Source organism: Pelecanus crispus, chromosome 4 (genome assembly GCF_030463565.1).
Source record: "Pelecanus crispus isolate bPelCri1 chromosome 4, bPelCri1.pri, whole genome shotgun sequence".
NCBI lineage: Eukaryota > Metazoa > Chordata > Aves > Pelecaniformes > Pelecanidae > Pelecanus > Pelecanus crispus.
This window is the reverse complement of record NC_134646.1, coordinates 76,201,333-76,778,048: the sequence shown is the minus strand read 5'-3', so window position 1 is coordinate 76,778,048 and position 576,716 is coordinate 76,201,333. Positions and strand designations below refer to the sequence as shown.

Here is a 576,716-nt window from a genome sequence, read left to right as displayed (position 1 = left end):
ATAATGTGCAGAACCCTTCTAAAGGGTTCACCACTTCCTAAAATAGAATAGTTTAAATTTAAGCTGCAGTGATTACAAAAAATGCCAAATCAAGTAAGAAATGGTACGAAACTAAGTCTATGGAAATGGTGTACTATTTCTTAATGTTATTCCATGTTTAAGTTTGTATTAAGACATAAATGGCTATCTCTGAGTGTTTCCATAGGATGGATCAGCCGTACTCAGTTTGAAGAGACTTGGGCTACTTTGCTTGGTGTGCTTGTAACTCAGCCTATTGTAATGGACCAAGAGGAGAATCAGCAAGAGGTAATGTCATTTGCTGAACTTTTTAAATTAAATTTTACTTAAACTAAGAAAAATGGGGTTTTTTTAGTAAACCTGTAAAGCAGAAAAGTAATGACTAAAACTAAGAAATTATTTCCATTTTATAGTTCATTGTCTTCATATCCCTGTGAGTTCAGACACATTAGTCTTCTGGCTTAAAGCTTCTGCAAGCATGTAAATAGTATGGAAAACTTTTAGCAAAGCTGTTTCAACTTTATATTAGTACGTCACTCAACATGCACACAGTTCAAAGTTTGCTTGATTAGAAGTTTGGCTTTAGGCACAATAGGAACTCCAAAAACTTCAAGAGAAACAGTGTGTGAGAGAACTGTGCCTTTAAGGAAATATACTAGTTAACTGTCACTAGTATGTATTACTGCAATTATCTGTGCTATCTAATAATCAAACTTAAGGGGAATTCCTTTGGTAAGATATTTTGTAAGATTCTTGACAAGAACTGACCTGGAGATGCATGCCCATGTCTCCTGCTCCTAGTTGTAGACTGTATATTGGATATCTGGGCTTCTAACTTGGATGACTCAGGTAAGTGTTCAAAACTCAGTGGAGGGCATTTGAGGATCAGAGCTGAAGAAATTTATCTATACCAAAAGCAAAGATGAGAGTGAACTTAGCTATCATGAAGGAGACTTTCCCTCTTCAGATGTCTTAACCTGCTAGTGAACTAATTTTTCAGGTCAAAGAGCTAGAACCTAGTGAGGCTTTTTTTCCTGGACTCATATAGCATTCACTCCCAAATTGCGAACAGTCCTGATGGTAGGTGCAGAGCTTAAAGCATTTTGAAGAATTTGGAGGGTAGATGCCTACAAATAGTGGATCCTGGGTAGCAGAGAAAGGAGTTTGTTTCCCTTGCTTCCTAGGTGTCAGACTCCGAAGAGGAGTAGGGCATCATCATCTCTCTTCCCTGGGTTAGCATCTTCTGTTTGACTGACTTAGACACTTGTTGTGCAGCCTGCAGAATTTTTGACTTAACTCTTTTCTACATAATGGCCATGTTGGATCAGTCTTCAGGCAACTTAGCTATGGGTAGTTCCTTATTTGTCATGTAGAGAGCATTTATTTGTAGAACAGAAATAATACTGCTCCTTTACTTTCCAAGGAAAACTAGTATGTTCAAAATTGCAAACATTTTAAGCACTATTATAAATTTCAGTATGTTAATATTTTCTGAAATAAAAACAGAAGATTTTTTTTAAAAAAAAAAGTTGAAAATCGGTTACCATTTTACATTTTCTAAAAAGGTTCAGATTCTTTTGTGGTCTGATACTTTCAAGAAGGAATCAGATTCTATACAACAAAAGGAAAAACTGAGAAGCATCCTGCCACTTCAGAATCTGCAAGTGTTTGTACTGCTGTTCTAATTTTAGTTTGTAAAAAAAAAACCAAACAGAAAACCCAACAACAACAAAAAAACCCACCCTGATTTAGTCAAAGCACTGATGATAAACAATTCTGAGAAAAAAAGTTAAATGAACTGCAAAGATTCTTGCTACCATCAGCACAGGGAGGATGAGTTACAACCCACAGTGCCAGAAGTTTATTTTAAGAGGTTTTTTTTTTTAAAAAGGGAAAGAAACTGACTACTACAGTTGTGATGATTTACAGTGGCGAAGTACTTGATGCAATATGTGTAGTGCCAAATACTTCTGTTGGGGAAAAATGGCGGGGCATCAAGTATGAATAGATTGAATCTAACCAGATATTTTGAGAAAGTTGTGTTACAGTTTTCTCACACTCTTACAGTGGTGCTAGAATACTGAATGGGTAGCATCTTGGTTTAGAAGAAACATTGGATGCATCTGGACTATGATGCCCAGAAAAATGCTGCTGCAAATTCATGATGAGGTTGAGTTTTGTTCCTAAACGGGCTGTTACTAAAAACAGTTAACCTGGATCCCTCTCTGAAGAGCTTCCAACTCAGATTTGGTCTTATTCGATGCTTTGTTTCAACAGGTAACTAATGGGTAGATGCAAACAAGGAAACTTTGAAAGTTCTGAAACGGACATCTTGTGGTTTTAATGCTGTTGGGATAAGAGGATGCATGCAGAATGGCTGATGAGATGGAAGGACGTGTCGCTGCTACAGTTAGTGCTTTGTGTGCATTGCTTATGTCAGCTAGATTTCTGGATGGGAAGAAGTCTAGATGTCAGGCTTATTAATGATAATTTAGTGGAAGGTGACAAACTGATAGGGCTTTCAGGATTCTTTTTGGGTTTGGTTTTTTTTTTTTTTTAACAATTCAAATTACAGTAAGTTCATTTTACAGGAAGATACAGAGAGGACCCAAATTAACGTTCTTGCAGTACAAGCCATAACTTCCTTGGTGCTGAGTGCAATGACAATACCTGTTGCAGGCAATCCAGCAGTTAGCTGTTTGGAACAGCAGCCCCGCAACAAAGCTTTAAAAGCTCTGGACACAAGGTATTTTTTTACTTGCTCTAAAATGCGTGAAAGTTATACTTGTGATTAATACATAAGTACAGTTGCTTAATCTAGCTGTAGCAAAGATATGTATAGATGGTATTTTCGAAGCAAGAGTGTATACAGATGGATCTGTTTACATAGAAGTTACATGGACTTAGCATCACAAAACTGCTGAGTTAAAAGACAGTATCTGAAAAAGACAGTATCTTAAGAAGTGTGCAGAATATATTTCTCAACATTTGTTTCAGCATCCCTAATAACAAAAATAAGCACAGATATGTAACACTGTAGGGTAAGCTAGTCATACTTGCACAAAAATGTTAAAGGGAGAATCTGCTTAAATTGATTTCTGTTGGGCTTTCAGGTTTGGGAGGAAGCTAAGTGTTATCAGGGGAATTGTTGAACAAGAAATCCAAGCAATGGTATCTAAGAGAGATAATATTGCTACTCATCACTTATACCAAGCTTGGGACCCTGTTCCATCACTTTCTCCTGCTACTACAGGTAAGTGCCTGTGTGTGGGGGGGAGAGTGATTTTCTTTTACATTTAAAAAGTAGAAAAGATACTTTTAATAATTTATTTGAAATCCAGTTTGCAGGAAATGAAGCCATTTTTGCACCTACTTTGTTATGCATGTTTTAAAAACTTGTCTTCTGTTTTGTTATAGGTGCTCTTATCAGCCATGAAAAACTCTTACTGCAGATCAATACTGAACGAGAAATAGGAGATATGGATTATAAACTGGGACAGGTTTGTTAAAACCTTAACTTTGAACTTGACTTCTGTTACATTTCTTTCAGTTTGTGAAAATTCAGTTAAGAGGAATTGCTTAACGTCAAATATAAACTAAAAGGTCTGAGTGATGCAGGGTAGATCATAACTAGGTGAATACTCTCAGCCAGCTGTCCCACCTCTCATGGAATTTTTGCTTGTGTGTGTGAGGTCTACCTGTGAGCCAGCTATTGAGTTTTACTTTTCAATCTTGTGTGTTAAAAAACCCTTGTAGTGTTAGCTTCCACTTTAATTGTTGGATTTTAATTTGCTATTGCTTGCATATATGCTGTAGCAGTCCTTAGGAAATGAAAAACCACTGGACATAAAATAAGTAATGTTGTTTTAATTTTAAATAAACCTAGCGTAGGGACATAAATTTCACTGGATATTAGTTGGAAAATTAGCACTACATACAGTGAGTAAAAAATAGTCCTTATCCAGTCATTTATCTCCTTGAAAAATTAGTCTTTACATCAAGTTACATATAAGTTTTAAATGTAATATTTGTTTCACTCTTTGAATAGCATGTATTAGTGGAAAAAACTTAAATGCTAAACTCAGATGACATTTTTTTTTTTGAGGAATCTTTTGCATAGGAAAGACTAAACAATCACTTATCTGTCTCTAGGCATCTGTATGTTCTCTTGAGATTCTAAATGGTTTGAACACAGACCCTATATGTTATTTACAAAAACTGTTACCTATAACAATTCTAGGCATTAGACATCCTGCTTGAAAAATAAATAAATGTGTGTATATTTTTGCTTAACATGAAGTAGAATTGTGTGTAAGGGTGAATTTTTGCCTTAAGAAAGAAGTCTTGAGCTATGTAAGATAAGTAACGTCAGAGGAAAAAGTAATACCTGTATTGCGACACAGGAAATGCTGGTTTTGTTTTGGGATCTTCAGACAGATCATGTATGAAATGCCATCAGCAGGTCTTATTGTTCTGAAACTTTGATTTTATAGATAAAGAGGAACTAAAAAGTTTTCTTCTTTGTAGATAATTATTAATCTAGCCTGAGTCAAAAGACCTGAAACCAGACAAGACTTAAGATTTCAGAAGAAAGGTTATACTGCAATCAGATATGCTGAGTTATGGTTTGAGAATTAGGAATGTGTTTTCTATTGAACTGCAGTCTTTACAGTTCTTCCTGAATGATTTTCTTGCTTGATATGAATTGTAAATATTTACACTTTGCTTTAGATTTTGTGTCTGGTATGTTGACTTTGGGATGATGCATGCACATTGTTAGTGTGTGCTTACAGGTTAGCCAGGTGCTGCTTTCAGCATCACCTGTATTGTACTAAGCACATGGTACTACTGTTTTTGCTGTGCCATACAGTTTAAAGTGAGTTAAACTAAAATGTTGAAAATTTTTTTTTAACCTTTAAGTCATGTGCTGTTCATGTAGATGTTATTTGAGGCTGTGTTGCCTGTCATTTAAATGAAAAATGTATTTGGCTTCTAAGATATTTCTAATTGACTATGAGGGTGTTAAATGTACTTCTTGTCTATTTGGTTTTTTTTTTTAATGTGTTGCAAGGTCTCTATACACTCCATATGGTTAGGAAATAATATCACTCCATTGAGAGAAGAAGAGTGGGGTGAGGATGAAGAAGATGAGAATGACATACCTGCTCCTTCCTCACCACCAACATCTCCTATTAACACCAGGTGTCTTATTTTTTTCTTGTCTCTCCTTTGACTTTTATTAATAAGCTTTTATCTCTTCATGTTGAGTTCAATAAGCTGGGTTTATAAATTGGACACTGGTAAATAACTGTATTTCAAATCAAGTATTTTAGCAGGGCTTAAGAATAGCCATTTTAACACTTGCTTATTGTGCCTTGCAGGAAACACCGGGCTGGTGTAGACATACATTCTTGTTCTCAGTTCTTGCTTGAACTGTATAGTCAGTGGATATTGCCATCAAGCCCTAGCAAGAGAACGCCAGTCATTTTGATTAGCGAAGTGGTGCGATCAGTAAGTCTAAACTATTATTCAGAGTCATAATTAAGTATATGTTACCAAATATTCAGAGCTAAGCAGCGTTTGTAAAGCATGTTTTAATATATAGGAAACACTGATTTTTCTTGGCAGTGCTATTATATGGGCGCTACAGAAATAAAACTTGAGCAACTATAACATTATACAGATTTCAACTATATAAGCATCTGGATTGCATATTCAGCTACTTTATTACAAACACTTTAGTGTTACTTAATGATAGTCGATATTTTACTTGACTACGTGCTAGAAGTAGATTTCAGGATTTTGCTTACTCTGTCTCTTTGTAAGAAAATGAAGATGGAACAACAGTGTATTAGAGGATTAAATTGACTCTTGAAGTGTAGAAACAAAACTAAAGAACACAGGTGTAGAATGTGTCTTGATAGCCATTATTCATTGTCATGAAAGACTTGAAACTATCCTTGCAAGAGAGTATGTATTGTGTATTTTGGGGTTTTTTAGTACATTGTAAATGATGGTGTTCATTCATTTGCCAGAATGACTTACTATAGTGGATTTGGTTTTGTAAACCTTTTGGAAAAAGGGACAATTTGGAGGTAATGGTTATCTGAGATGGATAGTGGAATTCATTCTGGACAACAATAGTTATTCCAGACACTTGAAGTTAATGTTTACACATTTAATAGATCAGCTGAGGAATCTTTTGCTGACAGTTACAACAGAAGGGAGAGTCAATTTTTGGCTGTCTGCTGATGGTCTTTTTTATATTCAATCTTAATTTGTGTACAGCTTCTAGCAGTGTCAGACTTGTTTACAGAAAGGAATCAGTTTGAGATGATGTATACAACATTGACAGAATTGCGAAAGGTGCATCCATCGGAAGATGAGATTCTTGTACAGTATTTGATACCAGCCACTTGTAAAGCTGCTGCTGTTCTCGGAATGGTAAGAAATTCTCATGGAAGTTTATTGCAAGTTCACAAGTGTCTAGGTTAACTCATCCTTAGCTTCTGCTGTAAAATATGATGTACTTGGTAAGAGTGGTTTGTCTCCAAGAAAATCCCTTAGCTGACTTGCATGGTTATAAGAAGTAATAGGATATGTATTCTGGGCTTTCAGAGGCTGCAAACATCATGTCCAGTTGCCGCATATTCACACAGAAAGGTTGTTTGGTTTGGGTTTGGTTTTGAGGTTTGAGCTTAATTTAATGTGTGTTTTGGTTTATCTTACTCAGTTGGGTGTTACCTTTGCCCTGGACTCATTTGTTACATTTCAGGCCAGAAATGAGGACTGTGGAACAGCTATTGCTAGATTTGTGTTGCAGGTGAATGGCTGTAATCTCATGAGAGGCTGGGACAGTGTATGTGATGAATATGTAGCTTGACAGTCCAGGTGTCCCTTTTCTTTCTGTCACTCTTCCCTCCACTGCATCACTCTGCACTTAGGGAAAGAACATTATTAATGCAAGTTATTGGATGAAATGTGTTGTTGTCTTTAAATCTGTAGACCAGAAAAAGTAGTATTTTCCAATGGATGTTTGAGTGGGATTATTTAGGAAAGCATTTCTAGAAACTCTCTCAGAGACTAATATAAAACTATATGGGTAATAGTGATAAGAAAAGTTTTGAAAGACTTTTGGGGTAGGGCTTCTGGTTGCTCTTTTAACAGCATCTGTGCAAGGGAAGGCTGTGAAAGTGATGCCAAACATGCAGAAGCAGTTTTAGAGATGAACTTGTTCTGACTAGGCTGTAATTTCCCACTCGGTGAACTAATAACACCTTCTCACAAGCAAACAGCTGAATATAATAGGTTAGTGGGAGGAAAAAAGAAAGTTGATTCCATGAAGAGTTGCTTGTTGTCCTGTGCTCAGTTATATAGAAAATCTGCTTAAAAAGAGCAACTAGAGAGCGCACACTGTAAAACTGGCCTGTATCTTAGACACTTCATGAATACAGGAACAAGGTAAAACAAATAATTTCTACTAAATACTTAAATTAGATTGTAAGAAAAAGCCTTTTCAAATCTAACAGTTTAGAATAGATTTTGCATATTCCAGTAAATTGTACTTTGATAACAGGGAGTGAAGTATCTGATAACAGCTTGATGATATCCAATCTAAACCTCCTCTGGCATGACTTGAGGCCATTTCCTCTCGTCCTATCACTTCTTACTTGGGAGAAGAGACCAACACCCATCTCCCTACAACCTCCTTTCAGGTACTTGTAGAGAGGGATAAGGTCTCCCCTCAGCCTCCTCTTCTGCAGGCTAAACAACCCCAGTTCCCTCAGCTGCTCCTGATAAGCTTGTGCTCTACACCCTTCACCAGCTTCGTTGCCCTTCTTTGGACATGTTCCAGCACCTCAATGTCTTTTTTGTTGTGAGGGGCCCAAAACTGGACACAGTATTCCAGGTGTGGCCTCACCAGTGCTGAGTACAGGGGGACAATCACCTCCCTGCTCCTGCTGGCCACACTATTCCTGATACAAGCCAGGATGCTGTTGGCCTTCTTGGCCACCTGGGCACACTGCTGGCTCATGTTCAGCTGGCTGTTGACCAACACCCCCAGGTCCTTTTCGGCCAGGCAGCTTTCCAGCCACTCTTCCCCAAGCCTGTAGCGTTGCATGGGGTTGTTGTGACTGAAGTGCAGGACCTGGCACTTGGCCTTCTTGAACCTCATACAGTTGGCCTCAGCCCATTGGTCCAGCCTGTCCAGATCCCTCTGCAGGGCCATCCTACCCTCCAGCAGATCGACACTCCCACCCAACTTGGTGTCATCTTCAGCTTACTGAGGGTGCACTCGATCCCCTCATCCAGATCATGGGAGTGGTGGAGAGAAAGATACGTAGGTCTGAGTGCCAGTGGTCTCGGAGAGCAAATAAATGGAATGCTGTACTATGAGTTGAGTGGATGGCAGAGTATTCTTTTAGATGCAGACTATAGTCATCTACCAGTCAGTTTCAGACAGAAGCATCTTTTGTGGTTAGCTGGAAGGTCAGAAAATTCCAACCATCCAAGTCCTATATGTACAGGATCCTTAATAGCATGTGTTATTTACTGAACTAATGCTTATCTTCAGGTTTTTTGGCTTTAAATCATGAGAACTTTTTACAGGTAAAACAAAGTAGCATCCGTTTACTAGTTAATCTGTAAATCATCTCTTATCTGATTATATTAATTTTGTGACATATGATTCAAAGTAATTTTAAGCCAGGCTCTAGTTCATACCATATTTTCTGCTCTTTAATATGTTCCAAGTATTTCCAAATGACAGGGGTCAACAGTATTGAACCAGTGTTGACTTCTAATGAATATTCTTGTTGGATGTATTAGGATAAAGCTGTGGCTGAACCAGTAAGTCGACTGCTGGAATCAACCCTAAGAAGTACCCATATGCCAAGTCGGATTGGAGCTCTGCATGGAATTCTTTATATCCTTGAGTGTGACTTGCTTGACGAGACAGCGAAGCAACTCATTCCAATTATCAGCGAGTATCTGCTCTCCAATTTGAGAGGAGTAGCACAGTAAGACTCTTCCCCCTTCCTCCCCCCTGCCCCGAACTGTTGCATGCTTATGTGTGAACAAAATGGTTCTTTATGGTTTGCTGTTGTCAGTACATTGTGGAGCAGGCTGTTGTGTCAAGCAGGTTTTGGCATTTTCATTGAAAATATCAGCCAAATTTAGGTTTGATTTATGGAAGCAAAAGGATATTTGAGGGTGAGAAAACTGTTTGATAACTCAGACTTTTGTCTTTTTGGTAAATTGTGTTCCCTAAACTGTATTTTTCTGTCAAAATGCGTACTCTTTGAATAAGACTGCCAGGATTAGTAATGACGTTTATTTTTCCTAACCAAGTCAGGTAATGATAGCTTGTAATGATAGTGCTGAAAAATGAAAAATATATTGTTTATATTGTCTCTATTTGTGACCGAGACAACTTTGATGTAAGTGACTGCTACTGGTTTTGCTTATTTACAGTTGTGTGAATATCCATAACCAACAGCACATCTTGGTAATGTGTGCAGCTGCTTTCTATTTGATCGAGAATTACCCACTTGATGTAGGGCCTGAATTCTCTGCAGGAATTATACAGGTATGTTGTGATGCCTCCAGTCACAGGTGATCATGTAACCTAGGATCACCACATAGCTATCTTTAACACTTAACTTGGTTATTGTGGTGTAGATATGCTTTTGGCTTTCGTTTGATCAGATTTTCTTAATACCCGATGCAGTTCCATGCTGCAGTGGAATGGTGCTAGAAGATGACCTAAATACACCTCAAAAATAGGTGGCTGGCTTTTTTCTTTATTTCAGATGTGTGGAGTCATGGTGTCTGGAAGTGATGAATCAACGCCGTCCATTATTTATCATTGTGTCCTGAGAGGATTAGAACGACTCCTTCTTTCAGAGCAACTTTCTAGGCTGGATAGTGAATCGCTAGTTAAACTGAGTGTTGACAGAGTGAATGTGCAGAGCCCCCACAGAGCAATGGCAGCACTTGGATTAATGCTGACTTGCATGTACACAGGTATTTACTTTTTTTTAATATCTTTGATGTGCTGTGAGGCTAGCTTACTAACAGTGCTAATTTTCTTCATTTATTTTTGTTACCAAGGATAAAAAGGTCTTATTTTAGCATTCATAGTAAATTTGTAACAAATTATTTTGGTTTAGGAAAGGAAAAAATCAGCCCCAGTCGTACCTCAGATGCAAATCCTACTGCTCCGGACAGTGAATCTGTGATCGTAGCTATGGAACGAGTATCTGTCCTTTTTGATAGGTGAGAGGATAAAACCTGTGTAAATGGGGCACTGGGAGGGAAATGATTCTGTTCAGCACTGTGTGGTCACTTCCCTATTTGACAGTTCTAATATTTAATTAATGATGTTTCTCTGCTTACCATTGTTTAACATTGATACTTCTAGTATACACAGTAACACCGATGGAATTGCTGAAAGCAGCACAAATGTACAGGATGTAAATGGAAAACAGACATGTCCTAACTGATACTGTGTGTTGCACAAACCCTGATACTTTATAAATGTATTTCCAGCTCGCTTCAGGTCAAACTCTTAAGGGCTTTTCAGGATGTCTTCTTCATAGTCAAGGATATCAATCCAGTTTACGGGAAATAATCTTTCAAACCACCGTAAGAGTTTAAAACCTTTTTCCCCTTCCCCCACCCAAGTGTTGCTCTTTCCAAGGCTGTTAAGTAATTGCGGTGGAAGGGTACAGTAAAACTCCTGTGTTCAAATGGAACTCATTTAATGGAAATATTTCAAAACCCCTGTTTTGATCTGACAATCTCAAGCTGTCTTAAGTGAGCATAGCATGTTAGATTTTGCATAGTAGTTTGTTGGATAACGTTTACATTTTTTTAAAGTGTTCAGTGGTTTTCCATAAAACTGGATGAGGGTTTCACTTTTGCAGTCAGTGAGAACAGAACTAGAGCAATGCTTGAGTGCTTTGAAAACATTACTCCTAAGAGTTAGCAAAACAAACGTGAATACTACAAGCAGAAAATAACTTTTGTGAGGAATAATCACACAGTGGTAACTTGGTCTTGACATATCAACAGATGCAGCCTTTATTAGGAAGATTTTCCAGTCAGCGTTATTTAAGTAAAATGGTCTTTAAGTTGGGATATTTTTTTCCCCTCTTTACAGTGCAGCGCAACTAGCTTTTCCTGTTCGATATATATCGGTCATCCTGGTCTTGAATAAAAAATGCAAAGATGTTATGAATGGAAATGAGTCTTCTGCTTATAAATGGTCTTTTCTCTGATAACTAGGAGTAGTGATCTCCCTGTCCTTTTTTGTTCTTGTTTAGTTTTTTCCCTAGCATTCCTGTTGTTAAATCTTGTCTCTGCAATTCCAGAGATTCAAAAAAATGTTGACTATTTAAAATAAAAAAAGTGGGGTGGGGAGGACATGACACCTGTAACAACTTCTAACAGCTTTGGTAGTCCTATTTGGGTAGACTGTTAGAGTAAGATTACATGTGGACTTGGATTCCTCAGTGGTGAAGACCTTTTTGCTTATCTAGAGATGAAAGTAAAATGTTCTTTCTATGGCCAATTAAATTGGAAAAGAACGAGATATTTCCTGGAATTCAATCATAAAATATATTCTTTCTTATTATTTTCAGGATCAGGAAGGGATTTCCTTTTGAAGCTAGAGTAGTGGCTCGGATCCTTCCACAGTTCCTTGATGATTTTTTCCCCCCACAAGACGTAATGAATAAAGTTATTGGAGAATTCTTATCCAATCAGCAGCCGTACCCGCAATTCATGGCAACAGTAGTTTATAAGGTAGTGTTTATATTTTTTCTTTTCCTTAAATGTTTTGGAAGATTTCTAAATAACTGACAGCTCAGAGGGGCAAATATCAATTTTGTTAGCTCTAACAAACCAGTTGCAGTGATTGAGCTGTACTGTTGTGAGCTTTTTCTTCCAGGCAACATGGAAGGCTAGGATCACCATGTTGCCCAGAAGACAAAGCTCACAGCAGTACAGTTCAATCGCTGATAATGGGAAAATAAAGAGAAAATTAATACTTGTGATCCTGGTGCTCAGACTCTTTAGATCTCAAGGAGCCAGCCCAAGTCATCTGGCCTTATGAACTCTACAGTCCAGCCCCTATGGACTCAGCTGGCCTTCTGGGTATTTTGCTCTTCAGCACCTACTTATCAGACTTACGCATCACTTGAGAGTGCATGTGCACACCACATAGGATCTATAAAAATAGACACACCAGACAAGTCTTGCATTTCTGTATGCTTGCTTCAGTTTGGCACAGATGTCTTCAGTCCAGTTGGATCCTGGCTGAGTCTTTTGCAGAATCTCTTTGTCTAGGCATTGTATTTATTAATTCTCTTTAGACTCAGAGTTGTCTCCAGGAATTTGGTTTGTGAACCTCAGAGCTTTGTAGCTGGAGAGACCCTTTACAAAAGAAACTAAACTCTTTCCCATGTCCATCTACCATGTCTTTATTCCCATGTAAAATATTTTTGCAGGTATTCCAGACACTACATAGCACTGGACAGTCCTCGATGGTCCGTGACTGGGTGATGCTGTCTCTCTCTAATTTCACACAAAGAACACCTGTGGCAATGGCAATGTGGAGTCTTTCCTGTTTTTTTGTCAGTGCTTCCACCAGTCAATGGATTTCAGCAATGTATCCTAAAAAGACTGAATGTGTGCCGTTTCTGGGTAAATACAGTAATTCTGTAAAGCACATTGATAGTCTTGAAGGGTAAGAGTACAAGTTTCACACAGGAAAAAAAGGCAGATTTACTGCAGTTAGTGGTATATATCACTTGTGCTACTGGTGCCTCAGGTTTGAGGGGGAAAAAAGAGAACTTCTAAACAGATTATGCAAATGAAGTTATCTAACACTACTCTTTTAAGATCTGTTCCTTGTGACTATGCAAGATGATTGGCCAAGTCCTTACTCTGAAGAACTTTTTAAAATCTTCACCAGATAGCTTTGCAGTGACCTTAAAAGCTTTATTCTATATTCCTGCAAGATAAAATATATATGGAAAAAAAAAAAAAAAAAACCCTCAAAATTATGCTCTACATACCAACTGTATTTTGCAAGTGTCCCTCTGGACATGCACTACAGTAATAGTGAGCTTTGGCAATGGAATGACATCAGCCAAATAAGTTGGAATAGCCAAAAGACATGGGTGGTATCGGTGCCGGGTTTATTTAAAACCAACCAACCAACCAAAACCCCCAAACAAACAGAAAGGGAATTGTTGCATTTCATGTCCAGGCAAAAAAGTGGCCATGTGTCACGTTTCAAACTTTGTAATGACTCTTTAATCTCAGCAGTGCTCTTTGGCTATCAGCAATTGCAATTGTGGTGCTGATTGCACTGTTTGCTCCAGTGGATAAAGAAAACTACTGCTAGATGGAAATGAATTTGTGGGGATAAGAAATTGTGTGAAGTTAATGAAGAAATAGGATTTCTGAAGTAGCAGTTTAATTGCTACATGACAGTATTTTCCACTTTAACATTGTTGCTGAACTCAAATACATCATTTTATTGGAGAACATTGTTTAAACTGCTGTACCAAAAGTTGAACAACTTCTGTCATATTATGACCTTAACTTTTATTTCAGTCTTCCACATATTATCAGCAGAATGGGAAAATCGGAGCAAGTGGATGTTAACATCTTCTGTTTGGTGGCCATAGACTTCTACCGACATCAGATAGATGAAGAATTAGATCGGAGGGCCTTTCAGTCTGTGTTTGAGGTGGTAGCATCTCCAGGAACCCCATATCATCGCTTACTAGCTTGTTTGCAAAATGTCCACAAGGTCACAGCATGTTGAATATACTGATGTGTAATGGAACTGCATGACTAGTGTTGGAGTCTGATACGAATTACGGGGAATGCAAGATCAAGAAAGTATCTGGGGTTGCATTTGTGGTAAATATGGACCTGCCAGTTTTACTTCCAGAATGCATGGACAAGTGCTCTGCAGCACTGGAAATCACCTGAAAAGTCTAGTGTAGTAGTTTGTTGTTGTTGACACCAGGCACCTGTGAGTGGAAAGAAATATGTCAGTGTTCTTCAAGTGTTGTTTGGGACTAACCTGAGACACACTTACTAACTGTAAAATATGAGCAAGTACTACACACAATGTAACTGGTATTATTCTTCTTCCCAATATTCAGCTGAAGCCACTGTGGTGCAGCCAGTAAGAAACTGACAGAAAGACTGTTATTGCAAGCTGCTGTCATTAGAAACTTCATAGTTTTATGTACCTGTATGTACTGTTGTGTAGTACAGAGCAGAAATTATTTCCTAATGTCCCTCCCAAACAAGGAAAAGAGAAAATGGCTTTCATGATTTATACTTCCAGCATGTAATTCCTCTCTCTGGACTTTCTGATATCCTGTGGTGTATGTGTTGGTGATATCGGAGGTATAGTGCACATACGTAACCACGCATTTTTCTTTTTTCTTCTCAGGATTTAAAATTTGAGTACGGTATATCAGTAAAAGAAATTTTAACTTAAATATTTCTATATCATGTACAGTATGTAAAATTGTGAGATGTGTGGTGCATGAGCTGTGCTGTAATTTGAGATGGACAGAAGCCACGCTACTGAATGTCTTGACATCTGTATTGTCCTCATTTTTTCTTTTTCCGTGTGCTTGAATTCATGTTCCTTTTGGAAATCCATCTTAATGTACAGATTACATCTTGTTTTGCATCTCACTTTTTCCTAAAGTGCTTTAAAACTGGAATATGTTGATTAATTTGTCTTGAGACTGTACTAAGGAGGCATTTTTGTGATCTACTTTACTGTAGCTTCTTTTGAATTTCTTTATTTTGAGACGTAATGGTAAAAGAGAGAACTAGTTACTCTGGATCAGCCTTTTGTATACTTAAGAAACTGCTCTTATTTGCTGCACAGCATTTTAAGAGACAAAATGGTGCAAGCTCCCCAGTAGTCAATAACCATTTGACCTTTTGTAACTGAGACCCTGGAGTCATCTGGATTCAAACCACTCTCATGTAAACAAATTTATGCTAGCAGTTAAGAATCAGAAGGCTGCTGTGGTCTATTTCGGGACTGGCTAAGGTGTTAGATTACACAACCTCTTTTATTACCTGTTGTATACATAATGCTTTAGACACAAACACAGTACAAATATCCATGCATTTCAGGACACTACACAGGGCCAGATTTAGCTTTTACCACCCAGGGAACCCCATTGATTCCTAAGCGTTACGTGGGGAAATCTAGCGCAGCATTTGTCTTTAGTTGTATTTGTTACAATTCTTTAATTATAGAGAAATGATACGTTGGTTCTCAGTCACGTCCTGTATTTAACCTCTCTTCATTTTCTTATCACACCTTTTGGTGACACTTGGAAAAATGAGATAGTGTTGTCAGGAGGAGCATGTACTGTATGTATTTCTGTATATAATGTATATGTTGAAATTATACACATGTGACAACATTTAATGTATACAGATGTGTATATTTGTATTTATTAAACCCATGTATTTAAACTAATTCCAATCTAGACCAAAAATTGTTGCTTCTGCCCATAAATTGATTACAAAGGAATTGTCCACTGGTGTCACTTCCTTTTGAAAACTGATAGAGGAAACTGATAGTATGGGCAGTAGAAACAACTGTAGATGTTGCTGTATTTAGCTCTCTACAGATCTTACTATCTAGAGCAATTCTTTCTGCCCTTAGTTGGGTTACTCTTCTTTCTTGGGCCACAGCACTGTGGTGATTTTTAAAAGAAACTGAACAGGAGTTCAGGAAAAGGTTTAATAAAATAGATATTGTTTGAAAGTTTTTGAGTTATATTGGAAATTATCTTAATTCTGGTAAGAGACTAATTCAAGGCAGTGAGATATAATGCCCTGTGTTTTCATTAAGGGTAGTATAGATCACTCTTCCCTTTTGTAACCACCAGTAATCGTTTTGTACTGTAAACCCACACACCAGTCAGTTTTTGTATGATATATAGTTTAAGTGAAAATATTTTTGTAAGCTATTTTCCAAAATTTAAAATAGATTTTAATATATTTTTTAAGCATCAGGTTAGTCATATTCTCACCATATAGAAGTATATGTTGTGTTACAAACTGTTAAATTCTTCATCATTTTAAGCTCCTCATGATTAACACAGAATAGCTGGTTACTTTACCTTGGGGTAACAGGAGCTGGACCCTTTATGAAACTTTCCAAGCCTATTTGGGACTTGCCACAGAATCTTTCCAACCAGTGAAGGGATACATTGAATTAAGCAGTCAGCGTAGCTGGATGAAAAACATCAGATGTGACAGACCCCCTTTCCTCAAATGCCCGTTGCTGGCCTTCAAGCAAATATTTGCATTACCTGTTTCAAGTCAAGCTTTAGAGCTGATGCGGTCAGTTCTAACCTCACACAGATTCACTGGTAGTAATAACCCCATCTGTGTTAACCTCTCTTAGAGATTTGTCATAGTATACCTCCTGAAATGTGTCCTAAGTGTCTAAAGAAGGGCACCTCCTCTTAGGAAATTCTCAGTGACCTGAAGGGAATGTAATTTAAGGGTCTTCCTAGTGTGGAAACACACACCGGTAGTGCTTCAAATCTAACATTTCACCTGCAGCGCACTTTCCTGTCTGCTTCCTAGACGCACTTTCCCCACCCTCACTTCTTTTGGAGTGAAATCATATTTGAAATCACTCCTGCCTGCTTCTAGTGACAAAAGCCAAGAGGTATGCAATAGGCACAGTAACAGCAAAAACAGTGGCCACTAAGAAATACTGATGTTGGATTTAAAGCAAAAAAGTAAATCACTTGTCCCTTGAGATTGACTTAAGGCAAAATTTTATTTCACAGAATGTTTTTAACTTGCTGTAGACAGAAAGCTAATTCTGAAAATGAGGCTGTTCATTTTTTCATTGAGAACAGGGTAGAAATGTGTTTGAGCTTAAGACTTACATTGGGTGTTCTGGCTAACCAAAGCAAACAGTTTCTTTAACGTGCTCTGCAGTGGAACTGGCTTCTTTACAACCTTACAAGATTAGAGGTATGGCATGATTGGGAGCATACTTAAGACAGATTAATGTTTAAAACTTCATTTACAATTCAGTTGTCAAAGAACCTACTTTACTAAATCTATAATGTGGCCCTCCTTTAAGAACACTGTATGCTAGCCAACTTTTTATAAATAGTTTTTGGGCCAGCTACCCACTGGCCCATTGAATGAAGTTTGATTGCATTTCATTTCAGCATGACCCCTCCCTTGCACTGAGTGCAAGAGTGAGGAGTTGGAAAAAACAATCCATTGTAAACCAGTTCTTACTTGTGGGATTCAACACATTTTCTTTATTATTTTATGTTCTTTGCCAGTTGAAATTGAATGTGAGTTTGTTTACGTCTTCTCTAAAGTGTATACTCGGATGTCATTTCTTGCCTAAAGCATCTAGTAAATGATTGTGTGTTACTTTTGCTTTGGTAGGAATGCCTTCTCAGCACCAAGACATTGCTTGTTTCTTAACCACCAGCAGCATTCCAAAAGCACTGAGTAATGAATGAACAGATTTAGATCAAACGAAGTGGGGAACAAGTGGAACCTTTGGGGTTAAAAGTAATTTGTTGATATTTAGTAGATTTGCCTTAAGAGTGTTCTGTCTCACCATTCTCCTTTTTAAACGGCTGTTAACTTTATATAGCAGATAAGGAGGTTGTGTCAAAAACACTGCAAAGACAGTTCTCCAAGAACAGCAGACCTGGTTTGTCTTAAGATTTTGTGGAGCTGTCGCAGCTAAGCATTTATGCTTCCTAAATAAAAGAAATATTAGGGTATAATGAGCAATAAATATAGCAATAAGCAGTTTAATTAAATTTGGTCATTCAGGATCTGACCTGGTGGTTGAAAGGGATGGGGTGGGAGAAAAAGGGGAACTGATTCAAGTACATTCATTGCATAAAGCAGACTTTTTCATGTACAATCCCAACTGAACTTTCTACTGAAGGTAGAAATCAACTAAATGACAATGGTAGGTGCTCTGCTCTTTTAAAACAATTTTGGTTATAAGGATACAGTCGATGAAAGTTGTAAGAGAGCAAAGTACTTTGGTAGGTTTTAGGTAGTTTAATTATTTGAAAGTGAAAGTAAGCTGCTGTAAGACCTAGAGTAAGCAATGTAGCAAAATTTTGGGGAAGTCCAATATGCTAATTTTACCTAATATTGAGATTTCAGGTGAACCTTTGTGCATGCTACCTTAAAGTATCCATTGAAAATCTTGAGAATCCCACAGTCATACCCAGGAGAGCTTCTATCGTATGTCAAGTTTTAGCTGTATTCAAGTTAACTGGGTATAAATGCTGCAGAGCATTTGTGAAGCATGCGCTGCTTTTTGTCATGTGCATTTTATGTGAGCTTATCATTCCCATCAGTCTGTGTATGCATACCATCAAGTTGGATCAACCTGACGAAGGATGAGGTAATGCACCCTGTGGTGTTGTCTTGTACAGTTTGAGGGCAATGATGAGCAAAAGCTTGGAGCCCCAACCCCGAAAGCAATTGTACTCAAAGGAAAAGGAAAGCATATAATTTTAGATGTATGTTTAAGTTTTAAAAAAAAAAAAAGCTGAAAATACTGCACATTGAAACTAAAAGATAAAATAAAATACAACTATTACTGTAAGTGATTTTTCTCTGGTTATTTAAAAAAAGGTCTTGATGCATTCTTACTATAGTTCTTTCCTCAGTATCTCTTCTTTTCAGCAACTGTCAAATACGGAGTATTTTAAAAATATGCAAGAATACTCGAACTGTCTGCAATGTAGGTATGCTTCACAATCACAGTGCTGTTTGCAATTAAGAAAGAAGTATCACAGTTGAGCTTTTAATTGTATCTAATAGTCATGCTTGCCAGAACTTCTCTGGGATTCTAGATGAGATCAGAAAATGCAAAATTTAAGTGTACAGCTGTATTTGTGAATGAGGGTGTATTTATCTGCAGCAGTCCTGGGGGGGGGGCGGGTGGGGGGGGGGGGGGATAATGTTTCACAGGAGAAGAAATAGTTTAACTTGCCTAAGCTTGGTTTCCCAGCTGTTAGGCTTGCATCTTAAAAGAAATTTCTGGGTGGTCCTGCTGCTGAACACTGGAGGATCTTTTGCAGTACTCAACTGCTCAGAGACATCTTGTTTTGATTAACTTTGCAGTGCTTGGCTGTTCTCTGGAAATTCTGAAATAAGCTTTAAAGTAGTAGCTTAATGTAGAAAGCACGTGCTGGTTTTGTTCTCAGTCAAAATAATTTTTTTTACATCTTGTTTTTCCTTGTCAGCGTTAGTAGTGAATGATCAGCCACTCTTGTCACCTTTTAGTTTAGCCGTGGAGCCAAGGAACAGAACTGTACTGTGGTAAGTTTCTTTGTCTTCAGAGTTGAAGATTTATTTGATAATGAAGTCTTCATCTTTTTGTCACTCAGAGAAGGATACCCATTTAATTTTTGGAAAGATTATCCCTAAAGATGAATTGCCAGGCACAGGGAGGCGAAACATTGCACTTAGACTAGAACTTTCTAACTTACTGTAACTTTTCTACTTTTCCTATTGCCTCTCCTGTCCTGTATAGGTCTTGGTTTTTTTCTTCTTTTTAGTTAGTGCAGCTGTAAGAGTATTGCAGTGATCATTTTGGATTTGGCTTGGCTTCACCCCAGTTACAAGACAAAAAGCTTTGACTGCTTGTAGAATTATACTGTAATTAATCCATAAGTTTTGCATAACTGTTTGAAGAGATGAAAAGATTTGTAACTTGTAGGTTTGTTAAAAAGTTGGAAGTAGGAACATGAAAAAGTTTATACAGTATATAGAATGATATCTTCTGAGCCAAACCTCCTGCTCTTCTATTGCAGCTATAATTCTGCCTTAATTTTGTTTCTGTTCTTTCCCATGGCACATACATCCAAGTATATGGCAGAGTAATCCTCACCCCAGGTGCTGTTTTCATATCCTTCAAGCTGCAAATGTCATGGGTAGATTTTGATCGAGTGCAACCTGATTGTTTTACCTCATTATTTACATTTTGGAGTTCTTTCAGCCAGGCTGCAGTGTTTGGGCTCCAAGCAAAATGCATCCCTGAGGGTTGGGTTTGACCGTGCCCCAGGATGCCTACAGAGTTGTGAGCCAAGTTAAGTCAGATGATTAAATAGTAAGTTTTTGCTAATCTAGCTCATCTTGAATTATGTGTGCTGTAGAACTTCAAGTCAATGTTCCCCAAACTTGAAATAATGTCCCCAAATGAGAATCTTAAATATGTCTCTTCTACCCCTTTCACCCCTTGAAGAGGCACTAAGTGTGTTTTCATCCCTATCTTGCTGTTCAATGGCTCTAGGATTGAAGTATCTGGCTTGTCATCCAGTGGAAATGCAAGTGTAAAGCTTGCTAACTTAACTTTTCTTTCCTTGATATGTCTTATTAATGTTGACATTTCAAATACCATCTTTGGCATTTGATTTAACATCTATGAAAATAACACAATTCATCTTTTAACTTTTGGTTCAGGCAAGTTTGGGCAGATACTCTTTTAATTATACTTCGTTCACACTCATTTTTCTTTGCCTTCATAACTGCTTCAAACTAACACTGTTTTAAATGAACAACTGGATACTGGAGAATTGGGAGGTTATTTTTAAGTGCTTTTGAGGCATCTGATCTTTACATCTCTTGGCAATGTGGCTTAAGCTCATTCCTTCTTTTCTTCCTCCTTTCCTTTGCCCTGACCCTGAGAATAAATATTTTACATGGCTAATGCTTTACAATAAAAGTTGTATGTCATCAGTAGGTTGGTACATGACTAAGTAACGGAAGGTAAGATTGAGTGATCCAAAGTTTATGAATGAATCGTGGGTCCTGAAGAAGTGAATCTTAAGAAGGGGGCTGAATAACTCTGCAACTCTTTAATACTTCATGTAATAATCTAAGAAGATTGTTCAGATGTTTATCTTCATCAAAAATCAAGATAAAAATCAAATGCTTTCACAAATGACTATATCACAAATTTCTGTCTATACTTTTGCTTCTTTATTGCTTTTTTGATTCTGCCTATGCTCACTTAAGCAACATACTTATATACTACAGAGTTATTTAAATGTGAGCTTGTGGATAATACCTGTTTCCATTGTAGTGTGATCTGATACACTAAAAAATGTGAGAAACATGATCTGGCAGCTGGGAAACCTGCAGGCAGCACTAACAGTAAAAGTGAAAGGAACCTGCTGCTTCAGAAAACAATGGATCCAAGTGACATTATCAATGGTAAAACAGAGCCTTATATTATGCCGACAGGTTCATTTTCCAATTCTACCACTGGCCTACTGTGGGGTTTGAGAGTATCCCTGCATGGGAAAAATACTGCAAACTTGGTCTGACTTGAGTTGTCTCAGATGACTGAATTAAGCAAATTTTTCTGAGATCCATAAAAATCCAAATGGCATACTATACCTTTGAAATTAATGATGAATCTAGTGGTGATGATGGAATGTTGTAAGAAGTCATGTTGAGTTATTGTGTTTCACTTGAAAAGATTGCTAGATCATATGTACTGGTGAAAGTATGAGGAACTCGGTTTGTTGCAGTGAGATTTATAGTGCTTAAAGTTCTTTTGCATTTTTGCTGATGGGTTAAATATCATCAAAGTGGTTATTAATTATTAACTTCTTAGTGAGATCTGGCTCTCCTTTGTATACACTGCTTTTGTTCTCAGTTTGACTGCATTAACTCTAGATGAAACATAAATGCCAATCCCAAATTAATGATGATTAAATGGCATTGTTCTCTGTAGCTTGATTACATGAAAAAAATCTCAGAACAGGAGAGCAAATTTGATTATTATTTCACATGTCAAGCTTTACTGGCTATAAAATCTCATGTAGACAGAGTAACTTTGGAAGCTGAGTGCCATAAACAAGAATTTACCCCTAAATGACATATTTTGAAGAATGTTTCAAAGCCTGTCACAAAAGGTGGGCATTCGTTCAAAAGAAAACGATCATGAGTTGACATTTTAGCAGGACCCAAAAAGAGGTAGTGATGAAGGTTCTCTGACATATGTCGTTTTTTTTTTTTTTTTTCTTCGTGATTTTCTACTCTAAAGATCCAGGACATGATGCAGGAAGCACCGATAGGATTCTGTGCAGCAGCCTGGTGTGTGCTATATATGAGTAAAGGCCTTTTTTGTCTGCTGATGGCCAGTTATGGACAGGGAAAAGTATCAATGTTTATTTTAATTAAAAAAAAAAAATCCCAACCCCAAGCATCGCTGTTTGCACATCATTACTTTTTCTTTGTGCAGCCTTCACATGGATATATATGGTGAAGGCAGTTTGTGGACCTTGAAGACTATATCTTTTCTCTTGAGACCAAGCAGCTATGGCACACCCAAGGACAGAGGGGCACCTGTGACACTTTCAAGGCCATTGTAGGACAGAGCTGGGCTGACAGCTTCCGAGAAAGGGGCTGGGCCTTCGAGCTGAAGAGAGGGCAGGAAATGGCGTGATGTAACGCGGCTGCAAGGTACAGCCCAGGGACAAAGGACTGGTAGGAAGCATCATCTTCTCGCTCTTCATCTTCAGTGGCTGTGTCCGCTTCACCACGCTAGGCCTGAAAATGTTTCCTGCCTGTTGTTAAAGGCTTGAGAGCATTTTTCCAGTTTGCTTCCAGCTTTTGCATTTAGTTTTCGCTGGCTCCATGGGTGTTTACAGAGCAGCAAGGAAAGGAAATGCATTTTTAGTGAGCTGTGATGGCAAGATGAAGGAAAGTTGCAGAACTTGAAACTGCTTCTTAGTACTGTGTTTTTGCCCTTATAATTAGACTTGAACTTGAGTGTTCCTTTCATATTCAATTATAAAAAGACTAAATACTTTATTTGTTCTTTGAACTACCATTTTCCCTGTAAATTACTACTCCAGAGTCAGCCAGAACTATCTTCTTTATGTACTGGTGCCTTTCATCTGGCTGAGGAAAGCAAGTGTGGGGTTCTTTTTCTTTTCTCCTGACAATCAAAAAATTAAAAATTTTTCTGCTTTTTCTAGTTACAGTTGCACCTCCTGATATTGCTGCATTTTTCTCTAGTGACAACCTGATGTTTTGAATTTTCACAGGTAATATTCTTGCATTATTTTATTTCTCGATCACATTCCAGAAAGTTACTTCTCTGAAAAGATGTTAAAGTTATACAATTATGATGTACCAGAGTTCAACATATGCAACATTAAGATTTTATCAGTCAGTAGTTGTGTCTGGTTTTGTAAACTGACCTCTTGATATAGTTCCTAAATATTTAAATGTTGGGTAGTGCTTAGCAGCCCTGCTGTCAGGGAAATTATTAGGAAAAGTGTTTTGGTAGGATGAAGACAGCTCCTGCCCAAAATGCTTTTTTGGGAAAGGAATAGTTTCTTGTTTCTGTGGTATGATTTGGTCTTGTCCAATCTTTGAGCTTTTATCTCAGCCCTGTGTACAGTCATACTGGGGCTGAATACGGCCCTGAGAATTGCTTTATCCACGCAGCGCTGTCTCTTTGCTCTTCCCTCGCAGCATGCAGGTCAATTAGAGCAGGTTGCTGGCTCATGTTTCATTTGTCCTCCAGGTGCCCCAGGTCTTTTTCTGCAAAACTGCTTTCCAACCAGTCAGCCCCAGCATATACCAGTGCATGGGCTTATTCCCCCTCAGGTGCACAGCTTTCCACTTCCATTTGTTGAACTTCAGGAGGTACCTGTTGACCCATTTCTCCAGCCTGTTGAGGTCCTGCTGGATGGCTCACCCATCTGGTGCATCAGCCACCCTTCCCAGTTTTGCATCCTCTGTGAACTTGCTGAGGTGCACTCTGCCCCATCATCCAGGTCACTAATGAAGAAGTTGAACAGTATTGGGCACAGTATGAATCCCTGAATTATTCCCTGAGTGACTGGAATCTGCTTCATGCTGCTGACCACAACCCTTTGAGCCTGACAGTTTAGCCATTTTCCAATGCACATGATCACCGTCCACTTACCCAGCCCATACTTGATCAGTTTGTCTGTGAGGCTGTTATGGGGGACAGGGTCTCGAGCCTTGCTACAGTTAAGATAAACAAGATGCACTTCTCTTCCTTCATCCAATGACCTAGTCATTTCACCAAGGAAAGCTCTCAGCTGGGTCAGGCATGATTCATACCATCATAGAATAGTTTGGGTTAGAAGGGACCTTTAAAGGTCATCTAGTCCAACCCCCTTGCAATGAGCAGGCACATCTTCCCCTTTCCTAAGTCCGTACTGATTCCTGCCAGTCACCTTCTGGTCCTTCATGTCTTTGGAAATGGTTTCCAGGATTATTTGCTCCATCACATTCCCAGGGATTGAGGTAAGGCTGAGCCTGTAGTTCCCCAGACCCTCTTTGAAGATAGAAGTGATGCTTGCTTCCAGTCCTCGGGAACCTCCCCTGATCGCCACAGCCTCTCATCGACATCAGCCAGTTCCCTCTGCACCCATGAATGCATCCCATCACATCCCATGAACTTGCATAGCTCTGATTTGTTCAGATGTTCCCCAACCTGATCCTCTTCCATGAGGGTGAGCCTTCGTTGCTTCAGACCTTCCCATGGGTGGGACTGGGATTGCTGGAAGAAAACTTTACCAGTGATGACCGAGGTGAAGAAGGCATAGAATACCACAGCCATTTCCATGTCCTTTGTCACCAGGTCCCTCACCCCATTCAGCACTGAGCCCATGTTTTCCCTTGTCTGCCTTCTGCTGCTGATATACTTCTAGAAGCCCTTCATGTCCCTCACCTGGTTCAACAGCAGGTGGGTTTGGCTTTCCTAAGCCCATCCCTATGTGCTCGGACAGGATGGCTGCAACTGGGCATCTAAATCAATGTTTGTAAATCTGAAGGGAGTATCATACAAAGTTAGGGGGAACCATGCTGAAAGCAAGCAAAAGGAGATGTTTTTTCACTTAGCAAGTAGTTAAGCTGTAGAACTCCTTTCCAAAATTATGGATGTTTGGATGCTAAGGATTTAGATGGCTTCAAAAGAAGACTAGGCAAAATCAGGGAGTGCAATATTGAGGACTACTAAATGCACAGGAAGCACAGCTGTCTTGGGAAGTCCCTGAGCTGTGAACTCAACTCAGCTTCAACTGAAGGCTGAGAGAATGCTTTGGGAAATTTTCCTATATACTTGTTCTGTTCACATCTCCGGACGACCACTCTCAGCCTTTGTTAGAGACGAGGCACCGGACTTGGACTTTTCTTCTGCACAGTAACATCTGGCTGCTTTGTGCTTGACTGAGAGTGAAAGTTTGGATATCTAGGAAGCCCCTTCCAATTCTTTGTTCCTTTTTGTTTCAAAATTGAAGTAATCTCATTTCCCTAGAGTTTTGCTTTTTGACTTGGGTATTTCCAGCTCTGCAGTGAGGGTATTGTGGCCAGTGATAGAGGCAGTCATACAGTGGTGGTGTCAAGAAGCCCCAGGTCTCTTTGTGCTAAATGTTATCCATATACATCACTCAAATATGCAGAGCTGAACTTAAATTTGACCAGTTCAGCTTTGTCAGCTGGAAGAGAGTGGGAGAATCACACAGAAAATCAACATATAGCTGTACCTACTAGAACACTTCTCTGTAGATGTAAAACTTTTATTTTTTTTTCTGATCTAGCTTATTTCTTTGAGAAACATAAATGCTAAACTGCTGTGAGGGGCTTGTTCTAGCAGGGAATGTTTGCTGGCATATCTAGATCTGCGAGCTCTTTTTATTATGGACAAAGAACAACAGAAGTCTACAGCATTAGTGAAAGGGAATTCAAAGAATTATTTTTTCAGGAGAATGTTCTGGTGTAAGATTTTTTTGGAACTTGCATAAAGGAAAAGACACGAAATTTTTATGGGTACACCTAGATTCGTGCCTAAGTTGAAAGTTTTGCTGTTTGTTCCACGACCGAAAGCTATCACGGATCCAGAAGGCAACATAAGCGTTCACGTGCGCGCTGACCTAGTGCTCCCGGACAATGCGATGAGACACCTTTTTCCTCTGGTCACAATCATCTTTTCCTCTGATCTTCCATCATGTGAGAACTTTGGATCTGTGAAAAGATTCTGGAGACCAGCTGCAGTGCAAATCAGGGTATGTACAAATAAATAAATAAAAAAAGAGTAAGGCCATTATCACAAGCCTTCAAATACGCTTTCACGTCAACTCTGAACAAAGCAATGTTTGAATAATTTTGCAGTCATCCCTTCTCCACCAGATTTGGTGCTATATTGGACATGAGCTTTGGTTTTCAATTTCCTTTCAAAAACATGCTTTTATTATGCTTTTAGTACCTAACGGGGGTGCTGAAACCAGGCTTTTTTCACAGTACCTTGAAATGAAGCCCAGCACGCTCCAAGCACGGCCCCCTCGGTGAAGGTGTGAGCTGTACGTCCTGCTGCTACCCGCGGCGCCCACCAGCCATGCAGACTCCTCATCCGAGGATAAGTCTGCTCCGCGCTGGGCTCGCTGGAGCCGGCGCGGCCGCTGCCTCTCAGGCATGGGGAGGGAGAGGCTGTCGGGGGACTATTGGTGGCAGATAAAAACCTGAATTCGCAGCCAGGTTCTGAAGTGACCTCTTCCCGAGGTAAAGGCTTTTGTAGCTTTTTCACTTAACTTTGAGCACTCCTGCATTTCCTCTCGCACGGTTCAGCTTTGACTGACTTCTCCTTATCTGTCACTAGAGAGTAATTGTCCCTTTCATAAGGACCTTGCTTTAACCTTGAACAGCAGTTCCTGTGGCACCTGATGTGCATTATGAACTATATATACTGATGAAAGAGCGAGGTACAGTCCTAATGTCTTCCTTGATGTTTTCCTTTTTAATCTGTTTCAAGGAGCCCTTTCAGATGGGACATGAAAGCTTTCCCAATTATTATAAAACTCACTGTGAAATGTTTTTATTTGAAATATAGACATATTTAGAATAGCAGGGAAAAAACACAGTCTTAGCAGGCTGAAGCAGCAATAGCCAGCTGTTACCAGTTGCTGTCATCTGTCCTTTTGTCCGGGTCTAACCATGAAATGGGTATTTCATTATGAAATGCGTACAGAGCCTTTCATTCTGGGGGATACCCAGGTACATACTTCACTAGAGTTTTTGTAATATGTGGTTTCTTGCAGGTGAAAGGTAGACTTTTTATGACAACATTCTGACAGGGAGTGCTGCACCAGGATTATATATATACTGGAGAGGGAGATCTCTCCTTTCAAGATGTGGTTGAGGGGAGTCAAAGGAATAAAACTGAGGAGCTGTTCTGCAGCAGGTACCTTCTTGTGCTTGCACCCAGTGGCAGATGTGAGATGGTGTGGCAAGTGGATGCAACCAGAAATTAAGAATTGCTTTGTGAATGGAGGACATGGTGAGGGCTCCTAGGCTTTCTCAGCTGGACTTGCAGGAAAAGAAACAGGTGCAGAAACTGAGCTTTATTCAGCTCACAGGAGGAAAGCTACAAAACTGCCAGACATGCAGAAAAAGGAAAAGCAAAAAAAGAGTAGAAGTGTTATTAAGGGTAATGAGCAATGCACATTCTCTAGCAGGATTAGGATGGAAACAGGAACAGACTTGCCAAGCGAAGGTAAAATCCTATTTCTGAAAAATGAAGGAAAAAAAAGAATCCTCTAATGAGATTTGACAGGAAAAGTATTGATAAGTGTTACCAAGAATCAGGAAAAATAACAATTATAAGACCAAGCTGTGCAAGATGGCTGATGTTCACAAATCTTCAAAGATTAACTCAGCAGTCATTAACAGGAATAAAAACTTGAGCGAAAATGCTGGAGGGTACTTGAACTTCTTGTTAGCTCACTAGCGTCCGAGATCCATGCTGACAGTGTTTGTACGAGCATAACCTGGGCGGATGTGAGCCCAGTGATCGCTGCAAGTGCTGCCCTTCTTGTAGGATCAAGCTCAGGGTAGGAGGCAGGGTGTGTTAACTCTGCCCCAGCATTGTAGTAATGCAACTGTTTGCTGTTTTGGTGGGGTATGGGCACAATAAACTTTCTTCTGCCCAGAATATAAGCTGTAGATGCTCCTGTCCATCTCCCACAGCCTGCAGGACATGTAAAATTTCTGGAAAGGAAGTATGCAAGCAAAGAAAATTTACGAGCTAGCTCAGAGACATAATGAAAAGCACTTTGAAAAGTGTACCTATGTTTGTGCAAAGGCAAGACGCAAAAAGGAGATAAAATGCAGTAAGAAAAGTCAGCAGACAAGAAAAATGCAGGAAGATGGAAAGCACTGCGTTGAGACAGAAGTGGTGACTCAGAGAATGAGATTTTACAGGTATGACTAGTGCAAAGCAGCAGAAGTGATTTGTGAAGTGCAGAGCAGCACTGCATGCTCGGGGAAAGCAGCACTGCTCCTGCAGACAGCAGTTGGCAGGGATGCAGTGATGAGCATGTGGGGCTACAGAGACTTCCTCAACCTGATGTGAGAGAAGAGAAACTTGCAGCAAGCCAAACCAAATGAAAATCAAATGACAGACAGCGTGATTGTAGTATGCTAAGGACAAAGTAAATGGCACGCAGGGCGTTTTGGAAATCATGCTCGGATTAAAGCTCATGCAGAAAACACAGGACTACTTAATGCAAGGGAAGTAGAAACCTACCCATATTAAACTGTGGACAAATTGTTTTAATAATACATACCCAAACAAAAAAAAAAAATCTAAATAAGTCATAGAATAGGGAAAATAGCATCATGGATTCACTAGTTCCTTTAGGTTGAAAGTTCCTTTAGTCATCTCCCATGGGATGTGATAGCTGTACTTGGTTAAAAATACATGCAGGGGGAAGGAAGTAGCACAGGAAAACAGATACAGCCACTGCCTTCGGAGGGCACAGAGGTGAAGGTAGCAGCAGAGAATGGGGTTTTATGCAAGTTCTCCAGGGAACTGCAGGGCTTTCCCATAAAAAGTCTTCTTGACCTGAGGCCAAAGGCTTCAACAAAGAAGAGACTTCTGCTCCTGATCCTGCTTTTTTTTTTTTTTTTTTTCCTCTTTTCTTCCCTGAAGAAAATGAGGACTGGTGAGTGATCTAAGATTAAAGGTGCAGTGTTGCAATTTTGGGGCATTATGTCAGTTGTGAGACATCTGACTGCATGGGGTTTTTTTTTCTTTGGGGGGGGGGGGGTGTAAGGAAATTCAGAGGCAGTACTAGAAACCCCGTTATTAGAAAACCCAGAAATAATCCTTGATAATCCCACGAATATTTGCCAGGCAAAGGAAATTCCCCAGTGCATATGAAAACTTGAGAGAAGAGACAGCAGGCAGTGCTCTGAGCATGACAAAAAATTGAAACCATTACAAGATGGAGACCTCGTGTAGTATGGCCTGCAGAGCTAAAATGCTGATCCCCAGGGAGCTGCAATGCAAGCTAAGCAGCAGCCTAGTTCTGAGGGGAGAAAAAGAGGTAAAATCTGCAACAGATTGTGCCATTTTGCTGCAGGTGTGCAGCGTGGGCCAGGAGAGGCGGGCCGCTGCGGAGGACTCCTTCGCAGGGGGAGCTGATGCCACTGCAGCAGGAGATCATCAGCCTGAAAGGAAAATTGGGCTCTTGCGGAGCTGGATGCTGTGTGCAAGCCAGTGTGAAGCTAGCAATACTGAAAGAGATTCACAGTCAGGAGAAGGTAAATAGATAAAATTCAGGGTTAGAGTTGTATCCCTGCAGAGGGAAGATAGGAACCAAGCACACGTAACAAATGGGGAAAGTTAGTTTGCGACATATGCTTGCTAGGATGTTAGAAGACTGTATGTCGCCCTCCTGAATCGACGGGAGCAAAAACAATTGCTGCGTTTGGGGATATCTGAGGAGAAAGGAGATTGCTCAGCAAGGCAACAAAAAGTATTCGGAGAACTCAGTTTTGCTACAGTTTCCCCAGAGGCTGAAAGGCATGGTCAGAAGACTCCCTGCTCTGGGAAGCAAAGTGCTCAGAGCTGAGGGAGTATGTCCTGAGCATGGCAGGGCAAATACAGTGCTTCAATCTGTGGTTCCAGCCAGAACAGTTTCTGATTTTTATATATATATATTCATATATATATAAAAATTCACTACTATTGGATTATCACTACAGGCATCCCTACATGTATAATACCATTGGCTTATGCCTATATATGCATTGGCATGAGCCAATGATAGTTTTAGTCCAACATCTTTGGGTTGGGTTTTTTTTTTTTTTCCAAAACAGTGAGGTGTCAGCACGGCCTCTTGAAGGTGTTCACCAGAATGCCTCACCAAAATGCCTGTCTGGGAGACCAGAGGGATAGAGAAACTGGCACGCTGAGCTCTGCTGGGAATTGCTTGTCTGTCTTGACTTGTGCCCTGGCCAGCTGCAGAGCTCTGCTGTCCCAGTATGTCTATTGGGCATGAGGTATTAGTCCTGATAAAGAGCTTAAGAAACGGAAGATGAGTTTGAGGAAAGTGCAGAAATCAAAGGCCAAAGGAAATCTGGTGAAAGCCACGTTTAGCGAGCATCTTCAGGTACCGTTTGTTTCACAGAAACGGGTGACCCTTGTGTTCCCTTACAGACGCTGACTGTGTACGATGCGCCAATGTGCAGCGGTAGACAGAAAGGCTGGAGCGGCACTTGAGCCGGATGAACGCAGCCCCTAGCAGCACGGGCGGGTGCCTTCTGAGCCCGGCTTTAGGGCTGACCGTGCCCAGGCTGATAAGGCTTTGGGGTCAGAGTACATTTGCCCTGTCGCAGCACTGAAAGGGCAGGTGCTGCTGTGGTCCTCTGCTACCAGTAAAGGCACTGCTGCACAGCAAACTAAGCATCAATATGCTCAAGCAGAGAAAAACCAACATGGCCCGCTAACTGTGAGAAAGGCTCAGTCTTAGCTCAACTGACCTTTTAAGTACAGGTACATACTTCTCATTGTCAACTTGGGCAGTGGAATTACTGTCCAGCACTCCTTGGAGATAGCATATCCTGCAGACGATGCCGTGTCCGATACCAGCATCCCGCAGCCTTCCACTCCAGGCACTGGGACAGTCACGGAGGGAGGACAGACACAAATGTGTCTATGGCCAAATCCAAGCTCTGCCCACATGGGCCTATGGCTGTACCTGCTTGCTATCAGCAATACCAACCCTGGAAACATCTAGAGTCTTGCCCCGGTTTGCTTCTAGTTGGGGCTGCAGCTCTGCACGGCTGCTTCCATGGAAGTCTTTGATACGGGGAAAATCTAGCAGCAGTACTAAGGGATGGTGGAGTGGAGGGAGTAAGCCCTGAGAAGAAGGCAGCTGCCTTTCATCTCTGTGCTGTGCTGGCTGGATTGCATCTAGGACCTGCACCAGCTTGAGAGCAGTTTACTAGGACTGTCTGAGAGGTATTGCTATCTATACCCTTAGTTCCCCACAAGTAAATCTTCCCTGCAGCATTAATACAAGTTACTTGCATTTAAATCTTTTCTGTTTCTTTTATTTAGCCTGGTTTGAGTTGCCAAGTGGCTTATTACGCTTTGCACAGAGCCCAGAGCAGCTGTGCAAGCTGAGTGAGGGGACCCCCAGCCGGTGCTCGCAGCCAGCTCAGGGATCGCAGGCACCAGCCAGAGGTGAGTTTGCATTTGTGCAATGGCTTTGTCAAACCCTCAATCATGTCCTCGTCACCAGTGGACTGCCATCTGCTCAGCCAAGCCTTGGGCTGGGATGATTCTCCAGTGAGCTGCTGCATGGTCAAGCCCAGAGCTACATCACTTTGGTGTTTGGGGAATTTTGCCTCTAGCTTCAGTCAGCATTTACGAGTCCTGTTAAACCTGAATAACCACAATCCGGGGCTCTTGCTTCAAAAACATCAGGTGAAAGCAATGGTTCCCAAAGCTTTAGTGAAGTAAATTTGTCTCTTCAGAATATTGCTTACGCATGGGGAATTTTTTGCTTTAAGAAATGGATGGATTTATGGATTATAGTTGCCAGTGTTAGTGTCTACTCTTAATTCTTTGTACGTTCACATGCTTTCCACTGCAGATACTGAAAAGCTTGTGTGAAGGGTGTATTTACACATACTTACTCCCAGAACTCTTGCAGGGAGGTTTCAGCATGCAGAGTTCCCCAGCCTCTCACATGCCATCAGCCAGTGACTGCTAGGTCACATCTGCATTAAAAGTCACATTTGTTAAAGTTAAACTTTGAAATCTATTTAATTACACCAGTGTAAAACTGTTTGTGGGTGCTCTTCTGTGTGCTTTAATTGAAATCTGCATTGCCTTGGTTTTTCTTTTGGAAAGCTGAATCTGTTTAAGAGTATCCACATGGGTTTGCAATTGGTTTCAATAAACAGAATTAAAACCAGGTTTTGCTTAAATTGCTGCAAGTTTTAATGCAAACAGGGCTTTGGCGAAACTGAAAATCCCCCTGATTCTTCGGGAATGTTTCCCTCCCCTGTGACACGTTTTTCGTGTGTTCAAATGTGCTGCAAACCAGTCTGCAGGTTCTCCAGTATCCAATCTTTTCCTGAAACAAGCAACCTACTTTGAGTTTAGCAGCCTCTCCCCTGCCCCTGACTGGCTCTTGCGCTTCCAATCAGGCACAGAGGAAACATTTAAACACGCAGCCCCTCTGCTTTGCCTCCCTGGCTCTGCTCAGAGCAGGAATCAGCCATGCAACTCAGCCCAGGTAAGGCCACACTTCACGATCCCCATTGCGGCGATGTTACGTTTAACAGATTTTCCCCTCGAAGCGCCTCGATTTACTCTTTGCCTCCTCACTGCACAAAGAGGGGGAGAGAGGAAAACCTTCCCGCGCCCCGGGAAGGCAGGGGCATGGTGAGAGCAACTTGCACACGGCTGCTGCTTCGCCCTGGCACAGCTGACACCAGCAGCTCTCCCCGGCTGGGAGCTGAGGGCTGGGATGGGAGAGGCCGGTGGGTGGGATAGCATCGGAAGGCTGTCAGGGGCTGTTGAACCAGCCCAGGTCCTTGTCCCGCTTCCGCCCAAGGCTGGTGCGGATGCTGGGGGCATGCGGCAGCCCTCCAGCTCACCCTCGTGTGCAACTGGACGCTGCTCTCGCCGGGCAGTGTAAATGGCAGCGTGTAACGCAGCATCAGGTTTGCCACTGATGAACAGAACCGTCGCAGAAAATCCAGGGGGGCATGCACCTCCTAAAAACCTCCTCTCTGCCTTTTTCACATGCTGCTAAATTGCTCTCATGCCCGAGCGTAATTTTCCGGCTGTTCCCCGTGCCCATGAATTACCCAACGTGGCAGGCTGGATCCTTAGCTGCAGGACAGTTTTTCCAGTTGTTTGTTTTGAAAGCTCTTAAGAGCAATATACTATCAGCTGAGGTTTCTAATTAACTCTGAATAGCTAGTCTGCTGCCACTCAAGTATAATTCTCATTAGCATCTCAGCTAACAAGCTGCAGTGTTTGCCCTCCTAATTAGCTTCTAGTTAGAAGTCTTTCCCTATCCTAAGATGTGCCGTTGTTAATTGCAGTTCCAATTGCTTTTACAGCAAACTCCTGAGAGACTGCTAGAACTGCCGGTTTATAGAACCCGATAGAGATCAATATCTGGGATACTTACAACTGCGGGTTCTTTATTCTCCTGTAAGTGTGTGTCTGTACGGCATGTTTATGCAAAGAGGAGGGGGGCAGCGCTGCAGCTTTTAAAATAAATGAGGGAATGTTTTGCCTTTTAGACAGGTGGTACGATCTCGAAGTGAGTGCTTAAAGCACAACTTTCACAGCTAATGCTGCAGGAACTGCTTTCCAGGGTTGGGTTTTGGTTATTTTTTTCCACGCAGCTGTCCATACAAGGGCTGATTTTCTATGCCCGTGGATTTCCAAGTGTTCGTGAGTGCCCCGCAAAGTGCCCTATTGATGCTGAGTTTAAAAAGCAAGTGTATTTGCCTGTTGCCCGGACAGAGCATGTGTCAGGTTAGCTATTCCTCCTAGGCTGCTAGCTCTGGATGGCATTTCTGTGGAATGCTCTTAGCACAGTTTAATGTATGCCTGCGAGTCGGATTAACCCCTTAGTCCCTACAGCTTGGGGGTACTTGCAGCACATTTAGCATTAGTGGGCTCAAACAGCCGTGGCTGTGCAGAACAGGCTCCCTGGTTCGGCGGCGCAGCGCGCGGGGTTGTGCGGGTTTCCGCTAGAGCAGAATGAAGCGTCCTGATGGAGAAAGGTAAGTCTGGCAAGTTTCACAAAATACCTTAAGTTGTCAAGTGCTCATCCTACCGAAGTAAAGCCGTTCTGTGCAGACTTTCAAATCACGCATTTAACTTCTCAAAGAGGGGAAAAATATTGCTCAGCTTGTGAAGCTTTACTAGTGGACTTCTCACTCCAGACATGCCCAGCGTCCTCCTGTTACCACCTTCTAAACCAAAACCCACTTTTTGCTGAGGGTTCTGAAATTGATTTAATTAATCAGATCCCATGCATCCTACTGCTCTGGGTAGGGTAAGAGGGCAGCACTGAAACAGAACACTGAATTGCATTGTAGGATGGCTGGATCCCTCTACCTTGAGAACTGCTTCCGGCTTCTCTTTTTCTAAATTGAGGGGTAAGGTCTTGATGTTACCAATACAAATGAACTTAGAAGATAAAGATGAGTCTTTTTTTTATTTGTCATCTACTATAATCCTGCAATGCTTTATCATGCTACAACTGAAGGCTCTGGTTCCATGGCTCTGGACCCATGCACCAGAGCAGAACCCCCTTAAAGCAACATATATGTGTAGGGACGTACCCAATCAGATCCAATTGTAGTATCAGGCTTTTGGAAAGGCAGAAATTCTGGTAATGAATATGCTTTGGTTCATAACCCATTGAAAAATGGAATGTAAATATGGTCAGCTCACACTAATAGCAATAGATTTAATTAGTCATAGATCTTTCAGATCTGATTGCTTTAGAAAAATGCGTAAGCACTTAGATGGACCTAAGGTAACTGGGCAAGTTGAAAGGGGGGGGGAGTATGTTTACACAATGTTGTGTATATGTCTGGTTTTGTTCATACAAGATTTAATCTTTTGGTCATAAATTATTCATTAGCATTTTTTAGCTGTTTAAAAAAAATCAGAATTTAGAACACAGCCCTTGATGAGAAGCTGATTTTCTTGATTTGACTACCTATATCCAATTAATGCGTTGGAAAATAAGAGTAATGATGGTGAGCAAATCTCAATGTTTGAATCTGTTTCAGTTACATATCAGAGGCATATTTAAATGAACTGTTTAACCTTTTATCTGCAAAACTGGATTCCAAATCACAACTATGCCATTTACTGTGCTGTACTTTAGTTACAGATGGCAGCGTAAAGTGAAGAATTCTCAAATGATAAAAATTTTTTAGAAGCTTTAAAGTAAAACTTGAGTTTGAGTTTGGGGAAAGAAAAAAAAAAAAGATTTAAAATGAGGGACCTATAGTGTAAGTATTACATGCAGATTAAGGCAGGGAATTAATCAAAGGTAGCAGAAAGAAGAATTCAGAACAAAGGGTTCTGATGGTAAAACAGAGAAGGACACAAAGCACCTAAGTAAAAGTCCAACTACTGAGGGACTTTGCCCTCAGGGGAAAAAAAAAAAAAACCACCAAACCAAACCCAAAATAACCCTTTCAGATCAAAATTGTACAGATGCTACCAACATGCTAGTGTGAGCCATCAGACATGAATTTGCATGTCCTGCAATGCAAGGGAGTTGTTGATTATTTTATCCATTTGCAATAATAATATATTTCTTTCTTTGAAGGTCCAATTTGTGAGGACTTCAGTGCTCTTAGCGTCTGGGGGGAGAACCTCCAAAGACTGGAGCTTGGGCTGTAGCTTGTACTGCCCTTGCACCCTTGCAAATTGAATAGACAAAGCTAAGTGTGGACGGCTTCTTGTGATCTCTGTCCTCTTTAACATGATTTGCCCCAAATATTTTTGTCATCAAAACAGTTTATATAGTGCTGACTTATTGCCAAATTTATCACATAAAGTTTTTTTCTTGATGTGATTGTAAGCTAAATTGGTGTCATGATCTTTTTGTTAAGGCAAGCAATAAATTATATTCTGGGATAGAAAAATGGTGATAAAGTACCATCTATGCTGACAGCATAGTAAGAATAATGTTGAACTCGTAAATGTACTGATTGAGTAGGTTCCTACATAGATCAGGTAGAGCCTTGACTCCACCTGGTTCAGTAAATGTTCATGAGGTTTTTTGAATCTGAAAATGGAGGGGATCTCAAAACCCTAATTCTTTCTTCTAATAAGCCTATGATCCAGGCCATTTCTTACAGCAGAACAGCCTTTCTGCATAAATCGTTAGAGAGGGCATCCCCTTAATTATTTATACTACACATACCAGGTGTGCTGCTGATGAAATTTCCCTTGAGGCTCCAGAAGGAAATGAAATCCTAATAAATGCATGAGATAGTGGAACAATGCTAGAATCTCCTGGATGAAAATCAGTCATCTGTGTCAGTGATCCTCCTTACAGTGCTTTTTAGAAAACATTACAGAAGCTAATCTTCTTAGACTTGTCATCCAAACTATGCTGGAGGTGTGAAGAAACTGCCCTTCCAGGGAACTTCAGTGCTCTTGTGGGAAACAAAGAAAGAATAAGGCTAGGGGAATACACTTCTTACCTCGGAGAGAGGTGGAGGTGGCAGTGTGGTGTTGGTGTTGACTGTGTTCGTAATTAGCATTATTGCACAGTGATGACTGAAACGTGGTCCTGAAACTGTCTGGAAAATTCCCCTTATCAAAATGCTGGCTGAGAAAAATCAGAGGACTCTGTTTTGGAAATATGGGCTCTTCTTGTCTTGGCAAACGGAGCAATTTCATTTGGAAGAGACTTGTATTTGTTTGAAATGCTTGTTACCAACAGAGTATTCAGTGAAGTACAAAGGCAGAAAGGGCCTTTCTCTGCAGAAGTAAATGGAGAAATACCAATGACGCTAAACACAGGATCAGAAAAGGAGGAGAAAGACCTTGATGTGAGACACAACAGGGAAAGCAATGTATGGCTGTGAAACAACTTAATGTAATAAGAAAAAGACAACACTCGTTTTAACCCAGAGCAACGTGCAATGACCAGGACAAACTCAATTTTCTTGTCCTTGTGCAAACAAAAAACATCTAAGAGATGGAATGCATAAATATAAGAATGATTCTTACAATTTTATAGTTCAAAGGAACAGCTAAAAGAGTAAGATACTTGCAGAGAACATGCAGCCGGTGAGAAGACATTATAATACGAGCTCAAGGAAGTGGCTATCGCTCTTCTATCAAAAGGCTTGAGCAGAACTCTCTGAAAAGCTGGTATTGTTCAATGGAGAGCAGAGATGTGTTAGAAGTAAAAAGACATCTTTCAGAAAGTGGAGGTCATGTTTGAACAGAGGAAAATAAAGAGCATACATTCAAGTTAAATAAGGCAAGTTAAACAAGGTAGGTAAAATCAATTTTGAGGAACAACTTGCTAAACTCACAGAAACAATGAGAAAACCCCTTCAAACACCTGAAGAGTAGGAAGCCTGTCCATCAGCAGGCTTGATAGGTGATTGCAGTGTAATAAGAACAATCAAAGGACATAGGGTTGTTACAGAAAGGCTAAATAAATCTTTGCTTTGCTGTTCATTATAAAGGATCTCAGGGAGCTTTCTCCTCTGGAGCACTTTGGTGTCTGAAAGACTGTAGAGAGCTGTTTTAAACTGAAGTGTCAGCAGAACAGGTTTACAACAATTGGATAAAATGCATATTACTATTGATAAAAATAGGTGGTAGCCATGGTAGCCACCCAAGAGTCCCAAATGTGGAGTTGCCAAATTAATGGGTTTGTTTGATATGAATTAAATAATTGCTGTGGCAAATGTAATTGATGTTTAAAGGGCTATGTACGCTGCTAAATCTAGCCTTCCTTGGGCAAATTTATGGAAACTAAAATGAAGACTTGCATTTGTAGAGTAAATATGATATATCGGGTGTCAAAATGGATTTTGTAGAAGGAAACTGTCACACGTCTGTGTGCTTTGAAGGCCAGCAGCCCATGGGTAGAGGTGATTCAGTTGAAGAGGTATAGCTGGACTTTCAAGGTCCATTACTAATGGTCATCAAACCCCCTAAATTCTCAAGAAATAAAAGGGAAAGTGCTCCTGTAGTTTTGAACTGGTTATTGCAGGAAAGTCAGCAGGCTACAGGCCTCTTGGCTGGTATCTCTACTGTTAAATTATCTATAATGTTTTAGGAAAAAAGGAGAGATGACAAACTTTACATAGAAGACATTTTCAAGGTAGTGAAAATTAAAACTGGCCCAAGTGTTGCACAGTGTGATAACTGTGTCTTGAATACAGTAGATGTACAAATAGTACACAGAAAAGCTGCCATGATGATAATACATACCAAATGGTTTCTGTGCCAAGAGAACTTCAACTTAGGCTGGGAAAGGACCCCGGGGGTCACCATGTTCACTCCTCTACTGCTGCTGGCACCATGGCATACAGCTTCTTCATGTATTGCTCAAATGCTGCCAGAGAATTGTCTGGTCTCTGATTTGAATGTGTTAAGCTTGTTCAGCTCTGCTTACATTGCAGTAGATAGCTGTCCTACTCTTGTTCATTCCACCTTTCCCCCCCTGTTCAGCAGTGTCATTCGTGCAGAAAGCAGAGCTAGATTCCAGAACTAAAACTGATAGGACTGCACTGTGTATTGGCGTGTGGTATAATTAATTTGTGGATAATTGATTAAATAATGTGACAGTACAAGCAGGATTGGCCAGCATTGTTCTCCAAATGACAAAAGCAATGTTAAACTCTGTAATGCTCCCACACCACTGCAAATACAGAAAAAAATGGCCATAGCAAGTCGGTAGAGACACAACTGCATGGTATTTCTTCTGTACCCAACAGGTGCTTGGCTGGAAGGACCATGAGCCATGTTTGTGTCCCTATGCTCAGACTTATAAAAATGTAGGATCCTCTCTTCTTTTTTTTCTTATAGTAATAATAAAAAGCCTCCAAGGAACTTAATCTCTGTACAACTGCGTACTTTTTCGCAACACAAGTCTCCCAAGCACTTTATGATGGTCTGGATACAGGGTATCAAATTCCACCAGCAGGTGTCTTCAGAGCTGTGGGAGTCCAGAGAGGAGGTTGTATTCCTTGGCAGAGATTTTTAAATTATCACCTTGTTGAGTGGGAAATTCTGTCTAAAAATCACCAATGTGGAATGATGTATTTTTTAGCTGTATGATGAATTTCAGATTAATTTGAGCTGTAACTTTTTTTTATTTTGTGGGTGAAGCTTTAGGGGCACTTGCTGTTCACTTTTAGTGCTGCTGGATAAACTAATGACTATGTCACTGAGATGAGTGAAATCTAAATCAAAAATTTGTGTCAGACTTTATTTCTGAATGGGCCTGGAACAAATTCTGCAGGTCTTGCACATGTCTACCTACAAAATTATCTTGACAAATGTCTAAAATGAAATGCAAGTATTTCCACTTACTCAGCCTACTCATCTGTCCCTCTTTAGAGGGATACCTACTCTAAATACCTCCTGTTTTTGTCAAAAAGTGTCTCTTTTCTACTGCATGGCCCTTATTTTTATGATTAGTATATTTCAGTGAGATTAAAATGTACTTACTTTCTCAAAAGATTTATTTGCAACTTCCAAATAGTGCTACTTGTCCTTCCACTTCTTTCAAATACTTATTTAAAGAATTGGAAGAAACAACAAAATTGAAGAAAATCAGGCTCATGGGATTTAAAAACACATGTATAGGCTTGCTCTTTAATTACAAATGTACTCTTTTCTAGCAATTAAACGTAGAGCTAGCTGTTACTTTATTGTGTTGGTTTGTGATAGAAACACATTGGCCAACAGCTACTTAAAAAATTGCTTTAAGAAACCCCTTTAATTAAATTTTTGCAGCTAAACTCTTTTAGTTTGAGGATGAAGAAGGTGCAGGAAGCTAGACTAGAGACACAATAGTTAGTAAAGCTATAGAAACTTTCCATAGCCTTTTGGACTACAGAGAGTTTTATGGTCTGCTTAACAGTCAAGGAGCCCAGACTGTTTTTAACCTCAGCTTAAACAAACACTTAAAAATTCAAGGTAGAAGCACTTTGGTGGTCATAAAAGAGATTTTTAGTTTGACATTTTAACCCTAAAGTAATAGGTTAGGACTTCAAATGATGGGAACTGATGTATCTCCAGTGGTTTCAAGAGGGCTTGTTTGCAGGACCATCTTTCCTCCCCGATACTTGTCCCTTGAGTTCTCTGCACTGATACCTGCTTAGGCTCCTGGGTACCCTTTTCCCGTCCCCGTGCCAGCTCTCATGCCGCATCCTGTGAGCAGCTCCCACACTCTGCAAGCTCCAAACCCGGCCAGGGGAGTCAAACCTGCCCCTGTTGCCAAGGCCTCCACTCACAGCCTTGCGCTCGCTGTTTAAGATACAAATGATTGGTGTGGTGGTTTTCATATAATAACTTAATGGTTATAATACTTGTCTCAGAAGTGGTCGAACTTGGGTTTGGGTCCTCCTTCTCCCAAGGGATATTCAAATCCACCTGTGCCTTCCCAGGCTGTAGGCAACCTCTCAGCCCTTCCTATTGAAGTTGTGCCATGGTGCGGAGAAGGATTCGCAGAGCCGGAGAGGAGAAGCAAGTGGGAGCCTGACTGTGGCCTACCAGTTGGGACCTCCCCTGAAGGGAGGTGGGGAGCAGGTATCTGGCGGCATTCCCAAGGCTGCTTACTGCATGCTTTGCATGAAAACATCACTGGATAAAAATCAAAACTGGCCCTGGAGGCAGAGTCCAAACCCAGCACCTCTCTCCACAGGGAGAGGTTGCAACCACCTTGCCCTGGCAGCGGGTGCTATTTTCATGCCACCCCAACCACACCCTCTTCCTCCAGCCACGTCTTTAAATGAAAGTCGGAGCGGCTGCTCCCTCGTACCGATGCCAGAGCTGCGTTGAGGAGCATTAGCTGTGCTCACAACTTCCCAATCCCAAGGGGGCTTTCACAGGTGTACGTGCTAAGAGGTTCAGCTCAGCCAAAATGGTGGGATCGCAGCACGGAGGAGGAAAGACTTGAGGTACCCAAATACCTTCTTTTGATGAAAAAAAATGGGTTCCTGTGGACTTTTAGGCACCTAATCAGCTATTTTCTTGGAGGAGTGAAGTCATGGCTAATTTAGCTCTGCATCTTAGGCTTGGAAGTCATTTCTGCTGCGATACTCTTTAGGTACCTCTGTGGCTTTGAGGACCTTGGCTGAAGTGAATTGAAAGCATGTTTCATTTTGAGATGTGACTGAAGGACATGCAAGGTTGACTTCAGCTCTGGAGTGTCCAATTCTCTTTTGAAAATTATTTCAGTTTCACAGTCATTTAGAAGCTTTTGAATTTTTTTTCTCTTGCTGTCCCTGGCTTCTCCTTGTGTAAAATAGAGATAACAATACCTTCAGGACCCACCATGTTTTAAAAAAGACTTGTGATCCTCTGAAGGACAGCACACTGAGCATTAACTCACTAATGGAAGAGTTTGGCAGATGAAAGAAAAGTAGGGAAAAATTGCATCCACCAGTGGCCTGGGTGAGGCTGGGATGTCTTTTAAAGAGACGACTTTTGCTGGCAGTGGTAAGATGTGTGGATGAGGATGTTTGTCATACTCTTTTGGCTTAAAGTGAGTAGCTTTCAGCACACAGGAATGAGGTTGTTGAAGGCTTATGGGCCAATTCAAGTCATTTATGATGGGATCATAATAGCATAGGGGAATGTATTTGCGCTACTTGAAAGGCGAGTGTTTGCAAACTAAACTAAACCCACCTCATCTAGACCTTTACAAGGTAACCTTGGCTAAGCACAGCTGACCTTCTTCCTCAATTGCTCTGAAATGTTTCCTCACTCCCCTCCCCACATGGTGCGTTGTTCTGCCAAACTCTTTTTTTCCCCCAGACACGAAGTTCTGCTCCGGGTCAGTGATCTGCTGCGAGGACTCCTGTGTTGACTTCAAGGCTCATGGAGGATCTTCTGTTCCTAGGACAGCAGGTACTGAAGGTTTTCTTCCACACCATAAAACCCCCAAAGCTATAAAAGTGTGGGTTTGTGTGTTTGAGCCTGTGCCTCCCTTCTGCTCCACCTCTGAAAAGCAGGGCAAGGGAACGGGGCTGAGTGTTTCAGGGCTGCCATTTCTGAGTGTGGAGAAGTTGCTGTGTTGTCTTCTCTTCAGCCAGAGGAGGTCAAGCTGGTCACTGTTTCAGTCCCTTGTAAGGAGTCACTCTGCAGGTTTGTACCTTGGGGATGGAGGAGTCCATGTTATAATATCTGCTTTCTGTGGTGATTGCTGATTCGGGGTTTCATAGGGTTTAACTGATCAGTACTTTGTCCTTCAATCTGTTTGCTTTCTCTTGATGCCTGGCTCCGAGGTTGCTGTGTGACTGGACCATTTCAGAGATGTTAGCTAGTAGACTGGCAGGGGTGTATTTTAAAAGTTGTTGACTTTTAACATTTCTTCACGGTTTTAAGAGTCTTAACAACTTCTTGTGTCTCATGGTAGACATGCCTTCTTACATCCTGGTCTCATTGCCTCCCCAAGCTTTCACATGCAGAATTTTCTGATGAGACTATTCCTTAAAGAAAGACAAAATAATTTCTCTTTTTGGTGATTCTCATGGAAAGCTACAGCACACAGAAAAACAACTTGTAGCATCCAAGCATGTTTTTGATTTTTAGCAGTCTCGGATTTGTCCTGAGATAGTGTGGAGTCTGTAGGGACATGCAATGCATTTCTGAATTTTTGGAAGGAAAATACAATGATCTTCCAATTCCTGAGAGTTATTCTGCAGGTAGTGAGGTTTCCCTGGGCTCTGCTGTGAGGTGATGGCCTGGTCTTCCTTCAGCTGTCCCCTCCTCTTCTCTTCCAAGACTTACGTTGGAATAGTTGCCATTAGAAATCAGCCAGATAAAATAATGTGTGCATGCTTGTGTGTGTGTGTATATATATAAAAAGATATAAAAAGCGTGCGTGTGTGTGTATATATATATGTGTATATAAATAAAATAGGCAGCAGCACAGATGCTGGCTCTCTGACAATAATGAACACAGTCAAATGTAAGCAAAAACCTTATTCACAAGATTTACTTACTGTTTTACTCTGGTTTCATAAAAAATTGAGTATTTGGGAATGAAAGAGTTGATTTTTGACCATTTCTGAGTGCACTGCAATCATACAATGTTAATAATCTAAAACAAAGCTGATCTTGCTTTCCCATATTGTAGTGTGTTGAAAGTAGTGGGAAGCATCTAAATTATCTTAAAAGTAAGAGTGATCCCAGAAAATTTGACTGATAAGTCACACCACCTGTAATATTTTAAATGCTTGGATGGGAACTTGCATGTGATGCCTGCCTGAAGGAGTTCTCGTTTGTAAGATAAAAACGACATAGGGAGGCAGAGTAAAATAGAGCACAATAATGTTTCTAAAACATTGACAGTAACGAGATGTATAAAATACTCCCAAAATATTCCCAATAGTTGTGGTGACCAGTGTTCTGGATTCTCTTCTGCCTTTACAGAAGAAACCTGAAAATGTGTATTTCTGTCAAAGCAAACACTAGTAAGGATATACCTGATCCTGCTTTTGGAACCATGAATTTCATTGCTGAGTGAAGTGTCTGGTTTTGACATTCCAGGGGGTATTTTCTGTTGCTTCAAAACCTTTTTGGACCTTTCTTTCAGCTTTCATCTCTGGTTAAATGACTCCTTAACCCTGCAAGGCACTGCAGAAAAAGCACATTAATTTTTTTTTTTTGTCTGGGGGTCTGCCGTGACCCAGCATCACGGCTTTTACCCAGAGGCTGGTGGAAGTCTGGATGTCAGTTGTCATTATCTGATAGCCACGTACAATACCCAGAGAGGTGCTGTGCAGATCAGAGGTCAGAGATGGAGCTGCAGATCGGTCGATGAAAGAATTTGGTTATTGTAGAAGCAGGTTAAAGCAGGGATCAACACGAGTTACAGTAGCTGGGTTTTGGCTGGGCGCGTTGTGGTATTCTCCAGATTTCAGGAGGCAGAGAAGATCGGAGAGTTTGTCAGGAATATCTCACATAACATCAAACAGCTCGTCAGACTTGCTCTGGTGTTTTCAGAAAAGCAGGTTGATATTTTCGAAAATGCTTGCTATCGTGGTGGTGCTAGACTGGTTTTTACAGCCAGAAGAAATGGATAAGGGTTTGTCTTGTCCCATTTATTAGGGACATCCCAAGTCCTCACTTCCTAGATGTGTGTTGGGTTGTGCAGCCACTCCAGCTCGTGTGTTCCGTGGTCCTGCCAGATCAGCACTTCACTTAAGTTCTCCATAATGTATTCACAAAAAGTGATAAAACACTCCATAAGAGGCCTCAAGGAATGATTAGTTTAATCTTCAATTAGTTCCCGCTGAGACTTGATGAGAAATCATTTGAAAAGGTATGCATGAGCTTTAATATAATCTGCCTGTCCAGTTGTCATGAAGCATAGTGTGCAGAGAGGAAAGATGTTGCAAATGGAGAAAACCACGGCGTTAGGATCAAATATTTTAGACTGCTGCCTGTGATGCATTTTTGGTCTGCTTGCGTGGCTTCAGCCACTGAGAAGTTGCTGTGGGTATTAAAGACAGCATGGGGGAAGAGTCAGCACAAACAGTATCTTCAAGCATGCAAGCCATCACTGTTGGGTTAATGTTGCAGGATATTAGCAGAGAATCTTTTCATTTATATGGCTAGCGAGATGCTGGCAAGAAGCAGTCATACTTGTTCTGCCTTGCTTGGGATCAGGCTGTTGAGCTCTTTCTAAACCCACAGCAAAAGAGGAGCTAACGCCAGTCCAAGTAGTTTTTACAGTACCCTTTTACAGTGAGGTGGGGGAGGACCGACTTCCTAAGTCCTTTGGAGTTGGCCGATCGCCTCTAGTAAACAGTTGCACAAGAGTGCCTCCCTTGGGAAACGCACTATTGCTTTCTGTTTGCACAGTAAATGAAAAACACTGGCCACTTTTATTAAAGAGAATGAGATGCTGTGTTGTGAACTGGCTTGGTGTTTTGTAAATTGTTTAGTCTCATTTCTCTGCAATCAGATGGTGGTTCCTTGTTGCTTCGTTTAGAAAGTCTCTGGTCCCACAGTCATTAAAACTCTTTCATATAACTAAAAAATCCCAACCTTCTGAGCAATTGAAGATTTGCTTAGAACATGGGGATCCAAAAGTGCTCCTTCTGGCTATGCAGAAATCTGTCAATTGAATGTTTGGGGAAGAAACAAAATAAGAATTCCCTAGCGCCATTCACATCTGCCACGGACTCCCTTCGGACACCTTGTCTGTACTCGCATCTTCACGCTGGATGTCTCCTGCATCTGTGCGGTTTTAGGTTCCATACGTTTTAGGTCTGCACTCCCCTGCAAATGTCTGGGTCAGGTTTCTTATTTATGCTGGGCATGCCCAGCCCCCTGTGCCATTTGGCTTGACATAGGTAGGTTCTGCACTACTGAAAATCTGGTCTGTAGCTTTTCAGTTTTGTTACTATTCAGAATAATCCTTGCTCATCTCCTGGAGGCAGCTTTGCTGGCAAAAAACACTCATTTGAGTGCTCGCTAATCTGCTACAGGCGAACTGGGTCCAGTTAATCCATAATTTAAACTAATCTTGTTGATGGCACTCACATATCTACTCAGCAGAGACATGGACGGTGGCAGGTACTCTGTCGCTCCTTTTGGTAGTACTGGCTTTGCTTGCCTCCAAATCTGCATCAGGGGAAGTTCAGATTGGACTTTAGGAAAAGGCTCTTCACTGAGAGGGTGGTTGGTCACTGGAACTTTCCTGTATTGAAATGGGTCATCCTCTTGGCTATCATGAGATGTGAGCTAACGCTTAAGTTCCAAAACACAGTATTGGGAACTGCAACTCAAGTGTCCCAGTAGTTTGTTATTTGCATAGATCATCTGCACAAAGGTGGAAGTCACCCTTTTGGGGGAAGCATTTGGAAACACAGACCATGCAGGACTTCACAGGCCATATGGCTGCACAGTCCCCATGGGACGACATGGAAACGCTTGCTTCTACTGGAAACCCCATGTGTTTTCACTGTGGATAGCAGTTTTTTCATGTAGCTCTCTGACGGGGTACTAAACACCCCTGAAACACCTTGAGCACAGCATTGGGAATAAAGTCAGGACCAACCGCAACCTGCTGTGTGATGCTTCCAGTTCAGTCCCTTGAAAGCCATACGGGTTCCCCATGCAAGGACAGGGAGATGCTGTGGGATGGCTGATATTGCTGGCAGAACTGTCCCAGAAATGGCAGCTACCTCCTGTATGGTCTCAACTTCCACTAGCTACCACCTAAGCAAATAAGCTCTTTGGCTATTGCAGCAGTGCTGGTGAATTTGCTTTTACATATCTTTTTGGCAGCTCTCAGAACAGGCAGTATTTTACGAGTACCGTCCAAACTTTATAGGTTGAAACACTTCTCTTGAATTTCCATTGCTGCCTCGCAATAATACCCAAAACACCATTTACATTTTAGTATTTAAATCTTTTATGAACTGATACAAAAATCTCCCGTGTCCTAAATATTTTATTTTATTTTATTTTATTTAAATCTTGTAAATTTTCCTCTGCGGGGCTGGAGAGCTGAGTGAACCCTTGTGTGGGGAAAAGCCCGCAGTTGGGGGTAGTCTGGGATCTCCAAGCAGAAGCGCAGAAGAAGAGTCGGAGAAACTCCTGCCTCTTTTGACTCGGCAGACATCTTTGATCTTTAATGCTTTTTATTTTCAAAACCTGTGGCTGATTAAGCTGCAGAACAGCAGGACCTAATCCCACTGCTGTCCCCCCCCAAGATGAGCGGGTGCGAGGTGTCCCCCCGGCCGCCTTGGGGTAATTGCTGGGCTGGCCTGGAGCGCGGCTGCGGGCGGAGGGCATGGCACGGCAAGGGACCGGAGCCTCCCCGCATCCATCGCAGGCCTTGGCAGGGAGTCGGGGAGAGGCTGCGTGGGGATGCAAACAGCTGCTGGGTGGATGCAGCAGGCTGCCAAGCTAGTAGCAAGCGCCGAGCGGCGAGGCTAGGCTTCTGGCAGGGAATTGCCAGAGACTTGCACTGCAGTTTCTCTGAGGTTGCTGGAAATGGGCCCAAACCGCTCTCCTTTCTGGAAGAAGAGCAAGCTAGAACCCATTTATTCAATGCAGCTCTAATGCTTGCTGCCACAACGGTGCAAAAACTTGCTTAGCTGGAGTCCTGCGCCGCTGCCAAGCTCCCGGCGCTTGGCTCGCTCTCATCTGTTTGAATCCAGGGGATGGTTTCTCGCTAATGGATCAATGAATCGATAACCCCCCTCAAGCATTATTTAAATATCGCTACCTTTTACGCTGCTTTAGTGAGGGATGACACCACCAGCATTAATTCTTGCTGGGGCAGAAATGATGCTGCGTGCAGCCACAGCACCACCACGGTCAAACCAGCTGCCGTCATCTGGCTTTTTGTGACATGGCATTTTTCTCCTGCCATGGGAGCGTCACTCAGCACAAGGCACAGGGCAGATTTCTGCACAACAGGGATTATTTTTCTTCTTTTGTGATGTGTGTCAAATCCAGACTGGATTAAATAATGGTCTATGTCTAAAGTGAACTGTTTAGAACAGGTTCTCAGAGGAATTTGCTTCAGAAAAAGAAATATTTGCATAGCATTTTAGGAGCAGTTTTTAATCAACTAGAGGCTTTCCAGCATGTAGCTTGCTAAAATGTGTTAAAAACCAAATATGGGCAGGAGGACTTGCTCACTAACCCCCATTAGTCCCGAAAAGGAGTATGGCTGATACTACGTACTGCAGGGTTGTTCCATATGCTAAGGACCTGCAAATGATTTCTTAGGAGTAAGCAGATCTCAGAAATGCTCTGCTTGCTATAAATCAAACTGGGAGTATGACACATGTAGAACTGATGTCTTTGCTCTCCATACTGTAGAACTACGTTTTTAAGAATATTGCCTGTCTCTCCCTGTACACCTGAAAATTTAGGAACGTGTGTGACTGAAAGTCCACCTAGTTCTGGCATCCTGCCTCCATATATTGTAAGTGCCAGATGTTTTGGGAGTGGTTATTTGTAACTTCTGGACATAAGGGATTTCCCCCCTCACCCCAATATGCTAAACTAGGGTCTGTAGCATGAGTGTTTGTGTTTCTGCTAAACTTAAAAAAAAATACAAAGTTATTAAAAAATTCTTAGTACTGTCATTTTTAATCTGGTTATTACCAGAATACCAGTCTATACCTGGTTTCTCCAAGCAGTGAATTCCTTGGGTTCCCTGCAGTCTGTGAGCTCCTTCTTCTAAAGCCCCACTAATTCCAGTTCTCCCCCTTCTCTGTGCTAATGCTTCCTGGTCTGACCAGGAAAACTTCTGAAGCCCCATTTCCCGGCTTGTCTGCATTCACCTCACTGTCTCTCGCCGTCCTATTCTCTCCGACTGAACGTCTGTGCAAAGCTGGCTTCCATGGTTACTACTAAAATAGGCAAAGGAGATATTTTTGGTCAGAATCTGCCAGTTCAGCAAGATCAAAATGCTTTTGGGAAATGTTCTGATTACAGTGAAATTCAAGCAGGATGTGGTCTAGTAAAATGAAACCAAAAACCTCTCCAGCTTCCTCCAGCTCACCTGCATCTTCTCAGACCACTGTCCTCCTGGGCTGCCTGGTGCCCTGCTCTGCCATCAGGGAAACCTGCCACATAGATAGCCCCAAGGCAGCGCATTTGTGTGGAAACGTTCATTTGTCTTGTTGTTCCAAGCACTGACATATCCAAATCTTCTCTGCCCCGTGTCAGCCAGGATGCTGTCCCCTCAGCCAGCTTCCTCCAGAGCACCCACTTCTGTTGTCAGACCTCTTTGCAGGTATTATTTATTTTAGATGTACGTAAAAGCTATTCAACCATGCGATGGCCTTTGCTCAGTAACACGTTGCTGTCACTTGTCCCTCCTGGTCTGTCCTGGTTGTTTCCCTTGTGGCACGTCCCAGTTAGGTTGCAGACCTTCTAACAAAAGGGACCGTCCTTCTTTTATCTACTGTGAGACACTTACTGTACTTCCTCAGCCTGAATAACCTTTTCTTTTTGTCTTTGCAGTAGGACCTCCTGCAATTTAGATAGCTTTTTTGCTTCCCTTACAAACGGCGTTGTACTGTTTCTCTGTTAAACTTCCCTCACAGGTATTAGGGCAGCATGAGCTGTGGTTCGGGTGCAGTTTTACAGCACCTGATGGCTCCGTGTCTACAACCCTCATGGTTTTCTAAAGCTTCTGAGCCTTACAAACCCACGTGACTGCATTGCCAAGGACACCAGCAGACCGACTGGTGCATAGACCTTATCAGAGTTCCCAAGCCCGGCTCTGCTGTCTGCAAGGGGCTTCCCTACCTTGGGGTGAGCTCCTGGTTTCCAGTTCCCTCCTGAGCACAATGGCTTCAGTGCCATGGACCTCTTGGTTTAATGGAGGTGAAAAGAAGGCAGCTTCTCCTCTGTCATCGCCTATCCCTGCCTGTGTCCTCTGGCCAAGCTTTTCAGAAGTAGTGGAAGAGTATTTCTTCTCATTCTATTTATCCCTCTTCGCAAATTGCAGCGTGCAGCGATCAGAGACACTAAACCCACCGTTCTTAGTAAGGCTTTAGAAAGTGCGCATTTTAGCCTGGTGGATGGCAAAATGTGGGGCAGGAGACAGCCTCCCAACACGTGCAGACAGCCTTTTTGAACTTTAATCATAGTACCCCACTGCAATGCAAAACCCAAATGCTTTGTTCTTAAACAGACACATACGTACTTTGAAACCCTTTTAAACAGAGTTATCAAGGTGTGCCTGCACTGAAATAACCAGAGGATGAACATGTGCTCTGCAGCCACTATCCAATTTAAAGATTTGTTATTGCCCGCACATGAGTTTTGCTCCTGGTGGGCCAGACTGGAGGATTGCAAGGAGCAGTGACAAGCCTGTGCTTTGGATGGCCTTGCTTTCAACAGCTTGCCCTAAACACAAAAGGGTGCAGGCAGCTTTGGGTTTTGAGTTGTATGTAATCGAGACATTACAGGATGTTCTACTGAAATGCCCATGTGTTTTAAAGAGTTGGACCTGTGTCTTTGAGGGGTGATGCGTGCCTCTGATGGCCCTCCAGCGGGGACCTCCTCCTCCCCATGTCACTGCTCAGAGCCGCTGCCTGAAGTGGTGTTTGCTACCAGTGGGTGCTAAAACTGGCACCAGACCAAATGGTCTCAAGGCTTACCTGAACCAAAACTAACGTACTTCCATTTCTGAAATCCAAACAAGCAGTGACCTGTGTGTCAGCACCTCAGCAGCTGCCCATTTGGGTTTCAGAAACAGAAGTACACTTAGGAGAAGTTGCAGAAATTTCCTGCATCCTAATGGAATAAATTCTGATTTGCCAAGGGGGTGCTGCCTGACTTCTACCACAATCCCCATCAGCAGGATCAGACATACTTTTCTGTAATCAGAGTTTAATGGCTTGTAGTTTGTGGGTTGAGCTCCAGTAATTGACTGACTAGAGCTGTTATTTCCCTGCAAACGCAAGGGAAAACCCCTTTCCCTAAAACTTGGCTAAAGGAAGTTTTATTTGGCATGCATTAGCCCACACTTGCAAAGCTGAAGGCTGTATACACAGTCGGTTAGCACAGATCACTTGAAGTATCATCAACAGCTATGTTAGGATTAATGGAGTTGTATGAACTCTGTGGTAGAAACATCTGTAGGCAAACTTCGTTAGCTCCACATCTGCAAATTAGAAACCCTTCTACCCTGTTTGGGGTTTGTTATCTTTAGTGATCACCGTGAAAGGTGGAGCAGCTGTGAGGGCTATTATTGAAGCTGATGTATAATGATGGCAAGAAAAGGTAGGGTGTTTAGACAGATGATACAAAGAACAGCTTTGCGAGAGGATCATTAAATTCATGTTCCTCTGAGCTCTTAGGAGCAGGCGTGCATTGAAAGGAAGGGCATGAGTGAGATCCTCAAGCCTACTGAGGCTGTGTTCATAGGAGTATCTTCTAGATTGTCATTGCAGCGCCCGTCAGAGGAGGGACTGGGGAGAGCGGAGGAGGAGAACAGCTTTCCCCTACAGAGGCAAGTCATCTACAGAGGTGTCCTCAGAAGTGCCATTATGCATTTCAGCGGTTTCCAAAAGAAGTAACGTCGTTATTGAGGAGAACAGTAACGGCTTCAGTTGTTTGTGAGGCACTTGGTGTGCCAGGCTGGTCCTCAGTCTGGAGGAGGCTGATGCTGGAGGACGAGTAGTTAGTGATAGGACGAGAGGAAATGGGCTTAAGCTGCGCCAGGGGAGGTTTAGGTTGGAAATTAGGAAAAATTTCTTTACGGAAAGGGTGGTCAAGAGTTGGAACAGGCTGCCCAGAGAAGTGGTGGAGTCACCATCCTTGGAAGTGTTCAAAAAACAGGTAGAAGTGGCACTTTGGGACATGGTTTAGTCTAGTGTACCCTTGATTGGTTTAGAGTAGACTTGGTAGTGTAGGTTAATGGTTGGGCTGGATGATCTTAAAGGTCTTTTCCAACCTAAACGATTCTATGATTCTATGACTCTGCCATCAGCAGAGACGTCAGAGCGGAGTGTGCGAGGGACGTCGGTGCCAGGTGCATCAGTGCCTTGGGTCTGGCAGAGGCGCAGCTCGTCATGCCAGCAGTTGTTCTGGGTTTGGTGACCAGCCAGTGGCGAGATAGATGACAGACCTTGTCTGGCCTTGTTGTGGTTTAACCCGGCAGGCAGCTAAACACCATACAGCCCTTTGCTCAATCTCCCCCCCCCGCGGTGGGATGGGGGAGAGAATCAGGGACAAAAAAAGGAAAATTCATGGATTGAGATAAAGACAGTCTAATAGAACAGGAAAGGAAGGGAAAAATAATAATAATAATATACAAAGCAAGTGATGCACAATGCAATTGCTCACCACCTGCTGACTGATGCCCAGCCAGTTCCCGAGCAGCGATCGCTGCCCCCCGGCCAAGTCCCCCCAGTTTCTATACTGAGCATGACATCATATGGTATGGAATAGCCCTTTGGGCAGTTTGGGTCAGCTGTCCTGGCTGTGCCCCCTCCCAGCGTCTTGTGCACCTGGCAGAGCATGGGAAGCTGAAAAGTCCTTGACCTAGTGTAAGCACTTCTCAGCAACATCTAAAACATCAGCGTGTTATCAATGTTATTCTCAAACTAAATCCAAACCACAGCACTATGCCAGCTACTAGGAAGAAAATTAACTCTATCCCAGCCAAAAGCAGGACGGGCCTCTAGCTTGAGAGGGGCAAGAAGCAGGCAAGCGCTGACAGAGCATCTCTTCCAAACGCCCGGTCCTGGGGAGGGACGGCTCTCCTGCTGTCGCAGGGCTGCTCTTCCCCCAAGCTTTGCTGGTCCTGTTGTAGCTCTTGCTCCTGACTCAGGGGCCAGGACACGGGGCTGGTGGTTCCCAGGTACTGTGCAGATCTGCAGAACATCAGCAGAGAGAGGCACAGCCTGGAGAGGTGGTTTTTTCCTCCCCTGGCTCTGGTGAGGACTGCAGGGATTATTTGGGGGTAAGAAAGCTTTCCTTGCTTTCAGCTCCACGTAGGAAAACAGTCACTTTATCAACCACTTGGCACGTGTGCTTCAGCGAGGCAGAGGAGGCATGTGGAGTCTCCATAATTAATATCAACGACTTTCTCAGAGGAGGGGATAAAACCTGAGTCCTGGAAACTTAGATTCCCTTCTGGTGCTGAGGGAAGGGGAATAAGGGAGGTATTATTAGAAAGCATTTCTTTTATTTAACAGATGTTAAATAGCACTATACCACTATATCAATCTGTCAATTACACTAATAGGAAACAGTGTATAGAAAAGTTAGGAGATGCGAATTGTACAGGGAAACAACTGCCCCCCTTCTGCAGGATCCCGGTGCTGGGGCGGGCGTGGCCCCAGCCCACGGTGCGGAGCTCAGGGAGCGGCCACGCGTATGCCGGGCATGTGTGGATGGAAAGGGGAAGGAATAGGTGTGGACCACCACAGAAAGAACTTGCTGCAGCTGGACAGGTTCTCTCCCACACTGTCCTGGTTGGTGTGCTTGAAACCGGATTAAAAAACCCTTTAAAGCTGAGACCATCTTTGGGTTTTTGACAATGTATATGTATCATGCTATAGGTTTCAGTGGTGTTACTCAGCATGATTTTCAGAACTTAGGTTAATTAAAGTCTGGAGGGGAAGAACAAACCTCTAAGGATGCTTAAAGGTTGCAAAGCAAGCCTGGCTTTGCAGTAGCGTGCGTTGGTCCCAAGTCGGACCCAGCACCGTAACAAGAGAGACCGGTGGCGTTTTTGTCTCGGGCACTGTATTGCTTCCTTAAGCTTGTCCTGGTGATCCCCAGGCCCTGCAGCCAGCCCAGTTTGGTACAGTTTTATTAACATAGCTGCGTGGAGCCCAAGGTTAAGTGATGAGAATTTCAAAACAAAACAATAAATTAATAAAATGAACGTGTCACCAGCTGATCCTCTTCTGACCACCATCTGTCCCCGGATCATGTGATGTCTCCCAGCTGGCCACCCAAGAGACAAACCATCCAAGACCATCATCACAACATATGCTGCTATTTACACGTTTTTAAAGGTAATAGTTGCTAGGCTGTCGTATTAGTAGTTAAAAGTAATTATTTGGAAGCTAGGGGATTTTTTTTCTTTTTTTTTTTTTTTTTGTTGAGGAAGCCAGTGACTCAGCAGGTATATTTCTGACAGAGACACGTTCAGGGTTGGAGCAGTGGAAGTTCCTATGTACAGTATATGTGATTTCTCCCCCCCTCTCCTTTATTCTATGGTATGTTGTTTTACTGTTTGTGATTAAACAATAGAATAAATAAAATAGAAAGAAGGCAACAATACTACAAATTTTACTAGTGTACCTTTTAGGAACATTATGTGCTCTCTCTGCCATCTCCAGGATGCAAACCAAGCTGTGCATTTTTAAACTATTGTTAAGATCAAGGATGTGGTTATGAGAAGACTTACAATTTATAGGATACTTAAGCATTAAGGATTGAGGCACAGAACATTTCCTGGGGATTAATGACTGACTGGGTGAGCCTCAGGCCATTAACCCCTGCCTGTCATTAATTTTCAGGAAATGCCCTGCAGTGAGGTCGTTATTGCTGTTATGTGCTGAAACAGAAAATAATAATAATAATAAAGGTCTGTGGTTTATTTATTTATATTTATATAACACGGTTACGTTGGGGCTGTAGGAGATTAACATCTTTCTCTTTAGATGGCTGTACTGCTTGAATTAATGCAGTTCCTGCATCTCACTCTTTCGTGAAAGATTATTGTCAGATTGCACCAGGGTAAGCGGGGGCAGAATTTGGCCCGCTGCTTGTGTTGCACGCTATTTATTACAATTAATAAGTGGTGCTTGTCCAGCATAAGCGCTGGCAGAATTTAGCCCTATATAGAACCCAGCTCAAAATGCTTGTTTTACAGCAAAGCAATTTATTCACAGTTTAAGCATCTCGCAGCCTTTTTTTAACTCATTGAATAATCCTTTTAGGTTCCCCGTAAAGCAGGTGAAATGCTTCTGCTGCAGTCCTAAGGCAGAACACAGGCTGCATAAATAGCATCTAAATTACCAGGAATACAAAATACACATACAGTAATACATACCTACAAAGGCAAATTCATACTGACAGGACTGCAGTGTGTGCTTATCAGCAGCAAAACATCTCAGGGAAAAAAAAAAGTGGCTTTATATTGCGATTGTATATACATTTCTCTCTCTATTTAAACACTTAAATACTATTTTCTGCGTGTTCTCAAACCCAGATGCAGGCTCCTTTTTAATGAGCCTGCCTGCTTAAACATTTATTAGCTTAGAGATGTATAGTTTTCATAAAGCTGGCTGAAGCTTTTTGCAGAATATCTTTGCAAAAAAAGCTTTTTTTTTTGTGTACACGGCCTCAGTCCTTGCAACCTCCTAGAGAGTCTGTCAAGGCGCAACTTAAAAGCTCGTTCAGGCGACCATGACCCCCTGCTAGCAGATTGTCTGCCTAAAAGGTAAGGGAAAGCTAAAAAAGAAGTGGAAACTTAAAAGTAGCTTCTCAAAGGCTGCATAGATCTTTTTTTTGTTAGACCTAAAGTGTTTAAAAGCTTTAATATTGATGGCCTGTCAACTTTGTCCTGATTCTTTGGCTTTCAGTTAAAAGGTTTTTGTTGTTGTAGCTTATGCAGTTGCTCTGTTGCTATGGAAACGTGACATCAAAATGACGTTTCTCTGTTTAAAAGCTTTTAACTAAATTCCTGCCTGTCAGATGTAGGCCCCATTTTGTGCACTCAAGCTTCAAGCTGTTGCAAAAAGGTTTCATATGTTCTGTTGTCATTCAAATTCTTTATCCACATATGCATGTCTTGCACTACAAAAAACCTAAACTAAAAACTCAATCTATATTAAGTGTCCTCTTTTAAAACCCTTTTAGGTCAGTCAGCAATGGCTGCAGCAGAAATTCCCAGTTACATTGTCTCTTCTCAGACTGAGAAACACAGGAGGGCCAGAAACTGGACTGATGCAGAAATGAGAGGTTTAATGCTGGTTTGGGAAGAATTTTTTGATGAGCTGAAACAAACTAAAAGGAATGCCAAAGTTTATGAGAAAATGGCTAACAAACTCTTTGAAATGACTGGAGAAATTCGCCACGGAGAGGAAATAAAGATAAAAATTACAAATATGACATTCCAGTACAGGTAAGCTTCAGTTAATTCTTTTTATTTTAAGAGATTTTAGCAGGGACAACGCAGTGATTTTTGCCTTTCAGAAAGAAGTCTCCTAGAGGAAATCTGTTGATAAAAGATTAAAGATTGTTCATATCGCTTTTAAAATTCTCTCTTGCCAGTGCTGTTACGTCATTGTTAATTTTTCCCCCATTTCATGTCAAACTCCGGGACAACTTTTGTTTCTTTATAATTAGCTAGCGTTGTTATGATGCAGAGGGATGGAAATGTATTTAGTGGGAAAAGAGATTTATTTTTTTCTCTCTCTTTGCTGAGGGGACGGATTGTGTTAGCCTGGCAGCAGTTCCTTGCAGTGAAACTCCTGCAGTTTGAAGTGGGCAGTGAGAATCGGTATTGCAAGGCAAAGTTTAAAAAAAAAAAAAAAAAAAAAAATATATATATATATGCACAGAATAATGTTTTGGGGGGCTGAAGCTCCTAGATTTTGTTCTCGTGAGTTGAAGGGTTACACTTCACGGGGCCAAGAATAATTGAATGTCTTATTACTGAGTGACACACATTGCTATAATTATAAGCAGCAGCAGCAGCAGCAGCAGCGAAAGAACTATTATATCTGCAGAGAGAGAATCAATGTGCACCGTCAATACTGCTCCAAAGGAGCCGGGGGGAGGGCGGAGGTGTCTACAAGGGGATGATAAAGAACAGGCAGTGTCACTCAGGAGGGGAAGTTGGCTTTAGAGAATGCGAGGCATTTGTGCATTTGTTGTCTGCCGGGGAAAAAAATAATTAGAACTTAACAGAAATATTTGCATATCTTTTCCTTCCTTTTCCTTTTTTTTTTTTAAATTCTTATCTCTGTGAGGCACAAACTGCCTCATACTGGAAATCCTGAGTGGTGATTTTAGCTATGTGCTTGTAATGCAAGAAAATCAAATATGTGACTCTCTTATTTAATCTCTCCTCAAAGCTCGTATTAATAATAAAAAAGGTTATTACAGCAGGCGACCATGTTAAAACTGCTCGCTTTTCTGTAAGGCGCCCTTACTGTATTTAATGCAGAGACTACTTGTCAAATAGAAAACTAGGGAAAATCCTGTAAACCCCTTAACTTTCCATGTCCTCCTCCTACATCTGTATGATCCACAAGCATAATCTTTAACATCGTTTCCCACAACGTTAAACTTGATCTTTTGTAGCAAATGCTGATGTCTCCAAAACGTTGTACTGCCCCTGCTGTAATCCTTACAATTTTCGTCACCCGGACTGTAAATGGGAAAGCTGAAAGTAAGATAAATTTTTGCCCAGCATCACCCAGCGATTCCCACTCGGATGCAGATTTAGAAGTCGGGAGCTGTTGGCTGCCAGGCCTTTGCTTAGTGTGCTAAATCTGCAGTCCGCCCTGCTGAGAAATTCATCTCGTGGCACCGAGATTTTACAGGTGTCTAGCAACACTGCACGATACTTAAATGCCGTAATTGCCAAGTGGAATAGGTTATTTCTGTCAGCCTTTGTTCTGAATTTTCAGTGTTGTCATCAATCACACTGTCTCAGTTTTTCTAATTAATGTTTTTACTTTAAAGTTGCCTTGGGGGAAAGGAAGAAATAAAATCACTCACATACATGCACTCTGTGTGTGTGTGGGGGGGGAAATGCAGCACTTTTTTTTTTTTTTTTTTTTGTAAAATTCTTCTTATGTTTCTGTGAACTTCTAAGATTGCTTCTGTTGCATGTTGTTGTGCTGCTTTTCTATTTTGCAGTGCATTGCAGCTCCCTGCTTTTTAAGATGCTAATTTAGGAGAGTTAGAAAACTGCCTTGCGCTGTCACGGTGCCGTTTCATTTTATACTCTTGAATATGAAATGCAGCTTTCTTATTGTTTGTTCTTATCCAAAGCATGCCTGTGTGCTTTGCTTTCAAGGCGTGGTGGGAGAGAGAACAGGGACAAACAAAAGCTGTGACTTGTAATTTCTAGGTTTCTGGGTACTTTTTGTCGGTTGGTGAGGACAGGAGATGCTGTGATGAAACTGTAAATGATGCGAGTTGCCACCGACTGCTGGCTTTGCTATGAGGCAGCTGAGTTTTAATCCACGTTTTGGTGCCTGGAGGATACCTGAGGAAGACGCTTTACCTTGCTGTATTTCTGTGCATCATCGCTGCCCCATGGCATAAACTGAAAAAGAAGATCCTGAGAGTGGGAAAATGCTCTGTTTTGAGATAACATTTTGCAATGATCATGCAGGGTTAGTAAATGTGACATGGGAGAACGTAGCGCCAGCAGCAGGAATGAGGGGCGTGTTCTGCACCCAAGCAGTTATTCCCACCACTTCAGGACCCTTTACTTTTTTAGGCAACTCTTTACAGTGTTACAAAGATGCTATGGTCTGTAGCCTAACTTTGATAGCCAGAAATTAACTGGATTGGAATATTTAAGCAGAGAATAGTATTAGTTAAGCGATGTGCCACAATTTCATAAAGGAAAATAAGATTTCTGTCCTACAAATTGCTGTACATATGTATATGCATGTATACATCTATTTTTTTGTGTAAAAGAAAAAGCAGTACTTGAATATTTCTACTAGTTCTTTTAACCACGTTCAGTGTTAAAAGTGGCATGTCTTATCTTGGGACAACTCTTGAAACAGATATTAAAGATCCGAAACGTTAACGGATCTAAACCAGAAAGCAGTGAACACGTTTGCAATGGTGGTTTCCAGTTTGAGGATCCCATAGCATTTTACGATGCAGTTCTGTAAATATTATTTTGCTTATTTTGCTCAGTGAAAGCCATTACTCATCGTGCAGAAGGAGTCAAAGTCAGCCAAACATACGCATAGGTAGGCGAGGAGTGTTTCTTAGCCAGTAACTCTTGCCGTTGCAGCTAATAAACTACGTGCATGCTTATGGTGGCACGGAGCTCCATACGGGCTAACAGCCCAAGTATTCACCCTGGTGCTGGGTGCGTTTGGATCCTACACGGAATTTTCTGCTGCCAGATAAAGTCAGTTCAGCTGTAGTTCAGCGCACGTGAGCATCCGTCACAAAAGCACTTTTAGGGTGATTGTATCCCATTCCTCCACATCTGGGGTAAAACCATTATTCAGATGTTAAAATGCCATTATATAAATCTATTTTATGTCGTTATTTCCTCCTTGAATTCTTGTGTTTATTTCTGACCGCCCTGTATTTCAACAAGGTGACAAGAGAATGAGAAAATGTTTAGAAAACACAATTAGGCTGTGATGTGGAAAGCTTTCTTTATTAAGAGAAATGGAAAAGTTTGTGACTCGCTTGGAAAGAAGGCAAAGAAATATAAAGGAGTTATAGAGGTGCATAAAAATATACAGTACTATTTTTCAGAATATAAAGCAGATATTTCTTTTGCTGTAATACAAGAAGTTATTTATTGGAATTGCAAGGCAAGAAACGTAAAACTAGTTAAAGTCATATAAATTTGTATTACGCTGCATAATAAGCATGTGGAACTCATTACCACTGAAAATCATTGACACCAAGAGAGCGGTAGGTTGTTTTATTATTATTATTTTTACTAAAGATTAAATTTATTAAATAAAAATAGAGACATTGTTTGTCTTCAAATTAGAGTTATAAAAGACAATGGGTTTCAGAGTATTACTAGCTGTTGATGGAAAAGTAAGCAAGTGTCTTTATGGGCGACCAAAACCTGCCCATCAAAATGATTCTTGAAGTATTTTGCACTGACCTTTGCCAAAAGCGAGGCAGCGGGACGATGGGCTGATCTGGGAGCGGTTCCTGTATTCCTCTGCATTACCGTAGTCCAAGTGCATTTGGAGGAAGCTATTCAGGGAAAAACATGCCATGACCTGAAGTAGTTCTTACTGGAGTCTCAGGATATTAAAGGACCATTTCATCCACTGTGGAAATCGGCTGGGTGGAAAATTCTGCACAGCACTATAGGTGGAAGGAAAACTTTTTTGCAGGTGCAGTTGAGTAAAATTCCGCTTTTAGGAATTGCAGTAGCATCTGAAATATCTGCTGTGGATAGATCAGCCCCCAGGTTTTTAATATTCACTTTTAAAGACACCTGTGCGGTGAGCTGTGTGAACCTCCCTACTTATCCGTCTTGGAAGGAGGGAGGGCTGAGTCAAGCCTGCTGGAATTCAAAGTTAAGCTTTCTGATGTGCTGGTCATCAGAAGTTTTGCTGAGATTAGTGAGCCAGCTCTTGCAGTTTAGCATCACTTGGAATATGTGCTGAATTCTTTCTATTATGTAGGCTACTTGGGGCATTCAGCACATATAAACCTATAATTAGTCCTTCTGAAAGAAAGCACTGTCCTGTCGCTGCTAATATGCTGATCTCAATGTGTAACAGTGCCCTGTATCTGTTGTTATAATATTTCTACTGCCATAATACACACTGGCTTATAAAAAGGAAGCAGGGTTTGTAAAGCTTGCACAGCGGTCCACAGTTTTGACTGATTCCTTCTGATGTTTAAAAATAAGAACCGTGTGAATGCAAATTTATTATTTTCAAAAACATCACCCTCCCCAAAGCCTAGGAAACAGGATGCAGCTGTTGCTTTTTGATTTGAATCACAGTCAATTAATGTTAATGATTGGTAAATTTGAATCAGTCTCATGATTTGAATAAAAGATTAGTCTAATTTTTTATTTTCATGTGTACATGATAGCAATTAAACATTGTTGCTTGTGTAATCCGTTGCTATACTCTATGACATTAAGCAACTGGAATATTTGACCTCTGCTACAGCAAATGATAAAATATAAGCGCAGCCAAATTACTGCAGAAAGTTAAATTTGAATATTTTACCAGCTTTCTGTTTAATTTCAATAATTTATAGCAGATGCACAACTTAGTACTGTACTCTCATACATCTTTCTTTTCCTCACCATTGATTGGTTCATGAACAGTTGCTATTTATTATTTATTTTGAAAGCTTTTCGCAGAAACCCCAGGAGATGGATCTTGTATCCATTCCTTAAGGCAAGTAGTAATATCAAATACTGTAATAATAAAAAAGCAATAGTGTTTCGAGCAAAAAGTAAAAAAAAAAAAAAAAAGCAAGTTATAGATTGCTTGCTTTTTACTGACTAAATAATGATGATTTAAAAAAAACTCTCTAGAACGTAATATCGTAATAATTTTATTTTTAGAAGGTGGATTAATAGGCACAGAGAATAAAGTCTGAAGGAAGGTCAACGGCAGCACAAATTACTCAACCGGTGTCTCAGTCCATTCAGTGGAGCGTTTTGGCAGTAGGATCTCAAAGCCCATTAATTTCTTCACTTCTCCGCAATAAGACAAGCAACTGCCTTTCAGATTAACTGAGTTGACAGTGTTTATCATAATTCAGATATTTGTCCACTGGAAACTTGACTTTGATCGCTGAATTTTTGCAGAGAGTTCTCAGTTGCCTCTGCTCTCAGCTGGATTTTAACAGAACCTCATGAAACAGCAACAGGTCTAGATAAGCTCAGCGTGCGTTTACTTTGCAAGCTCTGCTGACTTTCTCACTTACCCCTGTTTCTTACCTAATTTTTCTGCCTGGCTTGCTCACTCAGGCAGTGATTTGCCCAAGTTCAGTGTTGAATGTTTGGCTCATCTTTCTCTCTCATTTCTGGACTGTTGCATCCTAGCCTTACTATTGTCCTGTTTCTTTTTAATGTCTTCATTTTTCATTCAAACAAACAAACAAACCAAAACCACAGAGAAAGAAAACAAACAACCCCCCCAACTTTACATTTTGGGTGCAACTAAGACCTGCTGTGATGAGTTACGGTAATGACTGACTGAAAGCAGTAAATTCATCTTTGCTTTAGACTCCAGTTCTGCCAGGGTTATGCTTACCTTGATGCAGGCAAAAACCCTCAGCTGTCTCACTAGGTTTTCTGGACTTTGGGCAGTTGTAGAAAAAAAAAAAGATTTGAAAATCAGTGAATCCTGAAACTTGATATTAATATTACCAAGTTAGCTATTTGGTTTGTTTTTACCAGAAAGCTAAACCATCACCACTATTCCGGTGAGTGTTCTCCCTGTTTGCCTCCACCTGCAGCGTTCCTACTTCTTTTCCAAAGGACTGACACTCCCTCCCCCCTTATCTTCTCATCTCTCCATCTATTTCATCTTTTTTCTTTATGTATGAGCCAGACTCCATACAGGTAGATGGTTACTGCTGGTGCTGCTTTTAAGCTAACGAAGTTCTCTTGCCTACCTCCTGGTAGTGATCCCTTTTTTTAGCCCAGAGCTACGGTAGTCAGAAGTGGAAGAATTAGCATTCAGAGCCAGAGAAATACCTGGTTTTATATAGCTGCAACCCTACAGCTGCGTGGGCAGGTAATAAATTACAGCTCTTCCTTCAAAATCATGACAGTTTTGTCAAAAGTGGCATCTAGGTACGCAGCTGAGCTCAAACATAAAAACCAAGGTACTGACCTACTCGGGCAAAATACCTACTCCTGAAAACTTTTGCTAAGCAGTAGAAGAATAAACTTGGAAGATGTGGGCCTGCTGGTGAATGGGGTGGTTGATTTAGTGACAGCAGATGCAAGTAATAAGGGTGAGGATACTCTGTGCCTTCTTTATCTTGGTCTTCGCAGGTCTCTCAGGCTGGTGTGCCTGGAGCAGAGTTAGAGGAAATGCCAGTAGTGGAAAAGGATTGAGTCAGGGGTCATCTCTGAAAGTCTGAATAGTGAGGGAGGTCCCTGGTGACTGAAGAAAGGCCACTGTTCAAGCTGTCTTCAGAAAGGTCAAGAAGAGGAATTAAAAGTTGATCAGCTTCCCTTCAAGTCCTGGGAAGATCACGGAGCAGGCCATCTTGGAAGCAATTTCCAGGCACATGAAGGACAAAGTGGTAACTGGAAATAGCCAGAATGGATTTACTAAGAGTGAATCGTATCTGACAGACCTGCTTGCTTTCTGTGATTAAATGACTCTATCTGTGGATGCGTGTAAGGCAATGGATGTTTTCTAGCTTGACAGTAGAAAGCCTTTTGACACGGTCTCCAGGAACATCCTTGTATCCATTATACTCCAAATGGATGGACTGCCAGCTGAGTGAAAAACTGGCTGGATCACTGGGCTCAAAGTGTGGTGGTTAATGGCTTGTACTTTACCTAGAGGCTCATTCCAAGTGGAGGACTATAGGAGTTTATACTGGGACATGCCCTGTTTGATATCAAGAACCCAAAGGAGGAAATGGTGGAGTGCATGCTCACTATTTTGCAGATGATGCCAAACTGCAGTCTGGACATGCGAGGGCAGGGCTGCCGTTCAGAGGGACCTGGATAGGCTGGAGGAACGGGCTGACAGGAACCTCATGAAATTCAACAAGGACAAATGCAAAGTCCTACCCCTGGGATGGTCAAATCCCCTGCACTGATACAGACTGGGGACAGACTGGCTGGGCAGCAGCTCTGTCGATGACGACTTGGGGGTCCTGGCTAATGCCAGGCTAAACACAAGTCTGCCCCCAGAGCAGAGTCAGCAGAATACCAAGAATGGCAGAATACCAAGAATACCAGAATTCCCAGTCTCAGCTTTTCCTGTCCTTTTTGGCACAACGTTTTGCAGCCCTCAGGGCTCAAACCATGTCTGGTGAAGCCTTAATGGACTTTGCACTGGCATGGCTGAGATGTGCTCACACGTGGCCTTTTGCTGGCTCACCCATGGGGATGGCTGACCGTGGTGAACGCATTGCAATGAGCAGCTGAGGATGGTAATATTTTAAACCCCATTGCTTGAATCTATCGGGGGTTTCAACATGGGCAAATAAATGTGGAATATAGACTTGGCTAGTAGCTTATAGTGGTTTAATTGTTATGTTTTCCATGCAAATAGCCTGAACAATTGAACTAAAAATAATCAATACCAAGCGATGGTTGCTGTCAGCCCTGTATTTAGCTATTTTGTGTCTGTGCTTGATGGATATGCATGTATTTGTAGGTTGTGCTAGATATTCTCTGACTATGAAATTGCAGGAGCAGGTTGTGAAACATGTATGAAATTAAAATTTTGGATGCATAGATGGCATAAAAATATGGATGGCTGTGGAGACTTTGCTATGCAGGACTATGATGTGCATTTCTAAATAGCTGGAAAAGCTCATCAGACCTTGCAAGGACGAGAGAAAAAAAAAGAAGACTCCTTAAATGGCTTTAAAATCTAAGCAAATCTTGGTGCCTTCTTTCCTCACTGCTGGATTTCCCCTTACCCTAGGCTGAAAGCTGTTTCAAAGGAAGAACTTCAAGTTCTCGCTTTTAAGTTTGGCACCATTTTTATCGCGTTTACATGTCATTTAATTCTATCCTTTGCAGGACCGGTGTGGGCACAATGGATTCTGAGGAGGAAAAACCTGAAAGGCTTCAAGAAAAGGGGGTGGGCCAGGTGTCCAGGAATAGTTTTTACCCTTTTTTCTGCAAATGGAAACCTCTTGCTAGCTGGGAGAATGAGATTTGGTTCAGCGCTTGTTCATTTGAATGAAATATGGTTTATGAAAATGGAGCATTTATCATTGGTCTTGCCTTTCCTGCTGTTTTCCCTTGCTGCATTTTGATTTAGAGTAACAAGATCCCAACTGGGAAAGGAAAGCGAAAAGAAAGTTTGGGACTCTAGCTGGGCACTGGAGTTTCTTTGAGATGTGTAACTCGTCTGTACACCTCGGTTTTATATTTCTCAGTAAAAGTAAAGAAAATAACAATGGGTACTAAATGGGATAGCAGTGAACTTTGTGTTAGGACTGAACAATAGATCTCATGATAAGATGCATGTGAAAGATAAAGTCATGGTTGATAGTCCTTTCACTGTAATGTTTTTGTGCATGCTGTTTATAATGCATTATTAACTGGTTTTGACTTTTTTTTTTTGTAAATTAATGAAATTCTATACTTTTTCCTACACTGATCTTTATCCTGTAACAGATGAACAGACATCTACATCTCGTGATTGTTACTAGGATGTTTGTCTGGGCAATTCAGAGGTTTTAGGCAATATTAGGGAAAGGATATGAATTATATTTATAGCCACTTGTATTCATGATGGAAAATAAATATTCATTCTTCAAAGCATGGAAGGACAGGGCTGCCCATAATTTGGTAGAGGCTGCAGTGTGTTGCCTGCTGTGGTTGTCAGGGACTGCTGTCAGATTGGTTAGTCTGGCACTCTGTAGGGGGAAGAAAAATTATTCTACAACCAACATAGTACTGTCTCCCTTAGAAGTTGTAATGTTCTTTATTTGTATTGAATTTCATTTGGGGTTTACATGCAACTTTTAATCACAGGTCAAAACTAGGAAAAGAAACTGAAAGTCTTCATTGGAGAGTAAAAGAAAAAAAGTATCTAATTTTATTCTCATTAAAAGCATTCAGTTTGACTCCTAAATGTGACCAGAACAAATGTTTTGGGATAGAATATCTGTATGATAAGTACTTTTACGGGAAAAAAGACTTTAATGTTGTATGCCTTTTCTTACAGGAAATTAAAATGCATGACTGACAGTGAAACTGTTGCACCTGACTGGCCTTACTACAAAACCATTGATAGGATCTTATCCAAAGTGACAGACCACAGCGATGTGAAAATGCATGAAAATCAGCAACCAGGTCCTTCTACATCACAGACGGAGGCCTCGCAGTCTCCATCAGCTAAGTCTACACCGCTCTATTTGCCATATAACCAGTTTACGTATGAAGGAAGGGAAGAGTGCTTTGAAGATGAACATTCAGAGAGCTCATCAAGCTTACTTTCTTACAAGCTGAGGTAGCATCTGTTTTTCCCCCTTTCTTGTATTTCACAGAACGAACCGGATCTGCTATGTAAAGGGGACACCCTAGCACATTTTTCTCTAACAGCTGTTGTATCTTTTCTGTAAATCACAAATAAGATCTGTTCCCCAGTCTCAGCCCCTTGGCTGAATTAGGGCACTTTCTTTATTCCTTTATGAGAGACTGGAAGGGAGTAGGAGGACTGGGCAAAAAGTTGTAGAATATTGCCAAAACTCAGCATGCATGTCACTGCTCACACAAGGTAGAGTGTTTGTAATAAGAGTATAGGCATGTTCAAGAGAGTCCTGCCGTGCAATCAGAGATAGAACATACTGCTTAGATGATTTCTGGCTTGCTCTAGTTTTCCTTTTGGTATGAGTATGACATTTCTCTGGCTTCAGCTTTTATTAAGATGGTGAAAAGATGCAAACTAAATATTTCTGTGGGCACTGAAATGCTACTTATGCAGTTTGAAAGTGCATTGCAACATTTTTAATACAATTGAGAATGTCACTTTTTCAAAGTAAATGCTGGTTTGAGAATGCAAACGTGTTTCCTTTTTTGATAAGGATAAAAGGCAGGGTTGTACACTTGATACAAATTTTGTATTTTACTGGTCTCATTTTTCATCCAAAGTGGTGTGAAATAAGGGTTGATTACAGTTTTCTGTCAGGAAAAAAAGTCGGTCCTAGAGATCCTTATCGTGAATTTGTGAGGCTTTAACTATAGCAGTCAAATTATCTGTCAGTCATGCAACTGAGAAGGTGTTGAGCTGGAAGAAGAACCAACCTAACAAGTTCGGATTATTGTTTCCAGGCCTGCTCTTGGATCAATAAAACTAGGGTAAATTCATTCAATCATTCAAGCAAATAGCCCTTGAATAGCTGATTATTTTTAAAAACTTTTCTTTTGCAATCGGATGTATATTAGGGTGTATAATTCTTGAACTGTAGCAACCTTTTTATTCACAAGCAACAATTTTTTCATCATAGTTCATTGTAAATAGTTGATATCCCTGATACACAGTCTCTCTTGACTTTAGGATCTGCAGGCTCCCAGATCACGTGTCTGATGCAATTACTTTTTTTCCCAATTCACAGTTTGATTTCCAATAATACTATTTAATATTTAACTAGAAGGTCACTTTCCCACAAACACGACGTATAGCATATTCACTAGACTATTTGATAACATCAGACTTTTTAAAAATGCCAGATGTTAAGTTTCTTCAGTTTAGGGACAACTCCAGGACAACACAGATTTTGTACCGTAGGTGGCTAGTAGGGGAGGACAGAGGTCACCACACCAGGTTTCATTGCAGAATGAAGACAAGTCATCACCGAAGTCAAGCTGATCAACCGCAAATGCATACCTATTGCACTTACAGTTTATATGTGGACTCCCACTCTCATGTAGGTGCTTTCATTTACAGCTAAGGTGGACTCAAACCGCTCTTAACTGAATTATTTCCATAGTGATAAGATCTGGAAAATTTAGGCTGCAATGCATTTTAGCCAGCTTCAGGTTCAGTGATTTTTTACTTTGTTCAAGGTAATTACCTAACCTGTTTTAGTAAAAAATATTTTAACTTTACTTGGCCAATTTAGAAACTGCAGATCATTTAAATCTAGCCTTTAATGGCACAGGCTGGCTTTCAGCTGGCTGCAAGTCTGTATGGCAGGTAATGAGCTTTGCCCTTGCAGTAGCTCAGGCTGCAGTGCTGCTGTTGCCTGCCAAGGATGGCTGTGCGACAGGGCTTGGGAGCTGGAGGAAAGGGCGGGTCAGCTGTCGCTGTGGTAGGACCTCCATAGTACGTTGCTCCCTAACTTACGAATGCAGCCATGCTCTCACAGGCTCTACTATAAAAGAATTTTGTGCAGTACAGTATTGTGCATATCGCTTAACAGCAAGATACATATGTATTCGCAAGTTAAAATACAGTTCTGCTGTGTTTAAAAAAAAGGAAAAAGTTGAGCAGTAGATACCCCTTGAGAGATTAGTACAACGTTTCAGGTGAGCATCATGATCAGATTAAAAATTAGAAGGCACTTGTGAATACTAATGGGCCATGTATCTGGAATGAGGAAAAGTGGTATTACAATAGGTATAGGGGGTTTTGAAAAGCTTGTACAGTTACCTGTTTAGTTTAGCCTGATGAATGAGAGAAAAGTAGGGAACTCTTTCTTGGCCAAAAGGAAATACAGTGCTTGCTAATGATATCAGATGGGTTAAAATCCCTTAGAGCTGCCATGGTAAGACAAGGAAGATAATTCTTTTAGAGCTACTAATGGAAAATTATGAACTGAGAAGCAATTTTCAGCTTGAGCAATTAGTGTGTCATCCTGTATTTGAAAAACACTTTGAAATAGCCAACAAGAGAGAAAAGAATTAGCATACAAAATTTGGGTCCATCTTGGCTTTTTTGTAAATGCCCTTGCCTCTAAATGGTACACAGTAGATCTAACGGATTCGAAAAAGGGACTAAAGACAATAACGGCATTTGAAATTAAAAGAATGTTTCAGGTCCTCCATTTCCCTCTCAATTTTTGTGCTTTATGGCTATGTGAAACAATTATTTTGAAACTTATTTTGAAAAATATAGACACACATCTATATGTAAAATATAGATGCATTTTACAGCTGTATATTTTACAACTGTATATTCTGTATTTTTCTATGAAGCAGGCTATACACAGATCAGTCAAGTGTGCAAAGTAAGCTTATTCTATGGGATTTTTTTTCTTCAGTAATAAAAATCATGATGTTATGGCAACAATGGATAGTGAAAAAAACCTCAAACAGTAACTTTAAAAAAGTCAGCTTCTAAACTTCTGAAAACTTTGCTGTTATTCCCTTAAACTCTCAAACACAGCTTTTGAGTGTCAGCTTTGTATTTTCCACAGCATCCTTGAACATAGCAGGAGGCTATTTGGCTATATAAATTACAACTTTAAAATTATTATTCTTGAATTTAATGTTTAGCTTTCATGATAGAGAAAAATGTCAAGATTTATACTTCATTCAATACATACATACTCTCAAGCTAAAAATAGTTGAAACTGGGTTTCTTTGCATTTTATGTGAAATTCTTTGAGTTTGGGACCTTCTCACAAAAGGCAAATTTTGCTAGTTAGTGACATACAATTAACGTGGGATAAAATTAATTTTTATTTTTCTTGCAATTTGCAGATGAGAAAAACGTTTGGAATCCCTATTTCCCTTTAATGGGGTGCCTGCTATTTGTTTAGTATTGTTCTAACACTGCTCTTGGGCTTCAACAAAGCTTGTATTATACTGCAATGTCCATAAAACATCTGACTATAATGGAATTACTCTGTTATGGTCAGACAATATAATGCAATGTGGTGGAGTCTTGTACTGCAGCTTAAACTTTTAAAATCAAAATTCCTGATACCACCATAAATTACTTTTTATCTAATTGAAAGCGGTGGTTTTTCACCCTATGGATTAATTTATAGTCTTTATTTTCATTGTTCAAGTAACGGCAGAACATAGTTATACAGACTGTGAATGTGGTTCAGACTTCATCTCTTCTGCCATTTCTATCATACTGAAAATGGTTACTTTCATAGATTAGTAGACTGCAATAAAACCCCCATGTCATCTAGGCTGAGCTCCTGTTAAATACCATCCATGTATTTGAATTCAGTTATTCTGGTGCGGAGCTCAGAAGTGGTGTGGAGGGGGTCCTGTGGCACGCTTCCCTTCAGCGGGGGACTGCTGCGCTCAGGAGCCCCATGTCTCTGTTGCCCTCCACTTCTTGGTTCCTACGATTTGTTTGACTCTTGGAAATTTTTTACTAGATATCCAGTCTAGATCTGATATATTCAGAAGATGGAGAATTCACTCTTCCCTACAGGGACCCGTTCCAGTGATTAATCCCTTGCTTAAACCAGTGTCTTGTTTCTAATGTGAATATAGTGAATTAAACTTTCAGATGTTACTTCTATTTATCTTTCTTTTCGCTATATTGGAGACGCTTTCAGTATTTTTCACTTTTTGCCTCAAGGCAGTTGTGTACCATGATCATACCATCTTTGGTATTCTTTATTTTTTAAATGTAGATTAAATAATTTGGTACAGAAGGCTTACACACAGAGAAAGAGTAAGAATTGGTAATATGAATTAACCAAGATATGAACTGTTTAATAGAATCGCATTAAAACTTGGTGAGGATGCTAATTCAGGAAATAATAGTTTTGGCAAAGCCTTTAATCTTTCTAAAATTATGCCATGGCTATTTAAAATCTGAATGGGCAGCATCTACAAAGAAGTTTGAGCTTTAGGCTATGCACATTATACAGTGCATCTTAACTCATTACACAGACTTGTTATCATAGCAAGATGCTTTGCCCAGCCTCCAAGCCATTTTTGTGGTTGTTTTCTACACTTTACTTCGAGGATAAGCCTCAATAATTCCTGAATGCATTTGGCTGTATTTGAATGAGCCTGGTTTACAAGAAGATCCAGGTTGCCTGATCCTCAGTCCTCAAACTCTGAAGACCTTTGTGCCATCTATAATATTAATATTACTTACTTCTAGATAATTGTTAATTATTTTCCATTAAGATATGGGTTATGGAGGTCTACTCAGATTTGTACATAGCTAAAAAAGCACAACAAAGTCAGAAACAGCTGTTAGCTGTTGAAAGTCATAAATGACAGAAACCGATGGTACTAGAGACCCGTTTGCCATGAAGTAGTCAGAAAGGAAGAATTGTTTTTATGGCTTTGTGGAGGTAACACATTTTGGTAGACAGAGTATTCTTTGTGTTCAACTCCTGCTTCATTAATCACTCACAGACATCCCTGAAATGAGCCTTATTGGGTGAGTGTAGGCAATCAATCAAGGAACTTTTAATTGAACAGTGAATTAAATTGATCTTAGATAGGTGGACAGCAGAAGCATTTGAGACTTGCCTAATATCTTGCCTAATTATATCCGGAGGTTTTGCTTTGTTCCCTCTGGTCCCCAATACATACTGTCACTTCTGCTCAGCCTCCTAGATGAGAGGGAACATTTTCTTTCCCTTGGTTTGCTTCATTTGAACCCTGTCTGTCTGTTTTAGACCATAGTGTGGAAATAGCTTTGCAAGGTTCTGCTTGGAACATGGTCCCAATGCCAGAGCTCTTCCACACTTCGTCTGTGTGGTCAGGGGAATACCAGTGCCAATACTCTTGGAGGATCCCTGCCGTAGACTCTGGAGGCCCAAGAAGATCAGCAGATTGTGTCAGAGGTCCTGGATGTCCTAGACCCCTCTTTCCTCCAGATTTCAAAATCTACCTTCAGAGAGTAGGCTTGGCAAAGAGTGAAGATGCTTCCTTGGCAGAGGCTGTGGATGCTGTCAGGATCTGTTGCACTCCTATTGTCACAGAGGTGTTGGCTGCATAGGAATGCAACATGGAGAATCAGCAACAGGAACCGATTGGTGTTTGCTACAGCAAACATTGACCACTTCCTATGCTCATGCCTACAGTTTGCCAGACTAGACATACTCCTAGCTGAAACTATCTGAGGATACTCATGCTGGTGGGTTACTCAGTGCTGAACCCATATTCCTATCCCTGCTTCCCTCTTGACTTTCTGTTATAAAAAGTTATTGACACTGGAGAGGTCTCTCTGGCATGCTGCTTAGGAGACCTAGAACTTCTCAAGAAATATGGCTCAGTATCTGAGGAAACACTTCAGTATTCAAATAACTCCTTCAGGCATCACTGGACATTTCCCACTGTTTCATGTTGCTGAGGGTTCTTTACTCGTAAATTAGATTCTTTAGATCCTTCTTTTGTAGACCCCTTCTCAAGAGCTCTCCTTCAAGAGCTATTCTGCAAGAAGAGACTTGGATTGTAAATTCCAAGTCCTTACTATGGACTTGTGAGTGATCATAAAACCCTCTCACTGATAGTCACCATGGCTGGAGAGAAAAGGAGATTGGCAACACCACCAAAGCTAGGGGTGCCTGAAATAAGTATTTCTTTTCAATTAAGGCTGTCTAATTACCAAGTCTTGTTTGTTAATTGTAAAAAAACAGAGAGAGTACTTAAGAGACCTTGAAGAATCCTTGTGCCCTGGCTTTTGGGGGGACTTCTCTGTGCTGAAACCCAATTTTGAGCAAACACTTGTCAGCGGGTACTTTCTCAGTTACTAGCAGGCTGCAGATACTGCTCATACAGTTCCCCAGATAGCTGCCATTGCCACCAGATGTTTTGCCTCTCTCTCCTCTCTGGAGCTGCACAAGACAGTTATTGTCTTGGATGTACGGTTATGTGTCTTACAGGTTTTCGATGGACAGCACTTTTTTAACTGAAAACCAGATAAAATCCTGTACAGATTCTAGGACAACACTTCAAAGATTTTTTTTTTTTTCTTTTCGTAAAAATAAGGTTTATTTTAGATCTTTCAATCCAAATCACTCCATCTCCTTTTTTTTCATGGGATTTTTTGGTCCTGATTGAAATTAAAAACAAATGGCAGCCACAATTGCCAAGAAAGTCATGCAATACTCAGTGCAGCTCAGTACCATTGACATGCCTCAGATGTTGTCGTGGTTTAGCCCCAGCCAGCAACTAAGCACCACGCAGCCGCTCGCTCACTCCCCCTACCCGGATGGGTTGGGGGAGAGAATCGGAGGAGTAAGAGTGAGAAACACTCCTGGGTTGAGATAAGAACAGTTTAATAATTGAAATAAAGTAAAATAGTAATGATAATAATAACAATATAATAATGATAATAACAATAATAATATACAAAGCAAGTGATGCACAGTGCAATTGCTCACCACCCGCTGACCGATACCCAGACAGTTCCCGAGCAGCGATCACTGCTCCCCGGCCAACCCCGCCCAGTTTCTATACTGAGCATGACGCCATATGGTATGGAATAGCCCTTTGGTCAGTTTGGGTCAGCTGTCCTGGCTGTGCCCCCTCCCAGTTTCTTGTGCACCTGGCAGAGCATGGGAAGCTGAAAAGCCCTTGACTAGCATAAGCAGTACTCAGCAACAACTAAAAACATCAGTGTGTTATCAACATTCTTCTCCTACTAAATCCAAAACACAGCACTGTGCCTGCTACTAGGAAGAAAATTAACTCTATCCCAGCCGAAACCAGGACAGATGTTCTCTCTCATTCCTTACTAAGGACCGTTCTCACCAGGGCTTATTTTGACAAGATGCAAACCCTCTTGTGGCTCTAGGACCCAGTTCTTACCTGTTTCAGACAAGAGGTCTTACCACAGCTACTTTCTGGTACTGTATGGGTAGATAGATAGAGATCCATCAAGTTTTCAATAACTAAACCCTCTGTGAAGACAAATTTAAATTCAAAAGGTGACTGGCTAAAATAATGCTGTCATTTCAGAAAGTTTCTTGCTCTGCCTACCAGAAAGCAGGCAGCAATGGGAACCTTAGAACAACAGATTCAGTGTTGTCCTTGGACTGCTGTAGACCTTTTCCACTTGCTTGACCTCTTTGAGAACCACATTTCAAATCATTCTGGGCCTTAGAGTTAATGGGGGCAAACGGAATTTGCTGTCAGCCAAGACCAATTCTTGCAGGATTGTCTGATTGTGATAATCTCAAGGGTCGGCTGCAAGCTTGACCCACAGTTTGAGCAGAGCAGCATGTATTTATTTTACGTACGTTTGTTTGATGCCCCAAATTAAATATGATATATAGAATCTGAGTTTATTTTGTATACCTTCCAAAGTTTTGTTTAGCATAGAGATGATGATGACTTCTTTCCCTTAGCATCACTGTAGCGGTGTAATGGTGATAAAGCCCTTTGAATTGTACATGTAACTTTAAATCCTTGGTTAATCTGAAAGCCAGTGGTCTTTGTTCACCATGTTAGGGTACACTTATAAAGGAAGATTGTTGTTCTTTCTTACCTGTGCACAGGGGGACAGCACATATAAATGACTAAACAGTACTCACACAGTTTCCCTCAAGACCAATTCTAAATTTTTTTTTCTCTAAGATTTTAATAGCATTTAATTTAATCCACTTCTTTCTTTTCATAGACCTCACCCTTTTTGGGTCATTGCACTCTTAAATGTCAAGGGGATTGTGTCTTTTTGTTATATGTGCATTAAGTCTTTCAGGTGCTTAGGACTGTTTATTTCTCTTGCTGAGCGATCTGAATGTCACAGTCACTGTTGCGCAAAGCCTGTCAAGGATAAGAACATGAATGAAATTACAATACAAATCTGCCACAGCTGACTGACCTCCCTCCCCACTCCCCTTCTCCGCATTAATAAAACCCCATTCCTCAAGAGTTCAAGTTATCCTTATTCAAGGATGTCTTGAAATCTGCAAGGTGTTGACACGGCACACTACTCACAACTGTGCTGCCTCATTATTGCATTTCACCTAGAAAGCATACCGCGTTTGGCAGAACACGACTGAGATTGCTGTTTGTGTGAAGGGACTTCAAGACCCATCATCGGATAACTTTGATGTTGGGGACTCCAGTCCGGAGTTACAAAAAGTGTGAATGAACACGTGGACTGTCACTTTAAGTTAGCAAAGAAGTTACCCAGTTGTAACTGGAGGTTTTTAAGATGTGTAGTTCACTTGCACATTTGCCTTCTACTTGCCTTTCTTTCTCCTTCACAGTTCAGCACGCTTCTTTCTTAGATTACAGGTTAAGAGAAAGAGATCTACGTGTGCGTGTTCTGACTTGTATGTTATGCCGGCTGGTTTTGAACGCACGCGTTGCACTGTCACCCCAAGTTAGGGTGGCCATGTGAACTACACATCTTGAGAGTGCTGTCTTTATTGCTAGTTTATCTCTTTCTTCCAAAACAGAAACTCAGCAGGATGCAGCATAGAGGAAATTCTTAAAATATTACCCAAATTGCACACGGCAGTTCTACAGATTTCAGCCGAGGATGTACAATTTGATACAGGCTTGTCTACTGTTTATACCCTGAGAGAGCTTAGAGACATTCTGCTAGAGGAACATCAGCACGGCTGGATACATAGACAGCTTTGGATTCGGCCATCTGGTGTTCTCCAAGGGCTGCAAATACTCTTTTTGAATTTCAGAAGAACTTTTTTAAAATTCAAATAGCAATTAATTACTATATCGAATACAGAGTCTTGCCTTTATATTATGGTGAAAACAAAACTATAGGCAGAGGGTTATAGTAGGCTTGAAATTTTTGTTAAAACGTTAGGAGTTTGAAGGGGAGTATGGTTTGGTTTGTTAGCTACCCTACTTGATAAAACTTGTCATTAACCTAAATATGAGAAGAAGGTAGCCATAGTATCCTGTGTTTGTGACAAATACATTTAATTTAAAAAAAAAAAAAAATCTTAAAGTGCAACTGGCAAATGCCTCTAAAAGCAAATATGAAAAGCGATCAATCTGTGACCTGTAAGAAAAGAGGGAATCTTGTAAGCTGTATCCTGCTAAACCTTTATGTTGTGTATAATGTTTTGTGATGGCATATATAAATAAGTGGCTAGTGAAACTGCTGTGTCTCAGCGCAAGGGCAAATTCTGCGACTTGTATGCTGCAGTGGGATCAGCCCTACTGATGTGATGCTTTAAAAAACCAGCTGTAACTTACCATCACACATAGTGCAGCGCTTTCTCCGGATGGGATGGTTATTGCAGTTCTAGAATTGGAGTTTTAATGGCTAGATGAGCAAAATGTCTTCCCCAATACAGTTTATAAATTCAATGTGTAAGAAATGTTAAGATTAAAAAAAAAAAGAAAATGTCTGGTATTCTGCAGGGAAAATTCTCATGAAAAACAATGAGATTAAAAAAAATTTTTTACAGTCTGTAACACTATGAAATAATACAGTAAAAACTTATGTTTTGGCATGAACTTGAGAGAGAATTTATTGGAGAATGCATCGGGGTTTAAAAATAGGACTAGGTTGTAGCTTGGCCAAGAACGTAGTATAGAATTTTAGGTTCTAACAGGGTTTTTTTATAAATATGAGTTTAATTGTTAACAAATATTCACATTTCAGAGCTGAAGAAAGACCAGTTAAGAAAAGAAAAATGCAAAGCTGCAGCTTCCAAAAGAAGAAGCTAAAATTAATGGAGGCCATGTTGGAAGAACAAAAGAAGTTGAGTAGAGCTATGGAAGAAACCTGTAGAGAAGTGCGCAGGATTCTGGATCAGCAAAACATCATTCAAGTTCAAAGCTTACAGTTACAGGAGAGAATGATGAATCTACTGGAGAAAATGATCTCTAAATCTAATGTGTAGTTTCCTTTGTGAATGCCTCTGAGATTACTATTGATATTCTAGATATCCCTTTATTGCACACCATATGTGTGTCTGTTGCCCTATTCCCAGGTTTTCCATGGAAATTAAAACGCTAGTGTAATCTTAGTTAAGCAAAGAGAACAGATAATGCAGGGTGAGAGCTATCCAGTATGAGGAAATTAGTGCAATATATGCCTAAGTTGAATTATTTTTATACGGAAAGGTTAAGGGATGAATAGCTCTGGGAACTTCAGTACTATTTATGCCTGGGTCACGTATTGTTTTACAAACAGTGGTGTTGTACATTGTTTCACATCAAGGACTATAGCTTGACCTGTTGTAGGAGAACGAAATAGTGCATTTCTGAACATGGTAACTGCATCTTGACTTTGCTGATGATTAAACCCTGTTTTGAAACATACGCCGTGATTGTACAAGTGACCTATGGTTCTTGTGAAGAGCTAGTTGGGACCATGAGATACATCATTTTAAACTCCATGCTTGATATGAATAGTACTCTAAAGTATTAGGGTGAAAATAGTCTATTCAAATACACTTTTGATATAAAAAGGAAACCCCCAAACCACCTTATTATATACTGAATACTAAAATGTATAGAAGATACTTGAAGTTGCTTTTGATATTAAATGTTTAATTTTTTTCATTATTAACTGGAATCTGTTGACTTAATGAACAACCAGCAATGAAAACTCTCATTTATTCTCTATCACAAAAGAAAAATATTGTATTGTGTGTATATACATATATATATAATCTATCAAATGAAATAAAGAAAAAGAAGAAACTTATTTATTATTGCTGGGCAGATAGTATGCTTTGGGACAGTGAAAAATACTGGGAGAGATAACCACGGTCAAAGGTTTTTAATTCTTAATTGCAGTGTACAGATCTCCTATACTGATGCCCAAAATATAGGGATGGAAGTCATGAAGAACATTCGACACCTCTACAGTAGTATTTGCTGGTGGCACAGCTTCGGTGTGCAATTAGATGTTTTAAGGTGTGGGCTGTAAGGCAGATCAACATTGATACACCACAAGAGGGAGCTGGAGGCATAAAGGAGTGTATTTATGTCGTTAAGATGAAGTACCAGCAACTGGTGGGTTCTTCAGTGACATATGACATTGAAATAACCTTTAACATAAATTCAAAAATTCATCAGCTGAATTTCCTATATACCATTTCTTTTTGCGTTCTTCTTGAAAAACCTATTTCTGCTGCTTTCACTGTATTTGCAAGACTGAAGGTTTGATTCAGTTATAGAAGTATACAGAGTACAGAATTAATGTTAGTGCTAGGAACTCAGGCCATTTTCCATTCCCACTACTAAATAATGTCCCCTCTTGAAACTTTGTTTTTGCAGGTGTTTGCATTTTCCTATATAATTCAACATAGTGTTGCCTCAGCTAATGTTAGCTGAACTATTTTAAAACCCAGACCCAACCAATTAATAATTAATAATTAAACTTGGTGAATAGGATAAAGGTTACACTCACCAAGAAAATTAATAATATGTGGAAATATTTCTTAGAAGATCCTGCAGGTATGAAGATTAAGAATGATTAAGTATGTAAATGTGGCCCATTCCTACAGAGTTTAATTGTGATAACAGGGTAATGCACATGTAGAAGACTGAACCTGCAGAAAATGGTGGCTGCTGAAGTATAAATGAAATAACTTTCCCTCACCTTACTACAGTGATGGGGTGACTGGAAAAAGGGTGAGTGTCTGGTGTGATTCTACAAAGATAGGGTGATAGCTGACATTTAGCAACAGTGAAATTCCAAATACTTTTATGGGTGTAAATTGAATTAGTCGTATCTGAAAGAGAATCATGAAACTTTATTATATCTCTGCCGGTAGAACTACTGGTAAAAGCAGGACTGTTCCTAATGTCATATAGGTGATCAGAATACTTGCAAGAACATTGCCATACAGGCATATAAGAGAGAGGGAGTGTATGTTCTGTGCTTTGTCATGGTTTTGCACATTCCAAATGTAGATCTATCACAGATTCAGGTAGGCTGATGTTTCCATATTGTAGTGCTTCCTGACACTTTAACTTGTTTGCAGTAAGATATAAAGAAACTCCCTCCTGACTCCACAGGAATTAATAATATTTACTGATATTATCTACTTGAACCTTACAGCAATTAAATCCAATTAATGAGCAATAACAATGGCAGCATATTTGAACCTTGTACTGTAGAGTAGGTAGCCCCTCTCCTTACATGCTACGAGAATTGTAACTGCAGAGCTGTAGGAACACGGGAATGGAGGAAATCCACTGATTCCTTGCCTGCTACCACAAGCAACCATGTCATATAATCCCTTTTGTAAATGTGTGGACCTGTATCTTAAAATGAATTTAGGTGTTTTGTCCCCAGAATTATAAGAGCTGCATTACAGATGGGTAAGCTGCAATTTAGAAGATTGCTTCTAGGATTATTTCTGGTCAATTTATACCAATTTCTTCTTGTATCAGCACTGTGATTTTGCCACTTTCTGTAGCATTTACTCTTGAGAGTCAGAGGTCATGTCCCATGCAGCCCTTCTTCAGAAGAGTAAGACTCTTTTATAACGTAAGGATTATTCTGATGACTGTTTTGCGAATTCTGCTCTTTGAGTTCATCCTTTTTAAAGATGAATGACCAGAATGATATACAGCATTCTAGATGAGACTCTGAACATTGTCTTACATAACTGCATTAAAGGAAGTGGTGTTTTCTGGAGGTTGTGAGATTTTTCTTTCGATATAAAACATCATTTTTTTAGTAGTTAAATTTAGAAGTTCAATTTTAAAATCTCATCTCTTTAACAAAAGGCTTTATTCCCATCCTTCCAGATTATCTGTGTTCTAGCCCTGTTTCTGTCCAGAGAGTGAACACAGCACTTCTGTAGACAAGTACAACTAGTTTCAAGTACAACAGAATTTTTCTAATGCTCTTTTTGACAACAGGTTGAAAAATCCCTACCTACCCATAGTTTCTTTTTTGCTGCTGTTCTGTTTGTTTTAGTAAAGCTGAACATTTACTTGAAAAAACCATGTTGAGTGATTTTTCTTTTTTTTGGGTTTGTTTTTTTTTTTTTTAGGGTAGGCACAGATTTCTCATCTATATGGGACAGTTAGCTGCAGGTAAAGATATTTGAATGTTTGAGATAGTCAGACTAATTATAACCTGATAGACCTGCCTAGAATTAAAATGCTTGGTAGAATTCCTGGTTTTGCAAAACGGAGACACTGCTTTTGTATCTGTGTGAGTAGGGAGGTTAGAGTGTAGTAAGTATTCAAGGAGAGCAGATCAGGGGTTACTCAAGTTTATCATTGTAATTATGACATTAAAGGAACTCCCTCATGGCTTCTGGAAGTGTGATCAACAAATAAACTGTAGCACAGGAAAACAAATTTCTTATTTTCAGGGCAGTAACAGGGTCAACACAGTATGATATCACTTTCACTAAATGAAACGCCTGTATTACATATACACACACAGATGGTGCAAATGGAAAAAATAAACAGGGGAGGAAATACACTGCCTGGAGGCAGGTGACTTTGAAAGTGATGTAAAAATAGAATGAAAAGGAACCTGAGGAGGCAGATGAGAAAATAAGACATTGAGAAACATGCAAGCAATTGAGGAGAAGCGGATTGTGATGAAAGGAAAGATGGGAAAAAATATGTTGGGCAAAGGGGCAAAGTAAATGCCTCCAAGCAAAGCTAGTAATTACAGGGACGAGAAGGAACATAACATTTTAGAAGACAGGAAAGTGAAAAATGGAAGAAAAAAACCTAATCTTGAAGGAGAAAAGTTATGGTATGAATATGAAGAGCTAACACAAGTGAAATTCTGTATATTTTGAATAGGCAGCTCCTACAGATAATTTAGTGAAGTTATAAATAGCATACAGCAAGTAGTGACCTTTTTTCCCCACCAGAGACAAATAAGTCTCTGGACAAATATTTCAAAGCAAAAATATTTTTCACAAACTAAAGAGGTTCAGTAATTTGTAGGAGGATTCCATTATAATTAAACAGCATTTTCTCATGTTGGTAGTAACAATTTCATGGTTAAAATAGTTTGTAAGTATATTTTTTTCCTTGACTTCAAATTGGAGAAGCATTTTAAGATTTCCGTTTATTTCAGGCCTTGCCAAGTTTAACAGTTATCCACAAAACCAGGCAATATATTTATGGACATGGAATATCTTATCATTTTTTCCACAAATGGCTATCACTTGCAAAGTACAAAACCAGCAGAAAACCACACTGTATTGGCTTTGCATGGCAAGGTTTTGGTAGCGGGGGGTCTACAGGGGTTGCTTTTGAGAGAAGCCGCTAGAACTTCCTCTATGTCTGACAGCACCAATGCCAACCGGCTCCAAGATGGACCCGCCGCTGGCCAAGGATGAGCCCATCAGTGACAGCAGTAGCACCTCTCCGATAACATATTTAAGAAGAGGGGAAAAAAAGCCCTGCACAACTGCAGCTGGAGAGAGGAGTGAGAATATGCGAGAGGAACAGCCCTGCAGACCCCAAGGTCAGTGCAGAAGGAGGGCAGGAGGTGCTCCAGGCGCCGCAGCAGAGATTCCCCTGCAGCCCGCGGTGAAGCCCATGGTGAGGCAGCTGTGCCCCTGCACCCATGGAGGCCCACGGGGCAGCAGAGATCCACCTGCACCCGGGGAGGAGCCCACGCTGGAGCAGGGGGATGTGCCCAGAGGAGGCTGTGACCCCGTGGGAAGCCCACGCTGGAGCAGGCTCCTGGCAGGACCCGTGGAGAGAGGAGCCCAGGCTGGAGCAGGTTTGCTGGCAGGGCTTGTGACCCCATGGGGGACCCACGCTGGAGCAGTCTGCTCCTGAAGGGCTGCACCCCATGGGAGGGACCCACGCTGGAGCAGAGGAAGAGTGTGAGGAGTCCGCCCCTGAGGAGGAAGGAGCGGCAGAGACAACTCCCCGTCCCCCTACACCGCTTGTGGGGAGGAGATAGAGAAAATCAAGAGTGAAGTTAAGCCTGGGAAGAAGGGAATGGTTGGGGGAAGGTGTTTTAAGATTTGGTTTTATTTCTTATTATCCTACTCTGATTTGATTGGTAATCAATTAATTCCCTCAGGTTGGGTCTGGTTTGCGCGTAATGGTAATTGCTGAGTGATCTCTGCCTGCCCTTATCTCGACCCAGGAGCCTTTCGTTGTATTTTCTGTCCCCTGTCCAGTTGAGAAGGGGAGTGACAGAGCAGCTTTGGTGGGCACCTGGTGTCCAGCCAGGGTCAACCCACCACACACACATACAGAATTTCTAAAATTATTTCTCCAGACTTAGTCTGCCCAATTCAGTGCAGGCAAAAAGAGTTTACAACTCTCTAGGCTTACCCTAAGTTGACAGCCTGGTTCTGTGAATAGCCTCTTGTACTAAAGTTAATGGGACTACTCAGATGAGTAAATTTATTGAACTGTGCATGTATATGTTTGCAGGATCAGTTCCTATGCTGATAATGTAATGTGAAAGGCAAATTTGAAAAAGAAATTTAGGAACATTTGGTGGTGTTATGTCAGCAAGTAAATACTAGCCATCTGGTCTCTAGATTGCTAATCTATTTCCCCTGATTTTATGGATAGCATACTTCCTGTGTGTGCAAGCTTCAGACTACATCATTAAACTTTTGTATTGATCTTTTTTAGTGTTTTAACAGAAACATTGAGATTACTTTGCCATTTTTGGGGTCAAATTTTATTTTTATGCATAATTTTTCTGGTTGGAAATTTTTCATTCTCCTACAGCTTATTTTAAGGTGTTTTATTGAAACACATTTCCAATAAGGATGAATAATGTCAAGTATGTTCTTTGAAAAACACATCAGTCATCTGCAGTGAATGACATCCAGTTATCTAGAGCTGACTAATTACTACAGATAAGATCTCAGTTTGTTCCTGGTTGAAAGTTATGTCTTTGCAAAATATTTGCAATGTAGTGTAGGGTGTTGCTTGTATTCCAAATCGCTTGCTCAGTACTAAAATATTTTTTTAAGAAAGTAGCTCGTATAAAAATACCTTTTAAAGTAGCTACCTTCAGTCTTCTGAAAGTGAATCCTTTTCTAATTCTGTTTTTTAAACTGTGCTTCTTCCATCAGGTACTAAGGATTTGGCAAATAACCCTTAAAATGTTTAAGATGTTAAACCATATATATCTGAACTTGGATTTGTAAATGTGTTGGTAACATTTTCAGCAGAAGTCTAACTTCCTGACTGTATGTTGTTATCTTATGGGTAAGTTCTGGATTGCTATGCATTCAAGAAAAAACTGAATTGGTGCATACTATTAAAGGTATAAAATTTGCTACATACTTAAATGTTGAGGAGTACTTATCACAGCTTGAGAAAGGCTTGTTTCACTGAGGGAAGCTATAGGAATATCAATTTTCTATGAACTGCAAAGTAAACATATTTAGAAAATTAACTAAAACTACTTTAAAAACTCTCCATGATCCTCATTCTTCCCCCCACAGGTTTAACTATAATTTATCTTTAATTCAATATAATTTGATCAAATCCAATCTCCTTTATGGATGCATAAAACCTTGCCCACATGAACTTGTATGGTGTTAACTGTAACGGTATACTTTCTTTAAACATATATGAGTAAGATTTTACATAGAATCATTTAGGTTGGAAAAGACCTTTAAGATCATCCAGTCCAACCATTAACCTACACAACCAAATCCACACTAAACCAATCAAGGGTACACTAGACTAAACCATGTGCCAAAGTGCCACATCTACCCGTTTTTTGAACACTTCCAGAGATGGTGACTCCACCACCTTTCTGGGCAGCCTGTTCCAATTCTTGACCACCCTTTCCGTAAAGAAATTTCTCCTAATTTCCAACCTAAACCTCCCCTGGTGCAGCTTGAGCCCATTTCCTCTTGTCCTATTGCTAACTACTTGGGAGAAGAGCCCAACACCCACCTCACTACAACCTCCTTTCAGGGAGTTGTAGAGAGCGATAAGGTCTCCCCTCAGCCTCCTCTTCTCCAGACTAAACAACCCCAGTTCCCTCAGCCGCTCCTCATAAGGCCTGTGCTCCAGACCCTTCACCAGCCTTGTTGCCCTTCTCTGGACACGCTCCAGCACCTCAATGTCTTTCTTGTACTGAGGGGCCCAAAACTGGACACAGTATTCCAGGTGCGGCCCCACCAGCGCCAAGTACAGGGGCACAATCACCTCCCTGCTCCTGCTGGCCACACTATTCCTGATACAGGCCAGGATGCTGTTGGCCTTCTTGGCCACCTGGGCACACTGCTGGCTCACGTTCAGCCAGCTGTCTGATGTATTTATAAAAGCATTTTTTTATTATCTTTTACCACAGTGGCCAGATTGAGTTCTTGCTGGGCTTTTGCTTTCCTAATTTCCTCCCTGCAGGACCTGACAAGATCCCTGTACTCCTCCTGAGTTGCCCGCCCCTTCTTCCAAAGGTGGTAGACTCTCCTTTTTTCCCTGAGTCCCAGCAAAAGCTCCCTGTTCAGCCAGGCCGGTCGTTTTCCCCGCCGGTTGGTCTTACGGCACGCGGGGACAGAGCCCTTAAGACTTCCTTCTTGAAGAAGGCCCAGCCTTCCTGGACCCCTTTGCCCTTCAGGACTGCCTCCCAAGGGACTCTCCCAACCAGCATCCTGAAGAGGCCTCAGGCTCTCATTTCCACTCAGCTCCTTTTCATGGACTCATGTGTGAACTTGGGAGAACTCTTAGCATGTTTTTCCTGAGGTTTAGGGATACGAGTGGTGCTTTTATACTGACATTTGTGCCTCATCACTTAGGAAATGTGCTTAGCAATCACCTTAGCCAGCAGAGTCCTGATATGTCACCCTTGCATGGTGAGTGAACCTGAGCGCCACGCTGAAAATGCCTTCAGAGAGGTTTAGACTGGAAATTAGGAAAAATCTCTTTACGGAAAGGGTGGTCAGGCATTGGAACAGGCTGCCCAGAGAGGTGGTGGAGTCCCCATCCCTGGAGGCGTTTAAAAAACAGGTAGATGTGGCACTTCGGGATATGGTTTAGTCTGGTCTACCCTTGATTAGTCTAGAGTGGGCTTGGTAGTGTAGGTTAATGGTTGGACTGGATGATCTTAAAGGTCTTTTCCAACCTAGATGATTCTATGATTCTATGATTCTATAAAAAAAACGGGAGACAGGAGTAGAGATTGCATCTGGGAGATGTCACTCATGATCCTAATTCAGCTTGCTGCTTAGATGCAAGGCTAGACCTTGCTCGCTCTGTGAGAAGCGATTGCTGAACACGATGATAATGACTTTTTTGGCATGGTACTTAGAGCCACAAGGAATACCTCCCTGAGATATCCCTTTTCCTTACAGCACCAAAAATACACACCGCTTCTTCAGAACATGAAAATTCAGCCGCTAGATACACTTTTTTAAGCCCAATGGGACTGAAGACACAGCTTAAATGGAGTAGCAAGGCCATGGCAGGTTAATTAGGCAAATTTGAATTATCAGATTAAAGGTCCAAGGCTTAAAGAAAAAAAGCCCAAAACCAACAAACCCTTCAGAAATGTCTCAGATATCACTTCAGAGAAAGAAAAAAAACCGCCAAACCACTAGAAAATGATTTTTTTTTCATTTTTTTGTGTGTTTTAACAATATTAGAAGGTGTCCATTACACAGTATGAAATTAAAAGTTTAAAATTGTTCTGTCTCAGCAAGGTATTCCTCAGGAACTGAGGAATTTAGGGCATATGCTATCTGACCACAAGAAATGGTGGGGTAGGGGTTTTGTACTTCCACTGACACCAATAAGGCCAAACCCAATTCCTGGGTCTCCAGTTCTTGGCAGAAGTACATTAGGTATGCTTGTGTATTGAAGTAGATATTTGGTGTTATATATTTGGGTTGCTCATCAGCATTGGAGGTTTAACATGGCATCAACTTTAGTCACATGTAGTCATAGGTAAGGGAAAAAAATGGAGATCAATGAGCACTAATTTGTGTTTTCAGTTTTTGTATACAACGTGATTAATTTGATATATGTTAGTGAATTTGGGAAAATAAATATAGCACATTCTATTGTAAGGAAATAATTTTTCTCAAGATACTAAATAATTTTATTTGTATTGCAGTGCTTTCCAAAGGAACAGTCAGGACCATGGCCTAGCTGTGCCTGCTTTCACACAGAGAAACACGTTCCAGACCGTTTACCTTGTAAACCTTCAGTTTTGCAAATGGTACCGTTCACATATTTCAGAGTTAGTGCATACAAGAATCTTTCAACACAAAAACTATTTAACTATATTTTAATGTTTAATCAAATAACACAGTAGGTAAGGACACAATCACAAAGCCAAGTAGATGCACAAGGTATATAGATCAATCCTTTTATGTCTAAATAGGATTTGAGAGCATATGTCTTCTATTGGCCAGTCAAGATTTAACAAGATCAGTATCCCTGTTTAGTTCTACTACTTCACAGCTCCTTGTAAAGATTTTTTTTTTCTTTACATCAGTATGCTAGAGTGGAAAACACCATCATCCAAAACAAAATGCCTTTATATAAAAATATTTTCTTCTTTTTCCCACCACCACGAGTGTCTCCCACTAGGGAGAAGACTATGTTTAAAATAAAGGAAAAGGCATTGCTAAAGATGAGATTAACTAGTAAACCAAGGTAGATATTGATGGCTGTGTTCATCTTGCAGTCCTCAGTGTGGAAAACATGATCTTCACCGATCCTTTGGATTGGACTCTGATGGTTAACTGAAGGAGGACAAACTTTTGGAATTTAAGAAATAAGGACTTTGCTCCCAACGCTACCTATTAACTGGCCCACACAAGCTAACTATAATGTACATGACATATAATCTTCCCTGATGTTCAGAACAAAGTTAAGCTAGGAAAATTGGAATGAAGTTTGTACACTGAAGAAGCATTTAATGCTGACAATTATATACAATTTTATTATTTTGAACATGTTGAAAACTTTAAATGAAAAAATTGACAGTTATATGAGGATATTTCTGTATGTCTAAAATAAAACCTTTTTAGAGCCATTAACACTTTAATTCCTTTAACCAAGGTAAGTAAACAATGGTAATTAAAACCACAGACTTTGCATCAGAGGCTGGCCTAAGTTTATTTTCTGACTTCTCATCTGGTGTTTGTGACAGCAATAATCACACCTCATTACACTATGCATTATAAAGCTCTCCAGATCAAAACTAACAAGCTGTTTTGTGACAGCCACCCTTGGTGTGATTGAGATGTCTGTACACCCAACGTTAAGCTGCTTAGGCTTATAAACCAAAGCTTTTACAGTCCAAAAGCCACAAATCCTTATCACTTTGTTTCACACCCTTTCTTCCTTTATTGTCTCCAACAGTGGTGAAAACAGTAAGAAAAGTTACAGCTGAGACCTTGAGTGGATTTTTGCGGGGCCATTAATCACCTTGTTCCAGATTCTGACATAAAGCCTTAATCACCATTTCCAAAAATGCTGCAGAAAAAGCACTAAATTCATTCACGATGAGTTGGATCTTTCTGACTGCAAGTAGGCTGTGTGAGCACACCTGTTTCCATGTCAGTCAGGGTGTTGACTTCTTCCTTGCTGAGCAATACTCACATAGGAAATTCTGCTCTACTACCGAGAAGCCTTCTGTGATTTCAGACTAATTACATTCTCCTGTGCTATTACAAAAAGTCCTATCAATTCTGTTGGCTATCACAAATAGGACAGGTTCAGTATCGGTGGAAGAGGTAATCTGACGCTGCCATGGAGTAATTGATTCTATAGTTAGTAGATGCTGACGCCACTTCCTAGCATCCCTCCTCTTCAAAACAAAATAAAGCATTATTTCTATTAACTTCGTAAAGGCTCGAGACCTGCAGATACCTCTGTGGAATAGTTACAGTTCCGCTTTACTCTACTACTTGTCACTTTTAAAGAGATTTCTTCTGTTGCAACTGTTTACAAGGTCAGACTGTTTGAAATACATGGCTGACCAATCTTCCCTTCTGTAGGCAAGGAGGTAGTGCAAGTCAATCCCAGATCCACTGAGGTAGCGTGGGCAACAGAAAGAGTGGCAAAGGACATACAGTCTTGACAACCACATATGGAAGCTGGAAATAATTGGGCTATTAAGGGATGGCAACCCAAAACAACACCTTTTGATGGTGGAACACAATTCTTGTTCCTGTGGCATCTCCCCAGTCAAAGGGATAAAGAACTATTGCTTGTTTGGGCAAATTTAGATCTCCAGAGTACTTTTTAAAATTATTGTACCACACCTGAAAGAATCAATCATGTGAGGTTTAAAATCAATCAGTTAATTTTCTTTTTTATGTTTTAAGTTTTTAGCCTCCCTAAAGGATAACTACTTTTATAGGACACAGCGTGTCTGGAGAAGTGAGGAGGTCTATCATCTTGTAATTTTACACTGATCTGCCAAGATGTCTTCTGTGAGGATGAGAAAAAGAAATAATGCTTATTTTACTCAGTTATTTTCTTCTTCAGAAGCTTTTCCCATAAAACCCAGTGAGACAGCTAAGAAAATTGGGATTTAACTTGATCTGAAATGTTTCATGTTGGCAGAAATCTCCTTGGGATGGAGTGATAAAGAAAAAAAAAAAAACAGCAGAATGAAGACATTTTCTTACAGACCTAACAGCAACAGTGAGATGTGGGATATATACCCTGCTCTGGAGATTGAAAAAACCTTAGATAAAAGGTAAGCATTCTCCTTCTCCTCGTGACTGGTAGGCTCAGTTCCATTTGGGGTTCTGGTGCACAGATAGATTGAAATGAAGAAATCCCCTAGGTACAAAGGATTTCTGCCAGTCCTTGTTCACAATTAGAGATTACAGTCTTCTGCAAAGATCACAAAATCTTTTCAGGTTCCGTAGGAAAGTCAAATACATTTGGTTAATTCTTCCCTTGTTCTGGACCTTCCATTCCTTGGGACTCTCTTAACTGATGTTCACTTTTATGTGTACCATCTTCCCCTCTTCGTATTTCTCCTATTGAAAATAAGGTTTTCTAGTATTGCCCCTTCGAAATAAAGAGCTGTCCCCAACGCATTTTGAGAACTTGTTGCCTGCGCCCTGCTCCATCTAGGTGGCAAATCTTCCCCTTTACACATGCTCTTGCCCTTTGGATGCTTAATTACGACGAAACGCCTCACCGATATCCTCGCCCTCATCGGATGGCCTCATGGCTGAACCAAGAGCCACCCTGCTCCCTCCCACTTTCACCTTCACCTCGTCAGGTCTGTCTCACTTTCCTCCTGGGCTTCAGAGGCAGGGCAGGGCACGCCTGCCTGGCTCGCCTGCCTGGCGCACCTCCGGCCGCCTCCCGGCCTGTCCTCCTGCCCAGCCCGCCCCTTCTCCTCAGGGCCGCGGGTTATTCCAGCGAGCCTCTCCCCCGCCAGCTAACGCCGCACTGCTGCTTCTTCACGTCCCCAGTCGAGGGCTGGCTCCGCTTTGTTCTCCCGACCCCGAGAGGCACCCAACGAGCCGCCGCTACTGCGCGACCCTGACGCCCTGGCTCCGCAGCTCCCTCCCTCCCGCCGCGGCCCCGTTCGAACGAGCGCCGGCCGCCCGCGCCTGCGCACTCCGCGCCCCGCCGGCGGCCAGGGGGCGAGGCGGCCGAGAGGGGAGCGAGAACTACGCGTCCCGGCGTGCCCCGCGCGGCCCGCTCCCCAAGGCCGCGGGGCGCCGGCCCCTCGCGGGGCATGCCGGGAGCTGTAGTTCTGCGGCGCGGGGTATTGTCTCGCCCCTTTCTCTGTCCGGGAACCCGACCGCCACCCCTGCCGGGTGAGCGCCGTGACTGACAGCTCCCTGCAGCCAGTGGCCGAAGCGCGGTGTGGCGGAGCCCGGCGCCCGTCTCCTCGGTGACCGGGGGAGCTGGTGCCTCAGTAGAGTGGCCGCAGTCCTGGGGGACGGAGGTGAGTGGGTCCGAGCGGGGGAGCGCCCGCCCCGCCGCCCGGCTCTGCCCCCGCCTCGCCGCCCAGCGCCTGGCCCGGGACCCCGCGGGGTGTGGCGGGGGGAGGGGAGCGCGGCGGGGGGAGCCGAGGGGGAGGGCAGCGCCGCGCCGCCCCCTCCCCGCGCCCCTCGGGCTGCGCCGCTGCCCGCCACCCCCGGGGCGGGGGTCCGCCCGCGGCGGGGCGGGGGGTCGCGGCGCTGCTCGCCCTGCCGCCTTCCACCGCCCGAGTTTTGAAACCGCCCCGCGGGCTCAGGTGCCGCTTCTCCGCAGCTCCACCCTCCCCGAGGCGGCTGCCCCGCCGGGCGGGTAAAGCGCGGCCCGGCGGAGCGCGGCTGGAGGCGGGGAGCTGCCCCCCGCCCGCCCCTGCGCCCCGCTCCGCGGCCTCCCGCCGGCCCTCCCCTCCCCTCCCCTCCCGCCCAGCGCCCGCGGGCGGCCCCGGGCCCCGCGCCCCGCCGGGGGCAGCGCCCGCCGGACCCCCCCCCCCCCCCCCCCCCCGGGCCGGGGCCGCCGTGCCGCCGCAGGGGCCGGCAGCGTAACTTTCCGAGCGGGTCGGGGCAGGCTTGCCGCGGGGTCAGGCGTGCCCCTCCTGGCTCTCGCCGTTCCCGGGAAGCGCCGTGGGCGCAGAGCATCCCGAGCCCCTGCCGCCGCTTTCACTCCCGGGCAGACCCCGCGTGTTGCTGCTTCGGCCTGAACCGCTGCCCTTCCTCGCGGCGCCCCGGCGGCTGTGGGGCGTGCTTGCAAGAAAAGAAGGGGGCAGAAAAATGCCTGACTACCAACAAAGCCTTTTCACGTTCTTAAATACCACAAATAAATGCATCTGGGTTGTAAACACACGACTGTGCATGCAGCAGCGTTAGAAAACTTTGTCCTTAGTCGCATGAGCCTTGTCAGACAAAACAGCAAACGTCCTGCTTGTGCTCTGCACCCTTTGTGCGCTGCCTTCGGCGCGAGAAGGGGTTTTACTAACAACTTTTTTAGCCTGCTGTTACTAATTAAAGTCAGTAGTTTTTGAATGATCGCGCTAGGAACACCTAATTGTTTTCTGGCAAAGCAGTTGCTGCTTATACGGGAAACGTAAGGGTATGTTTTGCCAATTGTGAAATGCTGATAACGTTTTTTATTAAAATATTGTCCCGCCCAAGTTCTCAAACAAGTGGTAGCTGTCTTCGACAGGTTGTGCTGTTATATTTCTCGTGTAACTTGTCTGTAAACGTGTACCACGTTTGAATAGTGAGTGGAATTCAAATTTTATAACTTCATTTTGATCTTTGTAGTGGCATCATTTGTGAAAGTCAGTTCTGCCGTACCAAGTGGCACCCACGCTGAAGAATCTTTTGCAATGCTTTAAGAGGTGCGTGAGGGGTGAGGGAACAGTCTCTCTCCTCTGTGTGCTTCCACTTTGCATGCTTTATCCTCTTACAGCCTCACTATTGGAAAACAAAACGAAGCCAAGCAGTTCTCTGCTTTTTCAAAAAAAAAAAAAAACCAAAACCCAAACCACATGAACATGGATACTGTAGAGCTGAGTATCAGCTCATTTCCAAAGGCTTTTCAAAACTAACTGGTGGTCAGTAATGTAGTCTCAAACTTTACGCGCTCCCTCACTGCCCTCTGTAACTGTTGAGGTTACAGTCTAACATACTAACAGGAGTATGCCTGCTGTTTCTGTTTGCTCTTTTTGTTGCTGAGTTAACAAGAGCAGAAGCAGGAAACAAACCACCTCTCTCCCTTGAAAGTAAGCAAATAAGTATTATTTTCCCTGTAGTAGAGGGTTTGAAAATGACATGCAAAGCTAGCGCGGATATGTAAAAACATTACCTAAAGAAATGCGGCATTTGTCGGATAAAGTACAATTCAACCGTAACTGGTGTTTTTGACGTTTTATACCCGCAAAACAATTGATTGAAATGGTAGACCAGAACGTGTGCTGGCAGCAAAGCCAAATGTTTATTTTTGTTTTGCAGTTCTGTGACAAAGCTGATGTATATGGGCAAATCATGTGATTTCACATACTTGAACTTACTTAATTTGTATATGCTTGTGTTTCTGTCTGAAACATCCTGCGAAGTCTTTTGTAGTTATTAAACTGTATTTGTTCTGTGTCATATTACTAAACTGTGTTGGTACAAATTTTGGTGAACTTTCTGGAATCATGGCAGTAATTTTATATTTGCAGTGTTTGTCAAATGATAGTAGGAATTCTTTATTTTCAGTGTTTTTAATAAGTATATTGAAATGTCACAAAAACGTATTATTTGCTTTAGATTTCGTTACTATGTATTACAAATTATTCTGGTTTTATTGGCTTGTTTTCGCCTATAAAATGCACATATCCTCCTGACTAATACTTGCTAATGTGTTTTGGTACTGTACAGACCTTTTTCCTTAAGACTTACTATCATACTTAGCGATAGCAGAAGGTCAAAATAAGCTTGGCCATGTGTAGTATTGTGGTGTAACCGTTTTTCTGACCTACTGTATATAACTGAATGTAGTTATGCTATCAAAGTAATAAAATTCAGTGCTATAATTACAGTAGTAATTACAGAAGTATTTAAAGTAGTGTATTATTGGTAGGCTCAGTAAGAGTCAGTATTGTATTTGTACTGAAAATCAACAGCTGAAATCATTTTGTCTTTGGTTACTCTTGACCATTATCACAGGTGATATAGTTCACTAATAATTTCATGTTTTGGTAAACATGCAGACACCTGCAAAGCTTTATATCAGTGCAACTAAAATGATGTCTTTGTTTCACTGGATACACTACACATTTTGTGATCTATTACAGGAAAAGGATATTCAGACGTATGATTACTTTGAAACTGTGGAAGTTTGTGCCATTTTTGTGCCATATCTCTTTAGCTCCAGGTTTCAAATCTGCAAAGAAATTAAAAGAAAACTTAGGCAATTTGATAATTTAGTTTTGCACTAGTTTGTAACTCAAGTAATCTCTGTTGGAATCTCTCTGGTTACTTGAAACACTATTTTCGTAATTTTTCCGTTTGCCTGTCATGCCATTGTTGCAGTAAAACATATTTGAATGCTGAGGGTTCTTGCAGAAGAACTACATTTGTCCTTTGTCTTGAAGTCTCCTCAATAAATTTAGCGAGCTGTTATTTGTCATGGGTGTAACTGGCACAAAAAATGCACAATAATATTCAGCTACTGAGGGAGGGAAGAGATGGCTTTTCCAGTGATGTAACACAGGTTTTTCTTTGGGTTTTTTTTTTTTTTTTTAGTGTATATATACATTAATAGCAAAAACCCCTTTAATGTTGAATTACTTCCGAACTTTGCACTCACAAAATTACACAAATAAATTAATAGCTGGAAGTCTTCACACCTCTGGAACCTCATCATTAGAGAAAATCAATGTATTAGCAGCCTGCTTTCTTGTTTATAATGGCCAGGTTTTGGAATGATGTTCCCTTATCAGTGGTTACCATCTGGAATAAATGCTTGATGTGTAAGGGGCATAGGTTAGGAAGACAAATAGATAAATTGACTTGTGAATAGATTTAAAAGGAATCCTTTCATAGCAAATGTGGAATTGTGAGGTAAGACAGTGCTGGGGTTTGCCTCTTCCCAAGAGCAGCCTAACTACGCTTTCAGTGTGTGTTTTTCATAGTTGCGTTTAGGTATTTTTTTTATAGATTAGAAAGATAGTTGGAAAAAATCTGTTTTTTCTTATCAACCACTTCAACATTACAATATTGAATCTTATTTTTTTTGTAACTACTGCTTTTTATTGTACTTTTTTATCAGATTATTTATAATTTAATACTCTTTTAATTGTTTCTTTTCCTCTTGCAAGCTAGTAGCACACTTTTAGGTGCCAGACACTACAGTGCTTTATGTTGACCAGGTTAGCAGCACAGTTTTGGAGGGTACCCAAGGGACACATTAGGCTATTCTCCAGACAACTGAGAACAGAAATATTCACTGTAAGGCAAATTAAAACGTGTATATATTCATGCTCGTAGATAGCAGGTTTTTATTTACTGTTGGGCATTTGTTAGTTGGGTTTTTTTGGTTGAAGAACTGTATCTTGAAATGTTTAATGATTATTCTCAGAAAGTAGCAGACCTAATTAGAGATAGCTGAATGCACAGTGATCTCTTGGTTCACAAGTTGAGCCTCATCAGGAGGAGGTCAGTCTGTGTTTAAGGCACGAGACTGGATGCAAGTTGACAGGGGTCTTTTACAGCAACATGTGAGTTTGGTTAAATGTTTGCAAAGCATTTCTTACGTTATGATTTCCGTTCAAAGGTTAAGTGTGAAGTTTCATTACTTTTTAAAGCTTAAGTTATTTTCGCAAATTATAGGGGAACTGTTGTTATTGAAGCTAGATAATTGCTATATTAAAACAATTTGCAAAAACCATACTACATTGGACAGTCACAGCTGCACCATGGAGACATAAAATCCTGATGTCCCTTTGTTGAAAAAAATGGAAACTAAAACCCAAAAGTAAAGCCAAGTGAATGTCTTCTGTAGTATCTTGAAGGCTGTTCTGTTTAGGGTTTGGAAAGGTCCTAAGGGAATCCCATCCTGTAGTTGAGTATTTAGCAGAATATTAAAGAAACAACAGTGTTTTTTAAAATTTGGTAATCAAAAGCTCATACATAGTTAAGTAGTTAAGACTTTTATCCTACATTGTATTTTAGGGTTTGAGAGTTTTTTTGGTGGAACTTTTGAAGTCACAGCCCTTCTGTTCGTTCTATCCCAGGCAGAAATACTGTGAAAGTAATGTGCTGTGGATTGCATCGCATTTTGAGTGTGGGGTTTTTTGTTATTTCTCTAGCTGAGAGAGATGTCAGGATTTTTTGGTCATTTTTCTTCCATGCAAGTAGTTGGAGTCCACTAATTTAACAGTTTACATACAATAAACAAATGTTTGTGTCTCTGTGTGTGTGTGTGTGTGTGTATTTTTTTTTTTAATGTGTATCTATTTATCTAAAATGTTGCCAGCATTTTGCCCACATATACAAGATCCTTGCTTTCAAGTACCTTACATACTTTAAAGTATGCTACAGTGTGACTGAGTTATGAATAAGCCTGTGAACCAGCTCAGAGAAGTAATTATTTTCAGATTAGTTCTCACTTGCTCAACCAAGTTTATTGCAGTTTTATGTATCTGTAGTGCTCCAGTTATTTCAGTCAGTCATCCTCCAGACCTGTGGAAGTAAGAGTTCATATCATGCAACACGGGGATAGTTTCAAAAGTTGAACACATTGTCATTTCTATTCTTTGTGTTAAAATATTTTTATGTATTTGAACCTGCTTAGTGGAGGAAACCTCTCTAAAACAATGGAATTTACCTGAGTATAATTAGAACGAGATATCCAGACTTCAGAGTCAACACCAAAATGTACTGAAATCTAGTATTTCTTGCTGTTCGTATAAAGCTGTTTAATTGTAAAGTCATGACTAGATTAATACTGGCAGCATGTGGAGTTCCTTCTTTTTTCCTCTTTTTTTGGAAGTTTTTATCTAAACTAAAACACATGGATCTTGGAATGACTGAAATGCATTTTTTTATAGTGTTTGCTTTCCAACAAGTTATTTTTGAGTAGAGGAATTGATCGGTGTAACAGTAAATCTGATTTTGAATCCCTTTGGTCTAATGCATGACTGAATGTCCATTTGTTGTTGCATATGTAACTGAAATGTATGTGTGAAAGTTGAAGTTACACTTACTTTGAGCTGCCTTTACGGTCAGTCAGTGGAGAGATACAGGCAACTCTAGGGGTAATTTATCTAACCTGTTTTACATGGATACATTTGGTCCCTGTTTCTGTACATTGAGTATGAAGGGGGGTGGGCTAGAGCTGAGTAGGTACACTTAAGCTCTAATTTTTATGTTGCTGGGAAAGGATAGATGAGCTTCATCCAGGATTGTCACTGTGCTGTGAAATGTGGTGGTATTGCAATGGTGCGGTAAGCCAGAAGTTAACTGAGTAGTAGGTAACACGGTGGAGTTGGGGAAGATGTAACATGCTGTAGTATAAAACCACTGGTTGTATATCAGAAGACTTAGATTCTGTTCTTAGCTTTGCCATAAAGTTACTTTGCCATTTTGGACAGCCTCTACCGCTACTGCTTTCTCATGGGTAAAATTAAGACTGTGGTACCTGTTCTTCTCATATTGTTTTGAGTGTTGTGCTAATTATCTAGCAATAGTTTTTGGTAGAGTTCACTAGCAATATTTCTGAACAGTTAAGGGAATACTGGGTACTAAAACACTGAAATATGATTGAGAATTAAAATGTCTTTTTTTTTTTCTTTCTTTCTTTAGAGCTTCATCAGATGAAGGAGTGATACTGTGAAACATGACAAAAAACTGGACTAATTAAAAGTTTTCCTATTATAGGGAAAAACCTCAAAAATGTATAGACCAGGGGAAACGGTCAAACGTCGACTCAACATGCATGCTCCTCCTCGGATAAGAAGTGTGGAAGTTGCTAGAGGAAGAGCAGGTTATGGGTTTACCCTTTCTGGACAAGCTCCTTGTGTTCTTAGTTGTGTTATGAAAGGAAGTCCTGCAGATTATGTTGGACTTAAAGCAGGAGATCAGATATTTGCAGTTAATGAAATCAATGTGAAAAAAGCCTCTCATGAAGATGTAGTGAAGCTTATAGGAAAATGTTCTGGAGTCCTGCACATGGTCATTGCTGAAGGGATTAGTCATATAGATTCATGTTCAAGTGATGAAGAAGTTGGTTTTTATGATGGAAAGGGGTGGCTGAAACCCAAACCTGACTCTAAAGCTCTGGGTATAAACAGAGCAGAGAAAGTTGTTGAAGAAATGCAGTCTGGTGGCATTTTCAACATGATCTTTGAGAATCCTACACTTTGTGCTGGTAGCTCAGATAATTCTGTACCAAAACAAAGATCATTTTCAGATTCTGCTGCTGTTAAATTTGAAACTGGAAATGAAAGTGCAAGCAATCCAAACCTACTGTCAAAGGAAGAAATATCCAAAGTCCTGAATGATGATTCAGTTTTTAGAATTGGGCTGGAGAGTGCAGAAGACTTTGCATTAGATGCAAGCATTTTAAACGTTGCCATGATTGTGGGTTACCTAGGCTCAATTGAACTTCCTTCGACAACCTCAAATTTGGAAAATGAGAGTTTGCAGGCTATTCGTGGATGCATGAGACGTCTGCGGGCAGAACAAAAAATCCATTCACTAGTGATGATGAAGATAATGCATGACTGTATTCAGCTCTGCAGTGACAAATCAGGTGTAGTGGCAGAATATCCTGCAGAAAAACTGGCATTCAGTGCTGTTTGCCCAGATGATAGAAGATTCTTTGGACTAGTTACGATGCAGACAAACGATGATGCAAGCTTGGCTCAGGAAGATGAAGGGGTTCTGAGGACATCTTGCCATGTTTTTATGGTGGATCCTGAATTATTTCATCATAAAATTCACCAGGGCATAGCAAGACGTTTTGGACTGGAATGTACAGCAGATCCAGACACAAATGGCTGTCTGGAGTTTCCAACATCATCTCTACCTGTTCTTCAGTTTATTTCTGTCCTGTATAGGGATATGGGGGAATTGATTGAGGGAATGCGTGCAAGGGCTTTTCTTGATGGTGATGCAGATGCTCATCAGAATAATAGTACAAGCAGTAACAGTGATAGTGGAATTGGAAATTTTAACCAAGAAGAAAAGAGTAATAGAGTTCTGGTGGTTGATTTAGGGAGCAATCCGAGTAAACACATTCCTAACAGCATATGGGAAAATCCAGTAGGAAGGGGACAAAATCAGCCTGCTTCCCATTGGAATGGCTTCTGTCATGAACAAGAAGGAAACATTCCTTTAGAAGTAATTCAGAATGATAAGTCCCAAAATGTTAGCAAACACTTAAGTCCTTCTGCTCGTATTGAAGTTCCACTGGTTTCCTCCCGAAATTCAGTACCCCCATCAAAGAAAAATGCTGCAGGCACAGGCAATCAAAGGTGGTTGCCTGTGCATGTTTTACAAGAATGGCAGCATGGAAATGCTAGCGACCAGGAGTCTTACACTGATTCTACAGATGGCTGGTCAAGTGTTAACTGTGGAACTCTTCCCCCACCAATGAATAAGATTCCAGCTGACAGATACAGAGTCGATGGCAGCTTTGGTCAACCGCAGTTAAAATCTCATAAAAATGAATGGTCTAAGAAGATGTTTTGCATGCAGAACAAATTTGGCCCTCCGCACAGTATTAGGAAGTCTAAAGAAGATAAAAAGGTAAGAATATGTTGATACTGGTTCCTAAAAAACAAAAAAAAAAACCCCAAACCAACAGCCTATGGTATTACACCATGATATTTGCATACTAAAATTTAAACATGTACTATACATCACTTACAGAATTTCTGATGAAGAAAATAATATGGTTCTTTGTCCTTTGCAGAGGCTTTGCGTATTCCTGTTTAATTGAGTGCAGCTCTGGAATTGTACTTCTGCTGGAAGTGTTGTCTGTTAGAGCTTTCTCACATTTCTTCTTGTCTCTTCATTGTTTCCAAATGTTGCAGTGGCATTGCAATAAAAGGAGACATGACATCCTAGCAACTTTAGTTCCTTCTGACCTCCACCAGCAAAAGAATGGAAACAGTCTGGATCTTCAGTCTGGTTCCTTTTTTACACAAGGCTGGCTTGCAAATGGTATTATTTTAGTGATCTCTATTTTTATAGAGATGTTGTCTAATCATTAGTCAAAAACTTGTGCTTATACACTTTTAACTTTAACTGAATAAAAAAAAATTATTATTAAAATTCAGTCCAGTAAACCTCTCAATACAAGTAGCGTTAAACCTACATCAAAGGATAGTTGTTAGTGGTGATTATAGTGCCCACTATTAGGTCACAAATCTAACATTCTGCCAGTAAGCTGTAATTCAAATTTTATTCCAAATTACTGCTTCATCTAGTTGTTTTGTCTACTACTAGGCTTCTATAAACCAAAGAGAGAAGATTTAAAAAAAAAAAAAAAGTGTGGGAGAGGTGTCCAACATAATTACATACTGTTCCCTTTGTCACATAGACGTTTTGCTGTTGAGGGAATTAATCTAATGGGAGTCTGTTGTTGATAACTGGGATTCTAATAAAGTGAAGGTCATTGGTCTTACACTAAAAGAGTTGTATCTAAAACATTTGCTGGCTCCAGGGAAAGACAGAACCTTATACTCCAAATTAGTCTTCGAGAAGCACTGTCCTTCCATGAGGAAGTATTGCTTATATGATTGCTCCAAGTGTCCATCATGCTATCCAAATCTGTTTTTGAAAAAAATGTTTCTTTCACCTGATTAAAAATATTCAACTGCTGCTCAAGTGGATGACAGTAGAGATTCTTTCACACTGTTACAAACAAAAATACTTGCATTGGTGTGATCTTCAGCCATAGACTTTTTTGGGATTAGAATGTCGAACTTCAGAACATTTTGGTTTTACTGTGGAAAGAGAAATTATTTTTTATTGCTTTTCTTGCACTGTGAAGCCAATAACTTTCACATACATTATTTTATATGCTTTTTGTGCTGAAAATAATAATAATTAAAAAAAATGTAATATTTACATTAGTGTAACTACTGTACACAACTAGTGTTTTTTTAAGGTGAAGTGACTGCTACAGGCAGCAATGTTTTCCAGATCCACAATAATGTATTAAGTTTCAAGTGATCTTAAATACAAGGTGATTCACACTTTTCAAAACCAAAACAAATTATCCAAACAGAAACGCTTAATTTGTAAATGTTGCCCACCCAAACCACCTAACAAAATCAATTCTGTCTGCTACCCTGAAGACTACATGCTTCATGATCTCTTTGCTGATGGAGCAAGGAAACGGCCTCTTTATATGCAGCACCTGGTGCAGATGCATTATGGATGTTGGTCCCAAGTGCTCCTTGGGAACAGGACCAGCTGCATGGGATGCTGTTGAAATTCCTTCAGGATCTCTGCAACAAGTTTGTGTCTGCAGTGGTGTCCATGATAGTAATATGGCTTAGATTTTTTTTTCAGCGATTTAAAACTATTTTTGATTTTTTAAATGTTTGAAACATTTATTTCATGGAAGTCAAGAATGTACTAATGAAAATTTCACAGAAAATTTTACACTTTAAGATGAAAGATGTTCTGTATGTGGGTAAACTAATAGTATTTCACCTAGTGTATCGTTCGGATCAGCATATACCAGAATATATGTTCCAGCACTAAATATCTCAATCTTCCCTTTTAAGTCTGTTTACTAATAAAATAGGCATTCTGTTCTTCGATTAATAGCAAATTTGTTTGAAAGACATATTTAAAATGTTCCTACATGGCTTTAGCATTTAGTCTCATTAAGGCTACAGAACATCTTTTGCGTTTTAATTTTGTTTGTCAGTATTATTGAAGGCTATTGAAACTGATGAGAAAAGCTTGGAATCATTTGCAAGCGTGAGCTGCAAGCACTTAGCATTATTCAGAGTAATTCATAAAGATGAAGTAGTACTATGTTCTCATCTTAAATCTTTAATGCAAATAGTCAGGGGATGTCATTATTGATGAACGTATCTCTGTACCTTTTTAGGTACTGCAGAAATAGGGGAAAATCTATGTTTTTGCATATTAGAGCACTAATTCGCTTTCATAGGAGAATGATATTCAGAAATTCAGACTGTCCTTTTGCTTTGTGTGAAGAGAAGAGGTAAGACTGTCTATTCCAAAACGTTATTCAGATGGGTTAGCTGCTGTGTTCTAGAAAAGTATATGTCCTCAGCTTCCTGTGGCCTTTTTAAGTGGTAAGGACTGATTTTACACAGCATGCTGAGACACATTCCAGTCATGGAATAAAGTGTATGAAGTGGCCATATGGGATTACATTCATATTTTCACAACCTAGTGGCTGAGTCTAATGCTTCATTTGGCAGAGCAGTCCTTCAATTGCTTTTTAATTAAGGTGGGGGTTTTTTTGTCTTTTACATTAATACTGAAAGGTAATATATCCTACAAGTGGGAATGTGCAGAAGCCACTAGAGGGAGAAAAGGTTACCAAAGCTAGTGGTTTTTTGTGCTGGACTCTGCACATCAATATTATGTACTGTCTTCCCTGGAGCTTTCATTACACACTGGAGAAAGGACATGAGTTCCTGGATGCAATTCTGATCTAGCAGAACTGCTGTGCAGCAGTGATGATCACAGCATGTAATACAGGAAAATATGCTGTACTGTACAGTGCTAGTGGGGGGCAAGAGGGGCATAAATTCTTTCCTGATTTTATAGCTGCACTGATAAAACATTTGTGAATTGTACAGAGCACAAGAGCAGATGTGAGAAAGCTCTAGTGAACATATCTATTTAAAATTGCACTTTCAGAACTGGAGACCTGGGAAATGTTTCTTGTGGGTAGGAATAGGTATGGCATTTCAGACTTCAGGTTACAAGGAGGTAAACATGTTTTCTGAGCTTTGTTTTCCCTTTAGTGTTCTAGTCCCTTTAATAATGATGTTTTCAGCTCACAAATTAGAATTGTGGTTAATTTTGAGGTAATTGGCAAAACAACTTTTGAAATACTAATATTATTCACGCTGCTACAAAACATTTTAAGGTTCAATATAAGTGTCAATAGTTGAAAAAAATTAAAAACACCTAATTTGATTAAATGTTACTGGATAGCATGAGGTTTTTTGTTTTGCTTTAACATGTTGTAAGAAATTTATCCCTAAATTACTGACCTGCTACTTTCACAATTGCTGTATTTTTTGTTTTTTAATCTTTGGCTTTTAAAAGTGGTTGTTATATGTGGGAAGAGGAGAACCAAATCAGGGAAATTTTGCTTCTATTCCACCTCTTCTGACTGAGATTTACTGGAAGGTATCTCTGGCCCTATGCACCTCTAAAATTATTTCCTGTACTGAACTTTGTTTCCTGTGTTTCTTAAAAGTTTCGTGTGAACAGATTTCTATTGAAGCATCTTAGGAGACTTTTTTAGGGGTCTCCTTGACTAGGGGAAGGCCTGATGATGTTGCTGAAACTCACTGAAGAGAAAGATCATGGAAGGTGACTTTGAGTCTCAGAATGGCTAAGGATGATTTCTAGCAGTGAGAAGCTTCTGAATTGCTCTAAGACTGATACTGGGTTGGGGTGTGTGGTCTAATGAGGTCCACGAGACTGGCAGATGAAGAAACTGGTTACTGTTTCAGTGGGAATGGTTTCCCTTTTTTAAAAAAAAAAAATCCTCCTTTTTTTGGTTATTCCTTTTGCACTGTACTACCTTTGCTGTTGGCATTGTTATTTCCACCTTCTTCAGCATCCTACTAAGTTCCAGTCACCTACTCACCCTTTTGCATGACTTTGGGTTACACAAAAGAAAAGCACCATAAGCAATATGAAAACATCAGGGGATGTTAGGATTGGCAAGGGCCTTGAGAAATTGCTGAACAGGGGAGCATTCCTTTCCCTCTAGACTAAATTAATATAATACGTTTGATTTTGTTCAACACTCACTCTCTGGTTTCGGGCTAGCGCCTGGCCAAAAATATGTCTACCAATTACTGTTTTAAATTAAGTTTTACTGGGATACTCCTTTTTCCACTGGAAAGCTTCATAACAGTCAGTTTAGTCTTTGAGTTTTCTCTCCGTGAGGAGAGGATCCTAGGCGTTGACCTCTCACCATTCTTTTTTTAAAAAGAAAGTCTGTTTTAATATTGTGGAGGCAAGTATAATATTTAAGATCACAAGAGGTTTTACAACCTGAGCTTAGTAACTAGTATTCGGGTACTAGGTTTATTCCAAGTGAATATGACAATTCTATTAAAAAGTAATTAAAAAGCCTTTTCAAATTTTGGGTATTGATTTTTAGAAACCCTTTTCTGCTTCACATTTGTTGTAAGACTTCTATCTTGACCATGTTATTGTTTGTGCTCATGAAGAGTGTGAATTTGTAAATGGATCCTATTTGTAGATCTTAGAGGAAGATAATCTCATTGTCTGAGACTCACTGGACAATAGTATTGCAAATACATTTTTTTTTAACACCAAAAAATGTATCAACTGCTTTGTAACCTTCATGACTTAAGCTACTGAAAATCTTGTAAAAACATAGAAGAGGGAAGACAGGTAAGCAATACTGTGGGGTTCACTAATGCATCTTTCCTTGCTAATATATTTTCTGTGTTACTATTATTGTTATTGTGTTTTGATTGGAAGTTTAACTGTAACTATTTCAGAGTTGTCTTTTTTTCCAAAGCAAGTATTACTGGAAAAGATATGCTGTTCAAGTTAAAAATGGAATACTTTTTTTTGGTGAAAATTTGTAATTTGCTTAAAATCCAAGAATTGCAGTTTTTAATGTTGGTAACTGGATGGTGAACTTACAGAAAGGCAGATATTGTAGATGCAAAGACAATGTTGGCATAGCTGTGTGGTTCCCATATTTATGTTTTGTTGTATAATTACATGTTTCTTTCCCTTTCCTCTACAATTCTGTTTGCTCACTAGCTTAAATTGTTCCACCCCAGCTGTTTATAAAGCAGAATTAATGGCAGCTGGATTGCTATTCTTACGCAGTACAATTTAATGTTAACCTTTTGGAATTACAGGCTTTGATCTGATTTGAGATGTACGTATATACCTTAAAGAGAACTCAACTGAAATCCCAAACACCAAGCCAGATCTCAGAATGTGCTAATATGAATGAATCTGCAAAGAGACATTTGTATGAAATAGGTCCTCTGATACATTTTGCTATGAGAAAATGAAAAGCAATTAAATGTTCAGTAATTTCGTGCAGCCTTTTCATATGTATTGTAATCTTCTAAAATAATGATTTAAAAAAACGGTCAGTTCTGGGATCTTTAAAAATTTATAAAGAGCCAAAATAATGCTGGGTGCTTTTCTCTGAAAAAGAAATTAGATAAAATCTGGACAGTAAATGTCTGCAGAGCAATGTTGACTTTGTGAAATTTTGTCATTTCAAATGTATGTGCTAGAGATTTAGAATTTTTCATTACACCTGAATTTAAATGTTTTCTAGACCCAAGTGTAGGTTTGGACTCCAGTTAACATCGTGATGATTAAGGGGAGATGCAGACATCTAAGTATTTCTGAGCTGGTTTTGAGTTGCAAAGTCACAGGAGAAGGCAGCATCTTGAGAACAAAGAGAAACAATGAAGAAAATAGTGTGGAGAAAAATAATTAGCGCAATGAATTGAAATAATGAAAAATGGCTTTATTTTAAGTTTTAAATGTAGAAGCTTTGAGATAAGAGATTATAAATTATTGTCTGAGCTGTCAGTTGTATGAAGATACGCGCTGATTCCTTGCAGTTGAGAAGATTTAGAGAAGAAAAGGAGCTGTAAAATACCAGTTCTTCACTGGAGAAGAAATAAATCAATATGGAATAAAGGTCTTCACTTAACAAACATAAATACGGAATTGCTAAAACTTACCTGAATTATCTAAACAGTAACATGGAAAAATGAAGCCTCAAGAGAAAGACTTGAAAATCAATCCCATCAATAAAATGGCCATTAAGACATCAATAAGTTTGCAAAGATAGTACCAGAAAAGGATATTCTGCATCATCAAACCAAATTCTAGCTCTTTTAGGCAATCGTGTATTATCATGCCTCCCATGCACTTAGCAGCTGTACCTTTGAAAAAAAATGTGTTTGCACCCTGCCTTCCCTTCCACCCCACCTTCCACAGGAACAGCATTCCACCACTATTATGATGTTAGAAACTTCTTTTTATTTTCCAGTCTGAAATCTAGTCATGGCCACCTTATACCCATTTCTTCTGCTGCTAGTGTCTCCTTTGGTGAAAGTGACACTTTTTTCAGTGTTTACCTTTTTGTTTATGCGTAGAAATCATATTCTCTTTTGGCTTTCATTTTGTTTGATGTAAAGCGCTTAGTCTTGTAGCCTTCTGGGAAGTAAAGTTTTCATTCTGCAGATAACTTCAGTAGCCCTTCTCTGAAATGATTTTAGTTTAAATTCTTCTTTCTTGGAGCTGAGTGACCAAAATTTTATGCGGATTCCCTGGTCAAGCTTTTGTGTAATTGTAGTGTACATTTTCCTGTCTCTATTGTTAATACTTCATACAATACCTCTTCTTATGTTACTTACTTTTTTTCATAGCACATAGCATTGATGGTTAATACTTATTTTGTAATCGATCAGTAAAAACATCCATAGGTATCAGATGAGATCCAATATTGAGGTCAGTATGCTATTTTGGACACTGGCCAGGAGCAGCTGCTTAGAAGAACCATGGAAGAGCAGTGAAAAATATATCCCTCTAATTTGCAGCAGCACGTGGTTTAGAGACTTTCCTCCAGTAGAGACACCATCCACATCATTGTGTGTAATAACCTTTGTGAACCTTTGTCCTTGAATTTGTTGTTTCTTAAACTCCGTTATACCAGGAATGCCAAAAGTACCACTTGACTTATATATTCTGCAGTTTAATAGTGTGGAAAGAAAACAGTACATAATGGTACTTTCCATATAGTTTCATTTCATACCTGCTAATATTTGTCATGAGAAATACTGAACAATCTTACTCTCTATTTATTTTGTCTTATTTTATTTTTTTAAACTTCAACCACCAATCACTTCCTTTCCAAGCAGAATTCAGCTTAGTCTTTTCCCATACAAAAGTTTTTTCATAATTGTAATCTTCCCCCCTCAGTTGTTCTATATTACTTTTGAGATGGGTTGACCAGAACTATAAGCAGTTTTTAAAATGTGTGGGCAAGCAATGTATTCATAAAGTGCATTTCTTGATTTCTTTTGCTTTTCTGATGACTCTTCATTTGCCTTTTTGATTGTTACTGATTATTGGGCCATACTGACTTAATGTTTCCAGCTAATGCCTGCCTAATATTCAAGATGATTTGGAACCAATTGTTATGTGTGTACTTGTAATTTTCTCCGGTTTCCCCCAATGTACTCAGGTCTTTCTGCTCCTCTGCAATTTCCAGCTAATAGGCTTCCATCGCATACAAGATACTATTATCTAGTTATACTGAGAAAATGATCTTACTATTCCATCTGCTTTAATACCATCAACTTGCGTGCTTTTTTGTTTGCAAAGGGATTAGGATAGTACTGAAATGTAGGTGGTCAGTGTTTTGTGCCTAGTATCCTTAGTACAGGAGACAAGCAATAAATTTCATTTACTTGGATGTCCAATGTGACAGGAAAGCCTCTTTTCTACGTCTTCCCAGACTGCATAGAGATCCTACATGAAATTCTACATCATTCTTGATTATATTATGGGCCTAACTGCCATTAAAAAATGCCACTGTAATGGTTAGCAGGCAGTGAAATGCGTCATTATCGTCTGATTAGTAAAGAGGTATTCTTAAAAGTGATCAAATCCATTGACCAGTAATGGTGAATAATACCATTTGAATCCTTTGTCATACTGGTGCCCCCCCCCAAAAAAAGTCATTACAGGAATTACAGTGTAATTAAGGCCTGTGGAAAAGCTGTCTGTAAAGTTTGAATGATGCTAGACCTTTTTTAATTAACCCTCCCCCACCTAATCCAATTTTGTGAGGTGATGTCAATCCATGATGGTGGCAGCAGCGCCGGGCAGCCTGGAGGGTGTTACTTCATTCTTTTTTTGTTCCATAGCATATAGAGCCCTCTCTGTCAGCATGCCTACCTGTACCCCAGGACATAACTGCTTCTGGACCTCTTATGGTCCAGGGGACTGGACCACAGCAAGCTGTTTACACGTTTACATCCCAGATTCTTTTATTTCTTTAAGCGTCCGAGAGGCCCTACCTAACATACCCCATTTTTCAATCCGTCCCATTCTCAGGCTCTGTAGGCCCTCACTTTACAAGTCCTGCAAGCCTGCACTGTCAGATTTTGGGTGGAGGAGCATGTGCTGCTGGCTGACGGGTAAAGGGAGGCCGTGGCCCACAGTCTTGCCCGCTCTGCAGTGCTGTAGTGGGGCGGTCGCGCAGCTAACGGGACCCGTCATCAGGTGAAGGGGCACTTAGGGCCGGGACTGGACAACAGAGGAAGATTAAGCCAAATGGTCCAGAGCAGGATTTGAGACTAATATTGATGTCAGAGTAATATTTGTATCAACTACTTTGTTCTATGACCCTCCAAGGCTTGCAGTATTTTTTGAGATTTTGTGCACTGACTATATTGGCAGTACTGTGGCAACCCTGATTCCCATCGCTTCTCAGAAGAACTTTCTTTCTAAATTAGGAACTTTCTTTCTGAAGTCTTAAACCTGCATTTTTTGTAAAGATGAACTGCTGCTCCAGACTGACCCTTCCGCTGTTTAACATCCGAGAGTAAATTTGGCATGTTTTGAATATCCACAGAAGTTTCAAATTATATGATCTGTGTATCTGGGTTCCGAACTGTTATGCACTTTACCATACAAAATCATAGAGTCAAACCGAAAAACAGTGAGAGCTTTTAAAAGCTTCAATAGCTGGAAATAGGAGTAGGACAAATTAAAATTTGATGATTTTATAGTTAGTATGATTAAGCTCTGCGACACATAGAATGTAGCAAATTCTGTCTTAGTTGAGCTACTTAAATTGAGGCCTTTTAAATGGTGCTGTTCCTTTTTTTTTTTTTGTGATAAAATCTGTGAATATAAGCACCCTCCTTTTGTTACGTGCTTTTTAGAGACAATTAATCAGAAACCAGTACTCAAATTGACACTTATTGTACAGACACGCATAGACAGAATTTTTGTTAAAAGAATCTAATTTATTGGACTTTTCAGTATAGGGAGATGCTTACCTGGGGAATTGACTCTCTGGAGCAGGATGGCCGGTTGCTGTCTGGGTAGCGATGGTTGTTTCTGTTGCGAGCATGTGTTGCGAGCATGCTGGCTTGTGTAAGACTCCCCAAACTGTTGTTCTGGTGAATTTTTCTAATCCAGCTGGCAAGCGGTCCTATGTGACCATTCTAGCCTGTGTGTGGTCCTTTTGTATTATCTTAAACGGTCAGGAGAGAGGATAATATACTTGTTCCACCTGAACAAGAGGAGGAGACAATTTCTATCAAAATTACTACATACCAGTAACTGTATTTGTGTTTTAGAGCTCTTATAACTTTGACCATTACATTCAATTACTTTCTTATGCTTTTTTCCTCAAACGCTTAAAAAAATTATTTCACTTGCGTGCCTGTGAATCTTAGAATCATCACAGAATCACAGAATGCTTGGGGTTGGAAGGGACCTTTAGAGGTCATCTAGCCCAACCAAAAAAAGAAAAAAACCCCAATGGCAGACTTGCCCGTGTAGTGCCTCACTTGGATGTGTCTGCAGTCTTGGAAGCTTGGCTACCCTACGTTCTCCTACAAATGGACCTTGAGCTTGTTTGGAGGTTCTAGCAGGGGAGCGCAGCTACTGTATACCCTTGACCGATGAACGGTACGTCTCTATCGGGGAAGGTCGTCCTCTTCGACCGAGCGCACAGCTTCGGGAGGGACGCGCATGGAGCGGTGAGGGAGGAAGGAAGGGGACACCCGCCTAGCCAGCCGGATCAGCCGAATCAACCCTGGCGATCAGTGGGGTGACAGATGTCGCAGCCAGGTCGCCCTCACATCTTGTGAGATCAGCTTTCATTGTGAAACAGTTTTGAAAGCATTTGAAAGCATCCTCCTGTAAACGTAGATGATCAGGCTTGTTAGTGGTTTTTTTTAAGTTTTTAGATTAGTTCCCCTTCTTATATTTTACTTTTCCGTCTTCCTCCTCTTCCATACAGCAGCCAAAATCTCTGTCCCATAAGATTTAGCCCCTTTAGTTTCCCCTCAAGGTCACAAACTGTAATGTGTTTTCCATGAAAACATTAAATTTGCTAGGTGTTGTAAAGCTGGCCTGAACCTCACAGTTTTTCTTTCTCCTTTTTTTCCCCTTTCTGGATTCCTGCTGCCAGCTCCCTGTATTTTGCTGTTGTCAAGGCTGCTTGAACACCTAGCAAAAATCTCCCACTTCCTTAGCCTCCTGTACTCCAAGAGCCGCCAGTGTCCTCCCATTGCTACCTCCTTCCTGCTCCTCCGGCTCTAGAACTGTTGCACCAGAGGAGCGGAATCTCATAGTTTTATTGGTTATATCCGGATATTTGGATGAGGGGACAACATATGTTTAACTGTAGAGAGACACAAAGACTATGTAGTACCAAATGGAAATTTCAGGTTGTTATGTATGACAGTTTGTTCAAAAGTTTTCATACTTAGTAAGTGCATTTGCTAGAATATGAAAAAGCGTGATACAAGCTTATGCTATAACTGGGAATTTCTTTAAGTTAACTGAAGATGTTTTCTAAAGGTGTTTGGTTTCTTTGGGTTCTGAATAATAGATAAGGTTTCATCAACTTGCTTTTGTGGAGTCAGGCTCCAGGGTAGAGTATCGTATTGACGACTGTAGTTTCACATTGCATTTCTTGGGTAGTACCAACTTAAAGAGTTCCTATCACGCTCAGGCTGGAGTTGGCAGTGAGCATCATCAGTTGTGTTGCTGTGACTGTCTGTGGATCTGTGTTAGAAACAGGACGATTTCATTTTGTGAACTATAGTTTATTGTTAGTGGAGATGAGGGGGCAGCCTGCTGCAATTTGGGAGTCGGCATGAGTGGTCAGAGGCACATGTGAAGTCCTTAAGCTAGCACAGCTTCTGAAAATAATGTTATATGGAGCTACTGCCTAACTTGTTTATCAGTTAAAATTACTTCTAAGAGCCCATCCTTTTTCTTTCTTTAAAGAACTAGACTTGTGCAAGTCACCTTGTATTGGATCATTTATGTTCTTTCTGTCCCTCCGTTTGCGGTCTAACATCACTCATGTGCTGCTTCACTTCCTCTGTCCTGCTAATACGTGAAGTACAACACTCTCCACTTTCTCATTTGTACTTTTCTTGTACACCTTTCTTGTTATCAGACAGAAACTGTTCTCACTTGAACACATTCACAAACTGCTGCTGTATCAATCCTCCTCTGGTGACTTCTCTTTTTAGTGCTTTTCTTGTCAAGTAGATTAGGAAGTAGCTCATCCACAAGGCCAAGTAAGCAGGTTAAAAATTAAATTTAAAAAAAATATATTTGAAGGGAAAGAAAGACTATAGTTTGGTCAGTGATTGATGGTTATATCAGAGGAACGTATTTGCACTTGCCGTTTCCTGTTATCCTAAGGAAAAGGGGGGATCTAGGCATCTATTAAAAAAAAAAAATTATGCAGACCCATTCATTGTCCCGCTTTTTCTCTTATGATTATACATTTAACTTTTTTCAGTCTATGCTAGTTCATAATTTGTACTTTAAGAATAGAAAAAGAAATGGATTTTTAGAGCATCAGTGTGCTAATTCCTTTAGTCCTTTATTGTTTTTCCTCTCCATCTGCCAAATCATAACAGGATAGAGGCTTTTAGAGATACGTTCTTTTGTACTTTCACCATGATAGATAGTAGTAGCAAGGTTGTAAGTATCTGTATTGCAAAATGCAGAGGATGTATTGCTGTAGCTTGTGCTTTTCACTAATCGACTTGTCACAAATTTCTGTGCTTTTCTGTTTGTTTCTGGATTCCTAAAATGAAGACACTTAGTGAAGTATCAGATGGTCTTTAGTTTCTAATACTGTTCTGTGATAGGATTTCTTAGATTTTTCTTGAATATCTAGTATTTTTAGAGTTTTCTTTTCTAGATTCAGCAACACACTGTTTCTGGAAGACAATCTTTAAAATAGTAATTAGTTCTAGGGCTTACAGGCAACCTGTATTTAAAAAAACCCCACAGCCCAGTGTTCATGTGGCAAATTTCAGTGTTTTAGTTTGGCAGCTAACAGTGAATGAAATGGCATTTTGTTGGTCATGTAGTGTGCTGTTTTGAAATCTTTTTAGGTTCATTTAATGTTTTTTAATATATGTTTAATAGTATAATAAAGGCTTTTAGAAGTATAATTTCTTTATGGCTAACAGACTGCAAAATTTACATTAATATCAGTCATTGCACTAGCAATCTCTCTTTGCTCAAATACTGTGGATTTCTTTCTTTCTCTGCTGATTAGTACACTCTACTTGCAATGGCTGTTCTCTCTTCAAGTCATGGATGCTTTCATTTCCAACTCTTCAGAGTCCCATGAAAAACATTTGCCAAAATGTTGCTGCTATTTGCTTTAAGCTACGTGATTCCTTCTTTATTTGTGTGTGTGTGTGTGTGTATGCGAGGCAATTTTTTTAATTGATCTGCAGAAGGAGGTCTGCCTTCATAGTCTGAATGTCTGGAATAGAGTCGGAAAAGACGAAACAGGAGACTTCTCAGCACCATTACCAGGAAATTAACTACTTTGTGAACTGCAGTCTTTTTTTTAAGCAATGCCTTCCTTAATTTCCTAGGTTATTAATTTGATTCTTCAGAGCAAGGAAGAGGTTTTTGTCAGTTGAAAACGTTTTCCTAATTGCAATTGTTATCCAAATGGGTTGGGGAAATGGTTAGCTCAGTGAATTTTTATATTTTGTAATTGTTTCTTAAGCACTGTTTTATTCTCAGGGTCATTTTTTTTCCTGCTCTTATCTTTACCATTCCATCCAGGGCTCAGTAGTGAGTTTGTATAAGAATGTCAAAAACCGTAAATAAAAATTTTGATTGGTTACTAATTTACTGTTCTCTTTTCTACTACCACACAATTTGCAAGTGTTTTTTGTCCACATCTCCCTCTTTCTCTTTGTTATTTTTCTGACCATAAATAGGTAAGCAGCATTTGCTTCTAAAATGGGGCATCTGGTGATAATTAATCTTATTTAGAATCTGCTTCTCAGTGGAATCTAATTTGTCTTCAGGCGGTTTGTTCCTCTTCCTTCAATTTGTAATGTTACCGTTTCAAAAAATTTTTGAGTGTATGTTCTCTAGTTGTATGTCTTAATCTCCCAGAATCGTATATGGCAATCTCCACTATTTAAACATATGCTCGACAGTTTATGTTCTTTTGGGGTTGAATTAGAAAGAAAAGTGAAAATGTATTTGTTATTCAAAATAGACATGACTGCTATTGATACTTTTTTTCCTTTGTTTCCTTTCACCGGTTTTCTTTTATGAAAGATGAAGTCCTCTGAGGGATGCATTTTGTTTTGAGAAATACATGAAAGACCATTAAGCAGAATCTGTGTAACTGTAATACTGTGTAACTATTTCATTAGTTTCAAAATACCAGTTGTACTTGCACTAATGATGTCATTAATTTCACTAGCCTTAGAATTTGCTGAGCTGTTCGTAGTCTGTTAGTTTTTTCAGTAATTCACAGATTAAACATTTAAAAATTGCAAAACTGGCGTGGTCATACTTGACTAGTGGTGAAACCTAGTAGTCGTACACATATATTCACGCTGCTTTAACAGGAACATACTCACATAGAAGGAGCTATGTCAGTGTTTTGATATGCTATGCAGTAGTAGTAATGGATACTGCTGAATTTAGTCAGGAGTTAATGTGGAGTTCACTGTTTGACACAGATTACTGCATTTAGGTATAAGCTTTCAGTTTAGACGGGAAAGACCGCTGTGACTGTAAGGTATGAGCCACGTGTGAACTGCTTTCGTGGTACCTGCCTGGATGAATGGATGATTTCAAAAGTGGCTCAGAAAGACAGGAACTGTCCTCATGCCAGTGGTGTGAATGTTTACAGAGAGCAACTTTCCTGTCTTCGCATTTAGTTGATCATTTTAGCAAAAGCCATCTTAGCGCGTTTATACTGCGCTTTAAAATGTTCTCGTAAAAACTTTAGAAGCTAATCTCTAGTTGCTGGATTTCCAGTTTTCCGTGGCAGAACCTGCCCAATTTTCTTCCCAACCAATAAAAAAACCTCTTAGTAAATTGGAAATGGGGAGGGAAGGAGATTTTGTATAATAATGGCTCACTTTTAATACTGAATGAAGAAGCTGGAGTCTCCGCCTGTTGCGGTGATGAACCCTGCTACATACTTTGGATCTGGATTTCTGTGTACTGTGTTAAGCCTTGACATTTCTACGAGCTTGTAAACAGTCTGTTGTGAATACTGGTGACGGTCAGAGTCCTGTTGCTAAAGCGTAGTGGTGACTCCATAGGAATAAGCGAACAGGCAGACATCTTCTGTTGGATACCTTACCTTTTATTGCAGTAAGGAGGCTGTATAATATTCTCAGTGCACTTTGTATGAGTGGATGTTAGCATGAGATGATAAGAATGTGAAATTTGCGATTGTTCTTTTGGTTAATATGACATATATAGACTTTGAAACAAGTGATCAAAGGGATAGCAAAATATTTCAGAATTGAGAGCACAGCAACTTGCTGAAAGGAAGAAAAAAATACAAATATAAAACTGAATAACTATTACAAAGCTGCCAATAAGCAATTATAAAACTACTAATAAATATATTTTTAAACTTACTGTGATGAAGAAAGATGCTGAAATGAAATAGAAGCAAATTTACTCTGAATTAAACTCTGTTCTTTTCTAAAGCAAAAAGGCATCAGAAGAGAGGGAGGACTTTTCCCCACATTGAATGTTACAGTGAAAGCAATCTAGAATTTCAGGCACATAATCACAAGTTTTCATAATGTAGTGAGTTTATGTACATCTGCTTAGCACCAGTCACTGACTGTGTGCCTACTCTTAGGTTTAAGCTTACACTTTGCCATTTGGCATAAACTAGATATGTACATGCTGAGCTGTTGTAGCTTAACTGACATCTGGTGATTTTTTAAGGAGAAAGAATATGATTATGGGGAAAAGAGAAAGCCATTAGATTTAATTATTGCAGCACCAATTCTAGCCATGGAACATCCAAGTGAGGTAGTTTCTTTCCTCAGAACAAAAGTTCCTGCATTTTGTACTGAGTGATTTAAAAAATTGGACTTCACAGTAGCAAGTCTTAAAAGAGTGGTGAAAGTAAGATTTTTTTAAAAGTATGGAGAAAGATTCCAGCTGAAGCTGGGTTAGACGATTTCTAGGATGGTAATTTCCTATAGAAAGAATAAATATTTTGTCATTGTAAATATTTTCCAGTTAAGACAGTAAAGAGCTAGGATTGTCTTGCTTTTAATTAAGTTCTGCATAGTAATACTGACACGTAGCATGCGTACACTTTAGCAACCTAACTGATGACTCATGTTCATACAGGAACTTAATGCTGAATATTTATGATATTTGACTTGAGACTGGAAAAGTCATAACTTTAATGATTTTAATACATGATTTTACAGGGGCATGGCAAGTGACCAATTTGTGTTGAAATTCTGGTCCTATTACAGGTTTGCAAATCCATCTCCTTGGAATTCTGTACCTACTGATGCTTAAAATTCAGATGCTCTCACTATGATCAGCAATGTACTAAAATTAAAGTAGCAAAATAATAATATATATTTTCTGTTTTGTTTAGGGTGCAAAATTTGGACATCCAATGGGATTAAATCAGGTTCCTCCCCCGCGTTCTTCTGTTCGAAGATCATTTGGAAGATCTAAGCGATTTAGTATTACTCGTTCTCTGGATGACCTTGAGGTAATTAACTTTCACTTAAAACTTAGAAGTGAGTCCTAGAGCGGAACTTACAGTAGTTAATGCTGATCATTAATGAAAGTAAGTAATATCTGTAGTGTAATAAAGTTACTAATCATCATATGACATTTATGTGAGGGGAATACAGATTTCGGGTATCACCTGACTTTTTCAGTGTTTCTTTAATAGTTTACATTGATGCCAGCAGTGGCCATTCTTTCTGTGGGGAATTTTGACTTTATTTTACCCGTCACAGCTGGTCATGTAAAGCAAAACAATACAGTTTTGCTTATCAAAATGTTCATCATATCTTAGAAATCATTGTGTCATGATATAATATAAAAAAATCAAATGCTCATTGTATTCTTTGTTTCATTCAGCTGATGATCATTGCATTGAGAAAATTTTCGGGGGTTAAATTTGTTGCTGGACCAGGCTCTCTACATTCCTAGGGAATGTAGTGGAAGAGTTTTAAAAAATGTTTTTTAAATGTTTTTTTTCTCCTTCTATGTCAGCAGTTTAGAAAAGGGAATTCCTAATGGACTTGGTGTTGGGCATTGGTTGTGGTGATTTTTGGGTCTTTCTGAGTGTAACATAATAACGCTATTTCACATCTGGTATAACATCAGCTGCTGCCTGGGCCTCAGTGGCCAAACCTTATTGATTTTGGTGAAACCAAGGAATGAAAAGCCATCTGAATTTAGAAAGTGGCTCCTCCTGCTCTGCTGAGAGCCTCCCTCAACTAGCTGTAGGAATATGCCTTCATTATATTTTCTCTTCTAGTGCTCTTCCTTGGGAAAACCTTACCCATAGTGATGTGAAGGTGAATGGAGAGATTTTTCCCTTACCCTTTTATCATGCTTATCTGGAAGAAGATTTGTGGTTGGGGAGAAACCAAAATACGTGCAGAGCTGTGTTGGCACAGGAGCCATGTAATACATATTATACTGCTCTTCAGCATGGGAGGCAATGTGGCATACTGATTCCTCTAAATGGGAAGGAGGTGTTCAAAAAGCGTTTTGAGATGGGAGGAGGAAAGAGGGAGATATTCTGAGTTTCCTGCTGTGGGAAAATGTAGGAAGAACGGCATTTCACTGACTGAACTAAAGGAGAGGGGAGCTCAGTGCACTGGATTTTTAGGGAACAATATATATGGAAGGAGCTTCTGGCGTGCTTAGGGAATGCAGGTAGGAACCGTAATTACTTATTTCTCAGATGTTTTAAAGGACATTTTTCATTGTGGTCTATTTCTGTCTTGTTGTCTGAAGCTTTTTTTAAGTGTCTTGCTTTTTTTTTCTAGTCATGGAAAATACTGTTTCATTTCTTTGCACTCATAACTTTAATACAGGAAGTGCATAACTTTAAAAAACAGAGCAAGATCCTCTGGATAAAGCTGTTGGGAACCATCTAGCTACATCCTTCTTCATCAGAAAATGGTGATTCTTCTAAATTAAAAAAGCTTCCTACTATATATTACCAGTTTTGACAGAATTTCTGGTCACAGTAAGAGAGAATTCTCTCAGAATATCTAAGAGCCTAGTGCTAGTAATTCACATGTATTAGGAAAAACATGGTTCACACCATGTTCTTCCAGATTCAAATTTCATAGAGATTTTTGTGCACCTCTCATATTTTGAACACCAGGGATGTAATTTAATTTCTGTTGTAGGAGCTGTTTTACATTGCATAAATATTCATTGAAATAGGGACTTGGTACTTACTTTCCGTTAATTTCGGAAAGATGTCATAGTCACTGGCCTAAAAAGTCCATTTTTCCTCTCATTATGTCTTAGTTGGTATTCGTTAGTGTACGCAAATTGAGTAGGACCAACAGGAGGGATTGAGAGGCTCTCTGTGTTACCCAATGTCCTAATTGTTAAAGCTGTTACTTGGGATGGGGAAACTTACATTCTAGGTCACAGTATGAATTAGATGAATTAGACAAAGAAACAATCTGTATTAAAATCTCTGTTTGGATGAATGCCCTTATTACATGTAGCTATGTGGGTGTGGGCTGCTCTCTGTCAATTGCTTCTTTTCACTTTGAAATCTCTTTTTTTCCCTCTGCATGCCGTAAGAGAATGATATCCTAGCCGCCAAGAGAAATACCAAGCCAGAGAAGAATTTAAAAAACTTCATAAGTCAAACAGTTTTTCGAGGCATTTTTGATTTTGGTTCTAACTTTAACGTTGCTACTGCAGCACTTTTGTGCTGTTACACCAAGTGTAGTAGAACACAATGTTGTCAGTGCATGTTTAGATTATTTCAGGCCATCTATTTAGAGTTGCTGGAAGAGGAAATAACAATACCAGGAAATTCTTAGAGACTCCACCTTTGGAATAATGATCATGAACATATTATATAGGCTACTCGGTTGTTTTTGTGTTCTCTCCAGTTATCTTAGCAGAATGGATAAGGTACTAACCCAAACATGAAGTCTGAAAATTAATATGCTTCTCTGAGTTTGTGGGTTTGATTCCTGCTGGCATCCAACTTAGTCTTCTAAATTGAGCAGTGTAAGTAGGTTCCATGCAGATTCTTTTGTGGGCATATGCTGAACACTGTTCATTTGCTTATGGGTCTGAAGAAGGCTGTACTTGGATTTTTTTGTGAAAGTATGAACTTGCTCCTCTTGTCTTTGGAGCTGTAGTGTGTGAAATACCAGCCGTCAGTTTTGCAGTCTTCCGCCATAAGGTGGCATGATTTCTTTGCAGTTTGTTTTTTTTTTTAATCTGTCCGAGAATAAAATATTTTTATATATTATTTTAATAAATAAAACCAATGATTGCAAGTGAGTACTTTTTCTTTTAAAGTGTTAGATTATGGCTGGCTATACATGCACAGACAATATTCTTATAAGGTTAGAATTAGCTGTAATGACACAGTTGCCCCTCCTTAAGCATTTTCCTCTTACCTGCAGAAGCTGTGTTATGCATAGAAGAAAACAGACAAGTTTGTAGGATTAACCTCTAGGTGCTGTTTTTACTGAGAGAACCTGTATACAAGATTATTTTAAATCTGCAGTGATCAAAATAGGATGAGAGTGCAGAATTAATGGATGCAGTTATGCTACGACTATGGTATGGAAAATGTCTCGCAAAACACAAAATAAACAATTTTATTTCTGAACTGTGGAAATGGTGCTTTTTCACACCAGGGCTGAATATGATTATCTTGTAAGTTGGAACTGAATTCAGAAAATGACCATATCTAGGATATGCCTTAATTATGTTGCTTTCACAAGAAATGTATTTAGAACTTTTTCTTTATTAAATTACAAGAAATCTGGGTGTTTTAAGAACAGATTCATATTTTATATGTAGTAATAATTTTTCCTATGCAAATCATTTGTCATTATGAAATAGTGTCCGTTAACAACCATGTTAAAACTCTCTGATTTCCACCAATTTTAATTTATAGCATGTTTGCTGGTTCGTATTTGCAAGGTGTAGCTTAAGCTAAATGGAACTTGCCATGATTTAGGATTATTTAATATCTGGACTAAGGAGAGACCATGATCCTATCTTTCTTCCTACTTTTCTTCCCTGTAGGTAAGTGCCAGTACTCTCATCCTCTTGCACGATTCTGTCCTGGCAAAGACATTGTTTATAGATTTATAAACACACTAAAGGTGACTCTGTGAGACTGCAGAGACTAGAACACTGCCTTTGTAAAAATTTACATTAAACAGAGTAATCCTTTTACTCATCAACAGTTTCGGAACCAGATTCCACACTTTCAACTGTAGCTCATTCCATTCATATCCTAATTTTTCTTGAGGTCTGTAAAAATGGCGGACCCTTGCAGTATTCCCTTGAAGTCAACAAATTTAGGTTCCTCCTTGCCAAGGAGAACATTCAAAGCTGTTGTGTTTCCTGAAAATCATTGTGGCACTTGTACTTTTGGTATTTCTCTGTGCTTAAAAATAGGGCAGAATAGTATCATGAGAGACATAATATCTTAGGCAAGCAAGTGTCAAGTTCTTTGAGTATTGTTAAATAATCTTTTAATGTAGAGATCTTTTTTAAATTAAAGACTGTTTGATTCTTTTAACTAAATATTAGGACAAAACAAGATGGCTGTTGCTGCTTTTCTTCTTGTCCTCACACTGTTTTGGAAACCTTAAAGCTGTATCCTATATGAAAAAGAACATCTGTTGGATCAAATTTCTAGAGTTTAGTAATGTTTTCAAAGTTGGAATGTATCATATATTCCTTTTAAAAATCAGTGTGAGGAATTTTGTTAGAATGTTCTATCTTAATTATAACCATTAATAATGTAATATTATTAGCTGTTATTTTAGATAATAATGCTTGGGTTTTTTCTGTTTTGTTAATTCCACTGAAGCAACTGTTTTTTTGCATTTCATCTGCTAATTGAAAGCATACAACACATCTCTTTGGTATGAGGTTTTTATACTAATGAATGACATGTCTCTGCTGGATATTAGCTTTGGCATCTGTGGGTGGCAAAACCCCCTAAATGCTCATTTGACTTAATAATGAGTTTTTAAGTGGGTACCTGTCTTTGTTTGACTGATTTAAATAATCAGACAAAGCTTACACAGGGAGATAATAGCTTATATTAGACCAACTAGTATAGTAGGAAAATCAGACAAGAAGAGATAAACATGCCCCAAACTTTTCCCACCCTGTCAGTTATCTAATAAAAAGTATTAGCTCTCCCTGCAGAGCTTGCTTCTCTGACGTTCTTCGATCATCACCCTGGCCTCAACACCACCACTACGGCTAGTATAATTACGTGATTTAAATCAAGAGGCCTCTTCATTCCTAGCTTATAATTGTGAATTTAAAATTTGAAAAGAATGTATATTTCTGTCTTAGGTTTCACCAATTTTTTTAAGCTGTGATAACTTGCCATGGGCTGCCGGTATACACAGGTTCCACCATGTACTACCTTTAAGTATTGCATCTTTTGCATGTATTTTGTCCTAATTTTTATCTAAGATATAACTGACCAATTGACAGTTTTGCTGTCTGCTTTCATGAAGGTGGAGAAAAGGCCAGGTGTGAAATAAAACTGTATGCAAGAATACAGTCTCCATTTTTGTATGTAAAAGGTAGTTCTGTATTTTTAGCATGCTAATAGTAGAGTTCTTAAAGGGCTACTCCTGTCTCATATACGGATATTCTGAAGTCCGAATGCTAATACAGTCCAGCCCCTAACACCGCTGTTTTGGAAGCCTCGTGGATCTGTGACCACAGCCTAGGTTCTTTGGTTCTCTCTTCCCTTTGCCAGAACCTGTCTGGTGTTGCTTGGTGGAGTAGCAGTGAAGACCAGATCCTGTTTCTTGGAGTGTGCCACCAGGCAGGGCTCAGCTTTTAAAACAGTGCAAAGCATGAGATGTGCGCTTAGTCATTTTACAGTTTCTTGCTATAATAGCTCAAGCTCAAACCCTCTTGCTGAACTACAACGTATAGCTTTAAATAGTGTAAGTTAGCCATGACGTTAAACATTGATTTCTTTACCTTGAATTACTGTAGCTTATGTGGTCATGGAGCTGAGTAGTAAGGCTTTGAAAGCATCCGGCGGTTTCCGCCAGGCATTCTTCTGCTCTGCTCAGACCTTCGGCTGTTGCGCTCCTGGCTGGAGCTGTTTACCTGCTGTGCTGCAGAGTGGCCGCGCAGCTGTGCTGGTAAATGAAGCAGTGCCAGGACGCGGGGGCAGGCAGGGGATTGCAACCTTTGTGCTGTCACGTTGTTAGAGTTGTCATTTACGTGGCTTCGTCCTGGGCCAACTAGTGTATTTTCTCAAATGATTTCGGACATGGTTTAGAAGTTAGCCCTAATAGCTAGCATCACTGTGCCCAGCAGGCAGTTTGGATGCAACCAACTTGATTGATAGGCGGTTGGGAGAGCTTAGTGGTGTGACAGTGGCCAGAAAGCACCAGCTCTCTTTGCAACTACACGGTATTATGGCGCTATTTATTTGACTAGCACAGATACAGCCACTGTCCCTTTAGGTTACCATCACCTCATTCTGGATGATGCCTGTGTTATCCCTTAGACTTTTTTTTGGCTGTCATCACTCTTAGTATGTCTTAAAGACTTCCAAGAGCATAATTTTTTCACGTTTGGTTCTCTAGACTGCTCTATTAAGAATTTCAAACTCTTTTCAGCGTACTCCAGAGGATCTTCTTTAGGCTTTTACTTTGGCATGTGTGATCTTACCAGGTAGTTATATCCATTGTGACTCCCTAAAGAAGGAAAACATCATGCTAGCAGTATTCATTTATTTATTTTCTCCACAGATTGTGCACTAGCATTAATGTTAAACCTTTTCTGGTATTTTATAGTGTACCATAATTTTTAAAGATTACCAATATATGCTCTTAAGTTTTTCTTTATAGACTTTAGCATGAAAAGTTCTTATGCTCTTTCTTCACACTGTTTTGTAAAGTACCTGACAAAGGTGGGTTGGTCAACAGATGAGTATAGTTGTGTGTAACCTCTTTATCATGAATTGGAGATACTTATTTCTAGATACAATCCAGAATGTTAAACTGTGTGATGTTTTTTTTTTTCCAGGCACTGAGAATAATGGGATTTATTTTCTGTTATTGCAATTGTTAAAATGACCATACTTGAGTAATTTTACTGTTTACTATTTTCTCCTGCTTTTGGGTTATTTTCTTTATTTTAGGTTCTGGAGAAATTCGCCATGTAAATTTGCATGTAAAAAGTGGAGTAGTTGGAGAATGTGCTGAGAGCTGGATCTCATCTCTGCTTTCTTTGTGAGGTGCATATGGCAGTGCTCATCATAGCAGAGCTCACCCCATCCTTTGGAGCCTGAGTAGAAACCAACAGTGTTGCCTAGGATGGATTCCATAGGGAATTCAGTCCCCGTATGTGCAAAGACATGGCACACTATGGAGAAACTTCTCCCTGAGGAAGCAACCAGTACCTTGTCTGACCCTGCCACTCAAGTGCTGTCCAAGCCTTATTGCCTCTGGGCTTGGCTCTCCAACACAAACCAATTTCTGCCAGAGAACTAGAGGCACAGTATAAGCTTTTGGGGACTAGATACGAACTTGTGTTCTGCATAAATCCTCAGGCAGCAGGCCTTACTTCTTGTCAGTAGCCAGTACCGCCATTCTTGAGATGTGTGATTGAGTGAACGCAGGTGAATTCATAAGCTGTCAAGAACTATGATGCAGCCACGTTTGTGGAACTACAAGGGTCAGCCAGGACGAACAAATTAAAGTAACCACTTGAAGCTACAGAGGGGTCATGTCCTTTAGTTCAGCAATATAAGGCATCAGACCTTGGTTTTGGCTCTATTCTTTTGGTTCTGGTTTCCTTTAGTAGTGATGAAACAGTCAGTGCTTGCAGAACTGGGACTCTTCGTAGGTGGGCAACCTCTCAGGGGTGTCTTTCTCTGTAACCTTTGGTACCTAGCGTTCTTTTAAAATTGTGCTTACCCTCTTTGAACTGAAACTGTTTGCTGTTCTGAGTCTAATTCATGAGGCACATGACATTAAGGCAGAAAAATAGCTTAACTGCACTGGGGTCTGTTATTGAAACCCAGAATTACTTGCTGCTTAAGGCTGGCCCTTGATTCAGTTTCTTATGTTACACTTGTTGATTCAAGAGCATCTTTTAAGGCTCCTCCCAAGAAGGTGAGCTGTGAGGTGAAGTTACTCAAGGTAATAAGGACAAGAGCCGTCTCTGAAGATGAGAGCAGGCTGCTTTTATAAGATTGAATGACTGGACAACAAAATGGCAGATGAAAATGTATGCAGATAAATGTAAAGCAATGCAAATGAGGCAAAATAGCCCCAGCTTCATATATCAAATGATATATGTCTCTGAGCTGACCGCTTCTTCTCAGAAGTGAGGTCTTTGAGTTATAAGGGAGTGTTGCATGAAAACATCAGCTCAGTACAGTAGCAATGAAACAAAATTCTGCATTATGAATTATTAGGGAAGGAATAGAGGAAAAAAACCCGCATGATTCCATTGTATACATCTGTGATTTGCCCACACCTGGTCTCTTTATTTAGAAAAATGTTATGATATAGTAGAAGTCAAAAAGGCTCAGAAGGGCGTAAGAAAGAGTACAAAATCATGGGTGGCATAGAGAAAGTAGTTGGGATTGACTGCTCACTGGCTCCTTTGGGACAAGAAGTCGGCACCATTAATTAAAGGTAGCTGGAGCCAGGAGCAAAGCAAACAGAAGGCGGCGATTGTTCATGCAGGAGGTGAGTCGGTCTGTGGGACGCCTCACCACTGAGTGCTGTGGATGCAAGAAATTTGCATGTCCTGGGGGGAAAGTGGACAAGTATCTGGAAAAGGGAGCCACTGGGGATTAGTAAGGAGACAAGCCACACCAGGTTCAGGAAATCTCCCGAACTAAAAATACCTGGAGTCCGGGAGAATGTAATCAGGGAAATGTCCTGTATGTTGCCCTGTGCTACTCGTTGGTAGGCATCCATGGGTGGCCACTACGGGAAACATAATTCTGGGTTTGATAAACCCATGTTCTGAACTGATTATGTTCTTAGTCGAGGACGGACATTGCTTCTCCTTCACTGCGGGACTATGGATTGTACGGTCGGCGCAGGAAGCTGCGTTGCCTCTCACTTGATGTGAGCTTGCTTGTTTGTACAGCGAAGGGCTTTGCACACCATGACTGTGGTATCTCCCAGCGCGGCGTACCTGCTGTGGGCTCTGGGAGCATTTACTGTTCGTGCATGTACTGTTCGTGCTACAGCTGCCCGAGGGAGAGGGCACCTGCAGCCTTCCTGCTTAGAGCTTCTGCTGCACAGCAGATCGCCCGTGCAATTCCCGGTGGGAATGAGGAACCGGGTGACTGGTTTCATGTCGCTGTTCCTGCCCTCCCTCGTCTGCTCTTCCTGTTGCCTGGTACGTCGTCTTGTCGTGGCACATGCTAATGGGGGTAAGGAGGGATTTTTGCTCTGTGGGACCTGGTTAATGTTAGGGAATGAATTGAGGCCTTCTTGAAGGAACTGAATTGGTATTTCTAGAACACAATCACAGAGCACATACGGCACAAACGATAGCACTGTAGCTATCTGTGAATTGTTTCTGGCCCCGTCTCCCCGCTTAAAACTGCTGGGATTTTGGCTAGGAGTTGGTGCCATTTAATTTTCACTGCCGTCATGGATTTATCAGTCCAGTGACCTTTTTTTTTTTAAAAAAAAAAAAAAAAAAAGTCCTCACCTGTGGAGCTTCTAGATGAGCTGCTGCTTTTTATTCAATATTAAATCATCAAAACATTTCATCTGTTCTTCTGATACTTAAAAAAATACAGTAAAAATCCCATCCTCTACACTTCCCTCTGGACCGAGGAACTGCAGGAGGATGGTATTTAAGCATTATTTGTCAGGCAGGAAGTGTGTGCATTTCTTTCTGAAAATACACAGATATTGCTGGTTTGTCTGGAGAGTAGGTGTGGTATTGAAAATTATGAGAGTCATATTTCACTTGGAACGCGATCCTTGTAAATGCCAATGCCCTGCTTACTCAAAAGAACACGGAGCATTTTGGTAGGATGAGATAGATTGCATAATATGCATACATGTGATTGTAATCATACTGAGACACGTACCTACATGCCAGAAACTGAAAGAAATTTGCTGTTAGTCTTACAAGTTTTAACAATTTTTTTTTAAGTATTTTTAGATTATATTTTAAGTATTTTTAATAGGGATTGATGACCTAGTTCATTCAGATAATATGCTTAACAAAGGGGAATGTATTAAAAAAGAGAATACTTTGGAGGAGAAACCGACGTTGACTCAATGCTTAAACAAGTTTGGACAAACGTTTAAGACAGAGTCCTGTTGGCCGTACCGAATGCATTTTACATTAGCAGATTCTTCAGCAGCATGCTGTTGTCTTCACAGAAGCTTTATTGTTACCCAGGACCTGCCTAAACACCATTTTGAAAGCTGCCTGTTCCTTTTGATGAGAAGATAGAGAACCAGTATTGAGGGCGGAGAATGTGCTGGGGAGGGAGGAGAATGGGAGAGGTGTTGATAGGGCAACAGGCAGAGAAGCCTCATTTTTTTACTGGACTCTGGAAGAAGTAAATATGTGTTCAGAAAGAGCGTGACAATAAAGTTGAAGGGACTGTTCCTTAACAATGAGCTGTTAAACCATTTATACATGGAGAAAACGTTTACTGATAGTCAAGTGTCTGTAAGTATAAAGTTTTGTTTGTTTAAAGAGAACAGAAAACAGGAATATGGTTTAATGAGTAGTCTTCCGAGCTAAGAAATCTTGCAGTGAAATATGATAAATAATGCTTCTAAGGATTCAATGAGGTTTTAAAGAGACAAAGTTCGTAAGTATAAGTATTTAAGTTGACTTTCTATATAAGCTCTATTATGAAATTAAGAATACGCCATCTTTATAGACATGTTTTAAGTCTCTCTTTAACATCATACTATTTTTAAAATGTGGAGTGAGTTTAGTAGATATACAGATACTTCTCTAATTAAGTCTTTTGTAAATCTTTGTTAATTTTCACTGTACTTGCATAACTTTCCGTAAAGCAAGAATGTCATGTTAAAGTTATAAGTTACCTTCAAATTGTTACAGTGTTTTTTTAAGGTGTGCAGCTAAAGTGATTTTTTTTCTTCCAGCTGGATTTGTATCCAATAAACCAGGATCCAGATGGTATGAGTTATTAAAATAACTGAAAATAAATGAAAAGTATTTATAGAATACAAAATTTCTGAGGTGTAGAGATTTCAGACCAGTTTTAGCTTCTTGTTGCTCAGAAAACACATAGTAAGTAAAGGTCCTAGCTGTGTTATCAAATTTTGACATTATAGTCTTGTTCTTTATGGCTGTATATCTCAGAGTATAATTGTCTTTAATGCTAAAAGTATAGCAGCAAAAATACCAGTTTTTAAAATGAAAAGGGGAAGAAACGATTGTAAGACTTAGGAAGATATGCATGCATTGTTTACTTAAAAATTAGTACTTTTCATGCTCAGTTTTACATTGATTTCCTCCAAATCTATTGATTCTTAGAGGCTCGCTCCATCTGCAGTAGTAGGAAATTCAGAAGCAGCTTAATGTGTTTCAGTGATCTGTCACTTAATCATATCCTCCTTAATATGTAATTTAATTTTAATTTACTGTTGGGCTACAAGTCACCTTCCATCTGGATGTGCAGGTTATGCTGTTTCTGCATGTTTTTATTAATGGAGAGAATTCAGTTGTCTTAAAATGTTGATCAACAGAAGGAAAAAACTAGTAATTATTTAAAAAACATTTTTGAAAAAGTGTATTTTTTATTATCAGTTTGCATTTAGGCTCTACAGAAGTATTTTTCAAAGTTTACAATATGGCTTTCAAAACCAAATATTTGTTTTTAGAGTGGATTTCTGGGTGGCAAATCTTCCTGAACTTAACACTTGAAAATGTGTGCGTCAGTCTCGGAAGTGTGGGCAGGCAGCAGGGGGCACTCGGAGCAGCAGTTTGCATCCAGTCTCTTTACTTCACTGCATTTATTGTACGGGAAGTCTTGGCATTTAACAAGGTGGCTTGTATTTCAGTTAGTTATACACGAACAAATTCCAAATAGTTTGGCTGGAAAATATTTTTTGTTAATATCGCCTTTGAATAGGAAGGACTTTTATCTTTAAAATTGATAGAGGGAAGCCCCAATGTTGTAAATAAGAGAATCTTCCCTCTTCTAATCAGGAGCACATATGGGGTCTGTTTATTGTTGAGTAGCTGACAAATCATTGACAAAAAAATATCTAGACAGACTATAGAAAATTTGGAGAATTAGGAAAAAACCCATTTTATTTTATAGCAAAGGTTTCTTAATTTGTGTGTAGGCTTTTTGATATTCCTGCTTTTTATTTCAGTAACTAGGGTCAGTGAGCTAAATCATAGTCTTAACATAATTTTTCTCTGGCTTTCATGCAAGTAGTTGTTGCTTTATTTAGTATGAGATAAAAAAAGAAATACTTGATATTGATGAGATCTATGATTTTTCATGGTGCATTCTGCCAATGTCAAATTTGCTTTAGGAATTTGTGTGACTAGGAGCTGGTCCAGGGGATTGCCTCTTTCTAGTTGCCTGGCGTTTTTTGTGTGTGTTTTCTTCTTTTAGGAGTCAGGGATATATTAAATCCTATTCATCTTTTGACAAGTTTAAACTTATCCAGGCTTCCTGTCATTCTGTCTTTCTCTTCAGCTTTTTCTGCTCTGAAAACAAACGTACAAAAGAAAATATGAGCAGGAAGCGGAGGGAGGGTAGAAGGGAAAAACAGATCAACCGTATCTGGGGTCTCTACCCCTTCCCACAGTTTAGCTTCTAAGCAGATGGATGTGGGTTTACAACTGTCGTCTTTGGTATATCTGAATAAGGCTTTTAAAGCTGTTGTGTCATATTTTAACACTTTCCATTAATAGCTTTGCAGATTAACATTCCTTCTGCTTTTGACCTTTGAACTTTGAGTTGCCTGCCTGGTTTACAAATAAGGCACATAAAATCACAAGATTTTGAGTCTGGCAGCTGCTGAAATAACCGGTGAAAATGTAGAGGAACATGACTTTATCAGCCCTCTGAAGGGCTTTCAGAGCCACATGACATTATCATTAACTGGTACTGCCTAATTGGTAGAGTTTATTTGTGGTGCTAGTAGAGTCACTGCATGGAAAAAATGTGGATGTGCAATGCTTAGTTCAATGAAATAAAATCAACAACTCTAAAGGTCTGTTTAAACTAAGGGATTATTAGGTTTATAACGCCGAGTATGAGTGCCTAGAATGTGTAAAACATTGCCCACACGCAGTGTTCCTAACAACGTTCGCTAGGGTTGCTCCAGTGAACTGCTAGTCTTGCAGCTACATCCCATTACGTGTGGGGTTATTTTTCTCCTAATTATTCTTGTGTTCTTGTGGGTAACATCCTCACCTGTTAAAACTCTGCTAGTACATTTGGTCTTTCTAGGTGATTCCTAGAGGGCTTAGGTTGAGCGTTAAGTAAACTGTAGTGATAGAAGTCCTTTTTTGTGTTACCCCACAGGGGTGTGCACAGGCAAGTTCTCTAGGCATTTCTGATCCATTCGTGCTTTTTACTTATCCAGTGTAAGGATTATTATGCACCTGGTCACCTGCATATTTTATTAATAGCGTTGCTGGTTGGTTGGGGTATTGACAGTGAAAATACGTTCTGCATCCCACTTGGTTTAGTGTCAAGCAAAATGCAGTATTTGAACAGCCCCGTTTGGCATTTTTTCTTTATAAAATTATAGATTTTTAATACTTATCCACACATAGTAAAATTGTTCTTCTGTGCAAGTATCGTATGGTATTTGCTTTTTACATCCTAAAATAATGGAAGGTGTAATTTGTAAAACACATTCCTTCCTGTCTATCCACCCATTTGTTTCCATTGCATTTCTTCATGGTGTTAAATACTTGTAGAAGGCAGCATTCAGAAGTGCAGTGGTGTGCCTATTCAAACAAGTAATCAATTATAAAATGAACTTTGTCCATTGCAGCAATTTGCTTGTCTCTGGAATGCTTGTTAAAGTATGCTTCCTCTGTTTTCATCTGCAGTTAGCTTAAAATTTCTTCTCCGATCACTCTAAATTAAATGGAGAAGACTTGAGTTTTTCTGTTAACCAGGTCTCTTCATCCCAAATCCAAAAATGGGAAGATGTGCAGACTTGCAAGACTTTTGCAAGCCAGTCTTACCATGAGATCTTGAGTAAAGGCTCTTAACTTCTTTTTGCCTCATTTTTTCTATGAGTTCAGAGTAATATTTGCCTTCTTTGTAGGGTTGTTTTTATACTGGGGGCTCAACCTAGGAACTGTATGGCTGTGGGGGATTCCACATGTTGCATTGAACAAGGGAGGGGATTCCTGTTTCCTAACCTACTACTAGTAAGTCCACCTTGGCTTTAAGGACATCCTGCCAGCATAAAAATGCCCACTAATCAATCCCAGTTTGCAATTCTGATATTTATTTTTGGCAGAAAATTGTATTCTGATTGCTTAAAAAATGACAGCACTGAATGGTTTAAGTACTATCACTACCTACTTGTGAAAGCAGCAAACTTGATGAAATCCTGTACTTGCCATATACAGTCTCTTGAAGACACTGCTGGCACAGGGAAGTTAATAGCACTTCCCTCTTAGGTTACAAGTAGCCTATTTGCTCTCTGTGCCTAAGGTGCAGTGCACAGAACTGTCTTGACATCAGTTGAGCACAGGCTCGGGTAGGGAGGAAGGAGGGGCAGAGTATCAGTTGGTTTCTGAAAGGAGAATTTGGATTTTAGTGACAACGGGCTGCTCCTAGGTTTGACCAAATATGCCAAGTTACCTTGTACTGCGGATTTTTACATGCAATTGATAGTGTTAACCACTGAAAAGTTAAGCAGAATAGACCGTCTGAGGTCCTACTTTATTCTGGCTTGCATTACGTAAACCTCTGAAAATAGTGGTTTACTATGTAAATGTTTCTATAACTAATGTTAGGGTGATTAACTAATGTTTTTCTGAAAACTGTCTTGGAAATCTGTTTCATTGAATACAGGACTATCGCACAATTCAACGTCATTTTATTTTCCTGATTTGTTATAGGAAACGTTTTAAAATACAATCAGCATGATTTATATGAAATGATCTAGCTTTTCTGGTGAGAGATAATTGAGATCTAATCTGAATCCCTGACGAACCACAGCTTCCTGCATTGGCCTGTTGCTATGGGTAACATAAAGGGAGTAAAATAGAACTTCATACGAAATGCCTTTAAACTTTACTGGCATGTACAGGCATGGAACAGGGTTGAATTTTTTAGTTTAATCTTTGAGAAGCTGATGTGTTAAGGAAATGCTTTTTCCATATTAAGTGAAGATGAATTTAGGAAGAGTACTGTTAGGAAAAATAACTGCTGTTTCTTACGAAGAGCGGGTAAGTGATATGAATTATATTTAGCTAAGACAAGGCATTGTTGCAGTGAGAAATTAGAAGAGGCTGTTGTTATTGGCAAGAAATTAGGGAAGAATGTTACCAGCTTCAGAATGCTTTATGCTTAGCCTTTAAGCTTTTTTTTACTTTAAAGTATTTGAGTTAAAATTCCTTGGTAAATGCAAACATTGGGTTTTATTATCAGAGAAGAGTAAAGGGAATCTTACTGTGCCAACTAACATTCAGATTTTGTGATGTATTTATGAACTGTGCCCAATATGTATAAAGCTATAAAATCAGCATGTTTATAATCTGTGCCTATTTTTTAATTCTGTGCAATGTATTTTCTGTATGCTTTCTGTACCATTATATCAATATTATATCTTTAGGTAACACTGTATCTATTTTGTATATATCTTTACCAAAATAATTTTAGGGATGGATTTGGCATTTAAGGCACTTTGCTTATATGTGATCAGATTGGTTTTGTTTGGGGTAAAAAGTTGAACATTTATTTCTTAAAGGAATTCCCAATGTCACATCATTTACTGTTCATATGTTGTTTTTATAGATTCAAATGTTGGACAAAAATATTTAACCTTTAGAGAAGAATGTATTCAGTAAAATTACTGTACAGTAGTTGTACTGAATTTTTTTTCCTTGGGAATTCTTACCTCTGTAACACTTTCGTGTTAACTATTATAAATGCACTTCTTTAGTGGTAGAGAATTGAAAAGACAAATTATATAATAGTCCTCCTTTAAGTGGCATTCTGAGGGGGCATCCTTCTCATAGAATTCTAAATCATGAAATTAATTGCAGTAATACTTTGAAATGAGGATAAAAATACTATAATGTTATTCTAATATTTAGGTAAGAAGTATATTTGAGATCATTTATTAGAAGGAAAGTCTAGCAATAATTTATAAGTAATATGGCTTTATTTTTTATTTAGAATGTTAGAACAGTGTATATCATATTTTGAGACATGATCTCCCTCCCAGAGATCATTGGAGTTCATGGCATTTGTACAGTGTTAATGCTGTAATGTATTTAAAAGGATAAAAATACATGTATGTAATGTAAGTCCTGGAGTAATGTGGCTGAAGATCTAGGGACATAATTCATACCTTGGCAAAAGGAGACGTTGCTTCAGGTGATTTAATAAGGAGTTTGAACAAAGCTAGATGCAAGCAGAGTCGACTGAGTGATAGGCTTTCCCTGAGCTAAGTGACCCAATGTTTGAAAGTTGGCTGTTTGTATTCAGTCTGTAAATCTTCAGTGCTTCATCTCTTAAAGAACACAAGTTTCCCAAACTTATTTTGTATATTGAAATCATATGAGAAAATCAGTTTAGAAGGTTGGTGGAGCTAGGTATGCTATTCCAAGCTGAAAGGCTTAATTAGAGGGGCTTTTGTAAAATAGTGTGTAGTACAATATTGCAGTAGGTGAGTCTAACAGATTCTGAAGGTAGCAGTCAGAGAATTCTTTGGATGCAGCAAAAAGTCGATGCCTGTATTGGAAGTAAGTGTACTTTAGAAAGGACACATAGAGTGGTCATTTTTAATCCCTTTTTCTCTGAATGTTTCTGGGCACCCAGAAATGAAATGGGTGTTTCTGTTTAGTCTTTGATTTTGTCGTCGTTAGGGTAGGAGAGAGGAATAAGTCTTCACTTTCCTTATAGATTTTATCTCTCTGCATCTCAGAAGGAGTTGGAAATAGGTACGTCTTTTTTGACTCAGGAAGGCACTCACCCACATTATTAGCACAGATGATTTCATGTTGCTCCATTTTATTGCTAAGGCCTGGCATTTCCTAGTGTGTGTCACCCCTCCCGGTATCCCCATCTTTCCCTTTGTTCTACTCAAGTACTTGAGCATGACTTTGACTTGAATGACAAATCCTGAGGTGGAGAAAAAGGACATTTTTGTATTGTGTTGTCTGGGTAGTCTGTACGCATGGATTTATTTGCTCAGTTTTTTGTCTGGGATATGGGTGGGGTATTTTTGGGTTTTCTGCATCATGGTATTATGGCAGACTTTGACAGTACTTAGTTTCCTGGGACCTGATCCATGTAAAATGGAACATGTAAAAAGGAACTAAGTGGATTTTCTGGATAAGAGTTTCTGTCAACTGAAAGATGTCATCAGACTAGTTTCATGCAGCAGTGCACACGTCTAGCAGGTTAGAGACCAGGAAAGCTAAAAGATACAGGCTGTTTCAGCCCTGTGAATTATTTTCTTTTATGCCCTCTTTCCCTTTTTACCCTGTTGTTGGTGCAAGATACTATGTTGTCTATTTCTATTCTGGAAAAAAAAATTAGGTACAGACAGAGTAGTTTTCTCCCTGTTAATGATTGCAAGCTAATACTCTTTTTAGATTTGTTGCGAGCAGATCCTGAACACAACATCCAAAAACTCATGGGCCCTTCTGGTTTTTCCACCTAGCAAGAGAGATGATACAAAGAGAAATTTTACATGTTTTCTCTTAATCAGAACTTCATGCTATCTAACATATGCTGAAGCAATCGCCAGTTTACAGAGACCTAGAACATCTTTGATGGTGTGTGATAGCTGGGAAGCCACTGTTCCGCTTGCTGGCCCTGGCACTGAGCTCCTCTCTTGGATCGCAGGATCCAAGCTCTTGCCCTGCAGTCTAGGGAAGGGAGTTGCATCCTCCACCTTTGGGGGGGTTGTGTGGCTGTGTACCTCAGCTGCTAATCCAGCTAGCTGAGCACACAAAGTTCCCATGAAGAGATATATACTGGAAGACATTTTAGTTTTCCTAAGCTAGATTTATTTTTTTAAATTTTGGTAATTAGCTACCATCAGACTCCTGGCATGTACCATGGGCTTTTTCCTAAACCAGTTTGGAAGTCAGGGTAACTTGAAGAACTAATTTCAGTTCTTACCTGGTTGTGAAAGATTTGAGGGTTGAATGCAATTAGATTTTCTCTCTGGGTGATAGTTCATATGTACATTCACAAAATGAATAAATGTATGTCCTGTCATTTGGAATGAAATACTGAAATACTTTTTTTTTATCTTCACATTAGCTCTAACTGGCACAGGGTCATACGCTATCCTTCTTCATCTTTCAGAAATGGCTACATGCAGGAACTGTTCGATGTTATAGCTTTTTAATACATATGGTTTTTAATAGGTAGTTCTTAATACATACATGGTGTTAAATTTAATCAAATAATCAAACTTTATAGTAGATCAGATTTTGTCCTGAAGAGCCTCCAGTGGTGGTAAGCGTGAGTGCTGAAGAATGAAAACAGTCCCCAACATATAGTGAAATTTTAAAATGAGATCATCATAGTATTTAAAAAAAAATCTGGTCTTGCAACTTATACCTTTGGACAAATCTAGACAAGTTTCAGCTGTTCAGAAGAGAAACTGCTTTGTCTAAATGTGGACTGCATGCAATTTCTGACAGGTTTATATTAAGCTTTCTAAGTACTCACAAACATGTTTTGAACATATTACTGTGAATTCTTACACAATAATTACAAGCTTTAGTTTCTAGCTGGTTTTGTTGAATCAAGTGGATTTAGTTCAGTTACATAGATGAATTTAAAGAAATATTCTTTAAATATTATTCTGTGATCTACAGAAGTAAACTGATAATGCTTGGAACATGCTGGGTAGTTTTAGTGACAGTCATGTAAAAAAAATACCATATAGTTGGAATATATCAAAACCAAAGGGAAATTTGAACTATCTCAATAGCACAGAAGTTGGTGGTTGATATTTAGATAAGAAATTCTGTTCCTCCTATGGGTGTTTTGCTAGGTTGGTTTTTTTTGGTTTTTTTTTTTTTTTTTTGTTGTGGTTTTGGTTTTTTTTTTTTTTTTTTTTTTTTTTTTTTTTGATGTTCAGACATAATTATTACTAAGGCCTTGCTTGGAAAGGTTTTAAGATGTTGATACATGTAATGTAATGTGCATTAGCCAAAGCATTTAAAATAAACACACAAAACGAACCCATGGTGTGTAGACAGCTCACTGCATTAACTTAGCTAAATGGATTGAGGTAAAACTGTATCTCACTGTCCACAGAACTTAATTAAGTAGTTACTATTACTGTAATGTTTGAGCTTTTCTATGAAATCGCATAATTTTTCCTTTAAAATTATATTTTACAATTGTTAACTTCCCAGTTTTTGAAAAAAGTAGTGTAAATATTCTTTTTACTGTCAGGAGAATCCTGTTCATTCTACTCGATACCTTTCAAAAACGTGAAGGAGAATTGTACTTGGTGTTTGAGTCTAGATTCATGTAAGCTGCCAAAGTAAATGGCCGTTCCTAAAATGTATATATTTTGAAAGTATTTTTATTTTTTTCTGTCTAATGTGTAAACTGATAACTGTTACTTTACTTTGAGTCATCCTTTTCTTCATTCTTTGAGAAATCACATTGAAATTTTTTATCTGTCAGCTGTTCTGTACAGTATGTAAGAAATGAGAAGCAGTCATATTTATAAAACAGATTTCAGAAATGTAAATTAAATTTTCTAAATTACAAACATGAATTAAGTTTACAGCTTCTGAATGCATAATATGCTTGCTAGACTTACGTGCAAATTAGAAGTAGAAAAGATGTCCTAAGCCTCACTGAAGAACTGTACGCAAAACAGAAGTACTTTTTTGATACCTGAAACAGTGCTATTAAAAAAAGTGAGAGGCCTGGATACACTTGATTATATTATTATGCTTCACAGATTCAGAAGCATTTATTTTTGGGTAGTTAAACAAGAAGTGCCATAGTTTTTTTGATCTTTTCCATGAAAGCTGTATTTGTGTTTATCTGAACTAGCACCAGAGGAATGATGTCAATAGAGACTAGTTTAGACTTTCACAGTTCCAGAATACTTGTATTAAAAACTAGATCAGATCCTCTGCTGCTGACGGGAGTCGTGAGGCCACAACAGTTTATAACAAGAGATGTTCTTCAGGTAGCGTTAACAGCAGTATGAGATGCTGCAGCGGAATAGAAAAGAAAAGAGAAAGAAAGGAGAAGATACTCTTCTTTTAAGGACTACTAAAGGTTTTTGTGGATTTCAAAGGGGAGAGGGAATATTTGTTGCCAAAGCTGGAAAATACAAACTATGGAGAGAGCGCTTTTCTCTTGAGTTGCGTATATATGTATGGTTTTTTCTTCTGTGTGGTTTCCATCTTGAAGAAATTGTAGATACTATAGGGCATTCTTTCCTAGCTTTTTAAACAGCAGCACAAAATAAGAGAGTTTCTTTTTAACTATTTAGAAAGTTACGTAAAGATTCAAGGACACTTTAAATGACCAAGAAAAGATTCCCCAAACTAAAATAATAACAATTTTTAATAGCCATTACAAATCAATACAAACTGAATCTAAAAACCAGCTGTCCTTCCAGTCTTTCACTCAGCTGAGTGTCAAGGTGCAAGCACTGGAGTATGTTTGGGAAATGGTCACTTACTTGGTTTTACAGAAATGTTAGCTGCCTTGAGGTAATTCGTGATCGACGTTTAGGGTAGGATAAGCACATAACATCAACATTTCACTAGAAGACTAATTGTCCTTGAAAACTTGATGTAAAATGCTAGTAGAGATAGTGAGAAGTTCTTACCTAGCTTATTGGAAACACTCCTAACATCCTTTTGGCTCTGTGGGAGTCAGAAGTGATCGTTTTCAGAGTCATCTGACTGACAAAGTACCAAATTTTAATTTTGATTCCGCATACCTCCAGATATTGCAGAAAAACAAAGTATATGAGGTGGTGTTTTCATTTTAAGTCTTTGCAGGTCAGTTTTAAGGTATCTGCTTTCTCACATATACCAACCTATTGACTCTGCTCATCTAAGAAGGACTGTTGGAAGCAGTGTAGCTACTCACAGCAGGAGGTACTTCGTCCCGTCAATACTAGTGGGATCAAGTTCCAGGACAGTGGTTAAAAGGCCTGCGGGGATTTTCATGGTGGGGAGGAAACACCTGTGAGAAAGTAACAGCTGGGTTCTTTAGAATTTCCTCTCTCATGTCATCTGTTCTTAATAAGATGATAAAAGTAGCTAACACTTCAGATATTATGTGAAGCTCAGAGATTTCTAATACTTACCATGAAACTTCAGTAACACTTATTTTTCTCTTTCTTATTGCAGTCAGCAACTGTTTCTGATGGAGGTAAGCTGAAGCTTGTTTTTACTTTTATAATGAAAAAGAATGAATTTTCCACATTAAGCAATGTAATATGTGGTAAATAAGGTGGTATATTGCAAGATGTGAGTCCGAAGTGGTGCAGAACTCTGTGACTTTATTGGGAACTGTGCCAATGAAAACATTGCAGGATTAGGTTCACGTATTTTCACTGATTCATTTGCATAATATGCACGTTTTTATTATAACTAGGCTTCTTCGTTCATCATCATTAAGAGGCAGAGCTGGCAGACTTCTGTATAATTGGATGGTAGCTAAAATCTTGTTCTCTGTTTTATTGTCCTTCACATACCCTGTTTGCTTTTGAAGAGATGTGCTCTGGCTCCTAAGTTGTAAGCTATGTTGGTGCATTTGTTGAGGTTGAAATTTCTTTACAGTGTGATGCATTTTGAGAAGGGGGTAAGTAATTTGATATTTGTAAAATCCCAGCATGGAGCTTTTGCAGTTCTGGAGTACTTCTAAGTAAACTCCTCTTTAGGTCACCTAAGCTTATTTGTTTTGATTTTAACATGGCTTTAATGTTTTAAAGGACGTCCACTCTTTGTTAAACATTAGAAGATGATTTCTCTGAACCTTTGAAGTTAATTGAAACAGTTTAAGTATGCTTATAATGGAATAAAGGAATTTATATAATTTAGGGTATACAAGGGATGGCTTTTATCACTTGTCTTGCTTGGCAGGACTTGGTTCACTTGATCCTGCAGAGAAACTCACTTATGTACATCTTATTACATTTGCTATTCTTTGACAACAGTACAAGACAATGTTATTAAATTAAAAGGGGACAAACTGTGTTGCTCTAATTAGTGCAGTGAAATTGAAGAAATATTTTGAATGGTAAGGATAATTTTTTATATTACATGCAAATTAAATGCAAAATTAGCAATACTATTCACAAACCTCCATCGTGTCCTAATTTCTGATTCCTTGCAAAACTAAAACTACAGTTGAGAGAAACACTACTGATTTGGTTCTTTTGACAGAGCCATTTTCCAATGGCTGGCTGTGTCAGGTGTTTTCCTTCTGTACTGCTGACAGAGTCTACTGCTGTAACAGTACTTCTGTCTAGGTGAGAAGATAGGCTCTGTAATTGTCCCTGTCTTGTCTGCAAAGTGACAAAAGAAGGAAATAGAAAATAATTGTCTCTATTCTGCTTTCTATTTCTAAAATGCAGCCTATGTTTTTGTGGGAAAAATGTATTTTTTTTCCCCCCAGATGTTAGCTGTTTGATATAAAAATCAAGACAAAGCACAGACTTTTTCTTTGTGTATGTAGTTGAATTAAGTTCCAGGTGCTGAGGGGCAAAAAATTTGACTGATCTTTTTTAGCTAAAATGGAATGTACTTGTGTCTTGTCTCCACAAAGGTTCTTGTTCCATGCTAATGAAAATCGTTTTACTTCTGTTGCCTATCCAAACTTGGAGTTGCCTGTGATAGTACTCCTTTGATAGTCATTTGAAGCTTTTTATGCTTCCAGCTGAAAATTTATTTTAAAGATCTGATTTATTTTCAGTTCTTCCAGTATGACTTTTGTGTTTCATTCCTATTCTGTAGGTAATTGAGTTTTCACCATTAATTCTATACAGTTTTGTGAAGCCATGAAATCTAAGGGCCGTGTAGGTTGCAGAAGTGAAAGAACAGCCAATAAGTTATATGCATTTTTCTGCTGAGTTGTATGACCTGTTTTTTCAGCTAGTGCTGAAGATTTAGCATGGACTCTCTCTTCACTGCTAAATGCTACTTAAGAGGGGGGTGTAATTTACGTTAATAGCGGTAGTTGAACTATACTGAGTAATATCAAATAAATGCTTAAATACATAGAAAGTGGATTGGAAAAATAAGAACCAGAGAGCCTGTAGCCAGAAAAAGTGAAATGAAATAAAATCCTAATTCATTTCACTTAGAGCTGCATTGAGTAAAAAGCTGTGATTCATGTCTGAATTACATTTTCAGGCTTTCACTTTTATTGAATATGTCACAGCACTGAAATTTTTCCAATCTTCTCTAATCTCACTAATTCATTAATAGATCCACAGATTTAGACGTTTTAGGGCATGTCTAGATTAAAGAAATTTTCACTAGTGTAACCATTAGAGTAGCAGTGCATACTTCCCTTCCTAGACTAACTCTTACTATTTTGTAAATGTAAGTAGATACCATAAATACTGTTGTTAAGCTTTAGTCTGGGAAGGGAAATTTATGTATAAAAAGTAGTTATTCCGTGTTTATATACATCCCTTCAGTATAATAGGAGGCATGACAGCTCTCGGTACATTTTCTTTCCAAGGTCAACGCAGCCTCATGTCATATGGCTTTTATTACATTACAGCCAGGCACGGGAAACTGTCTACCCCTTGTTGCATTTATTTTACGTGGTAACAGCTTGTGCAAGGCTGGGACGTTCTCGTCAGCCAAAACTGTGCACTTGGGCTTTGCAAGATAGGTAACATGTACAAGATACAGGTACTTGAATTAGTGTTGTTTCCGGAGATGCCGACCAGTAGTAACTCTTTAACTGTAATAGATTTGCTTAATGAATTGCAGACAGTCGGAATGCAAACTGTAATAATGCTTAGATGCAAGATCACTGCTACAGATCAATTAATCTGCAGCACCTATGCTCTAGGGGTAGCAGACACCATTTTATGTTACTAGAGTGACCTGTAATTAGCAGATTTCTTCTACTTCTCATCTCGGAACCTGTCCATTCCTGCTGACTGTAGGAATAGTGGGAGTGCGTACACAGCATGCAGGCTGTAGCTGATGTTTTGAGCACTGCGCCATCTAAATCATCACGGGATGGTCAATAGTCCCCAGCTAATGTCTGACTTTGGCTATTGGTACCTAGGCGGCATTTGACAAAGGGAAAACCTTAAGGTCCAAGGACATATAATAGAAGTACATCATCATTCATCTCCCAGACAGACAGGTGGTGAGGTATCTGAGCTTTTGATAATACCTAGGTCAGTTCTTGCCTGCTATTCCCTACAGAGATCAGTTCCACAAAGCTGAAGTCTATTTCCAAATACTTAAGCGTAACAGATACTGTATGCATGTCTTTTTCCTAAGATACTTTGCTGTAGTTTCTGCTGATTTTTATTTTTAGTGTTCATCGCCTGGAAAGAATTTTCATAAGGAAAAGCATTATTAAAAACTTTTTGAAAGGAATCTGATGTTTACAACAATAAATAATGTAAAACTGTATTTTAAAAAGTAGCTAAAGAAGGTAGAGCAAAAAATCCACGATGAAGTCCAAACTAAAACAAAACACTGTTTACACTTCTTACACTATAAGTACAGAGGGATTCTTTTCCTCCAACAGGTATATGACTTGCCAGCTACGTTGGCAGTGCGTGCTTGCTGTAGCTGTGTTCCACTGTAACATAAATAATTCAAGTTCCTTTAGCAGCAGTGGCAAAAGGTCTTTTCTTTAAATTATTTATGTAGCATTTTATAATGCTTTGTGTTAAGTATACTATTGCTTTCCTCTGCTTGAAGCCATGAGGGTAAAGAATCAATTTGTTTTGAATGCTGTTAGAGGCTACCAGGAATTGCTAGGGGAAGTGTGTTAGCTTCCCTTATCCCAAAGTTGCAGAGGAACAACGTGCCATACGGTAAAACTAATTTGCATCCAATGGGTTCCGGGACGTTACAGCTGAACTTGGTATGGATTCAGAAGGATGGCTTTCAGTCAGTGGCTTGAAGTATTTGATTAAATGGCACCACAGTGGTTCTTACCAGCTTTATCCAGGTAATGTACTTAGTGATAAACTGGAATATCTTAATTTTATGAATTTATGCATTTTGATGATTTCAAGGAATACATGTAGCTTCTCACAATAATAAAAAGTATTTGTAGGTTGAAAAATACGTATGAACAAATGCATACAAAAATATCCTTAATTAATTGTATTCAGACTTACTGCTTTATGTTATTTAAATCAAAACTTTCAAAGCCATCTTATCCTGTATACTTTCAAGATTTTAGCTGATTAAATGCCTGTGTTTTCTTTACATAACGATGGTTTTGTAAAACAAACCAAGAACCTCCACAGCATGTGTAAATACAAAAGGTGTAAAAGATTGTTTTTCTGCAGATCATTCTGTGTCAATTCTTTATTTGAAGAAGGAAATAAATGAAACTGAGTGAGTTTGCACAGAAAGTGGTGCTTCCTCGCTAGGTGTGGCGGTTCTTGAACAGAACAGAAATAAATTTAGGTCCCTGGGATTCAGGATGCTTGAGTGGAGCCTCCTCTTACAGGTAATGCAAGATGAGTCGGTGCTTCCACACAGTCAGGAAAAAGGGAGGCAGGCATTAGGAAACTTCACCACACTGCTGAGTCTTTGGTGCACCTGAGTTGGGGTTTTCACAGTAAACTCCTTTGGCATCCTGAGATTCCCAGGAGCTAATCTTTTTTTTAACACTTAACAAGAAGGAGGAGGCCACTTTGCACCAACAGCTTTGCGGTTGGAACGTTTGAGGGTGGGAATCGGGGCTCTACGTTTCCTCTAATGATCATCACACAGGGATCATTAGACGACATACGTGAGTCGGTTGGAAAGTTTCTCCATTCCTGCTTTCCGAGGTGGGCTGTGTGCACCTAGGAATGCACGACTCGTGAGACTCGGGAAACCTGACACGGAAGTCTTACATTGGAAACATTCCTCCGCAAGGGGAGCGGAGCAGAGTTACAGCTTACACAGTCTTCATTTAAGCGTGATTTGGATAAATTGTTTACTAGTGTTATAGTTGGTGGGATTTTTTTCTTCCCGTCTGACCTTTCTTTTTCTCTGGTTCTAAATGGTATACCTGCATTAGGTTGTAACTCTTTTAATTGCAACTGGTCGTATATGTGGTAAAAGAAACTAGAACAACTAAGCCTTTTCTGGGAAACAACCTTGTTCTGTGCTGGTTTTGGGTTTCTGGCAGGTACCCCAGCAGAAATCGGTACAGATTTTAAAAGCAAACTGACTGCATTTTTGTTTTAGGGAAAACAAAGCAGTGTCAGGGTTAAGTATGAATTCAAATAGTTCTTTCTGAAAAAATCTGAATTAGCTAAATAAAATCCACCAGAACAGAGACAGTTTACTGTGAATGAGTAATCCCTTAATGCTGCTTTAACACTTTGGAGGACCTGTGCCAGTAGCTCTCAAAGTTGTTGAAAATGCAGTCTTACTTTGGTTCATTTGTTTTCATGGGATGTCCAGAGTCGGCAGCATATCAGAGGAATGAGAGCCCAGTGTACTTTAGAGCACATGTAACTCTGACAAGCTGGCGAGAGCGAGCAGCTGCTAGCAATTAAAGGTAGTTAGCAGGCACCCACTGGTGTAAACACTCAGAGACTGTAATTGCAGTTTGGTCTTCCTGCCTGCCATAGGGAAATGGAAGAGCCGTCACCTGGAGGGAGGCAGGCGAAGCTGGCCTGCTAATGGCTGCTGTGCCTACCATTTTGCAATCCCTTCGGAGTCCTAAGGCGCTGTGACTTGTGGGTTTAGAGTTGAGCGCTTCGTGTGGCTACTCCCTCATTTCCCTCTGTCAGCCAAGGAGGTTTAAATGATTTGCTATGTGGGATGAGTTTACCTTTCGGATTTTGCCTGAAAGGAACTGGGAAATTTTCATCACTCATCACTGGAGAACACTGGGGATTGAACCCTCTAGGAGGAAGGCAGTATCTGAAACTGTTCCAGATATATCAAGAAGTGGGTGTCTATTTATATCCTGGACTGTAAAATAAAACTTACCCACCTGCAGAGTTAAAGCAAAATACTTCAGATAATAAATTTTGATACATTTCTCTTCAGATTCACATTAGCTTCTTTCACAATAGTTTCACTGTGATGACAGGTATTCTCTAATGAAGCTAACAGTTGCCTTGGTTATGTGCTTTTGTATGTTTTAAAGCAAAAAATGAATAAATACTTCTTAGTAAAAAAGTTCAGCATTATTTGCTGAGTGTTTTTAATTAGCTTTGATTAATATGATGATTAGGCAAAGCAAAATATTTGTATACCTGATATGTTCTTATAGTCCTTAAATATTATCCTTGTTGAAAATTCAAAGTTACGTTTTCATTCCTCCCTAATCTAATTCTCTTTGTCTTGTCTTATTTTTGTCTTAAACAATAGCTTTGCTTACAGAAATTTGCTGTAGTTAACTGTTACATCTTGAGTAGATATTTCTAAGCTACAGAATACATTTAAAAATGAAGTTTCAGGACTATTTTTCAAGCTTTCTTATCTTTATAGCTATCTTTATAACTTTTTCCTGTGTTCATAACTATCTTTCAGTGGTCCTTTTTTTTCAAAGCTCATACATCCAGGGAGGAACAGTAATGAATGTTTTGCAACATGGAATTTGGAAATGCAGAGTGCTTTGAAATATATTGTTGTGGTTTAGCCCCAGCCAGCAACTAAGCACCATGCAGCTGCTCGCTCACTCCCCCTACCCTGATGGGATGGGGGAGAGAATTGGAGGAGTAAGAGTGAGAAACACTCCTGGGTTGAGATAAGAACAGTTTAATAATTGAAATAAAGTAAAATAGTAATGATAATAATAAAAATATAATAATAATAATATACAAAGCAAGTGATGCACAGTGCAATTGCTCACCACCCGCCGACCGATACCCAGACAGTTCCCGAGCAGCGATCACTGCTCCCCGGCCAACCCCCCCCAGTTTCTATACTGAACATGATGCCATATGGTATGGAATAGCCCTTTGGCCAGTTTGGATCAACTATTCTGGCTGTGCCCCCTTCCAGTTTCTTGTGTGCCTGGCAGAGCATGGGAAGCTGAAAAGTCCTTGACTAGCATAAGCTGTACTCACCAACAACTAAAAACATCAGTGTGTTATCAACATTCTTCTCCTACTAAATCCAAAACACAGCACTATGCCAGCTACTAGGAAGAAAATTAACTCTATCCCAGCTGAAACCAGGACATATATATAGCAGAAAAGGACAACTTGGGAGATCTTATAAAGTAGTAATTTTGTTGAAATTACTCCTTGCTTTAGTTAGGTGATTAACTGAGGGGAAAAAAACAAGAATAAAAATGTCTGTCTGAAGAATAGGCCCTTTCTTACTGATTCATAGAATCACAGAATCGTTTAGGTTGGAAAAGACCTTTAAGATCATCCAGTCCAGCCATTAACCTAACATTACCAAGTCCACCACTAAACCAATTAAGGGTAGAGTAGCAATTTCGTGTTTCCTGGCTTGGTGGCTGGATTATTTTTTAATGAAAGTAAAACTGGGAATCATTAAGATTGGAAAGGTCCTCTAAGATCATCAGTCCAACCATCAACCCAACACCACCATGCCCACTAAACCATGTCCCCAAGTGCCACATCTACCTGTTCTTTGAACACTTCCAAGGATGGTGACTCCACCACCTCTCTGGGCAGACTGTTCCAATGATTTGACTACCCTTTCCGTGAAGAAATTTTTCCTAATATCCAATCTAAATCTCCCCTGGCGCAGCTTGAGCCCATTTCCTCTCATCCTGTCGCTAACTACCTGGGAGAAGAGACCAACACCCACCTCACTACAACCTCCTTTCAGGTAGTTGTAGAGAGCAATAAGGTCTCCCCTCAGCCTCCTCTTCTCCAGACTAAACAACCCCAGTTCCCTCAGCTGCTCCTCATAAGACTTGCTTCCCAGATCCTTCACCAGCTTCATTGCCCTTCTCTGGAGATGCTCCAGCACCTCGATGTCTTTCTTGTATTGAGGGGCCCAAAACTGGACACAGTATTTGAGGTGCAGCCTCACCAGTGCAGAGTACAGGGGGAATTCAGTTTTCTCAATGAGTTTGCATATTATAATGAACTGTATATTTCCTTTTCCATTTGGCATAGAATTATTAAAGATACCTATTTTATTTGAGGATATTATTTTCTCACGTCTATTATTGCTAATTTTTCAAAGACGTGAATGTCTGCTTTTTTAAATCTCTTCATCACAGAATCATTCAGTGTAGCATCTCTGTAGTGCAACCTCTTGCTCAAAGCAGGATCGTTATGAGATCAGACGAGGTAGCTCAGGGCTTTATTCAGTTGTGTCTTCACAACTAATTAAACCTCAGATCACCTCTGTGAAGTAGGTGTCTGTGAGTACTACTATACCAATTTTACAGAGAGATGAAAAGAGTGGTGATTTGTAAAAGGGCATACCACAAATAAATTACAGGCTTGTGAGTAGGACCCTGTTGTATACAGTTCCCTCTTTTACTTAGAGCAGCCATTTCTTTCACCTTTACACTTCTGTGACCAAGTGGTCACTTCCTTAAGAATTTATTGTTCATGCTTTGTTTACTGATATGTGACAAAGATGATCAGGGTCAATACTTGAAATTATTACACTCGCGCTGCTACACAAGGTTGCATTTTCCTGAATTCTCTACGGAGACAATTGTGAATTTGTCTTTCAGAATACAAAAAAATGTCTGTTTTTCTGAGATCTAAAGAACCTGATCATTTCTCAACTTGGGGTCCCCAGATTATTGCACTGCGTTGGCTTGAGTCTGGAAGGGAGACAAAAATCCATGTTTTTGTCAGAAACCCTGATAAATTTAGGACCTATGGTTTGATACCTCTACTTTCCATGGATGAAGAAGGCATCCATTACTAGCTTATTTTCCTTGGTGTTCTTTTCCTCATTTGACTTCTTTCCTAAATTTTCAGTATTTCATGGAAATGAAAGATTCCTGTTAAAAACTTCACATACTCCCTGTCTGCTGATTTAAGAATGTATGAGGTTTTACTATGTCCCATCACCTAATAGGTTTTTTTTCCCCTCTTTCTGGTGAACAGTGGGTTCTTAAAGGTCTGCTTTCCTTGGATAATCTTATGAAGGATTGCAGTCCATGAGTTGAGGAATGTGAAGTCAAAATTTTGTCCAAAATATTTATTTTTTGAAGCCAGAAAAGAGATTTCCTTCTGTGCTGCCCTTTTTGCTTCTGGCAGTGGAACAGAAGAAAATTGGGAGATAGTTGGGGTTGCTTTATCTATGCAGGTGTTCCTAATAAAAATGGGGAGGGATGCTTTCTACTATTGCACTACTTTCAGCTTGAGCAGGAGTGTGGTAAATCAAGTAAACAATGCTGAAGAGTAAAAGTGAATAATATTTTACTGACAAATTGGTTCATTTTTTTCAACAGAGCTGAATAGTACTGATTTAAAAGACTGCATCAGTGAAAACAGCCTCAGTAGCAATGCTAGTCTTCCCAGTGTACAGAGCTGCCGACGACTTCGAGAAAGAAGAGTTGCAAGCTGGGCTGTTTCATTTGAGCGTCTTCTTCAGGATCCTGTTGGTGTTAAATATTTTTCGGTAAGTTTTGAGGGACGGTAAGAGGCCTTTCAAAATTGCTGCAGTAATTTTTCTGTGTTCTTTTTTTCTTGACAGTATACTTACATAGGGTAAGAGATAGGAGTTCATTGTTACGCGGTTGTTATCTGAGCATCTTTCGAAGTCTAAACTTGTTAGCAGTTGAATAGGAGTTCATGGTCATACAGATATTGCCATGCTTTTCTGGATAGCAAAAGTTTCAGATAAAAATGGAGGCTATACTTTGCTTTGTATCTGAACTTCTAGAAAGCTTCCCCATTTTATAAAACAATTACATTTGGTTACATTTGTGTCTGTAGCCTTTGAAAAAAGGAGGCGGCGGTAGTTTCAGTAGTTTCCTAAATTGGTAACCTGTTCACATTTGCCTACTGAAATGTTGGAAGCCATGTAGAACATTCTTCCAATGAAACAGTGGCTTATCTTCCTGCAAAAGGTTTTTAGAAATACTTTTTGGAAGTAATTAAGGTAGCTAACAGCACTGGTTAAAGCTGCAGCTTGCAGCAGTAGTGTTGAGTATTTGCAAAGCATAAATTAAGCTTCTTCACAGCACACTCATGAAGTTGTAAGCAGTATCATCTATTTTATGTGTAAGGAAATGGAGGTTTATACACTTCCGCATTGTTGCACTGAATGTCTGTTGCTGATTCTGAATCACAAGGACATTTTGTGCTGCCCAAATAATTTTCACAAACAGGACATAAACAAACCTATGGTGTAAGAGATGTAGATTGTTGGACTCCTTTACTTGATACAAATGTACATAAAAATATCAAATGAATGATAAGCAGACTTCCATATTAAATGGCATGGGGACCCAAAAAACCACGTTAACAGTGAACACCTGGTTAAAGAAACAGAGAAGATGAGAGCAAAGTAATATATCCTGGACGTTATATTCCCTGCCATTCCATTTTTCTTAGTAGAGTAGCCTAAGAGTTAGTAGCACTTCTGCTTAGGTACTGAGACTACTTCTCAAACTGAAAGAAAAATCACAATTTTGGTCTGATGTTAGAATCCACCTGAAAAATGATATAGTTTGGGAGTGTGCTACTGAAAGTTTAGTTGTCTTTTCTCATTACTTTTAAACCACCAGTAAACTTAGGTACACTTAAGAGTGTAAGCCTTGGAGTCTCGCATAAAGCAGAGTCATGGTGCCTAAAAAAAATGCCTTAAAAGGGAAGCTCATCAAGGCCACAGACTGAGAAGGGAGTCACCTATGACTAGCCAAAAGGTACAGATTTCTGCCAGTATTCAAGAACATTGGAGCATCAACATTTAATTTACCATTGCGTAGTAAGCATCTTGGTGTATTTGGGATTCAGCATGCATAGGCCTTTCCTGAGGACAGCTTTGTCACAGAGCAGGAACTACTCTCTAAGAAGAGGAGATTTTGCATGTTTTGCAAATACTCACATTTTGCATAATAGTCTGCTGATTAGAGCAGTCATCCAGGGAAGTGAGACACCTGATTGCAAGTTCCCTCCTCAAGTGGTTCAAACCAACATCTCCAGCTTCCCAGCCGTATTGGACAACTGCAAGGCTACAAAATGTTCCAACTGGGGCACCACGCAGTCTTCCTGATGAAGCTGAATCGTCGTGCAGCCAGCTGTGCCCAAATCACGTGGCCAGGAAGCAAGCAAGCAAGCAGGAGATTGACTGTAGATTCGCAGTGAAGACACTGAGCAGGGAAGTAGGCAGTTGGGTTCCAGTTCCTGCTCACTAATTTGATTCTCTTTTCATCTGTAATTACATGTAAAATGCAGAAATGTTCCCTGACTACTCTGGATTGCCTTTTATACATTTGGTGTCTCAGGTTAGGTATCTGAAGAACATTTAGTTTAAATTGAGAGATTGCTAGTGTATTTAGACTCCCTGTATTGTAGTTTATCTCCATTGCTTTCTTACAGTTGGACTCCCTAAACTCTATGCAAAACTTAAAAGCACAAGTAAAGTTAAGTTTTAAGTATTTCTGTGAAGATTCCTTTTACACTGCTTTCTGACACTACCTTGTATATTAAGGAAGCTTGAGTGATACCAGTGTGACATTTGAGTGAAGGTTGTGGCTTGTGGGCTGACTTAAAATAAAATTTCCAATTAAACACTGATACCTAAAGCTCTAAAGTGTAAACAAGCATTGTTGCAATTACATGAATGCCTAGATAATTTTTTTAGATGACCAAGTTAATTTTTTTTATATATACCCCCTTCCCACCCACCCCCAATGGTTAAAATGCTTTCAAGAAACATGCTGAGAGAATATTGAATTATACAGATTTGAATCAGGGACAGTTTGTGGTTGTACAATTTCTCAACTGAACGGGGACCCAGTCTTCATTTGGACCTTTGGATGCTATAATATAAATGTCCTGATTATTGTGTGTTGTACTGGGAGATTTTTTTTTTTTTTTCCCCCCTGTAAGAATGCATTTTCCAAGGAGAAACCACATCAGCAAGCAGTGATCAACAATTTTTTGTAGTTTCCTTGTGATGCAGAAAGACACTGTAATGAATACAGAATTGATTATGGGCACTGTTTGATAAACATCTACTCTATTATACTAGTAGAACTGCAATTAAAGACAGACGGTTTACAGTGTAATTTTTAAATGTAGTTATAAATTATTTACATTTTTATTCAAAGTTTGTTCACTAGTTTATACACTACTTAACATGAAGTTTCAAACTTCGTCTTTGTATGTGCAGATGATTTGATTGTAACTTGATGGATTCTTCTCAATTGTAAACATTTGAAAAGAAATGAGAAAGAGAAGAAGCACTAGGCATATATTGGACATGCATTGACTTTTACTTCAGAAGAAAACTGGACTGTGAAACTGATTGAAATGTTACCATTATGCAAACTTTAATATTCTTATCAAGCATTATAAATACGTTGTTTGAAATGGCAAGTAGCTTCTTTTCTTTATAAGATGTTTGTTTATTTTTTTATTTTCCCCCTAGGAATTTCTAAGGAAAGAATTTAGTGAAGAAAATATTTTATTTTGGCAGGCCTGTGAATATTTTAACCATGTACCTGCACATGATAAAAAAGAGGTAAGTCAATGTTGTATTTCAATAGATGGTGTTGCTTACTAGAAATTGGTACTTCTTGAAGATTATTGAAGTTATTGGAGCTGTGCTTGGTCTTTGTATGTGACTTCACTAAAATAGGGTTGGAGCCTCAGTCTAATTTTCTCAGTCCCCTGAGAGCACTGTCCCAGGCTTAAGATGTTAGATATATTTAGACTGCAGTGAAGTGCAGAGGTAGCTCTGTAAAAATGAGCTAAGGTATACTGGATGTTGAAAAATGGCTAGCTGCAGTAGCCCAGTGCAACGGAGTGCAGAGCAAGTTAATTTAACATGTCAAGGAGAGGCAAAAATTAGCTTCTGTTGTGCTCTTTCAGCTAGACTGCCTCCACTAGCCAAGATAATGTGTTTATAACTAACTTTGATATATCTGCTGCTGTAAGTGTAGTCATATTTATTCACAAATTATTAGAATCGCATCTCATCCTTTTAAGACAGTCCTGAGTTGGTCAGGCAGTTTTGGTGAATTTTGAATTTTGTGTAGGTTGGCAACACTTCTGTCAACACCACAGCCAAATCTAGTCAGGTTTACACTGTGGAAGCTGTTTCATCTTGCAAGTCCCTCTTTGCTCTTTTGTGGACCACTGAGTTTTTTTCCCCCCACTTTCTTGTGTCTTCAAACAGTGTATTTTCGGAACACCACCCTTAAGGGCTCTGAGCTCAGTTTGGTGTTTTTTCATTATTTCCAGAATGTGGGTGTTTCAAAGTACACAAGTTAAAAATAGAGCATGAATGTTTTTGACCATAAATATTCATATATATACTTACCTTTTTCTGACTTACAGAAATTGAAGCTTAGAGGATTTATTTAAATAGTAGCTGTTATGTAAAAGGTCTGAAATCTAAAAAATCTGTTCTCCTTTGTAAGCATTTGATGTGCTTCACTTTTATTATTTTTATTTTCATAGTTTGATTATTTTAATTTTTATTTTGATGGCAACTTTTACTGCTTAAGAAATAAGTGATGAATATTTGTAATTTTAAAGGAAAAACCCTATTTATATGCATAAAACTAACAAAAGCTGTTAAATGAAAAATGCTTGTATATTAAAGAAACTGGAATGGCTGTGTATTTTTGGCTGAAATATCAGTGTAAGAAATGCCTGTCTAAAAATACGGTTTTAAAGCAAACATACATTTAGCATTTCTTTTCTGTAGCTTTCTTACAGAGCTCGGGAGATCTTCAGTAAGTTCTTGTGTAGCAAAGCTACAACCCCAGTTAATATTGATAGCCAGGCACAGTTGGCAGATGATATTCTCAATTCTCCACATCCAGATATGTTCAAGGAACAGCAACTTCAGGTAATCATAGAAAACATGACTACTGTACATTTATGTCTGTTATCTTTTCCTTTGAAGTACTTCAGAATCTATAAAAGTAGTTTCACATGCTGTATATTTTACTATGTATAAAAAGACATTGAAGTCAAGATCATATACATTCTGTTAGCAGAATAGAAAAAGGCTGTATAATGGAAGGCTGCTTGACTTTTTTTCTGTACATCTGCATATGTGCAGAAAATTGCCATTAACTAAAAAATAAGATGAAAAATACTATTACTGAAACGAAGATTTAGTACAACTAAGTAATAATTCCATGTGTTTCAACACAGTTGCATATGGTGTTTGCATATGGTTGCTTATTCTTTTCTTTAGTGGGCAGTTGTGTACAAAAATAGTGTCTGATTTTGGTTAAAGTGGTTTGTAAAATAAGTCTGCTGTATTAAAGGAGTCCTTCCCTTATGCTTTAATAGAACTGTCAGACAAAGAGCTTGTTAAAACTGTTGGTGTCTGAAGACCTCTGAAGTGGAGATATTTTAAATAATTGATGTTAGGAAGAGAACAGTTACGTAACAACAGGATACACTTTACATTTTCTGTAGAATTTATGTTTCTTTTTTTCTCATAAGTAATCTCTTTGGTAACTCTCCCACCCTAACAATTTATTAGTAGAAGTAATTTTGAGATCACGTTCTCTAGAAACCAAGTATATAGCTTTAACTGCATAAGGGCAGCAGGTCGCAATCTTAGCGTTTGTGCAACCTCAGACCACATGCTTTGGGGCAATCTGAGCAGGTGGGTACGCCATCTTCCTCCATCTGCGAAGCGGAGATAGAAAGGTGGGTCTCACTGCTGGTCTGCCTTGGTGTGTGCAGGCTGCACTTACCATTTTCCCACAACAACTAACCTCAACTCTGAGTCTGTGAGATTGAGGCATTTTAATGTCTTGTCTGAGATACCTTGCTTCTCTGTATTTTACGCTCTTTCGGCAATACACCACAGTGTTTTGCTTTGAGTTCAGCAGAACTTAAGAACATTTCTGAGCTATGCGCATTGTGTACACTGAATAATTTGTTGAGCCTTGACCTGAAGACTACGTGTGCTCAGAAACTAGTTGACTTTCTGAATTTTACCGGTGTACCTGTGGTCAGAGGATTGTATCTACTATAGCGTGAGAGAGAGATTCCCCTTTGTGAGCAGTTTTTCAAGTGGGAAGACTCACTGACATCACATTGTCTCTTTGACACTGCATTGTCTGACACGGCACTGAGGGCACGTTAGTCTTTGTGCTGAGCTGTTTCAGCACGTTAAGCTGGCAAAGCTAACCCTACAAAAGCATTTTTTCCATAGCTTACCATGTGGAAAACAGTTTGTTAGAGAGCCCAACAAACATGACAGGTAGCACCTAAGAGGGAATGGAAGTCTACGGGGGGAAGCCAAGAATGTGGAAATCAGCATTCAGTTTGAATTAGGTTTCTGTGACACTGCAGCATCTTGCTGTTTGCCAGAAAAGCTTTGGGCTAATGCTTGTTGAGAAGGGTGTCTCTGCACAATCTGAAAAATGATTTCCATCTGCAACTGGGCCACTGTAGCTTAGTGATGGACTTCGCTGTAGACTTTTGGGGATGCCATAACCAGTTGGGTGGCACATACCATTTTTCACTTGTAGGGAATTTGTCATGTCCAAAGAAGGCGGCATTAATACTGGTTTTTCAGGTCAAGTGAATCATTGGAGAAGATACAAAGGTAAAAGTATGAATCGACTTAAAAGTGTAGGTTTGCAAAAATGGAACAAGAAATCCAAACATCGTTTAGCATTTAAGAAAGAACTTTTCTTCCTTTACTTTTATAAACTTAGCTTTGGCTAAATGATCCTTGGGCATTTGCTCTAGGCCTGGTATAGAGCTGCTTCCTTCCTATGCTGTTAAAAGATAGATGTTGGTCTTGCCCATAGCAGCCATTTTATGTAAACTGGTATTTTTCAAGGTCTTGATTTTACAGTACGTTGATTATTGAATCTTCCAAAGATACTGATCTTTTATTTTCCTGTATGGTTGGGCACACGAGCATTACATACTACTGTAAAGGACTCTTCGCTCCTCCCCACGTCAGTAATTAACCTTGTGTATCTTGTATCATTGCATACTGTTGCATATTGTGATTATATCATATTCCTGAGTCTTAGACCATAAACTTTTTTCTTTTTCACAGCTACCTTAAAGCACACTTGTATGATTTGATCCTGTCACATACAGTACTGATGTAATAATCTTTAAAAAATATTTTAAATGGCTAGCTTGCTACGTGCTTTGCATAGAATGTACAAAGGCATAAATGCAGTAAAAGATGGTTATGAGGATGGTGTTATCAAGACTCTACAGCAACTCAGCTTCTCATTCATTTTGCACAAATCATAGCATTGTTCTGAACCTGTGCTAAGGAAATAGATCAAATTATGTTTCACTTTAAATTGGTGCAGTGTATTTCACCAGGTCTAAACAAAGTCATGCCTACTGCTGTTTACAGGTTAATGTCCCTAAATTTTGTGGGAGTTGGCTGTTGCAAAGTAGCTTCATTTTCTTGATGTGTCATTTAAGCTTATGTAACTATTATCCATTGCATTTTAATTTCAGATATTTAACTTGATGAAGTTTGATAGCTATACTCGCTTTCTGAAATCCCCCCTTTACCAAGAATGCATCTTAGCTGAAGTAGAAGGTCGTCCTCTTCCTGATCCTCAGCGTGTTCCCAGCAGCCCCACTTCTAAACACAGCATCAGTTCAGAGAAGTCCAATATCTCAACACCGAAAAAGGTTACCTTTGCATTGTTGTTATCTGAAAACTATGTTCTTAAATAATGTTTTTCAAGTTTTTTAGAAGATCAAAGATAATATATAAAAACCCAGTTAGAATGTTTGTTTAGTGGTGCTGGCAAATATAATTACAAAATCTTTGTGTACTCAGGAAAATACTTCTTTTTTTTTTATCCATACTTTGAATCATATTTCTAGCTATTGACTTCCTGAATATAATTTTAAATCTTTATTTTATTTAAATATATGTGTAGAAACAAAAAAACAAGGATTATTTTAATGCATCTGTGCAGAAGCTTATTTTGATTGAATATTGGGATTAAAATGTGATATTTTAACCTTTGATGAGAGCAGACATTTTATCAGAAGTTTTTGGAGAAGGCAAAATCTAACTCATTTTTGCAGAGGATAGTTTTTTTAATTTCTTAGCCCCTACTGATCTAAGATAATTCTGTGTAAAACAGATACAGTTGCTTAAAAATTAGACCTGTAGTCTTACTGATCTCCTAACGTTATTTAGAGTTTATTTTTTCTTCATGTAGATAATACCACCATAGTATTACATAACTGTATGGGTAAATTATAATTTTGCATTTTTCATGTCAATCACTACACATTAGCCCATCTGCTATTTTTATGATGAGGAACCTTTTTTAAAGTAGCATTTAAAGGAATACTCTAATAATCTAACAAGAATAGTAGCTTGTTAAAAGCAAGTTTAGTTTAACATCAGACATTCCTGATGTTTGTATTCTTCAGCACTAATAAATACTTTGGTTATACTTGTAAATGTTAAACAATACTTTGTCATTGTCTTTAAATGCAGTTCATGTTCAAGCCTAGCCTAGGAAAAATACCTGAAATACCGAAACGAAATTCTGTGATTCAAAAGCAAGGCAAATGGCCTTTCCACATTAACTTAGGCATTACTGGTGAGCTGTGGAGACTTCCTTCATGTTTGCAGGAGCTCTCTGTGGCTGGTTTCCAGCTACCATTTTGTACTCCCTACCAAGTGGCACATTTCCATCTATGTATTTCTTCTTGTTTCCACTGTTGTTTTGGTGGTTTGGTTTTTTGGGGTTTTTTGTTTTTTTTTTTATTGCTACTGAAAAGCATCATGGCAAGTACACTTGTGAGTGGGGTAAAGACGACAGCTAACCTGACCATCACACTCTCATTTTGGGAAGAAGTGTGGGAGGGTTTATTTTAGATAATTTTCTTACAACTGTGATCCACCCAATGATTTAGTTGTGTTTTGTTGATAGTTAAGCGGTAAATCAAAATCAGGAAGATCTTTAAATGAAGAGTCAGGAGAGGAAGACACTGAGAAGAAAAAAAGGGGAACATTTTTCTCATGGTCAAGAAGTAAGAGTTTGGGAAAATCACAGAAGAGAAAAGAAAATGGTGATTATCCAAATGGTGGGTATTCACATTCCACTTTGTTGCAAAGTTGTTTCAGCAATAGATGTGACTAATCTCATCCTATTCAGTTTGCATCTAAGTGCATCCTTGAGTGTGACAGGGAAAAGAAACTGTCAAGTCAGAATGCTGTAGCGGGCCTGGTATCACTGGAAGTTTTGTGGAAGCAGATGTACAAATAAATAGATAAAAGTGGGAGACTATTTAAATTTCATTTTATAACTTCCAAGAGACTTTTTTCCTGCTTTCCAGTAGACTCTGCATTTCTGTGCAATTTTTATATTGCTTGAAAATTTGCTTACTGTTTTTATAGTAAGATAATTTCAACTTTTTACTGAGAAGTTCAGGAGCTGTACATGCAAATAGTGCTATAGTTACAGCTATTTAAAAATTCCTCCATCTGCATTATCCTACCTTTCTCTTATTAGTACCACACAGGTATGTTCACTTTTGAACACACACACTGCCTGTTTCCACCTTTCCTGACTAAAATAAAAAAGAAAAGACAGAGTTGTGAAAACCCTTGTAATCTGCTGTTTTGTTACTTAACTGTTTTTGAGAGTTTTAAGGAAGAGTTCCCCTATGAAAGCGCCTGTACATGGCCTCTAGAGGAAGAGATGAGTTTTGCATGAACTTATTCCATTGAGTTAAAAATAATAGAGAAATTCCACTGAAGCACCAAATTTGGACCATATTGTTACTGTGGTTTACTTCTTCTCTATTTTCTAGTAAAGGCCCAGACCCACAAGATATCTTTGATCAGACGGATAGTTTAAGTGTTCTCATTATACTCATATGTGAAGAGACATGAGGTGTTTGCTAAGATTGTAGACTTCTGAAAGTGACTAGTGATTGGCTTAGATTTTAGTTTTCTAACACCATACTTTCACTTTTAAAAATATTTATCTCTCTTCAAAATATCTGAAAAGGTAGAATAATTTTTCAATTTGTAAAAACATTTTAAGATTTGGTTTGGTGGGTTTTTTTTAAAATATAAAAGCAAGTGGGCTTATTCAAGGGTTACATAACTAGGAATTATTTGACCGTATATTGTTTTGGTTTTCCCTGCTTCAGTTCACAGTATAAAGATTTGGTGTTTTTTCCTTTTAATGAAAAATTTATTTTTCTGACCTGAGGAGCTAATATTTGAAATAGCTTTCTGTATTATAATAAATAATAAAAATGAGCGTTTTTACTGATTGCTGATTCTTTCCACAAACAGATTCTATTCAGTCCAATGGATTATCATACAGACGGGAATCACAAGGCTCCATGTCATCAACTGCTAGTCTTGACTTGGTAATGGCTGGCTCTTAATAATGAAGTAATGGGGAAGCAGCGAAAACAGTGAATTACTAATTTTCTAAGTAGTGTGAAATAATTTGTTTGAAGTAATACTTTGAGAAAGGGTCTTTAAGTGATGCAGTTGGGGGGGAGATGTAATATTAAGCAATTTTAGAATACTAGAAATGTAGTACAGGTTGTGTTCATGTATTGTTTCTCATTTTGTCCTTGTAATAGAAAGATAGCCTTTGCATCTTGTCTGTCTGAACTTCAAGCACCAGTAAATTTCCAGAAAAAAAGTTTGCTTTTCAAAGGGAGCTACTCTAGTGCTTTATAAACAGCTTTTGCTGCTTACCAGAGCTTTGAGATTCTGTTCTGAACAACCACATGTGAAAGCTTTCCCTCTGCTTGACCTGTATGCATGTTGTGGTAGGCTGATTTCTGTGGTACCAGTGTCTGTTCATGCTTCTTCCCTCTCCGTTTCTTTTAAAGTTGTGAGGAGAAACTCACTTCTTGTCATTATGACTTAACTCTTCTCCTAAAACCTGAGAAAAGAGAGGTAGGGAATTTCATTGCAAACACTGTGGTTTTTGCATAGTATGTAGGAAAATAATCAGTGAAGATGCTGTGATTTCTAACCATCAAGTTCTACCTTCGCAGTGTAGAACTAATGAAATGCAAAATTAAAACAGTATTAATAACAGAACATAAATGTAATACTTTAAATTTATTTTAACTACAGTGGTATGGAGGAAGAATATAAAAAAGGAAATTTTTAAGTTTATTTGGAGTCTTGATATCCCTCTAGTAGACTAGATTCTAGCAACTATGTAATTTTGCCTATGCTACAAATGTTGATCAAGGAACCAAGCATGGCAAAGTCATGTTTATTTCTGTTGCAGAAAAGTCTTATTTTAAAAAACAGAAAACGCAAAGTCTCCCTAAAGCAACAACCCCTCTTTTCTCTCTCACTCCAACCGATTAAGTCAGAAAGTTACTGTGATTTGGATGAGAAGCAGCAAGTTAAAGAGAAGAGAAAAAGCACGATGAGTACCCTAAAAGATTGTTGAAAACAGTATTTTCGTAGTGTCCTTTTAAGTTATAAGTGAGCTTCTTGTTAAAATTTCAAAGATACTTTTGATATTTCATAGTAGTGTTACTATTCTGTTACTCTAGATTAAAGGTTAATGCTGTGCCCTTTAGCCTTTACCCATAACATTGTCTGTTTTGTTCTCTTTAATAACAAAAAAGCATGGTCATTAAGTGAATTATTTTAAAATTTTAATTTCTCTGTGGTGTATTTGTATGTGCAGCATTCAGATTATGTTAAAAGAAGAGGAAATTTTGTTTGAGGAACTTGGTGTTTAAAGGTGTTCCTCATCGCTTAAATGTTGATTCATAATGTGCCTGTGGTAACTTTTACATCAACAGGTCATTATTGAGTATAGACGCTTAACTATTTGGAAGCTAAATAAGATTTTATTTACTACTTACACTTTTTAATTAGGAGTTCTGTTCTATAGTTTGAGAATCTTGTAACCTGTTTCACACACTCACTGTCTCAAACTTCATCTGTGCTTGAAATACATTTAGATTTGTGCAGTCCTGTTATCTTAATCTAAATGTTTTTGTTTCAGGATTTACATTTATCTGATATTTGTCATATTTGGAAGGATTTCTAAACTGTAAACATGGTAGAAAGTATGCTACTTGGCTTTGTTTGATTTGTACAGACTCTAAAAGTTTATGCATATTCCTAATTTTCCCATTGGACACTGACTTTTCTTTCTTTTTCCTGTCAAGTCTGAAGCCTCAAGATTACCTGCATTTGTGCCAGATAAAGATAAATCCCCCAAATACTGCTGTATAAACCTTCCGGATGGTTCATCCAGCAAAATGGCTGTTAAATCCGGATTTTCTATCAAAGAGGTGCTATCTGGGCTCTGTGAGAAGCATGGCATTAACATAGCTGCAGTGGACCTTTTTTTAGTTGGAGGCGATAAGGTATTGCATATTACTGTGCTTTTTTTTAAAGCGTTTTCGCACTCATTTTACTAATAAGGAATATGTTCTCTCAATGGTAATACGTATCCCCTGGTTCTGCGTATAGCTTTAGATTAGCAATGCTAGTTAATTGAAGGGGAATTTTAGTGAAACTAGAACTGGTGGAGTGCTGTGATTGGCTGTGGTATCTACATTACAGAAAGCAGAAGAGAGCTTATGACAAGGATTTCCTTATAATAAGTTAATTTAGGTATCTAATCCATGTAGTTTGCCCAGGGGAATGGTTAGCTACTTAATTGAAAGTATCCACAAAGAAAACAAATGTGTTGTAGTAGATGGTACTTCATTAAAGCAAAGAAACTTAATGACATTCAGTTGTTCAAAGATGAATGAGAGGAGTTCATGCTAGAATTAAGGTACACGTTTTAATATTGAGGAATGTTTCCAAGAAAGCAGTCTACGCTGGTGGGGGGTGATGGCTCTTACTCCAACAGAAGTATCTCCAATTCAAAGAGAAGCTGTGGATGTGAAACATTTATTGTCTTAAATTTGTGCTTATGATCACTGTATATGATTACAATGACAAAAATCAACGAATGTGCATAGTTATGTGCCTGGTCTTTTAAATCTTTTAAAGGCTATTAACTTGCCATATTTTCTAATGCATCACTCTATATAATAATTTATTTAAGTTGAAGGACCCAAGCTTGTTTTAAAACACCGAGTTCCTGAATACCTGCTGACTGCAGTGGAAGTTGAAGTTTGGTCATTGTCTCACAGCTAGCCAAAATAAAATACACTTTAATCATGTTGCATACTGTCAATTAATATCCACTAGAATGCATAGAAACTATATTAATAATTTTCTGAGTTAGCTGAAAAATTTTTTTAACCTCTCAGCCCTCTCAGCTGTTCTTTTTTTACATATTTTAAAACTAATTTGCACTCTCTTCTTTTTTTTCTGGACATGTGCTCTGTAGCCACTTGTATTGCACCAAGACAGTAGCATCCTGGAGTCTCGGGACCTACGTTTAGAAAAACGCACTTTATTTCGGTAAGAGTCAGAAATATTATCTTCCTCTGGCTTTTTCTATCCCATTTTCCGTTTTACTTTTTTTAAGTGCACTAAAGTATATTATCAGTTACCTGTGCAGCAAAACAGTAGTTAATGCAGAAAAGAATCTGTCTGAATCCAGTAAAAAATCCAGTTAGTCATGCAATGCAACATCGTAGATTGTAATCCAGAATCCAGCATTAGGGGATCTAAGGTTCCCATTCATCATATAGGCACATTAGAAGAAATAGGCCTTAGTATCAAGCAGTCTCATGCGAAGAAGGAAGGTGACCTAACATTTGTAACTGAAAATGATTGACTTCCATGTCTTGCGGTTAACTCACAGTTTGAGTTTCTGTTAGAGTAGAAGTCCATTTTTACTTTACATTGCAATAACACTTATGCAAGAGAGATGCATTTAGCTTGGGGATTCTCTGAATTACACAAGTGCCTAAGTTAGATATCCTGCCTACGTTTAGGCACTGATATCCCTTAGATTTAGAGCCAGCTGGTAAGCGCTTCCTCTACAGGTAATGGTGAGATTCGGGTACCTCTAAAACCTAATTCGCATGAGGGCAACCAGGGTAAGGATCAATGGGAGAAACGTGGACCTACAGGAACGTTTCAAACTGAGTAGAGCAGCACCTGGTAAGTTTTAAATGCTGCAAGAGGAAGCTTTCTGGATTGCCGTCTTGGATACAAGTGGGGTTTTGATGTCAAAGTTCCAGTTTAGGCACGTTTAAGTATTATTATGATGTCCAACTGCTCAAGCTGAAGCAGTTGTGAACAAGCATATAGGACAGATCTGCGGGCCCGGAGACACCTTCCACGTTGGGAAGAGACATGTTTTAGTAGGTTGAGGCAGCACAAGAATGAGATGGAAATTGAACTGCAAGTCTCCTAGTCTAATCCTAAATGCAACAATTAAAATATAGGCCTGTAAGATTAAATAGGTATAGTTATTGATTACATGTTCCCATTCAGTTACCTCTGTAATTATGTGCCTGACAGACTACAGTAAGATTAATTGTATAAATGTAAATTCATCTGAGTATATACTTATAACCCTGAATCTTAAACAAGTCAGTGTTCTAATATTATTATTACTATGGGTATAATATAATTCAGTACCTTATATATTTAGCATTATGTAATTTTTTTAAAATAATACTCACTTTTTCAAAATAATCTATTTTTTTCCAAAATGCCAGAAAATGTTTTAAAGTTTCTAAATTCTAAAAATCCAAACTAGTGCTATGAAAGCTCCTGAAATAATTATTTCAGGAAAAAGTCATGAAGTAGAATGTTTGTGTTACAGTATTGAGTTGTGCTTTTGAAGTGAACAAAATGTATTTTGTCAGGCATTCTTCATTTTGGCGTTATATTACTTTTCTTTAGGAAGTAGGGCTAGTTTCTATTTGAGAGTACTTCAGGTTAATGAATATGGTATAGCATATTCAGTTTAAAAATTCAGATTGAGCAGTCTTTTATTAGGTGTGAGTTTGAGTTTCCAAATTAAAAAGGAACTTTAGGTAGGCAGTACTGTATGTTACTTGTGTGTTAATTAAAATGTAGAAATGTTCTACATTATTTCCTTCTGTGGGTGGACACTGTGTAAGCAAAAATAGTCAAATATTTGGAATATTTTCCAAATTTTGGATATACGTGGTTACCTGAATGTCTGCCACTTCTGTGTCAATTACCAGTTAATCATTAAAATTGATCATTTCTCTTTAGTAGCTGTTGTATTCAAAGAAAATATGAAAGATAAAGTTTCAGTTATTCAGGTTGCTTGTGGAAGGGAAAAGTCAATTAGACTAAATGTCTTGTATTTAAGTAAGTTATGTGAGAGAAAAGATGGGGTTTACAATTAATTGTGACTGACAAAATCACTAATAATTTTCATTTCTTCTGATAGTTTTGTTAGTAATAAGCCTTCCCTTGTTTTCATACTATAAGGCCATTATAGTCAAATGTGGCTGTTATGGGGGAATTGGGCCATAGATGAAAAGCATTTAAAAACAACCCCAAACTAGGCAGAGTTCTGTGCAGGGAAATAGACACAAATGGAATAGTTGTTTGGGTTTGAAAAAATTTTTTTCTTATTTCATTACTTTTTTGCTGTTTTGATGAAATGGTATAAAATTGCATAATAGACTCTGAAGAGGACTGTCTTTATCCTTTAAATTCCAACTGAACTGCTTTTAGAGTTTTTTCATGTAAGTTTCTCTTACAGCAATTTTTTGTGATATGATGGCATCTAGCCAGAAATTAGCATCATCTGGAATTCCACTGTGTTTGTTCCTATGTTTAAAAATAAAAATAAAAAGTCCTGTCAAAGCTCATCTCAAGTAATTGAATAGGACATTGTGAGTCTCTCTTCTGGAAGTGGGAAGAAATATTTTTCTTGCATCCAAGGCTACAGTGCAGGCATGGAGTCACCTTGAAAGCACTACTAGACCAGAATGGTTAGAGTAATCTCACTGTAAAGATGAAAGTGCTATGGAATGTATTTAATTGGTCTGAGAATCACCATGCAATTAGGTTAACTCATGCCTTTGCTCAGCTCTGGCAAGTGAAACAGTGGAAGTTTTATTTGTATTAAAAGTGCTTTGTACCTTCAGATTAGGGTAGATTTGTGCTAGTGAATTTTCAGGGTCACTAGCTATAAACTAGTATAACTTTGCTGTAGATTGGATTTTATATATTTTATGCATTTTGTTTATTGGAATATTTCATACTTAATGTTACAATTGATGTGTTTCAGGCTGGATCTTGTTCCAATCAATCGATCAGTTGGTTTGAAGGCTAAACCCACCAAACCAGTAACAGAGGTCTTAAGGCCTGTGGTTGCAAAATATGGTTTAAATCTTAATGAACTTGTGGCAAGACTAGTAAGTGTCTTTTGATGTAATTCAAGCTGCAATATTTTTGTCTGGAGAAGATCATATGATAGTCCCTGAAATTATTCCTATCCTTATAATTAGGCATTAAAATCTGTATTTATGTTGAGATGAAAATGCGGAGATGAAAATGCATAGTAGTCATAGCCATTATGCTTAATAGTAACTACCTCAAAGCTTTAGTCTGCGTCTGTTTTATATTCTCCTTTAGAATAAATCCAACATCCTAAACAATGGAGCCTGAACTTAGCTTCTTCCAGAGCTCAACTTTTCCCATTATTAGGCAGGGAAAGTTGATGGAGATTAGTTAAAGCTATTGTTCCATTATCCTGGGAATCATGAAAGTTGCCTCAAATCCCCTCGCGCAAAATTTCTGCGGAAGCAGACTGATTCAACTTCTCTACTACTAAGCACTTGGCTAGCATTTTCTCTATTCTACTATGATGGAGTATCAAGGAACAGAAACTTATTTCTGTGATATTTCTAGAATGTATACTGTCTTGGCTAAACCAGTCCATGTTTTTAAAATAACTGGAAAACATGTTGGTATAAAGATAACTTCATTTAATAAAATTAGAAAATTAACAAAGTACAACTAATTTAGAATGTAAAATAATTTCAAGCTTCCTCTGAAAAAATATGATTTGCTGAACATACATAGTAATGGTCCTGGAGTATTTGTGCATGCTTGCAAATTGGATGATTTTTTTTTCCTCCTTGTGTCTTCTTTTCCCCAAACACCATTCTCCTCACATGAATGGGTTACATTTATTGTAACCAAGGTAGTTTTACACAAATGGAATAAACATATTTAGAATGGTAGAAGAAAGATACATTGAGACTACACTGAAATGTAAAAATGCTTTGCTCATTTTCTTTCAAAACCTGCATAAATTAGTTCTGAAAACAGCTTTCTTCTCTATTATATACCAACTGTGATCCGACTTTAGAATGGTGAGCAGGAACCACTTGATCTTGGTGTCCCTATATCTAATCTGGATGGTCAGCGGGTTGTTCTAGATGAAAAAGAGCCAACAAAAGGTAGAGGTAAGTTGGCATAAATGCTTTTATTTATGATGTCAAGTCAGTTTCATAAACCCTGACTTTGGTTAGTTTCTTCTGTTGATGCGAAGGTGAGGTAAATGTGATTAGATTTGGATATGTTGCATACAGCATATATTCTTTTTAACTAGAAAGGAGTGCAGTTTCTAAAGATTGAAGATTAAATTCATCTGTTGATACCAAGTACTTTAGTGTTGCTATATGAAATTTGCACTAGTAATACTTGAATATTTTACTTGCACTCAGCCATAGATCCACATACACATTTAGGGACATAGTACCCAGTAATAATAATGAGAATAAAATGCCAAATAACTTCTGTGAATTTGGCAGTTAATTCAAAAGAAACATTCTGTGTAAGTAAAACAGATGCAGCTTGTGCAGCCGCTGTATATACTGCTATAACTGCCTTTAACATGAGAAAGTAGCAGAGCCTACATCTCCAGTTTTAAGTGATGATTTCTGGAGATAATACTAAAAAGGATATAATTTTTTATTTCCCTGGACAAAATAATTTGAAAAACAGAAGTTGTTCAACTAAACAGCTGACAATCTTTTGGCACAATTAGTATGCTAGATTAATGTAAGCAGCCTTGAGAGTAAAGGTTCTGTTTCATTAGGAGACCGTTTTATAGGTATAGAACACTTTGTTTTAAAAATGAAATTAGATGCGGTTAAATTAAATTGACTTAGATCAGAGATCCTCTTTGAGGAAGAACTAGGAGAATAAAGATGGAAGTATTTATTGAGGAGAATCAGATTTGTCATTTTTCTAGGAAACAGAACCAATTGTCATTTTGGAAAAAAAAAAAAAAATCTAAATACTCTTACAGATAATTAGTTTAAGGATTACAAGTAAAACTGTAATCCTGTGTGCTGCCAGCTGCTATAAAAGCCTCAATCATAGAGGATCATTCTAGCACTAGGCTGATTCTGTGGCAATGTACCAGTGAAAAAGCACCATTATTCTGTTTGCAGCTCAGTCTTCGGTTAGTATATTTGTTGTAGGCAGATGTAATTTGAAGGAGCCATTTAGTTACTTAGAAGTAGACAAGGAGGATATGGCAATGTCTAGAAAACAGTTGATGCATGAAACAGGTTGGAAAAGATGCAACATGATGTTTCAATGGTCTTTGCTGATTTTTTTTTCTTGTTTAAATTCTAAATTTGAGAATTACAAACTGAATTATTAGCTGAGGCTTTAAAAGCTATTTGATCTTAAATCAGCTGAAAATTTAGGAGAACTTAAATGAAACATCAGCATCTTTCAACTTTAAAAGTATTGTCAGTATTAGGAAAATTTAAAGATGAGAGGGAGATTCTGGTAGGTTTTGACTGAAAAGTATCAGAGATATCAACTGTTCTCACTCTTTATTTTCTGAGTACATATTTGAGAAATTTTAAAGCAAAAGATCTGTTTTGTGCATCATTGTCACTTAAATATTACTTTTTTGGGAAATTGTAAATTTGTAGTTATGGAAGGTATGTTTATGTTCAGTGTTTACAGATAAACAAAAAGGTGCATCAGTAAAACAGAGTGCAACTGTAACTACTTCAAGAAATCAAGTATCTACTGTAAGTCTTCTGCAATGATTTTTGTCCCTTAGATCATCTTTTTTTCCTTCTGGAATTCTATACTAAAAGCTGCATTCATCCATGATTTTGAATCAGCCAAATCATGTAACTAGACTGAGTTTAGCTGTAAGTCATCTGATATTTTTCCACTGTCAGCAGCGTTTATTTGTGAGAACTTTGTTTTCATGATGAATCAAATAGCTCTTTCACTGTGTTGTATTTGTTGTTTTGTGTCTTGTTGGCTTATCTGTATTTGAAAATGATTGAATTACTCTGAAATTCAAAGGCCCTTTCTGTAATCTGAATTCTTCAGAGTATGCAATATTATTATTTTTTTTTTACATTTTTGGGAAGTACTGTGGCAGATGTTCTTTGTCATAATCAAGATTAAACTAAAACATTTGTTGTGGTGGTGTTAGAGAAATGTGTTTTCAAAATACCTTTTTTATTCACTTAGACCATATTATGTACACAATTATATAGCCTAAATGTAAGTAGTACCTTAACTTTCCTTCTAATGCAGGGAGAGGGAAGAACTCTAGGAAAGTCTAATTCTATCAAAATGAAAGGCGAAAATGGAAAAAATGCTAGGGAAGTCCGGCTGTCAAAGAGAGAAGACTCTATTGCAAAGATTGGGAAAAAAAAATGTCAGAAAATAAATTTGGATGAAGCAGAGGGTATGTGAACTTTATAGTTTATGTATTAACATAAGTAGTCTTAGAAAATGAGAATTTTATATCTGTGTAGGAAAAGGTACTGTGTGTTTAATACTGCATTGTGAAAATCATAGTCACGATCCTTATATTTTTGTTTGATGCTGTGTTTGAATTGTAAAGTTTTTGAAGCTGAAGGTAAAATTTTAAGAATACCTAAAGATAGACTTAGGTGCCTAGTGGGATTTTCAAAAGTGAAAGCTACCTAATTCCAGGTAAAATAAAAAGGAATTAGTACTCAGTTGCAGTTGAATATCCCATTCGATACCCTTTGCAAGCCATGTAGGAGCTTGCTTTTCTGTTCACCTTTACATAAGAGTCTTGAACTCATTGAAGGGCGTTCTGCACCATGGTGTAGGCTCTAATTTACTCAGGTAAGAATTTCTAAAAATTTTATGCTAAAGTCTGTAACAGTCAGGGTAGTACAGTCTCATGACTCTGGAGGAGCTGTGTTGAGCAAGAGTAAAAGCTTAGTTTATGTTCAGTAGCTGCTCTGAAAAGGTGGTTAGAAGTAGAAATAAGCAAAGAGGTTATTGGTAATCTTGTATATTCTGACTCCTATTTTTACCTTCAATTACATCTTAATAGTTTTGGTGATATTATTGGAAAAGAACTCCTAAGGATTTGCTTTCTTACAGAAAGATGTCCATGGGAGAAAGGAATAAAAATGGTGTAGCAGTAGAAATCTTGATATACCACCCTCTGCCCTAGGGCATTAACTGAAGCAATTACCTGTGTTGCCAGCCCTACACGTTCCTCCCTGTTTTCCCAAGTAGAAAAAAAAAAAAAGAGGACATTTTACCCACAGATCAAAATTCACTGCTGATATTACCTAATATGCATATTCAACACCTGGTTAGGCACAGTTATACAGCAAATGAATGTTCATCTGTGAATAAATGTCCACTGACTGGAATGGAAAAAAAATGCTGTGACTAAAAGTTTTATTGCAAAATAGATGTTTGTTAATATAAATGTTATTATAAAATATTAGTGCATTTTAAATTATTTTCTGTTGCTTACTATTTTGTTAACTTGTTTTGCATATTTTAATATTTTCATTTTTCTTCCTAGGGCTGAGTAAATCATTAACATAATTTGAAAACTTCAGAATTCGAGGCTTTCACATTTTATTTTGAATTTTGTGAAATTTGTCCAAGTTCGGAAAATACGTACCAAATGTTGTAGACTGTTTTTTAATGAAAAAAACCAAACAACTGTTCTATGAAGTTTGAAATTTCAGAAAGGAACATTTTGTATGACACATATTAGAAATGTTGCATGTTTTAATATGCATACCGCCATTTTGCAAAACTTTGGCAATAAGAAGCATTTTGAAGCTTCCATCTTGGCTACATTCAGATTTTATGGCATTTGACAAAGCATGTTAAAAAGTCATTTTTACAAATATATTGCAAAGCCTGCCAATTATGAATAGAGGATTAGGAATAAAGGCATACAAGTGCAAGTGTATGACTTCATATTATGCTAAGTTAAAACTGATACTGACATTTTGTGCTTATTTTGTAATGGCTTTTGCTTCAAACAGTATTTATAAGCTGGGTTGAAACTATTGATTTTAATTCACCTGTTGGAGATGGCCTTTTTAAGCATCTTTAATATTCCATAGTTTCAGTGCTCTCTTCTTGAACAATTAGGACATGCAGAGACCCTATATTGAGAGTTACATATTTTTATATTTATATGTTTTGTACCAAAGAGTTTGTTTGTTGTTGCAATGCTTCTTTTTTTGAGGAGTGGTATAATTCTTGGCTTATGATTGATAAGTTTCTTGTTGCCAAGTTTTGAGACTTTCTAGAACAGTGGTGATTTAGTATGAGTATTACATATAGAAACATATTAAACCATTGGACATCATTAAGGACATGATCAGAAAATCACTTCTAATTGTGTTAAAAACGCTATAAAAAAAGCTGCCCCATCGCTTTTACTAATGCCTCTTTTGATGTTTATTGACTACCTATATGCTGCTGATTCATTGCAGTGCAAAGTAAAATGGGGTTACTTAAAGAAATGTCTGATCATGCCCTGTGATGATAGCATCCTAGGTTAAAACTACACCATGAATTGAATTTAAACTGTGATAAAATATTAGTAAACTGAGAGAAATTCAATATAACAAGGAAGTTTGCAACATTCTGAATCTTTGAATTTTCAAATGGCATGGCTATTTTTGAGTTAAGATGGGTAAAAACCATCCAGAATATAAAAATGTGCACCCATTGTCAGTAAGACCAGAGCCTTGTTTTGTATAAAGAATTTAAAAATCCTGTGTGTGTGTGTACAGATTTATTAACTGCATAAAATAGAAGATGTGTTCAAGGCTCAGTGAATTGCAGCTGCTCTAAACTGCAAAACTCTTACAATAGCAATCCTGATGGTCTTAATTATAGTGATGCTAGCAAACATTGCTGCAATTGAAAAAGTTCCTAATTAACATGGGATCTTATTTCAAGGCAGCATTGAAAGAATTGAAGATCTTCATGGAAAATAAATGTGCTGAAAATTTACATTTTAATGACATTGCACTTTCTGACAAAAACTTGTCAATTTTGGGTTTTTCCCCAATAGAATTTTTTGAACTCATATCCAAAGCTCAAAGTAACAGAGCAGATGACCAACGTGGACTGCTAAGGAAAGAAGACCTTATTCTTCCCGATTTTCTTCGTTTACCGCCCACTGGACCAGAGCCATCCTCATCTACTCCTGCGGGCCCTAAAGGCCTCAACAGGCGAGTTTCAAAAACTGATGGCAAGGATGGATGTACGTCACCAAGTGGAAAACAGGAGTCCGTACAAAACTTTAATGAAAATTCAGTTAAGAAAATGGGTTACTCAGAAAATAAACATAAATCTGCTTTGACAGCACTCCACAGTCAGAAGACTTTCAGTGTTCCTTTTAATACTGCATTGTCTCCAATTCCGCATGCACAGGAAAACAGTGCAACAATATGGAAAAGGCAGTCAAGAGAATTACAAGCTGAAGGCATACAGATGGTCGATGATGAGAACGTGGCAGACTTGACTCTTGTGGCTGAAGGAGATATTAGTAGCCCTAACAGCACTTTGCTACCACCGCCACCACCAACACCACCGTCAGACATCAGTAAACTCACAGAAGCCAACTATCCACCCCCAACTCCTTTTGCAGGTAATCAGGAAAAATCTGGATATCAAAGATCCAATTCAGGTATTTCTAGATTTTAATAGTCTTTCCTTTCATGTAAAACTACTTTTCCTTGGCACTGTTGATCAGTATTTGGCACCCATTAAAACAAGAAAGAAAATTCTCTCTGCACCTTAATTTTTTTACAAAAAAAAATATTTTCATTGCCTTAGTCTGTGCTAACTGTAATATTTCTGGTTGCCTTTAACAATGTACTTTTGTTTGGATTTGGCATGTGGCCAAAAATGGACACATGCAGACAAACCTTTAAAATACATCCATATGCTATAATTATCTCATTCTTTACCCTAGGAGCGCAAAATAGGATATCAGCATTTTGAGCTGTGTAACACTGTTGCATTCCAGATTTTCTGATCCATTTGTCATAATGAGATACATGATTAGGGTTTGGAAGTTTAAGTGCTTTAGCAGGAACCCTAATTATGTGTTGAAAATTGCAGTACTGTTTATGATTAAAATTTGAAATGGATAAACCTTAATTTCAAAAATATTTCTCTAATAAATTAGATACTTGTGACTAAAAATAAAAATGTTAGGTTTTTTTAACCCATACTTTCCTACACAGAGAAGTAGATTGCATCTATCACACTTTCTCCCAGAATATTCACGTGAAATAGCTCTTTCTATTAGATAATTTTGAAGAAAATATGTAACTTTTTTTAGGATATAAGTTTCATGGTCTAGCAATATCACAGAGCAATATTAGCCCAAGGCTGAAGTATGGAATTTCTTTATAAACATGGACTCTAACAATAATTGCTATTACCAGAAACAAGAGTTTGAAGACAATGGGTGTTGTGACATTGACGTTTTACAGTCATTGTACTGTATATTGTAATGTAAAATATAAGAAGAGGTATCTATGTGCTACATTTATTTTTGATGTTTTACAAACATATGGTGCCATAATTTGTATGATCACATTTCTTTGTGATGTGGGAATATACATTTTAATTATTTATCTTTTTACACAGAGTATTTGATACTGTTCTTTATCTGTATGGTTGATGATTTGTAAATACTTCTTTGGTTGTTGGATGCTTATAAATGGCAATGCAAATTATTTCATCCTCTTGGTATTTTAAAAACAAATTCCTTTATTAGTAGTATTTGAGAAATGTTCTATAAGCTCTACCACTTAATTTCTGAAACTGACTATTGAACAGACTTGTAACCAGTGCCTACAAATAACAAAACCACAAAATGTACTTCAGACATATTGATGTGTATATGCATAGATTTGTGTTGGTGTCTTTCTGATAATATGACAAGTGTACAACATAGGTATCAATTTGCATATTTTTCAGTGAGAACTGTTAAAAAAACCATTTGCACTTAAAAAAAACTTCATGAATTTACAGTATTTTAATGCATGCCATACATTTCTGTGTAACCACTGAACTGTAGCTTTCCCTTTTCCCACTTTCTACTTTTTACTTTGTAGAAATCTTTGTGTAGTTTTCACATGTATTTTGTATCTTTGTTCTCTCAGGAGTAATAAATTCTAGACCTAGTTACGCAAACTGGTTTTAAGCTTTGATTTTCTTCATTATTTAAAAACAGTTTTTTCACTCTTGGATTAAGAATTCTGATTGAAATTACCTTCTAAGAACAAACAGATTAATAGATATGAACTAGCAATTACCGTGAGACAAAGTTGACAAATATATTTGTTAATAATCTAGATATCAAAGGGCAAATGCTGTCTTGAGATGCTGATGGGTCACATGTGAAATCTGTGGCATTGACATGTGCACCAGAAGGCAGATAAGACAGGAGATTTCTTTTAAATGAGTCATAACAGGAACTCCTGAAAGGAGAGTCTCTTCTGTCTTTGGGTTCTTGGGCTAAACTTTATATTCATTACTGTCCTTCTTATTTTAAACTAAAGCAATTCTTCCCTGGTCTTTAAGAAATGAGCTGGTGATCTCAGTTCATTTGGTGTGGAGTAACCAATATAACCGCCTCTTTATTTGGTAGTCTTGGGTAAGAAATGAAGGGTTGGGTGGGTGCTGGAGACCACACTACCCTTTTCAATCTTAGAGATGGGTCCTACATAACAGTACTGTGAAGCCTAATTGAAAAAAAAATAAAAAAAACCCCAAAACCTGCAGAGAGGCTTGTGGTGCTGTTACCTAGGTCTTGTTGTGTTCTGGGGGCTGAAAATGTAGTTTTTCCAAAAGTCACTGTGTTCCCACATAGTCGTGGGCCTCCATGAAAGAAGATGAAGCAGTTGAAAGTCCTGTAGCAGTTCCCCTTTTAAAATTGTTCAGAATTTTCCACAACAAATAACTAATATACTACATACTGAATTATTTTAATATTTTTTTTTACGATTTTAATTTTCATGTATTCCAACTGGTCTACTCTACTTTCAGTGGTGATTGTGTTTTATTTTTCTGTCATAGTCACCTATGAGAGACCTTTAAGTAATCAAACAAAATAATTTTGCAAAACTAAAATCTTATTTTCTCTTAGCTTTGTGACAAACCAGTTTTTATCTTTTTTTGAGGAATAACAAAAATCTAAAAGATGTGAAACACCTTCCTTTTTGGCTGTATCCTGATTGCATACACTAACTATTTTATACACGTCTCACAGTACACTACTATTTTATGGGAACAAAAGAATGGTGATCTTATGGAAAAAGCGTGGGCTGAAACAAAACTTTTCTATTTTCATGATTTCATGGAGTTTGCATGGAAAGACTATTCAATGATGTACAGTAATGACAATAAAGACTGCTGGAAACTATCTCCAGTCAATAATCGATATTTCAAAGGACTAAATCATTAATAATGGTTGCTTTTTTAAGTGCTTTAATGGTTCCCCATTCATAATCTCCTATCAATGGAAAATGCATTTCTGATTGGTTTATTGAATTAAAATGTTGGGATAAAAAGAAAAATAATGACTACATAATTTAAAGTGGTCTGTAGTCTTGGTTTCAGATTGGTATAAAGCCAAATGACATGTATGCTTACACTATGCGGTGGGCTTTTATACATCGGGTTTATGTATGCTGGGAAAAGGGCTGGCGGCGATGAAGTAGTCCCTCACATTGTGCAGGAGGCAATTCTCTAACCGCAGGCTGATATAGAAAAGCCAGGCCAATATCCATCCCTGTAACAGGTAACTCTTGAGGTTTTTTTCATCTGAAGATCTAGAAAGCAAAATATGAATAATAGAAAACAGCAAAATGAGGTTTGTGTCACTTGGAGCTTTTGAGAACTTAACTTTCTTAAGTGAAATGTGTTTATACTCTAGTAATATTTAGCTATGAAGTACATATCAAATCAGTTTGCAATACAAGATTCATTACTGATTCTAGTTGCGTTACTCATCCAGAAGAAAATGTCTTTATTTTTGAATAAGCCTGCTAGTTCTGGCAGATTTCCCACTTTAAAAATCAGGGGTTTGTGGAATCTGAACACTAATTCTGAAATGTGCTTACTTCATGTCTCTGTATAATGGTGGTGGTACCCATTTGTGGAAGAAATAACTTAATTATTGTGCTGTATAATTGGCTTGAAGTGATGCATTAATTTTTGAAAGTGTTAAAATATTGATTTAATCTCTTTCATTTTGTGGTTTGGGGTTTTGGTTTTTTTTTTTTTTTTTAAATTGCATGGTATAGTCTAGGTACTTTGAATGTTGTCCAGTTTTTCCCAGGGGATTAGGCACGTTCATTACCCAAGCGAAAAACAGCTGTCATGGGGAGAGGCGGTCTTTCAAACCTTTAGTCCCCTCAAGAGCTGTGAATATCAGGCCAGAGGCCTTGCACTAAATTATTTATTCAGCAATATTCCACTAGGGCCAATGAGTTGTTCACTGTGATTGTGGCCTCTACTACAAAGTAGGTGGGCATTTAGTCTTGGCAGCAATTGGGCTTTTTCAGGGAGCACCATTTCATCCTTAGATAGGACAATTTGCAGCAATCCAGATGGAAGGTGCACAGGCTGTAGATTTGATTTGATCAAATTGTTCTTCCTTCTGTTAGGAAAAAAAAATCTTTTTTTTTTTTTTTTTTTTGCATTTAGGATGAGAAATATTCTTAAAATGGAATTACGCTTACAATCAATGGAATTCTTGCCTACCAAGTAAAAAGGTATTATTTTTGAGTAGATGTATAGACTGGATCCAGCAATTCAGTTGAATAAAGAGTTTATTCAAAACTCCCTTTTAAGAGGTGTATATTGTCATTGGTTAAGATAGACAGCCAGCTAGGGAAAATAAAAGCATGGTGAACTCTCTGGAATTATACTTGAATAATGAGGCTATGGAAGACAAAGGGTGAATTTAGACTTTATAAACAGTTACTTAATTTGTTCTGAAGATACCACTTTGTTTCTGAAATAGATGGGCAATGGTATCCTCAAAATAGCTTCTTTTCTTTCTGGAAAGAATTCTTTCAGAAATGGGATAGTTAGTACCAGTGCTAGGATTTTTTTTCCTTTGAAGGAAAAATTGTGCAGAAATAAAATGCAGGGTGGACTCTCAGAGCCTGGGGCTGGCTATTGTTCCCAAAGACAAAAAAAATTCCCAACTGTTCTTTTTTATTATTCACAGAGAGGACATAGTACACTGCAACCAAGGAATAGAGCTCAGATAATAGCAGCAGTATATCTGTGACTTTTACTTTTTGGCTACTGAACTTTTCAGTTATAAGGGTAATGAATTCCAAGTGCAATAAACTTTGTGGTAGTTAAGGAAATAAAAAACGGTGTGTATATCTTCAAAAATTCAAACCTTTATTTTTGTAATAAATTCTGTACTATTTTATGTAATTAGTATTTTACATAATCTCTTAATTCACATGATATATTTTAGAGAAAATCCAGCGGTGTTTCCTACGTCAATCAAGATAGCCACATAAATGAAAACATAAATGAAGTAAAAATTTAAGAAAAGGAAGGGGTTATGACTAAAAGATGTAAAAATTATGTAAATTGTTATTCTTAACAAATGCTGTTGTCCTGCAGTTAATTATATCCTTACTGGCTCGTTGTAATTTTAGAGAAGATAATTGGATTCTGAATCAATATAAAGAAGTACTCGTGGGGATCCAGTAATGCTAAGGCTAGAATCTGTTAATCCTCTTTTAATCAGAGCATGATTAAATTGGAGAATTACATGTAGTACATGACTGAGATCAATAATAAACAAAGGAGAAGGAGAGTTATGTTCAGAGTAGACAACCAGGAAGCGAGGAAGGCCTTGAGGGATAATTGTTTGAAATGTATGCTTACTTCAATCAAACAGCAAGATACGCATTTTAGAGAGAATTACAAATTTTATCACTGGCTAGATAAAATGCTAGAAAGATTACAACTGCTCTTTGAACCAAATGCACGCAGGCTAAAACCAGATCTGTTTAAACGCATGGCTTGCATTTGGACAATGAAATGAACTTAGTTGAATTATTAGTTGAAATGTAACTGGTAGCCCCGCTAAACCACATTTTAGAATTTCTTAATTGAAAAATAACATAATGAATGGCAGATCAAATTAAAACTGATTCAAGTAATTCAATCCACTATTTCCCAACATATTACTCTCTGCAATAATTAAACCTGCCGTTACTGACTACGGACAGAAAAGCAAAACCAGTGTTAACAATAAATGCTGGAAGATCAAACTGAGGGCTGAGTACTTTTAGACCGTTGCAGGGATGTTTTGTGAAGCCTATTGCTTTTGATAATATTAAAAAAATGTTTCCATTTTAGCAGTGGAGAAACAGAAAGTTTAAGCATTTTAGCAGTGGAGAAAGAGAAAGTTTAAGCAAATTGGCCAGTGTTACTGAGTGCACGCATGTCACTTTGGATCAAAATTCACAGTTTCTTATGTTACTTCTTCTTGGACTGTTCTGGCTTTTAAATGATGTCGTGCACAGTTCCCTTCAGCAGCTGTTGTAGCCCTCTGTATAAAAAGTCACTGTCCTCAGCAAACACAGTTTGCAGTGTTTCCTTTTTTGATTTTATTTGCCACTGGCGAGCAGTAGTAGTCATACCAGCTCCCTCTTCCATGTAATACTCAGAATTTGTCTTTCCAAGTAATGCTCCGTGCTTTGTTCTTCTTGCGAATGCTTTTGAGATGAGTGCAATGAAAGAATTTCTATCCGCCCCGTGTTTCATGCTGCAAATGTATTCCAGAAATTCCCAGGACAAAAGTAAATAGCCCAATAATGCAGAGTTTTGCTGCTTTGGAGAATAATCCATTTCCTAGCTTGATGCCCTCATGGTTATTGAGTCAGATTTCAAGGCCCTGAGCATATGCTGCAGTTTCATCATGCAAGTGAAATACAGCATATAAAGTCAAATTTCCTTTGAAAAGATTTAGCATAAACTGTAGGTAGGAACCTTTTATTAAATCCTCTTTCTCCTCGGTGTTGTATCAGTTAAGACATAAAAGGAAGGAAACTTTTGAAGGGAATTTAACCTGCAGAATTCTAAATCCTCCTTTTCCCTTCGGAAGCATAAATCACTTTGCAAACCTAAGAAAAAATAATTGGTTACAGTACTAACAGTACATCAGCCAGTGTGGAAGTAATTTATCCACCACTTAAAAGAATCCACATCTGGGAAGCCTAAAATTTTGAAGTACTATTTCACAACAGTTTAGGACAGGAACGGAGAAGTGTCTTTCCCAGAGTGAAACTGCCAGATTTCATGCATCTTAAAGCAAAAGAGTTACTCATACTCGGATATTTCCAGGACATCAAAGTGAACACGACTGCAGAAGGGACCATCGCAAAGCTCCTTTTTTGTAGTTTCATGTAAAAAAATGCTCTCTCAGCCAGCATGTTATCACCTTAGGACAGGTTGCTGTATGGAATCAGAGATGAGAAGGGTATCTGCCCAATCTCCCACATAAATAGAATTTAACATCCTGTCATATATGAAATCCACTAAGTATGGACTTTCAAATAGAGAGCTCATCTCTTACAGTGAAACTTAATAAATGTCTACTTGCTTTTATAAAAAAAGATAAATACGGTGTAAATGGAACTATATCGAGTATTGATCACTGAAAAATAAAGGTGCTGAATTTCAGATCCAATCTAAATTATGCTTTAACAAGGGAATTATAACTAAAATTAGCACATTGAAAATAAATGGATCTAATAATTATGGTAGAGAAATAGTATCATTGCAAGATGTTGTGGTGGACCTTTAAATCCCAAACATCTGCATGGAGTTACAGTTATTTGATCCTGTCATTTACATTTGACAGTGCTGTTCCTGAAATTTCCAGTTTTTTTGTAACATTGTCTCTGCCTGGAATTTGGCCAAATGTTCTCTTGGTCCTAAACTACTTGGAAGACAATGTCTTCCAATATCTTGCTTAGAGCTTGAGGAATATTTTATGCAGAAGAACAAAAATTCCCTTTGTCTTCCTGTGCAAAGACACTTTTCTGTAATCATAATGTTACATTCAGAGAGCTTGAGAATAATACACAAAATCGAAATTTCAGAAAAAGAGCAGTATTGGTAAAGGAAATCAGGAGATCAGCCAAAACACTGCCTGATTGTTTACCTGTTGAAAAATGCAGACCGGTACACCTAGCCTTCTAAGCAGTCATTGAGCTGCGAGTCTGTAAGATAGCAGATCTCCAGTTTAAAGACAGAAGACAACATGCATCATCCCGTCTTTAAACCAGCTGGAATTTATTAATGGGATCACATGCACAAGAAAATTCCCTTGGAGCTGCATGGAATGCTTAGCAGGGGAGCTGAAGATTACCAATAGGCATGATTATGCTATTCCAGTCTGTTTGGAAATTAATCCGTGCGACTACTGCTCTAAGCACTGGCTTCCTTTCCCTTCTGAAGTTAGGTAGGACATTTGACAGATCAGGTTCAGGAAAATATAATATCATTCCTGACATGCTTTATGCGAGGCAAAGCAATCCACAGAGATACCCCTGGAGGTTTTCATCACTTCAGTGCAAGAATATGTGAAGAGAAATTTTATCTGTGAAAGCTCTCTGCAGCTCTCTGATGGTGCTCTGCATGGCTAAGTTTGCTCAGGTATTTGTTACTCAGAATATGAGAAGGAGACTAGTGCAGAAGTGTTGTAGGCATCATTTAAGCCTCATTATAAAGCTCCACTGAGTACATGCAAATCTTGCATCTATTTTAAAACATATACATTTATACACAAACAGCTTTGGGGAATCTCTCCTATTACATGTGCTAAATAGCCTTGCTTCATAAATGCTTTGTTTTTAAAAATGAGGAAAAAAAGCACATTAAAATATTTTTTCAGTGCAGTGCTGCTCTTGAAATAATCTTCCTATTTGGTGTCGATGAGCCAAGATCTTTTCTACCCTGCCAGGAAAAGAGAAATCATCTTCACAGTATCATCGCTTAGTAATTCCCTATTCTTTTGAACCAGTATTTTAGATGAGACCTGCTCTGTTACTGTCCTGCCTCTGGTAGTAATTTATTAGATGCTTCAGAGGGATTGCTCCGGAGAAGGGCATTAATAGAAAATACCGCCCATAGTATGGATTTATTCCTCTTCAGATGGCCTTATGTCTTGTGAAGCCCGAGAGCTAACATTGACCTCATTTTTGCTTTTGTTCATACTAGACAACTTGCAAGCCCGGTTGCTCCCTGTGGTGACTCAGTAACACCATAATTCCAAGACTTAATGGCATTTCTTATATGTAGCTGTAGAAAGACTCCACAATCAAATAAATACAGCAACACTTACACCTGCCATAGCGTTCCTCAGCAGGAGTTTCCAGCTCTTTCATCTGTTGTACCCTGTTAATGCAGGCTGTATCTCCTGACTGTGCAAAGTGTTTGAGCTTAGTTCAAGTCAGCAGAGCTATGAGACCTTACACCACCATCAAAGTTTGTTTCTTTACATTACATTTAGTAGAAGGATGTATTCTCAATACCAGGACAACTGGATGACTCATGCTCTGTCAATGCAAACTATTTGGTGTCATTTATCATTAGTATGGCTTTTTTGACATTAGTTATCTCTTTTAAACCAACATGAAAGGAGAATCAGAGATCTTTCTCACGGGGCATGGAACAGTAGATTAAAAAGATCAAGAGTACAATTCAATACATTCATGTTAAGATAAACATTTTAGAAAAGATTAATAGATTTTACACCACAGCCATGCCAACAGCAGTGAAAATTAAGCCAATGTTCAGCTGCAGTAGGAAGGTGTAAACATGAAGCGTAATATAGTCCCATTAAATGTTAGCGGTAATTTAGTAGGCTGGAGTCGTGCTGGGCTAACAGGGCTGCGAAAGCTTTCTGCCTTCTCTCTGCTGTTGCTCAGCTGATATGTTTGGAGTTTGAGCTAATTCCTCTGGATGTGAAAAAAGGCAAACATTACTGATGTGGCACGTTATTAATGTGGGGCTGCACTATAGCTAAAGCACTAAAATAATATTGCACTACTTAGAATTTTAACTTACTTCCATTAAATAGAAAGCTTTAACCCTTGACAAGACCCTGGAGTGATTAGATTGAAACAGTACGAAATTGCTTTTTTTGTCCTTTTCATTTGCATTTTTCCCCTATTCATATCAAAAAGTTCTTGATTACGATGATTATACATTGAAATTTATTTTTCTTGACAAAAAACACTGTACACATCACTTTGTGGAACGAACACAAATAAAAGATTTCAAAGCCAGCTATGGGATTTAACCACACAAGTCTCATGGGATTTGTGTGGCTAAATGTGCTGGTCAGACACTTGCGTGTACTGCAGCAAGAAGTTTAAAATGGTTTAGGTCAGGCATGTTGGACAAGACAGTATCTTTTAAAAAAGACCAGCTGGTATACATGAAAAAAAGAAACTAAAAGTCATTACTCAGGTTTGCCTTTGTGCCTTGAGAGTTTTTCTATTTTTTTCTTGGATATCAGTTGGTCTAATAAAAGCAGTTCTCCCTCCCTGCAAATTTTGCCCCTTTTAATATCATTATGGTGGGGGCACCTCAACTACGGAAATCATGTTAATAACCATGGTGCAAATCATGAAATCAACTCATTCTTCATCCTTCCCTTCTTGTTGCCTGTTGAAACATGCAAACCAGCTTTATCTGCATTTGCTTTAACAAGTGCCTAGCAGTTTGCAGTGTCACACCAAATGCAAAACTAGCTTTTGGGAACTGAAAGTTTTAATCTAGGACTAATTTGGGATAGTAATGACTTTGTATGAGTGGTTCTAGAGAATAGGCCTGAATCCTAACAATTGTGATTTTAGAAGGGCTGTACCAAAAAGAAACTTCAAGGTCAAAAAAAATCACATATAACTCAGGTGTTTCTTGAATGTTCAAAGCCCTTCAGCAGATTAAGTTCTTTCTTTTTGTCCGTAAACTGTGGCCCATGATTGCTCAGTTGCAGTTCAGGACAGTGAACTGCAACTTCAAATCATCCTTTCTTAGTCTGCTAGAGGATTAAACTTTAGCCAAGTAAAAATAGTATCTCAGCAGGGATCTGGTATTGGAGGCCAGTTCAAGTCAAGGAACCTCTCCTGTTCTTCCCCAGTGGAAGTTCTGTATTCTCCTCCTTCACCTTTGGGTTTGCTGGTGTGACAGCTTTTGTTCTACAGGTGTACGAATTTATACTAAGTAGTTATTTCTAATGGAGTCTTTTTAAAAACTCTGAAAAATGCTGAATTAAGACAGATACATATTAACATTTTATATTAATGTTGGAGATCTACTGTTTAGTTACCTGCTTGGTACATCACTAAGTCTCCTTGATGGGGCAGAGGAATATCCCAGCTATCATTAGAACTTTAGAGGAGGTTGTAATATTGAAAATTGCTAAAACCAGAAGATACATAACTCTCCTGTTTTGTGTTTTTTGTTTTTAATTCTTCTATTAGGTGCAAACCACAGGAAGAAAAAAGATTCACAGGGGACTTCAGGAAACTCTTGTGAGCAAACCTCTCACAAAGCGAAGACCAGCAGAAGCTTTAATCCTCCTGGTGTGAGAGAGAACCCCGGTACGGAGCTCCCTGTGAACAGGATAATTGATGTGGACGGAGTCAAACTGGAACACACTGGCACACGCTCCTGTGACGATTCTGAAGGGAACCTCAGCTTTGAAGGTTACATCTCTGAACTGAGATCTTGCCAAGGGAGGATGAGGACTGGAGTTTATAGGACATCAGACCTTCCACCTCTGATTGCTCTCAAGAGTGAGAAGAATAAGGGCACTGAGAATCAGTATAAAGCTACTTTTGTTTAAATCTCTGTTTTTAATTAAGAGTTCTAGTATTTTTGCTCAGTGTCAGCAGAAATGGAGATATGCCTTAGAGACATGTTCCTGCAAGTTATAAGTTGTTTCCAGTACCCATTGCCTTCTATGAGCCTGTCAGACTGTCTCTTCTGAGTTAGAACCTGTAGAATGAAAAAATAGTGTTTCAACGAAAGTATTGAGCTATTTGGTTTTGTTCTCTTACCATTTCTATATCATTTTCCCTGGGATGATTCCATTGCACAGTGCAATTAAAATTATTATTTCCACCCCTACCCTTCTTGTCTTTATTAAAGACAAACTCACTTCAAATTCCCCTATCCAAACTTTTTATTTAAGATAATGTCACTTTAATCTTCTAATGTTTTTTTCCTGGTCTGCAGGATTCCCTGTGTGTCCGTAGTCTTTTGAAGTGGAAGTAAAATCAGTTACTGCTGTAAAAAGATTAGGATTATTTTCTTAATGTCTTCCTATCTGTCTCATAACAGGAATTCAGTCTTGTCTAATGCGTTGCCTGGATGGATCTGTGCAATACGACCGTTGTTATACAAGCAGTAAGAAGCAAAAAAGCAAGCCGTGAATTTCCTGTGCTGGGAATAATAGCTGCTCCTGTAGCCAACACTGGTGACGTTTCCATACCAGAAATGTATACACTAATTGCATAGTGGTGGGAGGGTCATCCAGGTCCCTCCTCATCACTGCTCTTGGTTTCTTTTAGCTTTGGGGGAAGGCGGATTTTGTTACTGCTCTTTCAATAAGCAGTTAAGTACCCCTCATTCTTCTTGTCATTGATTCTAGTTTCAGTTAACCTTCTAGCCTTGGGTAGAATTTTGAGAAACAAAAGATACTTGATAGTACTGAACATGTTGCTTTTGCCACCCGCTCCTTTTCGTCCTTTCCCATTTCTTCAGAAGAGGTTATGAGTCTGGACCAGCAGAAGGGTACACAAAGAAATGAGAGCGTTGGACCTCTGCTCATCAATGTGAAACAATACTGAGTGAATATATTGCGACCTTCTGGTGGTTCACTGCTTTGAAATTATTGTGAGACTCAAAATGTCATATTGCATATCTGCTAGACTGCAGATCCACACAGGCAGTAAAGTCTAAAGCATTACAGTAATTATTCAATAACTTTTTCTTTGGTCCTTCTTACTGAAGCCTATCAAGAATTGTGAATTTTCTGAATAGCTGAGAATACTGGAGGCAGTTGTTCAGTTTCTTAAATTCAAATCTGTAAGATGAGAAAGAGGTACATATGATTTTATAACAGTAAAGTAAGGTTACTAAGGCTTCAGAGTTATACATCAAATACTCCAGTGATATAAATGGATGCAGCACCCATTAGCTTTAATACTTTAATTCTTTCCTACTGATAAGTGATTTTGCTCTTGATATTGAGGAAAACACTTGTTAACATAGGGTCAACTCTGTGTGTGACTGAATGAGGATATATGCTATGAAAATAGCTGTTTTTTTAATAACCTTCAAGATTAAAACCAATTCGAGAATCATGCTAAAATCACAGTGGTGTTAACGACACTAGAGACTTGGGGAAACACAGCAGGCAGCAACTGAGATCAGAACTAGGAGTGAGGGAACAGGTTTGGAAACTGGTGTGACTGGGTACCACACTGCAATGGACTGTGCTGCTAAAATACAGCCGCAGCGCAGTGTATGCAGTCTGACCTTGCAAGCACTCACACTATATCTGTGCTGAGGATACAGGGGGAAAGCTTCTATGCTGATCCATAGGATATGTTGTTTTGTATTGTGCTATATATCACCCATGAGGGGCACAACGAAACAGTCATAGATGTGAATGATGTGAAATGATGTGAAAATATTTAAGTATCTATGCATTTTTAAAGTGTTTTCCCCATGTTTGTTTATTTTCTTTTGTGGTTTTTTTTTTTTTTTTTTTGGTAGTATTTTGCTAATAATTGCCCATGATAGGATATTTCTTTGCACAGATAAATGGCCAGAATTTTTTCATATCTTCCGGAAAATTAATAGCTTTGTTCTAATCGAGACCAGCATTATACCAGTCAAACTTTTGGACCTGTGATATACTTTGCACCTTTTATGTGTCTTGGAAAATAAAATCCTAACATCATATAGGTGAAAGCTTGAAATTCAAATACAATCATTACAGTCTTTATTAATCTGTGATCAGTACTTTAGATGAAACAAGGTTGCTTATCTTACATTGTGCAAATGCACTTAAATGACTTTTAGTGAGCAAAGTAGAATTCTTCAGCTGGAAAAAGAGACAGCTGAGGGGAGATTGTAATGAAGTCTGAAAAACCTTGGGCACCATGGGAAGGGTGGATAGGGATTGACTGTCACACTTTTCTAATACGAGAATTAGAGGCCATCAGATGAAGCTAGCAGAAGCCAGGCTCAAATCAAAGAGCTGGTTCTTCACCTTCTCCTGTTTTCTTTCCACAAGCTGCTGTGCCCAGGAAAAAAGCAAACAAACCTGCTGTTTTTAAATTCAGAGTGCAGCAAACTGGATTTGACTGTATCAAGGATTCAAAGGGAATTTCACAGCATGGGAGAGTAAAGCTGTGTGCAGGAAAACGAAGGATGTGAAAGAACAGAGTTTTCTTTAACGTAGGGAAAAATCTTGGCACAATGTATGGAAATCCTGTAAACAAAGGGACATGGGAAAAACTGTTCCTCCCCACTCAGCCCTATTATGCCAGTTATTGGCATATTGTTTAAAAGAATGACTTCTTAGCTAGGACTCATGGAAATTCATTCCTTAGACTTAGAAATAATTAATAATATTAGCTCTCCTATTCAATATCTGGCAGAATATGAAAGCTAAACCTGCTGGAATCAGTTGCCACAGATCATGGAGTTAATAAAAATGAATGTCGACAGCCTGTGTCTGGCTGATGTTTTCCAAGATTTTACTAAGGATGTTGTCCAGTTTTAATTACCGCGTGACTTCAACATTGTAATATGATTTTAAGTTGCCTCATTATACTGTGATTTCCTCTACTAATGAAATCTCCTTGCAATTAAAAAAGCAGCCCAACTGAAGTGCTGCTTGATAGCTTAATCCTTTATCTTGCCAGCTAGTTCCTAAAGATAATCAGATTTTATGTGGCTTTCTCTTTTACTTTTCCCAGTTTTCCCCTGTTGAAACTCTGCTTGTACAGAGAGTTACTCTTATGTGTCCTTAATCCCATGACGATAAATAAAATATGACAAATAATCAATGTTTTTTGAAGGCGCTTAAACAGGCTTTGGAAAGAGACGGATTTACTGCTCTGTGGGAAGGAGCCAATACCTGACTGTACCACGTCCTTTCTCATGCCCCTGAAAGTCTTCTGGGGGCTATTGCATGTCTTTCAAGGATGCTGGGTCCTTCGTCTACTTCTCCGCCCAAAAGTTTTGGTCTGTTTTCTTGCCTTTGCTGTAGTGTGTGTTGTTTTATTCCTCCTTCTCTTCTGATGCTGGAGTTTACTCTTTTTAACAGAAAACTGTTAAATGTGGCTCAGCTGGTAGCCTCCTTACCTTGTTGAAGCAGAGATAATCAGGACTTAGGAGCTTATTTTGATTTTTTGGAAGATTTTTGCCACAAAACTGAAATCCTTGCCAGTAGTTGTTTCTCAGTAGTGGTGCTACTGCTCATCCCAGGCATTTCCGACACAGTATCGATAGTGAATGTTCTCATTTAAAATGGTCTCTCTGAAGGTACTCTGCAGCTGGGAGACCGGGCGAGCACGCGGCAGTGTGCCGTAGCGTCCGTGATGCAAACACCCGGAGGCATCTTTTCACAATTTCTCAAAGATTTTGAAAAGTTTCCAAAGGCTCAGTTAGACAAAGGCCGCAGGCCCTTATCAAGAGGTGTGAGAAGCCAAAACCGTTGCAGGTCCAAGCCACTCCTCTTAACTCTCAACCGCAGCTTGTTGTGTTGGGTTTAGAAACGACTGTATTTTCTGCATCAACAGGCAGATTTCCAAGCTTTGTGGGAATGTAGCAAACCCGTGTGACAACAGTGTTGCTCTGTGGAGAGTGTGGGTGTTTACCCTGCAGCAAAAACAAGTGGCACATCCAAATACTTCTCTCTGCCTGTGCTCTTGGATGGCATCCCAAGCTCTAGCACCATAGAGTCAGGCTAATGAACAACGAGGACATTTGTGAACCCTAATCCAATGCCAATTAAAACACAGGAGAAACTTCCATTGATCTTACTGAAGTATTTCCTTGTTGTAGACCAACTGTCACTTTTAGCCGGGTTACTCTTGGTTTTTTTCAGAAGACCTTTATCTGCGGAGAAGTGCTGGATGATCAGGTGTCTGCAAATCTTGCCTGCATTACTCAAAATGTTAGCAAATCCAGTATGTTACACATGAACCAACATGTTTTCTGAATTGTTTGTGTGGAAGACAAAGAAAGAAAATTGTTTATATTTTTTCATTCCAAGTGGTCATCCTGTTGTACAGTCTGAAAATGTTGTACAGAATTTTGATTTGTGTTCTTGTTTTATTTGTGGTTTTGGCTTCAGACTTCTGTATAACGACTTTGTAATATGAAAATGCACATTGGATTTCTTTCTTGTGCCTTGTCTCCCGAAAGTATTGAGAAATCCTGTACCGTACAATAATGTTTATAGAACCTTAAGTGTGTCAAACTGATTTAAAATGTTAATTGTGTATGTAGTCAGTAAATAATTTATAGCACTGGAACTGATAATGTTTCATTGAGATCTAATTTCAGTGTAGGGGAAAGATGTGGAAAAGGTTTTTTCAGTTATTCTGGGACCTGCTGCCATTTGGACATCAGTGCTTCAATGGAAGTATGAGACCATGTGAAACTAGCCTGCATTTTATTGGGGTTTGCAAAGACATCTTCTTAAACCTAGCTTACATAAAGAAATTCCTTTAAAAGAGGATTGTTAAGAATTTCTGCCAAACATTTATATACCTTAAAAATAGCGCATCCTCTGGAATTTAATAATAGTGGGTTAGGTTTTTAGCCTTTAATTAATTCCTTTTGCTCTATTCTAGCAACACAAAGGGATTGCAAACTTGGGGTAAGACAGTAGCTGAATGTTTTCCAGGTACAGTGTAATCCTCCTCTGGCTTCCCTTCTACATATTCTTGGTAGGTTGTCGGGCTCTGTGGTTTCTGAGTGGACAAACACATCAGAACTGCTCTGCCCTTGCAGCAGGCCCTGCTGAAGTATAGGAATGCTCTGTCTGCGAGAGAGCAAGGGTGGAACAAACTGGGGCCCCTAGAGATCAGTGTCTGTGTACACTAACCTGGATCAGCGATGGTGCTCCTCAAACGGTTCCCTTCTCATTCACCATCCTCTTCGTCTGCTCTTTGAACACTGTGCCAGAGCAAGGGGTAAGGCAGAAGTTTGAGTGCCACGAGTAGAAAATAACAATGGATGGGAATGGGATGAAATGTAGCTCTTCCAATTCCATGCCGACACTGTATTACTTCCCACAATAATCTTGTACCAGTTTCCAGTGATAATGCTGAATCCCACCCCTGCAGGTACACAGAGCTGCAAAGCCACCAGAGCATTTCCAAGCCTGAATCCAGCCTCCGGGTAAGTACTATAAGGACCACCCACCTACCCCACTGGAGAATGCCCTGAAGTCCAAGTTTGGGAATTGTATTCTCCAGTACCTTGTGTTTGCTTTCCCAGGACACACCAACCCGTACCTCGTTTGCATTCTCTGCCTGCAAAGATCTGCTCACAATCTCAAAATAGTATATAACTTAGTTATTGTACAGCTTCAAGCCTCAATTCCAGAGCAGGCTGATAAAGAAATGAAAGGCCAGCTAGAAGTTCATCTAACTAAAGATAATCCTCTTGGAATGGCATAATCTTAAATCAGGGCACAAAAATGAAACTAATGCTTCTTCCCATTCCAGCAAGAGATAACTGGGGTTCTTCTTAATGATTTGAGTCTTTCCTGGAAAGATGAAGCCATGTGATGAGGGGAAACTACCCTTTAATGACTATTCTTCCTCATTTATAGACTTGCACAAGCATCCTCTTCAGTAACTATTTGCCAGTATTCGCTAGTATACCAACAACATGAACTCAAATACCAACAATATCTATGTAACTTCAACTTCTTCCATGTTTTAAAATTTCCACAGTCAATACTACGGCCAGGATGAAGCAATGCCTGGCTGAGATCAGCCCTCTGTATGCAAAGCAGTTAGCTGAAACTTGTTTGCAACCAGGAGATAATCGGTGATGGTGGGCACATATCTTTGATCTTGTCCTTGCTCATTTGAGCGTTGGGTAAAACGTGTGCGTGTGTGTATTAGAAAATCCAGAACAACGCATGCCACAACTTCCCTCCCTGGCAAAAGGGTGAAGGCACAAACAGGCAGAGGTTCATCTTCCTGTTGGAAGGTGCTGGATGGCTAAGCACGTGCCATCGGTCTTACAGCACCTCAGTCTCCTGGGGAATGCTGGTCATCCCATTGCATCTTGCCTGTTTTATGCTCTTGTGGGAAGGGCAGATACAGAGGTATGAGATTCTGCTGCCGTTTGTTGCAATGATATTAGCTTATACCACGAACGGACCCACTCTGTGGTGCTGTAAGATGTAATTTTCCTTGCTAGGCAACTGCGTAGTTAACAGGATTGGGCCTTGTGTGAGCAAAAGAAAGTCCGGTTAAATTCAAAATAGACTTAACAGAGCTGGTCTGAAAGTCATGATTTCTCTTCTCGGTGATCCTGGCCGGAGTCTTTGTGCCTAACTTTAGTTTTCTGCTCCAAAGCTGCCTTTGTATCCTAAACACGGGTGTTACTTTATATATTTGTTAGAGATATAGTTAATACTCTTCATTGTTATAAAGAATTATTTGTCTAATACTGTCCATGGATATATAGAATGATTTGTTTCATCCTTGAGTTGAAACATACTTTTGGACAGGTGACTTGTACCTTCAATTTCACTCCTGTATTTTTGAGGTCTCCGTTGCTTATACTGGGAGCCTTGATGCCTACCTCAGATGTAAATACATACGCAGCAGGTCCCTGAAGCTAGGTGGGGGGACTCTGATCTGCCAGTTTCTCCTGATGTGCGAACAATATAAGTCAAAGACAGCTCAGATTGTTTCTGCAGCAATTACACAGAGCAGCAATTACATTTCTGCAGCGATTACAAGGAGTGGCACTGGAGGTGCAGGGAAATGAGGGGGAAAAAGGCAGGGAAGGAAATACAGTGGGGATATTGGCCAGGTTGTGAGATCTTTAGCCTAAGCCTATTCTTGAGGCCAGCAGTGAGACAGCGAGTGGTTCACAAGTCACTTCTGAAGTCAGGATTTGTGCAGCAGGGAGAGGGCCGTTCACGAGGAGGGACCCCAGTTTCTTCCCGGTACATCTCTGCCTGCCTTACTTTTGGGATTACGGGAAAAAGGGCCTTTAGATTTTGTCAGGGATAGAATCCCTATTGATTGGGTGAAAGAACTGTGCATCAGTCTCCAACAGGATGAGACCACAGACAGGTGAGAGCAGAGGGAGGTAAGAGAGACGAGGAGGCCATGAGTAGCGGGGCTTTTGTATGCAGTGAGACAGGAGCCCTGGTTGAGGGGCACCCATGTCCCTCCCCACAGAAGGCAAGATTCTCTCTCTGCCTACCTGTTATGTTACAGCTCTCCCAAATGCACCGCAAGGTGCGGGACTGAAGTCCGAGAGTTGGGCTCCTGCGTAGGAACAAGAGCTCTGCAGCAGGGAGATGGAGGGGAGAAGCTGGGGGAGAAAGGCAGTGGGAGGAAGAGTCAGGAGGGGAAAAGGGGTAAAAGAGAATTGTGACTGATAGGGAAAAAAATTGCAATTTGTCGCTGTCCTAAGCAGCCGACTGCTTGACTGGAATGACACCTGCCCATGGGGAATGGTTAGAAATACCCTCTGGGGACAGTCCCGTAGAGGTTGGCCACCAGATTTGTAATGCAAAAACCCCAGGGAAAGCCTAGGCAAACACTATGCTAGATTAACAGGTTGAAAATACAGCTTGATAAATCTAAGGTGAGTATCCTTATGATGACACTGCAAAATCCAGTGTCCAAGCAGCCCTGCTGGCCCTGGGCAGCTGCGGCAGTGACACGGAGCGACAGGAGCGTTCCCTGCACAGGGCGCGGGTTTAGCAGAGGGCACCTCCCTGTGTGGCTTCTCCTGGTCACCGTAGCCAAAAGGCTGATCAATGGGTGTCGCCTGGCACTTCAGCCTTGGCATATGAATTATCTGCAAAGCAGAAAGTGAATGTTTAATGAGACATCTGGTTTCCATCCATATATATATATATGGAAAAAAAAATATATGGAAGATATGTATGTGTGTGTCTGTGTGTGTGTGTGTATATATATATATATATATATACACACACAGGTTTCTATACAGAATATTATTAGGGCTGCAATCAGAATAATTAGAGCACTGTTTGTGAACTCTGCTTTCCACCCTACCATGGGGAATAACCCCAAAGTCGGGGCAGGCTGTGGGGCTGGCGTCCTTCCCATGGGGCTGAAGGGAAGACTCCAGCTGCCTTCAGCTGCAGCGGTAGAGCCACCTTCCCTCACACATGCCTGACTTATAGACCATTTTAAAGTATGCCATGGGGGCGTCTAATATGCTAATGAAGAAAGTGGGTGGAATAGCAGGAATTTGAGCACAGCTAAAAATGTACGTGCCTAACAATTGCAAATCAGCCTGTGCTGAAGTTACCTAAATGGGTTGGCATCGGTGGAAGGTGGGTGCCTCTACACCTCTTCTTGTCAGTTCTCAGTGAGTACATGGCTAAAAAAAAAATCATACGCCTCTGTATATGGGCCTACTGTTTCAGCCAGGGTTATCAGCAAAGGTTTATATCGAAGTCCTTGAAAAATACAGTTACCTACTTTCCACTCTTATTCATACACAGTAGGAGGAACAGTCTCTTCATGCAAACACATCCTAGACTGGTTGCAGGCATAGTATTTTAGGTATGTCATGACATCTGGGTGTATAAACAGAACTAAGGATCATCTTGAAATGGACTTCTAAAATTTTGGCTAGTTTTTGCAACTAGATCCATGTCTGGGGTGTATAAATGAAGGTTCTACATAGTGTGGCTTATAGCAAAGCCTTAAATCACTCACAGATTTGTGTGATTAGGGGTATAAAATCACAGTCTCATTTTCTTTCTGCAGCTCAAGCCCAGCTCTTCCATTGCCACTTTTTATGATTTGATTTTTCAGATCAGAACTAAAGTTTTTTTGGATGCATGACAGAAACATTTGTAAGCACAGCTGCAGGTAAAGGCTTTTTAAATATATACCTGCAACTGCAGTGGCTGAAGCTGGCTAAAAATGTGATTTCACAGAGAAGAAAGCATGAAGCCATTACAAAATCAGTGCACACAAAGGTGGTCAATTGAAAAGAGAAAAATAGCAGGCAGAATATTGTCTGATACTGCATCCTGCCAAGGCAAAGCCACCCATGCCAATGGGAAAAAGTATCCAGGAGGTCATGCTCTCAGAACTGCAGCACAATCAGTATGTTATATTCGTCTTTGGGAAAATAAATGTTAGCAGGAAAGGCTGGTGTGGGAATGGACGAAATGGGGCTACAGCTGCAAGGAAAATCTAAAAAAAAGGAGGGAGTCTTCCTTGGAGTGCTGAAACCAGAGGAGGAGATGCCCTGGGTGTTCACTGCTGCTGCAGAGAGCCTGTTTGAAAGGCTACACCTCCTGGGTGCTGCGCTGTCGAGGGTCTTGTGCCCGCGCCTGCCAGGTGCAGGTGATGAGGAAAGGCTGTGAAGCTCTGGGCTAAGGAAGGAGATTAATACAACAACCCTCTGGCTGGGAGGGACTCACAAGGTCTGATACGTTTAGCTGAAGGTAGGTATAGCTCTGAGCACTGACCCAGTGCTGTGGGAAGAGAAGATCCTAGTGGAGAGCAAGACCAAAGAGGCTGCGTCTGAGGGGCAGCAGTGAGATAAGGGGTAGAACCAACAGATAGGCATGAGGATGCGGGGTTTGGTGAAGTGTGATATTTGATGAAAACACACCAAAGCCAACTGGAGCAACCATGGGAGAAAATCCAGGAGTCCAGGGGCAGATCCATCTCCATGGGGAGCTATGATGGTAGTGTGAAGGTCTGCAGAGCTGCTGAAGGAGTGCCCCAAGCTCTGCAGAAGGCAGAGGGGAGAGGAAGACCCTGATAATGCAATGGGACCGGCTCGTGCGTGGAAGGAAGATGTTCACTCTGGTGTCTCGTGCTGGGGAGGCAGTGGAGGCTGCTGGCAAGGTTGTGGTCCAGGATGGGACATCCACAGCCAGTGTGTCAGTGAGGGATGAGGGTGGTGAGGGAGTGAGATGAAAAAATATAACATGATAAATCTGAGAACAGTTTCAGTCCCTGGAGAGAAGAGAAAGGAAATCAGTGCAGAAAACCCCAGAGCTGTGAGCTTGTGGGTGAGGGAAGCCAGGAGAGCTGCTAGAGGAGCGTAGGAGGTGAGAGGAGTGAGGAGGAGTAAACATTTGGGTGAAGGCGTATCTTTCTGTCTCAGGATTATTTGCTAAAGTGCAGCAGCGCCAAATCTGTATTTGCTGGATCCCAGTGGCCCATCAACCAGCCTTTTGCAGCTGCACTTTTACCAGCCTCGCTGCCTCTAGGAGAGTGGAGGATGGTTTCTAAAAGGATTTGTTTGCTCTGTTATGATGTGGCAGAGGTTATGCACAGCCTGGGGACTGTGAATATTAACAGCAAAGTCTGGTGCAGGAGATGATGGCCTGGGATGCCAGTCCTCTCTGAAAGTCAAAACCATGTCGATTTTTTCCCCTGGGGTTTCTGAAGCTCCCAGGGAGAGGAGGGGGTGACACCCAGAGGTGTTTGCAGTTGCAATGTGGCTGTGTGGAAAGCTGGGTGCTATGCTGTTTAAGATCTATGTGAATAACTCAACTTTTCAGTTTGATTTGAGCCAAAGCTTTTCTTTTTTCTTGCTGAAATAAGCAAACAAGTGAAATGATTTCAGCTTCCTTCCTTTGCACGTGGCCTTAGCAAGAGGAGCGCAATGACTTTTCTCTAGGCACCACTCCAGAACAGAGCAGGGGAGGTGGAGGCTCACTTCTTGCCCAGCGGAGAAGATGCTGGTTTCAGATGTGAGTGACCAGACTGAGGTTGCACCATTTCCTGAGACAGGTCTGACCCGCGCCCTCCTGCGTCAGGGCGGCCCTGAGCAGTAGGTGTTAGAGTGAAGGGGAAGGCTCCCTCATGCACTCCCAGTGTTGCTGCACTGCCTTATTTTAAAATCTTTAAAAAGTGACTAGACTTGGAGCCCTTGAGTTTTAGCCTCAGTTCTGGTGATTGGGATATTCATTAAGTAACAGGGACAGCTGAGTTTTGGTAATGGCTTCCAGGACCACAGGATGGGAATGATCTCAAGCAACAGAGATGAAGAGAATCCCATTTGACAGCAACACAGGTCTGCAGCATGGTTTGCAGGTCTCCCAGAGGAAAAGAGAGTCGGGAGGGTTTGTACATCAGTCTCATGTCAGTGCTGAGTCCCTCGCTAGTACACCAGGAGCAGAATTGCCACCCATGATTGCTTGCATCCTGCTCTCCTTGAAAGATTAATTTAAAGTTGTATTTTTCATGCTAGAAATACTTCTAATTGCTTCCAATTCACACGCACTGATCAGGTTACATAAATGTCTCGGACACAGCACACTTGCAGAGACTTTAGCTCTAGCACTAGTTCCTTGTGCCGATAATGCTGTAGCCTGCAAGCGTCTCCTTATCCAGGAAGCTGGCTCTGGGCTTCGTGACAGTAATGTCAACTAAAGCCTGGACGTCAGATCATCTCAGGAGGCAATGCTGCCCCCCTAGCTGGCTGCCATATGTTACCTTCAAAAGGGGTGAAGAACCTGCTTTTGAAAGAAGAAAAACTTATTACCATGAAAAAGCATAGAAGTTTGCAAAAATACATGGAAGAATCAGTCATTAGAAAAGATTATAATTTTTCTTCAGTTTTGCAGTAGCGGAGTGGTAGATTTCTCAGAAACATTTACAACGGTCAGAAAATAACGTAAAAATGGAGAACACTAACGAACTTGCGGTCATGGGATGACCCTCCCCCAGTCTGCTTGGTAGCTGGTACACAGGAATGAATGTAAACACATGCGTGTGTGTTTAAACTTGCCTTTTCTACTTATGTGTAGTGAACTAATTGATTAAAAAAAAACCCCAATTTTATTATTTCATATTGTTGGCTGACAGTTAATTTACTTTTTGTTGGTATTTAATGATTTAGGATTGTTGTTAATATTGTTTCATTATTACTAAGTAATTCAGAGTTGGGGCTCAGTCTGGGCTTTTATTAATTATTGTCAAATTTAAAGAAATAAAAAACATTGCAACGTGGGAAGTGAAGAAAAGGCAGACATATGAGGCAGCATTATCAGTATGTGCTATACCCCCTGCAGCAAGGATTTCTGTCTCTTTCTGCTCATTTGTTGTATGTTTATTTGCCTTTTCATTTTCCCATGATGATGTCAATATTAAGGGAAAAACGCTGAAACTGTGGGATTTTAGGCTTTGATACAGAAGGATTACAGCCTGCAAACACAATGAAGAGCTCCTAGTCTTATTTGGAAACCTTTCATTTACTTCAGCAGTAGCAGAATCTGGCTCTAAATGCATTTGGATTGTGTGTGCTCCACAGGAAATGTTCAATATTATGTGTCACAAAGTTAAGAATCAGAATGTGCCTTTCTTTAAAAAAAAAATGGAATTTTCTTAGAAAACAAGAACGAGACTAGCTTCAGTTTCACTGGTGGGATGAACTGCAATACAGGCTCCAGGCCTTAGAGCTGCCAAATATACTGTCACCTCAAAGCCAGGTCTTTCCTCTAGCTCCTATTTCCAGATTTCTTCTCTTTTATATATACATATATGTATGCACACACACACATATTTATATATTTATTTATATATTTATTTCTATTTATTTAGTGTTTTACAGAGCCTCATTTGAAATGGGTGCTAAATGAAGTCTAAGACCTAACGCTAGGGACTTTATCTTGAATGCCATATGGATTGTTTCCATATCTTCATCGTTTTTCTCATTGTTGTTATGGTATTTGCTCCATACACACCTGACTGTTTTCTCCCTTTATGGAAAGTTTCCTTCACTGTGCTGGAAATAATGAGTCCCAGGTTAATTGATTTGAGAAGATTAAGGAGAGCAGCTCTGTGGGCTCATCAGCCTGACCCATGGGGCAATAGATTTGGCATGGTGCCCTGGGTCTTGCAGGCTGGTGGGTTCTCAGCTGCAGCGATACAAACCAAACAGCATCTCCTTCCTACAGCAGAAGACATTTCTGCTATGGTACGCATCCCCAGAGGTCTTAACAACGTGTAATCTGGTGTTATCTGAGCGTGAGAGTGGCTCTTTGGCAGAGGCAGAGGGCTGCTGCGGGCGCGGGCCATTTGATGCTCTGCGTGCTGAGGAGGTGGCCGGCTGCGTGCGCTGGTTCTGCCTTCGTCTCTGGTTAGTCCATTCCTGAGGTCGGGTGCGATTCCTGTAAACTGTCTGAGCACCAGCGACTGCGGCACCTGTGTACGTGAGTAAATAAGAAAGGTTACACTTGCTGAAACTCCCTAGGCTCTGTGCTGCTTATTTTTTCCCTGTTTTTATTACCTTCATGTTGGAAGCTCTGTGCATCTGGATTCTCAATGGAGAGGCTGCGGAGTCAGACGTGAACACGTGCTAAGGGAAGGGATTGCCTCTCGGCTGGGTGCCTTTCTGCCTTTAGGGTCATTCCCAGCTCACCCAGGACCTGCTGCTGGATGGCTCTATCTGGAATGGCATAAAACCGGACCAGGGATTCATGTATCTCAGCTCTCTTTCCCCAGGTTTGTTCCCCAACTGTCTCTCCATACACACTTCTTGTGCTGCTCATGGCCAAAAGCTTCACATGATGACGCACAAATATCTGCAGCCAAGACCTTATTCTTCACCCTAATGAACTCCCAAGTGCCCCAAGCCCTGTGAAGTTTATAAGAATTCAGTATCAAAACTGAATCTTCAGTTTTCTGACTAGTTTCTTGCCAATGCGATACAATGTTTCTCCAAAAAATATGTGGCATACTTCATTTTTAGTGATTCTAAGAAAAGCCTGATGAAGGCAGGCAGACTTTCTTCTGGTTATAAATAGCTGAAAGACTCACTGATCATTTAACATAATTTACAAAAAAATGCACCTTAAATTCTGCCTTTTCTCTGTGGCCATAAGACCTGTTCAGACACCTCTTTGCTGAACCAATGCAGGCAGCGTACGTGTAGTAGTTATGGTTTTTTAATGATTCATATCTGTCTGAACCCTGAAATCACTGTTCGGTCATTATTCAGACCTTACTCAGGGGTAATTCCCATTATATGGTGGTGCTCCTCTGGCAGCTGCTGCAGCTCCTGGTTTTGATGTCTTTTCCTTTTGCTTTGTGCCAGTACCATCCTACCAGTTGAAGTGGCTCCTGGTGGTGGCGCGTCTTTCTTTTTCTTATGCTTGAGGAATAGGTTTGAGATGAAAGCTTAAAGTTGTGACTCTGTAGAAAGATACTCTACAACTCCTGCTTGTAGTTCAATGCCTATGAACGACAGCAACTGGGAGAGGAGACACAGAATGCATTCTTGCTTTTCTTCTTTCTTACTTTTAGGTATGGGAAAAAGCTTTCCTACAACCTGCTTTGATCACCACAGAAATACAATGTTTCTGGTCCTGGAAGTGGATGGTTTTTATTCTGGAAATGGGTGGAAGAGGGTATTTCCACAGCTGTAAAGAAGTATCTTCCTTCTCCCCTCACTGTCCAGTCCTTTCTCCCCCACTCCTCTCTTTCCGCAGAGCTTTTGGGAACTCTGGATGGAATAGTAGCTAATGGCTTTTTTTGCTTTCTTTGCACAATTTCAGTAGCCTGGATAATAAGCGGATGTCTATGAGCCATTGTATAGGCATTACTAGTTTGAAGCCTGATGGTCAAAGTCAAGAATGAGGGTAGGAAGTGGAAATCTGTTCCAGCTTTGCCAGGTGTCCCCAGGCAGATCAGACTGTTTGTACATCCTATTTCCATGTTTGAAATGAGTGAAAATAGGACAGATCTATTCCACAAGTTTATTCTGAAGCTTTATTTACTTCAAATCTTCAGGCAACGAACACCACATAGAGGCAAAGAATTTTTTTCTGCTTGTTTGCTCTTTGCTGGATTTTGGGAAGAAAATTCCAAATTTCCCTGTTTCCTGCTGTTCCAAGACTTGCTGACAGTAGGAAAGTCTTGTCCATAAACCTATACATGCATAATTGTACTAGCAAGAGCTATTACTGTGATGACAGACACAGCAGTGTGATAGCACAGCCAGTGGAAATCCCCTCCAATTTATAAACCATCATGGCAAAATTGTGCTGGAATAGCTCCACTGCACCACTGGGCCCTACTGCCATGGTCTTGGCAGTGAAAAAAAAAAAAAAAATCACATCCCTTCCGTAGCTGTGCTGGTGAAACTTCAAAGAGTAGAGCGCAACTTAAGCAAGGCCTACGGTATACTTTCTGTTGTTGCGGCTGTGGGGATCTTGGGTGTGAAGAGGTGCGGTGCCTGATTGAGAAGAGATGGCTGGCAAAAGCCTCAAGCATAGACACAGTTGTACCAGCCAAACCTGTGGATTTTGGTTGTGGGGCAAGGTGGAGCTGAAACAGACTCCACTGGTGAAATCTCTGTTTTAGCAATACCCTCTGCATCCCTATTAGAAATGTTTCTATCATCCAATGCACATGTAGAAGTGCAGCTTTCTCAGCCAAGCACTTACAGGACAGAGATGGCTTTGCTTTCTTCAGGTGGCTGCAGAAGGGAGCTTTTTGGTACACAAAATGTTTTGTCAGAGTAATGTCTATTTTCTTTCTTTTTAATTTTCCCAGTCTGTTGCTGAAAAGCTGCTGTTATAAGTCATGGCTGGGCAGGTAACCATCTGTTAATGAGTAATTCTTGTGTCTGATCTCGGCATTGATCTGGTCCATATTTTGCAATGTAATGTCATCTTGTGAGTGGGCTTGCTTGGAGATCCTTGTTATTGCCATACCGTGCTTCTAATTAGCTCCTGAAGGGAAAGGGACGGGAAACATCTGGGTGGTAAATAGTCTCTGATTACAAGCAACATTGGATTAGCTCCTCTGGAAGTGCTTTTAAATGCTTGCTGAGTATGCTGCTGATCATCTCTGAGGGTCAGGCACTTTGTAAACTTTTCACTCCCTGTGGTTTAGGGAGAGTATCTCGCTACATGGCACTCCCATCTACCCACAAAGATATTAATGATTAACAGCGATAACAGCTCTGCTTACTTAGAAAACTAAAATACCCTAAAGTCAAGTAAATCGCAGTCCCTTACGAAAGCTCATTGCTGATTCACCCTCCCGCTTCAGCCCAGCCCTGGAAGTTTCCCTCTGCCAGGCAAAACCTTCATGAGAGGAGAGCAAAGATGAAAGTCTGTGCTCCTTTCACTGTTGTCTTGGCTCTGACTCTGAGCAGTGACTGTGCAAGGATGGTAAGTCTGATTCTTCTGTTTTGGAGTGGTGGATCACCTACGTGTTGGCAGGCAGGACAATGTTGCTTTGGGGTTGGATAAGTGAAGCCACCGACCAGACCGAAAGGAAGAGCGTTTCAAATAAAAAACCAAAAGGGATTTGCTAGATGCAGGCTCACAGCAATGCTGACCAAGCGGGGGGCCTGTAGGATAGCTGGTCCAATACGTATCTGCATTTAAAGAAATTGCTTACATACATGCCCTGCTAGGGAGGAAGAACGGGAGGGGAGGAAGGACCACAAAAATTGAAGTACTTTGAAAATGCGTCTCAGAAATTTGTTGACACAAGCAGGTACGTGCAGTAGAAAGGAAGGAGAGTGCTACCCCACCAGACTTTACTGCTAACTGGTAACTGAACATGCCAGCTTAGGTAACCATCTCCTTCCTTTCAGACTTTTCCCTGTTTTCATGCCATATCCTTCAGTGTTTTCATCGTGTGCTTTGTGTCTTTTTTTTGGGTATGTCTGCAAGGCAGTTGCAGCCCTGCTGAGCATGGCCGTGATGGTTTGACTTTGCTAGTTTGCTTAAACCCCACCACAGCCTGGCATCCACCATGGACTGGCAGGACAGCTAATAGCCTGGACCCCCAGCTGTGTGGCTTTATGATTAGCCTTATTTCACTAGCTAGTTTAAAACTAGCTCAGATATACTTAAATGATGCTATAATCCTAACTATCCCAGTGAAGTACAGACGTATCTCCTTAGACATTGCAGGTGGGAACAGAGAGAAATGTTCATGGTGCCTAGGAAAAGATCAGCCCTGGCTGAAGCCATTGGAGACTGCCCAGTGCTGGCAGTCAGTGTAGAGTGCAAAAACTGTTTCTTCCTCAGAACGGTTCAGGCCCTTCCTATATATCTTAGCAACAGCTTTGTCTTATCTCTTACTTGTTATGTCCCCTATCCAGTTCTGCATTCATGGTGAGCTGCTTCCTTGACTGCTTTTGTGATATTTTTATTTTGCTATAGTTCAGCTGTCAGCACCTTTGGTGGCAGCAGCACTTTATGTGTATTACCATTTTTTATTATTTCCTGTGGCTTAAAATCAGCTCAGCCTAGTGCTCTTTGCTTGCTGATCGGCGAACACAAATACAGTAGGGGTTGCTTTTTTAACTAATGCCCTGGGGGATACGACTAAATGGCAGGAAAAGTCAAATGCTGGGATATTATTTGTAACTGTGAACTGGCCCCAGAATGCATATATGCTTCCTGCCGAGACAAATAGGAGATGTGTCCCTTGGCAATGGAAAGATATTACGGAGCAGAGCTTTGGCCTTTTTTCTGCTGTGCTGGGTTTTCCTGGTTTAACAGAGACCTTTCACGAGCCAGTGTTTATCTACCCTCTTTCACCAGACTGTGCCTCAGCAAAAATCACATGCAAATAATGAGATATTTGCAGAAGTACTAGGAGAAACACAATTTCAGGGCACACTGGAAAGCACGTTTGTAGGGTGGTTCCCAGAGTGAATTTGCATCTCCAATCCACATTCTTTTTTTCTCTTTGTAGCACTACAAATCTGGGGCAGGAAGAGGCTCAAAACATGAGTTCGCTCACCCACAAGGTACAAAGTCAAATCCAATAGGTTTCATGACAGTAAGAATGATCTGCCTGTCTGTATCCATGCTGTGCAAGTTGGTAGTAAGCCTGTCTTTGTTTCAACATGAATAAGGATTATGGAATGGTTATGCCAATATTAATTTCTGTGTAGAGGGGAATTTGGGATTAGCTCAGGAATCTCAGGTCATTTTCCTTCAGGTGTGGATTAATGGGAAGGTGCTGATGGGGGTTTAGTTTGTCTGAGCTGGTGTGGCTTATATTCACTCATAACATAGTGTGGCTGTAGATGTGCAACTCCCTTTATTTTAATCAGAGTTGCATCTGCCCTGTGACTTCAAAGCACATAAGCTTTTTGTATGTATAAGTTCAATTTCTGCCACAGCCCTTGATCTCGCATGGGGCTCAAACGCTTCTCCCACAGAAATTGCTGGCTTGCCTTTGTTTTGATGGCACCTATACAATCAGACATCCTGGCTCTGTGTGGGCATTGCAGACTTGCATTTTGAAAGCTTTTGTTGTCGTGTGTTTTTGCTGTTATGGATTACATGAATTGGGCCACTAATGGTGCCTTTAGAGCTTAGAACAGTCTTTTCTGTCCTTTGGGATGCAATATATCTTCTGAATGGGGATGTATTTTCACAACTCTCCTATCTGCTTATAACAGGAGGTATCACACAGAGAAGGTAAATATCTGGACTTTTGCTTAATTAGTTCAGACAACGAAAACCAGGCTTGAAAAAGGGATAGCATTGGGGCTGGCAGTAGCTATTTCTCATTGACAGGTAAGGGGGCAGTTAGGGCAGATAGAGTGACCATAATTCCAAACAGTTAGGAAGGGTTTGGACCACAGGGGGGGGTTATTTTTTTCCATAATGCTAATAACTGGTCTCGGGAGCTTTTTGAGATGATGAGTCTGGGCTTGTGAGGGTTAACAGGTATCACATGGGTGTGCAGGAGCCCCAGCCATGACTGAAGGGGTAAGCTCAGGAGAAGGAGTAGTCCTACATCATCACTGAGAAATGGAAATGCACTGTGCTGCCAGCTGCGTTGTGTGTCCCATTTCTCTCCTACAGCAATGGTTGGCTTCCCATTCATGCTCCTGGATCTCAAAACTGATTGCTTTTAGTTTAACGGTTAAATAAGCTCTGACAGTTTTTCATTGTCTTTTTTATCTTCAGTCTCTCTCATTCTCAAGATTAATCTCAAAGGATTTTTTCTGCTAGACTCCCACCAGCCTTCCTTAGACTCCCACCACCCTTAGACTGCCATCACTCATGTGGCAAACATAAAACTTGCCCTTTTTAGACACTGGTCCAATCAATTTCTCCCCACTTGTAGGGAATATGCTTATCCCAAAGGGAAGGTGGTATGATCAAAATTATCTGTCTTTGCCCAACCTTTAAAACCTTCTTTCTCCTGACTGTTTCTATTTCAGTTTGTACTGCCTGGTGCCTTAATTGTTTTAAACAGATGTTGCAATGTGATATGGAGCCTGAAAGGGTACTACTTCAGAAATCAATTTAATATGCTATTACAATACTACATAATTAGAAATGATAATTGCAATTAATGAATATAATTGGCATTTGCTGTACCAGAAATTGCAATATATTTTGAGCTGAAATGATCTGAGATCTTTATTCTACCACAGAGCCCATTAATCTGTTGATTCAATCATTACATAGGATTTTAAGCCTCTTCTTACGCACTAGAAGTTGCAGAGTCACAGAGTCCAAAGTACAGCTAAAAAACTTGAAGATATCTATCTTCATAATTTCGTGTAATAACTGATAATATATATACCTGTGGGTTGGATTCCAGCTGCATGATGAGGTTTTTATTCTTTTATTTCAGTGTTTACAGAGGATGGAAATTTATGCAAATTTCCTTTCCGGTATGGTGGAAGATTTTATCACTCGTGTTTATCAAATCTATTCTCCCAAAAGAAATGGTAAGTTAACATTGCTCATAAATGAAGACAGCATTCAAACGAAATTGTCATATTTTTAGTGCTTTAATCTTGTTTTTAGAATAATTAACTTGAGCTTGATGTTGTGCCCAAGGAGAGCCATGCAGCTCTCCTGCTTATAGTCATGGTCCTCAGGTCAAGACTTGTGCTCAGAGCGGAGGAAGCCCAGGCACGGGGACTCCAGGGCCACAGAAAGCTCAAGAACTGCAGAAACGATTCCTCCTTGGCCTTCATATTGGAATTGCCACTTATATGAGTGGCGAGAGTTTGTACGGAAAGGACAGGACTGATGAAATGACCTGCTGTTGGGGAAAGGAGAGATACAGACACCTGTAAGAGATGACACTCGGTTAAGGAATTGTTTGATTCGTGTGGGCCACACTTATACTGCAGCAGAGACCATCTGATTTTTGAGGAAAGTTGGTTTCTTGCCCGCCCTCCCCCCATCTGTAGTTTCTATCCAGATTGGCACCAGGCCCCTTTTGGACAGTGCACTACTAAAAGGTGAGGTATTACTCCTGCTTGTTGGGTAATGATTTATTCTACTCATGTGTTTAAGGTCAGGTCTCCTTATTCTGGGCAAAGGCTATTCTTTTACATATGCAGAAGTTGTTAGAAGTATTCATTATTCATTTTGGGGTAGGGACAGCCAGGTGGAAACCCTACTGCAGCAAGCACTGAATAAACAAGACTAACTGTGCAGACGAACCTATCTAATGGGCATATATTAACAGAAATCAAAGGCAACAAAGCAGGGACTATACGGGTACCAGTAATGTGAAAATACATGCACAGATGAGCTATGTGAAAGGCACGTACTTGCATGTTTTCAGGGTGGAGGTAATATTTTATGGAGTTTATTTTACTTGCCCATGCAGAGCAGAAATCTCATTTTTTATACTGGACTGTCTAATTTTTTCATGATCTGTGTCATCTTTCTGATGGCACATCTGTTTTAAGTGTAAGTGCTGGTGTAATGTAAAAAACACACACCTTCTTATACAAATAGACATAGAGCTTCAAGCTAGGAGACTGCTTCTGAATTTCCCCAACATCCATAGATACAATCCAGATAAGAAAAGCCTCAAGGAAACAAGAATTTGAGAATATCTTAACTAAAGGAAGGTAATTGGAATAATTTTGCAGTTTGAACCCTGTCTTTGATGAACTGTAGCCACAAAAAGTTTGACCTTTGGACCCATTTAATTTCATGAAATGCTTAAGATGGATCTTGTTAATACATGACACTTTGTGTATTTGTTTTTAGCCAGTTAGGGCCCAGAAATGGAAAAAAATGGAAAAAAACCCATGAATGGATGGGATCCAATGTTAGAGCACACTTTAGAGCTGACCTTGGACAACTTGCTCTTACAATTCTGATTTTTAAAAAGCCATTTACAAGTGGGGAGACGAGGAGGAGGACAGCTGGAGCTGTTTGATTTTGACAGGCCATTTCACCCCATGGGTGACCTTCTGGCCAGTGTTTACTCTTCTTTCATAAGCTAAAAGCAACCTAACGTGTGACTTCAGGCACAGAGATGCCGGGAAAAGAGCCCGGAATAGCAGCTGGGAAACCTGCTCTGTGCATTTTTGTGTGACTTGGCACTAGCCCATGCTGGACTGATGCTCAGTATCTGATCCCAGGGGACCTGGCAGGCAGCAGGCGAGGGCAAGGGTTGTGTCCTTCTTGCTCCTGCCTGCCCACGAGCTGCTAGTAAGGATGGAGATGATGGGAGGCTGGATGGATGCAACCTGCCTCTTTGGGGGAAAATGCAAAGAGACCAGACCAGGAGAGTCTGGATTATGCACCTAATGAGTCCATGTCCTGAGTCCTCAAGTCATACTTTAAGGCAGGACTACAGGCAGGACTCTATAGTGTGAGCCAAAGCCTGCTCCAACTGGCTTTAATTTTATTATGTTTTCTCATACTACATATGACACAGATACTGTCTGCTAGCCCATCATATTAAGTTCAATAAAAAGATCAGCATTTAAGAGCAGTGTCTATCTTAATACAAAGCTCGGTATCTCATTTATGAAAGCTACTGTGTTGATTCAAAGTGCTAAATGTGGGACACAATCAGACATGACCTTGCCCATTTATAACATTAAATGTTTCAACATAAATCAGAGTCCTGACCACAGAAACCTCTCCCTACTTACTCTGAGAGCAACAAACAAGTCGTATCTTTATAAATATTTATTGAAAACACAGGAAAGAAGACAAAATAATTGCAGTACTCAAATAACAAACTTCCTTTAACAGCATCCTGTATTGCATTTCCCTTTAATTATAATCTGTTTTCACAGATGAATTCCTGTTTAGAAGCCTCTTACCAGGTACTAAAGATGTCATGTAAATTTGCCTTTTGCATTGAAGAGAAAAAAATAGCTGGACGTGTTGCTAAAGTTCATTGGTACCTACCTACCAAAACAGTGTAGGGACGGACAAAATGGGGGTGCAATGAACACCCGTGAGAGCAAATGGGGAAGCTGGTCTGAATTGCAGCCAAGCTGTGGCTGCAGGGATGCTGCCAGCGCCCTGCCTCTGTGTCTTATGGTGGGATGGGTTCCCTTGAGATCCTGCTCAAGGGGAACAGTGGGAACAGATTTTGGCTCAGATTTTGGCTGTGACTTGGAAGGTGTTGACTTATACCCTGGAGAAGCCCTATCCTGTGCTCAAGTGCTGGATGTGTGCATCCCCATTGTGCCAGGTTGCAAGGGTAGGCTTAGGTCTGTATAGGAAGGGCATGATCTTTACCATCTTCTCTGGAAACAGGAAGATTTGATACTTTGGCCACAGACTGAAAACAGTGCAAAGGAGGGCTTTTTGGCCAGCTGGATTACAAGCTGGAGAGTTTATGCCAGTCCTGGAAAGGAGAAGGACATTGGGGGTGTGCCAGGAGACGCCAAGCATCAGGCTCTGGATTTTGCTGGTGCTGGTGGTGGTTGCTCTGACGTTGTCAGGCGAAGTCTGGCTATCTCACATGGTCAGAACAACACCTAAAAAGGTCTGAGGGAACCTCCAGGCCTCAAACATGGTGACAGCACCAGGCGTGATGGCAGAGCTCTTTCCTTCCACCAGTCTGTTCTGGCCCGAGGCTTTGCTCTCCAAAACGTCCTATTATTAAGGATCCCAGTGCTCCTGATGGGTAAAACAGCCCTCCATTTATCCTGCCCACCAGTTAGGCCTCATCTGTGATACACCATTTGGTCTGTTAATTCCCATGTTGTTTACCATGCATGGGTTTAAAATGTTGTTTAAATCAATCCCTAGTAGTGGAGTTTTCTGGTGCAATTAATTCAGTATCCATGTCTTTAAGTTTTCACTTTTTTATTAATTTTATGCGACAGGCTGGTGTAAAGATATTTGTTATCTCATAAATTTAGAGAGTGGGCCCATTTACAAGTAGCACAAATTAAAAATAAGCCCCTTTTGTTGGTGTGGTTGCTGGAGGTAACATCCCGCAAGAACAAAATGTCACCACATTTTTGGTAAGCCTCCCAGCAATGAAGAGATTTTAAAAAGAAAAGGAGAGTAATGAGACTAGTCAAGTAGCTTTGAGGATGCTCTGAGATTCTTCCAAGCAGTAAGATACGTGGTGGAAAATATAAAAGGATTATGTGAATGTGCAAGAAGCCTGGCACTGAGGAGGCAGCCTGGCATCACAGGGGTGATGCCAACCTCTTTGTAGTCACTGTGAGGTGATAGGGAAGAAGAGGACTGTTTGTGAAGAGCATTGGGTGGGAGGACCAGTGGGTTGTAGAAAGTTGGTGGAAGAAGCCTCTGTCAGGGTCTCTGATGACAAAAAACATTTAAGAGGGGAAAAAACGAATTCTCCATTTGCTTAGAACTTGGCTGCTACTGGACAGACTCCAGAGAGTATTAATTTGCAAATAATTTTTTTTGTTCCCCCTAATTCATTGCTTGAATTCTTTAGATGTATATGGGGCCCTTTGCATTTGCCACTCCCATGCTGCTCAGTGTAATGCCGCTCTGCTAAATCAATAATTAGGTCAGTCAGAAAAGTTTGGATACTCCTTCCCTGTCAGTACACTGCCGAGAACCACTTTTAACTTATGCCTCACCTTAATCCTCATGTATAATAGACCACCCTTCAAAAAAGCATGATCCACTTCCCACTGAAGGAGCACAGAGAAATTGCCGTTAACTCCCAGCAGATTCGCATGGGTCTTAATGCCAGTGAGAAAACAGCATCTTTAAGAATGTGTCAAGTTAATCTGCACTAGGCTACGAAGCACCTTTCTTTTTGTGCACCTTATATAATTGAGGTCACCAAACTTAGTATGAGTGGCCTTTTCAGATGCTCCATAGGAATTAAAGCATTTTAAATACCACAGAGCATCTAATTAAGAAACAAAGTAGGGCAGTTAAAATGGTAGACATGTTCTACAATAAAAAATCAATCTAGCTTGTGATGTCCTAGGGTGAAAAAATATTTGATAACACAACTGTTCAAGGTATGATAAAAACACACAACATAAAAATAGATTATCAGGCATGTTAAAGCAAATTCCTATTTCTTCCAATGCTGTTAGCCACTCATTTTCCTGTCTGGTGGCAGCTGATACTTATTATGCTGCATTAGGACTGGTTAGGGAGGTGTTTTGGTAGACGGCGCATTGGGACACAACGTGGACCTCCAAGGTTCAGCCTTGGTTCAGTCACACACTCCCTGTGTAGCCTTGGGGAAGCCTATAAGTCTACCTCTGCAAGTGGAGAATAGCAGCTTAATGCTCCTTGGAGTGCTATGAGCCTTGGAGATAACAGACTGATGGGGGCAAGGAAAGTGCGTGGATAAACAGTTGTCAAAGTTTGTATCAGTAGGATTCCCACGGGTGGTGTAGCATGCAGGATTCAGCCCGCTGCTTTGCAAAAAGGAGAGGTTTTATCTGTGCATTTGGAAATCACCCCCGTAGGTCAGTCATTTCCTCATTTCATCTGGCAAGTTAAAAAATAGAAGTACTTTAAAGGAACCGAGTGCAAAATACGTTTGCTGCTGAAAGCCAGGAAAAAGTCCCTCTGTGGACAGTCCCCCGCCCCCACAGATTATTGAAGTAACTGATAGACATAAAAAAATGGGTTGGGTCCTGTTTTGCTTGTTTTGTAATGAATAAAGGAGACATAATTTATTTGCTTTGGTTTTGGTTTTTATTTCTGTCTTTCGTTTTCCAATCTTAGAAGTAGAAAGAATGTTGAGGTTTTTTGGAGGATTCATTGGAGATCTCAGGTCCTGCTTCCACATCTCATTCTTAATCTGCATTTTGTTTAAGAGAAATGGGGCAGAGCATCTTTAACCAAAAAAAAAAAAAAAAAAAGAGCATATTTTTCCTCTGGTGTTAAGAGACTTTGAATGAAACAGATGCTAATTAGGGAAAAAAGTATGAATTTCCAGGTTGCCAAAGAATGAAGGCCATATACTTTCAGTGCAAACATTAACATTCAGGTTGTTTAAAGCTGCACTAAACTGCACCTTTGACTCTTTTCAGGTGTTCAACAACACATAACTATGACCGGGACAGGAGCTGGGGACACTGTGTTTTGCTGTCCAAAGACCACTCAGGTAAGGTGAGCCATTGCTGAGTTGCTCCAGATACCTGGCTCCTACTTTGTCTCCTGCAGTAAGGAGGGACGCTGCCTTCAGTGCTACTTTTATTTGGTATACACAGAACAAGCCTTCACATTAGCTGTTTCTGGGATCTCTCTGTGACTGCATAACCATAGCATTGGACTGTGAACCTCACACAGTCTCTAATTCACTATCTGTTGACTAACTTAAAGTCATGGAGAGAAATTATGGTAATGCCAACATGGAAATCTGAAATCCTGCTGAAGCTGAGCACAGAGGTGATGGTCTTCTCCTCCCTCACGGCTTGGATGTGCCTTTTAGTTTTCCCCTCATTTAATCAGGTCCATTTTCTGTCTCTTTGACCAGTTAATTTTTTAGAAGGTACAGAAATCTTTTACACCCTGTGCAACACACAGCCATCACTTCCAGCTGTCCTTCCTCGAGATCTCAGGGTAAAGAACAGATCTTCAAACCCAGACTGGGGCTTTGGGCTGTGTCAGAGAAGACAAGATTACAGATGCATTCATTGCAGGAGTACTGAGGGACAAGGAAAAGGTTACTTAGCTGAGCAGTGCTACGGCCTCATGTGGTCGCCACACTCCAGTGCTACAATTACCTCATTGTGAAAGTCTGTCTAAAACGGGAAGCCAAGGTCTGTGGCAAACTCTCCTTTCTATATAAGTTGCTTTAATTGACACACGGTGTGAAAGCATCACATCCCAAGCAGTTCGGTGAGGAACATGCATCCCTGTCCTCAGCAGTACTTTGAAGGCTGGCCCTTGCTTGTTTCTGTCTCCCCAACTTCATGTTTCATGAGCTGGGTGCTGGGGAATCTCCTTTTATAAGGAACATATATATCTAATTCTCAATTTATACAGTGACAGACCAGAGCTGAAAAATCAGGTGTTGCACTGATCAGACTTGATGCCCCTGAGGCTTTTTTTGGATCTGTGTCTGAATGCTGACCAAGTTCCTCTTTTCTCCTTTGCACTACTTTCAAAAGTGATCTGTCTTGTTTTGTCTGTGGGATACGACCAGATGCCCTTAGATGTTTGCTTCCCACTTTCCAACGAAGGGCATTTTCCACCATCCACTGGTAGGGAGTTCTCCGTCACATCAGGAGACTCATTGCCAAGCTGATTACAATCTACCAGAATGCTTGAAAAGCCAACGTTAGCTGAATCATGCTGAGAGTCTAAAATTAAGCAGTGCACAGCATCATCATTTTGAACTTAACAACTTCAAATTATTTTCCATCCTGGCTTTAAAACAGATTAAGAGTAGATCAGAGACAAATGACCTAACCCCAAAACAGACAGCAATGCATGTGCCTTTGTAATGCAAGTATGTCAGACACGAACATAGACTTTATAGACAGTTCATGCTTACAGAGTCAGGTTGAGGGCTGCACTTACTTATTCATGAGTGCCCTCCCAGAGCTTAAAAGGTTGGAAGTGGTAACCCGTGACTGCTTTAATCCTCCATTGAAACACTGACTGTCACGGTGGTGGCTGGCTGACTCAAGGAGGCTTTTCCAGTAGCTGAAGAAGGAGCTCTCCAAGCCTAGCATTGCATTTCTGGGGGTGCCTTGTGCCACCTCTGTGTCTCCCTCAGCCCACTGTTGTGGCCTGGCCAGCCCCACATGCATCCATCTCCGCATCGAGCTGGCTGTCCGCAAGCCTTTTTGGGCTTTCTGGCTCATTTTTGCCTGTTACCCACCACAGCATTGGATAGGGTAGTTTGCAACAAGAAAGCCACTCTGTCTGTCTGTCCCTCGCTGAGGGATATCACTGTCTGTATACCCTAGCGCCAGTGAGGGCTTGCTCTGGCTGCTGTTTTTTTCTCCAGAAAAGAAAAAAGAGTTATATGTGTGAGAGAGGAAAGGAATCAGAAAAAAGGATGGGGTAGCTGGAAGAGATCACTGCTGGCTGTTACAAAAAAAAGACTTTATTTCTGAAAGCACTAAGAATTTTGTAAAATTAAATAAAAAAGTCTTTAGCTGTTCATTTATTTATGAACATAAGTCTACTTATTTTTTTAAGCAGCAAGCACTGTGTTAGGACTTGGAAAAGGTTTGACAGATCACCAGCCATACCTTAAAGAGAAAAGGTTTATGGTGGGTTTGAAAGGAAGGAGTGGCATAATGGATAAAGGGAATTTCAAGCAAACGGGATGAAAGTTTGCCTGCTGGGGAAGATAGCTAGGAAGAAAGAAGCTGTCAAACTGAATAATGCTGATCTTTAAAATGTGGAAAACATATTATTTTGTTGCAAAAACAACTCCACTAAAATATTAAATCTTTGGGAGAATCTCAACCACTTTATAGACACTTGAAAAACAAGAAAAAAATTAAATTTTGGGAGGAGACAGTATCCTTTGGCCATGAGAGATTGGTGAGAAGCATGTGAACTGGGATGGGGAAGGAGCTGCTTGAAAGCAAAGGCTGAAGCACAAACACCTTCTAGGCCAAGAATACCATGTGTACATGGGGAGTCGACTTGAAACCATTGGCGCTGTTTACAAACTATTGTTAAGCAAGTGTTGGATGTATTGATCCAGAAAAATACATCTGCGAACTTCAAGAGAAAGTTTGACCAGAAAGCGTTTAGCTTCAGGATGAAGTGAAGCTCAGGTGTGAAGGCTCTGCTGGAGGGAAATGTCAGTACCCCATTGTATAGAGCCGGCGCTTGCCATAACAACACCCGTGGCACTTGTTCACACTTTCCCCTGAAATCAGTGGGAGCTTTATCACTGCCTTCAGGTTTCCAGAGGTTTCTCCACTCCTGCCCAGGATATCTCTGTGGAGACTGTGTAGTGTCTGTCTGATGTGACTCTTCATACACATGGGCCAGCTGGGCTGTGAATGTGTAGTTCATATATATACACACATATATATGCATAAAAATGCAATGCCCCTCTGTGTGGGATTTCCAGATCCTGGGCAGTCTGTTAGGACTACTGCTCTAAATTTCCGGAAATCTTGGACAAATGGCCAAAACCCCAGGAGGCCCAGACTTGGGAGAAAAGTGCCAGACAGTGGGTTTTTTTGAGGTGTTTGGATTGACATGGAAAGGAGAAGTAGAGCTGTGTGGGCTGCGCAGGCAGGAGGAAGAGACATCATCCCAGGAAGGACTCTGGGTAAGAGCAGTCCCAGTTCTGGGAAAGGTGGGTGGCAGAAACAGAAAGCTTTTCGTGGGAAGATATGGTTAGAAAAGTGAGACAAGGCTACTGCTCATTCAGCAGAGCCTCAGGTGAAGCTGAAGTCAAGGTGATTGCTAGCAAGCACGGAGTGTTTTTTCTGCAAGGGTGGGAAGATACTGCTGGGTGGCTTTAGACATCGGCTGAGCTTGCAGGCACTTGGCACTCCCCGGTTAATGGCTAGTTAACGGTGGGCAGGATTCCCTGCAGGGAACTGTGATGTGTCCATGTGCTTATGAGTAGAAGTTGTTCCTGGACTCCATGGAAGGTGGGGAGGGATGCAGAATACCCAGGGGAAGTCAGGCTGGAGTGGTGGGTGGGATGCAGTGAGGGACTCTGGCCGGGAAAGAAGTGGAGGACTGTAAGTGCTCTTTGCAGATTTAATGAGGGCACAAAAAAAAATGACTTGAGCACCGCTGTACCAGAAGAAGGCCTGGAGATCAAGTCATGGTTTGGATGTGACGGGAATAGGAAACACAGGATTTTGCTTTGAGGAAACATTACACCACTAAAAGTTTCATAACTATCAAATGGCAGGAACAGCAGGAATGTCACTGCCTTTACTTGCTTTCCCTTGATGTTATCCTGGAGTGAAACTACCAGTGAATACACCCAGGCCTGCTATCTGATATCAATTACACCACTCTATTCTGAAGCAAATATTTTGATCTGTGCAGGGGAACCTTCACATTTACACCACTGTAGCAAAGCTCAGGATGTGCCTTTTGTGCTTTGCCTCAGCCCTGTATGTGTGTGCCTGTGTTTCTATATGTTGCATCCCATGCTTAGGACCACTGAAGGAGCTAGCTGAAGGAACACCTGGACTGAGTAACTCTACAGTTGCCCTCGCAGAGTTTGACTAGTGGTAAAAAAGAAGATTTGAATGCAGACAAGCTGTTGGGCCAGCTCTGCAGCGGGTGTAAAACATGATGTTGATTGACTTCAGGGGAGATACATCCCTTGACATTGCCTGAAATCAGGAACGTCAGCTGGGCAGCAGGACCCTACAACTTTTGCATTGCACATGACAAGTAAAGCTTCCTTCGCAGGAGTTAGAGGGTCATCCTGGCACACGCTCTCCTCTCCCACCCTATTTTCCCATGATTTAGAAAATTCCTTGAAGAACAGAGATACATATGACTGGTCCAGTTTAATCTTGCTTGGCCTGATTTACTTGGATCTGCCCTTGTTTTGCTTCAAAATTTTTTCCTTTGTTCCAGCTGTCCATTAGTTTTAGGCATAATCCAAAAATCCATGGCAAATTTTTCTGTCAAGGGTTATTCTTTGCGTAATTTGAAAGAGAGAGGCATAATCCCGGTGAAACACGAAGCATGCAGGGCAGTAATCCGGGCAGAGGCAGAGCTGCAGCCTTCCCTCCCCAGTGTAAAGGCACAGCTCCATCTTGTGGGCATTTGTCCCATCTTCTTCCTCACCACAGTGGCAGCTCTGGCAACTTCACACGTGCCTGGACCTCCCACCTTCGGCCAAGTTGCTCTGGGGAAGAAGGTTCAGCTCAGTGATTTACTGTATGTTTTTTAAAAGCTGGATAAATATAGCTACTATACAGCTGGAAACAAAACCAATGTACATTGGTTGGATACATATTGTTTTCGATTAATAGGTGTTATTGAAACTACCGTACCTTGAACCAAAATGGTTCATGTAACCAAGCCAACACCTAGCACAACAAAGCACGGCTTATCTGGCACCCATTAACAACAACTTCTTATGTGGCCTGTCTAGATCTCTGTGCAAACAACCCTTGCCAAAATGGAGGGACCTGTTCTCTCACTCATGGCCATAGGATGTACCACTGTACCTGTCCTGAGGAATTCACGGGCAAGGACTGTCAAATGAGTAAGTATCTTCTTCCAGGAGTGTTACAACATGAAATATTATCAGTAAGTAGAACTCATTAATGTTTGCTTAATGAAAAGGTAGTGCTGTTGTGATGGGAGAGACCACTGCAGCATGAATGTTTCTGTAGGCGGCTTTCCAAATGGTTATGACAGACAGTCCATTACTGACAGGACAGCTGAAAATAGCTCCATTTTACAGCTATTAATCCAAGCATGCTCTGAGCCAGTGAGATACTAAGCTGTGGGAAACACAAAGAGCTTTTTCCCCTCCCTTTGCTGTCTTTAAGATTTAAGTATTCCTTACATGGTTGGAAATGACTGATATTATCATCCAGTAGGTAGGGCGAGGAGACATGAAAAAAACAACAAAATTTCAGGTGATGCCTTATCCCTTATGTATATGCACACATGGGTCTATTACGACTTTTCCTGTGATGTCAGCTTTACACCTGGACAGCTACTCTACCTTCAGGGCAATTGTTTCCAGAGGAGAATCAGGCCAAAAGGCTTTACTTTGGTTATTTTTCAGGATTTATGGTGGTGTCACTCCCATCAAGCAAGGAATTAGGCTTTTACACTGAGGATTTTCTGTTGCACTTGCTGTTGTTTAATGACGGCTTTTGCCCACAGCTCTAGACTTCTCTCTCAATGCAAGCTAAGAAGCCTTTTTCAGTCCTGGTGCTCCACTGTCTCTAGCACAGCCCATCATCTGTGGATGATGCAGTAAAGTGGGACAGACACAAGTATATAGCACTGATTTGATTTTTTGTGTTTGCTGAATGAACTTTTGGAAGGGCTTAAGTAATGGTGATGCTGTCATGCTCATAGGGCTCTAGGAGAAAGCCACCTCTGCCTCGAGGTCCTTGGAGCTGCTGCTATAGTGGCTTAGCGCCTCCACACTATGGAGGCTGGCTTGCTTGAGAAGCACCATCAACAAACATGCGTCTGCTCAACAGGAAAAAAGGGATGAGCAGGGAGTGATGGAGATTGTGGTGCTATTCCTTGCAAGAAATAACCTCAGAAAGCTTGTGTTGTTTTTTTAAACTGTGTTTCAGAGAAATGTTTTGACAACAGTCTCTACGAGTTCTTTGATGTGGGCATGAGCTGGTCAAGAGTCCAAGAAGGAGCCGTGGAGCAGTGCATGTGTGTGAACAGCCAGATCGAATGCGAGAGTGTCGAATACAAAAGTAAGGTGCTATTTTGTATGACAGCTATTGGCCTGCAGGGAGTGAGGATAAAGGACAGCAAGGATATCAAAGCCTGAGTGGTGCTATATAGAGTAATGCTGCTCTCACGGCTCATGTACCCTCCCCAAAAGAGAACATTTTAGCTTACCTTTCCATGTGTAGGCAGAAATGCTGACCTAGGAAACCACTTCAATGTGTCCATCCTTGTTTGAGGAAGCAATTATATGTGTTAAGCTGAATTTTAGGGACACAGCTCAGTGCTTTCTTTACCAGGGATGCAATCCTGCACTGCAGCATGTAAGAAAATGCAAGAGATTATATAGTAGAAGCGCTAAAATTTCTGACCTTCTGAGCTCTCTTCTAAAGCTGTAACATGCCTGAGAGGCACACCCTTGTCTACTCTTCCCTTGCACACCTACAATTGCTTCATACTGCTGTTTCAGCTCTGAGATTTTTTCCCAAGCCTATCCCACTCTTGAGCTGCCAGCATGTAAACTCTACCTGCCTCCAGGATCCCATATGCCCTGCGTTGACCCCAGAGTCCCCATGATTTTTGGCCCTACATACCCATTCCTGGCTGGGGTAATGCTTATGTTATGAAGCCTCCTCCTTGTTTTGAGGCTCCCAGGTGCCTGACATGGCTGGCCAGCTAGCTGCAGGGCATGTGCTTTGGGTTGTCACTTATCTGATGAAGCCAGCACTGCACCTCCCTTTTGGAAGGCGAGATGGTGGGAAACAAACTGGTATGCCTCACCAATATATATGTTCCAGTACAGCTATTCTGTTATTCAGTCTGGCTGACTTTTACCCTGCCCTTTGAAATGGGTAGGTGCTTTTATTCCCAGCTTACACAAATGGAAACTAAAGCATGGAGAGAGTTGGTGGCTTTTTAGGACATTGGGAGTCCATGGGAAAGTTGGGAAACTTGATAGAACTTAATACTTCCTAGCCACAGGTCCTAAATATTTAGCTGAGCTCCCTGCTAGATACTCTACTTTAAATTTTAATGCAGCTCATGGGCAAACTTGGAATTGGCAGAACCCTCTGTACAGAAAGAAATGCTAATGCCACCACCATCACCACTAGTAATAATAATCACCACCCCCATTTTACCTATTTTTCATTGGTAATATTTTTCAAAAGCTATGCTGACATTATCCAATAAAAGTAAAAACAATGACACAGACCTCAGTAGGCAGAAATCAGCAGTTTCCTTTTCTTCGATTTATATCAAATGTAGTAGTAAAAAAGGAAAAACTTCCCTAAAATATATATGCACGGAGAAGGTGTACTAAAGTAAGTTAAAATGGACTGATTCTCTTGAATAGTTTGTACCTTTGGTTTGATCTTTGATTCCTGCTTGTAGGTTGTGTTCATGATCCTTGCTTGAATGGTGGAGAATGTAAAATGGTTACTTTCACCGGGAAAATAGTATGTGATTGCAAAGGAAATTATGCAGGAAGGTACTGCAATATTGGTAAGTATAACAACCTGCCAGTGGGCAGGGAATCTGGAGTTTTCATCTGGGTGTGAAGCTGGTGGTTTTTGCCTCTCTGTTGTGTTCTGCCTTTGCAGACATTTCTTGTGATAACTGAAGAGTCACACAGAACTTCACAAACAAGTGTTTAATGTTTTCCTTCAGTGTAAAACATAACACACTCTTCTTCACTGACACCCTGCTTCTAAAAATATTTGTTCACGTACTTAACTCTATGGAAAATTAGACACAGAAATTTTAATCCAATTACTCATGCCCATAAAACTAAGCACATGCTTCCATTTTACAGGATCAGTTGCAGAGTTGTACTCTAGTGCAAATGCTTCCCCACAGATCCACGCATCTTACCCGGTCCCCTCATAAAGTCAGGATTTATGCTCTGGCAAAACCTAGCAGCTGGCTGTATTTGGTAGCACTAGATTGTTGTGGGAAGTAGATAAAAAAATGAACACCCTTTGTTTGGGTTACCTTGTACATTAAATTAATAGCATGCTTAACCCAGTACAACTTACCTAAAAATCCTTACTTTCACTGGTGGGTCATGGCAGACAAATCTGCCTTTTGGTGCCTACGTGTTAGTTCTGTGTTGCTTCTTATTAGATGCTACATATTTTTTAATATAATTTTCTTCCAGAATATTTAACATTTCTTACTGCAGGGGTTAAATCTACTTGTAAAGCTTACCTGCATGCTAAATCCTCACATCATATCACTGGCTACTTTTTGAATGCAGCAAGTTTTAGGCCTAAATTATAACAGACCTTCGGTCATACCAGCCTGTGATCCCATCAACTCGCTGGCTACATCCTTCTGAGTACACAGATCCCAGGGCTCATTAAAATTGAAGACAAGACACCTGGTAGCCATGGTGGGCAACTAGTTGGTCCGAATGGGTGGTGGGGTAAAAAACCATGGTAATGAACACTGGAATTGGTATCTGGTCGTCTTTTTTGTTATTCTGATGGTTAACAAATGGTGTAGCCGGCTATTCAAGCTGGAAAAAAATAATCCATTTGGGAGACCAGCAGTAGAGCTAGATTAACAAATAGTAGGAGTGAATTGGCAAATTGAATGGCGTATGAACTGGTCCTGAACCTTCACTCACGAGGCACCTGGTAAATTGTGCGAAATGGGCTTGTGACTCTTTTAAGTCCCTGCTAAGGAGTGCTATTGTAGCTCTGGTTTTTTTGTCCTTTAGCTACCCTAGTGAGATTTGTCTCAAGCTTTGCGAATGCTGCTGCAGTAATTTGGGTGAGAGGCTGCATGTGTGTGGTGCATGTGTGACCTGGCATCCCGGCGAGGACTGCACGCCGCTCAGCTTCAAATAAAACCGCTTTTCAGATTGCTATTTCATTATCAGCTTCCCCAGCCCAAAGTGGCAATGCTGTGCATAAACATCCAGCCAGCATGGCCTGCATTATAAATATCAGGGTGACAGTGCTATAGCTGTAATACTGGTTTCTGTCTGACTAGCTTAGAACAAGAAATAAGCAGGTGCTCTTGATTACTTGAAAATAATAAAGCAAACATTTGGTTTGCTAAACAAATGGCTTTAGATGCTTACAATCCATCTGTGTTCAGCTACCTAACACCCCCACACAAAACAGGAACTGAAGGATTGTATTTATGTGTCAGGGCCTTGCAAGCAAGTTTAAAAATGAAAAAAACTCTTTGCCAGCATTTAGCCATTCTAAATTAACACAAATAATGCTGGGGTCTATAGACCTGGTAGTATCATCACATGAGGGCAATGGCATTCTGGTGAAAGCACTGGGAGCTTGTGCTCTCAGAGCACATAGAACTGTTTTTTAAATGTATGTTGGATTAATTTTTTCTTCAAACCTTCAATCTGATGCTGTGAACACAACTGGCTTTTTTCTTTGTTTTCCTTTTTACTGTCTTGTATAGTTTCCCTTGTCCAACAGGACTGAATTGTGAGGTTACCCTTTAGTCCAAATAGCTTATGGTTATAATGCTTGATTCAAAGAAAGTTACAGTGTCTCCAAAATGTGCTTCATTCTAAATTATTAATTTTATTTTTTAACTGGATTTTTAGGACGTAGAATTATCTTAATCATTGGGTGGTACAATGTTCTTGATGGCCAGCTGGGGTTTATTTCTGGCCTGTTTGTTGTATTAGGACTCAGCAACAGCTCAGGGTCTGTTCTTGTGGAACTATTTGTAAAAATAAGGTAGAAGACATGTATTAAAGTAAATCAGTGGGATGGATGAGTGAGTTGTGGCAGATTTTGGTGGTTTTTGTGGTTAAACTAATGAAGAGGTAGAAAGCAGGCACATGGAAAGCCTGTTGGATTTGTGTCACTGTGGTTGTGGGTTACAGTAGATGGTATGTTTAAGAGTATTGGGAGGACTGCACAGGGGATTATATATATATTATATAGTTTGCAATCATGTTTTTGCTAGTATTGGTCATGATGAAGTATGAAGTTGTTGAACGTATTTTTGAAAACTCTTTATGTTTTCTAGTGTGGTTTTTTTTTTCCCTAGTTAGGCTATGGGTAATGGAATTAGAGGGGTACCATAGCTTTAAAGAAAGTATGAGTTGGAATGCTAATTGTGGAAGGTTTATGGTTATATAAGGAGATGTGTTGTTGTATGTCAGAAGTAGGCTGAAGATTTTTAGAAAAGGAAGATGACAGAATAGCTGAATATATAATTACATACAGGAAAAAACCTCTTGGTCACATCTTTGGGGGCTAAACTGGGGGAGTTTGAGGTAATAAAAGAAGTAAAAAAGACAGCAAACACCTTTTTAGTGGTTGCTTTACTGAAATAGGGTGTTTGCAGTTTTCTACTAAAAAAGTACTTTAGTAAAGGAAATTCAGCTCTGGAGGCTGGAGGGAAAGTTTTGAATCTTTTTCTTCTGAAGAAGACAGTGAGAAGAAGATACTGAGTCTTAACTTTCTGATTTATGTTTACCAGTGTTATTCTATAATCTGCTAGAATGCTTTTGGATTAGTGAAAAAAAATTGTGTAAAGTGTAATAACAAGGTCAGCTGGCTGACAATGATAAGTGAGTATTCAACCAGTCAGTCCCCCACTGAGCTTGGATAAGTAGGTCTGCTACTAAGAGCTGAAGAGAATTTGTAAGTGGGGCTGAGATGCTGCTTGTTGTTTGAATGTACGGAATATTGGAATTAGTAATAAAACCAGGATGGACAAGAATAGGTATTCCTCCATGATTGTGGAAGACTGAATAGAATAGCAGATAAAAAAGCATCATTATGGCTTGATATGGGTTGGGGGTGTGGCTACATGGTTTGCAGAGTAAAGTTTTATGGGTACCCTGTGAGGTTGCATGAGGGCAGGGCAAGTGTTACTAAAGCCAGGTTAATGAAGAGAAAGCCTAGGGCACTGTTGCAGAAATAGTAAAGGCAGGTTGGATTTTTATCAGATTTTGAATTATTTCAAAATAATTCAAATAATGATGGAGTTCCAGGGAGGAAAAACTAGGTCTAGTAGACTATCACCTGCAGTGATAAATGGTAGGAGGAATCGGAAGATGAAGAATTGAGTGAGCATGGCATTATCAACTGAGAACCCACCTCTGATTCCTTGCATTAAGATAGTGCAACATAGGGGCTGGTGGACAGGAGACTAGCGATAACTATAGCTTCACAAAAAGATAATTATAAGGTGTCATTTATAGAGGTGATAGATGTGAGCAATAATAGAGATGCTGCTCTGATCTCCCAGGTTTCTTATAATAAAAATTTTGACTGATACAGAGATAACACAAATAAAGAAGGGAGCACTGTATGCATGGAGGTTATGGATTAGTCCTTTACACTTAACTTCCTGGCAAATGTGAGCTAGAGAGGAGAAAGCTAATGAGCCATACTGTCAGCAGGATAGCATATAGCAAGGATTAACTCTATAAGTTAATTGAGTGATAAGGCAAATCCCAAGAATAGGCAAAAATTTCTCCAGTCAGAGGCAAGAGTAGGCCGAAGATCAACAGAGAACTTAATTTTTACAAACAAATGCCTTTTTTTCAGATGTTAGTAGGCACTAAGGTTTCTGTCATGCCTTCTGTGTTCCTACAGTGGTGCCATTTTAGATGACAAGTCTTTGTTGTGATCCTAATATAAACTAATACGATTAATATTAGCAGCTGCTAATATGAAGCAGTTGCTTAGTCCTTACTCTTATGATAGTGTGCCTGACTTGGCAGCAGTGTTAGTTATTGGGTGCTGGTTAATTCAAGGCCATAAATGTGTTTTTAATCCTATTTTTGATTTATTTGAGACATGACAGTTGTATCAGTTAATTATGTTTTATAGAGGGCACATCTCTTGAAATGTGAAAGGACTGACATCTTTTAATCCATGCAGTCTGTTTTGCTGTATAATTGCCAGTTAGGAAAGTGGTTGAAGAGACGATGTGGTACAGCAGCTCACAGGCTTTCAGCTCACCCCTTGGATTACTGCAAAATTCTCCATTGCATTGTTTGTCTCTCCCATTGCCTGCTTTCTCCCACCAGCCCACACTGGGTGCTTCAGGTGTTCCAGAGACCCCCTCTCATTACTGGCTCTCTACAGAGCAACTGCTCATCCACTGGCCACCATTAATTGCTATACAGTCTGTTTCTTTTCCTGTCCAGAGGCTTATCTTGGGTCATAGTCTTAACACACAAGGACCTACAGGTGTATTCAAAAGAATGAAAGCTTTCACGATGAATTAGGCACTCAGCTACTCTTGAAAATCCTGTAAAGTAGTCCATGCAGCGGGTTGTTTCCCTGTCAAAGTAATATAGCACTGAGATGTGCTTGTTGCTGCTGGAATTTCTTCCCCCTATCTATTGACAACCTATTTCCTAAATATGTTGCTCCTTTTATCTCTATATTCTTACCTATTTGATTGCATTTATGACTCTGCAAGTCATGACTATTGTGCTAGAATTGAAGATAATCAATAGAAAAATGAAACGGAAAAACAGCCAGTCCTTCCTCTTATCTAGGATATTACTTTTCTAAGCTATGAGAAAATACTGGCAGATTTTATATATTTCTAGATTTAAACCTTTATATGACAGAATTCAACTTACTCAGAAGGTAGATTTGTACACCAACATTTATAGCAAACATAAATCTCTTCAATTTTAGCTCAGTTGATCTAAGTATTTGTAAATACGAAGGTACAAAGATACTTTGAAGAAGAAATATATTAAAAAATAAGTCTAGTTTCAGTGAATGGAATGTGCCATCTTTATGTTAGGATGCAACTTAAAGAGATCTTTTGTGCTATATAAATGACTTTGTTTTCCCAGGCTTAGCTCTACCCTTGTTTTACATGGTAAGTTTCTATTAGATTTAATTCATTCCAAAACAATGCAAAATTTTCCCACATTTCTGCCTAGTTTTTGGTTCAGACAGATTGTTTGTGTGTTTCATAATCAGGCTACGGTTTCAGTGGGGATTTATTTCAGTGTTAGATGCTGTCACTCCAGAGGTTTTATTGCTATTCAACAAACCAGAAAGCAGCACGAGTATTTGAATCAATTATTTGTTATAAATTAGTGACATGCATTATATGCTGTTATATTAAATCATAAGCCCAAACAGAAATATTGAAATCTAGATAAATATTACAAATGTGTGATTGAATTATATAGAAATATAGCTATATAGATATACAGCTTCCTTTATACTTCAGTTGTGGTTTATGTTCATTACTTTGCAAACTCTGAAAGCTACAGTGGGTGCTGTTATTCTCACTTTCACAGACAAGTATTAGTATATGAAAATGTGAAGCAATTTGCTTCAAGCCAGGAACCGGCCAGTCCTGGTGCGGCTGCCATGCAGTCTTCTGCCCCTATGCATTAGACTTCACATTCTCATCATTAAAGAGTGAAAAAGATGGCAACTGCTTTCTTCTGTGCAGTCTATGCCCATCTGGCCACCTTCCCAGATATTTACAGAGATTTTCAGTGGCACAGGGAGCCACTGAAAGATAACCCAAATCTTCCTTTGGGAGCAGTGCTAGGTTAATGTGGATATCCTTCAAAGGTCTCTGCGGGTTGTTTATTTCATTTTGCACAGGAATATTTGCCTTATTGCTTTCAGAATACGGGGCGGGCATTCAGTGCTTTATCTGACAAAGTGAGATGCCTGTAAGAGCAACCTCTATGAATACTGGAGACCCCTTTCCGTCACACGTTTATTGCCAGCTCAGACTAGTGGTTAGCTGCACTTGCAGCGGGGAAAGTGCAGCTTCCTGAAATCAAAGACTTTCACACCTTGCACCTCTGAAGGGATCTCATAGCTACCCAGGAAAGATCAGGGAACTTGTAGGTGAATCAAGAAAAGATGGACCTTCTGCAGGCATCCAGTGAGTCTGAGCTCATGTAGGAAGGAAACTTGACTTATACCCTTGTAAAGGATGCCTTGGAGAGAAGCACATCCTGCAGTGCTGAGACAGTGTAAGCAATAAGCTTATGCAGAGACATAAAATTTCATTGTTCATTGCTATTCATCTTCATTGTTAATAGATGAAACAGGATCAGGTGGAAATGGGCTTAAGCTGCGCCAGGGGAGGTTTAGGCTGGAAATTAGGAAAAATTTCTTTACGGAAAGGGTAGTCAAGCATTGGAACAGGCTGCCCAGAGAGGTGGTGGAGTCACCATCCCTGGAAGTGTTCAAAAAATGGGTAGATGTGGCACTTTGGGACATGGTTAGGTCTAGTCTACCCTTGATTGGTTTAGTGTGGACTTGGTAGCGTAGGTTAATGGTTGGACTGGATGATCTTAAAGGTCTTTTCCAACCTAAACGATTCTATGATTCTATACATTGATAGACATATTAGAACGGCTTCAGAGAGATATGAATGCCCTGTCTTGCAAACCAGCTGCCATCCTAGTGAGTGCTGGAGTGCTCGCTCTGGCCAGCGTGGGGGACGTAGGGCAGGCACTCAAGCCTTTGGTTCTGGAGCACTCTGAGGCACTGCAACAGGAGTGGGCATGTGCTCCAGGAAAGCTCTGGACGGAGGATGTTCTCCTCATTCCACCAAGGTTTTGCTTTAGTTTATGATTTTCTAAAGAACTCTTCCATCTGGATAACTGATAATTAAGACACTAGAGAAGACATCTTGTAAAGGAAACTGTAAGCAGAGAGGGGACTTTTGTCCGTCTCCTGTCAGGTATTTATTTATATAATAAATACCTGACAGGTTGGTCAGGTATAAAACAAAGTATTATTCTGGCCTGCATCAAAAGCAGCGTGGCCAGCCGGTTGAGGGAGGGGATTCTGCCCCTCTGCTCTGCTCTGGTGAGACCCCACCTGCAGTGCTGCGTCCAGCTCTGGGGCCCTCAGCACAAGAAGGACATGGGCCTGTTGGAGTGGGTCCAGAGGAGGGCCACAAAAATGATCCGAGGGCTGGAGCACCTCTCCTACGGGGACAGGCTGAGAGAGTTGGGGTTGTTCAGCCTGGAGAAGAGAAGGCTCCGGGGAGACCTTATTGCGGCCTTTCAGTACTTAAAGGGGGCCTACAGGAAGGATGGGGACAGGGTTTTTAGCAAGGCCTGTTGTGACAGGACAAGGAATAATGGATTTAAACTCAAGAAGAATAGATTTAGACTAGACATAAGGAAGAAATTTTTTACAATGAGGGTGGTGAAGCACTGGCACAGGTTGCCCAGAGAGGCAGTGGAGGCCCCATCCCTGGAAACATTCCAGGCCAGGTTGGACGGGGCTCTGAGCACCCTGATCTGGTTAAAGCTGTCCCTGCTCACTGCAGGGGGTTGGGCTGGATGAGCTCTGAAGGTCCCTTCCAACCCAAAGCATTCTATGGTTCTATGATTACTGAATGAAAGGGTTACTTGAAACTACCCTGTCCCAGGATTAGGACCATCAAGGGAAAAAAGTATTTTTATTAACAGTATGAAACAGGTTATGCACATCTGGAAGGAAAATACAGTCAAAGCTCAAAAACATTAAGAACATTGTTGATGAGATGTTTGGAGGAAAAGAAAATCTAAAAGATACATTGTTTTCTGCAGAAAGACTTCCAAAAGAAACTCATAAAACCGTTCATGTATGTAACTACAGAACCTGAAACAAGATCTGGTGACAAAAAGTCTGTGAAATGTTTTCAGGAAGTTAACAATTAGAACTGGTTGGATAACTGCTATTTCAGGTCGCTTTTAATTTTAAGACCTGAAACTGCTTTTTACTGAAAAATTAAAAGGCAAAGAATTGGTGTGACATGCTAATAAAATATGCCATCCTAACACAACTAGAATGTTTTACGTGAGTATGTAAACCTCTTGGATTTTAAAAATAAATCATAACAGGAAATTATTTCTAGTTTTAAATTTTAATGTTTGGGTTTTTTTTTTTCTGAAAAGAAATGAACAGTGGTGATAATGGCATAGGTCTGCAGAGTAACTTGAACCTGCATTTGGATCTAAACTTTCATCATCTGAAAGTTTAGGCCATTTGTACTCTTAATATAGTGATTGGCAGTACCGCAGGGAAGTGAATGAAAAAGAAAAATGTATATATTATGTCCTCCATTACTTGCTTCCACGTAAGAAAATAAATATGTTTCAGAGTTTTGAGAAGTTGCAGAAGCTATAAAGAATTGAGAATGAATGATTCCCAGTCAGAGTAATCCATTAAGAACTGCTGAAAGCAGACCACCTACACACTGTTTCTGACAAAGAGGGAAAAAGAGATTTTTCAGTGCTGCAACAGTTCAAAAAAGAGTATTAGAAGAAAAAGACCTATGTGACTGCAACGGTTTCAGAGATTTTTTTTTTTAAATGTTTGTGTTGAATTATAGGTGATAAAATGTATTAGGTTTTGCATATACTTCTTAATGGCCTTAGATACATAATGAAGTGCCCTTTAATGAGCTGTGCTGTGGGTACCGTGGTGCTACTGCAAGCCAGTCAAATAAAGCTTGCTGGAGTGGAGAACAGACCAACGGAAAGCTACTAATGAAACAACTGTGTTAACCTAGATGCTTCTCCACAAGATACGAGATTAAGTCACTTTACTCCTGTGCTCAAAATACTCCTTATAAAACCAAAAGAAAAAAAAAACCTGTCTGAGAGATATTACCATTCCTCTCAACAAATGCAATATGTAATCCAAACTTCTTAGTTACAGGAGGAGAACATGAAGCATGATTTAGAAAGGGGCCAGATTCTTCCAGTTATAATCTTCTGGCAGCTTTAGCAATGACTGGCAGACCTGACGAAACAGAGATGCATTGGATTTTAAGCCTGACAAGGAAGAGCGTAACATGTAAACACCATCTGCAAGATGTCCAAACCATTGGTACTGCAGAATATGTCCCTGTTTCTGCACTGAAACAGAATCTCTTGTCTCATCCTCTTAAAAGTAGTCTAAACCATTTCTGAATGTAATAAACACGATACAAATAAAAACAGCACCTGGCACTTCCCTGGGTAAATCAAAGAATTCAGCATACAGCATGATGGTGGTATTATCATGACACTGTTTCAGGCAAACAAAGCAGCGTAACTTGCAACCTGCCCAGAAAATAAATGGCAGGGTTGCCAAGAAATGGTTACTATTGCTAGCAACACAAATGACAGACAAATTGTTTTCTGTGAGCTCCTAGATTATGGTTGTTACAATATGAGTTTGATTTAATGTTATATTCATAGTTATTGAAATAAAGGGAATTTGATTCAGGGGACGGGTGGGAGAAAATGTTTCACTGTCTCAGAAGTGTCTGCCAGGCGAAGCTAGAAAATGAATTTTGCTAAGTATTTGTATGCTAACTCACACTGAAGTTCTTGCACCAAACTTCTTGACCTCCAGCTCCCAAATTTATGTCATATGCTTGCTCGTGGTTTTGAGGTCCGTTGCTACACTGATGACTTGGAAGGATAACTGACAACAGCAGTTCATTGCTGCGATTAACTATTTCAGTGCTATTCCCCGGTTCATGTGTTGCCTTATTCTGACAAAATAAACACATCTTTGGCAATAGCGGTCCACACTGTGCGGTGTGATAGATCATCCTCACAGTGTGTTTTTCAACGGTAAAGGAATATCATGATGTTATGTATTTAAGTATGTTTATAAGTTTAGAAGAATATTCCACTAGTCTTGTAGATGTCGAGGATAAGTCACACTGACATGGCTGGGATAAGCAGCCCTCTGAGGCTCGGTCACAACTAATCCTCTTTGTACATTAGATGGTTTTGTGTTTCCTTTGGGATACTCTGAGCTGTGTTTTGAGGTGTAGACTTTCTGCTTAGTGTAGCTATTTGTATACAAATGCATCCCCATATGTTTTTCAGCCATAATGGTGGTATGTGCTGTTGATAGATCTTGGCAGCTGAGTATACAGGTCATAGAATATGTATGTGTCAGACCTATCTGAAGAAATAACGCATGTGCAGGTGACAAAGAAGTGGATTTTGAACAAGAAAATTCAACCCACTAGTTAAATTTTTGCAAAATTGATATATTTGCAATATGTACCTACATATATATAATATACATGGGTATAGTGTATATATATGTATGGGTATGTATGAGGGCATAAAAAGAAGTATTTTCCCAAATCAGGCCTTTTAAGCACTTGCTGGTGGGGCAGGATTGTTTTCACTACTTTACAACACATGTCTCCTCCTGAGCTGGTTCACTTAAGCTCCCTTTATTGTCAATGGAGATTCAATGTAGTTAAGAGTGTATGGTGAGATTCACCTCATCTTAAAAATGCCACCTTAAACAGGCTGGATCAGTTTGGCACTAGAAATGCCTCTTTCTCTTAATTGACTAGAAAGGGAGTCTCCAGTGATGAGCTTAGCTGTGTCTAAAATTAGACAGGAGAATCCCAGCCATATTGCTGACTTTGCTGCAGATTGCTGGCTAAAATCTTACATATGCAGTACAAATTTTAGGTGTAATTTTCTGCCATACTGCCTGTTGAATAGTTATTTGTGCATGTGTAAAATGAGGCTAACTCACTACTGATTTTAAAGAGAAGTTTTAACTGCTTGGGTTCTCTTTTTACTAAAAAAAAATCCTCATTTGATGCATTCAATTCCTGTGAAAGGTGGAAGGCACTATACAGAAATGAGCCACTGGCTCGCTGTCATTTGGGACCTCAGCTATGAAATAAGTATTTAACAAGTAATTAGTATCGATTCCTGACCAGTGTCTTATGCTTTGCCAGTTCCTAGCCATCAGTGCTATGTTGGCAACGGCACGGAATACAGAGGTATGGCAAAGACGACCATTTCTGGACACAGCTGCTTGCCTTGGGATTCAGACTTGCTTTACCAAGAGCTTCATGTCGACAGTGTTGAGAAGGCAATACAGCTTGGCTTGGGGCCGTTCTCTTACTGCAGGTGAGAAAAGTTCAGGTTTTCCCTGTATTTGTAAATCAAGAGATGGATGTATTGTGGAAGGGAGAAGGGCCACAAATCTCGTAGCAGGTGTTATCCCTGTCTGGGTAAAGCTAGACTGACTTTTAACAGCCTGACACAAGGGATGTAAGTGTGCAGAAGACAAGATCTGGTAGACAGGCTAGATCAATAGCTGGGTCTGCCAAGAGAAGCTCAGACACAAAATAACACTGGAAATTCCAGGTCCTTTTTTTTTCCTGGGATTTTTTTTTTTTTAAATGAGACCATAGTCCAAAACTTTTGAAATTGTTCATAAATGACTACCTAAAAGGAGAAATACACTAGCCAAGTTGAAATGGTTAACTTTTGACTTCTTATTCTTAAATTGTGAAATATGTAACATAAAGGAAAATATTTTCAAAAGTGAAAAGTTATTTGAAAATGAAAAATCAAAGCACTATACTTCAAGAATGTTGAAATGGGATGTCAAATTTCTTTCCTGGATTTCTTCCAGAGCAAAATTATTGCAAAATAAAATTTCACTGTTTCAATTTTGAACATAGAATCATAGAATCGCTTAGGTTCGAAAAGACCTTTAAGATCATCCAGTCCAACCATTAACCTACACTACCAAGTCCACACTAAACCAATCAAGGGTACACTAGACTAAACCATGTCCCAAAGTACTACGTCTACCCGTTTTTTGAACGCTTCTAGGGATGGTGACTCCACCACCTCTCTGGGCAGCCTGTTCCAATGCCTGACCACCTTTTCTGTGAAGAAATTTTTCCCAATATCCAACCTAAACCTCCCCTGGTGCAGCTTGAGGCCATTTCCTCTTGTCCTGTTGCTAACTACTTGGGAGAAGAGCCCAACACCCACCTCACTACAACCTCCTTTCAGGGAGTTGTAGAGAGCGATACGGTCTCCCCTGAGCCTCCTCTTCTCCAGGCTAAACAACCCCAGTTCCCTCAGCCGCTCCTCATAAGGCCTGTGCTCCAGACCCTTCACCAGCTTCGTTGCCCTTCTCTGAACACGCTCCAGCACCTCAATGTCTTTCTTGTATTGAGGGGCCCAAAACTGGACACAGTATTCAAGGTGTGGCCTCACCAGTGCCGAGTACAGGGGGACAATCACCTCCCTGCTCCTGCTGGCCACACTATTCCTGATACAAGCCAGGATGCTGTTGGCCTTCTTGGCCATGTGGGCACACTGCTGGCTCATGTTCAGCCGGCTGTCGACCAACGCCCCCAGGTCCTTTTCTGCCAGGCAGCTTTCCAGCCACTCTTCCCCAAGCCTATAGCGTTGCATGGGGTTGTTGTGACCCAAGTGCAGGACCCGGCACTTGGCCTTGTTAAACCTCATACCGTTGGCCTCAGCCCATTGGTCCAGCCTGTACAGGTCCCTCTGCCATCCTACCCTCCAGCAGATCGACACTCCCACCCAACTTGGTGTCATCTGCAAACTTACTGAGGGTGCACTCAATCCCCTCATCCAGATCATTGATAAAGGTATTAAACAAGGCTGGCCCCAAAACAGAGCCCTGGGGAACACCGCTCGTGACCAGCCGCCAACTGGACTTAACTCCATTCACCACTACTCTCTGGGCTCGGCCACCCAACCAGTTTTTTACCCAGCGAAGAGTACGCCCATCCAAGCCATGAGCTGCCAGCTTCCTAAGGAGAATATTATGGGAGACAGTGCCAAAGACTTTGCTAAAGTCCAGGTAGATGATGTCCACAGCCTTTCCTTCATCCACCAGGCGGGTGACCAGGTCATAAAAGGAGATCAGGTTGGTCAAGCAGGACCTGCCTTTCATGAACCCATGCTGGCTGGGCCTGATCCCCTGGTTGATCTGCACTTGCCTGTTGTGTTCACTCAATATGAACCACTCGATAATCTTTCCTGGCACCAAGGTCAGGCTGACAGGCCTGTAGTTCCCCAGGTCCTCCTTCCGGCCCTTCTTGTAGATGGGCATCACATTGGCAAGCCTCCAGTCATCAGGGACCTCCCCTGATTGAACCACACATACAAAAAACTGCATTTCTGCTGAAGTTTTCTGTTCAGCTGTAATGAAAACATTTGTGATATACAGCTTTGTGCTTTCTCCTTAGCCACTTTATGTTCCCCCTGTCTCTGAGGTCTTCATGAGATAAATGGATATCCACAAATAAAGGAAATGTTTCCATTTGGAGAGAATCCTAGAGATGAGCAAACGCTAGAAACAGCAAGCTTTAGATGCTTCTCCATAAATTACTGGTTGATGTCTTGGTTTTTGGCCATTGTTGGGTTTTTTTCTGGTGGGTTTTTGTTGTTGTTGTTGTTTGTTTGTTTGTTTGTTTGTTTTTAAAATGGAAGTTAGACCAGTATTTCAAGAAGATCAGAATGTACTGCACTTCCTAATTTGTTTGGTGATAAAAAGCATGCATGCATGCTGAAAGCAGCTCTTCTTTTCTATCTAACACAGACTAATAAACAGTTCCTACACCCTCCCTTAACCCAGATCAGCTTGCTTTCCAAGGCTTGGTCCTGTTTCAAGCACTTAAGTATGAGATTTATGGTGTCCCAGCACAGCATGGCAATTTATTGAGCACATATTTTATGCTTTTCTAAATCTTGGTCCCTTCAATTTGCATCATTTAAGCACAATATTCAGTTTCAGATCTGAAATGCAAAGAATAAAATGGTGTAGGAGCTGATGTGTTCATGTTCTGTAGAGCTGAGAAAAAAGCTTTTCACTTTTTTGTCAGCTTGTTACAATTTCTGGGGATATCTCTGTTACACTATATAATCCTGCAGATATCTTCTTCTTCAAATAGCCTAATTTAGAAACATTGTTGGCGGAAGATGACTCAACCTGTGTTGCTTCTTCAGTTCTGAGAATTTGAAAGTGCTTTAATCATTTTCTGAAGAGCAGTCATATTAAAAAGAAAAAAAAAATTGAAGAATCTTAAAATAATAGATAGTGCTTCTGATAAATCCAACTGAAATTAGAATTACTGTTTATCTGGAGCCCTGAATTACCTTGTCTATTTTCCTTGGTCTACTGAAGATCTTTCTGGGTCTTCAAAGTTTCCCTGTATTCTTGGAGGAGTAAGCTGGGCAAATTTCTGGTTACTTGTATGGCTTTGATAAAGACAATTAGGCTGTACCATGGAGAAACCCTGATGGAATTAAACCAAGACCTGTTTCAGACCAAGGTAACAAAGGGATAAACTGTTTCTGATATTCCTTCCCCGCCCCCCCCCCCCCCCCCCCCCCCCCCCCCCCCTTTTGAGGAATACAATATTTTTTTGAGGTAGTCTTTCATTTCCTCAGACTCTCCAGGGAATGTGAACCTGAGCTTCTCAAATTCATTTTTTGCTAGCTATTCTTGTTACAGATTTTCTATGAATCTACCTGTGTTGGAATTTCCTTGCTTAAAAAAATCATCTAAAAAAGGAATCTCTCCCATGGGATTTAGTCCTGAAAATAGCTGAGCTGATATCTGTTAAAGCACTTCAGTGTGGGCTGTATTTAAACCATGTGAACATGCTCATGCATCCAAATACTTGTAGGCAAATTTTTCAGGTGTTTAGTCATGTGTCTGTATTTCAGGTCCTAGAGAGCCTTAGACTTGGTTAGCTTTAAGCATGAAGAATGCTACTGAAAGGCTGTTCACCCATTTAGTGGTTAGCAGGTGCTTCAGCACTTTGTCAGATGGCTCAAAACCTGAGAGTCCTGTCAGTCCTCTGCATGGTGCAGAGGAAAAAGCAGAAAACCTCCGGGAAGCTTGGTTAATGCTTGTAATTCACTCTCCCCCTGAATTAATTAGAAATCCAGATGATGATGAGAAACCATGGTGTTACATCCTGAAGGACAACAGTTTGTCTTGGGAGTACTGTGACATTCCATCTTGTGGTATGTAAAGGCTCTCTTAAAATCCATGTTATGAATGAATGAAGAAAGATTTATTGATACTAGAACAAGCTTTCACTGTATAATTTTGAATGTTCTGCTGTTGAATATTTTACTGTTTGCAGTAAATCAAATGACAACAACAAGCTGCTTTTTGCATTTTTTTGAGTTGTGATACAATCTGTGATTTTTGTCCTGAAACACTGTATAACAGCGGTGTCACACTGCTGCTTTCAGTCAAAATCATCCCAATATCACCAAATTTTCTGCTAGAACATGCAAGATGTCAGAAATGATTGATGCCTTGGTACAAATAGTCAACACTCAGGGAATTATGGGCCCAGAGAAGTGAATGGGCCTCTGTGAGCAAATAGAGGATGGGATCCTGAAGATGTATGAGACATAGTATTTAATTCCAAAAACTGAAGATTCTGCTCTTCCCCTAAATTAATATTTAATTATTGTTAATGTTGAAGCTGACCTTTAGAACAGAATTGTAATCTGAAAAGTCAGTTTATAAAGTGGTCCTTTTATTTGCCTTTTATGGTTCTAATGCATTTGATATTAACTTGATATTAACACAAGCGTCCTAGTCCTTGCTATTGTGATGGCAAAGCTCAGTCCAGAATTTGAAAATGAAGATGTGATGTATCATGCATTCTGTTGTGCCTCCTCCAGCAGTGAAGGTTATATTTGTACTGGTAAATGAAACCGTGTCTGGGAATGTTCATAGATGCATTTAATTTACACTAGTACATGTGTAGCTGGTGTTGGAAATAGGCATAGCTTTCAGTCTTACAAGTCTCCTGAGGAACTGAATGAGATTCAGTTCTATGTGAATGTTTAATGATAATTTAACAAGCCTTTCTTTTAAAGACTCCTATAACAGTTCCAGTCATTAGAAATCACAAGGATTTATAGTCTGATGCCATATCCCTTTATATCTCAGCAAGCAGGGAAAGGAGGCCACCAGTTCCAGACAGTGTAGATAGTTTTGCAGTAATCAGAAGACCATGTGGGAGAAGACACAAAAAAAGAAGTTTTGTGAGACCGAGGATTGTTGGGGGATCTTCATCTCTGCCTGGATCTCATCCCTGGACAGCAGCTATCTATATTGGAGACAGTTTCTGTGGCGGAAGCCTTATTCAGACTTGCTGGGTCGTGTCAGCAGCACACTGCTTTGCTAACAGGTAAACTCACCCGTTAGTTTGACGGTAGGTCCTCTCCTCCTCATAGTCACCGTCTACCTGTGACTCACAACAAACCTGAACTGAAACAAGTGAGAGAGAAGATGAGATTTTAAAGTCCAATGTTTCAAAAGGAGTTTCTGGCAATTTGGGTGCAGTTGATGGGCTAACAAATAGCTTGGAGTCCTGTTGTCTCACAAGCCTTTATCTTGTTCCTTAAGGAGTCTCAAAGAAGCTAAATTGCCTGACTGAAGGAATAAGGTAGTGGTGAGTGGGACATAGAATGGGAGCTTGCACATGCAGGCATCTGCAAGGGAATATAAGTATTTATCTTCTTCACAGGTACCTTTTTGAACATTTATGCCTGCTTTGAGGTGTAACAGACTACGCTTATTGCTGTGTTTTGTTCAAAAAGGCTGAGACAGCCAAGCAATGATTTATTAGGGACAATAAATTAATTTTGGTTGACACAAATAGAGTGGGCTGAGCTTTACAAAAAACCAAAGGGAAGAACTGAACTGTTAAATTTTTGAGGCTGATTTCCTTGGGAGGTGTTTTGCATTTTTTGAAGTTTTTTTGTCCTCCAGCTGTGGGACACCAGAGAGAATATTGACTATAGGATGCTCTTACTTCATTCTAAATATTTCATTTTCCACAAATGCTGAACACTTTCCCTGATTTCAGTTTGATCACATTGATGGGAAAAATATTACATCATTTCATACCCATTGTTCCTTTGCATAGTAAAGAAGCCAAGAGAAACATAAAACCTTGTGCCAGAATACATACACTGGTAGCTTGTAGAGCTAATAATACCATTGTGAATGCTGTACTGAAGCATTTGGAGCTCGAGCCACAACGCATTTGTTTTTCAAATGTTGTGAAATAGCTACTAACTTTGGCAGCTATTCAGGACATTTCCACCCACTTCCAGCTGGTGGTTTGGTACATACAGATTTTCCATAATTGCGGCATTGTAATTTGCACTCTTCTGTATGTTTAGTACCTCTGAGTTAGCCACAATTTCAACTGTTTTCCGCTAGGCGACAATAGATACCTGTGCAGCTAACTTGGTTTGTTTTTTTTTTTTCTTTTCTGTAACCCCTCCTGTTTTATTTCTTTTCCTGAATGAACCACCTGTAAGTCATAATGGAACCATTCCGTGCCTTTAAAATCTATTCTAAATACTATCCTGGGAAGCGAACTTCCACTCTGTTTTACAGGCCCCAAATCTGATTTTCAAGGGGATTGGTTTACCATTGTAAGAACACTGAGAAAATCCTGCACTTACATATTGATCAGAGAATATTTTATTGTCTCCTTGTTTTCCAGTCACAAAAAAAATAAACTTTGTGCTTTCCTTTGTTAATTATAAGCATAGTTATTGTTACAGGGTAGCTGCTGGCTCTCTGCGCTGCAATTAGCCAGAATCTCTTTCCTCTGAGTACATTACTGTTGATCATTGCTTCATGCTCAGGACTGGAGGAGACTCCACAGTGCTTTTGTATCTGATGGGTGCTACTGATGCACAGAAACACAGCTAGGGAAACTGCAATGTTGTTGACCACTCTGCATCTGTGTATGATGTGTGACAACAGGTATTTCCAGCTCCTGCACTGGATAATAAAACATATGAGTGCTCTGATGGTGAAGACACTTGGTAAATTGATGGTAGACATGCACATGCAGATTGAATTGGTTTCAAAGCAAGAGTGAAATTCGAATTCCCCTGGTTTCAAAGTTAGAGAATTTACTGTCTTTCCAAACACTTCCTGATTATTCCCAAATGTCCCTTTCTTCCCAACTGTTGCACTGGTTCTTATTAGTTGTCTGTCCTAGGACACTGGATAAGAGAGGACTGTGGTCTTTTTTAAAGTAAACATACAATGGCTGTAAAAGATGGTGTGAATTACAAAAACTGTATTCTCCTCTGAGTGTGTTTTTTCCCATGAGATTAGTGTGCTGTTGGGACCTTCCTCCACCAAGTTGCTTTTGATTCTAGACAACAGATTTAACATAGATCAATCTAATCTCAGAGCAGAAGTGGTGATAGCTCTTAGGTGGAAGCTGCCCGAATGTTCCTGAGTTGTCAGTTTGCCAACACCTTTAAAATCTTGACCCACGCCTGTAATATTTTTAAGAGCCTGGTTTCCCAGAGAAATGACATCCACCACTGACTCATCTTTTGGTCCCTCATTTCTTCCTCAGTAATTTTTGTAGTCATTGGCAAAGTCTGGCTGAAGTTGACTCAGTTAGGTTTCTAGAACAAGAAGTGCTTGCAGCCCCTGAAGATGCTTGTTAGCCAGACAGCAGCTGGGCAGCAGTGCATGTCCCTGCCTTTTACTTCTGTCAAGGAGCAGCAGCCTTTAATTAGGCTAATCAGGACCCACAGAACCTGGGACTCACTGTAACATTAGTCATCTTTTTCCTGGCCCACAGTAGGTAGGAAGCCTGGGAAACAGGTCAAGGCATTATGAGAGGGTAAATAATGGATGTGATGGAGCTGAGGTTATTACAGTTCATGGGACACACAGCCATGGGAAATTAGGTTTCGTTTGGCCACCTAATCACAGAATTGCTTGTTCTCTCTTTTGTATTACAGTCCACTCAAATCCACTATTACGGTAGTTCTGGGTCAGCATATCTTTAATAGAACAACTGACATAACACAAAAGTTTGAAATAGAAAAATACATTTTGCATCCTCAGTATTCTGTGTTTAACCCTACTGAACATGATATCGGTGAGTATTTTTGTTCTTACAGTTTTATTTACTGTTTGGTCAACTTAGTTTCAAGTTTAGTTGATATGTCAAAAACTGCCTTCATAATGGAAAAATCATAGGCATTAGGAGAGGCTTTTGAGCGCAGAGGGTTCTTAGTTCTACCAGAGTTATAACAGCATCTGAAAGCTATAACAGCATCTGAAAGCTAGACAAATTCAGATGAGAAATAAATTGCAAATTTTAAATAATTATGATAATTAGCCTTTGGAGCAATTTACCTAGATGTATGGCAGATTCATCATCACTTCAAGTCTTTGTGGGATTAGGCATTTTTTCAGCTGAAGCAGAAACTGTGGGCTTGATGCAGGAATTACTTGGTAAAATTCTATTGTCTGTATTGTATAGAGGATCTGACTAGATGAATATAATAGCCCCATCTGTTCCGAAAATCTGTGTTACTAAGAATCATTTTTTACACTGAGATAGATTTAAAAATCAGCTGTCTTATCAGTCAAAAGTTAAATGCCCTTCTGATTGACCTTATAATATGAGTCAGAATGACAATGGAACAGAAACTCCTTATTTTCTGATCTGCTTTTGTGGAAGGTGGCACATCACCCTGGGGTATCAAGCTGTGTGAGCACTTTGTCTATGAGATTATTTAATAGCCTGGCATGGGGGATATTTTAGGTCAGGCATGTACTGGCTTTTTTGCTCCCAGATGGTGAATATTTTCCACTATGTAGCAAAAAGCATTCAGATTCTGTGTTGGTGGGAGCTCTGTCAGAGTGTACCAGGAGACAAACTGGATTTGGGGTATTAATCTGCTCTGAAATATCCTGGTGTAAACCACTGTTGGCACTTTAAGATCTCCTAACTTCATGAATTACTCTGAAATTTGGCATGCCTCACTGATGTGCAATGTCCAAATCTAGGGTCAGCTGAACATGGAGTTCCTAAGATGTGCCCCACTGCAAACAATCAAGCAGGCAGAAACTGGGGGGGGGGGGGGGGGGAGATGTGGGGGACATTCTGCCCTGTTGGTGATTTCTACTGATGAAGCAGAAGAGTTATTTCCCACTGAAAATGCTTTTCTAAAACAAACTACCATATGAGTGTTTGCTGGGAAGTTCAGGGGATTCATGAACAGGCAGTGTTGGTGGGGAAGAGGAGGAAGGCGAAGAAGAGCAAGCTGCTGAGTGTTGGAGTGCGGTTTGTGTGGGCTTCTCAGCCTGCAAGATGTTTTATACATGTTTCACAAAGGCCAAAAAATGTAGTCAGTAGAGGAAGAGGACTATCCAGTGGGATCTCTTGCTTTCCACACAGCTGTGCTCAGAAAACCTGGAGCTTCCAATAGGCATGATGTGAAGCTTTAATAGCTGTGTTCACATTATGTCAGCTCTGTCCTCTTCGAGTAGCGTGCTCAAACCCAACACGCTGCCCTTGTTACACCAAGCACAAAGCCCCCTCTGTTGCTCTACAGCCAAAGACAGGGGGTTTGCTACAGGGGAACCAAAGTTTCTGCTACTTTTGACAACTTCTTTTAGCATCAAGCTCATCTACACTGTTTTCAGCCCTATGAGGGGATAGTAAAGGTTGTATAGGTTGTGTAATTCTTTGTAGCTCTCAGAAGCTTGGTTTTGAAATATCCTGATTTTTTTTCCTTAATTTTCAAGATCTTGAATTTTGCTGAACTCAGTGATAACACAGAGCACAAAATACACCATCTCTTGCAGTAATTAATTTTTTAAATCAAATTGCGATTAGGCAGGTGGCCAGACTTTCAGAAGCAGTGAGCACTTGCACATCCCACTTATTTCAGCTGAAAGTTGTAGATATGTCACTGTTATTTAACTTCAAGGTGGGAGGAGACATATGTATTTTCTATCTTCCCCCTTCTCTACAAAGGCAGTGAAGCAAAATCTGCTCGGTGAGCACAGCATAAAATAAATATTCCCACAAGGGGAGTAGCTGAATGTTTCAGCCTTCAATTTGCTGTGAAATCAGGTGCTGTTGAGATGAGTCTGTCTGTCTTTGATTGAAATATCTTAATTAAGAGAGGCTTAGGGGATAATTAAAGTTGTATCTGAGACCCATTGCTGCCAATCCTATTAAAGAAAAGGAACAGTCACTTTATTCCTCCTATATTTTCTGTTCTGCAGTTTTGATAAAGCTGAAGAAGAATGGCCAACGTTGTGCTGTCAAGTCCCAGTTTGTTCAGCCCATCTGCTTGCCGGAAAGTGACACCATTTTCCCTGCTCAGTTCAAATGTCAGATTTCTGGATGGGGACACAGGCATGAGAGTGAGTAAAATGAGAGTTGGCATCTGTAGAAAAAGCTGATGATAATTAAAACGTAATGCTCAAGTATGTGTTATACAACTCATAGTTTGGTAAAATATTTTCCAAGGGACTTCTGGTTGGATTCTTTTTACCTGCTTTTAGATGTTTACAACATTTACATCTGAAATAGTCATCCTGAACTTCCTTTATAGTCCTTGGAATTTGGAATGGGTTCTCTTGGCCAAATGTTTGTGTCTATTTTAGGATGAGATGAGCTATGAGCTAGCTAGATCTCCGTGGACTGGGAGGGGAGCAAGTAGCTTGGTTGTAGTTGCTGACAACTTGACACCTTAGTTGAGTGAATCATACCCCTGGTTTCTCAAGGTGGATATCAAAGATTGTAAACCAAACACAATCAACTTACTGGTCTGTTATGGACAAGATCTTTACCTTCACCAGCAAGAAACTTTGGAAACATCTACAGGACAGGGCCAGATGGACTTTGGGCTAAGAAGTGCTTACACCCAGCTTGAGAAAGGTGGACAAACCCATTCCATCCTTTCAGATGAGGAATTTCAGGATTATGAGGCTTGGCCATGCTGCTTTGGCGGTCGAGATAACAGAGACCTATGTAGATAGATGAGAAGGATGGGGGAGCTGGCTGCCTCATTTTGGTAAGAGATTTAGTATAAGCAAATGTTGTCCTGGTTTAAATGTGTGGTCTAAAGGCAAAAAGAGGTAATGGAACCTTTGATAAATTGATGATTTAATATCACATTTGGAAAGAGGACAGTGCTGGGGGAGTGTTCCTGAGTCTCTATGAAATGAGAGAACCCAAAGTGGATTAATGTCTGGACATGGCATACTGTTATTTTAAAGGGCATGGAGTCTGACTGGAGGAGCAGAAAGTGATCTGATCACTAGAAAAATTATTATATTTTAAAGAGGTCCACAGCACGAATATGACAGATGTGTTAAGTGTGTTTATATATTGTATTGTGTGCATTGTGTTTCCATGTTATGCTCTTCACATTCTATAAAAATTACCTTCTTTTCCTCTCTGGGAATTTTTTAAAGATATATCTGGTTATTCAAATGTCCTGCAAGAAACACTGATTCCAATTATTCCTGAGGACAAGTGCAGAAGCCCTGAAATTTATGGAACAGAAATCACTGAAAATATGTTCTGTGCTGGCTACTTCGATAGCAAAGCTGATGCTTGTCAGGTAATGTTGTGAGTCATCTCTAGGCAGAGAATATAAATGTATATTATTGCCAGAAATGTTGCAGTGTTACAGTGCTTACTTTTGACATTAGTGTTCCTAAAGAAAATAAACTTATGTGGCTGCACTGTTTGCTTCCACCTTAATTTTTTAACCCGTTCAATGTCAAATAAGTTCTACAGAAGGGCAAAAAACCTCCAGGGTGTTATATTCCTCCTACCTTCATAAAAGGCAGTGGCTATGCACTGGAGGGTGAGTTGCTTTAGCTCCTGGCTGAGCTGGCAGTGTGATGGCAAAGGTTTGCTGGCCAGCTGGCAGGGATGCACTGGCAGGCCAACCAGCATGTACCTGTGTGGAGCCAAGTCCCTGAGCTCCTGTCTCTTGCCTGAATGGAAATAACGATACCCGCATAGGAGGTGGGGAGCAGTGGTGATATTTGGAGCAGGAAGGAGCTGAGGTTACTGCAGTGGATGGGATTTAATCAGTCAGCTGGAAACTGTGTTTCATGACTTCAGTCCTTCATGGAATGACCTCGTGCTATTACTACTTTGCATCTCTTTTTTGCATTATAGAATCATAGAATTGTTTAGGTTGGAAAAGACCTTTAAGATCATCCAGTCCAACCATTAGCCTAACATTACCAAGTCCACACTAAACCAATCAAGGGTAGACTAGACTAAACCATGTCCCAAAGTACTACGTCTACCCGTTTTTTGAACGCTTCTAGGGATGGTGACTCCCTGACCTCTCTGGGCAGCCTCTTCCAATGCTTGACTACTCTTTCCGTGAAGAAATTTTTCCTAATATCCAACCTAAACCTCCCCTCGCACAGCTTGAGCCCATTTCCTCTCATCCTATCATTAACTACTTGGGAGAAGAGCCCAACACCCACCTCACTACAACCTCCTTTCAGGGAGTTGTAGAGAGCGATACGGTCTCCCCTCAGCCTCCTCTTCTCCAGGCTAAACAACCCCAGTTCCCTCAGCTGCTCCTCATAAGGCCTGTGCTCCAGACCCTTCACCAGCCTTGTTGCCCTTCTCTGAACACGCTCCAGCACCTCAATGTCTTTCTTGTATTGAGGGGCCCAAAACTGGACACAGTATTCCAGGTGCGGCCTCAGGGCACACTGCTGGCTCATGTTCAGCTGGCTGTCAACCAACACCCCCAGGTCCTTTCGGCCAGGCAGCTTTCCAGCCACTCTTCCCCAAGCCTGTAGCCTTGCATGGGGTTGTTGTGACCCAAGTGCAGGACCCGGCACTTGGCCTTGTTGAACCTCACACAGCTGGCCTCGGCCCATCGACCCAGCCTGTCCAGATCCCTCTGCAGGGCCATCCTACCCTCCAGCAGATCGACACTCCCACCCAGTTTGGTGTCACCTGCAAACTTACTGAGGGTGCACTCAATCCCCTCATCCAGATCATTGATAAAGATATTAAACAAGGCTGGCCCCAAAACAGAGCCCTGGGGAACACCGCTCGTGACTGGCTGCTAACTGGACTTAACTCCATTCACCACTACTCTCTGGGCTCGGCCACCCAACCAGTTTTTTACCCAGCGAAGAGTACGCCCGTCCAAGCCATGAGCTGCCAGCTTCCCAAGGAGAATGCTATGGGAGACTGTGTCAAAGGCTGTGTTATTGATTTTTTTTTTTGATATTGAGTTTTGATATTGATTTTTTATTGATTTGTTATTGATAGTGTTGTTATGTCACACGCTGGCTCTGAATAAGGGTGCAGAATTGTTGTGGTGATAGATGAGACTGTTTTTTAAATGAAGGATCAGATTATTCCTTACATAAACCTTCAGATTTTCTTGTGAGTTCATTTTGAAGGAGGGGGGTTATGCTCTGTTAGCATAAATTTGGGATCAGTCAGCACAGAGCTAATGGTTGGCAGTGAGATTAAGTAAAGCAGAATATCATGTACACTGTGTGCTGGAACCGCTACACTGACCATAAAAGTGTCCAAAGAAAGGTGTTGAGACTGAAATGGTGGCAGCCAGCAGTAGCTCAAGGTTTCCAGGCCAGGGCGGAGAACTGATTGTAGTTACTGGCTGCAAGTATTTGTACCTGCCACAGAATTACAATCTACCTTGCTTGCTCAGTTTTCCTTGCCTTACCCAGAAAGTGCAAATACCACGTGCAGCATTATAGCTAGCTCTCACTCCCTGCCCTGGACAAACAGAGTTGATCAGGAATGGGAGGGAGAAAGAAGAAAGTGGAGGGAAGGAGAGAGGAGCTACACAAAGAGAAGTGGTCTGGAAAGAGTGGCAAAGTCTGAGAAACAGTGATTTAGAGTCACAGATGTTGCTGAAGAACAGTGCTCATGACATGAAATCATTATTAGTGAATCAATAATTCTTTTTTCCTGTTGGCAGACTTGTAGTGTGGTCTAAGGAGAAATAGCGTATACCTCTTAATGTCACAGCAAATGTAGCTGACCTCTGAGTTTTCTTAATGTATGCTTAGGAAATTAAACTGTAAACCATCTGTTATGTATAAAAATATTTCAAGACCAAGAAACGTCAAGTAGATAATGTGTTCTGCTTGATTATTTTTTAAAGATTTTCTGGGAAACTTTTTTTTTTCTTTTTTAAAATCAATGCACTGATACCAAAGTTCTGAGAAGTAAATTGATCTCAGATACAAGACTTCATTTGATGTCCCTCATTTATCACTGAAATCTCCTAGTATAAAGGCAACACAATTTTCCTACCTACTTTGTGCTCAAGGGATTTTCTTTTTAAATACAAATAAATATATTTCTCCTTAGTCTCAAGTAACTAGAGGAGTGGCTCCTTTCACCACTACTGTTTACTGATTTATGTTTTTCGTTTAAAGTCTAACATTTTCATTTCTGTAGAAAGTCAATCTAAGAATAATAACAAACCTGTTTCCTGAATGCTTGCAAGCTTTTAAATAAGTAGAAGTGTTCCAAATTCATCCTTGCTGTAGTGTGTCATCAAACATTAATTTGGTCTTATTTTAGGTTTATGGTTTTAATGACAAGGTAAATGCTCAGTAGCATCAAATTCAACAGATGCAAAAAACCCATATGCCACATGAAATTATAGCATCCCACGGTCACATGGAAAAGCGTGTACGTATGCAACACCTTTCTTTGAAAACTTTCCTGATCTCTGACATTTGCAATAAACTGCATTGAGAAACTGTCCAAATATCCATCCGTGCAGAGCCTGTATTACAACGTAGTGTAAGCTCCAAAATCTTGCTTACTCCCATTGAAAGTGACCCAGATAATCCGTGCTCTTCAGTAAATGTCTGCATCTGAAATAATTTCAGTTCTTTTAAAACAAAAACTGATATTTTGATACTTCTGTTCAATGTGGGATTAAAAAAAAAGACCATCATATTAGAGGTGAGTATGATTAAAAAAAAGGTTTCTACAATGAAACTTCAGTAGACTACTGCATCCATATTAATTTTCTTTTTTTTTTTTAGTTTAAATCTCACATGTAAACATTCTTAATTTGGGACTTTCCCAAACTGATCTTTTTCCAACTGCTTTCTATCAAATTAGATATTTGTTCCTTACTTTTAACACAGGGAGATTCTGGTGGACCTCTGGCCTGTGAGAAAAATGAAATCTCTTACCTCTATGGAGTTATCAGCTGGGGAGATGGCTGTGGCCGAGTCAACAAACCTGGAGTGTATACACGAATTACAAACTATGTAAACTGGATTAATGAGAAAATAGCCCCCCGAAAAACTAGCTGAACAGTTAAATATGCTAACATTTGAAGCAGGGTTCAAGAGTCTTTTGGTTTCATTAAAGTGGCATAAATATTTTATTATAAGCTAGTATGAAAACTGTCATGGTAATTCTTAGCTATTCCAAACCAGACCACCAAAAGTAAGCCTACTCCATCTGATGTCAGCATCCTTGATCTAGAATTTTAGGGATGTGGATTACTCAATATATGGGACTGTCTTTATTTGACCTAATAACACTAACACGTTGAGACAGTGCACCAAAATCTACAAATGTTTGTCTGCTTGGTGGGTTACATAAAAAGTTATGTGAATGTGTGTGTGTGCAGTTTCTGTGGAGCGGTCATCCCTCAAACCAGCCTGTAACATTGTCCTCGTATTCTCAGATGAGATAAAAAACAAGAGGAGCGCCAAAAATGAACTTCCCTCCCCCTCAGAAGTGATCTCTTGAAGTTCAGGTCGAGAGACACCGGTAGAACAGGGTGGGTGAAGCTGCTCCTCAGCTAACTGCTGGGGAAAAAAAGGAGGGTTTAGGTTTTGATTCAACCAAACACGTAAGCACATTTTTATGTTCCCCTGACATAAAATCAGTAACATAGTTCAGAGCTCTGCTGAAGCTGGTGTGCAATTTGCCAGCAAGGTTAATGCAAAACCTCTTGAGAGCACAAAGTTTCTTGCTGAAAAATGTTGGAAGCCAGTGCGTCCGACTTCAGGCCGATGCAGTGAGGACCTTTTGCAGACTGTGAGCTGCTCCTCACCCCGAGGCTAGCAGTGGAAATACTTCACCTTGATGATAAATGCCTAAACATTTCTTAAATTTGACAGTGTTTTGAAGATGTCTTAGATTTTGTACTAACAAGTTGTTCCACTGTTTAGATAATTCAGAAAGGAGGTTTCTGTTAACAGGTTTTTAAACTGGATGGCTTGGGGAGCAGCTTGACATTTTCCTTGGGAGTTTGGTGATATCATAAACCACAGGCTTTGCTGTCATGGTCTATGGAATTGTTATGGAACAATCAAAGAAATTATTACAATATATACCTGTTTAGAGGCTGTGGACTCAGCTGTGTAGCCAAAAAAGGCAGAAAACAATTCAACAAAAAAAAATCTAGTCTGATAAATAAGAATGGAAAATTACAACCTTTTTTTTTTTTTAATACAGGGAACCTTTAGCTGTGTCAGATGTGTACATTTGGAAGTGTTGATGTGAAATGTATTTGTTCTCTGATAGTGAACATTTTTTAATTCTCTTCAGTGTTTCAAGCAAAGCTATGCTTTAAGATATAGAATTTTAAAGTGGTGCCTGGATACGCAGATATGTGTTTTGTTTTATAGTACTGGCAGTGTCTTCATAGGTCTCTTAGTTGTGGTGAATGATTTCGGCAGTTAAAAGAAACTTTGTAAGGAAAAATAACCAGACACTGAATTTGTGTAAGTACAAATATGTAACAGTGCTACCCTAGATAAATGATGTAAACTGTTTAATAAAAATATTTGCCCTCCATTTCTTGGACTTAAGACTGTTCTATATGAAGTTACAATTAAATCTTTGAATCTGTCAGTAAGTTCTTCAACAGGTTGAGAGCTGGTAGAAAAATGAAATAACACTTCTCTGTGCTGGAAGGCATCTGAAAAGCTCTGCATAAGGATCCATTTCAGCTGGTGGTGCTCCCAGTTTTATACGTGTCGCACAAAATTTCCAGTAGGCAGATGTAAGAGCTTAGATACAATTTTCAGCTATGCATACTGCGAACACTAAGATCAAAGCCTTTAGTCTCTTTTTCTGAAGCACTAAACGCTAGCTTGAAAAATTGAGATGCACCTCTGGTGTCTTGATTCCAAAACAAGCTGAAGACTCCTGTTGCCTGGGTTTGCCTTCCTGGCCGGTTGCAGTATGAGTCTGGCTTGCTTAACTCCGTGGAATGAGTGTGACTGTGTAACAAGACTAACTGTACCTGCTGCTGAAAGACAAGTACGAAATCAGTATGAAGGCACTATTTACTCTTCTTTGGAAGGGATTAATTTGGAACGGGTTTCCACACAAAGCTTATGCCATTCTGAACGTCCGTATCTGTTCTGTGACTTCGGTTTCAGTTTGAAATTAATATCCATCCACGCTGTGCATGCCTTTAATCTGGTAGTTTTGTGTTATATATATTCTCTCAGTCTTCTCTTGCTGTAAAGAAGGTGGCTGTTTGATAGGAAAGGTGTTAGACTGGTGTTTCTGACAATTTAACTGTCCTGTTTTCAAAATCTGTGCTGCTTAGAATATAGCAACACCCATACAATCAATAGAACATTTTTTTTTAAATACATTGAATGTTCACAAGTGAAACAGTCTATTTTCTGCCCTCAGAGGTCTAAATGACAAATCTGCAGTTGATACTGTCATACTTTGAATGCATTAAAGTCAATTTTTGGCTTTCAAAGCAGTCTGTCCATTGTTACCGCATTGATTTGGTGGAACTAAATTTCATCATTTGAGCATCTGATGTACGGTGACTAGCCCCGTATTAAATCCACAAACCCAGACTAGGGGTGGCAAGGAAAGGTCCAGGTTACGTGAGAGGTCCTTGCCTGACCTCTCGCCCCCTGACGTTGGTCGCATTGCTGTGGGGCACTCCAGAACCTTCTGCTTCCTGCCTTTCTGTTGAGCATTACCCATGGAAACTCGTCCTCTGTATTTTTCTCCTCCCTTTAAGTGCTTATCGCTTTGGTTAAAATGCGAATCCAACTTAAATTTACTAGTGAATTTTTATCTGATATTTTTCCTAACATTTATATTGAAATTGAATTAGAATGCAAAGCCAGTTGAACAAACACGTCCCTAATTCATTATGAAACACACTTAAAGATGGTTTTATTAAATTACATGTTATTCCATGCAAACTGACCGATTCAAAGGGAGGAAATAAATGCAAACATCTAAAAAACCCTTCTATTATGCTATTGAAAGAAAAATGTGCTGTGGTGCCGTTTAAAAAAAGCTGAGGAACTAATTACCATCAAATAAGATGCGGTAGGAGTATTTTTAGAATAATGGACTCTAATTAGTCCATTGCTCGTTGAAATAAATCTGAGGACATCATTAACGCATCTTATTCTAGTAATTGTAGCTGCTCTGGGTTTGGTGTTAAGTGGGCTGTTGTCTCGTGACCGTTGCATTGCAAAGAAGGAAAAAAAAAAAGAGTATTTTTATCGGGGGTAGTTGGCTGTACGTCTTCTGGGAGCCAAGGGGAGCAGTAATTACAGATTTTGGAAGAGAAATTTGGGCGTTATACGGAAGCGGCTGGTGGGGGTGTTTGGAAGCGGGTGTTTGGGCGCGCCGGCGCCAGGCCCCGCTCCGCGGAGGCGCGGGGCTCCGGTCCGGGCTTTCCCGCCGGCCCCGGCCGCGGCCTGCCTCGGCGGTCAGCTGCAAAGCCCGGAGCGGGATCGCGGCGGCGGGGCTCGGCGCCTCCCGGGGTCGCGGCCGCCGCAGATCCGCTGGGGCGGCGGGCGCGGGGCTCTCGCCCGCCGGGTGCCCCGGGTCGCGCCTCCCGCTACCGAGGCCCTGCAGGAAAGAAATAGTAACAATTAAAGAAATCCCCAACGCGCCAGTGAAATACATGAGTAAAGGAGCCGGGGAAAGCTTCCCGGGACCCCCCTTTCCCCGCAGCCGGAGCCGCCCCGGCCCCCGCCTGTCCCCCTGCCCGGTGGGGCGGGGGGCGCCGGGGAGGGCCGGCCGCGCTGGCCGCTCGCCCGCCTCGCTCCCTGTGCCTGTGCGGGGACCTAATAAAGCTATTTTGAAAGTGACCCCTCGGCCAGAGCGCGGGGAGGGAGCAGCGAGCCGGGCGCAGCTGTCCGGAATCATGACTGAAGATGACGGATTCCGTGGTGGTGGAGGGTCACGTCAAGTTGAGAGATGGAAAAAAGGTCCCCGCTCCCGGCGCCCCTTCGGGCCGGCCCCGCGGCGGGCCGGGGCCGGGGGTCCCCGACCGACGCCCCGCTGCCCAGAGGGGCGAGCGGGCTCTCCCGCCGCCGGCCCTGGCTAATCCTCTCCTTTTGCCTCTCGTTGCAGTGGAAGAGTAGGTGGCTGGTGCTGCGCAAGCCCTCCCCGGTGGCAGGTGAGAGGGGGGCCCGCGCTGCGGGGGGAGGCCGGCGCCGGGGCGGCCCCGCTCCTCCGCCCGGCGGTGGGGGGACGGGGTGTGGGGCCGCGGCGGCAGGGAGTTGGCAGGGCTCCCCTCGAGGCTGGCTGCCGCTGCGGATCGCCTTCGCTGGGGCTGTCCTCGGGCCCTCGCTGCTCTTTCCTCTTTTTAAAAAAGAAAAAAAAAAAAAAAAAGAAATCAGGGGAGGGGGGATAAATTGTCTGGCAGCCGACCAGGCGGCCAAAAATAGGAGGCAGCTACCGCCGGAGTGCCCCCCGAAGCGTAAAGAACGCGGAGGCGAGGGGAGAGCGGGCAGAGGAGCTGCCGGGCGCCTCGGGCCTCGGGCCGGCCGCCCCGAGCGGCTCGGCGCCGCTTCCCCAGAGGCCGCTTCCCCACGGGCCGCTTCCCCACGGGCCGCTTCCCCAGAGGCCGCTTCCCCAGAGGCCGCTTCCCCAGAGGCCGCTTCCCCAGAGGCCGCTTCCCCAGAGGCCGGTGCCCGCAGGCCGGTGCCCGCAGGCCGGTGCCCGGGCGCGGTGCCTGCCCGCCACGCCGCCGCCCGCCTCAGGGCGACGGCTTGGAGTAGCTTCGTGTCAGGCACTGGCTAAAACCAATGGGACAGGTGACTGTTCTGGGCACAGCTCTTTGGTCTTGGTTCCCGTTTAAAATGCAACTACTTTTTTTTTTTTTTTTAAATTATTATTATTTCAGGGCGACTAGTGGCTGTAAAAAAAAAAAAAAAAGGCAAAAAAAATAGTGGCTTAAAAAAAAAGGCAAAAAAAAAAAGCTGGCATTGTAAGCTGGGTAGTTATTCTCGATCAGTGTTTTGACATAAAATATCACTTCAATTTAAAAATAAAATGACATTTTGAATAATAATAAAAAAAATCATTTCCATGCTTCTGAAGGGGAAATTGAAAATGTTATTCAGAGTTGATGTTTGACTGCTAGAGAGGGAAAAGTAGGCTTTAGGTTTCCCCACCGTTTCCTAGCAGGGAAAAACATTGGGGCCCAAAAGTATATCTTTCCAGGGCTAAATGTTGCCTACGCTTAGAAAATGTGAATCTGCATTGCTGCAGAATGGATTATGGCATCTTTTCTAGGTTGTTGCTGGCAGACCGAAGGTTTCTTAGTAATTGAAGCTCTTCAGACCTAGCTTTTTGTTATTTGAGTTGTTACAATTATGTGTTAAATGCCTGTATCTTGGCTGAATTTGTTAAACTTCTCTGCGTGAATGGGCATCTGCTGATCCTAGAGCTAGTATCTAGACAGGCGAATATGGGCCTGGATTTCTAACATGAGTAAGCCAAGTTTGAAGGGGAAAATAAGGGAGCTTGCTTTGAAAACTGACTGATAATGTAGCTTGTTCCTCAAAACCAGTATTTTTATTCTAGCAAAATTAGCTGGGTTTACCAGAAAAAGCCCCCAATGATTTGCTTTACTTGGTCTGTAAACCATAGTTGTTCTTTCTTCAGTCACACAACTGTATTGCAGAATGCTTAAATATCATAGTTGCAGCTGTTTTTGCTAACAGGTGCACGAAAACAATTGGGAGTCCATGCAGAGCTCTGCTTTAGTTAGCAGACAGTTCAGTCTTTCAGTCATTTTTCACCTCTTTGGAGATCTGCCAGTCCTTTGCCCAGCTGAGAGCCCCAGGGCACCTCGCCAGGGCGCAGCACCACACCCCAACATTCATAAAATGGTGCACAGGGGGCTTTCTCCTTTGTGGTATGTAGGTCAGCTTAAGCTGTGGATGTTGCAGCTTTGATATTGACCATTAATTTCATTTACAGCTGATTGCTGTGCGATAGGAAGGGAACCTGGGGGGAAGAGGAGTGCTCTGGTTCTAAATGCAAAAGGTGGGAGAGGTCTCTCCCCTTTTTCTTGTCTTTTGGGTTTGTGCCTGTGAAATGTGCTTTTCCTGTGGGACAGTGGCACTTGAATTACTATCTTCCGTTGCGTAGTCACTGTGTAATAAATACCTCTAGGAAGGGGTTAAAAACAAATGGTGACACAAGCAAATATTTTAAAAAAAAAAAAAAAAAGGTGTGGCACATAATGATTATTTAGCAATGGCTACTGTGTAACATTTAACTAGGAAACCTGAGCTGACACTAACAATCTGGCAGTGCGGTCTGCTTGCCATTTAGTAGTTGAGTAATCTGTGAACTACTGTAAGAATTTCATTTGTGGTTCAGTATGTTCTAATGGAAATATAGATGACAATAGCCTCTTGGTCTTTAGTGTTTGTAATGTGAACAGCTATCATAGTGTAACTCCTAATGTTCAGAATTAATGAGCCAGTCCCTTCCAGAGTCGGGAGAGTACCTAAAAAAAACACTGGATTTTTGAAAAGTAAAATCGGGAAGACTTTTTACTTGCCTCCTTGATTCTGAGCCTGCAGGTTACCCTTGAAACATGCCTTCAGTGTTCGCTCCCTGAAAACAAGGACTGCAAACTATGCAGGTGTGGGGTGGGAAAAGGAAACAGTTCTTGCGTCTGCTCGATCAGACTGACTCTGCAGTTGTCTAAAGCACCTTTGTAGTGAAGCAGAGTACTGAGAAATGTGTTATGTTCTATGTTCTGCCTCATCATCTCTGACAGTTTTGCTTCTTTTAGACTGTTTGCTCATGCTGGTGTACAAGGATAAATCTGAACGAGCAAAAGGGCATAAGGAGCGGAGCAGCATGACCTTGGAAGACATCTGTGGCTTGGATCCTGGGCTCTCCTATGAGGGCTTGAATCACACGCTTGCAATCATCTGTCTCTCTCAAGTTGTGATGCTCGGATTTGAGAACAAGGAAACAATGTATGCGTGGGATGTACGAATCCGCTACAGTTTGGGGGAAGGTAAAGCTTTGTTTTCTCACACTATTTTTCCACCCACCAACCCCCCTCCCCCAGGGGAATAAAGGCAAAGAAAAGTGTAGCTAGAATGCAAATAACAAAGTACAGTTAAGGAAAAGACTGTCAGTGGTTTGAGAGTGAAGAGACTGGTCTTCCCCTTACATCTTAAAGCAGGTGTCCCCTATGATAGGTTTTGATTACAGTACTGCCCAGGACTGATGGCTAACTATGAGAGCTATTAACTTAGTTTTTGATTTTGGCACTGAAAGTGTGTAGCTTTGAAGCAAAGTGATCGGTCTTCTACTTCTGCTCCTGCAATTTACTTGGGGATTTTGACAACAGGATTCAAAGGGAGCCTGAATTAAGAGAAGCCGAGTCCTGAGTACAACTCAGCTAGTTCAATCCCTGTTTTCTGAGCTGCCTACTAAGTGTTGCATTGATAATGCTTATTGCTGCTAGTGTCCCCTTTCAGGAAGAGACATCTTGCAATAAGGAACATCGTCAGACACAGTCTTTCCAGCTAACTTCACTCTTATACATCCTTTTATTTTCTTGGTTAGCAGCTCTAAAATGTACAGTGGTGAACAAGGAGTGATAATAGTGGTAATTCATAGTATCTGTCTTATGTTTGTTTAGTCATAACTAGGGAAAGAGGGTAGGTGTGTGGGAGACACACATTAGCTATCTTAATCATTTGTTACATATGCTTTGCCATCTGTTGCATTTGTGGACTCGTTCCTTTGCCGTACATACATAGAAAGATGGCCTGGGAATTTTACAGTAATAAAATGTAGAAGTATCAGAAGAGACACGTGTGGATATACCACTTGGAGCTATCAGGCTATGAAGCCTTACATAAGGGGAAAGGTTAGAGGGAGTTTCCGAACAACACAGGCATGAGTAGCTGGAGTAGTTGGTACACTTTGTAGCTGTATTTCTTTACTAGATTTGGGATCTATGTACAGCATAGACTTGTCCTAAAACCTGAAGGAGAATTTGAATTTGACAGGGTAGGTCTGGTTTTCATGATCTTGCACTGGTGCAGTGCTGGGATGGAGAGAGTATTTAATCTCAGTGTGGGTGTGAGTGTTATGTTTGTGAAAGGAGGAAATGCAGAAGCAGCAAAGAGTTTTTTAAAGGAAAGCTGTGAGTAAGGTAGGAATAGAAGATGTATGCAGCCATGGAGTAAAGATGGAGCGGGAGAGAGTGTGTGTGGAGGTGAAGAAATGAAGAAGTAAGAGAACAAGTTGGTTGAATTGGCAATAATTCGTAGAATGTTAATTGCAAAAGAGCTCAGGGGAAGGAGGATAGACCAGAGTATAGAAAATTTGTTCAGGATTTTATCTTTCAGTGCGGGTTCAGTTAGGAGAAAGAAGCCAAATTAAAGTGAATCTAGTTTGACTAGACAGAAATACAAAAGAGTAGAGACTTAAATGAAGAGAGGAAGGAGATTGGTGTTTTTTCTTAAAGCGTAGTGAGGATGCCTTTGTGTGCCTTGGAAGTAAGGTGGCTGGATAATAAAAATAGACTAAGGACAGATGACCTCAGAGTCTGGGAAGGGGAGGGGGGGAAGTGAAAGGAGTTGAAGCTGTTCTTCAATGAGGACCACAGAATGGAGGTGTTTGCACTGGAGTTCCCAGTGTTTTCTCTCTGCTCTTAGCAGATGAGGTGGATGTCATTCCTGGAATAAAAGAACCAGGATTAGAGAAAACAGTGGAATTAAGTGAGTTGAGGTATGAGTCTGGTGTGAGAAGAGTGCTTGAGCCCACAGCTCATTCTGAGGAAGCTAGCATACTGCAGGTCAGTGAATAGCTGTGAAGAGGAAAAGGTTAGCTGAAGGAAATGAGGAACTTAAATAGTACATTTTGTTCACGAGTGTATTCAGCTATGTATCTTTGCCCCCCTCCCCCCAGAGTAGGAGAAGTAGATGGCTTGGGAGGCATTTGGGGAAAAAAAAATTTGCAATTTACCAAGAAAGCAGAATATGGGAAAAGCTTCATGTTCAGATCTGTTTTTTCCTCTGCACTGGGTTTGTTCAGATTTGAATATGCTGGGTTTTTTTTTAACAGTGGTCTAGAATCTGAGCTGCAGCTCTTTGTTTTCAGCAGCTGTTGTAACTTGCAACTGATTGGGTGAAGAGTGTGCTCCATTCCTCATTTATGAGGCAGAAAGAACCCTGATGCTTCTGCTCCCATGGCTTACTTGCCAGCAAAGTACTGGGCGGAGTTAACTGGGCAGAGGCGTCCAAACAATATTAAAGACTCCTTATTGAAGGTTATTCATCACCATCACCATCAATATGGTTTTGGTATCTTTTTCATAGTTTATATTTAAGTAGGTTGTGCATGCCCAAAAGGGGACATTGAGTGACTATTGATTTGCTCCCTAGCAGTACTACTGGCAAAGCTGTAAGCAGAGCTGTGGTTAGTTAGATCTATCTCTGTCTCCTTGCACATTTCACTTGAATGACTTCGTGGCTAATTCTGCTGGAGCCTTAGGGAACTTACCAAATGCACGTGATAGATGAGGAGTTGACTTACAGCTAAGATGGTAACTAAGAATATAGCAAGTATTTAGATGAGAAGCAAGACTCAGACCTTGCTGAAATTCATGATGCTTCAAGAAGAATACGCAAGAAGCGGGGAAGAGCGGTTGTAAGAAGCAAGACTACCTGGAAGTTACCCTGTAGACTTCATAGGCAGGTAGCTGTTTGTATGCTCTTTGACGGCTAACCAAAAGCTAAATTTACGTGCTTCTTGATAAATGCTCCACTGAAAACCTCTGGCTGGAAATGTAACAGGCCTGATGCTTCTCTGTGCCAAGACAGATTTTTTTTTTTCTTTTTTTTTTTTTTGTCTAATCACAAGATGAAAGGAACTAGAGGAGTAGTGGAGATCAAAACAGTTGTTTGAGAATTAGGTGCTTGCTCACTTAAATTGCTCTCTTTGAAACACTGTGAGATTTGAGCCCTTGAAGTGCTTGCAATAGGTTATTATTCAGAATGCAACAGCTCTGGAGGAGAAGGTGGGAGACCAGCCTAGAACAGCTGCTACTTTAGGTAAGGACACTTGCAATATAGGGGATACTGGAGTTGGGATTGGAATCTGAATTTTGGAAACCTGAATGAAGGTGGTCCATCCCCGCCCCCCCCACCCCACCCCTTTTGAAGTTTAGGCTGTGAAATATGAAGAATTAACTAACATCAAAAAGTGTTTATTACCTCTGAATGACTTAATTTCCTAGTCATTTTAAATCTCTGGGCATCTACCATCACCAGCTCCCAAAAGACTGACAAAGGTGGGGAAATGTAATTTTCCCCATTTTACTGCCAGGGAAGGAGTGAAGCAGTTTATTAAAGGTTGCAAATGAGTCAGTGACAGAGCTCTGGTTAGAACTTGCCTATTTCTTTGAGCCTTGGCTTTTGGGCTTCCTGGGCACCGTGTTATATGTGTGTGCCTGCACGTAGAAAAAGAGAGGCTGTTTCGAGGAGGAGACAGAAAGAAATCTGTGATGCAAGGATGGAATAGGTAACTGAGTGTGGGCTGGGTAACTGACTAATTTGAGATAGGGAGTGGCCTGGAGGACATGAGATAAATTAATGTAGCATTACAACTTAATAATTTGTAGCATTAAGCCAAGATATATTTTTTTTACAATCCTAAACTGGCATAACAGAGAGTAATGAGTTTATAGCTACTCACATGGGGCTGTCTGGGCTCTACTTAAAATCTTTTATGCTAAAGCCTTGTGGTGTGGGCAGGGGTTGGTCCACATACCACAGCTGAACAGAGTGACTTATGTAACATAAGTCATGGTACCTTACTTCTATTTTCTATAGTAATTTTTTTTTCTTCCTTATCTGATAGTTCATAGATTTCAAGTTTTTGTAGCACCTGGCACTAAACTAGAGAGCGGGCCTGCTACCCTGCATTTCTGCAATGACATTCTCGTCCTTGTAAAAGACCTTCCTCCTAGTGTCATGGGGCAATGGAAGCTCTCAGATCTGCGTCGGTATGGAGCTGTCCCAAATGGATTCATCTTTGAAGGGGGTACCAGGTGCGGCTTCTGTAAGTACAAATGGAATCTGTCTTCTAAAACTTATTTGAAACCTTTTGTAGAAATGTAAATTTGAGTCTCATTCAAAGTGGAGTTTGCAGAACTGGCTGTGCTGCCTCATATCAGAGGGTCTGTTCTACTGAGTAGATTTCTGCAGGCTTCAACCCTGGTGTTCAGTCAAAATGTGACTATGTGGAGTCCTGACTGAACATTGCCCTGTGGCTTTCCAGAAGATGTTTAGCCAGATGTTGCTATTGGACACAGAGCAAAATAAGGTAACGAAATCTTATGGCTTGTGTCATGCAAGAGATAAGGCAAAATGGTTTAATGTTCAGATTATTAAATTATGATTAATTATTTTGTTGTTTGCAGAGGGAAAATGTTATGGAGCTTTGAGGTTAGAGGTGGCATCAAGGCTCTCATTGTGTAAATGCTAATGTCTAAATCCTGTAGAAGACTTCTAGCTCGTAAAAGTTAGGAACTTCTGTCTGTTCCCTTCCCTGTTAGTAGTTTTGTCGCTTCAAGGGACCATGAGATTTGTGGGGTCAAAATGAAAGCAAGCAAGCAAGCTGAAGCTAGTCTCTGTAGCCTAGTAGCTAAGATATCCCTTTAGATGGGGAGAAATATCTTGTTCCAATGTCCAGTTTAGGACTTTTCACATTCTCATTTCAGATAAAATGCAAAGTTCCTATGCAAGAGCTGAAAAGGAAAGATAATTAATGCACTGGTATAATATTGTATATATCATTAGAAAACATAAGTTTTTAACTTCAAAAGCAGAGTTTGAAGCCATGCTGAATTGATGATCTGTGAGTGCAAGTGGCTATGCAGATAGCCAGTTTGGATGTGAAGTTGTCTGACTTTCATACTGAAATGTGGAAATAATGGATTTCTTCAATTACCAAACTGAAAAAATAGGTTTCAGAGTTGATCCAAATCCAAAGATAGTCTTCCTTGGGACTTTTGGCAAAATTTGGGGAGGAAGGGGAAAGAAATTATTTTGACTGTTTTACTCTAGTGACGGGTTTTCATTTTGTCTATTGAAAAGTACAGAGCTGAGTTACAAAGATGGTAAGTATGGACTCAACTGTTATATGTTAATTCCTGATTTAAGATACTTGTTTTCAATGTGGAAGATTCTGGTTCAAATATTTCCCTGCCTAATTCAGAGGTTGGGGTTGAAGAAGGGTTCTCACCATCTGAAGGAATGGCTTATAGCTATAGTCTGTGAGGAAACAAATCTGTTTTCTTTTAAGGTTATTCTGTTTCAGTTAAAAACTGGTATGGGAATTGCAACACAAGTGTCTTGTTTCCTAGCAGTGTGGTTTAGACTGTGAGATGGATAACTGGTTATGGAGTATATGGGGGAGTCATCACGGTCACCTTTTCCCCCTCTCTTTGTAGACAGTGCAATTGACCCAGGCTAAACTTGAATCTGCAGCTTAGTGTAGCTGTGCCAACACCTGCAGTTTTGGTTTGAACAGGTTTTTTTTCCATGCAGAATAAAGCAATTGTTCATTCCTGTCTCTGTATGCAAGTACCACTCTACAAGCTGGACTTCTAATAAATGTGTGCACTGCTATGCTGACATAATTTGGGTCTGGTTTTTTGAATTATTAACTGAAAACAGAAAATTTAATTTTGACCTAAACACTTCAGAATGCTTACAGGGAGAAAATTTCCCAAAGTTGAACCACACTGTTTTGTGGTTGTTTGGTTGGGTGGTGGGTTGTTGGTTTTTTTTCCTTCTCTTACAAAGCTGCTGCTCTTTCTGGAAAGCTTGTGTAGAGTACTAGTTTTTGAACTAATGAAATCTGAAATAATTGAACTATGGAAAACTTACACCTAAAAAAAAATATAGGGAGCTGAGGTAGAAATGCTAAGCAATCTTTAAGTAAGACTAGCAGTGATTAGGTAGGTAGACTACACAGATTATATAAATGTAATTCCTCAAAAGAGAGAACATGAGACTTAACTATTTGTATAATTAGTAGCCCTGAGACTCTTTAGGGAAGCAGAGCCTCTATAATTTTTATTAGAAGGTGCAGCAGCATGGTGATATGTTGGATTTGGTTTTTCCTTTGAATCTTAATGCAGGTACCTCAAAGGAAGAAGACACTAATTTCTTACTAATAAGGGCTTCAAATAATGGCCTGATTTTTGGAGTATATAGTTGATTGCAAATGGAGTACCTGCGAATTCTAAGCATGTGTTTTATGCAGACTTTCATTAGGGTGTGGAAGGAGACAAAATAATATTCTGATGGCTATCCAAATGTGGAAATGACTAACAGAAGATAATGATGGATGCTAGGACTTATGTTCCCCTTTAAAAAAACCAAACAAAAAACCCAGCTGATTTTTTTTCTTTCATGCTTTTTCCAGAAGGACTGTTCAGCACTGACTGACAAAGCACTTGCAACACACATTGTCTGAAGAGACCGTTTCTTAGATATACTGCAGTTTTGAGAGGGAGATTGTGATAGGGTATAAAGAATATGCATTTAGGACTCCTTAGTAAATGTGATTTTTATGGTAATGTTGATGAATGGATATGATTTCAGTTCTGGTTTTCATTCTTGAAAGCATAAGAGTGAGGGGTATTTGCAGATCAAAATGAAATGTGCTGACTTATTTATGACCCATTGTGTGTGGAAGGATCTTTCTGTAGTGGCTGCCTGAACCAAAGAATTTAGAAAATACCTGGTTCACTACTAGAACTGAATACTTTGCCTGCTTATTTGTGCTGATTATCTTCATAGAATCATAGAATCTTTTAGGTTGGAAAAGACCTTTAAGATCATTGAGTCAAACTGTAAACCTAACACTACCAAATCCACCACCAAATCATGTCCCTCAGTGCCACACCTACGTGTCTTTTAAATACCTCCATGGATGGGGACTCAACCACTTCCCTGGGCAGCCTGTTCCAGTGCTTGATAACCCATTCAGTGGAGAAATTTTTCCTAATATCCAATCTAAACCTCCTCTGGCGCAACTTGAGGCCATTTCCTCTCATCCTATCCCTTGTTACTTGGGAAAAGAGACCAACACCCACGTTGCTACAACTTGCTTTCAGGTAGTTGTAGGCAACTTGCAACGAGCCAGAAAGTTTCTGCTGTGGTGATTACTGTTATAGTCAAACCACCTCAATGTATAACATGGCTGCAAGGAGGTGCACAGGATGAGGCTGGATTTCTAAACACAGTGCTGTCAGGAACGATAGATGAATGAAGAAGTGTCTCTAGTGTTTAGTACAAGACCTTGTTCCCTGGAAAGATTCCCCTAGGATATAGGGACCACTGATATTACTCTAGTAATCTGCATGTCCTTATGAGCTCTGCAGATGAGCAAAGACAAGGGTCTGCAGGAGGTAAGTAGCAAGAAATTTGATGGCTGAGCCAGTCTCCTTCCTGCTGGATTCTTGTTTGCTTGAAGGCATTTCCACCACAGCTTCCTAGGAAGTCCTGTAGAGCCTTGCTTTGAGGCATGCAATATATGCTCCTCAGTTGTATGGCTTGCCTAAATCTTTTGTTCATCCGTTTAATATTTGCTGTTAGAGGATTGCCTGTGTCCAGAAATCTGAATATAGCATCTCCATGGGCACTCTTTTGAGGTCACTTAACTTCCAAGTGTTCAGCAACAAGGCACTTAAGATATAAGTGTAAAGAATGAAGGTACATTTCAGGAGGATCTAGCTAACATACTCAGTCCTAAATTATTGTGTTTATTAAAACCTATCTGTTCTCTTCATTTAGTTTTGTAATGAAATGGATCTATATTATTGACTATGTACTGTTATGATCTGTATTTATGATTGGAATAGAATATATTAGATTACTAGTATATCACCCTACAGTTCTATGTATTACTCATGTTGTTAAAGATGTGTATTTCCCCAAATAAAATCAGACCAGTAAGTAATATGAACTGTTTTTATGTGATATAAAAAAATGTTCAGGAGCCTGTATAGTGAATATAGACCAGCTTAGTTTGTGCATTACACTTTCATTACAGTGGTTAGGGAATAACAGTTTCAGTCTTTTTATTCTTAATTGGGTTTTGTAGTAAATGCTACCATAGAATCGTAGAATTGTCTAGGTTGGAAAAGACCTTTAAGATCATCCAGTCCAACCATTAACCTACACTACCAAGTCCACACTAAATCAATCAAGGGCAGACTACACTAAACCATGTCCCGAAGTGCCACATCTACATATGTTATAACATTACTAATATACTAGGAATTTTCATTTGAAAGAAAATTTTATGCTTTAATACAGAGAATATCACCAGTTCACACTAATTCTCCAATCTTGAAAGCTAGCAAGTGAATGAACAAAAATATTAATCTGAAATAACTTTCTGTCAATTTTTGCTTAGTTGTTTGGTAGTACAAATGAATGGTATAATTTATTTTGAAAGATTAGTGGTGCTTTAGTACAGAAAATTTGCTGTAGCTGTTGCGTTATTAAAGTGTTGATGAGACTGCTGATCTGGTTATGCAGCAGTGTTATAGAATGCTAATTATTAAGTTTCTGCAATATAGTAAGAAGCTATTTTTTTTAGAATGAGATCAGAAAAAAACTTCCAGTTTGGATGTCACACGTCTAAAATATCACAGGATGCTTGAGGTTGGGGGGGAATTCTGGAGGTTACCTTGGCCAACTCCCCTGCTCAAAGCAGGGTCAGCTAGAGCAGTTTGCTCAGGACCATATAGAATCATAGAATCGTTTAGGTTGGAAAAGACCTTTAAGATCATCCAGTCCAACCATTAGCCTAACATTACCAAGTCCACACTAAACCAATCAAGGGTAGACTAGACTAAACCATGTCCCAAAGTGCCATGTCTACCTGTTTTTTGAACGCTTCTAGGGATGGTGACTCCACCACCTCTCTGGGCAGCCTGTTCCAATGCTTGACTACCATTTCTGTGAAGAAATTTTTCCTGATATCCAATCTGAACCTCCCCTGGCGCAGCTTGAGGCCATTTCCTCTTGTCCTATCACTAACTACTTGGGAGAAGAGCCCAACACCCACCTCACTACAACCTCCTTTCAGGGAGTTGTAGAGAGCGATAAGGTCTCCCCTCAGCCTCCTCTTCTCCAGGCTAAACAACCCCGGTTCCCTCAGCTGCTTCTCATAAGGCCTGTGCTCCAGTAAGATTTTGAATATGTCCAAGAATGGGCACTCCACAATCTCTGTGAGCAACAACTTCTGATATTCTGGTATATCAGCTGCTCCTCCCAATTTTGTATCTTCTGCAAACTTGCTGAGGGTGCACTTTGTCCCATCATCCAGGTCATTAATGAAGGTGTTAAACAGCATTAGCCCCAGTGTTGATCCCTTGCAGCCTGGCAGTGCAGCCAGTTTTCAGTCTACCTCACTGATCACTTGTCTAGTCTGTACTTGATCAGTTTGTCAATGAATGTATCATAGGAGATGGTGCTGAAATCCTTGCTAAAGTCAAAGCAAACCGTATCTACTGCTTCATCCACCAAGCTAGTCATTTTATCAAAGACCATCAGATTGGTTAGACATTATTTCCCTTCTGTAAATCCATCTGACTACTCCCAGTCAGTATCTTGGAAATGGCTTCTAGGATTATTTGCACCACCACCTTCCCTGATCTGTGGTTCCCTGAATCCTCCTTCTTGTCCTTGAAGACAGAAGTCAAGTCTGCTTTCCCCCCCCCCCCCACCCCCACTTAAGGCACACCATTACACCTTCCAGTCTCCGTGACCTTTCAAAGATAATAAAGAGTGCCCTTGCAATGACACTAACCAACTCCCTCAGCACCTGTGAATGCCTCCCATAAGGCCCCATGGGCTTGAGTATGTTCAGTTTGTTTAGATGTTCCTTAACCTGGTCCTCTTCCACCAAGGGAAAGTTGTACTTTTTCTAGATTTTCTCACAAGTCTCAAGGGCCTGGAATTCCTGATGAGGGAATTGAATCTTGTCAGTAAAGACCAAGGTGAAGACGACCTTGAGTACCTCAGCCTTTTTCATGTCCTTTGTCAACAGGTCCACCATCCTATTCAGCAGTAGGCCAAAGTTTTTCCTAGTTGTCCTTTTGCTGCTGATATACTTGTAGAAGCCCTTCTTGTTGCCTTTCACATCCCTCCCCAGATTCAATTCCAGGTAGAGTTAGGTTTTCCTAACCCCATTCCTGTGTGCTTTTACAGTGTGTCTGTATTCCTCCTGTGTCATCTTGGTCACCCTACTTCTACCATACATATGCTTTCTTTTTATGTTTGAGTTTTGTATGGAGCTCCATGTTCATCCATACAGGCTTTCCTGCCACATTTGCTTGGCTTGAACTTGCAGGAGGCGTTCCTTGAAAATTAGCCAGCTCTCCTGGATCCTACTTCTCACCAAGCCTGTATCATGTGGGATTCTTCCAAGTAAATTCCTGCTCCTGCAGACTGATTCTAGGAAGTGGGAGTGAAGATGTTATGGGTCCCTAGGTAAGCAGTTGAAAAAAAACTGGAATCTTTTCCTAAGTGAGTTGTCTAACTGGAGAGGACACTCTAAAACATTACTAGAAAAGATGAAGTGGTGGTAGTGTTGCTCTGCATGTCTTTCCCAGTAGCCATACTTCTATGGAGTGGGAAATCCAGGTTCCTGACCTCCTTCAGCCTGCAGGGCTTCAAATCTCTGTTTTCCTCCTGAGGAGTTGTTGGCACCCACAGGAATAACAACCTGCTACAAGGCCTGGAAGTTGCCTCACTGTGTAACCAGGCATACAAATGTCACTGGGATCAGAAGAGGAAGATGGAGTATGTGTCTGTAGCCTCAACACTGGCAGCACAACTGCAGGGACAGACCCTAGATTCTGGGCGCTGCTCCTAAGCTTAAATGCTTAATTCCCAAACTTAAATCTTAGTTGTATAAGAAAGCCCAGAAATAATGAGGCTTATAAATAGCCCTTCATTTATGTCCTTTAGTTAAATTGTGGCATTTCTTCTGTAACTTGGTCTAGATTTGATGCAGTTGCTGTGCTCCAAGAATTTAAACTGATTTGGGCTTATTGAGTGTTGCTGTATCTTATCTCCACATTGCAGAAAACCTAAATGGTTCAATCCATAGGCCAGGGTGCCAGATGTGTGAGGAACATGTAGTATGAAATGTGGATGGACAATACAAATGTGAAACTGTAGGTGATGGAGCTTGAAGCACCTGAATTATCTATGTTATGCTTCCCCCCACCCCCTTAAGTTTACACTAATTTCTGGTGCAAAATGGTGCAGGTGTAAAAACGAACTAATATGATCCCTTAACTTTCAAGGGGAACTCTTCTGGTTCCAGGAAGATATTCCGCATTTCTTGATATATCATTAATTAAAATGGTCTTTGAAGTTGTGGTGATGCGTACACATAGAAAGAATCTGACTTCTGCATGACTGTCAACTGTTTCTGAAGGTCCAACACTGTTTTGAACACTGGTGTTGTCATGAGTCTCTAATCCTTTAAAAAGAATCAAACTGTGAATTAGGCTTAAAATGTGGTCTTGAGTTTGGTAGATCCATTTATATCCATGATCTTTTTAATCTTTTTATCATTTCTGACCTAAATGTATGTGTTTGTTTATCCTAGATTGTTGTTGTACCAACATTGTCCTTTAGTGTAATGTTCTTTCTCTCTCTCCATGATGCTTACCTCCCAAAATATTTATAGAGCATTTATTTATGGTCTCTGTCACTTTTCCTACATTAAACAAACTCAGCTATTTATCTTCCCTGTAAGATACAAGAACTCATCAGTATCTCTTCTATGTACCTGTTTTTTAAGTATGAATTATTTTTTTTTTTTTTTTTTTTTTTTGGTTACAGGAGACCAGAATTACAGAGAAGTACTTTGGAAAGGGTCACACTATATTGTTGAGCACTATATTGATGTTTCTTTTTTCTGGGTCTAGGAGTAAATTGAGAAGTTTACTTAGAATCATAGAATCATTTAGGTTGGAAAAGACCTTTAAGATCATTGAGTCAAACTGTAAGCCTAACACTACCATGTCCACCACTAAACCATGTCCTTAAGTACCACACCTACACGTCTTTTAAATACCTCCAGGGATGGTGACTCAACCAGTTCCCTGGGCAGCCTGTTCCAATGCTGTTCCTTTCAGTGAAGAAATTTTTCCTAATATCCAATCTAAACCTCCTCTGGCACAACTTGAGGCCATTTCCTCTCATCCTATCGCTTGTTACTTGTGAGAAGAGACCAATACCCACCTCGCTACAACCTCCTTTCAGGTAGAGGGGCGATAAGGTCTCCCCTCAGCCTCCTTTTCTCCAGGCTAAACAACCCCAGTTCCCTCAGCCACTCCTGATAGGACTTGTTCTTTAGACCCTTCACCAGCTTTGTTGCCCTTTTCTTTGGACACGCTCCAGCACCTCAATGTCTTTCTTGTACTGAGGGGCCCAAAACTGAACACATTGGAGGAAAAGGCTGGAAAAAAGAAGCCCTTCACTTTCCTAAGTTGCTAGCTCAATTAGTGTGCACTGATTAAAATGACCAGTTGCCAGAAGAATCTTGACTTGGAGGTCAGTGTGAAAAAATTTAAGTAGGGTAATGAAAGGGAATGTTAATGCTGTGAGAATTCAGGCTCTCCAATGTTCAGATACTTCAGGATTAGCTTCCAGAGCCTGGTTTGAAGATGCTTCATGTTTTCTAACAGCATTTCTTAGAAGAGAGGAACTTGTAGGACCCTTGGTGACATTTGAAAGAACAAATGATACTGCTGCTGCTAGTTGCAGGACAAGCAGGTATATTTCTGTGACCTTTTTGATGTTTTGATGAAATTAGGTGCTTCTTCCTTCCTTTCTTTCTGAGACTTCTGCAAGTGGATCTTAAAAATCATTCTGAAATAGTGGAAGTGGCTACCAGCATATCTAGAAGGGCCAAAGGAGAAGAGGGGGGAATTTATTTGAAAATTAGAAGCAATAGAGGTGGTTGAACTGGGGCAACATCTGGAATTTCATGAAAGATTCTGGGTTGTGTAGATTAAAACTTCTTTTTATGTGTAGATATTGTTCTGTTGCTGTCTCCTACTGAGGCCTACTGCAGAAAACAAACATTCTTATCTTCTTTTTAGTAGTCATGCCCATGTCTTAGTTGGCAATAATAGGAACACCCATTGCAATTCTCACCAGAGAGAAGAGCAGCCTGAGCCATGCAGCCTGATACACCTTCTAAAGGGGGTTGCTCAAGGCCAGAACTGAGTCATACTGGTTGGACAACATGATGACTGCCATGGTTTGTACCTGTCCTGTAGCTAAAAGACTTCAGGCTCTAGCATTGTCTGGCACTTGTTAGGAGTAATGATTCATGGGATGGGACTGACTCTTCCTCCCTGCTTTCAAACACAGTACAGAGATTTAAGTAATTTTTGGTTATTTTATGTTTTCAGGGTGTGTTTGCCCATGGGTTTGCTGTTTTAGTATGATGAACTAAAATCAAACATCAGCAATATTTAATGATACTTGGAAGTTTTATGAAATTGGCAACTTCTCTTGAACGTTTGGGAGACTGTACGATGCTTTACTGCTAACTGCCACAGAGGACCGGCTTAGTGTTTCAGCCTCGTGTAAGTGGTTGCAGGATGCTTTTCACCAAGTCTCTTACCCCATGGAGGGAGGGAGTGAGTGAACTCTTCAGTCTAGTAAACAGCTGCACGGTATTACAGTGATGCATACCACATATTCCTCGGCTTCCAAATGCTTGTGCACCAAATCTGTTCCAACACATGACTGAGATGTGTAATTTGTAGTAGTGAATTTCTCAGCTTTCTCAAGAAAGCAGAAATGAAATGTAATTGCTGGCTTTTATGTATGCTTTTAAAACATAACTTAGTTAAGCCTTACTTACTCATTCATCTCACCTGATGTCTTTTGCACGGTCCCCCAGATTTTTTGCGTCCCTTGCAATCTAGTTCTACCTAGCAAAACAAGAAAGAAAACATTTCCTGTGAGAGTCGATCAGTGATTATGGTGATCATGTGAATAATAGAACCTACAAAGAAATATTTTACATATATGTGTATACTGGATTTGAATCCATGCGCACATGCATACATTGTTTGCACTAGTTATGTAAAGGCTGTTGTGTTTGTTTTTGGGATTTCCAGATGTGTGATAGTTCTTTGCAGAAATCATCCTTTGAGTTAAGCAGCTAGCTCACATGTACACATTTACTTTTTTGTTTCCATTAAAGTCAAAGGCTTGTTGAGCCTCTTAGGAGTTTAAATGAGATTCTTGACAACAGTGATAAAAGAACAAAGTGGTCCAGGTGTACCCTTTATGTACAGAAATATTTGAGGAATCTTGTTTTCCTGAATGGCAACATGGATGTGTAGGATTCTGCTAAATTATCAAGCTGCATAGTATATCACTGTGCTTGAGATATGAATGTCCTCTGTTACGTTGTCTCTATATCCTGCTTGCTTATTGTGCATGGGATGGGAAGGTCATGTGTTCAGAGTCCAGCAAAGCCTTGTGCTGCCCTGCTCCCTCAAGAAAGGCATGTCTTCTGGCATCAGTGCGGTTCGTGGGGAAGAGTCATGCCATCTAAGATTAGGCAAACCGATTTGCCTGGGCTCCCTCTACTCCATCAGGGGAGGAGAAGGCAGCTCAAAGGAAGAGCTGAATTTCAGATCATTCCTGAATACATACGTTGCACCCAGCTCTTTCTAATACAGAGTTCTCTGACTCTTTGGCATCTCCTGGGGAGTGGAAATGGGACAAGACTGTGAGTGAGTCACCACCAGAAACTTTCATACCTGTCAGACTGCATGATTAGTGTTGCAATTGCCTAGATGGTCTTTGATACTGAAGCCAGGGTGTGTATATGTGTCACGAGGAAATGTGGGACAAGCTTGTTTTTAAAAACAGTAATAAAAAACAATACCACAAAGGTGCAGAGTTAAGTAGGCTTTACTCTGGTTTACGTTTCATGAGCTAGTGTGTGTTCGTCTTTTCAGTTGATTAAACATAGCTTAGTGTTTTAATATTTGTCTATCCTCAGTCTCAAGTAACATGTTTGAGACCTTGTCTCCAGATATGATTGGCAAGCCAGCCCTTAAGTATAAATTTAACTTCTACCAGCAAATGAATTCTAATTCCAGTTGCATTTATAGCAGTTCACCAAGTGAAATAAACTGTACCAGGTACAGGATTTTTGTTTCTTTGGCTGGAGAAGTTTTGATCAGTAAGATCTGAAGAGGAACAAATGTGGTGGAGTGACAAATCAAGTTACAAAGATGCTGCTAACAATGTTGTCTTGAATAGATTTAAGCAGAGCAGGCAGAGACTTAGATGTGACATAAATTGAGAATGATAAAAGAGTGTGGACCAGAATGTGCTTGTCCTAGCGTGGTCAGTTTACTGCTTGTTGGCTATATCTAATTTACTAAAATAGTTAATTTGGTTTGTGGTCCACTCATTATCCCCTGTGTTTGAATCCTATGGCCCTTTGTCAAGTAGTCAAAAGGGTATCCATTGCTTAAGTGAAATGTGAATATCCTGTTGGATATGACAGGGCATATGTGTGGAACGTGATGGGGGTGCAGGCATTTTGGTCAAAACCAGCTCTGCTGCTTTAAGTAAAATTGGCAAAAATATGTATGCGACTCAGAATTGGCTAGAGACATGCAGAAGTCAAACTTATGTTCAGATTAGGGGTCCAAGTCCCTAGGAAAGTAATATGCAAAACCCTACTGCAGGTCGAAGATTTGGTATTGTGGTTTTCTAGTATGCATGGTTCTGGTGTACTGGCAGCACTTCTTCAAGGCCTATATACTAATTTAATTTCCTTTTGTATCTGGTTATTGTATTTTTTTTCCTGAAGTCACTGGTTACAGGGGTGGTCTTTTGCCTGATGTTTTAAGATCATCAAAAAGGTCAACTAGACTTTTTTTTTTTTCCTCTTGATGTGACTAATATTTGGACTGACAATTCTCAAATAAAATGTTCTGTGGAGTACTTCTAGTCTTGTGTGTTGTCCATGTAGCCATATATCATGCAGGTCGGAACATGTTTGTTTATTTAGTGATTGTCATTCTAATTTTGCTTGGGGCTATTCTTAATGAATGGAAAGCAAAATATCAGAATAGAGCAAAGGGTAAAGATCTGATGACAACCTGTGGAGTCATGTTACATTCTGTTAATAATAGACACATAGGACTTAGTCTAGGAAAACGTATAATATAATCCAGCAATATAACCAAATCCTAATTCATTGGGATATAAAAAGCTGCTCTTGGTTAAAATTGGGTAAAAGTAGAATTAACTTGGTTCATTTTGATGAAGACACTTTAAGTACATCTGACACTTGCACAACTAAGATTTGATCTACAAAATTTTAGGGGTAAATAAGAATAAAACTCCTAGACAGGTGCTGAGCATATGGCTTGTATTGTGGTATTGCTCTAATTGCCCAAATCTCAGAAAATTAGCATAAATTATTACGTAGCTATTGAATTTATAGGTATGTTTGTGATATAGTGTGTGTGTGTGCTGACCTGATTTTTTTGTTTTTATGTCTTTTCTCTGGAGAACATGTCTTCTTGATTTCTTTTCATGGCTTGCACTTAATACTCTTTTGCTAAATTATAAATAGCTTCAGCTAAATATATTTCTAATGCTTCCAGGTGAAAAACACATATTTATGTTGTGCTTTCTTGCAGGGGCTGGAGTTTTTTTCCTTTCTTGTGCTGAAGGAGAGCAGATCAGCTTTCTATTCGACTGTATCGTCCGTGGCATCTCCCCGACGAAAGGCCCTTTTGGTTTGCGTCCAGTCCTACCAGGTTAATATAGGAAGTATAGAGTAACCGAGCAAAGTAGGAACTTGCTATGTCTAGCACTTATTGCTGTGACTGTAAGAACAGCTTGCAAACACTAAGGGTGTAGAAAGTGCAAAGTGGTTTTCATTCTGAAATGTCACAGTACAGATTTATCAGTTGAATGTACCCAGTTTCCCCCTGCTGCTCTGGCTCATTCATATTTCTGGTGATATTGCTAACTTTAGCCTTCTCTTATTTAACAGTACTAAAATATGGCAATTGAATTGAAAGGAACCCTAACCTTTAGTTTTAAACTTACACAGTTCAACTCGGATCCATGTCTTCATTACTATTTTGATAGTTTAACTAACTTCTAGGGCATTTTGAGTTCATCCAAAACACTTAGAACTAAGTCTTGCCAACCTTAGAAAACTTTGTCAGGCCTCCACATCACATTTCAGTTTTTTTGCAGTTTGAGCTTCTTTTCTGAATGTGCAGGGATTAAATTCCTTTTCCTATTTCATGGTAAATGCTACGCTGTAATGTTCAAAGAGGAAATTAGATGGCATCATAGTAAGCCCTGTTGCCTTTTGACTTTAGCAGATGAAGAAATTATATATAATAGAGTCAGAATGACTGTGTCAAACAGGGCAAGAGTGTGAAAATGAGATTGCAGAAAAATATCTGTGAATTGGCAGTGGGATATAATGGGAATAGGCTGCAAGATGGTGAAGGATGAGGTGGGGTTTGTGGGAAATACCTAGTTTCTGTTTAAGGAAGTTTCTGTTCAGGCAGTTAATAGGTGTTTGACAGGGTTTTATTGCTGTTATACGATTAAGATAATTGCAGGAAGGAAATGTGATGGAAAAGATTAGAACTGGATGCAAAACTTGTGAAAATAAATTATGAGAAGTTTGTTAAGATAAATGTAGCAGACACAAGGCTCAGTTCATCGCTTCTTTCCCATAGCTGAAACACCGAAGTAATTGAAGTAGTCAAGTGCAACTGTGGGCAGTAAAACCTCCTTCTTATACGATGACTGTGTTTGCATTCAACTGAGCGGAGTGTTAAAAAAAAGCAAACAACAAAAACCCAACAACAGAAGCCCAAAAAACAGTGCTGATACTTAAAGCTTTACTACTGAATGCATATTTTTTTCTGCATATCTAAAACTGTATTACACATGTACAACTCTTAAGTCTTTCATTTAGCAAAAATTTGTGTCCAGAAAAATTAAGCCTACAAGCAACTATTCTGTTGTCTTTTTTTTTTAATTTTTTTTTTTTATTTTAATTTTAGATGGCACATTCTTTGAAAAATCTTTTTTTAGAGGCATCCTAGTAATCAACTCTGGGATTTGTGGATTGTTATACATAGCCATGTAACATATTCCCTTCCCTCCTTCAAGAGCTCTGACCTCAACTGAAGTGCAAAAGTGGATATGGAATATCCTGGGGATGATTTGGTGATTTTTATAAGGGAAGACTTCTTTTCTGAGGTCTTTTTCATTTGTCTTCTTTGCTTGATGGACTTGCCATTAAAACAAGGTGAAGATGTACTCAGCCACTCGATTTCATCTTGTTTCCCTGGACAGGAGCAGTGTTCTGTAGGGAACTGTGCTAATGTTCTTGCAGACTCCTCTGCACCCCTTTTCCAAGCTATGTTGACCCCTCTGACTTATATTTCCCCTGTATCTTTACCCTTGCCTCTTCCAGTTTGTTGTCACCCCCTATGTACACGTACCTTCATAGAAAATTTTTGGGTTTTATGTTCTCCTTCATTTATTATCCCATGCAGAAGCTTGCACAGACCTGTTTAAGGCACATGCACATGTGCAATTCTAGCGATTCATCCACAAACTAATATTCCTTATCAAGTATGCTGGTACACAGAATGTACTGTATTGCTTGAAAAGGTCAAGCCTCTACCAGCTGCATACTGTATCTGGCAAGAGTATTGAAATACACCCAACCTTTTGAAAGGGTTAGTTTTTAAATAGATTAATCATCTGCACACCTCAAGTAACTAGATCAAGACTTCCAGATTGGGGATTCTACCAAGAAACATCTAGTCAATGTTATTCATATTTACTGTAGTGCTGAATGCTACACAGCCTCAACTGTGCTTTATATATGCAATGTTCTGCTTTTGTGTAATTTAAAAGCTTTTATGGGAAGCAGCCTTCTCTCCACAGTTTGCTATTTGAATTTGGCTTCTTGCTGTTGCCTGTACCTTTCCAACTTACACATGAAATATGCTTGAATAACTCTTAAGTATTCTCAAGAAAGGAAAACGCATAAAGGACAGCTGTACAGAGAAAAGAATGTAATGTGGTGAAAAAAACATCACATTGACAGTGTTCTTGGACGCCAGTGCCCACGGAACAAATATAATCTATGGACGTTACGCAGTCAACATCTAGTTCATCTGTCTTTGGAAAAAGAGTAGTGAATGAAGCCAGTGGCTCATTCCCAACAGCTCAACCATATGGTTAAATGGAATGCTGAAATATTTAAGTGTTAGCATGAAATTAATAGGTTTGAAGAGGTTTGGAGACTGGTTTGAAGAGGGCTGGAAAATGACCAGTTTTCTTACTTTCACTTCCCATAGTGATTCTTTAAACAAATGTAAACTGCCCAGTATCCAAAAGGAGTCTGTAGATTGCATGTGCAAGGGGTATTTGCTCAAGTAAGATATTCACATTTTCTTTTCAGGATTGTAGTTTTAAAAAATATACCTTACTTCCTTAAAAGCTTAGTGTTCTTATAACAGAGATATATATGATTACTGTATGTATTTTATTATGCCATCTATAAAATATGTAATGAAAAAGCGGTGCAATGGAACTTGTAAACTTGACTGACCATTGCAAGGTATCAAAATCTGGTCTAATATCTCATAGCTGACCTGCTTTGAGCAGCCGGTTAGACTAGAGAACTCCTGAGATCCCTTCCAACCTGAATTATTCTGTGACTTTTTGGAAATAGGCATCAAATGAATGTGAATATTCTCATGATAAAAATAATTCTATTACATGTACATCCAAAATAAAATGGAAAAAGAAAAGAACATTAGACGTTTTACACTTTATTACTGTGTGGTACTTATTTTGGGAGTCCATTAATTCTGCCAAATTGTACCAAGATACTCTTATTGGTAGCTCCATTAGCAGATTGGAGGTTTTGATTTGTTAAAGGCTGCATGATCAGGTCTCAAAGTTAAAACATGGCATTGAGTGGGAATAGAAAGGTAGTGTAGGTATCTGTAGATGTTTTTAGGCAGTGCAGCCTTTTAAATAAAGGACTCAAATGAGTGACAGGATGTCTTTGGATGGCTTGTTTTCTCCAGCTACTAGTTGGAAGATAATTGCTGTAATTGGCTACTTGCAGCTTTTTTTCTTGAGAAGATATTTAGAAAACAGACCAGAGGTTTTTATGTTCTTGTCTTGAAAGAAGTCTAGGTATTGACAGAGTAATGAATCACTGATTGCATGGTTTGTAATCTATACTGAAATTGCATGCATATTATTTAAGAAATGTTTATCAGGTGTGCGTTGGATTCCTTCTTTTCACTAGCAAATTCACCCTGAATGCCAAACATGAACACAGCAAAGGCCCAACAGCCGATTAGTGATATCTTTGATCAGTGGGCAGATCAGTACTCTCTAAATCTGGCTAAGGCTAGGGGACTGTCTAGTCCTGCAGGCTGGAAAGACCCCAAGGGTAATGTTGATAGTCTTGATGCTCTCTTTTAATTTTGGAAGCTTTTTCAGGCTGCTCTGTGACTGACTGGAGAGTGTGCAGTGCTGCTTGCTGAGGATCTATCTGATGCTCTTTCTTTTTGTTGAAGCTTGATACACCTTTGGCCATTGCAAGACAGCTCTGTGGCTGCCTTCTGCAGTATCTGTACCAAGTGGATCCTCCTCAAACTTTTAGGACATCTTTTCATTCCTCCAGACATCTTACAAGGTGTGGAGATGTTAGCATGAAGGTGAGGGTCCAGGCCTGATTTGCAAATGTGCCTACAGTTACAAAGGAAGAAAGAAAGGAGAGATGTTCAGCTTAACTTATCTAACTTGGTTTAATGAAGTAATTAACCAGTGTTGCATTTTAAAGATGCATATAATAAAGCATATCTTGGGTAGCTGCTGACTTAACTTGATACAATACATTTTTTCCTGACAGGTGCTTACTGAACAACCCTGGAGCTTTGAATTACTGTGACACTTTATTCATATGTTACCAAAGCATTCAAAATCTCCCACAATGAGCAGCTGATGTGGCTTTAATGAATATCCACCGACGTAATATAAAAATAAAATCTCCATCAGAGGCATTTTTAGTCCAGCCAAATTTGATGTAATCCTTCCCCTTTGCCCCAAAGCAGCGTTTTAAGATTTCACTGATTGCCTCACACAAAAGATTTTTCTTCATAGCAAGGGATCCATTTTTGTTTGGAAAATGATAAAACACTTTCTTAATTGAAGGACCCAAGTGAATCTAACTGCCTAGATTCCATGGGAGTAAATGACGTTATAGGATACATTTGTTTAGAGTTTGGGAAATGAAAGTACTAATTGCTCTTATACTGTAGGATGTTGTGTGGGCAGAAGCTGTCTGAACTTCCTTGGACAGCTGTCTCAGTAGTGGTCATGCTGCTTCTGTCCTCCTGAGTTAGTAATATAGCAAATTACTACACAGTTATTTAGAGGCTTTGTATTGTGCGTGCACAAGGTATAGGACGATGCCAACAAATCCAACTTCACTGTTGAAAAACCCCTTGTTTTTACCATTTTAGGCCGTATTTCTGCACTCATATGACAGGAGGTCATAGGTTATGCCCTCCAGTGAGGACTGGTCTCTAAAAGGTGGCCGCCAGTGACTTGAGCCCGTAGTCTGATCTTGTAGCAAAATCTCCTGATTAGTGCTTGGTAGTCTATAACCAAAAATACTGGTATAAGAATCTGCTGCTTCTGGAGAATAGTATTATGTGTGTTTTCCACAGAAGTCTTGCTTATTAGCAGAGAAGATTAAAGGCAAAACAAAGACTTCAGTAAGACTGATGGACAATTATTTTTAATATTTGCCAAAGACTTTAAGTCTATATATGTTTGGCAGGTTTTGAAGTTGTTTCTCTAGATATTTCCTGGTACTTACTGAGAAAGTATTCTTCTACTCAATCTTCCATAAAACTGGGCAATGAGAGGTCACAGCACACAACTAGGAACCCAATTTTATACACACCTTTTATACATAGGCAATCCTGAAGGGGAAGTTTAACCAAAAAATTATCAGTCTTGTTGGACAGACAGTATGCCTAGAGATTTCATGTTGTTGGGTGAAACCTGTTGTGTTCTGTAGTTGTGTAGCTGATAGGGAATTTGGCTTCTAGAAGCAATTGAACATGTGAAATGCAAACTTACTGATTTGCTTCAACTTCCCTCCTACCTCCCCATTTTGTATTTTATTATAGGCTATTTTTGCAAGATCAGTTGCTTGACCAATTTTTTTTTTTAATTATATCTTTTGACGTCTGTAAGAGGGATATCAGTTACTAAAAAACTAATAGTTGTGTATTTGCCTATATTTATCAAGTAATCTTATTCTGAGGAAAGTGGAAAGGTCTTTCCTACTGACAGTTCTTTGCTGTGGGAAGGGTTAGTGTTTATTGCATCTTAGTTTGACTAATTTGCTGATCTGTTATGCCAACTTTATACTCAAAGTGCTCGTGGAACATCCTGTTGAACCTTTTTGGACATAAGGGCATTTAACTAGATACAGCAGAGTAACTGGAGCAGAGGACATTCAAAAATAGATTCAAGCAGCAGCCTGTAACGCTGTATGCCACTGAGCAGATCCTTGCATGGACCTGTCTGGGTTGCACCATAGGTGCTGGTGGCCAAATCTTGTATTTTCCTTTGGCAGAGGTCCATATGGAAGCATTGGGGGTTTCGTTTGAGTAAGCAGTTACACAGGTTTGAACTAGTCAGTGCTTAATATGAGTTGTATTGCAGGGGAAATAGGAATGGAGACCTAACAAAATAATCCATATCAAACAGTCTTCTGTTCTTGAAGTTAAGTTTGAAAGGTGTCAGACACTGACATTGAGCACTGTTTGAGCTGGGAGAGACAGAGGTCACAGACCCTGTTTGTCACAGGTGGTGTTGCCTTGTTCCTGTTACAACATCTTTGATTTCCAGCATATGCTGTTACAGAAGGACTCTGTGTGTGTCTGGCTCATTCTGCTAATCTCACCCAGATTGCAGACTGCTAAAGACGGAAACCCCCTCTACATGGGAAAGAAAGGTCAGCATTGTCACTTCTGCTCCTGTGATGCGCTTGGATCTACCCAGGGCAGGTCAGAAAGTGAATGCAGTTAGGGAGGAGAGATGTGGCAGCTTGTTTCTCAGGTAGTTAATAATGTGGGGACTCCCATGGAGCTTCATCTCACCTGGAAATGCTCCTTCCCCTGATTGTGAGCTTGCTTTGACTGCTGTGTTGACAACACAAAACCCAAGTCTTTTAAAACTGAAAGACCTGGGACGAAAATGAAACTCTTCTTTCATCATTTCAACTGTTTTTTATCTTACTAACTCAACCACAGCAATGTATAGCCCTTTTCATCCTTTTTTTCCTCTTATTAAATGATTCAGTGATTAAATGTTTTTGTGGTGTGCTACTACCACCCAGTTGATCAAATATACAAGAGCAGCAGTTGTGAGGAAGTTAATTTGTTTTATCTGTCATTAATTCCTTTCTCTATATAATTAGTAAGAGCTACTGAAACTTCCGATGATGAACAAGTTAGCAAACCATATCTTTTGCAACTGCTGAACATGACACCCTCCTCAGTGCTGATTGAAGAAATATGTAAGATTTCTCTTGGGATAATGGTTATGATTGTTTCCAACATCTGGTTTTATTGTTGTGCCTGGTTGGAAACAAAATAGTTTAGAGGAAACTGGCCTATTCTTCTGATGAAAGTTCTTCCACATTCTGTGTAACTTTTGGTCTTTCTATTGGAATGGAAGGAGCCTTCTTCAGTGAAGTAATTTCAGCTGGAATGGCAAACTCACTAAAATGTATGGGGAAAATCTCCTATAATATATTGTAGTAGTAGTTTTTACTGTTCTAACTCATTGTGTATTAAACATGGAGAGCCACCAGGTTGCTTATTTCATCTCTGACTTCTGAACTTAATGACCTTCTGAACATCAAACTTGAAAAGCAATGTCTTTGTAAATAGGTGATCTGGATTGGAAGGTATCGGATAGTTTAATCACTGTGATTCTGTGATGTAGATTTGCAAATTTGTAGGATGAAAAATTTGGTCTTTCTTGATTATAAAATTCCCAATGAATTCAGTGAGGTCAGGACACATTTTACAGGTCACATATTAGTTTTCAACTCCTCTAGAGCTGCTGGATGCTAATTATCTCTGTAGCTATTGCCTTCAGTGCTGTGCTCTTCAGGTTACTGTCCCTGGTGGTGACTCTTACAGATACTGGGTATAACCTCTGAAAATTTTTGACACTTAAAATTATAACTTATTATGTAGCATTTCTCCAGGATGTGCTTGAATGCAGATTGTCCCATGCATTTTCTGATCAGCCTTTTTCCTCTCCTGTACTAGAAGATCAAACATAAGAACAGAGTATCTAACATAAGACTATGTCTTTTTCTTTCCCTTTCTTTGTAGATATTTTCCATGTTTCTTCTTTTTTATTTATTTATTTTCTGTTCCTTTTTAAAGATCCAAGTACAAATCCAGCCTATTCAGAAGAAAGATTGGCTCATGAAGCTTTGCAATTAGAAAAGCGCTTGAGCTTGCTGTCCCATACAAGTCGCCAGGGCAGTGGAGGTAAGAAATATCTTTAATTATATAAAAATAAATGGTGTTCCTTCCTTCCCAGGCTTTAGAAACGTGCATATGTATGCAGTTGTAAGATGCTGAGGTTAAAAGAAAAATAATAGAGAAATGGTCAAGATATTTGATTTGGCTGCCGTTGCTTGTGGGGCAGCTCTTTAAGAGCATTGTCTAAAGTCCATTGACATGGATTGGAGTTTTTCAGCTGAGCAAAGTGAGTTTTGTATCAAACACTATTAACACAGGAAAATCCTTTAGTATGCTGAATCCTACTCAATCGGTGCATGTGCAACTGCAAAAGAACGGTCTACATCAAGTCTGCTTAAGTACTTGACTCACTCCAGCCTGTGAGATGAACTGGCTGTATAGTTCACACATCAGGCTTACAGCAGATTTTTGTAGTAAAACCTAGGACTCCTGTGCTTTGGTTCTAAGTGTTATTATTCTTGCTCTTTGTGGTGGTATCTGTGCATGTGCCTTCTGGAGTTGTTTGTGTGTCAAAGTAGTATTGGTGTCTAGCACTGGATTGGTAAAAGCACCTATGCCCTGGACTGCCATTTGAATTGTTTAATATCAGAAGTTAGATCTTCAAAACGTCTGCTTTGCTTTTGACTCTAAAGCCTACAAGCCTAACAATGTCCATGTGAACATCCTCAAGAGCGTAATTATGTGCTTCTATACATGTCCATGGCTACTTTAGTCTTGATGCTGCTGAGTAATGTGGTTTGTGACTAAATTCCACTGAGACTTCCTGAGGTTTTTCTTAGTTAGCATATAACTACTAGACTTGACTAGATTGATGGAAAACAAATGAGACTTGATAGAGAAGCGTGTCTGTTTTTTTTAGCCAGTCACTCTTCTTAGAAAACATGTGGCCCAACTTTGTATATATTCTCTGCTTGATATTACTTGAATTTATGATCTGATTCTCCTAAGAATGTTATAATCTTCAGTGAATAAGGAATCCTAGAGTAAGGTTTTCATATTCTGTTATTTGAGTTTTGCATAGGAAAATTAAATATTTGTGTTTATGGGAAATACTATTACAACAAGAATGTCCCTGTGGGTTTGGTGGGAGGACATTTGGCTGAATCTGGAGATCTAGGTTCTGCCACTGCCTTGGAGAACATGTAGCTCTACATAGTTAGAGCATTTTCTTCAAGACTGTGGGAGGGCTTTCCTTCCAGAGTTTTGAAGTGCCTAAAGTATTTGTCTAAGCGAAGTAATTTCAAATACATTCAACAATCTTATTTTTTCAATTAAAAAAATATGTTTTTGTAAGCAGAATAACTTTTATTTAAGAAGTATATTTCTTCTTCTGGGCATGTTGCTGAGTACTACACTAATATTTTTGTAATTTGTGCCTTCTGTCTAGACAGCTGTATAATTTAATCTTAGGAGTTACAGTTACACATGGGTCACAGGCCAGTATCATGCAATGGGCACTGGGGGAAAAGAAAGGACTAGATTTTATTGCTATTTTGTGATAGTATAGGTCAAGAATTACTCCATGAAGAGCAAGAGAATTGTTCTAAACTTTCCCTCAACACCTGAGAATAGAAGTAGCCTAGTAACACCAGAAGCTCAGGTCACAGTTTGCAGTGGAGCCTTCCTCTTTCTACCCCATCTGGCAACTTATTGCCCAAAGTTTAAAATTAATAAAATTAATTAAAATTAATACCTACAGAACGATCCTGCTCTCAGCTGTTGTTTTCACATTGGTTTTATTAAGAAGAAAGGAAATAACATTGTGGACTGTGTGTGCCACTACAAGAAAGTGGTTTTGTTTGTTTGCTTTTGTGTATGCATTTGTGTGAAGTTTGTGTTTTGTCCTTATGCCCTTTCATGCCAATGTTTAATTTTTTTCTTCCATATTCTGTCTTGGATAGCAGTAGTTACCTGTAAAAGTGTCCTTCCTGCAGGTATCAGTGAAAAAAAAAAATTCTTGCAATATATGCATAAATGAATCATGGAAGATCTTTTTGTCTATAGATAAGCAAACACTTTTATAATACTAGTATTCTCATTTTTGTTTGTGACATTGATGTATGGTTGCATTTTGGTATGGATTTATGGAGGAGTACAGTGTAAAAGAGCTCAGAGGAGCGAACAGGACAGTCTTAAGTTTGATTTTATTTTTGTCGTCTCTTTAACATTCACTTTGATGTCATTCAGGTAAGATTTAAATAGAGAAAAAAAAGTACAAATAAGGTAATAATTTGGTTGATTCAGATCAAATAGAAACACGTAAATGTCTTATACAGCTTTGGGTTACAGTAACAAGGCTTTCTTCAGAGTATCCTCAGCTATTCTGAGCATAAGACTTTGTGACTATTCCCTGTGATGTAAGATAGGAGTATCTAAAAGAAAACTATGGAAGTAAAATGTGGTTGAAAAGGGGAGAACTTAGTGCATAAACTCTAAAGATTTAGCCCTGAGTGCATTATGTTCCATAATGTGGTAGGGTTATGGCAAGGTAACATACTACTAGCATTTTATTTTTCCTGTGGGGATAGGAATTATTGCAGGAATTCTGGCTTTCTGACAGAAGTTCCCCTTACAATAAACAGATAGAATCTCAGGGTCCTTTCTGTTTGTATATACTTGCCATGCTTCAGTCTGTCAATTGTGTTTTAAACATAGGTTGATGTGTTTTCTTCTTTTCTAGGAGATGATAGAAGTCTCTCAAGCTCGTCTTCAGACACCAGCCACTCGGATGTTAGTGTTGGGAGCAGATTGACAATTTGGCCTGAACAGTCTTCAGCCAGCACTTCTCAAGAGAGTCATGGACTGGCAGCTGCAAAGGGCATTCATCTTGGGGAAGAAAAGACCCCTCCAGAAGGGGCACGTGGCACCACAAAACCGCCTCCAAAGCCCCTCCGATCCAGACAGCTACAGGAAATAGGTCGTCAGAGTTCTTCTGACAGCGGAATAGCTACTGGTAGTCACTCTTCTTACTCTGGAAGCTTCTCTTCCTATGCTGGGAGCTTGGACATTTGCCACGGTGATGAGTTTGGATCATTGCTAAGCTTGCCATTGAACTTTCCTTCGGATCAGAATTTATGCACTTGTACTCACAGTGAGCCCCAGAGAGGCGCGGGAGCAGAGTATCAGGTTCCCAGCTCTCTCAGACATATTTATGATATACCCAGGAGTTTGTTACAGGCAGCTTCTAAAGATGTGCAACCGAAGAGTGCAGATTCCATGCTACCCAAGGACCAGTCCCTGTCACCTCAAGGTGCTAGTGACCCAAAGCTGCTACTACCACACTTGGAAGCACACAGGGTACCCGAGCACAGCCAGGACAGAGGGAGGCCGTCATCCTTACTCGCAGAAAGCAGCAAGGACTCAAGTGATGAGACATATGTGGATTTTGTTTCCAGGTGGTCAGACACAAAGCCACAAGGACAGGTGTCAGACTCCAAAAGTAGTGAGTTGTCACCACCTAGTGGGGCCTCAGCTGAGCCCTATGACACATGTAGCCCCCACCTTGGGATGACAAGAGCTCTTTTTTCAGCTTGTCCAATCTGTGGTGGACTTAAGGTAAATACCTAACACTGAGCAGATGCTAACAAGCCTTACTTAATATAGCATGATTAATTTAAAATGACTTAAGTTGTAAGTCATAAATACTATTATTTCCTTTATAAGTTGAGTTGGTAATAACTTTTGTGCTGTTTATGCTCAAGTTGAGAGGCTTAGCACACAGGTTCCTCATAATCTGTGCCTGATCAAGAAAACACTGAACAATATAGGCCATCAATCTTTACTTTTAAATTGGCCAGTTTTGGGTTTTGGGTGTGAGTGGCTTACAGTGACAGACAGAAGCTTTACAGGCACATGAGAGGGATGAATTTGTCATATAATAGTCACTTAGCAGGAAGGACATTGATCTGTCTTACTGATGGTGTTTCAAAAGAAGAAAGAGAGAGGCCAAATAGTATGTGATGCTCTTTAGGTGACCACAATACATATTTTTTATTTTATTGATGTTTTTCTTTTCTGTATCATTGTAGTTTGAGCATGTCTTGCACAAGAAGCCAGATTAGTGAAGTTTCTCACTGGGGAAAGAGAAGATAGTCAAGTTAGCATGGCAATCGATAGCAGATCAACTAATCCAGTATTATATTTATAACTGGCCAGTGACAGATACTTTAGAGGAAGTGTACAAAAACTCATTAGTGGTGTACTACCAGGACAGTGTATTTGCAGGAAAAAATACTTCTGATAACCAGTCACATAAAGACTTAAAACCTGAAGCATGGAGATTCATATGCCTTTCTAAACACATTTGCCACTGTATGTTGTTACTGTGTTACTATGACTGATATTCCCATTTTGAACACTGCTAAATTCTTGGCTTTTTATGGTAGTAAGATTTATCCATTAGTTGTACATTGCATGGAGAAAGTGTTTCTGGTTTTACCTATTCTGGAGAAGAGCTTTTTGGTGAATGTTTGCTAAACTAGAAGAAGGTAAAGCTGTTTGTGTTGGTGAGCTGTTGAAAGGCTGGGAAGGTTAGAGGCAGTGCTCCAATTAAGGAATGAGTGAAGTAGGGATTCAGCAGGAGAGACTTTTTGAGGAATTAAGTATTGCCACTGAAGTGTGTACATTTTAATTGAGCATGTGGGATTACATAAATCACTGCTATGAAAAGGGCTTGAGTGTATAGTAAGTTATGAAAGAAAAATTAAAATGTTATGAACTTGAGGGATTATTTTCTTCTCATGAGGTATTTAATGCGTTTGCATCATTGACTGCGTTCATGTATCTGAACACTAGAAAAAGCTGTCTGCCTGAGGTACTTGTATAGCCTCTGTAACAGCACCTTGGACTTTACTTTGTCACGTTCTTGCAGCATTTGGGAGGTAGGGAGGCACTGGTGTGACAGGCTAAGGTTGTGTCTACACTGATCATTAGGATCAGCATTCTTCCAAGACTATCCTTGCCAGCCGTCGGCACCAAAGGCCCTTACCAGCCCTCTAGCCTAATGCTGAAAGCTTAGCTGGATGCAAGAGCCTGAGATTCAGCCTCCCACTTCTGTTCTTTCTGCAGTGCAGGCAGTGGGGTGCACAGCAGTGTATCTGCTGCTGGCTTCCTGTGTCTGCTGCCTGTAGGTAGAGAGAGGCTGGGAAAAATGCACAAGACTGATTCCTAGAAGGGCTTGGCTCTGGGATCAGAAATGTCCAAGATGGCTTTGTTATAGGCAGTGAGGAAAGAATTAGTTAAGGTACAGTTAGCTCACATACTCTCAATGTTTCTGGGTGATCTGAATTGTCAGTTTAGACATGAATTTATCAGAGTTTACCCTGGACATCTGTGGCAGACAAGAAGCTGAAAGTGAGTATTCCATTGTATATCTTCAAAGCCGTTAAAGGCTAAATTATGTCACTCCTTTAACTGCCTGTTGACCCCAACAACATATACACCCACATCTTTTATTGCAAAGCTCTGTCAGGTTTCATGGTGTTTCTAGTTGCCCTAATAATATCAGTTGGCAAGAATTTCAGGAATTGTCAATATTTAAACAAATTTAGTGAGAGAAGCACTGGTGCAACACTCTTACTAACTCCTCCTTTAGCATGATATGCACATCTGCTTCTTATCTTTTTTTTCCTACCCATTTCTAAGCATTTGGGAAAGAAGTCTCATTAAATGGAATGATTCATGAGTTTGGTTTTACTTTTGAAAGAAAAAAATAACCTTTTGATACTTTGTCCCAAACTGTCAAGATGAGTTATTTCAGCAGTATTTAATGGACGCCGTCTTTGGCTTTTCTCATGATGAATACAGTGAAAGCACAAATCCATACGCTGTAACTAAAAAATAATTTTATTCCTTGTGCTCTGAACACATGTTTAAGATGCAGTTAGGGCCAGGATGATTTGATTTATGGATTAATGAAGATACCAGGTTTTCACATTTGTTCAAATTCATGTTCAAAAGGCTTTAGTGTGCCAGTGTTTGGAGTTCCTTTGCAATTTCAAGTTAAGCTGTTAATTAAATTGTGTTGATGGTTTTTAAATGCCTATTATTTAAAGTGAGTGAGTGACCTGAGTAGAGGAAAGTCTACAGCAGTAATAAAGGATATAAGCATTGGTTTGTTTTCTGCCCTGTATGTAAACTTTGGCAAATCGAGGTTAGATTTGGGCATGTTGTCTGTGTGTGTGGAGTTCAGCGTGTGAAGCGTTGGAGACAGGTTGCAGGATGAAGACATGCATATGTCGAAGGCGTGGTGGCCTTCATGATTGGGATTGACTTGGTTAAGAACCACCTGCTCCACTAATGACAAGGATGATGATGAACATAGGGATAACATACCCTGGGAAAGTGCCAAGGTTCAAACAGAAAATAGGGCAAGGAAGCCTTTCTGTTTCACTCTGGATGAAGAATAGAACCAGCATGAAGAAAGTCACTAAATATTGCTTCTGTTATTTCTATATTGTATTTCATATTAGACATTGGGGATTAATAAGCAAGCATGCAGGGTTTTTTGCCTTCTGTTGTATGTTATTGTGGTGTGCTCAAGATGTCCTTTACAAACTTCACAAGGTGTGCCTTTGCTATGTAATTTTTGCTTGGGTGATTTCAGTGCTATAGATGATTGCAGAGATGAATTCTTTGTGTATTGTAAGTATATTTTAAGCTCAGAATGTTGGATTGTTATGGGATTTCTGAGTAAGCTGTAGAGATTTATTATTAGATTTTACTTATTGCATTTTCAACTACTTAGCTAATACTAATTTGATGAATAGAATTTCATTGTACGCTTGTTGCTCTGTAACTTCATTTGATGCTATAGTTTGAGAAATGATGTCAACCTTTTTTATAGGGTGTCTTTTTTTTACACCACCATTGTTTGTAAATTTTCTTAGAAGTCTGAAAAATAAAATTATTTTCCAACTGCTTTTGTCCTTTTGCATCTGACAAGTACTGGTTTTAGTTTTGCTTTGCTTTTTGTCCCCCTGACCTTCATCTTCTTGCAAGTTGCATTAATATAGAATGATTATGGCTGTCTCTTCACACTACTTAGCGTTATACTCAAATCACTGTTGACAGCTCGAAATGTGCCTTTTAGTAGGTATGACTTTTATGTATGTCTGGCTCACCCTAAACTCATATTTATGTCAGTGGGAGTTCTTATGTATGCAGAAATATAGGCTTGATTACTGCTTTGGTAGTTAACTTGCCATGATAGAGGAGAAAAGAAAGTGTCAGTTTGTGTGTGGCTGTTATCATCAATCCTGTATTGGTATTCAGCCACCTAATTTGGTTGAGCATTTAAAAATACCAAAACCTCCTTGGAGGCAACAGTCCCAAACTAGCAGCCGGTCTACCCAAATCCTCTGTGAGGTATTTGTATAGTTCCTGCTGCCACAGTAACTGTATGCCTCAAACTTTGAATCTCCCAGCATGTGTGTAGTAAGCGGAAATACGGGAAAGCTGTGGTCACAATGCACAGAAGAGTTTAGGGGTTTTGTCAGGTAGCAGGATCCACAGTGCTGAATGGCTAAGAACCCCTCCCTACACAATATAGGGAGATCTGGTACCTGCCTTGGGGGGATGTGGATCTCTGTTTAAGTGGGGAGTTGCTTTGATTAGCTGATAGGAAATTTACCTGTTTCAGTGTGTTCTGTAGAAACTGCTTTATTTTGCATTCCAACTTTAAGGGAAGGCATGTGCATGTCTGTACTGTGATCCCTGAGCGGGCACTTTACTCAGTATTTAATCATGCAGCACCATGTCCCTGCAGGGCTTGTTAATCACATGCAACCTTTTGCTAGTGCAGAGTCTCTGGGTAGATCTAGAGCTACTATGAATATCTGTGTTTCCATTGTGCATTGTAGACCAGGGAGAGACTAAGCCTAGAGAGAAGCAATGCTGATGTGTCCTCAGACAGAGAAGGGGCTTGAATTCTGAAGAACATCTTACACGGAGGTCTGTTTTGTGGTCTTGCCTGGACTGATTTAACCAAGGTCATGAACAGCCTGTAACTGGGTTAGGAATATAGCCTTGGTTTTCCAAATCCTGTACAAAGCCCTTAACCCTGGCTTTAGCTGGTGTGTATCCTTTCATTATAAGCGCTGGTTTTGAAAGTGGTAAAAGAGAAGGCCTATAAGGTGTAAACTGGTGTAGTGAGATTCGAGAAATAGTGGCTGCAGACTACAGTGCCACATCCATGTAACTGACAATGTTTTAATTTTTTTTGGCTTTTGTCAGGTACTTTTCTAATGTAGTATTAAAATAGATACTAAAGAAATCACCATATATTGTTATAGACAACTTTAATGTAGCTATTTTTTTTTTTGTTGGAGCCATTACCTCTTTCCCCATGAGACTGAACATCTTATATGTTTATCTTGTAGTGTGTTTATTTCCCTGCTTTCTCTGAAAGTATAGGAACACGATTATTTGTAATTACACACCTTTTACATCTCTCTTCAAAGTTTTTTGTGTTTTTTTACATTATTGATGTGTGATGCTGTAACATTTTATGCTTCCTCCCACCTTCAAAAAAGCTACAGGCTTTCTAAATTCTCAGTTGAGAAGGATGCAGTTGTCATCATCTACAGCATTCTTTCTACTTGTGTTTTTACTCCAGTCTCAGAGCTCTGGGCAGTTAGGCAACACACACACTGTCAAAACTATAACAGGAACAGTTTGCACCTAAGAGGAATCTGGAAGTCAGTCATCAGTATTATTGACCTGAGTGACAGTGTGTTTGTGAGGCTCCCGTATGCTTTGATGACCATTGATTCTGGGTATTGTTGGCTTTTGATATGGATTGGAAAACTTGCATTTGTCCTCTCTTCTTTTAAGATTTAATTCCAATTGTTTTTCTTTAAGTCCTGATTGTGATACATTAGCCTGCAGTGAGGTGCATCTTCCATAATAGGTACCACCACTAAATGAGGTGACTGCCCTGGACAATGATTTGGCAATCTGGCATTTTACTTACATTACAGTTACTGTAAAAGGCTCTGAAATTGTTACAGTAGAGTAGTGTTATTTTTTTGGCTTTTCACAGATTCAAAGGCTTCTTTAAAAACACCAATTTCCCCACAACATCTTTCTGAAATAGAAGAAATCTGTGATCATTGCTGTCCTTGACAATGAAATGCAGTCATTTCTGGAGCTGGTTGTGCTGACAAAAGCACACAGCACTGTGCAAATCAAAGACTGGAGCAAAAGTATGTCCTCTGGTTGGCAACTGGCAGAGGAAAGGGGCATAAAAGAGGCGGGTGTAGTGTCAGTCTTAGAGCTTGATTTATTTTGTTTTACTTTTTGTAGTTTTGGCCAGGACCCCAAGTCTATCACAGTGTTAACTCCAGTCCTCTCACTAAGGTGCTGTTGGATGTGCTTATGCACTGTGTTGAGATGTTGCTTATCTGCAGTTCACAGGGGAAGGAAGATTTTTTTCTTTTCCTTCTCAGTTTACCATTGTTATTTTGTACAATATTACAATGCTTCTTGGCAATAGGCTGCAATCCCAAATAATCAAGAAGAGGGTCAGCTTTCTTTTACTTTGCACTTTCTGGTAAGGTCTTATATAAGTGACTAAGCTTTGCTTGGAGGAGGTCACTTAATGGGTATGACTTTGGATTTGAGACATCACAGTAAAATACAAGACATGGCAACCCCACCAGAACTGTTCAGATCTGAGTTGCTTTTGGCACCGTAGCAGGCTGCCTTACCTCTTATCTAAAAAATAATACCGAAGATACTCTCCATCTATTGTGAAAGAATCCCTGCAGTGTTTCTGCTAAGACTAAAGGTTCTAATTTTAATTCAGAAGAATAAGAATTAAGCTCTCAGCACTTCTTCAGATCAGGCACTAAGTGGAACAGATAGCCTATGGTCTGTAAGGGGAAAAGAAGTGCCTACCACAGAAACACTGGTAAGTGAAATGATATTAATAATGTCAAGAGAAGAGAGTACTTTCCTACATGAGGGAATGTAGGCAATGTAGTTCAGCAGAATGAATTCTTCTGTACTAAATAGAAATGGTACTGGATTGCTTTTCTCTCAGAGGGCCAGTGACGATACTGATAAACCACAGTATTGACCTTTTGTAGCAATCAGAATGAACAAATGGGAAAATCTACTTCCTTCCCTAAGTACCATCAAGCTGGATAACAGCTTTTCTTATTGCTACAACTGGTGGCTACTTCTTCCTCTGTTGGAAGCAATAGCTTTTCTGAAGAGAGAGAAAGAAATGTTTTGAAAGAGGAGGAGTCTGACAATAAAAACTGGAAAAAAATTACTCCCTTTGGAATGTAGCATTTGTGGGGCTTTTGTTTTTGATCCAGTTGTAAAGAGACTCATCAGATTGCTTGGAACGTGGCCAATGGAAAAGAGAAGGGTTGTTTTCTGTCTTTCTGTCTTCTTTTTTTTCTAAATAGAAATCCATTTCTTTCTGGAAAAATTCTACAGCATCCTATAAGTGTTAGCAGACACTTTCTATCTTCATTTTCTACAATGGAGAAAGTAGAATTCATCTGCAGAGGAAGAAACCACAAAAAAAGATTAGGAGAGCATGGATTACATTGAGCTGAACTCAGAGGGAAGCAAATAATTCCAGTGGCAGCCTTGGATTAAGATTCCTAGGTTTGATTCCCACGTGGTTCCTCTCCTTCTGCAAGATCATAAACAAAGTTTCTTTAAAAAACCTCAATTCCTTGCCTTGCATTTCTGCAAAATGTTTGTAATGTCTACCAACGTTATATTTTTAAGATCATGGATTAAAGAAGGCTATGCAGAAAATACTGTGTTTTGATTAACAGTCACTGATATCAGAGTCGTTGCGTGGCTCAGAAGGAATCGGCAAGTGTCAGTAGGATAGCAATTATTTGGATGAGATGTCTGGAGGGTTGACAGCAGCTCACTGTGAGTAGATGAGAGGACTGAAAACAGATGCTCAGTACGGGTGTGACCTTTCTTACCAACCCTTCTTGACAGAGCCACTTAAAACTGGAAGTATGCAAATTAGAAGGATTAAATTTGTTCCAACAAAATTACACAAACTATACTTAAATTTGTCTACAACCCATGACAAGACACATGAGTGGAATTAGTTTTGGTAACTCAAGGTGCCCAATATGCTTATTACTTCAAGATTTCTATGGAGATACTGTCAGTCTGGCTGATAATATCCCATATGGACTTGTACTCAGATTAGATCCTCAAGATAATGAAAGATCACAGAGCAGTGGCACTGAATACATTATTTCAACAGATTTTTTTTGTGTGTGTGTGCAATTGAGCTTGAAGAATGGTGTCTTTCAACAACTGCGGAGTTACTGGAAAGAAGTGATTAATGCAGGAACATTTACACTCAATGGATTCAGAAAGTCTGCAACTGAGGACATGGCAGTTGAAAATCAGTTTTTTCTAAGCATGGGATTAGCTGGAGCGTTGAGCAATTTTTTAGCATGTAGAAAGGACCAAGATATCAAGAACATGCTTGAGGATATGACTGAAATTCAAGCCAAGTTGTGACAACAGAGGAAGAAAAGAAAAACATAATTGTATTATGTTTTCTTCATGTATTCTTTTCTTAAATTCTTATGGAGAGGCATATTGCATCAAATCTACTTTGGAAATTTTTTTTATGCAATGATTTTTTGCTTTAATTTTTTTTTTTTTTTTTGAGGTCAAAAGCCATTTTCCCTGTATAGGGATTAGGTAAAACTCTGAGCTCTTCCCCAGTAGGAAGTGTGAGAGCAGATGACCACAGGGAACTTCTGGAGCAGGTCAAGCTGTCTGAGGATCTGCAGTTAAATATTTCAGCTAGTCAATTGTCCCAGCTTAAGTAAGTAGGTACTTACTGTTGAGTTTCTTTGGTGCTGGCTAAACTCAGCTGAAAGTGTAGGAACACTGGGTCAGAACCACAGTATCACAATGAAATCTTGAAGTTACTATGCCTGAGCAACTAAGCAAATCTTTTTTATGGTGTAAAAAATGCTCTTTACCCCACATTTTAATAGTTTACAACTTTTTCTGTTCCATTCCCAAATTGTGGAGGGAACGACCTGCCTGCATTCTGGCCATCCTTGCTAGCATAGTAACATACTGGCTGTTGAAGGGCTCCTTGAAAAGCTTGCTTCAGGGAGTAATTCAACCCATGGGTGTAGGACAGATGTGTGGGGAAAAATGTTATGTGGAGCTACTGTTGCTTTTTCCATCCCCTCTGCTTCATCTCCAGTGAGGTTTGATGCTTCAGTATGTCTGTAACAACATGTCATTTTTGTGTGTGTGTAAAAGTTAGACTGAGCTTCCTTGGGCAGGATGGGGATGTTAAGATCAAAACAAGCGACCGTTAATGTGATCCATGTGATAAATGACAGCCAGGATGGGGTGAGTGAATACCGGAGTCTTACATACAGATTCTAGGCTGCAGTAAAGTGCCTTTACTGCATACAAGCTCTGCTTGCATGTATTCCTTGGCATTATCTTCTATGTATTTCCATGTGTCCTTTCCTAAAGCAGGGTTGAGGAAAGAAAGCAGTCCTCGAGACTTTCTCTGAAGCAGTTCAATCCCACACAAGTCCAAAGACTAGATGGAAAGAGGGCTGTAAAGTTGACTTTGTCCTCCTAAGTCTTGTCTCAGGAGGATATTGGGCTGTTCGCAGTACAAACTGCAGCAGCCAGCTGTCACTCAACTGAAATGACTGTTTCAACAGCTGGGAATCAGTGGGACATGAACTCTGGCTGTATTCCTTCTCCCCTAGCCACATCCTCTGCAGTAGTCTGGATTCTGTGGAATCCTCTGCTAATTCAATGCTGATTGGAAGCAATTTTGAATGTACAAGAAATTTGAGCCCGGAAAATATTAAGGAAATATAAACCTTTTCCCTATCTGGTTTATTAGAAGGACAGAGAAGTGTTAAGTGGGCTATATCAGGGCGAGTAACTGTATACTTGAATCCTCTGTAGCACTAGGAAAACATTTCCAGATGAAGTTTGCCAATTCATTTCATTCCTTGAGACACAAAGTCAAGCAGAACACACATGCTATGGAGATAACTGCTATAGAAAGCTTTGGAAAACTACAGAAATAATTATACCTGGTAATTTATAGCAGTGCTCTCCAATATAGGAGAAGCCTGTGAGCAGCCCCCATGCATAGTTAAGTAACTGTATCCTTTGAAGCTGTGCAGCTTAATTACAGTTTCATTACCTTTGACAAACCATAATTTCAGTGATGGGTTGGGGATAAAGGAAAACACTTGTCTTAACCTTACTATTTTGAGCCTTCTCTCCCTTATTTGTCCTTCTAGTTCCATCTATTTCTTTCTAATGATGATTATTGATGATCTTGTTAATAATTTTTTTCTGGGAAAAGTTGACTAACTTTAGCTGTAAATGTGAGGTTGAAAAGAAGGAAAATGAATGCGAAGATGATATTGCAAGGCTTTCATTTTTATTCTTCATAGGCTCATAATTAAGCCCACTCTAGTTCTCTCTCTGTGTGGAGCAGGATGCACAGGTTATAACAAGGATTCTTTTCTTCGTGTCTTTCTGTGGAATGGGCTGGAAGGAAGGAATCAAATAACTAGTCTAATGTAAATTGGCATAGCTCCATCGGCTACAAAACAGGCCCAAGTGTATTTTTAGTGCAAGCATAAGCTAAGCTCTCACTGTGGAACAACACTCTTTGGGGGAAGTAGAAGAAGGAACAGACTTCTTAGGGCAGTCCCTAGGTGAACATTTCAAAATGGTAATTACAGCTTAACATAAACTTTCTCGATCTCTAAGAATGTGTAGAGGTAGGTTTAATTTTGTCTCTAACATCTGAGATTTCACTTTGCCAGCTTTTGAAATATTTTCACATTTGAGCACTTCTCTACTGTTTGTCACTGTAGCTGTAGAGTTGTAGTTAAACTCTACTTGCGGAAAAAAAATCCCCTTTCTTCATGAATAGATTACTTGGATTTAAAGTCTTGTTGCAAACAGAAAACTTGAGTAAAAGGGATACTTTATGTGATTTTGTGTAATTGGTGGAATTAATTTTCTGTAATCAGAAACTTTTTGACAAGAATAGTTATGGTAAGTTAGGATACTTTTCAGTACAGTGGGATAAGCACTATTTTTCATTGAAAAGTGTGTAACATCTTATGCATGTTGGTTGAAGTTCATCCCCTTTCCTCATCAGAGAAGGAATGTCTCAGTGTCAAGAAATGAACGGATTATTGGACTTTTTGTCTTACATGTCTCTTCTCGTGTAAATTTGCCATAAATCACTCCTTTGCTAATCAAGAGAGCAAGGATACCTGAATCCTGTTGTGAGTGCATATGTGTATATATTAATGATTGTCCTTTTCATTTGCTTTCAGTCTCTCCAAGCTTCCTGCTAAACAGTACTTTTGTACTGACTTTTAAAACCTTGAAATAGGCTAATGCTCCTACTGCAGCAGAACTCTGTTTTTCTTACTGGTATGTGCTATTCTAAGGAAATGTAGAACAACACTTCCCATTTGTCAAGCCCTCCTAATTTCACAAGTACTTCTGCAGTACTGAGAAGCTCAGTGGTGGCACAGTTTGTCTTGTGAACTTTAAAATACAAAGGAAATGGCTCATGTGAGGTGTTGCATGCAGTCTATGTGCACCTTGCATCTTCTTTTTCTTTTACATGCTGAGCAGGAAAAATGAGATGAGAACAACACACTGCTTATTATCTGCACAGCCGAATCAAGTCTGCTGTTATTCATACGTGTTCGGGCCCCATCTGAGCCTTACTTTCGGTGGTACGGTGGTTTTGCTGGAGTCTCTGCCTTAAGTGGTTTTCACTTGGTGTAGAATGAGTGGAAATTAACGGATCTATTGTACAAGGAAGCTCAGACTAGGAAATGTGGGGAAACTGAGTGTATTTTAAATATCAAATGTTCTTGTAGTAGTGTAATGCTACCCCCTGTTGGAAACTGGAATATATGGAATATAAACACGAATACATGGAATTGAAGCCTCTTCGGCTTTGTGTACATTACTTTGTTTCCATTGTACTTGATAGGACTTTAGAAGTGCCAGTCTCTATTTAAAAAAAAAAAAGAAAAAGATTTTTTTTGCGTAAATAGGAAAGATATTTTCCCCCCAGTTATCAGAACTGAATTAAGTTTAAAATAATTTTCTTTTCATGTTAAGATATAGCTGTAGGCACAGATGCCTGCAGTTTTACTGTCTTTCTATAAGAATACAACTATATAACCTACTATAGTTAATGTTGATTTTTATTGTTCGTAAACACCTATCTTTTCATAAAGGCCTTACCACTTCTAAAAAAGAAACACATCCTGTCTTTTTGCATGGCTAAAGCTACTGTATACACTATTACTCAGCTGTGTGCTGAATAGCAGCACTCGTGTTCACCTGTGCAAATGTGAATGGTTAAAGCAATGTTGTGGGTGCATGGTTGGACCTTCAACAGTCAGGACAAATTTGTGTTTGAACTCTTTTGCTTAAGCGTTACAGCTGGACTTTCTGTACGTACTTTAGGAGAATTGGTTTAACTAACAGGAGCCTAGCTGAACACGGCTCTGAAAAGGGGAAAAGGGAATGTAATGTTGCTATGAAAACATCTTTAAAAAGTTGACACACTATCTTGAATTGGAAAATCTGTTGGGTGTCTTACGCTTAGATTAAAAATTGTTCCTTCTCATAAAATTCCAGAACAGATCTTCTGCTACTGTAAATCGTAACAGCTCAACTGAGGAGTCAGGGGGAACAATGTAGCTGATTGTTATTACCTGGAGGAATTGGCTGTCTTTATTTTGGCCCTAAGAATATATGATATGCTGAACTTCAGAGTATATCAGGGGTATCTGCCTTGGATCTTAGACCTGAATATTTCTGAAGAGGAATCTCACAGTTGGAGAAAAAGAAGTTATCATTTCTGAGCTGAGTATATCAGATGGTTTATTTTAATGGCAATTGTGTAAGGAGTCTTTCATGTCCTGAGTGGCAGAATGCTTGTACATCTAGTGAAAGATAGGCAGTGAAGGCTGATGTTAATAAATTTTATTATGTATCTAGCATCAATTCACAGGTGTATTTTTTCAGGGTTCTGTGCTCTGAAATCAGGAGCTGCTATGCCCCAGTTGTCATGTTTGATGACTATACCCTATGACATTTGCTCATGGTGGTTTTATTTTCTGTGAAGAATTGTTTTTAGTTCCTGTCTTCTAATTTCTGCACCAATTCTGGCCATGTTTATCAAATACATTGAATTAAAATTGGTCTCAGAGGCAATTTGCTATGTCTGGCTTAGCTGTTTCTTCTGGCTGGCTGAATTCTTCAGCCCAGTCATGGCTCCTGCTGTGAAAGTCCTCCTGTATCATGAACCGGGATTGAAAAATGTTCTGATCATACTCCAGTGTCTTTGTGCTGTGAGGTCTGTCAGGAAGCTTGGATGAGTTCATCTGTTCAGTAATATTCATTACCATTAGTGTCCAGCTTTTCATTTGAGTTGCTTATATAGATGTACCTAGAGGGTTTGCTACTGCAGTACCTCTCTCTGTAGCTTGTCACTCTATCTGTCCTTACAAAACATCCATGAAATAACAAAGTGCTGCTACCTGTATAGAAACCAGTGCTTCTGATTTTTACCTGTGGTTAAGGAATACAGACTCTCAAATTCACAGAAGTATTTAGTAGTGTTGTTTGATCTGGAATGATCAATTTTTTTGAAGAACTGTGAGAAACTCAAACCTTAGTAAATTAGTCCCAAATATTGTAAGAAAAAAACAAAATCTGTATTTGAGCGAGGTGGCAGAGTGTCTTTGTTTTATTTATGTTTCTTAAGTTGTTGTGGTTTTGGCCATTTCTCTGTAAGCATAAGCTGTCTAGCTAATACTGGTGTTAGTACAGTTATGATGGTTTGGTGTCGTGTGCCTTCAGACTTTGCTATGTACTTGGCATGAGTGTTATTGCTTTGGGGCAGCTGTACATGCTCTTGACTTTGTTTTTTGTCTAGTCTGGAAGTATGCAAGGTTGGCTTGTAGTAGTGCCTGGAAACAGACACAAATGTCACTGATGTGTTTACACCAGTTATTTCATAGGTATTGGGTGGAATTGCATAGCTGTTTCCTCTAGAATTCTGTCTGAATACTTTTGTATATGATGAGATATGTGTGTGATGTTAAAAGGATGTTATTTAGGTTGAAAAGTTAAACCCCTCACTGTTAAGGAATTGACAGATTTACAGTTGCTCATGCCATCTTGATTTTACCCACACGTGTCCCTCTCGTGCAGTGAATGAGGCAGATGTCCCGTGGAAAAAATGACATGTGACCATGTAATTGCATTACAATCCAGTTGCTCAGCACAATCCTAGTGTGACTCTTCGGTATGTAGAAATTCTAGGTCTGTTTCTGAAAAGTAAAAGAAGAGCAAATCATGTTCCTTGTTGCTGTGTCAGCTTCCCCATGCCCATGCATTATCAGTAGCAGAAGCTTGAAATTTGACCCGTCAGCATTGCATCCGAGACTCCTACCATCTGAATTTCAGGGCTGTTGCTGCTAGCTGGCAGCTGGAGATGGCTTTTATCTCAGGGCAGAGGCTGGGCAGCTGGATCCAGGTACTGGCTTTTGTGGTAGCCGTGGCAGAGGACTCAGCCCAGCTTTTCTTTCTCTCCCTTGAGCGGACAGTTTCGGAGTATGCTAAAGGGAAGTAGTGTCATTTTTTGAGCTAATGGTCATACTCTGATGCCAATGGTCGTATTCTGGATTGGGTGACAAATGGCTCGTGGCTGTGGGTAGCTGGGAAGCCCACAGTGAGAAGCAGAAGGCCTCTCTCAACAGAAGCATATCAAAATCACACCTGAAGAATTTCTCTGTAAAAATGTGAGAGACAGAAGCTGGGTATACAAATTTGGACTAGAACGTAACAATACTTTTCATTCTTTCTCGTCTCTTATTGTTTAAACAGCACCTGTAACTTGTAGACGAGTTGAGCTGTGATTATCCCACAGGTTTTAGGAGGCGTATTTTAATGTGACACAGAGCACGGCTTGCCAGTGCCACTGAAATCGCCAGCTTCATGCTTCAGAAAATAGCTGATGTTTGGGCTTGGCTGAGCAAACTGAGATGTTTCTGAACTGACTTCAGCAATCTTTCTGTAAGCCAACAGTTGGCTTGCGACAGATGAAGCTGAGTAATCAGAAGTTTGTGGCTGAAATTGGAGCCCTGCACCTGAAGCATGCCATGGACAGGAGTTTCTGTTTCATTTGGAGTTGTTACAAAGGATCCTAGAGTTTAATAAGTTTGCATCTTTTATTCAGAACCTGATCAACTGCTGGGCATTGTGAAACAGCCCATCAGAGCAGATGACCTTTAAAGGTCGTTCCATGTGTCTGTATTTATTGACCTTTCCTGGGAACTCTTTTTTTCCTGTGGCAGCCTAAGCATTCCAGCTTTAAAGTTTTCTGGTGATTTGCTCCAAGAATAAGTCATAGTCTTTTAATCCTCACGAGGAAAGTACCTTAACTGTCAGTTTCATTAGGGACTGGTTTCTTTTTGCTGAAATATCTGAGCTTTGCAGAACTTCAGACATGTTAAAGATTTTTTCTTTTCCATTTTCTAAAAGCAATCAGTGCTGATTCAAAATCTTCATTTAGAATTTCTCGTTGTGTCCTTTGCTCCTTTGTGAAGTTGCTGACAGTTCAAGATACTATTGTCATAAACTATATAATGTAACTGTAATCTGCTGCCTCCCTCTACATACAAACTATGTGAAGCAGTCAGAGGGATTGTGATGAAGGGCCACCAGCTATATACAGCAGGCATGAGAGTGTTTGTTCATTGTTAGAAAAGTCTACTTTACATTTTCTGCTTTTCAGGGACAATCCTCTGGATTTTGAGTCATGATTTCGATGGTTTTCTCTTGAAAAAATGGATGTTTTGCACAGTCTTGATACTGCACAATAGCTTTAAAATAAAGGAAGGGAGAGGAGAAAAAATCTAGATCATATTCTCCATGAAAATTAAGCAGCTGATCAATGTTGCAATCCATTGTCTCTGTTTATGAGTGCATTTTTGGTATGTGCTGAATAAAAATCTCAGAGTGCAAATAGTTGCTTCTATTGCTGTTGAGTATGAATTCCTCTTTCATTACAAGAAGAATCTGGGAGCCTCTAATTTATGTTGAGCCTTTCTTCTTCCAGTCTGGGGACCCAGACTGGGGCAAAACTTCATACATGTGCTTAGACTAAAGCAAATGACACCTACAAAACATAGAATCATAGAATAGTTTGGGTTGGAGGGACCTTTGAAGGCCATCTAGCCCAACCCCCCTGCAGTGAGCAGGGACAGCTTTAACCAGATCAGGTTGCTCAGAGCCCCATCCAACCTGACCTTGAATGTTTCCAGGGACAGGGCATCTACCATCTCTCTGGACAACCTGTGCCAGTGTTTCACTACCCTCATTGTAAAAAATGTCTGTCTTATATCCAGTCTGAATCTACCTATGTCTAGTTGAAAACCATTACCCCTTGTCCTATTGCAACAGACCCTACTAAAAAGTCTGTCCTCATCTTTCCTATAGGTCCCCTTTAAGTATTGAAAGGCAACAATCGGGTCTTCCTGCAACCTTCTCTTCTCCAGCCTGAGCAACCCCAACTCTGTCAACCTTTTCTCATAGGAGAGGTGTTCCAGCCCTCTGATCATTTTTGTGGTCCTCCTCTGGGCCCCCTCCAACAGGTCCATATCTTTCCTGTACTGAGAACTCTAACTCTTGCTAGGTTCAGAATAATGGAGCTATAAAAAGCTGCCAAACTTAGATGAGCTGAAAGAAAAGCTTTATTTCTAAAGATACACAAAGGGAATGACATAAGGTGTGACTGATGAGGTGTGTCTGAAACGTTGACAGTTATCAGGCAAATGGCATTTCATTCCTTTTGCCAGTGATGATGGAGCCCAGCTCAGCATTGCAATCTACAGAAGCTAATCTACTTTTTCTTGGAAGTGTGGTTTCCTCCTTTTTAGGAGGGAAAATATGGAACAAAAATGTTTTTGTTTTTTGAAAATACATGTTTTACATGGAACAGCTATCTATCAGTTCCTACCCTTAGAGCCAGTAATGAGAGGGATTAGCCTTAAGACAATATTTTCCTTTATTTTTTTCTGTCCATCTGTCCATCGTAAGATCCTGGCTCCTTTTTTACGCCACAGAGATAAGCTTTCAAAGCAATTGTGATGCTTCTTGTCACTATGAATCTGGCAAACGTCTTCCAACAATAGGAAATTGCACAGTACAGTAATCTTTGCTCCTTGCTTTGGAGCTTATACTGGAAGATCTGGACTTTGGGGCTGATCTTGTGTCCAAAGACTAAAATGCCCATTGGCAACAGCAGAGCAGGATTGGGTATGTAGTCCATGGAAAGTGATTTGAGTATATAGAGAAAAGTAGGCAGACTGCTCTTTATATGGGACAGTATTTGCATCTGGTAATTTTTTAAAATGAGAACTGATCTGGTAAATCACATATTTCATGAAATTTAAAGTGAATGAAACATTGAATGAAGTCAAATGAAATTTTAAGAGAAAAATAGAGGAAAGACAGACAAAGATATATCAAATATACCCAGGGCTGGGGGGGCGGGAGTAATGCCATCTTGATTGTCAAAAGGATTATGTACTGTGATGGTTATTTGCACACACAGAAATAAATGCCAAGGCTTAGGTTCTGTTTAGCTGTTTAGGGTAACAGAGCTAATCTATGAATAATGATCCAGCATATCAAACTAGTGGGTTCTTCTAACATCTATCATTGACTCCTACCCAAGATATTTGGAAGCAGAACATCAAAAATGAATGTCATCTGACAGCAGCCAGATCACTACCAGAGTTAAAATAGCCCTGGACATGTAGTTCATGATGTGTGATATGCAAGTGGTACATATCCGTTTACTGCGGGTGTTGTAGTGGTGAGGTTGTTTGAACTAACAACCATGTATCACATACTTCAGCACTCAGCTCTTAGGCCACAGATGAAAGAATCTACATTAGAAAGATATTTAACTTATTAAATATGAGCAATATGATGAGGTATGTGGGACTTAGATACTCGCTTTGTTAGTTATTGTCTGAATATTACAGCAGGCATAACAAAAGCATATTATTTGAGTGAGGTCACTTAGCCCTTTTCTTCTTTGGTGTAATCATATGGTAGGTCGAGATATGTATTATAGTTTGCATTTGAAAACCATGCATTTACATTTGTACATTATGCCATAATAATTTAAAAAGTTTCTCCTACAGACAAAAGCGTCTTTTGCCTGAGTTTTGTAGAATTAAAAAGATAGCTTTTAAGTCTCTGATACTGTTCTTTCTACTGAGTTGCCTTAGTGGTAGCCGCCGTAAGTTAGCAAAGTCTCTCTCTTACAAAGGATTGCAGCAGCAGGCCTCAGAGTTGCAGAAATAATAGAATATGACATATTGAAATGGAAATGAAGACTACAACCTTATAGACTGGAAAAATTGCTTGATAACAAAAGACTGTTTTTATTTTTGTTATTATCTCAGACTCATTTTTTTATCTAATCACATCTGTTTCTTTTAGTTATTTGTTGTCTTTCATCTATTCACTATAATTTCAATGGTATTTTATCAGTGTCCCACATCTGATGTAATTTCATACATCTAACTTCTGTTTGCCTTTTTGCATCTTTCTTTGTCAAGTATAATCTAATCTAATTTGCTGGTTTTAAAAGCAAGAAAGTTGCCAGAAAGTTGTGAGATCTTTTCTCATTAGCAATATCTGATTTTTATGCATTTCAACACTGCAGTCTGCCACTTTCTATTCCATTAAGTAAGCTAGCAGATGCTACCTTCAGAGGCAGCATAATCTGCTTTACATTCACAGACATAACCAAAGTCAGGGAAATTATTTTTTGATGTTCTGTATTAGTAAACCCCTAATAAGTTACTGAGGGTATGAAAAAAGCATTTTTCAAGTCTGCTCTAAATAATAGCGACAAAAAATTCATAGGAATTCTATTGTAATGGAAAAATATTGTTACCTAAATATACAGAACATTGCTCATAATGGAATCATAAACTCCTCTGTCCTTTATCTGTGCAGATACTTCTGCATATTCCCCAAATGAAAGCAGCAACTTCTGTGGTGGCACACAGTAACTATAGAAACAAATAACATCCACTATGGTTAAATTAATAAAATGCTCTTTTTCTGAAATGCTGTGGGATGTTTTTTCTGTTTCAGAAGTGAATTCTTGGCCATGTTTCTGATTTCCTCCCCCTCCCTTCTACTCTAAACAGTTGCTCAAATTCAGTGTCTCATGTATTAAAATATTCAGCTAGCATTAAAGCCCAAGTAAATACTGATGCTGTAGATTCCATGCTTGCAATAGGATTAGGCAGAAACATCCCGTATGTTGTGTGTTATTCCACTGTTGAAAGTTGTTCTGTGTTGCAGATTTCAAAACTGTATTTGAAAAAAACCTTACACCACCCCCGTACCCCAATTGTTCATTCTAAGCTCTTTTAATGTATATTTTATTGGCTGAAGCATAATCAGTGTAATCTTTTCTAATCTTTTTCTGTTTCATTGCAAGGTCCATCAAAACCAAAAAAAAGCCTTTCCACCTACTTTAACTGAAGTTGGATCTAGTTGATAGCTCTGACATTTTTTCGTGATGGTCACATGTAACGAGCTTTACATCTTAATATGTTTGCCTTAAGAAAATGTTGTGCAGGAATTAGTATGACTTGAACTTCTGCATGGATAATAAGTAAATGATCTATTTTGTTTTCTGTTGAGAAATTTTGGGAAGTCAGCACAGTGCCCGTAGAGGGGGAAGATATATGTAAACTCCTGAGTGTGTCTGAAAAGCCACCAATTTATAAGAAAGCATAGGAAATGGAGAGTTATCAGAGGTCACAATCTGTGTATTTAGGTGAAGAAAATGACTGTCAGGTGTTATATAAAATGGAATTTTATTGCTTTGGAATTGAACAGGGTTATTGCTCAGCTCTAATAGGTATATAGTGTTTTTTCACTTTGAAGTCCAGAAGACACGTTTATTTATTGAAAAGAGTGAATGGAGCATGATGATGAATTCTTGCTCTCGCCAAGGTCACAGAAATCAGAGAGACCTTTCTGGCAGGGTGGTGGTCTGTAGCACAGGCCAGACTGACTTCACAGCCTACCTTGATGTTGCAGTGCAGGAGCAGCCTTGATACCATCTGGAGACGGAAGTGCCAGAGTGTCCTCCAAATCAGCTTTGAATGACATAGATAGTGTAGCTGGGGAGAAACCTGGCCTGCAGGCATGCTTTGGAACGCGCTTGCTCCTGAGCATGAATGGGCACTGGTTCTCTAGGCCGGACTGCTTTGATGTGCCCTACTTGCCATGGTACCAACATAGTACGGGCAATGTGAAGCATCTGAGATGGCACAAAGCTTTCCTAGAAAGTCTCGGATGTCACAGGTGGGATTTGTAGGCAGTCTGAATTCAAGGATAAAATATATTGGTTTTATGGAGCTGAGTCACAAGCACACCAGGCTTCGGTCTGTTCGCAGCACCTACCATTCTGAGCAAATATAGGCATGGCCTTAATTTACATATCTTACTCCAACTTAGTGTCATCTGCCTCTGAATATCAAATATTCTTGCTTTTTGCTGTTTAATTCAAGGGTGATTCAATAGTGCTAAGCTTCACCATGCCTGCTACAGTTGTTGCAAAGCACCCAAAGTCAAGTTAATTAGCCTTTACTAAGGTACACAAAGGTTTTGCAACTTACGCATGTTCTGAACATCTTTAAGTCTGAAAACCTTTGTGTCTGTTCTGGATTTTAAAACCACCTGTTAAGCTTTTGTGATGATGAAGTGATTTCTCTGCCATTCTTCCTATATTTTGTAAAGTTTCTATTTCTTGTAAAGATTTTTCATTCTAAAATTTTCTGTTTTCTTTAGGGAACAGCAATATTACAGTCTGGAGTCTTACCAGCTATACCAGGTAGGAGCCGTTTAGTTTTTTGCTTTGTTAAAGAATAATGCTTAAGTCCCAAATTGTGATAAGAGAAACAGATTTATGGAAGCAGAACTAAAGACTATATTGGGAGGTATCCTGTCTATGGGTAGTTTGTGCTGCTGCAGTTCATGCCTGACAATTATGAAATACATTGTGATCTGTAGTATCTTTGGTTGCAAAGATTAATATATTTGTTTTTCCCTTCCTTTTGTAATCTAAAGAGGTGTAAAGTTGTCAGTTTCCATATAAAGTTTTAGTGCTTTTTCTACTTAGTCGAAGAATGTCAAGAAAGTGTTCTTTTTAGGTTATATTAACACCAAGGGGAAACTTGATTTATATGTTCAGTGTGTATACCCAGTTTTCTATATAACACAAAAACACAGGAATGCTTCCTTATCAGAGGGAACATGGAGATGCTTCTCTCATGTCAGTGGAACTACTGACCGACCAACAAAATCAGTAAAGGAGGAAGCTGAGTATCTGGCCTGGAAAGATTATTTAGGCAAAGGTAACACGCTGACTATCTCTGCATTGTAAATCTGCCTATCAGTAGAATGTGTTGGCCATCTGGAGTTCTGTGTTTGATGTAGCCAAACTGGTCTGGCACCTTTTGTATCACCATTTTACTTCAAAGATAACATTTGGTAAGCCTTTGGTTTTGTGTACTGTCTCCATCTTGTTCCTTTGAGAGATCTGTGCAAAGAATTTTTTTAGCACCTTAGCACCTTTATATTCCTTAAACTGTTTTCCTGATAATTCAGTATACCCATTAAATTATCAGGTTGCCTGCTTCCAATAGACATAGAACAGCTTTTTGTGCTTGGCTTGCTTTATTACTTTTAAAAAACTCGGCAAATACGTCAAGTGTAGCTGATTCCTACTTGTGTGAACAAATCCAGTAAGATACCTAGGATCAGGAGATGTCTCTGGAGAAGGTCACAAGTAACTCTATTCCTTTGTCTGTCTTAGCAGGAGAAAATCCAGAAGCAGTTAGCAGATTTTGTTCCTAGTTATTCCACTTGAGTCAGTGGAATTACTTGATTTATAGACGTGCAAGTAGAAGCACAAATTGGATCATTAACTCTAATTTTATCTTTCCTTCTGGTACGCAGTTTTCTAGTCCTCTAATAAACCCAAGGAAACCAGAGCACTTATGATTAAATTGTGTGTAAATACAGGGGAACTTGGGTCTATAGCTGTGTGTGGTGGGCACAACATTATTTCTGCATTAATTTCAGTGGCAAATTAATTGTGGATGTAAACAATATGTGACAAAACTTAATCTCAGACTATTCATGAAGATGAAGGAGTTAGCTGTTTTGATAAAACCTATCATTAAGCAAATTGGAAATGTAGAAATACAGGACAGATTTTTAGATCAAAAGAAAGGGAAGATACAAGACTGAAGAAATTTGAGTGGGTGGGTTTTCATGTCTGGTACACTGGGGAAATATTGTTTAAGAAAAGAACTGAATACTTGGAATAAGTATAAATGCTTTAGGTAAATGCAGCAACTAAAGCCAGTGACTGAAGTTTTTAGCTATCTTTGTGGGGTTTCATCTCTCAAATGCTCTCATTCTATATCTGTAGAACTTTATTCTTCAGTAGGCTATTTTTCAGAATACAAAAGAAACCCATGTTTTCTCTGTCTTGTCACATTTTTATTATCCTCAGATATTTCATTTTGAAGTATTGTCTTTTACATATGTGAACATGGTGTTGCAAAGCTTTCAAAACAGTACTGTAGCTTTTGAATGTTTTGCTTCCACCATCTTTAATCCAAGCCATTAACTGAAGGCCCCTAGGTGCTGAGCAGTCATTGAAACAGTTCTGTTGGACTAAAGGAAGAGCATTAGAACCTTTCTATGTTTCTCCATTATGATTTTTTAAGCCATTGTTGAGGATAACATAAAGGCACACTAATTTGCATAAAGGCACACTAATTTGAGGTAACTACTTTCAAAACCTGTCTGGAGCATGTACCTGGCAAGATACATCTACTAACATGAATGATTGTACAATGACCCAAGACACAGTTATAATGTTTGCTAGTGTGCCAGTCCACTTAGTCATAAACATATTTCTTTTTTGTCATGGAAAGGATTGTACTGTATTTTCATTCAAATACACTTCTTCCAGTGCTACAGGTGTCCACACGTCCTGTACAATATTTTTGCTCTTGAATGCCTCAGTTCTGTAGCAAGAAATGGAGTTAAAGTGTCAGGATCAATTATTTAAATATTTTTCAGTTTATTGGTAGTGAATGTGGGGGATGATATTCTCTTTCTACTGTTAGTTATATATGCTGAGCAATAGACTCAGCAACTTCAGAGAAATGTGTCTAATTCTAATGGCAAGCTGAAAAGTGTTCATAAAAGTGGCAACAATTCTGAATTGTATTACTAGATGGAAAAAACAAAGTTGAGGTGAATAATTTAATCCTGGTTTAAATAATTTGGTTGTCTTTGTTATAAATAACTTCGTAAAGATTGATTAGAAAGAGAGACTGAATTAGATCACTTGCATTTGTAGGAGGAAAGTGTTCCCATTGTTATCATAGCTTTGTACTAGAGATCAAGGTAAGGGATTCTTCGGAGTTGTATGATGTGGGTGTGCCTGCTCTTAAGTATAATAGACTGCGTTTATGGTTATTATGGACCTTAAAATACCATGACAGGATAGAGGTTCAAAATGTAATTCAGATTTCCTGATTTCTGAGACTGCTGGATTCTGGAGGCACCTAGGTTTAGTACATTTGGGCTAAGAAGTTCTCATGGGACCATGAGAAACAGAGTTTCTGATGAATGCTTAAGGAATTTTATAGCACGATCCAGTGGATGCAATTTCAGAGATATGTATGTAGATCCTTTTCTCAGCAGCTGCTTAGGTGTTTTGAATTAAGGCATCGTGAATGAGATGCACATTCAGTGTTGAGAGGTGGAATCAAAAGACAGCACATTTCACAGAATGGTAAGCTGAAGAGCTTGTCATTACCTTGATTATCTTTCTGGTACTATAAATCAAAGTACTGTAGGAAAAGCAGGGCTGAAGGGGTTGTCTAGCTCAAGCCTCTGCCCTGAGGTTAGGATGTACTTCTGTGTGTATGCCTGACAGGTGTTTGTTTAGCATGTTCTGCAATGAGAATCCTTAATCCACCCTAAATCATCTGAAGTCCTTTGCTATTCTTCAATTTAGAATGTATTTCCTAACAGCTGTGGTGTTTCTCACTGTGATTTAGGCCTGTTACTTAAATCTTGTGCTCCTCTCTAGTTCATTGCGACAGCTTAAACAGGAACCTCCAGCCCTTAGTCATAACGTCTTCATGCTCTCCTCCAAAATATTTGGATTTTCCCAGTTGAGTAGAACTCAGTCACAGCTCTCCTGTTTTATCAATGATGTTTAAACCATAAGGTTATTTTGGGCGGTGGGGGGGGAAATGCCACTATTTGTGTCCTTGGTTGCCAACCCTTCCAAGTGAACCGAGCAGTCTGAATCCCAAGACTCCTATTTAGAGAAGCTAAAACGAGAGCTGGAATAGGTTTGCAGAAGTGCTTAGGGTCCCTCTGCAATCCCTGGAGAAGGCATTTCATGCAGGCTCTATGCACCATATTTCAGAAACTTTTGTCCCTTCCCATTAGCTACAGGGAAGCTGGTTGCCTAGGCATTCCCAGGAGCCAGACCCAACCTTGGGCATTTCAACACCCACATCAAACACCTGCAGTGGGAGGTCTGATCTCACTGTTGTTCTGTGCTCAGGCTCTGACATTACAAAAGTCAATAGCTGAATGGGAAAATAAGGTAACAAATATCCTCCCATGGAAGCAGCATACTTTAATACTGTTTTGTGACTCTTAAATTCTGTTTTATTTTTGTCAGTTCCATTTTTTCCATATTCCATAGGAGCAAATTCATCAGCATTGCAACAGCCACTCTTGCTATCTGACAGCCTCTTTCCTTGTAATACCAGACCTACACAATGCTTGACGGGAAATGTTCTGAGAGGATGAATTAAGGAATAAACATAAAACAATGCTGTGGATTGGAATTCAGCTGAAATGTCAGCTGAATTCTGATTATGAACTTTGTATCTCTATAAATTGTTCTTAGGTAGATAAGGAGTCAAGATAGGGAGATAAAAAGAAAGAATAAAATTAAGTATATAACAGGTGATGGGTGCTGAAAATGAACTCAGCTGTCTGACAGCTTAGCTTTTATGATGGAAAAATAGGCTTTCTTTCATGCATTTTTAAATTTTTTATTGCAAACCTATGCAGCCTGATACTTCTATTCCAAGCTTAGGAGTAAGCTTTCAAGGAATTAATTGAGAGCAGTGAGAAAGAAGAATCTGGGCCATACTGTGTTGGTTGTTGTTTCTTAGGTTGAAAATAATTTATAATTCACAAATTTTTTTTCAGGAAGTGTGTCGTCAGCTCTTCAGATGTAGGAGGACAAAGTATGCTATGATAGTTTTATTGAGCCAGTAAAAGATTGTGTGGTGAACAGTGTCCACCATAAATATGTCATACCTCATAGGGCTAAACACTGTAACGGAAGAGCATTATTATAATGAGAAACTGATTAATAAACCCCTGCCATAATATGACATGCTTTTTCTGGATTGTGCTTTATTTTATAAGTGCACTCAAAATAATTCCATAGGGGAAGAAAAAGAGGAGCTCAGAAAAAGTGGTTTAAGTAAGCTGATTAAAATATGTATTGCAATTAGAAGCTAAACCTTGGCCTTAGTGACTCTCTGAATTACTAGGGGCCTGACAGGAGGGCGGGGTGGAAAAAAAGTCACTGTAGTGAAACTATATGCTAGTGAGTGATCCAAATGGTGCTGCTTCATCCTCTGGGCTGAGTAGGTCCAACAGGTTCCTGTGCCCTGTTTTGGGGGTGACAGAAGGTGGTAATTCCCTGCCACAGTGACCCTCTAGTCCTGCCTTTTCTGTATTCCCGATTTGCTTCCCCATGCCTCCTCTGACAACTGAAATCTGGGGAAATTACGTATCCCAGCCTTCTAGAACACAAAGGTGAGGAACCTTATTTGCAAACATAGTGATTATTTCAGCTTTTTCTTTTTTCTATTAAGGAAACTCATTATGTGACATTCATTCTTGGCCAATGTAGATCCTGAGCTTCAGACACATCAAGATTTTTGGAGCAAATGTATGTAAAGCATCTTTGAAGGTAATTTTTTCAAAAAACAGACACTGAGTTTCCTCATACAGGAAAATGATAATTATTCTAGCTTAACACTTTTGCATTTTTAAGGATGGGAGGCTGGGCTGGAGTGGCCCTACAGCATGGGAAGATGAATAATAGCTAGAGGTAGTTAGATCCTCTGTGATTCTTTTGGACACAGTAAACAGGCATCTTTTTGGAGCAATATGTGAACAGCCTCTGTGCTTGAATGCATTTCTAATTTTGAGTGATTTTAATACTTCTGAAGTTGACTGGTAGAGAGAGGAGGCTTTTCCGAATACAGTGAAATCTTCAGAGCAAGTAAGCATTTTTAAGCATCCCCTTCAGCTTTTATGTATTGCAGATAATGCCATTTTTATAGCAGAAAACATATGAAATCACTTCGAAAATTGACGAGTAACAAACTTAGGAAAGATTTATAAGGCAATTATACAGCACCAGGAAGTCTTTTATTATATTTACATGAAAAAACCTCCTTGTTTACTTGCAGTATTTATTCTGTCAATCAGTAGCTCTAGGTTTTGGATGCTCTTTTAAGCCAGGTATCTGTTTTCAAAGGAGGAGATGGAAATGTGGCTTGACTGAGTGGATCAAAGTACTTCATAATAAACGTAGTTTTAATTCAATAAGAAACAAGAATTTATCATAGAGCATAGTGTTTTCCTCTGTCCTGACTCCTTGCCAGCAGATTTAACAGCCCAGACCTGGAGAGTTTGTGACCTACTCCATGAAGGCAAAGTAGAGGCTGGGCAGTAAGAAGTGATCACTTGGTAAATGCAGTGTAATATTGCATGTGTCTACTCCCTGGCCATGTAATGATAGGTGACAGGATTTGAAAATGTGAACTGTCTGAGCTCAGTTTATAGCATGTATTCCAGCTTCTCCCTCATTTGTTTTTTTTTTTTTTCATGGCTGTTATTTTTTTTTTTCATGGCTCTTCCTTGTACCACGTGTGCTGTAAACTGTGCTTCTTTTTGAAGAGTGGGCATAAAGAAATGACTATGAAGTTAGAAAAATGTTTCAAATAGTGGTTGTCTTCATTGAGCTACATCAGATATTTGAGTCTAATCATATGTAGGAATGCAAAATGTTCTGCAGCATATTTTCATTTTGTCACATTTTGAATATCTTCTTCCTCTTACACATTGAAGGAAGTAGAACAGAAATAACTCTCTTGATGAGTTACTCAGTTTTAACAAAGACTTGAGCGAGTCAGCCACACAGAACTGGATGGCAGGGGAAACTGAAAAAATTATTCTTAACAATCCCTTGTAAGACAAAAAGAGTGAGGGAAGGGAGTGTCTATCTCCTGCTGGATGCTTTATATGTTCAGAAATTTATCTTGCTAACTTGCTTTTTCCATTTCTGCAAGTGTTATCCTAGGATTCATAAATGAGAAACAAACCAGTTTATATGATAGCTGTAAAGAAGAAGGAAGAAAATATCTAGGTTGATCTCTGTTGACATGTGTTTATACGATGCAGTTCAAAGCTTAAAAAAAATTCCACGAGAGATTTGACTATCTAAATATTTGTTAGTTGCCAGATTTGAAAATGCAGAAAATGCAACAGGTCAAATCCTGAAGCATTAACGCAGTTCTTTTAAATGAGCTCCAAATGGGAAAACTTCAACTTGACCGTAAATGGATTGGAACATTTTTGTTTTAAATCTCCATTCCTGTCCTGTGTGCTTTTCAAAAATCCTAAAAATGTTGCTTAAAAATCCATGTTTCCTCTGGAATGATTTCTGCTAAATTATATCAAGTTTTTGAGGGAGGGGGAAAAAACAAGCGCCTCTCTAGTTTTGTGATGAAGCTGCAATTAGCATAAAGGTGTGGTCTTTCTTCAAAACAAGATAAGGCTTTCAGCTGCAAAAAGCGTATTCTGGTATTCTTAATAATGCAGAGACAGGATGCTCTGAGGTGAGAAAAAGGAAAATCAGTCACAGTGAAAATATAAGTAAATCAGCTAGTCCAGGGCTGTTGTATTTTTGCATTTATTTTTATCAGCAGTCTTGTTAAAAACAAAATTTCAGATAATGTTTTTAGAGGTTAAGTCCTCACCAGAGTATGTAAAAGTTCTATAATCTGATCTCATTTGTTAAAATGCAAAATCAGTTTTGCAGTATGGTATGCTTGAAATTTTTTTTTGTAGCCTTGGATTACCCTATATATGCTTTTGTGTACACAAAGACTACAAAACTAAAGGTTTTAGTTCAGTTGTGCACTTCTGAAATAGGTGTTTATTTTTTTTCTAATCCATTGTCCTCATTAGTTGAAATAATCTATGGTTTTTATTTAGATTTATTTTATAAAAGTGTAGGAATAATTTTATAAGCTTGGAAATTATTAGATTTAGAAAAAATGTATGAATGTATACTTTATACAGGGGAAAAAATAAGAAATTGCCATTTTCTTTAGGTTCCTAGGTCATGCAGATTTCTTAGGTATTTGAGACTGCTATTTATTTCATAGAATTTCTTCATGTTGTGTAACGATTACAGTAATTTTTGGATGCTATTTTAAAAATAAATTGCAGAGAAGTGTCTCATCTGCTCAGAGACTATTCATCAGTTTGGAAGAGAGTGTTAATTTTATACCTGATCCCCAATACCCAGGAGCACACGGCACAGCTGCCCTGTCACCAGCGGCAGGGTTACTCATAAACACAGCCTCCTACCTTATTTCTGTTAAGTACCATTTACTTGCACATGAAGTTCCCTTGAAATTATTCATGTGAGGAAGTAAATGCCACTTGATTAAGGTGCCCAGAGTGACAACAGTAGAGACAAGGCGTTCACGGCTGCATAGGGATAACGCTAACTGAACAGGTAGGTATAAGGCTGACTAGTTTGCTGGTTAAATAAAGAAGGCATACGTGTAGGTAGACAAATCACACTACATGCGTACCACTCTGTAGGTTTCCAAGTTGCTAGCTCTTGTTTTCTCAAATTTCGGTACCTGATATAGTATCTGGGACAGCTTCCTGCTGGTCTGAATAGGGCTGGGGAAAGGAGACTGTGCCATCTGGCATGCCCTTGGTAAAGCTTTCCTGGCTGCAGCACTTGGAAGGGTATTTCACGAGAGCCAGCTATGACCTGGATTCAAACCCCACGGAAGCTAGATCCTTCGCCTACCCTTCACCCTGCCCCATTTCACGCATGTCTAAAACTGGACAGTGGACTACTGAAGTGTGATACAGTCTTCCCATTAACTTTAATAGGCTTTGGATCCAGTCTGATGAGATTTTAATGAACATTTTAAACTTTGTGGTTGCCAAAGCTACGTTATGGATTGCAAAGGCAACTCCCCACTCAGTTTTCATTGCCATTTTACTTCTCAGTTCAAGGTGACTATCTCTGTGAGTAAGGTAGCACTCACCACAAAGAGGGAGGCCAGTATCCTGAAGTTTTATAGAAGGCATCCTTTCTTTCTAAAGAAAGAAAACAACAAAATTAGATTACAGTGCCACAATCTCAGGATAAAGAATTTAGCAAAAAAAAAGGAATACTCTTCTTAAATGAAGAACAATGACTTGTAATTCTTATTCAAATTTTTCTTGATGTTTCAGAATCATCTACTAAAAATGCTGATGCACAGCAGGTATCTAATAATAGCAACAGGTATTTAGATTTAATGTGAATATCTCTCTTTGAAAACAGGTGGTGCTTCTGTCATGGCAGCTTCTGGGTCTTTGAAAGTACACAGAGGGCACAGTCTCCAAGCTGGTAAGTATAAGTGGTTACAAGGTATATGTGCATGTAAATTTAAATTAATTTAAACTTAAATTATTTTAAACTTCAGAAAATGTCAAAGGTAATGTATGACTTGATTCCCTATTGTAAGACTTCTGTATTTCTTCGGGTTTTTTGCTTTGCAGGGTTTTTGTTAGAAAGGCATTGACAGATGGGATAAGTTTAGAAGAGGCAGTGACAGATGAGATAAGTGTCAGAGCATAGGCAGTAATCTTATTCACAGCAGTACAATACTGCCAGCACTTTAACAAAGGGCACCCACCAAACAAACCCCCACCTTGGGCCATAAGAAATCCTGTACCCTGGCAATGATATGGTGAACCACCCCCCCCACATCCCCCCACTTTAAAGATGCTTTTTCATGATAATAGAGAAAGAAACGACACCTGCAGATAAAATTGAGTGTTTGTCATTCAAAATTAATCCCAATATGTTCATTCTGTGGGCATAGGCGTTTAGCTTGCCCTGTTTGAACTGGGATGGAGTCTGAGATCATGAGAGAACCTGGGCATCTTTTTCAGCTTAGTGCTCTGGAAGCACCGGTGATGTTGTGCAACCTGGCTTCTTGCAGAGATGACGATTTGCACTTGGAAAGCAAAGTTTTCTTTGGAAGGGCTAGTTTAAGCATTTTTTACAGAGCTTTGTCAGAAATCAAGAAGTTATCCATCAAGCTGGAGGTGGAATTTTAACAAGCGTCTTCCAGATGATCCCAAGATCACCCACGCACTTCTCCCTGATTCATGCATTCAACACAGCTTTGCTCCCACATTGATGTACAGCAAAACACACTGTTGACTTCGGTGGCCTTCAGGGTGAATACTTGTAAAAATGTCCTAATGTTTATTTCCTTGGTGTTACACTCATTAGAAAATGCTGGCATCACCACTACAGAAAAGTCAACACTAAACATTGTTTATACTTTCTCAGATTATTCAGTATGATTATTCAGATTGGAAGGTTGCAAGTCAAAACCAGAAAATGATATACTTTGTTTTCATTGTGCAAATTGCTAAATCCAAAGCCATTGATGATGTTCCTGTATTCTAGGTCCTAAAGGTGGTTATGAGATGCTAACACTTCCTGCAGAACCTGGAACTCCTACTAGCCCTGAGGAACCTGGTGAGGAAAGATCTTTGGAGCCAGTTGCGTTAGAGAACACTACCATCTCCTGTTTCTTTTTCCATTTCCTTTTTTGTTGCGTTCTCTTCTAAATGTTTATTTTTGAGGTGGTGCCCTTTGAACACATCAGCTTTACTGGCATGCTCACACACACGTGCGTGCGCACACACACACACTTATCTCGGGGCTGTGCTTAGGGTGTTGGTTTTCTTTCTGCATTATTTACCACACATTTCTGAGAATGGCACCTATATAGGGTAGAAAATATGAATAACTAACACTTGCTGAAAGAAAGGCTAAACCACCAGTTTCAAGTATCATTTTCTTCTTCCCTCCCCAATTATACTATCCTTTCCTTTATTTTCCCCCTCATTTCCGTGTCACTGCATTTTCTGTTCTACTCTTCTCCTGTTATTTGCTTAACTATCTTTTTTTCTTCCTACCTTTTCCCCCTTTCTCTTCAAGCAATCACAATTTTTTCAGAATGTTGTAACATTTTTTCAGAATGTTGTGCATTTTGGTCTGTTTTTCTCCCAAATTCTCCCTCCATAATGATCTCAAATGCTGGTCTTCTGACCCCCCTTGTAAGCATCTTCTACCTCTGTTCACCCAGAACGGACTGCTGAAAGCACTGTCTTTGTCCAAGGCTCTCTGTGTGTGCCTTGTTTTCTTAGTAGGAGCTTTTCACTGTCTTGTGCGTTTCAAATAAACCTCTCCAAACAAATACAAGCCAGTTTTTAGTGCCTAATTAGGGTTGGGTTTTTTTATTTGAAGGAAAAATGAAAAGCCAGGTATTTCTATGTTTACAAAGAAAGCACAATTTCTGTTAAGACAGCACAGACTAAACAACAGAAGACTTTTCCTTTCCTTCCATTCCAGTTTGCCCAATTTGGTTCTTGGTTTGTTTTTTCCTTTGAGTCAAGATATAGCAAGAATATTTGATTGTTGCCAGGCGTTTCTTTGCTCTATGTGCTGCTTTTGCTTTTCTTGCACAAAGCCCCACCAATTAATATATGCGTGTTTTTTTAGTTCTCAGGAAAATCACCTGGCTTGTTGCATCAGGTATGACTTTCAACTTCCTGAAACCTTTCAACTATTTAGCCCTATAGGGAAGTTTTCATACTAGCTAGCTTTGAGGAGGCTTCACTTAAACTCCTGCTACATCAATTTAACAGTATATAGAAGGACTTTAAAAATTGTCATTTCCTTCATGACTATTCATGACTGTATCAGTCCTTAAGATTGTCATTTGCTTGCAACTTTAACTATTTGGGATGCAGGTTTTCAATGTTATGGTTCTGCTGAATCCCTTTTGGCACGTTCAGGCCAAAATCCTTTGAAAGACTTTAGACAGAATAATTGAGAATAATTTCTGAGAATTATGTTTGATGAAGGTATAGAAATCTCTTCTTTTTGATTATTTTTTTCCTTTTCATTTTGTTCCTAACACCTGGCTTTGGAACAACAACTTGGAGTCTGACGGTCAGAAAAATGTTTGGTTACTTCATGGATGTTCCTATGTTTTCTTTACAAAAATCTGTCAGAAACTTTCCAGGCTTTTAAAATTTTGGACTGCGTAGTGGACTCCTTTGATTTAAATAGATTAAGCCTGGAGAAATTCCATTATCCTGGAACCTGCTGTAACCTCTGACAACTCTTACTGTTGCCCGACTTTGTATGAGTTACCTCTGCTATTCATAATACAGTCCAAGAAGAAGAAAAATTCCCCTTAATAGTTATTCACAGCTGCTGTTGGTTGGATATAAGAAGTCATTCTCTCCTGTGCTGTAAAAGGCTTGATCACTTACTGCCTCTCCATTCACATCTCATCAGTGTCTGAATGGGCACAAAAGAAAAGCAGTGATTTGGACAAGAGTTTTATGTGGGGACAAGGAAGGACTTAATGGGAGAACTTCAGGGAAAGGGAGAACCTGAAAGTGATACCATTTTTTCTGCACTCCTCTGTCTCAAATTGACTTAAGGGTAAAAACTTCAACTGAACTGGACAGGCAGGTGATCACTAGCCTGCTGAGTAGGACAATGAAACTGTAACTCAAAGCCTTGCCTGAGCACAGAGAGAATACAGGTTTGTATTTGGGTGTCCTGTAGCCCAGGTTCTGGGAAGTCCCTTGGTATTCATGGACTGAAAAACTAGATGTAGGTGCCTGATATCAGGAAGGGGCTGAAGGCTGAAATGCCTGGTTGGCCCAGTGAAAGGAACCTTCTACCTTCTCTCTTAGTTTCACTTCTGATGATTAGAAAAATTGAAAGTAGGGCTAGAAGAGGTCTTGAGAATTCATCCAGTAGACAAAAAAGTTGTCTTTAAGTCAGAATCACTTTATAGAAAACTGTTTCCTAGTAGGTGTTAATCTATTTCTTTTTTAGAAATTTCTAGATGCAGAACTTCTTCAGCCTCTAGGGGGTTTTCTCTAGTGTTCTTGTGACCTTTACTATTAGAAAGGTTTTCCCACTATCTGATCTACTTTTTTCCTGCAATTGAAGTCTTTTATTACTTGGTCCGTCCCCACTTGGCATCATTCCCATCTTTCTCAACTCGGTACAGGGAAGCTGTAAACATCTCTTCAAGCTTGCCTTCCCCTCGCTTGAAACAGTTCTTCAGTCCCTGTTTTTGGGACATACTTTCTGAACTCCTAGTGATTTCGGTTGCTCTCTTGTGGATGATATAATAGTCCACATCTTCCTAGAACACGTTGCTTAACATAAGGCTTTACTAACCTGAGTTAGAGCTGAAAGGTAGTGTCTGGGGTGGTGTTGCATACATTGCTTCTGCTTGAAAATTTCTGCATAGTGTTTGCTTTCTGTCACAACACAGTGAGATCACTGGCTGTGGTCTGTGGTCTTCTGCACAGATCCTTACTTGATCAGTCTCTGAGGATCTTTTCTGTAGAAACCTTAGTCTTCTCATGTCCCATCTACAACTGAGCAATGTGCTGTTTGGCAAGCTGAGTTGTTGCTGCTGAACATTTGACTTCAGAATATTTGATGGGACAGTGTGTTTTTATGAAATGGATCATTGGTCATTGCAAATGGTGTCTATAATAACGTGTTACTTATTTTAGAAGGGGCAGTAGGTTATTCAGCTGATGTCCCTGCATCAGATCGACCCCACAGTGAGACAGCGACCTATGTTAATATTCCTGTCAGCCCTACTTCCAAAAAACAGCTTCATTACATGGAGTTGGAACTTCAAGAACCTAGCACAAGCATAAGAGGTAAGGAAGTCTACAATACTATTTCAATAGCAAAGGATGCAGTAATGCAGAATGTGTGGGGTATGGAGAATCTTAATTTCTCATCATCTACCCTTGGAATCTTTCTAACTGAGGAGTTGGACCTTGGTACATTTCTGAGGAAGTTCTTGTAATTGCCAACTCTTTCAGAAAAGATTTTTAAGTAATGAGGTTCTATAAGATGTTGCATCCTTCTGACAGGTGCATTGTATATGCACTCCATCTAAAATGAACATTTCTGTGTCTGTGGATTTTGACAGACAGTAATTTGCTTCGTGTTCTCAAGATTTTAGTCACACATATTAGGACTACACTTAATTTTTCTTGCTTGGCTTCAGAAACAGGGCTGTGGGTGTAGGTGTACAGGGCTTGCTCCTAAAGATACTGAGTCTGGAGCCACGCGGCAGATGCTTAAGAACAGAACACAGTATTCTTCTATCTGCTCTCCATGAGTATGTGTGAGAGTGCTACAGAGAGGAAGCCAGCCCAAGTCTTTGAATTTTTTAAAATATTGTATTCTTTTGTCTGGATCTGGGTATTTTACTTCTAATGCTTAACTAGGACAATTAGCACATAAACATGCATTATAGCTACCATGTATTGTCATTTAGAGATGCATTGCTCCTTACAGAAAGCCCCTAATCAGGATCTGGCATTTAGTTGTTCACATTTGGTATTAATGGGAGTTCCATATATAGTTTTCAGCTATTGCCATTTTAATTTTTACACATTTAATTTCAGCAAGTTTATTAACTTTGAAATGGTAGCATTTTTCCCATTGGTTTGGGTGGGTTTTTTTGGTTTTTTTTTTTGATGTTTATATGGCTGTAGTTAAGTAATTATAAGCTTCTCCCAGACTTTAATGTAGTTATCTTACAACACCCTGTTGAGATATAAAAATGATGTTTTATCTTCATTTTAAAGAGAGTGAACCAAGGCATTAAGAATGAAAAGCTGATTCCATAAACTGACATAAACTTTCCTAAATGTTAACTACCCTCCCAAGCTCAGCTTGTATAACTTCCTAGGTGCCTTTAATGACCATAAATATTTTATTTTTTCATACTGAAGTTTTCTGGAGTTGTATGTCTGCACCCATATAGAACTGTTCTGCTCCTGAACAGACTGAGCAGCTTTTATCTCCCTTATTGCCAGTTATTGGACTAAAGTGTCATTCTGTCAAAGGCTGAAGGTGGATGATCTGGTAAATGTTCACAGAGTGCCTAATCCAGACACGGAAGAATCCCTGCCAGCTGCCCTACCAATGGTGTTTTCTTTTCAAATACCAGGTGTTATTAATTTACTTACTATTAGCCTGCTGATGAAGCCACCCAGAAGTGGGAGAGCTGAGTTCAATTTTGTCTTCTACTGGGAGGAATAGGGGTGGAGATTCAAACCTGGGGCAGAAACACAAGTGGTTCATTTGCTTATTTGAAGAAAACCAGATAGCTAAAATATGTACATAAAAAGCTTTTGAGTTTTTTTTTTTTTAGTTGTGGTTGTCTTCTTACTGCCTTTATAGAGCTTGTTTTAAGACCAGACTAAGATCATCTAGGAAATCTGTGGAAGTGTCTCAATAGCTTAAGCCTGGGTCAGTTTTACCCAGGAGTATGGGAGTGATATAGTCTTTTACATGATTCCATTTGGTATTTCAGGGAGTGGATCATCCCGATATGCACAAATTGACATTGCAGCCACCGAGACAGCCCACAAAGTGGGAACGCAGCATGCTCAGTGCCGGGAGGAACGCTTGCAGGAGCTAGAGCAGAAGAAGAAAGGGGCTCAGCAATGACCTGTCTAGGAAAGAACTTTTTGCTCACTGTAAATTGGTACTAATTTATCTACCAAAAGATTCACATTTATTGTAAAAACTACACATATAAAAAGCTGCCATTGCTTAAGTATTTATACCAGATTCATTCCAATATCTTGATTCCTAATTGGAAAGCTGGTAGCATGAGGGCTGTGTGTGGTCTTTCTTTTTATTTTAATTTTGTTGTAAAGTCCTGATTTGTTTTCATATGCAATGACAGCTGGAAGTTACCTTTTTCTATAATTCTAAAATCCTGGAGAACCTGGAACCAATTCCAGTGTTTATTAAATGGTGGCATTTTCTTTAAAAATAAAGAACTTGAATGTGTGCAGATAAGGGAATGTGACTGTGTGCGTGGTAAGTGTACACATATGTTTGCATGTGTGCATATGTATGTATGTAAGCACACATTACTGATAAAATATATGTATATATCTGAGTGTATAAAATATGTAAAACCTCTAATATATTAATGGACTCTTACAAAAGCAAGAAAATTCAGTGCCTGATTTTTTGTGGGCACAGTTTTGTTAAATTTATATGCTTATTTATGGACATGCTTAAGTTTACCTATGGGTAATTCAGTTTTATACCTCACCAAGAGTTCCGTAGCGTTGGCTGAAGTTGCTCAGATTTAAAAGCTGCAGTGTCAGGGATGCATATGCGTATGCATACAGACAAGAGCACACACAGACAAGCTATTTAATTTAATTATGTCTATAAAGAAAAGTAATGTGAAGGGACATCTTGGGTGCTTCTGTTCTCAAAAACCGTGTGTCAAACCATAGGCTTTGATTTCATAGTTGCTGAGTACCTGTCATTCTTAGCAGTTTTCCTGGAGTTGAATATGTATCACTTTGAAAATCAGGTCTCAGGTTTCTCAGACAGAATATCTTAAAATCAAGGTACTCAAAAGAAACATTCACTTTTGAAAATTGAGTTCTTTATTTATATCTCCAAAACTATCCCTAATGTAAACTAGCATCAAAAGCAGATCATCCACCTTGAATCTAAAACTTTCATTGAATAATTCCCTGCTGTCCCTAAATAGCATAAAACCAGTTCTGTGTAAGAGGATGAAGTCTTCAGAGATGCTACAGAATTGAGGCACAACAGGATGGTATGTTGTAATATAGGTTTATCCACAAGTCTTTTGACATCTTGCTTTTGTACAGTGAGGCTGTGATTCAAAACTTGACTTAGTTTCTTGTTGTAATGTGTTGCCTGTGTAATTCTCGTGTTCTATGTATGTGTCCTGATGCAAAATGTTATTTAAATAAAATGTTATGGCAGTGACACTAGACTAACAAGGCAGTGTACTTACGAAGAAAACAAAATTTTGGCCTGCGATAAAGTATCGGCTTTGGCTTCCAGAGGTTATCAGGAGTGATATCTTGGGTATTATGATTTTTTGACTGTGTTCTCTTAAGATACAATATCACAGCCCAATTCTGTTTTTCAGATATGCATTATAATTTATATTGGTGCGTGGAAGTTTTGTGCCAGTGAGGGTTTCACTAAGTGACTTAGAAGGAGAGGTGGGTGTTTGTTTTTGAGGCAGAATTTAACCTATAAATTTATTTGAATGTAGCCTCAATAGTAATGGAAAATATTAGAAATCTCTCAAATAAATAAAAATGTGTTTGAGAGCTGACAATTGCCATTGTCATCTGTCCTGTGCTAAGATGTACTTTTCTGTTTATCGGCCTAGCATACTTCTGAAGGGAAGAGAAATATTTCTTATGAGAATCCCAGTTTAAAAGATTTTTCTCATTTGACAAATGGACAGTGGCGATCTCCTTTGTAAGTGCATATTCAGTACAGCTGGAATGGCCTGGACTTACAACTCCCTGGGACCAGGTTTATCTAACTGAACTGCTACTCAATTAAGGATCCTCCACTGGAGGACTTGCAGGGTTAAATCTCTTGCTATGTACCTACTTATATTTTATATTTAAAATGAGCATAGCTTGCCTGATGCACTGAAATGCAGTGTTTTCCATCATGATATATAACAAAGCTGCAATATTTCTGTCATAATTATCCTATAAGGCTTTCCACAAATGAAGTATTTTACTTTTTTTACTTCACTTGAATAAGACAAATGGAACAGATGACTTTCACTTAGTTTTTAAATTCACTTCATATTCTCATGCACTAAATTATGTTTAGGATGCTAAAGCAGGAGGCCAAACCTTACTGTTGCATCTGTTAAAAACTGGTCGGTTGTTGTTTTCGTAGTACCTTGCAGGCCTCCCTGTCAAGTGACAGGCTTCACATTTCTGTTGAAGAAACGCAAGTTTTCTCATCTGAAGAACAGGAGCTCACAGAAATGGAAAACCTTTTTCCTAAATAAATAAAATAATGTGCCTTCAACTTCCAGTAGTGAACTGGAGAAAATGGAAGTCAAGCCATAATCCTATGAGCAGGCCTGTGCCTGCCACGTAGCTTCCATGGATTAACTCTAGTACCACTGTTAATGCACAAATAGTTAGGGTTTATTCACACACCTTGCATAAAACTTGTGCATATGAGATCTAAAATACAGTTTGTGATTGCTATAGGATGATTCCAGACTCAGAGCTCCTCGCAAAAAACCCCAAAGATCTCCCACACTCTTGGAGATAAATGTGACTCGTAACTTCTGCTGGTAAAAATGAAGGCTTTGCTCATTTTTAATTTAGCATTCTACCCGAGTCAGATCTCCTCCTGCCCTTGCCAGCGCTATGAGGAATTAATTACCAGAAGAACAAGACAAAGTGATGTGGCTGATACTTCTGTAAGATGTTCTTGAAGAACTTTAACATGGCAGAAGTGCTCTCAGCGATGAGAAAACATACTGTCAGCAAGAGCAGTGTTTGGGCATAGCTGTTAGCGTGCTGTGTACGTACCTCTTTCTTTCTGATAGTCCTACTCAGTAGCTTACTGCCAAATGTAACTGCTACTTCAGTGGGTTTTATGGCCTTGTTCATAAGCTGTTATGGAACATTTTTATATGCAAGTATTTGGGTGATGGAATTTCTTCAAGTTAACCTGTGCCGTGGGATGGAGGGCTGGAGTTTGGAGGCATTTAATTGCCCAACAATGCAAATAGTTGTCTGGGTTTTAATAGTGCTCTGGCACCTAATTGAGGAAAATGCCACTAGGTGTCTTTAGGCATCTAAATCTAAAATCTGCCCCAAGAGTTGTTTTTAGCAAATAGCTTGGAAAAATTCCTCATTTTCCTCTCTGCTGTAAACAAACCAGTTTTTAATTGCTTCAGCTTGGAAAACCATACTCGAATTTGAATTATGAGTGATTACATTTTTTTATGAGATGCTGAAACATGCAGCCTTGGGTAAGCACCTTTTCTAGTGTGTCTGGGATAACACACACGTGATTGCTAAAATGACCACAGGAAGAAGTCACAGAATTTTATGGGTTATGAGCTGCTCATTTCTGTTAAAATTATGCATTTTTCCAGAAAAAAATATTTTTATGTCACGTTTTATCTGGGAAGATGCTCAGCTCTCATCTGGCCAGTCATACAAACATTATTTTGCAATCTAGGTTGAAAGGAAATGTTCATTTAACATCAAACAGCAATAAGTTCTTATTCTTATCAAACAAAACAGAGTAAGGATGGAAGAATTAGAAGTTATGAAATGGATATTGGTAAGTAGCTCTGTAAACATGTCTCTTTTCAGCATAGGTGAGTAGAATTAAGAAAAAAGTGCCAAGTTTTGTTTTTTTGGTTTTTTGGTTTTTTTTCAATTTGGATGGGTTCTGATGAGTTCAGTTTTATGCTTTCCCTGAAAGAAGGCAGGCTTCAGGGTAGCCTGACTCTGAGGCTTAGGACGGTGATGATCAGGTGGTTACAGATTAAAACCAGGTCTCCTGTGGACTTTTCTTTGGCAGGCTGGAATGTGACAGGAAAATACATGCAATTCACATCTGATGCAATAAATAGCTTTATAAGGTAGTAGGCAGGTCTAGGAAAATGCAGCTGCCAAGTAAACTTTGAGTTCAGTAAAAACTTTAGGGTACATGGAAGTTAACTTTAAAACTTCCTTGCTTTCAAACATTTGTCTGCATCAAAGCATCTAGAAATAATTCAGATTTATTATCCCACTGTGTACACAGAGGCGTATGTAACATCACCGTTCTACTGAAATAATAAGCGTCAACTTATTTCAGGAATGTGCAGTGGGGGGGTGGGATCAGAAAGCAGATTTAGCATGACAGTATCTTGTCTCTACAGTGCATTTTACTGTTGTGAAATCCCTAAAAAAAAGAAATAAAAAATAAAAAAAAAAGCCCTAGCATCTGCTATTGTGTAAGTTAAATTTTACTCATCTGTGGGCTGAGCTGGCAATTTATGGATAGTTCACGTACAGAAAATAGAGCAGATTGCATGCTCAGAAGGGAATCTGGCCTTTGGGTACCAAAGTTTTATTATGTAATGAATTGCTCAGATTCATCACACGTCGGTGTCTCTGCTACAGTTGGAAGATGTACCCTGTGGCCCACCTTTGGCTGCTGTAACACTCTTTGTCCTTTTACTGCCAACAGTTAGCAGCAGTACTGGACATAGACTGGGAAGCATGGGAAAAATTCATGTTGGGAGTTTGACAGAGAAGTAGGTAGGTGTCAGCAGAGAGCTGGAAAGCAACAGCTGTCCTTTGCCAGCTATTGTACTGACAGAAGAAGGGCAGTGGCAGGGTGACGGAAGAGTATTTGAGTCTGTAAAATGTAGCGTTTGGGTCAGTGCTGGAGACTGCCAGCTGGGTTGTTGCTTCTTGTACAAAGTGTGGTTGTAGCAAGGAAGCGGAGTTTCCTGGAACAGGCTGAGGTTGCTCTTGTACCCTCAGTCAAACAGAAGGTGGGCTGGCACCATCTCTACCAGGAATGGAGTGGAAACTGTGGGACGGTTAAAGCCGATGCCCACTCTGAAGAGCCAGACTGTCATGCTGTACGTGCGACAGAGTGTGTCTCATTGTCCTTGCGTCAAGTCATGCAAATAGTTCAAGTTTATACAGTATATGTGGTCTAGACCTTGGAGGGGATTATCCGCTGTGCCTGTTTTTTCTCCTCTGGGGAAAGTACATGAAAGCTGAGTATGTACGTTGGGTGAGGGATGGTGGGAGCTGGGCCCTGCTATGACAGAGAGAGCACCCTGACTTGACGTGAAGGGGCACCTAACTCTGTGTTCAGCTATACCAGTGTTGTTTACGATAGCTGGGGGATTTGCTAGAGATGGGTCAGGTCTATTGAAAGCCCAGGAACTGGTCTTAGATGAATTTTTGCCATCTCTGTGCTTTTTATGGTGCATGCATGAAACTAGTGACCATAAGTGATAGCTGTGAGAATGCGTTTCCTTCAGTGACTGGACTTGAAGTCCCAGGTGGGCTGCTGTTGAGATTTGCTGACACTAGATGCTCCTTGCAGCGTGTGTAGCTCTGGCCAAGCCTTCCTTCACACTGACAACATTAAACATGTTTAGACCTTCTCGTTGCTGTCCATCTGGCTGGGTGTCCTGGTTTCGGCTGGGATAGCGTTAATTTTCTTCCTAGTAGCTGGCATAGTGCACTGTTGTTGTGGTTTAGCCCCAGCCAGCAACTAAGCACCACGCAGCCGCTCGCTCACTCCCCCTACCCCGATGGGATGGGGGAGAGAATCGGAGGAGTAAGAGTGAGAAACACTCCTGGGTTGAGATAAGAACAGTTTAATAATTGAAATAAAATAAAGTAAAATAATAACAATATAATAATAATAATAATATACAAAGGAAGTGATGCACAATGCAATTGCTCACCACCCGCCGACCGATACCCAGACAGTTCCCGAGCAGCGATCGCTGCTCCCTGGCCAACCCCCCCCCCCCCCCCAGTTTATATACTGAGCATGACGCCATATGGTATGGAATAGCCCTTTGGCCAGTTTGGGTCAGCTGTCCTGGCTGTGCCCCCTCCCAGTTTCTTGTGCACCTGGCAGAGCATGGGAAGCTGAAAAGTCCTTGACTAGCATAAGCAGTACTCAGCAACAACTAAAAACATCAGTGTGTTATCAACATTCTTCTCCTACTAAATCCAAACCACAGCACTATGCCAGCTACTAGGAAGAAAATTAACGCTATCCCAGCCGAAACCAGGACAACTGTCAAGGTGCGAGTTACAGCCTGCAGCTGGCCACATCTTCGGTTCGGACTGTGACGGGAGCCCTGTCTCTCTGTGTATCAGCAAGGTGCTTGCCCTGAGCAGCGCAGGAAGAGCCAGAAGGAACCGGATAAAACAAATCCTAGTGGCCAAGCAGCAAGGTCATCGGCATGAAAACGCCAAACTACCTACCCCTGCTCTCAGTCTCCACTGTGTCACTAGAACGGTGTAAATGGTCAAAGCTGAACAGGATGAGCTGCTCTGTGCCTTGGTTTGAAGGAGCTAAAGAGAATTCATGTTTATTCTCACTTATGCTTGTGGCTAAATATGCTCACTCCTGTTTCTTCTGTAATCCTAGCTACGCACTGCAGCAGTACTTTGATTTGGACTTCTGATTGCCCTATTTGGGTACATTGGCTGTTTTTTTTCTTTGAAAAATTCTAGCATTGCTGTTTATACAGATGGCAATAAAATGAGAAGGAAAACTATTCCTAAGAATATCTCTGGAAAATCATGTTCTTATCCTGAATTAATAACTACCCATGAATGAAATCTTTGTTTTGCAGTCCTGCAAAGCTCATTTCTCTGTAGGGGAACGAGGGTCAGCTTGCACAAGACCTGAAACAATTGATCAGTGGTAACACCAGAACTTAGCTTAGCAACACCAGAAAAGTGAGGCTAACGCAAACCTTATCTAAGGCGTATGCATCCTGGATCAATCATCGTTATTAGCTGCTTGGAGAAGAGCTTGGAGAAGGGTAACTCAGGTGTTCCAGGCTGCATTTACCTGTATGGAAGGTGTTCAGACTGTTGGAATGTGTTGTCTAAGAATCTGTGTCAGTTCAGTACAGATTAGGAAAAAGGTATAACCTGAGAACTTCCTTACAAAAACTGGGAGAAAATGACGTTTCCCACTGCCAGCAGTCTGCTGTTGAACTGAAATAAGCAGTAACCCCTGAGCTCTTCCCATGGAAGTTTCCTCTTTCAGAGATGTCACTTTTTGCACATAATTATTCTCACTCCCCTTTTGTTTTCTTGAACTTCACAATGGAGCAAATACTGGATCATCGACGGCCCCAGGAACTGGTATGAAGACTCTTTACACTGTGACTGGGCATATTTGGAATTGTAAACAGGAGGCCCAGAACCTGGATCTGAATTGAAGTTGAGAATGGACTCTTTCCCCATTGAAGGACTGTTTAGTTAATGGTTCTCGTTCAGATGTCGTCTTGAATTAGGAACTGAGATTTGAATTTTGAGGTTAGACTCCCAGATCTGATGCCAAGCATTGCAAATTATTGGGTTTCATAAGCAGGTTTCAAGTTCTCAGAGTGTTCCTTATAATAATGTAGCTCCCTTCTCCCTTTAAAGTAAGTTGCCTGGAAAATTATAACTGCAGAACACTAAATAGCATTTTATTTTAGTACGAGGCTTATTTCAAAGTGATTCAATGCTCACTTGCCCTATAATAATCACCATGTTTAAGTTACAGTAGACCAATTCTTGACAGGCAACCTGTGAGACTGAAAATGGTTACTTTTATTAAAATGGATGTGTGCAGTTTTCCGATAAGTTAACACATCAGTGAAGGAACAAAATATCTACATGCAATATTAATGTATCCACTGTTTTTACGTTCACATGTCAAGCATTAACATCTGTGTACTGTTTTCTTTTTGATTTAGGAGAGTGCTCTTCTGTTGAGTGGTGGGATAATATACACAAAGATTTGGATATGTAAGTGCATTAAGGGCTATTGATAAAAGCATTTGGGTTGCGATCATTGCTGTACCTAATATGGCTCAACTTGAAATGTTTACTGTGGGTGAGAGTTTATAAATTTATTTTGGCTCAAGTGGACAGATTTTATGAACGCTTCCATTTTATGACTGTAGATACTACTAAAAGAAATCCATACAGTCTTTTTTTTCTGTAGATTAACAACCTGCTTCCCAACAGGTGCTATGTGAATGGCCTGAAATACATGTTAACTGTGTGTTGTATTTGGAAATGTTGATTCTGGTATTTAGAAGCTGTTTGTTAGGTAACATAGTGTTTATGGAAAATGCAGTCTTCATCTTTCATAGCGCTCTGTTCTCTGTTACAAGGGTAGGTCTGTCTGTACTGAAAGCAACGGTCTATTTTATTTATTGGCTTATATTTCATGACTTTTTTCATTTATTTCTTCCAATTAAATACTATGGAGAGAAAAATTATATTTTAAAATTATTTTAGAACTGCCTGCGTACTACTTACTGGTAGGTTTTTGTATGTGAAATGGCACCTTTTTAAACAGACCTGAAACCCAAATACCTCTCTGAAGCAGTGGCAATGACGACAGGGAAGGGCTGTGGGTGATGAGCGTGTTGTGAAGCGAGCATGTGAACTCCATGCTACCTCCGCCTGTGCTAGTCCTGAGCCGAACACTGTACCTGGGCTTTCGACACGTGATCCTGGGCTAGGGCCTGCAGAGGAGCTCCCAGCAGCCCGGCTCCCAGTGCCATGCTCTGGTTTCTAGGCACTGTGGCACGCTGGGTCCTGGCTGGGGACCTGCATTCTTGCACGGAGTGTAACTAACTGCACCAATTCACCTGAACTCACGTATTGAATAAATGGTAGAAGTGAAAATACGGTGAGTTGGGGCCCCTGCCAGCTCCCTTTAGGGCCAGCGGGGTGAGAAGCCTGCTTCAGCAGAGCTGCAGCCCCTGTGTGCTGGGATCTGGGCAGCGTCCGCGCCAGCGTGCTTCATGTTCGGGAGCTGGGAGCTGGGAGCTGCCTTCTGCTCCCATCAGGGCGTGAGGCCCTTCTACGTGCTCAGCCAGGATCAGCTCTTGAGGCAGCCACGTCCAGGAAGCTAAGCTGGTTCCTCTGGCTCTTGCTCTGGTGCCTTCTGTGCAAAAACCGCATTACCCTGGCCAGAGGGAGCCCCACAGCGGGAGCCTGGCCCGCAGCAAGCAGCAGGAGAGCCCTTCCGAGGAAATCAGCGGGCACCTCAGCGTACAAAATGTAAATGAGCCCTTCTTGAGGAATTTAAATACTCTGGTGATTGCCCGATCTAGTAGGCATCAGGATCCCTTGGGAGGGGAGAGGGGAAATCGTTACAGCGATACATCTGCCCTAGTAGCTGCTCCTTATTTGTCTTGGTAGAATGATGCGATCTGAGCTACTCTACCAGCATGCAGGACATACTGTTTATTTTAAGAAAGACTTGGTTATTTTTGTTGTATTTAATGCCTTTATTTCCCTCCCATTTCCACCCCAACCTGTTTAATAAATAAAAGCTGTCCTATGTGAAATCCCTGACGCGTTTCATTAAATTGATGTTCTTTCTCAGGGCAGAATTTGACAGACCGTATAAAACATAAAACATTCTGATCTCCTCCCCGCCCCGCAAGAAATGCAGTTCTTTCCTCCTTCTGCTCCCACTTTTTTATTTCAAACTGTTTCTCAGCGTGCTTTGAAAAACTTGGTAATTTGAATGATTACAAAAGGATCAGATAAAATACCAGTTAAGGCAGAGGAGAAGGCTCAACCACGGTTTAGAAGCTATTAGTTCTTTCCTAGTCAGATGCCTCTTCCATGCAGTCTCACCTTTGAACGCCGTTATTCACCTTTCACTAGGTAGAGGACTGTAGGCATAGTTCGTTTATACTTTTTTCCTTGGCTTTGAATTTTTGTTGCTATTTACAGAAACACAGGAGTGGTGACTCAAGCTAGTTTTTAATCTTTAATGGCTCAAAGACTATACACTCATTATTTTGGCCATATGAATTGTCTTTGGAGGCTTAAAAACTACAATAATTAACTGACTTGTACATATATTGATGTGTGTGAGGTGCAGACTATAGAAAACAGGCTGAAATCAGACTTTACAACTCATTAGCTTGTGCACTGTCCACAGATCTCAAAGAGCAGGGAAAGCCCCAAAGAGCCTTGACAGGAATGGAGACTATTCCTAGTGTCTTCCCTGTGCTGCTGCAGACTCTAACTCAGCTACAGACTATTTCGGGGGTAAGCTGGATTCAGGGGCAGCAACCGCTGCTGTTTAATATTTCTTCTCCTCTAGTTTGTCTGAACAGTCTTTGGGCCCAATGACTCATTAACAGCTCTGTTAAATAACTACAGTGAGGTGACTGTGCTGACCCTAGTCTCCACCCTGTGCCACCGATGACCTGACTTGTTCCTAATTTGAAATGACTGACATGTAAATATTGTGTCAGCCTCTTGTACTCTGAAGCGCTTTGCCAAGTATTCTCTCTGCTGCAGCCTACCCGGCCTTTGAGCCCGATGGCTGTCATGGCACGGCGGGTAAAGCCATGGTGCAGCCACCACTGCACGGGACAGCCACCACCTCCGTTCACAGCCTGCGCCGAAGCAGCGCTGCACTGGGAGACAACCGTTACCACTGCTGAGCTCACCCTGGTGATGTGTTCTGTGAATCCAGCCCCCCCCGTGCTATTCCAGAATTCTTCAGACATTCTTCTAGAAGCATATTCTATGTCAGCTTTCTGAAACCCAGCTTTCTGCTCTGCCCTCTTGTGCGGAGCATACAGCTACTCTGCCCGCCTTTATTGTAGGCTGAGATATTCCCGTTGCTTTCCCTTGTGCAACAGATTTCCCCCAGCAGCAGTATCTGAACACGCTCAGTAAAAGCTTTTCCATTGTTGTACAACCCAGCTACGATTGCTGAACAGGAACCGCTCAGATTTCAGTGCTTTGCTTAGTTCCTGTCCTCTGCTGATGTACTTAGTGCACATGTTCAAATCCTTCACGCAGGAGCCAGTGGTGTGGGCCTCTCCACATCCAAGTTACAAGACAAGGCTGCAGCCACCGAACACCAAACTCACGCGTGCTACACAGATTTATTTCTTACTCTGCCAAAGGGAAAAGTGAAGGACATACATAGTGACACCTGCGCCTTCCACACAGAGTACAGAATACATTTTCTATTGTGCATTCACCTTGAAAAAAATCTTGATGAAGATAAACCTGTAAGACACAGCTACTGCTGCACTGAAGAAAGCTGACCAGCTCTTAAAGTGATAGTCTGGGGAAGAAATGGTGTACAGCATGTAGAAAAAAACCAAAACAGTTCTCTTCTCATAAATGGTTTTTAGCTATTTTGGGGTTTACTTTTTTTAGCTTACCACCCAAAGGGGACATACACCATAAACTACGTGAACAGAACCATCTCTAAGATGACTGCTAATACTAATGGTAGCCTCTGTTTCTTGTGATGGACTGATTCTCTGGAATATAACTGTTAGCTTACATTAAAATATAAAAGTTTAAAAAAAAAAAAAAAAGCTGATTGCTGCAAAGATATTCAGAATCTGAAAGTAAGACTGCTGCCACAGTGTTGGTTCAGACCACTTGCATATTATGATATAGTCTTTATGTACAGAATCATACTACTTTTAACCCACCATGGACCCAGGAACTGGGTAAGTTAGAGAGAGTGGCCGATTCTGACTGAACGGATCTCTTCAGTGTTTCTCACGGAATAGGCATGGCAAACGAGGCTCGAGGACAGCTTCCTCATGCCGCACACTACAGCGCTGCAACCTGTGAGCGACAGAGCTTTTTAATCAAGCAGCTGTAATGATTTACCTACACAGGACCTTTGCCTTAACCTTGTTCCTGCGAACAGTTTCACATGAAACACTCCTTAGAAATAAAGGGTCAGCATTATTATTATAGAAAATTTCAACCCAGATGGCTAATGTTTGCCAAAGTTCTCACACACAACAGAGAAATCTGGTCTCAAAAGGTAAAGTGTTAATCTTTCTTTGCTGGGGATTGTACTGGAATATGAGCTCAGAGAGAAGCTGCTTTAGAGAGCCTTCTGCCTATTCAGAACATAGAGACACATTCTTGAGGTGCAAAACTACCCCTCCTGTCTTAAAAACTGTGTGAGTAAACGTTAGTTTAAAGGAATAAGCAACATGCTCAAAAAACAGGTCTGGTTACTTCTCACTAAATGAGAGGGACCAAAAAAAAAGCCTCACCAGTATCTTTTTTTGAATTTTTTTAATGACTAAGTGTAACAAAACCAAGCAACCATGAAGAAGGTAAGCACACGTACATTCCGTAACTTCAGATGTGTTACTCTATAACTAAATTGTGTGAATTGACCTCAATACTTGCACCCTCCTTACTCTTCCTCCCCCTCTCACATGAAAGATTGATACTCAGTGCAGCTCTGAGCCACGGCTCAAACTCAGTAGAAATATTTTCGTTACCTTCAGTAGGAAATGTTATTAGGCCAGGCACGGAAATCAAAGACTTTTCTGGCCTGTTTTAACTTCCTGTACCTCAGTGTTTGCTTTCATTGATCAGAATACCCTTCCTGACTATCAGATTAGTGTTTTTTTTACTAGCAGGAATCCTCTGAGAGTTCACATATTTCTCCTTTTGACATGACTGCTTCTTTCAAAGGCTGTTACTTGATTCAGATGTAAGATTTACATGATCCAAGATATGCAACTTAAATTTATAATCTAATCATTTAATTTGATAGTGCAAATACAAAACTGGCAATTAAGTGGACTAAAAAAAAATTTTCTTACAGGACAACCCTTACTATTTCAGAAGGACTCCGTAGTAAATCCTGTTCAAAAACCACATTATCTGTTTTGTGTTAATAGACTGATCCCACAAAGGAGAACAAATTTTTATAATTCATTGTGTTGAAGACCTTGAGAGATTCTGCTGGATAAGTCTTGCAAGTGCTTCTTTACCTAGCGTGAAAACAAAACACGTTAAACAAATTTTAGTAAGACAATGAATTATCAATACCATACATTCAGATTTCGCTATCAGCATATGTGACAACAGAAAGAGCAGAGACCAGGGAGATTTCAGGCATTTTAGAATTAGGTCTATAAAAAACAATTATGCGTTATCATGTACTAAACATGGAGCACAGGTATGCCTTAAACTCCCCCTCTGGAAGTCATTCAAATTGCATGAAAAATCAGCACTGGATAATCTACATAGCCTCTACTACTAAGTTAAACTTTCAACACGTATGTAAAATGGATTTATACAGACCTTATATCCTAGTTCTTTTGTCTTTTCTTCCAGCATGGCATATTTCTCTTTGTTTCTGTTCAGATGATCCTTATCTCCAGTTCCCTCTACATGTTTCAGTTTCTGGTGTGAAATCTCTAATTGTTTCTGATAATGATGGTGTTTTTCAATTTTTGCTTCAAAGTGTTTCAGCTCCTCCTAAGACAACAAATACACACAAGCTTCACAGGATTTTCTTTCAAAGGCTTCCTCTCTCTTTTCTTGCCAAGACATCCCTAATGTTGTTTTACTAAGGCAAGCACAGAAAGCTTTTTCAGTTCCCTGCTTCTTAAGAATGTCTGGACAATACATTATCAGCACCACCCAGACACCCAATTTTGAAGGCAGGTGCTGAAAACAATCCACTGCAGGATCCTCAAAAGGAGACTGCTGATGGCTGCGAGTGCCAGGAGACGATAACAGTGAGTACCAAATAAAAGTTTATACATAAGAACAGTGGACTGGGGGGAGGGAGACAGATAATTTTTAAGAGAAGCCACTTTTTAAAAATCAGGTCCTGGATTTGCCATTCTCTGCTCAGTTTTGAACGTTTTTTGGGTTTGCAGTCTGCTATGATGAATCTGAAATATGATGAATTAATTAACAAACAAAAAACCCTGGTTTGTCCCAAACACAGTGGCCAGACTAACCATGGTGTTCAGAGATGTATCAGAGATGGTTCTCAGATAACCTGGTATGCTGCAAGGGGGACCAAAGAATGAGTAATGTCTCTACCCACCAAAGCATGCTCTTGTTTTGCTACTTCAAGGCAGTAAATTCAGGTTCTGTCTGTCTTAGGACACATCCTCTGTGAAGAGGATATGAACAGTTCAAACTCTTACACCACTGACGGCAGCAGTTCTGTGCATTACATCAAGAAAAACTCTGACAAGCCTTACAGTGAAATCCCCCTGTTTGACAGAGCCCACTTAATTCTGGTCACTGGTGTGTTTCAGTCTAGGTGGCTGACAAAATTCCTCTCATTTCAATTAAAAAAAAAAAAATCCATCATTCTAAATAGTTCTTCTTCAGTTTTCAAAGCAGAGGGTTTTTGTTTTCAACATTTCTGACAAGAAAATACTGACCTTTTGCTGTAGAACATTCCAGTCTGTTTTATATACTCCATTCATGATGTCAGCTTGGGGTTTTACTGCTCTAATAAAGCATTTTAGCTGCTCCTCTGAGATGGCACTGGTACTACATCAGTACCAGGAGAGCAGCACTTGTGTCTTTCATTATGAAACCCTCAGGAAGGTTGGTACTGTGGCCACTCGGAAGACACAACTTCAGCTGCTCAGACAAGGCTGAATGGAGTCAGCACATGATTTCTTTAAATCTGCTTTCATGGGCTTTTTAAACAGGCAGATGTTTCACTGTGATTCTCACTGTCTTTCTTTTATTAGGATGTCCCAACATTCACAGTAACAAGACAGGTTTGGTTTGGTGAACAGGGTTTGCATGAATGAAGATTTCTACTAAAACAGTAAAATTAAGAAGCAGGCATGTGTTCTTGCTTATGGTACTGTTTTTTTCTTTTTCACTGCGGCAGATACGAAGGCCAAATTTACCTCTCATGCAATTGTACAGTTCTGACCAAAATGTCCCACTGAGATCAGCAGAAGTCTTGTTGCAGACTTCAGCAGGCTTTCCTTTGACACTCTTAAAAGCAGGGCCGCTGAAAACAGTGTAATTAAAATGTCTGCTTCATAAGAGAATTGGGCTGCATGTAAGTTAAAAGAAGTAAGATGGATCTTTGATACCTAAAGAGACAGATTTCAACCCCTGTCCCAGGAAGTTAACACTCTCTCATTACCTTATCTGGAAAAGAAGCCCAAGGTGTCCCTATCTATGTCTTGGAGGGTAAGACAACATCATAAGTACATGCAACTCCATGAACAAGCCCTGAAGAGTCACTTCTCCAGGCTATCAATCAAAATCTATCCTGGTAAACAGGCAGAGTCAGATGAAAAAACAAAAACCCAAACATTTTCTCAATGCAATTTGGATTAAATAAAACCAGTATGAACCCCTTGGGAATTAATTTCTACAATATCTCTTTGAAAAACTGTCTTTATCATGGTGCTTTTGGGTCAGTTCAACACAGCTCCAACATGGGAAGTTAGCAGTGCAAGAGGTGGGCATGAGAGGGAAATTGCTGGTTATATAGAGTACACTGCTTCCCAAAGAAGTAATTACACTAAGACATTGGGTAAGAGAGGGAAATCTGGTGCACTGGAAACAAACAAGCAGGGCCTGATCTTTCAAAGATTTAAAATACACAACACTTGCTTCCACAGGATTCGGAATTTTCATTTTGCTGATTATAACAGAACCATACATATGACTAGTTACATACATGTCTATATGTTTGAAATATTAAGAAAGAAGCATGACTCTTTTTTATGGTGTCTGAAGAGCAATACAGAAGTGGCTGCACTCAGAGTAACATCGAGTGTTTCTTTATGTGAGAAACTATCTTTCCATAAAAGATCTAACTGGAATTCGACTTACCCGAAATGATTCAAGTTCTTTCTCAGTGAAATTGGCTGATTTGGCCATGTCCCACAAATCAATCACTCTTGGTTCTTCAAATTCTAAACAAACACATACCACTAAATAAAAATCTGGACATAACTGTTTTATGCCCAGCTCCTATGCAAGATGAGCATGCTTTCTCACATACATACACACAGATATATTAAGCACTGCATTACTAATAGGCTTGTTTAGATGAAAAGGGAGAAAAAGCCACGTACTTAAAACTATAGTATTGCTGTAGCAAGTATTTTTTAAAAAGAAAAAATCCCCCAAGGAACTGAATAATGGTATTGCTTGCCCTGCATGTTGTCTCACCGACCTGCTCTGCTGGGGCTAAAGGCATAATATCCCTTCTCATGCGGGCATGGAAAACAGAACTATCCTCATTACCGGTTGTCCCTATCCTTTCACTAGGCTTCTAGTGTTGGCTTCTAAATACAACAGGCTGGCTGTACCTCTTCAGCCCATTGTGGTCACACTGTGTACTGTGATACTGTGTCTACATCTTACTACTTGCTCACTGATTTTTTTTTTTTTAAATGAAATTGATACCAAATAAGCATAAAACCCACTGTATCATACCACTGGTTCTGTCATATCCCTGGTGACTGACTTTACGCAGACGCTCAAACCCCTGATTGATACTTCTTAGCTTGTCTTTCAGTTCTCTGTGTTTGTTGTGCAAGATTTCCTCTTTCACTAGGTTCTCTTCAGATGGGTTGATAACATTTTTGTGGATATCTGTTGAAGAAGAAAAGCGTTATTGATTGTGGGCCAAATCCTGATAGGTCAAAAGCTCCAGAAATCTCCCAAATCTGAGGAGAATAAAAGATGCTAAGTTCTTAGCATTTGAGTTGAGTGTAAATAAAGCATCAGCACCATGCTCTAGAAGCAGTAACTCCTTTTGCAGGTCAATATTAAGATCAATGTCCCTCAGTGCTCTGGAGGGTGATATTACAGAAATGCCTTTTAACTCCTACTGACTGTAGTAAGGAAATGTTCTTATTTTCCTAGGTTAGCAATATCCCAAGGAAACGGGACAGTGATGGTTGATGAGTCCTGTACCCTCTTCCCTGGGCATTTCATGAACTAACCAGGACATCTGATGTTGAAATGACTTCCAGAAGCTTCCAGCTCGGACTCTATAATGCAAACATCAAACTGCATACAAACTTTAGAATACTTTGGCTCTAACAAAACTTCAGCTAGGATTGGTACAGCAAGCTGTTTTCAGATCCTCGATGCTTTAATACACCTCAGGCTCAGTGCCTAAGATATTCAAGTATATCCTCTTGGGCTCCCAGCTGGTGAGATAAAACATGCATGTTCTGCAGACTGTAGGACCAGACTTTGCAGCACTGGATCTACGCTTCATGCATAATTTCCAGTAAGCTAATCTGATGGTATCTTCCCTGCTTGAAATGCAGGCAGAATCAGAAAACTGAAATGGCAACATTTTCATTAGCTGGCAAGACGTCTGGCAGCTAATGCAGAACTAAACCCAGCAAGTATGTGGAAATGTCAGCATCTGCAAGCAGTTCTGACAGAAATGTCAGACTTCAGTAGGTTCAACGAAATTTGGAAACAATGGAGGCAATGGGCAGAGAAAAGAGCTGTACTGATCTTGAAACATCAGAGAAATGTTCAGTCACCTTCTGTTCTGCTCACAGTCTCCAGCAGAATATTGTATTCCTGAATCTTTTCTTTGTGATGCTTAAATTCTCGCCAAAGCTTATCCAACTCCTCATCAGAGAATTTCCCAGAGGTCTTGGCCTGAAAGAAACATCAACTCATTACGCTTTCCAGGCCAAGTGCTTTTAAGTGCACTCAACTGCCAAAACTTCCCACCACGTTCAGAAAATTAAGTCGTCCAGCTTTTCCATAAGATCTTTTGTTTTACATCCCTTTATATTAGTATGAGGTCAGGATTTAGACATCAATGGATATGGTGGCTTTAATCATGTCAAAAGGAAGTTTGCTTCAGACTTATAAAGCTAGACTTGCTGTGGACTACCCAGTGAAAAGTGTTTGTCATTTCTATTTCATGGGAAATAATTTAATATGGAAATAAGGGCCATGGAGCTCAACATACAAATGTAAGGGGACTATTTACATGAGGGTTGCAGCCTGATATAAAACAGTCTTTCTTAATCTTACTCTACTGGCAAGTGAAGATTTTATCACTGCCGTGCATTTGCTCTGCAGTGATTTGTTCCTCCCTGGACTACCTTTTAGCAATTAGGGAAGCACTGGTCAGACAGCTGGAGCACTACCCAGAAATCTGGTGACTTATTTGCTACAATGCATGATCAACTCAGCCCCAACCCTTTTTTTGCTTAGGGAATATTTTATCTAATGCACTTTACTGTTCCCCAAAGCACATGATGTCACGCCCCTTGCCAGAGCTGTACCTAGTTACAGTAACATTTTAAAACCCAGCAAATCATCTTCTCTGCTTTACTGCCATTGCACTAGACTGGTGTAAGAATTCTTTGCTTTTCCTGACTACTTGTTTCTTAAAACTTGAATTATTTGATTTTTTAAGATTATGACTTCACCAATTTTAACTGTCCAGACTGACAGTACACTTTCTGGTTTTTATGCAGTAATACAAATCCTGGAAATTTTCACTAGAGTACCGTGTTGGGAAAGTCCTTATTTAGCACCCTCCACAATACATTTCACTTTTAAACAGTCTGTGAAATGGCTTTTATTTGAAATGCATCTTTTTAAAAAAGCCCGGAAACAACAATAAGAAAAATAGGAAAAACACCATAGGGATACTACCACAGAGTATAATAGTTACACAAAGCAAAATCATGAGTTCAGTGGAATTTGAGGAAAAACCCTGTTTGTCCTCAGCGGACCCAGGATCTTACCCTCCATGCAGACTGATGCAGGTGTTTTTGGCAAAGAGAATCCGCCACATCTGTGACCTGGATGCAGCTCGGATGCCCTCAGGGCAGAGAGATGCAAGCTACAGAGCACAGCAGCTTGGCCAGTACTTAAAAGCAGAGTAGTAAAGCTATTTAGTTCCAAGTCTGGGGGCTCTCAGAAGACACAGACAATAGTTCAGTGAAGAAACACTGGTTTCCTACACTCCAGTTCCTGGAAACCTTACTCACCTTGCTCCATAATTTTTCCAGTCTTGGATCATCTAGTGTATCACTTTCTGTACCATCTTTAATGTAGTTGGTATCTACTAGTTGAGAGTCCTTCTTTCCATTCATCCCATATTTAGTCATAATGACTGCAAGGGAATTGAAGATACAGAAGTATTAGAACCAACTATGGATGTATGGAAGATGGGAGATTAGCTACATCCTTGACCTTGCAGAGCTGGATTTTGCAGCTCACAGTGGAAAAGCTAACAGTTAAGACACAGAGGTCCCAGGTTTAATGACCTATTCTGAAAACATCAGCAGTAAAGGAATCTGTTAGCCTCCTGCAGGTCCCTACTGACCTCCAAAGAACTCGTGTGTGCTCAGGTCTGGAAAGAACCTGTTATCATTCTGTGATTCTATGATTCTATTCTATGATTCTATTTAATGGTTCAAACACAGGTGTCTAACGATGCACATGTCTGATGCAAAGTTTAAACTCCTTCTGCAAAGATATACCTTACCATTTAAGTTGCGTCTGAGTTTGGCTTCTTTCTCTCCATCTTCATCTAGCCCTTCAGCCTTCAGTTTTTTCCAGCTTAGCTCATCCTTTTCTTGTATTTTTAGATCACTGTGCAACTCTGCCAGTTTCACAGCAGAGAGATGAAGCTAACAAGAACAGAGAAAGGTTTGTGTTCAGTTATGTGGAGTCACCTCTTGCTCCAGTGTTACCTCAGAAGCCAGTATAGATACATAGCCAGTATAGCACAGCATTTTTTTCTTTTACTCTAATGCTATGCGTCCATCTGAATTTAAGGGCCTTAAGGTACGAGCCACTGCATACATAACATCTCTTGCCTATGAACATGGCTGTGCCCCCAGCATACTAGTGTTAATAGAGAGTGATCACGTAGCCTTCTCTCTCAGCTCTTCAGCTACTTGGACAACAGTGAAATTGCGTAAGGGTTAAAACCTTGTGACTTTCTCTGGTGTTCCTTCAAGTAATATTTAAATGGAACTTTTCCCCTACTTTTAACGGGACCGCCTTCTAAAAATGATTCTACTTTAAAAATGTCCAGTACCAGTAACAAAGAACGTGTCAAAAAAAAAAAAAAGTATTAAATCAACTCAGTTTCACTAATTCACAAAAGGCAGTAGCAACCAAATTTCTCAAACATGCCATTGTCACCACATGTGCTTTCTTGTGGACCACCTTCTAACCATATATAGCGAGTTGGTAAATTTTCTTTGTCAGTATGGTTTTGCAGAATACCAGGACACTGAGGATGGCCGTGCAAGTCAAAGAGCAACTTCATCAGCAATTTTTTACTATGATCAAAGTGCAAAATTTTCCAAGATCACTTCTTAACACGGTTTACGTGCATTAAAAACATACAAAACCTAGAGGTATTCCTGTCCCACATAACAAAACAAAAAAATAAGATATTGAGGCTGAAGCTATGAAAATTTAAATGAATCATAGGTCAGCTTGAAATTTTGTGAAATATAGAGAAAACAGGAACAGAGACAATGACTAATATGCAGTTGGCTAAGCAGCACTGCTGTAAGTTGAGCCTGAACTTCTGAACTTCCAGATTGTAGACACTTTAGTTATTCAATTTAAAACAAAGAAATGTAACAAATCATATTAATGCTTCAGAACTTCTTGTGTGTGTGCGTGCGTGCATGTTAATAACAAGAAGGTAAGCTAAGGAAAAGCCCAGAGGAGAGAGGACATCAAAAAGCATGTGCAGGGTGACTTCCAATACAGTTCTACCTGAGCTACACGAGTCCTTCTACATCCGACCACTGAGCAGCCAGCTCCTGGGAGCTCAGAGGCAGCTCTGAACCACCTGGGCTCATCTGTCCTAGGACAAGCTTATTTACTGGAGGTTTTTTGTTTTTGTTTTTGTTTTAATTCTCATTTTCACTGAGGAAGCAGTATGTTTAATAAACAAAGACACAGAACTCGGTATTCTTTTTAAACATCAGAATGATACTGAAAAGATTCATGCATTCGAGTGTCAGCAGGTTATTTGAAAGTAACTAGGAAAAATGTCATTATTTTGAGCTAATGCACTAAATTCCTCTTGACAGGAATTCAGGAACCAATGCACATTATTGTTTCTGCTTTCAGCTCAGGCTGCCCTATTAATTAGTCTTGTGCTACTGAATATAATTATTTTAATTTTTAAATTAAGGTTTTTTCTTGTGTCTTCCACTTGGCTTACTGAAATAATTTACTAAAATCTAGAGTAGTTAGAATCACAGCTAAATATAAAATTTATAGAACACATTAAAACTTCTGATCCCTCTAATACTAACACAAAGGAGCATCCCTATTGTCATCTTTACCATCTGCTTTTGGGGAACTGCTTGATAAAAGCTAAGCACTTAGAAGGAAACACTTTATTTCTGATTTATAGCATGTGCTATAGTCAAAAAACTTAATAATGTACTTATTTGCTTTTCTGGAGCAGGATGACCTGGACAGCTGTAAGTGGCACCAAGTAACAATGCTTTGCTCACCAAGAATTGCACCCTGATACTTCAGGAGGAAGACTGAGTGAAAAGTTTGCCATAAATTGTGAAGGAAATGACTGAGCGCCTCAGTAGTTCTGTACTCTAACGCCAGCATTCAAGTAGCGTGGACTTAATATGTAGTTAGGATGACCAAATCCAGGAAAAAAAATCACCTGCAATAACTTAGCTAACAATTAATTCAGCTTCTAAGTACTGCAAAAATAGGAAAATACAATCTTTTAAATGTATGACGTTATCATCAGAGACACACTATTATATAAAAGATTACACAATGCAGTTTATACTCTCTGCAGTTTATACTCTCTGCAGAGATTATCTCATAATCACATACAGTTTTGTGTTTTATAAAAGTTCCAGAGAAGAATATCAGAACTTCTAAACATAAAATTTGGAGACATCTCACCATCAATCAAACATTTTAAACTCTTAATAAAAATGAAGGAACTCCATTAAGCTTGTTGTTCCTCAAGGGAAAAACGAAAGATTCTATTCAAATTTCTCCCAATTCTAATAATATCTTTCTGATTCTCATTATAACTTAGTATGAAACTCACGTAACTGTCCTTTGAAACATTATAAATCCTTTGAAACATGTCAGAAGCCCCTTGCCTGTCCCATTTATATAACACAAAAGTGAATTACATAGTCTGATTTAAAGTATATAGTTCAAGAACTGCTTCCTTCAAGATCATATCATGTGGGACCCCAAATGACACCAGGTAAAACATGTCAACAGGTGAGGCTCCACTTCACTTTACTAACATCAGTCATACCTTGGAATAACTAACTAGAAGCAGAGTTGAAAAGCTAAGTTTAATGATTAAACAATAAAGCACCTAGTTCCTTACACTCATTCCTTACTCCTCATTCCTTATGCTGCCCTGACATTAACATCCAAGGTAGGCATCTGGCAATTCTGGGAACGAGCACTGGAAATCTGTAAAACATTACAACAATTAAGTTGTTTGCTGTTTGCCTGGCTACAACATTACCTGCAGTATCATTACCTACACCCTTGCTTCTGAGAGGAAAGGGTGCTTTACTACAAATTTTTTAGGTGTAACATGCCCTAGATTCTGGAGCCCACTGCTGCTTTGGGATGGCCAGGAAGCCCTGGTAACAAGCGATGCCAGAACTACACCAATGGCAACAACCACAGCACAGTGGGTTATCAGAGACTAGCAGGCCACACCACATACCTCGAGAAACCTACATAATATTTGTCATTGGTTCAAATAACTACAGAATTAGGGTCTGACTAAGAAGAACTCTTGTATTAAAATCACTTTTTAAAGTTTTTATATAAAACATATACTTGTGAAAAGAGATGCTGGAGAAGGATCAAACCCTCCCTCCCTCCGGGAAACAGGAAGGAATTCTGGCTTGCCAGCTCCTGGTTCCCACTATGTAACATTTTGGGGCTTTCTGAAGGACTGCTCGTCCAGCTGTGTGTTACAATGCTGAATTGCAACATCCATCTTTTATGTCAAAACAAAGGAGTTCCTTGTTTTCAGTACGATCTCCACCACTACCAAAATGAAGGAAAGACAGCTCAGCATTGGCACACACAAGTATTTCAAAGCAGGTCTAATACACAGGCATAGTTGTTCTCTTTTTTCAGACCTGGACCAGACATACTGAAAAATCACTTTCCAAAACACAGGCTGGGTGTCAATTGTACTCACAAGTGAAATTTAGATGGTGGCAAATTTTGTTCAAGTAGGTGTTGCCTCTCTAAAATCTGGCTTACGCATATAGAATATACTACAACTTAGTTCTTTACTCTGACAGAGTTAACTTCGTTTTACATTTTAGCATCTTAACGTAGATGATGTAAAGCATCTCAAATTTGAATTCCAGAAGATCCAGGTATGAAAATGAAAAAAAAAAAAAAGACTGCAATTGGAAAAACAAGAGGAAACTGACAATACTATCATTATAGTTTATTTCTAATCTCCATGTTGTTTCTTCTTCAGCTGTCAGTTCACAGCTGGGGTTTCATTATCACACACTGCCCTATCCTCCATCCCATCCTTCTCGCACTGGGGGAAGGAGTATTTTTGATACCTTATTTTGGCTCGTTGGGAGGCAGCATTATGGCAGGGGTTCTATTTTTTGACTAAACCCAGGGATGTCCTGCCTCTAATTCAATAGCTCAGGCTGAGAAAATGTCTATCCAGGATACAGCAAATCCAGAATTAATATTAACTATATTCCTTTGCCTGAAACAACTGAACCTTTACGAGCCATAACCCTAACTTCCATGCTCCACAATATTCAAGGGATGAATATGGGTGTGCAGCGTGCTCCTCCCCTCCTGTTGGAGCTGTTCTGCTTAGCTGTAATTACATATTCCCACCGTCATTAAATATTTTTACTGCATTTTCACTTTAATTGCTTTTTTAGCTCAGAGTGAGAGAAACTCAAGTATCACTGTCAAAATTAGGGCTCTCATCTGGGAATGGTGATACCCATTTGCTGGTCCTCCTGCACGTGGCTACATCACTTGGTATAAATGAAGGGGACATAACCACCAAGGTGGAGGGTTTCTTACTCTTCCGTGCAGTGAGGTCCTGTCTTGTGCAAAGCAGGAACTAAGGCCACCGCTTCCAGACAGATGAGAGCATCACGCCCCTTAACAAAAGGGCTAAAGCATTCAACCAGCTAGTGCAGGAGCCAGTCTCATCCTCCATGGTACCAGAGGGACTTCACTCTCTCTTCCACTTCTTGGGCATGTGGTTCAACTGCTGGATTTAAACACGGGAAGAGCAACACTTCCCATGACACAGACACATACAGCAGGAGAGGGGAAGGAGATACCTCCAGAGAGAAGACCTTACACAGCACCGCTGTTCCCAGCCGCCGGGGACAGCCCCAGGGAGCGGGGCTGTGCGGGTCCTGCTCTGAGCTGCCCGGCAGGGGCAGCCAAGCCTGGAAACCAAACAAAAGCCACCGCAGCCCAGAGGCCCAACACCAAGCAGGGGCCTGCCGCGGCGACGCCGGGCCGGAGAGCCTCGGCTTCTCCTCACGCACAAGTCCCCCGCTCCAACCGAGGCCCGCGCCGCACCCCATCTCCCGCGGCGGCTGACAGGGAACGAGTGTCCGAAGCGGCCAAGCCCGACCCTGGTCCCCCCCAGAGTGCCGCCAGCGGCCCCGCTCCTCCCGCGCCGCCTCACTCACCCGCTGCGCCTTCTCCCAGACCTGGTTCAGCCTCACCACCCGGAACTCCCCGGCCTCCCGCCGCTTGGCGCCGGCGGCCGCCAACCCCTCATTGGCCTCCCGAGAGTATTTGCTGGCCTGGACGCCAGCGGCAAGGAGGAGCGCGGCACCGAGAGCCGCCAGAGCCCGCGGCGCCGCCATGTCGCGCTGGACGGGGAACTACAAGTCCCGAGATGCCGTGCGGCTCCCGCCCTCAGGGCCCCGGCGGCGATGCCGAGCTGAGGGCTCCGCGCCCGCCTCGGCGAGGGGCGGCTGCGCGGGTGTAGGAAAAGGGGCTGGAAAGCCAGTTTATGTCGAAAATCTAGCATTTAGTTTGCGGTTTGGGTAGCGGGAGAAGAATTAGGTGTGGGCTGTTTTCTCTTCAAGCAGCTTCGTGTCATTCTTAGAGTCATAGAATCGTAGAATCGTTTAGGTTGGAAAAGACCTTTAAGATCATCCAGTCCAGCCATTAACCTAACATTACCAAGGCCACCACTAAACCAATTAAGGGTAGAGTAATAATTTCGTGTTTCCTGGCTTGGTGGCTGGATTATTTTTTAATGAAAGTAAGAACTAGGAATCATTAAGATTGGAAAGGTCCTCTAAGATCATCAGTCCAACCATCAACCCAACACCACCATGCCCGCTAAACCATGTCCCAAAGTGCCACGTCTGCCTGTTTTTTGAACACTTCCAGGGATGGTGACTCCACCACCTCTCTGGGCAGCCTGTTCCAATGCTTGACCACTCTTTCTGTGAAGAAATTTTTCCTAATATCCAGCCTAAACCTCCCCTGGCGCAGCTTGAGCCCATTTCCTCTTGTCCTATCGCTGACTACTTGGGAGAAGAGACCAACACCCACCTCACTACAACCTCCTTTCAGGTAGTTGCAGAGAGCGATAAGGTCTCCCCTCAGCCTCCTCTTCTCCAGACTAAACAATCCCAGTTCCCTCAGCCGCTCCTCAGAAGACTTGCTTTCCAGACCCTTCACCAGCTTCGTTGCCCTTCTCTGAACATGCTCCAGCACCTCAATGCCTTTCTTGTAGTGAGGGGCCCAAAACTGGACACAGCATTCCAGGTGTGGCCTCACCAACGCCGAGTACAGGGGGACAATCACCTCCCTGCTCCTGCTGGCCACACTATTCCTGATACAAGCCAGGATGCTGGTGGCCTTCTTGGCCACCTGGGCACACTGCTGGCTCATGTTCAGCCGGCTGTCAACCCCCAGGTCCTTTTCAGCCAGGCAAGAGCGTTTGCTTCAAAAAATGTGGAAATATGATGAATGTGGCAGTTTTTGTAAGTGGTTCTTTTTGCAGCCTGTAGTAACTACACTGAACGCTCTCCTGCACCTCGTGTGTCCCTCAGCGAGTTGTTGCTTATCAGCTGTGCGAGGAAAAGGGGACACGGTGGGTTTAAACACCACACCTTTGATCGAGCAAAGTTTTCAGATATTAGCACAATGTTCAAGAGTATACAGAAGAAGAAAAGGCAGCTCAGGAAGGATGAAAGGCAAGAATGGGGACCAGTTCCCCAGTACTCCCTATGAGGGGAAGGAGGACTCTGTCCTCCCTTGGAAGTGGTAGTGGAGGACACCTCTGCCCAGGACAGCACATAGGGTTTGATGGTGTGGGGAGAAGGAGGATTGTGACAAATGTAATACTGAGTAGATTGGGTTGTTATCAAGGGGTGAACTATGGGCATGGTCCTGAGGTTGGTGGTGTGTGCTGAGACCATAGCTCTTGGACATGAGTGCCTGTCCTGCATGGCACCAACCTCCCTTTGCAGTGCTTCCTCCTCAAGTAGGCAGCCAAGAAGTGCAGTAGGCAACGGGAAATCTTTGGAGGGGGTTAAGTCAAGCTGTGTTAAGAAAAAACCCATGATGCTGTGAAAATGCCCAGTATTTAATCCAGGGTTGGTATATATCCTCCCTGGTTTTAAAAAAATCTGCTAAAATTGAATACTGCTATGAAAGAAGTGCAGGAGATGCACCCACTCTGTGTGGGTGTTTCTGAGGGGAAGGTGGTGAAGAAAGCTGTTCCTTCTCTTCTTGATGAATCCTCTTCTGCACACTGCAAAGCTTGTGTAGTATGGGGTCTTTGGCATAGTTGGGCATTTCTGTGTTGAGTTTGTTTAGCAAAGTAGTGGTAGGGTTACTTTCCTGAGCCTCGCTGGTGGTGGAGGCAAAAGTTCACTTCACCTCAGATCTCATGTGTGACCTTGAGCAAATTAAAGCATAGCTCTGTAGTACGGTCAACACCAAGCCTTCATGCATTATAAATCAGTCCTATGAAAAAAAATAGATTGCCTAAACTATAATGAGATTTCTGAAAACAATGCCCTGGGGAGGATTTTTACTGGACTCTCATTTTTGCCTTGTAAGCAATATAAACGTCTTGTCTTTTCTCTTCCACGTTTTCCTAAGTCAATACAGAGATGCTCAGTCATGTGAACCAAGCTGTTGCTATAAGACTAAATTGCAGAAGTGGGCAGAAATATTGCAGCATACATCACATTGAAGAGCAATTGAAGTGAGCATTGAAGAACAGCGAAATGATGATGGGAAAAGAAGCCTATCAGCCTTACCCAAGTCTTGCAGAAGTCTCCACAACAATTTTAGGATTTAGAGCTTGTTTTAGTCTCATTGTTACAGTGTATATGTGTATTGTTGAGTCATTTTGGAGCAGATGGTTTCGTCCTGTCTGTCATTTGAAGTATTGACTGAGTTTTCAGGCTCTCTGCAAATAAATTCAACCTCCATGCTATATAAACTTTTGCAGGTTCCCACCCTTTTTCTTGTATTGAGCATAGTTGTGCATGGCTTTATGGATTTGTTTGCTTGAGTTTTTGAGCTACACTGGGAAAATTTTTAGAAATAGGTAAGGGATGCAGCACCATTAGTTTGCTTATGCTGGCTTGTTAGATCTCATTCTCCAGTGCCCTTATATCTGTGTCAAGTGACCACTGCTTGGTATTGTTCTGTTCTGTATGTCATGGCCCAAGTGCTTCACTCCCACAAGTAAAAAGCCAAAGTAACTCTATGGACTTCTGTGTAGAGACTTTGGATTTATGTTGGTGTTGATGAGGCCAAAGAGTGCACTTAGTGTAAAGGAGAAACATGCATTGGGAGGTAATGGAAAATCAGCTCCATCATTTCTCTTTCCCTTTCCTATGCACCTCAGGTCAAATTCTCCCTTCATTTTTTCCCTAGCACAGTTGAAAAGCAGCTCAGCTGAATCCCCGGGACTGTGCCTAAACTGATATAAACAGTGGAATTGTTAAGCTATTGTGGACTCTATTGTTTGCATTGCTCCAGACGGCTGTAGCTGACTTGATGGGCCATCACTTTTCATGTATTCATTCTTATTATCCTTATTAATCAAGAAATACTAGCAAAACATGGTGTAGACCACATTCAGAAGTCTGTCTTCTGCCCTCTGCTCACTTGAAAAACAAAATTAGAGAAATTTGGAGTGAGAATGACATTGCAAAGCAGTAAAAAGAGCAGAGAAAGTCTTAGTTAAAAGAAAGACAGAAGAAAGTCTAATGGCACTTATGGAATGGGGCAGGGTTCCTGGTAGAATAAAAGAGGGGAGGACTTTGAAGCTTATGTTCAGAGGCTTGAATGTGATTTAAATTACATTCTTCTGAGTACAGTGTCAGGAGATCTGTTCCTTTAAGTGTCAGTGTAAGAGCTGGACCAGCTGCTTCTGGCTTCAGTTTTACCAAAACCAGTTCACCGTTGAATTTGTGCCTTCACATACGCTATACACATCTAAAATTTTTTTTGGGAGTGATAGAAATTGCCCAGCGTAAAACTGTTACCCCTCATCTTACTACACTCCCTGATCAAGAGTCTCCCTCCCTGTCTTTCGTGTAGGCCCCCTTTAAGAACTGGAAGGCTGCTATAAGGTCCTTACTGGGACTTGCGGGGACCAGGGCCACTGGCACTCAAGCCTTCTCCTCCGACTGCTCCCATCCTGCCAGGCACAGACACTGGACAGCGTTGCAGGAGCTGTGCCACCAGTAGTGGTCATTGAAGGCCCCGTTCTCCTCCCAGGCAGCATCCGTGTGGGAGCTCAGCCCCGGGGATGAGGGGGACCCCGCCACCGGCACCCGGGGAGACAGGAGGGGCCCAGCCATCATGCAGCAGGAGGGAGGCAGTGAGGAGGGCACCAACCTGTCAGGGATTTTGGTGCCTAGGTAAAACATCTCTGCCTGGAAGGTCTGCATGTCCTGGCAGAGCAGGCAGCAGAAGTGGTGCGGGGCAGAGTGCAGTGCCTGGTCCCGGGGCAGAGCTGGCGTCAGCGGCAGGGGAGTCCCGCTTGCTCCCCTGGAGTTGAGCGATGGGGTGATGACAGTGGCGATGTCAGGGGCTGGGGGCAATGCTGCCTACCTGGGTGCAGTGGCGGTGGAGCCAGGCGCTGGCGCAGGCGGGACAGACCAGGGTGTCATAGCAGGGCCACCCTGCCACTGCCTCCTGGAGATGAGGCAGGGGGTCTGGTCCTGCTGCACTGCCCGCACCCGCTGCACCGGCCAGCGCTTCCAGCGGAAGGACCTGTGGGTTGGAGGTGAGAGCTCAGCCCCGGCCCTCCTCCGCCCTGGCCCTGGCTCTGGCCCTGTGGGGTGGCTGCACTCACCTGAACTCCCTGAAAAACTGGGAGATGCAGCATCACTTGCTGCCGCAGGGGAAGTGGAAGTTTTGGGGGCACTGCCAGCCCTGGCAGGTGACCGAAGCGCTCCACGGCCGGTAGATGCAGCACCTCTGGGGATGGCACAGAGGCAGCCGCCATCAGTGCCACACGCCCCTGGGGAGCCCGGTTAGCCCTTCGCCCAGCACAGCCCCATGACATTTCGGTGGACCACCTGGCCGGTGACACCGGACCAGTGATAGAGCAGCGTACCCTCTCAAAATCCCCAGTTTCTGCAGAGATGGGCCTTTCTGGATAAAGGAGGATCTGGTGAGTTACTTGCAGGCAGCTGCCAGAGCATCCCTCTGGGGTTGCTGGCCTATGCAGTGCCGGCCACAGGGCATGGGGACCACAGTGGGAACACGTTCTCCCCCTGCCTCACCTTCTGTGCCACCCGCTTCACCTCCTGCCAAATGGTGGGGAAGAGGAAGCCGCAGAAGCCCTCTTCCTCGGCCCCTCTCTGGCTCAGCCCTCTGGCATGGTACTGCAAGAGGAGAAAAGAGGGTGTGTGCCGGGGGCTGTGAGCAGTGCAGGGCTGGGGATGGGGGGGGTGTCGAGCCCTGGGGACTCACCAGGAAGTTCTTGTGCATGCAGAGCCTGTCATGCCGGCACAACTGCCCAGTGACCGTGGGTCACAGTCAGCCCACCGGCACAGCCAGTACGCTGCCGGGGGACAGTGGCACTGTCATCCCAGCACCATGCCGGGGTGCCATGGGGTAAACGCGGTAACACTGGGAACGGGATGGGGCAGAGGCCAGAGCACCTTCCCATGGCATGGGGGTGCCTGCTTACACGGCTGAACACTGTCCAAAATCCCCTCTGGCAGGTGCTTGGGGGGTTGCTCTGCACCCACCTTCCTCCTTGGGGACCTGATGCTTCATTTTGTGGGGGGGAGGCTCATAGGAGGGACCTGTCTGCTCCTCCAGCAGTGCTGTGGGACAGTGTGAGGGGTGGGAGCTGTGGCACCTTGCAGCGCAGGGACCTCAGCTCCATCACTGCAAGGGGCTGTAGTGAAGGAGATGGCTGGGCGTGGGGACGTTGGTTTGGTTGAAGACTGTCCTAATCCTCCAGTGTTTGAGGCAAACAGATCACTGAGCTGGCGGTGGATGCCCGGCAGGGCTGCCTGGCCTGGGGAGTTTGTGACTGAGCTCCGCACATGCTATGCAGGGAGGGCAACCCCCGGGCGAGATGCTGGCACCACCCCACAGGGAGGTCTGGGTGGTGCTGGGAGGCAGGAGCTGAGCGTGGGCTGGGGAGAGGGAAACACTGCAGGAGCTGCCATGGGACAGTCAGTGCAGGAGTGAGCAGTGAAACCAGGGTGTGGGGAGGGCAGGGGGGGTCCCTGTGGGTCCCTTCTCTTGTGTCGGGGCTCCAGCAGGGACTTCAGAGACACCCAAAGGGCTTGATAATCCAAATACTTTATTTAGGCATCAAAAATCCTGACTGCTGATTAACAGGCATGTTGATATTTTTTAAATCGTTTTTGTATTTTCACTTTTTAGCAAACAAAATTTAGTTTAACAAATACATGTCAATTAGAATAAATTTTCCCATTGAAGAAGGATGCAGCTCAAGCACTCTGCTATGTGTGTCTGGTGCCAGGGACTGAGCCTGCTGCACTGGGGTGTCAGCGGGGAAGGGTCAGTACTCCGGCTTCTGGAAGTGCTTCAGATGCTCCTGCACCCAGCGCGCCTCGGGGTCTGTGCAAATCTCCCTCCCCGTCTTGGTGACCAGGCTGCAGGGAGAAAACCAATGTTGGGGCACTTGGCTGGGGCAGTGGGGTGCCTGCGCTGGGTCCCGCTGGCAGCGCCCGGGTGTCCCTGGCCGTGCCCCTTTCCCCGTCCTGGCCATCCTCAGACGCACTCGGGACACCGCCCTGGCTGTTGCACCCTGACCCCCGGGAGTGTTGGGCACTCACATCACTGCTGGCTGGCTGCACTGGCTGCTGGTCATGTAGGCAGAGGTGATGAGATAGTGCGGGAGGCGGTGTCCAATGTACGAAAAACAGCAGGCGATGGGGGTGTCTGTGGGGGCAGAGAAACAACCCCAGTGAGAACCCGCACTGCGGCAGACGCTCTGCCTGAGGCTCCCAGGGGACTCGCCATCACCTGTGCTCTATCCCCTGGGGACACCCCCTGGAAGCCTCCATCCCCGAGGCTGAGCCCCAGAACTGGTGACGACCACATGCTCCCAGCCCTCCCCATGGACACAAGGGTCCCATCAATAGGGGTGGGGCTCTCTCCTGGGGTGGGACAGCAAACCTGGCTTCTGGGGGGAGGCAGCAACGCTGGAGTCACCGTGATGGACCTCAGCTGAGGAGCAGATGGACATAAGGAGCAGAGAGGCCAGGGCAGCTGCAGGGACCTTCATGGTGCTGCGGGGGCCAAGGGAACCAAGAGTGCGGCTGGAGCTGGGGTGGCTGCAGGCTCTCCTCTGCACGATGCTTGTCCCCCACTGCTGCTGCCCTCCTTTTATCCCCCAGCCTCTGAGTGGGTGCAGGGTTTCAAGGAAAGAAACTGAGTGCATCATACTGGGGAAATTATGTCAGGAGTGCCCGGTTTTGCTGAGCTGGACGAGGCAAGGAAACTACAGAAGGGGAAGTGCCAGCCCTGGGGCTGTGACTTCCAGATTCAGGAGAGAACAAGTCCTATGAGGAGCGGCTGAGGGAACTGGGGTTGTTTAGCCTGGAGAAAAGGAAGCTCAGGGGAGACCTTATCACACTCTACAACTACCTGAAAGGGGGTTGTAGTGAGGTGGGTGTCAGTCTCTTCTCCCAAGTAACAAGTGATAGGATGAGAGGAAATGGCCTCAAGCTGCACCAGGGGAGGTTTAGATTGGATATTAGGAAAAATTTCTTCACCAAAAGGGTTATCAAGCCCTGGAACAGGCTGCCCAGGGAAGTGGTCGAGTCACCATCCCTGGAGTTATTTAGAAGACATGGTGCTTAGGGACATGGTTTAGTGGTGGATTTGGCAGTATTAGGTTAATGGTTGGACTTGATGATCTTAAAGGTCTTTTCCAACCTAAATGATTCTATGATTCTATTCTATGACCTTCATGGTGCTGTGGGGGCTGAGGGAACCACATGGGGGGCTGGAGCTGGGGTGGCTGCAGGGGTCTCCTCTGCACGATGCTTGGCCCCTACTGCCACTGCCCTCCTTTAATCCCACCAGAGTTTCAAGGAAAGAAAATGAGTGCATCATATCAAGGAAATTGTGCCAGGATCGCCCAGTTTTGCTGAGCTGGACAAGACAAGGAAACCACAGAAGGGGAAGCACCAGCCACAGAACTGTGAAATGCAGAATCTGTTTGGGTGGCTGGCAGACGCTGGCCAGAGCCCAAACCCCTGCAACACCAACCCTACTGCTGCTGCAGTGACAACACTGCCCAAGAGCCAGGCTGTAGGCACGAAGCTCCATAACCAGAGCCCTGAGAAAAATCAGAGCAAGGCCAGAAAAAGGAAGAAAAAGGAGGAAGTATCAAGTTTTGCAGCTTTCTTTCTGAGTGTGCACTGGTGGGGGTGTTTGGGAATTACCCTCTGGGACAGTGAATGCTGCCCCTTTTCAGTCATGCGACAATCTACTGGAGGTTTCATCTGCAAGGCTGCAATGAGCTGATCTCAGTGAGTGCCAGCAGAATCCTCTCTTCCCTCCAGCTCCTACTCTTTCTTAATGCCCTGTCTCCTCCCTGACACCGGTGTATTTGCTTTTTTTGGGCTAAGCCAGTAGTAGAGAGAGCCTAAATTGGATGAAGTTATCCTGCTTGGGAAGAAGTGGGCAAGCAATAATTGCAACAATTTGACTGTCAAGAGGCTGCAGACCACAGCCAAAACTAAAATCCTTAGTTCGAGAGGTGTAAATCCTCTCTTCACCCTGGGGACAGGGAGGGTGGCAGGCCAGGCTACAGCCTGAGACCACTGCTCCAGCCCTGGAGCAGGGCAACACAGTCCAGTCATAGAATCACAGAATCCTAGAATGGTTTGGGTTGGAAGGGACCTTAAAAATCATTTAGTTCCAACCCCTCTGCCATGGTCAGGGACACCTTCCACTAGACCAGGTTGCTCAAAGCCTCATCCAACCTGGCCTTGAACAGTTCCAGGGATGGAGCATCCACAGCAACCTGTGCCAATGCCTCACCACCCCCACAGTGAAGAATTCCTTCCTAATATCTAAGCTAAATCTACGTCTTTCAATGTAAACCATTACCCCTCACCCTATCACTACACTCCCTGATCAAGAGTCCCTCTCCATCTTTTCTGTAGGCCCCCTTTAAGTACTGGGCAGCTGCTATAAGGTCTCCCCGGAGCCTTCTCTTCTCCAGGATGAACAACCAGGCTGAACTCTCTCAGCCTGTCCTCACAGGGCAGTTGTTCCAGCCCCCTGATCATCTTTGTGGCCATCCTCTGGACTCGCTCCAACAGGTCCATGTCTGTCTTCTGCTGGGGCCGAGAGCTGGACAAGTACTCCAAGGTGGGGTCTCTCCAGAGCAGACTAGAGGGGCAGAATCACCTCCCTCCACCTACTGGCCATGCTTCTTTTAAGGTGGCCCAGGATACAATTGCAACACCAGTTGTAATTCAGCTTGTAGTTGAAAACTGGGAAAAACAATTGTATCTGCACAATTCCATCACCCATGTAGGTTTTTGAGGTATGCAGCATCCATCAGTTTAAGTTTCTAAAGTTTTTGTTTCCCCCTTTGCTCCTAGCCCAAGCCTGAATTACATGATTTATAATTTTATCAGATTTTAATATAATTATCAGCTCTTTTCATCACTCCTTCCCTCTCTTTGTTTCTGAGGGTTAGAAGATCCACAAATAATATGAGTTCTGCTGTCCCAGTTCTCTTTGTTCCTACTCCTGTCCTTAAACTTAACCCCAGCTGTAGCCTTAAATACAAACTAAACATATCCGTTATCCTGCCTCACTGATCTTTAGTTTTGCAGATATGCATAAACCACCAGTGAAATGAAATTACTGATGTTTAATTTCCTGAAGTATAATATATACTATAAGAAGTCCTAACTTGTATTATGTCAAACCTGGACCTATTTGAAAAGGTATTCCATTAGTATATTTTATGGTCAAAGCTCCACTCCATGCTGTTGTGGTCTGAGTAATGTGAATTCTGCTAACTTTCTGCCTACTTCTCTATATTTAAAAACATGGAAAGATCTTACACATATTTAACAGAACCTTAAACATAACCTCGGGACCGCTGTAAAGACCAAAAAATGAAAATAACTATTAGTATCTGCAGACTCTGATTTTATCCCTGGTTTAGTAAGTCTGCAGTATCCCAACAATATATCCAAATCATAAACTTGTATTTTCCTAAATGTTTAACTAGGTAACAGCACAAGATGAAGCCTGAGCTAGGTGACCTGTAGCTGTTCCAAAACTGATTTAATTAATATAATATACCCTTGTCTCTGCTGAGAACATCCAACAGCATACTGGGGAACAAATTATGCCCTACTTCCCCTCTTTAACATAACATTTATTGTAAACCACCACTAACCGTCTCCTTAAACACTCCCTTTCTTGTCTGTCATGGTAAAAAGTACATGTATGCTTGTCTTCCAGTTCTAATTTAAATAAATTTAGGACATTTTTATGTAGGGGAGGCAAATAATTTTGAAACTGCATTATCTGGGTTTTTTTGGTTTGTTTGTAGGCTGCTTTTGAGGTCATGCTCCCTTTTAGTTAAGATAGAAGCTGCTCTTTGACCTTTTATCTTCATTGACATAACATAATAAATAGATCCTTTGTGCTTATCTAAATTGGGCAAGTGTTTCCAAACTATAAAAACCATAATAATTGGCTCTTGGCTATAATATATATGTATAGTTATAGTCCCATGCAGAACGAGGCCCTAGAAAACTCAGTGAAAGTTTTGAGAATGACAAGCAATTCTGAATCCTAAATTTCTTGATTAAGATTAGTTATCAGGCATCTATTATATCTGTGCTATAACTATGCTTTTCCTCATTTAGAAGAAGACTAATCTAGATCCCAGCACTATTTAGTGCTTTAGTAAATTAACCACATCATAGCAGATATCTTGGACAGGTGCTCAGTCAAAGACTAACTTTTCCTTCCCTATCCATTTGGAAGAGAAGCAGTAGTATAACACCTTTCTAAAGAATGTAGCAGCAAACAAGAAAAATAATCTCAGGTACTATCTAATTCAAAAGTTCCCCCAGTTACAGATTTCTGTAGAGTTCTGCTCTCATCTATGAAGTCTAGCATTTTCTACTTTCTGGATTTCGGGATGGGTTTTTTTTAGCAGTCAGTCTTATATCTATAGCAACCTCATAACTTTGTGATTATTAAATATTACAGAATAAAAATAGAAGAATATATAAATAGGTCTCCAAATAGTCAAGGTTTGGCTGTAGCTTCATCTGAGATACCACTGTACCCTTACATACCAATGTCAGTCCTGGCACGTTGCCTCTTTTTGACAGTGGGTAAATAATACCCTTTTGGTAGTAACCACTCTAGATTTCACCCTCCTGAACATCTTGACATTTTCCCTTGGTTTTGTGTGTTAAATAATAGAGTTTTAGCCAAGGTTCATCTAAGGTAACTGGAGGTCCTCCATCCGCGGGTTAAAATCAGCTGTCTTGTTCTGCAAGAGAGTATACAGGCTCCCTAAATGACAGGACTCAGTCCCAAAGAAGTGTAAGAAATGTGATAGGAAGGCAAAACTGGCCTGAAAGCACTGTCTATCCCATTTTAATGGTGGCGGCAAACCAACCAAAGATTCCTGTGGTGCATATCACAACAGTTAGCTACAGCCTGATCTTGTGAAGAGCCACAAATGTACCTTAACACTATGTATAATCCTACTGGCTCTACTTGCATCTGCAGGATTTATTTGTATTTCAGATCAGGTCTTAAAAGTTTAAAATCTTTTTGGCCCTATAAAGAGTGAGTCCATGCTGGTAAAACACTCTTGGGTTAATGTCAGGAATTGATAGCACAGGAGCCTTCCAAATCAAGATGGCTTTGGAGATTCCTGGTTGTCTGGGTTGGTGACACAATTCTCTGTGTCTGGTGTCTCCCTCTCAGTATGGTTTTGTAAACATGGAGGGATCCTATTTCTTCTTTTACTTTCTTTTAGTAACAGAAGAGAAAGCATCGTTCTGGATCTTCTATATTCATTTTCACAGAGATATATAGTTCCTTGTATTCTAATTCACCTTAAATTAAAAAGCATTTATTCAGGTGTGCTTTAAGTTTTCCAGGACAAAACAATCAGACTAACTGAGCTGAAATCTCTCATCAAAAACACACTCCTGTTTGTCAAGGGATTAAGCCTGTTCCTTCACTGTGTGCTGTTCTGTAAATCTCAGACCAAGGTCACAGTCAGCTTTTAGACATCAATTTTGATAACTTCAGCAGGGCTAGCAGGACCTGGATTCCTCTGATGTTCCCTTAAGGAGTCTGCAATAGCTCACTGTGATTGAAAGTCACAGTTAGCTTAAAAGCATTTTACACACTTTTTCCTCAAATGGCACAGAGGCTTACAGCTGTGCCTGAGACATTGTTGTAAACCTCCCTTCTCTGTGCAAACTCTGTTTTCAGCTCAGAGAGGCGGTCTTCACCACAGCATCTGTCTCCATGATTCTCTGCAAGGGTGACTCTCACTTCCCTGTCCAAGCAAACCCAGATAACATGTCCTTTTCCAGCATCAGAAGTTTTAGGTCTGCTTTGTTCCAAGTCTGAATCATAGGAAAACTACTCTGTTGTAGAGTGGATGAAATAGCTTCTCTGTATCCCTTGGATTTAATTCATAGAATCATAGAATCATTTAGGTTGGAAAAGACCTTTAACATCATTCAGTCCAACCATTAACCTACACTACCAAGTCCACACTAAACCAATCAAGGGTAGACTAGACTAGACCATGTCCCAAAGTGTCACATCTACCCGTTTTTTAAACACTTCCAGGGATGGTGACTCCACCACCTCTCTGGGCAGCCTGTTCCAATGCCTGACCACCTTTTCTGTGAAGAAATTTTTCCTAATATCCAACCTAAACCTCCCCTGGCGCAGCTTGAGGCCATTTCCTCTCATCCTATCGCTAACTACTTGGGAGAAGAGCCCAACACCCACCTCACTACAACCTCCTTTCAGGTAGTTGTAGAGAGCGATAAGGTCTCCCCTCAGCCTCCTCTTCTCCAGGCTAAACAACCCCAGTTCCCTCAGCCGCTCCTCATAAGGCCTGTGCTCCAGACCCTTCCCCAGCTTTGTTGTCCTTCCTTGGACACACTCCAGCACCTCAGTGTCCTTCTTGTAGTGAGGGGCCCAAAACTGGACACAGTATTCCAGGTGCGGCCTCACCAGCGCCGAGTACAGGGACACAATCACCTCCCTGCTCCTGCTGGCCACACTATTCTTGATACAAGCCAGGATGCTGTTGGTTTTCTTGGCCACCTGGGCACACTGCTGGCTCATGTTCAGCCGGCTGTCTACCAACACCCCCAGGTCCTTTTCGGCCAGGCAGCTTTCCAGCCACTCTTCCCCAAGCCTGTAGCGTTGCATGGGGTTGTTGTGACCCAAGTGCAGGACCCAGCACTTGGCCTTGTTAAACCTCATACAGTTGGCCTCGGCCCATCGGTCCATCCTGTCCAGGTCCCTCTGCAGGGCCATCCTACCCTCCAGCAGATCGACACTCCCACCCAACTTGGTGTCATCTGCAAACTTACTCAGGGTGCACTCAATCCCCTCATCCAGATCATTGATAAAGATATTAAACAAGGCTGGCCCCAAAACAGAGCCCTGGGGAACACCGCTCGTGACTGGCTGCTAACTGGACTTAACTCCATTCACCACTACTCTCTGGGCTCGGCCACCCAACCAGTTTTTTACCCAGCAAAGGGTACGCCTATCCAAGCCATGAGCTGCCAGCTTCCTTAGGAGAATGCTATGGGAGACTGTGTCAAAGGCTTTGCTAAAGTCCAGGTAAATGACATCCACAGCCTTTCCTTCATCCACCAGGCAGGTCACCAGGTCATAGACGGAGATCAGGTTGGTCAAGCAGGACCTGCCTTTCATGAACCCATGCTGGCTGGGCCCGATCCCCTGGTTGACCTGCACATGCCTGTTGAGTTCACTCAAGATGAACCTCTCCATAATCTTTCCTGGCACCGAGGTCAGGCTGACAGGCCTGTATTTCCCCGGGTCCTCCTTCTGGCCCTTCTTGTAGATGGGTGTCACATTGGCAAGCCTCCAGTCATCAGGGACCTCCCCTGTTAACCAGGACCGCTGACAGATGATGGAAAGTGGCTTGGAAAGCTCCTCTGCCAGGTCCCTCAATACTCTCCGGTGAATCCCATCCAGCTCCATAGACTTGTGAGCATCCAGGTGGCGTAGCAGGTCATTAACTGCTTCTTCCTGGATTATGAGGGCTCCATTCTGCTCCCCATCCCTGTCTTCCAGCTCAGGGGGCTGAGTACCCTGGGGATGACTGGTCTGGCTATTAAAGACAGAGGCAAAGAAGGCATTAAGTACCTCAGCCTTTTCCTCATCCTTAGTGACAATGTTCCCCCTCACATCCAGCAAAGGATGGAGATTCTCCTTGGCTCTCTTTTTATTGCTGATGTACTTATAAAAACATTTTTTATTATCTTTTACAACAGTGGCCAGACTGAGTTCTAGCAGGGCTTTTGCTTTTCTAATTTCCTCCCCGCGTGACCTAACAAGATCCCTGTACTCTTCCTGAGTTGCCAGCCAAAGGTGATAAACTCTCCTTTTTTCCCTGAGTCCCAGCAAAAGCTCCCTGTTCAGCCAGGCCAGTCGTCTTCCCTGCCGGTTGGTCTTACGGCACACAGGGACAGCCCACTCCTGTGCCCTTAAGACTTCCTTCTTGAAGAAGGCCCAGCCTTCCTGGACCCCTTTGCCCTTCAGGACTGCCTCCCAAGTGACTTTCCCAACCAGCGTCCTGAACAGGCCAAAGTCTGCCCTCCAGAAGTCCATGGTAACAGTTTTGCTGCCCCTCCTCTTTATATCGCCAAGAATCAAGAACTCTATCATATCGTGGTTGCTAAGCCCAAGATGGCCTCTGACCACGACATCTCCCACGAGTCCTTCTCTGTAAACAGCAGGTCAAGTGAGGCACCTCCCCTAGTAGGCTCACTTACCAGCTGTGTCAGGAAGTTATCCTCCACACACTCTAGGAACTTCCTAAACAACCCCAGTTCCCTCAGCTGCTCCTGATAGGACTTGCTTTCCAGACCCTTCCCCAGCTTTGTTGCCCTTCCTTGGACACCCTCCAGGACCTCAATGTCCTTCTTGTACTGAGGGGCCCAAAACTGGACACAGTATTCAAGGTGCAGCCTCACCAGTGCCGAGTACAGGGGCACAATCACCTCCCTGCTCCTGCTGGCCACACTATTCTTGATACAAGCCAGGATGCTGTTGGTTTTCTTGGCCACCTGGGCACACTGCTGGCTCATATTCAGCCGTCTGTTGACCAACACTCCCAGGTCCTTTACTGCAGTGGAGTGGAAGCCTGTAGCGCTGCATGTGGTTGTTGTGACCCAAGTGCAGGACCCGACACTTGGCCTTGTTGAACCTCATACAGTTGCCGTTGGCCCATCGATCCAGCCTGTCCAGATCCCTCTGTAGAGCCTTTCTATGCTCAAGCAGATCAACACTCCCACCCAACTTGGTGTTGTCTGCAACTTCCTGAGGGTGCACTTGATCCCCTCATCCAGATCACTGATAAAGATATTAAACAGAACTGGCCACAGTACTGAGCCCTGGGGAACACCACTTGTGACCTTCAATGATTTCTGCCTCTTGCTTCTCTGCCTCTTCTTCTTCTTCCCATCTAACTTTGGCTATGTCATTTCTTGTTTATATACCTTCGTGAGCTTAGTTTATTTTTTCCTTTAGTGTTCACAACACAACTTTCTAAGTATACCTGCATAATACATGCTTGCATCCCTTTATTTTCCTCCCATTTCTCCTCCGTTGTGTATATAGCTTTCAAACTTCACGAAGCAATACTTATACCTTTCAAAACTTACTTAAACTTCTGGTGCTCTTTTCCTAGATGCACAAGGAAGAGTTGTATGTCACAGTTCTGTTTTATTCAGATGTGGCTTAGTATCTTTTTTATATGTGTTGAGACTTACACAAAGCACTTTATTTTCTGGCATATTTGTTATCAGAACTCTTGAAGAGACACAGCAATATTTTTCAAGTTACTGTGATATGGGGGATTGAATTTTTGGTGAGCAGCCTTCAGAGGTGGCTTGGCATTTCAGAGTATTACAAGCTCTGTCATGAACACTCAAGAGTATAAAAGGAGTAGTTTTCATTCTCATTACTGTTCCTGAAGTTTCAGCTGTTTAGGCAGAAGAAGGGTCACGGGAGGTGTAGAAAACTGAGCCAGATAAACAGATTGGATGTTCTAGTCCAGCTGAAAGAACTGCTCTTCCTGTGGAAGGTTCAAAGAGAGGATTTCAGAGCTAGAAAAAAATCTACATCACCTGCTGGGTCTGAGATCTTAGTGCTTCCCAGTGGGCGTCACAGAGAAATTCCTCAAGGAGGGAGAGACCGCAGTTGAGTTAGAAGGACTTCACCGGCCAAACACTGATTTTGGAGTATTTTGTTATCCTTATGGGCTATGTGACATGCAAATGTACAAAGTCTAAGTAGCCATGGCTGAACATCTGCTCAGGAGGAATGAACCCAAAAGGGCAATAATTGTAGAGGGAGATGAGGTCACACCAGTCTCAAGAATGAGAGCATTTCTCATTGTTTTATTAGCTTGCGGTGTTATGACAGCCTGAAAAATAACTTACGAGCCAGAAGAAAAGACTTGCTCCTTGCCTGAAATACACACTATCTAAATAGAGATGTGCTGTGAAGAAGACGAGTGCAGGTAGGGCTATACAACAGAGCGAGAAGTACTGAGCTTACAAATATAAGATAAATGGTGAGTATGAGCTATGGGAGGGATGATGGAGTGACTTTCTTTGCTATAGGCTGGGTCAAAAGCAAGAAGAGAGGCAGGTAAACCTGCACTAGCTGGTGGCATCCTGCTGTTGTACCCAGTTGTTTCAGTTGGATTCTGTTGCTTCTGCAAGATGGACTACCAACAAAAAAGAAATCAGTGTAATTGTCAAGAAAATTATTTTCTGGGAAAAGTGGTTAAATGAAAAGAATAGCTCTGGATAGTGTTAAATGTAGCATAACTAATATTGAGCACTACAGATGACAAATCTACCAGCCAAAAATATAAATAAGTGAAAATCTAAATGCCAGCCACTTAATCATTTCTATTTGTTTTTCCTAGATAGCATCCAAAATAAAAACTGATCAGGAAATATGGAAAAATAAAGTGAACAATCAAAAATCTGCTGCACTTGGGAGCGAGCAGCAAGATCCAAATGTGGCTGTTTGCTGCCACAGGATTAGGAAGAAGGTACACAAAAGGAAATGGAGGATGTCTTCAGGGTTCCCAGAAGAAATCGGAATGTCTGTATACCTTCACCTGTGCTAAAGGACATGTTGCTTAAAGATGTGGCCAGTGAACATCATTGCTGTAACCCAACAATGGAGCTTGAGCTGGAAAAATGCTGTTGTTTTTATACCTCCATTCAAAAGACACTGGTGATCTGCCCAATTAAACCAAATGCTAGCAAGCCTAAGTTCTCTGGTGTCGTCTTAACTGGCATGTATCTATAAACATTTATTACATAGAATAAGTGAACAAGCAAGCAGTGTTCACTGTGACCTAGTAGATAAAACCTTTTCAAACGTTCTTCCTTCCAGGCTGCAGTTCTGTATGCTTGGTCTGCACAAAATCTTCTTGGAAGGGAAGCATAGGTAAAAATCCTTTTCAGATATTTCTGAAAGAATGAGAGTTATTCCTTATCCTGCCCTCCCTCTATATGTACCCAGCTGGGTATGTAGTCCTCATTTTCCATCACGTTCTATAGACCCTTCTGGAACCTAATGCTAAGCAGATACTGTTTCTCTTGAGATGATCATTAAAATGCATTGATGGGCAATAAATATTGAGCAGCAAGGAAAATTTGCTGTCAATACTTATCTGAAAGAAAAGTTGATTTTATTTCAATCAGAACAAAATTGTGTTATGGAGTGTGCATTAAGTACATTCCAGTGCATTGAAAACCTGTGGCTATGGCCGAGTAAGTTAGTTGTAGCCCAGGATTCCTACTCATCCTCTGTTTTGGGCTGTATGTTTTCCAGAAACAGCTTAAAATACTTTTGAGTCTTTTGAGCACAGGTGTATTCCTTGACTTTGTCTGTCTGTATGGATTATTTGTGAGTGGGTTCTCCAACTTGAATGGAGAACACTAAAATCCCGGTGTAGGAAATACTGAAACATATGTATAAATTGAAGTCAGTCTTGATTAAAGCCACACATGTTGTCTTGGAGTTGATTCTGACCTATTAAAGTTCATAGGGGACTTCCTCCCTGTCACTGTACCCTAAAGATGACATAAATCAGTTCTAGAAAATGGGTCTTTGCCACGTTTTTTTAAATTAGTTAGTGATTTGACACTTCTTCTTTTGCTGTATCAGGGATATTGATCACATGGGATTATTTCTGTTCCATGCCTCAGAAGAGCCATGAGGGTCAGACATGCATAGTCATGGTTAAAATTTTAAAATGCCATCACCATAATTACTTCTAATGCTCTGTTTAAATTTGTTGCAGCACTCAGAGTGTCTGTCAGAAAAAGACCATCTGTGAGAAGGAAAACGTAAGTCATTCTTGCACTGCATAGCTGGCAATTGTAGAAGAAAGATAGAGATGCTTATCCTTATTTCTCCAGCCTTGACAGCTGGACAGAAAAGCTGAGTCATATTAACTGTTTATTGGCAGGTAAAATAGATCAGGTCAAGCACATTCCATGGAATATGTCAAGAGCAATTAATCTTCACAGAAACTGCAACTTGATTTTCAACAGCACTTTGACATAATGGTGAAGAATTTAGACTGCTCTAAGCTACATTCATCTTGTCATTTATATATATAAATCCTTTATTGCAACAGTTTTCTCTCAGGTGTGTGGCTGACCCAATATTTAAGAAGTTTTTATTATCTCCAAGTTTTTTACCCATGAAAAAGTTGTAATTGTGTTGGTTAAGCTGTACTGTTTGCCTAAGTTGTAGGGATTTCAGAGAGTACTTTATGTATTCAAGGGTGGGATGATCTCTTCTGCTTTGCACATCAATTCTGTAGCCTGGGAGACCTTGCTTTTGCCATGGGGAGCTTCATGTCAGTCCCTGACCTGCGTTGCAGTCTCTGTTATTGCTCTGTGTGTCTGCAAACTCTTACATTATATCTAGCTAAGTCACTAAAGCCCTGATCCAAAAGACATTTAAGTCAGAGAGAATCTGTTTGCTTAAATGGGTTTTGGGTAATGTCTGGAAGGCCCATGCCTGCTTCCAGTGAAGCGATAGAGGACTGTCTCTTACTCTGAAAGTGGGCAGGATATAGTTCTACTTTTGGATTAATAAAAAAGCAGTAAATCTAAGGTAGAAGAGGACTGATTAATTGGTGGTGCACAGAAAGAAATGCTGTCACTATTAAACATGACCACTGAAGATGAATGCAGATAATCATCCTTTCTGCTCTGAATAACATCATCAGGAGAAACGTAAGGAGCCAGAGGGACTGGCATCATGTCTATTGCTTCCTCTTGCTGTTCAGCCACTGTGCCATAATATGCCAAACCCAGCTTTGGATCCAGGTTTTGGAGCGGTTTGGAGGTGAGTTTCCCAGTTCTAAGTTCCCTTCAGAAAGATTGCCCAGTGTATTTGAAGTTGTGCAGGAGAAACAAACAAATAAATAAATAAAAGGGGACTCTATAAAATTCGTTTCTTCAGAATAGTCTTTGGCCACAGGAGGGCAATACTGTTCTATAATAAATTTGACATGCTTTATTCACTGAAAATCTGGTTTGCAAACAGGTACCTGAGGGGAGAATGGGATTGATCATGTTTAACAGTCATCAAAGTCATACTGATCAGAAAGTGGATTTACGCCTTTAGCTATGTTTGCAGGTGTTGACCAGCTAGTCCTCCCAACACTGCTGAGAATATCATCCTCCGTTTCAGAAGAGGAAATTGCAGCACAGAAACTGAGAGCTGTGATGAGATCTAAGGAATTACTGCTTCTCCATCCTTGGTTTAGACTGATAGTGGTTTATGTCGTCCTTCCTTCCGCACTCTGAATTGGAGGCCAGAACCAAGAGGTGTCACAAGCAATGCAATAGTAAGTATGGCAGTCCCTCATGCTGGTGGAGGGTTTTTTGTCCCTTGTCCTGCAGCTGTTTCAGACTGAAATAAGGAGAGTTTTAACTGGAAATGGTGAGAGTTTGAGAGCGTGTGGCTTTCACTAATACTGGTAGGAGTGTTTAGCTGAGAAGGGTGGATCATATTTTTCTTTTCTTCCTTAAGAAAGTTTCTGTGTTTTCCCCAGTGGCTGAGGGTGTGTTCTTCTTATTAGGACCCAGGCATAGGAGCAGGACTCTTAACTTACTGTGCTATTGATTCATGCCCTCGCTCTTAGCTGGTCAGATAAATCTTTCCTGTAAAGCACTCTAGGCTTATTAGTTAGAAGATTCTCCAGAGAAGCAAGTGTTGTGGGTTTTAAATCCTCAAAGCAGATGAGGAAGTTGAGTGTGCCTTCTCTGGCTCTTAGGTGAATAGGAGATACCACTGTTGGGTCTTATGAAAGAAAATGGAGACTTTACTGTGTTGTCTATGAAGATTAATCTGCTCGGAGTGCTTTGAGACTAGCGGATTTAACCTTTAAAGGGAGAGGAATACTTGGTTTATGCAGACTGAGAATTTAGTGTGAGAATGGTGTTTGGCACACTTAGAAATGCAAGTACATTTGAGTACTTAATACATTACTTAACATACTTAACTTACTTAAACCTTAATATTAAAGTAATTTGTAAAGTCTGGGTATCTCCTGAGCTTGGAGACAGCTGAACTCCCCAAACGAACAGAAAAGAACAGGGAGCTTTCTAAGGGCCAGCTCTCTCATCTGTGTTATTAGTACACCAGGAATGGTGTTTAAGAAAAGTTGAAATCATATTAAAAGTTAGAAAGGCATATTTATGGAGAATGGATTGCTAGCTTCCAAGCTAACCTTTTAGGTCAGTTGGAAATTAAAATGTTTCAGAGAACAAATGCTACTGAGCTGATGCCCTTTTTGCTTCTATTTCTGAATAAAGGCTCAAAGAGGTCCCCTTCTGAAAGACAGCTCTTCTGAGTGGTGTTTTTCAGTCTGTAGTTTGCGCGTAACTTCTGATGGGCCTGCAAAAGCTGGGACCCTTGTCTTTAGCTTCTCTTTAGAAGTTGCTATACTTCCACTGAATATATTTAAAGGAAGAAAGAGCATTTGTGTCAGGTATATCTTAAATGTCAATTAATTTATTTTATGCTTTACTTTTTAAAGTGTGTTTTCAGTTTCATAATCCAGAACATAGTCTCTTGTTTTGCAAGAATAAGTTTTATTGCTTTTATTTTTAAACTTGTCTGATGGGAACTGAAACAAATCTGACAGTTTCGAGGTGCTTGTATTGGCAAGGAGGTAAGGAACCCAAGGAAACTGGCAAGTCCTTTACAGTGCTTGTAACCCAAGCTGGCAATTATCACATTCTGAACTACTGGAGTAATTTTGGGAGCTGGTGTCCTCAAGGGCTCAGAAAAGGAGTGGGATTCCTTCTGGTGAGTGACAACCAGTGTCTCTTTGGCAAAGGACAGGCAGTGATGATACAAACCATGATGTGATGAAGTTTTCCCAACTAAGTAAGCTTTCTGGGGGGGGCGGAAATCTACATTTTGCAATTAGACACTTAGGTAAGACTCCTTTTATTTCATTTTATGCATCATTTAATTTGTATGTATAGTGAAGATAAAACAAGTGGAGCCAGTCACCCAAGTCTGTTGTGGCCTTTTTTATGTACTTAGGTAAATGCCTTTCTCACTTTACTCCATTGTCACTTTTTCCACTGAAACATTACATTCAAAATCCCATACTTGACTTTGGTATCTTATCCTTAAATACTGAAGAAGAATTAGATTAGTGCATCTTTGAGTCTTTGAGTGTCAGTTTTCTAACACTTAAGACGTGTGAAAATGGTCATGTTAAAGATGCTTCTGATGTTACTTCTTCCTGAGATTTTTTTTCTGCTCTCTGCCACACATGTAGTGTATTCCTAGATAGATCTGCACATATTTTCTGTCACAAGAAGTTGCTCAGCAGAAGTCAGTCAAATGTCAACTGAATCTCAGAGAAATGGCCCTTATAATGAAATCTATTAAGGTGTCCAATAGCCTCATGCAGAAGGCAAGATAAACTTACTTTGTGACCTCTAGGACAAATCAGTCAAAACAATAAAAAACACAGAAAAAATACCCGGTGTTGGGATGAAGAAGATGGCCAAGCATTGGTAGAACTTTTCTGCTTTATTGATGTTTATAATTTTCTTTTACTTTTTATATAATTGACAATGATTATGACTTCAAATGCTTATTTCTGTCACACTTCTCAATGTTAGTAGGCAAACCCAACTTTTTCCATTCTTTATATTCTCTTTAATATAATCAAGCTATTTTTTCTGACTCATCATGGAAGCATTTTCTGTTTCTTTATTCACTGATTTAGAGGCTAGAAGACACCATTAGAAGTGGCTCATTTGGCCTCTTGTACAAGCCACACCAGAGAACTGAACTCCATAATTCCAGCATAAATACTTCTTCTTGAAGTGGAAAACATGGCTTTTAGAAAGACACTACATTTTGTTTCAAGACTTTCAGTGACAACAAACTCACTATATTATCTGGTAAGTCTCTGAAATGCCTAATTACCTTCACTTAAAAATTGCATCTTTTGTCTAGCCTGGATGTAATTCCGTCAACTGGCTGCTATGGGATCTGGATGTATCTGGTTAACTGCTCAGGAGAGAGTACCTGAGCAGAACAACAAAAAATAACTTGTCTTGTTGCTCCTGGACCCTGATGCCTTTAGCAGTCTAGCTGAACTATCCACAAATATTTTCGCCTAAGCTTGGAAAAAACACACCTAAATATCCACACCAGGGTTTTGAAGGTCTGTGTTTTGAAGGTAGGTGGGACGGAAGAATTAGCACTCACAAAGACTAACTTTAGCCAGAAGATTCCAGGTGTCCCTCTGTCAGCAATGAAAATAGAGTGGTACTTCCAAGTACCCAAGTTAGAATATTTAAAGAGGACCCTCTATAAATATCCTGTAGGGTCCACATTGTACACTTCTTTTCTGAGAGGTTTACTTTTGTTCCGTCTTTCTTTAGTAGCCCTTTGGCTACATGGGGGGGACTGTTTGAAGGAAATGTACTTCCAAAAAGTATGGATTGACTTTCATTGAAGAATCTGTCAATAAAGAAAAAAATATTTAAACCTGAATTAAGGGTAGGTTTCTTGCCTCTGCCAGATGAATTCCTAGCTGGAGAGTGGTAGGTGATTGTTTACTCTTGTAGGTGAGAGAATAGTTGTATTGATATAGGTCAAGGACATTTAAAGCCTCTAATACTCAATTACATAAACTGAAATCACCTCTGACCTCAGTCTGGAGAGATGCTGTGTATCCTTTGTTAAGGCTGTTATTCTTAGTGAATAATTTTATCTTTTCTCAGAGTTTTGTTGTCATGTTTGTTTTTGTTTTATCCTTTCATCTCATTCGGTGATGAAAAAGCATGCTGTGTGTGGGACTGTTCCTGAGCTCTAGAAACATGATAACACTTTGTCACTTTCAACTTACACAAGCCACAGTGACATTCAATCTGGAGAAAAATATTGTTCCTAAACATTGGGACACATGAATTAAAGATTTTTATTATTACCAAGAAGAGTGTACTTTAGTCAGTCAGCTGTTCAATACAACATATTAACTTAAGAGACCAGAGAGGTTTTCAACAACATGGCCAGCACATACTGGGGGGGCATGATTTTTCTTTTGCTCTCAGCCTTCCCAGAACTGCTGATATTTTACAGTAAAAACTTCTCATATCTTCTATTCAGTCTTTAACAGGATGCTTATTAAATCTCATGTAGTAGCTAAAAGTTCCTGAGCAGTGATGTCTTTGGCTGTCTAATGTATTGCTCCTAATTCAGTTCCCCTTTTGGCTCAAGAATAGAACTATACTGGCTGACAACTGCTGTCACCACAGGTAGACAGAAGGAACACTTGTAATCTGAAGTGGAGGAAAATTGTGCTGATGGTAAAATCTTCTTAGCTGTTTCATGGCCTTTCAGGGAGACTTGTGAGAGTCTTAGAATAATAGATGCTTCAGTCAGAGTTGGAATTAAGAAGAAATAAATAGAATTGACCACTTCAATTGGCATCATAGAAATTAAAAGATGCATGTTCTGTTGCCAGCTCTGTCACTGACCTGCTCTTTAGCAAGGCCTTTCATGATTTTTCTCTTTCCTACAGTTGTCAGTTTAAAGGGTGAGCCTTTTGGGGTTGGAGCCCTCTCATGTGATGCGATTTGGTCAGGCCCACTCTTTTTTTGTGGCTTCTAGGTCCTTCTATTAAAAAACTGCTAACAGGAAGCTCCAAGGCTGTGGAGACTCACAATTCTCTACTCTTTTGAAATTGATTTCTTTTCAGGTGTTATTATCATCATGAGATGTAGCTAACGGATCCAGCGCTGTGTCAAAGGCTGCTCCGTGGCGTACACTCCGGGGTGCTTATTTCTATTTGTTAGTTAGTTATTCCAGGAAGAAAAAACAAAAGCAGCTTAAGTTTTTAAACCTATTATGCAGTATTCCAAAAGGTCAAGTTGCTGTTCTTTTTAAATACAATTTAATTGAAAATGGACAGTAGCCTGGATCTTCTTCAGGAGTAATGAAGCAGGCTATTGATATGCACCATCTGTCCCTGATTAAAATCAGAAGGCTAGGAATGTTCAGCCAATTAGGCAATTTGTGAGACATTGGCCCAATTAGTTTGGGACCATGGAGAAGCACGTACACAGAAAGATACTTTGTGTGTTCCCTGTAAAGAAAAAAATCCCCTAAAAGGTGCCGAATGATGTCCAGGCTAATAAAGCCAATTAAATGGCTGAATGATCTTGCACTTTATTTGTCCCCTAGAAAGATTTGTCTGTAGTAGAAATTTACAATGTAGTTAAATATAACAGTAGAGAAACAGAGTATTTTTTCCATGAAGCGAAGTAACTATTCAGCAGACATTAGGATTTTGCACAGAACAGTTTCTGAACATGCACTAAAATGAAGAGCCAAAGACATTAGTGAAGTTCCTTGTATGAGATTATCAGTCAAATTCACTTACTTACGCCTGTCCTATGATATAGACAAGAAATTCCTATTCTTGCTCTGTTGTTTGCTTTCTGGCTGTGTTGCATATGGTGTAGCTGCAGACGGAGAAGTTGTTACTCATTTTCACTTACTGAAAATAAGCAAAAAGGGGCAAAGTTAGGTCTTCAGCAGAACATAATATAAATATATATTTTGCCAATTAAACATGCAGCAGGATCTCCAAGGACATTAAGGCTTTGCTCTCTGGAGAGAAGCAGAAGGTTTAAAAGTGTGAGGGTTGTGTATGTGGGGAAAACACAAAGTCCTCCCAGCACAAACAGTTTAGGAAGGGGTCTACATCTTCTCCAGTGATCATGTTTGGCTTTATTGACACATGAATTATTGCTTTGAGATATCAGTGCAAAGACCAAAAAACAAAGAGTAGAGTTGAACATTTGGAAAAATCCTCTAATTTTGTATTGTGAATGTAGCAGTTTCTGAACACCTTATTTTACAAATTCATCTAGGAAAAGGTGTCATTGCCTAATTCTCTAGTTAAAAGAGTAAAAGAAGTACAGATGTGGTTTTCATGATAAATGGACTTTTGGATCATCTTAAGCACGGTTTAAGCACAGTTCCATTCACTGTGGAAGATGTTTACAGCCACAAACAAATAACTCCACATATTTCAAGTTCCAGTTTTGTCTTTTTGGTTTATCAGAAATTACAGCTTGTACAGACCCTTATGAAGTACAAAGACACATCTAGTGAAGTAGTATTATTTTGCAAGAATATGCCTGATCATGAATCTACCCAAAGTACAGAAAAATCTCTCCATAGGTTTGAAACATCAGAATTATTTTTAATAGATGTATTTTATTAGAGAAAAGAGAAATGTTTAATTAGCTCTAGTCTAGGAGACACACATGGGATATTCATCAGATTTGCCAAATTTGTCAGAGCTGCAGTTATTTTTAAACTGAAGAAAACATTGTTTGACACTGGCAAGTAAAGATGGGATAGCTCACAATTCAGTCTCCCCCATGAAAAAAAAAGCTATATTGCAGAGGCTTTAAGTGAAAATTAAACCTTCACATAGTTTGCTTAGGTGGTGTTACAAAACATGTGCTTAACTGCTCCTGAGTGAAAAACAGGTTGATTTAATCATGGACTCAGGGGCTTTATTCACATGAGCAAGGGAATTAAAGTTCAGCTGCTTTGTTGTGGGCTAAATGTTAATCCCAAGGTGACTGGTCCTGAGATGCCTAAGAGATAGTACTCAATTAGTGAAGGCGATGAAAGTGTTTTGGCAGCCTGGTGCCTATTCATTGCATTTGTGCTGAACAAGGAAGCATCTGGAACAAAAATATAACAACCATGAATCCTTCAGGGAGTGTATCAAGTCAGAATTAAGGAGTTTACTCCTTTCAGCAGCCAAAAATTTCTGGTGGAAAGTGTGATTCTCATAATGAATGCAGATGCGCTGGGGAGTCTGATGATACCGATCAGGTATTTATATTGCTACAGGGACAGCAAATGTAGGAACATTTACCTACGTCCCAGTCCTGTCCCAGCAAAGTCATCTGGAGTCATTGTGCATCTGTGCAGAGGATTGTGTGGCTTTACTGCAGCTAGCTGCTGTGTTCTGGGAAGTTTACTTTAAGCTGTAGTACATGAGAAAAAGCAGTTCATGCGGAGAGCAGGAACCCTTGCTTTGCAAGAGCTGTCCTGGCCCAAGTACAGGGCATAGCTCTTAATTCCTCCTGTTGCACTTCTACTGTATTCAAAATAATGAAGTGCTTACTAGACCGTGGCAAATAAATGTGAGAATGATTTTATAGCCTAGTAGCTATGGTGTTTCCCTGAGAGAGGTCAGCGCTAGACTAAAGTCACTGAGTACCTAATAGAAAATACTGGGAACATGTGCTGGGTAAGGGTCTCCTTTTGCCAACAGAATTCTAAATTGTTCCTTGAAAAGTGTAGATTTAGTAAGAAGGTCTGAAGAAGCCCTTATTTTCTAAAGAAATTATAAGTTAGTGAGCTGTGTGTTAAAAGTATCTTCATACAGGAGTGGGGAAGGAAGACAAATTACGTATAGCGTAGGTGAATACTCTGACAGTCAGACTAGTGAGTTAACAGAGATTGCATCCTTCTCTGGCTCAGTTTTGTTGTTTGACTGCTTTTATTTGAGAATATCAGCCATACTGCAAGTGAGACAGGAAGGGGCCTGTGCTGCTTTGTGAGTTGAATGCGGCTAAGAGCTGGGATAGGTAATTACTTTCATGTATTCATCAAGACATGGGCAGTCCCAGCCATTTTAAGCAGCCGCAGGATTACATGGAAGCTGAGCAGGAGTTTTAAGGAGCCAAATTTTGGAAGAAGGCATCTCAGCCTTTTTATAGATGCAGCCCCAAAGCAAACATAGGGAATCTGTCACAAATTTATGAATTGCTCAATGGGTTCCTAACTTCAGCCTTGTACCATAAAGAGTGCACCACCTTCCTTTCATAGCATTGAAATGCAAATCACAGTGTTTTGTCTCACCTACCTGTAATAGTGCTGGTGATGGGACCTTAGCCACTCTTCTTAAGTATTCCACGCTGTGGTAATCTTATTTTTGACTGTGTCACTATTATGAGCCTGCATTTTCTCTTAGTTCATGTCTCTATGTTATGCCGATTTATACAGTCTGAATCAGCCTTTCTAAGTAGATTCTTCCTCAGACCCCTGGAAACACTGATCTCTACCTTAGTCTTTGCAGCGGGGCAAGAAATCATCACTGAATCTTAAGTGACTAAATATGCTTTTCCAGACCAGCACCATCACCAAGACATTACTTAGTTTTCTTGCCCCAAAGGGAGATGTCTCATAACTTTATTGGCTTTACATAGACATTCTTTCAACACCCAGCAGGTGTAAGGAAGAAAAGATGATGAATGTTCCAGGAAATCAAAATGTTAAATTACAGGTTATAAACACAATTTTAGAATATATTAAACAACACAAATCTTCATGAGCTGTTCCTGTATCTTCCACACAGAATTCTAAAAACTTGTAAAAATATGTCTTTAGCTGATAAGCTACAAGAACTATCCACTGTGTAATTTGCTAGTTGTATTCCATCTCTGGGTAAGCACCTCACCAAGTATACTCATGAGGTTTTCCTGTTCCCTCTAAATGCAACTGTGGCATTTGAGGATGAGTTAGGAAGACTCCCTTTACTCAAATGCTACCGGGTTATCCCAGTCTCTGATTTGGGTAGTCACTTGTACTGCAACTTCGAAGGCTGTTTGGATGCTTAGAAAGTATTCAGGTATTATGTTGGCTGGTTATTTTTTGTATCTTCTGGGCTGTATAAGCCCGTAGTGACCCCTCCCATCCACCCTTTTCACTTCTAAATTAAGATGTACATTAAACTGTGTCTTTAACTGGTTCCTCCCTATTCAGATATCAGAACATACTTTACAAAAACCTCTTTCTTAGCTTTGCACCATTAACAAATTAAACATAATTAAAAATCAATCCCACAGCATCATATAATTTACAGTACCTGTGAGATTCTTACAAACACTGTAAGTCAACAATGTAAATATTAGATTAGATAACAGGAAATTTAGGCAGCCCCCTCCTTTCCCTCCCATATTTTGTTTCCAGTGCCATGGAAAGACTGTGGGAAGAAAAGAAGAGCAACCACTTTCAATGGTTAGGAGAAAGAAGCATGCAAAGCAGGTAAACGCATGAAATACAAATAGACACAGCAGTGAACATGTTGATATATGATACACATTGTTCAGTCTGCTGTTACTGTTCCTGGAAGGCACTAAAGCTTTGAAATGCTTTCTTCCAAGTGAGGATCAAATCATAATTTCCTAAATGTATCTCACAGCCATGAGCTTCACAAGCTATCCTATCCATTTAACCAGGAATGAGCACCAGCACTCATCTGTTGGTGGCAAATTCACATGACTGATACACTGAATCCGCAGATCTTCATGTGTTTTAGCATACCTACCATATCTTTTGCAACATGAATGGTGTTTCTCCAGGACAGGAATCTCTTCTGTCCTTTGGTAGCAAGTGCTACATTAAGCTTTTCCTACAGCTGGAAATTTATGAGGTCTTTCTGCCTTGCAGATTTTCTGCATGAGATCATGGTTCATACTTCACGAAACTGTTCTCCTTCTGGCCACCTATTTTTTGTGATGACAGTAAGAGCATAATCATCTCTGAAATGTCGACTCTTCTTTCATCTTGAACAGAAAAATGACCAATAGTGCCACAGTTTATTAGGGAAGATACTCAGATGGTATTATCACATAGGTCTTATTTCCAAAGGAAATAGGTCGAAAAAGAGACATTAAGTGTGATTAAGAATGTTGAAGTTACAATTTCCTGTTACAAAACTAGATAGAAAAACTAATCAATGCATCTGTATGAAGCTCTGTTACTGGTTCACAGCATAAAATTATTAAATTATATCAATAATAATTACTAGAGTGTTAAAAACCAGTTTTACTTCCACAAGTACATATCAAGTACATATCCTAACTAGTTTCAAACTGTCAGTTTCCTTTTATATTGTCTGCAGCTCAGAAAATTTTGGAAATTTTTGTCATTTTCCATAAAATCTTACTTCATGGAATTAAATATGTGTTTTGTCTAAAATTTGTATTCTGCGTATTTCCTCAAGCTCACGCTATTCTTTGCATAAGATGTACTGATGTATTGTGTCTAAATTTTGTGTCACCAGGAGAGTTCACTGGCATACTTTTCTTTTGGTTGATGTCATTTGTGAAAACATTAGCTAACATCAGTTTCAAGACTGATTCTTGAAAAACTCCAAAAAGTAGAATCCTTCAATCCCTGTCAACACCCAGGCTTTCTCCAATTCCTTACTTATCTTTGAATTTTTGCCTGAATTTCTAAGTCTCAATTTTAACACAGTATTATGGGCTTTGCACCATATTCAGTGCTTTACTGAAAGATTAGATCTATTTTATATCTTATTGTGAAATTCTTGGGTATTAGCTCTCACCCCAGATCATCTTTATTCTTTAAAAGACACCTGTCATTTACCAAGTGTTTTATGCTTTACCTTGATTGTAGTCATAAGCTGAAAAAGGGTGCCTGTGATTATTTACCAAAGCTAAAATGTTATTCAAAGGAGAAACTGCAGCTTTCTCCTCTAGAAACTCCAAGTTCAATCTACCAGATAATCATGTGTTTAGGGTTATGGTAACAGATGCATAGTGCCTATGAGTCACCCATATTTTTTAATGTCAGATCCAAAATTATAGCTCTCTTTTGATAATTTGTACTCCAGAGTCTTGCCTCCAGAGGCAAAAGGTGAAGGAACAGCATCTGAAAATTAAATACCATGTGGAGAACATGACAATTAATCTTTCCTGTCTTGGAATTAGAGTTTAATTACAATCAAAGAACCCTTCAACCTAAATTGCAATTGCAGATTTTACAGCCGCATCTGATGGTTCATGTCTTGTAAGTAGTTTCATAGAATCATTCGCATCAGTTTATACTCAGTTTGGTAATAATACTTCTCTAAGAAAGGGCTCCAGCTGAGATGATGGGCAATGTTTTTGAAATCCCCAGGGCTTCACTAGTTTGAATTTGTTTCTCCTCCGGTTTTCAGATATGATATTGTCCCACAGCTGTGCAAGCCTGATAGCAAAAGTCTGCTTTTTACTTTTCTTGGTCAACCCCAGTTGGAAAAATCTGAAACTGCAGCTTTAATGAATTGTCATAGGAAATGGTGCAGTTTATCTAGTCAAGCAGGTCACAAAATATGCACACTCTGTCCATAAGAAACCTGCATGATTCTTCTTTGAACAAAATGATAGTGGGGTATACCAATAATTGTATTACACTAATATCAGTCTTGCCTTACATCATTATCATATAGTTTTAGGTTTTTGTGGGTTTTGGCTCTTTTATAAAAGCCAAGCTCTTTTCATTATAATAAAGAAAAGAGTCTAAGCCAGAGAAGACTAGAGAACAGGAGAGAAAGCATAAGCAGGCTCAGGTAGCACTAAAAATAAAAAGCAAGGATAGTGACTGTAGTGGGTTGGTTTCATGTATCAATTAAAATATAGATGAATCCAGATTTTTCAGCCTCGGATACAAAGGAAAAGCAAATTTTTGCTTGCATGCATTACAAAATGAATTGTAACTAATTTCACCCACCTACTTTGAGGATCCTTCTTTCTGAAATTAGGGGACAGAAATCCAGGCCTAAATGTTTTGTTGTTTCCACTGTGCTCTTGATTTCGTCTGAATATGTACTTGCATAATATCGATAGAGAGCTATCATGGTTATATGAAGGGCATTGTATTCCTGTTAAACTTGTAATACACCAGTATTAGTGAAATATAAACCAAGCCTAACCTTTGTCTTTTCCTCATCTTCCAAACTGGCCTAATACTTAATTTGTTTTGTAAGGGTTGATGAGTAATAACTCATAGGTACTTACATAACACTTCTGGATCCTCACATAGAAAGCATAAAAAAAGGTTAGCCCCTGAGCTGCATTTGAATTTCCTCTGTTGTTCAACAATCTCAGAGCTCTTTATAAATATTATCAGTTGAATGCTCAGAACATGGGGTATTATAGCCTGTTTCTCTGAAGACTCGCACAAGGGAGAGCTCATGTGCCCAGCACCTTGTCTTCTTCTCTCCAAGCTGGGAAGATACTGAGATACCCCAAATCCTAACTCTCTGCTGCCCATCACACAGTGCTCGCTTCATATGCCTTCATAGCAGGTGCTTAGTGGTCCACCTGATCAATTTTAAAGTCAAAATGAATATGTTTGTTTGGTTTCTTTGTTCAATAAACATCTCCAAAAGGATTAGTATCATCAAGATCGCACTAAATCATAGAATCATAGAATCATAGAATCATAGAATCATAGAATCGTCTAGGTTGGAAAAGACCTTTAAGATCATCCAGTCCAACCATTAACCTACACTACCAAGCCCACCTAAACCAATCAAGGGTAGACTAGACTAAACCATATCCCGAAGTGCCACATCTACCTGTTTTTTGAACACTTCCAGGGATAAATAATGACTCCAAGCTGATAAGCACAAACATAGTATGATTTGGAAGCTCCAATTTTAAGATTGTTTTAATAGCTTCAAGCTGATCACATCCTTTTACAACTACTTGTATACCAGTACACAGCAAATCTAAGTGCTATCCTATTTCTTCTCCCACCTTTTTATGTGAATGCCTCTTTACAGCAATCATCCTTTATACAAAAGCAACACATTTCAATGCCCTTACTTCAAAGTGAGTGCTGCCAGAGAAAACACACCAGTATGAATACTTATAGGAAGTGGTGGAATAAGGAGTTTGACTTAAACCCATCAAACAATTCTGGTTTATGAGAAATTATTGTTTTTATTTCCTTGCTGACTATGTGTTCACTTCAATTTACATCAGAGCAGGCTATTTACTAGTAAGCAGCATTACATCAGAGTGGTCAGCACACAAAAGTGATTGTTCTCTGTGTGCCACAGAATTTTGAGAATACCTTTTGAAGATTTGAAGGGTGGCAGCAGCAGCAGTTTTGAGACAAGAAGGGTAGTTTCTTAATCAAACGCAGCAAATCCAACCAAAAGCTCCTTTCTGTCTAGGCAAGTCACTTGCCTGAATTTGGTGGGGAGGACCAGAAAACATACTGATATCATGAAACTGTATAGGGAGGCTTCCTTCGAGAAGGAAGAGATGCCATAAAGACAGCTTTTAGAACACTATATTGACTTTTTAAAGAGGATTCAACTGTGCTGAAAATGAGATATGTGAATGTATTGCTTTTCCTCTGATGCTTCAAAAATACAATTTTCAACCTCTTGACAGGAACAAACCTGAAATAATTTTGCTTCTTGTCAGGTCTATGTCTCTGACAGATGCTCTTTAAAAAGGCTATTTGGCAGATGTATGAAAGAACACAAGTATAAAAAACCTTAAAGGTTTCGGGATAGTGTCAGATAGCTATGTGAGCTACTGATCAAATGGGCAATTACAAACATTTCGTGGCACGTTGTGCTATCTTCTGTTGTATCACCTCTGCCTTTCTATGTCTGAAACTAGACCCCTGAGGAAAGATTCAGGCATATGTGCTAATATCCCCTGCTCTTACAAGAGAAGTTTCAGCAGCAAGGCTGAACCTACTTCCATAGTGGGTTTCAGAGCAAAAAGTGTGGCAAAAATAAGTTACTGACACTTTGTATGCATTAACAGATATGAATTTTACAGAAATATTAAGCATGTCCATTAATCTGTTATGAGCAATTGCCTTCCTGGTAAGTCATCTGTTTTATCATTTATTTTATTCCGTCTAGCCAAATTATTACCATTTCAGAACAACATGCCAAAAATCAGCTCTGGCAGAAGTTTACAAGTCACAGAAATGGGGCCTATTAAATTCATAAGAGCTTTGGAAACCAACCTATACAAGTCTAAGTACATCACAATTTCAGAAAGGCAGCAATCATTACAATCTGTTTTATTACTATTTAACCAGCCAATAAACGAGATCGCTGGTATATTTGAACTCTTCATAAGGCTTTAGACTGTACTTTCTTGTAGATAACAGGCTTTACTGAAGATCATTGTAAAAACAAATGTACTCATGATTTATGCCAAAGAATTTGACCTCTGGGAATGTTTAGAGATTTCAAAAGAGAAAAGTCACAATGATAGCACATTAGATCACAAGGGCTGTTCTGCATTGAGTGAAAGGTCTTTTTATGGTTGAAGTATTAAATGCAATTTGCAGGAATATGCTTTAATGCTTCAAATACATACATTGTTTTATAGTTGCTTTTAACCAATTAAAAAATGCAGAGTGCTTATGTATGTCCATTAATAACTATGCAAATGTGGTAGCTTACAAAAATGTAATTTATTTCTTCTAACTTGGTATCACAAAGATCAAAATTGTATTTGGAGTTTCAAATAACTATCGTTTTTGTCGTTAGGTAGAATGGAAAAGTCAAATCTGTAAGGTTCAAAGCAACACAGACAGACATTTTATGAGATAATGCTGTCTAGTAATGTAATTTTTGTCAATTCTGCCAGGCCAAGTTAACAAATTAGAAAATCTCTGTGCGCTATAAAAGTCTTCACCCCTGTCAATAGTTATTAATGTAATTCTGTTTACTCTTTCTCTTAGGCTTTTGAGCCTCTCACTTTGGTATGCTGTTTTTGCCATCTTGAGATTCAGTCAATAGGTTCCCAGTGAGCATTGCTATACTGGTAATATATTTAATTATCAGATATTTGTTATTTCCTTGTCTAAAAAGGATGGCTTACAACAGTACATTTCTTTTCTGAGATGAGTGTATAGATTCTGGATTTTAGTGGATTACACAATGCTTTTAGACAAAGTATTCGTACAATTTAGAGCAGTTAAAAAGTTTACACTGATTTGGCACATGTTCATCTATTAAGAGCAGGCATATATTTTGACTCACATATACTCAGTCCTTTAGTTCTTCTGCCTCTATAGCAAGCAAAGAAAAGAGCAAGTCTATGTAGGTGCCAAAACCAGTTCTTACCACGAGACCTCTGCACTCCCTGGCAATGTACACTGGGTGCTGGCACTAGGGGAAGGTAAAGTGAAGGATTTTTTCCTGTAATGTGACTCTGGCCTCTCAAGAAGCAGCGTGCTATAGCTCCACAGCATAAGACTCCTCCATTCCCATTTTATTTTGTCTTGCATAGGGCAGCAAGAGTGCAAGGGACTCCTGTGCCAAAAGTCACAGAGGCTGCTATGCACTACCTTGTACATATTCTGTCACTTCTGCTCAAACACCATTGACTGTAGCCAGGACTGTTCTGTCAAGCAGACAAAGCTGCCAGACCAAAAGCCTGGAGGTTTGAATGTAATTCCATTTAGGCTAGAAATGAGGATCATTGCTGTATTTTGAGTGAGTACGTGTTTGCTTTTTACTAAAACAAATGAGGACAACTAGTCGATAGAGCAATTTATGAAGTGTTTGATGGAGTCTCCATCACTGGCAATTGCAAGTCAAGAATGCAGATTTTCTAAAGGGTGCGCTCTGCTTCAGTCATGATTAAAATTGGGGAAGTTTGTTAGTCTGCCTTATGCAGAAAGTTAGAAGTTGATTTCACAAAGGTCCTTTCTGGTCTTTCAGAGTAGGAGCAACTTTTCTTTACAATTTAAAGCCAAACCATTTCTGCATCAGTAATGAAGTGATTGTTTATAATGTTAATTGCTTTGGCTTAGTGTCTAATAAACTCTGCCACTTTCAAACTTATAACTGATTTTCCATTTGTAACAATGAGTAATAAGATCATCCAGGATTCTTTTTTTTTGTTTTGGCTCTCTCCTGCAAGCATCTTCACGTGCTGGTGACTCCATTAACCGTAATTTGAATGTTTCAATCAGTTTGATAAAGACAACATTAATTTTTAGGTAGTGCCAAATTTTTAAAATCAGACTGTTATATGGCATTAAGTGAAATGCTTTGCAGAGATCTGAACATATTATGTCAACACAATTACATTTATCAGAGAGATTGAAATCCTGTCAGGGACCCTGCCTTCTATCAGATTCACAGCTTCCAGCTTTAGTGAAGAGAAAAAAATTCAAGATAACCATTTCAGTTTAATCCTTGAAGTCAACTGAAGGATTAACCTGTCCTTCACAAAAGGTAGGTGTTCATTTGCATATCTATATCCATGGCATGTTCATTTTCAGGAGCTTAGACCTTTTTTACGCTGCTTCAGTAACTGACAGATGAACTGGAAGTTATGTTTCATTTCACATACTTTAATTGTATCACAGCTCTAGGACCATCCAGGTTGCTAGCTGAAGCAGAGGAATGTTGCAGACTCTCATTAATACCTGTCAGAAGTTTTAATTTACCAAAAGAAGTCCTGATTCAGAAACAGTCTGCTGGATTCTCAGAGTTGTAGAGTATGCACTTGGCCAAAATCTTCCCAAAGCTACTGGAAGTGTGTCTGTTTCAGAGCTAATAAATTTTCTGCCTCTGTGGGCAACTTCTGCTTTGATAAAGGGAGACAGCACAATACAAAAGATTTGTGTTCAGAGAATATTCTAAAGCAGTTTGGCTTTTGCAAGTTGTCAGAGCTTGATTTACTTCAGTGGCATTGTTCCTGTTTGCACTGTTTGGATATTTGGCTCTGCCTCTGACTGCAATTCTTTTTTTTTTTTTTCTTTCCCCTCATCTAAACCCCTCATCTAAAAGATTTCTCCCACCCCTGAAACTGCAGGTGTTCAAATGCAGATATTGAAAACATTCAACTATTTGATTCCTTGAACTGAATCCTAATCTCTGAGAGGAACTCACTGAATCTTGTGATATCCTATGTGTAATGCAGAGATACTCTGCTGCATTTTGTTTATGACAATGTCTAAAATTTACATGTAATTTTTTACTCATCATTATCACATAAACATACAGATATCCAGGCTGAGTGTCTGCATTTGTCTGGGATATTCAGAACAGAAATAATTGTATTTTCCTGCCTTTGTACTGACAAGTGCTTGGGAGGTACGGAGATTTTCAGTCCTTGTTTAGTTAACATTCAGCACAATCTACATGTTTTCCATTTAGCATTATTTATGTAATCCACCCACAAAGGCAAATATATCCTTGCTGTCTGCTTCCCCATGCCACAAAAGCTACTGATTAATAAAAAAGAATGCTATCTTCTCCTCTTAAGGGACTTTATGCTCTAGATTTCAACCAGGATGAAAAAGTAACAAACACACCTCTACAAAACAGAGAGAGAGAAGTAGAAGACTCACCACAACCCACCTGTGTCTCAAGAGCTAATCCGTGGAAAACACTCTTTCTTCCCTAACCCCAAACACCACATCAGCCAAAGGTTGAAATATTCCTGTGTCCTCATCTCACAGGTAAAACGAATTGACGATTTGAACATTATTAGAGAAAAAAATAATTCATTAATTTGTAGCTGAAGGTAGAATCAGGTTTAGGTAGCCCTTAAAGCAAGAGAACTAGTCCCAGGTGTCAAAGACTGCATACGTACATGTTGTTTATAAGCTAGTGAAAGCTGAAGGAGTTCAGTCCCTCTGAAAACCAGATCATGTTTGCAGAAGGCCTAAATCCTTCTGTTAACCAAAGAAATTTGAACACTTCTGCCATATTTCCTCACTGGGAAGGTGATGAGTCCAGACAAGCCTGCTTGTTTACCCCCATTCCATCCATGGCCCCAAGTTGAGATGAAAAATACAGCTACAATGTTTCCTAGCAGATACCTGTCTAAGCTCTTTTTAAGAACCTCCAGTGATGTAAAGTGCAGTTTTCCAGGCAGTCTTTTCCAAGTTTTTATTATCCTGAATGATAAAGCATTTTCTCCTTTGCAGCTGTCTAAGTTGATTACTCCCCGTCCTATCCTCAGTGGACATGAAAAACAGTTTGCTGTCTTCGTTTTTGTTGCAATATTTAACAAGCTAGAAGACCATTAAGTTTTCTCCCTCTTGTCTTCTCTATGCACAACTAGCCCAATCTTTTCAGGTTTTCTTTTTTATACCCTATATACAATGCTCCTTTTTACACAATATGACATTTTCGCAATGGCATGTTTGCCTATATGGTGGCAGTATGCAAACAAAGTCAAGTGCATGGAATTACTAGGTGAAATATTGCCAGTCGCCTTTTGATGTTCACAGTATATTAAAACCCATAGCTAAACCAAACTTTGTCCTTTATGCACTCCCACCAGATTGCTACTGGGGATTCTTATTCTTGTCACTTGGAAAAGGACATGAACAATATGGTTAACAAAGTTTGCAGAGGTAGTGAGTTATTCATGGTAGTAAAAGTGACAGCTGACTGTGAGGAACGGCAGAAAGAACAGGTCTGAATGACCAGTCAACAGAATGTCAGATAGAATTCGGTGTAGATAAACTGATGAATGTAGGAAAAAGTGTGAACTTCACCTAATGGGCTCCAAACTGGTGTTACCACTTGGTGGGAAGGTCAGGGTTTGGCATGATCAAGTTCAGGGAAGGCAAACAAGGATTAAAGGCATGAAATGGCTTCTGTACAAGGAACAGTTGTGTAAACTGGGAGTCTTCTGACTGGAAAAGAGACAGCTGGGGTGAGAGCCACAAAATCACAGCAAGCTCGGAGAAATAGATGGGGACTTTTCTCTGTCTCTTTATATAAAAGAAGTAGGAGTATTGAACAAAAATAATGGGAACCATGTTCTAATCAGACAGGAGGAAGCAGTTCTTTGCATGGGTGGTTGTAGACTTGTGAATGCACTTGTCCAGGATATTGTGGCTGCTGGATACAAAGGAATTTACCATGGGCTTAGAGAGAGACTGGACAGCTTCATGGAAGAGAACTTCACTGAGGGTAACTAAATACACAGAAAAGCACATATAGCCCAGGAATCCCCTGAAGAGGAGATAGTTAGAAGGTGGGAAGTCAAGGTAAAGCATCCTTGTACTGAATTGTGGTGCTGGTGGTTTGTGGAGACAAAATATTAGGCCACATGGACCTTTGATGTCATCCAACACTACCTTTCTTCCTAAAGTCAGACCAGTGCACTGCATTTTTGCCAGATGCAACCAATATTTCTTCTTCAGAGGACATGAATGAGAAATTCTGGGCTTGTTGAAGACAATGGCAACTTTCTCATTGATGTCAATAGATGGGCACTTCACTTCAGGAGCATCAGCCACAATAAATTCTCCTGGAAGCAAACGCTGGAACAGAGAAGCCTGCCTGGATGTTGAAATTTCTTAGAAGATAATGCAAACTTCAAGGTACAGCACGATGTTAATCAGATTATCCCAAATGCGCAGGACAAATGTACAGAATGATGACTGTCACAGAGAAGGACTTAACTAGAGTAATATTTTGATTTATCATATTTGAACTTTGAGGTTTTACACATTCTCCCAATAGCTCAGAAACTTTATTCTGGAAATAACAGTTTTCTGAAAATAAAATTGCTGTGACCATAGCATGGTAATACTGTCTCATTCCTGTTTTGAATTAGAGCAATTGAAAGAGAGACTCCAGTCAAAAGTGAAAGCTTTAGGGCAGAGAATGGCAGTTGATTCTGGAAATGATTTTCAGAGAGCTGACACTGCTGCCCTTTTAATGGTTTTATTGTAGGAGATAGGTATGATGTTACATGTGGAGAAACTTAATTAGAAGGTTAACTTTATTTTGCTCTAAAAGCCCTTCCTCTGTTCCTGTGGTGTGACAGCCTCATATGTTTGTTCTGATTCTAACATTGATTGCTGCAGTTTCAGCTATGATCCCCTGCAGAGGTGCAACCAAGTTTCCCTCTAAGGAAGATATAAAATTTGTGTATAACTGTATGGCACAAACACTGCCTCTTCCATCCTGTGGGTATACTACTGGGGACCAAATACTGTATGATGTGTCACAAACAGTGCTAAATACAAGAAAGTGCTGGCTCAGTTAACAGCAATTTAGATGCTTTGTAAAAATCTAAAGCTTTGTGGAACCATAATGAGATCGCATCCGTTCCCGGATAGGGATTGGACACCAAAAGAAAATACATGAGTATTTGAGTGCCCAGAGTAGGACTTTAATTTTCCAGTTAATCCTCTACACAGAACCATAGAGCCATGATTTATATAATTAATATGTAAAGTGAAAACATGTACAGAGATACGTGAAGCAAGCTGCTGCTGTTATTTATTGCTTGTTCTATGAACAGTGCTTAATAATCCAGTCAAGGGGCAGAGCATGGTGCATGAGAAGCACTGTATACACAAATATCAGGAAACTTGACTATTTGGAAAACAATGAGTATATTCCAATAAATATTTCAGAATAAATTATTCTCTATTTGTGTCTGGAAATTTAGTTGTCCTTTTAAAATAAGATGGAAACATCAGTTAAAAAAAATGTTTGTTTATTTGTAGCTGAACAGTTTTGAAGGAAATGGAAATACTGCTAAAAAGAAAAGCCATCTTTAAATGGATTAGCAATATGTTTGTTTTAAGGCTTCAGAATTCTACTTCCCAGTACAGACAGACATCTGCTTTCCTTTACATTTGGTATGGCTTTCAGTTCCTCACAGAGATTATAATTTCAGATTTTAGTTTTTGACAAAGTGACGAAGTGTAATGTTGGCTTGTGTGAATATGCATTCAAATGAATGTGACTCCAGGCCAAAGTGCATAAAACCAATTATGAGATCTGTCAAACCTAAAACGATCTTTCTGTTGACTTCAGTGGGAGATGAATCAGGGTCTAATATGGCACACTGATGTATATCTTCAATACAGGTGTGCTTTGTATATAAGCTTGAAGAAGCGGTGTGATGCGTGGTTCTGTGACTGCTAAACAACCAAGATGATGCTCCTTTCCTTGTGATGTGTTTTATACACAGGGGTGACACGGACTGCCATTCCTTGGGCATTTTTTCCAATACTGCAGATACTTCTGTACATTGGATTAATGTGCTTGACATATCCGTTAGGATTTTGTCACACATTTGTCAAGCAAGGACTTTGCTATAGTGGTGTATCAGCAGTTTATGGGGAGGGCAAGGGCCCATCAGCCTCAGCTGGGAAATAGGTTAGAGACAGCTTTAGTGGGAATGGGGCAGAAAAGAGCTATGCAGCTATGGCCACCTCAGAGAACTGGGACTGTGTATGTTACACTAGTACAGGAATAATGATGAAAGGAGCAGCCCCTGTTTCCTTAGCGAACCTCTTGTTAATGATCTTCAGTAATCACCTTTCACTCATGTTCTTCTTATCCCTTAACAATGTATTGGTTCACAACAGCTGACTGTGGAAGGATCCAGAAGTTCAGTCTACTCAGTTTATCTAGAAGAAGGCTAAAGCCTTAATTAGTATGAGAAGCAGTCTGATTGTAGGAAGCTCTTCAATCTAGCAGAGCAAGGTATAACAAGATGTTATATAACATATATATATCTTATATATATTTTTTTTTAAATATATATTTTTTATATATGTGTGTTTTTTATATATATATATGTTATATATATAACAATGTATGTTATATATATAACAAGTCTAGGAAGTTCCTAGAGTGTGTGGAGGTTAACTTCCTGACACAGCTGGTAAGTGAGCCTACTAGGGGAGGTGCCTCACTTGACCTGCTGTTTACAGAGAAGGACTCGTGGGAGATGTCGTGGTCAGAGGCCATCTTGGGCTTAGCAACCACGATATGATAGAGTTCTTGATTCTTGGCGATATAAAGAGGAGGGGCAGCAAAACTGTTACCATGGACTTCTGGAGGGCAGACTTTGGCCTGTTCAGGACGCTGGTTGGGAAAGTCACTTGGGAGGCAGTCCTGAAGGGCAAAGGGGTCCAGGAAGGCTGGGCCTTCTTCAAGAAGGAAGTCTTAAGGGCACAGGAGTGGGCTGTCCCTGTGTGCCGTAAGACCAACCGGCAGGGAAGACGACTGGCCTGGCTGAACAGGGAGCTTTTGCTGGGACTCAGGGAAAAAAGGAGAGTTTATCACCTTTGGCTGGCAACTCAGGAAGAGTACAGGGATCTTGTTAGGTCACGCGGGGAGGAAATTAGAAAAGCAAAAGCCCTGCTAGAACTCAGTCTGGCCACTGTTGTAAAAGATAATAAAAAATGTTTTTATAAGTACATCAGCAATAAAAAGAGAGCCAAGGAGAATCTCCATCCTTTGCTGGATGTGAGGGGGAACATTGTCACTAAGGATGAGGAAAAGGCTGAGGTACTTAATGCCTTCTTTGCCTCTGTCTTTAATAGCCAGACCAGTCATCCCCAGGGTACTCAGCCCCCTGAGCTGGAAGACAGGGATGGGGAGCAGAATGGAGCCCTCATAATCCAGGAAGAAGCAGTTAATGACCTGCTACGCCACCTGGATGCTCACAAGTCTATGGAGCTGGATGGGATTCACCGGAGAGTATTGAGGGACCTGGCAGAGGAGCTTTCCAAGCCACTTTCCATCATCTGTCAGCGGTCCTGGTTAACAGGGGAGGTCCCTGATGACTGGAGGCTTGCCAATGTGACACCCATCTACAAGAAGGGCCAGAAGGAGGACCCGGGGAAATACAGGCCTGTCAGCCTGACCTCGGTGCCAGGAAAGATTATGGAGAGGTTCATCTTGAGTGAACTCAACAGGCATGTGCAGGTCAACCAGGGGATCGGGCCCAGCCAGCATGGGTTCATGAAAGGCAGGTCCTGCTTGACCAACCTGATCTCCGTCTATGACCTGGTGACCTGCCTGGTGGATGAAGGAAAGGCTGTGGATGTCATTTACCTGGACTTTAGCAAAGCCTTTGACACAGTCTCCCATAGCATTCTCCTAAGGAAGCTGGCAGCTCATGGCTTGGATAGGCGTACCCTTTGCTGGGTAAAAAACTGGTTGGGTGGCCGAGCCCAGAGAGTAGTGGTGAATGGAGTTAAGTCCAGTTGGTGGCCGGTCACAAGCGCTGTTCCCCAGGGCTCTGTTTTGGGGCCAGTCCTGTTTAATATCTTTATCAACGATCTGGATGAGGGGATTGAGTGCACCCTCAGTAAGTTTGCAGATGACACCAAACTGGGTGGGAGTGTCGATCTGCTGGAGGGTAGGATGGCCCTGCAGAGAGACCTGGACAGGCTGGACCGATGGCCCAAGGCCAACTGTATGAGATTCAACAAGGCCAAGTGCTGGGTCCTGCACTTGGGTCACAACAACCCCTTGCAACACTACAGGCTTGGGGAAGAGTGGCTGGAAAGCTGCCTGGCTGAAAAGGACCTGGGGGTGTTGGTTGACAGCTGGCTGAACATGAGCCAGCAGTGTGCCCAGGTGGCCAAGAAAGCCACCGCCATCCTGGCTTGTATCAGGACTAGTGTGGCCAGCAGGAGCAGGGAGGTGATTGTGCCCCTGTACTCGGCACTGGTGAGGTTGCACTTGGAATACTGCATCCAGTTTTGGGCCCCTCACTACAAGAAAGACATTGAGGTGCTGGAGTGTGTCCAAAGAAGGGCAACAAAGCTGGTGAAAGGTCTGGAAAGCAAGTCCTATCAGGAGCGGCTGAGGGAACTGGGGTTGTTTAGCCTGGAGAAGAGGAGGCTGAGGGGAGACCTTATCGCTCTCTACAACTCCCTGAACGGAGGTTGTAGTGAGGTGGGTGTTGGTCTCTTCTCCCAAGTAGCTAGTGATAGGACAAGAGGAAATGGGCTCAAGTTGTTCTAGGGGAGGTTTAGATTGGATATTAGGAGAAATTTCTCCACGGAAAGGGTAGTCAGCATTGGAAGAGGCTGCCCAGAGAGGTGGTGGAGTCACCATCTCTGGAAGTGTTCAAAAAACGGGTAGACGTGGCACTTTGGGACATGGTTTAGTGGGCATGGTGGTGTTGGGTTGATGGTTGGAGTGATGATCTTAGAGATCCTTTCCAATCTTAATGATTCCTAGTTCTTACTTTCATTAAAAATACTCCAGCCACCAAGCCAGGAAACACGAAATTATTACTCTACCCTTAATTGGTTTAGTGGTGGCCTTGGTAATGTTAGGTTAATGGTTGGACTGGATGATCATAAAGGTCTTTTCCAACCTAAAGAATTCTATGATTCCATGATTCTAAGATCCAAGATTTGCAGGCTGAAACTAGAGGATTTCAGGCAAGAAATAAAGTATGGTTTTTATTTGTTTATCTTTACTTATTTATTTTAACCAGTGAACAACGTAACTCAGAATAAATTATGTAGTAAAAGCAATTTTAGCCTTAAAATTGCTGGCTTTGATAGTTAAGTCAGGTAGTTACACAGAATAAGTCACTCTTGTCTTCTCCTTCCATTTAATTGTAGTGGTTTTTTTTGTACTTTATTTGAAATACATTATAGCAAAATTTAAGGTCTGTCACAATGTCCTATCACATCTAAACTCTTCATATTTAACCTTGCCAACACATTCTCTGGCCTCATCTATTTGTGTTTTGATATTAATTTTAAATATGTACGCACAGCTGCCAAGTAGAAGTACTGGTAAACATGCTCTGGGGTATGGATAAATGAGATAGAGGCAATAGAACACATTTCTTTGAGTAAATACATACTTCAGAGGGTGAAGTGTCTTTAATTAGAAAACTGTGATCAGAGAACACTGGAAGAGACATGGCATTACATAGATAAAGATGAAGAGGCAATGAGGGGTAATGCCACAAAGTACTGGTGGCTGGTAGTGCTCTACATGATTAAGTGTTTTGAGATCATGTAGTTAATGTGGAGAAGTGTGGCATGGAAGAGCTAGAACAGAGGCTCGCCCTAGAGCCATGGCTACCAAGGCAATGCAAGTGGCTCAGATAGTTCTGATAATGCTCCCATTGACCTTTTCCAGCAGCAGAGCACATCACTGCCCCTCCATCAGCCGTAGGACTATTGTGCTTTCTGCATGCCATGGCTTCTGACAGATTCTTGCTCACATACACTACCCTGATAGAATTCTTGAGCCTTGGCACTGTGCTAGCTAGCTGCTAATTAGAATGATCTGTCTTCCTTCCTTCTTTCTTGTTTTCCTTATCCAAAATTTAACTCCTGCTGGAGTCTGTAGTGGAACATCCCACAGTAGGAGGTTATACAGATGGTTGGGAGGAGATAATCATGGAATCCCTTGGGGCTGATTGTCTACTTGCTGTACATAGATGCCTACCTGCTGGCAGTACTTCAGTATATCATGTTATATCTAGATATCTAAGTATGTCATGGTATAACTATATCATTCCTGTATATCAACTATGTATACCATCATGGTATAGCATCTAGGTATATTATGCTGTACATATATTTTAGTCTTTGATCTGAAAGCTCTGAAATGAACTCCTTTCAGAGCAGTGATGCTGGAAAAGGTTGACTAATGGGCTGGCAGTTTCTAAATTCTTTTTGAAAATTATTTTGCAATAAATGTTTTCTAACAGACATTCACCAATATTTTTTTTTATCCTATTAAAATGTACATTCAAGTGTCCTGTTATCTAATAATTTTCCTGATCTTCTAGGAAAATCATATTCAAATGCAATATATTTTCTGTTTCACTGCTGTGAAGATGTGCACATTCTTTACTCTGTTGTAGCATAGCAGTGTCTTACAGCCTGCCACCCCCAGAAATAAGTGATGAGACTCACAAGGTTCCCACTTCGCCAAAGTAATTTATCCAAGCTGACATGTAGGTTTTAAAAGAAATGTTATAGCTGGTAGGGTTAAAATTGTATGAGCTTCATATAATTCACTTTTCATAAGAGGCACAAAGCTCTTTGTTATGCAGATGTGTCCCTGTGCCAGTCAGGTACTGCATATCTCATGTGCCACTGTTCCTTCCTACCTTTATTCCTACGTTCATGTAAGCTGTTTTATATGGGAATAGAAATCTCCAGGTGGGATCTCTAATGTGTATTAAGCTAGGGAGAAACAACTGAAGACATACTGAGGGTATAAATTGATGGCTGCTGAATTTAGGGCCACACTTGTACTCACCCTGTGGCAGCTAACAGAAAATAATAGCAATGGCACCTATATTTTATCCAGTGCTTTTTGAGTGCAAAGCACTTAACAAAAGTGGTTAGCAAAGCTATAATGGCAACTGCAGCCAGTCTTTGCCTCAGTGACTCGCCCACCAAGGAAAATACTAGTGGTACAGTTCTGTGCTGTGAATTAATCCTGTCCTTTGAGGTCCCCTGTAGGGTACTTGCTGCATTTCATCTGGAAGAAAACTGTAGGTGGGAGAAAAGAGTAAGGCATGAAAGATGAGAGAACTGCAGTGGTCATTCATAACTGGTTCACGTAGGTTTTTAAGGGCAGCCTGGCTGAGTAGTACCACTCATATGATGGTTTGAGCAAGTACCAAACCCAGATACCATGGTGAAATTATGCAGATAATGAGAAAGGTGTTATTCTGCTGTTATATGTGGAAAGTGGATGCATGATTGGGGTGTTTCAGGAGGAGGTTCTTGTCCCAGAACATGGTAGGTGTTGGCTTTGTATAGTTACCAGGTGCCTGGTTACTTGGGAAATTCAGATATGGTTGTAGTGGAGGTGGGACCTAACTTACCAGACTGTCCTGGGAAGAGGACATACCAGCTTTACCAAAGCCTCCGCTTCTGCCTGGACAACTCGGGACATCTAATTAGTTATTTTAATCTGGTGACCTTTGATTGTTCTGGCAAATAATTGCAGGCATGGGATTAGCATCCCACTTGAGACCATTGCAGCCCAAAGACAGGCAAACAATTGCTAATGAATAATGCATAAGTGAATGTAAAATGCATTTCCAAACCAGTGAAATTTTTCCTTCTTTCTTTTTTTTCAGATGTCACAAGTTTCAGTTCTTAACACTGCAGGCATTTAACTCCATGCTGTGGAATCTTCTCGCTGGGAGAAAGCTTTCATACCAAAGTGAAAGAGAAAACATTTCAGGTTTTTTTTGGTTTCCGGTTGGATTTTTTGTTATAATTATTTTTCTGGTCCTATTTTGTAGATAAAACTCCGCACTGCTTTTCTCCTAGATGAAAAAATCACAAGATTAAAATATATTTGCGTACATCCTCTGTGGTATCTTTTTATTCCTGTTTGAGTTGACATAAGATTTCCTCTTGCATGTTTTGCACTGTCATTCATTGCTTCCAGCAGTCTCAGAGGTAGTGCACAGTCACTGACTCCTCATGTCTTTTCTGAGACTTCCAATGATGAAAAAATTTCATTAAATGTGGTGATTTTATTTTTTTAACAACTTTTGCTTCCAAATTTTTAATTTCCCTCCTCTTTCATGTTTTTATCTTCATTACTCCAAGGTGGGTGTGAATGAGAGTAATCTTCCCTTTCATCTTGGTGTGCAAGGGGGTGCGGTCAGCAGCACCTGTACGGTAGGGTGAGGGAGGAAGGGCACATGCACAATGCTCAGCATCCTTCCCCATGGTCTGGAAAATCCTCTTCCAATACACATTGCACTGTGGGGATTGTAGGAGAGAGTTTGGTCTCCACAGACCCCCTTGTCAAGTTTCTTTTCAGGTGCCTTTACTGTTGCACAAAGGTTTCCACAAAGCAGCAGCTTATTTTATTAAACCAGACCAGAGGGAGCAAAGGGAGAGGAAGGGGCTTTCTAGGACTTTATTCCTCTTCTGCAGAATAGGAAGCTGCTGCTGTGAGTGCTTAAGTTAATGAAGCACTGAATTTGCTGTCTCCCTGGGCTCGGATCATTAGCTGTGGTGTTATTATAGGTGTGCAGGTTAATTTAGGCCTGTTTCAGTTCTCTGGGGATTTGAAACATGGGAGAAAAGCTCCATCCCTCAATGACCTCTTCCTTTAGTGGTTACCTCCCCTTGGAGCACCAGGGTCTGTTTTCCCTGCTGTATGTTATTGTGCTGTTGAGGACAAAGAGTCTCAATCATGGTGAAAAAAGGAGGCCTTTGCACAGCAGAGATTTTGGAAGGTGCTGAGCAGAGCTTGCTGGCTTGTAAAATTATGCACCATTTTGTTTATAAACTTGCTACTGAGCATGATTGATTATTTTTCTTTTTAATGATTGCATCCAGGATGAAAATGATGGCTGGAAGGCTTTGGATGCGGTGATAAAGATAACTCACATCTAAAGTAGGATCACAGTTCAGGGAAAAAAGATCTGCAGAGAGAAGGAAAGCTGCAAAACTGAAGAACAGCAAAGTGTGTATCTGTATCAGGCATAATTTCCTGGGAAGGAGGGGTAAGTACAGCAAACAAGAGGGCAGAAATCTTTCCTAATGACAGTAGCAGAAATGCTGTAGTCCTGATTCTTCACAGTTGTAAATAGGTATGGCTCCAGGAGATAAACAAACAAAAGCCTCTTGAAGCTGTAGTAGTTTATACCATGGAAAACCAGGTTCTCAGCAGCTCAAGACACGCTGAACATGAAGCTTGCAGTTTATTACCAATAATAACTTTTCATAAGTAAGTCTGGCTAGAAAACCACGTCAGATGATGTGTTTCAAGAATAGGCTTATTATGTCCAACATGGTTGTGGTCTGTCATTTGCAGGGGGCATATTGTGCGTTATGATCTAAATCTATAGTAAATTACTTCAATCACTACTGGATACAACTGTTTTTTGAAAAATCACTCTGAGCTCTTGATGGGGACTGGCTGTCTTTCTGATCATAAGCAGCAGCTAAGCCAATAAAAGCAATCTTGAAATACAGAAATCAGCTACTTGAAACAGCTGGGATGAGTCTGCTGTCACCTGATTGTTGGAACTGACCACTACTGAAATAAAATAGCATTTGTTTTTCACGGGTCAGTTCTGAAACAATTAATAAACATATGTAGAAAATGGTATTAAGTATAGAAGGTCATAAAACTTAGAAGGCCAATATACTCCCAGGCAAGCATGACATGGAGACCATCAAGGCTGTCAGAACAGAGGAAGGCTGGGAGATTCTAGTACTGAAGATATAGGATAATTTGCACACTATAGTAAAAAACTTGTTAGGTGAGATTAGTAGACTAGGTTATGGTATTATTTACACCAAATTCAGTGTAATACTATTTACAGCTGGTGTATTTTGCTCTGATTTATGTTGATATAAACTAGGACAAGAATTGGCACAGAACATCCTAGAAGAAGTCTTTAAATTAAACCGCATGATCTTGTCTTTGTTTCTTTTTTTCCAGTGTTGATTGGGAATTCTCTGTATGCTCATCTAATATGGACCCTCATCTTCTTCATGAGTCTTGTGCTCTTCCTAATGCACTGATGGCAAAATTATTTCCAGGACAGTAGAGGATGTGTATTATTTCTATAATAGATAGCAAAAATAATTTCCAGTTGAGTTATGATGTTGCAGGTAAGGTATTAAGACAGTCTAAAATAATTCAGTGGGTAGATAATGGTGCTGAAGCATTTGCTGGGTATTTAAGATATGTTATTTCTGTATGTCCAACTGTTCTGCAACCTATGGGACATTGTATTTATTGTAATGATGCATACATGCCTTTCCCATAGGAATTAACTAGACTGAAGGCTCAATATGGATCAAACTTTCATCCCTCAACCAGACAGTAAGACTAGAGTAGAAATGTTAGCCTGCTTTTTCCTACCAGCTGAGAAAACTGCTGTTTGCATTTGGGAATGTATTTCCTTGCAGGGACAAACACTGTGACTATTCTGGTAGGTAGGGATGCACCTGCTGAGTGTACGTTAACACAGGAGCTTGTGAAGCCCTACAGCCAGTGGAAGCATGTGTGACACTCAACATGACCTTCCACCACTGTGTGTATTGATCAGAGAAAAGCTATTAAATATCAGATTCCAGAACCTCTTCATTTTTCTTATAAAATGTATATTGTCTTCAATCTTCCCTTTTTACAAGGGGATATAATGACTTATGTTTTTCTTCAGGTTCATAATCATGTGGTGTGGTAAATTCTTTGTTTCTCAGCTGCAGTAATACCTTTAGTGTGAAGCTCTCAGAATGGTTATGTGTGATCTGGTGGGCCGGAATTTTCAACATCAACATGTGAACTTGCTCTAACCATGGAAATTTAATGTGAGTTATACATGACAATCTAAAATGCTAGGGACTTAAGTCTGTAAACTGGCCAGGTCAAATCATTATGTAAAGAAGAAAAATAGGTCATGGTAAGCAGGAACTAATTTTCTGTTTATGGATTGTATATGAACATATCATTAGCCTCAATTTCAATACAAAATGATTTGCTGAATATTGGGCCCTACCCAGAGGCAGCTAATAACTGTTTTCTGATTTTCTTAGTGCATGTTTTAGGTTATCAGTGGTATCTCAAACCTTCTCTCCCCAGTCCCTAATTAAAAGAAATGCAATTTGTAGCATAAAAATTTAGTACTTTTGGAGCCTGTATTATCATAGAGTCAAAGTTCACTTTCTTTGAATATTAACTTACTCCATTTTTCAGTCCTAGGATAGTTAGAATATTTGTAGCAGATAAACACAGAAACACACCCAGAGCAAATTCATTTAGAGCCTCATGGCAAGGCTACTAAAGGAAATGGCAGTCTTTCACATCCACCTTGATGGGTTTTGATTAGGCCCTTCAGGAACTTATTTCTGTAGGATTCATTCAGTTCTGTAATTTCTGTTTCAGATTAATAAACAAATCCAGAGGGACAGAATTCACACATCACCCACAAAACATCTCATTCAGCTGTTTCTAGAAGCTGCTGCATAACTTTTGCTTTCAGCTTCGCTGTTGAATTTGAAGTCTTTCAAAATGTCATTACCTTCTGTGGTACTAAGAATGCTGCAGTAAGCAAAATGTCAGAGAGTAGGTATGTGAATTCCTTCACATTCTTGCTTGCATGCCACTGATGTAGGCGAGTTCACTTTTTCTGTGTCAACCATAGTTTTTCTTTCAATTAGTAAGACAGTTAACTATCAGAGCGTATAATCCCCAAATTTAATTTTTTTCATGTGGCTCATTGCCTCTCTTATCTGCTAATTAAAAAGGATAAGCAAGGTTTTTGTTGATGAAATGCAACTACTGCATTTCCTTCTGCCATTTCAGAGAAGTGTCCCCCAAATTCATGTATGTTTTGTATTCATTTACAATAAGCATAGTGTACAAACTCATTTTTCACCAACAAACCAAACCCTACGATCCTTCCTGGAGCTTGGAATACTGTCTGTGGTGAACAGGTCTGTGGCAACAGCTTGCTTTGATCTGTCCATGCCCCTATGCAGGCTTTAATATTAAGCTACTCACAGCTGTATTTGCAGAAACCTTGACTTTTTCCACAAAGGCTTTCCTTACCCATGTATTATTTTTGCAAATGATTATCATGTGTTTGCCAGCCCAGTGTTTTCCTTAGCTGTGTTTCTAACATGGTGTTCAGAATTCATCACTTGCACTGAGTTGTTGGTGAGTTATGTAATTTAAACTGCCCCTAATTAAGTGACTCCCAGGGACCTTTCATGAACACATCTCAACTCTTTATTCCCGAAACCCACTGATGTTTGGACCACTGGCAGACAGAGGCTGCCATCTCTCCTGCTGACTCTGTTGTTTCCATCCATCTGTACCAGCGCTGTTTGTGTCTCTCATTCCTTATCTAACACTTTGGCTCTAAATTACTGGAGCAGTGACCATCTTTCCCTTGTTATTGAAGACCTAGAAAAGATGAGTCCCAACACATCACCAAGGCTACTAGGTGCAAGATGATTTCATGCGAATGAAATCCATTAAGTGCTATATAAAAAGCAGATGAAAGGTAGTGATATCTGTATGCAAGCTCAGAAACAAACTAATTTGTATTAAATATAACAGATTTCATCCATTTTCCAATCAACTCAGATTGCTCTACAGTTGTACTATTGGATTATTCACTCTTAAACTATAGACAGGTGCCCTTTAAATAACATAGAAAAAAATTCTGAGTGGAATCAAATAAGTAAGAGACAAAGACAGATCCATAACGGAACTGAATTACTTCAATTAACATCTATCTTGCTCAGACAGTGTTATTGACAGAAGCAGGGCTGGGAAGTTAAAGCGTTGTGTTTCAGCCAAGCAGGATCCGTGGGATCCCTGCGCTGTTCTTGCTGGCAGGATCAGGGCTTGGTCCAGAAAGTGCCAAGAAGTTTTCACTTGCCAGGCCTGTAATCCTTCCCAAAGTGCCTTTTTTAGGGGGCTTCTGGTTTCTGCCCTGCCTCTTTCCTCTCTTTCAGAGGACCTGGAGAAACCAGCCTTGCACTGCATGAGGGGTAGCTGTACAACATCTTGGTAGTGCTGAGATTGGGGATTTACTGCCCCATGTAATGCCCCATCCTATAAATGTGTGAGCTGCAAGGGCATTCCTGACAGATCAGAGGGGTGTCAGGTTTGTAAGGAGACAATCCTAGTTTCTAGCAAGTCTTCCTTCTGGTCTACCTAAATAAATGTTGGCTAGTAAGCTGTGAAGCTCTGGTTGTTGTGTGGCTGGGTACCAGCTCATGTAACATCTGCAGTCAGGGTTTCAGAGCAACTCTGTATGTGTGCAGCACATAGTACAAGGACACCAGAGTCCTGGCTGACAGTACATTGTAAAAATAACCTAATAATTCACCTATTAGGCCTTACTTTGTGGTATACTTTATCATATGGTTTCACCATACACAGTTTCCTTTTACTTGATTGCATTGATTTTTGTTGTAAATACCTCTGTATTAGAGTGGAGGGTATGTTAGATGCGCTTAATTTTTTTCCTCTGTGGTATTTCACTCTGGCTTTAAAGTTCTTGGCATGAAATCAAAAGACAAAACAAAACTCATAGGCAATATAATCCCAGTAAGAAAGACAAAGCTCTCTTCTTAGGAAATCTCTATTAAGGAGCTACTTTGGCCATATGGAGAAATTGTTGCTTGTCCCTCAGCACAGAAATAACAAGGCATAATAGCTAACTGAAATGACAAATTCTTTCTATTTAGTATTAGAGAGGTATTCTGCATTGACAGTATCTCCCTTGACTGTGCCATTAAAATGGAGCAGGAAATAAGAAAATCAGAGTGATAAAGAACAGTAATGCTCATAATGGAGAGCCCTGAATCTTTTGTAGAAATAGGTGTTGCTCCACTTGAGTTCAGAGAGGGCTGCATTGTATTAGTTGGTGGAAGGATGCCAGTGCACCGTAGTATAAAGTTCATAAAGAAGTCTGTGACCTTTTTAACTTGCTACAAAACTGCAGCAGATTAACAAAATGCCTTAGCACTTGAGTGGAAAAACTTTTTTAATATTTTATGTGCCCTGATTTACAGCAGAAAATAAATCAGTATTTCATGTTGTAATAAACTTTAACTTTGTTTTCTAGAACCAACCTGCATCCAAGAAACTATACTCTTAATGGAAATATTGAGCAAAAACTAGAGAAAGTTATTAAAGCTTCATGTGAATGGCCAAACTGGGCATTGCTGTGTTCCTTTCTATTTGTCTTCCTGCAAAGATGATATTGTAGCAATAATAGATGTAAGGCAATAATGGATATAAGCCAAGTAGAAATATTCAGAAAACCAAGGAGATCATGAATCTAATAATATTGAGGAAATTACAAGTCTGATTCTGACTGCTTCTTATATTAGTGGACAAAAATCAGAAGCATCTCCTTAGCTACCAGTGGAGTCACCTGGGAGCAAGTGATAGAAAAAGCAGTCCTTGTATCTTGTAGGAAAAATAAAAGACTGTAAAATATTGCATGTGTTAGTTCAAATGTGAACAGAATAATGAATTATACTGCAAAATGAAGAAGGGTGCTAATCAAAATGAGCATATTTTATAACCGAGGGTTAAGCCATATTTGAAATATTTTCGGGGGGCTTCACAAGGCGGGGAGGGTTTACCAAAGTAATCTGCTGCTTGTCTCTCATTTCTCTAGTTGTCACTGTGATGGGTGGAGGACTATTGTTCTTAGAAACAAACATTTCACAAATGTTTTTCATTTGACTGAACTGGAAAACTCATTTGTGAAGCAGAAGAGGGGACATTCTGCATATACCTTACAGCTTAGGAGAGGGACAATATACACAGGGTCCTGGCCTCTTGGCCATGCTGAGTCTTTTAAAATATGATGGCGTGTTGCCAACCAAAGATTATCTTTGTTGCTTTGTAATTCTAATAAACAGCTTTAGTGATTGGTTAAATTACTTGGGCCATTTCAATCAAATCACAGCTGCTCTTTAATCTACAAAGCAGTTAGGATCATCCTCTAAACCCATGGGCTTTTGAGCAAAATAAGCAAATGTGAACATTTTCCCTTTTCCAGGTATCATTCATTAAATATTGCTGTATCACAGCTTTCAGACTTTAGATCAGTAATGTGCATTTAAGTAAATCTGTTGATAGGGTTGTATATGTAAGAATATCTGTCTGAATTTTGCAAGGCACAACCTTTTTCTCTCAAGATGTTAAGACTAAAATGAGTGCAGTGCAGCTTTGCAGATGCACTGTGTTCTGACAAGGCAATGACATTTGCAATTACCTGCTTTGTGTCATTGCTTTGATGTGTCCATTTGCAGACAATGCTGTAAGATGTAAGAGAGGCCAGCTGAGACTAGTTTTACACTGGAATCTTCAAATGATGGATTGGTGGATAAAGACCTTATTTATTTCGTTTAAATACAGTTACTCTAGTATTACACCATCCACAGTTGTAACCCCTGTTGGCATACTGTACTGGAGAACTGAGCAAGTGCAGCTCTGGCATAATCTTTCAGCCGAATAAATGTCTGTCCTGTTGTTTAACCATCAGCTGGGGAGGTGCTAGAAATATATGGACTGAGCCTGAAGAGTTATCAGTTTCTGAGATCTGATCTCATGTCTGAAACCCACCGGACACTAAACTGTTCCTACTGATTCCACTCAGTTTGGCTGCTTATTTGAGATGAGTTTGTGAGGGCTGTGTTTCCAAACTGTCTGGGTACGCACAGGAGCACTGAGGGACCAATATGGGATCTGAGCATGGCCTAAAACCAGGACTTTGTGTCCCTTGTAGTGCAGAGGTGAGTTTCAAAATCTTATCTTACTTTTTGTATCTGTTAGCTTGCATATTTGAATGGACAATTTTTTTATGATTGAATTGCCAGAACAATTGGTATGTTGAGGTACAACTATTGCTTTGTGTGAAGAAATCAGTGATTAATATGCTAACATTGATTAGTATTTGTGAAGTCAGAAAGGACTGAGAAATAACATTATTTTCAAAAGAGGTTTGCAAAAGATTATACAATTCCAGTTTCCTCTAAGGCAAGGAGACCTTCCTCCACCTGAAGAACAGAATATTATTTCCTTAACACTGACGTTCACCTTACTTACATTGTAGACAGTGAACCATGAATAAGTGACAAAATCATCTATTTGGCATTGGCTTTCAGGAATAAAACCCTTTGGTAACACTGACGTGCAAGTGTTACGTAACCCACAATGTTTATCCATGAGAAATTAGTTCCGCAAGTGTTTTGGTATCTTGTTTTTGGAATTGCTGTCCAGAAATATGAAGCTATAGATTTCTCAGAATTAGGCAATAACATTCTTTCACTGGAAGATCATTCCTGCTGGTCAGGCATGACTTATATGCAGAAAAAGATTATGGTAGGCAGCTGTGATGTCACTGATTATCTGAGGTACCATAAGGCAAAGCTGCCATCTACAAGTCATCCATATCTTCTCCCATAACTTTATTTCTAGCAGACTCAGATATGTACTAAAGGCACACTTAGTTCAATTTTTCATTTAAAATGGATGTTACTGATTACATACCTAACTAAAAACTTAAAAACTAAAAGACAATTTAATTATGTTATCTCCTTCCATTCTTGTGTCCATAGAGATGTAACATTTTAATTATTTTTTTTCTGGGCCTTTAGGTCAAATATATTCTGAGAACAGCTGCATTTCCTCTTTCAGAAATAATTTTGCTACCAATACTCTATAACACATGAGTATCCTGGCAAGCTTCATGAACCTTTGTGAAGATGGAAGTGGAAGCTATTTTGTTTCAAGATGTCCTTTCACCAATGTTCTTCTAACTCTTGGAAACTATGTACCTTTCATAGGTAATGCCCACTCAGCAGACACTTGGACTCTAGCTGTGTTTTTACATTCAGTGGTTTCAGAGTCTTCTATAAGACTAATACGAAAGGAATTTGTTTTTATTTTCTATGTTAATTCTTAATTTTAAAATCTACAATTTAAAAAAAAATAATTCTAACCCCAAAAGTCATGCAGTGTTCTCCAATCTTACTCTATTTGCATTGCCCCATTCAATTCAGGAAGGTCACAGGTATCCCAGAACTCTACAAATTAGGACTTCAGTGCTTTCACTGGCAGTTTTTTAAGATATTTGTAATAACTTAATTTTTGTCTTAAGTCAGTGATACTGAAATATGGAAGGCCTCTGTATATATGGAAGTCACTCAGAAAATAGCCTTAACTGTCTGATGGGTATCTATAAAGGGAAGTATTTTTTTTGCTTTAAAAAAAGCTATTAAAAGTATTTCAAGATGGCAAAGAAAACACAGAAACGTAGGATGTTCCAGAATTAAAACTGCTCATGAAAGCTTAATTTGGTTAATGTGTGCATATGTATTGTGATACTGTTTTAATTACCGTAATCATACTTTTTTTTTTCCCTTCAAGACATCTGCCAGTTTCAACACCTGTTTGGCAAGTTCTATCATCTTCATCTTACTTCGAGAAGATTCCAACTTCCGTGCTTATGGGATATATTGGTCAAGAGATTTATTGTTGGCTTTTCAGGTGGTTGTGGCCAGTGTGTTGGAAGACTCAGAACAAGACTGTTACATGAATAAGTAAGGCTGTTACATACAAATCCCACTTATGCACCTATCTGGGTCTTTCAACCCTCTGCTCTGAGCCAAGGCCACAACTCTGACTCCCAGTGCTGGGAGATGTCTCTTCCTTTACAGGGCCTCTGGTTGGATTGGGATATCCGGTTCTGGAAAGGTCAGACCATTTTCTTGTGGGTTTTTTTTTCACTTTTTCTTTAAATTGTGCCTCCTGGACCAGGCTTTATGCTGTATTGGGTCCTGTAGTGCAAGATCAAACTCTACTGTCTAAAATCAGCAGCCTCTGGGGTGCTGCTTGAAGGTGTGGCATTGCCTCCACTACTGTATAGAGCTGAATGGATGAGTAGTTAGATGGCATTAATACCTCCCAGTGGGGAGGGCAGAATGGCAGCTTGCCTCAGTGATGCTCAGCTTCTGTTCAATAACCTGTTTTTTAACATGCTTCCTTTGTTTACATTCCTGCTAACTGGGCATTCAATTTTGAAGTGACAAAAGCTTGTCTGATAATTTCAAGTAACATATTCTGGAGGACAGCACACTGCCACAGCTATGTACCTCTGGTGACCTCTCAGTGCTCATTTTCTCTTGTTATTAAACCAAGACATTTCAGATCCTCTGTGGCATTTTAAATGGGTCTTGGTTTGGGAAGTCAGACTGTAAATGTAAGATAACTATCATGATCATTATACAAACAACCCTACAAAGTTCACATTCTGCTTGGAGCAATTTAAAATCTTTCCCAGTGTTTTCAGTTATGTTGGCCTTAGAGGATCTTTTGAACTCATTTCTAGTTCCTCTATATTTAAACTAATTAATTCAGCTTTAACCCCATTCAAAATGAGGAACTTCTGATGCAGCTGTGAGATGCTGCATGGAATGGTCATTAATATAGCACTGGGACAGCAGAGTAGCAATGTTTTCATTGCCCATTTCAGTGGCTTTACTTGTGCGCTTTCCTGGTTAATGTCTCTTTCTTTATAGCTATTACAGAGCCAAGCAACCTGGGTTTCAACCTGAAATCCTCTAGTCCCAGTGCTGACAAACAGGAAAGAAGATAACCTGCAGTAAGACACTGTAGTGTGGGATACCAGGCTTGCAAGTCAGGAGACACAAGGACTCATTTCTCAGCCACTGACCTGCCACGTCTCTTAGTCTGTTAGTGCAATTTCTCCTTCCACTGTGTCTCATCTATTTTGTAAGCTCTTGAAGCAGGACATAATCTTGTTTAGCATTTGCTCAGGGTGTAGAAAAAGAGAAGCCTCAAGATAAAATATTCCCTTTCTAAGCTGCTTGGAATGGAAACAAGTGCGATGGAAATATAATGGTAACAGAAGTGCAAACACAGATAATAATTTTACTCCTGACCACTTGAGGAGGATGGGCCATTATTGCTTTTTGATTTCTCAAGACAGCCTGGCCATTTGATGCTATATCCTTGGAGACTAATAGCTGACATCTTTCAAAGCAAAATGCAGTATGGTTGCAAATTTTAAATTATTTATTTATATTCCAAATAGAGGCAGAGTGATATTATTTTGTGGGTGAAATACATTCAATTAAAACTTGAGCTGTAGGGGGAGAACTAAGCTGTTTTTCCAGTTCAAATGCAACTTGGTAAATAGTTTAGGCCACAAAAAGTGGAGGAAATTATTCAAGTGTCCAAGTATTGCATCTCAGTGAATTTGAAGTTAACTTTGGCTTTGTTTCAAAATGGCATTTTTCTATTTAAAAATTAACCTAAATTAAAAGTACAAATCTACCTCCATATTCTTGTCATCTTTTGACCAAACAAAACAATCTAAGCTCCCCACCTACTTTGCTGCAGCTGGACAGAAAAACATAATTATTTTTCAAGAGGGAAGCCACTTTTGCCCACGCTAATGTGACCAATATTAATTCATTTTTCAATCAGCCTAAGTGGCCATACTCATTAAATCTCCATAGTTTGTTTACTTCTAAAACATGTCCATATCTCTTTTCATTAAAGTGGAATATGACCACTGTAGCAGTCCAGCGTACTCCCATTTCAGATTTACTTTTAAGGAAATTAAGCAATTATCTTCAAGGCATCTATAAATTAGAAAATGCATGTCAAATACTGGACTAAGTAAATGGCTTCATAATTACAGCTATGCTGAGATGTTGGACAGAGAATCTCATGCTGACAAAACCCCAAGTCCCTGCAGAATTACTCTGAGGTCAAAAGAAACCTGACATGGAGGTGTTGAAGTGCCAGTACCTTTAAAGCTGCTCCCAGCGTGTGAACTGATGACCTTTCTGAGACTGGAAGGTAAATATGGAATGAATTCATAGACTGTGATCTTGCTCTGAATATAATTAAGTTTAAGATGCAAATGAACTAAGACGTGAATGACAGTGAGGGGCTGAGGGATTGGAATGTGCATGGAGAACCAAGCTTCAATAGATCTCTCAAGTGTTTTTTCACCTTGGCAGAGTATATGATTGGAATTAGTGTTGAACACCTTTCTAACTCAGATACAGTTAAACATAATTTGGCATATGCTTGAATAGGTAAGCTTTTGAGACCGACTGCAAATTTGAGGTACAGACACCATCCCCTGGAAGCAAGAACTGGTTGTCCTCCTGCCGCTGATACGTTGTGCTCTGCAGACCACAGTAATGGGTGGGCAGTGACAAGAGCAACTGCAGAACTTCTCTGTTCCTGCTCTGGATGTCTGGCTGGAGCTGGTGAGCCAGGGCTGGGTTAACATTGAGATAGAAGTCAAACCCTTAATTTGCCATCCCTGAGGAATAGGTAATGACATGTTACCTGCTCTGGAGGGGAATTCCTGGCTGTATAACAGAGGAGGAGACACAGCAAATGTCCACTCAGATAATTGTTCAGGAATTTCTCATCTTGCAAAGTCTTATGATTATCACAGGGAATGAGAGTGCTGGGGTGTGCACTCACCAGAGACTTGGAGGTATCACTCTGAAAGAACAAAGAATGACTATATTATAAAAACTATTTTAGGAATAGCTTTTGAAGCAAGGAACATGAAATAATCCTATTTATTTTGATGGAGTCAGGGCTACAGACTGTTATAGTCCAGCTCTGAGTATATGTTTTTAGCTTCATTTTGTAAGATGGAAAGTGGATAAGAGAGGTCACCATCCTGTTCTGGGAAAGAGTTTCCTTACAGGCCTTCTTTTTAAGTTTTCATAGGGGACTTTCTCAATATTAGTTGTTAGGGACCTTTCAAACCCATTAGGTTGAACAATGAATCAGTAACCATTTTGCTGTTTTCTTCTAGGAATTGAACCTCAGTCCTATGGAGCTAATAATATATTTTCGTGCAGCAAGTAAATTACCCATCTGGTAGCTGCGTGGTGTTTATATCTTCATTTACTGGCTTCTAGAGCAGCACGTAGAGTAGATATCAAATTATGAAGGGGTATCTGCAGATTTTCTTTTACAGGTTACCTTCTTTGGACTAGATGAACATTGTAGGTCCTTTCCAACTGAAATAGTCTGTTCTAGTCTATTAATCTTTCTCTCCATGGCTGTTCGTCTCTCTCCCCCTACTCTATTTCCGGAGCGTGCCCTCTGGCCAGCTGGGTATGCCTCTGGTGCTGAGTGCAATGGCAAAAGTGAGCTGCTAACAGCAAATATCTCATTCTGTACTGGATGCTTCTGGCTCCTATGTCTCTACAGAACATAGCAATTCAGACAACTTATTTGTCAAGGCTAAGCCAAGTCCTGCATCCACTCTAAACATTTTATTAAGCTCTAAAGGTCTGTCCTGTACTTTCCATGTCAGAGAATTGGCTTTAAACTTTAGCACTTTAAAGTTCTTGCACTATAGCTACAAACTGTACACCTTGCACAGAGGTACATGGATCTCTGTGGTGTCACAGCAGATCTGTTGTTTGATGTGCTACAGTTATTAAGCCATTCCATCACCTATGTGTAGACTACAGGGGCAGGATTCAGACTGACAGCACAAAACATCCTTGCAAAAATAAGGTAATTTGCTCTTAATTAATCCACATGATGCATTGTTTAAAAACTTAAAAACAAATTCAAAAAAAGCATTTTCTTAGCAATGCACTTCCCTAAGAACAAATGCCTCATTAATTTTGAGCACTTTAGTCTGTATGAACTATTAAAGCCTAATAATGACCATTTTATAAGGTCACATACTCATGAAATAAGATGTATTTGTTAACCCAATAAGCACCCTGATTATTTATATTTCCTGCCTGCTTAGGCTGGAGAACCATGTAGTTGTCCAAAGTGCAGGTTGTTCCTCTCTGTATTATCCAGTGCTCCTGGTAGGAGTTTTTTATCCAGCCTCTTGTGTTCTGGTTTGCATCTAGGTGGCCATTTGGGCAAAACAAATATTTTGGTATATGGCTTGCCAGTGCTCAACATAATGAAGAGTAGAGGCAAGATATACAAAGTAGTTAACCTGTAAGCTGGAGTTAAGGAAGCTCTGAAAAAGGCAAGAAAGAGGAAGGAGAATATAAAAGGAAGGACAAAAGGAATAACAAGCATGAATCAATATTCATTTCACTGATTTTAATTTCACAGATTTTGCTGGGGATTTTGACTTCATCCTGCTTGGATGCAGCAGAAGAGCTCTATATAGGCAATGTTAAGAAAATGCTGTCATATTTTTCATATGCTAGTGTGGTTTATGTTCATGTTTCTCACAGTTCATGGTAATGGGAAGAAACACAATCCCAAACTTCTAGGGAAATAGGGAAACTATTGAAAGATGCTCTCTGGCTGACAGTAGACTACAGAAGTTATTTTCTTAACCAAAATGAAGATCTTTAATAAAAGCTCAATATCAGTCTACTGAAGTTTTTTATGCCAGTGAAGAGTCTGACAGTTCATCCAAAACTAACTACAGAGACAGAAGCTCTTACAAAAGAATAAAACTTGAAATCTACTTACTTTCAACTCTTATATTCAAATAATATCATTACAGAGCCCAGAATCCTTAGCCAAGCTGCTTCTCCTTCATGCACATACCCCTCTAACCTCATAGTACCTTCACTCCTGTTTATGCAGAGTCAGAATCAGATGCCTTCCTCCTGCCCCCAATTTGAGTAAACTGCCTTTCTTGGACCAGAAATGAACACTTCTTTTTTTTCTGTTTCATGCTATTCCAAATGCTGGCTGCAGCCACTGGTTATTTGGGCTCTAACAGCTGTTTATGGTAAGGTTATTAGGGTAGCCAAGTGGTATATTTAACCAATGATTTTTTAAACTTGTGTAAAATGCAGTATTTCCAGTTGCTTCCTGTTTGCTGTCATTTGCATGGACATCACATTTTGTGCATTATTTGATTACTGATATGGACTTTTCTGTGCTTAAGCCCCTCTTGGTTAACTCTCTGAGAACTATGACCTGATAAATGTTGTAGTGTTATGCATTTTCTGATCTCAGGTGAATAACCCAGGTGGGTGTATAAGAAACAAACTTTCCCTATCACGTCATTTATTCCTTTATAGAATTTTATTTGGTGATGTTTTCTGAGAGGCAGATGTCTCGGAATAATCAAAATTTGAGTTGATGTTAAGGAAATACATATTCAGATCTGTTGCTAATCAAGAAAAATACACATGTAGTGAAATTCTTCAAGTTGTTTTAATAGAACATGTTAACTAGGCTGTGTAAATAATGAGAAGGCCAGCTCCCATCCAGGTAGATTAGTTCAAAATGGTAGTCACCTGTGCAAGCAACTGTGCATGTCTCCTTCTGGGCATTTCCCCATCTTCCCTTCTTCTATGTGCTGTTCTTTGGATCCTGAAGGCCTTCCTGGGGAACAGTCTATTCCAGTGTCATGTCACCAGCATCTCGGCATGGAAGTGTTTCAGTTGGTATTCTGTTGCAGTTGCAACATTTTCTGGCCTATTTTTCTTTTTTTTTTAAGAATCTCTCCCCCCCTGCCTGCAGTTAGAATTTTCCGGGAATTTCCCCATCTAGAGGTATAGACACTCTTGAATAACTTGTCCCTACGAGGATGTCCTGGTTCCATTATTTTCTACTTCATATTAGTTCATTTGTGCTGCAACCTTCTCAGTAATCTCGCAGTCAAGGTGCACATTTCAGCCATTTCACTGTTAAGGGCAGACGGCCTTCAGCACTTTCATTTCACTTCTTAAAAATAATTTCTGAAGATATTTGTTCATTATGAGGCTGACAGTGCCCTAGGACTGTGCCTTTGAGTGAAAGTATTGCACCAGTGGGCACTGCTTAAAGAAAGGTGGTTGTTTTCTGATACCACGTTCCTGAGGTCAACAAACGCAAACAGGTTATTGCATTCAGCTCATGCTTCTATGCATCTGGAGGCTGATCCACAGCCACATCTGTCCAGGCAAAAATCCCCAAGCATCTTTTCCACCAGATATGAGGGTCTGGGTCCTCTCCTCCAGTCTGGGCTGTTTTCAAGCTAGGCAATATTTTAGTCTTACCTTGCAAGCTGCTCCCTCCTGAGGTCCCCTTGTACCTCCTACATTGGGCAGCCTTTTAAATCCCAGCCTTTTAAATTGCTGACTCCCATTCCCTGCACCTATTTTCTTGCCCAAGGGCCAGTTGCCTTTGGGAGTCTTTAATGGAGTGGGATGACCTGGGAAAGGGATACTGCAAAATACTTCCTCTGCTCCAAGAAAGGAAATGTGCAACTCCCCTTATACTGTGAATTCAGGGATTTGGGGAATGGTTGGAGGACAATGAGGTGAGGTTGCGGTCCCCCTTTTTCATGTGAAATTATGCAGACCTGGTAAAAGCATAGCACATTCTGGCAAGTACATTTGTCTTCATCCCTTGACAAAAAGAGTAAATTACAAGCTATTGTGATACTTTGTGGCTTGAGTCTCCTAGCAACAGTGCTTCCTCCAAAGATGACCCTTGTCATTTCAGAGTACCTGAACCTGGAAATTTTAAATAGCCTTCTATGTCTATAATGAACCTTAAATAAGCCTTTTCTTTATGTAAGCCTCATTTCCCATTAAGCAGATTTTGTTTCCAAATCTCATGATAGCTTAATGATAAAATATGATAATAGTTGTGCTTATTGTGAATAGAATCACAAAGGAGGTAAGTGGTTTCTTTTTTATAAATGCACCTGAGTTAATGTTTAATAAGACAGCTGCTTTTTAAAAACTTGTCTTCTCTGAGGTTGAGAAAAACAGCTCTTATTTACTGAATGAAGGGTTTAGGCCTTTACAACTGATATCTGTTATTATTAGTATACCTCAGATCCTACTGGGTATGTGACTGGTAAGTAATTTTACTTGTCTTTCATTTTTCTAAACTTCAAATTTTATTCACCTCTTTTTTTTTCAAAACTCAGGCTTTTTCATTTGTTTGTGAAATAGAGATTTGCAATGGAAAGACATTTAAAGGGTGCAAAAATGGCTGAAGACTTCAAAGAAGTAGATACAAGTTGTGCACCAAGTGGTGCAGAGCTGTGTCACGGGGAGCCTTCAGAGATCCATCCTGGCTGCGATGCTGTTTAGTACTTTTATTAATGGACTGAATGGTGGTGTGGAAGTGATGCTTACACACCTTGCAGATTCTTTGGATGGCTGGATGAGTATTTAAGCTGATCTTGACACAGTAAGGAACAGGATGCAATTTCATGAAGATGAAACCCTGCACTCATTCAGGAATAGTGCCTTATAGTTATATAGCTAGTGAAAATGTCCTCAGGAAAAGGATCCATCATATAAAATGGCCCACACATCAGGCATGAATCAATAATGCCAGTGTGTCGGGGAAAAAACAAAATATTTTTCCTGATAAAATGACATGTGAAACAAGTAAGTCCTTCTGCTTTATTGGGCTGTAGTGGGAGTGCTGTAGTCAGTTTGGGGCAGCATGACACAGGAAGGATATCAGCAAGAGCAGTGGCAAAGATTGTGAAGCTAGGAAACACGATCTCTGAAGAAAACTGAAACAAAGAACAAAGGAAATCACTAGAGGAGGATAAGCTGAGGCTCTGTTTTGAATCTTACATGCGAGGCACAGATGTAGAGTGATCTTTTCTTAATGCTTTAAGAAATAAGATGCTATTTTAGTGAATAGCTTTAAGAAAAACAAGACATGCAGATGAACTGGTCACAGTTCTGTGTCATTCAGGTTTCGGGTACCTTCATTATCAGAGATAGAGACATATATTTGGCATTTAACAATATATAGCTTTCTTTCCCCATATATAAAATCAGAGATGCAGCTGGGTCCAGTGACTGATAACAAGGATAATGAATCTAGTGTGCTTCTTTACCATTTATGAAGTCTGCACTGCAGTTATTGGTTGTACTGTATTGGCTGCATACGTTGCCAGAAAATATATACAGGAATCCTCTTCCATCTGCCATGTTAATAAATTCATATTATTTCCCTCAACATCTAGCGGTGTGCTGGACAAGTCTTAAAGAAATTTGTAAATTGATATCAGGTAGGATGTTAAGGGATGAGGATGAGGCAGAAAAGGGATAGGGGAAGGTTGTATTCATGTAATGCACTTTTATGGTTACAAGTACAAGAGCCAAACATTCTTACCTAGAAAAGAAAAGTGCTAGACTAGAAAAGGGCTTATATTACATACATCTTCTCACCAGCTCTTGTCAAAGTATTTAAAGCAGTTTGATTTGGTCTATTGGAGGATATCACAAGGATACTTTTGAATAAATGTAGTTCTAGAGAGGGTGAACCTGCACAGGAAGTGTATGTGCATTACCTCTGCACCTCAAGTGATAAATACAAGACCCCCCACCACCACCTTTGTGACTCTATTGAACAGATATTCTTCATTGTGTATTTGAGATTCCCGTGCCTGAGATACGGTGAAAGAAATAGCTTGCTTCTGTTGCAGTAGGGAACATAGTATTTGCCAGCTGCGCAGTTGAAGTTTCCTTAACTCCCATTAGGGCTGGTGGTGATCTGGAAGCCCTTCAGAGTTTGTCTGAAGACCCGACTCACTGCTGTGGTGCTCCTCATGAATTATATGTAGTTCCATGGGGTGGGTGGAAAAAGCTGCTATTCTGAGCTGTAGGTGGCTGTACCTGCCTGAGAGGCCACAAGAGGAGCCAGACCCTGGTAAACTGAGGCAGGCAACAGTGGACTGGGTCTCCAGAGAAGTTTTGCTTTGGGGCAATCCAGGTCACCAGCAAGGAATAGCCAAAGGTGAACCAATGCCTATTGAAGTGGGGTAGGCATGGGAGGGAGGAAACCTTCCCAGTGTTCTGATCTATTTGAACACATCTGAAATTAAACAGCAACACTAACGATAAAATATCACTAGGTGAGAACTGCATACTCATCTGCTATGCTTTTTTGTTAAACAAAAATCATGGACATGCAGCACATTTCTCTTGCCCTGACAACATTCTCCCCATCCACTGAAGTAGCAGGTTCCTCTGTATTCTTATCAGACCTATTTGCATGCATCAGTGGCAATGGTAGAGCACACAGCAGCAAATTGATAAAAATGTTTTCATTCACTGCTAGTAAATGCGAAGAAGTCTATCAGTTACCTTCCATTATAATTAAATAGCCATTGTAACACTTGTCTCACCAAGTGAAAAATTACAGACTTCATAGGGAAATACATGTTATTTTGAAGCATCTCAGAGTGTACTAAATTGTTAAAGAAACAACAATATTCTATGGAGGGTACAAAAGGCATGCAAAAGATGTTTAGGTGCAACAGAATAAATCCATTCAAAACCTGAAGACAAATAAAAGCACTTTGTATCATGTGCAGGTTACACAAGGCAAGACAAATGAATATTAAGATACAAGTCTGGTCTGTACTCCTTTTTGCTCCATTTCTTGACTGTAGAAATTATGTATAGTAGACCTCTCCTGAAGCAAGTGAATCAGTGTCTAACTCTGTCTTTAGCGGTGTGAGTAAAAGGCCACTGATATACATATATGCACTCATGTATGAAATATGACTACAATAAAGTTAAATGGTGTCACTTGAATTTTACAGAAATACAGGATCTCATACGAAGTCAGACTGGAAGGGACCTCCATTTCAAAACTGGGTCAGCTGGGAAGTCAGACCAGGATGCTCAGGGACTTATCCAGTCGGGTTTGGAAAGCCTCCACAGGACAGACACTGCCCCTCTGGGCAACCTGTCTCACTGTTTCACTGTCCTCCCAGTGAAAAAGTTTCTCCTTAGATCCAGTCTGAACCTCTCTGGTTTCAATGTATGACTGTGTTAGGGCCCTGAGGCCACTCTTTGGACTTAATGCTCATGACTGGTCTCACCTGGGACCCCCAGCCACACTCCTGCCCATGGGTCTGAGAGCCCCATTTAAACCAAGACCTTAGCGTGCAGTCCTTGCCACTTTGGACATGTATTGTAGTCTTTTCTCTAACCCTGTCTCTGGCCCTGTCTCCTTTTGCTGCTGGTTGGATTCCATGGAGGGACCCTGGAACTGGTTCATCACTTGCTGTGGCTGTCAGTGGACCATGTTGGAAGCACCTGGCTCTGTCCGCTGTGTCCAGAACCTGTGGGGCTGTGCCCCCTTGGTGAGGGCATTGCCTGCACTGGGGCCACCCTGAGTTCCCAGCTCACCTGCCCTTTGGAAGCAGCCAGGCCTTGCTGCTCTCTGACAACCTGTTGTGTCTCATTGCCCCACCATGCACCACTGTGAAAAGCTTCCAGGCAGGCTGCTGTTAGGTCCCCAGAAGCTCTCTCTTCTGGGGGCTGAGCAAGCCCAGGTCCCTTATCCCCTTCTCATAGGGCTGGTGCTTCATCCCCATTTCCATCTTGGCGATCCTCCACTGAACTCACTGCAGTTTATGCTTTTTTTGAAAATACTCTTCAAGAGGACAGCTTCTGCAACAGGCCAAAGACCATAGCTCTTCTTTTGACTGAGTGCCCATGGCACTGCCTCCTTCAAGGGACCTTCAAGATCTAGTTCCAACCCCCCTGCCATGGTCAGGGACACCCTCCACTAGATCAGGTTGCTCAGAGCCTCATCCAACCTGGCCTTGAACACTTCCAGGGATGGGGCACCCACAACTTCTCTGGGCAACCTGTGCCAGTGCCTCACCACCCTCAGAGTGAAGAATTTCTTCCTTATATCTAATCTAAATCTACCTCTTTCAGTTTAAAGCCATTACCCCTTGTTCTATCACTACATGCCCTTGTAAAGAGTCCCTCTCCAGCTTTCTTGTAGGCCCTGTTCAGGTACTGGGCAGCTGCTATAAGGTCTCCCCGGAGCCTTCTCTTCTGTAGGCTGAACAACCCCAGCACTTTCAGCCTGTCTTCATAGGAGAGGTGCTTCAGCCCTCAGATCATCTTCATGGCCTTCCTCTGGACTCTTTCCAACAGGTCCATGTCCTTCTTATGCTGGGGCCCCAGAGTTGCACGCAGTACTCCAGGTGGGGTCTCACGAGAGCAGAGTAGAGGGGCAGAATGCCCTCCCTCAACCTGCTGGCCACGCTTCTTTTGATGCAGCCCAGGATATGGCTGGCTTTCTGGGCTACAAGTACACATTGCCGGGTCATGCTGAGCTCATCAACCAGTACTGCAGGTGGGGTCTCACGAGAGCAGAGTAGAGGGGGAGAATCACCTCCCTCAACCTGCTGGTTGTTTTCTGCCAAAAGACTGTGGCTAAGATGATGCAGCCCCAACAGAAGTAGTAAATAAGTTAGGAACTTAATTAATGCCTGTGCTGGTTTTGGCTGAGGTAACGTTAATTTTCTTCATAGCAGCTAGTATGGGGCTGTGTTTTGGATTTCTGCTGGAAACAGTGTTGATAATACAGGGATGGTTTAGTTCCTGCTGAGCAGTGCTTACACAGAGTCAAAGCCTTTTCTGCTCCTCACCCCACCCCACCAGCGAGGAGGCTGGGGGTGCACAAGAAGTTGGGAGGGGACATGGTTGGGACAGCTGACCCCAACTGACCAAAGGGATATTGCACACCATATGACATCATGCTCAGCATATATAAAGCTGGGGGAAGAAGAAGGAAGGAGGGGGGCGTTCGGAGCGATGGTGTTTGTCTTCCCAAGTAACTGTTATGCGTGATGGAGCCCTGCTTTCCTGGAGATGGCTGGACACCTGCCTGCCCATGGGAAGTAGGGAATACATTCCTTGTTTTTCTTTGCTTGCGTGCACAGCTTTTGCTTTACCTATTAAACTGTCTTTATCTCAACCCACGAGTTTTCTCACTTTTACTCCTCTGATTCTCTCCCCAATCCCATCAAAGGGGAGTAAGCAAGCATCTGTGTGGTGCTAAGTTGCTGGCTGGGGTTAAACCATGATACTGCCTCACATGATATGTATTCAGAAGTTTCTGTCCATAGCAAAAGAAGTTCAGGGAATTGCAGTAATTTCCTTTGCCACTTTGATTGTGCAGCAATGGAGAGGGAATGAGGTAACTTCATTTGCATTAAAATTATGATTTCTGTTTTACAAATCACAAATAGTCACTGAAATCAGGAATAAGCATAAAACATCCCATTTAGGTGTTCTATTTGCAGTGTTATTTTGCATCAGTGATAAATGCCAGCTAGATAACATTCCATCAACAGTATATTAAAGTGCCTTGTAATAAGCGGATGTTAATGAAACACTCCTAAAAATATTGTACAGGCCAGTTTTACAGTGGAATTAGCCAACAGTAGTATGACCAGAAAAACCTTAGGATGAAAAGAACTGGGGCCAGACCCATGCTAAAAGTCTGCATGGGAAAAGAAGTATTTACAGCCCCATGCTTACAAAAGTAATTAAGTCAGAGGCCAAAGATGGTACCAGAACAGATTATAAATCATGTGATTTTATTCAGATCACATCTGAGATTTTTTAATTTGTTTTTCTGGTATGGAAGCCTTTAGGCTGTACATTTTCCACTTATCTTCCTAAACCACAGGAACTTGGAAACTTAAGTTTTGTTCCCCAAATGAAAGCTGAGATTATTATTTACAGACATGAGTTAGGAGCTTGGACTCCAGAAAAACACCAAATGCATTGCAAAGCAACTACTGAGAGTTTAAAATACAGCTTGCTTTCTTGTACTGCTTTTTCTTAAACTTTCACATAATCAAAGTACAGGCTTAAATGACATGGTAAAATCCCATACATTCCTGTACAATTTTTTTTTCAAGTTTGAAGGCAGCTGTCTTGGTTCTAAGCTGAATTACACGTCTTTTGCCCTTTGTTTGATTTACAGCTGTGTCAGGAAGGGTTTAAGCAAGTTTTGTGTGGGATCATATTCGCTTTGAGAGGCTGTTGGACTGATTTCTTTTGTGACTCTCCATATGTGTGGAGATACATATTACAACGCTGTAGGAAACACAGAAGGCCATCAGCTTGGACAAGCAGCTGCAAGAAGAGCTTTTCTGGTCCAAAAGAATACAATTCACATGGATTGAGAATAAAATTCCAGCTTCTCAGCACATCGCCAGTCTGCACACAATGACTGAGCAGGACTTGTGAAAACAGGGACTGTCCTGTCAGAGCAGGAACATTGTCCTCATGCTTTGGGTTGTCCAGAATCCTTCTCTGAAAATGTATCTACTCCTGTCTTCCTTAATTTGATGAGACTGAGTTAGAGCACTCTTTCAGAGCATTCCTACCATGGAAACCTATGGCACAGATGGATTTTGAGTATTTTCCCACACCCCAGCCTTTTTTTTTTTTTGTCTTTTTTTTTTTTTTTTCCTCTGATTATCAATATGTAACACAGTAACCATTTTAAAGACTGTTTTCAAATTTTTCTCCCTAAATTAATCCTCTGGTCACTAAGATGTTGCAGCATGGCCTGATGGCTGCCAGAATAACTCAGGAAGTGTTTCAGCTTCAAAGAAAAATAGTGGCTGAATCATTGCAGGAGGAAGAGCTGAAACAGTAAAAACTCCCTCTGGTGTGTATGGACTGAAGCTTCAATCAGACTGCGTGTGAGGAAGAGCTGGGTTGGCAAAGACAGGGAATGGGCTTTTGGGAGACCACGTTCCACTCAAGCACTAATCCCTATGGCTGCTTGAGCAGCTCATTTTACATTTTTTTTTAACTTTCCTTGTTTTGCTTATGCTGTTGTGATTAGAAACTAGATCTTCTTGTGTATGGGTAGCTGTTAATATTCTTAGCAAAAAAAGATCCACAATCTTTGCTAGGCTTCTTAGGCATTATCATAAATACATAAACTCCTGCATTATCTTTCAGAGTTAGAGCTTCTGTTCTTCCATATCACTACTTAAATAAACAAGGAAAAGCCTTAATCTAAGCTTTTTTTGTTTTGGGTTTTTTTCTGGGAGCGGACACGAATTTTTTACTGTAATCCCTAGCAAATACAGTTTTAGTGCAAAATTCTTGTTTTTTATACCATTGTAAAGCTGGAATTACTGCTGTGAGGAAAATGAGACTTATGTTAGCAAACTGAGAGCAGAATGTGGCCCTCCAAATTTTGGAAGAATTCATAAGATGCTTGAAATGAAAAACAAGATTATAGGTGACATTTCAAATCAGACTGCCTTTAGTGTGCCTGTGTGCATGAAGAAAATAAGAATCCTTGCTGACAAGCAGAGAACGGTGAGAAGAATGGGGAAGAGCATGCAGTGAAACAGAAAGGGGAAAACTACCTGGGGCATTATGTGGATGAAAAAAGAAGGAGGGGTAAGCACAACCCACTGAAGAGAGCAAAGGGCAAAATGCCAATTACACCTGGATCAAAGGCTTAAAAGATGCAAAATGCAATTGAGATAATGAAAAAAAAAAATTCAAAGGCCTTTCTGCAGGTAATATGTCAGCTTTAGCTGTTAGGGAAAATTTGAGGAGGGAAGGAGGGGAGACGGAGACAGTATCCCAGCTGTAAACAAAGCCATTAGTTTCTTGAAGTGCGTCACCCCTGAGGAACAGGCAGAGTGGAAGTGTAAAGTGGGACTGATACTACTCTTTTTTGGTAGTGGGCTGAGGGTGAATTTAATTACTTACAGTGCAATATCAGCCTGGACATCTGGGACATTGCTTCCAAATTTACAAGAATCTTTTAAGGCACCTAAATCTGTATTTAGGGATCTGAATAAATAGGTTATCTCAAGGGTTCAGCCCTACCATTCTCCTTTCTCAGACAGCTAGTGTGTATATATTTACTTGTGGACAGAGAAAAGACAGGTGACCAATGTTTGTAACAATGAAATGTCTCTATTTTACATGCAAATAAAATACCATAAGTCTCACTGGGCTAAATGTGATCTGTTTGGCTACTGTTGGTAAGTCCTGTACTACTCAGCATCTGGCTTAGACCACTGTATTTTTCTAACACAGAAAGAAACATTTCAGTGACTATATCTCACAGTTCCTTTGGAGAAAACAAATATTTGTGTATAATTACTTCTTTTCCAGTAGTATTACTGCATGGCAACTAAATAAAATTGCTAGAAAAAATTATATTCCTTGTATTTATCCATGTACCCATGTCATTCCTTAATAATGAAAATGAAATTTAGGGAAAAAAAAAAAAAGCAGGAAGTTAATTTGGTTCACAAAATTTTGGGGAAATTTTTAAGATTCTTGAAGAGGAAAATAAGAACATGGGAGACCTTTCAGATTTCAATTTGGAGAGTAGGAGCCTCCAAATCATTTGGTTGGTAAATGGCTCCAGTAAAGTCCCAGTCCTGTACCCAGCTGCTTGCCTGAGAGCCTGCTGGAATGACACTTGCACCGGTTTCACAAATCCACCCCACAAATAGCTGAAGTCAAATATGTCAAGAAGGATTTGCAGGGCTGGGGCTACAGGCACTAATATCTGCAAAGATCTGAAGTGATCACCATCTACTGCGGTACAACGCTGGGGCTGTACTTTCTAAGCAGCAGGTTGTTTACTAAACCTTGAGTTCTAGCAGGTTATTTCTTTATGCCATTGTAGTTGCAGTTTAGATATCCTAGGAAACAAAATGCAGGTGAGAGGTGGATGAACTGATTAAGTAGGTTGTTTGGTTTGGTTACGGTCACTGCTTTCATCCTTTGAAATTTTATGCTAATGAGACATGGTAGCCTCTTAATGCAAGAAAACCTTTGAGAGGTGCACAGCCTTAAAATGTGGTTTTAAACAATGTTTTCTTTCTATGTGGATTTTAAGGGAGCTGTTAATGTAAATCTGTATAAAACTGCCAAACACGTACAGCAGTTTCTGAAAAAAAATTTCTCATTACAAATACTGCATGAGGATAATGGACTGCAATAGCTATTTCTTTTTTTGGGGAGGGGAAATAGTTTTTCAAGCACTTTGCAAGTCCAATGTTCAGCACTCCAGCTGTCAATCAAACAGAGGTGGGAAAACATAATACCGTAATATAAACCTTAACACTATAGCATAATCCCAAACATAAACCATGGGTATCTATTACCCCCTCTGAAAAAACAAAGCCCACCCCCCATGGCTTGCAAGGTTCTCTGCCCCTGGGATGAAATAAAAAAACCAACATTAGACACCCCCTCAGGCACAAGCTTCCATTACTTGGGCATACCATGGTGCAGGAGTCCTTTCTGCATTTTAAGATTGGTAGACCATGTCATCTCCTCACCAGTGAGACACGGAAACAGTGAGATACTAATACAGACCCAGCAGTTGCCAGTGACAAAATAGCCCTTTTTGAGCACTGTTGCACTTTAAGAGTGACTCGCTTACATGACATTTGGGGAAGAGTTGCCAGACCAAGAACACATGCGGTGCGAGCTGGAAAATCAGAAAGCAAAGTAATTCTAGGGAAAGGGCTCATGAAATTGTACCTCCTCTTTTTTTTTTTAATATCATATTTTCTATCTTCCCTTATTCAGGGCTGTGTTGTAACGATATTAATGAGCTTTTAAGATTTCACTGATCTAGGAATCTCATTGTAGGGTAAAGTAATATTATGAAAGCCTAAAAATTAAGAAATTTATTTATTATAGTTATGCAGTTGCAGTAATGTAGAACTTGAGAGTGTGTGCCATAAGCAGTCAGACACTGTCTTGATGAGGAAGGTGACTGAAGTCCATCAAAGAGCTAATAATGGTGTACACAAGACACCTGTGGTGTTTCATAGAGGGGGACGTGCAGCTTGGGTAGTGTCCAGCCTTACAGCTCTGTGACCTGGGCTGATTCATCCCCGAAGTTTACAGTATCGATATTTCAACAGCTGAACTGGTGACTCCAGTTTTTCTTTATGAAAAGCTTTTGATTTTCCAGCGTTCAATTCACCTAACTTAAGACTTCTATTTTAGGATGAGAAAAAACCAAACCTCAAAGTATTTACTCTTCATCCTTAAAGTGTTCATCACTGTGGTGAGTTGATGGTCACACATGTGGTAAGATGATACCTAACCAATGAATACGTGTTACAGTACATAAGAAGCTGATTAAGCTATAAGAAGTTATAGCTTGTATTTGTTAAACTGAAGCTGCTTGACAATTAAACACTTCCAAGTGCTATCTGATTGCCAGTGCACAATAGCAGGCATCCTTTAAAGTCCTGAACAACTGAACCACATGAAAAGTGTGACAGTAAGTTGGGCTGTGTCAGTCAGTAAGTTGGGCCTGAGTCAGTCTCATCTTTGAGTTTGAAAAGATTGGAAAACAAACTCTTGAAAGAGCATCTGTAGTCCATAGGTGAGCAGCTGCATTTAGAGAGCCAGTTGTGGACCAAGTCCTTAGAGCTCCTGGTCAACCAGTAGCCCTGGGGCAATAGATATATTTGGTAGGGCAGAAGAATAGATGAGAATGTGCACCATACCAACTGCAGGTGAGGCTTTTTATGACTTTCTGACTGTTCTTACTCTTCGGTAAGAGTAATAGGCAGTTGCTGAGATCATAGGTGAATTTCACTGAAACTTGGTGAAAGAGGTGGGGCAGATGGTCCTAGCTGCACTCTTTTCTTTGATGCTACCAAAATGCATCAGAGATTATTTCAGAGAGGATGCAGCCTTGTTGCAAGATGTTACTTTCAATTCATCATTTCTGTGCACAAAATTATTCTTGTCTTCACATTTATATTGTCTTCAGTGCAATTTAGAAAGATGAGTACTTTTTAAGAGAGCTCCTATCACCAAGATGATTTTTTTCCCATATTTCTTTTTAGAATTGCAAAATGTCATGTTGCTATGCTCTCACACAGAGGAGTTAATGCCTGCTATGCTTTTCAGCTTGCTATAAGATCAGTGCAAATAGCAATACCTCAAAAAGACCATGCAGATTGATACGGTCATTGGTGGTTGACTTACATTTGGTGCAGAACATGAACTGGAAACTTACTGCCATCCTTGTGAGCAAGATCTTGACTGTGATTCTAGAAATTTACAACTCACCTGTATCTAACTGTAAAATAAAAAACAACTTGAAAGGAAGCACGGACACATAATAGCACTAAGACAGGAGCACAGCTTCAGTGAAAGGATTAAAAAAAGCTGCTCCTGTCAGAGTGTCTTTAGCCCAACAGAACCATGTTTCCTGTTTTGCTCCGGGTATCCTTTGTATCAGCATGCAAAACATTTCATGAAGTTAAAAAAAAAAAAAAAAAAAGAGGATTGAAAAAACTCTGTTTGCCCTTTCTTGACAGTAGTAGATCTTGACGAACTGCATTGGCTCATGATAAATCAAACTAATTTGTGCCAAGTTAAGTGTGATCTCCTGAACAGTGTCACAGAAAGTACCTGGACTTTCTATGTGGGGTAAAGGACAATGAAGAACCTCTAATCACCTAGAGGATGTGTTTATTATTCTACAGGCACTGTTCCAGATGTCTTTAGGATCCGTGTCTCAAAAGAGCGTAATTCTGGTTTGAAAATTTACTGTAAAGAAAATAAAAGACTGAGGTTTGTAGAGTATTTTCCACCTTTTGCTGATCACACCCCTCTTGCCAGGAAATCTTACCAGAGACCAGGGACCTCTGGGTGTCAGACTAACTACTGAAGGTAGGGAAAGAAAGCTTTTTGCTTGTAGCGATCACCTCCTCTAACACCATAAACACAGGCTGCTTCCCAGGGAGGTGGAGGAGCATGCATCTGCCCTTCTTCCATCCCCACACATGATCTCTTTTGTGTGCTGTCCAGGGAAGGCTGTATGGTGTGTTTCCCTCTCCCGTTGCATGGAGCATGCTGGAGCTGCATAGGAGCGTGGCTTCAGTGCTCTCTGGCAGTGCTGGACTTTCTCCTTACGGAGGCTGAGTGTCAGAGCTGGTACTTAAAAGCTGGAGTTCCTGACTCACACATGCACAAAATGATTAGTCAATTGAACTGCATTGCCCTCCACATTATCCAGCTTGTTCCCCCTCTGCACCGGAAAGCACCCTCACTGCTCACAAGAGGAACCAGTCAATTTGCAGCAAATTAGCTGAGGAGGAAACTTAACGAGGTTCTTGGTGTGAATGTCACTCCCCACCCCAGGTCACCTCCCATGTTCACATCTTTCGTGGCCTCAGCTGAGGGTAGGCAGCATGTTTTTTGCAAAATACTCATTAAAGAAAGAACATTACCATGTATTTCACCAGTGTGACATTCAAGTGGAAAAGAAAAAGAACTTATTTTCCTGACCCACTGTCCTGGTTTCGGCTGGGATAGAGTTAAACCACGACACCCACATACTGTGCAAACAGATTAAAGGCACCTGTCTTGCTAGAAGGTATGACAGTATAAATCACACAGGTATTGTTACCAAGGAAGACTTAATACTGAAGGAGTTCCTGCTATCTATCCAGCATGACACAGACTGGAGGGAAAGGATGATACATGCACTTCCTATTAACTACAGCAGTTACAGATCTCCAAAGTTTTTTAACTGATGTCAGCATTAAGGGAATGAAATCTGATGTTGCTATGCGAGAGGACAGATACAACCAAAGTATTTGAATGTAAAGTGAGCACAGAGTTGAAAAAGGTTGATGTAGAGTGATCAAAGGGAATCCTTCGTCCTTCACAGAGAACAGAAAGAAGAAATGCAGCTGAGGAGAAACCTCTTCCTGTTACACCAAAGAGTGGAAGAGACATTTCTATACACAGTTTTCTTTATGCAAATCTCAGAACTCATTATGCATTTTCAAAAATGTTTGTAAGACTTGAATATATTTTCAAAAAGACCCAGGTGAGAAACCATCATATAAAATTAAAGAAAAAGCAAAGAATCTTCATCCCAGCAACTCCAGACTTATCAATATTTTAAGAGCTTATTTTAATTTCTTACTTCCCTCATCTGCTTAATATCTGATGGCAAAAAAATTATCAGACTGGATTTGATTCAACTCATTTTGGAAGTGTGCAATTAATCTACATATTCAGCTTTCCTTTCCTGAAGAGCAAAATGTTACTTGAATGTGAATGATTGGTATCATCTATTGTATTAGGGGAATATGCCTCCTTTAAAATCCATGCATTTTGTTTTCTTTTGGCTATCAAGTGGTAGCTATTGCTATAAACCTCCATGCTTTAAGACCTGAATGAAAGCGAACCTCTTCATTCACAAAGGAATCCTAACTGTTTACATTTATCAACAAATAAATTATCTGCTTCTTCCAAAAAGCACTAAAAGTTGCAAAGTACTTTTAATGGCCTAAATACATGAAATTATTGCTTTGCTAAAATATCAACATTTGGCAATTTGATGGCAAAAATCTTAAAAGTTTTGTAGAGACATTTGGACTGCAGCTGTGTCCTTCTGTCTTACAGCCAGTAATATCAGCTAACTATCGTTCTTACAGAGAAATAAGACAAAGACACCTTACTCTGCTACTTTCATTTCTTCCTTTCCAGTCTCTAAATCTCTTTTCCACCTCTTGTCAACTTCATCTCTCTCGTATCTTTATTCTGGCAATTTTATTTATATTCTGTTTTCTCCCCCATTTAGTCTTTTCACACTGATGAGTCCCAAAGTCTCCATTTTTTGCTAACTTCTACTCACCTTTGTTCTTTTTCCAAATTTTCTGTGCTAGCCCTATGACTTTTGACTTTCAGAGCACAGTTTCCTCCATTTGATTGTTTTACTTGAACATTTAATTGCTTCTCATCCCTGCAGACACTACTTCCCTGACATTTTATAACAAGACTTAATCAGGACATTTCTGCTCATTTTTCTGGCAATAATCAGCTGAAACCAAAAGTGGCTGTAGGAGGATACACATTTTGTGAATTTTTATAGACAAACTTCTAAAGTTTGAAGGTATTAGAAGCACCTTTTATTAGCATTTTGAAAAGATTTCTGTTTGCCAGCTGAAAACTACTTGAAAATGAAATTATTAAATTACAGTAATTTTAAGGTGAGATAAAATGAAATACTTAAAGTTATCAATATATTTGCTAGCTTGTTAAAAGAACTTTGTTTTTTCAAAACTACTTATGTTCTCACAGGAGGGAAGGCTAATTTCTAAATCCAGCTTGAAACATATTTTTATACATTTAAAATGTGTTCTAACATGGAACTGAGTTTACAACTTCTGGTGAACATGAAAAGGGGATTTTGCAGTGTATGCAAATGAGGGACTAACACACTGACACTAGCACAGAGAGGGTTACTGACACTTGGAAGGTGCCCATGTTTCTCCAACTACCACCTGCTCCATCACAACAATGAAAATAAGAAATGCAGGGGTTGAATCCAGGCCTTGTTCCCCCTGGGGAGCAGCACGGATCATGCAGCTTAGGAAGACTGTCCTGGTTTTGGCTGGAATAGAGTTAATTTTCTTCCTGGTAGCAGGCATAGTGCTGTGTTTTGGATTTAGTATGAGAATAATGCTGATAACACACTGATGTTTTAGTTGTTGCTAAGTACTGCTTATGCTAGTCAAGGACTTTTCAGCTTCCCGTGCTCTGCCAGGTGCACAAGAAACTGGGAGGGGGCACAGCCAGGACAGCCGACCCAAACTGCCCAAAGGGCTATTCCATACCATATGGCGTCATGCTCAGTATATAAAGTGGGGGGGGTTGTCCGGGGAGCAGTGATCGCTGCTCGGGAACTGTCTGGGTATCGGTCGGTGGGTGGTGAGCAATTGCATTGTGCATCACTTGCTTTGTATATTATTATTATTATTGTCATTACCATTTTACTTAATTTCAATTATTAAACTGTTCTTATCTCAACCCAGGAGTGTTTCTCACTCTTACTCCTCCAATTCTCTCCCCCATCCCATCGGGGTAGGGGGAGTGAGCGAGCGGCTGCGTGGTGCTTAGTTGCTGGCTGGGGCTAAACCACGACAAAGACCTTGCTGGGCACATCGCACTTGGGCACGGGGTACCGAAGTGTGCAGGTCTGCAGCTTTGTATGTTGCTTTTCTTAATGTAAACCAAACTCTTCATTTTCTTTAATCCAACAAAACAAACATAGAGAAAGATACTTTCCTTTTGTGCCTGCAACTCACATCAGACTGACCCCTCCTATCTCAGTCACTTTATTCTACTGTAGTGGGTAACTCAGCATCTGGAATAAATCAGCCCTTTAATAAACTTTATCTGAGAGCTCCAGTATCCCAGCCTGGCTGATACAGTCTGTGTAGCTTCTTGGACAAGGTATTGGCTTTTCTTCTTACGCTAGTGAAAAGATTTAGCTCCTCTGTTGCCTGGGCAGGTTCCGCTGGCTTTAGGTGGCTACCGGTGAATAAGCCCTGGACCCAGGCTCTGCAACAGATCAAGTAAGCCAGGAACTGGAGAGAGATAATATTAGAAAAAAATGATCAGAGGCATGAAACACATGGATTCCTAAAAGTCACTAGTAAAACAATTGTGTGCAAAAAGGTCCTGCAGCATTATCCAGTGTCTGCTTTTATATAGTCAGAGAGAGGAGCTGGAGAAGGAGTAGGACGTCCTGTCCTCTTCTCAATGTCTGTTCTCAAAATCTTTTCCAATCTTTTGTCTAACATAACCTTAAATGCAGATTGTTACTCTGGTGTTGTGCTTACTTTTTCCTTTACTCTGCCTTGGCCAAGCAGTTTGCTGAACTTTGGATCCTGCAGACTTTCTTGTTTTCCTTTAGGATGAGAAATCTGTGATAAAAGCCAGTACCTTTGGTGGTGTCCTGTTTATTTACTGACCCCAGGAGAAAACCAGTGTGAGGCAATGGGGTCTTTGTCTCCATGCTTATTTCAACACCAGTGCTCAGGCCTACAAGAGGTCTAAGCAACATAACCTTCTTTTCCTCCACATGCTTAGAGATGATATCCAGAATGAGCTGTTCCATCACCTTTCCAGGGATGGAGATGAGGCGGACTGGCCTATAGTTTCCTGGGTCCTCCTTCTTGCCCTTTTTGAAGATTGGAGTGACATTGGCTTTCTCCAGTCCTCAGGAATCTCTCCTGTTCTCCATGAGCTTTCAAAAATGATGGAGAGTGGCTTAGTAATAACATCTGCCAGCTCCCTCAGCACTTGTGGGTGCATCCCATCAGGGCCCATGGATTTGTAGGTGTCCACTTTGCCTAAATAATCTCTGACCTGATCCAGCTCATTCAAGGGAAAGTCTTCCTTTTTCCAGACTTTCTCTCCTACCTCCAGTGTCTGGGATTCCTGAGGGCCAGCCTTAGCAGTAAAGACTGAAGCAAAGAAGGCATCAGTAATTCCACCTTTTCTGTATCCTCTGTCACCAGGGCACCCACCTCATTCAACAGCGGGCTCACATTTTCCCTGGTCTTCCTTTTGCTACTGATGTACTTGAAGAAGCCCTTCTTGTTGTCCTTGACATCCCTTGCCAGATTTAATTCCAAGTGGACCTTAGCCTTCCTCACTGCATCTGTGCATACTCTGACAATGTTCCCATATTCCTCCTAAGTGGCCTGTCCCTCCTCCATTCTGTAAACTTCCTTCTTCCATTTGAGTTTTGCTAGAAGCTCCCAGCTCATTCATGCATGTCTCCTTCCCCCTTTGCTTGATTTCTTACTTATAGGGATGCATCGATCTTGAGCTTGGAGAAAGTGATGCCTGAATATTAACCAGCTCTCTTGGACCCCTCCTACCTTCTAGAGCCCTAGCCCATGCGATTCCTCCAAGTAGGTCATTGAAGAGGCCAAAGCTAGCTCTCTTGAAATCCAGGGTTGTAATCCTACTTATTGCCCTGGTTCCTCCATGTGGGATCCTGAACTCCACCATCTCATGGTCATGGCAGCCAAGGCTGACCTTAACCTTCGCATTCCCAACCGGTCCTTCTTTTTTTATTAGTACAAGGTCCAGCAGCACACCTCTCCTCGTTGGCTCCTCCACCACCTGTGACAAAAAGTTATCATCAGTGCTCTGCAGGAACCTCCTGGACTGTGTGTGCCTAACTGTGTTGTATTTCCAGCAGATATCAGGGTGGTTGAAGTCCCCCATGAGAACCAGGGCCTGTGATCATGAGCCTAGTTTCATCTGTCTGTAGAAGGCCTCATCAGCTTCCTCCTCCTGATCAGGTGGCCTGTAGTAAACACCCACAACAGTGTCACCCATATTAGCCTGCCCCTTAATTCTTACTCATAAGCTCTCGACTTGTTCTTCATCCACCCGTAGGCAGAGCTTGGTACATTCCAGTTGCTCTCTCACATAAAGAGCAAGTCTCCCACCTCGCCTTGCTGGCCTGTCTTTCCTAAAAAGTACGTAGCCATCCATGACAGCATTCCAGTCATGTGAGCCATCCCCCCGTGTCTCCGTAATTGCAATGAGATCATGGCCCTGTGACCACACACAGAACTCTAATTCTTCCTGTTTATTCCCCATGCTGTGTGCATTGGTGTACAGGCATTTCAGAGAGGTAATCAAGCATACTTGTTTCCCAGGAGGGGTGCAAGAGGATCCACCATAGCCATACACACCCTTGAGGTGGTTGGCCTTATGGTTCTCATCTTGGGAGGCAGCTAAGGAACATTTGTTGTGGCTCTGGTTGGACTGGCTTATTCCCCAGTTGGATGCAATGGCATGAGCGTTGCCACTTTGGACCCCACCAAGCTTAAAGCCCACCTTACCAGGTTGGCTAGCCTGCTGCCAAAGATTGCCTTGCCTCTTCTAGACAGGTGGATTCCATCCATCCCTAACAGGTTATAGTTATCAAAGAATGTCCCGTTGTCACAAAAGGCAGAACCCTCATGATGGCACCAGCCACAACACCAGAAGTTGATGTGCATTATACGTCTATTTCTGGCTGCCCCCTTTCCTCTAGCTGGTATAATGGAGGAAGAGATAACTTGGGCACCAGTATTTTTCACTTGCATCCCTAGGGCTTTATAATCTTCCTTGATTATGCCCAGGTTCTGGCTTGTGGTGTCATTCATGCCTACATGAAAGACTAGCAGTGGATAGCAGTCTGTGTTCCTGACAAGCTGTGGCACCCTTTCAGCAATATAGAATCATAGAATCGTTTAGGTTGGAAAAGACCTTTAAGATCATCCAGTCCAACCATTAACCTACACAACCAAATCCACACTAAACCAATCAAGGGTACACTAGACTAAACCATGTCCCAAAGTGCCACATCTACCCTTTTTCTGAACACTTCCAGGGATGGTGACTCCATCACCTCCCTGGGCAGCCTGTTCCAATGCTTGAACACTCTTTCCGTGAAGAAATTTTTCCTAATATCCAATCTAAACCTCCCCTGGTGCAGCTTGAGACCATTTCCTCTCATCCTATCGCTGACTACATGGGAGAAGAGACCAATACCCACCTCACTACAACCTCCTTTCAGGTAGTTGTAGAGAGTGATAAGGTCTCCCCTCAGCCTCCTCTTCTCCAGGCTAAACAACCCCAGTTCCCTCAGCTGCTCCTCATAAGGCCTGTGCTCCAGACCCTTCACCAGCTTCGTTGCCCTTCTCTGAACACACTCCAGCACCTCAATGTCCTTCTTGTACTGAGGGGCCCAAAACTGGACACAGTATTCCAGGTGCGGCCTCACCAGCGCCGAGTACAGGGGAACAGTCACCTCCCTGCTCCTGCTGGCCACACTATTCCTGATACAAGCCAGGATGCTGTTGGCCCTCTTGGCCACCTGGGCACTCTGCTGGCTCATGTTCAAATATCTCAGATCTTAGCTCCTGGAAGGCAGCATATGTCACGCGACCCCCTGTCGGGTCAGCATATGGGCATCTCAGTACCTTTTAACAGAGAGTCACCCGCTATAAGCACTCGCTGTTTCTTTTTACAGGATCCACTGTGTGCTGCTGGTACAGTTTCTCCTTGCAGATCTTGCTTGTAGGTGTCTATAGCTGTTAAAGCTTCACATCTGTCTTTGGGTGTGATGCTGGAGGGTATAGACTGAAGTGGGGTCCTGCTTTTGTGGGTCACCAGGGTCCAAAATGCCTCATTCTCAGTGGTGTCTGCTACAGGAGCATGGTTCTGAAACCACCCACCTATCTCCATCTCAGCTCCTCTGATACTGCACAGCCTTTTGACTGTTTTCTGCAACACGGCTACCTGATGTAACAGATCATCAACCTGTGCACACCTTATGCAGATACTTACCTTTTCTCCAGGAGAAGAGTCTGGGCACTCATTGCAACCTACCACCTGTACTGAAGTCTCCTTCCTTACCAGTTCTCTCGGGGTGGAAGTGTCTGACATCTGAGGGGCTTTCTCTGCAGGAGCACTGGTTTTAACTCTGAGGCAAGTGCCCACCATTATAGCAGAGACCTAGAGCACTTCCCTGGGCTGTGGACCTATAAACAGGTTGCAGTGCCCTTCCTATGCACTATGACGTGCAAACTGCCATGCAAACTGCCACACCACACCTTGCTGATGCGCCACACTGAGCTGGCAGTGCTCCTGGTCGCTAGCACTCCCCAGGGCCATTTAAATCTCCGGTGGTGGCTCCTGGCAATGCCCAAGCCACGTCAGCCTCGCTCGCTAGAGCTGCTGGCTCCTGGCAGGGCTCTCTGCTCTTCCTCGGGTTTCTCTGGCTCCAGGAATCCCCCTGTCCACCTCAATCTAGCGCTCTGCCATAGAACTTATCTTTGCTGCCACTGTGTACCTCACCAAATTCCCATCTAATCATTTGTGACACAGCTTGTTTGCTCTGGTAGATGTCCTGCTGAGGACATCTCAGGAAAATATGATTTTGAAAGCAAGTTAGAAAAGCGGTTTGGTGGCAACACACCAAGGAGGAATATAGGATGGATAAACCATGCTGTAAATAAAATAAAATCTGTGTTGGAGCTGGTCTTGCAGTTGGATGAAGTTTTCCATGCTAAGCTGGGCTAAGACCCACCAACATCTCTAGTCCCAGAGGTTCAGCACAGGAGCACAAGTCACATCTGCCTGCCTCAGACCTGGCAAGAAATGCTTGCTCAAGTTCAGTTCAGTTCAATTTGTTGTTAATAAAACATGTAGGCTATGTAGTCACATATCTCTGTTCATTTATGAATCTGCAGCTTGTTAACAAATACCAAATCAGAGTGATTATATTTACATTCCAGCACAAATCATTCAAAGGAACATGACCAGGGAGTGAAACTACCAACTGGGATTTTGGGTTTTCTTAATGATGGAGGTTTGAAAATACAGAGAAGCTGGGAGCTCTGTTTTAAAAACTGTTGAGTATATGCAAAACTGACAGGGTGAATTTAGTTAATTTAATCCAGATGTTTGCATTTGAAGTAAGGAAGAAGCAACATCAATGAAAATTTATAAGAGTAGTGAGAACACGCATAATGAGACACTGGAGAGAAGAATGTAAACCAGAAGTGTCAGGGAGGATTAGGGGTAGGAGTGTTTTGCTCTATTAGTATGTCTTGGTGCAGCCAGCCATGTTTGAATTTCAATTTGACATAATTTGGAAATGCATTGTATTGTAACAGTTTGTTAGACTGTGTACTGGGGATTTCAAGAGAATTTAAAGGAATGAGGTACTCCAGTGCTATTGAAATTCTGTGAGCCAGCTGTGGTGCTTCATAAACTGTGGTGGTTGTGCATGTCTTTTCCATAGGTCTTTATCAAGTACTGTCCTAGTGACTTCAGCTTGGGTCATACCCACTACAGCTAGGGCTGTACTTGATTTTCTTCCGAAACCTCAGCAGTTAAAAGCATGACTGGGCGAAGTATCGCCCTTAACCTTCCCCGCTGTGAAACCAGTCATTAAGCGTCAATGTATACCAGTAACGCAGATTTGCCTGCATATCCGCAAACATTCACTATGTTGCCAGCTCTAAACATTCACTATGTTGCCAGCTCTACCTGCAACACAGACTCTATCACCATTACATCAGTATCAAATTCAGGCTGAGACCTGGAATTCAGAGCTTGTCATTGACCTGTCACAGCTTGAGATGCATTTCTTTGCTGGGTCCCTATTTTTGGTAGGACCAAACACATTTCAGATGCTTTCAAGTCCTCCACAGCATCTCCCAGTTCAAAAGCTATTTCAGGCTTTTATTTAAATATGAAAATATCATCACTTACCAGACTCCACTGTTTATTATATTTTGAAGTATTTTTCAGCTCTCCCACCTGATACACTCAGACTTGCATAGACTTAAATACATATACAAAGGCATCTAATATTATCTCTCAGTCAAGATTTTTTTTGTATTATATCCATATAAAACACAACAATGGCCCGTGCCAGGGAAGGGAACACATTTGGTCATCTGTATTGTAAAGTTGCTCACACAGACTGGTTCTGCCTTATGGGTTGCAAATTTGTTGAGGGACCTGGTCCAACAGATGTGTTTTCTCGCTACTGGGTGGGTAGTATAAAACACAGATTAGATAACCAGCAGCAGCACCAGCACTAGTGTTCCCACTCCCAATGGCAGGATATGGTCTAGCTCATTCTGTGCTGTGGTCAGATCCCTCTTTTGCTTTTACTTTTCTTTGGCCTTCATGCCTTTTGTATTCTTGTGTGGTCAACCAGTAAGAAAAGAGTTTTGTCCCACCTAGAATGTGTTATAACCTGTCTGGTGGCTAAAAAATACAGTGTTGCCATAGGCAATGGGAGATGTGAATTTGGCAGGGGGCGGGTGGGGAACAAGAAAATTTGAAAGTATAAAAAATGATTAAGGTATAAATCAGAGAAAGAAAAAATCTGAAGGAAAATGGTGGCAAACTTACAATGCTGAAATGTTTCTGGTGTCTTTAAGAGCTGATATCTTTAAGCAAAACATGCCATTTAACAACTGGGCCACATTTTAAAATAAATATTTTCTAGGAGATAGCTATGAAAAATGAAAATGACCAAAGTCCCCAGGTGGTCCCCACCCACCTTGACACTGTAGGAAGTTCTTCATGCTCCTGGAAGCTGGGCTTTTCTGGAAGTTTACCCAAGGCTTGAACTAGATCCTGGTTTGGACTGACATCATCCTCCAGTTTCTTTGCTTCTGCCCTCTCCCTCAGCTGCTTACAAACCATCTGGAAGAGAGAAATATACCTTCAGATCAGTGCCAGTCTACTTCCTTTCAAAGGCTTTGGGGAGAATTGCTGGGGGGATGAGGGAAGCACTGTCACTTTTGGATACCACCTGTGGACTTTGCCTATACCTTCATTCTACTTCAGGAGTAGAAATTGATCCTGTGACAAAGAAATCTATAGTTTTCTTCTGATAATTCTGAGAAAATAATCCTCTCTTGTCTTTATGTCTGGAAAATGCAACATAGCAGAGATTACTGATACACATTTGATAGGAAAACCTTGCAGGACATTCTTACAGCAGTACTCTGGGCTATAGTAAAGTATTTTGTAGTGTTTAAAGCAGTTCTTAGTGCACTTCTGAGTTTCCTATTTGACTTCCCATCATTTAATTCCCCTATGAAAGCCAATTTGATGCTGAAAATAAAGAACAACTGCTGAACTTCTCATTCTGGGGACATTCCCATCAATTTAAATGGAATGGTAGGATCTGACCCTGGATTACTAAGGACACTTGTTTTCACATGTGCATTTGTTTTAAGCAATGAAAATACGCTTTGAGAGCACTAATAGCAACTGCCTTAGATACAAGTGTAGAGCGATTGCCTGGAGAGGCATTGAGCCTCTCACCTGGAAAACACAGTATTTGAAGCATTGTTTTCACACCTACATTAGTCCATCTAACCCAAACCATTAGAGACATTCAGTCCCCAAGACCTAGAGTAGTGATTTCAGGTTTTCATTTTTCTGAGCCAGACTGTGAAGATGATTGAGCTAAAGTAATTTTTTTACATCTCTTGTCACAGTTTTCATGACATAATGCAACTTGTAGACCTACTTTAGTTCTACCTAGCAATTATCAGGTTGTTTATTCTTTTAATATGTGACACTTCTAAGTACATCAAAGAAAAGTGCAGCTATACTACTGTACACTCAGATCTTCTCATTATTCTTCAGGAAGTCAACATATTTCTGGAAAAGAAAGATTGCCCAGGAAGTCTTGTGAACTACTCAATATTGCAATGAATTGTTACTAATTTTATGTCAGTGTAGCAGAGCCTGGGCATGGCTAGCAAGCAGTTAAAAAAAAAGGTTGGTAATTACAGACAGAGAATGCCACAATACTAAAGATATTTCAAAGAAGGCATTTGCCTTTCTGTTTCATGTGTCAAATTTGCCTGTTTCTAAAATGAAATCCATCTGCTGTTTGTACAGTATTTAACACTATTTCCATCCCCAGTGGGAAAGCATGGGCAATCCAGAAGCCCTATTATACATGACAACCAGCATTGCTTCCAGAATTTGTCTCTGTTCATGTACAGGTTTTTTTCCTGTTTGAGAGCACAAAGGTTTATTTAGTTGAGTGACTGGATGCACAAGGTTTCACAGCCCAATGAAAAATAGGTGAGATGCACCATTCTTGCTATGCAGTTTTTCTATGGTTTAAAGTGCACAAGAGGGCAGGGTTTGAAAAATTTATATTCTCGTGTTTGTATATAAAGAGCACAGCAACTGTCCAAACCTCTGTTTAAACAGGGTTAGTGGGAGGTTTACCATGTGATCATTCTTTTAACTGGAGGACAATTAAATAATTGGTCCCTTTTCTTACAAAAGTCTTTTCAATGCTGTCAAAAATGCTCTATTATAGTAGTCTTAGTTTAGTTTGTTTACACATTATAAGAACTACATGAAGAAAATACAATTTTGGAGGTCATAAATCCGTAAATACTTCCCAATTTGCACACAATGGTGTATTCTGCCTGGCGTCATTGGTACTTATAAGGTGAATGCTTCTGATTATGATTTTTCTTGTCTGATGAGGAAGTGAAGGGCCTAATATATCACACTTCATATAGCATCACTATGAAACGTGAATTAAAATTATACTGGTTTTTTGGTCAGTACTACAAATATTTTGCAACTGTTGGTAGATGATGACAGTTTACACTACTGCTTGTCTACCTTTTTTGTAAGTATACAGATGGCCATGCTGGATTAGACCTGTAATGATGGCTGGTTCTATTTTTGACAGGAGACAACAGCAGGTAAGTGGGAATCGCACAGAGGAAGATATATTGAAAAACCTACTAAAAGCTGTTTTCTTTGGCCACTGTGTTTGGAGTACACTCAGTATTTTTTAAAGCAGACTGTAAACATATGCAACATGCTTGTTAATGGTTCCAGTATCTGTTTTGATGGCTAATTCTTTCTCAGTGTTGTTGAGCATTAAGTGGATGGTTGAGAAAGAAAGAAATGGCAATTTAAAAATAAATTTATGATCAAAAATCTTCTGAGCATTTTGTGAAAAGGAAAGTTCCCTCTGCTTTGTAGCTAAAGTATGCACATGAATGTAAAGTTGTGGCTAGGAATCTTTTCTCCTTCCAAACCTGTGTTGATCTCTCCTTTAGTAGCTATTTTCTATAACTGGTAGGCTTCCTGCTGCGTCAGACAGAATGAGCTCACAGCTCATTTTGTACTCTACTTGCTTAAGAAGGGGAGGAAAGAGAGTAAAATTCTAAGTAGCAGCAAGGTTTTCAACATGCTCTACATGCCAACAAGCTGCATTGCCCAGCATGCTAGTTTGGTGGGACAGCAGGTAAAAAATAATGTTTCTTTCTTTATTATTCACCAGTTTTCCATCATAGACTTGAGAAACCAATTCTGCCAAAACAGGTTTCTGAAGATCTATTTTAATTTTCAACCAGCAGCCATTCTCTGATGAAAAAACTAGTCCTCTAAAAAATGCCAAACCAGCCTCTACTTTTGATCTTGGTGATATCCTGGGACAATGGGTTCTTTGGAGTTGAGCAAATGCATTGCTGCACATTATAATTGAATGTTCTTTAGCTCTTGTATTGTCAGAAAACATAAATGGGAACTCCTGCTATTATTCACTGATTGCTGTTATTTACATTCTCCCTTACTGAAACAGAAAAAAATAGTTTTCATAAATTTGTGTAATGTTAATGTTTTATTGTTCTGCCTTCACTTGCTGTTATCTGAAGTCAAACTAGGTCATCTTTAAATCTCAGTTGCCTTGAAACTTCTTTTAAAGTAGGCACATAATTTGCCTCTTTTAGATGCTTCAGTAGGAGATTTCAAGGAGAGATTGAATACTTTCGCTAACTGTTAAGCCATTATGATGCTGGCTCCCAGGTCTCAGGTGTATACTATGTGCCCTTATACTAGGTGCCCTTGGTAACTTCTTGTTCTTTAATTTCTGAATTTAAAGTGCCCAAAGCAGAAAAGATAGAACAATAACTGACATTAGTCCTTGTAGGCTACATGAAAAAGTAATCACAAAGCACTCACGACTGGAGGAAAAGAGGGTGCAGATCAAAGCTCAATGCTCAGACTCACAGAAGTGTTTGGGTGTGTAGGACTAAATCCACAGAGGGACCAGGGCAACTCATTGCCATGCTAGCCACTGGAGCCAAGGGTCATATGCCACTGAAATCCTCAAAGCACTTGCTCAGATCTTGCTGCCTGGCCAAGAGATGTTGACATTTCTGCCAGCCAGCACTCAAATTACCTCCTAATTCAGATGCTGCTAAGTGTCTGGGAGCCTGACTTGCAACAGGGGATGTTCAAAGCAGACTCACAGACGTTCTCCAGTGTTGGACCTCACACAAATTACAGCTGAGGACAGGACGTACTTACCACAGTGCCCACAGTCTCAGGGCTTGGATGCTTTCCTTGAAGCCATGAGATTTCTTTTTCCATTTGCATTGGGCTCTGTCCCTAACAGATCCCAGCTGTGGTTTTAGGAAAATCCTGTGCAGGGTCAGATCTGGTTTAAGAGATCCAGATAGACCAGCTCTTGCCAAAACACCTTAATGCAAGAATCCTGCTGGAGCTTAGCTCCTGGGAGCAGAGGAGGCAGGTCACTGCCTGAACAACTGCTCAGGGTACAACTGGCTCCCATTCAATCTCATATCAGGTTTAAACTTGTCTGCACACATAAATAATTTTTCCTTTTTCCTGACCTTGTCCAGTCTAATCCCATTGGATACTCCTGCCCTCTCAGCCTTTATTCCTGACATTCCTGAAGGCTGTGATACTCTACCTGTAGTGGACCTGCATTTTCTAATTCAGGCCCCAGCGATGCATGTATAGATGAGATGTCCCAACAAAATCAATGAGCCAAACCCTCTAATGATGCAAATTACCACAGCACCATTGTCAGCAGAAAAGCTGCAACAGTCTGTATGATCTGAGGGCTTTAACACTAGAAGTCATGGGCTTTAGCGTCTCTGCATCAGGAGCCCTGTCACAAGAATTTAGCACCCTTTGAGCTATCCCTGCATATATCATTCATTAACTCATAACTACTCCTTGAACGTTGTTTGTACAATGGGCCTTAAAGCCAATATTTCTGTTCTACTGTGTATTCCAGTTACACTCATCATTAAAGAGACCTCTGTCTTGCTGGGTACACAGCTTATTTTTCCATCCCCTGTCATTTTACGTTTGTCACTACAAAGATCTCTTTGAACCTGGGTTTGTGTCAGCTAATGACAGAGAACCTCTCTGCATACAACTCAGCAAGAATAAAGCATATCAGCAAGCAGACAGGTTTGTTTCCAGCAGGAGGTTTGTTTGCTGGTTCTGCTTACAGTGGTATAGAAAGGTTTCCCTCCTTTCTCTGGGACGGTACTGCTGTTTTATTCTCCAATTTATATTTCTGTCAAGTAAGAGTTCTTACAGATGGCATCCAGTCTGACACAACCATGTTAAAACTACCAAATTATCTGGAAGAACAACTCTGTCAGTGCCTATATGTGTGTGTGCAGTCACAGAGGTATTGTTTTAGTCAAAATAGTTAAAATGCTTTTATTTTTTTTTTCTTTTTAAATATTTCTGGATATGTGTTCCCTGGGTAGGTTTAATACAGTACTGACTGAAAAATTTTAAATTTAATGGTTAAGTTAATTTCATTTTACAATTAACCAAGTGTTTTTGTTGAGTTGCTTGTTTTCTTTCTCAAGTAAGCTGTTGTAGTTTCTGAGTTATTGGCTGAAATATGATTACTGGCACATCAAACTAGCAATAGTAGCCTTGCTTTTGCCTTTTTCAGCTTTATGAGGACTAGTTTGTTAGACATATAGACCTTTGGGGAGGCAGAATAACTGTTCTGTATCTTGACTGCTTTTCTTCTTTCCTTAAGATGCAGTGAGGGGACAAACTGCAAAGGAGGTGGTAGAAATATGCTGTGGTAATTATTGTCAGGCAGTATCACTGCAGGGGCCAATAGGAAAGGGAAAAGAAAAATTTGCTTCAGAAATCATAGGTAGAATGTACCTTACCAATTGGGTTTGCACCAATGGGATGGATGGGGATATCAGTATTAAAACCATATTGAAAAGGGAAGCACTTGTTGGCATGCATGAAACAAATGTGAAATTCCCATCAGTCAGCAAGCTAAATTAGAGAAGGAGTATAGGTGCACCGTTAATCATAATTGTGTTATGCGCAAAAAGGAAACACATCCTACATCTAAAGCCAATGTTTTATTGTTACTATAATTGAAGTCTTAACAGTCTCATCCAGGAATATGTAAGTCCAAATTGAATTACTACAGGAAAAAAAAAAAGAAAGGAAACCAAAATGAATACTGCCATACAGAAAAAGCCTCAGTAATAATAATAGAGTTAAAACTGAGATACACACACTTTCTAGCAGCTACCCCTTTCCCTGGTGTTATGCTCACCCTTCCACAACCCTGTTGGGTCCCAAGGTTGATGGCTTCAGCCTGGTGCACATATGGGGGAACGGTGAGGTTTTAGCATCATGACACCGTTGGTGAGAGAACAGTGATGTCATGCTAATGGTTTCTTTTTCCTTGTTCTAAGATCCAGTTGGGGTAATTTTTGTGTTTGCTAACATGCTTTTATACCGTGGTCTTCATTTGTCTGCTGCTCCGTGTTACATCTGATCTTACTACCCATGGTGTGGAGTGATTGCTGGAGGTGACTTGGACAATAGACTTAGATTTACTATTTCAAGAAAGGCACAGCATTTGAAGAAGCAATCCGGGTGGTATGCAGGTGGAATTGATTCCACAGAAAGTTCCCCAAGCCTGTAATCTTGGATGTCGCAACCCAGGGGAGCCTGGTGTGCTGATTCTAAGAGGAACTGCCCAGGGGGTGGAGTGGTGTGGAGACATCACGGCCAAGCCCTGTGATGAGGGTACTTGGTGGGCATCATGGCACTGATGAGCTGCACAAGTGATACCCAGAGGCAACAAACCATCATGATGTTGGCAAAATGCTGTCCTTTAGTAACCTTTACTCATTATAACGTCATTATAATACTAGAACACACTCCCATCCCAAAACCTACCCGCCTCTGAGGTGAGACCACTCCTCACTGAGCCTGTGCTCTGAATTTTTCTGAGCCTATACCTTTAAAGCAAAGCGAGAAAACTTTACACCAATTGTAACAAAGTATGTATGACTAGAGTCCCTCAAGCTCCACCTGAAAGGTAAAAAAATAGTATAAATTAACCTAAAGAGAGAGGGGATGTTAGGGGAAGATACCACTGTGTACTACTCTGACCTCTGGGATCAGTCGACAGTCTGAGCTCTCTTCCCTCCCCATTGGGACGCCTTTGGGTAAGAATCTAACATTTGGTTATACCAAGTGCCTCCCCAGGAAACTTAGAAACCTCTATAGAGTCACTTTTATGTCTTTTGATGCATCTGTATTGTCCAAAGCTTTGGTATTTGCATGTGCCTTGCAGTCAGTGAATTTATCACTGGTAATCCAAAGAACCTGTGTGTCTGTTGCTTTAATAAATTGCTTTGATTTATTGGTCTAGCCGCGATAGTGGTCATTGAATGCGACCAGACACTTTAAGTGTGGCCGTGATAGTTCATGCAGCACGACTAGACGAAAGGTGCCTACGTTATCTGTGAATCCGTAATTGTGATAATTCAGTGCACTGAACGCGACCGGACTTATAATGATAAATTGGGTACCTTCCAAAGCCTCTCTTGGTGCAACACATGGTGCCTTTTATGTATGTTGGATACCATTTCTTTGTTTTCTATGTTAGCCGGGGTTTTGTCCAGCTCCAGGCCTGCACTTCTCTAACTGACCATTGGTGAGTCATTTATAGCTTTGGGGCCAGCCTGTGTCCCATCTTTATCATCCCATGCCCATACTCTACTCATCCTACACAGAACAACTACTTGTTACTACTGTCTATATAAAAGCTATGGTCTTTCCATACAAAGATAAACAAAAGTAAAACGAATTATGCATAGCCACCTGGTTGGAAGAAAAATTGCTAAAACAAAGCTCTAGGCGGGTCAGGAAACATTCAGCTAAAGCAAGCACGAAAAGCCTTAGTCCTGAGGTCTTGAGACCTCGGTACAAAGACTTCTGTACTCAGAGTATGTATATATCTGAATCAGCCTCTCAAATGTGGGTGCCCAAATTGCTCGCTCTGGGTGTTTGAGTGCTATTTTGATTTTATTCTACTCAGATGAGTAGTTGCTGTGCAGGAGTAGCTTTGCTGCTGGGTCTAAACTGAGATTCACCAATGTGTCTCTGGGCCAGCCTGGAAATGGTGGTGAGGAACCAAGGACAAACTTACCTTCCATGTAGGTAACCTGTGCTGGCCACTCCTCTTGGGCAGTGTGTGATAAAGCTGCAGATCCTACCTACCCACAAGCCACTGTCAAGGTGGCTGACCTCCAGCAGACGTGATGGCCCTGGACCTTCTGAAGAGGGCCCTAATGTTCCCTGCTGTTCAGCAGATGAGACTTCCAGGTGAGTCCTGATTCATGTTTCTGAGTTATGAAAAGCAAATGCAAAGAGTATGGTCAGGTTGGCTGAGGGAGGGGTGAAGGTGGGTCTGGAATGGTTTGTCCCACAGGCAATTTCAGGCAGTAATAATAATTAAGACCCTGGATTGTGTCAGTCATATGGGATGCATTGATTTATTGACAGATTAACTATGAAAGAGTAACAAAACAATAAACATTGCATAGGGAATGAGTATCTCCTCTCTCCTGTGTTTACTGGCCAGGCTGTCACTCACAAGGCAACTCCCATCACTTGCTGGAAGGTTTTTCAGATTACACTTCACACCTTGCTTACGCAAAGCACCCTTTTTATTTTATCCCCTCCCTCCCCCCGCCCTTCAGTGTTAATAACACCCAGTTGAGTATATTTATGTGTTCTTGTTCCTGAGGAATCTAAGTGAAGCTGGTTTTTGACTACTTTTTAACTTCTCTCTTGAGAAATTTGGTATCTGTGATATACTGTCTTTGTTAGTCACACTACCACTCATACATTTGCTTCTCATCATCTCATACATACTTCTTGTGGTGTCCCATCTGGAGTAATCAAGGGTATGATTAAATTTACATTTCTTTGTATGGAGAGAAAATGCAGTACATGACCTGTCTTCTAAGCTGAAATGGCTCTACATACACAAAATGGTATTATTGTGGTGTGTTCAGATCCAAAGAAATTTATGTTTCCTACATCATTCACTGATTAAAAAACACCTTAATATACTGGCACAGGAAAAACAGACATCAGAGCTTGAAACCAAATCCTGGGAGTGAATGCTTTCTCCAACTTTTTGCAGTTGTCCAAATCCTTATTAGACTTCTGGAAGTGAAACACGTACAGTTGCTGTGAAGCTTTAAAGTGGAACCCTACAGAATTTCATATCACATGGTACAAAACACTCTGAAGGTGCAAAGCAGGACTTGAGGTGTTAAGAAGTCTGATTTTTTTTCACATACAGGCATTCACAAGGGGAAATTGTTGTTTTCCAGACATGATGTCCCCAGAAATTTTGATATTTTCTACACTAAGCAATTCTTTCTAATAATACAGATGGCATTAAAATTCTGTAAAAAAACCCCAAACAACAAAAAAACACAAAAGCCAAACCTCAAGAAAAAGATATTTTATGACTTTACTGCACTTGAAATGGTGAAAAAGACAGTTTTACTCCATGAATTTGAAGTTGTGTCAGTGGAAATCTGCCTCTCATGTCTACAAAAATATTCCAGTTGAAATATTTACTTTTCCATCAGGCTGTTCTTTGTTCTTTACATTGGTTTCAAGAAACTATTCTTCCATGTCATTTGATAAGGTTGTTCTGCTCCCCAAAAGACAAGGATATATTTATTATATGTTACCTGTTTCTTTGTTCATACTTCAAAGTGTTATTTTATCTAGCTGATTGACTTAGTGATCTTTCCAGTAACATGGTTAATACGATGGGAGTAAGAGGGAAAAAGGAACTGTGAGGGATTGGGCTGCAGGTAGAGATATTTTGGACTAAATTATAGTCATTCAGGGTCCGGTTCAGTATAAGCCACTGTCCTGCTTCAGTAAAAGCAGCGCAGTTTATGGAAGTTGTGGACTGGTTGAAGTCACGGTTGTTTGGGGTTATATGAATGTCTTGCATGAAAAAGAGGATGAGATGCTGCTGTATTGCTGTTTTTCCACTGTTCCAGTGAGTGAACGTGTTTTGCCATTTGTACTGCCTTCATTTAACAGGGGCAGATTAGAGACAGAAGAAACTGTCTAGGTGAGGAAATAATCATTATGACTCAGTGCATGTATAGTAGTGAGAAATTTCAGTAAGAGCACAAAGGCGCAGACTATTGAAGGAGCAGATGCAGAAAGGGCAATGGTTCAGGTACAAATTGATGACTTCTTGGTGGCTCAGAAACCAGGAGCATTGTTCCAGTGATGATGTCAAAATTGTGTGTTGTAATTAATGAAACCCTTTCCACCAGAGAACTGGGTTTAAGAGCTTTAGCAGAGGTGCAGTTAGCATGCAGAAGAACTATGTTTCTTTTTCGTAGTGATGCTGGAACAAAAAGCCCTGATTTGCACAGTGACTGGCAGAAATTAGGCTTGTTTCCTGTCATTTAGACCTCTAGCTTGTTGTTGAGCAGTGGATTTAAGAATGTGAAGTAAAAATAGAATTAAAAACATCCAGTAGAGAAATAGGCTGAAAGCATTCTTAGGCAGATGTTGCCATCTCTGTTCTACTGGGACAAGGAGTTTTCCCATGCCGCAAGCATGCAAGCCTGTGGTTTCCACACTCTAGACAGGAACAAGAGCTATTCCTAGGTTGCAATAAGAGCTATTTTGAGTGTGTTGCTTTCTTGCCATCACACTTTGATGCCACATCTCCAATAAAACCCTGCCCTCCACAGCAGGGCAGGTTCTGGGTGACAGACTCTGCCAGTGAAAGGTGATTTTTCACCATGGGAGCCAGGTATTGCCTTGATCTCCACATCCTCCCATGGCCCTTTTTACTCTCTGTCACCATCTTGTATTTTATTAAAAAAAAGGACATTTCTCTTCACATTGCTCTTCAATCATCTACTACTTTTTCAGGCATTAAGAGCTGACTTGACAAAGGACTTGGATGCTAGAAAAGGCAAAGAGAACACCCCTCTCTGCAGATCCTTCACCAAGCCCAAATGCAGTGAGGTGGGGCATGGATTTGTTTGCACCGCATACAACAGAAGGTATTGCAATCTCCTGAGAGGAGGGAAACTTGATTTCCAGTTAGCATGGTCTCTGATTTGGACAGGGACTTGAAACAACCTTTGCAGAGACTGACCAAATCAGAAGTGTGCTTTGGTGGAACTTTCCCAGTACAGTCTGAAGAAGTTGTCTCCTTGTAAAAGATATGAAAGGTCATTAACAGAGGGGCAAGATCCTGCTGTCCCCAGCGAAGCGAGCGAACAAAAACACTATAGTGTTATTCACCCTCCATGAATCTGAAGATGATGAAATTAGGAAGATGCTGGTTGTTGCAGTTGTGGTGAGTCTGAAACCTGCAGCCTGGCATCTTGTGGCTTTACTTCTTTGACTGTTTTCTCCAAACTTACTTGCAATTATACATGGTTTAGGAGGAATGTCTCAAGCAGAACATACAGGTAAGACATCTGTCTTCATACAAGGCTTATTACTGTTGTTACTGTTCTTCCCATGTGTTTGATGTGAATTGGCAGGGGAATTAAGCAGCAAGAATGAACTGACTGAAACATTTTACATAGGAGGATGTCAGAGGGTGTGTCTTCTCAGAATCATTGTAGTACACTCCGTTCAGTACAGACTTTTCCTCTGATTGCCAACAGGTTGAAAAAGTCCCTCCTTTGTGATTTTTTTATAAGAAAGTGAAGATGCAAAGCAGAAATCAAGCCTGCGTGAAATGCTGATTGATTCAGGCTGAGACTTAAACTAACAAGGTGGATTCCTTCCTGACATCTACCTTAGCAATGACTTGGAACCCTCTTTAAACACTAAATGAGCAAAGAGCACTGAATTACAAGGACAAATGTATTTGTGAAAGAAAGACCAAGAGGGCACCAGAAACATTATATGGTTAACCTTCATGTTAAGTGATGGCTAATATCACTTGCATCAAAGTTAGCGATAAAAATGTATACCTTTGGTTGAGTCTGTTAGCGATCCTTCCCCAGCATTAGATCAAAGTAACATTTCTCCCCTAACCTTCCTGCCATTTACACTGACTGTCTTCAGTCTCTGCTGGTAGTACCTGTCCTTTCCAATTTTTCAGTTTCTTCCACTCATCTCTTTACATTCTTCTGGAACAAAACAATTTAGGAGAACCCCCCAAAATTTTAATCTCCTCTTCTGCTGTAATTCCTCCAGGATGTAATTTTCCAGGAGATATTGGGTTACCAAGTGTCCAGTGATGACTACCACTGTCTTGTTTGTTTCTTCCTCTACCATGATCAACTCTTTCAGGATTACCATTTTCAATTTGGCTCTGATATAAAGTATCTATTTTGTTATCCCTTACCCAATTTTAGACGTGTGTTTTCAGTCTGAATCTTTTTAATATTCTCAGCCTATCCTGTACCTTCATGTCATTGAACCATAGAATCATAGAATGGTTTGGGTTGGAAGGGACCTTCAAGATCTAGTTCCAGCCCCCCTGCCATGGTCAGGGACACCCTCCACTAGATCAGGTTGCTCAGAGCCTCATCCAACCTGGCCTTGAACACTTCCAGGGATGGGGCACCCACAACTTCTCTGGGCAACCTGTGCCAGTGCCTCACCACCCTCAGAGTGAAGAATTTCTTCCTTATATCTAATCTAAATCTACCTCTTTCAGTTTAAAGCCATTACCCCTTGTTCTATCACTACATGCCCTTGTAAAGAGTCCCTCTCCAGCTTTCTTGTAGGCCCCGTTCAGGTACTGGGCAGCTGCTATAAGGTCTCCCCGGAGCCTTCTCTTCTGTAGGCTGAACAACCCCAGCTCTCTCAGCCTGTCTTCATAGGAGAGGTGCTTCAGCCCTTGGATCATCTTCATGGCCTTCCTCTGGACTCTTTCCAACAGGTCCATGTCCTTCTTATGCTGGGGCCCCAGAGTTGCACGCAGTACTCCAGGTGGGGTCTCACGAGAGCAGAGTAGAGGGGGAGAATGCCCTCCCTCAACCTGCTGGCCACGCTTCTTTTGATGCAGCCCAGGATATGGCTGGCTTTCTGGGCTACAAGTACACATTGCCGGGTCATGTTGAGCTCATCAACCAACACTCCCAAATCCTTCTCCTCAGGGTTGCTCTCAACCCATTCTCTACCCAGCTTGTATTTGTGCTTGGGATTGCACCAACCCATCTGCAGGACCTTGCACTTGGTCTTATTGAACTTCATGAGGTTTGCATGGGCCCAACTCTCAAGCCTCTCAAGGTCCTTCTGGATGGCAACCCTTCCCTCCAGTGTGTTGACTGTACCACACAGCTTGGTGTTGTTTGCAAACTTGCTGAGAGTGCACTCAATCCCACTGTCCATGTCACCAACAAAGATGTTAAACAGCACCGGTCCCAGTACCGACACCTGAGGAACACCATTCATCACTGGTCTCCACTTGGACATCGAGCTGTTGACCACACTCTTTGAGTGTGACCATCCAGCCAATCCCTTATCCACCAAGTGGTCCACCTGTCTAATCAATGTTTCTCCAATTTAGAGACAAGGATGTCATGTGGGACAGTGCCAAATGCTTTGCACAAGTCCAGGTAGATGACATCAGTTGCTCTTCCCTTATCCACCAATGCCGTAACCCCATCATAGAAGGTCACCAAATGTCAGGCATGATTTGCCCTTAATGAAGCCATGTTGGCTGTCACCAATCACCTCCTTATTTCCCATGTTTCTTAGCATACTTTCCAGGAGGATCTTCTCCATGATTTTGCTAGGCAGTTATAATCTTAATTAAGTACTTAGAACGGTTGTATTTCATACTTCAGAGCTGTACTTAATACAGGTTCTATACTAAGGAGACCTGTATTCTTTATTTTTCTTCTGTAAAACTGAGAAACTTTTTAAAGCCATTTATGACTCACCTTTTGGGTTGTATTTGTTAAATTTCAGTAAGATCCTTGCATCATGAAAATGCAGAAACTTTGAAAATCAAATCAAATTTTGGGTTTCTTACTCTCTTGCTCCAGCACATATGGCTCCTTGTATCATTTCATCCTTTACCCAGGAGTGAATCCACTCATTATGATAATAATGGCACACAACACAGTATCTAAATTACCTCCATAATATGACTCATCCAGACAAAATAGGAGCTTATCCTATACGCCAGTTCTACTTCTTGTTTCCTGTGCTCCTTATGTGCACACATAAAAACACACAGAAATGTCAATGCACATGCACACACACTCTGAATGGATCATGGCACACTTTTGATTGTTTCACAGTTCAGGTGTGTAATCCTGTTGGCAGTTGGATACATATGGTTATAGGAGTAAGTGCATGGTACCAAATTCCCATTTAAGGCCTCAGCCAAAATCTATTGGAGCCAAGAGGGATGCTTGCACTGACTTCAAATGGCACTGATTAATCAGGCACTTAACATTTTTCCATCAGTCACTGCCATTTTTAATCTTCTACCTTTGCATTAGATACAAGTCTCTGCTACATTGCTAGCATTCTTGATGTACTTAGAATACTACTGGAAAATGGCAATATCAGAGATACAGCAATTAAAATATTTTTTCTGGATGGGTGAATATATTTGTCTTCATTAAATGTTCATTTCAAAGTGTAACCCAGGGGGAGTTTGTAAATTAACCCAGATATGAGCTTTTATAAAGCAAACACAAGCCTATTCTTTGAATAAAAATTACATTTCACTGAATTTATTTTCACTCTCAGGGTGAGAAAACACATTATTGAAAGGCCAAATGAAGTGCTAGTCTCACCAGGGTAGTTTTCCTTGGTAGTATCAACCAATATACAGCCTTACTCTCCCATGCTGCGTAACTCTAGTGACATCCCGCTTGATTTTTAGTTTAACCATCTAGGTATTTTTTTCCTGTGAGAAAGTCAACAGAACTATGTACAGTGTGATGCTTTGGCTATGGAAAATTTACCTTTAAGGAGTTTTTTTAATGCTCTACTCACTGTAAAACATTTGTTTCTATGTTATATCAAAATGCCCCAGAGTAGCTTTGGGTTTTTTTCTGTGTTGTTAAAATGTATTTTCTAAAAAGCTGTATTCAAGGAACTTCGATACCGTATCTATTATGCTTTCACATCTAACCATGTTTTGTTCTTGATCACAGATGGGCTATTACATCCTTTGAAGCAAAATATACTTCACAGCATTTCAGCCCAGTGCCTTGCCCAAGAGCACATTTACTGCACAGCTAACTTACATAAATTAGATATTTTTTAGGCTCAGTTGTATATGAAAAAAAGAACAACCCAAAACCAGTTGATAGAGGTTTTCAGTGTTTTATGCTCTGAATTCTCTGAGTAGGTGACTTGTCAGATGAAAATAATAACAGCTTGCAAAACCCTTCACAGCTTGAAGTCTGTGAAAGACAGACTTTCCAGATATACATGAGTTTAAGGCTGGAGATGGATAAATAAAGAAAACCTGGATTCCCAAGTGCTCCTTGTCCCCTCTGCTATTCCTAGTGGTACTCCCATGCCTGTAGCTTGCTGTTTCTTTGAGCTCTTTTAATCAACCTACTGAATGCTTTTAGGTTGCCTTCAGTACAAATACTGACTGTGCTGATCTTTGGCTCCAAAAGAGCCTTGTGTCCAGTGAGCCAAGAATACAAAGTTTGTGTTGTATATTACACTACAAAGCAAGAGAAGCTGGTTCTTTCCTTGGCACTCAGGAATTTCATCTGTCTTGTGAAAATGTCTCTTTCCTGGGTTTTATAAAATGAAGAATTATTGTCACTTTTATTCCATTCAGGCAGGCACAGTAACTAACACTGAAATTTTTTCATATCTTTAGTCCTGTTGTATGTTAGAAAGCTGAAAAGAGGGCAGCACTGTCAGGTGCCATTTAGATTTTAATTAAACATATTAATACGATGTATTGTTGGGTAGGTTTGGCAAAGAACTGTCCAATACCCTTTTTTCATAAAGCAGTTTGCCTTTACTTCATGGTTACATCAACAGCCCAGAGGTTGTGTTCGACTGTGTAACGTAGCCTTTGAATAAAGCTGTCCTGCTTCTGTGCATGGAAAGAAGTAACTCTTTCCTACCTGGGAAGAAGCACTTAAAGTAAATGTTTTCAGACTCCTTTTTGCCATAAATACTAAGCATTTGTAACCTACTGGTATTTGTGGGTCACTGATGGCTGTGGATACACCCATCAAAGCCAACATGTGGGAGGGGCAGCCCATCATGCAAAGCTGGCTAGGACCTTCCTCATCTTCAGCTGTAGAAGGATGAGGGCTGCAAGAATGCCTGTCCCTGCATGCGAAGGAGCATGTCCCACTCACTTGAAGCGAGACACATTCATCTTCTCCTCAGAAGAAGCTGTTGGAGTTTCTCTGTGACCCCAAGACATCTGAAGCCCAGAGGAGTTCCATTTCTGCAGCAGCTGATCCATGGAGAGTTGCAACTGGGAGTCGCAGAGCTACAAGGACGAGCTCCCTGCAGGTCCAGAGGGCCAGGCTTAACATGTATGCCAGCTCCTCTTGCACTTCCTGGTCCAGCCCTGTGAGCTATTTTCCCACAGTGGCACAACTTCAGCAGGAGAAATACTGAATGCTTCTCACTGAGCTCAACTCAGAGCCTTTTGGTTAGAGAGATCTCCTGGGGCTGGAGAGAGAAGGCAGGCTGGGAAGGGACAACTCACTTCTCAGGGCAGTGTTTGATCACTATGGAAAAGGGATTCCTTCCTTCTCCTCAGGTAATTAAAAAAAAAAAAAAAAAAAAAAAAAAAGAAGAAGCCACTACTCCAGTTAGTGCATGTGAGAGGCCCTGCAGGTTGAGGTCCACGGTGGGTTTATGGCCATATGCATAAAGCTGGGATTTAGAACTGGCTGCTAGGGAAAACACCCAGTCTAACCTGGGTCAGGATGTGTGGCTGTAAGAAAAAGCCCTGAGGTTTCACCATGATTTGTGAATCAGGAGAGAAGTACTGATATGGAGCAAATGAAATAACCATTTACAGTGTGGGCGTGGGTCTAGAGTCATGTCCCATATCTTCTCCAAAGGGTCTTTGCAGTCCAGCTATGCAAGCAGAGCGGTGCCTTCCCTCAACCCCCTGCAGCCAACATAAACCTCATTAAGAGTTTCAGCCTTAGGTAATGAAAACTGTAAATCTGTAATACTCCCCTGCCCAGAAAGGTGCTGCACTGGCTGAACAAAATGAATCAGCTCACTGCACTGAGAAATAGTTTAATCCTCCTGCAGTGGCGAAGGGAGGGGAATGAACAAATACCTTCAGGGAGCAAGGCTGGCTTGTAGCTCAGCAGTGAACAAAAATAGCTTTTAAAGGAATTTAATTTTCCAACTGTTGCAAGAAAAAAACCACAAACAAACCAAAAATCAACCCACCTATTTAACACTCTCTGTTCAATATTGTTTCTTCTATGAGTAAGAAAACCAAGCTGTAGCCTACACAGACAGTTTCTCTGCAGCTGCTTATTCTTACAGGCCTCTGTACCTTCTGACAGGCAAAAGCAGATGTGCTATTTCTAAGATATGCCATGGTCACTGGCAGCAGAGGAGCTCAATACCAGCACATTGTAGCAATGTGAGTTATCAGGAGTAATGACACAGTGTTAGAGTATCCGGTCCTCATTCGAGAAAGACTAATATAGCCTCACACACACTAGAGGGTACAGGTAGTGGCAGAAAATAATTTTTGGAAAGTTTTACCCCCATTTCAAAGCTGGGAAAGATGGAGTACTTACAGATTTACATAATAGATCATTATGTAGATCATCTATTTTTGATCTATCTAAATGATCATTATCTGTTGTGATCTGTCATAACCCGTCTGGCCTGACCAACTGGCAGAGGAAAATGAAATTCAGTAAATTCAGAACTGATCCACATTCACTTGCGCGTTAAGTGCACATTTCTGTATGAACATGCACATCAACCACTTGCGTATTCTGAAGAAAATGCTGTACAGATCTAATCTTAAGGGAGTATTTGTGACTAAGCTGACAATTGTTCTGAACTCAAGGAAGTTTCCTGGTTTGAGTCTCTTCACTGATGCTGTTTGTGGTGATGAGGATGAAGGAACCTTAATGACTTACAAACCTTAACCATATAGACAGGCTTAGGAAGTCGTGTAGCTCACTTTCAAAAATATGTTAAACTTTTCGCTAACACACAGGAAAGCTACAGGCTTGTCAGATTTTGTTCTGATGAGCCAAATGTAAGATTGAAAAAGAAGATTCACTTTTAAAAGATTATTTTTAAATGGAGTCTTTGAGTTACATAAGTTGTAGAAAAGCCATCTGCAAGAGAGAAAGGAAACAGAAATTTTCAAGGGAAGCAACCGTTTCATTTGATAGAGATAATTTTCCATCAGTGCATGGTGGGAAGAAAAGATTTCCACTAAAATCTTTGCAGCAAAGTGTATTTAAGTGTATTTAAACTGTGCTTAGGCTGAGTTATTTCTGGTGACTTAAATGTTAGATTATATGTCAAACTAGCAACTCAAATGTTTATCAGTGATTCAAATATCAGTAGTAATAGTACTGACTATTTAATCTACTGACTATTTAGTTTTATATATTCTGTCCTCTTAATACTCAATACCTAATACAGAGCTATAATATATTTAAAGGCATTATTTAAGAAAAATACCTTTTGAATTGGGTTATTTAAGAATTACAATAGCAACTGACAAGTTATTCTAGAGAAATAATTTGAACTCATATCAGTATAAATGACTTTTCAAAAAGTATTCAGGAAGTGTGTGTCATACATTACTTCACCAGTGCAAGGTAGTGCAAGATCAGTGATAAAGAATTAAAAGGAATATGGAATGGGGTAGTTAGTAAAAAAGCTGAACCAGTGCCACCATCTTTCTTTTCCCGTTCAAATAGACTAGAATGGATTTTTTTTTTTTAAATATATTTATTACTTGAATATTTATTTCATTTTTGCTGCATGAATCAAATTTTATTAGTACATTCTGGTTTCGAAGCGGGGGTGGGACAGTTTTCTGTGCCCTGCCCAGTTAGCAAACCTCAGGCCAGGGTTTGTCAGCAAAATTGTCATTTGCCTGTAGCCCAAACACATTTACCCAAAACAAGATCAAGGATCACTCTCCTATGTTTTATTCCCATGGAAGGTGGACATCTTGAAGCTGTTTTATCTTGTATTTAGCAGACACTACAGCAAGCAATGATTTTGTAGGGTAGTATTTGGACTTCCCAGATCTCCAAACTGTAACAGTAACCCCAAACCAAAATTTATTGGTTTTATATGGATACATCTTACTGGGTTTTCACATTTGATTGTTATTATGACCTTTATCTTTTCTATCAGCTTCTCCAAATCCAAGAAGAAGTCATGGTCATATTATTCAAATGAATAATTACCTTTGTTGTTCAGCTAATTCAGCCAAACTTGAGTCTCCTTTGCCAGTTGAGGCCAAGATCTTTCTAGCACAGTGGTTTCAATTTCACCTCTGTTCTTGGCTTTAAGCTTCTAGTTCCCCTCTGGATACCTCACAGCCCCACTCTATATGAATGACCTTTTACATCCATATCCTCATTTCCTGAGCTAGAAAGAAAGTTAAATAAGCTGTGGCATGTCCTCTGCCTGGAGACACCATAAGCCTTTGTTAGTCAGTACAGATGTTTTACCCCTGAAGGCGTGGCTATGCCAGTTTGACAGAGCATAGCTTATAAAGAATGACTTACTTATGGGGAAAAAAACCCCAATGGGGGGATACAGAACTTTATAAGTATCTGAAAGGCTGTATTTGGCCCAAATCAAACTCTGCTTTAGGTCTGCTGCGTCTGGGAAACCTTGCAGATAGTTACTGGAGTTCAATACATGAGTGCAGGAAATGCAGTCACTATGGGGGTTTGGTATATGTTTTGCTGCTGTGGTGTTTATCACCTCACACTCTTTAGTCTGCCCTTGGCCAAAATAAAAATTAAGATGTCTGCAAAAGTAATTAAAGTGCTGTGAGACCAGTCAATAAGTTAAAAACCATAAATATACAGACATAAACAGGTCAAATCTATATGGTTGCAAAATTCAGGAATTTCTTTGGACACCTTGAACACATATTTCTGAATCATTTCTGTCTGAAATGCTTACCTTTAGACATCTCTCTTCACCATTGCTTTCTTTATCTACTGTTAAATATCTGCTGGACAAGAAAAGCAGGACTATTTCATGTTTTCTTAGTACTACAGAATCCTCTGATCTTCAGAGGATTACACCTCATAGTGTTTTTCGCCATTTTCAGTATCAGAAGTTATTTTACCATCTCTAGCAGCATCGCTGGGATGTGTGTACATGATGACCTTACCACACAGCTCATATTTCTTCTGTAACTGAAGCAGACAATTGCTGTAAAAGAATTTGAAAACCTTGTGTCTTCTTCAGCTAGTTTATATGACAAAAAAATTGAGTCCTTCCTATTAGCAAAGGAGCTTTTGGAATGTAAGGATGTCTATATTAAAGGTAAAGGACATCCATATCTTTGTTAAGGTGTGCAGTCTACTAATACAAAATATACACTAGTTTTTCTTAAATTGTCGTGGTTTAACCTGGCAGGCAGCTAAACACCACACAGCTGTTCACTCACTCCCCCACAGTGGGATGGGGGAGATAATTGGGGTGGGGGTTGGGGGCGGAAGTAAGATTTGTGGGCTGAGATAAAGACACTTCAATAGGACAGAAAATGAAGGGAAAATAACAACTACAACAATAATATTAAAAATAAAAGAATATACAAAATAAGTGATGCACAATGCAATTGCTTACCACCCACCAATCAATGCCCAACCGGTTCCTGCACAGTGGCCCCCTGGCTAGCCCCTAGTTTATATACTGAGCATGACATCATATGGTATGGAATATCCCTTTGGTCAGTTTGGGTCAGCTGTCCTGGCTGCTCCCTCTCCCAGCTTCTTGTGCATTATCATACTGAATCCAAAACATAGCACTATACCTGCTACTAGAAAGAAAATTAACTTTATCCCAGATGAAACCAGGACATAAATTTGTATATTTTTCCTATAATTTATGGTCACTTCCCCCCCTACCCCCTGTAAGGCTTTAAACTGTATGATGTTTCAAATAAGGACATTATTGTAGATTCTGATCTGAACTCTCCCCTTGTTGTTGGTTTTGTATGATTTGTATGATGGGGGTGTTGGTTGACAGCCGGCTGAACATGAGCCAGCAGTGTGCCCAGGTGGCCAAGAAAACCAACAGCATCCTGGCTTGTATCAGGAATAGTGTGGCCAGCAGGAGCAGGGAGGTGATTGTCCCCCTGTACTCGGCACTGGTGAGGCCACACCTGGAATACTGTGTCCAGTTTTGGGCCCCTCAATACAAGAAGGACATTGAGGTGCTGGAGTGTGTCCAAAGAAGGACAACAAAGCTGGTGAAGGGTCTGGAGCACAGGCCTTATGAGGAGCGGCTGAGGGAACTGGGGTTGTTTAGCCTGGAGAAGAGGAGGCTGAGGGGAGACCTTATCGCTCTCTACAACTACCTGAAAGGAGGTTGTAGTGAGGTGGGTGTTGGTCTCTTCTCCCGAGTAGTTAATGATAGGATGAGAGGAAATGGGCTCAAGCTGCGCGAGGGGAGGTTTAGGTTGGATATTAGGAAAAATTTCTTCACGGAAAGAGTGTTCAAGCATTGGAACAGGCTGCCCAGAGAGGTGATGGAGTCACCATCCCTGGAAGTGTTCAGAAAAAGGGTAGATGTGGCACTTTGGGACATGGTTTAGTCTAGTCTACCCTTGATTGGTTTAGTGTGGATTTGGTTGTGTAGGTTAATGGTTGGACTGGATGATCTTAAAGGTCTTTTCCAACCTAAACGATTCTATGATTCTATGATTTCAAAGTAAAAATAAATGGCAGAGAAATAAAACCTCTGATTTCCAAGAAAGGTATCGACTTAGAACCATTTCACTACCAGCGCAGATGGTAGAGATTAAAAATTTTTATTTAGCTGTAGCAGCTGTTAAACTGAGCAGCCTGCATAGAGCAACAGTAACAATGCTATTTGCTGGATATCTAAAGGAATTGTTTTTTACAGAACTTCCTTAATGAGATAGCAACATGACTATCGACCTGGTACCTTGTCCGCTATACTTCCCAGTCTGGCTGGTTCCTCTGAAATCAGCTCCCTTTCTGGAAAAATTCATTTAAAAACATTTGCATCCTTCAGCTGAGCCACATATTCTGGCTGCAAGTGTGTAGAGTAAAAGTAGACGAAACAGAGCAACACATTAACTCCAACTTGAATCTTCATCCTAATATTGGTTCAATATTATCTCTACGCTTCTGTTGGGCCACAGAAGAAATGAAGGAAAATACTGCATATCAGTGCTTCTGTGCTGTGGGACCCCAACATCTGGTGCCACTATTCTGAGTTTTTTAAACTGAAATGCATAAGGGTTCTTTTTAGGACCTTCTTCTCTCAAGACTATATCCAGCTCTGATATCTAAGATTTGTTAGTCACTGTTATACCAGGGCTTTGTAAATACTTTTGATCCTCACTGTACATCTGCAAACTCTGCCTGTCAGAAATGTGTAATAGAGATTCTCTGTAATTCTCAGGCCAAATAGTTCTGGGAAATCAGGTATATTGTCATCCTACCCCAGTTATAGGGGCAAGATGCAGTTGACCTTGGAGCTCAAAGTTGGGAAAGTTAAGAGGCGCTGGAGACCAAAGAAAATTAGTAAGGGAAGGAAATGAGAAAGTTGTTAGAAATACATATATTAAGAAGAATAAGAAATAGTAGCTCTGACATTGGTTGGACAGAAATGGGAAAAGTAATCAGGTTAGTAGCAATACAGACCACCAAAAAAAAAAAAAAAAAGATAAATATTTCTTGTCTCTGATGTATTAGAGAGTATATTTGAAGGTACTTAATATTCTTCTCGGTTACTGCTGGAATAGAAAACAGCTACTATTAAAACCAATTATTTTAAAAAGCAATCTGAAATCACTTGAATGCAAGATTTTTTTAAACAGTCAGCCAAGGAATTATCTTTAATAAGCTTTGGTCTGTAAGGAAGTTTCAGAAGATAGGCAGAATACTAATGCTGGATCAATATTGAAAAATGATATAGAGGAGGCTTGGGTAATTTCAGGCCTAAGTAATAGCTTAATAGCCTATATAAGTTAAATAATTAAATGGCTTATCCATGATTCAATTAGTAAAGAATTATGAGGTAAGAAATGTAAGTAACAGTAATCAACATCGGTCTCTGGGAAACAGGACTGATAACTGCAATGAGATGTAACAGATTCCTTATGACATTTGACTTTGCAATTTGACCTGGAAACTCCAAGATAGAGCTTACCATTACAAATAATGGCGAGATTTGAAATTAAATCACAGAGGACTGCTACTGAGTGGGCCTGGTTGCTCAGGTGGTTTCCAGAGGTATCTGTAGGGTACCCACCTCAAGCAACATCCAATAAATGCTTCTGTGATTCTACTTCTGAAACCTTTGAGGAGCAAAGGGAGCTCATACTCATCTCCTTCACCCTTGCATTTATGTTAGAAGTAGTTTAGTGTGAAGATTATGGACCATATTTTGGTTTTCAGAGCAAAAAAAGAATAAAAATTACTCAGAACAAAGCCATTGGAAAAAAAAAAAAAACACCAAAATAAGTAAATAAAATCATACAGTTGTCAGTGATATGATTGATCAGCCACTGTAAATAGTGGAAGTTTTGCTGATAGTAGTGCATATAATCAATTGTGCCATCTAAGCAACTCGGAAAAAATAGATCAAATGCGTATCTAACTTGCACTGGAGAAAGAAACAGCCCTGTCCTAACCAGTAGCCTCAGTTCTGTTAATATCAGAAAATGTAAAGGTGTGAGCAAAAATAGATGGGTGTAGACTTCCTCACTGGAGGTGGATTTTCTTTGATAGATTCACCACAATAATGCTAGAACTTTTGTCTTTATTTGGTGTGTAGCCATCAGTTTAGGTATTTAAACAATTTAACTGTTTCACTGTTTGCAACCTTTCTCTTAGAAAATATTTTCAGTGTACAGCGTATCTATTTATTTCAGGTACTTTTCTACATTCTTAGAGTTGCTATGTTCGGTTGTAACATTTTTAGTAGATGATCTATTTAATTTATGTACAAAATTAATTATATTATACAAATGGGGAAAAATTAGCTGGCCATGACTTTTGCCAGCTTGCCAGCTGATGCTGCCTAATAAGTATTAGAGTAGGTACAAACAACAAAAATTAATGCTTTCAGATCCAACTCATAAAGAAAAGCCCAAATAAAATAATTCCTGAAATACATGCACATGCAGAAAGGAATTTCTCCTGAACTGCAAAGACTGAATCTTGATTTTTTTTTAATAGTTTACTCACAGTGAGGAAATAATAGAGAATGCTGAAGTAGGCAGAAGTGATTATGAGAGCTGTGAAAAGAAAATATGAAATCTAAGAGGAGCCCATTTGATCGAAGACTAGAGAGATCATGCAATACAAAGGCCAAGTCACAGTTTGGGCTTTTCTGAACTTGACAAATGTTTGGCCAAGAAAATCAACTTGGAGAAGGGTATAATTAATTTGAAAGACTGTAAATATATCTGCTAGCTGTCCTCTTCAAGCCCTTGAAGAAACAAACATAGTTGTTAGAAATGTTGCCCTAATGTTATATAATGTATCAAAACACTTTTTTTTTTTTTTTTCATGCCATTAAAAGTGACTTGAAAGCTATCTGTCCCTTGCTGCTTCTTCAGTTGGACAGATTATGTGGCAGTTTTATCAGTAAGTATCACATCTGTACACTTTTCAAGCTGTAGAGTAGGTTTATGCAACTAGGTCACTTATACATTTGAATTTCAGCCAGCCTGCAGAAAATTGCTGACTTGTTTCACAGAGACATTTAGTAGGCTGTCTGGCTAAAGGAACATGTAATTAAAATACTGCATTGCAGGTAGTACAACTAGACCAAAAAAAATTTCTAAAACCACCAGAGCCATTCAGTGGTTTGCTTTCTTCAAAAGAAATCAAAGTTATATTGATATTGATCATGATGTACCATAAATCTAGGACTGAAAGCTTTTGCATCCATAGCTGGGCATTCTTGTCCTAGGTGCCCGTGGCTTGTTTTCTTGGCTGCCTTGCCTCATTTCCATCTGTCTGAACAGCAGGACTGGAGTACTAGCTTCTCATTCCTTCTTGCACTCCAGAACATCTGCTGACACTAAAAAGCCAAGGCAGCATAGCCCATGAATGAGAAAAAGAAAATATGACATTTGTTAATTCTGGCATAAGGTTTTTTGATAAATGGAATTACGATGGAATAGATATGAGAAAACTGCTGTTATTGAATAATTCTGCTTATTTGCTCTGGAAGAACTAACTACATGCAGCGCTGAGCTTTAGACACTGCCTAACTGTAGTGGATGAAAGATCAGCATGAGTTTGCAGTTGCTTGGTGGGGCAGCCAACACTGGAGTTGTTTGGACTGGATTTATCCACCAAATTATGTTGATTATCTAACTAGGGGACTCATCTGATGTCTATAGGTGCAAAGAAAACAGACACACACACCCCGACTAGTATCATCTAATCAACTTATGATTTTTTTTTCCTTCCAGTACAGTTCATAGTAGCTCGAGTTCCTACCACTTGACCGGGCTTTGTCCTCGTGGTTGTTCTGCCTTCACATAAATGTCATACAGTTGTCTCAAATGCAACAACAATTCCTCTAGGTTGCCTCCTGTCAGTGCAGGCAATGCAATGACCCAGTCATCTGTCTGCTCTTTAAGGAGTGGTAGATTAATTCTGGACTGAGCAAGGTCAATCTTCCAGGGTGTAGGATGGATAGATAATGACCTTCCAGTGGCTGGTGCCTGAAGCAAAAATTAAAGGGGCAAAAACCCCATAAATTGGGGTTGACCTGATATGTCTTGTTTAATATGAAAGGTGATGTCACTTAATGACTTCTAGATATTATAAAAACAAGACAATTTGGAAAGAAGACATCTTGAATATAGCCAAAATATTTCTGGCAATTTTAAAATAGAATTTTGTGAAATTCTCCTATTTGAGTTCCTTTTTTTCAACTTGTTAAAACTTCAACCTAATTTATGAATAATCTTGTTCCATCCTAAGACTGTATTAATTACTTGGGGAGAAAAGATTTTCCCAGATTTCCTTTGGAAATAAATAGAATAGGTAAATGATTCTGCTTGTAAGATTAAAACTAGTCCACTAAACAGCCTTACAATCATGCCGTAATCTCCAAGGCTGGTCAGAGGCAGCCACTGTATCTTTGTACTCATCACTTAAACTAAGTGGGATCTGCATCATCCTTTGCAAAAGAATCACAGGAATTTGGTGAAATAATCAAACCACCAAAATATTCAGATATGATTTCTAGACAGGAAAGAGAATAATTTCTGGACTGTGCTGGCTGTTGGCTGAGGGGTATGTGTAGCCTAAAGAGTTAAAATTATATTTTGAAATAAAGCTTTGCAGTGTTGGCTCATGGTTTCTGAGAAGTGACCGCTTTCTGCAGCCTGCGCCTGGAGGGCCCCTTCTGTGCTTGCTTGCTGTGAAGAAGAAACTGCCAGAGTACAACCACTTCCTCATCACTTTTTAATTTGGCCCTTTAGCCCAGACCTGTAAGTCAAAGTCTGAGCTTTAGACTTCCTAAATCAATGAATGAGCATTGCCAGCCTCCAAAAGACAAACATCTGACACCCTGGGGTCCACTGTTGAATGCTTGCTATAGTGGTGGGGAAACCTCAGCTCCCAATGATGTCAGTGAGAACATCATTAGGAAGCCCCCAAAGGGGTTAATGGTAGGAAAAAAGGGGTCTGTGAACCAAGAGTGAGCAAATAACATCAAGGACACCTGTTTGGCTATGTGTATGCAGACAGCTTAATATCCACATAGCGCCTTGAAATGTCTTCACTGTCACTTAAATTTTGGGTCTAGAGTTTGAGCTCTGGCCCTCTGGGAATGATGCTCCAGTAATCAAAACTAAGGGTCCTGGCACCACCCTGTTCCGGTTTAAAAAAACCCAGAAACCATCTAGGATGTCAGTCCTGAGCAGCAGTGCTCACTCGGTGTTCCTAGGAAAAGCAGGAGAGTACTGTGGATGTTTATCAGCTGATGACAGGGAGCAAACTAGGGAAATTGCTCCCAATATCATAGAATGCTTTGGGTTGGAAGGGACCTTGAGAGATCATCCCCCCTGCAGTAAGCAGGGATCGAACCTGTGACCTTGGCATTATTAGCACCATGCTCTAACCAACTGAGCTAACCATCATCTCTATCCATCCTTGCTCTTCTAGAGCCTTAGAGCCAGGCAGAGACTGCAAATGCTTTGGAGCACTCGCTCTCGTACCAAGTGAATCTGTGGTCTGAGTAAGGTTGTAGGCTGTACTTTTTTCTTCCCAGATATTTGATCTCTTTTACTTTTAAAAGACCAGCAGGAAGATTTGTCACCAATTTGTTATGGAGGTAGAAGTGGGAGAGAAACCAAGTTAGTACTGCAGCATCATTTGGGTGTAGCAACACAAAGCTTAAGTTGACCTAAGAAGGTGCTGGTTTTGTTTTGACCTTCCAACTCTAGCCCAGACATGATTTCCCCTGTCCAGTCCTGGGTTTCTGCTGACCCCAGGGTGAGCTAGACTGGGGAGATGTAAGAGCTGCAAAATTAACCCAGAAAAAAACCAAATAATGAAACCAAACTAAACCAAACAAAAAAGAATAGCTTTCTGCTAGTTGTGCAGGTCAACATCAGGAGCAGATAACTGACAGTGCCAGCACAAGAGAGGAGATCGACTGCTTGAAGGGAACAGCATCACTGATTCAGGCTGGCTCATGCTGGCATGCTATTGCCATCTTAAGGCTGGAAACTAGACTGGAGTGTAGGACTTTGTGCAGGACTTCTAGCAAGAGAGAGATTGAGCTGACTTGCTTGGAGGCAGCTGCCTGGGCAGACAAAGAGATAGTGGCTGCTAGCGGAAAACAAAGATTAACAAGTGTCCTGGCAAGTTCCAGGCTCAGAATTTCCCAGTTACTTGCTCCTTCCTCCTACTGTTATAGAGCTCCTTGTAGCCTCTGGGAAAGGTATGGCAGCATTTTAATAGAGATCTTCAAAGACATAAATTAACAACAGAATTATGACTGACATTTCCACACTGAGATGCCATGAGCTCTAGTCTCCCATTAGCGAAAAATTCAACTGAAGCCAATTTTGATTTTTTTAAGTAGTTTAGAAAGCTTATTTTAATTTCCAGTTTACACTTATTCATGATCAATTTAGGCTCATCTTTTTCTTCCATCATTATCCTTAAGCTTAAATAACTTACTTTCTTGCCTGGTCTTTACTTCATGTTCTATTTATAGAAAGATAACATTTTACCCCTTGCAACTATGGTTTTACAAGGTTAAACAAAGTCCACTGATTTCTCTCAGAAATTAGCTGCCACTTACTCTGATCATGTTAATGTCTTTTTTCTGCCTTATACTTATTCCAGTTCATCTTTCTTCAACATTAGTGGCCAGGATTACATATAGTGTAACAAATGAAGTTTTACCAGTGCCTTGTAAAATGACATTAATAACTCCCTGTCTCTATGGAAAATACTTTGCCTGATATATTTTAGAATTACAATTGTCTTTTTCATGTCTGCATCACACTGATAGCTCATAGTCATCTCATGATTGACTGATACACCTACCTCTTTCTCATTCATTGTCACTTACAGACAGGAAGCCCCTAGTCTGTGGCAAAAAATCCTTGTTTCTATTCCCAATGGACATGACCATGACATGTTTAATATTACTCTCATTTTCAAGGTCCTATAGTTCTTCTGTACATTGCTCCACTCCTTCACCATGTTGAGTATACTTCCCATCTTTTGCCCTTTGTAAATGACACTTATATTCTTTTTGTTTTTTTTAGGCAAAGAAAATCCTATTTTTTAAAAAAAATTAAATTTTAAGCAAGCAGGTTCTATGCCTATGAGTGAAGAAATACCTTAAAAACTGAACTAACCTGAAATATAAAATTGTGTGTGTCTTTTTATGTGCTAGGTTTACTTATAAAGACTTAATTCCACAGTTCTGCTATCTAAATCTTAAAAATTTAATTTTTCAACTGTTTGTAGTTTATCAAAAAGAGTGACATGAAAAGCTATGGGAAGGATGACTTTAACAGAAGCTTACTGTTAATTACAGCTTCACATTCATAATAAAGAAACTTATCTCTTTCAAGATTACTTAAATCTCAGTTTTGAATGACAATATCAGATTATCAAAGACATCAGCCTGAACTATTTCTATTCTGTCTGATGGAAAAAAAAAATCTTTAAATCAAGTTAAAATACCTAATTATTTCTAATGAGAATTAGGGACTAGGTAATTCCATGCTAGATAATTGAGTGTTTTAGTTGTTTGACTAGATTGAGCTTGTAGGGGGGTAACCCTGTAATGCTAACATTTGTACTTCATGCAGCTCAGTAGTATATTTTATGTCTTTAGAACTTTTTGATAATAACATGCCATTTTTAGCTCTGTGATAAAATATTTTCTACAATTTACATTGAAATATGTAGTGAAAAAAAGAAAAAGCCTTCCTGTGCTGCTTCCTGTGCTTCCATATTGACAGGTTTCTAGGAAGTGCTGCTTCCTGTGCTTCCATATTGACAGGTTTCTAGGAAGTGCTGCTTCCTGTGCTTCCATATTGACAGGTTTCTAGGAAGTAGAAGTGATTTTAGACCACCTTTATGTTGAGGACAAAGCCATCAGTGGGGATTCCTGACTGTCCTCAGAAAGCACTCTAGCTCCTTGAGAGATCAGGTTTTATTTTCTTTGTTTCTCCTTCCTAGGGTTACTTAGCTCTCAGTTATTTTCCCCAAGTGAAAAACAGGGGTTCTACCAAATGCCCTGTTGCACCCCACCCCTGGAACAGAGCAAGGTCTGTATGCTGAGCAGATGTGTTTCAGCTGGAGTAAGAGTATTGCAAAAGGCAATGACACCGCCCCAGCTTTCTGCATCTGGAGTGTGCTCATCACTACAGTCAGACTGTGGGGCTCTTGCAGACCCTTCAGGAAATTGGATTTGAGTCAGCTGTGCCAAATCCTTCACCATCTGTCACCTAGTCCTCACCCTAATTACTTGCTGCTAGGCCTGGACTTGCTTGTTTGTCTCCATTAGGTACACATATTGATTGGCTTTGCTCCTTTCTGTAGAGGAAGATGCTTTGTGGGCTGTTCGTAGAAGCTGGGGAGAAGATGTTTGACGGAGATGGGATGAGGCTCAATTTATGTGAGGAAGGAAAAAGCTTTTCCTCTGTGGTAGGGACAAGGGAAAAGTCATTGGGATCAAAAATTAGTCTGTCATTGCCCTTAGAGGAAAGGGGAATGGGCTGTTCAGGCTGGCAGCACTCTGCTGGGAAGAGGTGCACGCAGAATCAAGGCTTCCTTCTTCTGTTTCTTACATATTAAAAAATGCTCTATATAAGGGCCAATTCAACTACAAATCATTTTGCTTTGTGCCCTAGTAACTGTTACTGAACTCTTTAAAGCAAGGTCATTGCTCCTTTTATGTAGGCAGTTCTGTATTCTCAGCAATTGCCGTTGCAACAAGGAGAGATTGGAACCAATCATCAGTATTTCTTATACCGTTTTCCTGGATGCAAAGAGTTCACTTAACTCCTAGACTAATACTTTTGTTTTTTAAATCTAAGTGGGAAAGTAAGATCATGACAAAATACAACAATAAAAATAATACTTAGGAAGAAGATATCACAATACTTGCAACACAAGTAGATACCAAAGCAAAATCCCAAACAATAAATGTGACAGATGTGTCAAAAAAACTTAATCTGGGGACAGCACTTTATGCTCTAGGACTTCTATAGCTACAGTGATTATGTTTGACTTCTTGCTGTTGTGTTTTTAACAGTAACCTCTGCTTTTATGGTAGTAATCTTACACAATAAAGTAAGTGAACACAATAACACACTTGTTCTCCACTTTGCGGGCAAAGACACGGTACTTCTAGAACAAGTCCATGCTGTAACCGCATGTGCAAAAGTAGCAGATTCCTGGGGTGACAATTTCAGTGGTCATGCAAGCAGTGTAATAACAAGTCTGGCAGCCTATGGTAGTCTTGTGGCCACCTCAGCTTTCTTGTGAAAGACTGCAGTATAAGGGATAAGACACATACTTTGTCAAGGACTACAGAGATATTTACCAGTAGGACAAAAATACATTAGGTCTGGCATCATAGCACATATTCTCTAATTATTGCAGCCTCTTCTGTCTGTTTCTGTCTCTTAGCCTCTGCTAATGCTAGGTCCTGTTTTCCTTACATCCTAGTCTTTTCTCCTTAGCTTTTTTTGTCCAAATCTTTTTTTTTCCCAGTCACTCTTAGTTGCCCCACATGGGAAGTCTGTCTAAACACTGTACTTTCCTGCTCTTACTTCATATCCAAAGAGTCACTCACTATTGCAGCTATCTGAATTACTTGTGCAAATAATCTTTCCTCTTTCTAGACTCGCAGTTCATCTTTCGCTAGGTTCACTAGATGTACAGAAGACCAAAGCAGACAATTTAATCATCTCTCATGGCTTGAACTCTGTGCACGAATCTCATCCTCATCACTGACATGTCAATAAAATTTCACACTTGATTAATAATTGCTTGTTTCACAAGGCAGAATTCCTCCTTCACTCTCATGAGAAAGAAGGCACTGCCTATAAAGCAGAGTTAGCTCATGAAGAAACACAAAATATTTTTGGCATGTCCCCATCAGTGAGATTTGGATGACATTAAAAGTCTCTGCTGCTGAGATTAATTGGCCAATGTTCCTAGAAGGTCATTGTTGGCACCTTCATTTTCAGTCCGGCATTCTCATACGAGATAAGGTTGAGTAACCCATATTGCAGCATGCAAACACTCCTTTCAATTCCTCCTTGAATTAGCCAAATTTGCGTACAGCAATGAACTTTGCAAGAAGGGCCTGAGCTCTTGTATATGTTTAATGATGTTCTAAAATCTGTCAGTCACTTAATTTCCAAAGGGGGCACCCCTTCACTTCAGGAGTGCTCTCCCCAGCTCTCAGACTTGTAATCATCATTCTGCACGCTGCAGTCCAAACAAAAGCACTCTGCTGTCTCGCTCTGACATCTAATGAGAATGATTGCTCTCCTACCAAAGTGGAAGCATTGCTAAGCAGCACCAAGGCAGCAATTACAGAAATAAAGGCAGAGATTTCCCTGCTGGTCCTGTGAGGAGGCTGCAATAGGTCCTTAAGGAACTGGGCTTTACCCTGTGCAGGTGAGGCACAAATGGGTCATTCTGTATTTGTCAAAAACTTCTTGGAGGATATACATTTTATCCCAATAATTTTTCTGAGCTGAATTTCCCTGATTTTGCATTTCCTTAATTTCTGGCATCTTCAGGTGAGATGGTGGGGGCTTTGCTGTGTTTACATCAGAGATGGGACAGACAGACCTGACAGGCTGTGGAAGAGACTTTCAAAATAGCTGAGGCTCACCCAATGTCTTGTGTGCTGGTGAGCCACTGCCTTAACTGAAGTATTAGAGGAGATGAACTAAAGGAAATAATTTTGGAAAACAGTCTAATAAATATCAGGGCTGGTCTAAGGTCATACAGATTTCCAACTGAAATGGCCAGAGTGTAACCTGGCCCAGGGTTTGGCCGGTTCAGCCGCTTGTGGTCCAAGGCCTGATCTGGTGTGGCTGAGCCATGTGATTTTTGGCTCACTTTTACTCAGAAAGTTGTCAAGGTGTGATGAAGTTTGTGAGCTGTGGATGCACATGCTAATAAACGTGAAAAACAAGGACTGAAATGGAAGTGCTGAGACAGTAAAAATGAGCAGCTTAAGGATCCAAAAGGAAAAATACCACATGAGAAGATATAAAACCCTAAGGGAGATGCAGAGACTCAGAAGATGCAAATTCAGCAGAGTGCAGATGAGCAATACAAGGTGCAACAGAGGGTGACCTTCCTCCCTGCCTGGCTGCCTGGTCAGCAGCGATTCACTGGGGGCTTCATCGGGGTGGGAAGTCTAGTAATGCTTAGCCTTATAACACTTCACTCCTAGCTGTTTGTTCTGTTTATCAGACAGCAAATAACTGCTTTTCACCCCAAAGTTGCATTAATTTTTCCTGCAGATTCTCTTTGTACCGGGAAAAGGATGCTCCTTCCCGCGCCATGTGGCCAAGTGATGGCTGTTTACGACAGGGTTTTTAGCAGAGGGTGAAATAGAAATATAAATAATCTCCATAGACTGCCAGATTATGAATCCTGGATTTTTTATTTTTATTTTTTTGTTAGAAATTTTGGGGCATGAGGATATAAATCCAATTCAGCCTGAAGTCAGGACACTGTCCAACCTCTGGTGCAGCTCAGAGTTTAGGTGATGCTTTGCTGCTCACAGCACATAGCTGAGCCTAGCATCCTCAGACAAAGGTGCTTCATCAACACACCAGAGGGGATTTAGCCTTGTCTCATGGTCCAGCTGGAGCAGGGTCGGATATGTCTGATAATAGAGGCCTGTCTTTGTTCTGGCACTGATAACAGCCATATCCCTGCCTAATCCTAAGAAACATACTCTAATGCCTCTATTTTCCTCCCCCTGAAGTCTGTCTTTTCTAATTCCATTTCTTTTTTTTCCAGTTTTGGGGCGGGGAGGGGGGGGAGGGCGGAAGTAAAGGAGGACGGTCATGATGACAAGCTTAGCTGTTTTCTAAATAAACAGAAACTCTGGTATCAGAGTTATGGTCTGTTATTTAAAAAAGAATGTACAACAATGAGGAGAGATTTGAAATCTGTCATTTTCCTGGATGTGGAAATAAATAACTGTATCCATGGTGCATAACTTCTAACTTCATAACTTCTTAAGAAGCTGATATTTCAACCATAAAAAAGTAATAAAGTGTTGTGCTAGCAAAAGGATATGCCGTGTCACATCTATAGCTATAACAGTTATGCTAGTGATACATCATTTCTATACTCCATTTATATGCATGTTAGCATACTTGTGAGTATTTAGGCCTACGTGCTTGAATGAGGCAGTGTTTTTCTTCCCTCAAGTTTTATTTGTTTCTAAGTGGCATATGAACAGTAGGAAATGTAAGTTTGTTCTTCCTTGTCTGCAAGTAAGGACAATACAGAGGTGCAGTGCTGTAGACAAGAGTAAGGCATTCAGGGAAAGGTAGTCTATGTTCATAGATGCTCTGTCACTAGGGTGGTTGGAGAAAGAAAACTGCTTGTTCAAGCTAATCAGGAAATGTTCTAGTCTTCAAGAAGAATATTTGAAGCAGGCAGGGCACAGCACACTTCATGTGATAGCAAACTGTCTGCTGCATATGGATTGTACTTAATCAGAAATAGTACCCACCTGCTAGACTCAAGGTTTGAAGGCCGTAATAGGTGTGTTTTAATTTATGTATGGAAAGGGCAAATAAGAGTTTAATTTGTTCTCTAAACAAGAAAAAATGTGCTGCATCATAGTAGGTGTTGACAATTCTATGATGTGATCTTAAAGAAAATTTCCTACTGTGCTGCTTCTCAATGAAGCAACCCAAAATCTAAGTAGCTTCCTGGGGCAGACAATGCTCTACAAAACCTTACATCAGAAGAGGTGATATTGTGCTGAACAGAATTGCAGGCTGGATGTGGAGGATAGGTGAAAACTGAAGGAAGGATTTCTGACAGCAATCTAGCCCAGGCCGTAATTTGGAGCAAAATGATGTGTGGACAAGTTTCTCACTTTAGCCAAGGACTTATTGTATGATACTGGGCAAGTCCCTTAATCTCTCTGAGGTGGACTGATGCCACCTAATTTTGAATTGCCTAAGAAACCTAACATCCTAGGCTTCCTGTACGGTCAATGAAGAGAGTATGGGACCACCAAAGGGTAGTGCAACTTGCTTATCTCAGCAGGTGCTCCATGGAACTGTGGCTGTTGGAGTTATAACACTACAGTTCTTAACATGCAACCGGATGGGCTGAATCTTTCCCTCTGTCACTTCCTGGTCTATCAGTACATGTATTTTAATTCTGTATTTTTAGTCTCTGTCCTATTTCTTTAGCTCACCAGCTATCTGTTAGGACTGTTACCCCACGCCTCTTCCACTCCTAAAGCAATAGGATGCTGAAATGCACTGAAGCTGTAGGCACTATGTTAATGCAAATACCCGTACACTAGAAATAAACGCTTAAATACTAGCTGAAAGACAAAAATCCCAGTTTTTTGCTAGTCATAGTCATATTTTTACCTTGAAAGGTAATGATCCTGTTCAGTTCAGACTTGTCTCTTAAACTGAAATAAAGAAGCGAAAACTCTTGCAACTCCAAGCAGCTTTCTCTATCAATTAGTTAACTCTCAGCAAGTCATATCTGCTAAGGAGATATTAATAGTAGCGATCAAAGAGAGAGATCACAAATGTCAAAATTTCCAGCTGAAGACATAATTACCCTAAAAAGCTTTTTATGTAACTTTTTGCTGCATCTGCTGGAATTTATGAATCACAAAAGAGAAACTAATCATCCCAAGAAAGAAATGAAAATGCATAGGTCTTCTTATATTTTATGCAAACAGAAGATTTGTTATGTTTGGCTAAACTATAGATTTTTTTTTTTTTTTAATTAAGTAGTTTGTAAAATTGGTGGAACTAAAGTAGGGCCACATTTACTGTATTCAGGGGACAAACATATGGCATACCAGAAAGAAGTGGTGACCAACTATTGGCTTGCCTACAAGTTGCCATGGAAACAAGATCACCTTCCTTCAAAATGGATGGTGTTGAATATTCAATATTTATATGATATCTTTGATATTACAAGTAATAGACTTAGAAGGTCAGAAGGGACCTTTACTTCGTCTTATCTGGGCACTGAATTTCTCCTAGTATGTCCCTTATTCAACCATTAACTTGTGTTTGTCTGAAGTATATCCTCCAGAAAGGCATCTTGTATTGATCTGAAGGCAGAAAGTAAACCTAGTGTTAAAAATGCATGCCTAATATCTTGACTGAATTGGAGTCTGATTTCACTTTAACCAGTGGTTCTTGTTATGCATTTCTCTCCCAGATTAGATGTCCTCTATTATCAGTGAAAGTTTCCTATCTTCTACAGTCAAGGAACCTTCCAAACTTCTCTTTCTTAAACCTTATCTCCTGCAGTAAGATGTTTATTTAGCCTTTAAATAATTTCTGTGGATTGCTTCTCATACTGAAGAAAAGTAGGCTATATGGTGGGATTAAGAAGTTAATCTTTTCCCTTTTTGTTGTGTGTGAAAACTGGAAGGGGGGAAAACCCAGCATCACTGATTGCATGTTGCACTGTTTCCCTACAAAAGAGCAGTTACTGATTATATGACAAATGCAGTAAGAAATGTTGATGTGGGTTTTGGGGCCGTTTCAGATGCATATGCTTTCAGAGGAGCTGTAATTATAATCTTCCTTTGAAACTGCTTGGTGAGTCCCCATCACTCCAGTTCCTGGCTTGCCACCCAACACTCTGCTCAGTCTCATCATCCTCCTCTTCTTTCATCCCATGTGTGCCTCAGAAATGCAAGAACAGTAACTCTGACAGTAGCCTATAGAGGTACGCTATATGTGGGGCAGCCATCGCGGTGTCCATATCTATAAGTTAGCTTAAAATATCAGGATTTATAGCTAAAAGTGAGGTTACACTAAGCAAGTAGATTTGTGAAAAATTTGACTGGAGTCCCTCTTAAAGGCTCTGTGACCTGGATTTTGCCTCTGTATCTGCTCTTGCAGCTTCAGAAGCTTAGTATTATGGTATACATTATTATTAGACCCAAGTGTTTAATATGTCTAAAGTTAATATAGTAAGTGTGTGTATTGCTGGAAAATTTAGCCACATTAAAATATTTCAGACATCCAAGGATTTCAATATTTTAAGCAAAATGGCTGCAGTGTTGTAGATTTCTTTCTTTTTAGAAAACAAGAAGTGTTATAAAATGTTTGAAGCTCGTAAAATTTTTTCGGTTTTACAATATGACAAAAATGTGAAGACAAAATTACCTGGGGTCTGCCTCCCCTCCCCTTTTTTTTTAATTTCCATTCAATTAAAAGTGCATTGTTCATAGAATTTTCTTTATTGCTTTCAGTTCTGTTGAATTCAATACCATAGCCTCATTTTTCCTCATCAGATTGTAGAGACCAAACTGGACTGGATTGCAGCCAGGAATGCGCTGATTTTTTTATGTGATTTTTATGCCTCAAAATACAATCATACATTTTAACTGAACTGCAATTACCCAAATTAATCCGAACAGCCAATACATAAAAGAAAAAAAATCCACAGCAAATAACAAGAAAATGATCATGTTAACACAGAGAAACTGTTCTGAAAATTGTATTTGCCAGCTTCATTTCTTCAGTTCAATGGCAGCTCAAATGGCATCTAAGAAAGCTCTAGATTATGTAGGTTATGTTTCAGCTCTATCCTCCACACTTATTCTCTGCATATCAAGGATAGCTGGTAAATTAGCAATGGGATGCTTTGGAAGATTTTCCATCTACTCATCTTGCTGAGCATGCATAAATGCTAGCAGCACCTTTTTCATCAGGAAAGCTGAAGCTTTTCCACAGGACTACACTCAAACTTTTGCCATATACTTAAAGAAATGAAATGTTTCCATTGGCTTGGGAAAAAAAGGCCAAATTAATCTGTAACTATAACCACTTCTGTCTTGAGAACTTGTATTTACTTTTGCACAGCTTTTCATGCTGCATTAGGGGAAAAAAATATGCATGTAGCTCCCTTTTTCAAATATGAGAGTTTTCCAGTGACTACAAAGGGCTATGAGAATATTAGCATACTAGCTAATTAAGATTATTTTGCATTCTTAATATTTAGCTATGCATGAGGGACCTATACAGGGAATTTGAAGAATCAGGTATTCTGAAGGAGATTAGGCCTTAAGAACATCAGAAATTAAAAGCTTTAAGTCTTTTTGCAAACATGCACATTTCAAGAATATTGTGAGAAGCTGTTGTCCTCAAGAGGTAACGATAAGCATATATCCTCCTGAGGTTTTGCTGGCATTTGCTGCCTAACTGAAGAAGTTAAAAGCTGTAATTCTGCATCACTTAATGAACAGCACTGGTGGAGCTCAGAAGGGAATTTGAATTCCAGCTGGATGTAATTATCATTATTATTATTAGTTTATGTTCACATGCCTTCTCAGGCAGGGATCTTGCTGTTTAGCTTGAAATTTTCTTCAGTCCCATTATAAAGCAAATACCAAAGCAATCCAAACCATCACACACTAATTTGGGGAATTTTGCTCTCCCAGTATCTACAGTCATTGGAAAAAAAACTTGCAAAAAACAAAAAAGAAAAGAAAGATGTACATAATGTAAGATAAGGGACTCCATTCCACCCCAGCAGCAAATCAAAGTGTGTTACACCAGTAGGCTCAGCTGCTGTTTCTGTGAAGTTATGCTGTTTAAATTTGCCCTCGCCTTAAAATGCAGTGGTGTTCAAACAAAGCAGTCCTCCATGAGCCCAGAATCACGTTAGTGACTGCTAGACCTCTGTCAGTGTAAATAAATACCATCCTTTCTTCAGTAAACCCAAATTGCTCTCCTTGTTCCAGGCTCTTTGGTGCACTGTATGGACTCATTTTCTGCATTGCAAGTGTAAAAATCTCTAAGCCGGCAGCAGTATGATTGTTCTGTTAATTATGTTTTATCAGTCCTACTGTCAATCCACCATAAAAATGTAGACCTCTGCATGCTCCATAGTGGTGTAATTCAAGGGGCTGGAAACTATTTACTGTATGCATAGTGTAGATACATCTATCACAGAAAGTAGCTATATAAGCATGTATATATAATGGTATGTAAAACACATCCTCATATATCAATAATTTCTGTTTCTCTGGAACTAATGTGACAAAACCTGCAGCAAATCATACCCTGCAAATTTAAATGTCATTCATTTTGTTGTACTCCATGGTATCTCAAATAACTGCGGATTCAGAGGCAATTCAGTCTTCCACTTGCAGTGTTACGAGGGAGAGACATCACTCAGAGCCACCTTGTTGCCTAATAAAGTTCACTGCTCTTAACTATGAGCATGAGCTAGTCTGGACAATTTGTAAACCAAATATTTCATTTGCAGTTACCCTACAATATGAAGGACTTCTTCAGGAAATCTGGGAAGGAAATAATTTTCCTAACATTTTCAAACAAAGAATAATTAAAATGTTGATATCTACCCTGTCTGAAATTGAAGTAAAAAGCTGAAATCTCACATATAGTTTTCAACCAGAAATCCAAAGGAAAAATAAATTGGTCTCATGAAAACATAAGATTTTAACATTTAAAAAATTATGAATTTTGTACTTAGATTTAATTTAATTTAAAAATATTGATTTCAAGAAGGGATTAATTTAGAAAACTTGCAATAGTGTATTTCCAAAATGTTAAAATTTGTTGAAACTGATTGTAGTCTACAAGAAGTTCCAGCTTTAAAAACTGATCAGTTGGCAGGGGAAAGAGATTATTTTTTTCCTTTAAAGTTCCTATTTTGGAAAAAAAACCCCCTTCCTGCAAAAAGAAGATCCTAGTCCACAGTCTGGGTCTTCTCTGGTAGCTGAATTCAGCACCAGTATGCAACTGGGAATCCCCGCTCCAAACCTGCTCCTGCATCTTCGATGTGGATGACTCTCATTTTGGTTTGGTTTCTTTTTAGCCCATGTAGAGGAGGAAGAAGTCGTGTTGGCAGTAACAATACCTTCAGGACAGAAAGGAAATTAGATGAAGGTAAGTGAAATCAGATCCACGTTTTCCAGGTCTTCCATGAACCTCTTGACACAAACCGCAGGAGACAGGCAGGGAGAGGGGTTCTGTGCCTGATGCTGTGCACAGGGCAGAAAGGGAGGTGAAGTTCATCGGAAAGTGCCTGGCTGTGTGGCAGCTTTTCATCTCGGAGGAAAGAAAAAGCAATCTTTTCTGTCTGCCCCTCCGAAGTCTGCTCATCCTCCCTCCTAGATGGTGGAGTATTTGGTGAACAGTGCATGCTCCAGCCTGTGTGCTTTCTTCCCAGGCCCTTGAATACTTCCTGCATTTAAGCTGTTCTCTGCTGACTGTCATAGCAAATCTTTATAACAATTTATAATGTGTTTCTTTAGCCCTTGAGCTGTGACTGCTTATTTCCTCTTATGCATCTATGATATAACTCAGTGATTACCAAAAAATGCCTTTGCCAGGCTGTGTGCACTGTGCAGCGCAGTCCTCCCGGGTAAGAGTCGGTCATCACCATTTTATTGCTCACATCCCAAAACTAAATGAAGAGGAATCTTCTAATTCCCAGAGAGGTTAATTTCCATCATAACTCTGATATCCTAATGCTACACTTCATCTAGCAGCCAACACTTAGCAGAGCACCCTGGGGACAGCGAAGGGAGAGGTGGGGAAAGCAGATGTGAAGGATTTCAGATTCTGCAATGTCACTGTAAGGCTCTTTATCACAATTATTAGCATGAAAATCTTGTTTGACAGCAACCCTGCCCCTCCTCCAAACTGACAAAAATTGTATGAGTGCATGGGCAGGGGTAGAGAAAGTAATTTAGAATATAATTTTTAATGCCAATTCTCTTTTATTGATATGTCAGGTGTGGACTCTAGGAAGGGCTTTATGAACATGGTGAGTTAAGGTGTATGTGCTGTATTTCTCATGATAAAAGTATGATATGGTGGCAGTCCTAAAAGGACAGTGATCTACGCGAAAACCCCTCATGCTGTACGAACTCTGTTCAGTAATGGGAATGTGCCAGTGGGAAAGCTCCAGGGGAAGCTGAAGATACAAACCTTTGAGCAGCAGGGAGGATGAAGCAGCCCATTCTCAGCCATGTTTAGAAATGAGCGCTATGTGATTGAGTTGCCTGGCTGATGGACAAAAAAAGTAGGAAAAGAGGCTTGGGCAGGAAAAGCTGCAAGCAGCAATGGCCTTGCAAGCTGAACACGAGTAAGAATAATGATCCATCATTACTAAAGCAACAGGACTTGTGTTTTCTTCCTTGGTGTCTTTTGTTTTCACTGACTGTGATCAAGAACTAAACCCTGGGTAGAGCTTGAGTATAGCTTGTTTGGATTTTAAGCTGGCCTAGAGTTTAAGTCTCAAACAGACATATCCAAAGCACATTACATTTCGAAAGGAACAAATCCAAACAAATAGTGCAAACAGACTTTGGGGGCATTTAAAGTCCAGAGCTAGAAAGACTGAAAAACGCTCTTGCTATACTGCAAATGGTTCTTTGAGGCTAGTATGTTAAATCACTATATAAGCAGAAAAAACTTCAAATAATTTTTACCCCATGTCCCTTTATAAGGAACAGGAAAAAGGGAACCAGCTAGAGAATAAACTGTCATTGGTTCCAGATATAAGGAAAATATGTTGAAACACTTGAGCTGGTCTGACATATATTTGAAAAAAAGTTCTTCTAATGAGGCAAGAACTTTGTTAGGATTTGGAGAAATGAAGGGAGATGCTGTATAACCATATGTTATTTCATATAACATTTTATTTTTGTATATTGTTGTAAAAATATTGTCATGTCCTTTCTATGTTCATACATTCCTCTTATAATTTTGAACTCACTCAAATATTTGAACTCACCTCAAATATTTAAACTCACCTCAAATAGTTATAGTTTGTTTGCTTTCTGTGCCCATGTCTTTCCCTGAATGACTCCTTACTGAAGCTTTGGACCAAGATCCACATGTAGTAAAAAGCCTGATTTCTTCCTAACACCCACTTATTACTCATCTGAGGAGGTGCTGAATTGTTGAGGTGACAACTATATCTGACCACAATGAAACAGTCTATCTGTGCAGCCAGAAAGGTAATGTACCATGCTCCGGGATTTGATTACCAAGCTGAAAGGGCAAGAGCTGATGTCCTTCAAACCTAGTTTAAAAAAAAAAAAAAAAAAAGAAAACAACAAAAAAACCCAAACAAAAAAAGCCCCCAAACTCCCCTTCCAGCCTGACTTTCCAGTAAGATGAGAACTGAGCAAGGAAACATAAAGCTGCCCCCTGCAAAAGAAGCATGTAAAATCAGGTTATCGTTATCTGGAGACTGCAGTGCTGGCTGCTGGCGGTATTTAAACAGGATTGTTTCACAGCTGGGTGCAATACATTGAGAGGAGGACTGTTATTTCCTCCTCCTATCAGCAGCCCCAGGTTTTCCCTCTGCTACCCCAGCTGCCATTGTGCATTTTCAGATCAGCACATTTATTTATCACAAACTTAAATGACATACCTAACCAGTGAGATCAAACCCCATCATTACTCCCATTTTCAATTGCCCAGTTTATATTTCAGAGCTGATTTATGATACTTGCCTGCCTCATCAGTGCCCCAAGCAATTTATTCCATAATGTCCTTCTTGTAAATAAATTATGCCTGAATTGCTCACAGGTTAGTTCTTCTACGGCGGCACTCCATGCCCTGGTACTTTTCGGTCATTCACCATTTCAAATAGCTCAAAGGCAAACTATGATACAGGATTTTGATTAAAATGTCCAGACTTATTCAGCACAGTAAAACCAGAGAGGGGAAAAAAAGAAGACTGGAGGTCTCTTGGCCTATTAAATTAATTTCTGCTGTGCAATACTAGTGTGAAACTCATGTAAGTCCAAAGAATTGCTTGGGATTTAAGCAGTGCAAAGAGTTGAATTTGATGTCCTGTCTGAAGCTAGGAAGAAAGGGAGTTGAAATGCTGCAGACCTTAAAGCACCTTATAGATGAGTTGTTTAAGGCTGCCACTGTTTGGGGGAAACTAAATCAGTAATAATTTTGTATCAGTTTGTTCATCCTAGTTATTTTTTTCTAAAACAAAAGCTAGTATTCAGGGCTGGATTTTATTTCCATTCCTTTACTGTTAATTAGTTCTATGTTAACTCCTGCATCGTGAATACCACTTAAGCATTTAATAGGACTCAGATCTTGAAGGGACTGACTTCAGTGTAATTCCATAGGGCAAATATGAGTTTTACACCTAAATGCCACACATTACAGGCCCAACAAGTTGCAAAGACTGAGAAGTTGTCCCTGTGGTGGAAATTTGTTATGACCCTAGAGAAAACAGCAGGAAACCCAAATTCTCTTCCTGCAGCTGAATATGTGGAAGACGATGTAGGCTGCCATTATCATTTTTACCTACATGTCTTAGCCTGTATGACCCATACAGAAATTAAAAGAAAGAACAACTGTGGCCTGGACCAATTGAAAAAGGGATATATAAAGGAAAAGACCTTGATAACAGTCTAATTTTATCTTATTCCATGAATAGGCCAAATAAGTTTAATGTTATTGTTAATGGCATTAAAAACTACATATTAGTTAGAACATTAGGTGTTTCCCTTATGAGAATTCAGAATTAAAAGAGTTACTGCTCAAAGAGTAAAGGATGAAAATAAAATGTATCACTACAGAAAATAAAACAAAAATATAAAAAATACAAACCCTTGCATAATTAATGCTGGCAGTTACAGCATTACCTTACTCTTGCACATATGTGCTGCTTTTTAGCTGCATAATTATTGTCCTCCTAGTAATATCTCTGTAATAATATTTTTACAATATTGTAAAGCTTGCTGTAAAATCAGCCCTAAAGAAAAATGCAGAGCTGTGGGCAGGTCTGACACATAGGATGCAGAATGGGAAGCAACAGGGAACAGAGCTCAAAGTGCACGTGCTTAAGTGCTACATTTCTCTTTCCTGACCTGGGAATTTGTGCACAGTAATACTGATATCCTGAGAAGCAAGAAATCCAGGGCAGGATTTGAAATCTGCTCTTCACCATGACAAACCATGCAGAAAACACAGCATAGCTCATTCCTGGTGTCCATCACCATCCAAACCTCATTCCAGCAAAACTCGAACTGGAATTACATAATCCTTGTGTTGCAGTCTGGAGGCTCTGCGGACGTTAGGGATGTCAAAGCATCAATGCACAGTGAGGAAGGTGTGGCTGGGACCAGCTCTTGCAGCTCGACGTCCATGAGGTCCACCTTCTCCAAAACCTCTCCACCACATGAACCAAAGCATGGGAAATGGGGACACCTGGGGGATTTACTTCATCCTCCTGACCTGAACTAAAACACTAGTGCAGGTGCACCCTCAAGGACAATCCACCCAGTTAAGCTGGGCACATACTTATCTGCCTGCAGTACTCAGACATGAGTTTCTGCACTGCAAATGCAGGAGGTAGTGTTTAGGATAAAAATTTTTACTACAAATTATTATGGACATAGTATTATGCAGTTCTGGCTGCATCAAAAGTTTTCAAAATAACAGCCTGTGGGACTTCTAAACCATATAACTCATGGAAACACATTAACTTGCTAACACATGTCCCAAGAGCCTCACTGCGAGGAAGGTAGCAGAAGACGGGTTGTCTCTATACTGGAAAGTCTGGAGAAAACAGAGGTCTCCAGGGACAGTAGAAAGATCTTCTTTAAAGAGAAAAAAACTTAAAAAAAAAAACCACAGGAAAGAAATTTTCCAGGAAGGCTTTTAAGGCCCAGGTGGCGCTCTGAATTGCTAAGAAAGCATCATATGTAGGCTACCATGTGGTGTCTTCTGGTTTTCCTGGGGTTTGGAAAGTATTTCTGTACTTTGCTGAAATACCGCTGAAAGCATTAAACCAGCACTGAGCATGTGCACATCAGATTATTGCAAAAGTTAAAAAATCATGCAGAAAATAAGGGTGAGGAGGGAGCAGGAGGCCGGCAGTGTGCTGACACCACTGGCACCAGCTCCTGGGAGTGGAGACTCCAGTGCAACTACCTCCTCGCTGCATTAACAGAGCACTCCTGGACTTCTTTAATCTGATTTCTTTTCACCCAGAAGTCCAGACAGGTTGGGAAGCAAACATAACAGATACAGAGTTTCCAATAGACGTAGGCAAACAGAGGAACAGATGCATTTGTATGGGGTTTTGAAAACTCCACTGCCCCCTTGCTTTGTCTGAGAAAGAGGTCTGTACAAATAAAAGCCTGAACACATTTATTTTCCTTTCACTGCTGTCGTACTGATTAGGAGCATCCTTTGGCTAGGATTTATGACCCTTTTGAAGCAGCTTCTGGATCACGTGCACAACCATCTTTCCTGACTTCTGTTGGTCTTCTTTTTTCTTTGGTAAAGCCCATCTGAACTTTCTTTCCTCTTCTTGTACAACGTTTCCTTCCTGCTTTTCAGAAGATCACATCTGTGGTGCCTTTTTAAATTCCCTTGTGCCTTTTAAAATTCCCTCTTTTTCACCTTTGCCTCTCCATCTTGTCTGGGATATTTCAACTCACTCCTCACTCCATCCTTTCCTTCAGACAGATAAGAAAAATACTAATTCTCTAGGTGTCTGTCAAGCTCTTCGGCATACTAATTGCTGTTTGTCAAAGAACAGTTATTAAAATGCAGAGTCACTGCAGAGAAATAGCTGCAAGGACCTGAGATAAAAGTGTTCCCTCTGTCTTTCCTGCTGCCCCTGAGTAGGTGGTTACTGCCCAGCAGTTGAGCTGTAGAGGATGGTGCGTTACTCAAAACTTGCTTTAGTGCAAAGCTGGTGGTATGAGCTTCTTGACTATTGCTTACTTCAGCCCAATATAAATGGCAGTCAGTGATGTACGTTTACAGACTGACATCCTCTCCTATCATCTCTTCTCGGGTATATTTAATTTTCTAACCTCCCCCTAAGCCTTCCTAATAGCATTAGCTCGAACCACCTTGACTTGTTCTGTGATTTTTTAAATTTTCCCTGATGTGGGTGAAGCTGATCCCTGCTGTGGGGAATTTTTATGGTACCCCTCGAGGCAAATTAAACACATGTTTGTGCTTAAATATAAAGAAAAACATAATGCACAATTTAATGAACAATGCATTCGGCAGAGTCTTAATGCAATTCGTGGTTTTACATGGAGTCTGCAAAGATGCGTCACAAGCAGATGCTTTATACACTCTTGCACCAGCACTAATCCCGGAGACAATGCTGAGGCTGTTTCTTATCTCATCACCCAGGGAAAGAAACTTCACTCCCTTGCAAGGAGAATTCTGTCTCTGGCATTCCTGCTTCCAGCCAGTTTAACCCCTTATTGCAGTTGGGCCTTCTTGACCTCCATAACTGATCATTCCTTGGACACAAATTACCACTGCTGAGCAGTTACAATTAGAATTTCCCCTTCACTGCTTTCCTGGGAAAGTTGCCTTTTGTGGTGGTAACCTCCAGGTTAATAAGGGCATAAGCAGCCAGGAGAATTCAACAGCTGGATGGGTGTGTGTTCAATATCTTTAGTTTGGAGATTATATACACACAGGCTATTCAAAGATCACCAGTTTTCCTAATAAGTTTTTGTACAAACAAGGATGTTTGAATTGTGTAGAAAAGGTCCATAAATAGCAAAAGTCCCACAACACTGTCAGGATACAGACCTATTGCATGAAGCATGTTTTCTGAAAGTAGAAAATCCCCCCATCAAATCAACCTAAGGTCTAAGAGGTTTCTAATTTGAACAAATATACTGTACAGAAATGTATCACAGTCCTAAACTCATGAAATCTTTGTGGTTCCCTCATCAAAAGTCCTTGGCTTTCACAGAAATAGTGAGTTTTAGCGTTTTCTCTCAAAATTCACCTCTCCATCACACTGCCTTCCACAAGGTCAGTTATTTACAGCTTAGACATCAGTGGCATGAACAAGGGTTTCACATGCCAGTTTTGACCCTCAGCATCTTTTCAGTTATTTCAGTGGCTTTATCTAGGTTTAACTGACTTGAACTTAAAAGGCAATTCTGTCAATGAAGTACAAGAAGAAGCAAAATGAGCTTCTCTTTGTAATCTTTATTTTCTCTCAGGTTTCCAGAGAAATAAAATGATGTAGGAAGATTTATCATCATTTTTACTCCATAGCCCAGGTCTAAGCAAACTCAGTCTCACAGATTGCCTGGGCCCAGGTGTGGGAGGGCTTTGAGAGACTTCTATATATTACATTAAATATGGCACAGATAAAGTTGGCCCTTAAGTAGTTACTTAGCTCCCAGATCATGGAAAAAAGTGACACTTTTTTGTGTGCGTACAGGGTTATGAGGGCAAGGACTGTGCTGAAGGGCAGGTAGATTAATTTGAGCCTCAGAAAGCAAAATCTATGAGAAACCAGTTTTGATCCATTTTGTCTCCTACCAAGACAGTCCTGCAACGCTGACATGATGCAGTGCCTGGGAGTACTGGGCTTGCTCTAACAGCACTGCCGGATCGTCCCTCCTGCTGCAACAGACTTTTTCCCTATCTCTTCTCCTTCCCAAGACACCCCACACTGGATGCAATGTTTATTAGAGTCGTTATAGTTTGCTGGACTTGGTAAACCTGAGCTCAACCCAAGAGAGGGAACTACTGTATTGTTCATTAATGCCCCCAAATATCCCAGCTGGAATCAGCTTCATTTCTGTAGTGCAGAATATTGAAGATACAATGGTAGCAATTGTGCTTTAAGGAAGAAAGAGGGGGAAAAGCAGATGGTACAAGGAGGGAGAAGCAAATTGGTTTTGCAGTTATAGTGTAAACTTCAGACATCTATAGTGTTATGCAACCTGCCGCAATTTTAAGCACCTTTGACTGGACTGCTCAACAGTGGATAATAAAAGGATCAGAAAAAACAGGGAATCAATAAGGCTGTCAGAGCTCTTTCCTCCTACTACAGTGTTTCACATTTACTCTGTGTATCTCTCTACTTCACAGTATTTCAATAAAGCAGGAAAATGTCCAGTCTCAAAGCTGAGCTATACAATTTACTCTTCACACATTACTAACTACAGCTTCAGAGATTTAGTACGTGTCTAGACAGGGATCCATTTTAAAAATAAAAATTGTAATACTGTATTAAAGAGAGTTATTACTGTGTATGCTAATGTTCATAAGGATCAGTATCCTTCTGTTCTCTGAATTTAACTTTAGTGTGATTTCAGGGATTTTACACTTGTTTTTTCAGAGACAGGAAAAATGCAGTTCATTAGTATGTATGAATAGTATCCTTTAGGTTTTTATGTTGTTACCTAGGCAATTAAGAAAGAAACCAAACCAAAACAAAAAAGGTACTCTGTGAGCTCCCCATTTTTGAAAATGCTGGCTAAGACCATTTTTATAACATGGCAAATAATTAGATAAAAGTGCTTCAGACTTTTTAGTGTGGAGCTATATAGAGGTGGGAAAGGAGAGGAAAAGTGAGATAAGAGTCCTGAATTCAAATGAATATTAGTAGGATGTCCCTGCACACGTATCAGATGTGGATATTTTTGAGTTGATGACAGCAGATGCTGAGCAGCCTGTAGGTCATCAGCTATTTCTTTTCTGAATTCATCTTTCTCTCTTCAGCCTCTTCTGGCTATTCAAGAAAAGCAGTATCATACTTTCAAAACTGTACCAGAAATCCTGGAGCATACTCATAGCTTACCTCAATGTTGTCTGTAGCAAAGACAGGCAGACCTCACAGGACAGAAGTCTTTGACTTTGGCCAAAGAAAGGAGTTGGAGAAAAGGAATTGACCCTTCTACAGGTGTTGCCAAAACCCACCCTTTTGTGTTTGCTTGAAGTTGTACTGAACTGCAGACGTGCACCTGGCCCTCTGACCTGTCTTTTCCCTTGCTCATATGAAACGCCATCCACCTTTCCTGTTGTTTATTCAGCAAGGAAATAACCTGCTCTACTTCAGCAGAAGTCTCTTTTGGGTTAACACGTACAAGGTAACACCTTTCTAGCCTATCTTTCACGAGCTGATAACAAACTAATGATTGTCCAAACTCTATGTGGAGTCATCTGCTGCTACGCAAAGCAGAAATTCATAGAAAATTAGTATAGGGAAAGAGTTCCAATGTTGCTACAACTGATAGACTTCACAACATCTCAGTTATATTTGTAGGAAGATTATTTTGGGTTTCTCTCCAATAACATGTGGTTGCTAAGGCAATCTCTAGCTGAGGATTCCTGGGACTTTCTGTATTGCTGCACAAGCAGGGCAGAAAGGGATGTGTATCTTGTGTATCAGCAAGGTTTTTACTTCCCATACTCAACCAGAAGATTCATATGTGACTGAAACAGGGGAGATCTCTTACTTGACAAATACTCTCAGTAGAAAAGTTCTCAGAGAAGCAGTAAACACTCCTGTAAGCAGTGATCAATGGGAGAGTTAAGTGACTTTAACACGGTTAGAAACAGCTAACACAGGGACTAGGAAAAGAGGTAGCCAAGAGAGAGAAGCACAGATCTGATTACATTAGCATCTGACCCAGACTACTGCTCAGGTGGATTCAGGGTTTGGAACAGTTTTCTACATCTTTTATGAACTGACTACTGTTATTTGTACTGTGTTACTTGCACTGACACTGCACTGTTGTTTGCATCAACAAAACTGCTGCAGTGTAGTGCTTTCACGGGTAACACAAGTAGAAGCTTTGTTTTGGATGAGCTGTTGGTATGTGTGTAAATATTTGTTTGAGTCTTGAATGAGACAGGCTGAAACTGTATGATATGGGCCTTTTCCTTAACAGATGAGGGTATGGGTGGGGGGGAAGCACCAGAAGAAGTAGGCAGAGAATATGATTTCAAAGGCAGAGAACAATAAGAAATAAGATTTTTTTTTTATTTGTTCATTTTTAAGCAGGAAATAGGCACTGAACCCCTGAAAAATCTTTATGATCTGTACTGTCAGACTTGCATGCACCAATAGTGACAGTAACAACTGATATTCACTGATGAATCTATCAAAATAGGTCAGGGAAAGAGTTACTCAGAAATGAGCAAAGTGAGTAAGATGTTATTTGTAGTGACTTGCCCTCAAACTTATATAGTTCACCTGTTCACCTCACACTAGAGGCAAGCACTCTTGCCCTAAGTCAATTTGATTTTTAAAAACATGAAAATTAGCCATAAAATAAAAATTTCAAATAACTCTGGAGTGTCAGCAGTTGAAAGCTTCTCTGGTACGATTGAGCTTTTTAGTGAAATGTGAGGATTTCTCAATTACAAGATTTCTGTAAGTGTTTAGGTTATGAATAGTCCAGCATCCTCTGAGTTTTTAATGGCTTTCAGTGGATTAAATTAATGGATTTTAATATGAATATCTGCTCTGACTCGTGAAGACTGATGTATTTCCAGACGTGTGTATTGAGAACATAACAGCACCTGTCTTATGCATTGCAAATATTATGCACTTCACTGCAGAACACCAAAGAGCTGAATGTTATAGATTTTCTTTCCTTTTTTACAACATGCTACACAATACTGAATCGCTGTTATCTAATTACCTTATTTTTCACAGTCTTGTTCACTTTGTTAGGAGCCTGAAAGGGACTGGTTGGTGAGGCAGTCTGAGGTCTACAGCATCTCCCAGGATGATACTAGCAGAACTCATTACAGCTCATGAAATGCTCACAGATTATGGTGTTCAGTGCTACAGAAATATCTATAAGAGGAGAAAAAAAAAAAGTGTTGTTTTGGAAGGATAAGAAAAAACGTCACCTCCCAGTGAATATTGTTTCTTTGCTGAACCATTAAAGCATTCTGTATTAAATGAAGCATGTATCCAGAGGAGGAAGGGAATGCTATATCATCATTTAAATAAAGTGTGCTTCATAAAATGGATGCACAGAGGGAATGGAGTTCAGGTGGCAGAGTAAGTGATGTGCCACTAGAAGGGAAAAAGCCCAGAGAAACCAAATAAAACCCCTTTTACTTTTACAGGAAAGTGAAACATGCTGAGAAATGTATCTGGAGCTATAAATAAAAGAGCAAAATAGTTTTCTAACTTTAATTAAAAACTTACATGGCAACATTTTTGCTAGGTAACAAAAGGAGTCGTTGGGCTCCCAACCAGCGATGCTTCCAATGACTAAACTTATTGCTGTCTGCAACAATTTGCATTGATCCTCTCCCCTTCTTTTTAATCCCAGATTTTCATTGGGATGGAGCTGGCACTGTGGTGGCAATGAATTTGCTATGAACAGATATACTTTTGCTCTCAGTTTGCACATTTATCAACAGTTTTGACTATGGTAGATATACTTGGGATCACCAATTGCAAAGAGAGAAGAGAAATCAGATACATTTGATTTGAAAATAGTCTCAGGCATAATCTTGGATATAAGCAGTCTCAGACATAACAGTTCTGTTCACTCCTTTTTCCTTCCAAATCTTCCTTTTTATTTAATATATTTCTGACATCCTGCTACTTATAGATCTTGATATAGGTGGAGGAAAGCTCAGAATTACAGGGATATTATTCTGAAGCTTATCTAAAACATTTAGGCTAGGATAAAAGATCACAAAGGATCTGGTAAAGCAATGACGAGAGAAAAGAAAGCATCTACAGACAATATGAAATTATTTTGGTTTGTAAACACAAAAGTTGGCCATGAAGAGTTGCAAGAGGATTGAATGAGGCTGAAAGATGTGTAATACACTTGCAGATGAAATTCAGTGCTGATTTGTATCAAGTAATGGGAGGAAGGGGGAGGAGGGAGGGAATCAACCCTAACTAAACTACAGAAAAATGGGCTGTAAATTAGCTAGTACCATTCAGGAAATATATCTTGGCATTTTTGTGGCTAGTTCAAACAAATGTCAACTCAATGTTCAGCAGCAGTCAAAAAGGCGGATGGTGTATTAAACAATTAGTAGGAAGACTCCAGTGAACAAATCAGTAAATATCACTATGTCACTCTAAAATCCACTGTGTATTCATGTTTTGAATACTGCATATCTTCGATCTTACTCAGGTATAGAAGGTTGTTGAAGATGATAAAAAGCACAGAACAGTTGCTAGATAAAGGGAGGGTAAACAGATAAAAATGTATAAAACCACAGATATCATACAGAAAGTGAGTAAGGAACAACAGTTTGTTAGTTCTCACAGGATGAGACCTGTAGAGCAGCAACTGAAATGATCACATGTGGTTTTGTAGAACATACAGGAAAGAAAACTGTTGCCAGGCAGAAGCATTGTCATTCTTGCATTGCTACAGTATGAAGTGGGCCTTGAAAGCTTAAAAAGGCTCAAAGATACATTCATGAAAAAAACGAATCATTAAAAATAAGGATACAGATACAAGCTCTGGTTTAGGATGTCTCTGAATTGCATTTTGCCAGAACATGGGAGTATATGGTGGGGAAAACTTCACAGTGCTATTCCCTGTTCATTTCTTGTTTTTGCTAAGCCTCTGCTGTTGGTTCCTGTCAGAAACATGTAACTGGGTGAGAGATTTGTTTTGCTCATCCTGGGATTTTGAAAGAGCTGAAAGACTACTATGAGCCAATTTCAATGAATACTTTTGAGTGATTTGTCTTCCTACTCACCTAGGAACTTGGAAGATGTCCTTGTCCGTGGTTCCTGCTTGTTCAGGGACATACAGGACACTGACCTCAATTTCCTTGGAAAGGGGACTCAGATTATTCGTGACAAGGTAAGCTGCCTCCTTTGATTTCTGCTCAATGGCCTCTCTTCTGAGTGAAGGCTAAAAAGCTTAGTGTCCCCATAAAGTAGAAAAAAGCACTGTGTTACTGGAGTTGTGCTGGGTTGACCCTGGCTGGAAGCCAGGTGCCCACCAAAGCCACTCTGTCACTCCCCTCCTCAGAGGAGAGAAAATATAATTAAAAGCTCGTGGGTCGAGATAAAGGCAGGGATATCACTCACCAATTACTGTCACAGGCACAACAGACTTGACTTGGGGAAATTAAAGTTATTACCAATCAAATCAGAGTAAGGTAATAACAAAATAAAACCTAAATCTTAAAACATCTTCCCTCCACCCCTCCCTTCTTCCCAGGCTCAACTTCACTCCCAATTTTCTTCAGTTCCTCCCCCTGAGCAGCACAGGGGAACAGGGAATGGGGGTTGTGGTCAGATCATCACATGTTGCCTCTGCCGCTCCTTCCTCCTCAGGGGAGGACTCCTCACACTCTTCCCATGCTCCAGTGTGGGGTCCCACACATGGGTGACAGTCCTCCATGAAATTCTCAGATGTGATTCCTTCCCACAGGATACAGTTCTTCATGAACTGCTCCAGCGTGGGTCCCTCCCATGGGGTGCAGCCCTTCAGGAGCAGACTGCTCCAGCGTGGGTCCCCCACGGGGTCACAAGCCCTGCCAGCAAACCTGCTCCAGCCTGGGCTCCTCTCTCCATGGGTCCTGCCAGGAGCCTGCTCCCGTGTGAGCTTCCCACGGGGTCACAGCCTCCTCTGGGCACATCCCCCTGCTCTGGCGTGGGCTCCTCCCCGGGTGCAGGTGGATCTCTGCTCCCCCGTGAGCCTGCATGGGTGCAGGGCACAGCTGCCTCACCATGGGCTTCACCGCGGGCTGCAGGGGAATCTCTGCTGCGGTGCCTGGAGCACCTCCTGCCCTCCTTCTGCACTGACCTTGGGGTCTGCAGGGCTGTTCCTCTCACATATTCTCACTCCTCTCTCCAGCTGCAGATCCACAGGTTTCTCCCCCCGCCATCTTAAATATGTTGTCCCAGAGGTGCTACCACTGTTGCTGATGGGCTCGGCCTTGGCCAGCGGGCAGGTCCATCTTGGAGCCGGCTGGCATTGGCTCTATCGAACATAGGGGAAGCTTCTAGCAGCTTCTCACAGAAGCCACCCCTGTAGCTCCCCTGCTACCAAAACCTTGCCATGCAAACCCAATACAGGAATCCAGATGCCTCCTTCTTCAGATTAAAGCTTTTTGATGCTGTGCTGCTCCAGACCAAGTGGTGGGTTAGAGGCAATGACAGTGAAACCTAAAAACTGCAGCATGCTGGGGGCCACTGGTAGACTGGGAGCTAGGTGGCTCAGAGGGAAGAAATCAGCTTCAGGACAGGAATGAATGTTGCTCTGTGATTGTTGCAGTTCCTTTTCATACTTTGCTTTGGAAAAGGTGAGCTAGGAATGTTTTCAGCTGCAGGAAAGCAATTGGGAATTTTATTTTCTGGTTGAGAGTGGGACAGAGAAGCTAATGGAGTGAGATGAGACATGAGGATGGATTGCATGCAACATTGCTCGGCCCAGGGGATACCAAAATCATTGTTTTCAAGGCCAATAAGAAAACATAAATGTCAAGACACAAAAAAGATGAGGGAAGTGAAAGGATTTCCTGAGAGATGAAGTAGAATATCAGGGACATTCCAAATGGGGGAATAATAAACCTGAAACTCCTGCTCATGATAATTAAAAAAAAAGGTGGTATAGGTGGCATCATCATTTCTGTACATGGAAAAATACTGAGGAGGTATTTAAGGATAAACTTAAAGATTAGTAGCATCTAAGGACAATACAATTCACTCATTTTATCTCTTTAAGGACTTAAAACCAAAGGCACTCCTGTCACAATGAGCTTTGCTGATATTCAGTACATTTATTTTGCAATTAATGAAAATATTTTGTTTCATTTATGAATTTTTATAATTGAAGATTAGTTTGGCAGACCCAGTCAGACAGACTTAGTGCTCAATTCACAAAAAAAAGCTGAAATAATTACTTAGACATGAAGAGATTTTACTGTGCATATTTGTTTACTATGAAGTCTTGGAACAGAAACACAGATGTTGGAACAAACAGTTCCTATTACAGCTCCATCTTTTCTAGACTGTTTGAACTCATCATTGAATAGATTAGCTCAGCAGTTAAAGTTTGTTGAAATAACCGCTCAGTTCTCTAAATATTGATTTCATAATCTGCAGAGATCAGCATTAAGTGTCCCATTGCTGTTATACTAATAATCCTCTTCAAAGAAGAAATATTTCCATCTAGAGAAACCATAAAGCAAGACTTGCAGGTTTGTTCCCATGAAAAAGTGGCAGTCGCTCTGCTTGTTTCGATCTGGACCAATACTGTTCAGCCATGAATTATCGCTAGATTTAAATCCCTGGGAGTCACAACTCAAGGACTGAAACCAGCATATACTGAATCAATGATATTTAAATGAAAGAATAAAGACATGCTACTGCTGAATGAAATACATGATGCAAGTATATTTTATATTTTATGGAGATCAAGCATTCATAAGCCATGGGAAAATTTGCCATGGCTTGCCGTTCTATACTTTTTGCACTTTAGGTAATTTCTGCTGTAAGTGGTAAATGCATTCTTTTCTATTTTTTTGCAAGTATGTTTCCATCTTTTTTTTTCCTATAAAACCACTTCAGAGAGAGTAGGATCTCCAACTACAAAGAGAGTACTGCAGTCAGTAGCAATGCAGCCTCCACCATTTTTACTACTCTGCACACAGACTTTACAGCATCCCAGAATTTTCAACATGGATAACCTCCAAAGACAGAAGAAGCTGAGGCATCACTTATTTATAATTCATTTTATTGCTGATGCTGCCAGAGGGATTTCTTATTATTGGCACTATGCTAATCGTTTTCAGAATGTATGTGTGTCCACTTGGAGCCATGGTAAGACCATCAGACCCATTTTGTGTTGGCCACTATGTAGCTATAGACAGATAAGGTTTTGTAAACATTGAGAGCTACACTACAAAGTTAACAAATTGCATTTAAGTATGGAGAAAGAAAAGGATAGACATTTCAATAGGAGCCATTTTCATAGATGGCATGTGACAGTGAAGATAAAGAGATCTGAGTTCTGTCAGGCAAAGAAACTTGGTGTAGTTTCTATTATTTTGCTAAGATTTAGGCTTAAAGCCTAGCAAGGAATTCTCAGACACCATATATGGAGACAAATTCATTAAAAGCATGGTATCAAAAAAGGTAATAATCATCACATAGTGATTTCTGAAAAAGATCACCGTTTAACTAATCAAACAATGTTTTTGATATCACAATGGACGTCAGCTCTGTTGTTGGGAAAAAGTAACCAATTTCTTGTACAGAGTAGAACAATTGTCACTAAGAGCAGAGGAGGAGCTTCCTTAATCCAAAATAGTATAATGTTAAAGCAGCATAATTATATGGGGGTTCTTATGTATAGGGGAAAAGAATGACTAAGAAAGATGCTCTGTACAGAACAAAGGTGATTAAGAAAGCAATCAGGCACTAATGTACCCTACTATTTTAAATGAAACTTAATACCTGGTTTGTGATTTGTCTGAATTGTGCTCACTTTGAGAGCCAAGAGAATCCAACATTTTCCTGTAGCCGCCAAGTATACAACTCATACTGATAGGTGAAGTATACTACCATAATTGTCCTAAATTATTTGAAAGGCAGTAATTATTCAATATACGCTTTCTAGTATCTATATTTTTAAAGCTACAGGGAACTGCTGCCCCACTGGTGATTTCTCCTCAGCAAGCACGAAAGCAGGCGAGCCGCCAGCGCGGGCTCAAGGCGCCAGCTCGCATGGAGCCTCCTCGCAGGTCAGGGCAGTTGTGCCATTTGGTCCCTACCATAATAAAGGATTACACTGGCTTCGGTTTCTATACTATTAGTTTTTAGTAATGTGGTAGCGGTGTCACAAAGTGAGGTTAAGGTCTGGAGAGTAATTCTCACAGCACATTTCACATTTCGTATGAAAATGACTGTTCTTTTTTGGGTCTCTGTGACTAGATTGAATATAACTTTGAGGTGATTGGCTTTGTACATAATTCATCAAAGCAAAAATTGTTTTAATATTCATTTCACATTTAATTTTTATGTACATTAATAAAAAATGTGAGCATTTTAGTTGATTTTGACATGTGAAAACTATTTGCTTTTGCTCTCAGAGTTAAGAGAATCCTCTGGAAGAATGAAATTCCATGAAATTTTTATTTCTGTACATCTCTCTGCTTTAATATGTTGACATTTCACTGTGTCTCACTTCAGTAATCCTTTAATCAAGGTATATATAATGATTTTAATTGTTTGCATAAATCCATCTTGGTATCCATGGAACCATTTCTTTGCTCTTTTCCAGAATTCCTCCAGCTGCTTTTTTTGTTTCAGGTGATGTATTTCCTACAAGTCTGCCCTGTATTTTACCTGCTGCTGCACTGGAAAACTGCTAGCATCCAACTTCATGATGTTTAACTTGTGCGTGAAACCTGAAATTGTATTCTTCTGCTCTCATCTCACACTGCAAACTCAGTCAGAGCACTTTATCTGTGGGCATGATGGCTATCTAGCAGTTTTATCTTTCCTTTTGATTATTCTCCCACAATATGCATGACATGCTAATCAATTTATTCTCATTTCATAATCTTCCATCTGCATTTCTAACTTTAATAGGTCCTCCTACATTATGTAGCTTGTTCTTGCTGGTGCTTGCAGCATTGACTTGCTTCTCAAGCATGATTTTCTTTCTTTTTGCGTATATTCATCTGATATAGAATTGATGAGATCCTGAAACATTTGTGTTCTTGGCTGTAAGAATTTTGCAAATACTCTGACAGAACAGGTAAAAATGTCACCTAGCAACTAATAACATTTTATGTGTGTATATATATATATGATTTTGATTACATATATGTATATTTGATTATATATATATACACATATATGACTTTTTTTCTTCTGGAATTGCCTAGGTGATTTTTCCCCTCAGTTTTCACTTGCATTTTTTGTCAGAAAATGAGAATGTGTTCTTAAAAAGTTTTTTTAAAATGGAAAAGTCAGCTGGCTGTTAAATTAGAAGGCTAAGAAATATCATGCAAGTTATTACAGTCTATAAATTAACATCTGTATTCTCCTGGTATCCTTGAAACTGATGACTGTGAAAAATTCCTTAGTGAACATGCATTTTCCCTGTGCAGTTTATGGGGCTATGGGGGAGCCAAGTTGTCCTTCTTTTGTGCTGCACTGTGGGGGAAACATTTTTTAGGGGCAGGGCATTGTCCAGTGCAGGATCAGTATGGTTATTCTCATTCTGGAAACAGCAGGGAATAAAAATCAAGTACAGAAAAGTTTGCCCACAATCTTAACTGCTTATATTAATCTCTAAGAAAATCCAACAGAATATACACTATGTTTCTTCGTCATTAATGTCAGAGAATTTTATGTCAATTCCCAATTACCCAGTTTAGGAGCACAGGCAAAAAGAGCAGACATCACTCCGGGGGAAACCTGTCACTGTGCTCTTGTATTCTGTAAGCAGCCAGATTCTGAGAGGAAAGCATAAGAAATCCCGTCTGGACAATTTTTAATTAAATATATATTTTAATTTTTTTTTTTTTTCCCCCACTCCTAAATTATACCCATGTCTGAAGCTCTGAAGCTTTGTTTTGTTTGTTTGTTGTTTTTAATCTTAAGTAGGCCAATGCTGCCTTTGTTCTATAAATTCAACTACCTTTTTTGAATTGTAGTAGTGAACTGCATAGGATTAGTCTGGTTTTAAAATAACTTTCCTTCAAATTTCCAGATTAACTAAATTTTCAGTTACTTTTCAGAAAGTTAGTATGAGACATGAGTGTCTGCTTTAAAAATTGGAAGTATCTGATGCACCTCTTCACTGTCTGTAGTATTCATTGCTTCTCATGTTTCTTTTTAATGTCTTCTATACAGGTCTCTTTTATATATTTTTCACACCTTCCATTGAAACTTTTTTGAAGTAGTAAGAGATTAGAGCTGAACACATGATTATGAACAGAGCTATATGAAGGGCTTAAATAATGGCATAATATAGGAGGATGTTATCCATAGGGGTGTGTGTATAGGTATATATTACCCACATCACCTAATATCCTGTTAACTTTTCTAGTTACCACTGTCATCTGAGAAGATGGGGTTCACTGGCTCTTCATGAGGATGCTTGGGTGTTCTTGATATCATTTTAGTCTGTTTGAACTTGTCCTAGGACTTAACATCATTCCTCTCCATATAGATTACTGTGCATTTTCTATGCATTACATTTCACTGTTCTGGGCTGAAGCAGGAGCCCTTCTGCTCCCTCCTTTGGCCCCTGCTGTGCTAAATGATTTTCAGCTGAGTACAAATTTCACATTTCATTATTTTTCCCCTTCTCTTGATCATTAATAAACACATTAAATTACAATAATTTACTACTAATTTAACACCCTTACACTACTGTTGTCATTACCATCAGTGTTATATTAATGCACACCACCACTAAAACCTTCCTCCTGTGATGGCAAGCAATGCCTTGTTATTACTGTTTTTTATAGCTTCTAACTGATCTTTAATCTATCGTAGGAGATGAGAGATTTCACTTTTTGATTTGTCTAGTAGGATATATTTTTTGTGTGGAGTTTTATTTTTTTGTCAGGCATTTCTTTGTTCAAAAAAATTAAGACGAAACCCAGCAAAGCAATGGGGCCTGCCCCAGCAAAAGTGCTTGAGATCTCCCTTGTTTTTGACAGAGACAAGCCTTTTATAACATTTGAACTCTGAGCTGTGACTGGCTGCATTACCTGGATATTCCTGTGAACTACCTGTAGATCCGTCCAGCTCTGCAGGCAGCACAGGAGTTATAGAGCAGGACTGCAAAGTGCCCTGCTGAACAGAGGTGCAAACATACTGTTCCCCATTACAGAAGGCAGAGAACTGCAATATTTGTTTGCAGTCATCAGTAACAGCAGTATGTAGGTGCTGCTTTTTACTAGACCCATCTGTGGTCCATGACATTCTTCCTTCTGGAAGGAGAGATATTCACCACTATGTTCCTTTCCTAATATAACATTCAGACCCCTAAACATGCCACAGTTTCAGGTGTAAAAATCTGTGAACTTTTTAAAGAAATTCAGCATACAAATAAATGCAGGATATGGCTCATTAGTAAATGTCTGTGAGCCTAAGCAACTCTTTTAAGTGTTACGGAGAAAGTGTTGCAGAATATGAACAGGTATTAAATCAGCGTGATAGACCTCTATACAATCCCTGACTAGACTAATGCTTTATGGCTGAACTTGCTTTCACATGCACTTCACTAGGCAGTTTAGGCTTCTTGTTCTGCTTTATGCTTTGCAATGTGAGTCAAAGTTAGTCCAAAGTAAAAAACTTATGCTAGTTTGTTCTGTTTGTTTTAACCCCCAACTTGTGCTAGTGTAGATTGTAATGTACCTTCTTAAGACTGTTATTTTAGATTAATCTGCAACTGGCACAGCTTGTCTCTGTAGCTGAACAGATGTGTTTCAACAGGATGGCACTCTGCAGAATTGTCCTGAAATTCTGCATTTTATGTAGCTCTTCTCTCTGCTAGTTTTTCACTGTACCATCTGTATTGCTATCATGCAGAAGCAAAGGCAATGGGGCATTAAGAACTTGCTGATGCTACTCTTTCTTGCTGGAGCTGAAAACGAGCTGTTACTTTGCTCTGCCTTTTGCTGGCTTTGTCACCCTTAATCAAAGTGATGGTATGGCTTTCTGGGACATTTTATGAGGCCAGTAGATACACAGGGGGGAACTGTGTGTTTGGCCTGAGCACCCATGAAAAGGAGGGATCCCATGCTCAAGGTCTTAGAATAGAGCAATAGCCTTGAGTCTGCTCTGCTCCTTCTGATCTCAATGCCTTCCCTCCTGCAAGGTGGAGCAAGAAACACTAGCAACACATATCCATGCTGTACATCTAACTGCTCTATAGAACAGGATTTTGATTTTTTTTTTCTTCACATCTCCCAATCTTTAATAACAGAAACAGATTTCCCCTCATCCCCAAAATGCCTCAACCAACCAACAGACAAAAATCCAACCACCATCTAACATTTTTGGGAAAGAAGAGACAAGGACCGTGTTTTGAGGCATTGCTTTATCATTCAGCCTCATGAAAGCTGGACAGTTTATGAGTTTGCTTGTGTATATGTGCTTGTCTCCTTGACTCTGCAGCAGGGTCGAGGGGATTATGGTCCTGCTGAGTGGCACAATCCATCAGTCACAGACTGAAATGTTGCTGCCAAGCAGTGATACTTCCTTTTTCCCTGTCTGCCCCATTTAAGTGAGTTGGGAAGCATGATGCAGCCTTACTGTTTTCATCTGATTGTTTACAGACTGATAGAGAGTGTCCTGCCTGAGCCCCACTTCTTACTTTGCCAGTTAGCTCAGACTAAAAGTCTACATCCCTCTTGGCTGCCCACGCTGAGACCATTTTGGCCCTCTCTTCAAAATGGAAAAAAATGCACTGATGTTGTGGTTTAACGCCAGCTGGCACCGCACAGCTGCTTGCTCACTCCCCCTGCAGTGGAATGGGGGAGAGAATCAGAAGGGTAAAAATGAGAAAACTCGTGGGTTGAACTAAAGAGAGTTTAATAGGTGGAACAAAAACTGTACACGCAAGCAAACAAAACAAGGAATTCATTCACTGCTCCCCATTGGCAGGCAGGTGTTCAGCTATCTCCAGGAAAGCAGGGCTCCATGATGCATAATGGTTACTTGGGAAGACAAAGGCCATCACTCCAAACCTTTTCCTTCTTCTTCCCCCAGCATTATATATGCTGAGCATGACGTCATACAGTGTGGAATATCCCTTTGGTCAGTTGGGCTCAGCTGTCCCAGCCGTGTCCCTTCCCAACTTCTTGTGCACCCCCAGCCTACTCACTGGTGGGGTGGGGCGAGAAGCAGAAAAGGCTTTGACTCTGTGTAAGCACTGCTCAGCAGTAAGGAAAACATCCTGTTTCCTGTGTTATCAACACTGTTTCCAGCACAAATCCAAAACATAGACGCATACTAGCTGTTATGAAGAAAATTACCCCAGCCAAAACCAGCACAACAGAGCATCAAATTCTTCTCCATTGTTTCACATGCTTCAAGTCATATACATGGCTTTCTCCTCTAGAAGGAATCCTTAGATAATCTGTAGGCTGAGCTATGTTTTTGGGTTGAATGAACTCCCAGACACGCTATGGGAGCTGTGAAAGATATAAAGCCCTTAACATATTTCATTTATTCTTAATCCAAGTCCAAAATAAAAGTGTTAATTTACATAGTTGTTTAATTAAGTTAATTGTATAGGTTCTGGAATACAGCACAGTTGGAAGTGACATTTTAGTGGACAACTAATCAGTACAGCTTGTGGCAAATTGGTCCAGCACAGAACTACCTTTACCTGTAACAGAAATCTAGAAATCACAAAGAAGGACAAACCCATTCGGGCTGGCTGGGAATTATAACAACCTCTGGTTGTCTCTGTTTGAAAGGATCGTGCATAGGTGAGTTGGAGGTGAAAAGCAATGTGACCAGCTCATGATATTATTAACTACTCTGACTCTTACTCACATAATCTAAAATCTCAGGTTTAAAAACTGGGAATATCTCTCAGTATATTTTCATTCCTGTAAAACATCTGAAGAAATAAGTGAACATAAACACACATACATATTAAATTAACATGCTTTTGTTGCTAAGATAACAAATTTCAGATCTTCTCTGTTGGAATACTGCTCTACATGTAGCACTTAATTCACAAGTATTAAAGAAGCTGTTTTATGCAGCCATTTAGTGACATGAACAGTACATGGAGTTGAGATGAGTGAGTGGTTTAGCAGGAAATTCATATTCAGCACGAAGTCACTGACAGCTCTGTGACAGTTGGAATTTAGAGGGAATCATATTCGTGAGTAGTGCTCTGTACTAAGGAGGCAAAACAATAGCAGAAAAGACAGCCTCCCTTTATTTACTCCTCTCTTTGCCCAGGTTCTCTCACCGGTGACTGTATCATTCAAACACTTGACAGGGCTTTATTAGAAGAAAAAAAAAGTGTTTAGCACTGCTGAATTTTAACAAACAAACAGTACACTTCATTAAATGTGATATCTTGGCCAGGAGAATGGACTTGGGAAAGATGTTTTGATATTCTCTTAGCAACTGTGCAGAGAAAAGTGGCTGGCATTTCAAGGTGTTGCTTTCTTTTAAAGCAGAATTCATATGTCACTGTATGTATTTTTATACTCTAATTGGACAGAAGTTTACAAAGACTAAATTTCACAACATTTGGGAAAAAGAAGGAAGAGAAAGAGAATATAGAGATGGCCTTAATGAGCTAGACTGAAGCAGAAAATACACATGTGTCTCTGATCAGAGGATGAAGGATTGGCTGGGAATAGTGAATGTGTTTTCTGGAAGTAGGTAAGTCTAATGTACCTTTGTCAGGCATATTTTATCTTTTCTTTTTTATAGCTTGGATGCAGAGATTTAGTGCTTTGTCTCCAGATTCAGGAAGAAACTCTTTCTCAGACTCGTGAGTAAGGGGATGGGGTTGGGAGGAGGATACTCCATGATATCAGTTTGACGATACCTTGTCAAAACATCAGTTGCTACTTCCTCTGATATGTATGATGGTTTAAAGTCACCCTTAGGTTACACGTACTTATTCAGTTCCCCTGGTGACGAAAACTTCCAGGAGAAGATTACAGCAGCACAAGGAAATGTTCCTTTTTATTTATAAATGGAGGACTAAAGATCCTGAAAAGTGGATGGTAACATCTGAGCAAGGCAAGTCTCTTGAACAGTCTCCATGTTGCTACACCCCAACTGATGACTGTGGTAGGAATACCATCTGTTTATTCATTCAACCTTGAATTATAGTGAATATCTGGCTCCAAATCAAACTCTTCTCTGAATCACTGGATTTTACCCAAGCCTTTCCTTCCACAAAATGATCTGGGCAGTATCAAGTAACAACATTATTTTCATTAATGCTTTCATAACTGAAAGTTATATGATTTCTATATCTTCTTAAGTTAACAAACATGACAATTATGAAACCTGACAGGCAGAAAGAGAGATTGTGGAGAACAGAACACTTGAGGAGGAACCCATTTTAATGGTCTCCTTTTTGGCAGACTTGCACTATTGTCTGTTACTACTCAGCAGACATCACTGTTAGATAAACGCTATAATTCATCCTGATGTGATTCTGAAGCTCAGATTCTGTCTGTCTCTATCTATGAACTTTTCTTCCCTGATATTCCTCTTAGCATAGTAGTTTTTATTTCTTAAGTTGCAATAAAACTCTGGAACTAACATTGCACAGAAACTTAGCTTTAGGATACAGGAAAAGCATATCAGCACAAACTGCTTGTTAATTTACAGTCTTGAAATGATGGTAGGTAGAGCTTGGCTCAGATGTGGTGCAGCTGCAGAGCATAAATGAAGTATGAGTAGAAGGTAGGGACTGGTTTTGATCAGGTTTGTACTTCTGTAAATCCAGAATATTTCCGCTCCTTTGGCTAGCAGAAGACTAAAATCTGCCTGGCATGGTGTTCTTTAATCTGGGATAGCAACTGGGTAATTGGAGACTTCCTTGACAGAAACAGTAGTCAGACTTCCTATTTGCATGCTGAGATGATTTTTCAAACACTTTTCTGAATATAACTGTTTATCAAAATGAAGAATATTGCAAATAAGGCACTAATGAAGATAAGCACTGGCAAGGCACCTAAAAGTATGACATTTTTAGATGGTGGATTAATGGACAAGTATTTGGAAGAACTGGAAAATTTGTTAGAAGACTACATTTCCTACTAGTAGCAATATCACTGAAGACAGTCAGAAAACTTCTGAAGAAAAAATGGCATTCTGGTTTTTCCTTAAAGGATAACCAGGTTGCCTATGTGAGAAATGTCAATCTTTAATAACTGTGAGTTCTCAGAATGTACATTCTTGTAATATGATTTCATTATGCTGTGGTCTACCAAAATCAAGTTCTTTTATATATCAGTATATAAAAGTGATGTTGGTATACATTGTGAGGGGGGAAAGTTTTGAGGAAAACACATGCAGTTTTTGTTCTTTTACAGATGTCTTTTAAAACACTCATACCATCTCAGTTTCCTCTTGACATTTATTAATTAGTGCTCATCACACTTAAATAACATCTCCTAATTGAATATTCACTGTATGCCAGAACCAAGGGTCCAGGGACGATCCACCCTGAGATGAGATGGGAGTAGTAAGGCTGTCAGAGGTTCTCAAGAGTCAGTCTTTGAGTGGGAAATTTTAAGCCAAATTCTCTACTTCTGTATCTCTGATTACATCACTGGGGTTGCTCAATACATATCTGTATACTTTGCTTGGGAAACTACATAGAAATTAGCAGAGATTTCTGTATTACAGGAATAAACCTATTAGGCTTCTTCCTATTAAATATGACTATCATGCTTAATCCCTCTCAGGAAGTCAAGGATAATATGGTTCATTCATTTTAAAGGCTTGTTAAGGCTAGTTGGGTAAAGTTCAGTATCATCACTTCAGAAGAGGTTTGGACAAATATATCAGGTAAAGTTTTCTTGATTTTATCTTCTTGTTCTAGGGCCAAGCATAATGGCTGGTAAACTGGGGAGGCAAATTGATGCTTTCAACAGGAAAGCAAATCTTTCCTGTTACTCCCTCATTGGTACTGTATCTTTCCTACTTACATGTTTCTCTTCCACTTTGGCCAGATAGGAGCATGACACTGTGGAAAATATTCACCAGGTCAGGATCCATAGATATGTACCATGCTTTGGACTCACATTGTACTTTCCAATCATATGAATTTGATTTAGATAGTCTGGGAATCAGAGAGTTTTTAATCTATTAATAATCTGAGTTCAGCACAATTCATCAAAGTCTGGATGTGCCCAGCTTGGCCTCGGCTCACATGTAGCTGCAGTGGTGTTCTCTACTGTGGGGCTCTAGACATCATACCAGCTTCCCAGTCCTTCCACCATGAACCAGTAAGGAGCACTTCTAGGGCACAGAGAGGACATAGCCTTCTGATAGACCTGGCAAGAGCTTACCTCACTGAAAACTTAAGGAATGAAGGGAGGAAATCTGACATTATCTTTGTTTGAGGCCTGGAGGATTCAGCAAGTTCATCACTCCCACCTTCCTGATTTTGATTAATACATTATCATATCAAATTTATGTAGCAGAGTGTCTCCTTTGGTGCTGGAGAGCATGCCAGTGTCTTAAAGCCTGGTAGCCACTTAGCAGGTTTTTATAAAAAGTAAGGACTGATCTATGGAGAAGATGTTCTCAGAGGTTTGAACACCAGTTTAGCCAGTGGGTTCAGTTGCTGAATCCCTTCTGTAAAGAGAAGTGAGTCATGTGAGAAATCCTCAGCTGGGAAGATTGTGAGGAGCCTGTCAGCTTGTTAGCTGAACCATGCAAGGCAAGAGATTCCCTTAAACCTGATCTAAATCTTCAGAAACTTATTTCCTTTTGATTCTGTATGCCTGTGTCTTTATAATCCTTTTTGTCTTGCATCATCTTGTGTTGAATTTAGGAAGTTGCTTTTTTCATAACCTACCTTGAGTTAAAGATAGCTCATGTTCACTTTCAGCAACCATAGGTCCTGTTCATGTGGTCTTGAACTGCCACTATCAGGAACCCTGGATGGCAACCAGACTTTGCACGGATGATCCTCTCCTTTGCAGGTGGCCCCTGCAGGTCCTCCCCACCAATCATGGGTCAATTGTGTCTGCTGGCCCTGACAAATCCTTGTATGCAGGACAGTGATTACTGTCACAGAGAGACTGCATGCATGCAAGTTTCAAAAGATGAAACTTGAAATATTTCTGCTTTTGAGGAGAGGGAGGGATTTCCCAGACAAGGGAGGACTTGAGAAACTATATAGATTTTATGTCAGTGATATTATCATATGAATTTCTGAAATTGTTTAACATGAAAAAGCAAATTGATCTATGAAAGGATGGGGGAGAGGGGATTTAAAAACAGCACTGGGAAGGAAAATGTTTCCCTTTCTTTTGTAGCCTGTCTGTCTAACAGATCTCCTTCCCAAGCAACTCTACATAAAGTGAGTGGCACATGCTACCAATGGCTCGGCAAGGCGCTTCTGCAGCTGTTGGTATTTAGTATGCAGCTGCTTGATTTTATATTTTCCAGCAGTCTGCTTATTCAGAGACAGTCTCTTGCTGTAGAAAGAGATATGGAAAGCCATTAGCTGGCTTGCATTCTTTGGAGCACAAAACAGAGGACAATGTGTCGGCTGGGATTGTAATGTTAGAGTTTATGTATGTTGCAGCCCTAGTGTGAAATCAGTTCTAATGGTTAGATATTACATGCTTAATCTCTGGTTTTAAAAAGATAAAATGTAAAGAAATTTTTCTTTTAGGCTTATATTCTAAAGCTACAGTCATACCCGTGACTTCCCAGAAGAGAGGGTCAGTTATCAGCAACAGGAGTTCTTTGATGCTTTGCTGTTCACTTGTGTGTTCATATCCCAAATATATGTATACTGCAGGCTCTCAAGTGCAGGGGACTGCCTTGCCTTTGTAGTACCTATAGGCATGCTTCCATGTCTTTCATGGATGTCATAGGGGGTGTGTACATCTTAATCAGATTTCCTTCACCTTCAGGAATTAAAATGCATTAAAATGCAATGGTACTGAGGCATAAGGTCGGTGGACAGCATGCCATTCTGCTGAGTCTCCTTTTTTAATTTGAGTGCTTGTCTGTGACTGTAACCCTGGGCAATATCTTCCTTTTACTTAGTCCCAGAGTTATCAAGTGAATGGGAAATTTAGGACTGTTTTACTACAGGTAGCATGATGCCAACCTGCTGTATTGGGTCTGGCTGAGATGGAGTTAATCTTCCCCATAGCAATCTTCACAGTGCTGTGCTTTGTATTGGTAGCTGGGAAGGTGTTGATAACACACCAGTGTTTTGGCTACTGCTGAGCAGTGCTTGCACAGGAGCAGGGCTGTCTCTCCAACATTTCCCCCTCTCACCAGTAGGCTGGGGGTGGGCAAGATCTTGGGAGGGGACATAGCCAGGAGAGCTGACCCAAAGTGGCCAAAGGGATATTCCATGCCATATAACATTGGCTCAGCAACAAAAGCTAAGAGAAAGGAGGAGGAAAGAGGGCATTTGTTATTCATGTCATTTGACTTCTGAAACAACCGCTACACATACTGAAGCCCTGCTTTGCGGGAAGTGGCTGGACATCACCTGCTGATGGGAGGTAGAGAATACAATCTTTGTTTTCCTTTTGCTTCCGTGCACGGTCTTTACGTTTGCTTTTATTAAACTGCCTTTATCTTGACCCACGAGGGTTTTTTTCCCATCTCATTTTCTCCCCCTCCCTGTCCTGCTGAGGAGGGGAGTGATAGAGCAGCTTGGTGGCACCTGGCATCCAGTGAGGGTCAACCCACCATACCTGCCTGTATGGTACTGGTGTGACTAAACACAGTTGGAGGTTGCCACCTGGGAGGTACCATAAAACTAGGCAACCCGCCCTAATGCACTCTTCAGTCTGGATGGTGTGTCACTAGATTTATCTTGATGCAGTCATAGCATACTTTAATGCAAGCAGTCAAACAGACAGTTGCTATATGGAGACTGTTGTGCCTTGGAGTGCTTTGGGGTTTGACAGAAACCACTCCGCAGATGTCATGGTTTAGCCCCAGCCAGCAACTAAGCACCACGCAGCCGCTCGCTCACTCCCCCTACCCCGATGGGATGGGGGAGAGAATCAGAGGAGTAAGAGTGAGAAACACTCCTGGCTTGAGATAAGAACAGTTTAATAATTGAAATAAAGTAAAATAGTAATGCTAATAGTAACAGTATAATAATGATAATAATAATAATGATACACAAAGCAAGTGATGCACAATGCAATTGCTCACCACCCGCCGACCGATACCCAGCCAGTTCCCGAGCAGCGATCGCTGCTCCCTGGCCAACCCCCCCCCCCAGTTTATATACTGAGCATGACGTCATATGGTATGGAATAGCCCTTTGGTCAGTTTGGATCAACTATTCTGGCTGTGCCCCCTCCCAGTTTCTTGTGCGCCTGGCAGAGCATGGGAAGCTGAAAAAGTCCTTGACTAGCATAAGCAGTACTCAGCAACAACTAAAAACATCAGCATGTTATCAACATTCTTCTCCTACTAAATCCAAAACACAGCACTGTGCCTGCTACTAGGAAGAAGATTAACTCTATCCCAGCCGAAACCAGGACAGCAGAACACGTAGCCAAGTTTGTGATTTCTGAACAAAAGTCTCAGGGTGTCTCTGATGTCCAGTGTTTGTGCTGATTTGAGGCACTGCACTGCAGGAAACACATGCAGATCAGATGAAAGTCAGCTATAATCTTAGGAGGTGAGGGAGGAGACATAAGATTTGGATAAAGATTGGTTGTCATTCTCAGTTCCCTACTCACCTTCTGGTCATATGAAACCCATCCTCTAAAGAGTCACCTTTTGGGAGAGGTGAAATGAGAAGAAACCATGGTATTTGGCACCTAAGGGACTGTCAGTAATGTTGACTGCAGAAATGGGTTGAAAAAGAACAAATTTTCAAAACCAAAATGCAATGCATTAACCCAGTCTCAACAAGGCAGTTACTCATGGAGTGGAGAAGCCAGAACTATTTGAGGGGGAAGAAAGAAGTTAGTGAGTGAAATGGGATCTAAATAAATCAGAGCTTTGGGAGGAAAATGTGTAACTTCATGCATTCAGCTGTCTACAGCTGCTCAGAAAGAAAATGCATGTGAACTAATGAGTCTTACATCATGTCCATCCCCATTGTATTGAGGGTTGCAAGGACCAAGATAATCTTAAATTAGATGCTTTTTGCCTCTTCTTCTGAAGAACTTGGTGAGCCTCTGATACTCCTCTGACTGTGGTCTGAAAGGAACAAATTTTGTATCATGATCATTTCTATGGTGGAAATAAACAGTCCTCTTACACAAAGAGGAAACCATCTTTTGACACTAAGTTCAATGCCTTGAGAAAAGTATCTGCAAGAGTAAGACCCAACCCTGGATCCTGAGCAAATTCATCTACTTTCTCAAAGGGAAGATTAGAATGTGGAGGAGCTCTTTTGATTTTTCAGTTTATCAGTTGTTTACCTCAACTGAAACTGAAAATAGCTCTGGGGATAATTTTAGATGTCTGAAGTTTCATATCTACAGTTTCATGTAAACCAAGCTTTTTCTTTTTTTTTTTTTTTGTAACTAACTAATGAAAGAAAAACACATAAATGCTGCATAGTGCTTGGATTCTTTAATGCTTTGCTGAATGAAAGGATTAAGAAGTCAACACATATCAACATGTCCTATGGCAAAAGAGAATGGTGATGGCTGCCTTAGAGTTTCCTTCAATTTACCATCTGTGCTTTATAGTATGATGCAGTGGCACAAAGTACTGCTTTATGCACTGTGATGTTGTAATTTTGCTTTGTCAACACAGAGAAAGGCTTAGGCAAATACCCGGTACAATATCTGATAGACTCTGCATAGTTCAAAGACCACAGTTAGAACAACACATTGTGGAGATCACTGATATTTGATGTAATTATATGATATGTTCTCTTGAACCATCATAATTAAGGTGCAACAGATAACAGTGGAAAAAGGACTAGAGGTTCTGTGAAATGGGCAATTTGGCTGTATGAGAGGCTGCTCCAATGTTAAAAATAGCAAGTTACTATTAGAAGCAGAGAGAAGACAGCTAAACACGATGAACCCAATTAGATGAACAAGAAACACAATATAATATTGAAATTACAAATTAATGATTACCTTCGAGGCAGAATACCTGTTAGCCCATGAAGAAACGAGCTAAAATCTGTGATGTTTAAAAAAAAAGCCAAATCATTATACAGTCTTGCTTACACAGACATCTACAAGCCTGCTGCTGTGTAATAGGGTAGGAGGCTTGACCTCCACCTGTGTGTAGGACCCCTAAGGGAGCCATGTGCTCCATATTCATGGGGATAGTTTGAATCATTTCAGCAATACTTAAGTGTGCAGCCAACAGGCTCTGTCTTGATGAGGAACATTGACTACAATTTGCAGCCTAATAGATCATGGCCGATTATAGGACAGCAAAGGAGGGACAGGAGAAGAGCAAGGATGTGTAATGCAGCTGCTGGGAGTATAGAAAGCAGACATCACTGGCAGCTGCTTAATTACATTTTTCCAGTTTTCACTACAAAACACACAACTTCTCTCTTTTTAAGATGATTGTTAAGGGGCTGAGGGGCCTGAAGGTGTTTTGATGAAGAATTAGAAGAAGGGAGGAGAGGAGCACAGAGGAGCAAAGGCAGTTAGCACGTAGAAAGTTGATTGCTGTGGCATGTATTAAAGCTGTGCCAGAGATGTTGCGCTGGCTAGGATGTGACAGGTCTTGCCAAGCAGTGGGGCTCAAGCAGGCTCCATAGGCACCCTTGGGGAAGAAGGAGTGGAGATGGGACATATGGGAAATGGTAAGGCAGAGGTGGTGTCCTGAGTACCCAGGAAGGAGAGAAAGGCAAGTTTGGTGTGGGACTCTTGGTCTTTCCATAATGAGAAGTAGTTCCTGCTCACCTGAGTCATACTGTAGCTTGTTTAGTCTACCTGACAAGAACTTGTGCCATTGTAGGTCAAAAGTGCCAAGGTCTTTCTTTTAAAGCTCTAATTCAGGGGAAGATAATGGTTATCAAAATGTGGCAGTCTATCTGTGGCAGTCTATCTCCTCTTAAGATCTACTAGTCACTGGGTTTGTGTGCTGGGATTGCTGCTTGTAACACAGAATAGGTGGCACCACCTCTCATTTATAACATGTCTGTAATAAGGGGAAAAAAAGCTCAATTCACAAAGGGAAGTGCAGAAGAAACCCCCACCTTCACACAGTTTTATATTGTGACTGTTCTCTCCTCCCCATTACTTAGTTTCCTACTCATCTTCTCTTTCAACAGCTCTGTTCATGGAGCAGGAACTGTGTACTTAGCCTGGTTTCCTAAGGAAATGAGATCTCTCTGTGTGGATATAACTGTCCCCTATTAATTTTTAGAACCGATGGTGAATATTAGCTGAATATAATAAAAGGGTATAATCTAGATTCCTACAATTTTGATGAAATTGAATATCTGGAGAGAGACCATCCTATTATCCTAGCTGAAGAGAGTAAGCTTACCCTTTATTAGATAATTTGTATTTGCATGCTTGCATTTCTTCTTAGAAAGGAGGCAGGAAAAAATGGCCAAGTACTTTTTATTTGAGCAGGAGAAGAGTGCAAAGCATTATAAAGGAAAATTTGGGAAATCTCCTTGGTTTTTAAAGGAATTAGCTGTAATTCACAAGGACAGCATGTTTTCCCCAGAAAGCCTAGAAAAACAACAGCATCATATACAAGGCAGCTGTATCATGAAGTGAGAGAACTTATTAGGGACGAATTTTTCACAGACTGTCTGAGAACTCATGCTAGTACCTAGCCTGAACTGGGTCACATTGTGCAGACTGCACTTTAGAGTAAATAAAAGCAAAGGAAGAGATTGAGGTGCTAAGAGAGAATTAAAGTAATAGAACAGGAATCTCTAAGGATGAAAAGGGCTAAGCAGAACATACTAAACCACCTTACACTCAAGCGCAAGTAACCCTTAGAATTTGTTCAGGGTAGCCAGATGTATGTGCAGGATGTGGAGAGCCAAACTGGAAGAACTGCATGCTGTGAAAGCAAAACAGAAGGTGTTTTAACTCCCTAAGCCTCACAGGAAAAAAGAAAGATGCTAAGGCATAGCACACTGGAAGCATAGCATCCCTCAAAGAGTCGTGTGCTTGTCTAGAGAAGCGTGGGATTGCACCATGTGGAGCATGCAGCTGGGCAGCACGATACTCTGATAGGTGTCAACAAAGATGTTAGTGAATTGTTGGATCATAACTCTGTGAAGGGTTTTTAGAAGCTGTCACAAATGTGCCGTGCCAACAAGCCAGCAGTGCATGGCAGTACTGTTTAGGAGTGTTATCACAAGGTGATGATGCCTGGTTGTGCAATGTTTCAGGGTAGGGAGTGATGCTTAGCTGTGTTGCACTCAGATTGAGGTGTCAAAGGAATCTGAAGTAATGGGACAAATTCTCTATTTTATGCATTTTTTTTAAATTTTCACTTGGTAAACATCTCTGGGGCTTCTGATAAATGTGAGAAACTGTGCCAAACTATGAAGATCTCCATTTACTGTTGTATGAGTATCAGGGCAAATGAGACTTACCCTGTACAATTTAAGGCAAGAGGAGGACTGCAACTCATCATGGCAACAACAGAGGATCCTAAATGAAAGACTATCCCACCTGAGGGCTAAAGGCAACAGGCTTCTATCTCCTGCCTTCTGACTATCTCTGTCACAACCTCGGTGATGCTGATGGTGAGACAAAAAGAACTGGACTTGGTAACAACAATCCTCCTGTATGCAAAAAGTGACAACCGGTGCTTTGCCTTTGGAACACTGACTTTAATCCAGCTGACATGGTTGAGTTTTCAGGCACCTGGCTTAGTGCAGCTCTATCACAACACTCCCACTGCATTTTGTTGTCATTCTTAGTTAAAAGCCAACAGTACATACCTCACACATGATTACCTGTCACATCACAAAAATTTACCTCTCCAAATTTAGCTCCATCATCATTCATAGCCTCTCTAAGGACAGCCAGCCTCCCACCCAGACTGCCTCAAGCTGACAGGTGTCTCCTCAGTCGCTCATCCTTCAGATGAATTTGGTAAATTAGACAGCAGGCTTTTGGGTGGCAGGTTTCTGAGGTCTGCAGGCAGAATTGGCCTGATGAGAAGGAAACTGGTTAATGGTTGAACAGCATATGCTGCAGCTTCGGGGCTTGACTTACTGGTATCTGCTCAAAACCACTTAATAATCACACCTCCTGGTACAGGGGAGAAATCCTTTCTCCTTTGTTACTTAGGAACTGCTGACAGTACTCTTCATCTTGCAAGAAATGCCTCTAGTAATACCACAGAGGGGAGAATTGTCCTGTGGTGTTTGCTGCTACAGACCCACTCTTCACGGTACCCTGGGCTGGGTTGCATTGTTGCACCAAAGGTAAGCTGGAATATATTCACACAGCTTTTCAACCCACATTTAAAAAATGTGGGTTTAGTAGATGAGTGTGTGAAAGCTAGTATATTTAGATTGCAGAGAAAATATTAATTGAGTTGGAGAAAACAGTGAATATGTCAAAAATTATAAACTGGGCAAAGAACTAGCCAAAGGAAGTACTGGTTTTGAGGATTGTTTTATAATGCCATTCATTTCCTGTTGAAAGGTGGGATTAATGATGGCTGTTTCACAGTCTTGCAAAGCAATTAATTCAGAGCCTGACTATCTTTACTATCAGGAATTTATTTAATTATATAATTTTCTTCACAACTTGTCCATAAGGGACTTAGACAATATTTTTATTAGAACACTGCTGCAGTGCCTCCTCCCCAGTTTTCTCACATCTAAACAACCCCAATGCTATACAGATTTCTTCAAGGAAATTTTTTTTCCACATTTTTTGTTTCCCATTACTGTCCTCTGGACTCTCTCCAGTGGGTTCTTACCCACCAGCTGTTTCAGGCCGAGCAGTATGGAAGGATTTCTGCCTCTGCCATGAAAGTTACAGTCCTGTTTATACATTTCACTACCATGTCTGATGTTGCTGACTCTTATCTATCATAAGCCTATTAATTCTCCATGCACTTGGTATGATATGGCTTGGCATGACTATAGTAAACTGGCAATCTAACAGAAGCCACAGGGTTATCAGAACAGGGACTTCATATGTAGACTCAAAATACAGGAAAGTTTTAAAAATGTCTGCTAGACAATTTAAGGAAAAGTACAATTAGCAATCGATCCTTTAAGCAGGGAGGCAGAACAGAACTGAGAAGAAAACACCTTACCTCATTTACATTGAAGAAGAAAGGTAATGACAGCATTTTGTTTCACTTGATAACACAGTGGTGGAGAAAAAAGTAGACTGAAAAATCCGTGAAGAAGCTTGGGAGTATTTGCCACATCTTCCTTTTTTATATCAGTTCACTCTAAAATTAATATACTGTATTTCTTTGCATTAAAGAACCAGAGAGAAAAAAGGGGATTTACAAAGATGGGTCTGTTGAAACCCCTTTTGAAGCAAAAGGAAAGAGAGGTAACTTTCATTGTCTCCTTACATCAAGGTCCTAGTTGTGTAAAGGTATATCTACACTTTGGGACCTGTCTTAGGGATCAGATTTTCTCCTCTAATGGTTGAATAAATATCCCAGAGGTGGTTCTCCAAAGTACTGTTCTGGCTCAGAGCTCTTCAGTTTTTAAACTGTTTATCAAGAAACATCCAGCAGATGGACAGTCAAAGAATGGGTCAATGTAGTGATCAATCTTGTTTCATTCAAATCTCACCTATGTAAAGAGCAATAATGACCCATGAACCAGAAATACAGGGAACAGTTCTCTAAGTTAAAATACAGACATATATAGCATAGATGAAGAGGGCAGCCTGGGAAAGGTTTAGATCAGCTGGGCGATAATACTGCCTCATCCCTGATTATACGAGTACTGTGGCTTCCCAGAACAAAAATATGTATTGGTGTGGGCCAATAGAAAGAAAAGTCTGACAGAAACTTTGTGGAGTGGCACATGAAGGTTCACAGTGTCAGTTTCTGTCATAGTCCTCTTTCAAAGGGCATAAATCTGGAATAAGTATGTACAGGACAGAAAGGAAGGAAGGAAAGGAATCCAGTGCATGGCCCCCCTGTGAATGCTCACTCAACATCTGGCCAATGCAGATCTTTTCTAGGAGATGTGCTGCACACGATGAATGAGACTGTGTGTTCAAACCTATGGTTCAGTATCAGTAATTAACATTTACTTCCCATTGTGCTTTAGTACCTTTCTATTCCTTAATGCTATTTATAAAGGATCCTTTTAGGTATGAAGTGACATTGAAATAGTAGGGTAAGAACATGGGCAGCACAGGACACCTAAAAAAAGCCCAAGCAATATTGAAGGAGAATAAAACAGCATAACTTCTCTTAGGAATTGAGTCCTTTGTAGCATCTCTTCTTTTAATCTCAGAATGAAAAAAGGAAATGCCTTATACTGGTATGCAGTGAAACATAAACACTAGCTGGAGAAATTGTTGTTATGTGGAGGAGCTGAGTTCACAATGTTAACTCTCCTCATGGTGATATTTCATTAAGTGCCTGCAAATATGCCTAGCTTTTAAGCTCCTTGGATGAATGATTATCTTTGCTCAAAGATCATCCTTGTCTTTAGTGTAGCCAACCCACATCATGAAATCAGCATTTAGTAAGCAGCAATAACTGAATTAACATTCAGTTTTGCCTGTGATCTCCAAAAAGACTGACTAGCCTATTACAACAGATGTAATGGTGAATTTAAGGGTGATACAGAATAGAATATTTTCTACTCTGACACCATGGTTATATTGTCAGAAAGATTCTAATGTACATCAGCTGTCACAACAGTGAGGTCCTTTTCACTAGGGAGGTAATTTCCTACTCTATTGCATTTACACAGCTCTCTATTGCAATAAGGGTGAAGCTCCTATTATGAGAAAAATATAGAGAGTAGCTAATTATACTGGTCTAGCCAGCCTGCAGGTGTTCTACATTGGTTTCCAGAGTCCAACTAATATTTAAAAAATGTATGCATATCTTCTACCTACTTTTTTTCCAGCAGATGTTTTTAAAGTCAGCCTTTCCTTTCAGGGCAGAGAGCACATCTATTTTTATAGGGTTTCAGTATGATCTCACCTCTCCTCTTGTTTTTGGCTTTCCTGATGATCACCCCACATTGGCCACTGACCAGTACGATCCTCTTACTAAACAGTCTGATGATAGGTTCCCCCCCTGCCCCCAGAATTTCCTCATGATATCAAAGTAAATGGCCAATACAATTCCTGTGTCAGAGACCACTGACCCTCTGCCATGGCTGCCTTACCAAAAACCAGCCATCTGCAGTCTTCACTGCTGTCTCTCTTCTTCTCTGTCCCTCGTGTTGAACACCCTCCTTCTCACAGCCTTTTTCTCTTTCATGGTACCCTGAATTCTGCTGTACCATCAGTTAAAGATGTGGTTTATTTCACATGTGAATCATTTTTCTGTATCAACCTTCATTTTATAACCATGTCATCACACTATCCAACATTCATTTTCATGTGCCAACATCACTCTGCTCTAGTTCTACATCACCAGATCACACCGTATGCCTGCTGAAAATGCTTGGTAGAGTAAAATATTTGAACATTCCCATGCATAGAGCAAATATAAATTGTTGTACAGGTGAACTTCTGAAATTATATTAGGCAAACATTGCATTGTCTTGATAACTTTTTTAAAAAAACAAGATTTTATGCTGAGTTTTAGCAGGAATTTGTTGAAGACTCAATTTCAGTATTCTTTCATAGAAAAGGAGCATAAGCTATAAGGCAATATTGTTTGAATCAAGAATTATAACTAAGATTAAAAAAAAAAAAACCACCCACAGAGTTTTCTCTGGAAAGCACACTGATGACCTGTTGGACAGCTATTGCCCAGTGCTCATCTAAAAAGTTTGAGAGTCTTAAATGACTTTGTTTGTTGTCATCTTGGACCTTAATTCTTTCTCATGCCTCTTTGTGCCATGCACAAGGAACCATAACAGAATTATCAAATCAAATGCAGGCTTTTCTGCCTGTGATAAAGCAGATTGGTTGGCAATACTAGGAAACAAAGCTGGAAAGTGAAAGAGTTGGAATATCTCAGTCCTCAGCTATTTTCTTAAGATAGTACAATAAAAAAATCAAGGAAAGAACTTGAAATGTTTTAGGACAGAGCCTGAGAAGAGATATTAGTAAGTTTGCCATTGCTTGACATCAATCTAGAAAGTACAGTGAGAATGTTTCGTGCTACCAAAAGAGTGATTACTGACTATTTCATCCCTGTGTTAATTGTTTCTCAATTAAAAAAAAGGATGACATCAATAGCATCAAATGATAGTTTCCAGATGCTGCATAAATCCTGAATTAATGGAACCTCTTATAAAGCAGGAGGCTGCGGCCTTGTGACAAGTTTCCCTCATCAATAACTCTGTTTCTGCTGACAACTGGTTATTACTTTTTAGCTGAAGTAGTTGTCTTGCCATGTAATAGTTTCTGATAGCTGCCTAGGAGAGGAGGAAAACTGTCCATTCCCACTGTTCAAAGTGGACAAGACAAAAAGTAAAGTGCTTAATTTTTCTTAGGAATTTCTTAGGATTGTTTACAGTAGGCATTAGGAAAACATTTCTAATGATAGTGCCTGTGCAGGAGAGGAATAGATTGTGTTGGGAGGGGAGAACTGGTGTCTCTCTTACTGGGAGTTAGAAAAACACCATTCAGAAATTACCTGGTTCTATGTGATACTTCCTGGGGTCAAGGGTCAGACATAGGTTATCAGATGCAAATAACAAATAGATGACCTTTTAAGTTTTTTTCCAGTCCTGCTGTTTTGATTTTATAAGCAATACTCACCCACCCACATTTGCATCATGGGGATTTGCAATTGCATCTACATTATTGGCCACAAGCTCCCTAATGTTTGCCCATGTAGAAATTCATGTAAGCACAATAGAATTTCAAACTGTCATGACTCATTGTATCATGAACAGATTTTTAAAAAGTCCAACCACTTAGTGTATGATACTTAAGGGTTCACAAATCATTTTATTCAAGATGCAACTTTAAAGATAAATATTCTTTCATCACTAATCTGCTTTTTGCCTCCATGAAGTCTTTTCATTGCTTGCGTGACTCATGGTCATCCTACAGCAACATGGTTGTCCAATACAAATTCCAAAATATAATGCATTGTAAATGACTCATCCTCAGGCATATGCAACAGAAAGTGAGATTCCAGAGGCTTTTCATTCTGTAATACAGATATGATGGATTCAGTTCTTATGTCTCATTAGATACTAGAGAAACCTAAATATTTGCTTTTATGTGTAGAATCATAGAATCATTTAGGTTGGAAAAGACCTTTAACACCATCAAGTCCAACTGTTAACCTAACACTGCCAAGCCCACCACTAAACCATGTCCCTAAGTGCCATGTGGACATGTCTTTTAAATACCTCCAGGGATGGTGACTCAACCACTTCCCTGGGCAGCCTGTTCCAATGCTTGATAACACTTTTGGTGAAGAATTTTTTTTTTTACTTGCAGTCTTAGGAGCCTTTTAAATCTCTGCAGATGCCACCTGTAGTAGAACAAGACATTTGTCCCTAAAGAGCTCACCCTGAGTAGCAGATATTTTGCAACTATACTTTGTGCTGCATGGCAGAAACAGCAGAGAACTAAATGTCCCAAAACCTGGTCCTAGCTCCCTATTTCTGTCTAAGATTGTTCCTTGTCTAATGCAAGAATGGTTGGCTATTGCTGTGGTTTGGCTAGAGCAGGTGACCTGACCTTCTCTGGGCATGCCAGTACCAGCCCAGCAGGACCTGCCTTGGTTGACTTTAGGTGTTATCAACAGCAATTGTAGCTTGTTAGCGGAGTCAGTAACAGTCCATTGGGGAAGTTATGGTGACTCAGTGATGACAGTCAAAAAAAGAAAATAAGAATAGAGAATGATGGCAAGCAGGAAAGAGGAATAACATTTAAGAAAAGATTGCTGGTTTGTTTATTTATCCAAATGACTACTTTCTTCTCCTATTTGGACTCGTGTGTGTGTGTGTGTGTATTTGTAGTTCACACAAAAGCTGAAAAACAATGTAAAATCCCTGAAAGGAGATTTTTGTTTATGAGATTGCTAGCTGTGACAGATTGCCATTCACTCTAGAAATTGAAATTACGCTTCTATGATTATTATGACTTAATATTAAGTGGAATATTACTGTAATCTCCTTTTTTTCTCTGTATGCTGGTTATGTGCAGTATTTATTTATATCTTACTTTCACCAGTCTGTGATTGTATAACTGACTCCACCAGTTTGGTCCCAGATTTGCACAGATATGAGTCAGAAGAAACTGAGAGAACCTTTGAGTTATAAAACTCAGTTTGAATGAAGGGAAGGAGGATCTACACTTTTTTAACACACTGTCATTGATACTATCAATGTTGAGTATTCTTTTACCTTCAGACCTTTGTAAAAATGTATCTGGAAAGACAGAAATGGATATATAAAAATACATTTATATGTTTATATATAATTATACAAATATAAAAATATTCAGCTCATTTTGATGGGGTGGTCATATTTTCTTTCTAGCAGTAAATGGAGCCTACTCTATAAAAGTATTTTTCACAAGCACACCAAGATCTTTTTTTCATTTGCCTATGGTTTAGTAAGAGTCCTTGACTTTGATTGAACAGTCACTTGATAAATAATGTAATTATCTTGTCCACCTCTGTATGCCCCATTTACAACATAGCAGATCATTTGGCAGCACTTCATTTGCCAGAGAGCCATGTGTCTTAAGTGAGCAAAAGAATATATTTCAGAATGTAAATATTAAAAAAGACAATTTTTTTATCAGTTCAAATGACACATTAGGCACAGGGTATACACATGACTTAAAATCTGCAAAAGGAACCTTCTTTGAAATGTCCACTGATAAAGGGGTCATGTCTGACTCAGTGTTAACTGGCGGCGTGAGTCTCATTAATTGCTGCAGATAACACACCTTGCAAATATAGTCTGTCTATGTGTCTGCAAAGCCATTTTATGAATTGGCCTTGAATGGTGGGATGATTGGAAAGTATTCATTGTGAAGACTGGAGGAACAATTTTCAGTCTATGCTGTTTCCTGAAGCTGCTTGCTTTCAGTGCAAATTATTTCTGCTGTATATGAAGTCACTGGAGTCCCATCCTATGACTCTACTGCCTATTTGGAAAAAAATTATTTTCAACTGCGGAAAAAAAAGAAAGAGAACACGAGTAATAAGAAAGCAAAAAGAATTACAACATAATTACAACATTATGACAACATTATGACAACATATAATGAACCAAATATTTGTTGCTTGAATCGGTTATTTTTAGATGCTAATTGGTTTTATTTTTAGATTCTAATGGTCTGTTTACAAGTATGTATAAAGAAACTGGAAAACTTCAAGAAGTCCAAAAAGAGGACATAGCTTTTGCAATAGAGTTATTGCATGAAACCTTGTAAACGTCTTTTTGGCCTTTTATCATTGATATAGATGCCCAGGCATCCCCTTGCAAAATTTTGACTTCCCTCTGCAACTTATTTTTTTAGAAGTAAGCAGCAGCAGAAGGAATGCAAGCTGAAGCTAGAAGTCTTAATGTGATTGTTTGCAATAGCTGAAACCTTGTTTTAGGTTCCTCAACCCAAGATGTGAGGAAATGCCTTAATGCTTCTCTGATTGCACCTCTGAAATATTACTTGGACTTGTGTTCAATGGTAGAGGGGCTAATTATCTAGACTCAGGGGAGTCCTTTAGTTTGACCTGAATGTGTTTTGTATTTCATGGGTTAACTGCTGCAAATTGTTTGAATTTCTCTGGTACATGTCTCACTCCACAACATCTTCTTAGAATCGTACAACTGTTGGCTGGACAAGATCTCTGGAGGTGTTCAGTCCAGCCGCCCACTCCAAATGAGACTATTGCTAGTACTAGATCAAAAGCCAGTCATGGTTTTGTCTAGCTGAGTCTTGGAAACCTCCATGGCTGGAGGATCCACTGCCTCTCAGAGTAATCTGTGCCAGTGCTGCACCACTATCCTGGTGTATCTCCTCCTCTGCTTGAGTTTTTCTACTAGTTGGAATTATCATTAATCAATTAAACGTTGTTCCACAAGCTGATTTTTCTTTCTCCCTGCCTTTTGTAGTTATATGACTAGCACCTTTCAAGGTTCCCTTCAGCAGCTTTGCCATTGTGGCTTTAAGGTGAAGGGCATGGGTAGATCTAGTGGGTAGGACATCTTGATTATTTCTTTCGCAAGCAGAAGTGGATCCTTGATACCTAGATGTTGGGTTTCTGGTTTTGGAAAGACTGAGAAAATTGTAACAAGAAAACAAGTGATTTCTAATCTTTGCCTGGGTAAGAGTATAGTTTATCATCATAACTGACAGGCTGCATTGTGCTGAGGACAGATGAGCTCCTTGTAGCAATGAATAAAAATTATACATCTCTAATGCTAATTCTACCTTTGATACCTTTGATCATCTTATCAAGGAAAACCTGAGTTGATCTTATTCACTCTTGTACGTTTCTTCTAGGGAAATCACAGTAAGTTGTTACAGGCAATTGCTTTAGTTTTTTAGGAGCTCTGAAACACTACTACTGTGTGTCTTCTTTTTTTTAATCTGCTAGGCAGAGGGAGGCTGGTGAAGGTGAGGAATTGCACCAGTGCTGTTTTCATGTAGCTTAATCTGAGCATTAGCCACTGCTTGAGCTGGTTACAGTTGGGTTTGAAGGAGTTCTGAATTGAGGGGTGAAAAACTGATCAGTTTTTTATTATCTGAGGATGGAGCAGGAGCACAGCTCTTTAAAGCCTTAACACAACGGGACTGTTGTAACATCTTACTTTGGAAAAGACTTAAAAGTTAATTGAATGTTCAAAGAGCTAAACAAAGTTTTGGGTAACAGTTCTGGACAGACATTTAGGCTGATGTTTATTCTTTTCACCTCATAAATATTAGTGGGTGGCAGTTGACACTGAAACAATGAGATTAGTCACCAGCTTTTTTTTCCATAACACCTCTGAGTTTTATATTTAGTGGTCTCCTTTATACCACATGCCATTTCAAATAGTATCCATATGAAGAAAAACACATTTTCCTAACTTTACTGAGAAAAATCTGAGCATTTTTTGTTCTTGCTGTAACACTAAAGAATAAACTAAGATGTCACAAATTTAAACGTTTTACATGAATTATTGAAGGCAGGATTGAGCTCCAGATTAATATGCTTACATTTAGCTGTCTACATATAAAGATATCTATGTGAGCTAGCTGTCTAAACCTACATCAGAGCTGATAGAGAACTACTCAATGTTGTTAATGGAGTCTGAAGAGCTATTCATCTCATCCTAAAGTAAACACCTATCCTGTAGACACCTATGTTAGGTCAGCCTAATATCTCTCTAGACTCAGACTGACTAGATCCCCACTGAAAATAACAGGAGAGAGCTATAGTGGGATTCAGCTGTCCATGCATAAGTGTCTGTCTTAGAAGTTCTAGGAGATCCTGACTGACTTAATTCCAAGCAGCAATCCAGAGCATCTCCTCTGTATGACTGCCTGGGCCTGTTGACAGCTTTTGACTGTCAACAACTAGCTTGGAGGTTCCTTAATTGAATTAGTTTTGCAACACATCTGTGTGGGCGATCTGGGTACATAAAGCTCACATTCATCCATATTTAGGTGTCTAAATACTCCACCTTGTGATTAGTAGTCTAGAGGTTTGAATACCTACCTACAGCACAGGACACCTGAGTTGTAGGCACAATTTTTTCAGAGGAGACTGGAGCACATATGTTGAAAGAGGGTGTGACTATCAAGTAGATTATAAGGGACCCTGACCCTGGACTAGACTATGGTACTTAGGTCATTGAGGAGCAAAACTTACTAAGTCTTCTCCTAAGACTGTCTTTCTTTTTTAGTTCATAGTGGTCAAGTGTAAAATGTATGCATGTTGGTGGTGTTAGGTTGATGATTGGAATGATGATCTTAGAGGTCCTTTCCAATCTTAATGATTTCTAGTTTTTACTTTCATTAAAAAATAATCCAGCCACCAAGCCAGGAAGCATGAAATTGCTACTCTACCCTTAATTGGTTTAGTGGTGGACTTGGTAGTGTTAGGTTAACAGTCGGACTGGATGATCTTAAAGGTCTTTTCCAACCTAAATGATTCTATGATTCTATGATTCTATATTCCAGGGCTTTGCATCTGCAAACTCAGTTCTGCTCTCTCTTAAATTAATGCTGATATTAGTAGTTATTTTATAACTCCCATCATATACCCAAACATTTCAATAATGTGTACATACCTGATGTACTTAACTTACATTTACTGCTTCATAGATTTCATGTCACTTTCTATCACAATGATACAATGAAATTATCCATTCACTATTATTTATGTCACTGAACATGAATATACTCCAGAAAAGATGCAGATGCATCTGCCTACCTTTGAAATGCAAAGAAGAGTTGATAGGCACTTGACATAAAGTGGTTTTGTTGGGCATTTTGTCATGTCAATGCAAAAAACCTCCCTTGCTCCTTCTTAAACTTAAGTAGTACTTATGTATTTCTGTCAGCTTATTTTTGGTGGCATCGAAAGAAACAAGTCGCTATTGGTGAAGAAGAACTTTTACTGAACTTGCTTTAAAGTCTTCAGACTTCTATGCTGCACAGAATGAGAACAGAGAGTTCCCAAGCCACAGAATAAGGTCCGAATTCCAGACACTTCATCTGGAAATATCTGTCTGTAGATGCCTAGATCCTGACACCTGAATCCGTGAACGGATCTCACCCTCAGGCCATGTATGTCTTCTAACTCCTGTGCTACCTCTGCCAGCCCCACAGGTATATCTCAGCTCTTCTTTGGCACCTCAAACAACAGTGGACAGGCAAATCTTTAGATTAATTTAGGACAACTGAACAAGCCAGTCATTAGCCTATGGAATGATATCATCTATCTCTTTCAGTGCCCTTTAACAGTTCAACCTGTACCTGAATTCAATATGAGTTGGAATGTAAATAACTAGAAAATCTAGTTAAGTACCAAGTAACATTTTAAGTCATCTCCATTCTGTGGTTGTCTAAGCCTGTAGACATCTCATGATTTCGCCTAGAAGTTCCTTGAATCTCCTTTCAACCAATTAGTAGTGTGACAAGTTTGATCAGCTGATACAGGAATGACTGACAGAGTGAAACTAGATTCAAACACAGAGCACAATCCACAAAGAATTATGAAATAGGGTATGTAGGTCATAGGTACAGCTCCTCTTTAATCAGTTAGGTTACTTGTGCAAAAAGTTTCTTGCTTCAAGTACAGGAAACACACAGTATAAAATCAGATGCAGATGTATAGTACCAGGGCTGTCTAAAAGGGATCCTGTGTGATTGGGTCTGGCTGAGATGGAGTTAATCTTCCCCATAGCAATCTTCACAGTGCTGTGCTTTGTATTGGTAGCTGGGAAGGTGTTGATAACACACCAGTGTTTTGGCTACTGCTGAGCAGTGCTTGCACAGGAGCAGGGCTGTCTCTCCAACATTTCCCCCTCTCACCAGTAGGCTGGGGGTGGGCAAGATCTTGGGAGGGGACATAGCCAGGAGAGCTGACCCAAAGTGGCCAAAGGGATATTCCATGCCATATAACATTGGCTCAGCAACAAAAGCTAAGAGAAAGGAGGAGGAAAGAGGGCATTTGTTATTCATGTCATTTGACTTCTGATACAACCGCTACACATACTGAAGCCCTGCTTTGCGGGAAGTGGCTGGACATCACCTGCTGATGGGAGGTAGAGAATACAATCTTTGTTTTCCTTTTGCTTCCGTGCACGGTCTTTACGTTTGCTTTTATTAAACTGCCTTTATCTTGACCCACGAGGGTTTTTTTCCCATCTCATTTTCTCCCCCTCCCTGTCCTGCTGAGGAGGGGAGTGATAAAGCAGCTTGGTGGCACCTGGCATCCAGTGAGGGTCAACCCACCAAACTGTGTTTTGAAGACAGCTGGTAGAAGACAGCTTAGCATGAGTAGGTAATGAAGACCTGGCAACTACATTGCTCAAGTCGGGTTAACTGCACAGTCTCAAAGAGTTGTGTCCTTCTTTGGCTGATCTGTGGGAATGAGACTTCCTAGTCAGCCCTAATGAATTGAGCCAAACTGGATGACGTAAATCAGTTTTTGACTGAAATTGCATTTGACAAGACACTTCTTTTTGTTAATAAGACTCTGCATTACATATTTAATGGTCTCAGCTCTTTTTATGTCTCTTAAAAATTATTTGTATGCAACCTTTATGACATCTTCAAGATGACTCAGGAAATTCAGTTGTAAATAAATCTTTCAAGTGTGCAAATTACTTTATCAATATCAGAAGCTAAATAGTTATTTGAGTCCTTCATTTTAGTAGAAAATAAATATATTTGTTAGTCATTCTGTTTTTCTTCATTATCAAATCATAACAGTATCTTGTCAACCACACTTCAGCATAGACTTGATATCTTTTGTTTATTGGGAACTATAATTTGAATGGTGTCGTACCCACAAGGGCAAATGGCTCCTTTGTACACGATCTTGTTGCTAATTAAAAGTCTAATCTGATAGTGTAATTTATTTGATCATACTTGTGAGTACAATATAAGCCTGACCTTAAGTCTCACTTCCCACATCGCATAAATTGCACAGCCCATTCATAATTCAGTAGAGCCATAAACTATAGCAGTAAGAATCCAGCAAGAAAAGAAACTAAGAGGAACTAAAGGACTAAAGGAAAGAAGACCCATCTAACCTACACTATTTGGACAGTTGTTTTTCCTCCTCTCACCCCTTGTTTCATTATCCACTCTCTCTACTTACATACTATCAATTGCCTGAATCTCTACTCTGTTCCTTAATGCTGCTCACAGACCCTGGATTAAAGTCCACTCTGAGTTATAGGTTGGCATTTGGGTTTATTGGCGACACAGGCACAGAGCTACTCCGTGCCTTGACGTAAGTGTCTTCTTTCCTGAAATTTCACTCCAGGACCTTATTTTTTCTCCTTGTAGTTTGTTTGCTAAAAACCCCTATTCTTCCTTCCAAGGTAAGTTGGAGATTAGCAGTGCCACTGAATTAGTAGAATTTCAGCTGACTAGTTGGCATTCCGACCAGAAATGTCTTGCTGAACTCAGGCACCCTAAGTCCAACATGAAATTCGTCCCTATAGTCCAGGAATGGGAGTGCAACAGTCAGAAGGTGAACTATTGTTACCCTGACTTAAAGATGATAGTGCATATAAGCTGGAGTTAATTCCACTCTGTCTAAAAACTGAATAAGAAAATGACAGACCGTAACTAGCGATTTGCTATTTTCTTGAAAAATCTTTTTAAAGCATGGATGGGTTAAGATTATGCTTCTTTTCAATGTCCATATCAAAACACTTGAATTTCCTAGTGAGCTAGTTTTCCCACTGCAGAACTCTGATATAAATAATAGCTACTGTAAACAGAGCTTTGAAATGATCAAAATAGCGATTCTGGAACTGTACAAAGTCATTTAAGACTGTTCCTGCTTAGCAAACTCCTGCTCCTACTTTCTTATGCTGAAAATGTCAAAACAAGATATTTCAACACTGTCAAAGAGCCTTCTCCACTGTTTTCAAAACACATTTTTGTCTAAATTGATACCCTGCTTTTTAAAATTTTGATATAATAGTACTCTAATGGTAAATTGCTTTTAGAGAATTTCATCACTGTGCTATGGAGGTTTTGAGGAAATGTTAAAACTAAACTAATATCAACAATTACACTGCACTTAGTTGTACAGACTGACATTGCAGTCCTGGATACATGTAATGGGGGCCAAGTGGCACTGTGAATTGCACTTCTTAATCACAAATATAAAATATTTTCAAAGGTGGAACAACCTCTGGCAGAATGACCTTCATTAAAATAGGCATTTCAGTGTGAATGTGGGTTTTGACCTCACATGGAGAAATGATGTAAAAACTTGTACAAACCTCACTTTAGGTGCTTGTTACCCAGCTCAGAATCTACTTCAACAATTTTGGTATTGTAGAAACCTCTATTCTTTTGCAATATGTTAGTCTTTTGGGGAACTGCCTTCTTTCTAGCATAGTGAATAAATTAATGTTACTTATACTGGGCATTGAACAGAAGTTTTTTAGGTTATTTACTTACTTATTCTACAGTAGACTGTATTTGCAGTCACAGGAATGTAGCTCTGAGATACTATAGATGTTTGCTGTTAATAGATAAAAGTTCTAATATTAACATTATTTGTTGATTGCAGATTGTATACAAACATCTTATTTTTTCAGGCTTATTCAGTGTTTTGTTGTGAAGATTTTGGAACAGCACCTTGATGAAATATCAGATATCAGATACTTGGAAGGCTCAGATATTCAGAGTACAAAGTTCTGGTTATTCATTGGGGCTGGAGGAGTCAGTTCTGGTTCTCTGCCTTGTACCATGATTTCCATGTTTACAGCCTTACATTTCATCTCAGGTTTGCCTTGTAAGCCTGTGTAAGATATACTGCAAATTCAGTAAATCATCTAAATGCTTGGGCACCAGGAGCGGCCACTGTTCTGCCTAACTCGGATGTAAATTTAATTGTGAATAATACCTTACTGATAAAAACTGGAGAAAAAGGCAGTTGCTTGTCCTTCGAATTTCCTGGATATGTTGGGGTGCTTGGATTTTTTCAGCCTTACAGTTCTAGGTATCCTTCTTTCATTAGGTCAGCTTTGCAAACATGAATGGACATACTGACAACCGGGAAGAAGTGCCTTTCATCCTGCAGCGGAGGCTGGGGATGGACTGTGCTGCAGATGCTCTGAGAGAAGGAAACATTTCTCTCATTTCTTTTCCTCCTCCTTCTCATCTTCATCTGCTCTTTTTCCCCCTCTGTATGCTTGGTGCTGTTGCTTTCTTCCTCCCATTTGTTATAGCTTTTCAGCAATCTTTTTGCCATTTTTTTTTTTTGGCTGTTAAACCTTTTCTTCTACATTTCACTTGCTATGGCTGCCACAATAGATAACTGGCAGTACAAGTCAATGTGTATTCTGGAGTGTTATGCTTTCTTCAAGAATTCCCTGCATGTTTTTACAGTTCCTTATGGTGACAGAATTTTTCAGGCACTGACCAGGGGCTCATCCTTTATTCTTATTCAAGCCAAATAATCTTTATACTGGCCTGGAAGTGCATCAAGTGCGTAGACCCCTAGGAAAGAATGGAAGAATCCTTCAGTCTTACACCCCATATTCTTGTAATCTGAAAGTCCCCTAGGCTTCCTCTCACCATGTCTACTTAGGGAAAAGTTGTGAAGTCCAAGAATTCATAAAGCCTATGTTCTTTGTGTCGTATTAAGAATACTGTCAACAGAAAGCAAGGGAGGGCAAAGAAAATCTCATGGTTTTTAAAGTATCCAAATGTGGGGTCTAAGCATGTTGCTGTTCTGTATGTTGTTGCGATTCCCAATTTAGGATCCTGCCAACTATGCCAATTTGTCACGGATGAGTGATTTAGACCACTTAAAGAATCACTGTCTTATTAGCAGGTATTAGCAAAAGTGGTTTTAATATGATGTAAAAGTGCAACTTAACAAAGTTTGATGGCAAGGTTCACTCTATTAATTACTGCATGGAAGAAACCTACAAAGGAAAATTGAGTTAGAATCGAGTTAGAATTATTCACATAGAGACCAGAGACAAAAAGGGTAGGGAAGACCTTCCTGTTGAGTCACGAGGTTCAGAGTGGACCCCCTTGCTTTCTAAACTCCTGATGGAGCTTAGGTGCAGCTAGGTCCAATCTTAGTTTCAGACTTGGACAACAGTTTATGTGTAATGGAATTATCTGTACAAAGTTTATAGTAATTAATATTTAATAACTACATAGATTAGCAATGTTTCATTAGTATTAATTCAGCATGCTATCAGTCACTTACCAAAGATCTGCCATTGGTAAAAGGTCTCTCTGCCTCAATGAGCAACATTGAGAGGCGTCCCAGATCAAGAGCGGACCACCGCCATACAGCCACACTGTCTAGCAGGGAGAGCTCAAAGAAGGCTCACTTAGGCTGTCATATTTATGGAATAAAGTGGTTGGCTTGTAGTCAAATTATGTGTGATGGGAAAGGTATGCATGAGGCTCCTTGTACCCACAACTTTGTTCCTTGATAAATGAGTCTTGGAAAAGCCACCCACTATTCATGTGTTAATCGCATGGTTGGCGTTCCAAGCTCATATGCATCGATGTTCACCGTGCCACTTGGCTCCTTTGTGGATTCTCAGAGAGCAGACCAGAACTAGAGGAGTTCTTGGCCCAGCCACGGCTCAGGTCTTTACCTCCTTTGCAGCCTGTACCAAACTACCACTAGTTTGGTTAAGGAGTCAAGTGCACCCATCACATACATTTAGATGATATGTGAGATTGCATCACACATTAGACAAACAGAAATAAAGAGACTGTGAAAAGAGCACAGGAAGCAAGGAGAGCACCGTGAACATTGATTCCTTTTTATTGTAGAAGCTGCTATAAAATGTTTTTTTGGTCAAAAATAATACTAGTGAGTAACAAAGGAACACGTCAAATATTTGTTAACTGAATAATTTGAAGGGAGGAGTAACAGAAGCCTGTGTTTTCCGCAAAGGACATAGGCAGTGTTAACTAAATATAGCTGAGAAATACATTATCTTAGTCTTGCCTTTGTCAGTAAAGTACATTTACTGAGTCTTCCTCCAGTGGCTAAGCCCTTAGGGAACTATAGATCTTTGCTGTATTTGAATTATTCCCAGTGAAACTGAAACAAACAAAAAATTCAGAACCCCTTGTGATAGTTAACATGATCTCAAATGAGAGAGAATACAACCCTTTGTTGAACGAGCTCATGTTTAAGTCTGCAGCTTTAATGGAGATGATAGCTGTCTATGGAGAGAATAGGTGACTGAGATATCTGAAATGAACTACATATATAAAATGACAGAAGGGATGTGCTTTGATTGGGTGGACCTATGTCCATGTCCTTATTTCATCCTCAGGATGCTGGTGGCATTTTCATTGCTCTTAATCTGTCAAATGACTTTTTGCTTGCACCTTCTTTTTCAGTTCATATGTGCTATGTATCCTTACATAAATTTGCAATTTATGTGTATGAGCCTTAACTCCATATTTTGGAATCCTTTTGTTGACTTTTGTCACTCAGATTTAAGGGCTACAAATGTTTTTCTTTAAACAATGGAAGTCTCTTACTACATCCACTTGAATGGCAGAGGATACTATGGGGACAATACTCCAGGGAACAAGACCTTTGGTAGAAAAAACATATCAAAGCTACTATCTTTACATTGTGAATAACTTACTTTCTTGCAGAAAAACTCAATTTTCAAACTCAGTGGGTTTTGGAGTCTATTAATTTTTCATGAAATTGCATGAATTCTGACATAGCAGGATCTGCTCTACTGTTACTGTTGGCGTTGGGGAATCATGGTGTCTCCCACTGACTCAGATTATTAGAATGCAGATTTTGTGGTTTTTGTTGATAAATTTCATCTGTTTTTTAAGTGTGATTATCTTATAATGCATTGTGTTAGCTGTCTAGCAGAACACATAAAACCGTATCTATTCTCCTTGTCCTCTGCTACCTCTTGCACTTATAAGCTGTTTTTACTCACATGCTCAAAAAACATTAATATGGCCATAGAAGATTGCCTCTACCTATAGTTTTCCATGTTGTAGAGGAAGTTCCATATAACTGATGAGCATATGCTTCTAACCTGGTTTTCAGACCTGCACCCTACTTTAATTGGTCATAAAAAAAAGTCTTGGAAAATCTTTTGCCCAGCACATGTACCAGATGCCCAGATGAAAACATTGAGAACTTTCTTTGAGTCCTTAGTACCCCAAGAACTCAGTGTTCAGGAATTGCTAACAGTAAGGACACAATAAGAGAGCATGTATAAGATTGATGCAGTGATGGTGATTTTTTTCACAAAGAGTAGTGATGACACTTGCATAGTATGCATTCACAAAATTAGAAGCTATATGATACAGCTTTTCATTCCAGATACACTGCTTTAATCTCCCCTGGAGGTGTGCTGCCTTCTGCAATCTTCTGTGTGACTCCGCCATCAGTTGCGGTGCCACGGGGCAGTGTGCTGCTGAGTAGCAGAACCTGGCTACTGTGTTGTCACCACTCTCAACTGGCTCAACATGCTTTCCAGTAAGGAAAGGTGTAGGACTGAATTTATTTTCTTGATAATCACTTTGAGCTGACTAACCATGCTGGTTTTGGTTGGGATAGAGTTAGTTTTCTTCATAGCAGCTAGTATGCGGCTACGTTTTGGATTTGTGCTGGAAACAGTGTTGATAACACAGGGATGTTTTTGTTCCTGCTGAGCAGTGCTTACACAGAGTCAAAGCCTTTTCTGCTTCTCACCCCACCCCACCAGCGAGTAGGCTGGGGGTGCACAATAAGCTGGGAGGGGACACGGCTGGGACAGCTGACCCCAGCTGACCAAAAGGATATTCCAACCATATGACATCATGCTCAGCATATAAAGCTGGGGGAAGAAGGAAGGGAGGGGCATTCGGAGTGATGGCCTTTGTCTTCCCAAGTAACCATTATGTGTCATGGAGCCCTGCTTTCCTGGAGATGGCTGAACACCTGCCTGACGATGGGGAGTAGTAAATTAATTTCTTGTTTGGTTTTGCTTGCGTGCGCAGCTTTTGCTTTACCTATTAAACTGTCTTTATCTCAATCGATGAGTTTTCTCACGTTTACCCTTCCGATTCTCTCCCCCATCCCATGGTGGGGGGAGTGAGCGAGCTGCTGGGTGGTGCTTAGTTGCTGGCTGGGATTAAACCACGATACTGGCATTTGGATCTTATAAGCCTATAACATGTCGTGCAGTCCAACATGCGTGGGTGAACAATGCACAGTCATTTGTAAAGGCGGCTGCTCTGCAGCCTTTGATTTCGCATTGGGTCTCTGCATGGTGAAAACACCATCTGGTAATTGAATATGTATCTTCCATTGTGGCTGCATAAAAATATCGCTGCAGAAGTTATGATAAAAGGGAAGCAGGAGGGAAATACAGCCTTACTTAGTACCTGTGGTGGTGCAGCCCCCCGGGGCCACTCTGAGATCCCAGGATAAGCCCTATTGTGCTGTTATCTTGGTCACAAGTGCAGTGGCTTGGGCATCAGGCACTTTCTGTCCAGACCTGGGCCATCTGCTCCCTGAATTGTGTACCAGAACGACTCGGCACAAATTGTGGCCAGAATGTAAAATACTGAGCAAAGCCAATCATCTCGAGATCCTATAAATAGCAATCCAAAAGGGAGACCTTTTGAGCTCTCCAGGACCGCAGCGGGCTGTGTGACCCAGTATCTCCCCCTGAGCTGGGACGCCTCTCAGGGTAGATTCACGAGGATTGAAGGATTGTCCATCGACAATTTTGCGAGGACTCAAAGGCCTGATTTTGCGAGGTTCACCGACCACCTGTTGATGAATGTTGGCACATAAAAGTGAGTAATTCATGCAACTCATGAAAAGGGAAATTTTAATCACAGGCCAGCTTCTGTGTGTGTGTGTGTGTGCAATTTGATTCAGAAATATTTGTCTGTCCATCTGTATGTGTGTGTGTGATTTGATTTAGAGCTGTTTGTCAGTTGGTCTGTGTCTGTGTGTGATCTGATTTAAACCCCATCTATGTGTGCAACCCTGCTGTAAGTTTTGGGTGACCCTTGCCATTCTCAAGTCTTTAAGTAAGTCACTGTTTTGATTGTAACTAATTCCATTGAATCGCTCTGTTAAATTGGCTGATGCTTAAGTGCTGTTAAGAACTATACAACCTAATTTTGTGATCTATCTCAAAAATATTAATAAATCCTAAATTGCTGCTAAACCAAAGCCATGTAGAAAATCATATTCACAGCAGTACCATTGACAGTGAAATGTTGTGGTAGATTGCCATGATCAGAAACCCTCATCTCTAGGCCATGAAGCTAGTGAGCAGCATTCATAAAACCGTCTGGACATCAGAATTTTTGCAAAGACTTCCAAAGACATTTGTAAGTTACAGCCTCAAAGGCTGTCTTCTGACACAGATCATATGCAAGTCTTTATTTTGCTGCACACTTCACCTAACTTTACTCAGCTGTAAAAAGGGATTGCATCAGTCAGGTCTCAATCACACTGAAAGCTCAATTGCCTTTCAGAAACAGTTTTCCAGCAAGCTCCCTAACTGGGCAGCTGCCTATTGGTCTCTCAAGGATTTTTGAAGAAGTTGAGCACAGTGAAATACGATGGTTTATCAAGGCATGGAGAGTCACTTCTCCGTTTTGTGAAGGGGGGGATACTGCCTGCATTGTTGAACTTCCTGAGAACTGTTCCTGACCTACACCAGTAACATGACCATCTGCTGACCACCATCACCTGCTGACCACCTGCTGACACCATAGGAGTACCCATGATGCCTTTTGTCTCACCTGGTGACACCTGTTTGGTAGCTTAAGAGTGTAAATTTTCTAGGGTTGCTAGTTGCCGCTTGAGGGCTTCTTATAGCACTTCTTCAAAGATGGCAGACAGTTGAATGAACTGCTACAACGTTCACACCAAGATTTTCTTTTCATCAGTCAACAGTATTTGACTCTCACTGCTGAGAAGTGTCTTGACACCCCTACCTTTAAAACTACAAATGGTTTTTAAGCCTTTGTAAAGTAACTGGAGTTTTTCCTGAGCCAGAGCTTGCTGCTGATTGGCTGGTTTTTTGCCTACCCTTTATCTTCGAAGAGAGAAATCTTTGTTTGTACTTATGTTTGGCTGTTTGGCAAGAAAGTTGCCTTCCTGCTAGTTTCATGCTATACATAATGTATCTACAGATGTTCATAAGCTAATAGAATATCCATTTTCATTAAAACAGTCTAGATATTTCCATGTAGCAAGGCCATCCACCTTTGCTATGACATTCTACAGTGTGTCCTGTGTCTCTGAGTCTTTTCTATTAGATTTCTTTTCTTTTTTTTTTTTTTTTGGTAGAACAACAGACTGGGTTTGGGTTGCCTTTTGGCATATGCGATTTTGAATCATTCAATATTTAATCTCCGAGTGGCTTTTACTCACTTGACATCTGAATCCTCACTACTGGTGCTTAGACCAACCATCTGTATCTTGCATGGGCAATGTAATTCTGACATCATGAACATAACATTGTGGCATAATCATGCATTTAACAACACTGTAGGTCTTGGACTGTGCCTGCATCTGCACTGTCTTGTGCTTGCAAGCTTGGTTGCCAGCTGGCCCTCAGCAGGATGTTAGAAACAAGATATCATTTAAGTTTCCTTGCCAAAATGAGCATACTGTAGGACCTTTCACAAAGTTTCAGTTCTCTGTATGTGAAACCTCCCTCATACGATGAGTTTATCATTTTCATTATCATCAGTGCAATGAACTTGATGATGCTGTTGAGATCCAATATTCTTTGACCCCAGCATGCATTGTAACTCATGACTAGGCACTAGCAATGATCATGCAAGAGAGCTATTTTTAATACCACAGTTATGTGGAAACAATTTAGGAGTCCCTGACTCCTGCAATGAAGAACACATTCACTCCTAGCTATCGACATTCATGTTCTCAGCTGACTATCCATCATACAACTCCTGTTTCTTCCAGTTGCATTTTTCCAGATAGGAAAACTTGCTTCTGAGTAAATGCATTGATCATATTTTCCCTCTCCCAACATGAAGGTACTTTATTTATCTGAGGAATGAAAGACCCCACTTTGAGAGGTTTCACGCTGAACCACTGTTGTCAGCCTCTGGAGCTACGTACGAGGTATATCAGATTCAGAGGCAAAGGCTCAGACAAATGCTAGAAAGAGAAAGCAGAGTGAGAACTCTAGTTTCCCAGCAGGAGGACCTTGTAAATTGGACTATAATTAATTTTCTCCATACCCACTGAGACTAGGATAAGAAATAAAGAATTTAATTTACCTGTATGGCAATTTAAATTAGATAATTTCCTAATATCTACCTCTTCAGTATTGTTTTTGGGACTATTGTGGTGCATTTGATTCTGTCTGAGAGCAGCAGGAATTTCTTGTACCTTCTTGTACCTTGAGTCTTCAGCGATTCATGGGAAGATTAAGAACTATCACAAGTAGCACTGAGATGGTTTATTCAGATGAGATCTTCCTTGAAGTTGCTGAATAGCACAGGGATGGTGCCTTACATACTAACAGTAAAAGTCAATATAAGTACACAAGGGCCAACAACAAGAAAACCATTCTGGTACTAACACATGGAGAAGCTGCTGCAGAGTAAGCAGGCAGAAGGTGTCCTCGGGCACTGTGCCCAGCAGTGCTCTCTCAGCATGGCTCAGACCACTGAAGTGCCTTGTGACTGAACAAAGGTACAGTGGTACAAAAGCACATGGATTCAGTGAAATGTATTTTTCATGCTGAAATTGCACAGGCAGCCAGCTGTGAATGCCTCTGGCAGGCTGGATCAATGCTGAAGTAGAGAGTGTAGGTGTTTTGCTTATGCAGCTGGGATGGATATTGTTTACCCCAAATGGCTTGGGGCTTTTTCTGCAACACCCAATTTATTAATCTTTTTTCAAAGCATTAGCTGTATTCTCAGTACTGAACAGGCCAAAGATAGAAAGAGCTTCTATTTCAAAGAGCTTACAGGCTCAGAAAAGTCAAGATAAAACTGGCAAGACAGAAGAGAAGACTGAATAAGGTTTCTTTGTAATTTCTTAAGGATTTATTCTTATCAAATTCAATCCTGTTATGTACTGTTTGAATGCAGAGTTCACTCAATATGTGTTATGTGGTGAATGTTATCAAAGAGTCTGTGAAAGGCTACTGACCATAAGGGCAAGACAGTATTTTATAGCATAGTGTTACTGTATAAAAACACAGGTATCATTTACTGGGGAAAGAAAGAGAGGTGCCTCAGCTTTTTTGCTTTTCTCATTGAGACATGCTTTTAGCACCTTTGGCCTGGAATTATGTATTTTATTCAAATGGAGCTCTGGGAAATAAAACAAAAAAAATATATTTTTGCTTTCAAATTGGCACCAAATGTTATTAAGACCATAAAATAGGTGTGATAGGAAACACCGCTGATGCTTCTTATGTAAATCTGCAAGCACATTAGCATTGTTTGCATTTACTCTCAGAAGTATACCTGCTGATTTATTCTGCTTGGAAACCACCACTTAAGTTAGTCAGTGCTTTCAAACCAAATTGTGTCCATTTAGTATAAGATCACTAATCTGTTAACACTATAGTTTCTGTGCACTCCTGCAGCAATGACAATTAATAAATCAACTTCTATCTCAGCCTAATTTTCGGTAAGTACAACACAAGAGACATTGATGTCTAATTTGTAAAAGGTCATGCTAACTGAGGAAAAGATCAAGTCTTTATTGTAGTTATGAATTATATACTGAAGATGAAAATTAAGGTTATCTGGTCTTAGTTTGGAAGATATAGGAAATGAGATCACTTTTTAGCTGGAACTCGCTTACTTAAGTGTTGCCAAATTTCCCAGTACAATCTGAAAGGGACAGGATCCATCCAAGAGGAGATAGTATTATCTTGTTTTAGTAAGAAAAATGCTAAGCAGAAACAAATACAGAAATATGGTGAATATTTCCTTATTTCCTTAATGTACTAAATATTCAAATTGTTTCTAATCAGGTCAAGTTTCTTCTTGATAAGAAGTTAACATTCTTCTAATCTTGGATTAATTTTCCTTTTAGTAGTGAATTGTTATATCCTTCATGGAGATTATCAGACATGGGTCCTGCCTGTCTTTATTCTTAAAACCTTTCCAATACTTTGAAGAGCTTTGTCTGGAGGATTGCAGAGGGGAATCAAGAACTTACTCTTGTTTAGCTGCAACCTATTCAAGGATGTATATTTTTTCTTGTTTTCCTTTCTTGGCCACTTTCTGTAAAAACTGTATCTTTCAAAAAGACTAAACCAAATATAGAGAAATCCACTTGCTTAATTTCAGCCTAAAATACTGTTTGTCAGTGTAAATTGTGCAAAGACCATGAGCAGTAGACTCTTGAAGTACAACTACAAAGTGTAATACAGCTTGCATTACAGTAGGAAACAAATTAACCAAGGAATATAAAAATTTGCTTGGGATTCATGCATATTCACCAGTAATTGTATGCATTCTCATTAAATATGCATGTTTGGGTTGTTCACTTGATTGCTTATAGGGCCAGAGTCAAAGGAACTGACCTAGTGTAAGACTACAGCAACACCAGAGAGGTTCAGGTACCTATGTCTTATTGGTTATGCTACTTTTTGCTATTACTCCCTGACTTTCACTTTTACCGTAAGTCTATTAAATACTCTGTGGTAAGGACAGAGAATTTCTTTGCTGCAGAAAGGCTTGAGTGCCTTGAGCCTGTAGTTCTTCCCAGTTAATCTCATCTGCCTTGCAGCTGTCTGCCATCCCAGCTGCAGTGATGCTGCTACAACTCACTTGCACAAGAATCCAAAGACCAGCCATGCCCTTGACTGACATCAGAGATGAGCTCCTTCCTACCAGGCACACCTAAGGTATGGCTCTTGTGTTGGGAGAATGAGAGTGGATAACGTTACCCACCTAATACCTTTTGGCTTTCCACAAAACAGCTTTGATGTCACCTCTTCCATGCAATAGCCTCAATTCTTTTCATTTATTTCTCAAGTTTTATCAATTTATGATCTCTGGAAGAGATGGAAGAACTTAAAAAGTGAGTGAGTAACTACCAGTGGATTATATAGATCCTGATTTCTGAAAACTTTTAACCTTGATATTTGAGTAACCCTCACAGAGATAATATTGATTCTGTCAGACAGACCCATGTGCAATTCCCAGGCTGTGTTACATCAAGTTTTATATCATGTTCCTCCCACCACAGCATTTGTTTCTACATTTCTCTACTTGTAATTGTGCTTTCTTTCACATAGAGCTCTCCAGTATTTGGGGTTCCTCGTCCCAGCTATTAGAATAGTAATCTTAGTGTTGCAGTCACTAAGCATTAACATATCCATAGAGAAATTAAAAACTTATTTCTGTTAATTCCTGAATGCAAGCAGACAGGATTTCCGTGGATCCAAGCATCCTCTAGTCAAAGCTTTCAGTCCCTGTTTGCAGGAAGGTTATACAGCATAAGCTTATAATTGCAATCTGTAGGATAATCAATAAGACAGACAACAATTCTTCCAGACTTTTGAATACTTGGTTTTCCAGATATTCTTAGTAATCCTGTTAGTATAGCTATTAGGGATAGGGTAACTTGTGTAGTGTAAATATACAAGATGGCAATTGATTGGAGTGATTTATACTGCAAACATTAATTGGAGTTGCGTATAGATATGTAAGCCCCAAGTTTTGAATTGTACTACTAGGATTTACTAGGAATTAGTTACACCTTTGAGGATTGCTAATGACCTACAGTCTTCTGTGGTTTTAGTTGTTAAAATTAAGAAGCAAAAATGAAAACTTTTCATTTAATAGTTGCTTGGTGCGTCCCGGTTCAGTACTCCCTTTTGGAAGCCAAAGAGTAATTGGCAAGCTCAGCAAAAGACAAAACTCTATTTGCTGCAAAGACTGTGCTGTCTAAGGCTGTGCTGTCTTTTTAAGCCCTTTGGATAAAGACTTTCTCCCTTTTGTTCTCCAAGAATTTCCTAAGGAAAGTAAATTATTACAAGTTGGTGAGCACTATAATGGGATCTGGCAAATGTGTTGAGTGGAGGAGAATAATTCTTTGCTCTTTAATGTATTAGTGCTATTAGCATATTAAATCAGCTCTTTAATGTATTAGTGACGGAGATCCCCGGTAGACACATAATTGACCAAAAGATGAAGAGTTCTGTGGAAGGAAACATGGGACATTACAGATAACGCAGTTGGGACAGGGAAGTTAAATAAAGTTGTCAGGATTTGCAGCATTAACATTCATTTATGTCTTTTTAAAAATTAAATTCTGAATATATCTAAGCAAGCTGTCTGGGCCCTAAACCTTTACTTGCAAAGCAGTGGAATTTCAGTATTGACAGACATGGGAATTTTTTTAAGTCTGTTTTTGAAACTTTACCTCCCAGCTGCCCTGCTACCCTCTGTCAATATGCCTAGTATTTGACACTGCTACAAATAGTATCTAGCCATGGTTCTCCAAGAGCTTTGCACAAAACACTGAATACTTGATGAGTTGACACCACGGTGCCTCTCTGAAGTATGATTTCTATCCCATTTTTACAGATGAGGAGACTGAGAGCTGAAAGAACTTGCCCTGGCTTGTAAAAAATTCAGGATTTAGATCCCAGCTTTATTATGTAGTGTAATGTACATGACAATTGTGAGCTTTTAAACATCAGACAAATGAGTTATTCCTGATATGCGAGAGACAGACGTGAAAATTGTTCTATGGAGACTTATTACAGGAGCTGCAGAAGGTAACTGTGCTGCACAAATTACAAGCAAAACAATTTCATTTAATTAAAAATTTGTGAGGGTTTTATGCATGAAGCCTGTTTATAGAGAAGTGGATTTATATCCTGCTGCATCTTTGTTCTCAGCACAAAACTGTAAAGCAAATCTGTAGCAAAAATACTGGCAATGCAATTGTCAGTTACTGTTATATGTCAGACCAAATTCTTTTCCGCCTTTTGAAAAGGAATCGCTTAGGATATGTTCCAGACTGTGGAATATTATGTAAGCATATTGGAGCTTTGACTCTCACATTGTCATCTCACACGTCTCCTTAACAAAGGGATGGTCTCAACCCTCTGTAATGTGGGTCAGCATTAAGAGTGCCAAATTACTCAGGTGCTTCTACCTGGTCCCTATGGCATGCTCCACACATGCAGGCATTCCTTCAGCCTCATTGTCTTCACTGTTGGCTGGTACATCTGACAAAGCTGCCAAAGTTCAGCGTTAGAGGATACACTGGTAATTGTCAATTTAACACATGGTTGTGAAATAAGAACAGCAGTATGCTTAGGTAAACATCTGCCAAAAGTCCACACACAAACTTCGAATGCCCCTAATTAGAGGCTATTGTTCTGAAAAGATGGATCGTTGTCAAAAATAGATTTGAAGTTGGCTATAAAAGGGTTCCAAATCGTTGACTGGTTCAGTCAGTCATTTAGATAAGTGCTATACATGATGGTTTTCATTCTGGTCTCATTATATAGCAGAATAGCCCCAAATTTCAGGACTGCTTCTGATGACAATTTCAGTATTGTATATCTGGAATAAGGTTAATTGTGCTCAGTGTTAGTAGTGTAAGGTACAACCATGTAACTGAGATAAGGTCCATTTAGCCAACCAATACATTTTGTTATATCCTTTTTCCCCTTAAAGGAAAAAAAAATGATGCAAGTCAGAGACTGTATGGCTTTGTCCACTTGGCAAAGCTCCATCTTATCTCTTCATTGGCTGATGTCTGGCACAATACAAAGCAGAATAATTTACTGAGCACCATCAGAGTACTCACTTATCAGTGCTGCATTAGCATCAAAGAAAAATCTCCTGCCACTGGAGCTTGCAGTCAGAAGTTCCAAATAAATCTGCTGAAATTCTTGTCTGTCTTACACTCAAAACAAGAAAATTAGTTTCCCTGTTCCTCTTCCTCTGTAATCTGGGACTAAACCCAGTACTGTTTTGTCTCTGAATGAGGGAGGAATTGTAGAAAACTGGTAGTTGCTCCCTGTTTTAAAGTTTACTTCTTTCTCTGGTTACTTTTTGTATGAATTAGTAGCTCACAGCATTAAGCATAATTCTTCCACTAACAGAATCCTTTCATCAGCTTAGGTCAAGACTTCAAACCAACCATTCACAGATTAAACACAACACAGTACAATCAATTGGAAGGTGATAATCCACAATACTTTGGTAATTATGATGAGTCTAAGATACATAGATAAGAATATTTTATAATTCTCATTAGTAAAAATGTTTAGATGCCAAACATCCACTTTTCTTCAAAGATTTTTTTTCCCCCCAGACTTCTTATAATTCTTGTTGTTCTCTCTCTTTCAATCTACCTCTTTGGGTATGTTACTTAAAACTGGATACATTAGTCAGCATTGCTGATTCTTTTCCAGTTCTTATGTACACCTTTCCTAAAGACTAAGAGTATCACATTAACTTATATTAATTTTGTGACCCAGTGTTGAATCCTCTAGCTCTTTTTCTACCAGAAAGCTGCCTAAGGCATTTTTCCTCCACTTTGTATGCATCTCCTTGATTCCTTTTTCTCGAACGAATGTTTGTCACAATTGGCTATTGTTGACTTCACACCATTTCTTCAAAGTTATCAAGCTTACATTGAAACAGAACCTATTTCTCTGAAATGCTCGCAGCCAGCCCTGTTTGAGAAGATGAGCAAGAGTATAGACACCGTGTATTTCATCATCTAGATCCTTAACAGAAATATTAAACTGAAGTGGATGCAAGTATCCACCAAATGTGACAGAAAACTGACTTGGTCTTGGTTTTTTTTCTGAACCTGTTTATTTATTTAACTGTTTACCAAACAGCAATGAACCCTAAAAATTTGCTGACCTTTCAATTTTATCACTGAGGACTCCACTTGTGAGTGGACCTACAAGGTACCTTTTCTCTCAAATGGCCTGACTTCAGCTAATACGTTTGTCCATGAATGCAAGTACCTTTGAGGACTGCTGCTTTTAATTCCACCCTGCAGGAGGCCTTATGTCTCACCTGTATTTGTCACTGTCTCAGCTGGTCTGTGGCAACCTGTAGCGTCTGTCCACAAACCTCCCTTTATTTGCATTCTTAGATCAATCTGGCTCCAACAACATAGGACTGCTCCTGGGAGTTTTTAATCACTTTTTGCACAATCCCCTAAAATAGGTCTGCTCAAAAACAGGATAGAAAATTTTGCTGCTGATAAATGCCATTTAGCAAAAATTGGAAAGAACAGTTTTAGCAACTGAAAAACTTCACAAGAGTGTATCCATTTGGATGAAATTGTGTATAAAAGGCAGTAGAAAGTTTTCTTCCAGCTCATTTCATTCCACTGGCAAAATATGTATTTTCTATTTTGTTGTTTCAGGTTATTATTTTAACTTTCATCTTCTGTGGTTTTACCTAATTGAAAAGTATTTTGCTGGTTTTGAATCTCTCTCTCTCTTTCTGTTTTAATTTTAATCTTTTGCAATTTTTATTTTCTCAAATTCAGAATGAAAACCATTTCAAGTGTTAGAATTTCCCATGGGAGACAAATTTCTGATTCCAAAGCCTTTTACTGCAACCACTGATTAGTCCCATATCCCCTTTTTTTCTGCCCAGAGCACTCCAGACATTGTGGTTTTGTCTCTGTAGATAAAACTTTACCAGTAAGAACATTTTAGATTCTTGGCAGAGGAGATATATTTCCAGTGACAAAATCCATTCCTATAGTGACATTTCTTTGACTGGAAATAATACGATTTGCAGATATAGTATTACCTTATGCAGATGTTAGAATAATATCAGCATTGGTATTTTACTGGGTTAGACAACATGGTTCAAAGAAATTTCAAATGTTGTGGAGGCCATAGACATACTTGTGTTTTGGCTCTGTGATGACAGGACAAATAGGCATGACATCTTAGAACCAAATCTACTGTGTCATCACTGTGGGTTCATGTTTAGGAACAAAAAAAGCTTTTTTCTTGTTCTTTGTTAATGATAATTCTCTGCTCAGCCCAAAGACATCTAATTAAAGAGGAATAAGGATAGCCATTATAAAATAATTGCTTTAAAACATCCCTCACCTTTTTTTTTTTTTAAATTTTTTTTTTCCCTACTTATTGTGCTGTAGCTACAGTGCTGATGATTAAGGTGGGGATTCACCTCCCCTTTTTCCCCACACCTTTACATGTCTGCAGTGCAGATGGCCAAGTTAACTGTAAAAACTGCATTTATAAACCAAGGAGAAAACCAGGCATTTCAACCAGTTTGCCATAGGCACCCTGGAAGTACCCATTTCTTTCCTGGCTATATGACTGCTAGAACTCCAGCCCAGTTGTAAAAACTTCCCTTTGGAGAGATGAATCCCACCCTGAATGTCAGAAAGTAAGAATGAGCAGTAACTGGTGAAAGCGCCAAGTCTGATGCATAATCTTGTAACATTTCTCGCCTTGCGTGACACAAACCATAGCCACATCCCATATCTTAGCACAACCCTGGAGCAACCTTTTTCCTCAGGTCCCTGCAGATGAGTTCCAGCAACAGTGAGTGCATGGCTGTCCCATTGCTGCATGTGTGGAGTGTGGCCTCCTGCCAAATCCTGGGGGAGTATTTGGAAGTGCAGAGCTGTGCTACCAGCTTGGTGGGAGTACTCACCTTCTGTCTGGGCATAGAGGAGACTAAGCGGCTGTATGGATAGTGACAGGCCCCAGACAGACAAATAACAGCCAGCTCAGGAAGGGACAGAGGTCAAAGTTACAATTTTGGAATAAAAGGAAAGCTGCACAACAGGGGATGTGTTTTACTGACAATTATGATGTCTGTGCAAAGTGGAGAATGCACCAAGAGCAGAAAACTGTTTTGAAAACCCTCTGCCAAAGCACCTTTGATATCTGAAAGAAAAAACACATTAAAACTGAAAAATTATCTCAAATTTATCTTAACATGGGCTGGTTTTACTTTGAAATAAGAATTGCTATGAAGATTGCTATGAATATTTGACTGAGCTACTGCCTGAGGCCAACAATTCCTGTCTCAGGCTCTGCTAGAGAAAGAGGCTTTCCTTGAATTTATGCTAGTATCGTTATTTAGTCTGTCATGCTTTTACTGTAGGGAACAATAAAAACATCTTTATTGTTTTAAAATTTTAGTTGTCTTTGAAATAGCTGGGGATTTTGTCATCCAAATGCAGACACTTCTGTTTCTCTGAGGTTTTTATGGGAACAGTAATCAGAGATAAAGCTATTAAACTGCCAGCCTGGGATCATTTTATGGTGTATTTGTGAGTAAGTATGGTTATGAATGTTACAAATAATTCCTTCTGAACTATTTGTCAGATTTGTGCTGCTGTGTAATGTATAGAGGGAAGGTTACTGCGTGCAGCTGTCTGTTATCATAAATTAATTTAGCACGCCACTTAAAAAAATCATTGGCCTGACAATATTGGAAACAGAGTCCTTAATCCATGCTCTTTCTCTGCACAGTTGTTCATGCTGCAGTTTAGATGGGAAGTGTTCTGTAATGATTTCTTCAAAGGTGAAGACAGTGCAGTAAGATGTGAACTTACAGGTGTTTGCACTTCCTTTGGCTCTGCAAATTGAATACTGAAATCTGGTGGACAACAGCTGGTTTCTCTGGAGAGAGACATAAAGAGTTATGGAAGGGTAACTATGTTGTGGGTACTGGGTTAAATTAGGAAGATTTTAATCCTAATCTTGGAAATCTTTTATGGGTCTACATTAGGACAGCCAAGAGTCTGAGCCCATGGTTGTGAATATGTAACATGGACAATGTCACATTACTGACTTGAGAGTGAAAATCATGATGATCACTGATGATAGGAATTGTGTGCTTAGGATGCCAAAGTCTGTGTCCTTTCATTTATTTAAGTTGAAGTAGAGGCAAAACACCCAGTGAGGGGTACAATTGTTCATTTTTTATCTCAGTTTCCCAAGACAATTCCATCTCTTCCAGGGGCCCTACCACAGCTCCTGTTTTTTCCTGCCCATCCCTCCTTTGCCTGGCTACAGCACAGCATTGCTGAAATACCCCTCTGGGAAGCATCCAGGGCTTTGGTACTTCAAAGACAGCCAGAAAAGGCTTGGCCCAGAGCTTGGCCAACCTCAGGGACCAGCTGGAAAGCGTCAGTAGATACTAGAAACCAATGGAAGCAAAAGGAGGAGGGGAGAAGGAGGTCCTGCAACGGCAGGAGCTGGACAAGTGAAGAGCGACAGCGCCAAGTGCACAGATGAGTCCCTGTCAGAGCTCTCCCTGGCCAGAAGAGGAGGTGGGAGTAGGTGATGTGCCAGGACCTTCTTCCTGGGCAGCTTGCTTCCTGCTCCTGCACTCCCTGCCATCTCCATCTGACTCCCCACCACAGGGTTAGATGAGTGTCTGCTTTGGGTACCTGCAAGCAAAAATGGTGGTAGGTGAATTATCCTGCTGGGTTGCCTTTGGTTTACCTGGTCATGCTAAAGTGTAGTTGTACCTGAAAGTTTCCTTCATAGTACTATGTCTTAGTGGATTTGGAGATACTGTGCCACCCAGCTATTTGAAGTGATTGAATGGTCTCCTAATTCCTTGGGAACAGTCTCACCACTTGTTGAAATGAGATTTTGCTGTAGGTTTCCTTCAAATGGCTTCCTGCTGGAATTGCTCCATTTAAAAAAAAAAAAAAAAATAGAGTCTCCAAGGTCTCTGTCTTGTGAGGCAGGAGATGTAGGTTTGAGCCTTTTGAGCCTTAGAGGCAGGAAACAAATTTAGGCCACACACATGCTGAGAGCTGTTGAAAATCATCTGGGCTGATGCTGACTCCTCCTCCAACAGCTGAATGATTCTCAACTGTTTTTCTTATACAGCCTCAAAAAAAAAAAAAAAAAAAAAAAAAAAAAAAAAAAGAAAGAGAAAACAAAAACATTTCAAAAACAAGAACATTTATTTTGGTTTAATGGAACTTTTTTTCACTGCCAAAAGAAAATAGAGTCTCAATTTCTGGCAGGAAAAAATGAAATTGCATTTGACCCCTATTGACAAATGATCAAGGTATGCTTCATAATTTTGCATTCTCTTTACTGATGTTATTTCTGATGGTATTTTAGATGTATTTCAGTTGTCTTTTAACTTTGTACTTTAAGGATATAAAATTCTACTTTCCCCTCTACAGGCATTTCCTCCTACTCCTCGCTTAATCTTAAGTGCTACCCTTATTTTTCTATCCACACCCACACCCAGGAATAATTTCCCTATCTGAAAGTGATTTTTTAAAATTTTCTTTTTTTCCACTCAGTTGAAACTTTCAATAAAGAAAGGCAGCACACCCTGTGTCGTCAGTACTAAATGAGTTCCATTGTCTTGAACAACTTCTTTGGTGAAAAAATGTGATGAAAAAGGTTTAGTTCTCTCCTTCACACATTTTCACAGTATTTTCACAGTTGCTCATTCCATGACTGCTAAGTAACATAAGTTCAGCTTACCTGCTCCATATGCTTGGACTTCTGCCTCTGAAATGCAGCAGAGAACATATTCATAGTCTCCAGTGTGCATCTGTGATCCTGCAAAGACTTGTTTGCACTTATTTTATTACCTGTTTCTCCAATGGACCAACTAATTCTGGCAGAGTCTGCAGGATTGGGACCCATGAAACTGATTTCTTGGAATGTTATTTTGAGGGTGATCTTATGACATCCAGTAATAACATTGCCACTAAGAATAGGACTCATTTGACCTAGGTGCTGTACAAACTCAAGGTGACCCCTGCCTGATTCCCAGCATTTACATCTAATCAGAGATTAAATATAGCAAATGTCGAAAATAGAGAAGAGCAGGAGGGATGAAAGAGTGAAAGTCTTGCAGAGACCTAGTATTACATAGTAGTCTGAATCACCAAGATATTTCTTAAAGATAGGTTTTTAAAGGGAAGTTAATCATGAACTCAATTTACATTTAATCCCTTTTATTTTTCATGTTTTTATTTTATTTATCCTTCTCACTTCCATACCAGTATTCTCTAATTATCCACCAGTATAGAGTCTTTACAGAAGGAAGAGTGTTCAGAAGACACACTTTATATACGGAAGACTTGATGAGTTCCTCTTACATTCCAGCACATAAATGACAAAGAGTCTCATTGAAAACTCTTCTGAATAAAACTAAATAGAAAATAGTTGCAAAAGCCAGTCTACGCATTCCAGATGAATTCAAAGACAGGCAGCAACCAGAAAAATACCACAGACCTTAAGTTCTTCCTATTCCTTCTATAAATTCTGACAGCTGCCAAAAGGCAAGAGAAAAAATAATGATAGAAACAAAAATGTAAATGTTGTTAATAATGCTAAAAATGAGCATACTGTGCGTGGAGTACAACACCCTACGTCAAGAAAAAAATTAATGCTGGCTGTCTTAAAAATTTTCACTTACACTAACATATATTACTATATATTCCTATATTCCTACATGACTACGTCCTAAGAAGTTTGTAAATTTTTTTTCAGAGCTCTGAAAATTTTTTGCAGAGCCTAAACTTGTTTACTCCAAGTTTCAAAAGTGAAAGGAAACCCCATAGCTAAAACAAACAGATAGAAAAAATTACTTCTTGTCTCTTGTTTTGAGTAGAAAAGTGACTCAAACAAAATAAATATACAGGACTTCTAACATGTAAGAAGTTCCCTGCAATGAGTGCATGACACTTGCTTTGCTAAACTTTCCCCATTATGACTGTTCAAGTGTGTCATTTATTTAAAGTGGATAGAATCAAACAAAAACCTATCCATTGGAAAAGAAATCTAAACAAGACAAAATGCAGTAGATACCACTTATTTTTACAGTAATGAATGGGTTCAATTAACTCAAAAATTGCCTTACAAATGTATAGTAACAGCTGCTTTCTGTTGTAGCTATACTAGTCTAAGAACATAGAACAAAACAAAAAAAAAAGTGCAGGGAGATTTAAGAGGCTTTATTAAGCAGCCTGATGCAGAAATAAAAAGCTTTCTGGCACATGGTACTTTCATGATGTCTGGCAAAGAAGCAACAAACTCAAAGCTAACTACAAGTTAGAAACAACTGCTCATATTTTGATTTAGCTATACTAATCAATTAGATGACAAGAGGAAAAAAAAGGAGTAATTAGCACTTTTGGGTTTGGCAGGCATGGAGATGACTGACAGGCTCAGTTGTGGTGGAACAGCCAAGAGGAGAATCATAGAATCATAGAATCATAGAATCATAGAATCATAGAATGCTTTGGGTTGGAAGGGACCTTTAGAGGTCATCTAGCCCAAACTCCCTGCAGTGAGCAGGGACAGCTTTAACCAGATCAGGTTAAACAACTAGAGAAATTGTTTGCACAGCAGGAACAGAGAGATCAAACAGGACAAATTGAGGGTAATACCATCGTGGTTTATAAAACTGGCGTGTCTTCTGAGGGGTTTTTTTGGTGTTTTTTTTTTTAAAGTAGTGAATTTAATTCCCATCTCTCAAAGGCATTTTATGGGTCTTTGAAGATGTCTGACTTAGGTTAGAGGCAGTTTTTTGTTGAACTTAGTAGATACAGTCATACTTTATCAAGGTGCAGCAGTAATTCAGTGCCACCAGTGTGGTTTCTCTGCACGCACTGGATGAAATATATCACTCACTGAAATACCCACATGTGGTACTCAGAGTTCTGAGTGCTTTCTTCTGGGGGACAATTATCATGATCGTTATACAGGTCGGATGGCAGGTATTGCAATTTTTGTTCTCGAGCAGTTTGGTTGCAAACAACATTTGTCGGCTTGTGGACAGGCTTCCGCAGTGAGTTTGAGATGTGTTGTAGGCTCAGATGAATGGTGGGAGTGGAGAAGTGGGAAGATGTATTTCAAAATACAATCTTCTTCCAATCCAGGTCATACTGACCTGGACATATATTATGAGTTTTAATAAATTTTGTAGAAGTCATGCTAGTTTCTCCGTTTCGTTAATACGGCAGTCTGTCATTGACTGGTTTATGTTGATTGTGGAATTTGGTAAACTGATTTTCAAATAAAAGTATTGCAGAACGGTGTTGACATAGTTACTACATTTGTGAGAGAAACTAAGGCTTTTGGTTCAGATGCTGAGGATGTCACCTATAAGTCTTAACTCCAAACTTATGGTGTGTCAAATATAGTCTAAGAATGCCTCAACAGGGGATATAAAGGTTGGCATCCCAGAACTGGGGGAGAGCATTCATTGCCTCTGAAACTGTGCCCTTGCTTTACAGAAAGGATATGTAGAGGAAAGTGAATTACTGTATGGACGGGCTCGACAACAAGCTTCAGTGGGAAGTGTGACTGTTTTGTTCTTGTGGTTGCTGGAGGAAAGGTGTCTTGCCATAACACTGTGGGATGCTGGTATATGGGCAGATAACATGGTGGCAAAGCTGTAGTGTGTGGGAGGTATCCTGTGCTATTTTTGAAAACTCTTGCCCTTTGATTGACAATTAAGAAAGACGATGAATTTTACAAATCCTGGCAATTCTCCTAGAAAATTACCTTGGACTGGATAATGACAGATTTACTAAAATTCCTTTCTTCCCCCCCTCCCCCAAGAGATATCTTGGGAATTGTACGCTAACGTAAAACTTGTGAAAAGCTCTGATTCTTTGTTTGTTTTACATTTGAAACCATAAAGTGTGAATTATTTGACATTCAAAGTTAAAGAATTCTAGAGTTCAAGGCAAATAGACCATGCCGTCTGGTTTTATGTAGTTGGAGGAACATTTCCTTCAACATTAATTTGATCACAAGTTACATCCTATTTCCTGTGATATGAAAATAATTACAGAAACATTGTTAATACACAGCAAGTATCTGTCCTCACTCTTAGCTCCAGCTTCTGCCTCCAATACTATTTCAACACGAAGTGTTTCAGAACTGTCCTTCAATCATATTGTTCATTTCTCTGTGGAAGTATCAACCCATAGTTACTAAGAAATTGCTCTCCTGCCTCAAGAATACTACCAGGTGTGATGATCTCCAGCCTTCTACTTGTCTTTTCAACATGCATTTGAGTCCATGCAAGTTTTCTTTTGAACAGTTGTCATAAAAGCTTAAGTTTCATTGAAAATACCTCTTCAATAATTCATATTGTGTATTTACACTGGACATCCCACCAGTTTTATGAACATTAGAATAATCAGTATATATGCAGTGTGGGGCAATAGGAATTCTCCTTTCCTCTTAGAAAAATAACTTAGTTTCTTTTGTTCCTATTAGCAGATGAAAGGCAAATAATAAAGCAGTGAATAAAGGTGTCTCCAATCCTTATCACAGGTGTTTTGAAGTGAGCTGCCAACCAGATTTACATTAAATAAGTTACATTAGGGCTAGGAAAGAAGTATTTCATTTTATTGTAATAACTATCATTCCTGCAGCCAGTGCTTCAGCTTGTGAAGCTGTTCCCTTCACTCTGTGCTCAGTTGATTTCCAAGGCAGAGGTTTTACAGTCTCTCTTCCATCCACATGGCAAAGTCATTGGAAACTGATTTTTGACTTGCCATGAGCAGATTGCAAGAGACCAGCCAGCTACTCCCTGCTAGTGTCAAGGTGCCACATTTGCATCTGGAGTGGTTCACTATCTCATAGGCTGGCCAAAAATGAAGGAGGATTTCAGTCTTTTGATATTGTAAAGGCAAACACTCATGATTTTTGCTAGTGAGTTTCCACTCTGATCCCAACATAATAAAAGTTTTTTTACTAGTCTGTACTTAAGAAAAGATAGATGATGTCTGCTTTCATTGAGTGATCCTGGTCATGAATAGTTCTTTGTAATGCAATAGAATATAAGAGACCTTCTTATCAGATTCCAATTAGCTTTTGCAAAATTAGGTTTTGCAAAATGGACATAAATAGATACAAAGTGTCTTGTCCTGAACTTGTCCTAGAACTGCCATTAACATACAGGATTGAAATCAACCTGGAATAAATATATATACATATATATATATATTTGAAAGAGTTAACAAAACCTTACTAAAACATTACAGGAAGTTTAAAGGTGACAGATGTCTTTAACTTGTCCTGTTCTAACTAGTGACAGCAGTCAGAGTAATAGTTCGTTCAGCAGAAAAAGATGATAGGCTAAAGTTGGGATGAGTAAGATTGGTTGATAAATCTCTTTTGCCATGCAAGACCACATTAATTATGTTAATTATTAAGGAATGAGATAGACCTGAACCCTCTACTAAGAATATAAGTAACTGATCTGAAGAGTGGACAGGTGCATAGAAAAGAGTATTGAAGTATTACTCAATTGTTCCTAATTCAGTGCCTTTTCCTTAGAGTACCTAGTACTATGCCTTACACCACATGGAAAAACAAAGTCTCAGTTAGGTAAGTGCCAAAAGCCTCCATGTTTTGGGAAGTTTCTTTGCAATTCCCACAGTTACAGGTTGTTTTGTGCTTTGAAGCAGGAGGGTTGATACCCCTTTGGGCTTAATGCAAATGTCTGAGATGAGGTTTCTTGCTCTCTGGACTGGAACTGGAACCAATTACAAGCTGCAAAAAGAAGTTATTCATACACTGTTCAGTTCATATATTTTTAAACCATCTCTTGATCAAACTGTAATAGCAACTTTACTGCATATGTGAGAAATTTGCATTGCAAATGCACATAACTGTAAGGCTATGAGCCAGACCTCCTACCCTGCCCTATTCCTCCTCACCACATATTTGGCTTGTTCCTTAGATCTAATGAAATGTGCAAAATGAGCATGATGGTTCTGCCCTTTGTTGATCTCTGGATTTTCATAAGCTTGTAAGGTCTCCAGGGCAGGAATGATTTCTAACCAGCCTCTAAGCTTTTTCTAAATACGTATAATTAGGTTTGCAAAATTGCTTATGTTTTAAACTTGGATCAGAAATCGTGAGCTGATTTCATTCAACTTTAACAAAATATTTCAGCTTTAGCATAGATGAAAGCATAAAAAAAGCATGAGATTAAAAGAAATTGGTGTATTATAAGCCACTAAAAATGGCTTAAAATGAAATTTTACCTCTAGTGAGACCAATAGCTGCTGTAAATCAGTGAGTTGGTTCAGCATGTGCATGCAGTTTGTATGTCTGCTTAAAGATATTTCATGGAAGCTTTTGGACAGCTTTAAGCAGTGATTTCCAGGTATCTCCTGAAATTCATCCCTCCTCCACTCCTGTTTATTCCTTGTCCTCTGGAGCTTGGCCACAGACTTGCCTTTCTCTGTCTTCCTTATTGTTTTGACCATCCCAACTACCACCTTGTTGCCAGCACGACGTTAGTGATAACCAGTAAAACTTGTTAGTGTGGGCTCTGCTCCAGGCCACTTCTCCCAGGAGAATGAGTGGACACAGGATTTATCTCCATGGGTAGGTTCAGAGGAGCTTCAGAACCTCTGCTTGTTGTCCAACCAGGATGGCCACATGGTAGCCCTGAGAGCCCTATCAATGTGTTAGCTAATCAGCAAGGTAGAGAGGCTGGATTAGGTACATGAGCTATGCTGCTTTTGGATGAGACCTGGTTACACCCACGCAGCTTGTAGTGCTGAACAGAGGAACTCTACGATCTGTTTTTATCTGTGCATGTAACATTTACCATTCAGGGGAGCTATTCTACAAACATTTCTTCAGATCCTAAGTTTTATCTTTTAGGGTTGTTATAAGCCTTTGTGAAGGCTAGGCTTTGGCAAAGGAGACATGCTGCTTTCTGATGAAGTGGCAGGCGGCTTCCTTCAAATCATAACTTTAGCTTAATTGCTTTTGAAAAATGACACAATGTGTTGTTGTATCTTGCAAGACATTAAATGATGTGGAAAATCCATTAGAGATCCCGCTGAGATGTGGATAACACCCGAGGACCAAACAAGCAGCTCTGTATTTGCTAATTTCCAAACCTTAAGGCATGAGCTCTAAAAGCATTCACATGTATGGTATATCAGATAAAATTAAATTTTTATAAATAAATAAAGCAAGCTGATAGCTGTTGGCTAAAGAGTAATTCAAAACAAAACAAAAATGCTCTGTTGTTCCTTGATCTGTTGTCTGCACTGCAGTCGTTTAAAGTTGGAGGTAATGAGGTTAGTGTCTGTGCTCAGGCAGTATAAAATAAGGCTGCAGGCATGAAGGAGAAAAGCTTCAATATGTGAGTTTCCACCTGGTTTCTTCCCTTCTGGTAGAATTTGGTTTCTGGCAAGCACTAAGCTCCAGATCTGAGGGAAATGTCAGCTGTTAAACTAGAAAGCTTTTAACTTGCAGAAACGGGTATGGATGAAAGACTTAAAAAGGACAGTAAAGCATGAGAAAATAACTTTTCAGTGACATGCCAGACATCATCAGAAGGTTTTCAGAGGACTTGGAGGCAAAGGGTGCCTCTCAGAACTGAGGCAAAACCAAGTGGCACCTCATTAAACTGCTGTGACCATTTCTTTTTGGTCTGGCTCTTATGATCTCACAAACTTTGTAGAGCACCAGCTGAAAAAGGAGGTCTATACCTGCAAAAGCAAAGCTTCTGCAGATGTGTAAGCACACTTGTAAGTGCTGGCTGGTGAGGAACCGAGCTGCTAATAACGACCGGGGTTCTTTCTGCACTTCTCTTTTCTCCATGTTTGGAGGGAGGATGAACAAGTGCCTTTGTCAGGATGAAGACTGGTTAGCCTAAATCTCTTCTGGTTAAGGTGTTTCCTTTTATTCTAATTTTTTTTTCCTTCCTTCTTCCCTCCCCCTTATACCTCCTGCTTTCCAAGGCACTTATTTTGTAAAGCATCCACCAAGACACTCCCCACATTGTGCCTTGGGAATCCATACTACCTAGGAGTGCAGAAGAAAAAGATCTGGGTGAAGAGGGAAAGGAAATAATGCTATGGAGGAAAATTTCAAAGACTGTAATAGACACATTTAGATTTTTGAAAAATAAATTAAGAAAAGAGTAAATTGGAATTAAGATACTGAAAAAGTGTCAAATCCATTTTCACAACGAAAGGGATAAGATGATGCAAAACAAACAAAATGTTTAATTTAGCAACAATTCTGACCTGTCTCCTCAGTACTTGTTAATTGTGTGCCTTATTTGGCAAGTACAGACATAACGTGAAAAAGTTAGGAGAAAAGCCACTATTAAGATATCAACCACCAGTCTGGAGCTGTCTTCAGCTTTTTTTCACATCATTAAGACCTCTTAGTAAGGCTGAGCATAGCTACTGCAGGTTGTAGACTCCAAAAAAAAAAAAAAAAAAGTGACTTGACCTCTCAGTTCTGAGGGTTAGCCAGGAAGCAGTTTCATTAGAGGAAGGAAACACTGATAAAAAGTGTCACACTGTACAGGAACAATGAACTGAGTAGGTCTCAGTTTGCATTGAAGCAGTAGAAGTTTGTCTGATCATCTCAGCCTTGAGCACCGCATATTCATTTCCTCATTTAGTTTTCCTTCCTGCAGTAGTGCCAAACACAAAGGAGGCTGCAGTCCTGCATCAAACACACCCAGTGTGTTTAAATATTTAAATGCAGCTATTTAAAAAGCCCCTTTTCCAGCTATAATTCTTAATGGTGAATACACTTGCAGGATCCAATTCAGCAAGGAAGTAAAGTAGTTCTATTTACAGACTACTGTCTGTCTTTCCAGTATGCATGTTAGTTCGTCTGTAAGCATTTTTACTCAAATAGTTATTAACTGCCAAATGAGAGGCCCTCTTAGGCAGCAAAATATTGTGTTGTATCCTCTCTCGTATCTTTGACATTGATGATACAGAAAAACTCATGACACGTTCAAAATTTTTAATTTTTCATCATCTCAAATTTTGGGCAGCACATTTAGACATACAGAGTTTGTCTTGCTTCCGGCAGGACAACACTCAGGGGAAATTTATGGGAAATACACTTTGGAAGAATCAGGATCTATTGTTCCAGGCTTGGGGACCCAAAACTGTAAACATATTTTAGGGTGTTCACTTATGTGACTTCTGAGGTGAATGGTGAGTCTGTGTAACTGCTCAGGTTTCCTGCCTCCAAACCCAAAGATGACTTTCTTCAAATTAACTTGTTGTCTTTGTATTTGGTTTCTGTTCTGCTCTTACAACGTTTAGGTTTTGAGCAGTCACTTTTTTAAAAAAAAATTTTTCAGAAAATAATTCCTACTCAGTATAAAATAGTTCTAGTTCAAAAATAAAGATTAAAAAAACAATAAAGATTTAGCATGCCAGAGAATGCAGTTCCTGCAACTGATAAGAAAGAAAGAAAAAGTAAAGATATAATCATAGCGTTTTCAGTTTGTATTCTTTCTCCTAGGCACTAGCTCTGTGCTGGGTCATGAGCTCAGTGTATGACCTTCATCCCCATTAAATTTTAATGAAAAACATGATGCTCAGTTATTTCTAAAAATCCTAGCTGCTTTTTTTGCTGTTGTTCTGTGGAGCTTGTGAAGTTCTTACCTCCCAGCAACCTCATGCTTGGCTGCTGTGATCAGCTGTGATCAGCAACGTGATATTGCCAGATTATTTTAATCACAGCAGCAAGCAGAGCCCACAGGAAGATGTGGGATGAGGAACAGGATCAGGCCTTGAGAGAGAAAGGACCAAAGCAATTTAAAAGATCTTGTTGTCCCCGGTATCCTCTTGAATAAAGGAAAAAAGCAAAGCCTGCCAGGTTTGATAGGCTGACTGCTGGGGAGACAGGAACTGATTGAGGCAGATATGGAGGGAGACCACATAAAAGCATCAGATATAAGCAGGAACAGCATGTCAGGCTGAGAGATGCCAGTAAATTTGTAATGGGGCTGCTAACAGGTTCAGGAAGATTCTATGATACTAACTCATTTTCCAAGAGCCAGCTTGGAAGCCATGCAGCAGCAAATGCGGCATCTTGGGTGCTTCACATGGCTTCCCACCAGAAGCCATGTGTGTAACTGTCCCTCCTTGGTGTCCTGAGGGTGGCATAACCCACATTCTCCAGTGAGTGGATACTTTCTCTTCTCAAATTTGATTAAGGCAGTCTGGCTGCTTCACCCCTGAGTTTTATGGCAGGATGGATCATGCCTGACATCAGCTTTCTGTGTTGTCAGGGCACTCTGGGTTTGAGCTGTGTTTTAATCCTGGTTCCACCTTAGCTTTACCTCTGTCAAAACCACTGCCTGGATGAGAACAGCCAACTTTTAAGATAAAGACACAGACTTTAAGAAAGGCAAATAATCCCTTAGTGATATTTCCTGTTTGGAGAGGAGGAGCTGTCACATGGATCATGATCAATTAGCCATGAAGAGAAACATTTCAAGCCCTTAAATAACAGCAATGTTCTGAATTGGGGAGTAGAATACATCAACACTGCTCTGTGTTTAATGACAGTGAATTTCTTCTGCACAGCTTTCTCCAGAAATTATAAAGCAGATGTTCGGCCACAAGTATCAGAAACAAGCATTCTCTGAAATGAACAAACCAAGTACAATTCTTGCAGGGATAGCTAAAAACAATATAGGCTCTGTCCAATGTGTGCATTATCATAGAATTGTTTAGGTTGGAAAAGACCTTTAAGATCATCCAGTCCAACCATTAACCTAACATTACCAAGTCCACACTAAACCAATTAAGGGTAGACTAGACTAAACCTTGTCCCCAAGTGCCACGTCTACATGTTTTTTGAACAATTCCAGGGATGGGGACTTCACCACCTCTCTGGGCAGCCTGTTCCAATGCTTGACTACCCTTTCCATAAAGAAATTTCTCCTAATATTCAATCTAAACCTCCCCTGGCACAGCTTGAGCCCATTTCCTCTTGTCCTATCACTAACTACTTGGGAGAAGAGACCAACACCCACCTCACTACAACCTCCTTTCAGGGAGTTGTAGAGAGTGATAAGGTCTCCCCTCAGCCTCCTCTTCTCCAGGCTAAACAACCCCAGTTCCCTCAGCTGCTCCTCATAAGGCCTGTGCTCCAGACCCTTCACCAGCTTCGTTGCCCTTCCCTGGACACGCTCCAGCACCTCAATGTCTTTCTTGTAGTGAGGGCCCAAAACTGGACACAGTATTCCAGGTGTGGCCTCACCAGCGCCGAGTACAGGGGGACAATCACCTCCCTGCTCCTGCTGGCCACACTATTCCTGATACAAGCCAGGATGCTGTTGGCCCTCTTGGCCGCCTGCGCACACTGATGGCTCATGTTCAGCCAGCTGTCAACCAACACCCCCAGGTCCTTTTCTGCCAGGCAGCTTTCCAGCCACTCTTCCCCAAGCCTATAACGTTGCATGGGGTTGTTGTGACTCAAGTGCAGGACCCGGCACTTGGCCTTGTTAAACCTCATACAGTTGGCCTCGGCCCATTGGTCCAGCCTGTCCAGGTCCCTCTGCAGCGCCATCCTACCCTCGAGCAGATCGACACTCCCACCCAGTTTGGTGTCACCTGCAAACTTACTGAGGGTGCACTCAATCCCCTCATCTAGATCGTTGATAAAGATATTGAACAAGACTAAATTATTTCTGCAGCTCCTTTCTTTCTGGCATTTTAACAGCTGTGGTGACTGGCAAGGATACTGGCAGAAGGCAGCAACCACATCATGCTTCTGTCTCGGTGTCATGGCTAATAAAGCAGTGTTTGACTTTGGGAAATCCAGTCTGAGTGAAAAACCTATGGCTGCATCAGCCTTCTTTTCCTCACATTTCAATTTCTAAAGATTTATAACGTATCTCAATAGTATTTACACTTCAAGCTTCTTTAAAGCTCTATTTTTCTTAAGGCAGAAGATATTTTTGCTTGTTTGCATATAGGGCTTTCTGCTATAGCTACTTGGCAGTCACCTGTTTCTAATCCTTCTTGATTTACACAGTGCTTTTGGCAATTTCCCAGCTTTACTCTACCGCACTGCAAAGAACACACTTAGCACCAGCTCTAGCTGTTACTTTCTGAGAGGGAGGTCAGTGATTACCTCTGCGTCTGCCTCCGAGCCACAACAAAAATAAACTCTCTATGAAATGCTAAGTAATGCTGTGTTCTCCAAGTAAAGCCTTAGTTTCTTGTATACTGTGGAAAAGTGTCAACTTAGAGCACTGGAAAACGAACATATTTTTGCATGCCTACTCTTTTTATGGAGCCTAACAGCACCATTCAAATATTTGTATTTCTCTGTCTTCTGTTAAAGCTTTTCTTCTCCATCAACAATGTGTTGAATTATGAAATATATATAAGTAGGCTCAGGAAAAAGGGACAAGAGACACTAAAAGAAGATAGTACCATGTTCATGTTGAAGAATTACTGCCTTTATTATCAAACACACTCAAGAGCTACGTACTTTCAGTAAGATTAGACTGTATTTTGAGGAAAAGGTGTGATAGAATGTACAGGATTATAATGTTTCCCTGAAAGTGTTTGAGTTTCTTCCAAAATAGGCTTCATGCAGGCAGGTCAGTGGAAAGAACCTAGCTGAACTTGTGCTATACAAATCCACCTGATACAGAGAGTTAATCAGAAAGAGTCAATATATCCAGGTACTCCACAGCAAGTCAGAAAGCACATATGGTATTGAACAGATAAAATTAATCCCAGGCTTGATGCCAGGAAAGTCACTGCATTCAATTTTTGAAGAGTATTTCCACTACCATTCCTTCCACACCTGGACACTCTTGGGATTTTCTAACTTTTTGAATGAACTCCATACTTTATTTGGAGACTGCCTAGTCAGCCTTATCACCTTTCCCTAGCACAATAAAGAACTGCAACTTTAATTCCTTGGATCTTGTAAATCTAAGAGATGCTTCCAGAAAGCATGTGAAGTGTCAATATTTTCAAAACACATTCTGCTCTCTTTATGCAAACTGTATCATTCCTAAAAACTATGTGAGCTTCAGATGTGTTTGCAGCTAAAATCTGTGCAGGTGACACATCCAGTGCTCAAAATGAGCCGGTATATGCTGGCACATGAGGACAGGGCTTGGGAGAAGCTTTCCAGCATTTTCCAGAGGGAAAACAGAGCAGGAAGGGGTGCAGGAGGATGTAAAAGTTTCCATATTGCTCCTTCTGAAAGCTTGTATCCTCACTCCCAAGCTTCCATTTCAACACTACAAGCACACATTTGGAGAGGCTTCATAGGTCTTGTAATTCAGTATCATGGCCCAAATCACTCAGTATCGTGTTCAGTCAAAGATAAATTTCAGACATACAAAGCCCACTTGTGTGCAAGCCAACATTAACAGGTTTTGCACTCTGAAGCAAAATCAGCTTATAAGTACAGAAAGAGGCTAAAGCAATGTGTGCTCCTTTGTACCCGTGTAAGTGGATGAGCGCTAGATGGTTCTCACAGGCTGAATTTTCAGCTCCTACAAGCCCTTGAATCTTCTCTCTAGGACACTGCTGCTAAGTACAAATCCCAGTATGAACCAGAGCAGAAAGCTTCAAAAGAACGTACCACACCAGAGTCTGCTGTTGTCGCTGTAGTGACCTCCAATATGCTTTGCTTCTTGGTATTACACAAGCAACTAGCTTGTTATGGGATCTGCAAAGGCAAGGCATGAGGATGCATGATCCTGACACCATGTGAGTGTTAGAGGAGGTGGTACCTTATCAAGAATTCCCAATTAGAGTAATAATGACATTAAAGAAGTCATTTGCTGTGAGCCATGCAGAACAGCACCATCAGCAGAAGATACAGGGGAAAAAACGAGTAATAGAACCTGCCATGTGTTGTAAAAGAGGGGGCTGTGCATTGACGTTAGGTTACCCAAAGCATATATCCATGACTGTCGTGTGCCCTTGAGTCTTTCTTCTAGGATATACGCATGTGTATGAGGTTATAAGATGCAAAAAAATTTTAACAATATTAGTAATTTAGATGTGGTGCTGCCATGACATGTTTGTATCTCTGTAAGGCTGAACTTTCCTGCGTAAATACAGACACAAAGTCTCCTTTATTTTAAAATCTCTGTTTCCTATGTTAACCAGTCCTGGCTGTGGTCAGAGAAGATGGATGCACACTCTGGATTACACTCATGGGCACTGACAGTGCTTTGGCAAGATAGCAGAGGATCACAGGCCAGTAACAATTCACAGAGGAGCAACTGATTTTTTAATTTTTAAATGCAACATCCTTTCTGATGATCAAAATAGACTATTTTGTCTTCATATTGAATTAGTTCACTGTGTTATTGGGAATTCAGTAGCAGTGACAGTCTAAGGACATAAATGAAGCAAAGTTTATAGGGAGAAATAATCTTATATCCAGTGACATGCTTTGAAGAAGCGGGTACCCTTTTAGGCCCAGCTCCATGCTTTCCCCAGGAAAAATCAGAATCTAATGAAGTTTGAGGGGATTTGCTAAGAGTTTAAATTGTGTTCTTGAATGAATGAGATGGTTTGAGAGAAACAGTGATCAGTTCTTGTGGAGCAATAGGGATGTTAGTGAGGGAAGGAATGATGCAACTCTCAGCCTCTAAAGGATAGAAAGGAAGAGAAAGGCACTTACTGCCTGGGAAGCAGCAAGGTATTTTCTCAGTATGGTTATTATGGCCACATAAACAAGATCTTCACTGAATTGAATCTCCTGTTCAGTACAGTTGTTAATTCTTGGTTTCATCTTTCTGAGACCCTACCTGTTCAATTTAAAAGCAACTCTTTTGCCTCCCATCCTACCCTGTGTGTTTCTTTGTGTTTTACCTTCACTGTTATTGCTTGATTCTTGCTGTATGTCCTTAGCTCTACTCAAGTTTGCTTTCCATCATTCCTGTTCTTAGAAGGGCTAGCATCACAAACTACAAACAGTTTCTGATTTTACATCCCTGTCCCCCGTCTTCCCTGACTGGAGAAACCTGCTGGGGTCTCTGGCTATCAGCTTGGGCAGGCAGTCTCGGCTGCTCTCTGTGCCTGTGATGTCCTCTCTATTGTTGCTGCCCAAGTTGGCTGGATTAAAGCTAGCGCAAGAGTGCTTGCTTGGGCTGTGGTTACATCTGAATAGTAATGTGAACAGGCTGTAGGCAACAAAACACCTGCATGGGCCAACTCCTCCGCTTTCCTCCTGCAGGAACCTGTGCTCTCATTCTCCCATCCACTGCTCTCTCACTTTCTATAAGCCCTTCAAACTGAGGACACCATTTGCTTGAGTCTCCAGAACTCATCTTGGCTCCTCTGTGTTGACTTCTCTATAGCTAACATGGGCATTTCTGACTCTACTTCAGATTGGATTCATTATTTACTTTCATATGGTTTTTCATCATGTTGCTGGAAGACTATTATTTCAGTTTTTAAGTCTCTGAAAAGCATTTTTGCAGAGCTAATAATAATAAAAGAAAGCAGTGAAAATGGACTCCCTTGCCCTGTCTTTCAAAGACCTGTCCCCATTTTTCAGAGACAGATATGCTGTCTCCTCTGGAGATCTTCTTGGTGTTGGCAATCAGTGACCTCAATTCCTCTCCTTGAAAAGAATCTACTCTTTCTGGAGGTAACTGAGTTATGTCCCAGTTCCTTTTATTTGCAAAGCTTTTGAGAGGCCCTTTAGAAAGTCTTTTCTTACACTAATTACATTCAGGATTTTCCCCTTTCCTGAGAAACAGCCTTCAGGATTTTAATCTGTTATCTGACCACTGCCCTGTGCCCAGTCACATATGTGATTTTCCCAGCTTCTGAGCTGAAGAATTTAAAATCCTAATATTTTTGATGGACAGAATGGCAGCGTTTGAGTGACAATCAATTAAGAAAGTGGATTAAAAATGTGCTGATTCATCTGAAGCAATAGGAAGTTAGAGATAAGCAAAGGATGAATCAAATTAATAAAACAAATAATTCACTTTTATTCCACAAATTCAAAGCAAAATTTATATTCTTCAGAACTTCAGCTCCAAGACCCCATACTGCCAAACAGGGGTGAATGTCACAAACAAGAGCATGGAAATTATTCCAACAAAGTTTCACATTAAATAGTAATAGGGGGTCCTGAAGGTGGCTGTTATACAAAGAAGGATAATAAAGGTTAATTGTTCCTAGGCCCCAGCTATATACCACAGATTGGCAATCATGATACTGCTGCTGATGTATACTCACTCCTCTTGTGTTGCTTCAAGGGATATATTTTAAATGTAATGTTCTAGAATGCTGTGGAAAAGATAGATATGATTAAAAACTTGACCATTTATGCAATAAACTCAAATCAGGTTTTGAAGGAGCTTGAAGCAGGAGTATGAAAAAATAAAAAACTTAGTGATTTATTCTTTGATGTTTTGCCCTTGTGAAGGAATTGCCTGTATTGGAAGTGTATCATAAAAAAACCAAAAGCAGCTAGGATTGTATGAAGGAACACCTAGAAAAGGGAGAATAGTTTGTAAAGAAAATAAATCTTGGGTGCTAATTAAAGATTGTTTCAGGATTTATTAAAGGCAGCACCAAACCAAACCCTGCTCCTTCCACCTTTGAGCCACACAAGTAGATAATGTAATTGCCCCCGTGCATAAATTCAGGTAACGGTAGAGATTAACAAATGCAGGTAAAATTTAATGAGCTCAGTTTTTTCTCTCCTGCCAGACTGAAGTTAATATATTCAGAGCTTTTAGTATGCTTATTTATTCCACTGTCAATAGAAGGTGTATCTTGCCTGAATTTGTGTTTGTAATATCTCCAGAAATGGGATGCTCCTTTTTCTTTTCACTATTATTTTTCTTTGGTTACTTAAGGAAAGGTTGTAAAAAGCATCTTGTACCCCATAATTCATAAGACATCTCAAATACTAGTCCTGAGGTAGCATTAGTCTTAATAGATTTTCTACAGAAGTATTAGAGAGATTCCACCAAATCCTACATTTTAACCTACATATTTCACATCTCTCTTTTGGGCCGTATTAATCCCCATTTAGTTTTTGTCTTTTTGTGCTATTTATATCTAGCTTCATTTTTATAATATAAACTGGAATTAAGTCATGTGATTATCACTTTAAATCAAATATAGTTTGTTTCCAGTATCAGTCAGGGCCATCTCCAAGAACACATTTAAACTACAGAGGGAATTCAGCATTTCATATCACGTTTGCTTCCACAAGTGAATCTTGCCAAGCTGAAGAACTTTGAGTTAAGCCATATGGTTTTGATAAAACATGGTGACTTGAAATTTATTTTCACTTTGCAAAACAAAAGTCAATGCCAAAATACTGTATGTGCAAAATTCAGCATCAGTAAAAAAGTTGAGTATGGGACTGTTAGTGTCACACTGCTTGGGTTCAGCATTTCTATAGCTTAGGATGATTCTTTGCAAAGTGCTGGTAGCAAGAAGAGAGAAACCCACAGCATAAAAGTTCCAAAAGAAAATGACTCTATTTTCTAACATGGCTAGTGAATGTAGGTAACCATTTTTGAAAATCTAATAATGAGACATGCTGAAGGGCTCCCAAAAAGCAGGTTTAAAAGTTTTTGAAATGAACTGCCACTTATTGAGAGTCCCAAATTAAGGGTTACATTTAATGCACCTTAACTCAAAGAACTGGACCAGTAAATAATCCTTCAATGAGCTACAAAGCAAAAGATGTGAAATGCTGCTTTTAGCAGGCATTTGTAATGAGTATGAAAGGGAGCGACTTCTGCATGTTACACATTTCAAGGCACGTATAGTAATGGACAGTTTGGGGTCCTACATTGTCCTCTATATTCTGATGCTGAAATTGGATTTAGAGCTTTCAGTTTCAATTTTGTGAACTATGAGCCTCTCTAACACTTCATATTTGAAATTTACTGCCCTTTAATGGTCTGGCTGATCTGAATATAGAATTTAAAGTACCTAAGTCTAGCAAGGGAAATAAAAATATTTGGGTTTGGCTGTTTAGATTTAAGGCTGCTTTTTCCAGACTCCTTTCAGCTGTATAATCAGAAACCGAAATCACTCTTGAAAAGACCCAGCATGACTCTGAAACACTGGTAACCTGTTCTTACTTTATGAGGCAAGATGAAATCCTGCAATCCATCATTATTGCTTCGGCCTCTTCCAAGGGTTGGCAGTTTTTGCTTTGTTTATAATCATCCTACTTGCACAGCACTTAAAAAGCATATTCCCTTTCTACGTAGCTAACAGAAAAAGTGTTACGTTTTTGTTTTCTTTAAATAAATATCCTACTCATGCTGAAGTTCTTAGTAGAAATCTTGCTTCTGGAAGTAGTACTGGATATAATGTCTTGTGTTTTATAGTGCATTACCCCCTGTGAGGATTTGAGCCTATGCCTAAGCTTGTCTCTGTTGGGGATGAGAAAACTGGGTCAGAAGAAGCACAGACTGATCCAAGTGAGACCTTCTTGTGAGTTTGGTTTGTAAAACAGTCTAATCTATGTATACCAACGTGAATTAAATTTAAAAAGCACCTTTTGCAATCTTAAGGAGAAAATACAACCAATATGTCTCCTCTAGGGTTACAGCTCCTGTAAACTGAGCTCCCAGCATTGCAGGAAATTTTTGTATTCAATACCTTTTTATCATCTCCCTGCCTGTGAAATTAATATACTTCATCTCAGAGTGGTATGGGTAAGGGTTTAGTTATCTAATGCTCATAAGGCAGTCAGACACTGTAAAGATGAATACTGTAGAAAATGTCACAGGAACTCTAATAATTCTCAGTGCAAACACCATTTTAATCATGTGTAATAGACCAAGCACAAGGCCACCCTCTGGGCAATGAGGACAAACCGTAATGCCAGAAAGCTGCCTGCCCACTGGGTACTATCCCTCCTCTCGCCTTCAATGGGAATAAGTTCTATGGCCACAGAAGGGAAGGTAATGAAATGAAGCAGATGCATACAGAGCAAATTAAGGTTGCTTAGGCAATTCCTAATTTTCCAGTGCACTTTTATTCCGGGGGGTGTGTGTGTAGTGGGAAGCTGCATGGATGGTTATGTACATCAGTAGCTTTCATTCCTGTGGTACAGTAATGCTAATGTTTTTGTTGCTGAGCCATCAGTCATGTTCACACTCTCAATGCATGAGTGCATCTTTCTGAAGTATTTTTTTTTTTTTGCAGGGTGTTTTACAACTATTTTGGATGTTTAAGTTGATAGGAGTTGAAATCAACCCTAAAGTGGTTAATGGCAACAAATACCAGCCGGGAAACTGCTGAAAATGAAGGTAAAATGGTCTGTGCTCTCTTCCAGTGCCCTTCTTGCCAACTCATAATTATTAAGGGGTGAATTTAGCCCCAGGTCTAGTACTAGGGTGGCACACAAACAAGTTGGTTAACCCTAAGAACTAGAGCTGCAAAATAGTGTAGGTATTGCACTTCTGGGGATGTACCTGCCCATGAAGAGGTGAACTTTTGGAAGGTATTCAATGGTAACATGCCTTAGGCCACTGCACTGCTGCTCCTGGGCTTGCCCAAGATGAACTGGAGTCTGCGAGACTGAGGCAGCTCCCTCCTTGTTCATGCCTTGGCCTCCGGAGATCGTGTTAGTCCCCCCTTGCCCAAATGCCTGGTAGCTAAGGCAGGAGCTGAGCACGCAGGAGGTCCGGGTTTACCCCTTCTGCACAGGGGTCCTTGGTAGCTCCCCCTCCCTCTCGAGGTTGCTTCACCTGTGCATTGCTCCTTCTGCCACTTTAACCCACCCCACAAAGGGGCACTCATTGGGGTGCACATTTAACTTAAATTGTTACTTTTTGGCAGCTGAAAACAAAGTCTTGTGATGGGAAATTGCCAGACAGCTCACTATGGATGGGCTGTCAGCCTAACTTACTGCATTAGACCTGTGTTCCTGAGTTGTGGGGGAGCACCGCTTTTCATTTTGCTTCCAGCTAATTTTATATATCTACTTTCATGTAATAATTTGAACCACACTAATATTGGGGTTTTTTTCCATAATGAAACTAATCTTTGTGTGTGCAAAACTGTACTGACACAAGAGGGATTTCACCTGACAAACCAGTATAGCTGTGAGGAGGACTAGAACACAATGTATATTGGGATTTGGGATTGGAATCAGTTTACACAAGTGTTTGGCCATCTAAACTTTTCTTCAGCTTTCAATTTCAGTGTTGAAAAGTGTAACTATGAACTATTTATCTGTTTCACAACGATGTAAACCTACTTGACATATATTTGGTAGCTTCAACTTTCAGACTTTAAAGCATCCTACACTTTGAAACTGTGTTTCTGACTTTGCCACAAAATAGGAGGTAAAATTTGTTTTCAATACCTATGAAGAACATTTTCTGTTAGCACTTTTTGGGAGATAAAATTAAATTATAGTATAGCCGTTATTTTTATTATTTTCACTCTTACCCCTAAATTTGCGTTTAGCTTTTTGCAGTTTAATGGTTTTCAGATTTTTTTTTTTAAATACCTACTTTTGATACACATTTTCCTACTTTTGAACTGACTATACTGACTTCTAAGAGTTCATTTTCAGGACATGGTTTAGTCTAGTCTACCCTTGATTGGTTTAGTGTGGACTTGGTAGTGTAGGTTAATGGTTGGACTGGATGATCTCAAAGGTCTTTTCCAACCTAAATGATTCTATGATTTTAAATGCAGGACCTTACCAGTGTAATGGACCTGCATAATGCAAAATTACAAATACAAAGATAGTATTTCTATTTGTAGAGCAGCCTGAACTGGAATTGGAGGGCTCACCTCAACACAATTTTGCATCCTTACTTTCCTGAATAGTTGAGAGGCTATTTTTTCCTTCACGGTCTCAACAAAAAATTGTTACCAAAAAAGAAGTGGAACTGCAATTTGATGCCACCTTGTTAGGAGGTTTCTACTCCTAATAATCATTGGCTTCCTCACAGTGTGTTTGGTTTACAGGATTAGCTTTGTATAGATCACACTCTAGAGAGCATAGGGTAAGGGGAGGTGCTTTATGTGACAAGCCTTAGAGGAGACTGGAATGGTTGAAAAGGAGGTAAACTCTGAACTACAGTTTCCTACTGCTTCATAGAAAGGAGTTGTCTATAAGTTATTTTACTAGCTGCAGAACAATGTCCTCGGATTACTAAAAACAACTGGAGACTTTAAAGTGGCCTGCAATTCAAAACAAGTGACAGCAAAGATACTGATATGGCACCCAGAGCTAAGCTGGGAAGATCAGCCACTGCTAATGCATTTCTGGAGATAGACTTCTTCCTCTTTTCCCAGGTGGGTGAGTTCAGAGGAGACAATTGCTCCTCCAAGAACCTGTCTGACACTTGTATTAGTAGGGACAGAGAGAAGCAGATAAAACAGGGGTCTTTTGCCCATCCTTGCTATTCTGGAGGCTTCTGCTAGCTGAGCAGAAGTGGTGCTCTTTGCACAAGCTATTAGGCAAATGCTAGCACTCAGGATTTTGGTCCGAGTGCCCTGAAATAGGGTTTCCACAGAGGAGGCTGCTGACTTTTCCACACAAATCGGACATGGTTCTGTTTTTACTGACCTTGGGCGCATTGTTCTGAAACTCCTACTGCTTCTGCCAGCACATTAATAAAGTGACTACCACACCATATGCTGTTTAGCATGGTTTCTGCATGGTGACAAGCACCGTACAGTGCCTTAGCTTAAGGATCCAATTTTGTCAAAACCATAAGGAAATGAAACTTCAGTGACATTGTGTTGGTGAATGAGTCTATGCATCCATCTGCCTCTGGGACCTGTCAATAGCTTTTTAATTTGCTGGTCGATATTAACTGTAGAAGGCAAGAGGTATGAAGTTACTACAAGTTTTGTAAAAATTACCCTCTGTGTGGAAGAAAGCATACCAATGCTTATGCTGAGGAGCGGACTGCTGAATGTTTTCATCCCTTATTAAACAGGGAGCCACCTAACTTTACACAGATTTGGGTGTGGAAGATAATGTTAGCCTTCACTGAGATTGCTCCTAAGCAAAATGAATATTTCTAAATCAATCCTAATAAATTATTGACTTTGCAGATGGTACTGAAAGATTAGGAATGTTGGGCTTGTCCTATATTTTTGCACATCTTTTGAGTATATGTGTATTTACCTAATGCCAAAGCAACTGCACGGGGCCGTGTCTGTCAGTGTCTGTGGTGTGCAGCAGCTTTTGGTGTCGTGCAGAGCATGCTCCTTGGTACGAATTGGTGAGCACCCATGTGCTGACGGAAGCAGACTGCTTTTGCACTGCCTGGTGATTCAGCTGCACAGCTTGTTTCGTCCTTTATGCTTCTCCTGTCAATGCAAAGCCTTCGCATAACTGAGGACTTCTAATCCCTTTATTTGAGATTCAGCCTCAGTATGAAGATAAACACTCCAAGCTACTAACTGTGATAAAAACCTAAATACTGTGAAACAAGAAGTCATTATCAAAAGGATTGATTTTATTTTCTTAAAGGAATCGCTCTCTGCATAATCCTCACACATGGTATTCTTCATGTCGCATGGCAATAAGAGAAATGAGTATTCATTCCGGTCACTCCAAATGCAGTTCTTCTCCTCTCTATGTAATGATTATCATTTCATTCTACCCTGTACAGTTTTGCATCTGCTCCTGGTACAGGGCCACCAGTCTAGACTACCCAAATTAATATGGCAGAAGATAGGCTTGAAGGAATTACTTGTTTGCTGCAAAGAAAGATAATGAAAACAACTTCAAGAAATGCTTGTTTCCTGCCACTCCTCCACCAGTGAAGAGATATTAGAAATGTTTGCCTGTTGTAAAACAAGTTCATGCCTTCATGAGGAGGAGAATTAATGAAGCCTGGTGTCCTAAACATTTAGGTGCTAAATCCTCTTCACTGCTGTAAGACCAGACTTTCTTCACTATAAAAATGCCCAACCCTTAATAACCTGATCACCCAATACTTTCCACACTTCCACATCCCCTCTCTGTGTCCTAAACCTGCCCTCACTACTCCCAGCTCCAAGCCATCAGCTTTACTCTCTGTTCCCTATTGCCGTGTTGTCAACTTGCCAGTTTGCAGTTTTTCAGTGCCTGGCTAGCACTCGCCTGCCTGGTGGCCAGCCCTTTGCATCCCTTCAGCTATGGGGTGGTCACACGGGGCAAGCAAGGGATGAGGTCCTCCTGCCTTCCCTTGCACGAGACTTACAGGTTTGTAATAGTTTGGAGGATCCCACCACCACACACGCAGAAAATCAGAATCCTTTCCACAAATCAGGAAGGCTACAAACATTGGGGTGTGCTTGTTAAAGGAGTGGGTGCCCCAAGACTTCAGGAACCAAGAAGACAGACAGAAGTCACTGTGTTTCTGTACTGGGTTTGCATGGCAAGGTTTTGGGAGTGGGAGGGCTACGGTGGCGGATTCTGTGAGAAGCTGCTAGAAGCTTCCCCTATGTCTGATAGAGCCAATGCCAGCCGGCTCCAAGACAGACCTGCCACTGGCCAAGGCCAAGCCCATCAGCGATGGCGGTAGCACCTCTGGGATAACATATTTAAGAAGGGGGGAAAAAACCAACTGGGCACAACTGCAGCTGGAGAGAGGAGTGAGAATATGTGAGAGAAACAGCCCTGCAGACACAAAGGTCAGTGAAGAAGGAGGGGGAGGAGGTGCTCCAGGCACCAGAGCAGAGATTCCCCTGCAGCCTGCATTGATTTCATGTGGCTACATACATTTATTCCAGCCAAAGATCCAAACTGCTCTTTTCAGGTGTGATTGTTTAAAATTAAGAGCTTTTAACTTTTCCTGTTGCTTAGATGAAAGAATTATAGTGCAGCAATCTCACAGTCAAAACATTTTTATTCAATTCATTCTGCCAGACAAAAACCTCATTCAGAGAATGGAGGTATAGTCCATACCAAACATTTGAAGAAATAGTTATTCCACCCTTGCTTGCAGGAAAGCCTCTTGGAGATCCAGGGCAATCTTGATTATAGAACCACAACATTTAATCATAGAATTTTTTACTTTGGAAAAGACATTCAAGATCACCCAGTCCAACCATTAGCCTAACATTACCAAGTCCACACTAAACCAATTAAGGGTAGACTAAACCATGTCCCAAAGTGCCACATCTACCCATTTTTTGAACACTTCCAGGGATGGTGACTCCACCACCTCCCTGGGCAGCCTGTTCCAATTCTTGACCACCCTTTCCGTGAAGAAATTTCTCCTAATTTCCAACCTAAACCTCCCCTCGCGCAGCTTAAGCCCATTTCCTCTCATCCTATCATTAACTACTTGGGAGAAGAGCCCAACACCCACCTCACTACAACCTCCTTTCAGGGAGTTGTAGAGAGCGATAAGGTCTCCCCTCAGCCTCCTCTTCTCCAGGCTAAACAACCCCAGTTCCCTCAGCCACTCCTCATAAGGCCTGTGCTCCAGACCCTTCACCAGCTTTGTTGCCCTTCTCTGAACACGCTCCAGCACCTCAATGTCTTTCTTGTATTGAGGGGCCCAAAACTGGACACAGTATTCCAGGTGCAGCCTCACCAGTGCCGAGTACAAGGGGACAATCACCTCCCTGCTCCTGCTGGCCACACTAGTCCTGATACAAGCCAGGATGCTGTTGGCCCTCTGCGCACACTGATGGCTCATGTTCAGCCAGCTGTCAACCAACACCCCCAGGTCCTTTTCTGCCAGGCAGCTTTCCAGCCACTCTTCCCCAAGCGTGTAGCATTGCATGGGGTTGTTGTGACCCAAGTGCAGGACCCGGCACTTGGCCTTGTTAAACCTCATACAGTTGGCCTCGGCCCATTGGTCCAGCCTGTCCAGGTCCCTCTGCAGCGCCATCCTACCCTCGAGCAGATTGACACTCCCACCCAGTTTGGTGTCATCTGCAAACTTACTGAGGGTGCACTCAATCCTCTCATCCAGATCATTGATAATGATATTAAACAAGACTGGCCCCAAAATTGAGCCCTGGGGAACACCACTCGTGACCAGCTGCCAACTGGACTTAACTCCATTCACCACTACTCTCTGGGCTCGGCCACCCAGCCAGTTTTTTACTCAGCGAAGAGTACGCCCATCCAAGCCATGAGCTGCCAGCTTCCCAAGGAGAATGCTATGGGAGACTGTGTCAAAGGCTTTGCTAAAGTCCAGGTAGATGATGTCCACAGCCTTTCCTTCATCCACCAGGCGGGTCACAAGGTCATAGAAGGAGATCAGGTTGGTCAAGCAGGACCTGCCTTTCATAAACCCATGCTGGCTGGGCCTGATCCCCTGGTTGACCTGCACTTGCCTGTTGAGCTCACTCAATATGAACCACTCCATAATCTTTCCTGGCACCGAGGTCAGGCTGACAGGCCTGTAGTTTCCCCGGGTCCTCCTTCCGGCCCTTCTTGTAGATGGGCATCACACTGGCAAGCAATGATACACATCACAGTTATTTTTTTGTCCTCTCCAGTAACTACAGGAGACTTCTTATATTTCCATGTGAAATCCATTCTCTCTCTGCTACAAATTTATTTAATTGCAGTTCACACTACAAGCTCTTTTTCCCTGCTGTTTTTGTTCTGCTCTGGTGCCTGACAATCTCTTTTATGTTTAGGGACCTCTGGGACAGCTAGATCTCTAGGGAAAATCTGTCCATATAAGTATCTGGATCTAAAGCACTGCTTGTGTTCCTCTCTAGTCTATTGAATAGTTTTAAAGAACTCCAAAAGGTTCCCAAGAAAAGAAAGCTTGGATAGTCTGCATTTATGCAACTTCTAACAGGATTTGTACTTCCAGTGACCATTCCTCAGGAATTCAAAATTTTAACATTTCTAAACCATCAGCAAAAAGTCATCCCAAGCGTTAGCTTTAATCCTATGAATAGGGTTTATAATCACTCCTGATCAGCTAACCTGGTCTCTTCATTGTTTAGTACTTCCCCCATCTTGGTGTCCTCTGCAAATGTTAGCAGTGTCAAGTCAATGTTTTCTTCTAAATTGTTCATTAACTTAAAAAATGAAGACAAGAAACAGTCCATTAAAAAGCTTACAAGTATTGCCTGCTTGATTTTCTGTTTTTAGCTCTGTTTCAAGATATATACATTAGCAGGTGTGTAATTTGTTTAATATGTCTGCTTTCCTATAGAAACCAAATCTTTTGCAGGAATACCATTGATATTTTGTTGAATTATTTTATTAAGACACAGGAAATATTAGTGTTCCAGAAATGTGCCTAACAAGTCTACAAAAGCTGATTTAAATTATTGAAGAAAACATTGAAGCAAATCATATTAGACTGGCTGATAAGTATACTGTAGCCACAAAAAATTTAATTAGATTTTCAGCATTTGATAGTTAGCTACCAGGATATGAGTAGCTGATGATCTTATTTGATTTTGTATTACCTTGAAAATTCTCTATCTTCAGACAACACCTCCCAGAAAATCAGGTTATTGTTTAACAAGTCATTTTTGTATTTAAAGTAGAGAGGTGCACTGAATTCTCTTAAAATACATGGACATCAGTAATACTGCTAGTTATAAAACAAATCAGATTTTCCACAGATAGGCAACCATACACATTATTATACATGCACATGGAAAAGACACATTTATTGAATTGGTTGTTGGTCTGGAGCTTTCTGAATTCAGCAGCTGCACAAGAGATGCCACAGATCTGCTTTTCTCCATGTTATTCATTCTCTATCAGTGACTTGAGCAAGTGTGGTTGAAAATGATTTCATGGTGACAAAAAAAACCTACAGAAATGTGCAAAAGTACAAAGAGGTTTATACTGATACAGCTATATCCATGCGGTGGTTCATTCTGCTGCACAATTATACAGGTATATTTGTTTCAAATAGATAAAACTGAAAAAGCAGAACACTCTTCATAAAACTGAAAAAGCAGAACACTCTTCTAATTACCTTATATGCAGAAGTTTCAGTATTGTTATTAACATTACAGAATTGAAAGTTTACCATAAGAAACCTCATGGTGATTTGGACAAACTTTTTATGGGGATTTGTATGGGTCAGGTTTAATCAGGGATTGCCTTCTGTTTCTGCCTCTAACCTGTTACATCCTGAAATGGAGTGAAGAAATATAGCTGATTTTAAACTCTGTTTCTGTAACAACCATACACATTATGCTACACACTGTGTGCAGTCTCAAAATTATAATAAATGCACACACTGCTGGTAGTCTCAAGTGCATGCAGGACTGAAACCATGTATAGGCAAAAGTTCAACAATGTTGAAGCTCATCATGATTGGAAAGAAGTTATTTAGATCTCACTGTACATTTTACATGCCATCGTTTTAATGTACCACTTCATGTTTTCAGCGGTAACATTAAAGAAAAGTTAGGGTTTTTAGAAAAAAAAAAATTGTACAGTATAAAATTGCTTTCTTCACCTTTTCCTTGTGTTTCCCACCATCTTGTCCCACAGCTCATGTCTGACTGTCTTTCCTGACTCTTGAGCTACTGCTTGTGAACCTCCAAACAGCCTTGTCTCATCATAAAATCTCTCCTAAACACCAAGTTTTTCTGTGAACGTCAGTTTTCTCTGATTTTTGATATTAGTCCTAGAGCATAATGACAATGCCTCCCAAACAGTTCTGTTTCTACTTCTCCATTGTTGAAAGCCCACTCGATTTATTTAATATGAATGATTTTATAATAATCTATTTATGCAGTGCTGGAAGTATATACAGTGCTTTAGTACCAAAAGGCTAAAATCTACCATTCATCATGTCAGTCTCCCTCATGGGCATGGTCTAGTTGAAATTGATGGGAATATGAGAGGGAGGAAGATGCTGCCTTTAACAAGAGAAAGAATATTTGAACACTGGCTTTGACAATAAGACAGTGCCCACCATACTCATGGAAACTGGATCTGTCTCTACAAATAGTTTCTGTAAAAGGAATGGGATCTCTGGGGTTACTTCAAGAGTGCACAACTGTGCAATGTAATTAAAACAATTATGGCAGATTTCAATCAGAGTGAAAAATGTTTCCAGCTTCCAACAGCTTACAGAACATGAAGTACCAACTAGAAACACTTCATCTTGGTATGTGACACTTGTTAAAGTTGGAGGTGAGCGAGGATACTACTGAACAATTTTAATGGGCAGCTTTAAGAAGGACATAAGGAATTATATACTATTGTGCCTGTTACAGTATAGAAAAATAATTCTCTGCCAGAACAGGTCCATTCATGAGGGATTTATTTGTCACAAATGCAAAAAACAAAAAAGAAATTACAAATCATGAATCTGGGCCACGGCATTTTGCCCTTCTGGGGCATTTGCTATTTTGCCTTATTTGTTGCCCTTTTTATAAAATAGAATCATAGAATCATAGAATTGTTTAGGTTGGAAAAGACCTTTAAGATCATCCAGTCCAACCATTAACCTACACTACCAAGTCCACACTAAACCAATCAAGGGTAGACTAGACTAAAGCATGTCCCAAAGTGCCACATCTACCCATTTTTTGAACACTTCCAGGGATGGTGACTCCACCACCTCCCTGGGCAGCCTGTTCCAATTCTTGACCACCCTTTCTGTGAAGAAATTTCTCCTAATTTCCAACCTAAACCTCCCCTGGTGCAGCCTGAGCCCATTTCCTCTTGTCCTATCGCTAACTACATGGGAGAAGAGCCCAACACCCACCTCACTACAACCTCCTTTCAGGGAGTTGTAGAGAGTGATAAGGTCTCCCCTCAGCCTCCTTTTCTCCAGGCTAAACAACCCCAGTTCCCTCAGCCACTCCTCATAAGGCCTGTGCTCCAGACCCTTCACCAGCCTTGTTGCCCTTCTCTGAACACGCTCCAGCACCTCAATGTCTTTCTTGTATTGAGGGGCCCAAAACTGGACACAGTATTCCAGGTGCAGCCTCACCAGCGCCGAGCACAGGGGAACAATCACCTCCCTGCTCCTGCTGGTCAGTTGGAAAGGTTCAAATGAAATGGTAAACCAAAAGCAATGAGGTATTTACTGTATCAATACAACTAGAAGAGAGTTGTCCTTGTGCTGGTCTGTAGGTAAGTTGCATCTCTCCTGCTCCCCCAATTCGTCTCCTCCAGACAACACTAGTTGTGCTCTGCAATGACTGGAGTCTGACTCACTTTACTGCGGATTTCAGAATGAGCCCGCTCTGCTACTCTGATTCCTTAGGGCACAGAAAACCCAAATGCAGTGCAGGTAATTTTTAACATCAAATGACAAAGATCAGAGCAGCAGGAAGAAAGAGAGTAGTACTAGGACTGAGTTTGTCATGCACTAATGCGGAGTCAGGATTAGAATCAAAGTCAAAGTATTTACCACTGGGCAAGAGTATGCTCATTACAATTACTACAGAGTTCCTAGAAACAAGTAAGTTGTTACCTTATTTTTAGTTATTTATCTGTCAAAACACAATGAGATACTGTTAAACAAGAACTCTTACAAACAGTAAAAACTGGGCATTTTATTTATGTAAGCCAGAGGTCATTAGATAACACCCCAACTTTGCAAACTTGTTCTGTACATACTTATTTACGTTAGATATTTTTCCCCTTTTACTAATTCTGTGCTACTCTAAATGCATGAAATTAAAAATATTATAATCTTTTGCCTTATAGGATCTGATATTGCAAATCATAATTTCAGATTGAACAGCTGATATTAGATTTCCAAATCTGCATGTCGATCAGCATGCTATTTGGGGTATATATAAAAAAAAAGAAGGTAAATGGAATTAACTGTCATTGAAGGCAAAGTAAATTAGCTGTCATTATGAACAAGAGCAAAGAATTAAGAGTTTGCCACAAGAAGCAAAAGACTATGGTCCTTCCCACTTAGCTCTACACACATAACTGGCACACCTACATCATAAGCCTGATCGCTTTAGGTTCCCTCCATAGATCAAGGTACTTTGAAGGGTCAGTTTAGGTGTGAGGTGGGCTGAATCACTCTCTAGAAGTGACTAAGCTCCTAATTTAGGCCTAATGAATTTGGGCTTTTGCAAAGAGGAGTACTTATGAGAGGAGAAAAAAAAAGTTAACTGCTTTGAGTTCCTAAGTAGATCATGAAAATCATAATGATAACACACATTGTGCTGTCAAAGAAACATGAGACGTTAATCGAGTTAAGTGATAGACTGAAAAATACCTCTTCTTTGAAACAAATGGTGAAAAATAGGAGTTTCAGAACCTAAGAAGCTGAAAAGAGATTTAGGGACGTGATGATACTAATAGCAGCGCAGAAAGTTGTAAGTTGTTAAGAAGTACATCTTAGATGAAAATAGGCTGGTCCATCTTGGACTGAAAAATATTCGTATGAGGGACAGAAATCTTCAAAGGAAGAAATGCAGCTCACTCCCTGCACAGTCTCAGATGGAAATCAGATGCTTATGGAGGGCAAGCCAGAGCCCTCAATCTCGAGTCAGAGATCTGCTTCATTCATCAGGTGTCTGGTTGAATAAAGCCCTGGACATAACTGCAGGATGTGGATTTTTATAGTCTAGCTCAAAAGGGACAGCAAGAAAGCACATCAGTCTATTCCAGAGATACAGGCACAGTGTACCACTGTAATTATTAATTTGTATCTTCAATAAATTTTTCTGGTTGCTGTGGGTTACCACTTGTCAGTTGGCAATTTTTATCAGCCAGGGAATGGAAACTGAACCCCGAGCTTCAATCCTTTTAACGTTCTCTTCCTTCAGGCCTTGTTTTTATTATCCACTAGATGACCATAAAACAACTGACAACACTTGAACAATCATCCTGGCAGTTTTGTGGTTTTTTAGCATAAAGAAGAAAACACCCTGTTCTCTGCTTCTCCTACTCCTTGTGTGTGACCAGGCAGGTCCAGTTAATTCTGTTCATGTTGTAGCTCCCACCTTTGCCCAGTTGCCTCACTGAATCTGAAAGCTCCGTGCTTTATGCAAGGAAGCGTAGTCAATGCCCATATTTCCCATAGCCTTTGATGAATGTTTGATAAGAACATTTCTAACCCAAATACTCTTGGAGGTGGATCACACTCTCAGCCCACAATGCAAAAGCCAATGAGGCAAACTCCACAGAAAGTACTGTCCTTGCATATAAACTTTTATGTGCTTCCTGTCATGTCTTTTTGCCTAATTTTTCTGCCTTTTTGGCTGATTTTCTCTTTTAATGGTACTTTACTGAGTTTCAGCTCACCCTCTGACCCTGTGATTTGCTTTACTGTTTCACTTGACACTTGAGTGATATGCAGCTTGTTGTTACTGCCCTGTTCATTTCCATACTCTATGAGCAATCATAACACATTTTTGAAAACACTGAGCAGCTGCTCAGAGGTTCGTTTTGGATCTTTTGAAATTTTTCCTTTTTCTGGGTGCTTAGTGCTATCTGTCCCAGTTCTTTTCATCACAGAAAAATCTGATTCGGCAAATTTTGCTCAGATGTTTGGGAAGGTGAACTGAAAGTAAACATAGGTAAGGGGCTGCCCCCATTAAAACTGTTTGTAGTGAGACCTGGACTTCTGGATGTTTCTGAAGGAGAGACACAAAAATGATAGCAAAAAACCAGTAGCATAACCTTAACTCAGTATGTGGTCCTGCCACAGAAAGGATCAGAAATCCTCTCTGTAAATGTAAGAAAGATCATTCTGTGTTCCCTTCTGCACTATTCCCACGCTGATTCTACCACAAAACAAAAGAAGGATCCAGAAGATATCATCCCTATTCCTTAGGACTTCAGCTTGCTCTGTGATTACCCAGATTATGCAAATAATATGCTAATTGGTAACACAAAATTTCCATCTTTGGGTGCAACTATCTCCATGCAACCTTCCATTACCCTGAAGCATTTGTATTCACCAGGAAATTTATAATTACCTGTAATTGCAGGAAGCATCTTAAGTCTTTCAAAAGAGAGTGACAACCAGCTGTAATTTCTGGTTGCAGTTACAAATACTCAGCCTCTTTACCTGGGCGACAGCTTCCAATAACAACAACTGCTAACAGTGCTCTGATTTAAGCATTTCTCAACATCCTTTGAGTTCCATTACAATTTTTTCAAAACTCACAATTCACAGTATGAGGAAAAAATGGAGGAAATCAGTTTTTTAAATGCCTGGTGTAAATCAAACTCAGCTCCTTAATCATGGACAAGTGACTGTAAAAACTCACAGTGTAAAAATACTAAATATAAGAGAACATGAAAGGACAGAGGCAAATCTGTAGTCTGTAATATACATACCTTAATTTTGTAAACTCATATTTTCCTAAACCATAACTTCTGTCTTATCTGTCACTGGAACTCAATTATCACTTTCTATTTCATATTTCAGGGTGCTGTCCGGTAGCAGAAAAACTGTGCTATGAGCCAAGGGAAAACAAACATTTATTTGGGTGTCTGTGCAATCTAACTACAGTCACCTGAACCACTCTTTGCATCTCAGTCCTTGAGGGCTTCTCTTTCACCCTGCGGATGGGCAGATAGACCAAGAAACGCCTCTGTTACTATAGAGATCTAGAAATGTCACTGTGCACGAGTGGGACATGAGCGAATGCTGACTCCTCTTGTCTCCATAGTAACATTCCCATCTTCACCTCCAAGGGTTGTCCCTGGAGGAGCACAGTCGAAGGAGCTCAGTGTTGGCAGTAACTTCTGAATTCTGCCAGGCTATCTGAGATGAGATAATTAAGCGTCTATGAAGCACAATACAAAGAGAGCTGATGGGTGATGCTTGAGAAGGAGATATCTTTATTCACCGAAGAAAGGTGAAAAGAGTGTGAGGAAGACTTCTACTGTAGCCTCAACCAGTCAATTTGTATAAAGTAAATTAATAAAGCATTGGAGGGCAGAGATAGTCAGTAAAAAAAATGATGCATGTGGTCTTGCCATTTATCTGGTTACAACACTGCACTGACACCAAGGCTGTATATGATGATGGAATAGCCTTTTAGAAGTGTGTAGAACTATGCCTAATTCCACTTTAACTGCTCAGCTGAAATGGGGAGGGAAGAATGTCATTCCTGATGCATGATTTCTTTTTTTTTTTTTTTTGAACAAAAGTAAACACTGAATGAGATTTTGTTTGGGATGTTTTGTGAGGGTCAAGTCTCAATGAGAAGCATAAGATGAGACAGTAACACTTTTCAGCACTGTTCATGCACTGACTTCACCTCACTCGCATTAAAGGCAGAAGTCTCCATTCCAGGTGGACAAGTTATATTCAATGGCACCAGCAGAGTCTGAATCAGGCTTTGTTATCAGCAAATGGCTTTAAAACAGAATTCTCATTAAGACATCTTTAGTGTGGATCCTAGTGAAAAACTTATGATACAGTGTGGTTTTGCAACACCTTTATTTATTCTGATGATGTTTGTCAGCAAAATATTTCTTCCCATATTATCATTGCCAGTGACAGATTCATGTTGACAGCGGTGCTGGCTACACGCAGTTGCAGCTTCCTCAGTTGCTAACATGCATTATCAGAAGCTGACAAGTTCATTTGCATTTACTTAAGTAATATGTAAAATTTCTAGTAATATAAGATCTAAGACTTGCTATTCATGTTCTCTCACAGAAAGGTTTATTCTTTAAACAAACCTGTGTGCATGAATCAGAGGGAAATCTTTAAGTATGTGTTAGAATGGCTGGTTTTTGGCCTTTCAGAATAATTCCTTAAGAAGCCTACAGATGAAAAGGTTGTGGTTTTAGAAATGTATTTGTTTATGTGAGTGAGTGATGCAGTCTCATCTGCTGAATTTGCTTGCTTTGCAGAGGATGTTCTTTTCCTAGGCTGCCTCATGCCTGGCAGAAAAAGCATTAAATGTGCTTGCTCCAACCTAATGGAGCTTTCAAATGCAGATCTGCAATGAGTGAGAAGGCACACCTTTTTTTCCTCACTGCAGACTCATTCTCTTAAACTCTGAAAGGCTTGCCCTGACGGTACACTTAACCGTCCTTATCCTCATGGTACACTTCTTATCTTGTTGAGTCTTCTCTTTTTTCAATACCCATTCTGTGGGGGTTGGCTTAGGAGGTGTGCCGTGAATGACAAAACTCTTTAGAAAATGATGTTTCTCTTACACAGAGAACACAGCTACCATGGGGTTATGTATCTTGATATTGTTGCAATAGTCTCAGCACTGTACTGCAGAAGTGGTGTTAACCGACTTCATGGGAGCTCCACTGGTGGATGAGGGCAACCAAGCGTGGGCTCCTGAACAGCAAAAGCAATGTCAGTGATGGAAGCAGACAGTGGGAGAGGGTCACTGCTGTCTGGGAGGCCCTGAGCAGAAGGTGCAGAATAACTGGTGAGAGATCCCAGCTGGTGAGACCAGGAGTCCGATGTCAGGGGGCTTCAGATGTTCCCTAGCACTGATGGGCTCCTCTCTGCCCTGTTCTCATGGCTGCTGGCTTCCACCCTCCATTATCCAAGTTCTGGTCTGTCTTTGCCCCTTTTACTTGTTCTCCCTGGAAATGTCCTCCTCACCAGCCCTCTCTTCCTCTTCCCTAAGCTAATTCCCTCCTTAGACCCCTTTGCATTCCCTCTCTCTGCCTCACCCTCCAAAAAGTCCCAAACAGTTGAATTATTGTGGTAGTATTCGACTCTGCTTGTGGATGGCTGTTTTCCCATTTCCCATCTGAGCGATTTTAAATTAAAATTCTCTGGGGCATTGACCACCTTCAGTTTGTGTTCATAAAGCACTCTGGGGACCTATTCTTGGATAGCATTAAACACAACAATGATAAATTTGATTACAAATGATATAAGAAAAGGAACAGGTTTGCTTTACTGCTGAAAGGCAAATCACAGACAGATCACCTTTTTGCTGCTGGTATTGCTGCCACAATCACATTTTCTCTTGCAAAACACAGAAATAAAACAAAGATCGAAGTTACATCTTGAGTCTGGATTCCTTCTTATGTCAGGAAAGGTAAACCCTTTAGGGGAAGGTTGTGTCAGGGAACATTGGCCCAGCAAAGAGTAATAACAGAGTAATGGAATAATGATGTTAATGTACTAAGCAGATTTGTGAAGGAATTAAACAGTAAGTGCTGATTTTTGTTCAGATATATGTGTGTCTCTCTTGCTCTTGCAAATTAGACAGAGCTGTGCTTTAGCATCTGAGGGCAGATTTGGAAAACTCAATTATACAGAAATCAAACTATTATGCAGCTTTTTTCACCAGTTTCATACTGTGTTTCTTGTTACTAAGATGGGATAACTTGACAATGAAACAGAAAAATTAGTACTGGTTTAGAGTATTATTGAGCATAATGTTCTGGAAATGTAGGGAAGTTATAATTCCCTAAATAGTACCAAATAGATCTGCTAACAACTAAACCCATTTCCTCTGAACTAAAAGGCTAAGAATAAAAGGCTTCCGATCATGATCTTCATTTGATGTATTTGGAAACCAAGAGAAGCTCTTCAGTAGTCTGTCATGTTCCCTACGGATTACCATATGTAGACAGTTTGCTAGAAACTTCTAACTTTAATGCAAGCTATTTACTGTCACATTGTCATAGACTGATCATAAAGGACAGGGTTAAGAAAGAAAAGTAATAAGTAAAAGAAAGTAAGCTAAGAGCTTGTTTTAAACACTTTTTTTTTTTTCTTCAGTATTAGTAAAAAACCCAACCAGGTTACTTATTTTAAAGGAAATAGATGAGACTTTACATGTCTCTCCATAGAACTACAAGTCTTAGAACTATATCCCAGCTCCCTAAATAGCATTGCTGTCACATCAGTTTTGGAAGACTAAGACAAATTCTTCTGTACTGTACAGATATTCAGCAAACTATGGGTCTGAATTTTTTAATTCTGGGTGCTTTGAAGTATGTGCTTTTCCTATTTTTCTTCTTTTGCATCTTTGCCTATTTCCTCAGTGCATTTTCCAATATTTTAATAGTCTATCCAGATAATGATAATTGTCATTGAAAACAAGTCAGAAGACAACATTCTATGCTACAAACCAGGGACTTTTTTGCAAGCAGCCATTGAACAATTGCACTTCTACTTTGTGTGGTGAGTTGAGAGCTAGATTACATTTCTTTCAGTTTAAAAAAAAAAAGGTAGTTTTGTTGCTTTCACTGTTGTGAAATATTGTAGGAGGGAAATTAACCTCCCACCACACCTCCATTTCTTATTTTCTTAAACTTTCTAGGCCTGATTCACTGGTGTATGACTTCAGTTTTACACAACGTTACAATGGGTATGCACAGGAAGAAGTGCAGCTGGAGTGGCACCGCGGAGAATCAGACCTATTATCTGGGCAAGTGACTAATCTCGCGCTTCATAGCACAGCCTTTAAAACAACAGCACACTTTTTATTCAGGAAGTAACTTTCTGCTTCAACAGAAGTGCTATTTACGTGCACCTATACGCTGTCTGCATTTTCCAAGATAGCTATACTGAGGTTTATTTAAAAAAAAACAGGTCTCAGAACTAGATAAATACCAGAGGTAACAAGTTTACAATGGACATTTTACAGAGTAAACGGGAGTGGAATGGATATTGGGAATCATCAGTGATCTGTAACTAGGACCAAAAATGGACTGCCCAAAATATTGTGAAGAAGGGGTATTTGCAGTGTTTCCAGACAGAATGAGACAACAGGAACCTTATGAAATTCAGTAGAGAAAGATGCAAAGTCCTGCCCCTGGGAAGGAGGATGTGACTGGTGAGGAGCAGCACAAAATCCTTTTAATTTTTTTTTTTTTCCACCAATATTAAGCTGTTTAGCGATTGTTTGTGTCTATAACAATATTAACGGTACATGGCAATTCATAACATTGAAATCTGAAATATTTGAGTAGCATCAGCAGTTGACAGAATCAAGGTAGGGTTCAGTTTCCTATTTCTGATTCATCACCCTATTGAGTTATCAACATTTTATAGTGGTTTAGGAAAGAATATGAAAGCTGCCAAAATCTGCCGCTTACGAAAATGTTTCTGGTTTATAGGTACATCCATTATTTTATTGATTTTCTCTATCCAGGTAAATTTTTCACTTGCTTGCACACTTACAAAGGGTGGAAAAACCCCTACTGCTCCAAATGTACTGATGAGCGTAGTCTAAATTATATTGGTAAGAGACATCTGCCTTCTTCACTGCAGAACAAGTAACCTAACTTGTAGGACAAGAATCAATGTCTTAGCTGGCTTTCTTTTTATGTTTATATGACCAAATAATTTTAGTTTCTAACAGAGCAAACAGCTGCAAAACCAGCTAGATTCCTTCTTACATTTATATGAAAGAACAGTTGTAGTTTCTTACAAACAGCTGTAAAAATACTGATAGGACTTTAGACCGTATTTATTTTTCCTACCCTTTTCTGTATGAGAGTTCTTGTCTCTTCTCATTGTACATTAAACAGAGGCTCAGAAGAGGGGGAGAGCACATTACTGCATTCACTGTGGTGGTTTGGGTACAGTCCTGGGACTTGCCCTTCCCCTGAGGGAACTTGCTGAAGCCCTGCCTGCGTTAGTGTCCAGCTTTGTGCAAACTGTGTAGTCATGGAGATTAGGGGACAACTGATGTTGCTGCTACTACCTTTTAGAAAGAGCTAGCTTCTACTAGCTACCTACTGATTCCTACCAGTTCCCTGGACAGTCGGTGGAGGACAAAAGTGGTTGCTTTAGGGAAACACTTACTATGGCTCCTGGTCTTCAGAGATATCATAGCTACTCTTTCCACTGACTTTACAGGGAAGCTCTGATTTTAAAAGAAATATATTAACTCCTTCCCCTTACTTCTTCCCTACCTACCTCCTCCAAGGCTAGTTTGGTGCTTCAGGAAACTCTGGATCTCACTAACACTGCTTTTTGTTGGCATTCTGGAGTCTTTTTTAGATCACTTTACTGATGATAGGATTTTCTAATTGTTACTTCGTAATGTTATTGAAACAGAATCAGGGGTTGTCAGCTTTGATAGTGCATCCTTAAGCTTTTGCTGAACAGCCACTCAAGGGAGTGTCAGAAATTGGTGGCTTAGCAAAGACATGCTTTAACAAAAGGTCAAACAAAATCATAGTGGAATCTTGAATATATTTTCAAGTGGACACTTAAGACAGGGGCTTTCCTTGACAAAGGGACATTAAAGGACATTTAGGAACAAAGAGTCCTTGATGAGGATTTATTCTATTTGAATAGACAAACATTTAGCTTGACCTGAGAGAAATGTTAAGGGACCATTTAGCATCCCAAGTCAAACAGCAGTCTCTATGCCTTTTAATATGTGAAGTACAAATACGTAATGAATAGAAAAAAACTGGCTCCAAAAATTACCAGAGTAGATTTACTTATAGAGCATCATGCTTTTAGAGAGGTCACAAACATCAAAAGTGCGAAGGGCAAGTTCAGACTGCAAGATTGTGTTCTAGAAGCAGTAATTCTGAAAAGACCTTAAGGTTAATGGTAGATAACCTCAATATTTTCTTCCAGTGAGATTTTGGGAAATGGAAGTTAAAAAAAATGTTAGGAAGGAACAAGAAAATGAGATTTTCTTGATTTCTACAGAATAGTTCTTCCATGTCTTGAGCCCAGACATGAAAATAATGTAAAATTGCTCAAGAGAATTACCAGCCTGAGATAAAGTCTGGATGATACTATATTCTGAGACTGCTGGAGAAGGGAATCTTCAAAAAAAAAAACAAGCTAAAGCAAGTCACATGAAAAACAAGTTAAGACATCAGTCTCGACTCAGAGATGCTACACAGCTGTAATCTAGCAGGATTCAGCATCCTGATTATACGTGTGAAGACTGCAGTTTGCAGTTTATAAAGCAAATATTTAAAAACCTTCCAGTAAATCTGATTTCAATCCAGTAGTCAAATATTAAAGCTATAAAAATGCAAAGTGCAGTATTTTTCTCTTTATGCTCCATTAACCAATGAAATACTAGCTAACCGGGGTAGTAAACTCACTGTTAGCTAAATCTTTTGTTCAAGATTGAATTCCTTTCCAAAAATATAAATTCTAGGTATGTTAGGTATTTATAAAGCTGTGTTTGCTGTAGAAACTATCAGTGGAGTTCAATGACCTGTTTTATGTAGAAGGTCAGTTGAATGATCATTTTTGACTCCCTGATTTTAAATTACAAAAAAAAAAAGAAAAAAAAAATCCATAAAATTTAAGATTTAGGCTTTACACTTTAAAATGAGGAATCCTATTTAGGATGGAAAAGATTTCAAATTCTTCTTTTACTCATGCACTTAAATGAATTCAGTTCTTAGAAGTAACTGTAATTGAAGAAATCCTTTGTTACATATTATTTTTCTGTGCAAATGTGCCACCAATTTCTTAACATTTCTGCAGCAGCAGTAGAACTGAGGTGCTGTGGTTATGCTTTGCTCAGCAATACATACTTTCAGGATCACACTGCCAACTGGGATTGCAAACAGGATTAGCTCCGTGCTGCCTAGCATGTGGTACAACATATATTGTATTATTTACCTTTAATTTAAAATTAGTATTTATAATCCAGCCATTGAAGTGGGAAGGAAGCTACAGGTTCCTGTTTATTTCTAGCAAGAAAAATACAACTGGGCTATTTTTAAAAACAGCAGCAACCTATAAAAATTAAAATTAGAAAGTCAAATGAAACCAATTTCCCATTCCATGGAGCTTATCAAAGGCTTGTAGCTGTAATCAGTGGCTGAAACAGAAAGGCTGGTAAAAGCTGATTTGCCATCTGAGCATTTCAAATAAGTACCTTGGTACTTTCTGTGGAGAAGTGGAACAGAACAGAGATTTACCGTAACTTCCAAACTTTTATTTGGATATTTCTTCATCCCCTTCTTACCATTAGCACAGAAATGAGTATACTTTAAAGGGCCATTTTCTACAGCATTTGTCTGTGAAAAGGATTATTTAGCACTAATAAGAATGGCAGAAGCTGGCCTGTAATATGTTAAAAAAAGATGTTAGGTAAGACTCTGAGCTAATTTTCTTCAATGCAATTGTCACTGATTTCAGTGAAATTATTCCCACCTTGCAGTTATGGTCAGAATCTTTGTCTTTATTCCTGACAGTGGACACATTTTAGCCTTAAGTCTGCAAGATAACTAATTAAATATCTGCCTCAGCTGATAAACCTTGGACTTCATCAGAGGCAGCAAAAGCAGCTGAAACCCATTGTGTGCAATGGATTTTGTGCAATGGATTTCACATCTGATGGATGTAAAAAGATGTTCACTCTAATTGCATTACTGTTTAAGGGGTTTAACCTTTTCCTCTAAATGTACTTTAATATAACATTGGTCAATGCAGAGACAGTGAAGGAAATTTCAGGGAATGTCATTAATTGATCCAACAGTAACTAGAAAAACAGAAATCACCAATGTGGTATAAGAAGAGTGAGGAAAACTTGCAACAATTTCTGAGTATATATCATATATATATAAAATACATTGATTGGTTGCATTAAAGGAAAATTCAGTAATATGCCACTAGAAATAGGAAACATTTTTAGCAGTGAGGGTGAATACTCATTGGGACAATTTACTGGGTACAGACTAGATTCTCTACCCCTCACAGTGTTTAATCAAATCTAGATACCTCTTCTTAAGAGTTTGGGTCTTGATAAAGATGCTTGTGATTGTGATTCTGTGGCCTGTATGACAAAGGAGATCAGAGTGGATTATTGTGCTGACCTCAGCTATTCCTAAAATATCTTCCTCTTCTCTACATCCAAGTTACTTTCAGCATTATAAAATTAAAAAATGATATATTTCATGGAGCTATGGCAACTTATAGATATTTTGCGAACTTACTTCAGAGAGCAATATAGTATTCTTTGCAGAAAGCTCAGGGAAATATTGGAGATGGAAGAATATTTTCCATTCACATCCTCAGCTCTTTTTAGAAAGTTGTATACAGATAAAGTGGTAGAATATGAGTGAGAGGAAAAGAAAGCTTACAGGATCACACCGAGTGCTTGTGATTCAAAAGGTAAAAGCAAATACAATGAAAACTAGAAAACCCAAATTGACAGACTCAGATTAGAACTGCAAACAGATCCTTTTTTTCCAAATGTCCACTCACGACGTCAATTAAGGAAGTCCAAATGGAAATTTTATATATACTGCACAGACTCTGTCAGATGCCATGTGGACCCATGGACTCCAAGAACTCTAGGACCCATAGTACTCTAGGAATCAGCTAGACAGAGCAAAAATTTCTTTTTCAAAGCAAATGTGAATATTTTCTGGGTCTATTTAATTGCGTTGTAAGAAAGAGCATAAGGAAGCCTTTGTGCAGAAGGATGTACGCAGATGTGGCTGTGATAGGCATGGAGGGTCAGACTATGTCGGCTGCACCTAGACTGCAGGAAAAGAGGGCTCTAGGACACTCCTAACAATCTCCTTCTCCAGTCATCTCAGCTGGGCCCCCTTTCAGTCCTCTTCCCTGGGGCTATCCCAGTTTCTGTCCCAGGTGCTGTTTGGGACAGTGTTGTGTGCAAGTCTCATCCCGGTGCTGGGATCTCTCGGAACATATCCTTGATTGGTTTAGTGTGAACTTGGTAGTGTAGGTTAATGGTTGGACTGGATGATCTTAAAGGTCTTTTCCAACCTAAACGATTCTATGATTCTAAGAAACATAGGAACTGAAACATAATGAACAACAAGCTAGTAAGTTCAACAGGAGGTGTACACCCTAAGCACCTTTAAAGATTTGGATTCTTTTAATTTGTAAACAAAATAGATGCAGGGGGGTAGGGGGAGGGGAGCATGAGTGGCAGAATAATTTACCCCCACAGTTTGTATCACTGGCCAGGCTTTCATCCCCTACCTTTGAGGGGAGTCTGCACTCGTTTCTGAAGCCAGAAGCAAAGACCATTTTTAATTCTGTTTCTTCCAGGTTCTGCTAAGAATTCCTCTGGCACTAAGTCTGCTGGCACAGAACAGCTCACATAACCACAGCATGGTTATTCTTTCCAGGAAAATGCCGATACTGACCTGTATTGACATTCTCCTGCACTTCAACAGCTTTGATTTTTGTTGTAGTATCACATTTCAAGTAACTGAGCATCACCATAAATGGGGCACTCACAGGCAGCAAGGAAAGGATAGAAACATCTGTTATCGGTATGGGAGTATTTCTTTATAAAGACCCTTCTCTTTTTACTTTTCAGTTGTGGGCATTATAATTCCTGATTCTACTGAGTAGTGAAGTCATGGACTCAGAGACATACTATTTTCTTGGACCATTATCATCCCTCTCTTTCACTAATTCTTCAATGCTCTGCAAGTAATAAATGGTCTGCCTCTCTTTTATTCTCAAGAGAAAGCCAGCCTATCACCTCTCCTTTTACTCTATAGATGCCAATAACCTTTTCTTTCATGTGGCCAGACTGATTAACACTTCTAATTAAATTCAGAGCAGTTGTTCTCAGTCTGCATTTAGCTTTGAACTTTCCAGCCCATTTTGGATGCAAAAAAGAATTTATGCTCAAAACCATTTGATTTTTTTTCTAACCACACTAGTTGATCTAATGAAAGACATGACCTCTTTATATAAAACTTGTATTTTAAATTGGATGTGCTGTAAATTCACATTATTACGGTTATCCTGCAACTGGAGTCCCCAGTTTTTGCAAGGGAGATTGCATCATCAGACCTCAAACTTGAGACCTCATATCTGCTTTATCACTAGACAAATGATAATTTTTCTGCACTGAAGTGACATCAATTGCTACAATGACAGCTAGTACATGAGAACATAACCACAGTTTATAGCTAGGTAGCTCCTAGGTTTCTGACATACAAATGGACACCCTCAAAAAGATCTGAAGTTGCCGACATATTTTATACTGCTGTTGCTGTCAATCCTACTACAACTAGTACTACTGCTAAAACATGCTTTTGTCAGCTGCAGAAAATTGATACAAGGATATATGTGTTCATTTTTTATACAAAATAATTTTGTGGTCTAAAGTGTCTGTGTGGAAAGCAGTAAGATTAGATCTTAGGCTTATAAATCACATACTTGAAAAAGTTTCTGCATATTTTCTCTGAGTATGTAACATCTTACAGCTTCAGTAGAAAGTCACTGAAATCACTAGGAACATTTATGTCATAAGGACTGCTTGTGGGAGTAGATATATAGCAATTTAGATACAGTAGATATGCAACAATTTGCCTATATCTCTCTGGGTTTTTATTTTCCATTTGAAAAGAAGTGTTCAAAATTCAAGCACAGACCTTCTGTTTTTCTGGTGGCATTTTGTTCTATACTGACAAGCCATCACACTCCATCATTCCCCCTTATTGATATGGTAGAGAACAGCAACTAAGGCAAAGTCATTCTTAAAACAACCAGGAATAATTTTAGCATTTCAAAATCAAAGAGATTTTGTTTTAAAGTGAGACTACAAATGAGACAAATAAAGTTCATAGGTCTTAGTCTTCAGGCAAGGTTTGTGAGAGCTGCCAACATATTAATACAGAAGTATATGGCTGGAGTACCAATGTGACATCAAGGGCAAAGAACAGAATTCCAGCTTCAATCTCTATGCACTATTATACATATTGAAATAAAAAAAAAAAAATTCTTTTTAAGTAAGCAAGAGCTGCAGGTTTAAATGGTCTTTTGAATGAATTGACTGCCACTGAGTGCAAATATTCATGCAGTCTACATACTAGAGAGGAGAGGTACCAACTCTGTGCAACAAATGATTACTTCTGACTGATAGCTTCCAAAGTCCACGTAGATTCATCTGAACTGTACATATTTCACAGTCTAAATTTTTACACCAACCTGCATTTTAAGAACAGTTTTCTAATTCAGGTCACCTTCCTTTCAGCTGCTCTTAAACCTGCAAGCTCTTCTGGCCTTTCAAGCTTGCAGACATCTGCTTTCTGACTACATTTGGCTGTAAGCTGCGGGCTTTTGGGTGTTCATTTTGGGTTACGATGCACAAGCTAATGTTCAGGGGGCGGGGGGCCTTGCTGAAAAGGATGATTCTTAACAGATATTACCTGCTTGGGTAGTCTGGAGTGCAAAGAAAACCCAAACTTCTCTATATTGTCAGTGTAACCTCATTAGGAGCACACAGACTATAATAAACAGTGAAGTCATAATTTTTCCCTAATACTAATGTACAAATTTCTTTTTAATATTTAAAATGTCCTTGGAGCAATTTTCACATTTCATTTCATGTATGATATAGATGAATCATTTTATTGCATCATTAATTGCTGTTTCTTTGAATTTTACCACGTTCTTTCCATTAGTTTTCTAATACTCACAGTAGCTTTTTCTAGTGCAAGGGTTTAAGACTGACATAAGCTGGGTTCCTGCCATCATGACCCTTTCTAAATCAACAGTATGTAGCAGCTAGAAACACAGAAAATGAGCAGTCTCAGTTTTATATCTTCTGTGAATAACATCTGCCTTATTACAGAGAGCACAACCTCACTCTGCTGCCCTGGTGCATCGTGTTCCTTTGTTTCCCCAGTTCATTTCACAGTGGGTTGAATCAGTGCTATTATCTGGATTGTATTATGATGTTTATTAGCAAAGGAACAAATTATTTGTGGTTGACCACTTCTCAGCTTAAGCTTACTTCTCCACTTAAATGACACTCACTGATGAAAATGAGATTTAAAGTAAAACAATAATGGTCTTCCACCCTGGAGCATTTGTTTTTAGTCTAAATAAGTCATTGAAACACAGATTCTATTTCACTGTTGCTGCCATCAGTCTTTTTTACTTTTTAAATAGCAAATGGTATTCTTGACAAATGGTTTACATAATGGAAAGTCACTCCCATTCTTCTTCACCAAGAATTATGAATTATTGTGTTGGTTTTGGCTGGGATAGAGTTAATTTTCTTCATAGGAGCTAGTATGAGGCTATGTTTTGGATTTGTGCTGGAAACAGTGTTGATAATACAGGGATGGTTTAGTTCTTGCTGAGCAGTGCTTACACAGAGTCAAAGCCTTTTCTGCTTCTCACCCCACCCCACCAGCGAGCAGGCTGGGGGTGCACAAGAAGTTGGGAAGGGACATAGCTGGGACAGCTGACCCCAACTGACCAAAGGGATATTCCACACTGTATGACATCATGCTCAGCATATATAATGCTGGGGGAAGAAGAAGGAAAAGGTTTGGAGTGATGGCCTTTGTCTTCCCAAGTAACCATTATGCATCATGGAGCCCTGCTTTCCTGGAGATGGCTGAACACCTGCCTGCCAATGGGGAGCCGTGAATGAATTCCTTGTTTTGTTTTGCTTGCACATGTGGCTTTTGCTTTACCTATTAAACTGTCTTTATCTCAACCTACAAGTTTTCTCACTTTTACTTTTCTGATTCTTTCCCCCATCCCATGAGGGGAGTGAGCAAGTGACTGTGTGGTGCTTAGTTGCTAGCTGGGGTTAAACCACGACAATATGTATAAATAAATGGAGAATGCAAACATTTTAAAAAGAGCCAGGACTTTTCACAGTAGCACTCATCCTCAACAGAAGATGAGCATCCGTGTCTGCCCACCTGCACCTGCGAGGGAGCAGACCTTTGCTTTTTTCTTCTCTCATGGCATAGGACCAACCAAACTTGCAATTTTCCTGAGGAAGACAAAGCAACTGCTGCTCTCACCAAAAAGTAGGGGTTAACGGTGGGGAGGAAGGAGTGCTGCTGAGAGGTCTTACTAACAGCTTAGTAGGTTTGCGTAATAAACGCAAGTGTTACGCACAGCAGAAATGCACATGTAAGAAAAGGCATAAGATTTGCTAATGGTGTAATGAGCATAATTAACCTTGTAACACATTAATATATAATTTGAAATGTTTGCCAACTAGATAACAACAATGTTTTGGCATTGAGTGTCCTTGAAGGCAGATTATATTTTTTATGGTACTTAGGAAAATTGATGTTTGACAACTCTGTGACTGCTGGTAATGTAACAGTGGAGTAATGTAAATGCAGTGTTAACAAGCACTCAATATTTTGAAAAAGATGTAATTTGCAGTTAGCACTTACAGGAACACATGTACGTTGGATAGGTTAAGGCTAGCCACATGCTTCAAGATGTAGTTGCAGGAGCTGCTTCCACAGGATAAGATCTTTGCTATCTGTCGTGTTTTGTTCTGGACAAGCCAGAGAGACTGAGTGTGTTTTGTTAAAAAGCTTACTTGAGTTTAGTAACAAAAAGCATTTAATATGCATCAGATTGTTTCTACTGTGAATACAGACAGCATTTCCTTTCATAATTTCTATGTGGCTGGTCAGTAGGATGAGTGCCCAGGGAAAGGATGGCTCTTTATCTGGACTGTCTTTAACTACCACTCGTGGGCAGTTAATAGTTAGGTTGCCTGGTAGGCAGGAGTTTCAGAATGTGCTGAGTTAATTTATTATCTCAGATGGGACAAATAAATCTTGAGACTGTCAAAATCACTTGCTCCCAGTCACTGGAAAGTCTGAACCCTGTACATACACGTACGGGTCCATTTGCACAAACTGAAGCTGGTAAATCAATTTCCATGAAAGCTGGTAAGCAGTTACCATGCTGAAGGAAACCCACATTTCATCTTGGTGAATTATGTGCCAGCAGACCAACTTCTGCAAAATAGTATTAGTACAGATGAAAACCACAGTTAACTAGAAACAGCAGTAAATTAAAGAAAAGCTTATGCAAATAAATTGGAATGGGCTTGATTGTACCTGCATGTTTTTCCTGAAGTTACAACACTAAAATATTGAACTTCCAGTTTCCATAGTAATGTGTCAGTGGTGCTTATAGAAAGCAAAAAGACCATCATTTTCTGTCAGTAAAACAAATTCCCAAGGAAGCAAGAACAGATGGAGGAAAACAGAAACATCTTGAAACCACTCATTATTTAGGGATGGGAGAACTTCACAAGTTTTAGGGGCCTGGTTTGAATAAACATCTAAACATCTGAAGTCTCATTTGTGTCTTATACAAACCACCACAGCTTTCAGATGTTAGTACCAGCACAGGTTTCCATCTTCCCATTTATTCTTCCTAACAGTATCCCATTCAGTGCTAGTTCACTCCCCAGCTCAGACTGCCCCTCTGCTGCAGGTTACGGGAAATGACCAATCCCCTCTGCTCAGAGTTTTGGAGACCACTTCTGAAATACTTTTGGGCTCTCCCATACAAGACAGGGATTGAGAAGGTGGAGCAAGTCCAGCAGAAGGTCCCTGAGAGATCTGGGGACCTGGGGCACATGATGTGTGAGGAGAGACTGAGGACTCTGGGATTGTCCATCCTGGAGAAGGAAAGGCTGAGGGGGACCATGGGGGAATGTGGCACTTCACTGATGAGGGGCTATAAGGTAAAAGGAGACAGGCTCTTCTCAGAGGTGCACGATGGCTCTATGCTGCAACAAGGAAATTCTGGTGGATATATGGGGGAAAAAACCAAATCACCCTTGAATATGTGCGCAGAGAGGCTGTGGAACTGCTGTCCTTGAGGGTTTTCAAGACTCAGGGTGGACAGGCCCTTGGTCTAACTTTGAAGTGAGCTCTGCTCTGTGCAGGATGTTGGGCTAGATGAACTGTAGAGGTCCTTTCCCACCTAAACTGCTCTGTAATTCTATGACTTTATTCCTGATGTTCTTCAACAGATACCTTCCCCTTCCTCAGCTTTCTGTCACAAGGCTTGGTGGAAAGACCCAGCAAAGGGAAAGCTGACTGAGGCATCCCTCCACGCCAGGGGCAGCACAATGGCCTCCCTTAGAAGAGCTGTATGGCATTTTCTTCTTCTCATCCAATCCTTGCAACAGGGCAGTTTCTCTAGGTTCTTTTTCACCTTCTTGTTTATAATCCTATCACCTTTTATGGATGACAGACAGTGGCAGCCAGATGACATCTGCAGAAGATAAAGTACCTAACATTATTATATCATATAATATTATCATATTATTACATGAGGTTCAACAAGGCCAAGTGCCAGGTCCTGCACTTGGGTCACAACAACCCCATGCAACGCTACAGGCTTGGGGAAGAGTGGCTGGAAAGCTGCCTGGCAGAAAAGGACCTGGGGGTGTTGGTTGACAGCCAGCTGAACATGAGCCAGCAGTGTGCCCAGGTGGCCAAGAAGGCCAACAGCATCCTGGCTTGTATCAGGACTAGTGTGGCCAGCAGGAGCACGGAAGTGATCGTCCCCCTGTACTCAGCACTGGTGAGGCCGCATCTGGAACACAGTGTCCAGTTTTGGGCCCCTCACTACAAGAAGGACATTGAGGTGCTGGAGCATGTTCAGAGAAGGGCAATGAAGCTGGTGAAGGGTAAGGGAGGAGCGGCTAAGGGAACTGGGGTTGTTTAGCCTAGAGAAGAGGAGGCTGAGGAGAGACCTTATCACTCTCTACAACTCCCTGAAAGGAGGTTGTAGTGAGGTGGGTGTTGGTCTCTTCTCCCAAGTAGCTAGTGATAGGACAAGAGGAAATGGGCTCAAGCTGTGCCAGGGGAGGTTTAGGTTGGAAATTAGGAAAAATTTCTTCATGGAAAGGGTAGTCAAGCATTGGAACAGGCTGCCCAGAGAGGTGGTGGAGTCACCATCTCTGGAAGTGTTCAGAAAAAGGGTAGATGTGGCACTTTGGGACATGGTTTAGTAGGCATGGTGGTGTTGGGTTGATGATTGGACTGATGATCTTAGAGGTCCTTTCCAATCTTAATGATTCCTAGTTTTTACTTTCATTATAAAGAATCCAGCCACCAAGCCAGGAAACATGAAATTGCTACTCTACCCTTAATTGGTTTAGTGGTAGAGTTGGTAATGTTAGGTTAATGGTTGGACTGGATGATATTAAAGGTCTTTTCCAACCTAAACGATTCTATGATTCTATGATTATTTGACCATGTTGCTGACCCAGCGAAGAACCCAGCTGATGTTAGTTAGCTCTGAAGATCTCATTGCTAAGCCTGGGACTGCTTCTTACCTCTCAACCCCTCCTTCAGGTCATAACTAAGATAAGACTCTAATCTCCTCAAGGAAGAGCCTTTTTCCTTGTATTGCCAGTGCCTCGGTACATGCAGGCGCTGTGCAAATGAGTAACACTAATAAACAGGAGTGAACGCATTACTGAACTGAAATGATTAATCTCACTGCAGGTGTTGGATCGTCTGGCTGCTACAGACATTGTGGCACTGAGTGTAACACACCCATACACATAGCTTTTTCCTACAGGTAGAAAAGAAGTAGTTTTATGTTTCAAAGTGCAGGAAGCAGAGTGCTAACTGTGTTCTGTACATAACTAAAAAATTGTCCTACAGGACATGGGAGAAAAAAGAAAACAGAAGGCTTCATATAGGGCATTTTTTGACTTTATACATATTTACAGTAGAGATAGTTTAGTTGATAGGCACTGTAATGACTATATTTTTTTTTCTGTGACCTATTACAAGTATGATTATTCAAGACTTGAAATCTGCTGAGTATTTCAGCTCTATTATACATCACTGGTTTAATAAAAAGAAGGCTGAAAACCAAAAGGAAATCCTTATAATATCCCCATTGTCCTGAGCTAAAATTGTGTATTATCCTTGGAAAATTGTAGGTTCAATGTAACTGGAGCTTTATTGTTATTGAAGTACATATTCTTGTTTTGGAATGGTGCAGGAATGACTGAGAGCCCTTCTTTACTTTGAGGGTAGCAGGAACAGTCCTTGTTCCAGCTACGCAGATGTGTATCACTTAACACTGTGCTGCAGTCTGGAATAAAAGGTACTAATATAACTCTCTGACTAATCTTCTATATGTTTGCTACAGGTGCATGTGACCTGAAGAAATGTCTCTGTATGTAAATATTTGCCTGTATTTTCCAGTAATGCCAGTTGCTTCAGAAGGAGTTTCTGCCTCTGTCTGCTTTGCTTATAAACTCATAAATATCCTGGATCAGGGAATCCAGGAGTCATCATAATATGAATAGTACCAAATTATACTTTTCCATGAGAATCATGAAACTCTGGCTTTCGACTGTGAAATAAGGTAAAATGCAATGACGATCTAGGTTTGTTTTTCAGTGTGGGATTTCTTTGTACCTGCAAATGAAAGAGAAACTACGCAGAACCAGGTATAAACATCAGAACATCTTTACGCTTGAAACTTGTTCCACTCTTGGAAAGTGAAGCTGGTCCCTGAGGCTCAAAAGCAAGAAAGCTAACAATTAAGGAGATGTTTTGCAAAAGGGGAGCCAGTTGTTGTACTGAAGGAAACTAAACCAGTCATGTCCATTTTGTGATGAAGTGCAGCCTTTTGATAAGGACAGGGTGTCTGCAAAATATAAATTGAATGGAGGAAATTAAATGTGCTCTCCAGCACAAACTTGCTAAATCTAAACAAGCCAACATGTGATGGCCAAATTAAACTCTCAAGTGCAGAAGAACAGATAGAGTTGCCTTGATAAGATTAGCTTTCTGAAATTGGGTAATCTTTTACTTCTTAAGTGGTCCTGTTGGTTTCAGTGGGATGGCTCCTGAAGTGGGTGCCCACTACAAAGCTGTCAGAATCTGGCCCTTTCCAAGAGAAATTTGGGAACTGTTCAATCTGATAGGGAAAAAATTGTGTTTGCAGGACACTGAGGAAATTTAAAATAGGTGAGAGGTGAGCAGGATCACCCCTCAAGGAATTGCAGCAGCAGTTCTGTGGATAAGTATCACAGACTTAACACAAATAGTAACAGGCACTGATAAGTGTCTGAGAATTAGCACCAGTATCTCAGGCTAGGTGTGTGATTATCACAGGACTCACTTGCTTCTTGTGAGTAGAAAACAATACATGAGGGTAAAAGAAACCATGTGCATTACTGACTCCTGAAAAAAGCTCCAGGACATTTCTGTTGTGTCAGAATGAAGCCCTCATGAGAAGCTGGGGAGGCTGGAAGGGATGGCGAGGAAACCATCCCGCTGCACCTGGCTGAGGGTAAGGGCACTGTGCTCACACGTGGGGGTTCCACCACTGGGAGCAGAGCATCCCCTCTTCCAGGTTGTGAAGTGATCCAACTGCTGTATGCCTCTGGCTGAGCTCTCTGCAGGTGAGGGGTAGGGATTACTTGTAGAAAAGTTACAGGGTGAAAAGCAAAAGATGAAAGTAAAATAAAATGAGAAAAACACAAGAGGAGGAAGAATGACAGACAGAGAGAAGCAAGGGGTGGGGGGCGGAAATTTGTTGATATGGAGAGAAGAACTGAACCAATGGCAAAATTCTCTTTTCCTTCCCAGCTTGCTTCATATCTGAAAATGTGTTTTTTGAGCTGCCTTATTAACTCTTCTCCTGGAAGGCAGCATGGTCTCCATCCATGCCCAGCAGCAAGGTTTCAGACCAGAATCTTCAATGGCCAAGAGAAGACATCTTGGGGGGGTTCATTTGTTTGTTTTTTTCCACAGAAGCTGAAAGAGAGCCAAAATTAACTGCCCAGACTTAACACTTTTTAACACATGTTGATGTAGAGGCAGGAGTCAGAGCCCAGGGTAAAGATGGTCCTTGCTGGGCACAGGGCAGCTGTGGCTGCATCCCCGCTGTATGCGGTACAGCAAGCAGCGTGCCTCTGGTCCTAGCCCTTTGTCCACTTCCTTCACCCTGACCAAAATAATAATGCCTTTTTTTTAAATAAAAAATCCCAACAAGATAGCAATAAGGTATTTATTCCAATAATAAAATTGCAACCCAGATAATAATTATATTTTGTCTAATTTACAATGTCATATTAGCAGTGACAGTGATCATTAGGGTGGAAAAAAAAGTCCACTTGCTGTTGAATCCAAAATGAAAATTTAGTTACTAATCTCCATACCTGTGTCTCAAATGCGCACTCAGTGCGCAAATGTTCATTTCAGTCATTATGATGTTTATAAAGGATGAACAGTTCTTGAACAATTTCTCCAATGTACTAGCTTAAAAAGGGCTTTTTCAATGGCAACATAAACTACACACTGCCTGAAAGATGGAAAATGCCACTCCTCCGGGCTACAGGCACTGAAGTGTGCACTTTCCTTAAAGCTCCTGGCCTGGTAAACATCAAACAGATTTGTCCTATAAAGTGATGCTTTGCTGAATTTGGGCCTGATACAGGGTACATCTCTTGCCCTACCCATAGAGTGGATTGTAACATTTTTCTAGTACTGTTCATCTTGGAAGACTAACGCAAAGAAGAGATATTGAAAGGGCTGCATATACGAAGCCTGGGCTCCAGAGGACTGCCTGCGTCTTGTCAGGGTCACAGCGGCTCGTCACAGCTCATCAGGCTGGGGGTAGCAGGAGCTGTGGCTCCACAGCACATGCATGTGGAAGAAGCAGAGGTCGAGGGATCAGCTCTGCAGGAACAGTGCAAGTCACCTGGCTGAGACACTGATGCGTAATAGGTAAATAATGACCTGAATGTCCTGTTTGTCAGGATGGTTGGAAACACGTATTGTAAACTGAATCCAGCACAAACCTTTACTCCTCTGGCTATCAACTAGAAGTGCTTTATTGATCATATAAATGTGAAATGGTGCCTATGAGACGTTAGCATAGGAAGAAGTTATGGTTGTTTGGGATAGCTGGAATGACTGCTTTTCTCAGCTCTTTAGCCACCCATTATTTTGGACAATCATTTGCTCAGCTGATTGCGCAGGGAAGAAGGTGTGAAGGTTTCCCACAGCTGGAGAAAGGGAAAGCGGGCAGAGCTATGCTTTTCCCTGACTTGTGGGGGTCAAATTTTTCAAATCTAAATTCTAATACAGCCCAAACCACAGTTCACAAAATCCCTTCTAAGTAACTGGATATAATCAGATTTTTTCTTAGATCTTTTACAGCTATGTTTTCCCTTCTATTTTTTCTGGAAGTTCATCAGGCCAGGGGTAAAGAAAAGGGTCTAGTGATGAGTAAACTATACTTAAGTATTGTTGAGAACCAAATTAACACCTAATCCTGCTGGGGCTACCCAACACCTCTGTGCCAGCATCTTCTCCTCCCCTCCCTCTGTTCCCAGTTTTGCTCCCAACAACATGTGCAAGTGTGGGAGGTTTTGATCCTGGGCGGGACTGAGGAAGAGGGGAGACAGCACTAATTTCCCAAATCAGAGAGGCTGATTACAGCAAGGAGCAGGATTGGGTGTTTTAACCCATGTCTTTGGTACAGGACTCTTGGCAGGAGACACTGAAGACTCATTTCTTGTCAAGAGGTGCAGATGGGCAGGAATCTAACTTTAAAACGAGATTCTTCACATTGTCAAGTATCTGTTTCAAAAGTAGTTTTTGCATCCCCCTTTGCTACACTGATGGACTACAAAGTGGCTGTTGTGTACTGGAGCAGAGCCAGTTGCAGTCCCTAGTACCAGTGACTCCTCGTCTCTGTAATTTCCTGTGAATGCGCAGAGGGCATGGGCATACTGTTTAAAAAGGTGTTGGAGTTTGGCTCTGTTTGTCTTTAA

At 40.2% G+C, this 576,716-nt stretch overlaps 7 protein-coding genes and 1 pseudogene across 14 annotated transcripts in view; 5 read left to right on the top strand and 3 right to left on the bottom strand.

Moving 5' to 3' along the window:
* Positions 1 to 18,634, top strand: part of HTT (huntingtin) — an 88,655-nt gene extending 70,021 nt beyond the window's left edge. For 3 of the 4 annotated variants that reach the window (XM_075709559.1, XM_075709560.1, XM_075709558.1), the window contains 14 exons: positions 206 to 306; positions 2,610 to 2,764; positions 3,132 to 3,271; positions 3,436 to 3,518; positions 5,090 to 5,220; positions 5,400 to 5,529; positions 6,307 to 6,462; positions 8,848 to 9,038; positions 9,493 to 9,607; positions 9,831 to 10,044; positions 10,191 to 10,296; positions 11,664 to 11,826; positions 12,531 to 12,691; positions 13,645 to 18,634. In XM_075709559.1, coding sequence (XP_075565674.1) covers positions 206 to 306; positions 2,610 to 2,764; positions 3,132 to 3,271; positions 3,436 to 3,518; positions 5,090 to 5,220; positions 5,400 to 5,529; positions 6,307 to 6,462; positions 8,848 to 9,038; positions 9,493 to 9,607; positions 9,831 to 10,044; positions 10,191 to 10,296; positions 11,664 to 11,826; positions 12,531 to 12,691; positions 13,645 to 13,858 — 2,060 coding nt within the window. In that variant the 3' untranslated portion in view covers positions 13,859 to 18,634. The remainder of the gene's footprint in view (positions 1 to 205; positions 307 to 2,609; positions 2,765 to 3,131; positions 3,272 to 3,435; positions 3,519 to 5,089; positions 5,221 to 5,399; positions 5,530 to 6,306; positions 6,463 to 8,847; positions 9,039 to 9,492; positions 9,608 to 9,830; positions 10,045 to 10,190; positions 10,297 to 11,663; positions 11,827 to 12,530; positions 12,692 to 13,644) is intronic. The other variant, XM_075709561.1, reaches the window with a different exon arrangement.
* Positions 18,635 to 32,662: 14,028 nt separating this feature from the next.
* Positions 32,663 to 75,757, top strand: MSANTD1 (Myb/SANT DNA binding domain containing 1). Its single transcript, XM_075709739.1, has 5 exons — positions 32,663 to 32,678; positions 41,948 to 42,040; positions 55,502 to 55,766; positions 65,224 to 65,508; positions 75,517 to 75,757. The coding sequence occupies exons 1-5, from the start codon at positions 32,663 to 32,665 to the stop codon at positions 75,755 to 75,757; spliced, it is 900 nt and encodes a 299-aa protein (XP_075565854.1).
* A 19,386-nt stretch (positions 75,758 to 95,143) lies between these two features.
* RGS12 (regulator of G protein signaling 12) lies at positions 95,144 to 177,747 on the top strand. Of its 5 annotated transcripts, XM_075709188.1 has the most exons (18): positions 95,144 to 97,000; positions 113,127 to 113,246; positions 134,306 to 134,327; positions 143,517 to 143,686; positions 146,666 to 146,758; positions 147,950 to 148,093; positions 150,706 to 150,885; positions 152,151 to 152,304; positions 153,527 to 153,603; positions 155,392 to 155,592; positions 156,573 to 156,646; positions 159,414 to 159,540; positions 160,500 to 160,596; positions 162,110 to 162,186; positions 162,710 to 162,863; positions 165,492 to 166,109; positions 176,971 to 177,294; positions 177,728 to 177,747. In XM_075709188.1, the coding sequence occupies exons 1-18, from the start codon at positions 95,144 to 95,146 to the stop codon at positions 177,745 to 177,747; spliced, it is 4,509 nt and encodes a 1,502-aa protein (XP_075565303.1). The 5 variants fall into 5 exon arrangements, with proteins under 5 accessions (XP_075565303.1, XP_075565304.1, XP_075565302.1 ...); XM_075709189.1 differs by lacking the exon at positions 177,728 to 177,747 and having other exon boundaries at positions 162,119 to 162,186; positions 165,492 to 166,070; positions 176,971 to 177,335; XM_075709187.1 differs by lacking the exon at positions 177,728 to 177,747 and having other exon boundaries at positions 162,119 to 162,186; positions 176,971 to 177,335.
* Positions 177,748 to 193,832: 16,085 nt separating this feature from the next.
* HGFAC (HGF activator) lies at positions 193,833 to 237,196 on the top strand. The gene is made up of 14 exons (XM_075709655.1): positions 193,833 to 193,901; positions 195,445 to 195,499; positions 197,350 to 197,446; positions 202,976 to 203,049; positions 207,997 to 208,110; positions 209,168 to 209,299; positions 210,666 to 210,776; positions 221,976 to 222,150; positions 225,962 to 226,047; positions 226,994 to 227,234; positions 229,834 to 229,973; positions 232,118 to 232,258; positions 233,315 to 233,463; positions 237,026 to 237,196. Exons 1-14 carry the CDS (start codon positions 193,836 to 193,838, stop codon positions 237,194 to 237,196), a joined length of 1,752 nt encoding a protein of 583 aa, XP_075565770.1. The 5' UTR covers positions 193,833 to 193,835.
* A 3,852-nt stretch (positions 237,197 to 241,048) lies between these two features.
* Positions 241,049 to 307,966, top strand: DOK7 (docking protein 7). The gene is made up of 12 exons (XM_075709382.1): positions 241,049 to 241,102; positions 241,248 to 241,293; positions 243,916 to 244,161; positions 248,025 to 248,225; positions 260,899 to 261,018; positions 268,747 to 268,854; positions 271,529 to 272,403; positions 292,789 to 292,831; positions 301,712 to 301,777; positions 302,852 to 302,923; positions 306,004 to 306,156; positions 307,830 to 307,966. The coding sequence occupies exons 1-12, from the start codon at positions 241,049 to 241,051 to the stop codon at positions 307,964 to 307,966; spliced, it is 2,121 nt and encodes a 706-aa protein (XP_075565497.1).
* Positions 307,967 to 320,700: 12,734 nt separating this feature from the next.
* Positions 320,701 to 332,735, bottom strand: LRPAP1 (LDL receptor related protein associated protein 1). Its single transcript, XM_075709398.1, has 8 exons — positions 332,556 to 332,735; positions 327,356 to 327,500; positions 326,856 to 326,980; positions 325,383 to 325,503; positions 324,313 to 324,471; positions 323,704 to 323,786; positions 321,175 to 321,351; positions 320,701 to 320,861 (listed from the first exon to the last, which is right to left on the bottom strand). The coding sequence occupies exons 1-8, from the start codon at positions 332,733 to 332,735 to the stop codon at positions 320,796 to 320,798; spliced, it is 1,056 nt and encodes a 351-aa protein (XP_075565513.1). The 3' UTR covers positions 320,701 to 320,795.
* Positions 332,736 to 336,521: 3,786 nt separating this feature from the next.
* Positions 336,522 to 338,142, bottom strand: LOC142593488 (E3 ubiquitin-protein ligase PHF7-like; annotated as a pseudogene).
* A 551-nt stretch (positions 338,143 to 338,693) lies between these two features.
* Positions 338,694 to 339,676, bottom strand: LOC104028878 (C-C motif chemokine 3-like). Its single transcript, XM_009480023.2, has 3 exons — positions 339,523 to 339,676; positions 339,180 to 339,285; positions 338,694 to 338,996 (listed from the first exon to the last, which is right to left on the bottom strand). Exons 1-3 carry the CDS (start codon positions 339,629 to 339,631, stop codon positions 338,903 to 338,905), a joined length of 309 nt encoding a protein of 102 aa, XP_009478298.1. The 5' UTR covers positions 339,632 to 339,676; the 3' UTR covers positions 338,694 to 338,902.
* Positions 339,677 to 576,716: the final 237,040 nt, after the last annotated feature.

What these genes read in the sequence shown, in the direction of transcription:
- RGS12 (XM_075709186.1), top strand. Translation starts at nt 95,144, where the DNA reads ATGTATAGACCAGGGGAAACGGTCAAACGTCGACTCAACATGCATGCT. An exon ending in AGTCTAAAGAAGATAAAAAG is followed by an intron (nt 97,001 to 113,126) that starts GTAAGAATATGT and finishes TGTTTTGTTTAG; the next exon opens with GGTGCAAAATTTGGACATCC. An exon ending in AGCAACTGTTTCTGATGGAG is followed by an intron (nt 134,328 to 143,516) that starts GTAAGCTGAAGC and finishes TTTTTTCAACAG; the next exon opens with AGCTGAATAGTACTGATTTA.
- LOC104028878 (XM_009480023.2), bottom strand. Translation starts at nt 339,631, where the DNA reads ATGAAGGTCCCTGCAGCTGCCCTGGCCTCTCTGCTCCTTATGTCCATC. An exon ending in TGCCTCCCCCCAGAAGCCAG is followed by an intron (nt 339,286 to 339,522) that starts GTTTGCTGTCCC and finishes CTGCCCCCACAG; the next exon opens with ACACCCCCATCGCCTGCTGT. An exon ending in TGCAGCCAGCCAGCAGTGAT is followed by an intron (nt 338,997 to 339,179) that starts GTGAGTGCCCAA and finishes TTCTCCCTGCAG; the next exon opens with CCTGGTCACCAAGACGGGGA.
- MSANTD1 (XM_075709739.1), top strand. An exon ending in TTCTGTTCCTAGGACAGCAG is followed by an intron (nt 42,041 to 55,501) that starts GTACTGAAGGTT and finishes AAACCCTTTTAG; the next exon opens with GTCAGTCAGCAATGGCTGCA. An exon ending in AATATGACATTCCAGTACAG is followed by an intron (nt 55,767 to 65,223) that starts GTAAGCTTCAGT and finishes CTTTTCTTACAG; the next exon opens with GAAATTAAAATGCATGACTG.
- LRPAP1 (XM_075709398.1), bottom strand. Translation starts at nt 332,735, where the DNA reads ATGGCGGCGCCGCGGGCTCTGGCGGCTCTCGGTGCCGCGCTCCTCCTT. An exon ending in GGGATATGACAGAACCAGTG is followed by an intron (nt 323,787 to 324,312) that starts GTATGATACAGT and finishes GTGTTTGTTTAG; the next exon opens with AATTTGAAGAACCAAGAGTG. An exon ending in CAAAAGAACTAGGATATAAG is followed by an intron (nt 320,862 to 321,174) that starts GTCTGTATAAAT and finishes TTTTCACGCTAG; the next exon opens with GTAAAGAAGCACTTGCAAGA.
- DOK7 (XM_075709382.1), top strand. Translation starts at nt 241,049, where the DNA reads ATGACGGATTCCGTGGTGGTGGAGGGTCACGTCAAGTTGAGAGATGGA. An exon ending in AGTTGAGAGATGGAAAAAAG is followed by an intron (nt 241,103 to 241,247) that starts GTCCCCGCTCCC and finishes CTCTCGTTGCAG; the next exon opens with TGGAAGAGTAGGTGGCTGGT. An exon ending in TTTGCGTCCAGTCCTACCAG is followed by an intron (nt 261,019 to 268,746) that starts GTTAATATAGGA and finishes TCCTTTTTAAAG; the next exon opens with ATCCAAGTACAAATCCAGCC.
- HGFAC (XM_075709655.1), top strand. Translation starts at nt 193,836, where the DNA reads ATGAAAGTCTGTGCTCCTTTCACTGTTGTCTTGGCTCTGACTCTGAGC. An exon ending in CTATTCTCCCAAAAGAAATG is followed by an intron (nt 197,447 to 202,975) that starts GTAAGTTAACAT and finishes GACTCTTTTCAG; the next exon opens with GTGTTCAACAACACATAACT. An exon ending in CCCTACTGAACATGATATCG is followed by an intron (nt 229,974 to 232,117) that starts GTGAGTATTTTT and finishes TCTGTTCTGCAG; the next exon opens with TTTTGATAAAGCTGAAGAAG.